The 546,711-nt window shown below is 42.9% G+C and overlaps 37 protein-coding genes and 12 long non-coding RNA genes across 81 annotated transcripts in view; 24 read left to right on the forward strand and 25 right to left on the reverse strand.

The window, feature by feature from the left end:
• Positions 1-49,232, reverse strand: part of b4galt2 (UDP-Gal:betaGlcNAc beta 1,4- galactosyltransferase, polypeptide 2) — a 98,422-nt gene extending 49,190 nt beyond the window's left edge. Inside the window, exons 1-4 of the mRNA XM_057056124.1 lie at positions 48,788-49,232; positions 38,697-39,630; positions 3,814-3,932; positions 2,280-2,396 (exon numbers count right to left, since the gene is read on the reverse strand). Coding sequence (XP_056912104.1) covers positions 2,280-2,396; positions 3,814-3,932; positions 38,697-39,105 — 645 coding nt within the window. The 5' untranslated portion in view covers positions 39,106-39,630; positions 48,788-49,232. The remainder of the gene's footprint in view (positions 1-2,279; positions 2,397-3,813; positions 3,933-38,696; positions 39,631-48,787) is intronic.
• On the forward strand, positions 29,246-38,007 carry LOC130538486 (uncharacterized). The gene is made up of 2 exons (XR_008953894.1): positions 29,246-29,519; positions 37,727-38,007. It is a non-coding gene; the product is annotated as an uncharacterized LOC130538486 (long non-coding RNA).
• On the forward strand, positions 45,512-46,257 carry LOC130538487 (uncharacterized). Its single transcript, XR_008953895.1, has 2 exons — positions 45,512-45,980; positions 46,096-46,257. It is a non-coding gene; the product is annotated as an uncharacterized LOC130538487 (long non-coding RNA).
• A 742-nt stretch (positions 49,233-49,974) lies between the features above and the next one.
• Positions 49,975-54,049, reverse strand: atp6v0b (ATPase H+ transporting V0 subunit b). Its single transcript, XM_057057088.1, has 8 exons — positions 53,756-54,049; positions 53,083-53,131; positions 52,613-52,696; positions 52,208-52,285; positions 52,007-52,076; positions 51,537-51,588; positions 51,131-51,321; positions 49,975-51,009 (listed from the first exon to the last, which is right to left on the reverse strand). The coding sequence occupies exons 1-8, from the start codon at positions 53,838-53,840 to the stop codon at positions 50,983-50,985; spliced, it is 636 nt and encodes a 211-aa protein (XP_056913068.1). The 5' UTR covers positions 53,841-54,049; the 3' UTR covers positions 49,975-50,982.
• An 8,518-nt stretch (positions 54,050-62,567) lies between these two features.
• On the forward strand, positions 62,568-73,666 carry kiss1ra (KISS1 receptor a). The gene is made up of 5 exons (XM_057057415.1): positions 62,568-63,412; positions 64,593-64,717; positions 69,759-69,894; positions 69,980-70,218; positions 70,571-73,666. The coding sequence occupies exons 1-5, from the start codon at positions 63,157-63,159 to the stop codon at positions 70,946-70,948; spliced, it is 1,134 nt and encodes a 377-aa protein (XP_056913395.1). The 5' UTR covers positions 62,568-63,156; the 3' UTR covers positions 70,949-73,666.
• An 11,107-nt stretch (positions 73,667-84,773) lies between these two features.
• Positions 84,774-87,454, forward strand: LOC130539396 (uncharacterized). Its single transcript, XR_008954114.1, has 3 exons — positions 84,774-84,848; positions 86,798-86,887; positions 86,987-87,454. It is a non-coding gene; the product is annotated as an uncharacterized LOC130539396 (long non-coding RNA).
• Positions 87,455-92,530: 5,076 nt separating this feature from the next.
• Positions 92,531-95,536, reverse strand: LOC130539409 (uncharacterized). The gene is made up of 2 exons (XR_008954119.1): positions 94,470-95,536; positions 92,531-94,391 (listed from the first exon to the last, which is right to left on the reverse strand). It is a non-coding gene; the product is annotated as an uncharacterized LOC130539409 (long non-coding RNA).
• A 7,441-nt stretch (positions 95,537-102,977) lies between these two features.
• LOC130539100 (uncharacterized) lies at positions 102,978-105,309 on the forward strand. Its single transcript, XR_008954023.1, has 2 exons — positions 102,978-103,229; positions 103,756-105,309. It is a non-coding gene; the product is annotated as an uncharacterized LOC130539100 (long non-coding RNA).
• An 11,977-nt stretch (positions 105,310-117,286) lies between these two features.
• atp5l (ATP synthase, H+ transporting, mitochondrial F0 complex, subunit g) lies at positions 117,287-118,134 on the forward strand. Its single transcript, XM_057057210.1, has 3 exons — positions 117,287-117,464; positions 117,722-117,882; positions 117,952-118,134. Exons 1-3 carry the CDS (start codon positions 117,302-117,304, stop codon positions 118,048-118,050), a joined length of 423 nt encoding a protein of 140 aa, XP_056913190.1. The 5' UTR covers positions 117,287-117,301; the 3' UTR covers positions 118,051-118,134.
• Positions 118,135-118,936: 802 nt separating this feature from the next.
• On the forward strand, positions 118,937-125,715 carry LOC130538825 (plexin domain-containing protein 2-like). The gene is made up of 14 exons (XM_057056752.1): positions 118,937-119,301; positions 120,178-120,377; positions 120,585-120,716; positions 120,920-120,989; positions 121,125-121,247; positions 121,349-121,467; positions 121,533-121,632; positions 121,734-121,829; positions 122,001-122,082; positions 122,570-122,630; positions 122,703-122,931; positions 124,098-124,133; positions 124,297-124,451; positions 124,619-125,715. Exons 1-14 carry the CDS (start codon positions 119,205-119,207, stop codon positions 124,832-124,834), a joined length of 1,716 nt encoding a protein of 571 aa, XP_056912732.1. The 5' UTR covers positions 118,937-119,204; the 3' UTR covers positions 124,835-125,715.
• LOC130538824 (rab effector MyRIP-like) lies at positions 125,376-138,048 on the reverse strand. Of its 4 annotated transcripts, none has more exons than XM_057056749.1 (17): positions 137,590-138,045; positions 136,400-136,568; positions 134,580-134,801; positions 134,115-134,251; positions 132,663-132,743; positions 132,210-132,307; positions 131,811-131,891; positions 131,523-131,645; positions 130,938-131,067; positions 130,369-130,853; positions 127,340-128,944; positions 126,929-126,985; positions 126,625-126,801; positions 126,382-126,543; positions 126,217-126,309; positions 126,073-126,133; positions 125,376-125,949 (listed from the first exon to the last, which is right to left on the reverse strand). In XM_057056749.1, exons 2-17 carry the CDS (start codon positions 136,507-136,509, stop codon positions 125,933-125,935), a joined length of 3,639 nt encoding a protein of 1,212 aa, XP_056912729.1. In that variant the 5' UTR covers positions 136,510-136,568; positions 137,590-138,045; the 3' UTR covers positions 125,376-125,932. The 4 variants fall into 4 exon arrangements, with proteins under 4 accessions (XP_056912729.1, XP_056912728.1, XP_056912730.1 ...); XM_057056748.1 differs by having other exon boundaries at positions 131,811-131,894; positions 137,590-138,044; XM_057056750.1 differs by lacking the exon at positions 126,929-126,985 and having other exon boundaries at positions 131,811-131,894; positions 137,590-138,042.
• A 1,080-nt stretch (positions 138,049-139,128) lies between these two features.
• Positions 139,129-139,788, forward strand: LOC130538826 (uncharacterized). Its single transcript, XR_008953986.1, has 3 exons — positions 139,129-139,287; positions 139,386-139,484; positions 139,598-139,788. It is a non-coding gene; the product is annotated as an uncharacterized LOC130538826 (long non-coding RNA).
• Positions 139,789-144,403: 4,615 nt separating this feature from the next.
• ackr4a (atypical chemokine receptor 4a) lies at positions 144,404-146,500 on the forward strand. Its single transcript, XM_057057475.1, has 2 exons — positions 144,404-144,585; positions 145,319-146,500. The coding sequence occupies exon 2, from the start codon at positions 145,334-145,336 to the stop codon at positions 146,435-146,437; it is 1,104 nt and encodes a 367-aa protein (XP_056913455.1). The 5' UTR covers positions 144,404-144,585; positions 145,319-145,333; the 3' UTR covers positions 146,438-146,500.
• A 1,996-nt stretch (positions 146,501-148,496) lies between these two features.
• Positions 148,497-153,255, reverse strand: e2f5 (E2F transcription factor 5). The gene is made up of 8 exons (XM_057057068.1): positions 152,920-153,255; positions 151,572-151,681; positions 151,221-151,382; positions 150,733-150,841; positions 149,963-150,287; positions 148,965-149,102; positions 148,756-148,794; positions 148,497-148,669 (listed from the first exon to the last, which is right to left on the reverse strand). Exons 1-8 carry the CDS (start codon positions 153,046-153,048, stop codon positions 148,593-148,595), a joined length of 1,089 nt encoding a protein of 362 aa, XP_056913048.1. The 5' UTR covers positions 153,049-153,255; the 3' UTR covers positions 148,497-148,592.
• LOC130539004 (uncharacterized) lies at positions 152,753-155,051 on the forward strand. Its single transcript, XR_008954009.1, has 3 exons — positions 152,753-152,977; positions 154,395-154,543; positions 154,748-155,051. It is a non-coding gene; the product is annotated as an uncharacterized LOC130539004 (long non-coding RNA).
• Positions 153,402-164,216, reverse strand: lrrcc1 (leucine rich repeat and coiled-coil centrosomal protein 1). 5 transcript variants are annotated; one of them, XM_057057064.1, is made up of 20 exons: positions 164,116-164,216; positions 163,827-163,994; positions 163,460-163,665; positions 163,240-163,305; positions 162,993-163,160; positions 162,397-162,563; positions 161,827-162,042; positions 161,258-161,496; positions 160,668-160,842; positions 159,890-160,038; positions 157,965-158,169; positions 157,588-157,727; positions 156,737-156,938; positions 156,011-156,196; positions 155,656-155,830; positions 155,059-155,222; positions 154,762-154,970; positions 154,360-154,497; positions 154,064-154,199; positions 153,402-153,667 (listed from the first exon to the last, which is right to left on the reverse strand). In XM_057057064.1, the coding sequence occupies exons 2-20, from the start codon at positions 163,868-163,870 to the stop codon at positions 153,557-153,559; spliced, it is 3,096 nt and encodes a 1,031-aa protein (XP_056913044.1). In that variant the 5' UTR covers positions 163,871-163,994; positions 164,116-164,216; the 3' UTR covers positions 153,402-153,556. The 5 variants fall into 5 exon arrangements, with proteins under 5 accessions (XP_056913044.1, XP_056913045.1, XP_056913047.1 ...); XM_057057065.1 differs by having other exon boundaries at positions 163,827-163,977; positions 164,116-164,171; XM_057057067.1 differs by having other exon boundaries at positions 161,306-161,496; positions 163,827-164,198.
• A 2,413-nt stretch (positions 164,217-166,629) lies between these two features.
• Positions 166,630-199,755, reverse strand: LOC130538848 (RNA-binding Raly-like protein). 5 transcript variants are annotated; one of them, XM_057056789.1, is made up of 9 exons: positions 199,530-199,755; positions 187,799-188,073; positions 174,262-174,337; positions 171,576-171,623; positions 170,879-171,075; positions 169,396-169,509; positions 169,070-169,227; positions 167,912-167,950; positions 166,630-167,373 (listed from the first exon to the last, which is right to left on the reverse strand). In XM_057056789.1, the coding sequence occupies exons 2-8, from the start codon at positions 188,052-188,054 to the stop codon at positions 167,918-167,920; spliced, it is 882 nt and encodes a 293-aa protein (XP_056912769.1). In that variant the 5' UTR covers positions 188,055-188,073; positions 199,530-199,755; the 3' UTR covers positions 166,630-167,373; positions 167,912-167,917. The 5 variants fall into 5 exon arrangements, with proteins under 5 accessions (XP_056912769.1, XP_056912772.1, XP_056912771.1 ...); XM_057056792.1 differs by having other exon boundaries at positions 169,070-169,173; positions 187,799-188,076; positions 199,530-199,743; XM_057056791.1 differs by having other exon boundaries at positions 169,070-169,176; positions 187,799-188,076; positions 199,530-199,743.
• A 2,006-nt stretch (positions 199,756-201,761) lies between these two features.
• On the reverse strand, positions 201,762-203,381 carry LOC130538830 (uncharacterized). The gene is made up of 2 exons (XR_008953987.1): positions 202,069-203,381; positions 201,762-201,960 (listed from the first exon to the last, which is right to left on the reverse strand). It is a non-coding gene; the product is annotated as an uncharacterized LOC130538830 (long non-coding RNA).
• Positions 203,382-214,556: 11,175 nt separating this feature from the next.
• and2 (actinodin2) lies at positions 214,557-222,194 on the reverse strand. Its single transcript, XM_057057098.1, has 6 exons — positions 219,848-222,194; positions 219,246-219,331; positions 218,127-218,171; positions 217,176-217,336; positions 216,094-216,996; positions 214,557-215,887 (listed from the first exon to the last, which is right to left on the reverse strand). The coding sequence occupies exons 2-6, from the start codon at positions 219,316-219,318 to the stop codon at positions 215,486-215,488; spliced, it is 1,584 nt and encodes a 527-aa protein (XP_056913078.1). The 5' UTR covers positions 219,319-219,331; positions 219,848-222,194; the 3' UTR covers positions 214,557-215,485.
• A 400-nt stretch (positions 222,195-222,594) lies between these two features.
• On the reverse strand, positions 222,595-229,122 carry LOC130539030 (COP9 signalosome complex subunit 9). 2 transcript variants are annotated; one of them, XM_057057099.1, is made up of 4 exons: positions 228,910-229,122; positions 228,368-228,440; positions 226,637-226,684; positions 222,595-224,147 (listed from the first exon to the last, which is right to left on the reverse strand). In XM_057057099.1, exons 1-4 carry the CDS (start codon positions 229,003-229,005, stop codon positions 224,110-224,112), a joined length of 255 nt encoding a protein of 84 aa, XP_056913079.1. In that variant the 5' UTR covers positions 229,006-229,122; the 3' UTR covers positions 222,595-224,109. The 2 variants fall into 2 exon arrangements, with proteins under 2 accessions (XP_056913079.1, XP_056913080.1); XM_057057100.1 differs by lacking the exon at positions 226,637-226,684.
• Positions 229,123-229,469: 347 nt separating this feature from the next.
• Positions 229,470-231,406, reverse strand: apoda.1 (apolipoprotein Da, duplicate 1). Its single transcript, XM_057056541.1, has 5 exons — positions 231,252-231,406; positions 230,934-231,072; positions 230,474-230,595; positions 230,274-230,359; positions 229,470-230,141 (listed from the first exon to the last, which is right to left on the reverse strand). Exons 2-5 carry the CDS (start codon positions 231,048-231,050, stop codon positions 229,906-229,908), a joined length of 561 nt encoding a protein of 186 aa, XP_056912521.1. The 5' UTR covers positions 231,051-231,072; positions 231,252-231,406; the 3' UTR covers positions 229,470-229,905.
• A 3,072-nt stretch (positions 231,407-234,478) lies between these two features.
• Positions 234,479-236,814, forward strand: apoda.2 (apolipoprotein Da, duplicate 2). Of its 3 annotated transcripts, none has more exons than XM_057056680.1 (7): positions 234,479-234,750; positions 234,984-235,047; positions 235,424-235,685; positions 235,755-235,880; positions 235,958-236,079; positions 236,328-236,416; positions 236,503-236,814. In XM_057056680.1, exons 4-7 carry the CDS (start codon positions 235,761-235,763, stop codon positions 236,742-236,744), a joined length of 573 nt encoding a protein of 190 aa, XP_056912660.1. In that variant the 5' UTR covers positions 234,479-234,750; positions 234,984-235,047; positions 235,424-235,685; positions 235,755-235,760; the 3' UTR covers positions 236,745-236,814. The 3 variants fall into 3 exon arrangements, with proteins under 3 accessions (XP_056912660.1, XP_056912661.1, XP_056912659.1); XM_057056681.1 differs by lacking the exon at positions 234,984-235,047 and having other exon boundaries at positions 235,424-235,503; positions 235,578-235,685; XM_057056679.1 differs by lacking the exon at positions 234,984-235,047.
• A 1,783-nt stretch (positions 236,815-238,597) lies between these two features.
• Positions 238,598-239,715, reverse strand: LOC130538859 (apolipoprotein D-like). Its single transcript, XM_057056820.1, has 4 exons — positions 239,475-239,715; positions 239,284-239,405; positions 239,013-239,101; positions 238,598-238,940 (listed from the first exon to the last, which is right to left on the reverse strand). Exons 1-4 carry the CDS (start codon positions 239,592-239,594, stop codon positions 238,699-238,701), a joined length of 573 nt encoding a protein of 190 aa, XP_056912800.1. The 5' UTR covers positions 239,595-239,715; the 3' UTR covers positions 238,598-238,698.
• Positions 239,716-242,874: 3,159 nt separating this feature from the next.
• On the forward strand, positions 242,875-248,803 carry samd7 (sterile alpha motif domain containing 7). The gene is made up of 9 exons (XM_057056654.1): positions 242,875-243,175; positions 245,788-245,914; positions 246,485-246,608; positions 246,781-246,905; positions 246,976-247,054; positions 247,149-247,825; positions 247,922-248,037; positions 248,133-248,243; positions 248,356-248,803. The coding sequence occupies exons 2-9, from the start codon at positions 245,812-245,814 to the stop codon at positions 248,590-248,592; spliced, it is 1,572 nt and encodes a 523-aa protein (XP_056912634.1). The 5' UTR covers positions 242,875-243,175; positions 245,788-245,811; the 3' UTR covers positions 248,593-248,803.
• Positions 248,804-250,574: 1,771 nt separating this feature from the next.
• sec62 (SEC62 homolog, preprotein translocation factor) lies at positions 250,575-257,184 on the forward strand. The gene is made up of 8 exons (XM_057058050.1): positions 250,575-250,769; positions 253,139-253,247; positions 253,439-253,544; positions 253,683-253,884; positions 254,173-254,268; positions 254,382-254,442; positions 254,511-254,630; positions 254,766-257,184. Exons 1-8 carry the CDS (start codon positions 250,734-250,736, stop codon positions 255,290-255,292), a joined length of 1,257 nt encoding a protein of 418 aa, XP_056914030.1. The 5' UTR covers positions 250,575-250,733; the 3' UTR covers positions 255,293-257,184.
• Positions 257,185-257,252: 68 nt separating this feature from the next.
• nadkb (NAD kinase b) lies at positions 257,253-265,243 on the reverse strand. Its single transcript, XM_057058049.1, has 12 exons — positions 265,089-265,243; positions 263,946-264,230; positions 263,748-263,831; positions 263,124-263,253; positions 262,367-262,475; positions 261,844-261,929; positions 261,565-261,667; positions 261,325-261,497; positions 260,226-260,325; positions 259,713-259,870; positions 257,922-258,004; positions 257,253-257,841 (listed from the first exon to the last, which is right to left on the reverse strand). The coding sequence occupies exons 1-12, from the start codon at positions 265,094-265,096 to the stop codon at positions 257,682-257,684; spliced, it is 1,479 nt and encodes a 492-aa protein (XP_056914029.1). The 5' UTR covers positions 265,097-265,243; the 3' UTR covers positions 257,253-257,681.
• A 133-nt stretch (positions 265,244-265,376) lies between these two features.
• On the forward strand, positions 265,377-268,784 carry gpr160 (G protein-coupled receptor 160). 2 transcript variants are annotated; one of them, XM_057058052.1, is made up of 2 exons: positions 265,377-265,941; positions 266,358-268,784. In XM_057058052.1, the coding sequence occupies exon 2, from the start codon at positions 266,399-266,401 to the stop codon at positions 267,293-267,295; it is 897 nt and encodes a 298-aa protein (XP_056914032.1). In that variant the 5' UTR covers positions 265,377-265,941; positions 266,358-266,398; the 3' UTR covers positions 267,296-268,784. The 2 variants fall into 2 exon arrangements, with proteins under 2 accessions (XP_056914032.1, XP_056914031.1); XM_057058051.1 differs by having other exon boundaries at positions 265,377-265,937.
• skila (SKI-like proto-oncogene a) lies at positions 268,783-296,652 on the reverse strand. Its single transcript, XM_057058048.1, has 8 exons — positions 296,501-296,652; positions 293,121-294,425; positions 278,503-278,598; positions 277,841-277,929; positions 276,370-276,512; positions 274,466-274,839; positions 273,724-273,954; positions 268,783-272,944 (listed from the first exon to the last, which is right to left on the reverse strand). The coding sequence occupies exons 2-8, from the start codon at positions 294,240-294,242 to the stop codon at positions 272,684-272,686; spliced, it is 2,316 nt and encodes a 771-aa protein (XP_056914028.1). The 5' UTR covers positions 294,243-294,425; positions 296,501-296,652; the 3' UTR covers positions 268,783-272,683.
• Positions 296,653-299,889: 3,237 nt separating this feature from the next.
• On the reverse strand, positions 299,890-318,096 carry prkci (protein kinase C, iota). Its single transcript, XM_057056173.1, has 18 exons — positions 317,771-318,096; positions 312,109-312,230; positions 310,672-310,761; positions 309,572-309,622; positions 308,914-308,999; positions 308,598-308,735; positions 308,431-308,485; positions 307,960-308,015; positions 307,091-307,267; positions 305,661-305,758; positions 305,484-305,570; positions 305,263-305,398; positions 305,073-305,160; positions 303,908-304,033; positions 303,542-303,621; positions 303,147-303,236; positions 301,733-301,848; positions 299,890-301,632 (listed from the first exon to the last, which is right to left on the reverse strand). The coding sequence occupies exons 1-18, from the start codon at positions 317,851-317,853 to the stop codon at positions 301,545-301,547; spliced, it is 1,767 nt and encodes a 588-aa protein (XP_056912153.1). The 5' UTR covers positions 317,854-318,096; the 3' UTR covers positions 299,890-301,544.
• On the forward strand, positions 314,025-316,946 carry LOC130538520 (uncharacterized). The gene is made up of 2 exons (XR_008953902.1): positions 314,025-316,290; positions 316,483-316,946. It is a non-coding gene; the product is annotated as an uncharacterized LOC130538520 (long non-coding RNA).
• Positions 318,097-318,703: 607 nt separating the features above from the next.
• phc3 (polyhomeotic homolog 3 (Drosophila)) lies at positions 318,704-325,239 on the forward strand. Its single transcript, XM_057056175.1, is given in 16 exon segments — positions 318,704-319,034; positions 319,706-319,906; positions 320,524-320,682; positions 320,764-320,835; positions 320,917-321,075; positions 321,223-321,312; positions 321,441-321,642; positions 322,275-322,855; positions 322,940-323,057; positions 323,144-323,172; positions 323,175-323,402; positions 323,535-323,688; positions 323,805-323,916; positions 324,069-324,186; positions 324,264-324,510; positions 324,760-325,239. Coding segments are annotated over 15 exon segments (2,592 nt in total). The 5' UTR covers positions 318,704-319,034; positions 319,706-319,738; the 3' UTR covers positions 324,915-325,239.
• Positions 325,240-325,323: 84 nt separating this feature from the next.
• Positions 325,324-330,656, reverse strand: dapk3 (death-associated protein kinase 3). The gene is made up of 9 exons (XM_057056174.1): positions 330,469-330,656; positions 329,629-329,732; positions 328,497-328,857; positions 328,241-328,370; positions 328,041-328,089; positions 327,919-327,945; positions 327,673-327,825; positions 327,548-327,593; positions 325,324-327,415 (listed from the first exon to the last, which is right to left on the reverse strand). Exons 2-9 carry the CDS (start codon positions 329,688-329,690, stop codon positions 326,879-326,881), a joined length of 1,365 nt encoding a protein of 454 aa, XP_056912154.1. The 5' UTR covers positions 329,691-329,732; positions 330,469-330,656; the 3' UTR covers positions 325,324-326,878.
• Positions 330,657-331,803: 1,147 nt separating this feature from the next.
• Positions 331,804-339,004, forward strand: sppl2 (signal peptide peptidase-like 2). 2 transcript variants are annotated; one of them, XR_008953841.1, is made up of 15 exons: positions 331,804-331,963; positions 332,731-332,847; positions 332,926-333,108; positions 333,280-333,369; positions 333,481-333,620; positions 334,197-334,339; positions 335,058-335,154; positions 335,397-335,513; positions 335,677-335,758; positions 335,852-335,926; positions 336,017-336,079; positions 336,151-336,250; positions 336,347-336,424; positions 336,668-336,949; positions 337,746-339,004. XR_008953841.1 is itself a non-coding variant. In XM_057055684.1 (15 exons), exons 1-15 carry the CDS (start codon positions 331,916-331,918, stop codon positions 337,932-337,934), a joined length of 1,683 nt encoding a protein of 560 aa, XP_056911664.1. In that variant the 5' UTR covers positions 331,804-331,915; the 3' UTR covers positions 337,935-339,004. The 2 variants fall into 2 exon arrangements, 1 of the variants encoding a protein (XP_056911664.1); XM_057055684.1 differs by having other exon boundaries at positions 336,668-336,828.
• Positions 339,005-339,011: 7 nt separating this feature from the next.
• On the reverse strand, positions 339,012-349,227 carry arhgef18a (rho/rac guanine nucleotide exchange factor (GEF) 18a). Of its 3 annotated transcripts, none has more exons than XM_057055682.1 (22): positions 349,069-349,213; positions 348,816-348,878; positions 345,463-345,533; positions 345,009-345,134; positions 344,721-344,811; positions 344,484-344,624; positions 344,108-344,358; positions 343,896-344,021; positions 343,666-343,783; positions 343,284-343,535; positions 342,985-343,061; positions 342,690-342,871; positions 342,518-342,570; positions 342,174-342,353; positions 341,924-342,049; positions 341,654-341,757; positions 341,510-341,575; positions 341,385-341,432; positions 340,810-341,292; positions 340,398-340,710; positions 340,220-340,321; positions 339,012-339,871 (listed from the first exon to the last, which is right to left on the reverse strand). In XM_057055682.1, exons 5-22 carry the CDS (start codon positions 344,809-344,811, stop codon positions 339,723-339,725), a joined length of 2,862 nt encoding a protein of 953 aa, XP_056911662.1. In that variant the 5' UTR covers positions 345,009-345,134; positions 345,463-345,533; positions 348,816-348,878; positions 349,069-349,213; the 3' UTR covers positions 339,012-339,722. The 3 variants fall into 3 exon arrangements, with proteins under 3 accessions (XP_056911662.1, XP_056911661.1, XP_056911660.1); XM_057055681.1 differs by having other exon boundaries at positions 344,721-344,827; positions 349,069-349,212; XM_057055680.1 differs by lacking the exon at positions 348,816-348,878 and having other exon boundaries at positions 344,721-344,827; positions 349,069-349,227.
• Positions 349,228-349,946: 719 nt separating this feature from the next.
• Positions 349,947-352,744, reverse strand: LOC130538299 (tripartite motif-containing protein 16-like). The gene has a single exon (XM_057055683.1). It carries the CDS (start codon positions 352,034-352,036, stop codon positions 350,306-350,308), a length of 1,731 nt encoding a protein of 576 aa, XP_056911663.1. The 5' UTR covers positions 352,037-352,744; the 3' UTR covers positions 349,947-350,305.
• A 1,422-nt stretch (positions 352,745-354,166) lies between these two features.
• Positions 354,167-389,327, reverse strand: insra (insulin receptor a). The gene is made up of 21 exons (XM_057055679.1): positions 387,966-389,327; positions 381,621-382,169; positions 369,462-369,795; positions 367,297-367,436; positions 366,589-366,733; positions 366,141-366,355; positions 365,312-365,438; positions 364,705-364,958; positions 361,317-361,484; positions 360,340-360,538; positions 359,979-360,256; positions 359,320-359,459; positions 358,789-358,948; positions 358,608-358,707; positions 358,444-358,511; positions 357,434-357,663; positions 357,217-357,327; positions 356,783-356,942; positions 356,523-356,652; positions 356,275-356,409; positions 354,167-355,832 (listed from the first exon to the last, which is right to left on the reverse strand). The coding sequence occupies exons 1-21, from the start codon at positions 388,069-388,071 to the stop codon at positions 355,475-355,477; spliced, it is 4,107 nt and encodes a 1,368-aa protein (XP_056911659.1). The 5' UTR covers positions 388,072-389,327; the 3' UTR covers positions 354,167-355,474.
• Positions 389,169-389,713, forward strand: LOC130538301 (uncharacterized). Its single transcript, XR_008953842.1, has 2 exons — positions 389,169-389,308; positions 389,470-389,713. It is a non-coding gene; the product is annotated as an uncharacterized LOC130538301 (long non-coding RNA).
• A 5,506-nt stretch (positions 389,714-395,219) lies between these two features.
• mfsd14a2 (major facilitator superfamily domain containing 14A2) lies at positions 395,220-405,688 on the reverse strand. Its single transcript, XM_057056098.1, has 12 exons — positions 405,433-405,688; positions 404,091-404,186; positions 402,563-402,625; positions 402,130-402,257; positions 401,895-402,009; positions 401,579-401,797; positions 400,604-400,717; positions 399,807-399,878; positions 399,454-399,566; positions 398,478-398,575; positions 398,207-398,364; positions 395,220-398,113 (listed from the first exon to the last, which is right to left on the reverse strand). The coding sequence occupies exons 1-12, from the start codon at positions 405,514-405,516 to the stop codon at positions 397,901-397,903; spliced, it is 1,473 nt and encodes a 490-aa protein (XP_056912078.1). The 5' UTR covers positions 405,517-405,688; the 3' UTR covers positions 395,220-397,900.
• A 665-nt stretch (positions 405,689-406,353) lies between these two features.
• Positions 406,354-429,789, reverse strand: LOC130538472 (unconventional myosin-IXb-like). Of its 3 annotated transcripts, none has more exons than XM_057056096.1 (41): positions 429,320-429,789; positions 428,201-429,022; positions 424,448-424,542; positions 424,234-424,296; positions 423,955-424,054; positions 423,462-423,562; positions 422,763-422,886; positions 422,443-422,532; positions 422,184-422,300; positions 421,868-422,002; positions 421,404-421,519; positions 421,153-421,294; positions 420,663-420,852; positions 420,428-420,503; positions 420,244-420,336; positions 420,124-420,163; positions 419,877-419,999; positions 419,535-419,615; positions 419,345-419,455; positions 419,069-419,191; positions 418,767-418,916; positions 418,541-418,665; positions 418,078-418,365; positions 417,810-417,891; positions 417,418-417,615; positions 416,407-416,513; positions 415,595-415,671; positions 414,842-415,026; positions 414,548-414,655; positions 414,237-414,407; positions 414,104-414,145; positions 413,912-414,023; positions 413,766-413,839; positions 413,476-413,668; positions 413,235-413,363; positions 412,865-412,970; positions 412,603-412,734; positions 408,671-408,794; positions 408,327-408,427; positions 408,114-408,250; positions 406,354-407,841 (listed from the first exon to the last, which is right to left on the reverse strand). In XM_057056096.1, the coding sequence occupies exons 2-40, from the start codon at positions 428,972-428,974 to the stop codon at positions 408,118-408,120; spliced, it is 5,331 nt and encodes a 1,776-aa protein (XP_056912076.1). In that variant the 5' UTR covers positions 428,975-429,022; positions 429,320-429,789; the 3' UTR covers positions 406,354-407,841; positions 408,114-408,117. The 3 variants fall into 3 exon arrangements, with proteins under 3 accessions (XP_056912076.1, XP_056912075.1, XP_056912077.1); XM_057056095.1 differs by having other exon boundaries at positions 408,126-408,250; positions 429,320-429,788; XM_057056097.1 differs by lacking the exon at positions 417,418-417,615 and having other exon boundaries at positions 408,126-408,250; positions 429,320-429,787.
• Positions 429,790-439,949: 10,160 nt separating this feature from the next.
• On the forward strand, positions 439,950-445,848 carry LOC130539025 (uncharacterized). Of its 2 annotated transcripts, XM_057057093.1 has the most exons (4): positions 439,950-441,634; positions 442,458-443,116; positions 444,323-444,520; positions 445,187-445,848. In XM_057057093.1, exons 1-2 carry the CDS (start codon positions 440,666-440,668, stop codon positions 443,001-443,003), a joined length of 1,515 nt encoding a protein of 504 aa, XP_056913073.1. In that variant the 5' UTR covers positions 439,950-440,665; the 3' UTR covers positions 443,004-443,116; positions 444,323-444,520; positions 445,187-445,848. The 2 variants fall into 2 exon arrangements, with proteins under 2 accessions (XP_056913073.1, XP_056913072.1); XM_057057092.1 differs by lacking the exon at positions 444,323-444,520 and having other exon boundaries at positions 439,951-441,634.
• Positions 445,849-451,718: 5,870 nt separating this feature from the next.
• Positions 451,719-455,305, reverse strand: LOC130538654 (protein-lysine 6-oxidase-like). The gene is made up of 7 exons (XM_057056482.1): positions 454,369-455,305; positions 454,148-454,256; positions 453,673-453,810; positions 453,192-453,348; positions 452,904-452,999; positions 452,689-452,804; positions 451,719-452,548 (listed from the first exon to the last, which is right to left on the reverse strand). The coding sequence occupies exons 1-7, from the start codon at positions 455,063-455,065 to the stop codon at positions 452,542-452,544; spliced, it is 1,320 nt and encodes a 439-aa protein (XP_056912462.1). The 5' UTR covers positions 455,066-455,305; the 3' UTR covers positions 451,719-452,541.
• Positions 455,306-456,164: 859 nt separating this feature from the next.
• Positions 456,165-456,849, forward strand: LOC130539085 (uncharacterized). Its single transcript, XR_008954019.1, has 2 exons — positions 456,165-456,275; positions 456,492-456,849. It is a non-coding gene; the product is annotated as an uncharacterized LOC130539085 (long non-coding RNA).
• Positions 456,850-458,543: 1,694 nt separating this feature from the next.
• Positions 458,544-460,902, reverse strand: LOC130538865 (nicotinamide riboside kinase 2-like). 2 transcript variants are annotated; one of them, XM_057056825.1, is made up of 8 exons: positions 460,727-460,902; positions 460,554-460,644; positions 459,815-459,863; positions 459,407-459,584; positions 459,256-459,327; positions 459,063-459,169; positions 458,857-458,942; positions 458,544-458,775 (listed from the first exon to the last, which is right to left on the reverse strand). In XM_057056825.1, the coding sequence occupies exons 1-7, from the start codon at positions 460,750-460,752 to the stop codon at positions 458,857-458,859; spliced, it is 609 nt and encodes a 202-aa protein (XP_056912805.1). In that variant the 5' UTR covers positions 460,753-460,902; the 3' UTR covers positions 458,544-458,775. The 2 variants fall into 2 exon arrangements, with proteins under 2 accessions (XP_056912805.1, XP_056912807.1); XM_057056827.1 differs by lacking the exon at positions 459,815-459,863 and having other exon boundaries at positions 460,727-460,777.
• A 1,507-nt stretch (positions 460,903-462,409) lies between these two features.
• LOC130538864 (caytaxin-like) lies at positions 462,410-470,164 on the reverse strand. Its single transcript, XM_057056824.1, has 14 exons — positions 469,914-470,164; positions 469,486-469,613; positions 467,765-467,865; positions 466,719-466,771; positions 466,432-466,647; positions 466,168-466,326; positions 465,609-465,711; positions 465,245-465,376; positions 465,073-465,159; positions 464,590-464,688; positions 464,364-464,399; positions 464,226-464,273; positions 463,912-463,957; positions 462,410-463,031 (listed from the first exon to the last, which is right to left on the reverse strand). Exons 3-14 carry the CDS (start codon positions 467,839-467,841, stop codon positions 462,990-462,992), a joined length of 1,098 nt encoding a protein of 365 aa, XP_056912804.1. The 5' UTR covers positions 467,842-467,865; positions 469,486-469,613; positions 469,914-470,164; the 3' UTR covers positions 462,410-462,989.
• A 5,636-nt stretch (positions 470,165-475,800) lies between these two features.
• Positions 475,801-481,354, forward strand: LOC130539408 (retinal homeobox protein Rx2-like). The gene is made up of 4 exons (XM_057057724.1): positions 475,801-476,093; positions 476,477-476,880; positions 478,488-478,744; positions 479,337-481,354. Exons 2-4 carry the CDS (start codon positions 476,595-476,597, stop codon positions 479,772-479,774), a joined length of 981 nt encoding a protein of 326 aa, XP_056913704.1. The 5' UTR covers positions 475,801-476,093; positions 476,477-476,594; the 3' UTR covers positions 479,775-481,354.
• Positions 481,355-484,687: 3,333 nt separating this feature from the next.
• calr3b (calreticulin 3b) lies at positions 484,688-488,193 on the forward strand. The gene is made up of 9 exons (XM_057056088.1): positions 484,688-484,923; positions 485,360-485,461; positions 485,825-486,028; positions 486,109-486,203; positions 486,283-486,492; positions 486,581-486,694; positions 486,791-486,934; positions 487,019-487,111; positions 487,185-488,193. Exons 1-9 carry the CDS (start codon positions 484,827-484,829, stop codon positions 487,401-487,403), a joined length of 1,278 nt encoding a protein of 425 aa, XP_056912068.1. The 5' UTR covers positions 484,688-484,826; the 3' UTR covers positions 487,404-488,193.
• A 355-nt stretch (positions 488,194-488,548) lies between these two features.
• LOC130538465 (epidermal growth factor receptor substrate 15-like 1) lies at positions 488,549-505,213 on the forward strand. Of its 11 annotated transcripts, XM_057056084.1 has the most exons (25): positions 488,549-488,808; positions 489,246-489,287; positions 489,389-489,478; positions 489,559-489,606; positions 489,697-489,792; positions 489,872-489,937; positions 490,016-490,141; positions 490,223-490,282; positions 490,363-490,629; positions 492,035-492,192; positions 492,843-493,008; positions 493,186-493,248; positions 494,570-494,655; positions 496,705-496,777; positions 497,247-497,408; positions 498,012-498,209; positions 498,698-498,862; positions 499,131-499,233; positions 499,591-499,727; positions 499,861-499,921; positions 501,201-501,307; positions 501,534-501,597; positions 502,605-502,738; positions 503,410-503,426; positions 503,836-505,213. In XM_057056084.1, the coding sequence occupies exons 1-25, from the start codon at positions 488,602-488,604 to the stop codon at positions 503,903-503,905; spliced, it is 2,766 nt and encodes a 921-aa protein (XP_056912064.1). In that variant the 5' UTR covers positions 488,549-488,601; the 3' UTR covers positions 503,906-505,213. The 11 variants fall into 11 exon arrangements, 10 of the variants coding, with proteins under 10 accessions (XP_056912064.1, XP_056912060.1, XP_056912065.1 ...); XR_008953888.1 differs by having other exon boundaries at positions 502,605-503,426; positions 503,836-503,967; XM_057056080.1 differs by lacking the exon at positions 503,410-503,426.
• A 767-nt stretch (positions 505,214-505,980) lies between these two features.
• klf2b (Kruppel like factor 2b) lies at positions 505,981-508,305 on the reverse strand. The gene is made up of 3 exons (XM_057056089.1): positions 507,959-508,305; positions 506,904-507,816; positions 505,981-506,784 (listed from the first exon to the last, which is right to left on the reverse strand). Exons 1-3 carry the CDS (start codon positions 508,028-508,030, stop codon positions 506,609-506,611), a joined length of 1,161 nt encoding a protein of 386 aa, XP_056912069.1. The 5' UTR covers positions 508,031-508,305; the 3' UTR covers positions 505,981-506,608.
• Positions 508,306-520,171: 11,866 nt separating this feature from the next.
• LOC130539330 (uncharacterized) lies at positions 520,172-525,162 on the forward strand. Its single transcript, XR_008954087.1, has 3 exons — positions 520,172-520,449; positions 520,639-520,707; positions 522,344-525,162. It is a non-coding gene; the product is annotated as an uncharacterized LOC130539330 (long non-coding RNA).
• Positions 525,163-546,711: the final 21,549 nt, after the last annotated feature.

The following is a 546,711-nucleotide window of genomic DNA, read 5'->3' on the forward strand; positions in this document are numbered from 1 at the left end:
AGGTTGCTGCGGAACTTTTCCGCGTGATCCTGCCATAACGCCTACTTACCGCACCTCTCTGGCAGCACCGTATTTCAGAAAAGATCGTGTGTCTGCATGAACCAAACAATGGGAGAAGCATTGGACAAGAAGCACACACTCGGCTTGACAGAAGCTGTGTTCCTGTAGCACAAAAGTGTGTGACCTTGTGCTTTTGATTTCACAGAAAATTTGTAAAACTCAAAGAAATTAATATTTGTGTTGTCATCTTCAGAATCTCTCAAATGCACCAATGCTGTCAAAGTAAAAGCATTAATTTGGATGTACTTTTACAAGGCTGTCAGACAGTGTAGCACAGAGGGGGCATAGCTGAAGGAAGTGATACAAAAAATAAAGAAGAACCCGCTGGCAGTGCTAAATAATCAAAGAAACGGCCATAAATAACTATACAATCTCATTGCTAATTGAGATTGAATTTGAAACGTTGAATTATTGGGGGAAAAAAAGGTGCAGCATCTTAGACGGGCGACAGTGACATCTAAAAGATGTAAATCAGGATGTGCCAGCTCAGCTATTGTTATACGCTGCATTTTATTTGACCTGATATATTTTCCAGAAAGTGAAAGAATACAACTGTTTAAGATTGGATGTGGTATTTTTGATACATTTTGGAATAATAAGTTGAAAAATATTTAAGTAATTTTTAAAAATCAAATACTAGGCATTTCATGAGGCCCAGTTTTAATTCCATTTGACCCCACATGGGGTCCCAACCCACAGGTTGAGAAACACCACCCTTAACCTGTCCAAAGATCAGACTTTTTCTAACAAAAGAAGAAACAAACCCAATTAGATGAAAATAAAAAAGGCAAACACACACGACTGTTAGAGTTTTAAACTGATGATAAAGTTTAATGAAAAATCCAAAACTGACCTTGGTGCAAAATCTTTGGACAAGTCCAAGTCCAGTCTTAATAAAAAGGAAGGGTTTGCTGTAAAAGCTTTAGCAGCAGGAGTGGAACGCAGCATGGCAGATGTAACTAAAGGGCTCTTCCACAAGGGGAGTGATTAAAATGACGCACAAGCCCACCGGGAGAGTAGAGGGCAGAAGAAGAGCTCATTACCCATAATGCAAATGAAGTGAGCTTGCCACATGGAAGACTATAAGACAATGTTCAGAAAATCAGGCTCATTGCATTATTATACATCACAATACTTTAGGATACTTCATTGAATGCTGAAGGAGCACAATTTATGAGTTTTAGCACTAACATGTTGGACGATTTCAATAGTTATTGGCGTGACTGTTCATGAAACTGTACAAACTAAGATATGTGTTGCTAAAATAAAAACTAATAGGCGTTAGGAGAATATTGCTGAGGTTTGCCTCAAACCTGACATGTAACATGCACAGTCAGTGCCATATAAATGCATATATGGGACCCTCAAAGGCCCTAAAAGTCAGTTAAAGAAGACAAAAAGTCTTTAGCGTCACATTGATCCTGGAACAATTAGAGTTGTACAACCTGTTTCTCATAGATGCTCTTTTCATCCTTTTGACTTGTAAATGTGGTCTCTTTTATTTTTTCAAAACTTTAGGTGAATAACATGTTTAATCCTGTTGGCGTTTAGATAGTGAGTATAAAAGGATCCTAAACTTTTGGCATTTGACCTTTATGCTCCAATAGGTTCATCCTGGAGTCCAAGTGGATGTTCGCATCACATTGAAGAAACAACGCGCAAACAACTCCTCGGGAAATTCTTGATATACCACATTCACAAGCAAGAGATGAGCGATAATTCTGACCGCTATATAGCATACATAGCTGGGAGTGTACAATGATGGGGGTTCTGAAAGTTATATCTATTAGATTTTATACGTAGCAGAGATTCCAATATGAACAGCATATGTTACGTCCTTAAAAATGCAAATATACATCTGACATGGTTTGCTAAAAGTCACAACATACCTGTTATGATGTGGTAGCTTTGTTTGTCACCTTGTTTTTCCTGGTGTTTCCCTGCTTCTGCAGTATTAATCTCGGGTTCACTCAGTTTGTCATTTTTCCACCTGTATAACTATGTAATAACTATTCTGTACTCCACCCTTTATGTATCTTCAAAAAGCCTGAGATAAATATTGTCTGGATTCCTAGATTGTGACTATTCATCTGTTTTTTTGTCTCTAGCCCTGTTTGCCTTGACTGTCTTCAGTGTTTCTCGGTATTAAACGTGTTTTTCCTGTCGCAGACTGCATTGTGGGTCGCACGTTTGGTACAACGACAGTACGCGGGTCCTACCTGGTTGATGATGTAGATGCCGTAGTCGATCTTTTGCCGTCTGAGAATCGGATGGAGATAGTGGAGCCAGTACTTCAGGTGGTTTTCCCGGTGACGGAATGGAATGATGATGGCTACCTATGAAGTGAGGAGGTAGAGTTTGTTTATATCACATTCCAGGGGAAGAGAAAAGTACTATTCCACCTTACCAGTGTCGCTCACAGTAAAAGCCTTACCACCAGGGAATTTATTGTAAGAAGCTTAACAATTTTCCAGGTGATTCTCTGGTCTTTCTCGAGAAAATAAGCACTCTGCTCAGAAGGCAGAAGACTAACTGACTCCAGATGTTACCTTCTACCACTTCCAAAATCCTCTGTCAAGGATTTAATGTGCTTGTTCATTTGCTGGTGCAGAGGAGTAATGAAGTTAAATATCGACTGCATAGTTAAAATTTGTTAAAATTAACAACCATCACCACCTTCTGTAAACAGAAGATGCTGTAGCACCCTCAGCAACGCTCTTCCGGACCTCACTAACCTTGCAAGCCTCATCTCCTCAAACCAAAGGGCCCTGACAGCAAACGAGGCTACCTATAACCCTCAACCTTGACTACCCAAAGTTCTAAACAACCAGGTTAGATTATAAGAGACAAGCTTACATAACTGACAGTGAGACCTAAACATGCTTGAAAAGTGATCAGTGACCTTTAAAAATCCATTTTAAACCAGTAGAAGGAGGCCAGTATATACCGGTATATCCGTTAAAACCTATAAAGCTTTGTTGCAGTGTTATGAACCTTTTGGAGGTGAGAGAGGAACCGTTGGGACATGAGGGACAGAAGAGTTTTGCAGTACTCTGACCTGTAGAAGATGAAAGCCTGGATTACTTTGTCTAGCTTAGACTCTGACAGGATCGGTTTTATTCTGGATATTAATCTGAGATGGATGAAACAAGACAAAAGGATATGTGTATCTTTTTTTTTATCTCTACCAGTTGGTTGAAGGCAGGGGTTCTGGCAGAGCTTAAGATTAGTGGACAAGTGATCAGGAAAGATGGGCTGAAGATGGTCAATGTTGATGAATACACATTGACTATGTGACACATTAACCTTTCGCAGATATCGCTGTTTATTTTATTTTATTGAGTGTACTCTGCTATGGGTTGTTCAATCACTTTAAGAGAGAAAGCAATAATTGTCTGTCCAACTTTAGTAAAAAGAGCTTAATAGATATCAAAGAAAGGCAGCACATCTTGACTGTCTGACAAGATAGCTTCATCTCCACATTTGGAAACTTAATTAACATCTGTGAATATCTGGTTTCTCATTATTCAAAACCTTTCAAGAAATATTGAGCTGATGTCAGGTGCCTGGTCAGGACATGTACAAGCGACTTAAATGTTCTGTTTTTAGCCTTACAGGTGGGATCAAAGCAGCAGGTTTTTGTTGATGTGAGCTCTTTGATGCTTAGTTGTGTATTCTACTCTAGGTTGGCCATTTTTCCGAACGTCTGTGCACACAGTTGACTTGTTTTATACCACACGGGTGCATACGGACCTTCCACCGTGGCCGACAGTCAGGAGGCGTGTAGCGGCCTCCCTCGGTCACATTGGGGTTCTCTTTCTGCACTCGCTCCATCGTCATCTGGGAGCTGAACTCGATCAGCAAACGTCCCACTGAGAGAGGAAAGTAGGAGGAGGGAAAGAGAGGAAATAAAGGAGGGAGAGACAGAAAGAGAGCTGTTAGCTTCAAAGGAAAACTGTGCAAGTACATTGTGTGGAGAAAGATGTTTTTTTTTTTAATCTTAAAGATATTTCTCTGATGTGAAATTTAAAATGCACAGGCTTTGGAATGTATTATTAAAAAGAAGAAGACGAGAAATTCTGTGAAGACAACATGAAAGATAATAACTCAGCTTAGATGAAGGCGCCACATGCTTCATCAGACCAGATCACTCTTCTTTTCCACAAATCAAAATGTGTTTAGATGTGTGTTTGTTTAATTCTGAAGGAGCAGCTTGTGAATCATCAGTGTATAGTCAAAATCATTCAAATAAATGAGCAAGTTTTGCTTTTCAGGATTCATCTAAATAATAGCAATAGAAATGATGATAGTAAAAAAATGATTTATCAACTTATTCTGTGAAAGCTCATAGCCAAAACTTATAACATAAACATATAGCATCATTTGTTCAAATCAAACATTAAACAACATAGCAATTATTACATGTGGAGAGACAGTTCCAAATCCATATTTATAGATAAGGTAACTACATCTGCACCTGATTGAACCAAAATTATCTTTGGACAATGTGAATTTTGGCATTAGGTGATAGAGGGATCTTTTGCACTGAAATCTTCAACCAAATTGTCCATTATTGTGTTTGTTGAAATAAAAAAAATGTACAATTTGAATCTAGGGTGGGACTTTAGCTGCACTCTCGGCAAAAAATTAAGGACAAAACTTTAAATGAGTCAAGAGAACCAAATAAGAATACCTTTCTCCCCTTTAGCTTAAAAATATTTAGAATCTCTTTTATTAAAAAAGATTTATACACTTTATTAAATGCATTTCTGATTCAAATAAAAACCAGTAATTATTACCATATCATCCTTCATAATGCCATAACTGCAGTCTGTAATAAACATAGCAAAGCCTGGTGATGAGCCCAAAGTTACCTCATCTCTAATCCCCTTCCTTTGAAATATTTTAGGGAATTGTTATTTCCACTTCTGTTTACTCCCTGATAACCTGCCTGAACAATTTCAGTCTGGTTCCTGCCCCTTCGCAGCAGAGTTTATACCAATAAAATTCCCCGGTGACCTCATGGGTCTGGATTAGTGTCAGAAGCCATCCTACATGCGCAGCCTTTTACACCATCCTTCACACTACCCTCCTCAAACCTCCACTGGCATCATCCGCAGCCCCTCAGACGAGTTTAGCCCTGATGGCTCTGGCTGCACTCATCATCCAACTCAAATCATTCACATACCATGGCGCTGTCTTGGGACCCCCTCATCTTTCATTATCTACCTCCTTCCTCTTGGTAATATAGTCCATAAATATATCAATTTCCCCAGTTATATGGATGACACTAAGCTCTATCTCCCCAACACCCCCCCCCCCCCCCCCCCTCCCCACACACACACAACACACACCGCCATCTCTTTCTCTCATCTTCAATTAAAACCTTCAGTTTCCAAATACACAGTAGTGAAAAAGAAATCTTGCATCCTGGCAGCACAGGTCAAGGGTCATCGGAGACAGTGAACATTCGTTTCAGCCAAACATCATTACTGGTCCACCAACTTGTCCATAGCGTCGTTGCCTCTGGTCTTGAACTTCTTGTTTCACTCAAAAAACCCTCCATTGGCTTCAACAAAACTCTGCAGCTCAGTTAAATGCTATACAGCATCCTCTAGACTTTAAAACCCTGCTGCCCTGCAGTCCATCTACAGCCTCACCCCCCTGCACCTGTCAGACATCCTCCACATCACCACACCATCAGATCTCCCTCCAACCACCTCGTCCTACCCCAGCATTCAGCCGCTCTGCTCTGAAATCACCTGAAATCCATTTGTTCAAATTCAAACTAAAACATAGCCTCATCCGTACTTGATTTTAGTACCCTGTTTATCATTCTTTAGTGTGTGTTTTTTTTTAAATTGTTCCATTGTTTTTTTGTATATGTTTTTTACCCTGAATTGTGTCCTTGACTGCTATCAAAGGTGTCTGTAAATAAAATGATTGCAATTTGCGTGACAAAAAATCACACGTATATAGCTTTGACAGATTCACCCAAAGTCCATCCAAAGTCATGTAATCATCAATAGTTATTAAAATTGGGTACACATTTTCTACTATAAATATAATAAATACTAACACAATCTTGCAGAGCACAGGTTAATAAATGCACCCCATGGCTGGTTAAAATTTTTGCTCAGGACAAATGTTAAGATTTATGGCTCCACGCGAAAACAATCTTATTCTGCAAGAGCATCTGTCCAGATCATTAAATATTTATTGCTAATGACAGAACGGTTCATCAAGCGGCATGACATCCATCGACAGCAACTCGATATAATCGGCCTAATGAGCTTCTGAGCATGGATACTGATGCACGCGGCGTTCCAGAGTGCGCGACATACTCAAATCCACCCAATCAGCTCAAGGTCTGAACAGGAGAGTAATAATAAATATGAGCATATGCGCAATTACAAATTAAATCTTACTGAAGGGACTATTTGGAGCATTGTCTCCTCAAGGTATCATAAACATATTTTCTATAAACGCACAGCAAATAAAATCTGAGAATTCTGGGTCCACTTTCTTATATCAACATGTAAATAAATGCAAACCAGAACTCCCAGCTCATTCCACGTGACAGTTTAAGGTGGCCATGGGGAAAGTGAATAATTCCTCCCTTCCTCTAAATGCCACACTGTGCTGCGGCATCGTGCCTGCCCGGAGACGGCTTTTCTGCATCTCTGGGATCCTATAGCGGTCCAGTTTTCAGGGTCAAATTTGAGTTTATAATCAAGTTTGCTTCTTTGGCTTTAGGGTATGTGGAAGGAGACATAGAAAGTGACTTGAGAAAAGAAATACGAAAGGAGGGAAAAGGAAGAGGGAAAGAGAGGAAGTGTGTGTGTGTGTCTGTGTATGTGTGTGTGTGCGTTCCACTCATGTCTCCCACTGACGCGAGGCTCTATGACAATAAAGACTTTCAGCTCCCTGAATCTTATTATCCAGTCCATTCTCTTATTCATCTCTTTTTCTATCATTCAGTCATTTTCAAGAGAGGCAACCAACGGAGGACTGTAATTGCTTGATTATTCCAGAGATGGGGAGAAATAAGAAGGGTGTGTGCGTGTGAATACAAAACCCTGTGTGTGACACATTATATCTTTGCCCTTCTTTACCTCTTTTTTCCTCCTTGTAGCTGTGTTTATTTATGTTTACGTGAGCATGTTAGCATGTGTCTGCATGCTAAGTGTGTGAGTTTACAGATCAGAGCGTTATTGGTCGCCAAGATTCCTCTGAACATGCAAAACATGCACGTTTGCGTGGGTGTTTATTAATGCACAACAGCAAGCCCATTCTAAAAGAACGGTAAACCGTTGGTGCATTCCCAGCCAGCCAACAAGCAGCTTTGCAGTCAAAAGCCATGTTGTACAGTAAATTGCTATAATTAAACAAACGAAAGATACTAGGAATAGCAGCATCATGTTTAAAACTTTTTTGGGGGTATTTTCTCACAACCTCTTGCACACTGCAAAAAAGCAAGAACCTGCAGCTTTGCTGAGTAGCTTTCACTCCCTTATAGACTCGTCTGTGCAGCTTGTGCGATCTCTTTTTCCACATCTTAAGTGTTTTCTGCTTTCTTTTTCTCCCCAGATTTGTGACTTACTGACTGGTTACATTAAAAAAAATGTTTAAAAAAAAAAGTGGATCCCAGCCAGCAGTTGTTGTTAAACCTGTTGGAGGTTAGACTGTACATACTGCAGACTCAAAACCCGAAGTTCTCACTTGCACGTGTTCAGTGTTGAGACGACACCTCAAGCGGTGGTGTGAGAAAATTTCTATATCTAGTTATTAGCAGGGGGCTCTATGTGTTTCTTGCACTTGAACAAGCAAGGTTTTTCATATTGCTTCACTCTTTCTGCTCCCTCCATTGTCCTCAGCACCCTACATTCACAGGGTAGGTTATTTATTCATTTATTTCATGTCAATTGTGACTGCCCACGGGCATATGAACACCAGCAACATTTGCCATGTTTCTCAGCATTTTACCATTTTTTCCAGTAAGCATGGCAAGAAGGGCCTGGATTCTGATCCCCTGGGGCCAGGGGCTTTTCTGTGTGGAGTTTGCATGTTCTCCACTTGTCTGCGTGGGTTCTCTCTGTGAAAAATGGATGGATGATGTCCCGTGTAGATGCACTTTTAAGCACCTTTACAGAGTGCTTTTCAGTAAACAAGCTGAAATCCATCAGGCACCACTGCAGCTTTTCATTAGACCCATATTTTTTCCATTCCAGAACATTCCCATTTCACAGTGCTGGTGTAATAGGTGCTGGTGAGATGTGTCACAGAGGCACTACAGGAGACCCAAGAATAACACTCTAGCTTTCATTCACCCCACAGGCTTCCCAGATTATCCCCTGTAATATTACAGGGGCCAGTGGAGATTACCCGGGAAATTGAATGTGGAATATCAGAATTGCAATCGCCATTTAATAAAATCTCGCCCTGTTTCAAATAGATCCCCAAACCAGGGCAGTCGGTGGACCTTGATGGCTCAAATCCATGTGCACAGCATGTTCATGGTGTTTGTGTTCGGCGATGGAAGAGGCTGGAATAATAGGGTTTGAAGCAGATGGAAGAGAGGCCCTCCTGGCAGAAGAAACTGGGTGGGAGAGGAAAACAGCCAAAGAACAAATAAAGGAAATCAAGGACACGAAGAGGGAAGGAAGAGTCATGGTTATAGAAGTAGGTAACACAGAGAAAGAGCGGAGAGAAAGCTTCAGAAGTATGAAGATGAGATCCGTGGAAAAAGAGCACTGCGGTACATTTACAGCCTCGGTCCTTTCTATCACAAGTAGAAGAATTCAAGAATTCTTGTTTTCAATGCTGGTAATTAAATACTGTATCATTACTAACACGTTGAAATTCTTGGAATCCCATGCTGTCCACTCCACCTTTATTCCTCTGCAATAATTCACATTTGGTGATGAATTCTTCTTTTCTTGACTGGTAAAATTTTGCTCTGAATTTGCTCCAATTGAACTGTGGAAAGCGTGGTTTCATGACACAGCATTAACAATAAAGTGGAAATCTAATACAGATCTAGAGAGGATCGGTGATGGAGTTAATCACACTTTCCCTTGAAAGGGAACAAAGCCTGTTGGATTTTTAACAGTGCAGAAGAAAGAAAAGTCTGCTCACATCCCACCCTGGCAAAGGGACTGTCTGCTGATCCAGGACGGGAAACTTGAGTACACACTAACTGAAAGCTAAAACTTCTCAATCAATCTCACACCTATTCAAAAAGGGAGCTGTGCCTCCAGCTAATATCACCTATATAGATATAAAGGATGTAGCCTCAGTTGCTAAATCTGAAAATGTTCAACCTAAAAGAATGCTTATAATAATAATCAGAACCCTATATGAATATAAATTTTAGCTAATGTTTATAATAATCTTCAGAATCCTAAATGCAAAAATGCAAATGTATTTTTAGTGTAGTTAGATACTATTAACCCATAAGATCCTCTTAATTTGGCCTAAATGTGACCTTTTTTTATTTTTATATCAATTTTATATTTGACCTAAACCCATTAAGTCAATAGGCAAAATATACTAAACTTCCTGGTGTGGTGATCAGGTGACTTTCATGTGACTAGGACAGGAAGCGATGTCTCCTAAAGTGGAATACTCTGTAAACAAATGTGAACAAAGGAGCTTTTAAAAATTTCAAAATGTGTGTTTTTGACTAAAAATATAACTTTACACAGGAGTACCATCTCCAATAAGACACTAAACCCACTCTGATGATTTATTCAAGGACAAAATAGGTTATTACATTAATAAAGATAAAATAGGTTTTAAACAAATGTGTTGTTTATCAGTAAAACCTGTCAAATTTTAAATGACACCAAAAAAAAGTTTGAGACAGAGCCAAACAAACCCTATAATTTTCCATTAAAGAGAAATTGGTATGGCTTCATGTGGGTCGAAAGGCTTTGATAATTGTACAATAATAATTAGTTAGGTAGCCAGCCAAAGTAAAACAAATTAACGTAAATTAGTGTTGACGTCTTGTTTTCGCCCATCAGGACAAATAATATCACTGACGGCTACACACTCTCTATAGGACAATGCCAAATCAAAAGTCAGCACAGGTGTGGAGTACACTTATTTGCTTGGTTGACTACAGGGCGGAATATTTTTCCGACAAACATGGAAATCATTTTTAATTTGTTAATAGACCAAAAAATATCATGAATTTACTTTTGTTAGTCGAATGCTAGTAAGACTTCTGTTCAACATACAGAACAGAAAACCACCTGGAGCAGCTTTCTCGGGAGGATAACAAATTAGACAGACATAAACACACCAAACAAAATCAAAGAAAGGTTCAGTCTGGATAGCTGGATGAAATATGTATCGCAAAACACAAATTTACCCCCAAGTGAATAAGAAGATTTAAAAAAAAGTCAGATACACATTTCCTGCTCAACTAAATCTGACATTCAGAAGGCTGTACTTTGACACTGCAAACACACATACACACACACACACACACACACACCACCCTCTGAGAGCATTAGTGTCAGTGTAGCCTTTCAGTGTCCTACTGCTCGCATCTGTCTGGATCTTCGTTCACTTTAATCTCTGTTCAATTTTTTTCTCTCTGTGGAAGCTCTTTCTTCCATCCATCATCATTAACACTTTCCAGATACGCTGGGCTCTGTGTGAACACAACATTGAAACACGGCTACAGCCTGGTACAACCCGCCTAGCCTGGAAATCAACTTGAAGCTGTTACGCTGGGGTGGACAGAAAGATCCAGGCGGAATAGACGGACAAATGAACAGTGAATTCAGGTGAGATGGGCCTCTTTAAAGGAGAGTCAAACTGTCAGCATCATCGACGGACCCAATTTTTTCACGATAGCATCCTTCACATGGAACTGTACCTCTAAAAGAGCTCACACAATAGCTTTTTTTTTTAGATCTTTGTTTGCTTCTAAAATGTCATATTGACACTCCACGTTGTTATATGACAGCCAATTACTAACAAGATATGACAGCTGGGAGTGGGACCATATGGTCCCTCATGCTCGCACAGTTGAAAAACATCCATACTCCTGGCAACCGAGCATGGTGGAAGTAAGTAGTGCTAAATTATATCACATCTGTGTCGGGAAAGATAGGGAACAGCACCTAAACACAACTTGTTCCGATAAACACCCCATTATGCGTTAAGATGAGCTAACTTCTTTTGTTAAAGCCTCTAATGCAGGTTTAACTGTGACAAATGATGTGAAATGCTAGAGTGGGATGAATACAGTGGCTATATCTTCCACCACATTATCTTCCACCCAGTCAAAATTAGGTAATGAGATTAAGACAAAGATGTACCTGCAGACAGTGATGGACTGGCACCAAAATGAGGCCCTGGCAATTTGACAGGGGGCACATTTAATTCTCAGGACCCTTGGAAACATTAGAAATAATAATTGCACAGCCACAATGACAGATAAAGTCATTTAAATAACCATCCCAAAACAACTGAACATAAAGGTCTGGATACACGCGCTGTGTAAAATAGCAATTATTTAATATCAATATAACCTGAAGCATTCTTATACAAACCAAAAATAGCACATTGCACAAAGACAACTTTGGTGCAATAGGTGCACTGCTGGGATCTTAGTAGACCGTGCTTTAAGTGTACACATTTTTAACACACAAAGCTGCTGACTATTACAGCAATGGCATCTTGTAGTAAAGTTAAAACGTATCTTACTCTGTCATGGAACACTTGGCTTGAGGTAATTATGTTCACTGCCCTTCAGATGTCAGATTTGATGACGCTGATTGAATAAAGTCCAAATGCAAATCTCTTGTCAGTAATTTGACCAGCTGACGCACGGGTGATTTTTCCTTTCACCCCAGAAATAAGCAGGGAACTAGTTTCTGTGGAAATGGTTTATATATTTTCAAAACATGACATGTTGTGAAATCAAACACAAGATTTACTTAAAATAAGTTGATTTTACAACAGCTTAACAGAGCATGAAAAATAAATGTCTCACTTTTGTAGAGTTTCTAGATTCTCCCTCTTTGCTCCATTTTCCTTTATTGTGTGTTGTTGACCTGCTCTCACTACCCATCATGCACTTTTCATTTGACCCCATCTATTGCACTGACAACTATTTTTCCTAGTTTGTTTGCATTTTCCCCTCATTTTAAACTTATTTGCTTCTACAGCCGCTTCGGCGGTAGTGGCGTTTGCCCACATTGCCCCATTGGCCAGTCTGTCACTGCCTGCGGATGATGACACACTCTACAGAAAAATGGCCAACAATTCCACAGAAAAAAACATCTCTCTCACCCTCCACCCACATCCTGTAAACTTTGGGGTGTGCACTTCAGTTTAGGCAATGAAATAAGACATATATTATTTAGCTGAAAGGTACCCGGATACCTTAATGATTTATGTTGTGAGAAGCGTTTTATATCAGCTCTGCTGTTGTTAGACTGTTGAAACGGATCCAGTGGATAAACATGTGTATTATAATCACCTTTTTGTGCTGAACCAACACTTGCAGCTCGAGTAAAAGCAGGAGGCTCCAATTCATGGTTTACAACACCGACATAAAATAGCGTCGAGAGTCAAGATAATGAACCCAAATCATCATGAAAATCCCCTTGTAGGTAACTGTGGTTTACAGACTGACCTTCTGATCCTCACTGCTCTGCTCTGGCTGTAAATAAACATTTACATTTCTGTACGTGTAGCTGAGATTCCCTTTGAATCCCAAAATATTCTGCACTTCTTTAGTCCAACTGATGAGGATCTGGTCTTTCCCCCTGAGCTCTGCTCAACTTCACTGAATATTTAGGCTTTGACCATCACATAGCAGCACCCGAACTTAGTCATGTCAAACAGATCACATGTCAGGATTATATCAGAAGGAATAAAAACATATTTTTTTGCTTCTTTAGGAAACTAGGAGAACCTCAAAGATAAACAGTGCTTCATTATTAAAATAATTCTGAGGTTTTAGGGCTGTTATGTTGTTTTTTTGTGGAAATTGGCCATAAAAGTAAACTTTCTTCTAACCAGTGCCAGAACTACCTGCACATTCAAAGGAAAACCTTTGGCTCCAGATGCAGAAGAACATTATGTTGAAGTTCTCATATCCTGACAGGGAGTTGTGCTGCTGTAGAAGGTGGACAAGCCAAATATACAAGTTATAAACAGGTGAAAAATAGCACCACTCATCTTAAATTTGCAGCAATCATCTAAATACTTATTCAGAAATGTCTTTATTTTAAGATCTGCATTCTCAGATTTTTGACCATTATTATACAGTTTTCTTTTAGTGTAAAGTTAGGTTGTCCAGAGATCCTTAATGTCCCCTAAGCGTGTAGGTCATGCTGTATTTAGAATGCTGGGGAAAAAATTAGCTAATAAATGAATGATGGATGTAATTTATGATTGAAAAATAAAGTCCTTTCAGTGAATGAAGGGAGAAAATGATTTTTTGAGTAATGTATGTGCAGAGTAAATGGGAAATAACTTCATGCTGTAACTGACCTAAACAAAGAACAAATCATTATTTTGAATTTGGCTATTTCAAATCAATGGACGGACAGAAATATATCAAATTAGAGATGAAAGAGAGAGACAGAGAGGGAGAGAAAGAATGTGTGTGTGTGTGTGTGAGAGAGAGAGAGAGAGCGCGTGAGTCTGTGCTCGGACTTTGGCCGCAGTTCAAAAACGGCCTTATTAAGTGCAGTTTTGCTTTTCTTTGTGGCTGAAACCCCAGCAACCCAGTTCCATCCAGCCCCCACGAACGCAGCGGCAGGTCCGGTTTCGCCATGAAGCCCCGCGTGAAACCAGAGAACAGAGAAGAGACGGAGCAGGAGGGCACAGGAGGAGAAAGACAGAGCGGAGGAGAGTAGGAGAAACTAATAAAAGGGGCGACAAATGGCGGAGGCGTGCAGAGAAAGAGATAACGGAGCAGGTACAGAGAAAAACGAAGGAGGAGACGGAGAGGAGGGCAGAAGACTTCCACTGTTGCGCCCCCATCTGCATCTGTCCTCCTGCTCATCCTCCACTTTCATCTCTGACCAGGCAGAGAGCGAAACCGAGAGGACAAAGCTCATCAGCATCTCCTCATTAATCTGATCTTTCTTCTCTTCCCTTCGGAGTTCCGCAGCCGCCTCTCATCCATTGAGCCTCCTCCAAGCACCCAGTCACACAAAAGCACCTACAGGAGGGTGATAATTAATCCTCACGGAAGGATATCATCACGAAAAAAAAGCCTTTAATCTAAATTTGTTTCCATGTCATAAAGCTTAGGCTCCCCCCCCCCCCTTTTATTTCTAATTGAAAAACTACATTTGAATTCATAGAAAACGTCAAAGAGAGCAGGTCCAGACAAAAACGCTTCAATAACTCCGCTTAAAAATGCATCCAGAAACTAAAGCGCAGAGAAAATTACTTTCCAAGAATCATTAGTGGTGGAATAATTGCTGTTTATTCTGATGCATCTTTGAATCAAAGTCCTAAACCTTTTCATGTAGTAACACTATGCTTTCCATTCACTTTTTAAGGAAATTAAAATGTGTCCCTGTCTCATTAGTGTAGTAAAAGCTGGCTTCTGCATTGAATTTAAAATAACAATGTTTTAAACAGACCAATTTATTGCTTCAGTCTCCATTGATGAGTAACGTGCACAATTACCCTCCAACTCAAGCTTCACTGAACATTTTGCCATGACTAATCACGCAGCTCTTTTCAGGAAACTCTTGAAAGTATTAAAAAATAAATCTACAAATACCTGACGGAATCATGCTCAGAGCAGATTGATATCTACACGATAGACATCACTGCATAAATTAGGATTTTCCAAATATACTGTAAATACTTTAAAAAACAAAAAAACCCTTTACAATGTAAATCCTGCAATTGCATGAGAGGTTGTTTTTCTTTTATTTTTTCCCGATATAAAAAAACCTTAAAACCTAACTATAACATTTGTAATAAGGAATAATTAGTCACATGACTGCTGTTTGCTGGCTGGTTAAAGGTGGATTTTGGCATCAGTCATGATGTTTTTCAATTTACAAACCCAACCTCAGACGACAGAACAGGTTCTCAGGATTTATTTAACAGGTGAATCTAGACAAACCAATTGTTTAGACTATTGATTAAAGCAGCATTAAATAATGATTCACCACTAGTTTCTATTACTGGGGCTTCAGCGCCTGTGAGGAGTCCATAAATCTGCAGTGTCATAAGTTACTCTTCCACCTTTGATTACATCTTTGTGATCCGGCCTGATAAATAGTCCTATGTGCAGCATCTTGCCTCCGGTAGAATGTGATCGATGTGTTCCACAATAGCTGAAACTCCAAGAGAGAAAATCCCGATGAACGTGTTCCAAAGCCGGGGGCTCTAAAATAGTTACCACCACCGTGCTGAGGCTGTGCCGGGCTGACGCAGAGGCAGGAAGAGGAAACAGCATGTGTGAACATGCTACATTTTTGAGGTGAGGGACCTTGACTCCCACCTCGGGTTGCAGGAACTTGACCCTTGTTGCACCCTGAGCTGTGAGCAACACTTGCTCCTTTCACGGATGAGAAAGTTGTCAATCGTCTCCTGTTTGTGCAAATCCTGCGTCTGGAGATGGCAGGGAGCCTTGTTTATCAGAGGATTTACTCTTTTCTATCCTCTCCTTTTCCCCATCGTGATTCTGATGAATTATTAATGCTGTCCTGTCCTTCCTCCAAATGCTTTCCCCCATATGCAACATGAAACAAGCCAGCAGCTCTCAGGAATCTGACAAAATAAACAGCTGTAACTTTTAAAAACATTTTTTGGTGATTTCAATGGACGGGATAAAAGCTGCATAAAATCAATACAAGTAAGAAGAGACATTTCAATGTGATTTATTGCCAGACTTTTGCTGATGCAGGTGTAATGCAGATATTTAAATGCCATCCGAACACCTACTGCTGCTGGACTTCATCACTCTCCCATTGATCAGTCTTCGGCGGTGTTTCTTGTTTCTCTGTTTTAGGCTCACCATTTGCTCCAGCGCACAGCGTTAAGAGAGACTCTGCCACTCGCGGCACGTACAGGAAATGTGCGCAGCTGCATCTGAAGTGCAAATGCGGGACTTCCTCTTTTCATAAACAATCAGCGGGGAAACATCTGCATAATCGCTGTGCCGCATATTCACTGATGTGAGGACAAAACAAACAAAACCACCCAGAGCTGGAGGTTTTTAGAGAAAGAGACGGCAGAGATCGGTCTGTCTGCCGAGCCACAGAGGAACAGGAGGTGACACAAAGCCCCCCAAATTTTTCCAGCAGAGGTTGAGAGATGTACATCTGTATGTATGTATGTTTGTATGTATTTATACAGGGATGGATATGTTGTCGAAAGCCAATCTCACAGCCTGCTGGCATTGCTGACGCATGGATGAGTCCTGGCCAGTTTGAAGAAATACCACACAATGTTCTTTGCCCGACTGAAGGCGTGAAGAGGAGTTTTTGGTGGCGATTTTTGGACACGGTCAAGAAATCATTGTAAACTCAGACATGATCTGATTTTCATCTGCGGTGAAGTCTAAATAGATCAAAGCAGGCTAAAGATTAACCTGGTTAGACTAAAGCATAAAATTATTCATATATATCAACATATCAAGCATTTCCTTTGCCTTGTTTGGGTTTATGTGACAACGCTGGAAGGGCGGAGCCCACTTAAATTCCCATGCCAGGCCACTAGTGGGCGGTGTGGCTGCTGAGCTGCAGCAACACCTGTACACTGTAACCGTACAGATGTGTTGGTACCTCACATTACAGAAAACTAGTGTTTTCCCCATTTATTCAGAAACAGAGGAAGAATAAGTGCCTTTTTCAGCTGTTTCTGTGTAAACACACAGCCAAAGTGTGACAGAAGTTTGCAGGTTCCGCTGAAAACATTCTCGTGTAAACTGGAAAACACTGAGAAACACTCAGGGGAGCGTTTTGCTCATTATTTATCTTCACTTTGAAACATTTTTTGCCGCATCTGTCAGCAGATGGGATGTAGCTTTGTCCTTTAACAAAACATACCAAGAAAAGGGTTTTGTTTTGCTTGTTTTTATCAAATCCTAAAAGTCATGTTATGGTCGATAATTGTTGTGTTGTTTGTATTGTTTCTATGGCTGCAGTTCGGCTAGTAGTTGCAAAAGGTATACTAATTTTTTATTTGCCTTAAGGTCTCAGTTTTCTAAGAAACTAAATTAGTATTTAGCTTTTCTGCTGAAGACATCAGTTGTTTTAGAGTTGAAATCCGGTTGTGGGACTTTCCTAGATTAAATACAAGAATTTATTTCAGCAATGCCAAGACTAATTCCATCAAAACAAATGAATCAGGAACATTTCTGTTGTGCATGACTTGATAAAAATGAAACATTTCAGGATTTTCTGTGTTCCATTCGCCAAGTACCATAACATGATGCAATAAAGCAGAACGTCCGCAGTCTCCGACTGAGAGCCATGGCTCCAGCACAAGAGTGCCCGACACAGATGGTCGCGTCCCGGTCCAACTGCTGGGAGGATGATCCAGGATCCCGTCCTAATTGGGGCAGAGGAAGAGCTGGACAATTTCCAAACGAGGCACTTTTGGCCCCATTCAGAAACGCCTGGAACTAAATGTCACACATTCGATTATCTTTTCCTTGTTAACCGGTCCTGCCTGTTATTGCCTGGTGGCAAGGTCCATGAGGTGTTGTGGGAGGACAGAACTTTACAGTAGTTCTAAGAGTTCAGCCATCTTAATCCTTGTCAATAAATAACCCAAGATTGACTCAGGCTCTGACCTTTCTGCTTCAGGATTCCATATTGTTTTTTTGGGTTTCTTTGGATGACCGGTCAGATTGTAAATTGATTCTCTCCACAAGAACACAGTAAGTACATTACTGACAATTAGACAAATCAATTTACTGATTTTTCTTACCCAAATTGAGAAATAGATTAATATTAGTCGACTATCATTTTGGTTAACCTCGAAAAATAAGAGACGGAAAATGTTTTCGGAGATTTAGAGTCACTGAGATGTTTTTTTGTTTTTTTTAGCTCTGCTTCCGATGTCTGCAATGGCTGATTGTTCGGGTAAGATTTCCAGAGAGCCTCGTCCCCTGTGGCGTGAGCCCAATATGAGTATACGCATGATTCCCATTTCCACTAGTTCACAAAGGGGTGCATGTGCCGGCATGTGGAATGGAGAAGAGAGAGAAAATAGACAAAGATAAAGGTATTATACAGTGAAAAGGAATGACCTAAATACAGGTAGCACACTCCATGCTGGAACCCAGGATGTAAAACATCTGCTGAAAAACCCCAAATATGGAGTCATCAGTGTCTGCAGTGACGTCCTTTAAACACTGAAATCAATAAAACTATCACACATGTGTTGTTATTCCAAGTCTAATGCCAGCAGCGGCGTGCACGACTCAAATCTGTCAGGTGAGTCTGTCAACAGAAGAAGATGAATCATTCCTGGAGCTTCCGCCCGCTGCCAACACTGCACAACCACGCCTGTTTGACCATACATGAATCCTTTAGCGGTGGGGGAGTAGGCTCGGCTGGTTTAAATGGTTGCCAAGTATTTGAAATAGAAAGGAAAGTCTGTCTAAACACCTTATGTTTGAATTTTTTTTAAAGAAAGAGGCACTTAACTGCACGTTAATGAGTCAGTAGAGGAGGAACAGCTCGCTTGGCATGCATAATTTATGTAACTTTATGCCCCCGAAACAGTTTGCAGAAGTCTGATTGTGGGTGAAATCAAGCGAGCTCCCCCCGCTAGGTGCCGATTTATCACTGTTCTACTGTTGTGTTGTTGGGCCACAGATGACCTTTTATGTCCCACCAAAACAACCCGTAAAGAAGTGATCCAGCGAGGTAGCAGCCATAGCTAAATCAGCAATGAGTGAGTTTAAAACTTGGTATACTGATTGCATGATCTGCTTTTGAAGCATGGGGCTGACGGAGGACACAGCCAGACGCTCCACAACTTTTTAAAATACATCTACATTCTGGATTTTGGGCCTTTGTGCAAGTAAATGTATTTTATATTCAGTTTAATCAGACTACATTTCTGCTGAGATAGGTGGTGATTTGCATCATATCACCTCATTCCTACATCACAGGCCACACCAAAAGTCAATAGGGAGTTAGCAAGTTAGCTACTCAGAGGTAAACTGGTGCGACAATGTACAAGACAGCAAATTTGTCCAGTTTCTGTCCGCTCTACTTTTTGACAGGCTTTTCTGCAAGAAAAGGTATAAAATCAGCAGATTTTCTCCCAGACACAGTCAAAGCAAAACACCAAATCAAACCGGCACCAGTGACAACACAAACACATTCCTGCAGTAAGCTCAGAACAAAAACAGAAATTGTGGCCCAGTCACTCAACCCAAGCGTGTCCTTTTCTTGTACTTTCTCAATATTTAAAAGGTCAGATCTTCGACTGGGTTTTCTGCCGTCAACATTATTTTTATAAAGCTATTTCTGCACTGCACGCTTTAAGCTTCATCAGCTCTAATCAACTCAAATGCCGGGTGGGCCGGACCTGCTGCCTCCAGCGGCCTGTTCCGCTTCTGATGTCGAAATTTTCAAAATGATAACAACAACCCTGGCTGTCAAGTCTGTTACGGGCTAATTTTCCATTAAACAAGTCAGATGCAACTGTCAAATAACTACAGCTGATCACCCACTGGGAATAAGAGGACTTTACAAAAGAAAACCAGTGGAACGAGGGATGGGGCACAGCAGGAGGGCAACAGAATTTCATCAGCAAGAGGATGGAAGGCGTAAGAGGTTTAGGAGGCCACATGGAGTCAATCTCGCTATTTTCTGTCAGCTGACAAGAGGGATTGCAATTTTCTCAGATTATATATTATAAAAACACTCCACGGATGCAACCCGTGCCCGCAGATGCTGGCATTTTTATTTCCAAAGTGTGCATTCAACGTCGTTGTGGGCTGTTTATGACAACTGCCGATCACAGCTTCCCACAGGATGGGACGCATCGATATTAACGCAGGCTCGTGTTTCTGGAATCCACGGTTAGGTGTCACGGCTCTAATCCAGTTCGACACATGTCTGCAAAATCAGATGATGTCATTGTGATGACAAGTGCCAAAAGAAGTTCATCTTCCAACTGCAGATTCTAAATTTAATTTCTCCTGTGCTGCGATCACATGAGTTTACAGGAAGTTAGGACAGTTGAGATCTTATCTGAAGAGATTGCGTTAATTAAACCTAAAAGCAAGGTCTGTTATTTTGTATTGAACCTGATTAAAAATGCATTGACTAAAAAAAAGGTCTGTCAGGTTTCATACAGTTCACCTGGACTGCTCAATTCAACTCAGTTTAATTTTATTTATTTAGTGACTGTTACAATTAATACTGCCTTGAGGCAAAAACAAGCAACAGTGGCGGTAAAAAATCCCTTTGAACAGGAAGAAGCATTGAGCAGGTCCAGGCTCATATTCTCCTGCTGGAGAAGGGCTGACTGGGCGCAGGCGCAATCAGTGTTTTTGGATTCAGGGAGGAAAGTGGAATTTAACTGGATGGACTATTTGGAGCTAGGCCACTGTGGTGGGTCCAATGCACTTAAATACCATTGAATTGTCTTTTCTGATGGTTCATTTTGAAGTAAATAAAAGTATTTATAGACTGGCATCACTGAACATCACTAATAAAAACTGATGCAGTAAAAGTCGGATGTTGGCTTCAATTTCAGCTAAATCCATGATGTTACTCTGACTCTGTAATGTATATAAATCTATTTACAGGGTAACTTTCTACCTCAAAAACAATGATGAAAATGCCTCCACCACCAGTCCTGATGAATGAAAGCAATGGTACAGTCACCCTTTGGGACACAAACAGTTAAAGAAATAAAAATTTACAGACAACTGTAGGTTTTCACCTACAGGTGTCACACCTAATCTATGTTCCTATTAAACACACTGCCAGGGTCTATAATGCCAGAAAACAAAAGTTATCAAAATTGGTGATATAAGAAACTTTAAAACTCTTAAAAGAAGGACAAATGGGAGCCTATAGTAACTCCTTTATTGTACAAATCATTGCACGTGCTTGGTGTTAGCCTACGTTAGCCTCTTCACAGACAACTGAAGCATAACTGGCGTGCTGTAGTTGGAAATGTCAGTATGACTGACATTTTTCTGCTGTACAGAAGCACACTTACACTGTGACACACAGGATTTCTCTGGGTAACACACATGGCGAAATTGCACAAACTGAGCAATTGCATTACTTCTGCAGGGCTACAAAATTCAAGCTGAGCTGAAAATCCAAGACATATCTGATCTGAGAGCTGGTCTACATCCGCGAAAGTTTCTTCTGTATATTCAACTGGCTAGTGAAGGGGTAAAAAGCTGCTTTCACTTTATTACCCTACATGCTTTTTCTGAAAGCCATTTTGCTCTCTTGTCCCTGCCTCTAATTTTAAGGTGTGCCTGAATTAATCTTCTCATGAAAACACTATGGAAGGAAATGTTAATCATTTCAGGAGACAAGGGGGACATAACCTTTATTATTCTGCTCTGGTAACTTCCTTAACATTCCAATCTGGCAGTTCAAAACTATTGAACCTGCTGAGCGCAGGTTAACAACCACGACAGAATAACAATATCAGAAATAAGGACCTTCACATTAACAATGTTAGCAACAGCTTCAATTTTTAATGCTTTTCGTGCACACTGGAAAGCCAAAATGGCAAGCTGATAAGTAAAAGGTGACAGAGAATGGAGAAGGTGAAACCAGTGCAAAGAGCAATCTGTAAAACCTCATAACCAAGCAGAGAAGATAAAATTAGCAGGAGCTAGAAGACAAGAGAATAGAGAAGCTATTGCAACACAGGAAGTAGGAGAGCTCCCAGCAGACTCTGCAGGCATACCTCCTTCCAAGCTGCTGAGGGAGGTAACAAATTAATTTAGCAACGACAGACTAACCTAATCTGTTCTGCATTCATCAATGTGATTGATGGAATTAAAAAAAGAGGATCAGGTATCCTGATGTTTTTAATCTGGGTTCAGCTTGTTGTGCTTGTGAGATGATGAAGTGCCTGCAAGCGAACGAGTCAGCTGCTCCTTAAACGGATGGTAATTTCATCCATGCCACAGGAACCGTCGCTCCTCTTCCTCTGGGCTCTCAGGCAGCAGCACTGAGATGGGAAGCAGGTTAAACGAATCGCACCAGGACACACTAGCAGTGCTTAATAGTAATTTAGCATCCCGAGAAGACAGAGTTAATCCTTAAAGATGTTCTGGGAACGTTTATTGACTGGGACCAAACAAGATGAATACACTGATGTGCACTGCATACACTGCATTTATTGCACATATTTTGAAGAAACTGTGCACAGGTCATTGCAGAGGGTGTTTTTGTTAGATTTTAATAATTCAGGCTCTTTGAACAACCAAAACTGCAAAGACGTTTTATTTCATTGTTGATGATGTTACTGTGAAACTTTATGTGTCTCTTCCTCTCCCTTTGTGTGTCATCCCCCTGCCCTATATCGAGCCCCCCCTCCCATATGAGGACGCCCCCCATCCCATATCAGCCTGGTCCTGTCCAAGGTTTCTCCCTGTTAAAAGGTTTGTTTTTGCTACCGTTGCTTTGTCGGGGTTGGGCGAAGGGGGGCGGGTCAGGCTCAGGGTTTCTGTAAATCCCCTAGAGACAATCTTGATTGTGACAGATGCTTAATAAGTAAACATGAATTGGATTGTTTTCATAAAAATAACTTTTTATATGGTCTTTCTTGCAAGAGAAGATTTAATACAAAAACCCTTTAAAGGGCAACAAATTTTACTAAACTGTTTGCCATAAACCATTTAATAAGATGTGCCAAAAACCTTTTACAGCTGTCTATTCATTTTAATTCTAGTTAAATCAATATTCATTTCACTACTGAAGGTAAAGAGTAAATGAACAGCAGTCAGTTCAAAATGTATTTTCCTCTTATTTTATGCTACATTAGTTCATGTATTTGATTGCGAGACTTCAGAGCTGTTTAGAATTGCAAATTCTACAGCTGTCTACACTTTAATAAAGTTAACTGAAATATCAATAGAAAATGTCCAAATGTTGTGTTGAAAAGGTTCTGACACTTCATGCATATTCATTGCATTTTTATTTGAGAATGCGGTGGATGTCACAGGACTGAGAGGAAATAACATTACACGGACACGGTGCATGAGCCTTTAGCCCAATGAGACTTCCTCTAATTTGGTTTTAAACGAATAAGAACAATAACAAAGAATCCGTGAAAGGTACGTGAGGATTCCTGTTGAGGCAGCTGGTAAAATAAAACAGCTTTGGGGACAATGTGCAGCTTTATTTTCCACTGAAATGCTGAGTGATTGTCTGTGGGATGCAGGAGGAGGTCCGGGCACCACCTCAAGTGGTACCTGTCACCTCACATCCTGGGCAAGGTTTGTAACTGATTTGATGGAGATGTGGATCCAAAACTGGGGTAGATCTTTGCTATGCATCACCGCATGTTCAGTTCAATGGGTTCAGTCTAAGCTGATATTTCAGTGCAGTGATGCAAAAGATCAGACCAGAGAGGTAAATGATCAGATCAGAGGGGCCAGCACCTAAGCAGATGGAGGGACCACATCCAAACAATGTCCTCCCTGCTGAGACCTGTCAATAAATAAGTGAACAAAATGTATTTTACCTGCTTGTTTAATGACTTGAAATCAGACTCCCAGCATTGCAATGGTTTAAAACATCAAAAAGATTATAAATGAGGAAATAGTCCCCAAAAGTTTACGGTTTAAATATGATAAAAAAAAGAGTGAAGATACAGATGGACTTTAAATGTGCTACCAAGTTAACTTCTAATTAAACCTCCCCAAAGGAGAAGGACTCCAGCGTGTGCTCCAGTTTATGCAGCAGAGTTCCAGAAAATCACTGCTCATGAATATTAAAGCAGACAAATGATCAATTTAAACAAATATCCACTTAGCTCATTATGCACATCCCTCTGTGTGTGCGTGTGTGTGTGTGTGTGTGTGTGTGTGTGTGAGTCTTTCTGCTCCTCTAAATAGGCCTACAGGTATAATATTAAGAGACAAACTACACACTGCTGTCATCTGTGGCATCCAACTGTTTTGGATTTGCTTCTCTCACTTCTCCACTCCACCTGCACTGTTCTTTGCCTTGCTCCTTTTCAACTCCTCGTTCTCATTTGCTCTTTCTTTTCCTCCTCCATCGTTCATTCCTCACTGGTGAATTATTAATCTGAAAGCTCTTTACTTTTCCTAACACCAAGAAGCAGGACTATGATGAGATTATCTGATCTAATAATAATCGCGGGTTCCATATTATGACCTTCAAGATCTTGGTTGCTATAACTTCCTCTGTGCTGCCGTTCCTTTTAGCAGTGCAGATGTTCATGCCTTTGTGGCCTGAAATAACGGCGCAGATATAGATTTTCTACATTTGCAATGTCTACAGTGTAAATTGATAAACGATATTTGAGTTTGAACATCTTGCTACATTAAAAACCTTCATCACGCGCGACAATAAAACACAACAAACAACAAAAACTAGGGCTGTCACTGGGGCGGCACACAGCCTCTGTGGATTCATTTGAATTAATCACGATGAGTGTAAATTATTATAAAATGTATTTCATTTTGTTGGGGTAAAACAGTAGATAGACTCACTTATAAAAGATGATGTTGAGATATCCAAATTCAAAAAAAAAAATTCATCTTGCAAAACCTCAGCAAAGCCGGCATCCTTGATGATATCAGTCTGAAGTTATTTGCCATCTACTCGGCAATCCTGTCAGACTGTCGGAGGCCGTAGCATCCTGTGGGGGTAGCTTGGGTGCATGCCAGGAATCGCCAATGTACTCGCATTGGAATTCCTGAATAATGTTTGCTTGTTAATGCGGTTGCCTACTTTAAGCTGGAAGACACTAAGCAACGAAGATGTTACTTAGAGTCGTCTGCTGGATCGAGTTGGCTCTCCTGACAACAAGGGTTAGAGCACCGGTCCTCACCAGTGAGTGGAACTGTGCATGTGTGGCACATTGTTTTAAAACTTTAATTCAAATTAATCATGTCAATTAATTAATCTGGATTCATCCGTAAATCTGACACCCACTGCTGGTCCGTTGGTGTGCCTGCTCTGCATTATTGGCCTGATCAGTTAACGAGGGGAATGACCAGCTTTTCTCACTCGCTTCCTGACTCTCGCACAGTTCCAACAGTTTGGTTTGGAGGTACTGATCAATGGGTTTTCTTGGTTAGAGAGGAGGCCCCAGAGGTCCTTGTGGGCTTGTTTTCTTTCACTTTTTTGGCCAACCCATGAGCGATGTGTGATTTGAGTCAGTGTGTTTGTAGGTTTTTGGTCTGTTATTATAAATGAATGACCAAGTTTTGCATTAGAGCTGTTTGAATTATCTTAGCATTAGCATCAGCTTTAGGGTCGACTCAGATGTGACACAGAGGCTTTTATATCTGTCACTCCTGGCTTATATATCACCAAAAAAGAAAGTTTGCAGGAAGGAAAGGGAATTGAACAAAGCTCCACTGTCTGCGGAGATGGTCGCGACAGCCCACATAGAACAAAAATAGAAAAAGGTCATGGGTTGAAATGTGTATCTGCGAAATGCCTCTGCAGATTCTTGCGCCCATGATGCTCCAGCAACTGCTGCATCATGCTATTCAGTCCAATTCTGAATACTCTATACGAAAATCTCTTACATGTTGTCCTCTGGCACCAAAAAAAGAGTAATAATCCTTTTAACTAATCCACATCAAATCTCTTACGATGATAATCCCTGAGGCATGATGGTCCATTCATCTTTAAACACATGTAACAATGTGCCGGCATGCATAATTAAATTGTAATGGTTATTTGTTGTACCGCTGCACCCAGCAGTGGCTTAACTATTTATGTGCTGAGGGTACAAGCTTATTTATAACGGCAGTGACGTGCAGTGTGTACACTGCAAGTATAGTGTGACTGGGTTCATAGAAAATGAGAATATAGTCAAATAAAGAAGTCTATGTCAGCGTTCCTTTTATCTGTACCTAAACTCGGCGCTTCAAAGTAGACGATGACCATAAAACAGAAAACCTGCTAATAGGAAGAGTCCAGAAAATAACAGCTGTTTCGCACGGAGGTATAGTTTTGTGAACTTCTGTAGTTCATACTTGGACTCTGTACTTTGAAGTGCTCGCTTTCCGACATTGCTGTGGCTCCTGGTGGCTTAGATGAAATGCATTGTGGGATGCCTAGTTGTCCCATGTTCAAGCCAGGCACGGACAGAGCAAGTGCCGAACCCTTACGGGAAACTTGGAGTGTACTTGGTAGGTTGGGAACTTAGAACCAGAACTGTTCTTGGGCTGCGACTGATGACAAGTCATAAGATCACAAGAACACAAGGACTGAGGAGTACACGTAGTGAGAAAGTACACATAGCATAGTGAAGAGCACGTAAAGATCTAAAATCCCTTCGATAGGTTGACAACCTGAGGCTCGTGTTCCCCTTTAGGTACTCTGCAGCATAATAACTGGTACACTGACAATAAGCAGGACTATTACACCAGTATTTGAAACCCTTGCTATGAGTTGATAGGTGGCCAGGTCCTACCTTGTTCATATTTATGTGTTTGAACATGAAACGTGCTAGATATCAAAGGCTAAGAATAACCTCTTTTAGACTCCGTTGTGATAAAGGTTTATGCAGTATGCTGTGTTTGATATCTTCAGTGTGGGACAACTCAGCAACTCACATCAAGTCAAATTATGCCACTAAAGCTAGCTTCCAGAATGATTATACGATTATTAATTGTGGAAAGCTCTTCCCAGATGGCTTCCTCAGTTCCTTGGATGCCCTATTAGAAGGATGCCAAGTAATTTGTTTTTCTTCAGCCACCTAAGCGTATACGTGATTTGATATGGATATTTCATGGGAGCATTTGTGCACTTGAATGCTGGCTTTCCTGCGGTTTAATGTGTTTTTTATTTGTTCCACAGACTCTTCCCATTCCAAACTGGCAGTTGGTATCAGAAAACACTGCATTTTTTCAGTTTAACAACTTGATACACATATACTTAGGGGATGCTGCTCTATTTGTGAGCTGTATTTACACTGGGTTGGGGGATGCAAATGCTTTGAGATATTCAAATGCAGAAGATAATATAAACATAATAAGAGATCCCTAACAATCCTGAGCTTTCAGTGGGCACTGTGGGAGGGTTTCACTGCAATAACGGATTGATGAAAGCACTCTGCACAAATGCTTGTTTCGTGGTGCAGCAATCCCTACTGAAACCGCTGATACCCGCCTACCTTGACACATTAAAAGCTAAACGGGCATTGTGGAGAATACGGCAAAGTGTTAGCCCACTCAGAGAATCCATCGTCTCTCTGAAACACAGAGGCTGCACCATGACACGGGGGATTCAGCAACACCATTGAGATTATGAGATTGTTCTCAGAAAGCGGAAGATGCGAGTGAAAGCTGGAAAGGCCTTGTGTGTGCCTGCGTCTGTGTATGTACAAAATTACATGTGTAGCATAGATCCCTGGAAGATCTTTTTTTGTATAGCAGAATGCTGATCTGTCACATATGACCTTTGGTAACACCATGACCTGATGTTACCTTGCTGACCCCCTCCATCTTCAGGATAACATACTGGAACAATTACCTGTCTGATATCTGTTCCTCTTCTCTTTTTGCCCTATCTCTCCTTCCACGCCTCCTTTATGCAGTCAGCCTTCAGCAGGAGGGTCCGGCCATATGTGCCTGGTTCCGCTCAATGTTTCCTCCAGTTAAAGGGGAGTCTTTCCTTGCCACTGTTGCTTGTTTGGGGGGGTCAGGCTCTGTGTTTCTGTTAGGTCTACAAACAATCTTGATTGCACCAGATGATATTTAATGTACAGTTAATGAAAAGTTAAAGGGAATTGAATTCTTTCCAATTTATAGAATGAAAATTAGCAAAAGATGACTCAGTTCTAAGATATTCTGGATACTGGTGTGACATATCCAGCATCTAAACACATAAATGACAGAATCATTTAATCAATTGTTGTTATACTTAAAGGTCTGACAGAAGTTGCTTAATGAACAAAAAGCTTTAGACAATGGTCATAATTGACTCATTCCACCACCTACACAGAGTTCTATTTTAAAAGTACATGACAACAATAGTTGGAGGAAGAGGGTTTTAGTTATTAAGAATGTTTTTTCCCTTCAGATTTCTGATGCGACATACCTTTTTTGGTATCCTTTCAGCCCCACACTGGTTCTCAACATTTAGGTATGAAGGAGGAGAAAAATGTCCCTGGATCAAACTTTCACAGCAGCACAGCTAATCGCCCATACAGTAGCTGTTTTCACACAACTTTCAGGTGGGGGGGGGGGTTATTATTATGATTATTTTCCTGGCGCCAGCGATTAGTCTCATCCCTGACGAGTGGCTTAATTAACAAAGTCAACAAGGGCCAGCATCAACGCTGAGTCAAAAAGCTCTTGAGCACCGCACAGCAGCATGCAGCCACGCTAGCGTGGAAGATGAGCAACAGTGTCAGTGTCTTTCTGTCAACACCTTCAACCGTCCTCTACCTCTCCCGTCGGTCTCTGAACATTTTAAAATAGGATTAACATAAGTCTTGCAGCTTATTCTAAACACAGCAAAAAAAAAAAAAATAAGAAAAAGAAAAAGATCTTATAATATCCAGGTGGGTAGAAATGATCCTCATTTTCTGCCATCCCAGTTTGGGTGTAGAGTGAAATCAAGCGTCATGTTGTACAGTAAATGGAGGCGAGTCATTTTCTTTTGGGCCGTAAAATACTGCCCAGAAAAAGCTCACCCAGAAGAATGCACTTACCCTTGTGCTGGAGAAGGAAGATAACAACCAAGTAATAACTGGGTTCCTAAAGAACCTTACTCTGTTGGTTGTTATTTATCACCACACAGGTATTTTGTCACACGGCTGAGGACAGGCGTGCGCATGAAAATGTACAGCATGGTTATTCACATTCCCACACGATCAGACGAACCTGCGCGTTTCCGCAGTAAAAATGTTCTCTTCTCTCCAGGACCACTCCAACGTTCTACGCTGACAGGTTGAAGTCTAATCCCGTATCCATGTCAGGAAATCTTTTAATGCCCTGTTCACTGCTCACACGGCAAACCAGCATGGTCTCGATCACACCTCGATAAGACTCCTCGTTAGAAGACACTGAATTCATCCTGCTTCTGCAAATTATTAGAACAGATGTTGATGCTCCTGTAACTTCTCCTTTACCCCGATAAAGGCTTTAACTGTAAGGATATGGATCTCTATATGACACGTGCTGAGGATTTAAATTCGGCTCCTGCTCCACAAAACGATGTGACTGCCGCTGCCAAAATGCTGATTGTGCTATTGCTGCCCGGCAACCAAAGAAAACAGCCCACCAGTTCTGGCTGCAGGTACTGTGAATACTAAGAAGGTCTTCTTTGTTGCTTGCATCCTTTCAAATATGTATATTTCAGCCTATAAGGATTTGGGCATGGTGGAGCTCAGAGGACATTTGAGCAATATGAAGATTCCTGGTTTGATCCCAGACCCGCATATTTTATTGTCAAAGTTTCCAATAAGCCAATGAATGAATGAATGATTGAATGAATTTAGACTGGAAAGAACATTGAGTGGCCAAAGAGCACAATGTCAAATTAACTTTTCATACCTGTGCTGCCTTCACGACACGTCACAGTCCAGGTTGAATTGAATTGATTTTTATCCTATACAAGCGCAAGAACAATTTAGATTCTTATTTGTTTTGGTTATTTTCTTCTCCATTTGTTCTGACCTGTAGACCCCACAGTTGTATTTGTTTATTTGAAATCGAATTCCCATCATTTCTTATCACCTACATCTCTCAATACGTGCAGGAGGGATGTGAGAAAGACATGACTGAGACTGGGGAGGGCTCAGCTTTGTGTTTGTACGTGTGTGTGTGTGTGTGTGTGTGAGAGAGTGTGAGTAATGCAGAGAGAAAACAACAGTGTTTTGCTGGGCAATGGCAATGTGCAGACAGTGTGTTCTGTCATTTATCATTTGGGGAACTTGCTTGTTAGCACGCTTGCATCCTAATAGTCTCTATGAACTGGGAGGGCTGAGATGCGGAGAGGCATTTTATTACGACTTCAAGACCGCAAACACGCTGGGTGCAGTGAGGGGGCTCAAAAGGCATACAGCAACTTTTATTTTGTCTTTTTAATTTACCCGGCCAAATCCAGCAGTGAGGCGGCAGCAGCATTGGCCTCTGAATGCCTTTGTTGTGTCAGGACGAATATTGAAAATCTATTTCAAAAAAAGAATGTTGGACCTGAATGCCAGGGGAAAAACCAAACCAACAATTGCAGCAAAACATAGCAAACAGAGAAAATAAGCAATAACAGATCGTCTTTCATAGCTGTGATGCTAGAGACAAAGTTTGTCCCTACTGTTGCTTGTGTGTATGTGGTGTGTGTTAATGTCAGTGACAATGCATGTCTGTGTATAATGTAATGTGTGTGTAAGTCTACCACCATATATCTCACATGCCACCAATTACTGAGACTGGGACTCCGATCCAGGCAGAAGGCCAAGCATGGCACAGATAGACCGAATACCCAATAATAGAACAGACCAAAAGGCCAAATGTACCATGGATAACCACTGTATCACCCCCAGGGCAGAACAGCAAAGGTCCAGCAAAGAGTCCCCACAAGCCCGACAGCATACACCCCCATGGCCCAGGGCCTGCCAACTACCAGAGAAATCGAAGCACCTGTAGACCACTGGAGAGAATAAGGACCCACACCAGGAGTTACCCTGCAACACCCATAATGCACCATCCAGCCCAGAAAATGGAAAGGGATGTAGAACCAGATAGACCGGCACACACCAACCACACACAGACACATAAAGAGAAATAAAAGGAAATAATGAATACTTTTTTATTTTTTTAAATCCAAATTGGTCAGTTTGTGTGGGCACCCCAGCTCAGATCTTAATTTCCTCCCAGAAGAAGGCTGTATGCCTGCGTTTTCTGCGCGTGGATGTAATGCAGGAAGAAAACAACTGTGTTTGTTGGGCAAAGGTCATGTGTTTTATCATTTGGAGAATTTGCTTCTTGGTGCACGTTAATGCTAATAGCCTCTGTCAACTGGGAGGGCTGAGATGAGACGAGGTGTTTTACTAGGACTTCAAGATTACAAACACACTGAGTGGAGTGTAACGTGGGAAGGGCTCAAAGGTAGGAGGAGGAGAGGAGAGGAGAGGAGAGGAGAGGAGAAGAGGAGAGGAGAGGAGAGGAGAGGAGAAGAGAGAGAAGAGGGGGAGAAAGGAGAGGAGAGGAGAGCAGAAGAGGGGAGGGGAGAGGAGAAGAGGGGAGTAGAGGAGAGGAGAGGAGAAGAGGAGAGTAGAGGAGAGGAGGGGAAAGGAGAGGAGGAGAAAAGGGGAGGGGAGAGGAGAAGAGAAAGAGGAGAGTAGAGGAGAGAGGAGGGGAAAGGAGAGGAGGAGAGAAAAGGGGAGGGGAGAGGAGAGGAGGGGAAGGAAAGGAGAGGAGAATAAAGAGGAGGGAGAGGAGAGGAGAGGATGAGGAGGGAGAGGAGAGGAGAGGAGAGGAGAGGAGAGGAGAGGAGGAGAGAAGAGAAGAGAAAGAGGGGAGTAGAGGAGAGGAGAGGGAGGAGGAGAGGAGAGGAGAGGAGAGGAGAGGAGAGGAGAGGAGAGGAGAGGAGAGGGAGAGGAGAGGAGAGGAGAGGAGGGGAAAGAGGAGAGAGAGGAGAAAAGGGGAGAGGAGAGGAGAGGAGAGGAGAGGAGAGGAGAGGAGAGGAGAGGAGAAAAAGCAGGATGAATCACCATTTAAGTCATGAATCATCATTTGAGGCCTAATGTAAAATGCAGACACGGCAAATTAAAATGAGCAAAATCTGAAATCCGATGTTCTCCGTCAGTATTTTCAGAATCAGTAATTGTAAAACATATCTCCAGCTCAGAACATTGAAATAAGTAATTAGTTTATTGTCATTTGTCTTACTTTTGCTGCATATTTCTATCAGTACTAATATCCCTCCTTTAAAATATCCTCTGTGATTTCTTCACACATGGTTTTCAGTTTTATTTTGGGGCCCTTTCCAAACTCTGACGGCATAAAACAACATAAACACACGCAAACGCCCGCGGGCCTTTGGACTCCTCCTCGCTTTGCAATGTGATGTTTTCCGAATGAACTCCACCGAGGGGTTCATTCTAAACCTGAGCTGCAAAACTTAAAACCTCAATTAATGATTCGGAGTCGGGTCGTAAAACCTGCTGCGCTGTGCAAATTCACAGTTCGTGGAGCAAAAAGAACGGGAAGTTCTAAGGGAAGGTCGGCCTCCATGGTCTCAATGCTAAGGTTATAAAGAATATATTTCTCTATTCAAATTACGCTCCATCTATGTCTGAACAAATATGATTAATGTATCTTCTATACGTCAATGGTTGGAATCAATTACATCTCCATCTTTACACTAAAAGGTTCCCAATATACAAGGTGGGTGAAAAATGGATGCCCACATCATCAGGAGCCAAAACATCACTCACGGTTTCTTTCTATGTGGTTGGCGAATGTCTTGAACAGTGATTAAAGGACAGAGATACACACAAAACAGATCTCCTGAGAGCTTCAGATCTCCGGGGACTCAGTCTCTGATAGATGGGGAGCGCGCTGATGCAGCAGGAATCATTTCCTCCTCACAATAGGGAGAGGAGAGACACCCTGATGTTCAGGCAGGCCAAAACCACATGACATGAATTACAGGTCTCTCAGCGCAGGTGCGTGGATCCCTCTGCTGGAACTAAGAACTCCAGAAGTAATGTTTTCTGAGGTGTTGCAGTTATTTGGAAAGCGAACGAGCGATCTGACAGGAGATTTTGAAATCCAATCTGGCCAGGAGCCATTGCAGAGTGTGAGGCAAGAAGCAGAAAGGGTGAAGGATAATGTACAATCACACAAAAACCCCAAGAAAAGGCATTTTATTTAAAAAAAAAAAAGAATAACACAGGAAGGGATAAAAGACAAAAAGCACAGATATCCACCACAAGTTCTACTGCATACGGGTGGTTCAGGTGCATCCTGCAATGAGCCGAGCTTCCACTGATTTGTGAGCTGTAAAAAAGGGATTTAATCCCTGCTAATTACATTTGATTGTGGAAAACCCCTGTGGATCATCCAATTTAAAATAAGTCTTGGGAAAGAGCATTGAACCTCCCACTGAGCTGCATCTATACATGTGTGTTTAGTGGAAATGATTAATAGCAAGAATGAATAATAGGGCTGAAGAATTCACACACACACCACACACACACACGCGCACACACACACACACGCACACACACACACACACACACAACAACATCCCTGCATATAAGCAGTGAGCAGAAAATTGCTTATTAAAAACAGGCAGATGAAAACTAAGCACATGAGCGGTCGCATCAAACTCAAAGGCAAACTTTAAATTGTAGCCTGCGTGGTCCTCCTACAGCAAATAAACCACATGGACCTCGAAAACAGGTGCAGCCGGTGTGCAGGAAGCGAGGCAGCGAGTGCATATGTCACAACAGCGCTAATAACCGAGTCCTAATGTGCACCAAATGACAGGAGACTTCGTGACTCATGATAATTACGTAACATACTGTAGGTGCAGACGGCAGCTGGGGAAACGAGAGTTGGATGTTTAGAAGTGATGTTTGGTGGTAGAATTTCAAAGTCTTGTAGGATAACACACACACACACACACACCACACACACACACACACAGAGTGAGAGAGAATGAGAGGATATGAAGTGTGGATGCTCCCCTCTCATACAGACAGCACCTGTCAGCTGGAGTTGTGAGACAGCCAAAGAAGCTTCTCTCTCCCTCTCGCCCTTTCTCTCTCTCTCTCTCTCTACCTCAGTCCAAGGTCTCTCTATTTTTTCACAACCCCCTCTCACACTCACAGCTCCCTGTCTGTCTCACTACATACCGCTCCTCAGGCCGCCGTCCATTAGGTCTCTTCTCCCTGCACCTGGGACTGAAAAACACATTCAGCCTTCCTCTGCACCCCCCCACCCCCACCCCCCACCCCCACCCCCCACCCCCATTACACCTCCTCATTGCAGAGAAAAGGCAGAGCTGTGGCAGAAGAGTACACCTGTGCTCGGTGTGAATGACAAATCCAGAATGAGCGAACAGACGATTTAGGACGAATAATGGAATCATCAGACCTGAGCATTGGACAATCAGCCTGAAAACTTTGTATACCCCCCCCCCCCAATTTCAGAACTCTTTACTGACCGTCCAATCGACGAGAAAAGCAATCAGTCGGAGAGAAAAGAAAAGAATGAAGGAAATGTTGACAAAGAGCTGGAGGGAGATTGAAGTTACAAAGCTCATTTAGACACTGAACAAGTGGGAGAAAATAAACATATTTTCATTTCAGGGAACACCAACAATAATAACTGTCCCATCAACAGACTCTTTTAGTCTTCCATTAAAAAAAATCAAAAATCAAAAGCATGAGCAAAAGCAACGAAACCACAACCACAAAAATGCAGGAGGCACCTACAGTATATGATGCAAGCTGTTAAGCATTAACTTTCTACTTCATCTCTATAGGTGGGACCATGAAAATCCTGCAGATCAGCACTTCCAGACCTCCAACAATCACGTCCTCCAGTAGTGCATAAAAGAGGATCCTGTCTGTGTTTCAGCTAGAAAACGGCCTACTTTATTATTATGGTTTATTATTATACTATATTCAAGTAGATTATTATTATTAATACACTTTATTCGCATGTTACCAGTGAATTTAAACTTTATGCATGTGCAAGTCTCAACACTTCGAGTTTCTGTAATATATAAGACCCTCTGCTGAGAGAAATTAGATTAAACAAAATATTCTTATTTAAGAAAATAATATACCAGCTATCCTCCCAGATGATGTAATAATTACCATGGCAACGTAACAAAAACACCCGTGCTCGGTAAATCTCCATTTTCATTATTCAACCCAAGCAAAAAGAAACATCTGAGGGAACTTCAGAGGACAAAATAGAAATTATTGACCAAAAACAACCATGACTGGCAGAAACGATCGATGGTGAAGCTTCTTTGGATGGTACCTTTACGCCTCAGCCCTTCTAAACTCCGTGATATCTTATCTCACCGCGAAACTAAACCAAACATATCGGCTTTGTATGCATCTTAGTGGTTTAGTCTTTAATGAGTAATTGAAATGATCGGACGGCTGTAAACATTCATGTATCTGTTTCCCATCTTCTCCTAAAGTTTCAGGAAAATCAGAAAGGAGGAGTCTTAGGATCTGTTAGCACCAACAGGCAGCAGAGATCAGTGCATGTCGACTGTATGATATCAGATTGATGAAACCAGTGGATTTCTGTGAGTCACCCTCTGATTTGGGGGGAATGGAGGCTGCAGATAAAGAGTTTGCTCTTGACAGGCCTCTGTCACCCCACTGAGAGGAGAGGGGTGGGGGGGTACATAGATGTATGTACTCTGTGGACTATGTGTGCCTCTCCTCTCCTCTCCTCTCCTCTCCTCTCCTCTCCTCTCCTCTCCTCTCCCTCCTCTCCTCTCCTCTCCTCTCCTCTCCTCTCCTCTCTCTCCTCTCCTCTCCTACCTATTCTATCCTCTACCTGTCCTCCCCCTTCTCCTCTCTCTCTACCCAGCCGGCCATCAGCATGAGGGTCCCCCTACATGAGCCTGGTCCTGCTCAAGGTTTCTTCCTGTTAAAGGGAGTTTTTCCTTGTCACTGTTGTTTGTTTGGGGTTAGGTCCTGGGATTCTAGAAAGCGCCTTGAAACAATTTTGATTGTAAAAGATGCTATAGAAATATAGATTGATTGATTGATTGATTGATTGATTGATTGATTGATTGATTGATTGATTGATTGATTGATTGATTGATTGATTGATTGATTGATTGATTGATTGATTGATTGATTAAATGTGCGTGCTGGTCCCTTTAAGTTTCAAGAATTTCCAGGTGCTGAAGGTGTGTGCCCAATTACAGTCCATGCATGTGCAAACTCAGGGTTCCTCAGGTAGAGTCATTTGAAAGCTTTTTGCTGATTAACGCAATTAACTTGTGTTTATTGTGATGCTGTGTGTGTTTTTCGCTCATTATATAAAAACATTATGGGACTTGTTTCCATTATCCAAGCAGTTAATACCAGCAGAAACTACAAACTACTGTGTAACACAAGACATTTGAACATGCTGTGATAAATTAAAGTTTATTAAACCAATCTGCCATCTCGGGTTGAAGCAGTATGTTGTGTGTGCCTTACTAATGACTCCACGGCCACTTTGGCTCAGATACCAACGTTACATCATTTCAAGTCGGAAGCTGACCCAGAAAAACAAAATTATGGCTCGATGGTAGAGAAGAACTGGATATACATTTAGTGGTTGAATCTGAACCAGTGCCCCTCAGCTACGATCAAGGCCTCAGCTGCCATGTTCATCAAATTAATCAGACATGTAAATCCCCTGCAAACCATGCGGGCAAGCCAAGTAGCATAAATATATACAGACAATCATCTGTTATTCAAGCTTAGATTCCGAGTTTCAAAGTCTAGCGCAGATGAGAATCTTTATGTGATGTAATCTGAACGCTATGATGAGTTTAACAGGAGCGTGACTGGAAAACAGGAGCAGGATAATGGTTTCAGATACTGAGATAGCCGAGGCCAGAAAGCTGCAAAAGAACTCCCGAGGCTTCACATTCATATATTTATTGCACATTCAGGGGGAAGTGGCCCATAGAGGGCACTATGGTGCCGCTCCAACACTCCTCTGTCCTCGTATTGCTGCATACGAAAGGGACTTTATCGCTGTATGTTTGAATACAGCCATCTGTGGCCAATGCTGAATTAGAAATACATATTATTAAATTAGCATGTTACATAACATAACAATAACATTATGGTTCAAATGTGGTGTTAAAACTGCAGAACTTCATCTCTCATTGTCTGTTGATGCTTTTTAAAGCTGCTCACAGAGGATAGAAGCAGCAATCACAGCAGGAAGTATCACAAATGTAAACTTGATTTGAGTTTCTAGACATTCTTTAGTGGTTTCGGCTGGTGTCGATTTGAAAATAAAATGTGCTCAGCATATATTTTGTTTTTAGAGGGGACAACAACGGAGGTCAGCCGGAGGAACCTAAAGCAAACATCAAAAAGCCTCCAAAGGCCCTCACACTGCTTCTGGCGGTGCATAGAAAATTGTTTCCATCAGAAATCTTGCAGAAAGGGAGCGGCACCTGGGAGAGCTGGCGAGAGTTTACCCCGTTCAGCCGATCGATATTACAAAATGAAACAAGCCATTTTCTGCATTAGATATTCAAGCTTTATTTGCTTTATTGTGCATCATGGCTGGTGTGTGTGCACCACAGGTGGACGTATTTCTTAATATGTTGTCTCTGCGTTGGTTCATCTCTGAGTGTCATTTTCTCGGTGTCCATGGTGATGATCACAACTGAGCAACAGAGGCTGCTTCACGACATGAAGCACCCTGATGCTAACACACCGTTGCTTCTCTTTTGTTCTGCTGTCTATAGCACATTGTCCTTATCTCACCTGTGCATGTGTTTCTGTTTAGGTTAAAGTGTCCTCACAAGGAAGGAAGAGGACATGGACTTCCACATTGGGCTGTCTGACCGAGGCCCCGCAACCATGTTTTAGGCTCCTTATCTCATTCCATGGATGATGCAACAGGCAAAATTTCCATCTTATTACATCCAATCACCATACTTCCTTAAACCCACCATGCAACACATTTAAGGAGAATCCCACCACAAACAGCACCTACATCCCATATCCCACCACAAACACAACCAGAATCCCACCACACAAGAATAAATATAAAATTGAGGCACTTGATCTGAGTTTTATTCTGCATTTAACCCATGTACAGTATGACATGTCATCAGGCGGTGTGCTTTAGTTGTAGGACATCGTCATTGTGTTGCTTTTATTGTTTTAATGTATTTAAACACAGGTGTGCGGGACCAGGGTACATGTTCGATTGCTTTCTGGTATGTGTCTGTTTTGGGAGTTTGGTATGGAGCAAACTACATCAGCAGCCACTTCGGTACACACAGTTATATTGGAAAACCCAGACAGAGATGAAATATCTAATAAGAGTGAACCGAGCAGGTGTGTGTTCTCTGCAAAGATCTGAAAATTACGAGTATCGAGCCAGACGGAAGGAAGCGCTATAATTAAGACATTACCTCAGCTGAAATAATGATTACCGTACATATTTAAACTCCTGACAACAGATTTCATCCCAATATTCAATCAATGACGGAATTGAGCATAAAAATAGAAAAGGGATTAAATCTTTGGAGTTTACAAAGATATAAAACATTCTGATATGTGAGCAGGAGACTCGGGTGAAATGTTGTGGAGCAAAAGAAATATAACACAAGCAACAAAGTCGCTAAAGTTTCTTCAATATTTTGGCCCCCATTCACAAACCTTTACAGCTCGCCGTCTTCCAGAACGCAATCAATCTAACTGAGCTGTAGCCGAGATGTAACAATGCTGTGACAGCAGTAATTACTCACCTAGCCCAGGTGGGTTCTCGGGACATGGCGGCAGGGGCTTGGGGGACGGCGTCTGATTAGTGCCAGGCTGCGCGCTCTGCACCAGGTGCTCGCCGACGGCCAGGTAGCTGGATGAGGTCGCATTGGGTCTGGATATGTTGTAGTAGTAAAAATGGTGAGCGTTCCCCGCTGCTGCGCTGTTGTTCCTGGATCCGTTCCGGCCGTTGTTGAAGCGGCTAAAGAGGTCGAAGCGCTGGGAGTAGACGTCGAAGTACAGGATCATCATGATGAGGAAATGGAGCAGGCACAGCAGCAGGACGCCTTTACAGATGCGTTCCAAAGTCCGGCCCAACATCAGCCGGGTCATGGCCGAGGAAGTTGACCGTCCCGCGACGGCCAGCCACGACAACGCTGGCGCGGTTACACGCATGCACTTATCCTAGTGGCCATGTTGTAAATGTAAACTGCTAATAGATCTCTAGAGCGGACATGTGGTTGACGCCCACCTGACTATCTGACATCTGCAGAGGTCATCGGGTCATCGAAGGAGGCAGGGAGGTGACACAGCTACACTTATGACTTCTCAGCTTGTATCTGCTGCAGTTTTCCTACATGCCGCTAAAGCTAGGAAGTGAGGAGGGGTCATTTAAGATATAAAGGCCACAAATGAAGGTAATCCTTTGGGTGTATGATCGATATAGTGACCCAATCACCACCCTAGTTTAGCCATTTCTGCAACCTGGTGAAGTCATAAATCAATCCAATTAGACCAGGAACAAAAGCTTTCAGCTTCCCAATGATGGCGATTCCAAAAGGTCTCCAGCGATTGGTGGCTGCAGGCAGACATTCATTTGTCAAGATACCCTCTTGTTCCTCTGAAGCGGCGGGCGGTTTCTGACAGTCAAGCTCATCAATCAAACTCCTCACTGGTTGTCTTCACTCAGGCCTCGGACACCTGAAGGGAGACAAAAGAAACCAGTTAATCCATATTTTTTTGCGCGTGCATGTGGTACTAAAACTATGGTTTTAACCTCCTGAAGTCTGCTGATGATGATGGGACATTCCGGGTGCAGGTGAAATCAAATCAAAGCAGCAATCAGAAGCAGATGCAGTCATTTAATGCATTATTCACGTGACAAACTCTGAGCTAGCATCGCTGCTCCTGCCCTCGATTTGAATGTATTCAGTGATCTCTGAATTACAAAGTTCACTCTAAAGAAAGAGAAGTCAACACGACAATGTTGAAGTAACTGAATCGGCAACAAAGCAAATGCAGAGAGCGAAAGCTCGAACTCCGTTTGCTCAGCTGAATTGACATGCCAACTCAATTTTCCAGTCAGATGGTTTAAAAGGCATTTATGATGGAATGAGTCGGCAACTGGGAATACACAAAGTAGCGAAAGTACCAGCGCAGCTGAGACAAGCCAGCACTTAGAGCTTTTCCACAGGCTACGCTTGTTGTGGGTTTATAGTTTTTCCAATAAATGTGCGATAGAAAAAAAGAGATGAGGTCGAAGGAGACAATAAAAAAGAAGGAGCCTCACTGACAAAAAGGCTTGATGTAAACCAACTGTGTCAGAGAGAAGCAGAGAATCAGTAATAAACGATGAAATGCTAATCCCGCTAAGTGGAAAACGATGGATGGCTAATGCCTGGTGGCGGATGGGGCCGTTCCTCCAGTGGTCCCTGACATCAAACATATTCCCCAGTGGGTCAGCTCAGCATTTCTTTCTTTTGCTGGTTACTGGGCTTCTTAAAATTAGTTTGCGTGTCACAACATATCGCTCTTTAATGATAAAACGAGCCACACGGGAGATATTTGGAATGTGAGGCTAAAATTAGCACAATATTCTGCAGAAAATGCTGCAGCCAAGCATTTAAACAATGTTATAATGAACACATTATGTGCACAGTTGACATTGTTTTTAGGGTCTCTTTACATCGCATGGTGTTTTTAATTAGGAGCTTGAGCTGAGTTTTATTCTGCATTTAACATATGTTAAATGCAGAATAAAAAAGGTTACTTGGAGTAGAATTCTTGGAGGCGGTACGATTAACTGCTGCCATAATCAAAATCTAAATTCATTCACCGGTGACAATGACTGATTTGACTCTGTTCAATGCAGCCACTGAACGTCGCCGCCTGTGACTGAGGACCAAATTTAAACATATGTTGGGTAACTGAGCTGCTGGCAGCTGTCTGTCCAGGAAGTTGGCGGCCTCGCTCAGCGTTCTCGCTCTTGTCTGGCGGGACACTGAGCCCCGAAAAAAAAGTGCGTGAGCAAGTTATTAAGTCAAATTTTATGCTGACTGAAGGACTCAGATGATGCACACAGGGGCACCAGAGCACTTTTGCAGGCCAGGACTTATTTCCCAGTCGAGCAGCTGCGCAGAGCTTTTACAGACTGGTCGGCAACGTGTCAGGACTGAATTTTTCATACATGTAGCGAGGCAACAAAAGCGATTTGCAGAGCTCGGAGGCCACCGGGGGTCACCCTTGGGGGTCCAGCGGGTGTTGTGATGGCGTGGCGTTGAAAATCAACTGCAAAAGAGGGAGGAAATCCGGTGGGAGTAGAGCTGCTCTGCCCTGGATGACCAGCTGCTGACTTGTCAGAAATCGATGACTTTTCGTGAGGCGAAGCACTATCACGAGATTTATCCACTTGATATTTGTCTGTCCGGAGGAGAAGCGGAATGCAGTTCCTTTGGCTTGCAGCAGGATCGTGTGCTTCTTTTCTCTATATTTAGGGTCTCTAAATAGATTGTGCTCCACCTGCGACCATTAAGGTTCTCGGCCTGAGAGATGTCGATGCCAGATAATGGACCAGTGTCCTCGGAATTCAATATGAACATGGAGCACTGAAGGTGAGGATGTATCACAGGAATAAGGTCTGGAAGACCAAGAAAAAGATCAGAGCACTGTTCATAGGATTGCTGGGAAGACCTCCGTCCAACTGTCCAGCATGGGGGTGGACCCATGATGAGAGAGGGAAGAACAAATTCCAAAAAATAGTGGAAGCAATCATTAAACATCTGTTAAAAAAGCTGAGGTTTCTACAAATGGCTAATTAAAGCACCTCCAAATCCTTGATGGTCAACCGCGGGAGCAAATGGTGAAGGTATTGCTGTGATTCACACAGTCTCCTGACCTGGACATCATTGAAAGTCTGTGGATCCACCTCAGACATGAAGACTCCCCAGGAATCTCGCAGAATAGGAAGCCAATTGTGAGGGGAAAATGACCAAAGATCCCTCAAACAAGACCTGGAAGTCTCTCGATTGGCTACAGAAAGTGTTTTCAAGCTGTGATACTGACTAGGGGGCGCTAGAGGGCACTTGCTAGGCAGAGTGTCCAAACGTTTTTTTTCCACTTCAATTTAAAAAATGCGAAACACGAAAATAAAAATGTGTTTTGCTAAAAAATATAAAGGGAACGTGTCTTCTGTAATCGTATGCCATTTGAAGATCATTTCCTCTTATTTTTCTTCCAATTAACACATATTTTGACCTGGGATGCCCAGACTTTTGCCTCTGTGAGTGCGTGTATGAATCACCACAGGAGCTGTGGAATTAATTGCTATCTTTATCCTTTTTCAGTGGTTGAAAATGTGATATTGATTTTAATTAACTGTCCTAAGGTAGATGGCTGACTTCCTGAATGAAAGCGGAAACAAATATTTAACAACATTATATCAAAGCCATTAGGCTTGATCAAAATTAAGATACTTTGCCAGATTGGATTTACGTTCTTTGGCTTTTATTTTATTTTTTTATTTGGGCACAGCTGAAATTTACATTTTAATAACACTGAACAGATTAGCTACACTACCGCAGTTTCAGGCCCTCGGTCGTCCGTGTTTGCGGCTGCAGATTTGTATCGGAGACCAAAATGAAGCTGTTCAAAGTTGCAAATGTTGACTTGGGTGGAATTTTGGGTGATTCAGGTAAGGGAACGTGCACCCCACCCTGTCAAAGGTGCACGTCACTCAGATGAGCATCAGTTCGCAACAAGTTCAGCTAAAACGCTGGTGTGCACGAACATTTGTAGGCTTAACAGGAACTCTTTAACATAAAATTGTTCAATAAAACATCATTGAGTCGCCTAAATGTAATGAGATCAAATACACACACACACGGACCCACACACAGACGCATCTACACGCGTATCAAAAGTGGATTTGGATATCAAACGTGCTGAATAAATCTCACACGATGTCGACAACATCTGTATCTTAAAACTTTAATTGGCTGCCAGATGGACGGCCAGACTGGTAATTTGTGAGGGTACATAATTCAACAGACCGGGGCAAGCATATGCTGGAGACGAGCTGGTCCGCGGGCGAACTGGGATCTTCGAAGGTGAAAGGACAGCCTGAAAAAACACACGCAACAACCGCCAACATGCAGCCTCGGCAGTCATTAAAAAGTAAACGGCTGCTTTGAGTTTGGTTTCAGCTACGTTAAAGCCAGGTCGAAAGGTCAGACACAAACCTGGGGACCTCAGGTATGATAGCCTTTGCTCATGAGGTTCCATTTTCAAACAAATAACCATTTCAACCTTTGTAAAATGACAGCTGAGGCCGTAGATGTGAGATGAAAATGAACCTGTATCTGCAGCTGGTTGGGCTGCTACAGCAACCACTGAGGGTTAAAACCTAAATAGCCTGGGACGCTGCTGTTCCTTTTAGAAGACAATAAAGTGATGAGCACATTTGCATCTATTTTTAGGCTTGAGGTCCACAGTGCTAACCACTCCACCGCCATCCCCCATTCACACCAAAAAATAGGATTTTCAACTTGTGAAAAGGTTTCCGTCTCACGTGGGTTTCAAAAGGGGCCAGGAGCTAGCAGAGTACAGCTAGTTAGCATGTGCTTCAATATATATAATATTTTATGTTTGTGCTCTAAATGATAACCTTTACTTCTTAGTTTACACTGAACCGTTTGCCAACAATACTTTCAATCAGTTACTATTTCTATATTTGGTTTTAGAGCATTGTTTTTAGTGGTTACTGTAAAAAGAATAGCGCTACAGGCCCTGTGAGGGGGATTTGTGAGCCGCAGCATTTTCAGTTCCGCTCAGAGAGTGGCCAAAATCACGTTTGACACTCAGAAGAAAAAGTCGGTGTGCAGGTCGGCTCCAGTCAAACGCTCCAACTTGTGGAGGAAAGTGAATGTGTTGTTTGGGTTTTTCCTTTTTATCGGGAAAAGCAGCAGCCTCGGAAAACAATGCCTGCAGTCCCGCATTATAACCAGAACAAAGCTGACTTGTGACACAAGACGACAGAAAATGCAAAACGGGCGGCATCATCAGCCGTGAAGATATAGTCGCTGTGACATTGCTCCCGGCAAAGCCGTGACTCCGCCTGATTGGTTATGTAAAAGGACAACACGTCAGCAGTTCTTGTTCTGGATGCCAGTCGAGTAACAGCGGCGGCTTTATGTTGACAGTAACAAAGCACATGCAGATGAAACAGCATCTGTAGCCGTGCTAACAAATATCCAGCCCTTTTGCAGTTCTGAACTGTTTCCGTGCTTCCTACTGCTAAATCTCCCTGTTTCCTAAGTGCCGCCTATGCGCGTCACACTCGGGGGCACTTCGCAGGTCATGATGATTAAGCACGTGGCGGGAGATCAAAGAGGAAGAGGAGGGTCGAAGAGCAGAAGCTCCGTGTCACATCCGAAAACATCAATCTGGCTGCAGAGCCACCGGAATAAGATGGCCCCGGGAGGGGAGGGGGGGGGCGACTATTCCCACTGCCGCGCGCATCAAATTAGCAGAGATTATGAGTGCGTTGCATCGTCATTGATCATCAAGGCCTGCTGCGACAGAGCAGAGCGACGCACTCTAAGCAACGCTGAGCCATACCGCACCCACATGCACCCTCACACCGACCTCAAGGTCCGCATCTCCGAAGCAGATGTTCCCAGTGGAACCCTCAAGCGTTCTTGTCTATTTTTTTAAAAAAATAATTATTACAAAGCTCAATTCTCCAAGGCAACAGCTGGATAAAATGGCGTCCTCAAAGTTTTGTCCTCAGTTATGACAATTGAGAAGGGCAGATGTGTGATCATGCGGGCGTGCAGTACAGACACGTGCCTAGATTTGAAACTGAATAACACTCGAAAAACTCAAGAATAACTAAGCCAATGTTCGATGGATTTGCTTAATAATGCAACACTGTTCTGCAACCAATGCTGCAACCTTTTGTTGCTAAAAATGATCTGAATATCAGTCAACTTTTACTCAATGGAGGCAGCGCAGTGCTACGCCAACAGTATTTTAGCTAAGCTAATTAAAGACTCTCTGCATCTCGTTTCTAGGTCAGCCAAACGAAGGAAATAATTAAAATAGAGAATAGAAAACAAGCAGGCACACAATTAGCAACCCTTTACATTTGTACATCTGTGTTTTGGACTTGTGAATTAAATAAATATAATTGCGTGAACGTGAATGCCGTAACTCTAACGTTTCCTTTGATTGCTATCCCAAAATAAACTATCAACATCTCATTCTTTGAATGAAACATAATCAAACAAATCTCAGGGGGAAAAAAACTGGAAAAAATCCTGGTTGGGTGTAAAAAAAAGAGATTTCCCAGCGATGAAGTCTGCTGCTGCAATTCACTGCTGCGCTCTCCGGGGTCCCTCGTGCTCTAACCTGCGACCCTGCCCTCATCAAACCCGCATTAGCCTGGCTGCTCTTGATAGTTTCAGGCCTCCGAGCTTCTTCTTCTTCGCCAGCACATCCAGGCACGGGCAAGAGCGCCGGCCTTAAACCGATCAGTGAGGCTAAAGCGGAGTCATCGCATGCAAATAAGAGGTCACATGGGGGAGGCGTTTCTTGTGGACTGTTTTTGACTGTAGTTGAGTCACAGCAGCCGCTGCAGTCTGCAGTCGTCAAGAAGATCGACAACGCTAACCAGTTTTCAAAGAGCAACACAAACTGGGGCCGCGCAAACGACGTAAAAAAGAGGGAGGGGGAAGGAGACAGTGCGCACGCCGTGCTGTCGTCCTGAAGGATCTGGGTCACGTCACCGAGAAGCGGGCCGCGGTGGCACCACGCAGATAGTTAGGAGGAGGAGAAGTCATCGTTCGTTGACCAGAGCAGACAGCTCAGTTCTGGTAACGGGAGCACTTCTAAACATGAACATTACAGCTGCACAAGTGACAGAACCAATCACAATAATAACTCAGGCTGTCCAAACCGGCGCGTTACTGCTCCCCTGCCGGGGGTCTTTTATCTCCTGTACCCATTTCTAGCAGATCTGGTGATGCACATCCAGTCAGATCCACTCACTTGAGGTACGTTTTCTGTGTCACTACAACTTTTTCCAGTAAGGCGTGTTTTCAGGAAGCTCTCTAGCATGGCTGCATTTCCCTGGAATGAATTCTTAATCAGTTGTTTTCCTCTCATCAGCTTCGGCAAAACACCGCGGGGTGGCTGTTATATAACCACACCTATTAAATATTGGATATGATGTATGGATCAATGGGACCACATGTCAGCCAGGACCTATTATGGATATAGAACCGCTCTTAGGATGATGTGTCATGAATAAATAAGGCGCCCCCAACACAACACTGACCTTTCCCTGTTCATTTAATGAATGCGTTCTGCACTTTAGTCCGACCCAACCTTCATCTCCTCCTCATCTTCATACGCAAATTGAAAAAAATAAACTCCCGGCGGCGCTAGCGCACCCTGCAAGCAATGTAACAAACACAATAAATGACATAAGGAGGACTGCGGCATATGACGCAGTCATACTCATTTCCTAATGTCTCTTCATCAACAAATGAAGCCCAGACGGAGTGTATTGATCTGGGAGCTGCAACCAAAACGCATCTGATCAAGTCCGTCTTCAACCCACACAAATAATTAAGTAAGAAGAAAATGTCTGAAATAATCGGACTTATTTGGCTGCACCGCATCTTTTAGAGATAGATCCAACATAAATGGAAATCTGTGCTATATTCTGGCTTCGTAAATATGTCAATTTGCATTTTATATCATATTTAAATAACTTAACCATTTGAGGCTATGTTACATGCGTAATTATCCACTATGATTGATGGTTTTCCCCTAAAGTTCAGACTCTAATGTTGACAGATTAAGAGAGAGGAAATAAAAGAATAATGCTTGTTGTGAATCAGGTCATGTTTGTAGTCCCATGAAGGATTTTATGGACTACAATACCCAGCTGACTTCAAATCGATGCATTTGTGTTTTGCTGTGTTTTTTGAAGAAAAGATCCGGGGTTTAAAGGGTTACACAACACACGGCATTGGGTTTGTCATTGTTTTGTCATTCCCACAAACTTGGCCCATTTCGTTTTAAAGGACCAACTAGCCGTAAACGCATCGCAGCTCTGCGTCGCCTGACATGGAACACTGAATGGGTGAACGTCACGTCATCCGAGGAGGGAAAAAACCTGGAGCAGGTCCAGAGCAAGACTTTGGCAGTGACACAACACACTGATGAATTGCTTCAGCGGGACGAAGAAGAGGATTGGATCAGGGTTTGGTGGTTTTGGTTTACTCACTGTGCTCTGCGTCCTTTTATTCTCATCTGTGAGATTTATTTAGTGAAGTTTATTAAGTGTGTGATCGGAGGAGATGGCTAATTGGCCACACGTGGCTGTTCCACCACTGGATGTTCTACCTTTAGTTTGAAAAGAACTAGAGACGGGGATGATGCGGCGCACCCACCAAAACATGGCCAAAACCTCTGCAGGAAGGTTCGGAGAGAAAGAAGCCATTTGCTGCTCCACTTCGCTGTGCTGGAGACAACAGCAGCTTTACGGGGCAATAAAACACCCGGGAACAAAGACAAAAGACTGGGGAGGGCAGGGATTTTACACCACAGCAACAGCACACAGGAGGCTGAAAAATTGTGGTAACTGCTAAAGGCAAGATGGGAGTTAAGCAATATCCTCCACTCTGATAAACAATATCAACCAACAAACGGTTTTAACGGATGGCGGCTAATTTGTGGTTCTCTAAACCAGCCACCGTGACACCTGCAGCCACACTTGCCTGCTGTCTAGTCAGCCTCAGGACAGGTAAGAGACCGGCCAGGTTTCCGGAACAGTCGGCTAAAGCGTGCACCTGCTACACTGGCACCAGATCGGCGCCCTGGCACACTCCAGCTGCCAGGAACTCCGCAAAACGACCCTATAGCTGCATCATTCGGGATCAGGGACTAAAATATGAATAAGTTCTGATCCATTTAAGTAAGAACCCATGTGGGAGGTCGTGTTGAGCAGCTATAAGTCCTGGGGTAGTAAACTGGACAATAAGACAGTTGGTTCAACCTTCAGTGACATCATGGAGACGGTTGCTCAACTCACACTCACTCCAGATATTTATAAAGAGCTAAAATAAGCAGAACATTTTAATGACCCTCCAGCCTCAAATGTGTACACGGAGAGCGTGCCGACATTCTATTTGACAGTCAAAAATGGCTCCGGAAATCCACCAGGGCCTAACGTGAGGTCGCTTTTCTGCTGAAAACCAGCGTTGGAAGCAGAGGAACACTTGAAGGCTGCAACTCAGAAGCTAAAGTGTGGTAGTTCCAGTCTCCCTGCTGAGCCCTCCGCAGCAGAAGCCCTACGGAGCTACTGTGTAATAAATGACAGAGACGTCAGGGTGGATTACAGTCTCCGTCTTGGGCTGCAGTGTAAATGTCCAGTTAGGTTAAAGATAACGATGAAGCCCTTTCCCACTTACTCGTCTCCAGCCTTTTGCTTCCCACCGGTAAGGAGCAGCAGCTTTGCTGTGAAAGTTGGCTTTTGGAGCTGCAAAAGCTTTGAATTTATGCCAGCAGCATGGCTGGCTGTTGCCCTGGGGGTGGGGTGGGAGGGTTGGGGGTGAGTTGTAATCACGGACTGCTGTGCTGGGGGAGAACAGGGGAGGCTGAGGGAACTCCAGTATGGCGGGTGGAAGGATGCTACGAGTTTATGAGATGTGCGTGATAACAAAAGAAGAGTGGGGAGCAGCAATCATCGCCACAATACAAACACCCAACGCCCCCCACCCCCCACCTGAAATGAAAAGCTTGTTTGGAGGCAGAGGCGACAACAAAGAACAAGGCAGGATCGGACACTTACCTTGGTGATGTCAGGCATGTCCGAGCTGGAGCACCAGGGAATTTATCCCCCCCGGCAGAGTGCTGCCGTGAAAACCGTCCATCACCATTCCCACACAATAAACTCTTCTTCTTGTTCTTCTTGTTGTTGTTGTTCTTGTTGTTGTTGTTTTCTTCCAAAAGCCCAGGGCTCAGCTCGCTCCGCTGTCTGGGAGAACTATTTTCCGTTCGATTCCAGATCTATTATAAAATCAAGGAAGAGCTTCGCGTTGTGCAGCATCTTGGCGGCTACACGGCTAACGAAAGCGAATTTTACTACAAAACTGGCGAGCACGAAGACGCTAACCTAGTGATTTCTCGTTGTCCGTCATGTTTTGGTAGCGATGAAGAGCGAGCAGTGGGGAAAAGGATGCTGGGGATGAGGAGGCTGGCAGGTCCTCCGATCTGCTGCCTACGGAAGCCCGGATGTGGCTGAAAAAGGAAATCGCTTTCTTTAATCTTTTCAGTTGATCCAGAAAAGGGAGGAATAAAAACAAAAGTCGGTTTAAACATAAAAACGGACCCCGTGGCGTAATGCTGTACTTTAAAATGAATGATATTACTTATAAATTGTTGATATTTACCTCGAACAGACCACCAAAAAGTTTTAAACCACCCCGCTTCACCCCCTTTTTAAAGGATGGGTTTAACGTTAATGATGAAAAATAATGCAACCCCCTCCCCCCAAAAATTACATAAAGTAAAACAAACAAAAACAAGCATGCCGGAGTTATTTAGGCTACTTCAAATCGTTTTTATGAATCACTAGGCCCAAAAATCTTCTTCATAGTTGGTTGATATAAATGTATTTTATACTCTTCACAATCCAGATCCTGATGTCACTAAAAGCGTCTTTCACGTTTCCTCAGAAAGCCATTATCAATCCAAATAATCTACTTTAACAGTAGAAAAGTTCTAAAACTGTTGGTTTCATCAAAACCTTGAGATATTTTAAGAGGTGACCATAACCAATTTGATGTCATAATTTAGTGAAGACGTAAACCTCATTCCAAAACATCTAGTGTGGTTATCAGTTCCCCTGAAGACCAACAATAGTTTAGATTATTAATTATATCCTGATTAACTATTCATACGTAATCGGTATTTTATATTAAGGGTATATTCCGCCATCTAGTGGAAGAAGGTATATACTGCAAATAAGTACAGCAATGAAGTTGGAACTTTTTAATTTTTTTTAAGACATTAATGAAGCCATTATGACAAGCTCTCATTAAATGCACAATGTCAAAAACATGTCCATCATCACATCAACATAATGCACGTACATTACCATCTACAGTCACCACAAACCAGGTGTTTGTTACAGATCCTGATGGAACAAAGGGATCTCTGACTTCAACTTAAAGATGGACTTCCTGCTTTGATACTTTGCAAGTCCAGGTCCAGATATTTCAGTTTCTCACATAAAACAGACTCTTATCATTCATTTAAAATAGGGTAAATTACACGAGGGAAAGAGGATTTACACCATCTGCCGCTCTGACGTTTTCGCTAGAATGCGACAGCTCGACTTCAAACCAAACCTGTAAACACAAAGCTTTTTTATGGAATGTGTGAAAGCAGACAGACGTGTGAGGTCCACAGCTTGACATGGGAGCGCTGAATCGAGTGTTTGATAGCACGATGTGCGAAGATCTGAAACAAGTCTGACATAACTCACACCCTCCACGGCCAATAAGAACTTACACTACAGCAACGAGGATGCTAGCAACCGCCATGAGAAAATAAAACGCTCCTGTGAAACATTTTCCCACGTGACTCTGAAGCTTCTGGACTTTAGAAGGGACTGTTACAGGATAATGGTGACCCTGTGACCTGCCAGGTTTCCCAAAACCAGGCCGCGCTGTAGGTGTGCAGGAGACAGACCGGGCTACAGTAACAAACACAACGGAACACCATGCTTCACAAGGGGAGAAAAAAAAACAATCACATATCCGTAACTCACACACACAAATACTCTAGCGTGAAGTTTAACTCATTGTTTACCGACAGGCAGGTTTTTGTCTGGAAGGAGCAAGAGTGCTCTTGTGTGAACGATGGTTAAACTCCACAATCGGCAAATAGAGACATTTAAATAATTTATCACGTATTTACACAATAATCCATCTTAAATTCCAGCAAAGTGTTTTGTATCTTCTTGGCGGGTGGCTCCATCTTCTAGTCGCCCATCTTCACTTTTGATGTCTGCGGGAGGAGATAAAAGGGTGTTACTGCAGTTCTGCTTCACAGTGTGAAGAAATTAATAGATAAATGATTATATATGCTGCTGCAGCACCCTCTTCAGGGGGAGCCTGGGTGGTCTCACCTGCAGAATAGCCACGATCACGCCGAAGAGGCCGATGGCGCTGCCGAAGATCTCCACGATGAGGATCTTCACGAAGAGGCTGGCGTTCTGGGCGTCTGCCAGAGCCGCGCCGCTGCCAACGATGCCCACGCAGATCCCGCAGAAGAGGTTGGAGAAGCCCACGGTCAGCCCGGCGCCGAACATGGAGTAACCTGGCAGGATTGGAAACGCAGTTGGAATAATCCAAGTAAAAAAAAAAAAAAAATCACAATATTAGGATTTTTATTGGATTCCTCCAGAATGGATGCTGCCACCATCTTAAGCTGCACGCTGCCGCTTAGTGTCCCAACGGAATAAGCTCCTGCCGTGTTTTGAATTGAATTTGACTGTTTTCACCTTCGAGCTGCTGTTTCATGCGTGGGCTTACCAGCCTGGTAATTTCTTGCCCCGATGGTTTCAGGAGTCGTTCCACTGAATTCCTGCCAGACAGAAGAAGCTAGATTAGACTAAAAGAACCAACCTACGACTTTAGTGCTGGAAGCACTCTGATATCACGAACTGTTGTAGTCATGGCTGCATTTGTTAGAATTAACCTGTTAATGCAGGATGATGCACCTATTAACACCTGCGGTTCAGTCGCCTTTTGCGGTGACACTACAATTTATAGACACTAGGGGGCGGAGTTGGGCAGACAACCAATATGATGGTTTTGAGTACAATAAATATATATATATATGCTAATCTATATTTCTGCCTTGCATTAATTATCTTCCAGTGTCACAACAATGAGATAAAACTGCTATTTGTCATTATTAACACAGGGATGTCCTGTGATTAATCCGATTTAAAAGAATTTATGATGATGATGGTTCAGGGCAGATTAGAAGGAGCTCTTACCTCGGCCATGTTGCTGATCACGATGGCCATGATGATGCCATAAATGGCTACAGCTTCACAGAAGATGATGCTGCAGCGGGACAGAAACAATCATACTGAAGTTACACTGTCTGAAATGGATGCCTCTCTTCTATAAAACAGGCTGCCCGAGTCCACAAAAATCTGACCCCTGAAGCCTGAGAGAGGTGAATGACGATGTACCTGACCAAATTCTTGGTTTTGATTCGTGGAGCCTTTACGCCACCACCAATGATGCTGGAGCCAGTGATGTAGATTCCCCTGATGTGAAAAAGAAACCATGACAAGTCTCTTATGGTGGAAAAAAACAGCTGGAATTAGAGTAAATACAAAGGCTGAAGGCCAAGAAGCCAGTATAAGATTTTATTCTTAATCTAAGACACCATGAATTCCAATTCTGGTTGAACTTCAACATTTGGACCTCAGGAAGACACATGAGCTGCTCCATCAAACATACACTCATGTTCCTGTTTTCTGGTTCCACATTTACGCATCTGTTTTTCCTGAAGCTTTAAGAAAGAGGAATCTATTCCAACCTCCACTAATTCACAGTTTTATCCTTCCTGTCCCTCCTGCTGGTTTACTCACCAGGCTGCTCCGACCACAGACAGAGAAATGGCCAGGCCGATGCCCAGACAGGCCCACATGAATGGGGACGTCTCTGTCAGGAACCTGCGAGCAAAGACGCAGACAAAGTGGTCAATCACGATGCTTCAGCTCACCGTGACAAAGTGAGACACTGCAAACATTCCTGTCGTGCACCATTAAAAGAGAGCAAGAGAATCTACAACAAAATGGAAAAGAGACGGAAACTCCCCGCAGCACTAGAAGATATTACATAGAGTAGTTATTTGTGTATATTCAGCAGAGTCAATCTTACTTTCATTTTATGATATGGATTTGATGCAATCAAGGGAAATCCATCAGTTGCATACAGCCCCACACAACATTCTTGTCAATAAAGTTGATAAAATTCAGAATAATGTAACTTTTAAATTCTCACTGTGGGTCAGAAATCTAATTGATTGATTAATTGATGTATTTTCTAGTCTGCTCACCATGCCACATCAAAGCGGAATCCCAGATCAAAGATGGTATAGCATATACCTGTGGGGGGAGAGTTAATAAATGAATTTTTTTTAAAATTACGTACAAAACCCAGTCTTGGACATTTGTGCCTCTTGTGTGTTTTAGTCACGCATTAAAGTCACGGAAATCGTGATGCGTGAACTGTGGCTACGTTAGCTTAGCAACAATAACGCCACTTTAACTCGGACAAAACTAAACATCTATCATTCATAAAGAATCAAACAAAATAAAACCACAAAATGTTTTAATACGTCTTATACGGACGTCTATCAACAGTATTTATCCATTGCTTGAATCACGGATATTTCCAAACCATCGAAGCTAAGTGACATTAGCGTAATATAGCTAAGGATGCCAGCATACATACTTCATTGGGATAGTATTTGGGGTTGCCGTATAGCATTTAATGCATCATAAGGGAAAATTGTAACACCAAGTAACATTAGTATGTCTAAACTGTAAACTACGATAAGTAATAGCTAACGGCTAGCAAGCAAAACGGGAGCAACTACTTTAGCTAGTTGAATGACACGTCCTGGGCAAAACGCAAAGACATAGACTGGTTAATCTCACGTTGTAGAATAAACACCTGATTCACTGACGTCTATTCTCAACATACAAACAATCTCCATGTAATCTTACCAACGATTAATATGGTGCTCCAGAAGGCCAGAGTGACCCCGGTATACAGAATAGCGTGTCCGTTCATCATCCACTCTAGCAGCATCTATCCGGTGCTCCAGCCGGGTCAGCTAAATTTCCTTCGCACAATTTTAAACAAATCACACCAGTAACGTTATATAACGAAACGGTGCCGTTTAATGAAGCTCAATCGAGCGACAGATGTCACGGAGCAAAGGAGGAAGCTGGCTGGGGTCATATGATGCAGCTCGATTAGCATGTGACACGGCTGCGTTCGATTACTGTGGGAACACGGAAGCTTGGAACCGAACGCTCCCTCCGCGGATCGTCTACGTACAGTTCGTATAATGGACACTAGATGTCAGTATTGTCGTTATTTCAACAAAATAATTTAGCGAATATACATTGTTTACTCATTTACTTTAAGAAAACATTGAAGTCCTTGTATTATCACATAATGGGGAAGTAATATTTATCATTCTTTAGTGAAAGACTAAACAGGAGAAAAATTCAAATAAAACTTTTTTTAAAAGAAATCTCTTTGATCTGCTCCTTTAATTTGTATCTCCTTAATTTATAATTATAATCAAGAACTAATCCCAGTATAACACACACTTAGTCTGCTGTCCACAACTGACAGTAATAAAATATCTCACAGTATTTCTGTGTGATTACATAGAACCTCAACTAATCGTTTAAAGATTGAGCAGAATTTTTTGTTTCCTGTTGATTTAATTGATCTCATTCTGTTGTGGGTTTTTTTCTGTTCTGAGGGAATATTTACCAATCTGTGCCTTTTCCGGGGGTTTTGGGTTTGTTTGTTTTTTTAATTGCATAAAATCAGATGCTTGACTGCAAAATTCTGCAGGAAACAGTCCATTTATTGATTGGCTGTTTCCATAACATAAAATAGCCTTGACAAGGCATCTAAAACCCAGAGAGCAGCAGCATATGAGAGCCCCCTGCTGTAATCCAATTGAGTTTCCAAAATCAACACACATCTCTCAGCAAATGACCCAAAACCATTCAAAACAAGGAAAATAAATACATACAACCAGAGCGCAATTGCTTTAACCTGAGATTATTGTTTTCCTGAGATTATGCAGGAACAGAGCATTAAACTTTACATTTCTGAGTAGTTTTATTACAGGTTTGACAGGTACTCTTGCAAACACACAGTTTTATGATGCACCATCTCTTCTCATACCAAGAAGAAACAGTGAGGAAATTTCTCGAGATTCTTAAAAGACTCTATTATATAAAGCAGACAGAGATGGTGTCAAGATTGCCATGGTTACAGGACATTTAGCTGATAAATTGCACACATTTGTCATTGTCTAAAATGTTCACTCTTTTCCCAAGCTCTCCTTCTGTTCCCCTTTTACCTGTAAAATTGTTCCGTCCTCTGACATACGTTCACCGAGTTATGAATTTAACAACAGATTTGCAGAACAAACGCTGTGTCCTCACCTACGTGGGCTGCATCTGCCCATTTGCCTCATCTCACAGAGGCACACGGGCAAACGCAAGAGGTTAATTAAACAGACAGTGGAGAAAACAGAGTGTTCCTCCCCGAGTGCTCCAGGTCTGTAATCAGAGAGATTGGAACACATCTCCTTGTATCTGTTGCCCCATGTTCCCATGACCCTGTTATGTATTTTATTATGCTTCATGCAGGAAACATGCAATTCTGGGGAATGAGGGAACATGGAATTGACTCCTTGAGATGTACCTCAGCACCTTGTTGTTATTCAGAGCGATACCTAATGCTCTTCCTGCTCCTACGGGTACATTCTCCTGATCAGAATCATGTTAGAGCAATGTTTCACACACAGGGACGTTCATTTCTGCATATTTACAGGCCCTGATTGGGGAGAGATGGGTGATTTAAAGGTGCAAATCATCTTCACTGGGTCTCCCCGCTGCTCTCCAGACAGCCAGGATGCGTTCATTTGACTTGTTTTGTTTTATAATATTGTTCCTTTATTGTGAGGACAGAACCTTCATAATGTTTCATCTCTTTATGCACGTGCAAACTGGATGTTTGACTTCATCAGGATGCAGCTTGTTTGCTTTCTCTATTGGAGGTTTATGGATCATCTGTTCATGTTTTGGGTTTTTCTTCATTCGACTCTTTTGTTTGTCAGTGTTCATCCTCCTCCACTCCATTAGTTTATATCCTCATCTTCCTCATCTGGTTAAAGAAGAAGCTTTCCTCCTTCTCCTCAGGCTCGCCAACGTTCACTTGCGCGTTTTTTCTGTGCTTATTTACGGGATTTTATTTCACTTCACTTTTTTCTGTGACTCTACATTCACCCCCCTCATATTTGCTCTTGGTGTTTCCTTCCAACCGCTCCTGATCCTCTAAATTCAGCAGGAAGTTGACTGTACAACCCCAACACTGTTGCATGGCGTCTTTATGTGGAGAGGTGGTGGGCGGAGTCAGCCTTCCTGCAGCTGATTGGTCAGAGCGAGACGCTCCTCTTACAGTGCTTTGATCTAGACCAGCTCACTCTGGTGCTTCTGAAGGTTCTTTTGATGAGGTCATTGGACATAAAGAAAGTGATAAAGATGGTTGCTGAAGTGGAGGCTGCAGGAGAATTACTCTTATCTGATTTCTGAATCTCTTATCAGATTATTTAAGTGTTCAGCTAAAGACCATTTTGTGATATACGTTAACCTCAGTTATCTGATTATCAAGAAAACTCACTTTTTTGTCCAAATCCTCCAAACATTGGAGTATAAAGCAGCACACTGCTATCGTAGGACAGCTAACTTAGATCCAACCAGCTCAGATGGCAGAAGTCTCCATGTTCAATCACAAAAGACTGGATGTTTTGAAAAGAACAGGGAGTCTTACGCCACTACGCATATACACTGACTGCACTGAAACATGTAAACCAGAGTTTCACGATTGTTGCATTACAGACTTTTATGTAATAAGTGATGTAATGTGAAACAGAGAGCAGCAAGATGGACACCATTAAAAATTCACTGAGAAGAAATCTGTTGGCTGAAGGATCCCAATAATGTGCTGTTGCATGATTCAGAAGGTCTGTCGGATGGAACAGAACATGTGACTGGAATACCGCCAAGCCTCCAGACCGCCATCGCCGCCATAAGCCCAAGACAGAGGTCAGCCAAACGCTCCCCAGGTGCTGTACATTGACTGCACAGTGACCCCGTACACACACACACACGGGCGCACACAAACACACACGCACACACACACACACACACACACACACACACACAAACACGTATATGTGACCATTATAACACCAAATAAACACAATAAAAGTCAGTTTAGCTCAGTGGTTTGATGTTTTATGGTTTGGCTGACCTTAATTATTTGTCTTTCAGTGTTTGTGTGTTGGGGGGTGCTATCACATCTGCACAGCACTCCAGACTGATCCAGCATGATAATCCTCCTCCTCTTCGACCATTCATAGCACCGCTGTTAGGAGTCCAGATTATCACCTTTTAAAAAACTCCCCACTTCACACCAGTTCCAGCTCCAGTTCCAGTTCCAGCAAGATACTTGTGTAACTTCTACAGCAGCACTTTAAACTGCATCATTTGTTCAGCACCCCTCTCTCTGAAAGTGCTCCAGATGCACTTATGACTGCAGGCGTGGGATCACAACAACGGATCGATCAATCTGCAGGTGTTGAGTAACACCAGCAGCCAAAAATGCGAAATAAATGGCCTTGAAAGCATTTATCTGTTTTCCTCCTTCCCCTTCATGGCTGAAGGTTGGAGAGACCTTGATCAGTCGGGATTGATTAAACCAGGCTCAATAAACTGACACCATGATGTCACCATTTAGTAGCTGATTAGAGACAGAAAAGACAAGCAGGGACTCACCTCTCAGAATTAATACAAGCAGCAGATTAAGCAGCCTTGAGCTCTTTCAAACAAATTAGAATGAATCAGATAAATAAAACTCTGAGTACTTGGGCTAAATTAACAGAATACATACCGGTAATTTATGAATAAATACTTGATTAAGCCTACTTTGGTTGGAAAGCTTTATTATGTTGTGCTCATGCTAAGTTAATGTTTGCTAATTTTATATTTAAATGCACCACAAACTGTGAAGATGTAAAGTTGCTATAAATGTACAACAATACAAAATAAAGGCTAGATAAAAAATACTTCTCTCTACTTTGGTTATAAAAGGTATATTGATAACTTACAACTCTATAAATGTATAAACTGCAGGATCTCTTTTAAAATAATGAGAATTTTGTAATGCATTTTTTTGCTATGGTTTTATGTAAAAAAATTATTTTAAAATAATTTTCTGTTCAACAAAATTGTTTCCAAACTAAAAATGATTTTAAAAAACCAAACAGAGATATAATGAAGATGAAGAATGTTACATGCACCAAACATCCATTTTAGAGATGAACTTTGTATCAAAATAAACAGTTAATACAGATGATGTTAAAAAAAAAAATAAAAAAAAACTTTGGATGAAATTTTGTCTCTGTCTCATTGTCCTGACTGGTCCAACTTGTCAAATCTCAGGCTCTTTGTGTGCCTTTTAAAGACTTCACTGTTGGATGGCTTTAGAGTAGCCTTGTTGTCATCAAAGCATCTTTATTTGATGCTTTTTGAAGAATTCTTTGTTCCTGATGTCTTTCTGAGCACATTTCCATTTGAATGAGTGAATCATCCCTCTGAATGCTGGCAGCAGATTAAATGCCCCATCCAATAAGTACGGTAGTCTATTCAAAGCAGTTGTTATTTATTAATTTAGAACCTTAAGGTGTGTCTGGAGACAATAATGTCTGCCCTTTTAGCCATTTTCATTAGAATTCTGTTATCCTGAATGTCACCCTGCCGACAGCTCAGATGAAACCTTCAGCATCTCTGATATGTTCTCACAAAAACATTCAGAGCTGTAAACTGTTGCACCTGACAAGAGAGGATATTTCAGCATTTTCTTACCCTTCAAATGGTTTGATGGGGCAGATTAGAATCCACTTTGAATACCGACAGGCATCTCAATGTTGCTAAACGTCAAGCCCCAACTGATGTGAGAGTTCTTTTGTGCAGAGATTTTGTTAAAGCCTGTAGCTGATGATTATCTGTCAGCCATTAGTGAGCCAGGTTTTGCTTGGGTCGTCCATCAGGAGTTCAACTTCTCATCATCCTGGTTAATCTCCTGTCAGAGCTGCCAGGTAGAAACCTGCACATCTGCGAAATCACACTAAAGTTAAGTCACCTCTCTTGTTGCTAGGTGTTATCTGAAATAAAGATTTCTTTAAATCCATCACTCTTTAATGTTTTGAATTGACCGAATAATAGTTAGACTTATAGATGAGGAAAATCAAAACAAAACAGTTCAACAGACAAAAACATCTGTGGATAAAAAGCAGCATCGAGGCTGTTCTGGCACAGATCAGGTTTCAATGTAAAAGACAGTCCAAAACTGAAAGGTCCGAGGCATTCTGGGCTAATATAAAAAACTTGTTTCACATGGATAATCAACATGTTTCCACCTAATAAGTCTTCATCAGGATATGAGCTAAATGATTACGCGGATGTTTTATGTCATTGAGAGCCATTTAGAGTGATGATGTCAGCAAGATGGAGCAAAAAGAATGAAATACTATCGTGCACAAACATCCAAAACATCACATTAAAGATAAAAACATCAAACAATATTATCGAGACATATATTCATAAAAGTTCAGTGGTCGACTCTATCAAATGATAAGCACAATGAGAACCAAAGTCTGAGAAGCTGTTCAAGCCTTTTTTCGTGTCTCAGTCAGAGATAACAGGGTCGTTTCCGTGGAGTCGCCACTTTTAAAACCAGATTTATGCGGTGCTTTGTTGACCAGGAGTAACATTCTGAAATCTATTCTTTGAGTCACAATAAGCCAGTGCAGTGATGTTGTGGACCGCTGTACTATGGTCGTTTCCCAGTGTCAGCAACATCAGCTGCATCTGCATCTGCACAACGACGACAACAACAACAATAATACAGCATTATTGCTGTTACTATTATTGTTACTATAATAATTATAAACAATAATATTCTAAGTGCATACAGGGATGGGCGCAGAACCAATATGTTTGTTTTCACAGTTGTCAGCCAGGAAATTATTGCAGCAGTAAGTGACTTACATAGGAAAAATGTTGATGTGTAGAAGTGTTTCCTACGCAGAATTTGAATTCGATACCAAGAATTTGTCTCTTGGTATCTGTTGAAAAGGACGGCACTAATGCACAAATACACTGAAAGGGCCTCACATATTTCACATTTTCTACCTAAAAAGTACAGGTGTCTGTGTGTGTGTGTGTGTGTGTGTGTATGTGTGTGTGTGTCCGCATGTGTGTATGTTTTTTTTACTTAATGCATATTGACCACCAAAATGTGTATTCAATAGGCAAGGTGAGGACATTTTTCCAGCTGTGGGGACATTTTGAAATGTCCTTCGAAGAACTGTTTGAGGGTTAAAGCAGATTTTGAAGGTTGAGTTTGGAATAGAATTAGGTTAGTAGTGCAAGTGCAAGTGTGTGTGTGCAGTATATTCTTCTGATGCCCATATTAAAAAGGATAATGTTAATGTGTATATGGTCAAAAATACAAAAAGTAGCTAGACATTTATATTTCATTCAAATTTTATTCAGATGGCTCCATTATACTGGATGGGAATAACAATGAGTGTGAAATGTCACTCGCTGCATCAGGTGGAAATAAGCCAGAAACTCAACCTCTGACTCTTGTCTGAATCACCTTCCATCAAGATCCCTTTTATAAGTGATCGATTTGTTTGTTCCATCTTTCTGTTCTTCTCAGTGAGGAAAAAAGTTCTGAGTCAAAGCTGTTTCATCTTATCCTCATTTCCAGCCTGCTGCAGTCTACTGAGAAGGATGCTGCCATTTCCAGGGGCGACCTTCTTTTTCTAATCATGTTTTCAAATGATCTGCTAGCGTGAGCAATGTTGTTGCACAGAAATAGTTGTCTTACTTTGATCTTGTTCAGCAATTTAACAAGTAGTTTGGAGCCCAAAATGCAGTTCACATGTTGTTGCTACCAGCACTGGGGGGAGGTTCGGGTCACAGACGGTGATGCATGAAAACCATTAATAAACAGCAAGGCTATATGCAAAATGTCTCTGATGTTGAATTAATTGTAATTATTTACAGTATTTTTAACAGCATCACCAGCATCGGGTTTAGCAGCTGCTTACTTTGTCTGCTGTGGCCAAGAAACTAATATTTATTATTCATTTAGAAGACTGGAGCAACGCTAAGTGAATCCCTTACAGACACTTTCAAAAGGGCAGATCTTCACCAATGCTCAGCTACAATTGTTGTTGCTGCACCGGCACATTTATCTGTAGGCTCCTGGTGTTCCCATCTTTACTCTCATTCTGTTCCACTCCATTTCTCGTCTGCCATTCTCTATGTTTACCTCTGATCTGTCTGCTTTTTTTTCTTGTAGACGGAGCCTAGAGTTCAGGTCCTTGAGTCCCAGAATGATAAATACTCTTTTGCGGTCTACAATTCAGCTGCAATCCACCAGAGGACAGAAATGAATCGATACGTCTGACTTTATACTGAGCATGCATCATGAGTTTAAACTAGAAAGAATGCATTTGTCCCAGTTTAAACTGCTCATTTTAAATAGCACCTCCAGTGACGACGCTAGCGTGGTTATGGTTCCCTGTGGGTGGTAACCCTTTGATGCCCTGGTCATGCGCCTTCAGCACTTTGGCCTGTTGTCTGAAGACTTGGTCGTGGAGCCCTCTAGCATCCCCTGGGAGAGTGCGAGCTTACATCCCCTCAAGGTGTGCTGGAGGCTGGTATTAGGGTGTAGCAGTATTCCTCACTCCAAAACCGCTGGTGAAGGTTCTAAACATGTCCTATGCGGAGAGAATGGTGAAGCACAGCCTTTCCCATGGGATCTTCCAGATATGCCCAACTGATGTTTTGTATGACAGCTCCCCACCAGGTTGTCCAGCTTCCTTGTCGGCTTTGCGGCACTTCCTCCATCCTCATCACCTGTACCACCACCTCCTCCTGTCTCTCTCTGCATCTTGCCCAGAACCGTGGCACTTCTCCCCACCCTGGCCTGCTCTTCCTGCCAGGGATTCTGCTGGATTCTAATCTTATGATGTTCGAGATGGATTGGTCAAACTCATTGTGGACGTTCTACCTCCAGCCTGTTCCCTACAGTCTGCCTGTCTCAACTCGAGGAAGATTTGGTCTTGCATAAAAATTTACACATACCTTTACAGATAAATAGAATTAGCATACACCCATTTGTGCACCATAATTGTGCAGGTCTCTGCCTGAAAGTAAACTGGTATAGTAGGCAGACGTCAGTCTAGATTGACACAAGACCTGCACTCATTGCCTGTACATCCTCAAATGTAGCTGTTCACCTGCTATTTTATTTATAATGTATGGTTTTCATTGTCACAGCTGCACACTGGCCGGTATGGCTGTGCCATCACATCGAAAAAAAATGTGGAACCCTCAAAACCAAGATGGCCACTGTGATAGTTCAGTTTTTAATGCACGTGTATTATTGTTTACATTTATCTCTTACTATCAAGCCTGGAGGCAAGTGTTTCATTTCTTTTGCAAACTCCTTCCGTTCAGAAGCACTGTGGCACCGTTGCTAGGAGACCCAATCATGCCGTATCCCACGTGCATTGAGTTACTCTCAATGCATGCGTGTATGTGTGTGCCTGTGCGTGCCTTTCCTCTCTCCCTCTCTCAGCTGCATCTCTCCTCTCTCTCTCTCTCTCTCTCTAAAACTATAAAGCTGCCGGCATCTCCTCGCTCTGGCCACATTCTGCTCAGGAAAAGTCAACGTTTTCTTACCATCACACTGCCTCCACACTCAGCCACTCTAATGGAGCTCTAATGGACAATGTTTGAGATTTTTCAGGAAAAAACAAAACTCTCATCTTCTGGTGGAAAAAGTGAGCGAGTGAAGAGACCCGGAGAGGGGGGAAAAAAGGAAGCTGCAGGTGGATTGTTGTCAATGTTTTTTTTTTGGGAGAGGCTGGCTTCCCAAGAGATGTACTGACAGTGAGATTTATGCTCTTGGCAGTTCTTTAAAAAAGAAGAGCAGAGCGTATGCTTTCATTTCCTTTTACTCTTCTGCGTTGTCTTCATTGAAGCACTCGTAATCACACCCAGCTCACAGCCTGGCACACTCACATCATTATCTGTCTCTTCTTTTCATGACTTTACTGGAGCTTCATTTGAAACTCATCATATCCCATTCTCATCATTCCCATCCAACGTCCCCATTTTAAAGCAGGTCACTCACACCCCCCAGAGGCTCAGGCTGACATTAATTTCGCCGCACCTTTTACCTCCTCTTCACCTTCTTCCCTCACCTCTGCCACAATCGCCCCATCGCCATGTACTCGTCCGAGGATTCCTGGAACTCCACTGAACATCTTTGGGTGAATGGATCTGAAGTGAACTTGTCTCTGGGGAGACACGGGGAGGGTGAAAAAGACGAGGGAGGGGGACAGCACCCCTTCCTCACAGACGCCTGGCTGGTCCCCCTCTTCTTCTGCCTTATCATGCTGGTCGGACTGGTTGGCAACTCACTGGTCATTTACGTCATTTCTAAACACAGACAGATGAGGACGGCCACCAACTTCTACATTGGTGAGCTTTGTGTGTGTGTGTATGTGCTTTTCTAACAGTTTGAGACAAAGATTAAAGCACAACCGGGAGTTTGATAAAGACTGCGATGAAATCCCTCTTCAAACATCCACTTCAAATATCCTCACTGTATCCTACACATGTTTAATTTATGTTTCTAACGCTTTAATCTTTGCAGTTTTGCTTCTTCTCATGCCAACATTGGGTTGATAAACCTTCAGGGGTTTAATAGAAGCACTGGATAATTTAATTTATAGCCATTTATAGCCTCAGTTTAACAGCGGAAAACCAGCAGAAGAACATTTGCCTTTTTGTGTTGTTAACATTTGTGCAATGTTGTGTGTCAAATGTAAAAACGCTGAAATCATTCTTGTTGCGGTCAAGGTCACGGCATCTGATTGGCGATTGGATGCCAAGTGTTGTGTTACAACCACAAAGATTATTTGTCAAAGTAATGCATTTCAAACAAAAAAGGCTCCGTGCCACATACATGTGTAGGTGCAGATCTAATTTCTGCAGGCAGAGCAAAAGCCATGTTCATCGCTGTTCTATTACCTGCAGTATGTGACATGAATTTGATCCTGCTGAAGGTCTTACATCCCAGAGCACCAGCATTGTTTAATATTCTGCACTTTACATTTGCACCTGAACCAGCTGCTCACCCTTTCAAAATAATGCTGCTGCCCCTTTAATGTGATGAGATTTGCTGGCAATACATAAAGTACCATGTGTGCAAATGACTGATGACGTAAGAAGAAGAAGAAGGAACACATTAGGCTTTAAAAATCTGAATTAAAAATCAACAACTGCTCTTTCAAATAGGCAACAGGCATTAAAGGCACATCTTTATTAGCATGCTCCTGATGCATCAGTACAACATAATGTAGCTATTGAATAAATCATGCAATAAAATGTACCATTGAAGATAAAGTGAAAATATTTTTAATGAAGTGTGGTAAACTTCATATACAGACCATTACATTTCATTTAAAACATAAACACAATAACAATGACTATATTTATATACTGTAAAATGTTATGTTAAAGCATAAAGCTGATGGTACAGATGGTTTTTGCTGAATTGTAGTGCCATTTTCTATTTAAATCATAATATAGCGTACCCTAGCCATCTGTAAATGTAAACAGCATTGCTTCTTCTGTGTGATGTTTGTTATCTCTGCAGCAAACCTGGCCGCCACTGACATCATCTTCTTGGTTTGCTGCGTCCCCTTCACCGCCACCCTCTACCCTCTGCCGGGATGGATCTTCGGCAACTTCATGTGCAAATTTGTGGCCTTTCTCCAGCAGGTAAAAAACTGCAGATCTCATTATGGGTACATTCGTCCTGGTCTGTAAATCTGATTACAGGCCAAATACCACTTTACGTTGATGGATTTGCTCCTAAATCACATCTACCAATTTCATTCCGTTAACTTTGCAATGTGGTGACATTTAGGAAGTTTACAGTCAGGAACTCTTACCTAAGCAGCAAGTTGTGCTGTCTCTGAATTGTGTGACATTAAAAAATTGTCTGACCTTTTTACAGGAAAACAGAAAGAGTAAACTTTTAGAGAAAGCTATAATGAACTATTGCCACCTTTAGTGCTCTTGTTTATTTAGAAAACTGAAAGTTTGTGGCGCTGACCTTCATGCACGCTGCAGTAAACATCAAAATTCAGCAAAGACAATATAACACAACTGTCATAGGCTTACACAATGACAATGATTTTGTACAGTGCAGGAGTTGTATGATGTCATGTTCCATCTTATTGTACCTGGAGCTGGGACCTCATGTGTGATTGTGTTTGTGGAGATAGTTGGTGGCCGGTACCTGAGCTGGCAGGGAGACTTTTGAATGCTTGGTGTTCAAACCTCAAGGTGAATGCCTGTACAGGTATATTTGTTCGCATTTACAAGTCAAGAGGGACGCTAGCACCTGTCGGTCATCAAAAGAATAGCGTACTGTATATAGTGGACGTATATAGTCAACATAGAGGAAAAACCCCACATACTGTACTTAAACGATAAGGCTGGAAAGACACACTTGTCACTGTTTAATGGGAGGTGCTGCTCGGCCAGAACACTGAACAATTTGTGGATACACTCATCAGGCGTGGTTACATTGGCTCCATGGACCACTATGTCAGGGTGTAAAGGTACCTGAAAGTTTCCCTGGTGGAGGTCCAGTTGAACAATGACTGTTGCTCAATGAAAATAAGGTGTGAGCTCCTCTGTCATTAGCAAAGGCTAACAGCATGGTATTATGGCTTTATTTACTACTCTGAAGTCCACCACTCTTTTTCTTTGCAAGTACCAGGCTGGATATTCATAGTGGCACATCTGCCTGCTCAGTGATATTGGTGACGACCATGTGTTCAACAAAGTGGATGGAGCACGGGAGCCATTTTAGTGTCCACCAGTGGCTGATGGGCGATGCCTGTTAGCATCCCAGTGCATTGAACATCCATAAGATGCTAGTAGGTAAAGCATACTTGGAACATCACAACCAAATTATGTCAGAAGTGCAAGCTGGAGCTTTGGATCTTCACTTTTGGCAGCAGTAGTTCATTCCATAGGGTTCTGAGCTGAGAGGCGGAGGGTTGCTGGATGAAGCCCTGTTGCACACAAAGGATCAGAGTTGTAAAGGTGTCAGCATACCTCCAGAACACTGCTGCAGTACCCTTGAGCTGCAATTAGGGCCCTGTGATGAGCTGGCGACTCATCCAGGGGTGAACAAGTGGGCAAGAAAAGGAAATGACAAACATTATGATTACTTCAGGTTTTAATAATCAGGAGTTTGACATCTCACACTGAATGCTGGTATTTTTTACTGACCTAGAACCAATACGTAGCAGCCGTGGTGACATTTGTAGCAACCAGTCACATTAAACATGTGAAAAAGTGTTGCAGTCGGATAGGATCTCATCATCAGATATGTGGAATGTCACAGACTGCAAGTAACATTATATATTCACATCTCGATGCCACAAAGCACTGCTTCACACACATTATTTATAAATGGCACTGAGGGATGATGAATGATTCCATGAAAATCTGCTGAAAAGACAAAGAGGATTAGTGCAGTTTATCATCCATGAATGAATAAATGCTGATCATAACACAAATATGAAAAAAGGAATCAAGTAGAAGCCTAGTTTTTGGTAAACGTTTGATTGAAGCATGCATGTGAATGAAAAAAGGTGAGGAACATAAAAAATAATAATTTTTAAAGGAACAGTGATTCCAGGTGATGGATTCATTCATTTTCAGTTTGTAGCATGAAGCGCCACGGGTGCCTAACATGATTGGAACAAAACAGCCGTTGTGTTTCAGGGTCACAGTTTATTAATGAAGGCTCATTTTGTATTCACACAAGGCTTAGTGGCTCCTTAATTTGACACATTTGTCCCGCGAGAAGAGCCCAGCATCCACGCGAGAAGTCATGATTAAATTAAGGCACACGTGTTTTTAATTGGTCATTTTCCCATCTTCACAATTTAAAGGCCTCACACTAATGGTTAGTTCATGGTGTTGCGTTTTCTTCTTCGATGAGGTGTGCGTGTGTAAGTGAGCTTCATGTTTCTGGACATTCTTAATCTCAAAATGCTCAGCCCATATGCAGGGCACTAGAATGCTTTAGGCATGCTCTCATATTGCAACCCAGTCAGATGATTATGAGAATTTTATTTTATCACCCTCTGTTTGGAGGATTAACACTTGTATTTCCACGCCGCAGCCTTCTCTGCACATTGACATGCATACATCCACTCATTGCTGTTCCAGTCTAATTAAAATTCTGCTTGCCTAACACCTGCTTAAAGTGAACAAACATCTACATCCTGTCACCTGCATCAGTCTTCTTGAATTCAATTTATATGTAAAGTAAGAAAAGGGTATGACATAAATATAATTACCACAAATTCCACACTATAGAGCGCACCTGACTATAAGCCTCATCGCCCAATTTTCATAAAATTAAAGGAAAAAATAGACATTTAAGTCACACATGACTATAGGCTGCAGGTGGTCACTTTGAAACATAAGATTTTTATGGTTCAGATTATTTTAAATGTTTAATTACTAAACAGTGCAGTAACTCACTTGTAAAATCACGTTACAGTAACACGCCATTTAAAAAATACCAAGCCTACCAGCTGTTTTTGTTAGCCTTTACCTTAAAAGCAGCATTGTAAGCATCTTTAAGCGCTGTCTTGCTCTTGCTCTGCTCAAGCGTTCTCTGGTGGCTGCTTGGCTGTAAATATCCATTTAAATTCAGAAAACTGTATTTATCCCGGTGGGGTGAATGAGGAAATCACAAAAATCCATAAATAAGCTTCATCGCACTTTAAGCCGGAAAGGTCAAAGCGTGGGGAAAAAAGAGCAGCTTATAGTAGGGAATTTACAGTCATTTAGCAGTGTGTCCTCTGCTCAATCTACACTTTCATAAAATACTGCTAATGCGTCAAGTCTTCTCTGAAACATCCAAGCTTTTGAGGAGGGTCTTATTTTAGATGCACAAGACATCCTGACTGTCATGAAGCTCGTTTCCACGCTGGCCCTATATCTGAACTCTGCATAACCCCTCCCTGCGACGCCTCAAACCTCTGGAGGGTAATGGTTACAGGCGCCACTGTCTTAGATAAGAGACGGCTGGAGAAGGAACATATACAGACGAGAGGGGCAAAATTAGATTGTACTTAGAAGAGAGAATGGAAGCAATTTCTGACCTTTTATTTCTCATCTGTCTGCATCACATGCACATGCACATGAACACTGCTCTCTTCTGCTCAGGTTACTTTTTACTTTGCTGTCTAATGACTGCAAAGACTCATTTTTTCAATGTTTTATTCATGGTTTTGTTTAAAATTATTTTAACCTTTACCAGCATGAATGGATGAGAACATTTTCCAAGATTTTACCCGGCCATCAACTAGCCAGTCGGCACTTCTGCTAAAAGAACAGCTTTTGAATAGCTTTTCAATATAGTATCCACTATACATGAGCGGGTTAAAAAGCAAATAGAGCAAATAGAACATGGGCAGCATATAGCCTCTTTTATGCTGCCCATGTTCTATTTGCTCAGTGTAAGGCCTCATCTGAAAAGATCGAGAGCTCATCAGCAATGACCTCAGATGTTAGACAGTGTTGCTGAAACACAGACAACAAGATGCTCTGAATTTTTTCTTGAATATCTACAAGGTTGGCTGCGCAGGACAACTATATTAGAGGGGCTCAACTATGCCTAAAATAACTCTTGGGCTTATTTTCTTTTGTTTCTGTAAAAACGACCCAATCTGCTCGGTCAGTTTGATTTGATTGCATCAAATTCTCCTGGCCAGACGTACTCTTTACGAATGAAAGTTCCCCACTGAGGTGTGTAATATTTAACATTCAGCACTTAATCCCAAAAACAGTGATTAAGACCAGAAGATAACTAATTCAAGCATACCCACAGTAAAGGTTCAAAGATCTCATCACTTTTCCCCCTAATGTGTTATTTTGCAACCTTGTGCAAAATCTTTGAAAATTCAAAACACACTTAATCTATGATCAATCTACACTCCACAGAATGAATTGACAGGGGAGAAAAAACAGAATTTTCAGGTAATTAGCACATTTATTTTAAGAAACAAAACAAAATACATTGGCAGCAACAACAGCCTCCAGCTCTCGTTTCGTTCACCTGTATTTACTGATATTCTGTTATTGTGATCCCTTAGTCTTGTCTGAACTCCTATTTGGTTTAGATCAGCGACAGTAAGGAGTATAGGTTACGTCTGTCTTTTGCTCCACTGAGCTCAACTCTGAACAGCCTCACTGTTCCAGCCGCTGAAAACGTCCTCACAGCACGATGTCAGGAATGTACTAACACTTAGAAAAAGGCCCAGACATTGAAAGAATGTCTAAGAGTCCTCCAGATGGGCTTTCGGGCATCTTTTCCTGACCTTAATAGATCTTTCTCCTATTTGTACACAGGATCTCTTGAGCTCAGCCAAAGTGACCATTACACAGCTTATGTAGACAGGTGTGTCTTCCAGGTCATGTCCAATCAACTGAATTTATTACATGATTCAGGGTCTGAATGCATATGTCAACAGATTTTTTTATAAATACAATTTTAAAACCCCTTATTTTCATATTGTGATTCTGCAGCATTGATGAGGGGATATTTACATCAATAGTTCCCTAATTTAGCATAAGACCCCAAAATAAAACCCAAATAACAAAAAATGGTATAAACTCTGCGCATCTAATCTATAATTAATTACAGTTAGCTACTTTAACCCTAACCCTTACCCTACTCTCTTATGTTGTTATTGATATACGTTGTGTATTTCTTCTGTGACAGGTGACAGTCCAAGCTACGTGTATCACTCTAACCGCGATGAGTGGAGACCGCTGTTATGCCACAGTCTACCCGCTGAAATCGCTCCGCCACCGCACCCCAAAAGTGGCCATGATTGTTAGCATCTGCATTTGGATTGGTGTGTTTTTTGAATTTCATAAAAACACTGCAATTATTGTCAATATTTTGCATGCCAATTCTGCTTAAACATCTCGTATCTCCAGGGTCCCTCATCCTGTCCACCCCAGTTTTAGTGTACCAGCGTCTCGAGGAGGGTTACTGGTATGGGCCGAGGCAATACTGCATGGAGAGATTTCCTTCGAAAACACACGAGAGAGCTTTCATCCTCTACCAATTCATAGCTGCCTACCTGCTGCCCGTCCTCACTATTTCCTTCTGCTACTCGCTGATGGTAAAGAGAGTGGGCCAGCCCACTGTGGAACCAGTGGACAATAACTATCAGGTCTGGTTTTGTCTCTGTTTGCTTTAGTAATACTCAATATCCACATGAATGTGTGGTTCAATTTCACTCTGCAATTGCTAAACACCATTTTTGAAGCTATTATGAGTTTGTTTCTGGATTCAATACAGCCTGTCAGACCTAAACATTAGCGCTATGCTAGGCTAATCTGGCTGAAGACTTTCTCAGGATTGTCTGGGTTGATTCACAAGCACACATTTATGTATAAAGGCTTAATTTTTGATTTTTCCCTGCTAGATTTAGCATCAACAAAATGTTGATACTATGTGCATCTTAGCAATGGAGTATTTCAGTAGTTAGCACTTGATATTAATGAAACTGTTCTCCCATACAGGTTAATCTCCTTTCTGAAAGAACCATTAGCATCAGGAGCAAAGTCTCAAAGATGGTGGTCGTAATCGTCCTCCTCTTCGCCATCTGCTGGGGTCCCATCCAGATCTTTGTCCTCTTTCAGTCTTTCTCTACAAACTATCAGCCCAACTACACAACCTACAAGATCAAGACGTGGGCCAACTGCATGTCTTACGCCAACTCTTCTGTTAATCCCATAGTTTACGGCTTCATGGGCACCACCTTCCAAAAATCCTTCAGGAAAACTTTCCCGTTTCTGTTCAAGCACAAGGTCAGAGACAGCAGCATGGCTTCAAGGACAGCCAATGCTGAGATCAAGTTCGTGGCTGCAGAGGAGCGCAACAACAATGCAGTACATTAAATGTGTCGACAAAAATCTATGAATAATGAGTATTTTATTGGGATTCCCAATTGGGCTTTGTGGAAGGTTTCTGAGAGGGAAGAGAGGGCTGTTGGCTGACACATTCATAGCTAATTTAATGAACAAAACTGAATGAAATCACTATTGAAATAATATAGGCAAACAGATTGAATACAGATGGGTTTTAGAAGTGTTTGGCATGATTTCCTGTTTATTCATCTGCCAAGATTGGCCACCACTGACATAAACCATCACTTCCTGGGCTGCCAAACCTGCGAGCCAAACAGCCACCAACGGAGAGAAGTCAGACGTGGGATGTTAAAAGACGAACATTGGTGGAACATTTTGGCTGAGAGCTGTAGGCGCTTGGCTATAAAATCGCAGCTGATGATATCACATAGTCTGAGACACATTAGGATGGAGACACATCAGCCAGAGCCGAGTCGACAAGAGGAATCTCTGAAAAGGCAACAGCAGACGAGCACCGAAGGTGGAAATAGCCTGAATACGCCACTCAAAAAGCGAAGCTTAAAGCCATTATTGAACACTTCATCACAGCTTTGATTATCTTAAGTCGAACTACATTTCTCCCTTAATTGTCTTGAAAAATTGCGTTTGTTGGATTATAGGCAGAGTCAATCTACCTCCCGCTAGGTGGCCACTTACGTCACACCACAACAATCCATAAAGGACTCATCAAGCAAGGCTAAATCAACAGCAGCGAGAGAAAACTTTAAGCGCCATTAAACTTGTCTGTGAATCAGCATCCCGGAGGTCTCTGCGGCATTCCAAAACATACTTTGCCGTCGTTCGTTGGGTTCCTACTGGTTGCTACCGCTCAGAGCACTTGTGGGAAGCTTCTGGTTCCAGGTCAATGAAATGTAAATGTTAATGCAGCACATGTATAGATCACTCAGCTCGCCGTCCACATGCGCTTGTAAAACAATTCACAACCCAGCTGTTAGGGGGTGACAAGGGTGCCGTTAGTTGATAACAGCTCCGAAAATCGGAGGCCTCCTCACTGTCGCATTTTAAAACTCTCCTTAAAACCCAAATCTTGTCCTTGGTTTTTCACACCACGTATGTTGTTGATTCTGTGCGCATGTATATTTTATCTGGGTTGGACAGTCTATTTTTATTTATTTATTTATATATATTCCCTTCAGGGCGAAGGGAGAGGAAGTTGCTGGAGCCTATCCCAGCTGCACATATGTGAAGGCAGGGGACACCCCTGAATGAGTCGCCAGCTCACCACTAGGATTTATGTGAGCATTTGGAAACCTTGCTCAAGGGTACCTCGGCAGTTAAGGTTTCCTTCCTTTCCTTCCTTCACCTCTCCGTAAGGGTACAAGAACGCCTTCCATGTATGTCTGCACTGGGGCTCAAACCCAGAACCCTCCGTTTCTCAGCCCAGTCCCCAACAGACTGAGATCAATATTTTATTATATTTTCTGTTGTTTCTGTTTTATTGTACAGCACTTTGGAAACCTTTCTGTTTATCTAAAATTGCGCTTTATAAATAAGATGGACTGGATAATGAAAGGTGAATATGTGCTGTTATTGTAAAATGATTGTCATTTGACCTGGAATATTCGCTAAAACATTACTCTGTTTTTCATGAAATGCTTTAATGTTTTGGTTCGACAAAACTGTGTTCTAAGGTTGCTAAAGTATTGATTAGCTTTGCAAGCTCACCCTAGCCTATATAATCAAATACACTCATGTACAATTTGTGCAACTTCAGGATAAAAGAGTTGTTGTGCCAGGACTGAAATAGATGGCATCAAACAGGCGGCGAAGTAGCTATGATTGGTTTCATGATCAGTAAGGTTTACAAATACGTATTACAACACAGTTTTTTGGGGTAGTTAGCCATTCAAGTGCTTCATTTTCTTTTTGCCAACTTGGAATTTCTACATCCAAGGCTTTTACTGAAGCAACATTCATGAAAATTGCTCCTGTGGCCTTACTTTTCACTTTATTTTATAAGTGAATAGTAACATTTAGAGAATGTGTTCCTATTTGCGCAGAGCCAGTCTATTATGTTGTTTATTTTTGTGATGTTTCCTCTCTTATTGTCATAAGTCACGAAAAACAGGCACAAGGGGAGTTTTTAAATATATCACGTCAATAACTGTTCCAGTATTGATTTTTTTGTGAAAGACTGTGTTGACTGTTGATGTTGTGTGTAACATTACAAATGATGTCTATTACTATTATTGTACAAACAAACATCAACAACTGTCACCTTTTTTGCTGAGCTTTTACCTCTTGTGTCGCAACTTACATTTAAAAACGGTCACAAGTTTCTTTCTTTCTTTCTTTCTTTCTTTCTTTCTTTCTTTCTTTCTTTCTTTCTTTCTTTCTTTCTTTCTTTCTTTCTTTCTTTCTTTCCACCAGATATGATAAACCTCTGAACCAGAGCCAGTGTTGATATTTCTATTGTGTCCATCATTGAACATTCACACCTTGGGCAACAAATGCTGTTGATTTTGCCCCACACTGTGTATCCAGCTGCTATTCCCTTGTAATGGAGATTGTGGTCATTGTGAAACACACTTGTATGAGCTTGTCAGGCAAATAATTTGCCCTGTAGCCTGTTTTTAAGGCTTTTCATGGCTATTCCAATAACCTTGAGGGTTTCCATTTCCAGTCCATTTGTGTCACTGAGACATGTTTCTAATAAATATATCCAATTAATCCACAGGAAAAACAGAAGGAGTGTTGCTTAATTAATCAGGCCAATCACGTCAGTATGCAATCTGTGAAAGTGAATTATGCAGCTATATTTGACCTGATAACTTGTCAGCTGGTAAAAACTATTTGCGGTTGGGCTGATGTGGCACAACATTTCCCAGTCTGGTCCAGTATAAGAATTCAAATCAACAATCAGATAATGACTAGAATGATTTAATCTCCTTTTTATAATCAGTGGTTTCACAGATGAAGTAATTAAACCACTTACAACTGTGTAAGGTGCCATCCAAGCTTTACAAAGGAAGGGTATCGGTAACTACTAGTTACTAGTTCTTGAGAGAACTTTACAGCAAGGTATGATCAGCTGTATTTGTACGAATCAACAGGACGTGTGTGTGTGTGTGTGTGTGTGTGTGTGTGTGTGGTGTGTGTGTGTGTGCAGACAGAGCCATTTCTTTTTTATGATCAAATTTTTTTATTTTCAAGTAAAGGCAAAAAATACAATACAGAAGAAACAAGCCTAAGGCCAAGAACATGCCATAGGACAAAATACAATAGAGACACTACAGAAATTAAAATAAATAAATAAATAAATAATAATTTAATATATATAATATATATATATATATATATATATATATATATATATATATATATATATAAATAAAATAAAATAAAAATATGTATATAAAGAGAGAAAGACAGGACAAAAAAAATCACATATTGACAAAAATGGAGGGAATTGCACTTAAAAAAGGGGGAAACGGCAGTGGAACTATATTAGAAGAGCTAGAGGAGATAAGATTTTATGTCATGCTACTCAAAGACTCAGCGGCGGTACGCCATATGTTGATTGTAATTTCATTTGCGCAGTTAATCCAAGCAGTTGAAAGCTCCATGTAAATGACATCGAGCAGGGACAATACCCAAGATCGGGTGGTCAGAGAGTGAGGTGGTTTCCAACGAGTTGCAATCATTTTTTTTGCTGCTGTTAGTCCAGCAAAAATTAGTCTTTTTTTTGGTTTGGAAATCTTAAGAACTGAAAGATCATCTAAGATCAAAACAGGTATAGTTACAGGCACCACTACATGTGTCAGGTCAGACTACTTAGCAGCAACATTCTTCCAAAAACTTTGGACGGGAGGGCAGTCCCAAAACATATGGATGTAAGTGCCTAGAGCTTTCAGAGAACATAGTGTACAATATGGGTCATTGGTAATTTTAACAGGGGTAAGGTATGTTCTATGCAAAAAGTTAAAGTGGATATGTTGATGGTCTGGGTTGCGGGATGACAGAGCCATTTCTGTTTCTATGGTGAGTGTAATATGATGAGGGAGTGGAGGGGATGGAAAGCTGTTGAGAATGCAAGAAAACAGAAAAATACTTTCGTTACTCCACAGCTTGACTGAGCCCGATTTAAGCGCAAAAGTACTCCTGCAAACTACCACCTGGTAGTTGGCTTTATTCTTCTATTTTTTTTTTTTTTAGTTTTCTAAATTTTTTTCCTTCCTTTTATTTTAATGATAAGGTTCGGTTTGTTGGGTCCCAGTTCTATAGTGCTCTATATGGCTTTTCAACACCTATCCGGCTCCACTTCACTTGATGTTATTTGTTTTTTAGGGTTTTCCCATAGGTTATACTGTTTGGTATCAGATACTATTTTTTAGGACCACTCACTTCAGGTTCCATGCGAGTTGAGTCGGGCCAAAAATAGGACTGGAGGCTACTGACTTACCAGGGAGTGAAGTTCCTGGATGAGTGATGATGAAAGAATCTGAACTAGACAGGAGGTCTCCAAGCTGATGGATGCTCAGAGTTACCTGTGAACACTGGGACATCGTTGAGAAGAATTTAAGAAAAACCAACAAGGGATTACCAGAAATGACTGCAGGTGCGGCTCAACTGACACCGAGTAGAGACAAGTCAGGTCGTTTGTCCTCACCCTAACTTATAGGAACAACCAGAAAGAGCCCTACCAGAGGAACTTCAACCATGTTTTTAAAATTGATTGATTTTTTTTTCCAATCGACATGTCCCAAAATTCACATTCTTGAGGTAGCTGTTAGCAGCAGCAAGGCTTCTTGAGTCATCAGCTCATATTTCTGGTCATCCACAGTGAAATGAAAGATCACTGAGCAGGAGCAGACAGGGACAAAAAAAAACAGGGCCCATAAGAGACACATTTACTGACACCTATGGAGGATGAAACCAGTGAAGTGCGGTGTCCTTTGTGCTCACCTAGAACTCTAAAGAAGATGAGCACAATATGTGTTATTAGCAGGGTGGAAAGCTGCACTCAGGTCTACTGGAGGAGAGGAAATGGAACTCTCTTCTCTGCTGACTGGCAGGAAAAGGTCATTTGTCCTTTTGGGGGGGTCGTTTTAGTGTTAAAATAGACAGGAAATTCTAAAAGAGTTCATTTTAAGACAGAAAGTGAAAAAGCTGTGTAGACACTACTGTGTAGACACTACTTGTCTACTTGTCTACACAGACACTACTTGTCTACTACTAACAGAATCCAAAGGAGTAAAGGTCTGTTTGAGGTTACTTGCTGAAAAGCAAATGCCATTTTCTTTATTATGACTGTGCAAAGGGAAATACTAAGTGCTCCTCGGGTGCTGCATCTAAGATCTATATGATTACATTTTGCTCTTTATCTGCTATTCTCTTTCATCTGCACCTTTTTCTGCAGCATGTCTGCTCCACTGATTTCAACACTTTATTCAGTTCAGGTCTAATCTTACAGGAAAAGAACTACAACTTCCACTTTGACTCTAATCGTACAAATTTAATAAAATTTTCACCCAGATTTATGCTTTGCCTTAAGTCCTAAAATTCCTTGTGTGGTGTTCAGGTGGCAATCATGTAACTGAGACAGGAAGTGACTCCCAAATGGTGGTGTCACCTGAATATAGGAAGAAAGGAGCCAAGTTCTCGTCTCATCTCGTCCACACTGTGTACCGGTACTTTATGTTAATTCTGTTTTTGATGGGTTGGGTCATTATGGGATGCCGTGACTGCCGATGCCTTTTTCCCAGAGCCGTTCCCATAAAGTAAAGGAAAACGACAGGATGTGTGTTTATTTTTTTTTCTTACCATACCACAAAGAGGCAGAGAACTCTACAAAAAGGTTGTTTTTCATGGCCAAAGTGACTTTAAACAGAGAGAAATGGGTCCAGTTCATATGGATTCTTTTAAAGATAGCTTTGGGAACAAGTGTAGCACAATGTTTAACATGACATCGTAACGATTTGATGTGACAAGATGTGAAATGAAAAACAAAGAAGAAGTTTATTTTTACAGTTGCAGCACAGTTGCAGCACATTCTTTTGTGACATAATTATGATTTTAAAACAACTGCAGAGATGATCATTTGAGTGAATGTGTCCTGACAGGACAGATCGCTTAATTATAACTGTGACCCAGACATCAAGATTCTCACAGTCTGTAAGAATCAGTGGAACCTTCTGTTGTCGTCTGCCAAAACACGCCATGCGTATGATGTGGTGTGATATTAAGTTTCATTTGGAGTGAGTCATAGATGGCGAGAAGCAGATGGATAAAGGAAAGGAAGTCACTTTGAGAATAATGCCACTCAGTATATGACTGGCATTAAAACAGAAAAAAGGCAGCTGACATTTGACACAATAAATGCAGAAAGTATCAGAACTGAGTCAAATGTCAGAGACATGTTTTCTCCTAAAGCATTTGGCCACTCTGAATCACTGTGGTCTAAAATAGTACCTCCATTGTCAACAACTTCGCAATAATTGCTAACTGGCCTACAAGTATCTGGAAAAAACGCATGTACGGGAGACTTTATACATCATGCAGCAGGGGAGGTGATGGGTAAAAAGCCTGTGGGAGGCTTGATTCACTTACAATGCCAGCCAGAAACACAAAAGCTGATGGCTCTCATGCTTACTCATTGAAGTGATTGTGTGATGTTTCTATTGTGCTGTGTTCTGACACATCTCTCCTTCCTATTCAGTCCTTGTGTACTGTTGGAGACACTTTTTGTACAGGTAAAGCCACATGTTTTATGTTTATGGGAACTTTCCTTTTTGGTTAACGAATGTTAATGAACATTCTATGCAGTTAATGCACTATTATGTATTCTGTGGCTTCAGGTGGTGGACATACAGAGGAGAAGAAGCAGAAGAAAAAGAAATGCAAAAATCCTTTTTACCCCATTGGTTGTTTCATTCATTGTTTTAAAAAAGGAGAAAACCTACTTTATTTTTAAACTGTATTAATTGTGGATTGAATTAATTGACTTTTCACATCAGCAGACTGAATTATAAAGAGATAGATGCATTATGAACACATATACTCCCTTTATAAATTGCACTTGAATTTAAGTGACTGTAGTCACGGAGGTGACAGTGCAGATAAACCGTGGTTCTTCTAGAGGAGGTGCTTGAAAACCCCGACTTCCCCCGCCCAAGCTTCTCTTACAGTGGGGTGAGTGGTGTGGGTCATAATCAATGGCAGCCTAACCATCATCCTCCTGCCCACATCCTGTACAGTCCAGAGGGCAGCCCAACAGAGCCCTCACCAGTTTGTACAGTTGGTTTCTGTCCCTCTTTTATATCTTGCTGCCAAGACGATGCCAGAATTCGCTGTGTCATCCATCCATCCATCCATCTCCTGCACTCTGGACAATTCCAGTGTGCCAAAGAATTATTGTGATTCATATTCCTATTTAATAAAGGAGCAATAAAAAAATAGTATTCTTTACTACATTTAAAACATTTATCTCATAATATTTCTTGGTCGTTTATATGGAGATTTGCAAGTAAGGTGATTGCACATTCAATTCAGCGTAGAACATGAGAGCTTTACATGAATCCTTCTTTCAGAAGTTGAATAAAATGAAAGCTTGAGAAAATCTCAAAGGATAGAAATGTTTCTGCATCCAGAGCTTCTCCTTCTGCTGCTTCAAGCCTTCCTTTCTTCAGCCCAGGTGCCTCTTGAATAATGCCCAGGTTATGTCCGTTCCTTTTGAGGTTTGTTATTGCTCATACCTTCCATATAGAGCCTCTCTCATCTTCATTTTTTTTCTTTCTGCATGAAACTCTCAGGTGCTGACGGACAAATAGCACCTCTGTTGATTCTGCAGGCTCCATTTCATCCGAGCTATCTCAACTGTTGTCGCCGCAACAGAAAAATCCTGTTTATCTGTGGGGTAGCTCTGGTACACCTTTGAATGTGTGGCCACCACACAAATCAATATTTAAGGATAGAAAATGGTGGGCAAAAATGGAGAGAGCTCCTCCTTGAAAGGTTAATCAAGGATTTAGTTTAACATCTGAGGAACATCACATTGCAAGGGCTGTAAAACCATGTGTAGACCTTTTTGAGGATCTACTTAAGAATGTTTCTTGACTTGTGTGAAGCAAAAGCAATTAACTGTTAAAAACAATTTGATCTCCCTCCCTCTCTCTCTCTCTTCTCTCTCTCTCTCTGTGTCTCTCTGTGTCTCTGGTTGAAAGTTTTCAGAATAAAAGTTATATTTTCCACTTCATTCATTCCACTTCGTTTCAGTGTGTCCCTGAGAGATCATTTCTGTATTCATGTTGAACAGTGAGTGCAAAAAGCATTCGCTCTCTTCTTTTTCTGGGTGATTTGGCACCATAATGCAAAGCTTCGGAAAAAATAAAAATGCTGGACCAGAACATGATGCGAGCAACATTGAGGAGCCCTATCCTCGAAGGGTTCCACAGAATTGCTTGTCAGGCAGAGGTCACTAACCTTTAGTCCCAATATGATGCTGCTACGGCTGATTCTGAGGGGCTTCTTGACCCATGGAAACCCTTCAGTTCTGCGGCAATTGTTTAGAATGCAATATGAATTGAAATATGACTTTAACCTGACTGCAAGAGGTCGTGAGCACATGCAGGGCGGATCAGTGGCCTGTTGTTCCTGAAGAGGGAGGCAGAGAGTCGCTTGGGTGTGAAGCAGCAACTCACAGTGAGGAGAGAGAAAACTTTTTTATAAAAAAAAAATATGAATGATCTGTGGTTGTTTTTCTTGGCAACTGGGTGAGTTGTGCATGTTTCCAAGGACAGAAAAATTACCTTTTCTCAAACTACAACTTAAACTGTTGACGTTGCTGCTCCTGCTCTGGCCCAGGAAACCACATCAGATGATCTGCAGGCCTCCCGAGACGATGCTCATAATGTGTAAATGGAGCAGCTGAGCTCAGCTAAGCACCAAAACACAGCTGGTGATTCAGATTTTGGGCGTTTCATGTTTTTCTTTGCGAGATGAGGCCATTGCCTTGATGGTGATGAAATTAAAATTATAATTGATGCCTAAATTATATGGCTCTGGGTGCAGGCAAAAGTTGACAATCAAAGTCCAAACATGAGACCGTTTCTCATGTTTAGCTGAGCCGCCATTTTGTAAAAGTGAAGATGGGAGGTGCAGCTGCTGAAACTCAAAATTCCTTATACTTGTTTTTTTCTCATTCACTCCCTTGTTTTAGTCTCTTTTCTAATTTCTCCAAAAGTGAGACAGAGAACAACAGCAGCTTAGCACACCAAATTGTCAGCTGAGGGTTGTTGGGGGGGGGGGGGGGGGTAATTGCTAGCCGTGGAAAAAGGAGGAGGGGGTAAAACCATGAGACACAAAGAAACCTTTCTACCAGCAAGAACTGGCTCACATCACAACGCAACCAGGAAACCTCACCACCACCACCTTGCTCGCAGTAATGTGCGTTTAAGGGAGAGAGAGGGGGGTCGTGTGTGTGTGTGGGTGGGGGTGTAGGACTGGTTGGGTTAGAGAGAAAGGTAGGAAAGTGTGGTGTATGTGAGGCTTTATGTCTATATAGGCAAAATTGTCCTAAAAGTAAGGTAAACAAAGGTAAGTAAAGGTAAAGCAAAACTATATTTAGTGAATATTGAATATGATTCATTTTGGGCATGTGTTTTTCCTCAAACAGTTGTTTTAGAAATTAAAAAAAACTTTATTTAAAAAAGGACTTAATTTAATTAATTCAATTTCAGACAGTTAAAATGGACATTCAGAGATTGTAAAACATTTTCCCTTGATGAAGAAGCCTTTTTTTAAAATCAAAATCCAGCTGGAACTCAACAGAACAGAAACTAGTTCCTCTATGGCTGATTGTACTCCACCCCCCACTGAGTTCAGACAATACCCCCCCTTAGCTGTGTTTTTGTTCAAGAGAAATTTTTCATGAACTTTTTATTAACAGATGCACACTTAATGAAACGCACATTCGCTATTTAACCAGGTTCAGACAGTGGTTTGCCATCGCGTTTATTGGGATTCCATGGATGGACATTCACATGTGCTGACAGAGGTATGGCTCCAACTTCCTGGGAAAAAAGGAAGGTCTTTAAACTATTGTCAGTCAGCACAGTTTGTTTGCAGATGTCTGCATTCTGTTTTTATTTACACACACTGTCAATGTTTCGTGAGCTGGGACCATAATTTCGATATTTCTGGAATAAATATGTGCTCACACACGCAAAAGGCACAGCTACAGGCACAATGATGCTGACAAGACGAGTGTGGAGGTAAGGCCGACTGTCAGCGCCAGCATTAGATCCAAAAACACAGCGGGGTGTGTGTGTGTGTGTGTGTATGTGTGTGTGTGTGTGTGTGTGTGTGTGTGTGTGTGTGTGTGTGTGAGAGAGAGAGCGAGAGAGTGAGAGAGAGAGAGAGGAATACCACCTGGAGAAAAACAGGTATTACGGTATTTTTGACGGAGCTGAAAACAAGATAGAAGCAAAAGGATGTGTGTATGTAGCTGATGACAGAGAATTATACTCAATCATCGGATAATTGTAAAAATCAATACTTATCAGTGTTCCAGGTCTGGATGTTTTACAATCAGCTGCTGCACACACAGAACGCCATGTTGAAACAACAACTCTCAAAAAGAACGTGGGATTATGTAAATCCTATATATAGTCAAAAAATGGTTCAAAACAAATCAATGAAATGTTCTTGGACTTTAAATCAACGGCCAAAAGAAACTATAACGATACTGAAATGTTTTTCATCACTGGCGCAACTATTGTGAACAAATGTGAAATGTAATTGTCGCCTGTGTGGAAGGCTACTGATTAATTAATTACTTGTTTTCATTGACTATCAGTTGAATGTCAAAGAAATAGACAACTGCTGGAATGCTGCAAACACATTTTCTCAGTCTCTCTGCTACTTCAGTCAAATTCTCACCCGGGGGTCGCTAAAAACCGCTGCAGAATTACACTGTGCAGCGTGCTCGGCTGCACAGACAACCAAATGTTCAGTCAAGGAATGGATTACTAGCAAACTGTCAAACTTGTTTATCGCAGTGAAACCAGCCGAGTGTTCAAGGGGACAACACTGATGCATTATGTTAAACAGATTTCGACACGCACGGAAGGAAGCATTCTTGCAACGTCAAAAAGAAAAATCTGCAAAGATGCCCTTCGGAGGCCAGCAGGGATGCAATTATTGGCCCAGGTTTTGTTTGGTGCCACACCTGAGTTAATTTATTTTGTTTTCCATCCTCCTTCTCTTTCCACACAATGAAGAGAAAAACAAAAAGATATATTGTGTTATTATAACAAATAACAATGGATCTCCCTCCCTCCTGAAGAATATGCCACCCTGCCGATTGAAAACTGTCGTTACCGGCAGCGACCGGACAGGCAGCGTGAATACATCTTCAACCTCAGCGAGTAACACAGTCTAATGAACACACCAGCTTCTCTTTCTGTCTTAGTGAGGACCTTTCCTATAGAAGCCCTCCGCATTAAATTCAACCATCAAAAATAAATATCAATCCGCATGGATCTCCACGTGTCTGCTGTGATCCCCAGCGAGTTGATCTCAGCTCCCCCTCTGCTCCACGCTGTCCTCAATGTATGTAAATATGTGTCGCCCATGTGCAGCCCAATGTGACTGCTCTTCACATCCACACACAAACAGAAAGATTTAATCTTGCCAAACAGGAATTATGGTCGTGTTTAGTTTCACACTTCAGTTGGAACCTCCATATCGTCCTCATAGCAAATCTTGTCATCAAAGGGAATGTTTCTCCAGCTTCTACTGTCACATCTGAATTTATTTTGGCAAGATGAACTTTTTTTGCATGCAAATGAGCTAATGACCGTAATGAGCTTCTGTACAAATGATGGATGGAAGGACCTTTTGTTGAAACCGCCGTCTCGATTTTTTAAATTGGTGCCATGTGGTCGTTCTTTGAGACGAGGCCGACGGCGCTGAGACAACAACCCAATACACGAATACCACGTTCAGCAGGGTTTTGTTCCGATGAAGCGACAGCAGAGTTCACGTCCTTTGGGATAAAGAGAAATATATAACACAAATAGAACATACTGTTGTGTGAAAGGAATTGAGAAGTTAAACAAAATCTGTTGTGTTCGAGTTAATTCAAGTGCTCTTGAGTGAAATGTGTCTATGGGCGTGCATGTTTGCGTGTATGCATGTGTGTGTGAGTGTTTACAGTCAGTCAGCTCGTAAACACTCGTTTGTGATTGTTCTAAAGGGTCTGTCAAATAATAAAGAGAGGGTCAACGTGTGTTGACTCTGCATCACTGTAGTACTTGTAAAAGATGCGTCCTGATGGAAATTCAAGACTGGTAACACATCTGGTTTTGTAACCGGCTATAAACAGCCCGACTACCAGTTTCCGGAGAACAGAAAGCTGTAAACAAGTTTGTTTGCTTCAAAGGATATCATAGACTACATTCAAATAAATATATTATAGGCATTTTAATAATTTCAGTTAAGTTTAATGTGTATCTTTCATATTTTGCCAGCCAGCCGGAAAGACAGACGGACAGTGAATAGTAACACACTGTACAAATGCTTAAAGTTGGATTACAGATGCAGTTTTGAGTGAGGTAATTTGTGCAAAATGGACAAAAGCTCAAAAACGTTTCAACTGCAGCAAGTCCTTAAAAGCTCATAAACATTCCTTTTGCGATCTTAAGTGGGTGGAAACACTTGCTCTCCTTAAATGTCAGTTAGTTTTTCTTCTGGAAAGATCAGACACAATCAAAACAAACACCAATATTGTATTTGTGATATTTGCCAAAGCCCCGTCTCATCGCGTCTCTTCTGTCCTGCTGCGGTGAGGTTTTGTCTTGTGACTTCCTGTTTTAGTTTGAAATGTAACTCTCCCCTCTTTTCTTGTCACTTGCTCTTCCCTCATGTGTGATTGTCCTTCCTAATTCCTGACTGTTTCCACCTGCTCCCTATTGTCCCTTTTGTCCAATTGTGCACCCCTGCCATTGTCTTATACCACAATTGAGTGTGTTCATGCTACTGTTGTCTGATTCCTTCTGCCTCCTCGAGAGGCCCCAGTGCATAATCATCATTAAAGTTAAAATGCTTTTATTGAAAATAAAAAAATGCACATGAAAAAATAACAATACCAATAAGCAGCAAAATGTGAATTACAGCCATGTATACATATTCTATGTTTACATTCTCTATCCTTGGTGTTATTGAGGGCTTTAACTGGTTGTGCCTTCTTACCAACAGTTACATAAGCAGCAGCCGCGTGGCGTCCATGTCGCCACAGAGCAGCACTATTGCCCTCAATTTCCACAGCCGTTTTGTTTCCCTCCTTTGGGAGTGATTATTATTCGGAGACAGATTTCCATTGTGTTTTGTAGAGCCCGCATTTTGACGGGATGAATTTGATTTGCTTAATCTTTATTTCTGTAAACGGAGCAATTTTTAGTTAATTTTTTTTCTCACTTTTTCAAATGGCTAATCGGTTCTGTTCAATAAAGTCAGAATTTGCGATTAATCATCTACCCGGCCGGACATCTCCCTCCATCCCTCTCCCCTAACTGGGGACAAGAACGGCCATTTTCCCATCAGTCACGCTGACCTCCTACGTGACCTCTTGCGAAATGACGTCCCCAGAAAGCCAGGTCCACTCCATGCTGCTCTTTGTTTGTTCTCTTCCTGTCCTTCTCACAGCAGCATTGTGGTGCTCTCAACAACTGACTCTTTTAGCCGCGATGCAACAGCAGCTCGGCGTGTTGAAACATACATCCTGCTCCAAATGAAGGTCTGGTCTCGAACACGTATAAATAAAACATCCATTCTGCATCGTGCTGACAATTATTGTGTCTGTGTGTCAGTAAACAGGTCACTGCTGCTCGAACTTGGAGTGAACAAAGATTTACTTTCAGCACTGGAGCAGGTGAGGAACGCTGCTGCCATACCATTAGAAATAATTACACCTCTCTTGTCAATACCTGCACTGCTGGAACGACAGATTAAATGCAACAGCGTAGCAGAACAATACCGGCAGCAGAGGAACTGTCTATCTAAATCTAATCTCCATGCAGTGGATGAAAATGAAGCCGAGATCCTTAAATTTGGGAGTTTTCAGTTCTAAAATGTTAAAGTTGGTTTTGCTCGTTCAAACTGGGGGTTTTGACTGTCAATAATTTTACCCTCAAGGGAAACTAAAAGTCTCGCTACATCGAAACATGTTTTTTCTTTACACACACCAAAAAGTTTCCAACACCAAAATGATGAGAACTGGTGTGTAAGAACTTTATGTGATCCGTTACAGCTTTTTATCCTGACCGATAGGATCTGTTGGAATAAAGAAATCTCCCCATGGAGGAAGATAATGACTCATCTACCTTGAGATGGAACATTGCTGGTGGTTGAGTCACCAGATTCTCACCCGCACACACACCCACCAGTCACTCAACCAGTTCTCTCTCACACACACGCACACACATACACTAACATACAATTCAAGTATAATGCCGCCCCCATCAGAAATAATGAATACATTGAATTTACTTCATTAATAGGTAATTGGGAGGGGCTGGACTGTGGAAGGAAGCCAGAATGTCCAGAGGGAGCATAGATTTTGCCCCCCATTTGTGGATCCTGTGACCTGAGCTCGCGTGCTATCTGTGTCATCAGCTGTTGCAGAATTAAACTCTGGGTACTTGGGACTCATATTTAGTGACTTGGACTTCAGCTCATATGAAGAGGTCTCAACGTGCTCATCTCAAATCGTGACTTGAACACAATGGACTTGGACTTGAATATCAAAAATCTTCTATGCCCATTTTTAACGTAATGTCTTTGTGTCTCGTCAAGTTGTACTGGATCGAGTTTTATTTTTGTTATCATGTTATTGCTGTGGAAAAGTTTATTGCTTTTCAGCATGGAACTGTGACCAAACTGTAGCTCGGCATGGCAGGCCATGGAGACATCTGTAAAAGTCCACTTTCAATGCGAGGTGACATGAACAGGACATTTGTCCCGCTGAAATGCTAAAACATCAAGTTTCTACTTATTCCAAAGGATTGTTTTGCTGTTAAAACAGTATTTCACGATCATAGCGAATAAATTGACAAATACACCTGACTGAAGGTTGGAAGTTATTTAATTATATTATGATGGAATTTGTAAAGGGAATCAGAATTTTGATCACAATTCCATTACATGTATGGTTTTAGAGTTGGACTTTTTCAATTAATTAACCAGGATGTCTCCAGGGCACTTTTTTTTCTTAAAAGTACTCGGAGAGTGCAGACCTCCACCTAGCAGGTTACAGTTTGTGATTTACACGTGTAATAAAACATATACACAGCAGTAGTTATGCAAAGTTGTTTTGATTTAAGGATGATCAAAGGTCAAAGTCCCTCCAAAATCCAGAACATTACCATTTATTGAGCTCTTCCTTGGTGCAATATTAACATTTCCTTAAAAATTTAATCCAAAATCCTTTTTCGAATAAAATGCAGAAACAGAATCTCCTTGGCGGCGGTCACAATCAGACTGCCATCAACCGTTACCTATAATTGGCACCGAGGTTGTCGGCATGTAGCTGTAGCTCACTTTTTCCAGAAACACAATAAAATACAGATGAAGTTAATCCACAAGCCTTTTTAAACAGCTCAGGCAGAATATTGATGTTCCAATATGTTGTACGCCTGCGCCTTCTTGCCTGTCCCTCTCTGTGATGGTTCATTTCAGTGCGGGAGACTGTGCAGGTTTCATTGCTGCTACAGTTTACGTCTTCAGCTCAGGGCTACATGGAGGGCAGGAAATGAGCCCTGAACCTCTTCACAAACAGCTTTCTGTATTGCATTTTTTTTCATGTTCATACATATATTCAAGCCTGCAAAGACTTCCGTTGGCATGTGTAGAACAGCAGGACCGTAGAGCCCCCGTGAGACGGAAGCAGTGGTGACAGAAATGAGTAAACAGGTTTGGAATATAAATATGAGCCATGCACAGTTACATAGATAATCCTATATTAATATGCCTAGAATTTAACGCTGAAATGATTGACTTTTGCATCTCCAGAGGGAACCTCCCCATGCTTGTAATCAATATGAAGCATCATGGACAATGTCCGCCACCCTCTGCACACTGTCATCCACAGCCAGAGAAGCCTGATCAGCCAGAGGCTGCGCCTCCCCAAGTACAGGACAAACAGACTGGGGAACTCATTCATCCCCCGAGCCATCAGACTGTTCAACTCCTCACTGGGGGGGAGGAGGGCCAACAGAAGGACTGGAACAATACTGCAATAACATAATACTGGGACATCCATTCATTCAGTTAATTCATTCATTCAGTTCATTTATTTACATTTCTATAGTTTTATATTATATTCTATTTTTAATTTATTCTATTTTATTTCTTATTTTATTCTATTTTTATTTTTTATTATTTTTAATATTTTAAACAGTGCTGTACGTTTCTTTGGGGAGATGCTAATTTCCCTAATGGACACCCCCTAAAGGGATCAATAAAGTACCCTGATTCTGATTCTGATTCTGGATAGATCCTCTGTGGATCTGTTAATGGGCTGTCACAGCTTAAAGGGTCACTGTTGTACATTGAACGTTTGTTTCCTTATTACTCGGTCACACAGATGGATAAATGAAGAAAACTGATGTCATGTTGTCTGCTTTTGATACATTTGTTTTACTCTGCATTAATTATTCATCGGTTCCTTTTAAAAAAGATGAATTCTGTTTTGATCACTGCAGGATTAAGCTTCTATGCAACAAAATATAATTATTTATCACACCAGCATTGATCAATGTTTCAGGAATAAAACACATTATTCAGCACAATCCCTTCAAAAGAATCATTTTTCTTGTTTTCATGTGTACGATTTCATTAATTCACTTAAACACTTTCACTGAGGTTCTAATCAAACGATGTGAATCTTAACTTTGTTTCTATCATGTGGTAGAAATGTTACTTTGTTAATTTTACTATTTAATTACTTATATTATTTTAATCTATATTTAGTGAAATTGTTTATATATTTAAAAAGGTTTCATTAATATCTAAATTATAGACATCCAAATGTGTTTTGCTAAAGTTCAAGTACCCAAACTAGACAGTTCCTAAACTCTGGTTTAAATTAGTGCCATATTGGACTAATTTATTTTCACTAATTTAATGTAGAAGAAATTGAAAACAGAAAGTCAAAACAGTGACGGTTTTTTGAGACATACACAGACATGTGCAACAGAATGAGCTTATGTGGGTTGACTTTTTTTGGAAAGAATGCCAAGCCGAAGCTGAAGTTTCCACAGGGACGGCTGACTTTTCCAGTAAACCGATGGCGCTCTTCCTTTCCACAGAGGGACCGACCTTAAAAGAGGATATCAGTGGTGTGGACAGCTCGAACTGAGGCGGACGGACGGTGGAAAACTCGTACTGGCAGTTGTAATGAATAAAAATTCCGTGCCAAAATAATTCATAGACCTGTCTTGAGAACATTCTCTGGTACAGGTTTCTCTGCATCATCACTGCAATTAACTCCTCACCGAAGATATTTCTAACATTTATTTTAGATGCCTTGATGTTTTGTATGAAAATGCTTCAGTGTCATCTATTTTTAAGTTTTCAAAATACTGTGAAGCAAGTGAGCCTATAGGCTAGTGACACCATGACATGGCGTCACTTATGGATCTTATGGTCAACAAAAACAGTAGGTGCTGCAGATATAGCCTGGGTCTTCAGAGGTAGGCTAATAGGGCTTGTTGAGCTCTCACAGTGAGTGTTGACGCCACCATTCCATCCTCTGCTCCGGTAAAGCCGTTTTTGTTGGACCAGTATTCATAACACATTATAAACCTGGTTACAATTAGATGGTTGATTTGATCAGAATCTGATGCTGAATTGGTTATTTGTGGTCCACATAGATAAGGAAGTTGCAACATGGTCTAACTAATCAGTTGATTCATTGTTCCACTTCTGATAGATGCCAAATGTTGAAATTCTTCAGACTTCCACGGGTGACTTTGTTTACACTTGCACTCAGGTTAAACAATGGACATAATGTTGCCATTTGAACATTCTATTTCATAGGCTGTATTGTGAGTATTCTGAAAATACAAAAACAGCATTTGATTTTGATACATTTTATGGCTGCGCATTTTGTATCTGATTCAGACAGAATTATAAATTGTATTTATGTACTTTTGCAAGAGGGTATTGAAATATCAACATGTTCTCTTTAATACTTGTGGTTAAAAGTGACACATCTTCACCTCCATGGAGGTGTAAAAATCTATAATTATTAAGAGCTAAAGGAGCTCAGGTATAAATATGATTATCATCTGCATAGGATCTGTAAAGCATTGAAGACCCCCATGAAGACACCATAATGACAGGGGAGGGCCTGGTCCTGTTCCAACTCTGCCCTGCTGCTGAAATTCACTGTGATCTGGTTCATGTTAAAAGTCCACAGTGCCATAAAGGAGCAGCCAAAGATGCAATACATTAACGGGTCTGGCTGTTTAAAAAATACCCAATATGGAACAGCTAATCAAATGGCCACTAAGTTCATAATAAAAGAGGATAATAATAAAGGGAAAGTAATTAATTAATGGAATATTTTTTTAATTAGCTGAAATTAAAACACTCAATCAACTCTAAAGTGATGCTCAAATGCAATATTCTATTAATTACTATGCTGGGTTGAAGCGAGAGTCTCAACAGGGATGTGAAGTTTACCATCCGGGTCACCCAGAGCTTCACCCCTCAAACTCAAATGTGGCTTCGCTCACACAGGCAAAATAGTCAGATGAGACATTTTTCCTTCCTCAAGTTCAACCCAACATTTCTTTTGAGACATATTCTTTTGATCCACGGCCCTAAACCACAACGGTGACTCACAGTGAAATGAGGAACTCAGGAAGGTGGGTCGGAAAGCGAGCAAAATTAGCTGTAGGAAACCGTTTGTGGCACCAAATCAGAGCGAGAGAGTTTTAATGAGAGCGTTTGTGGGTTCTGGAGGCCTGTCGGGTGGTGGAGTTACAAACAGGGAACTTTGCAGTCAGGATGATGAGCAGCGATGGCCAGTCCCACAGTTAAGCCTTTAATAGATGATACTCAGGAAGAGAAAGATTAATTTAATCTGTGGGAAGCCATGAAATCTGTGTCCACAGAGGCTAATACAACAACGTTCAGAAAAGCTTTCATTCACATTTGTTAAACCGGTTTGCTCTTCTCCTCCCTAAACAATGAGCTCAATAAAAAAACAGATCGCATGGAAATTTTATAATACAGTACAAAAAAAAGGCTGTATTTTGAATAATGCGCTCAACTACAATTGACTACAACTACAATCTTGTAACAATAGAAGTATTGTGTGTGTTGCCACACCTAATAGAATGCTTCCTTTCTTTCTAAACAGTCTCCAAAACAAGTGAAATCCTGAGTGGAACTCCCACAGTCACACACAAAAAGAATAAAACATTGTCTGTATAAAAGTGTATTTGACTTTTGCGGCGCCCAACAGTTCCAGATAATAGAGAACTGCTTCTCATTTTCTGCAAATTCAGTGGCGACATGTAGTTTATTCATTATATGGAGATCACACATGTACACTGTTCGCATAAGCAGCCGAAAATCGTTCAAGAAAATAGCTACAACTATTTGAGTCTTCAACCCTCCTGAAGCGTCAGTTTTAAACCAAAACTAAAATGACAAAAAGTCAAAAACAATTATTTCCCGCATGGTGTGTGGAAGTTTTCACAGAAGAAGTTATGTTTCATGTTGAGCCAGATGTGGTGATGGAGGCGGTTCCAGTGAGAATTGAGGTGGCAAGAGAGGAAAGCGGCAGAGGAGAGCGGCCGAGGAGGCGCGGTAATCAGAAAGCACAGCAGGTATTGCAAATTTGGAGCTGAGGGTAAAGGGCTGTTACACAAAGTTGAGACAAAGACACTCAAAAAGCTGTTTAGTGAGTTAATTATTGCATTCAGGAACAATGAAGAACGACACACTTTGCTCAAGCTTTTGTTAAAGGTGCACTCAGCGGTCTTGCGTGGCGTCACTTCCATTGATGATTGATGTAAACACAAAACAAAATGCAGCAAGTCCGCCCCTCCCCCCAATGTTTTCGTAACTGTAAGGAACATCCATCAAAATCGGAAGTAGATCTGTGCGACGCTAAAATGGCCGCGCTAGCCTCAACTGTTCGGGAAGTGTTTCATTCGTATCTGCATGCACACGAACCTCCACCTTTTCCCCCGACCATCACATCAGTGATGGGCTGGAAAGTGGTTTGTTATGCTTTGGTGCACCGATATAACGCTGAAACCACGCAAGATTGCATTAAAAACAATATCACACAAGCGGGATGGCTGTTATGCCGGATACCAGGACTATGGGTCATAGGTCAAGAGGAGAGATCCTGTCATGTGGACGTACAGTATATAAAAAGACTGATGTGGATACACAGGTGGATAAAACCAGTAAAATATGTTTGAATCCCTTCCTCTCTGTATCTACAGGTATGGCTGAATCCACACGGACCTGCTGACCGACCGAACTAACCCATTTACCTATTTTCAGCTTCATACGCAGATTCACAGGAAACCCTTGTGCAATGGGCACACACATTTGGCCTTTGTGGATTGGATGGAAAAGTATTGCTACCTTTTGTGACAGATGCTCTCTTGCCGCAAAGTGAGTTTTTCCTAAATTATCACTGATTTGCATTGTGTCATATGTCTCATGTGATGTGTTTTAAATCAGTGTTCAGCCAGCAGCCTCAGTGGTAGCAATGCAGGTCACCTGGTGTTGTTGACGTCACGTTTTTCTCAAGGAAGGAAGACGTCTTTCTTTGTTTTTTCATACGAATACAAGTGCATAATGGGGTATAATGGAATGATATTAATGGGGAACCTTTACAGTTCTTGACTGCTTCACTTTTGCATTTTGAATGGTAAATGAACCAGAGATGTTGGTTGCAGCCATAAAAAAGATTATTGAGGTTGAAGCATCCAGGAAGGGTATTGTGACCCAGAGGATAGTCCCAGAATGTCTCAGCCTACCTTCTGATATCAAAGAAATCACCATAATCATTGTATTTTTTTCAGACCTATAAATACCAGAGGCTGAGGAAATGAGTCATGAGTCCATGATGACAGGCACAGTGTAGCTCATACCACACACTGTCTGCCAGATTGGTCTGAAAGCCAGAAACATCTAATGGAAGGCGAGACGTTTGAGAACATGCGCGATCTTGCCACATATACGTCATCCACTCAAAGTACATCCAATATGTGTTCAAATCCAAATCCAACACAATTAGATTTAATTTGATTTAAAAAGTCCGATTTTTGTTTTAACTGTTATGATATTTCAAAGCACAACTGGTCCAGAATCTGATCATGGAAACCAATAACTATCACGTGTAGACATGAAGGAAAATATAAAATCTAATAACAAAAATGTCTTTATAAACACCGAAACAGGGGGGGATCCGGTTCCAGTGATCCTGCAACTTACAGAGAAAGAGATCTGGTGGGGGAAAAATGCACACCCAAAGGGGACTGTATAAAAATAGAGTTTAACAGAATAATAAACCAGTCATGATTCCCGTGGGCCTTACTTTATTAATATCACAAGTTCTGGTTTGTTATAATCAGAAGATTGCATATCGTATAGACACCCCTACAGTTCTGGCCGCCGGTAAATGACAGAAAATAACTCAATTAGGCACCTCAAATACAGATTTAGCCTGTGGTTACAATTCACTAGATAAGATTCCAGCTGGGGTAATTTCTCAGGTTACGTGAAATCCAAACACCGACCGCGATTGGTTCCAGAGGGGCCCCAGACAAAGACGTGGTCGTCCAAAGACATGATAACTCTTCTGGTGCGATCGGAGCTGAGGAGCGAATTATAAAAGGCGTCAGATAACACGACACGCTTGATCAACCAGTGAAATTTTCCTGGCTGATGTAAAACCTGAGACCTGATTGTCAGCGAAGGTATCCGTGACCTAGTTGCTCAGGCAACAGCTCAGGATCATTTAAGGTTCAGGCCAACACAAGTTCCTTAACGCGGAGGCGTCTGACGAGGCTTCGTTACTGGGCGAGTCGGAGGTGTGAGCAGGTTTGTATATTTGATACCTTGCAAAGTAGCAAATAAGCGGTTGCTGGCATGAACACCGGTGGATAACAAGGTGTTACAGGCTGTTAGCGCCGCAGATAGTGTTGCCAATGACGCTGGAATAATTCGCCTTTCAAACACTCTTTTTACCCATTTACAAACGGCGGTAATCAGCTTTGACCAGAGCGATTGATGACATTTTGAGAATGTCAAAACTTTAATGAGAAGAGGTATAAAACCGTTTTATTCCACCTTAATGGGCAACGGCGCATATGGTCCTGATCCACATTCCTTAAGCGTAACAACTATGTTGGGAGCATTAGAAAGAGGTACGGCTGTGACTGACATCAGCTTCCACCATTAGGGAATGACCAGCACGTGTCCAGCCCTGGAAGGAAGCCACACGCTCACCACACAGAAAAACGGAGGGAAAAACATGAGGCGAACATATGTCTCAACCATATGACAAGATGATTTGTCTCCTAGATACAGTATTTTGCTGGTTTGTTTCATTTAGACAAATAAAAAAAAGCAACTTGAGTCTTTTATTCAAAATAAGTGAATCAAAGGTTGCATGATCGTGCGTTCATATGTTTGTAGTGGATCACCTGGATTGGGTCAGACCCATTTACTAGAACCAGGACTGTTCCCCCTGGCAGACACATCTGATATAAATAGCCGTAGAGGGACACAGAAAACAATACAGCCAGCTATTTTAGCAGTTGTGCACTCTCCGGGAAACGCCATTTCGTGTTCACAACATGGCAATCTCACTCTCAACCAAACCAGAAACGAAGCCCCCCCCCCCCTTCTTTTTCTGGTAAAAATGTCTCGTGATCGGAATGAAATTACACGCTGCTTTTCTGGCTCCCCTCTGGAGTTCCTGTATGTCTGTCACTGGCGAGCGTGTTGTGCGCTTCAGCTGGTCAAACACCACATTGAAAAGAGCCCCGTCGGCGCTTTTCACTCGCAATGTTTAATATGTGTTGACAATAACAGTGTTTACACACATGTTGCCCGCAGCCTGTCGCACACAGTGGCACCGTTAAGGATTAAAAGACCCAATAAATACTTATTGCTTTAGCATAATTTTCCTTTTATGCACTTTCTTTTACGAAAGAACTCATCGTGTTACATATATGCCCCTAGATCATCCTACAGATAATTCTGTGCTTTTACGTCGAACTGTCCCTTCTGCAGCACAGAACAGTGTTTTAAAAACACGTTGCACAACAACATGACTTCACCCCTCAGCCGCACTTCATGTTTTCCCCTCGCAGACTCTTCCACTGACACTCAGATGGCTGCGGCTCGGGTTCGACTGAGGTAGCAAGGAGTCATTCTGCAGCGGAAGACACAGCAATCACGCATCTCATTGTGTGTGTGTTTGTAGGGGGGAGCATGTGTGTTTAGTTCTCACCATCTGGCCGCCATCAGTTTCAGGAATCGGGCTAAAAGTGAAGAGCAGCTGGTTGACAAGACAGATCGGGAGCCAGTCCGGCCCTCAGACAGGAACAAGTGACCTCATGACAATAATAATACTTCCAAAATAATACTAATGGTAATTCAATATATATATTGTTATTTATTTGTAGATACAATTACTTTATTTAGTCTGCCCCATGTGTATTCACTTTTAAACCAACAAGGTGAGGAGCCTTTTTTGGATTTTTTTATGTTATCACATATTGTTGAGCATTGGTGTGTCGTGTTATTACTACTGTGTTTTCTTTAAATGGATATTTGGTGATTATTAAGTCTTTTGGCATGTACAGCAGGTCAGCGCACTCATGTGTTTTTAATAGCTTTGACTCAACAGAACTATATTGTCCCCCTGAATTGGAAAACGCACTTTCAGTCATGGTGACGCAGTTCTTTACAGCATGGGAATAGTTCACAGGCATTCGTGGAGCTCTCTGGCGAGTCAGTGCAGCATTGACTTTAACTACACCTCCTGCAAAAAGGCCCCTGCAGACCAGACTGGTCCAAAACAGAAAGAAAACAAAGAATGGCCTCTGGCCCCGCTGTTGTTTACCACACTTCCACAGACGTCCAGCTTCAAAGAAATAGCAGCCCTAATAGTCCATTTGGCATTAGCATCAAAAGTTCTAAAGCCATCGAAAAGGTGGCACTGGCGCATTATTCTCTGTTGTTAAATGTTACTCTGGTCCACTTTGAGACTCACCGTGCACTTTTGTGATGTGTCGCTGCCGTCCGTTTTCATTTTGAGCCCTGTCTGTGTGTGGGTCAACATCTTGAGAGATCAGAGCCGATCTCACGCAGAGGCTAAATAAAATCCAGCGTGCGAACATTGGCTACAGGACAAAAATGAACCCACAGTCGCGACACTATCTAAAAGGCAATTTATTCATCGCAGCGGTTTAATTTGGTAAACCCAGTTAAGCGTCGGCCTTGACTGCAGACGAATGAGCCCCAGCGGTGACAAAACAATAGCCGAGACTATTTTAAAAGCTCTGTCTGGGTCTGTGTTGCTGTAATTCGACAAAACGGTCGTGACATTTTCCCTGATAATGTATTGTGTCTTTAGAGGCCAGCCCGGTTGCCTGGGAGGTCTCAGGGCTGTGACTCATGCTGAAAGCCTCTGCGCCTGCGACATGGAGAAAGGAAATAAGAGCCAGATGCCAACAGATATCCACAAGCACATGGCTCACAGGACAGTGTGTGTGTGTGTGTGTGTGTGTGTGTGTGTGCGTGCGTGCGTGTGTGTGTGTGTGTGTGTGTGTCCAACACATACAAAAGGATTCAGGTGCAATTCCAGTGATTTTCCAGTAGCTTTCCGCGTTAAATTCCCGCCTTTTTTTAGAAATGTATCTGAGAAAACATCTATAGCCTGACTGAGACACACATACACATACATCCTGCCGCGTTGGTCAGTGACAGATAAGGATGTAGTTGTTTAGTCTAAAAACTCTGGATTTTACGTTGTTTTTTTTTCTTGGGGAGATTTTATTGTTGATTTTAAAAAAGGGCTTTTGGACATACGGCGTGTGTTTGAGGTGAGGTAAAGGGGGAAGACATTTTGGTTTCTTTCCTAAATACCATGGCAGAAAATCTCAAGGTTGGCTAAAGGGGTCAGAGCTGGAAACACATCTCCACTTCCTGCCTTTGTGGGAAAAATAAGAAAAAATATTCTAGACATGAATTCAATCATTTTACTGTGTTCTGGTGGCATCATTTGAGTTTAATGTATCAAACACACAAAAAAAATACATTCATATTCTTAAAACCATATATATAGTTTTCATGGATGCAGCATAATTAAAACCACATTTTGTTGTTTTTCCTTTCCTTTATTTCCTTTTGCTGATATGTTTTGTTGTATATTGTCTGATACCTAATCTTAACAACAGTGTTAATCACTTGTGATATTCTGCTCCTGTGGCTGTGCTGAATTGTGCATATTTTCCATCATTTAATCTTGTCCAAATCCATAAATATCCTAATGGCTAATCCACATCATGTAGAACACGTTGCTGAAATTCTGCACAAGCTGTCGCCTCAACAGATGCATGTTTATGCACATGCCAGACAACTCATGTCTGATAATATACTGTAGCTTGATTAATCAACTTTTGATTGGAATTTAACATGGGGAAAAATCCAAAATAAGGCGTGTGTCATTTAAAAAACAAAATCATGGATTGAGACTTCTGCTAAGCTACTGAGCGCCTTCACCCCCAAACAGGAGCCTGGATGTGACTCATAGTGTTTTCCAACACGTTTTCCTCATCTCTGGCACAGGCAGTAAAAGGGATCAGTTCGGTGGATGTCAGGCGTGGTCGAAACCTTAGCTTAGAGAGGATTCACAGCAGAGCGTCATCAGCGAATTGTTAAAACCTGCCTGAATAAATGTCTTGGCTTTGCTTAAAATGCCTTTGTACTGCTTAATTGTTGCATGAGAATGCTTCTGTACACGTTCGGTGCATAAAGGTGCCATTCATTGGGGTGTCATCTAGGAGAAGGGTGTTTCTTTACACCCGGGAATTTGCACATTTAATACATCACCTTCGATCTGTAACTGATTTGTAATTTAAGGACCATTTATTTATTTAGGTCAGAGACCAGACAATGGGCATGATGGCATGAGACACAAATCAATAGCCCAACATTTAATTTAATAATTTTTGTCTTCACTTAGTGATTAAAAGCACTTTTCTCTCTTTAAATCACTACACGTTGCCGAATTGGAGGAAGGAATTTGCCGCCTACGTCTGACCTTTCTGCCTTTTGCCAGTAACACACTATGGAAGCCTGATGTTCTCTGGCAGCAGCACACAGAGACAACAAAATAACCGCATTCTTTGAGTCAGCATGTTTGCAGAATATTAACGTTCTCGTAAACTTTGGTTTGCAGATCGGATCAGGAGGATTTATTAACCCTGCCATGCTTTAGGGAAGATTCCTCACATCCAGTTCATGTGCACTGCAGGCTACAAAACTAGCTTGAAAACAAGCTAACCGACAACAAGACTAAATGTGCATTAAAAAAAAACACCCATCGGCATATGTTCGTTGTTTCTGTACTCTTCTGTCCCATTTGGTTTGACTGATAATGACCTTCAAATAATGCAGTACACGTGTCCAGAGACAGTCTGCTTTTGTCAGCTTACTTGCAATGCATTTAAAAACGTCCCACATGTGGAACAAGTAGCTGTTTTGTCGACCATCTCATTCAAATAACTACAGTCTCTCCAGGACAGATGCAAAAGATCAAAGAAAGAAAAAATTACAAATGAAAGGGTCCACAGTAACACTGAGAAATGGATCGCGCCGCTCTGTTTTTTTGTTGTTGTTTTTTTTCAAACTGGGCGGCCTGCATGAGGAGAAATCAAGGATTTGAGGGCATTGTGGTCATCACACAGGTAACTGTATCCGCTTCTGTTGAGCAGAAGGAAGCCAAAACAATGAAGTGGCTCATGCACATCCTGGGAGCATCGAGGGTTAACACCTGCCACATTCACCTTGTGAGTGTAACAGTACACCAGAGCATGACCTGACGCTGACACGTGTTCCCGTGTTCCTTGTTCAGGCTTAATTAAAAGGCATGATGCATCATGAGCACGAATGAAATGAGGGCTTGATATGACAGATAATATCAGACTCGCTCCCCTCATAGCCGATACAAAATCCACCGTGGATTAGAAAAGGGAATTTATTATTTCTGTATCTTATGAACGAGGATACGTTTGGAGTTAATTAGTCCAGCACCTGAAATGACAAAAAAAAGAGAGAGCTCGCAATAATGACCATCTATCGTCAACTTTTAAGTTTTATTTTCAGTAAAATAAGCATTTTTCAGTAAAATAGGCGTAAAACCTTCAGAGGTTTCAGTAAGATGAAAATCTCTTTGCTGGGAGATGTAACAGAGCAACTGTGTATTTTTGTCTGTCAAACGTTGACTCAGAAATCTTAAAAAAAAAAGAGCGAAACAGTTTTGTTCCACAATTAAACAGAAGGGGAAAACATATTAACACCTGCAGAATTCTGTCTTTAACCGCATTAAATTCACTTTTTGATCCTTCAACCCCAATACAAGTCAGTGAAACATTCCTTGTTAATCGTGCTGTTGTTGCAGTAATTGTGTCTGGATTAGTCAGGATAAACCCTCAGTTGACTGGCTTGTGGGTGAAAATATGAAGTTCGTATTTGTCATCGTTGCCTTTCCCTAAACGCTGGGAGAGGGATTACAAATGTAGTAGTCATAAACAGTAAATAGTGTGGTTTTCACCTGGATTCACCAAGTGGAGATTCCCAATTGGCCTTGTATCAGTTGTTTTGATACTAAGATTGATAGGCAGAACATAGTATTAGAGTGTGTCAGACTTGGAAGCTTGGTTCCAGTACTTGGTATGAACCTACTGGGCTGTGATGCTAGATAAATATTTAATCTTAATCGAATCAGGGCGTCTGTGTATGCATGTGTCAACAGTGTGTTGCAAATGGTGTTAATAATTTTTGACCAGCCCACTCATTTCCCAGTGAAGGTACCAGAGGCACATTTTGCATGTTTTTTCTGGTGGCACTCGTGCTACTTTAATTATTTGAGAAGGTGGGAGGGAGAATGCGTGGGCACTGGGGACTGTGATTTGGTACAACTTGATCTGGCTGGAGTGTTTACCCCTGATAGTAACAGCTGCATCGGCTACATGTGTGTAGCATCGCATCACATCAGTGCGATGCTGTTCACAAAGAACCCGATGCTAAGGACAATCTGTAATTGTCCCAGGAGGCTTTTTATGCACGGGTGTTTAGTCACTTTAATCAAGTGTAAATCATGTCAATGCAGGCTAAGCTAAGTGGTAGATATTCTTACTGGGCCATTTCTGGGTGACTTTCAATGTCACAGACTACAACATAAGTCAATAGCGAGCTAGCAAGTTAGCAACAGAGCTGGTCTCGTCAATCATCCAAAAACAAACTCCAGTTCTCATCACATTCAGCTAGCTTATTCTGTTAAAGCTCCTCTGTTTATTGTCTATTGTTGCTCAACTTCCTGGTCGGGATTTCAATTCAGTTCAAGATACTTTAATTTTCCCCAATGAGCAATTGAAGAATTTGGTGCAGCACATGTGTGGTACATCTCGTCCCAGTCTAGTCTGACTGGTCTGCTATCTAGGTTTGTTAGCGCGACTTATAAACCTTCAGTCTCCGTCGAGCTGACACGTTAACATGCACTTTAGTTATTTCCTTCCACACTCCAAAAACATGGTTGAATTGGAGACTTGAACTTCCTGATAGGTGTGTGTACTTGTGTGGGGGATGGGGGGATGTGCACGTGCTTGTTTGTGTGCGTGTATGTGATTCTTGATCAACCAGATGTTTGTAGTGTGTCCAGCATCTGGAAATGTGAAAAATTAGAAAGATAGGGTTTAATTAATTTTGTATTCTTCCCGATGTTTGATCGTAATCGCTGCGGAACTGAACTGAACCCAAACGAGGGCTGAAAACACGATTTTATCTTTGTAGCTTTCCCCTGTTGAGCTCTCTGTCGTGTATCACCTGAGGTTGAGCCCGCATGAGAGGTTGATGTCAGAAATGATCCCAATCCCCAAGAATAAAAGAAGAACCCGGGATGAAGATGGATTACAGCATTTGCGAGGACCACTGTAGTGCTGCTGCTGTTGCTGCCTCGGCTAAGCAGGAATAGACGGGTTATTGTGAGGATAACACTGGTGTGGATTATGAGACACTAAAACCCAACTTTTGAAACCACAAATATTCTAGTAAATACTTTTAGTTAAGTGGAGCAAGCCACTTGTGATTTAAGAAAAAAAAATAAAACTCACCAACTCGATTCCTTTCCCATATAAAAGTCTTTCTAGTGCACCTAATGGAAATCATTCATAAAAAGACAGTTTTACAGGACAATTCGCCTGTATGAAAATAAACATTCCTGCAAGACTCTTTTTGCTTTTAATAAAGTGGAGCTAATAAGACTTTGGCAACAGACAGGATGTGGAAAATATAGTTTATTGAAGATTAAAAAGGTTTAAAAGCGAGTCCCGACGGCTCACGATACCAGTCTGCCATTTAGCGCCGCGCATGTCGCGATCCGTCATGGCGGAAAACAGAAACAAAGAAAGAGGCATCGGCGGGATTCCTTCTGTTGCTTTGAGAGGAGTGACATTTTGGAACAAAGAGGCCAGTTATGAGAGCAGCTCTGTCTGCGACGGGCAGACTGACAGAGGCCAAATACTCCCGGCCAAATTAACCGCCCACGTAGGGTGGGGCCACCTCAGGATGATTCATTCATACCCTCACAGGAAAACAGGAACACACGCACATGTGCAGACTCACACGCACACACACACACTATACAGTATATTCTCAGACTTTTAATATCTATAACGTGTTATTCTGGGAGGAATTATTTAATGGAAGGAAGAGGATTGTGAATAAATGAATTGTGCCGGTGCGCGCTGCATTCTTCTGTGGCACAACTGAAAGTTTTTCTGGAACGACCTGTCTGTTCTCTGGCGGCGTTGTTTTTACTTGCCGCATGGGCAGACCTCCAGTGCAAATACCTTCTCTTGTTTTTAAAATCCCTTTCCTTCGTCTATATTTCAGCGTCAGTTCGGGGGAGCATGCAGTGCTGGTCAACCAACAGGTACGTGGATGGTACCAGTGCTGGTGTGGGGTTGGTGCTGGTGTTCGCTGAGCTTCCAGCAGCAGCGGCTTTGGAATGTCCACATGCACCTGTCATCCGTCAGGACTCGGAATGAGGAAGATGATAAGGTTGCTGCCAATGTGAGGGACGTTCGTGTAATTTGATAACTTTGTCAGCGATGGCCGAGGCCTAACCGAGCCTCCCAACATTATCACTTTTCTGTTTTTATCAACCATTTTGAACAGAATTGCGTCTGAAAATCAAGCAGCCGGCCGAAAAATGGCTCTTTAACTTGCAAAATAACCAAAATAGCTTTCCTTAATGGAGTACTAGTTTGTGTGGAAGGATACAGAACCCGATAGTGATCGCAGCGAGTCAGCTTCCTTCATTTCTTATTCTGTTTTAATTTCTGACCCGTCCTTTTGGTTCTGGGCCTGTTCCTGATCCAAGATGGAGCCTTTGCCTAACGACTGAGGTGAGCTTTTTATTTTTTTACAACGACTTGCTGCTCATCAGGGAGGCCAAAAAGGCTTGTGTGGATATAAAACTGATCACAAAGTAACAAAAGGGGAACACCTGCAGTGGCGATGACCCCTCCCTGGAGATAGACCAACTTACTGGTCGATATGGTTAATGGACATGAATGGTCTTTTGTTTTCATTTTATTGACGTAACATCTTCTTTATCTTTGCGGGATCACACAGGCACGCACACACACACGCACACATACACACACACACACACACTTGCTTGGCAGTCCAATAAACACGTTCAAGACATCAAGACTGCCTCACCTTGGGCGTGTTTTATAGTTACAGAGGAAGAAAAGATGATCGCACAAGCGTGCGCTCATGTTCCCTGTCTGGAATATTCATTTCTGATCGCGTCGTGCTGAGGATCCACTCGCTCATTGCAATCAGAACTATTCCCACTGATATTGAGGAGCGTTTACTACACGTGACACGGTATATTAGATCTCCGCCATGGAAACCATAACAGAATTTGCTTATCAGCTCCAAACAGATTTCCAGTAACCTTCTTGTTGCATGGAAGTTCAGAGCACTAAAAGAAAAAGAAAGATTATGATGCCAGGAATAACCTGAATCATATTTTTCACTTATGGTGTCATAAAACCTGTCCGGTGGCGAGCAGCGTCCAGACGGCCTTTTGTTATAATAAAGTGAGATCAAATAAACAGCAGGCACAGAGGAATTGTGCCGGGACTCTGCACGTGTTCGGCTAACCCCGACCAGATGTAGGCATAGTGTATGATCACTGCATGGATTGTATACCCACTCAGACAGGAAAGAGATGGCAGCTGTTAGCCATCAGCGCGGCGGCGCAGGCGGGCCTTGAAAGTATAGGCCACAACCGTGCCCACTCACACACACACACACACACGCACATGTTGCAAATGTGCAGCCGGATGTGTAGATACAGGGGAGCATGTGGAGGCATGAAGCAAACACCACCATGCTCGCCATTTAATCCCCTCTATCTGTAATTCCATGTTTAAAGTCACAGTCCACAGCGCCTACGAAAAATCGCACAAAAGCACCCGTTTGCCAAATAACGTAAACATCCTGGATTGATTGCGGCTCCCTTTCTATACTTGGATCTATTTCACCCTAAAATCAGAAGTTTCCTCACTCGTTCCTCGTGTTATTTAAGGAGAACTCTCTCTCTCTCTCTCTCTCTCTGTGTCTCTCTCTCATGCTGGGTGTGGTTTGTAAGAAAGCAAACTGGTGTGAATGATGTGGACTAGAGTCGTAGTCATAGCTCTGACTCTGTCCACACCCTTGAAGTTGAAAAGGAGTTTGGAGGAGGTGGAGCGACAGAGCGCTCGGAGCTGATATTTTTTTTTCCTTTTTTCAGGCTACACGTCGACGCGCACGCTGTGACCTGTGTTGTCTTTTGTGCTGAACTCTGTGACTTTTGGATCTCATCAGTGTGAGCGTGCAGCGGCATCAGGGCTTCCCTCCTGTTCCCTTTTATAAAGACATGCATGTGAGCCTCCGAGACGCTCATCTCTGCCTCATGCGAGTTTCAAAGGTGAGTGAAATTTGCACTGTTGGCTGAAATAGTGGGGAAAAATGAGAGATGGCAGGTTAAGGATGTTGAGGAAGGATGTTACTTTATTGACTTTTTTTCTATGAGTTAAAGAGTTGGTGCTAGATTTCAGCTAATAGGTGAATATTATGATTTGGTTGGTGTTGGACTACAACAAGTCAAGGGGTCACAGATTAATTAATTCCAGGACTCCTTTTTATATCATTTTTCAGTCTTAACTATGCGGCTCCTTTACATTTACAACAGTTTTTGAAACAGTGGGCACTTTTTGCCCGCTAAATCGAAGGGTTCGTATTCTTTGAACCCAGGTTCCGAATTATGTCTCATATTTGAAGGTGTAAAGTTTTATGCGCGTAGCAGCTTCTGTTCATCTGTTGCATTCCTCCCCCCTCTTTTTAAAAAAAATGAGAAACCAACAATGACGCTTGGGCCTCGTGGTCTCTCTCTCCCACTTTCCCTCTTGTTTCTGTCTGGTTCTGGCTTCCTTCCTCCCTCCATACGTTCAAAGGCGTCGGAAGCAGACGTTCTCCCACATCTGACAGCCCAGACTCACAGCTGCCCAGTCACCGCAGCAGATCTAACTGACGCTGTCCAGAAAAGTGGAGTGAAGGGGGGAGAAAAGCACCTGCTTTTGACCATATGTCAGACAGAAAACCAGACCAGACTTGGTTTAACTTCGCTGACAGGCTGCAACTCTCAACAAAGGAGCGGCAGGAGCAGAAGCGTGACCCTGACAAACTGCTTCTGAAATTAAAAAGTCCGGAAGTGATAACAATATTCTGAATTAACCAATTTTTCCCCAGCTTTTTGAAAGAATTTTTTAACTAAAAAAAAAATTAGATTTTTTACCTTATAGCCAGTAAGCTAGCCTTGATAGTGATAGTTAACTGCTTTATGGTTGAGCAAACTGTGGGTCTACACCAGATTGTCTCCACAAGACTGAGTTAAATGGGACAGGACGTAGCTCAGACCTGCAAGCAGCCCTCTGTCCTGTAAACGACATTATGTTGGTTCTGGATCGGTCGAGGTGTCCGGAGACGATGTCCAGGCCTGGCTCATTTCAGTTTATTGAGTCTGACAACCAGAAGGAAGCACGGCTAAACGAAGAGGCCATTTTCCAGATTAGGGCGCTCGTAGCGACGACAAAAATAGAGACGGCGATATTTAATTCAAAAATAACTTTCGCCATTTTCAGCAACGATACTAAAGAAGCAGAGAACAGTGAGTGTAGTTTACATTTGACTCAAAGAACAGGAAAATAAAGGAGTTCAGGAAGGTTTCACTGGGAGGAAAAAAGGAGCAATGACGAAGAAAGATTGAAGAAAACTGACGCCATCAGGCGAGACGATGTGAGAGAAAGAGAGCGCCGAGCAAAAGACGGGAAGAAAACAAAGATGAAAGGCTGATTCCAGGCAGTGGCAGAGTGCTGGACGAATGTTTTCTTCTCCCCGGTTTTGTTTACAGGAAGTTCTTTTGGGAAGACAGATGGTTGCATTCACTGAAGAGCTTTTATTGCATTTTCCCAAAGCCTATAAACTCCTTATACCTCCATTTATGTGTGGGGAAACTTTGATTGGCACTGCTACCACTGCTGCAGCGGCGGCAGCGGCTCCTGTTGTGACTCAAGCGCGGTCTCGTCTTCAGTTGTCGGCTCGCACGCTCGCTGCTGGGCATGATTTGAAGACTTGTTGTCACCTCTTCTGCTGTCTGCCACCACTGTGCTTCAAAGATGTGGAACTCATTGTGTCTCTCCTGTGTGTAGCAGGAAACGCACCTCCAAGTCAAAAAGTAACTTCAGTCTGACATCTGGATTATTGATTATTTAGACTGCACAGCTGTAATTTTGGAGCGTATGAAATTAGATGGAAATGTTAACAGTTTTCAGCAAAAGATAATTAGGATTAGTGTTTTTAGTGGAGCTTTCTGAGGCCTTTAATTACTCTCCGGCCATCCATTAACTGCAACTTATTGCTAATCGGGGTCGCGAGGAGTCCTGCAGCCAGTCCCAGCAGGCTCCTTTTAACCTGCTTCGTAAAAATAATAAACAGTTTCACAGCTGAAATCTGTGCAAAATCTGTTTTATGACACCAGACTCACTGTTTTGTAATTCCCCCAATTATCTGGGATTCTAGGTTCAAACGTCTTGCTCGGGTTCGAGCATCGAAAGCCTTCATTTGATTATTCGGCGCAGGCCTGATCCAGGACCAAATGTCCAACCAGGATGTTTTAAAGGCCTGCAGATGCTTATGGCTCCAGGCAGAACGCAAAATAAAGTTAAGGACTTCTGAGGAGGTGTTTGGTCTCCAGACTTGCTGGGAAGTGGATCTGAGAGAGAGCTGCAGAAGTGATTTCGCTCCAGTGGCCAAACCACAGCAAAATTGGGCTCATTTTTATTGATTTATTTTACAGGCAAACTTAAGCCATGGTTCTTTTGGATTACTCTCACTTTGGTACACATAGAAGCTCAATCTGATTTACACTTTTACTGACAATTTACATGATTTTTGGAAATTAGATGTTAGTTCTATCTGGACTTTTGGATGTTGTAAATCTTTAATAGTTGCAAAAGAGAGAGAGACAGAGAGAGAGAGAGAGGAGCTGTGAAACATGGATTTCATTACTGTGTTCCATAGTTACTGGACGGGAATTTATCTGCTCTGGATGAAAGCTTGAAAAATATTAAAGACTAAAAGAGCTGTGTTTTTAACAACTGGTAATTTTAAAAAAAAAACATTTAAATTAATTAACACTAGCCATTTTTTATTTTTCCCAAATTGTATAACATACCAAAGCAATGCAAACTTCGGGTATATGCTACACGTCTCCGTGGATTACGTGAATATTGAAAGATGTGTTTTGGCATGAAGGGGGAAAAATGTCAGGGGTGTCATCACGTAAACAACAAAGCCCAAACTGTGATCGCGTGGATTATGGAGTATCGGCTTGATTTCAAACACATGTGGCAAAGGTCCCATCAAGGCTTCCTGTCTGATTTTGAGAATTCCGAATTCTCCTTAGTTTAGTCCATTGTCTTTGCCTCTGCCTCCTCCTCGATTCCCCACTCAAGCTCCACAATGAGGTGGCGCCGCACACGAGTTCTTCTCGCATAGCTCTGCACGTCAGGAGAGAAGTGGTAAAACATATCCCCTGGTTTATTTGCGGTGCCTGTTAGTCAGCACAAAAGGTCAAACCAGGACGGGGCAGGCATTTGCAAACTCCAGACAGACCTTAACCAATCATGTGTGCCCTTGGCTTCGTCCCAGAATAAAGAAATGTGTCTGGCCAGAATACAGCAGGGCTGAAAATGGCAAAATCACGGGGTGATCACAAGAGAACAATTCTGGCTGATAAAGAGAGAGAAAAAAGGTAGTGAGGAGGAGCGAGGGCGCGCTGGAGTGTCAGGTTAACGAGCTCCAGAATGAGGAGGCAGCTGCGGATGTTTGGGTGCTACAGAAATGGATGTGCTTTGATGCAGGCTTTTACTGCCTGTTACGGTGAAACATAGAATCCCCTGCTAGAACATTAGGCAGGTGTGTTGAGAAAGCATAAAAAGTGCTGCAATTCTCAAAAAAAACCTTACGCTTCAGAAGTGTGTGTGTGTGTGTGTGTGTGCGTGCGTGCGTGCGTACGTGCGTGCGTGTGTGTGTGTGTGTTGTGTGTGTGTGTGTGGTGTGTGTGTGTGTGTGTGTGTGTGTGTGTATGTGTGTGTGTATGTTCCTACTTCCTGCTGTTGTTTGGGTAGCCTGGAGCTCAGCCAGCTTAATTGTTGTGCATGTACTGTCAAACATGGGTAGCCTCGGGTGGGGGGGGGTTTGAGTTTTTTTTTTTCAAACCCCTTTGAGATTTTTGGGTCTGTTCTTTAGCCCATTCGAAAAATCCCCCTTAGGTCCCTGCAGAGGAATTTTGTCGCGTTGGCCCGCCCTAGCATATGTCGGGACTGCATTAGCACTCATCATTATCCAAAAGGACTACTTTAGGTTGGCAGCTGATGGGGAGCGTGAGAGGAGGTGGGAGCATTGATGATGACATGCAGATAGCGTGCTATGAAGTTACCCTGAGTGGTTCTCGAATTCAAGCGCAGGAAAAAAAGGGCTAAGCGTAGGCTTTTTTTTCTGCTCAGACACAGGAGGTCACAAATGTTTGAGATAAACATGACAAACACCACAAGCTGAAGCACAGAGGCTTTCATGTTGTGTGTAGATGATTTGGCCACCAGGGGAAAGCAGAAAAGGGTGTGCGTTTCTCGTCAGAACATTAAACATTAACATTAAATCCAGAGGGATAACATCCATAGCCAACTATTAATCCCCATTCACCAGTTTATTTCAGACTCTGACGATGATAAATATCCCTTTGCATGCAGCCTGACACTGTAATTTCACAACTTTTACCCAAAAATGGTGAGCCAAAACATGACTTGACTTGAAGGAACAATGTACACAACAATTCGAAGTCAATTATTTATTCATAGCAGTGAGAGCACTTTGGTGTTCTTTTTTTTCTTTGACCACTGGATAGTGATTATAGCAACTTTACAACAGGTTTTAAAATAAACATTGTGAGCAAATGTTATTTTTTTCCTCTGACAAGCTACTGGAATAGAGGGAGAAAGGCATAGCCTAAAGACGTGCGAGATCACGGCGGCTACAGATAGACTATCTAACGCTGCTCAAACACACAAGTGACGGTCTATAATATTATTGCAACATTTCCAACCAGAGGCAACTGCATATCAGTCTCAGAGGAAGAGGGAGCCTGTTGTTTACTTTGGATTTGTTAGTCATATTTTCTCTTCCTTCAAACACCGTCGTGAGATAAATATTTGTCAAGGCCAGTCACATCCACCCACCTCCTGCTACTGGGCTTCAGGATAAGAAAGAAGCAAAGGTAACTCAATCAAATGTGCATATTTTAATATGATTTGCGCATGACATGATGTGCTTGTGCCGTATTAAAGATTAGGATTTTGTTTTTACTCGGTTGCTGCTAAACGTCCTCCTCATTCTTGTTCTTCCTGCCATTGGTCCTTCAGGTTTGAAGGTTTTTGTCTTCTATGTTTTTTGATTCAAATGCAGGTAGCCTCTCAGCAGAGTTCCAGCCTGAATTTGTCCTCCCCAAATGCTCCTCGGCACTGAAAGTTTTCAGGATAGAAGCATTTAAAGCTTAAGAGGAGAGAGTTAAATGAGATACGGAGTTATCAAACACTGACATTGTTAGAATATTTGACCCCCAACCACCAGGTTGTGATTCAGCCTGTTCTTGACAACTGTTTGCACCTGCAGGCCAAACCCAGCATGTGAAGTGCGCTTCCTGAAATGCTTTTAGCTAAAACTCCTCCTGCTCTGCTCTCAGATTGCCTGGTTTGCCTGTGCGGGACTGAAGAAATGTGAGACGTGAGCCTGTCGCCACCGTGAGCCCAATCGATCACTGACAGAATGGCGCGGCGCGACACACCTGCATGTGCTCATGCGTGCCGAGTCTGTGCCTTCAATTGTGTTTGTACAGGTGTGCCAGCAAAAGAAAAGGCTCCACACGTGATGCGGGTTCACGTGTTAGCAGAGACGGTGTGTGTATTCCCCATAATTACAATGTGATGAGGGGAGTAAACGCTCGGCTACTCCGATGTGCACTCAGATAGACACCTGCTGCTAACACGTTTTTTTTTCCTCCCTCAACTCAACCGTCCCTCATTATCACATCTTTCCCTCTAGGTATTTACTCTGTTTTTTTTCTGCCTCCCTCCCACGCCCATTCCCTCCCCCAGCCCCTACCGCCTCTCGTCCCCGCCTGCCCAGTCAGGGCGCAGAATGGTGGATTTAGCTGGAGGGATTCCTGGCAGAGTGATTTGGCTGTGATGTAATGTAAATCACATTGCCAGGGATTTCCAACCAGCTGGAGCTGAATCCGTCAGGCCCCAACACCTGAAGACCCACTCTAGCTGAGGTCACCACGCCAGAGCCCGCCGTCTGCTGCTGGACAGATTACGCCCTCATTAATTTCTCTGCCATTAAGTTCAGGTTACAACAAGGCGTTTGGCCATTTCATCACAGAATCTGCATTAAAATCCAAATGACTTCTCTTCTTTATCAAGTTTAGTTAAACAGCTCTTGCAAGAAAGAGTTAGCTCTTCCATTCAAAAGAAAAGGTTGCATTTTAATAGTGTATTTTAAAATAATATTCATTTTTCTTATTGACAGCTTACTCGCTGGTGTGTGCGTCATCTGAGCGTCTGTCCTGTGTTTGATAGAGGGGCAGGACTTGGCTCGCTCCGTGAACAGTTCAGTCAAACCGGTGTGTTCACAGTGGCTAAGTTCCGCTCCTCACAAGCTTTACCAGCGTCCAACATCAAGGAGTCAAGGGTTCGTTATTCAGTCACGTGCAAATGGTCCATCAATCCATTTTTGTTTCCTCCTCTGTACGTTCCAAAGGCTGGAATCACTGGGTGAGAGGCCAAAGACACCCTCGGAGCCCCAGAGCTTCATTTAAAGAGCGTCACACTGCGGATTATTCCCATTACCTTCTCCCAATATGCGCAGCGCTTGGTTGGAAGCAGCTGGTACAGATACAGATGACAATTATAATAACTACATGTCAACAAAGCATATGTTTCCTGTCAAAGCACTCAGGATAATAGTGGAGCACAAATCTGTAATCTCTTCAGTAACAGTGTGTGTGGGTCTGTATGTGTGTTTGTGTGTATCTCTGCATATGTATATGCGTAAGGCTGTAAATGTGTGCGACTGTATATGTATCGCTGCGTGGGGGTGGGAGGGGAGGGTCTTTTCCTTTTTTTGGTGTTTTTATTCACTGTGAGGCCCTTTGTGCTAATTCAATGTATTAATGGCCATATGAATAAAGTTTGAATTGATTGGGAGTCAAGTTGTTGCATTAGATTAGATCATTTTTGACTGTACTGGTAATGTACTACGGTACTGTTGTTGAATCATTTAGGAGTCATTTAGGAAAGCATTTTCTGGAGAGAGAAACAAGAGAAGACACCACGAGGGAGGGGGAAGGAGGGGGGTAGGGAGGACTTCCTTATCCAGGAAGGAAGTGGAGGAAATGTCCTATCAGGAAGCACGAGGCAATAGATTCCTGAGTTCATTTACTGTCTGGGTGGTCATAAAAGAAACGGTAATGACTGTCTGTATCCGCGTGTGTGTGTGTGTGTGTGTGTGTGTGTGTGTGTGTGTGTGTGTAGAGAGAGAGAGAGAGTTGTTTTACTATATTCATTGTTTCTAGATATGGTGTGTTTTCAATTGCCACACAGTTAAAATTGCAAATTACTTTTAGCCACTTTTTTTATTTTATTAGTTGTGATTTTTCCCCTCTTTCCCCTCCCCTCATTCTTATTTTAAAAAACGTATTTCAACACTCCAACCTTAATTTAGAACAAGCAGCACTTTAAAACGATAGAGTTATGCTCTTTCATATTATGTCTTAACCTAATTTATTTTCAATTTTTTGTTGTTTTTTTATTTTAATCTTGTTTTATTAATAAATACCATAACCTGTGCATCAAGAAGTCAACATCTCTTCAAATCAACAAACTGTTTAAAAGAATAAGCCTGTGGTTCAGTTGTTCTTTAAAATTTCTTTAAAATTGAAACATTCAACTCAACATTGTTTTCTTACAACAAACTCGTTACAGTGCCGTTACTCTCTGATGTGTTGCTTTTGTGATAGTAGAAACTGTTTGGTTGGTGATCCAGGTTAACCGGGTCACTGGTGCCGCTGATTGGGCTGCAGTAACTCCGCTCTTTTCTGCCCCCTGTGGTAAATGTGAGGCGGTGCAGGTGTCTGGGCTCAACCTCCTGTGCCTACTGAGCTGAAAACAGTTGGATGTCAGACACTGGCTCAGTTCAGCAGGAACCGGAGTTAGGCCTTCTAGAAACAGCGTCCATTGCTTTAACGTGCTGGCCAGTGATTCGTGTTTGCCACAATATTGGAACATCCTAGTTTTTGTATCTGCGCAATGGTTTATCAGTGTTTTTCCAGCTGCAGTCATCATCAGATTTCCTGTTCTGAAAGCCTGCCACTGTTTTTCCACCAAACCTCATCAAGGCCATTCTCCAAATAAAGGAAGCTAATCGTCCTATAATCAGAACAGTGGTTGCACAGAAGTCATCTAAATGCGGGGCACATCCTCTCTGAACTGTAAAATCCTGTGATGGAGGAAATCTGCTTCTGTAGGTTTGGTAATATGAAAAGATCACAGGAGCAGAGTTTTTCCAGCTGTATGTTCTACTGCACAAAGCATTAGAGAGGACCACGGGGGGTGTTTAAAACAGCAATTAATATAAAATGAAAATCAGTGGCTAAAACACCAGCAAAGTCACTGAATGACATCACACACATACACACACACGCACACACATATATATATGTATATATTCGGTATACATGCAGAGTTATATTACTTTTTAATCATCTATGTGCAATATTTGCCAAGTTTTTATTGTTTTTACAATGTTGTTGGTGGTATCTTTCTTAGCTGTTCTTCTTATGACTCTTCCATAAGAATCATTTGAGCTGTTAAACAAACTATATAAGGATTAAACAAAACAGATGCTTTGGAGTGGGTGTTTGCTTTGTATTCAGAGGTTTCAGCCTGCTCAAGTGCATCAGGGAAGACTCCATTTGCATATCTGACTGAGATTTTACAGCTATAAAGACCAGATAAGGAGGAGAGATGGAGCTACCCGGGCGTCACCAGCAGCAAACTCCGAAGACACAAAGCAAATTCATGACCCGAGTCTCATTGAAAAATCGGTTATGATTTTTTTTTTAATGTGGAAATGAATAAACAAACAAAGAGAATACATTTTAAAAATGGAATGTGTTTTCTGTCCCCCCTCGGTCTTGTTATAAATCCAAAGACGTGATTAAATAAACGATTCAGCAATGACAGCGCAGTCTAGTGGCCATAGTATGCAACTGCACATGTTCCTTTGCTTCAACGGCCCCATCCACAGTTTGTTCATGAACTCAGTGATTCATTGGAAGAGATTTCAGTCGTGTTGATATAAACCTCAAAATCCCAAGTCTCCGCCATCGTTGCAATTTTTGCTGCTTGCTCTGAAATTTTTTTGGTGTGTTTTGCAAAAGCAGTTGCGTAAATCTGTTCTCCTGAGGTATTAAACAAGTATAGAACCATTCTAGCAGGAGCACAATTATTTGTGTGCTCACACAACTCTGAAAGAGCCACATCAACAGATGATCACATCGTCATCACAGTGGTTTTGTTTAAAGAATGTGCACATTTTTATTCCCATTCAATTGAAGAGAGCTAATGTGATACTCAGTTACTAGTGTATATTAGCCACAACGCAATATACAATATACAAGATTCTGGTAATTTTAGACTCAGGAATTCAAACATGTTTGTCTTCAGCAACCACTGAGCAGCTGGAATGATTGGCGCAGAACCAGCTTTTTCTCCTCATATTTCCATGGAAGAAATTCAAGCAAACACAAATAAGCACAAATGATTAGACTTAGCAAAATGATCTAAAACCAAATGTGATCTCAGTGGGAACATATAAAACGCTTTCAGCCAGGCGGCTCTTTTCAACAAAGAAAGCGACATTCATCACATGACAAAAGAAGTCTGTAAATACTGATGAAGAAAACCCAAACCATGTTTTGGGTCTTCACAGGAGAGCGACATTGTTCCTCAGTGGGCAGCATTTTACCCTTCTGTCATCCAGGAGTCATCCATCATTTAGCCAGACGCCCTCCATCCTCTTCACATTGAACACCTTCACAGTGTATGTTCCCGATTATTTCTTAGTTTTTCAAAGATACATAGACTTTTATTTTTATTCATGATTTGATTTGATTTTGTACTGTTTGTGCTGTCATAGAATTAGAGCTCATGGACAGGGCTGGTAATGGTGACTGCAACCGTTGTGGGTCAGGACCTCATCGCTTCCTCCGTGCAACAGAAAGGAGAGATGATGATTTGATCCAAAATGACAGACGGCAACCATCAACGAAGTCAGAAACATATCAGCCTGCACAGATGGCAGCTCAACTAGGAAACAGCTACTTGTGAATGAGGGTCCGGGGAAGGATGAGGTTCAGCCACTGGCTGGGAAACATGCTTCTGAAGACTGAAATGCATTTCGAGGCATCACAAGTGTGTTGGTAGCTTTGAGTGAATAGACCTTGAGGCCGGCATGACTGCACAATTCTGTTTTTGAAGTTTTCCTCCATAGAGATGGCGGAGGCCTAGACAGGTGCTAGATGAGCCATCTACCAGAAACAGCTGCTTGAAGCAAACATAGACGGTATTGTTGAATTCTAAGTAGAAAGAATCATTGTTGAGTGGAGGAGTTTGTGTTGCAGGGTTCATGCCTTCAACTGCTCCTGCCTCCACACAACAGAAAATTACTTACCAGCAAGCGAGAACAGGTTTTTCTCAACATATTTACCTGCCAGGAAAGGAATCATCTGTCCGGCTGCCACCAATGCTGGTGATGCTCAGCTGAGGGAACCAAAAGAAGCAAAGTGGATGACAGGATTAAGAGAGAGAGTGCGCTATATGTAAGTAAATCTGAATTTCTTTGAAAGCTTTTGATGCTGAATTTTTGTGTCTATCTTTTTTTACATAAATACAAAATATTAAAATATATAAAATATAATATTAAAAAATAAACAAATCCAGTCACTATAGCATATTTGCTTCTGTCCTCTTCTTTATTTGTTTCATCCATCATACAAACAACCACTGTGTTAAAAGATAAAATTGTCTGTGATAATAGAATTGTCATGTCTGATATTTTGCTTCCAAATCCACAAAAGCCTTTGCTCCGCTCAGTAAAGGCTTCCTCCAGGCTCTAAATGACAGTGTTAATCATTTTAGTGATTTAGCCCTGTGTTTCATACATCATTCATCCAGGGGCATCAGCCTGATTAAACGAAGCTTCTCACCATTTCAAGAATGGGATGATAGTAAAGTGCAACAGATTAAACAGTCCAGTTTACCCCTGTCATTCTATGAGGCCCTTAGGCATCTTATGTCATTCACATATTATCATTTTTCAAGCTGAATACTGGAGTATTCAAAGCCAAAGTCATTATTGGGTTTATTTTCCTCTGGTTTTCAGCAGCCACAGAACCAAATCCGCTTTGCTGAAGGTTGCAACATAAATCAAGTTATAATTATTATTAATTTGTAGTTGATGGTAGATGTCGTATATTTGCTGTCACTTCCTTTATTCTTCCTTACTTCTTTACTTCCTTTACTTTTTTTTCTGTTAGGAGGTTTATCAATGTTTTCTTTTTCTTTTTATTATAATTTCATTATTATTCTCTAGTAGTCTTAATAGCTGAAGTTGAGCAGCTGTAGAATCAGTCAATTTAAATCATATGAGGGATGCATTTGTATTTAATCCATACTGTATATAAAGTAGTCGGTGTCACAATTGTACCTTTGCTCTAAATTAAACATATGACATATGACACGTTCACATTTTCCAAATGTAGTATTACATAGTTTGTTTAATTTGATGGGAAACCCATGCAGAAGCTGTTTCTGCCTTCTCTCCTGTGGTCTCATTATTCCAATACTGCAAAGGTGTTTTCTGTTCTGACCTCCAGGTATAAAAAGAACCTTCATCTCACAACACCAACGTCAAAGACTGCATAATTTACTGAACTATTATGGACTTGGTTGGTACATGTAAACAAAATATGAACACACTTAATACTAGTGATAAAAAATAGAACCAAACCTTGGTCTTTGGGGGAGTAACAAGAGAACTTTGTTTTACCAGTAATGTAACTGGGATTGCAGTTTTATCATCTCATATCATATGGATCTTGTCTATTTATAAAAACCATTGTACTAAATTTTTCAGCACTCTTAGTTTGGGGGGGGGGAAAGAGCCTATTTTATTGTTAAGAGCATGAACTGGAAACATGTTTTGACCATTGGACAGAGATTTGGAAGGAGAAGCAGCTCAAACACTATGCTGGATGGTTAAGACGCTAAAGTTAAAGTTGTTAAAGATGCAAGAAGGCTGCAGTCGATCCAGCACAGAGTGAGGAAAGAATGTTGAAGCTGAATTTCTCCTAAGTACAATTATCTTTGTACCAATAAGCTGTTACAACTGTCAAATAGTTGGACCCTCAGCAAAAGTGTGTCACGTTTTAGCTCCCGAGTTTCCAGAGTCCCAGGAGTAAATATCCAGCTCTCCATCCAACGGGTCGGAGGTTCAGAGTCACTCTGTTAGTCAGACCTACCAGAGGAAATACTGACATACTGAGGCTTCTCTAAGCTGTTGGTAAGAAGGTCTGTCCAACCTCAGACCATCTTCGTCCAGCTCACCCTGCTTCCTTTGACAAGACCTCAATCAGCGGAGAGAAAACTGAGCATCTGCATCAAAGAGGAGCTCTTCTCTGATGCTTTACTGCAACTGCAAATGTTAGGTTAAAAAAACTGAAGCTGATAAAAAAAAATTGAAGCTAAGCCCTCAAGCTAATAGAGATCAAGATAGAGAGGAGAGCACAGAAAGTGAACAAGAATGTCAATGCCGTGACAGCGAGGGGACACTTTTAATTCCTAACTCTTACAATCCTTGCAGGAAGCTGGAGCTGCCTAATACTAATAATAGGCATTAAATAAAAATTTAGAAGTAATAGATGAAACGTTGAAGTTAAGTCAATACTGGACGCTGCTAATCAATCAAGTTCTAAAAGTAAGGGAAAGTGAAGCGAAAAGCAGGTCAATTGGTGGAGAGATAAATGTAACTGGGATAGGATTTCTTATGCTCAAGCACTACAGAGCATCAGAAGAACTATTAGGTTTACATAATAAATAATGGGAAGTGGGCTGAATGGAAAGAGGCACTGTTAATTGTTATTATAAACCAGGGAAGGAAGCATCAAATCCACTAGAGTAGTTTTGACTTTAAAGCAGAAAATACAATGGAGAGAATGATTACAGAAAGAATCATCTATTGTGTTGAAAGCAGAACAACTCATCCAGGCATGTACCTTGCCTTCACCCATACGTGTACCCTCCCTATGAGGAACATCATGCACATTGTAAAAAACAAAACTACAAGAAGGTGTCAAGGTGGTTGAGAATCCTTGACCATTGGGGGGGGTTGTGTTCTCTGTATACAAAAGTAAACCAGAGTTTTTGAGCGGGAAAAAGTATGCTAATATTCAAGATTTGAGGACAACTGAGCAGGGTCAAGTCAAAATTTCTGGGTGTGTGGTGGAACTTATAACTTACTTGGGGAGAACATAATAAAAGGATAAAGAGAGGATATGAAGAAATAAAAATATTGAATGTGATCAGATGTTTAGGATGGCTGGGATGGGGGAGTAAGCAGAGCTGCAATCACAAATATCTTTGTGCCAGTGATCAGGTTTGTGAATGGATGTGTTGTTCATGGATCAGCATCAACAACACATCTTCTGTGTCTGCTCTAAAGGGGGAAATTTAAACCTTCAAGATCATTCTACAGAAGACCATCCTACATTTCGAGCACTTGTCCCAACTTTTACAGGGAGAAAGCAATAACCTCAAAAGCTTTGTTTGGATCAATAGGAAAGCGGTTAAGAGATGTGTTTATTAGATGTGATTATTATCTATAACACCTGCTTGGCTGTTTACTCCTTTGTTTATTGACCATTTGATGTGTTAAATTATTGCAATTTCCATGGCTTTACAGTGGACGGAGGTGAGTCGAATACAAATCATCATATGCACAGATTTTGCATTACAAAATTTAATACAGACCCAAAAACTTGAACATGACAACATTTATCATTACAAGCATCCAATATGTCTCTGTAATCACTATCTGCATTTTTTTTTTATGTTGGCAATGTAAGACGACCTGCTCTACTCTTTCCTAGCTAAGTGAAATAAGGGAATTGGGAAGGAAAATGTTAAATTAAAAAAATATTATATCCACTCGGTTTTAATTGCATTGTCTGAGAACAGTACAGTTTGGGATTTCCATTCTTTTCCATGATCTTTTTTTGTAGAGTACTGTGGTATGATTCCGACTGTAAGCTCCGCTCCAGCCCAGTAGATGGCGGTACTGCACCTTGAATACACCGCTTGGGTGCCCGGCATTAAAGCGGAAAAACAAGAAGAAGGACACACGCTTCGTCCACTTCCGGTGTCCTGGTTGACTGTCAACATGGCTCAGGCAGTCCAGAAACTTGTTTCTAAAGTACCAGCATTGATTGGAAGTACGTCAATTTACCTTCCTCATCGGTTTTAGTCGTAGTTTTAGCTCTGGAATAAACAATGCAATAATTTAGCGCCGGTTTGGTCATTTTAGCTTATTAGCATCTGAATAACTTGACCCTTGACACCCAGGTGTTCTTATACGCGTTATAGCACCAAGTGATTCACTTAAAAGATTTTTAGTATTTCAAAACTTTATTAAGATAATATTTCAAGTTCGAACGTTTTTGTTTCTAAGAGCTATCTCAATTGTTTGCAGGCGCTGTCACATACTCCAAACCCAGACTAGCAACCTTCTGGCACTATGCTCGGGTCGAGCTCGTCCCACCGTCCCCATCTGAGATTTCCAAGGCCATCGAGGCCGCATCTGGTCTTGTCAAGAGCTACCAAGCTGGGCGCCTGGGACAAACCACAGTCAAGGTGAGATGCGTTTATATTACTAAAAATGTTATTTGTTCTGAACCGCATGACCCATTTCCTTTTCTTTAGGATGCCTTGAGGAATGGACTTGTAACCACCGAGGTGCTCATGTGGTTCTACATCGGAGAGTGCATCGGCAAAGGCGGCATTATTGGATATGACGTCTAAATGCTGGTTTCTTTCTTAATTTGCCCTTGTGATTGTCATATTTTCAGACGCCAGTTGCAGACAAATAAAAATATCTCTGTTGAATGCGTGTCTTTGTCACAAATGTTGATCTACCCTCATTAATTCTTACAAAACATTAACAGGTGAAACCATTAATGGATGGCTTGTAAAAAGTGAAAGAGAGTTTTGTAAATGTTGTAAAAACAGCATTTTCCAGATATCTGGTGAATTTTTGTGTCGCAAGTCCTGGTTCCTTTTCCATTATGGACTGAATAAGTAGTAGTTTGCTCAAATATTAGGCTGCATCAGAGTCATAGTCTGACCAACAAAACTGCTGTTGGAGTCCTGCAGGGTGCATATTGCAATCTTCTGGTTTTAACTTAAGTCAGGGTTCTAGTGAGCAGCAAAAGAAGCTATACCTTTAACCCTCATGTTAAAGACGTTTAACATGAAGTTAAAAGTGACTATAGTCATTATTACAGGCCAACATGATTGAATCTACTGTATATTGATAATAATGGTCTTTCCAAGCTATTTAAAGAGAGCTTAAGGCTTTTTATTTCTGATTGTTTTCTCTTTTTTTAAAATCTCCAGAATAGTCCTGAACTTCAACCCCCAAGTGTTGTCTCGTCCTGCTTTTCTCAAATTTACGGTCAATGTCGCCATCTAGTGGCAATAAACAAACGAGCTAAACAGGTCTAATACGGTAAACATTTAAAAACTATTTTCTACGCTATAGCATCATATCAGAGAAATTCTTTTTTGGAATAACATATATTTGCCATTAGTACACCCCATGCATCCATATTATTTATCTACTCCAACACCATATATTCCCTCCTTTCGTGGTTTGTGTACAGTTTGACTAATTCCGGCAGCACTTGAAGGCAGCAGCGGAGACAGCCCGTAACATCCAGACAGAGCGGACACATGGACACATGGACGGTCTATGGAAAGTTTCACATCAGGACCAACAGTGCAAGAAGTCTTAATTTAATCTGCATAAATGGTTCATTTAAAGACTTCAGTTTTCCTTCCTTCCATTTTTTGATGTTGGACCAGCTGTAACATTAAGATTGCGCAGAACTATTTTGCGCTAATTAACTCTTGTTCCTTCGTACCGAAGATGCACAACGAACTAAACGAGAGGAAGGATGGTTGTGACACTGAAAAAGACTGTAAATATATTCACGGGCTTGGCCCTTCTTTTCCAGTTTCATCTAAATTGTATGAAGCTAAAGTCTGCTTACGGTAAGTCATAAATAGTGCTTAAGCAAGATGATCGTAAATAACCAACTATTAGGGAAGAAAAATGCAGTGAAATTCAGGTTTGAAATTTAAAAAATATTGATTATTTTGCTATTATCACGTTATTGTGTTTTACAAACTGTTTTTTGTGGTCATTCATCCATTCGCTCACATTAGCATTATGCGTTTATAGTTTCTAAATCACTGCTTGTATTTTCTACGAACATTTTTAGTTTTATGCTTTAGATTTGTGTGCAAAATTAAATGATATTATTTTCGTTTCTTCTTCCAGCCACTAGGGGGAGTTTTATATTTTAACCGTTAGAGATTAAAACAATTTGACAAAATCTGCTTGAGGAAGCTGGTTTGTTTTTCAGATTGTTTTGGACAAAGATCTCACAAAGTCACACTTTTCCAGTGTCGATATAAATGTTCTTCCAGCTCCGTCCTCCCGACTTCTGCACCACACACGAAACCCGCCCACTTCCCACATCACACCTACACACAGGTGGATCCTGCAGCCACAGGACCAACATGTGACAGATTTACAGACACAACACCCACCGCTGCCCCTTCTCACATGTCTCCTGGAGCTGCTGGTGTGAGGAATGTGAAATATTCTTTCGCCCTCTGCTGTGAAGAGTAAAGTTAGGATCCTCTGTTGTCATTGGGAGGATGGAATGACATCATATGTTTGCTATATGGTCACACAATCCCCAGTTTGTTTGTGTCCTGCAAGGAAAATATGCACGAGTTTAGTTGTTAATATTTAAGACGTCATCGTCTTGTGTTGTGTACAGATGTATTAATTTTTAGGTTTTTGAATATACTCATTGATGTATGACTGAATGGAAAATATACTTCTGCTTGGTTTTTCAGGTGTGTACCTCACTGACTCACAGGAGCTGTCTTCTCCAGAGGGGCCATCAAATGTGGGTCACAAACCCATAGAAAAGGCCCGGTGGCCATTGAGGAACGGGTCTGAGGCTCCCAGGGGACCTGCACATAAGAGGGGCCCCGACAAAGAGCAGCATCATCCAGAGGAGCAGAAAACAAACCACATACCTACACAGACTGTGGTAATACTTAAAATGCATAGTTCTCATTCATGATATTTCAGGATTTTCTTAAGGTAATAAAAATATTAGAATTATAATTGTTTTTTAATTATTATGTTTAGCAATGTGAGTTTTATAAAGCAGGGTTTTTGTTGCGTGAACCAGATAATCAGCTCCTCGGTGTGTTGCTTCTTATTTTCTCCACCTTGCTTTCTTATTCTTGCACAGGATATTGATCACACCTACTACACATCTAAGATCTACGGTCCTGGAGATGCTGCCAGTAAGGAGCTGTGGGTGAAGAGGGACGATATGTGGAAGGTGTGTTCTTTTCTGTCCAGCAGCTACAGACAAACCGAGGTAGGAATCTGCCAACCACTCACACTAGTAAATAAAGATTTACATTAACTTTGAGTCCACGTGACAAAGATGTTATATTAAAGGGATGATCACTGGAAAGCATTTCAGCAGACAAAGCAGTAACAACTGTGAAATTTGTGCTTTTTTTCCCCTGTGTATGAATGTGACCTGTCCTCTTTTCCCTTTTTGCTTCTTATTTGCAGAGAGTGACTCTTTCCTTTGAATTCCCCTTCTATGGTCACATACTGAAAGAAGTCACAGTGGCAGCAGGAGGTTGGTCCTAATGTAAAAATACGAGCTGCAGATTTGCTTGTGAACAGTTTCTGGCTATTTAAAACACTGACATTTTGTTGGACCCGTTGCACGGCGACATGAACATTGTGACTCGTGGCACGTTTTGTCTGACAGGCTTCATTTACACCGGAGATGTGATCCACCAGATGCTAACAGCCACCCAGTACATCGCACCTTTAATGGCAAACTTCGATCTGCATCTGTCTGAAAACTCTAATGTGCTTTACTCTGATAATGGTGAGAGAGACAAACAAATCTGCCCTCTGTGTCCTATTGTCATTTAAAAAGTACAAACGTATATGTGTGCATGTCTGTGTTTATGTGTTTATACTGTCCAGGCACTGCACTGGTGGTTCAGTGGAACAGGGTTGTCTTACGTGACAACATCCGCGTGGGTACTTTCACCTTTCAGGCCGTTCTGCACAGCGACGGGCGCATTGTATTCGCATACAAACAGGTGACTCCTCTTTTCCTCTTCATCATTTTCTTGTGAACGGTGTTGATTGCAGTTGGTTGGTTTAGATCCCCGTGGACATCGCTGTCATCAACACAGAGATGCATCCAGTCAAAGTGGGCCTAGCGGACGCTTTTGTGGTGCTTCATGAGCTTGAGCAGATCCCCGGTCAGTGACTGTGACTCTGGTGTTATTGTATAGTTATTGTTAAATCACTGATCTAGGATCTTCCCCCCCACTCCCCCTGCGTCTTTTCTCGCGTGCCCCAGATGTTCGGCGGAGAACCATTTTTGAATATCACAAAGTCGACATCATTAAGTCAAGAATCTGCAATTACACAGTGGTGGAGATGGTTCCTCTCCCAAGTGAGTGACCCGACACACACTCTTCCTTTATTATCTTGGTTGGAGCTCTGCAGAAAATGAGCTTGCGTTCAAAACAAAGGGGCAGCAGATGGCCTGTGTAATGCATTAAAGTTAATTTAGCTAATCCTTCTCCTCCTCCTCCTCAGCCTTTACCTTTTTCCTTCCTCTCAGCATGTCTCCAGTTTACCAGCTGTGGTCCATGTGTCACCGCTCAGATCGGCTTTAACTGCAGCTGGTGTAGTCGTCTTCAGAGGTAACGAGGAACAATAACCGCATGCACAAACACTCTAAAGAGAGAATATGTCTGGCCCAAGAACGTAGAATGAGGTTTACTTTAATTTACTAGAACCTGTGACAAGATCTACTTACTGTTGGGGACTTCTCCCATCAACATGCTGCATTCACAGCATTATTTCCATTTTTGGTGTGTGTGTAGCAATATGAGAGGATTTTAGAGCACATGATTTTGTCATCACCACACTAACATTTACTCCATTTTGCAGTTAAATTATGCATTTAAAACCTTTTAAAATAAATTATTCCCATGTTTGCTAAAAAGAAAATAAAGCATTACAGTTCTGTGTTTTCCACAGTCATCAACTCCCTTTGGCCTGATAACACGAGTGTTTCGCAGATACAATGGCAGATCCTTATTTCAGTCCATGATAGGCAACAACAAATAAAAAGAGTTGGTGAAACTAGACTTTTATGGCTCCACTCTTCCCTCTCTGTTCCCACAGATGCTCCAGCGGGATCGATCGTAACCGTCAGGATTGGGTCGACCTCGGCTGCCTGGAGGAGGTTCACATCGCCGTGATTCACTCCTAACGCATCCGCCTGCAAAGAAGAGCTTACCGGTGTTTGTTTCCCCAGAAAAGGGATCCCCTGTGTCTCCGCACAGCTGACGTCACAAATGCCGCGTCACGCCACCTCGGGCTCACCACCCCTTCGGTTACTCCGACCGCAACCCAGCAGAGGACCTCCAGTTTGGCCTCCACCCCCTTCAGCAAAGCATCCGCTCACACCAGACTCTGGACACACAACAGCACTGAGGGAAGAGTCATAGCCACCCTGAGGCCTCCTGCTGGAAGAACAGCAGATGGTATGATCAGGAATGCTCCAGAAGCAGCTGTAGGGGGAAGGCGACAGATTGCTGATCAGCAGCAGCATGTGTATGGCTACCACCATGCGGAATTAAGAGCTGTAGCTGACTAAGGTGCGCACGCAGTGAGTTGTGTAAAGACTGACAGTGAGGGGGTCAACTGGTCAGCTATTTCCCAGGCCACTGTGAGCTCCTTGCTGAGTGCATACAGTCTCATGTTAAATACTGCATAGTGTCCTCAGCCGCTGAACAGTCACTCAATGTACAGTGGCCTGCTAAATTTGGGCAGTCCTGATCAAAATATCTGTAAATATGAAGAGTTTAGCAAGTAGAGGAAGCCTTATTTTTCCTTTTTTTGCATTTTTAAAACAATAGAAAAGGACCCACAATAAAAGGTTGTCCTTCCTGCAAAGTTGGTACTCAGTAGTGCCCCCTGTGGTCAGTATCGAAGCTCGTTAACACCTTTTTGTAGCCAGTCAGGAGTCTTTGACTTCTTCTTTGAGGCATTATGCCCTCATTATTCTTCATAATAGTCTTTCTGATCTTTGGGATTCCTGGGCCACCTCGCACTGCTGTTTGAGGCGGATCCACAGATTTTGAATGATGGTCAGGTCAGGAGGCTGTGAGGGGCCACGGAAAAACCTTCAGCATTTGCTCTCGAGGTCGCCCATCGTGTTGAAACCATTTCATTTTCAACTTCAGCTTTTTTGATGCCATTTTCTGCAACATAACCCCCAAAGCATCATGGGTCTAACCCACGCTGCTTGGACGGGTGCTTTTTTTCCTGTGTCCTTTGCTCTTTGGGACAAAGAGTCCTGTTTTAATCTCAACTCTGATGACTCTTCCATGCGCAGGTGTTGTAGTCAACAGAGGTTCTGAATCACTTTACTTTACAGTCTAATGTGGACAGAAACAGGCAATTATGAACTCTACAATTTCAATTCTGATCCACACCAGTGTGCTGTAACTGTTTATTCTGTGTTGCTGTTTAACACACCTGTAATAGTTTAATGAGAAGTGAAGGTAAAATTATATATTTCCTGGTAAGTTTGAAGAATTTTATGACATGTTGTTGATATGAGTGTCTAATTGTTTATTGACAGTATTTGAGAGTAAACCACATCTGTGTTTTGTCATTTCAGTGACTTATCTCTTTTCTTTTGCAGATGGCACAAAAATGTCCTTGCACTCCAATGAAACATGTAAGTCGCCCTTCCCTTTGGCCAAACTTCCCTTTGAATTTGAAGTTGAATCAACTATTGGAACAGATCCGGCCTAAATGCATCCCTCACTTTTGATTTTGTCATCTCATTTAATGTTGGAAAAATTGTGGCTGATCGGAGTCTTTTCAAATGTCTTCTATAGCAGAAGAACAGGCGGCAGGACAGAGAAACAAGCGGCATCCTTTCGGTTTACTGGCAGGCATTGTCATGGTGACGGTGATCGTGATGGTGGCGTTCTTCACGTCGGTCTACATATACAACCATCCCACCTCCAGTATCAGCCTCTTCTTTATAGAGGTCAGTCATTCGAGCCCACCTTCATCCTCTTTTGTCAAAGATGTTTATAAAGTAACATTTATTTATCTCCACTGTGCAATTTAACAAACACGTTTAGCATAACACTCCCAAACACACGAGAGAGAATTCTGGGATGTTACACTGCATTTGTCATTCTCCCCACTCAGCGGAGGCCGAACCGCTGGCCAGTGCTGAAGTTCAGGCGCCGCGGGGACTGTTCAACTTATACTGACGTGGAGTCTCTCAGTCAGGACAGAGACACGATGGTGATCATAGACCCCAAACAGTCCTTTGTGATGTCAGACCGCAGAGAGAGCGAACAGAAAGAAGGATTCATCGTTCCTGATCAGAGGGAGCGCTTCCTGGTTGCAGATGCCACCTGATCAAAAACTACATATCCCACAAGGCTTTGGGGCAGAGTTGCAAGGAGTTCTCCGAACACACAAACTTGTTCAATTCTTTGTGAGGAAAACCTCAGACATTCTCAAGGGAACTACAGAATATTTCTGCAATATTTTGATCTTAACTGGATGAACTGATATTATGGTTTTGTCCTTCTTTTTTTGCTAAAGTCACAGGTTTACGACACCTGCGGTGTCTCACAGGAGACCCTGTTTGTTGAACATTTCTCTCAAACTGTTGTTTTTTTCTGCCCTGCTGGTACTTGTTGTTTTTACACCTTCATGAGGAGGAATGTCATATTGGAGTGTCGTTTCCTCATTTCCAGCACACCAACTAAATTCTTCACATTGCACCAGCTGTTTTGTGAAAGGCTGCTGGGGTTTAGAACAAAGTGGAGCACAATTTATACACTTCACTTTAATAGCATACTTTCTTAAGCTAATGAATAAAGATAATATGCTAATGAATAAAGATATGAATAAATATATTACGCTACAACATAACAGATATATGCACATCCCGTGTCAGAAAAATACAGATTTTTATTTATTTTATAATACAATTGCTACAACTGTGTAATCTAACTAAGGGAAACTAATTTCCATTAATTCTGGTTACACCTTAATGTTAATGTTAAATCAAATGACTAAAGGCCACTGTGAGCTCCTTGCTGAGTGCATACAGTCTCATGTTAAATACTGCATAGTGTCCTCAGCCGCTGAACAGTCACTTAATGTACAGTGGCCTGCTAAATTTGGGCAGTCCTGATCAAAATATCTGTAAATATGAAGAGAAAGAAATTTGAAAGAAATTTGAGCTGTGTGATGATCATTTTAACAAAAAAAGGATTCGGAAATTAAAATGTGTCCTCTCTTTCTTACATATAAAAGATTTTTAAAAGTGTTTAAGCTGTTCCACAAAGTCAGGACAACACATGGTGCTTTACCAAAGTATTTCAGGCATATTGAGCTTTAAAATGAACTGAAGGCAAACAGTTTTTGAATGAAGACCAGACGGAGGTGGGGGGTCAAGGCACTTATGTGTTGGAACAAGGACGGACATTCTGGGCATATAATGGTTCAGGTCTTCTTTGACTCTGTAAAATAATCAAATGTGACAGAAAAAAGATCAATTTAGAGGCGAGAGTAAATTAAAGCTTTTAAAAAAAGGATTCTTTATTGGGTTGAATGCAGTTATACTGTATGAATATGTTTCTGACCTCTTGCGGGCGGTGCAGGTAATCGCCTCCTCTGCTGCCTAGAAGAGTTCAGGGTGACAGGCTGCAAAAAAAGGTTTTTCAATTCACTTTTTACTGCGCAAGATACATGATACTTGGATACTTATATGTTAGAGGGTAGAGCACCATAACCGGACTTGTCCTCGTCTTAGTGACATGTGTGTCCACATTCAGGCCCGCGTTCTTCAGAGCAGCAATCCTGGCAGAGATGTTGGAAACCTACAGCGCAAAAAACACACTGGACTGATGCTGCACACTCATGTTTAAATGAGCTTAAAGATCAGAACTCACCTGTAGATCGGACTGATGGACTTTGGCGGCTGCCGATGCCACCTGCTCCTCCAGGAAGGACAGCTCCATGTCAGATGTAGTGCTGCTGATGGCCCTGGCGCATTCTTCCAGGTCGCTAAGCTCCGCCTCCAGACCATACGCTGTGCCGGCTGCCACGTACACCTAAACCATAAAGATCATCGCCAACATCAGAGGCCAAATACCTCCATGGTCATGATTGAGGGGAAAAAAAGGTGATCTTACGTTCTCCTCCAGCCTGGAGAACTGTTGATCCAGTTTTTGGGGGTCAGTGTTGGGGGGCAGCGAAATGCTGGAGAGCCTAGGGTCTCCCCCCTCCACTCCCTGCAGCAGCTCTTCAGTAGCATTAAGCACCTTCAGGACTTCAGTGGTGATGCTGCGCAGAGACACTGCAGAATATCTCTGCACCACATACAATAGGGTGGACCCAATAAATAAATATCATCTTCAATTATTTCATTTAGGCATAAAAATGAGACCTTCAGGAACAGGAAAGGAACAGCCAGGTTCAGGAACAGCCAAGTTTTACCTGCTCTAGAAGAGTGGAAAGCAATTGTACAGATGAGTAAAGCTCAATTTCAGAAACCTACAACACAAAGAGAGAATAATGCGCAGAAGAGAACAGAGCAGATGTAAGAGAGAGCGTTAGTGAGTTAGAACGCCGGGCCAGCTGGGTTAGAAGTGGCACGAGCTGGAGAAAACAGTGTGAGCAACAAAAATGAAGCAGTGAGACAGAGAAGTCTGTCCAAGCTCAGTTTGTTGACAATTATTCATTCTTTACATGTATCAGTGAACAGGTAAACCAACTATAATCATCTTAATAGAACCTTAAAAAGACCAAAACTTCTCACTGAACTAAACGTAGCTCATAGCCTCAACTGTGATTCCTGGCATCATGGTCGAATCCGCGATGCATTTTCATACCCATTTATTGTCTTACCAGCTGAACCTCCTGTGGCGTGAGTGGACCCTCCGGGACAGATGTGTCCTCAACCACAGCTGCATTTTCTTCTTTGTCTTCCTCAAGGCTTTCATCTGTTCTTTCGTTCTCTCTGACCACTCCCACTGTCCCATCTCGATCTTCTTTGACGGTCACAACTGCAGCGTCCTCTTGTCTTGAAAGCATCACCTCTCCTCGCTGTGACTCCGTTTCCTCATTTTTGTTTTCAGATGGAGGACTTGCTCCAACGGTCTCCGTGACCGTTTCCATGACAGCTGACTCTGCTCTCAAACCCTCAGACGTACTTTCACTCCCTTCCTTCATCTTTCCATCCAGTTCTTGGTTTGTTTTGTCATTTTCCGGAGCTTCTGCGTTGACTTCCCCTCCCTGCATGTCTTCCAAAGTCATCGTTAACATGCTGTTGATCATCCTATCGAACTCTTCATCCTCCTCATTGCTCTCCTCTCCCCCTCCTCTTGTTTCTGGGCTTTCCTCCATCTCCTTTCCTGTCAGGGGCTCTGTTTCTATGTTTTCATCCTCAGGCTCAATGTAACCACTCTTCTCCTCTTCTTCTTCCTTTTTATCGGTTCTTTGGCTGTCCCATGTTTCTTTTTCACCACTGTTTTCGATTTCATCCCTTAAATCGAACATTTTCACATCCAGATCTCCAAATGATTCTCTCCTCTCCCAGTTTGTTCCGGTCGGGCCCTTCACTTCCCCTTCGCCCTTCTCAACGTCCTGCTCGTCCTCAGTGGACGAAAAGCGAGAGGTCCTGACTAAACTGGACAGATGAGCCGCTCGGGCGGCCTTCTCTGTTTGAAATGTCCAGAGCGACTCTTCCTCCACCTCCCCCATCTCCTCACCTCCACCCGCTCCGTCCAGCTCCTCCTCCGTGGAGGAGAACAGCGTGGCGTTGGCCTGATGGGCTAATTTGCAGACTTTCACAGCCAGCTCCTCCTGCTCGCCATCATCCTCTTCCTGGACGCCGACTCTGTCCAGCTCGTCCTCTGTGGAGGAGAACTGACTTGCCCTGACTTCTTTCTCCAGCTGGCAGATTTTTAAAGAGAGGGCCACTGTCTTGTTGTTCTGCCGCTCTTCATCCTCGCCCTCCTCCCATTCTCCCTCACTCAGTCCAGTTTTGTCCAGGTCGTCGTCCGTTGACGAGAAGTACGTGAACCTGGCATGTGCTACAAGCCGGCACAATCTGTCTTTCACTGCATCTTCATCCTCTTCCTCATCTTCCATTCTCCCTTCATCCAGCTCCATCCCCCAAGACTGCTCATCTTCTTCACCTCTGTCCTCACTCTCCTGACTCTCTCTCCTCATCTGCACATCACTACAATCTCTCACTACCTCTTTGTCTACTTCTTTTTCTTCTTCTTCCACTACTTCTTCTCTGTCTTCATCTTCTTCCTCACCAGTTGAAGACTCAGCGTAGTGGCCTGCTAGCTGTTGCCGTGCTACAGTGCGTTCCTGATTCCTCCGATTGGCTGTTACATCGCTGTCCAAGTCCAAAAGATCAGCGTTTTTGGCAGCTGCAGTCAAAGTGTCATCGGCCAAGGCATCAGAATCAAATACGATCTGATCGATTTCTTTTCTGTTATCCTGTAACAAATTAGAACAGATTGTTTTATACATCATGGAGAATATGTTATAGATTATCCACCTTCTAACATTTGATTTGACAACAAATCATTTATTTGATTTTGCACTAATTAGGGCCCGAGCATTAATATTTTGATGCCTCGCCATAAAACAGGAAGTGGACATCACTTGGGACATGTCTTGTTTGATCAGGGCCAAAGGTCATGTGTGATTGTGGTCTGGACCTAAACAAATTCAGTTATATTCAGTTATTGATATAGCACTACCTGCTGGTGATAGGGGATGTCATGTCCATAGTGTGATAGCCTGCTCAAAGGATGTTGAGCTCAAAACTGGGTGAGGACCTTGATGACGCTCTGTTGCAGAAATTGCTAGTTTTCATCAGAAGGCGTGGCCATGACGACGTGGAGAATATCATTGGCTCGCCATTAATGAAAAAGTGCATATATTTTCCTATCTCTGTCAGACTTCATAAGTTTGACCATGTTTGGCCCGAACCTGGGTAATTTTCAATATTTGCTTAATGTTACAGCGCCCCCTAGATAAATTCAACAAAGCATTTGACCTATGCATGTGACAACTTGGTACACATGCGCAGCATCCAAAGACCTACGAAAAAGCTGCAGGGGGCTACCCAATGTCACGGACCAGATGAGAACCCAAATGCGACACCAGAGTTTGGCTGAACACCGCTTTACTGTCAGAAACAGACAACAGACAGGATTATCCGGGGAGCGAGCAGAATAGAGTAGACGAGGACAGGCAAGGTCGAGATCGGGCAGAAGGCAGACAGAATTTACCGGGGAGCAGGCAAAACAGAATGGTCAGGAACAGGCAAGGTCGGAACCGGGCAGGCAGGCAGACAGGAATACACTGGAAAGTCATTGCGAACGAATAACGATCTGGCAGGGAGCAGGTGTGCCTCCGGGGTTTAAGAAGAGTGTTCATTAGAGTCCTGATGCACAACAGGTGTGCAGGGCGAGGCATGATTGCCCGCAGCTGTGACACCCAATTGTTATAAAATTGCTCTGTAGAATGCCCTACAGATTCAGGAGTAGCATTTGTTGCTTGATTCACTTGAAATTGATTGCAGCTGATTTTCTTTCTCCATTTGCTCACTATGGCGACACGAGTTTGAACGTCCGGCATCCAGAGATCACATCTCACCCTCACTGATGGGTGTGGGGAGATCTATCAATGCTGCTATAGCAGCTTTAAATACCCAATTAAATTGAACAAATTACACTGTTTGTCCCTGAAAATCAAGGTCACCATGACAACACAGACATTTTGGCAACAACTGATTTATATTTTTTTCAGCTCTACATGAGTTGTCAATTTCTTCCTAATCTGCTGTGAAGTTCACCCAAAACAACCTTACAGCAAAGACTACTGCAGTATTGTAGAATATAAATATTTCTTACTGGCAGAGAAGAAGGTGCTGACTTTTCCTCCTCTTCCTTCTGCTCGGCAGCCACCTCTCGCTCATCTTCCTCCACATTTAGGTTCACATCTACAGTGCTGTTGCTGCAGGATGGTGACGTTTGTGTGATCTCTGCCGACACCTTCTTTAAAAGAGCCAGCAAAGGTTCGTGGGAGGTCCAGTTCCCCTCAGAGTCTCTGACCGCCTCGCCTCCGCTGCCTCGCTGGGACGGCATCCAGTCGGAGCCAGTAGAGTCTGCGATGGCTTGATGGATCTCCTGCAGTGTGTCGGTCCAGGAGGTGTTGGGCTCAGCTTCGGTGTCGGGGGTTGAGCCCTGGCTTTCCTGGGTGGACAGCGCGGCCGGCTCCCTCTCCAAAGTGCTGGAGATCAGACTCTTCCTTCTGTTTATCAGGCCGGGATGTGACATCTTGGCACTCTGGAGGGCAAGCCAGTTCCCATCTGAGCTCTTTAGCACTGAGGACACACCTACACACACACACACACACTCTAGTAAAACCTGAAGTAGCCATAGATAGCGCAGTAAATATTGTGAAGTGTTGCTGATCTCACCAGTTTCATCCAGCCAGTCTACACTCTTCCAGGTGGAAAGAGCTGAGCCGACACCTTCCTTATAGAATGGCTGGTCTCCGATCAGACTCAAAGGCTCATTATCCAACAGAGAGAAGGCCGAATGTGATCTCTGAGCAGAGGTATTAATGACCCGCGTTAATCATTTTAAACCAGCAAACGTCAGCAAATAGCAATAAAATCTTCTGAATGGGCAAAGAAATCAAAAACACACTTCTACCAGACTAGCAACATTTATCATTGGTGGCTGCCTAATCCTGCTTTCAATTAAAATGAAGTTAAATAAAGTTAATTTTAATCTCACACTTCCTTATCAGAGATCTTTCTAATTTGTGAAAAAAAAAGTTTTGACATTGAAGCCTTCAATCTGAATCGAGCTATAGATAAATAGAATAAAAGGATAAATTAAAAGAAATTGGAAAAACATGCACTATTAAATATGTCTGTCTCTGTTTTCTGTCTAGAAATGAGAAGTTTCCATTTTGAGTGTACCCTCAGGTGCGGGTGTTCCAGTATTACTATTGCTATTACAGGTGTTGTAAAGCGGACTGAGACGATGTCTTTTACCCAGAGGTTCTGTTTTGGAGATGCTTCATCACAAACCAGCTGATGGTCGGTTCTGCGCTCACTCAACAGTTCCTGGTCATATTCCTCCCTCATGTCAGCCAAGGTTTTCTTCCTGTTGATGATCTGAGAGGAACAGAGTTGTGGTTTACACCCAGAGCTGCGTCAGCCATGCGCTCCACACAGGAGGTTCAATTAGGGCAGCAGATGCTGGATTTTGGCGTGCCATCAAAATCAACCTAATTCTGCACATCTGCCACTCGGTCAGATGGCAATTCAGGCGTTTCTGACCTTTTCCACAATCGTTTTAGCCAGTTCCTCCACAAGCTCTCCTCTGTGCTCCCGCAGATACAGCGCCTCATTCTGCTTCTCCTGCTGAACACACACACATCGAACAACACTTTTTCAGCAAAAGTTACACACATTCTAAACACAGATTTGTTTTAGCTGATATCATAATTTCTCGCTTTTCTAAAGTGCTTTTGATGTTAAATGGCAGCCACAACTGGCACCTTAATTGTGGTTTTGTGTATTGCTGCATCTGATTTGCATCTTTTTCTAGTTATTTCAGCCATGTGACTTATTAAATAATGATGTTAAAAATCATGTTAAAAATCAAATGGACCATTTGAAATGAGTTAGAGATATAAACAAAAGTATCCTTTGTGAGCCATGAAGAGCATAAATAACCTGGCTGCTGGCGGCGACCTCGGCCTTGGAAATGGCCTCGTCTATGGCCTCCTCGGCCACCCGCAAAGCCACAGAGAGCGTCTCTGCCATGCTGTGCTCTGGACACACACACACAAAGCAGAAACACACTCTTTGCTATCCTGAACAGAGAATGCAGGTAGGCCAACAGCACCTGCTGCTTATCATTCAACTTCAAGGTCACTTTAAATGCATCAACTCAGCAGAGAGAAAATATTGAATAAATCTGAAATATTTTTATTGGACACGTGTTTCAGTCACTTGCCCTAAAAAAACTGTACTTTATTAGAAGGCAAAAAGGACAAATAATAGAATAAATACTTCTAGTTGCTGAATATTTTGGAGATCAAATACTTGATCTTTCAAATTATAACCAGCAAATTCAATAACAAATCATAATGAGAATCAGCGATGGACTCAAAACTATCTTCAAACCTTCAGTTTGTCTGTAGAAGGCTGAGTCACTCCCACAGATGCTGCCCTCATTGCAGACGCTCTCCTCATAGGTGCTGCCCTCTGTGCATGAACACACACGCACACACACCAACACATATTTGTAAATGGAATGATTGACAGAGGAAGTACAGATTTCACTCAATAAGTTGTTTTTTGTCCATCCAGCTCCACGCCCTGAGCTCTCGTCGCATCTTGTAAATTTAGGCAACAATGTCGCAATTTACGGTTGCATAAGTGCATTAGAGCGGCCACGTCTTTGGCATTACCGAGCGACCTGATCTGTGCGCGGCAGGCCCTGGCTTCACAGGCAAAGCAGAGCACGTGGGGCCGCTGGCAATCATTTTAACAGACTCCGGGGACTTGGATCACGTTATATCAACTGGATTACTTTTAAGTCAGACAGTGAAAATCCTATAGGCAAGCATTAGTTTAATGTAAGAGATTATGTGAATTAAGCAGAAATCTATTGTTCCCACTGTGTTTCTATGAGAAGACATCTGTGTGTCAGGACACATTTGGCCACAGCACATGGACATGAGACTCACGGCCAGCTGCCTCTCATGCAGCGACTAAAAGTCAGAGCAACCCCGAAGGCATCGCAGAGTGATATACCCGAGTACGCGAAGCACGATGCTACAATCCTGGCAGTGCTAAAAATGGTATATAGAGGAGCTGCAAAGGGACTAAAAATCAGGCTCGATGAAAGTGTACAAAGAAGGTGTTCAAAGAGCACAACAGTTCGACCCTTTTTTGTGGTGCCATGTTGTTTCTGTCAAAAAAAAGTACAGCTGGAAAAATACTTTCTTTCTCCTCTTGTTTTTTTTTTATTCCTGATTTCACCTTCTTGGTTCCTTGTTACCCATCGGGAAGGATGCATTCACGGGGTGGGGTCAGGAGCCGATGCCTTTACAGTCGATGTTCATCCTGTTGGCCCAGCCGACATTACTCTTCGGTATGAGTTATCAGAGTTTTTTCTGTGATGCAGATCCGATATGTCGGCTGAATAAACATTGCTGTTCATCCAGGGCAGGTCTGTCATATTCAAATTAAAATGCATCACCCTGTGTGTGTGTGCGTGTGTGAGAAAGAGAGAGAGAGATAGGAGAGGAATTGGAAAGAGAGCTTGTGAAGCAGAAAGAGATGATGAGTGGTGGTCAGATGGAGTCTTAACTCCCACGGGGGGGTCGTCCGCCTGCAACCTCCCCGACCACAAACACTCATAATCCCTCGTCTGTTCGCTCAGATCAGAGACTCTGACCTCTTGGATGGACATAAACTCTCTCCGTCCGAGAGCAGATGAGCACGCTGGAGCATGTGCTGCTGCATGGAAAGTGATATTTAAAGAGGCGAATTACATCAGCACGGCTGGCTCTAGCAGAACCGAGCACCAAATGAGGTGGATTCAGCTAAAGAAACGTTTAAAAGCTTTACCTGTTAGCTCTGAAAGCGCGCTGTGCTCCACCAGGTGCTTCCGATAGAGGGTCTTCAGCACTTTGGCGCTCCCAAACCTCTTAAAGCGCTTCCTCACGTTATTGTAGAACCACTCCAGCGTCTGTGTCTTCAGCAACCTGAGAGAGGCTCCAATATATTATTGCTCTTTATTCATTTTTACTTCGCAGCTTTCAAGCATTCATGCAAGCGCTGCATAGTCAGACGAGACAGACGAGAAACCAGAAAAAAAGGTCAGTCGTTCAAAAGGTCACCGAAAAAAAGGAAAAAATAATCTAAATCACATTAATAAGACTTATCAGTTTAACCAAAAGTTTTTTGTGAGGGTGTAATAATACCTAAATCCATCACCTGTTGATGGACGTCCTAAACTTGCCCACACAGACACGCACGCACGCACGTACACACACACACACACACACACACACACATTCACACAGACCTTACCTGCTCTTCTGGCAGGCTGAGCACAGCCAGCTTCTCTCCTGCTTGTTGTAGGCGCGGCAGGCCTTGCAGACGTTGTAGCGGCAGTCGTGGCACTGGCGCTTGGGGTTGAGCAGGAACGTGAAGGGTGAGCAGCAGCGGATGCAGCAGCGCTGGTTGAAGCAGCGTTGCCGTGACAGCAGGAGGCAGCGACTGCCCTCTTCATCCAGCTCCTGCCTCAGTTCACTGTGGGGAGGGAGGCAGGGAGGTTTAGAGGGTGTGTGTTGCTGTGTGTGTGCGCGTGTGTGTATGATTATAACACACTTTCTCTCCTGTGCATCAAACTAAACCTGGGATTCAAATAAGACGATTCTACCAAGGACAAAAACTGCTCACAAAGGCTCACCTGGTCTCACTGATCCTCTGACCCTCTTTCATCAAAATGGAGCAGAAATTAAAGCCGTTTAACAAAGTCAGTCATTTCAGAACAGCGAGTAGTGGCAGTGGCATAATGTAAATGATGGCAGGAGAGATACACTCCTAAATGTCAAATGATAACAGCATTTGAACATTGATCTAAAGCCCCCTCCTGCTGTGCTCCTAAAGGTTAAAGGAGGAAGCTGTCATGAATAATACATTCCGGCATTTCTTCAACAGCAGCACTTTTTTTTTCCTTTTCTGCTCCAGAGTTTCAACATAATGTGCGTAGGTTTTCAGTTTTAGCCTACTTAATTTTTAATCGCCTAAATTTGTCACATTGAGGAACTTTGGCTACAATTGTGATTGAGTAACTCGCACCACATGATTGACATAATCACAATTTTACTGTTTCATGGTTTCATTTATTTTTAATTGGGACAAAACAAAGCAGTTCAAATGTCCACACAAATATGTAATTACGCATCCCGTACTAGTATTGTTGATTTTAGATCTTAAAGTTGCTGAAGGAGCACAAAGGAGGGACATGGTTCTAATTTTAAAAAATAAATAAATAGTTGAAGTTTTGGTTACAGTAACCCTGTTAAGCATGTTGTCGTGGATACCTTGATTGAAATGTAAGTATATTTTTCACATGTAGCATCATACAGCATCCAAAAAAATCCCAGCGGCCTTCGGCTGAGAGGAAAGGTCGACCCTGAAGAAGTCGCCAGCTCGTCGCAAGGTGCCGAGATACAAAGACATTCGTACCTAAGATCAATTTACCAACCTCCTAAATGAAAGTCTTTGAAGTATGGAAGGGAGCTGAGGTAGCCACAGAGAACCCACACAGACAACGATAAGGGGACAACATCTAAACTCCCCCAGGCCCCCAGGGAGAACCTTCTGTGATGTATTAGTATTAAAAGTATTAATGGGTGAGACAGTAAATGAAAGTGATAATGTCAAGGGAAAATGCTAATAAAAGCTGAGTTAACTGTGTATGATTTAGGAACATTTGGGCTTGTTTATGACATGAAATGAAAAGAAAATCAGTTCTCTCTTTGTATTCAAACAAACTGTGATCGGGCTGTTTTGGAAGCTGGTTCAAACAGAAAAGGGAAGGGAGGCTACTTCCTGTTTGTTTTTAACACTGCAGAGGCAGGATGGGATCTGTCTCCAGTAGTCTGCACAGGCACTCTAAACACTCACCGAAACATGAACACATGTCCTGCTGCAAGTGGACAAGTATCATGTAGCTGGAAAATGAGAGATGAGATGTTCTCTGGAACATTTAGGTGTTAAAGCAGGAACAATGGCTGCACCCGTGATCAGTTCTACCTGCTTGTCATCACTTTTACACCGATGGAACTCATTCTGTGGCCTAAACCCCTGCGGAATTATTAACAAATGTCATTAGATCTAACCTGAGACGCGCCTCCTCTTTCTTGCGGAGCTTCATGTCCCTCTGTACCACCTGCAGCACATGCTCCGCCTCGTTGTCGGACAGTCCCGACAGATCTAATTTACGGCCCATTCCCGAAGCTGCTGGCTGTGTCTCAATCCCCCAGTGGATCAATCAGTCGTTCGTTCCATCTAAAGAGCACAAAAAAGAAACATTAGCAGAATTATTAAAACGGTTATGCTATTTTATTATTTGGAACTGCAAACTTGCACATGTAGAAATAAATCAAATTAAGAATGGTGTTAACAAGGCTTAATGATAAAGATTTTAAAAATTTAACGGATCACTACAGCAGCACCTCTGTATATAGCGTCTCCATAACATGTCCTCACACTCCCAAATCTGATTAACAAATCTGTGTGTATGGTGTTAACTTTCAATTAAAGTCTCCCCATAAATGATTAATGTTAAATGAATCCTGCTTTTTTATTCAAAAAAAAGAACATTTATGTGTGCTTCATGAGTACCGATAATTGTTTATTACTTGTTTATTACGTCACTGGCACAGTTTCTCTTTCAACCTGCTCATGACGTTTAATATATTTGATTTCAAATTTTTGAATTTCAAATCACAAGAACATGTGAGGTCAAAGGTCATTGGCTGTGCGCCAAATATTACATAAACCAACGTTGAGGACTTTTGAAAGTATTATCAATAATTATATTATATGAAATCTGTAAGGCTTGTGCACTCAACGGTGCTACCCAATTTTTTCTTTTTCTTTATTTTTTCCATTAGTTACGCATGTGCCATTATAGTAACACATAGCCATGAAACTACAAAGAACAACAGCTTACATATAAATATTGATGGCGAGTTTGAAGTTATATTTTGCAGGTTTCTAACAGCAGTAAAATCAAAGCAACAACTTGTTCCAGACCAGCCTGTAGGTCTTAACGCTTACTGAAGCTTAAACATGCCCCAAACGTCTCAGACCATTTATACAAGTAATTCAGGGGCCTTAACGGAGAGCTGGATTTATTTGTTCTGCATTAGCATTCCTGAAGTCCAAATCTCTCTCAGGTCACTAATGATTCTCTCATGACAGGACGGGGCAACAGCGGACGGTTTGCGCGTCTTTTATTTCCACTAATATTCTCCAGACGCGCAGGCGCGACACATAAATAGGAAAAATTTATAATAAAACTCACAGATTTCGGGATGTTGGTGTCGCGAAGGGAAACTGCCCACGTTCACAGCTGGACGGGCACGGAGCCAAAAACACGTCGTTCAGGTCGCCGAAATCTCGGTTCCAGAAAGTCGTCGAGATTCTTTAAAATAAAAAATAAAAAAAAGATCTGTCTGAAAATATCCGAGCGTTTCTCTGAGTGGAGAGAAGTTTCCCCCCCTGCAGTTTCGGACCGAGCAGCGAGCCCTCGTCCAGGACTAAACCGGGATCAATCCTGATCCGGGTCAACTTCCACTGTTTCCCTGCTGCGCACAAGAGATTAGCGGTAGAGGTGATGAAGTGTGGGAATAGAAGATTATAGCCTGAAACTCGCTGTGTGTGAGAGAGAGAGCTGTCAAATTAAATAAACTACTCAGTGAAATTTCCTATTTAATTGGCGTGACACAAAGCAGGAAGCCTTTCTGGGTGCATGAGCTCCTGTCTGTTCCTGCAGTTTCAGCTGGGTCTGGTGAAAAGTTCAATTTCTTCCCAGTAGCAGGACTGGTTCCCATTAAAAACACTATCCAAAATATTTCTTTTGTAGTAAAAACTATAACAGCCAAAGTTCTATAACAGCCAAAGATAAACACATGGAAGGAGCTATAAAACATAGAATTAAGGGTCTTTTAAGCCATATTACCTCCTCTCTTCTCTTTTTAGGAAGCTTCATGTGCCGCTGTACCACCTGCAGCACATACAAGGTTTTAATGGACCCCAACATCATTGCAGTAGAAACAGGAAGCAAAGGTTTTGCTGTTTGATTGTCATCAGTAGCTTAAACGCTACTCTGTTCCATTCAACACTGCATAAACAACCATCAACACTCGCTGGCACTTGATTGGAATCTGACACAACTGTAAGCATTTACTTCAACAACTGATATATAACAATTACTGAACATTTGACCGATTAAACTGCAGCCACAAATGAATATGAAGACATGGAAGGTCAAAGGTCATGGGCTATGTGGCATATAGTACATAAAAACAGTTTACAGGACTTTTATGTACTGATTGCTCCATCGATAACCAAATATCCAAAAATATATTGATATTTTTAGAAATGTCAGCTCTAAATTATTATTATATATGCAGAGTTTGAAGGCAAATGTTCCCACAGGTTAGATGTTTTATTGGTAAAGAAGAAAGAAAACAAAAGGTTCTGAGTATAGGAGAGCCTTTGAGGATGGCCCATTCCACCACATGAATCCCTCATATTCTTTATAGCTGGATAATGACACCATCCACCGCATGAGGTTTTGTTGTTTTTGAGTTTCACCTTGTCCTGTTGCGTGGCTTGTTTTCACGAAGCTTCCCCATTTTTGCCGGTGCGGTGAAAATCGTTCTTTGCTGTAAATCGTGTTGTTGCCAACGTGCAGACAGACTCACGTTGCTCCATGCAGGCTGTCATGCTGTTGCGTCACGGCCGATTTACCGGCCTCGGTGTTTCTGATTTCCCCAAGTGTGTTGTAAAGCAGAGATGTCTTCTTCTTGCTTCCTATTGGTCGATGGATGGTTGCCATCAGAATATAAGGTGGTCTTGTTGGGTTCTGAACCTGAACTTGCTCAGCCATGGTCAGAGGTCTGCTGCTGCTCCTGTTGCTCCTGCAGGTTCCCTGCTCATCACTCGCACCAGTGCCATTGCTCTGCAGAAAGATGGACGTCAGCTGTCAGACGATCTGGTAAGAAGATCTACTTCCGGTCAGCAGGCGCTCTGGTGATCACCCTCAGGCGGTTTCTGCTGATGATGACACTCGGTTTCGTTGTTTCTTTGCTGTAGGGGGAAATTAAAACACCATCACAGAAGCCGGCTTGTTCTCCAAATTGTCTGTGCTGGTGTCCTGAAGGTCCTGGAGGATATGGGCTTTTAAGGGAAAAGGTAATCCACTTTCCATCAGTAATGCTGTGTTGGTAATTCACATGTCTCAGAGACTCAAACTCACAGCCTCTCTCTCTCTCTCTCCCTCTCTGTCTGTCTCTCTCTCCTCTTAGCCCGATAAGCCCGACCCATTATCCGAACTCTTGGCCAAGCAAAACACATTAACCTGATGGAAATTGCCAGTTTTCCAGCTTCTGCAGAACAGCCATCCTACACGTATCACTCAGCGTCTATATGCTGTCTTTTTCACTTATGAAGCTTTTAAGAGTCACTTCACATGCAAAATAAAAGTTTGTATTTCACAGATCTTGTTTTGATTGATTTTTTTAATCAGCATCTAAATGGGACCAGTAACGGCCAAGAGTTGCACGATGGAAAATTGTAATAAATTAAAATTCTAAATTAATAAAATAAATAAACTGGAATTATTATTATTATTATTATTATTATTACTATTATTATTATATTATTATTATTATTATTATTATTATTATTATTATTATTGTTATCATCGTAGTCGTCGTCGGGAAAAGAGGCAAAAATGCAATAAGGAAAAGTCTAAAACACCAAGTCTGTTGACGTAGAGAAACATTTTTTTCGCCTCCAGAAAAGAAAAATCAAAGCAGATTATTTTCGTGGTGAGTGTGAAAGGGGAAACTCCTCATCTGGTTGATTCTACCGGAGGCTGGAGGGAAAATAAAAACTGGAAAATAAACAGTAGGGCTGTGTCATATTGTCATTCTTTCCACATCTCATTCGCAAGAGAGAGAACCCCACCTCAGATGACGCACTAGTGCACAATTCTACTGCTCTGTCACAACAGAGACAGAATAATACTCCTCGATCATGGCGATGTAGGTTCCGGAAGCTGTGAGATCTTTAAATAATGGTTGGTGCTAAGGTAGAAAACATTAAACACTTACATTTGTTTCCACCTGATTGTGCAAAAAATGTTTAGAATGTTGTATTTAGTCTCAAACAGTGGTCTCTCGACTGAGCGCGTCATTATTCTGGGTGCCAGTTCCAACTGCGAGGGCTTAAAAAAGTTCCAGCTGATCTCAAGGCTGTCCACAAGGTGCCTTAAGGCCAAGATCTGAAGAGGAGGACAGTAGTAAATCATCCCAGCAAGCCCCATTTACACTACATTTTCAGACATCCACCACAAAATTCCCGTTAAAAACACTATCCAAAATATTTCTTTTGTAGTAAAAAAAAACAAAACCCTCTTGAATGGAATTTTCGTGTTCTATAGCAGTCAAAGATAAACACATGGAAGGAGCTATAAAACATAGAATTAAGGGTATTTTAAGCCATATGACCTCCTCTCTTCTCTTTTTAGGAAGCTTCATGTGCCGCTGTACCACCTGCAGCACATACAAGGTTTTAATGGACCCCAACATCATTGCAGTAGAAACAGGAAGCAAAGGTTTTGCTGTTTGATTGTCATCAGTAGCTTAAACGCTACTCTGTTCCATTCAACACTGCATAAACAACCATCAACACTCGCTGGCACTTGATTGGAATCTGACACAACTGTAAGCATTTACTTCAACAACTGATATATAACAATTACTGAACATTCGACCGATTAAACTGCAGCCACAAATGAATATGAAGACATGGAAGGTCATGGGCTATATGGCATATAGTACATAAAAACAGTTTACAGGACTTTTATGTACTGATTGCTCCATCGATAACCAAATATCCAAAAATATATTGATATTTTTAGAAATGTCAGCTCTAAATATTATTATTATATATGCAGAGTTTGAAGGCAAATGTTCCCACAGGTTAGATGTTTTATTGGTAAAAGAAGAAAGAAAACAAAAGGTTCTGAGTATAGGAGAGCCTTTGAGGATGGCCCATTCCACCACATGAATCCCTCATATTCTTTATAGCTGGATAATGACACCATCCACCGCATGAGGTTTTGTTGTTTTTGAGTTTCACCTTGTCCTGTTGCGTGGCTTGTTTTCGCGAAGCTTCCTCACTTTTGCCGGTGCGGTGAAAATTGTTCTTCACTGTAAATCGTGTTGTTGCCAACGTGCAGACAGACTCACGTTGCTCCACGCAGGCTGTCATGCTGTTGCGTCACGGCCGATTTACCGGCCTCAGTGTTTCTGATTTCACCAAGTGTGTTTTAAAGCAGAGGTGTCTTCTTGCTTCCTATTGGTCGATGGATGGTTGCCATCAGAATATAAGGTGGTCTTGTTGGGTTCTGAACCTGAACTTGCTCAGCCATGGTCAGAGGTCTGCTGCTGCTCCTGTTGCTCCTGCAGGTTTCCCTGCTCATCACTCGCACCAGTGCCATTGCTCTGCAGAAAGATGGACGTCAGCTGTCAGACGATCTGGTAAGAAGATCTACTTCCGGTCAGCAGGCACTCTGGTGATCACCCTCAGGCGGTTTCTGCTGATGATGACACTCGGTTTCGTTGTTTCTTTGCTGTAGGGGGAAATTAACAGACCATCACAGAAGCCGGTTTGTTCTCCAAATTGTCTGTGCTGGTGTCCTAAAGGTCCTGGAGGATATGGGCCTTTTGTGGTAAAGGTAATCCACTTTCCATCAGTAATGCTGTGTTGGTAATTCACATGTCTCAGAGACTCAAACTCACAGCCTCTCTCTCTCTCTCTCCCTCTCTGTCTGTCTCTCTCTCCTCTTAGCCCAATGAGCCCGACCCATCCGAACTCTTGGCCAAGCAAAACACATTAACCTGATGGAAATTGCCAGTTTTCCAGCTTCTGCAGAACAGCCATCCTACACGTATCACTCAGCGTCTATATGCTGTCTTTTTCACTTATGAAGCTTTTAAGAGTCACTTCACATGCAAAATAAAAGTTTGTATTTCACAGATCTTGTTTTGATTGATTTTTTTAATCAGCATCTAAATGGGACCAGTATCCTTTTCCAGAAAAGAAAAATCAAAGCAGATTATTTTCGTGGGTTGAAGTGTGAAAGGGGAAACTCCTCATCTGGTCGATTCTACCGGAGGCTGGAGGGAAAATAAAAACTGGAAAATAAACAGTAGGGCTGTGTCATATTGTCATTCTTTCCACATCTCATTCGCAAGAGAGAGAACCCCACCTCAGATGACGCACTAGTGCACAATTCTACTGCTCTGTCACAACAGAGACAGAATAATACTCCTCGATCACGGCGATGTAGGTTCCGGAAGCTGTGAGATCTTTAAATATTGGTTGGTGCTAAGGTAGAAAACATTAAACACTTACATTTGTTTCCACCTGATTGTGCAAAAAATGTTTAGAATGTTGTATTTAGTCTCAAACAGTGGTCTCTCGACTGAGCGCGTCATTATTCTGGGTGCCAATTCCAATTGCAGGGTTTAAAAAAGCTCCAGCTGATCTCAAGGCTGTCCACAAGATCTGAAGAGGAGGACAGTAGTAAATCATCCCAGCAAGCCCCATTTACACTACATTTTCATACATCCACATAGAGAAAAGCGTTCTGTGCGCCAATATGCTGTAATACACATGTCAAAACACTAGTTGGCAGCAATGAGCACAGGTTGCTCAGAATGCTGATTTCCAGATTTTTTTTTTTAAGAAGAGCGGGCCTTGAGCAATCAGGCCTCCCTGCTGTGAAACCAGCTCTAGGTGTGTCTTCAACATGTGGTCCTGCCTACAAATTACATTATTATGAAAGCGTAGACAGATGAGACAAAGAGTCTGTTTCTTCACACATGCTGTCATACCGTTGCGTCACAGTGATTTACCAGCTTCGGTGTTGCCATCAAACTACAGTAAACATGAAAAAAGATGAGCATTTGCTGAGATATGTCTTCAGTGCCAGACTGTTACTGAATAGTAACACACTGTGATTTAATTAACTGTAAATTGTAAACAACTTTTGAATTTGAAAGCAAGTCATGTGATTTATCATTCTGACAAAAGTTTGACTCCAAAATAAAATAAAGATAAGGACTAAAAGGCTAATTAACATTTTGGTTAAGGTAGCGTATTAGCATTCATTAAGATGCAATAATAATAGTGGTTATGGTGGTTATGGCAACAGTAGATTGGATTCTCACCAGGCATTTTCTGATAACTAATTTATGAGCCTATTCAGCATAAATTTGATCAGCTGAACATTGTCAACTTCAAATCCACCTTTTTGCATTTTCCGGTGTAGTGTGCCACCGAAACAGTGGATTATATTGGACTTGAATATTTCTTTGTTACACATGTCGGTTTGGGTTCAGTCAAAGATCTCTGGTTGAGCTTTTTAGCCATATTAGTCCATCAGCCAAAGGAGGAACACTTAAGCCTTTCATTTAGAAGGAGGACTTGAGGACTTCAGGCAACCAGAAGGGAATAGAACATGTTTTCTCAATGATGGTGTACTTTATAAAAGCTGCCCAAACCCTGACTGTATGTTGATATACTTCAGGACACTAAGATGAATGGATGGATGGATGGATGGATGGATGGATGGATGGATGATGGATGGATGGATGGATGGATGGATGGATGGATGGATGGATGGATGGATGGATGGATGGATGGATGGATGGAGGATGGATGGATGGATGGATGGATGGATGGAACATCAACCCTTATCATGAAACCTCTGGGGTCTTTAGTCCCATTGAGTCTCATGTTTTCTAGAGAAAAATCCCTCCTGCCGTCCTTCTCACTCCTCTCCTTCTGTCTCTTCTATGATTGTCCCCATCCATCCCTCCCTCTCCTTACCTGTCCCTCCTTCTCTCCATCTCTCTCTCTGTCCCTTTCCTTTTCTCCTTCCTTATCCAACCCTTTCATCCCTCTCTCTCCTTCCCTCTCTCCTTCTGATTCATACCGTATTTCCAATCCACTCTCTCCTTGCACCTCTCTGCCTATTTCCCTCTATCAACATCCCTCTATTCCTATCACTCTCTCCTTCCCTTTCTCCTCTCTCCTTCCATCCCTTCCTCTCCTACCCTCTTTCCATCCCACTCTTTCCTTCCTGCTCTCCCTATCTCCTTCAGTCTCACCCTTCCTCTCTCCTTCTCTCTGTCCCTCCCATTTCTCACTGTCCTTCCCTCTCTCCTCCTCTCTCCATACAGGAAACTTTTGATTTCTGGATTTGTCTGCAGAGGAGACGGTAAGAACTCTTCCTCATGCTTCCTCAAGTCCAAACTTGCAGCATTGTTTATGTGTTCATATTCACAAGAATTCTTTAATCCTTTACTGAACCTGGTTTTGGAGTGTTAATCTATGAAAGATTTAGTTCATTAGGTAGTAGTGACAGCACCCCAGCAGCTTTTGTTGAGCAGTTTCACCAGCTGCTGGAAAAAGAAAGTGTTGTCTCGGTAGTCAGATGAGAGGATATGACTAAGAACATGATTAAACTGCTGATTTAAAGATCTGGGCCATCTGCAGTTCAGCTGGGAGCGCTTTACACAACCTGAAATTAAAACCGGCAGTTCAGTTCTATTTATTTTCAGTTCATTTTCATAAAAAAAGTTTCCCTTTCAAATAATTTAATGACCTGACCTTTGTCCTCTCTGGTTTACCAAAGAGAGGCTCACTGAGACTTAAAGGTCCAACAGCACCACAGTTAAAGATCTGGAAAAGAATGTGAACAGCAACAGATTTTATCGCTGCTCGCTACATTCTGTGATCTGGAAACAATTAGTGGGCCATGTTGTTGAATCTTTTTTTTAATGCTTTGTTGTTTTTGTTGTTTCATCTCAGATCCATGTTTGGTTTATAAAACTTTTAATCAAAATAATGGAATGCTAAAATTCTTACATTCGTGTTAGCCTGTATTGTTGTGGAAACAAAGAGAAAATATTAAAAATTCATAATAAGTCAATGTAAAATGTCCTCCACAGTGTTTCCTAATAATCATGGATGTCTCAGAGGAGCTGGACTACTATTACCACGACAACATCAGCATCAACTTCACCTATGACGACTACCCTACCATCTGCGAGAAGGCAGAGGTCCGCTCCTTTGCAGCCCTCTTCCTCCCCGTCATATATACCGTGTGTGTGATTGTAGGACTGGCCGGTAACGCCGTAGTTGTGGCCGTGTATGCCTACCTCAAACGCCTCAAAACCATGACGGATGCTTTTCTGACCCACCTGGCAGTGGCCGACCTGCTGCTGCTCTTCACGCTGCCTTTCTGGGCCGCTGACGCGGCAAGAGGCTGGGAGCTCGGTGCAGTGGCGTGCAAGATCGTCTCATCCTGCTACACAGTCAACTTCACCTGCTGCATGCTGCTGCTGGCCTGCATCAGCGTGGATCGCCACCTGGCTGTAGCCAGGATGCGGGGCGAGAGCCGAGGGCAGCTGCTGCAGAGGGTGTTCACCAGGAGACACTGCTGGAAGGTGTGCTTCGTTGTCTGGGCGTTGGCGTTCATCCTCGGCCTTCCTGATTTAATCCTATCAGAGGTCAGATGGGCCTCCAACAGGAGTGTCTGCTTGGCAGTTTACCCTCCATCAATGTATAGTGGTGGGAAAGCTGGCCTGGAGATAATGGAAGTGCTGCTGGGATTCCTGATTCCCCTCTTGGTTATGGTCATCTCTTACTGGAAAATGGGCCAGGCCCTGAGAGGCCTTCCTGTTGAGAGCAGGAGCAAGAAGTGGAAGGTTCTAAGGGTGCTGCTGACCGTGGTGGGGGTGTTTGTGGTGACTCAGCTGCCTTATAACGTGCTGAAAGTCTACAGGGCCATGGACTCCGTCTACACCTTAGTGACCCACTGTGGGACCAGTAAAGTATTGGATCAGGCTGCTCAGGTGACTGAGAGCTTGGCCCTGTGTCACTGCTGCCTCAACCCCATCCTCTATGCCTTCGTCGGAGCCTCCTTCAAGCAGCAAATGGTGAAAGTGGTCAAGCAGCTGGGCCAGAAGAGAAGAAAGAGAAGGCCAAACCCTGCAGAAGAGGAAGGGATGGAAATGTCATTTAACAGCCACAATGGGTCTCAGGAGACAGACACCTTCTCAGTCTGAGTTTCCACACAAAATGTGGATGGATGGATGGATGGAGGGAGGGAGGGAGGAGGGAGGGAGGGATGGATGGAGGGAGGGAGGGAGGGAGGGAGGGAGGGAGGGAGGGATGGACAAGGTTTGTTGTTGCTGTAAGACTGGATTTGTCACCTAAAACCATGTGACACAGATCCAGGAAGTAAGTAGCCAGAGGAACGGTTTGTTCTTCAAATGAAATTTTCAGTATTTTTTTTTTGTATAGTTCCAACATAAAGAGAAAGGATTTAGACCAGCTGCACTTTGGCTCAGTTCGGAGCGTCACCCATCTTCTGATAGTTGAATCCGAGCAGAATGTTTAACAAACACAACTCTAGCAGCAAATCTGCAGGATGCTTTATGTGATTACATTTGGATGTTGTGTTTATCCACACTGAAGTGTAGGGACATCTGACACAGCTGCCAAACATGAAGAAAGAAAGAATTTTAATTGTACCATAACTGAAAACATCCTGTATCTGGTTAAAATTTTGGATCTGCACAAATATGTTGTAAATATAAAGATATTTTAAAAATAAAGTCTTTTTTACTACACTTGAATGATCGCTTCACACTGTGCTTCATTTTGGGCAGGGGACCAGAGACAACTCACACAGGCATGAGGAGAACGTACAAAAAGGCCAAAAACAAAAAAGGAATTGTGTGCCAGGATGAAGAGATTGTGTTATCATTTTCAGTTTAACCCATGTGGACTTAATCATGCTGCTTCTGGCAACCTTTATTTTCTCTCCAACTGAACATTCAAGGGAGGAATTTTCCTTCCTTGAGGGAAAAGCAGAATTCCCTCAAAACACATGAGTGAAAGCTGCTCCTCAGATGGAGAAAACAACTATCTACAGTATGTGTTGTTTACGAGGATGATGTTTGGATGACACTTATGAAAGTTACTGTTACAGCCTGAACTGATCATTTTAACAGGCCTTCGGAAAGAAAAAAGGCTCAACAGATGAATATTCAATCAACCACAATCCAAATGTTCTATCGCAAAGGTTTGAACCTGTTTTAAGCATCAGGTGGTTTCCTGGAGCGACGCTGGCGTTCTCGTTCAGGCCCAGGTGCCGTCTCACGTGGAGATTATCGTGTGGTATTGGAGCAAAACATGGACTTAAAATCATGATCAACGGAAGAAATTCACAAGCTGTGGTCCTTGTTTTCCATTAAAGAAAAACATGCATGTTCAGAGTAAATCAATTTATTAAAAAAAAAAACTGATGTGCAAATAAACAACAAAACATGATGTCTTGCAGACAAATCAAAACTATAAAAGGTACAAAAAAAAAGGCAATTATGATCTTAACATCCGACATTTCAAAAAGAAATATGGCTAATTCATTTAAAAACAAAACACAATTGGGGGGGATTCAAAATGTGCTTTTTTGGAGAAAAAAAATTAAATGTCTTTCTTAATTTTAGTAAACATTTTAGTGATTCAGAATTCAAAATAAATTCTCGCTAACAAAATGCTCCAAAGAGGCCTAAAATGGCAGTATCCAAATAATTTAGAAAGCAAAGTTCACCATCTCAGGAGAGAAACGTAACCAACTTCTTAAATACGATGGTTCATTTTCTAAAGCATAACAATGAAATTCCTTTTTTTTTTTTTTGAAAAATATTCATTCAATGCAATGAAACTTGCTTCTTTACTCTGAACTAGATTCCAAAACCCTGTATAAAAGTTAGAGAGAAGCCAATACTGAACTGTGTGTCAGCTAAAGTAAAAGCGCTGACACCAAAATAACTGCTGATGGCTTCAGTTCTACGTTTCCACCTCGTGTGGAAAAATACAACGGCGTATATGTGTGAAAGTGCAGTTGGAGAAAAGAGACTGTCTGGATTATTCCAACTCCTCTTTGCTCTGGAATGTGTCAGCCATTTTACCAATAAATAAACAAAAGCTCAACAGAAAGTCATCCGCAGCATACATAGATAATGTAAAGATGCAAAAAAGCAGATAAATGAGCAGTTTCATTGTCTCAGTTTAGCATCGGCTGAGGGCTAAAGGCCAAAGAAAACAGGCAGATGTTGGTTTGTGTTGTTTCTGAGAGGTTAACAGCCTTTTTATAAGTAAACTTTGTACTTCTCTAAATAAAAAAGGGGGCAGTCTTTGGAGTATCTTCAGGCGTCAGTAGTTGAGGATTTGTACGTCAAACAGGTCACACACTCCCTCGTTGTCATCTAAGTTGAAGCTGTAGTCTATACCTGTGTAAGGAGGGAAACGGGTGATCAAGATGTAATTTAGAGAAAATGAAGAAATAAATGACTGAAATAAATTTTCAGGTTCTCACAATCTGTGGACATTAGTTCTTCAATCAGGTCAACGGGACCTAAAGATCAAAAACAACATGTTCGGAACTCTGAGCTACAACAAAGTGACTCCGTTGAAAATATACAAAAGAGGGCAGGAAAAATATTTCAGTCGCAAATGCAGTTTTAGAGCTCAGAAACCATCGGTGCAGTCTAGAGAAACTAGCAGCAGGTTGCACGGGCGGCTCACCCTCTTCGTCTTCCTTCAAATGGTCTCCTGCAGAGTTGAGCCTCAGAAAGCTGCTCATGTCCAATTCAGACTGGAACTCTGGACCTGCCAGGTCCACCTGCAGCTGCTCCGACAATGCAACACCCTGACTTTCGTATTCTGCCGGGAATGTAAACGAAAGAAGGCTGATCGTTAAAGTCCCATTTACAGAGGTAAACTGCTGCCTTTATTGTCTGTGACAATATACTCAAGAAGGCTGAAGGTTACGGGGTGCAACACTCCTTGAATAAATAGGTGTTTTAAGATTCAGCAACATTTTTAACAGAAAGCAGAACCATCAGCATCCGCTAACGTTAGTCCGTTCCGTGTGTTTGACCCAGCGGTCTGATTAAAACCCCAACAAACTGTCTCCACATCTCAGAGAGAAGAATGTATTGAGGAACAGATCAGAGGATGGCTACAAAAATTCTGCCACAGGCAAGGTTTCCAAGAGCCCAGCGGCCTCCGTCATTCAGAAAGGGAAGAGACGGAAGGTCCTAAGACTCAGCATTATTACTGGAGGAAACCTGCTCATCAGCAAAGCAAAGTGGTGGCAGCACATTTACGTGGGGGCGTTTGTCAGCAGCTTAAACAAGAAGACTGGTCAGAGATGATGGAAACCTGAATGGGGCAAAAGTTGTGGGCTGAAGGTCCTTCACTCTGTGGACGTCCCTAAATGTGGCTCAGCCAGAGACCTGACTTGAACCCAATCAGATGTTTGTGGAGAAACCTAAATATGGCTGTGCCCATTGTGTGACAATATACTCAGGAAGACTGAAGGTTGTTGTTGCTTCTAAGGGCTAAGAAAAGCAACTGATGTCCTCTCGTTATTTTGGGGCACTGATGAGATAATATAGAGATATTATTTTAAAAATGTAAACACAAAATGTTAAAAAACAACAATAACTCTTATCATTTCCAGATAACTGAAAGAAAAGGAAGTAATACTGGTTAAACAGAGGAAAAGCCCCCATCTTTACCGGTCTGTGCATCTGGAGGGGTGGATGAAGGAGTCAGCAGGTCATCATGCTCTGGTAGCACCATCTGGTGGTCTGAGCAGAGAGAGTCCTGGCTCCAGTAGGAGGACATGGAGGTGGAAGTGGAGGTGGAGTGACCAGATGATGAGAGAGGGAACCTCTGCAGGCTAGCAGGAGTACTGGGTGGAGTTGGACAGATGATCTCAGTAGGTGGCACAGGGAAGACCACTGGCACTGAAGAGTCCGAATCCCTGTTGATGAGCAGGACCTGGATGGGAGAAAAGTGGCTGCGCAGGTTCACCTGGTACTTCTTCTGACCGCTCTGACCCTAAAAACATCAATGTAGAGATAGATTTACCGCCACCTGCACAGTTTTGCAAGACATTAAAGCATCACAGGCCTAAAAATGGATCGACTGCTTGTGAAGAGCTGCAAATGTGCAACAGGCAATGGTCTGTTCTGAAGCTAGGGCACATGTGGCGCTCATTTGGTTCTCCGCTAGATGACCTTCACCACAATCTCCCCTGCAACCTGAAAACTAATTTATTATTATTCAATATGTACCTACTTAAATAACTCACCTCAAGATATTTTTAAAACTCTCTATTAATCCCTATTAACATGCTAAACTAAATCACATCAAAACGATCTCTGTTTCTTGACTTAGTTTCATCATTAACACATTTAGGTGAGCAATTTTGTGTTTTATGAATAGGTGCTTGTATCTGTATATTCTCATTTATATATACTGTTCTTAAGAATCCATCACGGACCTTTTCTGGTAAAGGTACTTCCAGCTGGGTTCCAGCAGGAGCCAGTACAGCTAAGAGAGTTTCACCTCTGAAAGCATTGCAAATGTCTTCATGCGTCACAAATCTGTAAGTGCCGAAGCAGAATTCAGGAAAACATGGGATAGCATTAAAGACAAAAATGAAGGAAAACCAGTAAAACAAGAATGTCGGCTTTGTGTCAAGAGTAGCCTGGTTGTGGTATGACCTCCACAAATAGCAATTATACATAATCCTTTGGCTGTGTTCTCTGTACAGTAAGAAACTGGGACTTCTAGGTACAAGTTGGGAGTGTTTTCACTCTCAAATTCATGATTCACCCTCAAAACAAAAAAATAAAAACTGCAAGGATGAAGCACACTTAAAACTACATAATGCAGGTAATATCTCATTGCAAGGTTTTCATTATTATACTAAAACAGGGGGAAAAAAACACTAATTTCAATCTTGTTTTTAGCAACATTAAAGGATATGTGGTGCTGTTAGGATCATGGCTGAGGAACTTGATGTTCTCCTCCAGCCAAGCCTTCTGGTTGTCCAGCTCTTTCTCCCGGGCCTCCAGTTCAGAGTTTTGGGCCTTTAAATGCTGCACTTGCTCCATCACCTCCCGGGTTCGGTTGTGTGAGTTCTCCCCCCTGATGATAAAGAATGACAAAAGTCACACAACAGGTTACATGTAAGAACAGCTTGTAAAATGTACATGGTACAGTAAATTTGATGCTGATACCAAACGACAGCTGAGCCAAAGGCTTAAACTGAGGCTACTTTAAATGGTAGATCAAAATCACTTAAAGAAAAATAAAACGTCATAAAAACTGCCAAACCTCCACTGGATTATGTTCTTGTTCTTCTTCTCAATCAATCCCACTCCTTCTAACACGTTGGTAATGTCATAGATCCTCCTCTTCTGCCCCACTGCCAAACTGCTTGCAGCCTGCAAAGTTAAACATTTCTATAAAGGGTCTTAATCTGACAATCAAAATGACAAGACACGTTGCCCATGCACAAACTGAATTCCTCATTAGTACATGGCAAAAAAGCTGCCATTAGAAACACCAAATCCAGGTTTGGGTGCCTTTAACGGCGGGGGATAGACAGTTATACAATGCCAAAGAATGAAGGGGGAGAAGAGGGTCGGAGTTTGCTGTGTCAACATCACGCTAGACACCTGAGAGGAGAGGGAAATAAAAAAGACAGGAGGATTGGATACTTTAGTAACTAAAGTTTAGTTAGATCTGGCAAAGACGTGTCTCAAGTATCTTAAAATTAAGACTGGATGGTAGACATTATTCTTCCCTAGCTGAATAGGAGTTGGATGAAACTGTACTGTTCTCATTGGCCCCAAAGAAATAACTGTTTTTATTATTTCATAATTATTCTTTGGCCCGCTTTGAATTTCAAGTTTTCTTATTGCTTGTTACTTCTGTGCAAAATTTAATATACATTTGGTAGAAATGACCAAAAAAATTCCTCTATTCAAAAATATCAAGTCCACATTGTCAGATGGCCAAATTATAAAGTGGCATAAATTTAAATCAGCACAAACGTCTTATTTGAGATATCAAAGGAAGTAAGGGAAACGCCTTAAATTCATTTAATAACATAGGTTATATTATATTTACAAGTTCTTAATGGAAGGATCCCTAGTTTTGTAAACGTATTTAATAACACAAATGCGGCAAACACTAGAAAAGTCGAACTTTGATAATCATATCGGTAATTTGACCTAAACACGATGCCATGAACACACAATATAATATATATATGTAAATATATGGATATATTAATCATCCTTACGGCTCAAGCTTAGCAAGTTTATTAATTGTAAATATACAAAGTTTACCAGCGTTCGTTCAAAGAGAACCTCAACCTTATGTACCAATAAATTATGTTTCTAAACACCGACATCAAATAGATAACTTCACATCTGTTCTACAAAACTAGAGAAGCTTCAAAAATATAAGTTTATCCTGCTAAAGACGCAGCTACACCACGGACGGGCTAATGGCGGCTAAGCTAGTCCACCTGTACCACAAATCAATGCACCTGACTGGGCGCATTTGTGACTGACAGCCCTTTGTTCACAGCGGCTCTGGGGCAGAGTGGCAGTAAAGAACACCACTAAATACCGAGAAAGCAGCAAAACCCCACAATAGGGGCCGTTTCACTGACCACTTTTAAATCCAGGACGCCATCCTCGGCTTGTTGAAGCAGACGGACGAACTTCATGGTGAGGACCCCCAAACTTTTCTCGTGCCGACTCGGTGCTGCGCGTAGAGTCACCGGTGTCCCAAAATCCATCTTCTACCTCTTTATTCCCCTGGAAAGTCTGTGTTTAACTACGAATAAGCATTTCTTCTACACATTCTTCATAACGCGTCGGTTACTCCAGCCAGTCCGTAGTTGTGACTACGGTACTTATTTTAAAGAGTTTGTTAAATCAACATTGCGTTTAGTCAAGTTACCACGGCAACCCTTGTCCGGCTCGTGCCCTCCCCGGTAAAGAAGCCCCGCCTCTATTAAACAGTGACCACGCCCATTTAAACCCCGACAAATGTTTCATATGAATGTAAGATATTAAATTGACTCATTATCTTGTATACTTTATACCATCTGATTGGAACTGCCTTCTTATCTCCAGTGTCCCTAAAGTCTTTATTTTTCTATTTATTCCTTATTTTTAAATAAAAAGAAATGGGCTGAAATGAAAATGTACATGCTACAGCAAATAATAACTTGATCTTTTTAAGAACAATGACGTATAGATAAGGGTATACATTGTCATTCACGTAAAGGCATATTTCTGCTGTTAAAAGTCTTTTAGTACATTTGTGAGACGTTTCATTTTCTCTTCCATAATTTTCTTGCTGTTTTGTGTCTCTTCAAGTAGTTGACGCATCTCCTCCTCCACTTCAATCACCTAGAAAAACACACAAACTTTGTATGAACTACAGAAAAAGACACATTCATGGTTCCCAGAAACAAAATATTCAGATTAAATGAATTTAGTGTTTAAAATGTATTGTTAACATGAATTAAAATGGACCATGTTCAACAAGAAATAGGTGTCCTAAAGACAATGATTTACCACATAAAAATGTAAAACAATTAATTACAGATACATTACACAATCAAAACAGTTGATTTTATGAGTCATTTAAAAATTGACAATGTTTATTGGTTTATTTGAAATGTCACTTAAATTAATCTGTCCACACACATATTAGGTTTTTTGTTTATTTTTGGCAAATATATGCAGCTAATCTGTCTCTTGACTTGGAAGGAGAACTGAACTGTAAAAATGTAAAAAGGTCACCTTGTGATTAGCTCGTTCAATCTCTTCCTGTTTCTGCTTTGCCAGTTGAAGCAGGTCGGCCTGATGCGCAGCCTGAACCGATTCCAGCTGCTGATGAAATGCATCATCGACAGAACGCAACCTTTCTACTGCAGCTCTTCAAGAAAAGCAGAAAATATACCTAATATTATATTGATCAAGAAAGTTATTGTTTTATTGAGATTTTAAAAGATTTCTCAATTTTGTTGTGGTGGGATCTGTATTTATATCATTTTGGAGGAAGAGGAGGGATAATTCCATGTGAGTCTGTATCATACTTATGCGCTTCTGTTGCTTTGTGTCTTTCCTCCAGAAGCCGATGCTCCTTTTCATCAAAGTTCTCTTTCATGCGCTTCACCTGACTCTCCAGCAGGGTGAGCAGGTCTGCCTTCTCCTGCCACTTTTTACTGGAATCCCTGTTACACAAAGAAAATAAACACCTACTTAAAAAGCAACCACAAGGTAATGAAACATAAGCAATAACTAAGACTTGGCTGTATTTTGGACCTTACATTATTCAGATTTTTTTACACAATAGGATGATGCCAAATATACTTCAGAGATTTTAGATGCATGAATGCACGTGGATGATTTGGATTAATTAGCCAGTTTAGTAGTCTGAAAAAATGACATTAAATCTGTATGAATCTGACATTTCATCTACAGGGCAAAGGACTTACCTGTAAGCTCTTTTCACTTCCTCCAGCTCTGCATGCATGTCTTCCAGCTGCTGTTTCAGATCCTCCTTGCGTAGACTCAGGTGATCCCGCTGCTCCCTCAGCTCAGCCTGCTGAGCTTTCTGCTCCTCCAGCTGCTGTTGGAGCTTCTTCTGGGCCTGAGCTGCTTCCTCGGCTATCTTGCGAATTTGATCATCACGTTCTTGCAAAGCCTTGGCCGATGAAAGTTTTTAAACAAGACAGACATTTTTGTGAGACTCAAAGTAAATAAAAAGGGGAGGTTACAGTTTGAATATTTACCTCTTTGAGTTTACGGATAGTTTCCGTCTGATCATCAACAATTTTGCTTTTGATTTTAAGGGCATCAGTGTTTCTCTCATTCTGTTTCTTTTGATCCTCCAACTCGGTGCTCAACACCTCTATCCTTGCCTCCAGACGTCCACGATCCTGAGCCAGGGACACTCCTAATACACATGAATATATATCAAAATACTAATTAATTTACAACACTATTACATATTAATAATTTAATGTTCCAGAAATTCTGAATAAACCTGGATTATAATGCTTTAGTGGCTAAAATATACTCAACCATTCAGATATTAATTTGAAAAGCATCGTACCCATGATTATGTACAGTCATGGATAAAGAAAAAGAATTAATTTGTCTGACTTGTTTCTCAAAATGAGCACTAGGCACTGTTTACTTGCCCCCCTCAAATGACCAGCACCCCATCATTGACACAATTCCATACCATCTCCTAGATGGTGCCTGTACAATAAAAGTTCCAAAATGCTGTTAAGCTGTCAGTGACTTTACCAAGACATATTCTACACTGAAACTAATTCTTGCTGTTCAGATTGTCTAACACTGATTCACTTCTTCCAGTCTCCCACCTTGCTGGGCGAGCTCCTGGCTCCAGAGTTTCCTCTCCTCCTTCAGGCCATCCAACACCGACTCTTGAGCTGTAAGCTTTGATAAAAGTCGTGCTTTTTCTTTCCGGAGTAACTCCAGCTGCAGGCTGAGGCGCCGGTCCTGCTCCACTTCTGCTTCCAGGGAGAGCAGACGTCTCTGACAGAGGAACAAACAACACTATACTCAATTACCACCTCATACGAGCAGTGAATAAAAAGCAGCTGAATCCAGTCATTTTGTCTCAAAGGTGTCTCAGAAATGTTTATTCTGGGAAAATGATTATATTTTAAGGAATATATCTTTTTTTCTTTACAATCTTTTTCACCTGTACTATACCTTCAGGGCAGTCACAGCTTCTTTTTTGCATTTGATAAGCTCTGAAATGTGCTTCTTCTGTTCTTTGACCATGGTGGTGAGTTCCTGCACCAGAGAGCCAGATTTCTTCTCCTTCTGCTGAGAATGGATGAGGACTCCTTTGAGGTCCTGCAGCTCAGACGTCAATCGATCGCAAGTCTCTTTCACCTTAACACCATTAAGAGGACGAGGCAGAGAAGTCAAGCATCTAAAGAACCGCCTGGCTTGAAGTCTTTATCAAATAAAGCACATTTATGGTCAGACAGAAATGGTTGGAGGGTTTAAAAGTAAAAAAAAAAAAACACCCCGAAGAGTTTTACAGGAGGAAAGTTTGAACGAAAAATAAATAAAACCAAGTGGTCGGAACCTGTCTATGGAGAAGCAATCAGGATGAGATTAGATTTTGTTCAGAGGCTGAATAATATCCATAATAAGAGTACAGATGAACTCAATCAAATCCAGTCTTTTGTGCAGTGTCTTTCCTATGGTAATCACCTGTCATAGTCCACAGTAATAACGCTAATTCAATCTCAGCTTTGACCATCAAGCTGAAAAAAAGGTAACCAAGTTGAGTTAATTTACAGTTTAATCGTTTCCCTTTGTGCTACACAAAGCGATCATCTATGTGAAGAATGCAGAGTATAATACAGGACAAGACTGGAGTGATTAAAGTTCATCTGTATGGCAGATGTGCTCATTATAGCAGACCTCGGAGAAGCGAGCAGCCTCGATGGTGAGTGCCATGCGGAACTCGTCCTCTAAAGCAGCGTACTGTTTTCTGCCTTCAGCCACTTTCTCCTGCAGCTCTGCCTCCCTCTGGGCATGTCTCCGTTCCGCAGATGCAACTTCTTTTGCAACCGCATCAAGAAAATCAGCCCCGCCAGGCTGTAACCGTACACCCAACTGTTTTCTGTTAAAAGAGAAATGAACCCATAACCATGGATTTTCCTTTTTACATGCTTAAAAAGCTACTGATTTACCAACTAAGGGTATCAAGCCCAAGAGTTAGGCTGTGCCCTTCTTCAAAAGCTGTTGACACTTGGCTGTCATTAAGTCACAAAAGAAATAATATTTCCATCTTTAATTCAATTGTGACAGGTTTCAAAAGGACCAACCACTTGAAAATAACAATTGAATAGGATTTTCCCCAATGTCTTTGTTGAAACAATAGCTAACAAAGACATAGAACTGGGTTCTCCTCTCCTTACTTCATCTGTTCCAATTACTTCATGATTTAATAAGGCCCTTTCATAGATGATGATTTTTTTATCATCTGTGAAAGTTTAATACAAGACTACCAAATCAAACATTTATTTTCTATAATCTGTGGTAATCAATTCCATCTTGCCCTTTCTTTCAACACTGGCGCTGCAGTGGCAGGGAAGGAACACAAGACGATGTCATACTTCAAATGATGCCATTTACTAACTTTATACAGGCTTGGAATTGCATTTTTGCACACAGTGACAAGGTAAAAATTCTAATTATTCCATCCAAATCTGCTTTTAAAGCCAATTCACTTTGGAACACTGATAGGTAAACGCTCAGAAAGGGTATACCTGTGTTCTTCTTCTCTGGAGACCAGCAGTTCATGCATCTGTTGGAGTTTGTCTTTATATTGCTGGACTGAGAATCTCTGGATATCCAACTCCCTCTTCAGAGCTGCTGCCTTGTTCTCAAGCTCCTGGTGGCGCCTTGACTGCGTGAAGTCAGGACACATTTCACGTCTGCTATTGATATTTACTTCCAGAGCTGAATGAACCAGAACAGTGAATCTTTTATCTGTATTTACCAGAATACTGAATCTTTTATCTATGTTTATTCACTCTGCACGAGATTACATGCCAGTGAATGTTTTATATTTGTACGCAATGAACCCTCCTCTGCTTTTTTTATTTACACATTGAACTGAAGCATAATAAATCAGCCACAGCACCTCCTCATCCTGCTGGCGAGACCTGATTGCATCTCCTTGGGAGATTCTTTCCTCCAGCCTTCGCATTGTGCCCTTGTGTTGTTCCTCTTTGCTGCAGGCCTGATCCAGCTGCTGGGTGAGGGACTGACACCTCCCCTCCAGCTCTTCAACACGAATATGCAGGTTGGAGCGCTCCGAGCGCTCCTTCAACAATAGTTCTTTCAGCCTGAAAAAGACCACCATATGGCAACAGTATAAAAAAAATGGCAGGAGTAAAAAGTACAATGTCTATTTCTATTATTTGCAAAAACTACATTTCTAAACCACACTACCAATGATGTGTTGTGGTAAGTGGTAGTTTACTTTGGAATCATAAAACTATAAAGAAAACATGAGGACATAGAAGATAAATGGTAGAAATTAATTGTGTATATTTTTAGTTAACCTTAATTTCACCATTTTGTCCCTTGAGATTAGATGTTTTTGTTTTTTGTTTTTTTTTACAAAGAAGCTCCTGGTCAAGAGACTGACTGGTGCATGACAAAAACTGAGAATACGTAAGCACCTGCAGTAATTCCCTTCATGTTTTTGCTACTAATAAGTTCGGTACGATCTCTTGTGATGACTGAGACAGTCAATAGTAACGCCTGTTCTCAGCAGCATTACAAAGTGACAGGTAAGACTAATTCATGTTATACGGCTGACATATGCTTGTCAGCGCTCTCTAATTGGACCCATTATGCAGATTTATCGATGCAGTTTGAGTTGAGAGAACAAATGGACAAAAACCTCAGTCCGCACATGCACACAAATGTTCATCACTCACAGGCCAGCAGTCGTGTGTGTGTAGGGACGGATAAGACTATTTTAATCGCAGATGATTAAAGCCACTGTAATTGAAATACCAGCAGGTGCCCACAGGTGAGATCTATCCATACTAAACTGTTGTGCTGCAAGTTCACTGAAGGCACATTGTGGTGCATTGAGGTGGCCCCTAGAATCTCTAAAAGTAGAATTGGGGGCTGGGCATTTAGCTATCAGGCCCAAATGTTGTGGAACCAGCTCTCCGTCCAGGTATGGGAGGCTGACTCCCTCTTACTTGTAAGATTAGACTTAAAACCTTCCTCTTTGAAAAAGCTTATAGTAGGGTAATTCTGTAGTTCCAGTTATTATTCTAGTTAAACTAATAATTGTATGTATAGGCTCAAGGTCGTCTAATTATTAGGTTAACAACTTAGATATGCTGCTATAGACTGGGGGTGCAGCGGTACAGAAACATGATCACCTGCCAGGCTTCTGTCACCCATTCATGGCCTCTCCTCTTGTAGGTCAGGGATGATGTCATTAATACATTTTCTTGTGTAGTTTTTCTGCTTCTCTCCCCCTCCTCTGCCTCTCTCTGTATCCATCTACAGGTATCGTCAACTTCATAGCTGTGCACTGACCTGCCAACCTCTGACCCCGCTGACCCACTCAACTGTTACATTGACAGCTTGTTGTAATTAATGTATTTCCCTGATCTCTACCTATTCTCACTTCTACCTGTCCTCCCCCTTCTCCTCTCTCTCTGCCCAGCCATGAGCCTGGTCCTGCTCAAGGTTTCTTCTTATTAAAGTGGAGCTTTTCCTTTGCCACTTTTGCTAATTGGGGGTCAGACAAACAAGCTGTAAAGCACCTAGAGACAATTTTTGTTGTGACAGACGCTATATAAATAAAGATTGATTTGAGAGGCCAAATTTCACAAGAAGCTACAGGGTCTTTAATGGTGGACTTGGTACTCCAGATAGATGAGCAAAGCCTGCTTTCAGGAGACAACACTGGTTGACAGCCCATTTAACAGTAAGATAACAGTAAGATAATAAGATCCACAAGGGATTTATTATGATATCTACTTTCAAAACCACTTGTTTTGCTCGTCACCTTGTCAATCAATCCTTTCCTCTTACCTGTCAGTGGCATGAAGGGCAACATTTTGGATATCTTTTTCTTCATCCATCCTTGTCTGCAAACATTTCAGCTCCTCTGTCAATGTTCTCACAGCTTGCTCAGCCTTCCAACGCCTCTCTTTTTCCTGATCCCGCTCTTCAACGATAGTCTGAGTCAGATACACATGAAAACAAAACATGAGCAGTGAAGAATTGAGTTCCTTTGAATATGGTTAAAATAAAACTATAAAAGGTTCTTGAGGAAAAACAAATAAAATTCAGAGCCCAATTGCAGCTTCAGCAGTCCCACTTCAATATGATAAAACAAATCTATAAAGTCACATGAACACCATAAATTGAGACAAGTAAATAGATGTTTGAATACAAGATCTGAAAACCGTTAAAAATGAATATAACCATTAGAAAGATTCAATATGGCATCTATATAATAGAATAGGTTGTTTGTTTACTCTAATCTCTTTTTAATTGCCTAACAAATGGAGGAGTCATGGGTGTTCTTAATTTCTGTTACTTCCATGTATGTTATTAAATTTAGGCTGGCAGCAAATTATTTCAAACCAACTAAAAAAATCATTATGAATAACGTGACTTTGTCCTTGATAATAGATTTGTGTAATAAAAGGCACATGAATAACAATACTGTATCACAGGCAGAGAAAATTTATACTTCTATGTATACTACTATGAGACAGAGACGTAACCTTTTCCATAGTACATCAATTTTTTAAATATCTATGCTGCCATTTAGTTGGCAGATGACCTATACAGTCTGAAGTACCCTGTAGGTTTCCTCATTCTCAGTGGACTTGGTTTTCACATCAACAGAGGTTTTTGTAGATCTGAAAGGGGCCCTCCTCGTGGGTTGTGCTGTCTTCACAGACCCTGCACCACTAGCTTTTCCCTGGGCTCCAATGGGCACCTTTGAATTTCTCTGTTTGTGATTCTCTGAATCACTATGAAGAGGGGAAAAAAAAAAAAAAACACAAATACTAAATTAGATCTTACATTGTTTAGAAATAGCCCTTCTGGTAATGTATGGCTGAACAGAGGTTAAAATGAGCAATTCTGTTTTTAAATGTAGGCAAAGTTCTACAAACTTTGAATTATATTGTGAGGTTAATACTCAACTACTTATACTTAATACAAATGACTTTGCCTTTGATTAAGACATGTAAAGGGCCTTACTAAGCAAAATTACAGCATCTCACTGGTAGCTGATGAAGAAAGTTGTGGGTGGAAACCATAGAAGGATTGTAATTAATCACGGTGGAGAGCTGACAAGTGTACCGTAATTTGTAACATAGAAATGTGTCGGAGCTTAATAGTTTTTACTAGACTCATCTCACAGTAAAAAAGTATATACCGTACTTTTCAAGTACCGGTAGCCACGTACAGGTACAGAAATACCTGTCTGACCTCCGGTCCTTGGTTTCCTTGAGGGATACTTTAGATGAGATGCTGTTAGGGTGTTTATGGATCCTGGAGCGTCTTCGATTTTCCTTCCCGCTGTCACACTCACTCTCCGACGTGCGATCTGTATCCCTCTTGGCTCTCCGTACTTTCACCACAGCATGAGTACAGCTACTAGATGTGTCATCTGCAGGGGCCTGTGTGAACAAAACAGAAATATTCACAAAAGAAATTCCTGGGAGTGAACTGAATACCGCATTAAAATGTAAATAAGAACTGAATAAACTATATGGTGCTTTAGGCTATTACTTTGTACCAGGGAGCCTGTTTTGCAGTGGAATATTACAGTTGTTTATGAGCATTTTACAGTTTTCCCATGCTTTTAGTTCACCCATCTTAACTTGCTGCAATTGTGTATTAGCAGTTTAAAATGCATCGATGATTACAAAGATTAATGAAAATGTGAAATACAATATGAAAACCTTAATATAACTAATTAAAACCTGTGAGCAATCTTAACTATGTACCTTCTTGATGAGCTGGGACACCCGTTGCTCCAGTTTTTTTATGCGTTCTTCATTAACAGGGACTGCTGGATTGGTAAAACTGGAACAAAAGGGCTGGAAGCTCTGGTGCTCTCGTTGTTTGACTGCATTATCAACTGCTTCATTGACATTTGGCTGATTAAAACGGGTCAGCATGTTGTTGATGTGGGGATTTTTGAGACAGCCATCCCCTTTGACCTGCAAATGAAACTTAAATTACCTTTCTTTTTTCCTACAATGGGAGTACCGTGGGAGTGGCGGTGGCCACATGGGTTTGTTGCCACTGCTGCACAAAAATACATTTCCGATTATAGAAATACTGCAGGTTAAAAACAAAAGCAAATTATATTAATAATGAATAAATTCTAAACATGCTGACAATCCACTTTAAGAAATAATAATTTTTCTGTGACATAATGACTGGAACAAATTAAAATAAAACAAAAATGGTGTGATATTTTGAAAATGTAATTGCCAAGAAGCTCATTAATGGTGATCAAAATGTCTGAGTCACTTAAAATGATTAGATAAAAAACAATAAATAAAAAATACCACTTCAGTGTGACTAGTATCTGAGGATAGCAGGAGGTCCACATAGTCGTCTAAACCGGGGACATCACAGGGACTCAATAGACCTTGATGAGATGGATTTCCCAGTCGGTCCAAATCATCCAGAGCAGAGATCTGTGGCAAGGACTGCATAACAATCTCCCGGTAACCTGGCACAAGACATACAGTAAATTAAAAAGCCTGGAGATCTGTGCAGATGTCCAATAACTCAATTTGTCAGGTCATTAGTACATAAGCTGCATTCCACTCACACCGAGTGTGACGATACTTGAAGTTAAATTTATATGAAGACCTCCTCCTGTTTGCTTTTTGATTCCTATAGATGTTATTGACTCCCATAATGAGGTGGTAGCACTGCATATTATGTATTCTGACAGTAAAGGTGGTAAGGAGTGCTGGTTTTTTCAGTGTTGTTTTAAGTAAGCTCGCAAGGAATTTGAACACATGCTATGATAATAAAACCTAATGATTTTGGTTCACGATAATCAAGTACACTGATTACAATTGCACATAGAGTTGATTGTCCAAAACTCTGTATTTTTATACTCTGACTAAATGTAGGAAGTTCAAGTTCATACCTGATAACCTGCAAACAGGGTTATCGCTGTCATATTGGCTCAGAATAACCTCTCGTAAACTTTGCAATCCCAGCAGGCACTGAAGAAGGTGATCAATGCTATCCAGGTGGTTGCCTTGGAGACTGATGTGCTTCAGCTTGTACTCACGTCCATGAAGATGCAACAAGCCTTATCAACAGCAACAGCACGTCACTCTTCGTTGCTTTTTTTAACCCCCCCCCCATCTTTCATCTGTTATTTAGCTCACCAGTAATGTTGTTTATCTGATTGTAGGACAAGTTTAATCTTGATAGGTTGACAAGGCCATTCAATCCTGAGTTAGTGAGGAAACACAAATAAATGTTATGGATCATAGAACAATGACAGTAGGGACCCAGGCAAGACTATTACTATTTAATTAAGAGTTATTGCTTGCGAGACACCATAAAATCCAAAACACTTGCCATCCGTGCTGACTAAAGACTCACCTTCAACTTTAGTTATTAGGTTGCAAGATAAATTTAAAGTCCTCAGTGAAGTCAGAGTACTTAAACCCTCAATCTGGGAGATTTTATTCGAGGAGAGGTCTAAGTGCCGCAGGTGCCAAGCAGAAGTCAAGCCCTCAATTCTTGGGATGTGATTGCAGTGCAAATTGAGAGATGTTACAGTGGGACTCAGGGCGACCTCGAGCAAACTGGACAGAGAGCAAAAGGATCAACCAACAGTCGTTTAATACTAAATCTGAAAGGTTTGTGTTTTGACTTTGAATTAGTTAGAAACAAAATAACAACACCCCCCTTTATGTCTTGGAAGCTTACCCACAACACGGAACAGGTTGGTTCACTTTAATATTACCTTGTTATTTTCTTGTCAATAAGACTCAGCTCCTTGTCTCCCATAACGACGCCCAGTTTACGTCGCGTTATTTATCGGGGCTTCCTAGGCAGCAATGAAGCCCATATTCTAACACAACGACGTTATATGCCGCTGTCTCCGTGTCATTTCACTGTTCTGAGAATTAGCCTGGAATTAGCCACACGGGAAAAGTTTGTTTGCGAATCATGCTAGCGACCGACCACAAGTCTTTTAGAAGAAAGTGTAGAATTTAAATTTACAAAAAGAAAACAATGAACAATTCCCATACCATCATTTCTTAGAGCCGAAGAAAATGTAAACATTATTTTTCTTCGGTATAGTTAAACTAACCGCTCGAGAGGCTGAACTTCCTGTTTAAGTGACGTTGTTCACAGACGACTTCCGGTAAATCTCAAGTTCCTCTGTTTTTCATACATACATACATACATACATACATACATACATACATACATACATACATACATACATACATACATACATACAAACAAACAAACCCAGAAATTACACCATTTCGTTTTGCATGTTATGTTTTTAATTGATCCTATTCAAAAATACAAACTATAGAAATACTAGTTATAAACTGGTTAAGATATAATACAGCATCAATCTGAACCACCACGTTGAGTTAATCACAAACCACAAACTCAGATTTTAATAGTGCATACAGAAATGAAAAATCATGAAAAAAATGTATACATACAGAACCTACAAGCATAAAATAATAAACAAGTAAATACATATTGAAGAGAAATGGAAAAAAACAAGATTATTTGAAGGGAAAGAAGAAGGGATTTAGTAGGAAAGAAAGAAGAAGGATTTGGTGCATAAAGACTGACAGCAGAAAGCAATTTGATAAAGGTTACAAGGGACCACCCCTTACCATAAAACCTATAATCTCAATTAATTCAGTTTTTGTAATTTAATCAAGATATCACATCCATAAGAGATAATGATGAATAGAAAAGAGGAAATAAAAGTAAGAATATCTAACATGTCAAATATTACTGTAAATATGAAGACTTTTTGATATTTGTGGTATTTATCAGCTACCAGCAACACTGGGGTAGATGTCTGACAGACAGGCTGTACAGAAATGAATCCTGTACAGTACCTTGAACTATAACCATGAGACGAGCACAAGATGAGCTTGTATGGGTTATATTAAAAGCAGCACCTTAGCGTGCCATGGAAGGCCAACAGCAGGTCACCCTCCCAGGCAGCCTTGATTACAGAGGTAGATGAGGGGTTATATATTTTCACATATGAGGGGGCGGGCAAGAAAGAAACCCACTCCATCATCGATGTGGGAGTTGGCAGAGTCTACTTTTTAAAAAAATCATGAAAAAAGATTAGGAGGTAGAAATTGCAATTCAACTTGATCCAAAAAAAGGCATTTACAGATGTGATGCATACATATCCTTTTTTTAAAGCTCCAATTTTTCTCGAGTAAAAAAAAACAAACAAATGTTATGTCATGTTAACAAAACAGCAGCTGCAGCTAAAAATTTAAGGCCTAATCGTCAGCTCAATTTTATCCTGTTTAAATGTCGATTGTCCTGAACAGGAAAAAATAAATGTCTTTCAGGGGTGCTTAATTTTCTTAAGTTCAGCTGTGAAAGTTTACTAGTGTTCATAAACTAAATATGGTGCAGCAGGCAGACTACATTTATGCAAATGTGCAAACACAATTATTCCATGTGCAGGCTGCACGGATTTCACAGATTACAGTGTTTACAATTCTTTCTGGCTCATCTCTCCAGCTCTCGTCATAGCTGTCTGCATTTATGATACCTCCTGTCTGGCTCTCTGCTCATACCTTTATGATTTATTCTACGTGATGTGTAAAATTGTAGTGAAGTGTAACAACTAAAAAAAACTCTATTTATATAGCTGTAGGTGTCTTATCATAAATTTCACGTTTACATCTCTTAGAACTCATTCAAAGGTCAGTTTTGAAGCATTGTTACTGGAGCCCTCGCCACAAGATAGCATATGTTTAAATGAAGCTTGACCTTGAGTACAAATGGCTGCTTTTAACATAATTTCCCTTCAGATATTATTCATAAAAGGTCTGACATTATCAACATAAGCTATAATTGCGCATCACTGAAGTGGCGAAATGCATTCTAAAGATCCCGACCCCCATTACACTCTGAATTCTTGCAGCATGTATGGAAGAGTGATTGATTCGGCCGCACCTGAACTGAACATTGTCCACATTGGAGGGGACAGATAAATGATCATTGCACTTGCCTGCGAGCCAACAGTGATGGAGCCTCCTTTACATGGAGCCAAGGGCCATCCAACCCGTAGAAATGATGATCTAGTGCCAACAAACTGGCTGAATTACAACAGGTAGAACACCACTTATCTCTCAGAGGGGGTTATTGTCAAGGACACTTAAAAAATGATGACTACCCACAGAACCAAATTACAGAGGAAGAGGATGCTGTATTTATGTATCTAAACTGCAAGTGAGCATTTATACTTTCTCACTCATGCTACAACTTTATTTTTACATCTGTCTTGTGTGTGTGTATATATATATATATATAACTATTTGAAATATTAAAGATATATCATAAAAATGTGAATGCTTGTTCAGAATTCAATTCTAGATGCGTAATTTGTACTTTGAGGAGTCTGAGTACAAAATTTCAATAAAAGTTTTAATTTTTATCTCTTCACAGTTTGATTGATGCAAGCTGTTGTCCTCAGAGCTTGTTAAAGGTAAAAAAAATAAAAATAAACACTGGCAAACATACGGCAAGCAAACACAATCTGCCAGACAACCTTATTATTTATTTGTTTGTTTATTTTGAGGAATAACTTTATTCAAAAAAAGAGACAAAACAAAAAAGTGCATCCAGAACTGTACAACCGTAGTAAATATAAATGATCCATAACAGCAACCTATTTAACATGCAGTAAAAAAGAAAGGAAAAGAAAATGGTAAAAGGCAATATGCAACTTGTCCGTGTAACAAATGACAATATGTTTACAATACTGGAGGGAAATATGATGAAAATTAGATCCTGTACATCAGCCAAATGTACAAATAAACCAAAGCACACAACCGAGGAAAAGGCGCTCCTTACATTCAATGTTTTCTCTCTGACACTGTCGTGGCTCCGCACTTTCCCGTGTACAGGAACAGAACAAACACAGATTTGCAGCACAAGGAAAGAGGACGTATCATAGTTCATCTGACTCAATACATAACAGTTATTTTACACAACCGAGACCATAAATAACATAAAGCAAAGAACAGAGCGTCCTTTTGTTTCAGAGAGTCACTTTTGCACATGGCAGACAGATCCTGCAGGAAATTTTAAGAATTTGCAGAATTTGGATCACTTACATTATAGGCATCAAGCTCAAATAAGGCGACAAAGCAATAAACAAATTTTAAAATAGAAATCTCCATCAGTCAGTGCTGCAATTGCTTCACTTCCAATCCAACTTCTCAGTCAAAGCTGTGTTCCTTCCAGTGCCTGCTCCTGTTAACCTCCCTTTTCCCCTGAAACTTGATCAACACAGAGAACAAAAATTGATAAATGCCAGTCTTTCAAACCTATGCAACAGAGGAGTCAGATATTTCTGATCTAAATGTTCCTGACATTATCTGCCACCACTGCGACAGCCGCGAGAGGACAAACGGTTCATCAGGCCAGCATTAACGATCCATCACGATCACGGCGGCCAAAATGGATTTTGTTTTGTCGGGCGGCTAAGGACAGCGAGGAGGAAATGTCAGCTAAAGGCCAAATTAAATCACAGCTCTGTTTCTATAGATAAAGAAAATCAGGAGATTTTAAAATGTAGTTTGATGGGGAGTGAAGATGATATGCAGCCATGTCCCTGCAGTTATATTTTTATTAGAGCAGTGAGGATTTAGAGATGTGTTTCTTCTCTTTTCCGTTGAAAGTGAAAAAGAGACAAGTTTATATCTTTTGATTTTTAGTTGCGGTTCGTTTCAGTTACGAAAGGTTCGACAGGATATTATTCACTGTTCTTTATAGGAAAGAAGGGTGTGTTATTTCAGGGATGATTGAAAAACTAACCTTGACTCAGTTGTCAATGTCTGATATGTGGTTCTCTATCTGCAAAAGAAAGAAAAATGATGGATAATGACATCAATGAGCAAAGGTGAATTCCTTCGTCTGCCAGCATCTGGAAAAAAGAAGCATTTCTTCAGTGGCGAAAAAGATTTTTGGTTTGTCATTAGAATAACAGAATGGCTCTGATCCACATGACTCATGCAGAATAAAATACTCAAACAGAACTAGTTAAGAAAAAACACTTGAAAATTGTTCATTCTCCTGTCTTGAGGGTATTTCACACTCCTTCGGTTGAAGAACAATCCGTTGTGGTGCTTCTGAAACACAGACTAGATTCAGCCTCTGAATGGAATGTTGTTTTACCAAGAAAATGCTTCTGTACTCCCCCAGAGCCCCATTTGTGTTTTTCAGCTATAGTTAATGGATGTACAGGGTTTTTTGCCATGTTTCTTCGCCATTAACCTGTCTGCTACTCCCAGTTATTCAGGTCAACCACCTCAGTTTATTCAACCTCTGATTTCCTCTCCTGCCTGCTACTGATCTGTTTCCCTTCTGCCTGGTCTCCATCATCGAAGGCCCCGGTAATATAAACACCTTTATATTCATTTTACTTTTCCCGAAGAGTCAAACTGTCTTTGTCTGTTGGAACACTGACATAATGTTGACATTATCTGTCAATGGCATTTTTCTTATTTTGACCTATTATATAAATTTAAACTGTTGAAAAATGGAAATTGTTTTTGTTGTAACCTCACCCTTTTTGGACCCTAGTGGTCTGCTGGATCACCATGGAGACACTCACACCAGTTGTAGGTTGAATTCTAGGAAATGTTAAAAAGACTAACTGCAGAACTGGCAAAATCTCTCGCTAATGAAACTATTAGAGAAACAACATTCAAGCACTTATTCAACATTTATTACAATCTGACTGTTCGAGTATTGGTTGTTATTACTGTAAACATCTGTTTTAACTGTCTATTACTCACTGGTCTCACGACAGGTTTCCAGGCAACTAACAGCTAACATAGCAAACACCAGAATGGCTATGGGTGCGTGGCACATGTATGTATTTCTGACTCACACACACACACACACACACACACACACACACACACCTTGAACTGCTTCCTGAGACTTTAAATGAGTACTTGGCTTGCTCACCATATCACTGGTGCCTTCATCATCAAAGTCATCTTCGCCGCCGTCCGTCATCTCTCCTGCCTCCACCTCGGCGGTCTCCTCCGCTTCCTCTCCACCAGAGTGGTCTGCTGGATCACCATGGAGACAATCACACACCTCCTCTTGTTTCCTCTGTATCTCTAACATAAGCAAAAGAAGCCTGGCATTCACTCTAAAAGAAATTAATTTGACAATATATTCATTATTTCATTCACCCTTAAAAAAAATACTTAAGAACTGCCCTTGGCCTCATCCCTGTGCATGTACTCAGACGGAGAGGTTTTCCAGTTACATCTCACAAATCTCACCAGTTTCTGAGCGATGTTGCCTCTCGATCTTCTCCAGCCTTCCCAGAAGAGAGTCAATTTTGCACTTGATATGTGACAGCTCCTTTTTGATTGTTAGGAGTTGATCTGTCTTCACTGGGAGCAAACATGGATAAAAGGAAAGCATTGATATAAAGACGCTGATGGAGCCACTGCATGTTAAGATTAGGTAAGGTAAGTTTAAAAGTTTTGGACATTTTTGACATGCCACATTCTCCAGATGATATTAATTATTACCTAAATATACCATAGCTTAGTTAAAAAAATGTATGAGGCTTTTTAATTGGGCTTGAATTAAATCCAGATGACTTAAAACTGAAACTATTTACAGTTGTCAGCAAAAATGAAGCTGTAAATAATGATGGCTATTTTTTTTTTGTAAATTCTTCAATGAATTTTAAATTTATTTTGCTGCTGCTTCTCCAGATAGGTGATCGATGATATTTCCTAGCTACAGTTTGATGTTTTTGCAGGGTAAATGGATTTCTTCTGCCTGCTGCTGTGAAGAAAATTGCTATTATCAAAGCAATTTTTATCTTTTGTCACAACAGGATACTCAAGAGCCTAATAAAAGTGCAGAGTTTACTATCCAACAGGGAAGTTGAGAGCTACAACAGGGGGGACAATTTACTGTAAAGAAAATATAAATATGATATAATATATAAGCCTTATGGTAATAATGTCACATTAACAGGAGTGCAAATACAAATATTAGATTACTATTAACTTTTTAAGTTGTATGGGTCGAGGAGGGGAGTCTTGAAAGATGACAAATCTATTCATCAAATTGCATTGAAATATTTCAATTTGTTATCTCATATTTTGATTTCAGATGGGATGAAACAATTACTGGTAGAACACCCAAGTAAATGCATGTAAGAGTGCACTTGTAGACACATAAACTTTTGTCTGAGACCCTGATGAGGCATTTTAATTTTCTTGCAGAACACTAACTGATTACTTGGTTGAGAGATTTATTAGCACAGAAATGAAGGCATTGCCTGCACAGTTATTCAGTTATTTCCCATGTTAGTATTGCCATATGTCTGGATTTTCAACTTCTATTGGATAGAAACAACACTTCTGAAAAATATGGGTTTTACCATTGAATTCAAAAGAATCCAATTCAAGATCAATGACATCAGTAGCCTCCACACAATTGATACTGCAAATCCCAGCATACATTTCAAAACAACAGGTGAATCATGTATGGGATAGAGATACTGCTATAATAATAATTTTTTTAAAAATTAAGAAATCTGATTTTAATCAAAACCAATTTTTTTAATTCTTCTCATACTTGGTTCGTGCTAAATTCTCTAAGAAAAGCAGCTAAATTCAGACTTGCATATAATGTTTATTAACACATTCGGGGATTTAATTCTGACCCCACTGTGATCGAGGCTGACCCCTTTTGCCTTTAGGAAAAAAAACATCGATAAAGTGAAGGATTACAAGAACCTACATTTAGGGGCTGTAATGGAAGAGCCAACATTCAGCAGACGGGAGGAGGAAGAGGAGGTGGAGGAAGAAGAGGAAGAACAGGCCCTGACTGGGAAGGAGGATTTGGCTCTACGCGTGGATGGAACGACTAGCCGCGAACGCTTGATGGGGATCACAGCCCGGGTGGAGGGCACGACTCGACCGTGGTACTCAAACAGTCTGGTGAAAGATCAAAACGTTGGAACAACCTTAACAGAGGCTACAGAGCTGGCTCTGCAGCCGCGGCGTGTTTTCACTCAAACAATGCAGAAGTGCCGTCAAAGCATGTGAACAAAAAGTGGAAGAATTCCTGAGGATATTGCAAGGAGAAGAAGTAAACAAACCAATTAAAATGTCAGAATGAAGATAAATTCTCTTTTTTCCACTGCAAATGACCAGCCTGGGGACTATCTGACATTCAGTACCCATCTATGCAGATAAAAGCATCATTAGAAGGCCCAATGGAGAGGAATAAAAATCTCCTCAATATGACGTTTATTAGGTCTGTGATAATGTGATTAGGTAGACTGATGGACGCCAGGATTCTTAGCACAATGCTTGTCTTTTTCATGCTGTGGTAGAACTGGGAAGTAGAGAAAGCTTGTATGGAGGCAAAATGTCAGGAGACATCAAAAAAATTACAAAAAGGCAGAAAACCTTTTAACTGCCAGGATACATACCTGCTGTAGAAATCATCTCTGTAGTAGTCGTAGTCATACTCATAGCCACTGAGAAGATAAGAGACATTTGATTATTCCTGTTTTACACACACACACACACACACACCCTTGTACATTTATCTGTCATAGAAATAATGCATTCCCAAAGCCCTTACCTTAACCCTAACATCTCAGCTCCACCTCTAACCCAGACCCTGTCCCTAACCTAAATCCAATTCCAACCTCAGCCTTAAAAACAATTCTTAGCCCTCAAACTCTCCTTTGAATTTGTGAGGACCATCCCAAATGGCCTTGATCCTAAAAATCTCCTCGTGTTGCTAATTAAAACAGTAGTTTCATATTCAATATGTAGCAAGTACCGGTACAAGAAAAACACACACACCCATGAAGTCAAATCTGCATGTGCACACAAACCTCTAAAAATGTCACCCAAGCCATTATTCTGTTGAATTTACAGTCTAAATTATTCAAACCTTTTTGGCTGACTGAATCTGCTTGGTCGGTCTGTCATGGTGATGTCAGACTATCGTATTGAATCTTATTAGGCAAAATGCAATAAAACTCTAAAATATAACACATATTACATATTGAAATATGAACAAAAGATAATCTTGCATAGTCTTGCATAAATTGTGCAAAATAATGTGAAAAATTAGCTCTTTTTTTTTTAATTTTCCAATATTTGTAATAAAAGATATGGGAGAAAGTCATACTTTATCATCCATACAGTGAATAATAATTATTAGTTTTGTACATCCCTCACCAGTTAAACTGACTTGGCTACACAGAATGATTCCCATCCTGCACATTTTAATTTGAACTTCAGTCAATAGCAGCAAGTTTAGACATCTATTAGATTACCGTAGCTGCTTTTGCTCATGACAACTGTGAATCACGCCCAATCGTGAGTGTGGATTTGTGAACACAACATCTAAAAACTGGCCCAGCCGACCGGACGTCACGACCGACCCCAGTGAAATGACGATCAGACTTATAACAGTGAGGCTCGTGTTGTGTCCGTGCTTCTCCGACATGCAGCCTCTCTGAACAGCTACTGAAATCCCAGGTCTACACTGAGACAGTCTTTTCCTTCTCAGCATTTGATCATCGATTTGAGGATCTTTTCCTTGTTTTTGCATCTCTTTATCTTTAGGGAGCAGCTGTGGCTCAGTGCAGAGCCCTGAAGGTCGGGGCTTTGAGAATTCTGCTGAACTCTAAATCACCACGGACGCCATGACTTTTGTTATCTGTCCCTGGGCGCTACCACTCATCGGCTGGGAGCACGGAGGTGAATGCAGCCTTGTAAAGATGACCAGCTGATCACGAAGCATCTTTGATATTTAAGTCTATTTATCATACTGCTTTTTCTTTCCTTTCCTGTAAAGTTTTACCATTTTTCCTGCAAGCCATCATTTGTATTACTTAATTACTTGGACAATGACAGTATTTTGTAATGTGACCAGTGATACATTGTCATTGTCATTGCATTCTATTCTATTGTATTCTATTTTATAATGCAACATGCGTCAACAGTCTTCAGGTTTTATCTTCTTATTTAGCTCACACATAACATATCATAACATCAAGGTAAGTAATTTAATACGATTTATTGTGAAATAAACCTGTGGCCTTTTATATCTGCTTTAACTGGCATGCTGTGGTGTTATCCCAATAAACATCTGGAAACTCAGAATATTAATAGCAGCCACTCTCTATTTTAAACTGGATTAGAAAGAGCTCTATGTCAGTGCATTTTCCATTAAATCTGCCTTCCTGTGGTGTTTACTGTCGTTCTCTGATGCCTGATGAGTCATGCATGTCATGATTTGCACTGCGTGATATGATTACACATATTCCCGTATTTAACAATGGAAGCAGGGAGCCAGACAGCTGTGTGGTGATGCTCCTGCCTGTGCTCCGTGTAAGCATGAGTAATTTGCCTTTTCAATCCGGGGCAAGACAGGAAATGACAGAGGAAGATCGTCTACAGTGCAAACAGCTGCTTACCTTAATCTTCTCAACTTCGGGTGACGACGAGGGACGCTCAGATAAATGTAGAGTAAATAAATGTGCTGAAAGGCTGTAAGGTCGCAGCATGTTGATAAGTGTTCAAATGTAGTGTGTTTGTGGTGCGTTCAGTGACATTTCCTCTCCCTTTGATTGGTTGAATCAGCTTTTGTCTGAGTAGAGCTCCATGCTCCACTGATTTAAATAATGAGTTGAGGAGTTTGTTGAATACGTTAATATTTTTGTCATAATGAGTTTGTTTCCTTTTGATTTGGGGCATTTCTTGCCTGTGCCTTCCCCTTTCTGACTCCATGTGTTCTATTCCTTGCTTTATATGTCCCCTTCCTCATGGATAAATACTGCGTCCTCCTTGTCTGATCCTTCTATTAAACCTATTTTTGTGTTTCTGTTGCTCATGCCTGACAAAGCTAATGAATTTAAAACTGCAACACTTTTTCCTTTGTTGGTTCTGCTAGTCAGACGCTACTCATCTGCTTCATTGCCTAAGCTGCGAATATTTGACAAAGGTTTTCCAGTCAGAGCTCCAGATGCCACGTCTTCTGTGTGTTTAGCATTCGGCAAAAAGGACAACAACACCAAACAGATGCACATATATAACTGAACTATACCCAGGCCTGAACACAAATATCAATGAACAGCGAGATTGCAGGCAACAGACCTGTAGAGGGACGACAGAGGCCTCTTGGAACCCATCTTAGGCCTGTATGGTTTTGGTTCTCCTGCCATGTTGATGTCTAGAAACAAAATAAAATGCTTTAACAAGGAATTGTATTTTATTAAAGCTGATAACATAAAATACACATCCTGTGCTTTCTGTAAGTCAGATATAAAGGATGGGGGTATTGCAAAAACTTTGATATAGATATTGATATAAATCCCTTTCTATTTGATATAGAATATAGAAAGAAACACATACAAGACACTTAATATTAAACAACTGAGGTTAAGAATCCCAGCAAAACTGCTTAAAACTGTGGATTTTGTAAATAAGAACCAGCCCAACTGCTTCCAATCTTCGGGTTTTCAGCATTTGACTGAGCATTCTGATGATTCTGCTTACAGTGAAAGCAGGATCCCTTTTGAAAAACCACCATGACTCAGATCGCTCTGGATCAACATGGTACTTCCTTTTCTGCAGCGTTTGTAGTTTCCCTCAGGCTGCTCATTATAGTCACAAAGACTAAAGACTAAATTAGTTACTCTAAGAATTGCCTTGAGGTGTGAGGGTGCTTATAGATTTGTCTCCGTATGGCGGCTCAGAAACATTCCAGCCTCTTATGGATCAAGGAAAAGCCCAAATGGAGACTTTAATTGACTGGTGAGGGTGATAAAAGGTACTCGGACTACTGGGATCAGGATCAGTTTTCTCCTTCTGTGGAATTATCAAACAAGAACTTTACAGGCTGTTGCGGAACTGCTGCGACTCGCTAATATGCCTAAAGATCAACTGCTGCAAATAGTTAATAATTGTCGTTATAATTCCATTAGGCTCACTGCTGGGATTCAAGGATCCATACAGGAGTAAAGGGCAGAAATCCGTACAAGGAAACAGGCAGTCGATACAAGAGAAATTAATAGAACAAGAAATGAGCAGGAAATATTTGATGGACTGACTCATGGAAGAGGCTTTCTTATTCGCCAATATTTAAGAGGTTCACTAACTTAGCAGATGCATTCAGACATAGTTTTTAGCTCAGAAAACAGATAATTTAGAGGTTCGTAGAATGATATTAGATGATAAACTTTTTTAAATTCTTGAAGCATTTCAGTTGATTTACAGAAGATTTAAAAAAGAAAATGATTTAAAAAGTTACTGAGACACTTAAAGGGTCTTTCTGTAAGACTTCAGCCCTCATCAACTTGTCCGTGCACGTCACATCAACACGACTGACAGTCTGTGGCAGCACCTGCCAGAAGATCGCCCTGTATAACACCAGGCCTTCAGTCTATTCACTCAGCCTCGCTTTAGCCATGAGAGCAGTCCAAGGTCACACTGGCAGAATGCAAACAAACATCCAGCTCCGCACGCACACACACTCACACACGCATGCACCCCCGTATGAACGCACATACACAGCTGCACCTTAGTCTGAATCATCCTGCACATTAAACACGTTGCTACCTTTGAAGTCCCCCCTGCACCGTTCTTCGTTTTTTTGCTCGCTCTCCCTAATGGACTAATGGACTGAGGATGTATTGGTGGCACTCAGGTGTGCAGGGACAGCCGTGTCATTATCGATGGTCTCCGGGAAGATGTGTGGAATGCGTCACATTGGAAATTGCGCTCACTCCTCCGCTCCCCTGCAGGGTTTATCAAAGAGGCAGTGAGGCACTCTAAAACACCACCACCTCTTTGCAACCAGACCCCAATGCCCAGCCACTGATTAATTGCCCTCATTGTAATAATATACAAAATATTGAGGATGTGTGCTTCTGTGTGGGACTTGATTGCAATTACATTTAAAACACAGAGGCTGGTTAAAAAAAAACAAAAAAAAAACACTGTTGCTAAGCAATAGCTAGTATGGACCTTATTCTGTTTATTGTATCAACTATGGCACTGAGAGGGGGCATAAAATGTTACTTTATAGAAGAGACTAATTCACAGAGTACCAACAAAGGCTGACACATACAACCAGAAACCCTGTGCCTGATTTATGGGAGGTTGTTCTTTCTAACCAGAACTGGAGAAATGATGCTGTAAAGATTTCCTTTACTGGTGCACACAAACATGACCAGGTTTTATGAATGAGAGTATGCAATGGAAATATATCATAACGTGATGCGCTGTGATGACATGGAAGCAATATAATGAAATGTATTCATGTCCATATGGATGCTTAGAAATTATTTTTATGATACAAAATGGCCCTGCTTGTTACATTCTGTATCATTTGCAGCTGTGGAGCAGTTATGAGGGATCTCGCAGTGGGACTGGATGCGATTGACCTTTGCCTGCTGAATGTAGCTGGTGTTCCATCTTCAGAAAGATATGAGGGCATAAGGAGGTGAAACAATCACAGTCAGCACAGCAGACAACACCATAATGGTCTTATTTCATAAAAACTAATTAAGTTCCTGCTGCAAAGAATGGCTCTATTATGACAAAGTGACTATATGTTCATCAGAAATTGCACTAGTACGACCTCAAAGTGTTTCCGTGCTTCGAGAACCGGAAAATATCGATTCCTTTAATGTTGACATGTTTGCTGTTTTTTATTTGTGTTGCAATCTGGACGCCCTGCGTCTTCACATTCAATACGAATAAGGTTCACAACTGTAGACAGTTGAAAACTTTTACTTCTAGAACAAGTTACTTCCATTTCAGACATCTCGGCTGTCAAGGTTCTCTACTTTTATTTGTTTTCAGGTTCTCCTTACAGCTCCAGATGGCACAAACAGGGAAATCTGTGCAAGCCTCTCCACAATCAATCATTTATTACCTCCACCAATAAGGGAATGTGACAGCCGGCGTTTGTTTGGTTGTTTGCAATATAACTCAAAAACTTAGGAACAGATTTTAATCATATTTTCAGGAAACGTTGATAATGGGCAGAGGAAGACCTGATTAAATTTTGGTGATGTTCCGGATTCCTGAGGTACGCTGACCCTTGATCATGCACAGAACAAAACCAAGAGGCTTTGATCATGAAGCAAAACAGCCTACTTTTATTTAACCTTGTATTTCTACTGCCTTAATATATATGGTTTATATGTCATGTGTGGGGGGGAATGAGCTGCTTCGCAGGGGTCTGAGCCCTCTGAGTGTTTCTTTCTATAGTTGGATTAATGTCGTAGGTGGAACAAAAACAGGACTTTTAGAGGGCTACAGCGCGTATCTCACATACGCAGACGTAAGCGAGATGTAATGTTTTCACCAGGAAGGGTCAACATCGAGCTATCTGAGGATGAAAGAGGGTCATAATTGTCAGTTCTGCTTCCTGGGTTTTGAATGATTAATACAAATGCACAGCTTCAAACATGTAGGCCAACATTTTCAGCAGTTTGTATTCAGCCACATTTTTTTATTCATGCCTGGTCTAGTTTCACAGACAGTCTGAGGTGGAAAGAATGTTTTTACACTCATCTGTGTACAGGATGAAAGCCGTGGTTGGTGGCATTTTAGCTGAATGTCTCCCTTGGCACAGAAGTGCACGCATTCAACACTTTATGGGAGGCCGTGAAGGGCGGAAACACTAAAATGTGCACACGCATGTACACACTGGAAACATACACTTTATTGAAAATGTACACCAGCACACTGACAATCTGCACACATTGAAATCCTTGCAGACAATGTGAGTGCCTGTAAAACTATTTCAGTTCCCCTGGATGTGTTCAGGTAGGAGTAAAGGTGAGGAGCATAAATTACATTTGAAATGCAATAGCTCACCCTGTTGGTTAGGGCAGTGGGTTTCAAACTGAGGGGCGCGCTCCCTGTGGGGGCCACAGCCATATGATATAGGGGCATTGAGCTAATGTGAACAGTTTCCACCAGCAGACAGTGATAATTTTACTTCCGACCACCTTAAAAACACCATCAAGGAGGGAAGGAGTATATCTAAACAATACACAAACAATTCTATTTACTACCAAATACTACAAATACTACTACAAGTTTACTACCAAAGTTTACCTACTACAAGTTTACTACCAAATACTACCAATTAAACACAAAACATCTGCACAAGGCAACCTTGAAGCGGCTGCCGAAGACCACGAAAATTCAAGACTAGATGTTAAACAATGTAGCAGAAAAAATGGTTTTATTTTAGGGACTTGGCAAATAGACTTTCAAGAAAATATGTTGAAAGCAGCGAATATAATGCAGTCATAATTTAAAGGACATAGTTGTGCTTTGAATTATCGCAATTAAAAATTGTAATTTTCAACTGTAAAAGTGAAGTTTTCCCCTGGTTTTCAGCATGTTTAGAATAATTTTATCTCCAAAAGTGGGGCACTGGAAAAAAACTAGTTTGGGAACAAAGTTTGGGAACCACTGGGTTAGGGGATTTTGGACTGAATATTAATCCTAGCACTGAGCATGTGAGGAATTGTAAATAAATCCATGTTTGATCTTAATAGCCTTGATTTTATTTTGTGTGCGTGTGTGTGTATTTTTAGTGTGTACATTCACATATTTGAATGTTTTCACTCTAAACAGCCTCCTGTAACACTTTGATCCAGGACACTGGATCCCTCAAGAATACTTTCATCAGCACCTCAGGAGCCACTGACACAGTTTGGCTTCATTCATATTAATAAAGCAAAATTACTTGTGAGCGAGTTGCCGCGCTAATGTACATGCACACGCCAAGTGTGTGTTTCATTGACATGTGGGCCTTTGAGGTCTTTGTTTCAAGAGGTGTGTGCATGCCATACACACATCGAACACACAACAAACAGTGTCACTATACTTGATGTCTAGAGAAACACAGACTGAAGTTATATATGTAAGAATGCATTTGAGAGTTTGAGAGAAACACAATGTCACTGATAAATGTGCTCTAGCTAATACAACAATGGGAGTAATTAGCAAAATCCTAGAAACGCATTTCCTCTCCAACTTAATGCTCGGACATAATCTTTGGCAGGCAGAAGATCCCTCCTGGCAGAGATCAAACTCCATCTCAGCCACAATACGTATCCTGAGAGCAGCTGAACAGTATTTGATTAAGAGATCATCCAGACACCTGTGTGAATACAAAAGCGCGACTAAGAGATATCCTGCGTGACAGCTGTCACAGATTCAATCTACAGCCCGTTTTCACACTCCAAGTCTGACACGGGGTGGGGGTAGGTGGGGACGTCAATAATCTTCCATCTCAGCTCAAGGGCAAAAGAGTTTCAGCTTTTCATTACACCTGAGAGTGTGTTTTTTTTCCTCCAGCAGGGCAGGGTGAACAGCAGGTTACAGAGTTGTTGTGTGTGTGTGTGTGTGTGTGTGTGTGTGTGTGTGTGTGTGTGTGTGTGTGGTGTGTGTGTGTGTGTGAGTGCGTGTGTGCCTGTGCATGCCTAGAATCCATTTCATTCTGACATGCTGAATTTACTCATAAAAAAGATGCATCCATAAACTGTAATCCTAGATATAGTGTGTGTGTGTGTGTGTGTGTGTGTGTCTGTCTGTGTGTGTGTGTGTGTGTATGCTATATTAATTGTAGTAATGATTGAATTTTAAAACCTCAACATCACAATAGTTGACTATGGCAAACTTCTGCTTTAATTGTGTATTTACACAACACAAAATGGCACCATGTTTACAGAGGGATATGGAGAAATTCAGCGTATTCATCATTCTTCTAAATATTGTAGGCAAAGATTTCTGACTGTAAGTTTATTAGGGTTTTTGTTTTACCCAGAATATTTTGAAGACATTTGCATATTTACTGTAATAATATCCGAGTCGTCCACTGGAGAGTAGAACATCAATTACATTAGTTTTACAAGTTGGATTTCGGAATTGTTTGCATAAACACTTACTAATGCCAGAGTGCTACACTGTGACACATTAGACATTGCCGCAGGACTAATTTCTCTCAGGAAAAGAACCTGCAGGTTTCAGTCGCGGATACGGAATTAATAACTCAGGAATTAACAACTAACAGCCTGACCTTCCTGATAATTCCGCCTATTTTACACTTTTGCTTTCTTGGGGAAAAATGTCACTTGGCAGGACAAAAATTTGGCAGTCAGTCCCCATTCACCGGAGTCTCTCCTAGTATTAAGGACTGAGCTGTGGTCCATTAAACAGATGAATGTGAATTGCTAAATGTTGGGTTCAAGCAGCCTTTATGTGTACTCCGTTGGCATTTTAATGATGACCTTGTTGTCTAACCAAAGGACACCAGTAAAGATGGTAAACTGCTGCATCTTACGTGATTTCTGCATTAACAATTCAATTGAACTTTATTGGTATCCCGTCTGTTACGATCGCAATTGTCTCCTGCCATTTTACAGACACCCAGACCGCGATCCTGAAACAAGAAACAGTCAGAAGGAAGAACTCTCCTTTAACAAGAAGAAATCTTGGGCAGGACCAGGCTCATATGAAGACACCCTCCTGTTGATGAATAATCATCTTATTTCCAAGGACTCAGCTACTTTTCTTTATTAATATTTCCTGTTTTTTTCTGACACATATATATTGTTATTGGCTGACCTTAAGTGTTTTCATTTATAGTGGTGAAAAAACATAATCATCTTATTTCCAAGTTGTGATATAATGGAAACGATAATTTAGCTGGTTACAGCTGCAGACAAGAGCACATACTCACAAATATGTGCATAACTCACATTTTCAAACAGTAGAAAAAAAAACCTCAACATTAAATCTTGAGGGAACAACATGCCAGTTGTGTCAGTTTAATCAATTAACAACATTTCGCTCTAAACACTGATAAAAACAAAGTGAACGTATACTGGCATATAAAATATGCATGAATATGGAGACATAAGCATATAATTTAAATATTCGCCCCACCTCAACAATGAAGCACTTTTGTAATTACCACTTCCATCCATTCACAGTGCACCTCCATTACGTATAGTGCAGACAATTAGAGCAAAATAAATGCTGTGCCCTTTAGAAGGCACTTTACTGCCTGATATCAGGAGAAATAAAACGCCAGTAATTCCAGTAAAAAGCCCCAAAGCAGCATGAAAGTGAGATTACGCGGCCTGATTTAGAAAACATTTATCTAATAAGGTGGATAAATAGCTCCATTTCGCAAGTCAAATGACTTTTTGGCCTTAAAAATGTAAAAAGCTCACGGCTGTGATGCAGACAGAGATTCCAACCACGCAAACACAAAGACGCCGCAAAGACGCACTTCGCACTTAACACAGAAACTCAAAAGAAACGCTGACTGAAACAAAAGGCATCTGAAGCGAGGCGGCGCAAGAGTAGATGCAGCAACTTTAAGCCGTCAGCAGACGTACTCACATCTCTGGTTGCGGCGCCTGCCATTGTACATGGTCATCACGTGAGGGAAATCACAGGTGCCAACAGTGCTGAGGCTCAGCCGACTTCCCCAACCTCTCTCTCGCCAAATGTAGGCAGAGCGCTGGTGCACTTCCAGCTCCAGCCTCACAGCCCAGCCGTTTCAGACCATACCAATAGTCAAACTATTCCAGGGGGAACTTTCCCCTCAAATACTCCGAGCTGCTCCGAGTGCTGGAGCGCAGGCTGCACTAAAGAACACCCCGCACCACCCCCTTCTTCCACCTCTGTGTAGATTAGGAGATGGGAAATGACAGAACAGTGTCATTGTGATCTTTTTTGGGGCGCAGTTACATCTGACCGGTTGACTGTTGGACGCGTTCCCCCACAGAGAACTGAGGAGATCTTTTTTTAAAAGGTGATGGGGGGGATTCTAGGTGAAGCATCAGAGACAGAGGAGATTTAAAAAGAGTTTAAACTAAAATAATTAAATTGATATGGATATATGTTTGTTATTCAAATCTTTAAATATTAAGATTTACAACTACAAAGGAGGGATTTTTAACTCTTTAAAATTTTAAAAATAGCACATTATGGACTGAAAAACAATAGATCAGACCCATTTTGAAATCTCAGATCCACAACTTGTTGGAATAAATCCCCCTTAGCTGCCAAATCTACCACTGTAAACAACAGACACTTTAAAACTTGGCAATAATTTGGTACAGCGACCTGTAGTTATGCTTTAAAGTTAAGCGCTATCCAGGGGGTGTGTAAGTAATGACAAACTGGGACTTGTAATAGCCACAGTATAGGACTTGTTGAGCTTGTTCTTTTCTGTGTAAGACGGCTTTTTCACAACATTGAACCTGTTACACAATTTATAAGAAGAGTGAGGGTAAATTGATGATGTAGCACAGTAGCATTTATGTCTTTAAAGCAAAAGAAATGCAGTAGATCGGTCTTACATCTTTAAACATACTGTATATTTAAATGTATACCCAGAGATGTATATTTTAATAAATAGCTATTCATACTGAATTGGATGCAAGGTCTCCACTCACCAAAAAATGTACATCAGGTTCTGGATTTTGAAGGTCTCAGAGGTCATTGAACTTCTAAACCTGGGCTATAGAAATAAAACTGGCCTGACTTAATTTCAGTCAGTTAATTATATTGAGATTTATGGCATCTTTATTCAGCAGTTTTACTATATTTCACTGGTAAATTATTTCAGAAACTGTTGGGAGTGATATTAAAAGGATTTATTACCATTTAATATGCTGGTAAAACTAATTAGTTCCTTGGTGAATAACTCTCTGTAGCCTAGCATTCCAAATTCAGGACGTATGTTCTCAAGTATTTGGTTGCTATGGCTTTCTAATTGGTCCAGGCAAGAATCGGGTGACTGGCAATTTGCCACTTCTACTTTCTATCACCAGAAGAGATTTTTCCAATAGATCTAATTAATCTGGAAGCCTTGGGGAAACAAATAAAATACATTACAAATGTCAATCAAATGATGTTTGTGCATTCGAGTATAACTGCCAGGGTGAAATTTACAGGCTCGAAGGACACGAAAGCTAAAGAAGCACAAGAAACATTAATTCCCAACCAAGGTCCACTATGAAATCAAAGATGTTTCATTTAAAGTCAGTTTGGTTAAGTTTCAATAACTCTTTAACTAACTGAGTTATATAGTTTTGGTGACTGCATTAAAAATGTTAAACCATCGTATGAAATCACACATGTTGTGAAAAGCCTCTCAAAGACTGAAAGCAGGTCAGCGTGGATTCATTTGAATGTGCTGGGTGGAAGCAGCCTGTCAGCACTGGTCAGCTCACCATGTGTGCCGTGTATAAATAAGCAGAATAAGCCTCACACAAACAAAGATGAAGCCTACAACAGGAGACATTTCTCTGCTGTGTGACTCTCTTTTAAAACCAAAAAAAACACACCTACAGTTTCACCCGAGTGTTAAAGCCACAGTTTCACCCATTGAAAGGGAGTGAGAGATAAATCCATAAATAATCCAGAAGTGGAATTTAACAAGTGAATGGGGGCTTTTATGACCTTAAACAGAAACTCAGCCTTCCACTCATCTCTTCTCTTTGAATGATTCGGTAGCGGACGGGCTGAGTCCTTCAGGAACAGGTGAAACAGCAGAAGCCCCAGGGAGGAGGCCGCCTGCTGATTCCCCAGCTGCTGCTGTGTTTTCAGGCCAATTCTAGATGACGGCTTGTAATTGTAATATCTAATTACACGAACATGGGGCTTGCAGCTGTCTTTCTCACTCTCACACACGCACATTCACACACAAAGACACACCCTGACATCTTAATAACCCCCAGGTCCTTTGTTCCCAATAAGAATAGAGAGGAAAGTAAAAGCTTCAGAGGCAGCGCAGTTGCATCGCTTCCTCCAGATATTCTGGAGTCAAGTGTCGAATATTAGAATTATCAGTGAAATCAAACCATCGGGATCATCTAGGTCTGCACAAAGCTGTTTCGGTGGTTTCAAACTGCTTTAATGAATCGGAAAAATTTGGCTGAGCGATGAGAGGAATTAAGAGCTGGTTGGACTGGCGGGTCTCTGAATGATACGGAGACTCTGATGAAGGACAAAACCAGGCGTCCCAGTAAGGATAGAGCTGGTTTCTCAGCTCCATCTAGCGTCCGTCTATATGAATGAGGTGAATCTATCAGGACTGAGCACAGTTTTGTTTGTTTGTTTGTTTGTTTTTGTTGGACACTGGACAGAGATCCTTGTAAAATTAATCAATATGAAGCAAAGAACACCCACATACACACGAAACCTTGGATAAATAATTCAACAAATAAGATCATCACATTAATATTAGTTTATTTTACAAGGAAGTCTTTTTATTTTAAGTTAAAAGTCTTTTTAATTTGTGAGAGATCGTCTGAGGGCTAAAACTTATGGATTTAAGGTTGAGGTTAGAATTGGGATGTTAGGGTAAAGGAAGGGTTATGGATACGTGTCTCGTCGATGAAAGTGCTCACAAAGATAGAAATACAGAGATATGTCTGTGTCCGTGCGTGTGTGTGCATATATATATATATATATATATATATACAGTATATATATATACACACATATATAGTTGCAGTATGTTTTTGGCCACTGTGGGGCGCTGTAGGACTACAACGAGCTGCCTCAAACCCAAAAGGAAAGGAGAGAATTCTGCTCTGAAGAATTACATTAAATAATCATTTCCAAACCTAAGACCAGAACAATTGTGCAGTTGCAAAGAGTCATAAAGTTTGGATTTCTAATCCCTGTTCTTCTCAAGAATCAGTTAAAGATTAGTTTTTTTTAAAAATGACATCCTTGGTTCGACTCTGATCCTCCTGTAACGGGTCTTTTCCGAGTCACGTCTCTATTGTGTTAAATTTGATAGGAGAGAAAAACTTCACTTCGAGTCTGTGTAGAATCCTCCCCACCTCTGGCAACAGACTTCCAGAGTCTAATCAAACATAAAATTCCTGTTTTAAAGATAAGAAGAGAGGATTAAGTTAGCGGATACAGAAAAAGTGGTTTCCATAACACAATAAGTCATCGCTGGAGGTCCCTTTTGTATAACTCTGATATCACACTAAAATATTAAGGTAACAACAAAATAAACCACAACTATTTACCCAGGAATATAGCTGTCAATGTGTAATTAACAAACACATTATTAGCCATTAAATACCATAAAAACATTTAAAAACACACACAAAAAGGAACAAAAAGCAGATGATCAATCACGCATATAAATACTAAATATAGATTTTCTTTAAAAAGCCATTAGCAGATATGAGGGAGGAAATCCAAATGTCTTCTACTGGATGAACCTTTTGCTTTCCCCTCCTGATGGGCTTATCAGCTCCTTCCACACCAACATGTCTCCAGTTCATCTCCACTTCTAATTGCTCAGTGTTCACTGAACCTGCCGCATGAAGGTAGTTTCACCCGAATAAGCCAGACCAGAAGGACATGCAGTAATAGCAGCGTATAGGCAGGCCTGTGCGAGTGTTCCTGCACCGATTACACAGCAACATGTCAGATTGTTTGGCGACTCAGCCTGCAGCACACCTCCAGTTCCATGTATAACCTCACACCCACCGGGAGGAGCCCCCACCCCCCGATACTGAAGTTATTTCGCCGCGATCCATGTCAGCCGGGTGTGCCTATCTCCCGTTATTCAACATGTCTGCTATCTTCACTAGATAATCTGAGTGTTTTGAAGCGCGGCCGACCAGACTCGACACATTTTTCCATTAGTGACCGGCCGCTGTGAAACAGCGGGTTGAGCTGACAGCTGATGCCTGTTTCAGTCATTCACCAAGTCGGCTCTTCCACCCATACGTCCCTCTGCCCGTCATGAAGAATGTTTGCCGGATGAAGAACCTTTGCTCATTCCATACAGCCGATGCATATTTCTTCAGTGTCTATCTTTATCCAGCACTTGGCCTCAGACGAGATGCATTTAATCTGCTGGGATTGCTATTAGTCTGTCCCTTTTACTGTGCGCTCAAGACCAACTGTGAAAAACCTTTTGAAAAAAAGAAAAAAATGGAATGCGATTTGAGTTCTGTCGTCCTTCGGGAGTCACGCTCTTACTTGAGATATCAGCGTGGATGTTGTCGCCTAATGTAACTGGCGATGTCAGTGTGCATGACAATGAGCGGAGGCTCTTTGAATGGATGCAGCCGTGCAGACAGCAGACCTAGATTTATGTCAACAGCAGCCTGGATACTTCTGTCTGCTGTTTCGACATGAATGTGAATGAAGAGCCGGTGGGTTCCTTGATTAGAGGCTCAACCCCGTGACACTCGGGAAAAATGGAACAGCCCAATGAATTAGTTATAAGGAAGCAAATAAAAAGAAAAAGCCACGGAGAGACGCTCCGGCTCATCCTGCTGCTGGATTATTTCAATGATAAAAACAAATACTGTAGGTTGCTACCACAAAGCAACAAACGGACTCACAGCAGAAGTTCCCTGCTGGGAAAGAAATACGTCTCATTATTTTCCATCTTGAAAGATACATCTGGCCAACAGAGAAGGTTTTTCTCTATGATCTCATCTTGAAATCTGTTATGCTCCTCATCTCTGATAACCAATAATCAAACCGTGAGCAGCAGCCTCGCACAGGCGTCCGTACCCACTTCTGTAATGACGTTTATAACAACTTGGACCATTATTTTCCTCTTGGTCTCTGTTATTTGGATGTGATTTAGCTCATTTGGCTGTTTGTACGAAGGAATATCCACCTCCGATTTTCTGTCTGCTATTGTCGATGGCAACAGTCAGTCATTTTTGATTACGAGGTAATAGAAATCTTGTAAAATGGCACCCAAGGTCACTCCATCCAGTTACTTATGGCAACGCGGCTTTGTATTAATACAATATATCCACATAATTGCAATGACAAAAGCACGGAAACACAAAAACAGGGATCAGAGACATGACCCCAGCAGCACTTCACAAGATTTATGACTTTTAGTTTCCACGCAGCTGAATTTATACCAATCAATAAGTAATATAGGTAAGATTTACAGGGAGCCACTGAATGCACCAGAGGATCGTGCATCAGTTGGTTCCTTGTCTGTCTGCCTCTCCGTCTGCCCATATGTCCGTCCGTCTGTCCATTCTCGATCGCCACACACTGATCCTGGCAGCTGCAGGCGTATCAACCGACAGCTTTCATTAACCATATTGTTGGTGTCCATCCATTATGACTCCTCTGTTGTTTCTTTACACTTTAGATTTGCTCTAAACGCCACTGCAAACTGTTATGATATGATGGGTGCTTATTTGCCGAAAAAACGCAGTCATGGACTGATGCGCTGATTTTTAACTTGCCATTATGCGTTCGGTGATGCTAGCTGTTCAAAAAAACAAAAAACAGCAGTCTTTAAAAAAGGATTATTGTGCTTTTGAATTACACGGTCTAATAACAGATACCAGCCGTTGCAAACCAAACAGGGAAACGCGGTCAGGCTTCATGCTCCCGACATCAGTATAGAATATCACCAAATAATTCTCACTCGCCAGAACTTCTGTTCACCACTGTAGGACAGACGCTGCCTGAAACCACCAGGCAAACATCTAAACATGAAGGGATTTTATCAAAATAGCCTCCATATCTGAATTACTTTAGGTGAAAGTGTAACCGCTGTGCACCGAATCCCTCCATAACGTGTCATGATGGTGTCGGGAGAGGTTGCAGTACAATACAATCGCACTACCTAGTGACTGTCCCGCGATGAGCCTGGTGTTCTCCCCCACCACGGCCGCCCTGGCGTTCCTCTCGCTAGCGTACTGCACGAAGGCGTAACCTTTGTGCACCGAGCAGCCCACGATCTTGCCGTATTTGGCGAAGATGGCCTCGATGTCGGCCTTGGTGACCACGGCCGTGTTGAGGTTGCCGATGAAGACGCGGGAGTTGAGGGAGCGAGGGTCATTCTTGTTGGTCACGTTGCTGGTCTGGGTCTTCCCAGTCATCCTCGTCCTGCAGCGGCGCCTGCTGGGAGACACAGTCGCACACGGCTCAAACAGACGGGAAGGGTTTAACCGAACAAAGCGCCAGTGGGAGGTAAACACTGGGCACAGCTGAAAGCCTTTATTAGCGATAGCAGAGGGAGAGAGGTACACATTTTTAAAAGCTCCATTAGAAATCCCAGAGGAGAAATGAAAAAGTGAATAAATATTATTCTTTAAAATCTAAAATGCACTCTGAAAGGCCGGGGCGTTTATCATGGCCCGAAGAGGGTTTCTCCTGTGCTTCTCAAAGCTGGAATTACGAAAACCAATTTGATTTAATATGATCGTTTTTGTCTGAGCACCACAAACCCGCTTCACAATCCGCAGCGGAAACAGAAAGGAGCACATTTTCCGGTTGGTGAGTTGTTTTTCTCCTGCAGTGGCCGGAGCCGAATTTGGAGAGAAATATATATATATAATTTTTTTGTTTACTAAGTTATTCTTCTTCTGCTGCCGCTGCAAATGTTGCTCTTTTGTCTCTACTTTTTGTTCTTTATGCTGCAGACTGTCAGGACAGACTGCTGGTGCAGCAGGTGAGAGAAACAAAAGGGTGAGAGGAAGGGGGAAAAAAATCCAAACCCCCACATCAATTCACCTGAAAGTCTTCACTCGCTGTTTCACCTCTTTTGACTCTTCTTACGCAACGTCTTTATATGAGTGTGAAACCTCCCCACGTGCTCATGAATCAAAGCCCCACCAAAACATCCAGATTCCATGTGTTTGCTGTAATACTTCAATTCAGGGTGCTTTGTTTTCTTTTGTATTGTTACTTATTGACAAAAAGAAAATTAAATTATTAAGTGCTGGATAACATTTTCTATAATTTGCCCATTTCCCATTGCGCGCACACACACATATAAATTAAATGTGTTTTTGAGTTTCCACTTGTAAACGTTTGTAGGTTTCACTGCTTCAGCGTGAATAGAAACGATATTGTGGAGAAAAGCAAAGGTGCACTTCAGTCCTCTTGGGCCTTTCTCCATCGCATTTCCCCCCATCCTAGCGGTTCTACTGGGTTTGCTTCTACCTGCACATAATCCACTCTAAATCAGAGGCTTTTCTTTTCCACACAGGCTTCTGTATTTTCACCACACAGAACGTAGCAAAAATTGACATCTTGGTATCACGATTTTGCTGTTGATTAACCTAATTATCTTCAAAGCAGGGGATTGCAAATTGCACTAGTCAAGGCAATCAGATGGAAATTCCATTCACTCTGCTTCTCTACCTGTCAACAGCCTCACCGCGCTGGTGAATTAACCCAACTGAGAGTTTGACAGATGTGGAGTGCGTTGAACAACCGACCCCCCGCCGCCATCGCCGAATTGCAAAGAATAAGACCACGGGAAGGTTGATTACATAAGATCACACTTAAGAGGCTAATGGTGGAACAGTTTGATTCTGTAAATGAAATCCAGACAGAATTGAAGCAGGATTTTTATGAGGAATTAATATTTTACCTGAAATCCCAGTGTTGACTTAGTCATCAGTAAAAACTGTGAAATCCTTCACTCTGCATTTGTATCAAACACTTTTACAACAACATGAAGAAAAACCTCCGAAGACGCCAGCTAATCTGCCTCGCTGGCTCATTTTTTTGAAAAAACAATAGATTTGGTATCTGAAAGAATGCTGAAATGTGTAACTTTAAATAGCTATACATATGTTTTATCGCCGATTAAACAAACCTGGTTAACTGCAACAGCGAGGAAGTGTTTTTGTTGGTTTTTTGACAATTTTAGATTGAGCCTAAATTACCTGTGAAAGTTAGCTAAGAAAGTTACGTTTGGTTGAAAAATACAATACAAGATCACTTTAGATTCACTTTCTGTTGCCCAAATTCACAACAGTTTTGTAAATGAAAAATGGCCGCAACAAAAGCATTTTATATTCTTTCTCCATGGTTCAAAACTTAAAAAAAAAAAAAAATCTTCAAAGATGAATCCAATGTAAAATTCATGAATCTCGGAGCTCCTCAAAGACTTTTATAGAAAACATGTGGTATAACTGCTGGCAAATGCTGGTGGCCAGAAAACACACACACACGCACACACACACACACACACACACACACACACACACACACACACGCACACACACACACACAGAATTTAAAAGAGAGGCAAGACTGGTGCCAAGAGACACATTTTAGCAGATAATTCACCAGAAATAACATCAAAAAGCACCATTCAATTATGAATTTATTTCAAATTGTCAAGTTTATCCATACATAATGTTTTATTTGTTTCTGGAAAGTCTTTTACACGGTAGAAAAAGTGACTTCCTGGCAGTGATGTGTTTCTTACAGCATCCTCCCATGTGGCACTAAGTCTTTCACGGATCCTTTTTGCTCCTTTCACACGGACTGTCAGGGGCATCAGAGTCTGAATACCGTTGAGATCAGAATGTGAGGAACTGGTGGAAGTGATCATCCATGCACGTTCTCTCTCTCTCTCTCTCTCGCCCTGATCCTCGCAAAAAAACAAAACCCTTCATCTAACATGACAAACACTCATCAGATCTGAAGAATAAATTCAGGTCTTTTTACTCACTCGCTGCAACCTCAGCATTGCGCGGAGGCATCTTATCTTACGTCAGCGTCACAGTGTACAACTAAAATCTAACATCAACTGCCGAGGAGATTAAACTCTAGACTTCTTAATGCGTAACAGGCAACTTTAATGCATCTTATCAGCCTGAGGATACGGATGTCACCAAACGCAATCTAATATTTTAATGTCTACAAGGAAATAAAGTGCATGTTTTGGAAAAAAAATTATGAATATAGGTCTTTTTTCATTTATTTGCCTTGTGTATTTGAATCATGGTCAGACAAGTTACACAGAAATAAATGTAGTTCGAAATCTAATTACAGTTTTATGGTCTGAATTTATGAACAACTGCAGTGCGGACAAGTTTTTTTCTGCCTTGCTGTTGTTTTATGACAACAAATCCTCATATAATGTGAGGCTTTATCTAAAGGCCACCGCGCATTATATAAAACTGCCGAAAATGGCAACCTCGCTGTGGGGTTTTACGGGAATGATGATTGTAGTCGATATGATTGCGGCCATTTTTCTTCCAGTTGAGAGCTTCGGATCCATGGAGAGAAATCACACTAATGCAAAAGATAAAACAATATGCTTAATCAAAGAAAATTAAATTAAAATGAAATGGGCTTTGGAGGATGAATCTACATTGTAGCTAAATGAGGTTTAATCAGGGAGCTTAACTCAAACTAATGTCAATCTAGCCATCATTAGAGCATTTTGAGAGAGAGAGCATTTTGAGGTTGTTGTATAGTAATACAGCACAGTCATCAGCATATATCTATATATATACTATGTAGATTTTATATTTGGAGCAATTTCTCACCCTTGGTAATTTTTCCTGCCATAAATTCCCTGGCTAATGTGCCAACAGAAGCAGCTACTGCTGAATCATTTAAAGACCTCAATTAGCAGTTAAGAACATAATGAATAGAGGTCGTCGACAGGCCTGCGTCTGTTCCCAGCCCAGCAAAGCCCGGTGGAATCCCTCCTGGAGGATTCGTACACAAAATACTGTTTAACGGTGCAGGAAAGATTGAGAACTGCCCACATATTTTCAGCCACTTGCATCGCAGCTCCAGAGCCCGCCTGCAATGGCGTACCTGCATTTTCTCTGAAATTGTTTTGCTCTGGATTTTAACAGGAAAGGATGACTGTCAAGCAACATTCTTATTTCTTCCCTTTCGCTCCCACAGCCCATTACCTCCTGCATAATACCTGTCTTCACTCTGAATTGAAGAATGGGGAGTGGAACATAGCAACAAAAGGCGCGAGATAGAGGAGCAGAGATGGAGGGGGAGAAGACTTCAAAAAAGAAAAGCGAGAGGAGATATTTGCAATGCCAATCATCTTCAAGCAGCTTAGCACTGGGCCTCAGACCCGAATATCAAAGATGGAAAATGCAAGGCCTTTTCCTGCGGTAGGTATGTAGAGTTTATAAATTATTACTCAGACTTTTTTTCCTTTTATGATCAGGATTTTTTTTTTTTTTTTTTACATTCATACAGTTTCGTTTTTAATGAAGCGACCTTTTCAGTCACAGGGTGAGGCTTCATCGGGAGAACCCACGGGAATAACTACAGAAAATACAGCTCTTTCTCTCCCCTCACCCATATGTGAATTTATGGAATTTTCTCTGAAGCGCAGCATCTGAGGCCGGACCGACTGAAATGAGTTGTGCCATAATCTGATTAGAGCTTCCTTATACCGTTGAAACCGGCAATGACAACAGGGGGATAAAAAGCACAGTGTGACCTATATGGTGTGATACGATGGAGCCATATCATTTTATCCTGCATCATATAATCATGACAAAGCTGATAATCTCTCTATTTGTGCATGATTTAGAGCACAAGTCCTGTGCCCGGGCTCTCAGGTCAGCACGTAGAGCTGCTGGGATTAAACAAGTGATGCAGAGATAGTGTTGGCGTGATGTATTATTAAAGTGATGCATGTAATATTAAAACATTTGCTGTGCTACATAAGATCACTTAAGATCATCATTACTAAAGCGTGTTTAACGTGTGTAACGAATGGTAGCTGCAGAGTCATAGCTTCACCCGCAATAAACCATCGGCCAGTGCTTTTTGACGCAAAAAATGTGCCAAAGGTAGAAAAAATGGATTAATAATTCACAGCTGGCATCAGCACTGAAAAGCATTTCGTACGATCCATCCTTTTAAAAAGATCCCTTAATGTACGATAACTTAACTGTAAGGACTTTAGAAACTATGTTCTAGGCTAAAATATGCACAATCTATGGTAACATTCTTTTAAATACTTGAGAGTTTATAACTTTATAAAACATGCCACAAGAAATAGTCAAACATAAAAGAAAATAGATCAAAAGGAAAGGGGGCATAAAGGAGGCTGCCAGACAGTTGTAAATTACCCAAATAAACTTAGGAAAAAGCATAGTTGCAGTAGTTAAAGTGAAACAAGCCCCGTGTAAAAAGTTGAGTCAGGCATCACATCTGTCACTGTGACATGAAGGGTCCCCGGATTCTGTTGAACATTTGGTGTGTGTAGGCGCGGTCTTTCCATTTGAGGAACTGAACTAGTGAGCATAAGTGGGTGGAGAGGTAGACTTTCAGGTTTAAGGAATAGATGTCCTAGCCACCAGCATCCTGAGGTGCAGAGGGGCCTGCGGGTCATGCGGAAGGCCGGAAGTCTCGGCAGAGCATCCAAGGATGGCCGGGTCACGGATAGGCTGAATGGCTCTGGCAGCTGCTCAAATATACTGTAGCTGACCAAAAATTGTGCAATTTAGGAAAAAGAACCAGAAAAGATGCTTTATTGAACCCTCAGCAATATGACAGCACACAGGGGACACGGATGAGAAAATACGATTTTGCTTGGGAATGCCTGCTCCCAAGGCTCTGCCGAAGTTTTGGAGCTCAAATCTTTGGCTCAATCTTTCCTAATAGAATCAAAGGAAGCTGAAATGCAAAAATGAATGATTTTAGCTTATGGCCACATGTATGGAGACTAACCCGGCAGGCCATCATTATCCGATTTAGGATTTTCAAGGAATTCTTCATAGTGAAGTTTCTGTGAATTTAGTGACTGGGGTAGAGTCAGAAAACAAAAAGGCAGGAGGGCATTAGCTTCCAGCTGCAGCAACAAAGGGCTCTCTTCAGCTTTGACACTTCCAGGAGGAAAGAGCCCTTTTTGGTTTTTGAAGGTTTTTGAAGGTGACCCTTGGATATCCTGTGTGATTTGTAACCCCACACAAATGGCAAAAACGATGGAGTCAAGCAAAAGATTCCTGGGTAGGCTCACTATTTTAATTGCATTTACCTCACAGTTCCTAGATGGGGCAGCAGCCTCTAAAACATAATACTTTTATAAGTTTTTTCATTCTCTCTATAAAAGGCAATTCTGTCAAGAAGTCAGTGTTAAAGGAATGAACTCTTCCTCTATTAATGGTAAAGCCAGAGATGCTCCCGGAGGAATTTTTGTATTCTAGGATGGGGAATGGAGGCCACCGGCTCAGCTAAACAGACAAGGAGGTCGTCTACATATAGAGTCAGGGTTAGGGTTAGCTAACCCTAACCCTCTGTGAAGCCTGACTGTATACCTTAAATGTATGGATTTGCTCTAATGTGCTGGGGTCCTGGTGCTATATTAAACAGCAGAGTGGACAATGGGTCCCCCTGACAGACACTGGTTTAAAGGAATGGATCTTTCTCATTCCTTAGACTGGAAGTGTCTTTGATCGTGTCTCTGAATCCAAATTTCTCGAGTGTCGCAATTAAATAAGGCCATTCTATCCAGCGTGTAAGGATGGTATAGCCACTTTGGCATCTTTGCAATAATCTGCATAGATGATTTTTTTCCCCCTTCTTTTCTTGATCCATTTCAGGTCATCTGGAGGGATACATACTGGAGCCTATCCCAGTTGCATAAAGGCAAAGGCAAGGTACAATCTTGAATGAGTTTGCAGGTCATCCAGGATCCTATTTAAGCATCTTGCTGCTTTGCTGAAGGGTACCTCGGCAGTGCTCTGAAGGTGTCCTGGTAACTCACTTTTTGTCTGTACTGGGGCTTGAGCTGAGAACCCTCCGCTTCTCCTTCCAGTCCCCCTGCAGACTGAGCTACCACCTCTTATTACAGATTTTGTGACCAGTCTCTGATGGCACCATTCTTCTGAAGCAGAAGGATCTGACCCACGTCAGACTGTAAATTGGATGCTAATTGGATGTAATTACCATTGAGCAAGGTACTGAACCCCCAAAACACCACTCATCTAGGGATGTCTCTGCCTTCACCTGTAGGCAGCTGTGATAGGTTCCAGGGTAAAGCAGTGAAGAAAAGAACAAAAAGAAATTTAAGCAGCTGATACGATAATTGAACCCTTCCCCTCTGCCATCATTAAATGGTCTTTACCAATGGTATTCTGTTGTAACTTAAACAGTATTTCCTGCTTCTACACAGACCTCCAAAAAGTACACTCTCACCTTGTTAATAGGGAGACATGGCGAGACTCTCAGGCTAATGTTATCGATTCTCCTGTAACTTCACTTTACAAAGGTTACAGTTTCTCTCTTGTTCGCGGTAATTTCATCAACATTTTGTGGCTCATCCAGACCTAAAGAAGCAGACGTTAGCAATATGAATAGCATCTACATTGATAAGAATTCTAAAGGGGCTTCAGCTGCAGCGTTGCATGACGAATGCAAAACCTGACCAAGATTCTTGATTTGATGTCTGAGGGTGAGAATGTGTAGCTCTGACATGGCTGAAGGCACGACATCATCATTAGCACACTGAAAAAGACGTACTGACTCAGCAGTCAGTGACCCTTTTAACTGCACTTTCTCAATACTTGCAGTTGCAGTTAGTACTTGAAATGCATTAATGAATCAAAGTGCATTAATGTCAGTCACAGAATTTCATAAAATGTCACTTTAATTCAGCACAGTCACAGTTTATTTTGCATTTATCTTGTGCTATATTTAGTTAGTATCATTATGCAGCTTTCTCTGGTTACTCTAAGTTTAAGTGAATCCACGCTAACAAACCTAAAGGATTTCTCCTACATCAACATGTGGATATAAAGGAGGGGGGAGAAAATGAGTCCACCTGCAGTCGAGCAATAGAGCCAACAGCTTTGCTTCAGGGCAAGTGAGCGTCTGCCATGCGTTCCCATATCTGTTGGCATGGGTATTTCTCCGTTTCCTTAATTCTTCTCTAGTGCAACTGCCAAATATAGCATCCGCTCCACTAGGCTAAAGTAACTGGGTCACTGGAATTGTCTGTAATTAGCAGATTTTTGCTTTTTAGCAGCAGGAGGCTGCAGACTGAGGCAACAATCACTGAGGTGGGGGGAGGTCGGAGGTCAGAATGGGTAGGGATTTGAACACACGTAGGGTTATTCACAGACAACGCTGGATTCATTTAATTAAATGTAAGCACCAGTACATGCTCACACGCGCACAGACATGTGTGTTACAAAATGAATGCTGAAAGCAAAATGACCGAGGAAGCTTTAATTCCAGGAACATTAATGGGTTCAAACACAAACATTACCAGCCGATGATGTCTTCAATTTAGCAATTTAACATGTCATAATGTTAATTTAACTGTACATAAACAGAAAATAAGGAAAGATTAGATGAAAAAGAAACTTGTGAATAAGTTATTAAAACGCAACAGTGCAACAACAGATCAAACATGGGGACTGTTTTCACGGGGAGGGGTGTTAGGCTATAAAAAAGATGCACAAGTCATAAAGTGATGCTGTAGGGAGCACCAACAGCTATGTGCCTTATTTTGTTTTACAGTCATTTATTAATTTCAACATGCAAACACAAAACAAACCACATGAAATTAATTGAGAGAGGCCTCCTTTAACTTGGTCTGATGTTCTAAACCAACAAGTTGAATGATTAATGCTGTTTTCTTTTTTAATCTGTTTAGTTTTAATCAGTTCCTGGAGGTCATAACCTTAACTTTGTGCACCACATAAACTTCACTTAACCATGTGAAATCAATTCCGCATCTCCTTTTTCGACTGTGCTAACTTGAAATTTGGCTCCTTTTTGTTTTTGCCATGGAGTGACACATTGTCCTTCATTTAACGTCAATGGCACTGAGTCACAATTATGAGGAAGCATGTGTCGCACTGCAACAGTGTTACTGAACTGTATTTTTGCATTTAGATTGGTCTCAGTGACTCCTTCTGATATTTTTAATTGGCTGAGCTGCTTCCATTGTAAGTATTTATTAGCCCAGCAATGGTTTTGACATTTACAAATTGTTACTATTGAAGAATATTCCTCCAAATCATAATGGGTGTTCTTCCACTGAGAGAGACAAAAAGCTCAACTACTCAATAAAAACACAATATAAACAAAGATACATTTGAATTCAGTAGCTTTCTTTTTTTTAACAAAAAACACAGACAAAAACACAAAATTGGTATGCAGCCCTATCGTCGTAGGATTTGTTTCATTGAGTTAAAAAAAATTTGAACCAATTTTGGGCCGAATGGATCATGAATAAATTGTACGGCTGCCAAAATAATACAGCCATGATACTTCTGTAGTAGCTACCCAATTGAACAGTTCTAAATTTTGGTTCAAAAAGGTTGAGATGGAAGTGGTCCTGCACTAGAGTTAGCGTTTAAGAAATTTGCCACAAGTGCAAGCTCTTGCGTGCTTGCTTTAAATAGCTCAGAGTAAGTCGGGGAGTGCGGAGGGGGGGCAGGGGTTAGTGAGGAGAGACTCCAGACTTGCAGGCCACAATGATCTTGCCCCAGCTGCCACAGTAATAAAGACCTGGCAGCTGTCCGTGGTTCTGAAATCAACCGCTATCTCTTTGAATGCGAAATGAAAAGAGCTGGCCCTGGTGCTGAGATAATGACGCCGCCGGGCGAATGGCACGCCTTGCAGCAAGACTGAGCATCAGGTGCACGCACACAATGTGGCTGCTGTCCATTCAAAATGCCCTTATAGCTGAGAAATGTGCTGAATATGCACAGTGTACACATCTTAGAATTGGAAGATCTAATGGGGAGCAGTGGGTATTGGAAAATGTATAATGCAATACAGAATTCCTCTCTGTGAAGTCCATATCCCACATGCGTGTGAGTTTTGGGTCATTATTTTGACTTTGGAAGAACCCCCCCCACACACACACACACACACACACACACACTTCTGGTGCAGTACACCTTCATCGTTCTTGTTAGACTGACTCACACATTTGTTTTCCCTCTCTGGTTATCTTTCACACGCAGGGTTATAAAAGAAAGATGGAGAAAAACAGCCTCCTCTAATCTGTTCTTTGACCTATAGCTGGAAAGTCAGTGCAGTTCCAAAACATTTCTCATCCATATCTTGAGGATGATGGACTCCGTGGCGTATGGTGTTTGAGAGGGCCCACGTGGTGTACCTGCTAAGGGTGGGTAATCATCCCAGCCTATGGGTGCACAAACGTGAAGACAGGCCTGGTCGGAGACAGATTACTGTCCAGCTAAATTTTATTCCTTACTCCTGTGAACTCATAGGAATTCAGTGCATGCCTTCATATGTATTCTGGCTATTTCACGACTAGCCCCCCACTTCATCCTGGGTGAAAGATAAGTATTGTTTGCGTAGCAGCACATTTCATGCTCGACTTCCTCCACCTGTTCTCTGACCTGCAAAGTCTGATGGCTGGAATAGCTGTCACTTCCGCTCACCTCTATCTTCCCAGCATGATTGAAAAGAGCTCTTTTTTTGTTCCGCTTCTAAAGAGCAGAAAAACAAACTTTGGGTGAAGGATTTAAAGCAGCAGTCAATTTAAAAGAGGGTAATGACACTTTTTGTCCCATCGTTTTGGAGCATGTTGCAACATTTGAGGCCTGGCAGTGGCTGTATGTCAAGGTTAAACTATTAGCATCATTAGCATAATGAGCTGCAAAAAGATTTACCAGGGTCTAAAGGACCCACTGGATTCTCTCCCTTTGCTCCTTCGCTGAGACAGTTCAAGCCTTCTCTGCGTGTTGCGTCTGCTTCCATCTCCCAGTTCTCAACAACAAATGCAACGCGGTCTATGTGCACAAGCGTGTGTGTGCAGCAAGTGAAACAGGGTGGAGGAGCACAGCTGTGTCTGGTTCAATTGGCAGGAATCTGTTGTTGTTCCTCTTTCATTTTGCACAGCAGTGATTTGCATTCATTAGGCTTGTTTAATTTTTAGAAATGGCTGGCAACTTTGAAAAAAAAAAACCCAGAGGGAAAAAAATCAATAATTTCCATCACTCTTGCTTCCACTAAGAGATTTGAAAAATGCTATTTGATGTGCGCTTCTGTTCCTATTTTAGTATTCAACATGTCAACACGAATCAGAGACAAATCAAAGGTAAAAAGTTCCTAACTGCTGTTAAAGACTTTTTCAGCAGTGCCAAGAAAATGCCAAAGCAAACTCCGCCAAAGTTAAATGCCTCGCACGTGAGAAAATCACAATCATAAAGATCAAAATCAAAACAGTTATTTGGGAGAAGTCCAATCCCCGAGGACCAGAGAAACACTGCACGATCAGAGAAAAGACCCCAAAACAGAAAGCACGTCAAAATAAGCCACGGCAAAGAGGAAGATGGTGTATAACAACCAAAAGGTGCGTATTATTGAGCCCGAACTGGACCGGGACGAAAAGAGGCAAGAGAGAGAACTGCGAAGGGGAAAAATATATATATTCAGAGCGTCCGAAAACACGTAGAGATATTTCTCAGTGGATGTCTCCGGAACAACAACACTCAGTATCCAAGATTTGAAATCACGGCATGCAGAAAACCAGAAAACATGGTGTCCATCGAGACAAGAACGGAAGGGATTTTTTTAATTTTTTTTTAAAAAGAGGATAAAATTTGCTGAAAGAAAATGGCATTGGAAAATGTACTCACCGAGCGGGAGTAAAAGGTTTCAATTAAAAAGAAATAGGGCGTATGGTGGTGGAGGTGGACTGCTTTTGGTGTGCAGGCGTGTGTGCACCGCGGCTCTGCGTCCCTCTTTGCGCTCCGTAACGCCGCCGGTGAGCGAGTCACGTGACTCCGATTGGAGTTTTTTGAATCGGTCCGAGATTTTTTTATTTATTTATTTTCCCATTTATTCCCCAGGCAGCGACACATCGGAGCATCCGTGGCTGGAATAGAGCTCGGCTGGTCATGTCTTCCTGTTCCGAGACTCACAGAACAACGTCCCGTTACCTCCGTGCGCGCCGCTGGCACGACGACGGGGACGAGTACGAATCAACCCTTCTGGTCATCTTATTATATCGGCACTAACGTTCACTGTAGATGATTTACACTTTTTTATTGTAAATAAAAAGGAGGGGGGGCAGACAAGAGAAAGTGCTTGTCTGGGTTACTTAGCCAAACCTTCACATGAAATAAATCTTTTTTCTGTGACTCTAGAGGACAAAGTGTTATGTTCTGGTCCTGTTTGGGTTTGGTAAAGTGAGAGGAAGCATGCACAAATGCACAAAACACAAGTTAATAACACAACTTTACTGATTCTTAAATGTCTCACATAACAAAACACAGCTAGAAGGATGAGAAACTAAAACCGCTGTCACACTATTTTTTCCATCTTGAGAAACATTTTCAATAGATGTCTGTGTAGATTCTCAATCCTCCAGATCATAGTCATCCAAGGTAGTTTTCTGTGTCAACTGGACTGTTTTTATTCTCTTTTGAAGATGTTTCTCCTTCTAACCGGAACTGAAGAAGTCTTCTCGATACAGTCAACAGTCCCGTTGACACAGAAAACTACCTATACTTTTGAATAATAACTTGATAATGGCGACGCCTGTTGGTCTACACGACTTCCTATCCACATGGGGACGGGCCTTTGTGAGTGGCTGCAATGATTAGAGTTTACAACTAAAATATTCATTTGTTTGATCCGACCATCCTCATTCTGATTCTTACTTTTCTGCAATGACAAAAGACAAAAACGACATTCAGAACTTCAGAATTTGCCCCCATTTGATTTGCATAACAAACTGCAATTATCTGGAATGCAACAGACACTTTAACGAGTTGAACCCGTATCGCTTGTCCTCGAGTCCACCAGCATTTTTCATTCCGCTGCTCCTTGTAGCTCATTATGTCATTTGCATAAATTTAGTCTCCTTTGTTAATTATCATCATGGCTGAAGGCTGTTATTGTCCAATAAATGATAACATACGTCATCAACTCCATGGCTCCAACCTTCGTGCTGCACTCTCATTAAAAACCACTTAAGTGAACCGAAGTTTCTGTTGCACCCAACAGGACTCAGCAGGGATGGTGTCAACTCAGGGCTTTTCTTTACAGCTCAGTTATTATCTGGAAATGAGTTCACACACAACCAGCAGCTGAAAATGAATATTGATCTGAGCATCTTCTGAAGCACGGGGGTAAGTATGAGACGTATAAGGTGGAGTGTATCTTCAGCCTGGCTTGTCATCGCGTTTCATTTGATTTCCCTCTGCGAGGGTGACAGCAGCAGGGTTCCTTCCCGTCCTTGATGGAAACATGAGTGGTCATGCTGTCAGACGGGAACAGAAGTCTTTGCTGTTGCCTCGGTGTCTGCTGGGCATATGAGCAAAGGGTCCGTATGGATCAATGACTTCTCAGGGGACTGATGGGTAGTGACAGACAGATGTGAGGGCATGTCAGGTCCTCCTGTGTCCCTTTGTTTCCTTTTTACAGGGGTGAACTGCTTGATAGAGTTTGGCAGACATCTATCAGACAGTGGCCCAGTAAGATTATGAAGAGTGCTTTCAGGTGTTGTTAAAGTCTTACAGTGCGCTAAAATGCTGTTAATTGCAGCTGGAAACAACAACGCGAGTCACAAAGAGCTGTTTGCACGTTGCATTTAGGTCACATCTAATCACTTCATAGGGAAGCAGAATTAAATATAGGAAACAATTATTAAATTTGTCAAGCGGTCGCTTTTGACATTATGTTGCTGTATCATAAAATTCAGTTGTGATCACTTACAAAATAGCATTTGTATAGAATTGGCCTGCATGCGGAGTATAAAAACTCAGCTTTCCTCTATTTTGTGGCTGTGGACACAAAACCAGCATCAGCAACATGGCTACTGTCCAAAGAACTCTATGATCAATACATAGAAACAATCTTGTTCCTTTCTCTTTAGTTTTTCTCTTTTATTGAGTAATTTCATAATCAGGACTGTTTCACGTTGGCGTCGGTTCATTCAGCGTTAAACATTTTCTTTACTTTTACCACGCTTCTTCTCCTTGGCCTTTATTGATCAGCTGGACTCGGTTTCCTTTGCTCGATGGTGTGTTCACAGTTGTAAGATATTTTTTTTCCCAGTCTTACCTGAGGGAAAACAAGAGAGAAAAGTGTCTTTTTCTCTTTTTATTTCTTTAATTGTGCAGTACAATACAGAAAAGTTACACCCAGTAAATCCAGCAGTCTAACTCTTACCCTTACACTGAGGGTTTAGCGTTGCACCTGTTCTGAATATTCCATCTTGTTCTGTGAAATGCAGTGCTATGCTAGGTTAGTACAAGCTGTCATCTAGATCTGGCCATCACAAAGCAATAGCTGTTACCACAGCACATGTATTACATTGATAAAGATAATTATTAGCAATTTAATTCAGTTCAGTTCAGTTCATCTTCAACTCCTTTTTAACAGTAAGAAACCTTGAGCAGGACAGACAGAGGAGAGAATGGACTTGCATCATCCCGGAAAATAGAATGGGATCGGCAAGATGGATGGATACAGAGCAAGGCAGAGGAGGTGAAAGAGGAAGCAAGAATTCAAGCTATATACTGTATGGCCACCTGAGGGAAGCTACAAACACTTGCTTTACTTCTTGGGTGGGGCTGAGCTTCACTGCACAGGCGCTACCATCAAGGCTGCTGGGATGAAGAGAATCTTCCAGTGGTCCCATAGCCCCCAGTTTTGGTGCGGACTTCGCAGAGTTTACACAGATCCAATTTTGTCAGCTGTAAAGCCTTACCTATACATTTATATTTACATTTTATTCAACATTTCTGGACTCTGAAGATGTAGCACCATCTCACCGGGTGACAGCAAAGAGCTGGAATACTTATGTTCATGTGATATTTCCTTTTTTTTATTTTGCCAAAATGTCTACAATTCTGGGTTTAGGAATAACAAGGAAAAATGTATGTATTTTCTTTTAAATGTTTTGACATAAAGCTTTACCGGGATCTGAATACATCCCACCGTATGTAATCCTCCTCCTCCTGGGGATCACCTTACATGTCTGCATGAAGATCAGCATGCATTATTTCCATTTTCAAAGCCCATATACAGTACATTGATTGACACAATTCTTTGTGTACGTTTAAAGATTTTTATCCGGTTTTCCAGCTTTGAAACCAGCCTCTACACTTACTCTGAATTCAGACATCAGTGGGTTGCAGAAAGGAGGCTGAAATCCTCATCCTGTGGGACATAACGTGACTTTGAACATAGCGAGAATCACACCGCCCCATTCCTTGTGTCGAACAAAGCCTTAAGTGGATTCTATTTCAGCACATTATGAGCAAGGATTTCTGTAGTCTGCATCTACCTTCCTCAATCTTGCTACAGCTCCTTGGCTGGGGTCCTGAGCTGTGTGAATATTCCAACAGCATTTCCCCTGCAGCACATCGTGGCTAAAAATCAGGCTGCGACTCCAGCCAGGCAACAGGAGTTTAGTGTTTATGGCAGCACCGATGCCTGTACTCCAGACACACACTCTGCTTCAGTCCAAGTGAGGAACATTATCTGCGGCGGCGCAGGAAGTGTAATTTTAGCAGGTAGCGGGACAGCATTAATGTAACACTAATGGCAGACACAGAATTGATGCTTCTTCCCCTCCCACCTCTGCAAATGTGAGTAGTGCATTAGCAGCAGTGATTCACCGTCCCCACACTGATTGAAGCCATTAAATTCAATCTAAGATGTGGAAGTGGAAAGAAAACTCACTCGCCATGGAGTGTATTTACAGTCTGCTAAACAAACACGCAAACATGCTTTGTCCTTCTATTGGTTTTATTTTATTTTTTTATTTTTTTTATAGGAGGGGAAATGGCATTTTAATGCTTTAAACCTTTGTGTGTCTGTTCACTTTTTTTCTCTTTAGAAATCTCTTGAAATTCTGCAGGGAAAAAAATCACAGAGATAAAAATTCCCCGCCTGTATAAATATCGTGTGCAGACAAACAAACATTTTAAAGATCCAGTGTGTATGTCTGTGTGTGTGTTGGCGCGTTTGTGTGTGTGTGTGTTTGATGAGATTTATGTGGTTCTGTCCGTTTTGCGAGCGGGCCTGTGTCTGTGCTGGTTACGCGTTTCTTTGCATCTGCCAGCGTGCATGTGAGTGATGAAGCGTAACCTTTGAACGTGTTTACGCGCTGACATTTTCCATGATCTGCAGCGTTCTCCTGAGAATCAAACCCTTGACATTCGTTGGGTTCATATTTCCCTGAGCTGCCGGCCTTGTCGTTTTGCATATCGTGCATAGCTGGAATCAACAATATTATTACAGCGACTTGGCTCCTTATGTCAGTCATTCGTTGCTTTGCTATAACCAGAATGTTTCTGCTTGCTTCAACTACACAAGCAGGACTCTCTTGGGATGTTACTGATCCCAGTGGATTGCACCATTTTCAGCACTGCAGCCATCCATAGATTTCGGTATATCCTTCTCCCTTTCCCCCCATCTCCATTTGATTTTAAAGGATTCCCAGACAGGACATGTAATGTTTGCCCTACTAGATGTGTAAGAGTCATCATAAACAGACCCCAAACCAGCTCAGCCGGCCCAATTCTCCTCTACAGGAAATTCATTTTGGTTGTCTACATTCTGGGGCACCACATTTTTCAAAACAGTGAGCTAGAATAGCATGCTGTCTTCTCCACTGGACCCTCGCCGATATACCTGAACTCCTCTGCTTTGTGTAGTGAATTGTCTCTGACAGAGGACAGTGCTGGAGGGGACTGACTGTGACTTGATGTGGCGGAAGTGTTCTGTCTGAAAGTCCAGACCTGGACGGACCTGTAGCTAGAGGAAAAAACAGTCCCAAGCAGTGTCTCACCAGGAGTCTTGTTATGTCTGGTCAGCATCATTTAACGAGGAAATGCAGGTCGAATACTGTAGTCAGTCGCAGATGTGGCCTAATCCTTTCTTTGTATTTTTTGGCGCCTTATTGAACAACTGTTTACATTAATTATGTAAATCCATCCAGGGAAACGTTACCGGGGTCAAAGTATTTAAAAGCACAGCTCCCAGGGTCATTTGGAGACTTGAAATCCACTTTGGCACTAAGATGATGTTTCACAGAATTTAAGTGTCATTTTAAGAGTTGGTGGTTAGCATTTCTCATAGAAAACACCAGCAATAGCTACTTTACATTTCTAATCCCAGGTGTGCTTCATTCAAAATAAATACAAATGTTATTATATGTGAGTTATCAGCTGCAATCAAAAAATTCAAGAATATTCAGTGTAATTCTTTTCCTGGACTAGAAATTTTGGGGAAATGGGGAAAAAAACAATTTATTCTACGTCAGCCATTATACCTGTATATACATACATACACACACAGACACACACACAGACACACACACATTGCATATTGTAAGCATACTTGTGTGTTTGTATATATCCTATACTTTAATAAAGGTGACAGTGATGTAATTATATGCTTGAATTGGTCTAGAACTTTTAATCTCTGTTTCAGCTCTGATTTAATTTTCAATTAACAGCAAAAACTCATCATGATTGACTTAAATGAAACCAGCGTTTCATTTTGGGCGCATGAGCTAAATTCACTGAGATCATAAGTGAATTCAGACAATCACTTCAGTATTTTTTGCCCAAAAATGTGAAGAAATGGTCAAAAGCTGGGACCCAGAGGGAGCAGTGATGCAGTAAACTGTGTGATGATGCGTGTCAAATTAAGTGACGGACATCTGCATGCACATGCGCATGTCTAATAATGCCTCATTAATTGGAATGTCTTACTGTGTCAAATATGTCACATTTCCATGCATTTTAGAGAATCTATGGCAGATCTTATTATACGAATAATTATACATGCAGAGTCTTTAATGAGTTGATTCTTAATGTGGCTCATCTTTGGACAGAGGAGGCTAATGGGGTAGCTGAAGACAAAATTTAAATCAGGATGTTGCTTTATTATGCAGAGTTTAGAGCACAATGTAGATGTGGTCATTGCAGGGGACGAAAATCAGATCCTGGAGCCTCGTCATCATCTGGTAGCCTTAATTGCTTTATCCAAACACAGTGTAAATTTTGTTTAATAGTGTTAGTAATGACCTGAAGTAGTCAAGTCAGCCCTCTTCCACGGTCTTCAATCCAAGTGTCAACATTTGCTTTCCCAGCTGTCTCTTCTCAGAGCGATGCGTCCCTTGTGTTTCCAATTTTGAAAACACGCTTACTCTCATTTGGAACCAAATGCTCTTGTCATTATAAATCAGGTAAGACTCCAGGGCCGTCGATACAGACATGCAAGAGCATTCACTCGCTCTAAACTCCCAGGACTCATCAATGACAGGAGTCTATTCTCTCCTGTTGTACCCTCCAGAGAGGAACGGACGAGCTTTGGAGCTGAATTACAAATGCCAATCTGCTAAGATTCCGGGTGCATAACATCCATGAGAGGTTTAAACACCTTTGGGAGTATTTGGCCAGCATGCATCTCCGAGAGTCTTGGAAATAAAAAAGTGTTTAAGCAAAACACTGAAAACTAAAAAAAATAGAAAAAAGTGATGCCATCTGCAGGTTTTAGAGATTAATTAGCATTCTTACTCAAACTCAAATCTGTGTCTTTACTTGAAACCCCAAGTGAAACAAATGCTTTTATCAACATCTTTTGAAGTAAACCTGAACCTTCGCTTGGCAGCGTAAACAGTAATGGGAACATAATGATCTACGAGGCCCATCGCTGCTCGCCGGTGTCAAGCGGTTCAGGTTCAGTTTGGGTCACAGTCCAACATGGACTCATTAGCCGCGATGCTATCCCGTGTTGCGTGGATCACTTTATGATTTCTGATTAATTCAGCTGATGAGGTTTGATGCTCTCACTCGTTTCCCCCCTCTCTAAGCTCAAACTCAAGGACTGATTATGAAGCTTCCTGCAGGGATTCGGAGTCTTCAGGACTTGTCAAAACCTCTTAGTATCCTCTGTTTTTGCCCCACACGAAGTAATTACAGGCATTTTATTTGACTTTTGATATTATTTCTGCAACAGCAGCAGCTGGGTAAAATGGTGCTTAACGTTTTGGCAGAAAACACGTTACAGTTCAAAACTGGTAGATAAACAAGGTGATTGATACTGCTTATTAAATACTAAACAGCAGCTAGACTTTAACAGGGAACAACTGTCACATCATAAAACCCATGGGCAGAGTTGAAACAGTAACAACAATTCACCTTTTGGAAGTTTTAAATGAGCTAATGAATTCATGTGGACTGAATCAAATAATGCAACAACTGATCAAATATTTGCTGGACCTTATTAACTATGTGGTTTGCTTATTAATTGAATTCATTAAGTGAATAACTCACTCAAGGCAGTGTGTGCTTTAATGTTTTAGACCTACTGGTATTGTAACTGTATCAGTCCTGTGCAGGTCTGTCTTGAAAATGAAATTATTAAATCCCGTCGAGGAAAACAAACATAATAGAGACTGAAGTTTTGCGAAACAGTGCAGCGCAAAATAATAGAACAAATTTGCAATACATGCCCTGTCGGGGGGTTCCTTCAATACCCTACTGGATCCACATTTATGTCAAAAAAGTAAAGGTTTTCTTAAAAAATGAGTCCCGAGATGTCATTTTTTTTCATCTCCTGATGGTTAACTAATATCAAATAGCCATTTCATGTGAGAAGCCACCTTGAATCCAGATATTTTTTGGATTCTCTCCATCTCAGCTGCACTCGATTTATCTCTCTCTGCTCCTGTCAGGTCGCCTAGGTTCATTACCCATCGGCGGAGGATGATGAGCTGTAAGTGAGTGCCCCAGCTGGAGTTTCGTGTCATGTGCTTCATTGTGTCTGACATGTGGGTCCCAACCCTCCAGTCTGCGAGCAGGTTCTGTTGGACAGACCTTACGGTGACCCAGAGCGGTGGCACAGTGGGAGAGGTGAGGCAGTGTTTCTTCCTGCAGGCCTAATAGGACCCCATTGATGTAGTAATAAATCACTGGGAACAACTAGGAGCCCGGGTTTGGCTGAGGAGAACAGCTAAAATTGATTTCCCCATGTATTTATTGCATGCATCAGGTTCTCTGGGAGCACACCTCTATTGTCATTCTGCTGTCTGATTCTCGCTGCAAATGAAGCCATTCCCAAGATGCATCAGGTGGCTCAAGTCGAGGTATCAAACCCTCTCTTGCACCTTATAAAAGTCTCTCACCTCATCTTCTTAACCTCTTTATCCCTTTCGGGGTCACGGGAAGGGAACGCAATGGGTGATGGCAGGTCCACCCCTGGATAAGTCCCCAGTTCATTGCAGGGCCCCATATGAGCATTTGTGGGTTCAGTACCTTGCACAAGGGTACCTCGGCAGTGGAGGTGTTCTGGCACCTCCCCCTACTACCAGAACACCTCCCTGTTTTGTCTGCACTTGGGCTCGAAACGCGAACCTATGCTTCAAAGCCCAGTTCCCAATAGTCTGAGCTAACACCACCAACGTATTATAAAAGTCTTTAATTTAATATAAAAACACAGATCCAAATACTATAACACAAAAGTCAAACAATAAAGTGGTAGTCAAACAGTGGTACAAAACCAAATTCCAAATGTACTCTGAAGAAGTTTGTGCATTAAAAGTGAGAAGTAATCCGTGAGTTAATGTGAGAGCCGCTCCGGCATGTTAATTCAAAGCAACTCCTGTCTTACTGGCACCGAAAACTTCAGGCGTTCACCCACAACTTCCCCCTGTGGATACGTTTCCACGCGATTAAAGATAATACTGGCACGCTTCACAAAGAAAATTAATAATGGCCGCAAATAAAGCATGTTCAACGTGTGTCAAAAGTTCGGAACGATGCAGCAGACAAAGAGCGTCGTTTCTCTGAGCACGTAGCTTCAGAGGAGGAATCTGCTTTGTCTTCTTTCCCTGCTGGTGCTCCTCTCCCACATGTTGCAACACAGAGCTGAGCGCCGGGCCTTCACAAGTTTCAAAAAGCAGCAGGGCTCCAGAAGCCGAATCTTGAAAATGATCGCCTTTGTGGCTGGCAGCTAGCTTTAGTCTGAGAGCGAGCAGGCAGCGGGTGCCGTCTCAGTTCGCGACTCCCATCTTCTGCACCGCCGTTCCTCCGGGATCTGCATCAAACTGAGGGAAGAGATGAGCTCTTGATTAGAAGAGCATACATGGAAAATCTTTATTCTGAACATCTGACCAAACACACACCCCATCTCTGCACACACATACTCGTTTTTCCACTTCCAGAGGCATGTTCTCAATCGCGTGTTAAATAGAAAGTGACTTCCTGCTACCAGGTTTCACTGTGGCACTTGGCAGGTGTCTACTTTGTTATTTTTCCCTTTTTTTACTGAGAGTGATTGGCTACTGAACGTGGATGGTTGTTCTTCAGGAGTGCAGCAACGTTTAGTGCTTTCATCTTTGGGTAGTCACAAGGAGCTGACATTTTCCAAAATTCTTACTTTCATTAAAGTAAGATGATGGATGTGCTCATTAATTATTTTTAATCTTGCAGCAGCGGGATTAATAACCAAGAACAACCCCCCCACACTAACTAATTATGTTGTTCACTGATTCCATTTGTTGTTTATATATTTTTAAGGGGGCAAAGCAGTAATGGTGATTGTAGTAGAAGCATCAATAGCAGCAGGTGTCATCAAATCAGCATTATCCAGCTGTTCTTCCTCCACATGGATACTGACGATTTTACATAGCAAACCACAGAAGAGTCAATTTGAAAGATTTTTTGGGGGGATAAACTTTGGAAAAAAGACAAAACAAAGCTATTTACATGTTTTTACAGAGCACTTTACACAGTTAACATGTGTTTGTGTGCAAAAGAACTTCATATGTAACGAAAGCATAGAAACTTTACTGTTTTGCTGACTATTAACTTTAACCGTTAGGGGGTGTAAATGGTGGACCTGTTTAGGCAGTAAAAGACATGCTGTTATTGATCCGTTTAGGTTGTCTTCATCTTCCAACCACTTCTCTGGGTTTGGGTTGGGGGTAGCAATCTCAGCAGTTGGGCCCAGACCTTCCTCTCCCCGACTGATATAATCTCTCCAGATCTAGTCTTTTAGCACCCAAAAGTTCCCAACCATCACTGAGAGCTGAACATAGGTTGACTGGTAAAGAGAGAGCCTCGACCATGTTATTTATCCATCCATTCAACTATCTCTTCCTTTTTTATTGATTTTTCAGTAACACTCTTAAAGATACCCATTTATTACCATTTTACTGGAATCAACTGATTTTGTCCTTTCTCTGAAATTATCACTTAATTAATCGCATTCAGCTATGAGAAGCACTCAGTTAAGAGGCGGAAACTTATTATTCATCCAGTGATACAAGATTTCTGTTGGCGAGAGGATGGAAAAAAACGTTGTTTCACAAAGACAACAGAATGATTTCAGCACACAAGGACGATCCGTACTCAGCATCCTGCCGTAGTAAAGTAATGACCTTTAAAAAGTTCTGTTTTCTTCAAGAGGACAGAGGGGCAGAGATTCATCCTGCTCGCCGCAGAAACAATCCTCCATTAAAAACAAGCTGTTGCTCAGCCAAATCCTCCCCTTCCTCTCAGTGGCAACACTCATTGGCAAACACCTCCTTCTTCCCCTCACATGTGGGGGCTCGAGGGCAGAGCTTGTGCCGCAGGTTTGTGCACGGTACATTTGACGGCTTATTTGGGTCAAAGAGATGTTGAGAATATCACCTGTGATGTGACGCATCTCACCTGTGATGTCTGCATGTGTTCGGCAGCAAGAAGCAGAGTCCAAGATGGAGCCGCAATGAGTAATTCATAATACACAGAGGAATCTTCTGGGCAGCCGACGCTTCAAAGGATTGTGTGTGTGTGTGTGTGTGTGTGTGTGTGTGTGTGTGTGTGTGTGTGTGTGTGTGTGTGTGTGTGTGTGATATATTCAAATTTAGTGTTCCCCTCCAGGGATTGCGCACATGCTTTAGCGCTGACATGGTATTTTTAATGTAAAACTGATCTGTGACCTGATGTGGAAGTTTTTATTGAACAGGTTCTGCTGCAGCCTGGGCCCATTCTCCATGGGGAGGGAAGATTCTTCTATTGATTTTTAATAAACCTTTGGATAAACAACAGCAAAAAAATGTTGGATGCCACCCTTGCCTCAAAGGAAAAAAGAAGCGTGTAATAAGTGTTACTGAAATTCACTGAATTCTTTTTTTTTTTAAAGAGAAAGAGATACAGATTAGTAAAAAAAAAAAACTGTTTCATATAAACACTTATTTTTAATGTTCTTATTTTTCCACAAAGAATAGTTATTTGTTCGATCTAATAGCTTTTCTTCAGCCTTCATTTTCTCCAGCCTACACAAATCAGATGTGATCAACTGATCTACAGCGCCACGGCACACCCACAGAGCACACCCCTCTTTTCATAGGCTGTGGATGATATCTACGTCTGCTGGTTCCTGGAATCTGGATTTGGGCCTGTGCAACAACACCTCCACCCCCTCCTTCTGAGCCTGGGTCAGCAGAAACTCCACCGGTGCTGACTCAAAGCTCCCCACGCTGCCTGGGTCTCCCTCGCAGCAGAGGAGGCCAACACTTCCTTGATGAGCCACGTTTGGAGCGAGTCAGCTGGAATGATTATCCTCTGAACCTGCAGGAACACTGGGTGAATAACAATCATAAAGTTCAGTCTAGTTTGGATTGTTGCTTTCTATCAACAGCCCAGAGGCTATCTCTGAATCTTGGCCCCCCAACACAGACTCACACGCATTCTTCTATCTTTGTGAGGACTTTTATAGGCATAATGCATAACCCAACTACTTACCCTAACCCTAACCACCATCAACTAACCTCCTAACCATAGTCAAAACCAAATTCCTTAAATGTCCATGTTTTAACCCTCAAACAGTCTTTGGAAGTTTTGAGGACCAGCCAACATGTCCTTAAGTCTGGAAAATGTCCTCACTTTGGTAGTAGAATGCAGATTTTGGTACTCAATATTTTGCAAGAACACACACATCCACACACACTCACACCTACACCCACACACACTTTTTCTCCACTTTTCTTGTCAGTCTCTTTCTCAGTCTCCACCTGACCAACTGCGCTTGTCCATCTCTGTCCCTCCAACCTCTCGCTCAGTGTGAACCCATCACGTCAACGCCACCCTTCATCCCCCACTCTGTCACCTCCCTCCCTTCTCCGCCTTCATCTGCATTCATCTTCAGATGAGTCAGCGCTGATGGACGCCGCATGTCTCCCGGTTTACCCGCAGGTCTGATCTCTGCTGGCACAGCCGGCAAGCTGTGACAGATCGATGTCAGGGCCCGTTGCAAATGCTCACGTTTCTGCGATGACAGATTGCATCTGAAAGACTTGGGCGGCGTACCCGCTAATGAATTTTATAAAAATCGGCTGGCCAACATCGATCGGATCGGTTGGCGAGAGCTGATATTTCTTGTGACTATCGAGAGTTATGGACGACATCTAAACTGATGGAAGGTTTTTTGTTCCCTGTTCTTTAGCTATGACTCTTGGTTTTATTTCAACTTGCACGCTCAAAGCGACAGAGATAAAGAACCCCAAGTTTCCAACTTCCCCTCTGTGATTTGAGGAAATAACTCACAGTTCAGTTCGGTTAAACCATACCTTTGTCCATGGACAGATCATACACTAACTGATGCCTGTCCATCCCAGGGAGACAGGAAGGAGAGACGTCCTGTAATGCCATCTGAGACAAACAGAGAGTGTGTGTGTGTGTGTGTGTGTGTGTGTGTGGTGTGTGTGTGTGTGGTGTGTGTGTGTGTGCGTGCGTGTGTGTGTGTGTGTGTGAAAGAGCACTTATCCAAAAACATCTCTGCAATCGCTACATTTAAAAACACCCGAGTGATGGCTCATCGGTGACCTTTCCGAAGGCTGACTCGCTCCATCCGTCACACTTTGTTTCCTTCATGCAACTTGCAGCGGACCGCTTGGTGAATCATTCGCATTTTCAATTATTTCTCCCTGAAACAGCAAAAAACAAAGCTGAAACTGTCCCAGAACACAGAAGTATCATCTGACTCACAAATGTTCCCTACTGACTGAATCACCATCAAATCCTACCTTTACTGAAGCTTTTTTCCCCCATCTGCTTGTCTTATATACAGATATATAAAAAGCTATTAACATCAAAAAAACAACAAAGGAAATAAAATGCTGACTGTCGGAAACAGAAATGTTTAATTTTTTTCCACAGCGTTAATTACCACAAAACAAGCAACTGTGAAGAACCAAAAGCGTTCCACTGTGACAGGCTGTGAAGACGCTTATCTTAATATCATAATGTTTAAAATCCACCGCAATTATTCTCCACAGAGGCGTGAAATTGATTCCAAACAGTATTTTTCTCCTCCGCACACTGTTTGATCTTTGGTCCGCTGAATCGACCTCTGATGGAATTCGGCATCATATCACACCTGAAAGTGTCGAACTTTCCCCAAGTCAAATGTGGTTCGAATATGGATGGAATGAGACGAAGTAGCAGGGCCGGGGGACTATGACTTGCCTTTAAACAAGCCTTTCATCACTTCACTGAGGCAAGAACACTGTGGAACTCTGAGGAGATCAGCCTTCACACTCCAGACTAAAAATACATATAAATGCAATTTGTGTTTGTGGAGGTTTTGCACTTTCAAAATTTGAAATATCAACTTGATTGGAAAGTTTTGTTTGAATTATATGCATTCTAATAGTTTCTTGCTCCATTGGCTATTTTTTTCCAATGTGGAAAGATTTCTGTCTAGACATCCCATTAAGAGTGAATACAAATTTTCATACATATAATTTCACTCCACACTATAATAATAGCAATTAATTCATCTAATTTACATCCCTAAAATGTCCACCAATGCACATTTTTATGTTGTTTTTAAACACTTAGCTGGCTTGTGTGATGCAGCAGGAGAAGCTTTAGTTCCATTACAACGGCACAGCAAGTTCAAACTTTACGGGACAACAGCTACAATTATCAACATGCCACTGCGAGGATTTCTCAACTGCGTGCTGTGTTCAGGTAGTCATTACTTTGACCAACTGCATGTTATCTGACCGTAAAACTGTCAGCCGCAGCAGCAGTAACAGCATTTGGCTCTTTCAGGCTCCTTCTGCTGTGCTGGAGCTGCAGCACGAGGACGTTATTACCCAACTGACTCCCGTCTTGCAGTCTAATATGGCCCCATAGGTCAATAAAACGAATACTACAAGACACCATGGCAGGTGATTATGGCGTAGCTCCCTCTGTTAATACTACAGCGTATAAACAGAGCTGATGTCTCATTCATGTCATTATTTACCGTGCTTTGTTGTCACGCATAACGTGTCAAAGTTGCGCAAGGCTGCAAAAAAGATTCATGGACAAAAGTTATACTGTGCAAACACCTGTACATGAGGTTGGCTGGAGATTACACTGACCCTGGGTGTGTGTGAGGGCACGGTCCTGGTCAACCCCACGACCCCAGTGGTTGACAGAATTCGGAAGGAAAATGCTGCAAGGTCAAGCCCTCAGGTCTATATATTTTAGTGTGAGGCAGTTGTTTTGAAGTTGGTATTACAGTAAAGCATTGGAGACACTTCTAAGACGTCTAATATGTACTTTTATGTGCGACTTGTTTGAGCCTGAGAGGAGCTTCACAGAGCCGTTGTGCAGCCCTACAGGGAGCCCTGCTCTCATCCAGCCTCAGAAAACACTGGAGAATGCAGATGTTTTTCTTTATTTGGATGATGAGGTCATGGTTTCATCAAATAAAATTAGACTTTGTGGGGTTTTTACTTGCTTGTCTCTTGTGCATTGTAAATACTTCCATCACTGCTTGATTACATGCACAGTTTGGTATCTTTACCCTTAAGATAAAACTACTTGTATTTGCTTTTTCATTGTTGTCTGTGTTCAGAACACATCGTCAGTAATCAATGTATAAACATGCAAATTAATCAAGCAAATATATTCTATTAAAGCAAAGCACATTCCCTTTGCCAGCTGGCAAAAGCTCAAATGTGTGCAGGATATAAACTCATTAACCAAAGTGTTGTTGCATTAAATATCCATCCTAATTCTGGCTTAAGAACACAAGCATAAATGCATTATTACTTTTCAATTTGTTAAATAAGGTGTTGTCTTTCTGTCATACACTACCAGCACATGTAGTTTGACTGTTTGAGAAGGTTTTTTTTAAAATTTTATTTAACACTTTATAAAAACTAAACAGAAGGAGCATAATGAGGTTTAGAGTAACAGAAAAAAACGTGGCCAAAACAACAAAAACATTAAATACATTTAAAGTTAGTGAAACTGAAGAAGAGAATTTACAATAGAAAGCAGTTTTTATCCACTGACACAAATTCAAACTACCTCTACATCTACCATTTCTATAAACACAAATCTTCCTACAAACATAAACACATGAAGTGCTGAATCTTATTGTTCTGTTTTTGATTTGTTCTCTTTTTTCGATTTATTGAGATTATCTCTTTTTTGGCAGTTTTTTTTTGTTCTTCTTGTTGTGGTGAGGGGGTTAGGGGGAATAATATGATAGCCTACAGTCCATGGAGGTGATTTAAGGCGATTATTGCATGAGCTTTATTTCTTGCCTGGTACTTTCTTAACTCTGTTGGTGTTTTTGAAATCTATTTGTGCTGCCTCATGATGCCCCTGAGAAAATCTTCAAAGCGTGGTACAGGGGCCTCCTTGACGGGCTCGTTGGCAGCTTTCCCCTCGGAGGCAGCGGGCTCGTCAGCAACGGGGGCGGCCCTGGCACGGCGCAGGCGGCAGTTGTAGTCGTATTCAGGGTCGCAGTCGGGGTGAGGCAGGATTATGCCATCTTTTCCAGGCTTTGGAGCTTCAACGATGGGAGGAGAGGAAAACTTGTTGCAGCTGGGGTCGAATGGGTGGCAATAGGGCTTGGCTGGGGCCTTGATGTTAGCCTTGGCCTTGGGGCCAGACTCCACAGGCGTGCAGTCTTTGTCATAGTGCACATAGCAGTCGTAGCCCTCCTTGGTCTTGCCGGGGACCCCGAGGTTGTAGCGGACCTGGTTGATTGATTGATTTGCGTTTGTGTTCAAAACAGATGCAAAGGAGATCGAAGACATCATGCAACACCCATTTCATGTCACTACATCATTTAATAAACCAAGTGAAGAAGAATAGAAAATAATGAGAACACTCATCAAGCAAGATTACACTAGATTAGACAACTCAATTAGTTAATCCTAGAAACAGGATGTTGGATTCAGACCTGGTGTTCTGGGAGCTGTGGAACGGGCTTTCGCAGGGCAAGAGCTGCTGCCAGTATGCAGTATGGGTCGTCTGAAGGGTTGCAGGTCAGAGAACCAGCAGGAGGTGCAGGCTCATCATTGGGGGCATACTCCAGGACAGGCTTGGTATGCCCATAGAGCTTGGTGGCAGTCAGAGGATTGCAGCCAGCGTCGAACAGGGGGTTGCACTGTTGCTCTTTTGGAGCTTCCTTCGCAGTAACAGGAGCAGCGACGTTCATCACACACAGAGGATCCACTTCTGGGTCACACCTGGGGTACATCAGATGGTAAAATCCAGTGGGGGCTTTCTGGACCAGTGTTGGCATGCAGTATGGGTCTTTGGGGTTACATTTGAGGGCAGCGTAGGATGGGGCGGGGCCGGGAGCAGGGCGATAGCCAAAAGCGGCCCTCAGGTGATACTGCAGACATTCGACATCTTCAGGGTTACAGATTCTCAGCAGCTCGTTCTTCTGCTCAGGACTCAGGAAGGGTTCCAGGACAGGGGCATAGTAGTAGAAGCCAGTGTGACTCTTCATAGGCATGGGCAGCATTGGGGTGAGGATAGGGGCAGGAACTTTGGCCGGAGCTGGAGCTGGAGCTGGTTCCAGCTCAGGGACAGCAGCATGGGGGGCGAGAGGGAAGAGGCAGTATGGGTCGAGGTAAGGGTTGCACAGCCTAACAGCGGCAGATTTGATGGGGGCGGGCATCACCATTGCTGCCTTTGGCTTGCTGGTGGACTCTGAGATGCACTCTGGATCGTCAGAATCAGCACAGGCCTTGTAGATTTCACTGAGGTGACTCAGGTAGTGGTTGAAGGTTGGGCCCTCTTCAGACCTGTGCTTGTTCTGCAGGTAGGCCATATACAACCGGTCCAGATCTTCAACCTAAGACCATTGAGATATGAATCTTTTAGCCCCTGGGTTAGGGGGCATGTTACTATGTGACAGAAGACACACTAACACTTCTTATGCCTTTACTTGACGCTTAACTATCTCTGGAAAACAACATGTGCTGCTTCAAAATCTGGTAAAACTTTATTATACTAAAAGCTATCTCTACTCACTCCCTCCTGGTTGTGGGTGTCCATGAAGTACTTGTACCATCCCCAGAAGTCTGGCAGGCGTTTAAACTGGGGCATAGCCAAAACTGGGACGTTCCTTCTGTTGCGAACAAGCTTTGTGAGCCTCTCCATGGCCTCAGCTTTCACATCGGAGGCTGCCGGTACTGAGAAGAGTGAAATGGACTTAAGTCAGATTTGTTTCTGACTAAAAATATACAAATGCTCAAAATAGCCAGTTATTTCAGCCCATATAGCTGGACTAACCCTCACAAAACAGGATTCCTTTGGCATCACAGACAGTTTAGGATCATAGAAGTACCACAATCACAGCAATAGTAGAAAAGAAAACTACAAAGTCATGATATGTACATATAGTACATAACAATAAGGAGTTTTTGGAACATATTTTAGAGAACATTATGGAACCAAAATGAAACCGATGATGGAGCTAAGAGGAAAAGCAATGCAATCACGAATAAGCCCCATGTGGAGGACTCTGAAGCTATCAATTTATGCCTCAGGAAGGTTTCAAGGCCACAGACCTGCAGATTCAGGCACAGATACAATAGGAGTGTGTGGAAAATAATAACCAGACAAATCTCCTTTTGTTAGATGGAGAGGTAAACTTGGGATATGCCCTTTTTATCAAGTCAAAGTATGAGTCATGTCAATCTTTTCATCTATCTCCTGGCCAGAAATCAAATAAATAAACCTGACAATGGATCAAAATGGCCCCCTGTGCTCAGACTTTCTGCGCTACAGGTTTGTGCAGTATGTCATCTGTTTTGTGGAGAGATGAGCAAGTGTGTGATTTTCACTTCTATGATCAACTTCTGTGAGATCAATCACACGTCTGGTGCTCATCACTGTCGCCTTATAAATCCTTTTTTTGTTGACTTGAAAAACATGACCGAAGCGCAAATATACAATACACGCCACACCGGGGGTCCTCACCTTCCTCCTCCTTGTGCTGCTCCAGCGGCACGGCCCCCAGAAACTCTGTAAAACACACAGCAGCAGCCACATTAGCAACAGCAGGGACGTTTGCTGACTGCAACCAGATGTTGAGCTTTTCCTCCGCTCCAGGAAACTGCTGATGCTAATAAGCCGCTCTGGGTGAAACGCGGCAGGTGCCGGTACTCTGGCGCCCAAGCAGGGGCAGCATTAACCTACCCCTCCTCCAGATCCCTGCCCAGCTTTGCCGACACCCGTTTAGTCTTTGAACAAGACCCAGATTTTTTGTGCCAATACCGGGGGGCCTCCTCCACCAATAAAACTACAAAGAGTGGGCCCTCACTCAACCCAATTACCAATACACTGTAAAAGTGGAAGTCGGGAGGAAGGGGACTGTCTGTGGACATCCTTCTTTCCACATGTGGGGTGTCTTGTTCCTCAACAGGGCCCCTGAGTTTACAGCTGCGAACAGCTGAGCCAGCTGATTAAACTTCCAAACTGTCTCATTTATTAATGTGGGAAATCTCCCAGAGGAGCAGAGATAGACATGTTTTTTTATGACCATGGAAAGATTTTGAAGTACTTTCAGGCCACCTCGTACATCAACTTGCCACGCCATAAGGGACGGCAGTAACCGTGTCTCTATGATTTATACGCCAAAGATTAATGTGCATGATCCCACAGGCCTTAAATAATATTTCAACACTACTGAGGTCGAGAGTCCACACAAGGAGTCAGGACATTGATACAGAGGTGTGAAAATACTGCAAGGGCGTGGAAATATTATTGGAAAACAGGAACTGCATTAGATTAATGAAAAGAGTACAACAAAACTAAAGTTGAGAAGATGTGCAATACTGTACCTGGCCTTAATATTCCAGAGGCATTTTCCAAAATTGGCAAATGTTTGGGAAATGAAATACTCTGTATCCATACAGTATCTCTGCATTATATTGCAATTTAGACATCAGCTCTTGTATTCAATCACACCCATTTTTAGGAAAGTGTGGCTGGAAATGAGAGCTTAAAAATGTTTATCTATTTAACGTTACCAAAAACATCATTTCGGAGCACAAACAGGAACGTCATCAACTGTAAATGTTCGATAGCTTCTCTCACCTGGTAATAAAACCACTGCTAGCAGGAATCCTGTGTGGATCAGGGAAAAAGATGGCCGTCCAACTCGCGCCATGTTTATATGTTTCCTGAGAATAACATGAAAAAAATGCGTTCTTCAATGTAGGAAAGAGCTGCGTTTGCAAGTAATTCATCGTGCTGGTCTAGTAGACTATGCTGCAGCTAGCTGAGGATCCATTGATGCGCCGTGCTTTTTAGAAAGAGTTTTTCAGAAGCAAGTTGAAATGGAAATGAGGCAATTCTGTTGGAACTGAGAGGGAGTTCTCGTTTAACTGGCCGACACAGAGATGTTGGCGAGCATCAAGGACATGCTGTAACGGGGCTTTGGGTGGATTATCGAGGAAAAATAGGACTTATGCTCCGAACATGAGAATATTTAACCAAAGCAGCTGATATAAACTACTGAACAGCCAAAGGCTGGAAAAGTTGTGTGCAGATGGCTGCTGAGCTACAGCTCTGAGCCGCAGCTCTGCAGCGCTTTCAAAGTTACTGACAAGTCTGAAGAGATTTCATTTTATTTCTTTTTTTCACTTTTCATCTGTACTCAACTATAGAAAAGAGGGGAAAAGAAACTGCACACCTACCTGTGAAGGTGCTTCAGCTGTGACCTCCTGTGATCAGGAGCAGCACTCTGGTTCAAGCTTCTTGGGGGAGGTTGTGGGGTCCTCTGTGGTTACCTGACCTGTCCAAACCCTCTGCTTCTCTGCGACCCTGTATGAGATGGACAGGCAGGGAAACATTTTTAAGGAGCCCCGCCGATAATTAAAAACAAAAAGGCATGTCATACAGCCCCGGCGTGCTGCTAGGCGCTCCAGGATTGGCTCCTGGCCCGCCATCCATGCAGCCAATAGGGGTCCTGTAATTAGACGAGGTAAGCAGCATGCCTGCACTCAGCGTAACATTAACAAGGTGGCTTTTAGAGCGGGGCTCACTTATTCAAGGTTTTGGAATTCCAGGTCAATTTGAGAGATGGTATTGTATTTAAACCACTTATTGATTTTGTTTTAATTAAATAGCCGAGCTGGCGTTAATAGGGGAGCTGGTTCTCGTAGGAGAGCTGCTTTATATGCCGCTTTTAGCGGAAGACCTGAAGCTGCAGGGTTCTGGTATATTTTTGGATTAATTGTAGGAAATCAAATCTGAAGACAGGTGAAAGAAAGGAGTCCAACAAATTTTAGATTTTTATTCCATTGCTTGGTCTCGTTTAAAACAGAGGCTCCAGTGTGAACAAAAGGAAGTTGATCAGAAATAAGCCCTGTGTTGCAATAATATTGACAAATAATGAGCAGGATTGTCAGACATTGGCTGATGAGCTCTCTTGTTACTTTTTCTCTTATTCTGTCTTATCTTAGAAAGTTACAATAACAATCTCAGAATGAGATCTTCAAAAATGTATGAGAAAACATGCAGTCCTGCCTTTATTGTTAAAAAAAAACCCACATCACAGGAACTTGGAATGATTAGAGGCAGGGCTGGTGTAAGAAATCACTAATGATGCTGCTGCTGCTACCGCTGCTGCTGCTGTGAAGGTGCGGAGCTGTTAGCATGCCGACCTTATTGTTTGTTCGCTGCAGACTTCCGGATTGTGCCACGTAGCCTGTGCAGCCTCCAGCCAGATTCAGTGGTATATACTCCATACCAACAGCATATAGTGTCACGGAAAGATGCAGCTTTCCTGGATCAGATTTGTGTCACAAAACAAAATATAAAAAAAATACTAATAAACTAATCACACCTTTATGTTTCTGGCACAATCACAGCTGCCTGTATGATAATAATTTGGCTTAAATATGGTGTTAATGATACAAAAGCTGCTGGTTTCATTGCTACTACTTTGCAAATTCTGCTGGACTGAGTTCAACAAAGCTCCAGGGGGCCAGACCAATTACTCACAATGCAGAATGCAAGAATTGATTACCTGTCCTCAACCCCCTTCCCTATGCAAGTGTATCAGACATCCCACAGTGGATGTTAGGGAACAAAAATGGATTTTTCCTGTGGCCAATAGGATCAGTTACCTCGGTGCCTAGCCTAACAAACCTTTCACCCTTTACACCCCATAAAACATCTTCTGTGTATAGAAACAATGAAGGTGTTTCCTAGATACACTTTGTCTTCTTCACAATGAAAATCCTTCTCCAGGAAACTGTTTTCTGAGGGTTCTGCCACCATCGTGATGAAGGGTTGCACCCACCATAAACGTCCTCAGCCTCGGCCCATTTATGTCGAGAACCTTGGGCACTTGAGAGTGGCACACTGCAGCCTCATCATTAGGCGATACTCTCAGCGGTACCAACAATTACCTGTTAAAGAGGCAGTTTTCTGCGTGGTCCAGCCGGTCCACGATTCAACCTTCACATTGTGCATAACACATGTAACACATGTCCTCATACAATTAATGGTTTGGAGTATATTTTCCTAAAGGATTCATTCTCTGCTCTACTGAAGAGTTTGAAAATTGTGCACAAGGATATTTAGGTCTTTTGTGGTCATACTGGAACTGAGACAATCGAATGGTTGGTAATACAACATTTCAATGTCTGCAGTTGTGGTAATTTCATCATTATTTTGATTCATTAATATTAAATATCTTATTAACTTGCGACAACATCCCAGAGCTGACGTAACTGACAACAACTCGATTTTGGGTACAACTTAATTTACATTCAATTTCAGAAAGATGGGGACTGACGTCGAAGCTGAAAAGAAAAAAGTTGTCTTCCGAAGCCTAAAGCTAAAGCAGCCACTGGCAGAGATGTTGCTCTTTTTTCCCTGTGTGGAAAAATTCAGGGCAATTTAAGAAAAACTTGGGCTAAAAACCTATAAAGCGTCTCATGCAACATGTGAAAGAGGAGCTCATTAAAAACACAGACCCTTGTAAAAATGATGCTGCCTGTCAAATGCTTGAATGTAAGCACTTTAGCTGTGGTTCAAGTTTCACATCGCGTACAAATAATCAACAGCAGAGCAGCGTGGGAGGATTCATAATGAAAAGCTGCGCGGCGCGCCATCATGGACAATGCTAGCTATTTGACACAAGAATGCCAACACTTTATGAAAAGGCTTTAATAAAGGTTCATGGGTCTGAACTGTTGTGCACCCCTTTTGTTCAGAAGATACAGAATTTATTTTCTTGTTTTATCAGTTTATACAACAAGTTACATTTAGCACTGTTTTTACATTTAGCACCTTTTTACTTACTTAGCGTATGCTAATAGTTCACACTGCTGACCATTTGAATCTCTTTCAAACACCTGCTTGTGTGTAGCTTTAACCTAATCCTGTCTAATCCTTTCTGTTGTGTAACAATATATTTACTACCCAGACAGCCTTGATTTTCTGAACACGTTTATTTGTCACAATAGGCTCATTGCATCTGTGGCGGATTTAGTGAAGCAAACCTAACACCAAACGGTGTAATTACCTCTGTTTGGTACATTATGGTTAAAAGTCTTCTATGCTTGCGGCACAATTCTTGCTCTCTTTGAACGGCGAGCTTTATGAAATAGGATTTTGTTCTGTTCAAAAGGCTTTTATCTGTCTCTGACTTGAGTCAAGTAGCTATAAAACCCTATTTGTGTTTCTCAAAGCCATTATTTGCCTTCAGATCAGCGCTCTCTGTGGTGCTGATACTGACAGAGACCCTAATTACACAATAAAGACTAACCATGTGAAACCAGCACTCAGCTATGATGCCGTGAGAATCAAAATATATGTTGCCATCACCACCAACACTTTTGTTGGTGGTGATGTAATCTACAGACAGCAGTGTGTGTGATTACCCAGAGACTGATAATGGCAGAGGCCCAGAGCACTCAGAACATTTCAAAACAAAACTAAAAAATACTCCCACATCCTTTATAGCTTACTGTTCAAGGTCCCTATCCGCAGAAGGTCCCTGATCTCAGTCATTTACTGCTGCGTTCGACTTAATCCCACTTTAACATGCTGGATCTTGACATTGAAATCCAATGCATACTAGTCAGCACCAGATGTTGTAGGTTTCTAAAATTACAACCACCTTTACTAGTTAGTGGAACAGTGGAAAACCAGTTTTCTAGAATAACGTGTCTGTGTAAACCACACAGCTAGTGTGTTTGACGTAGATGTATGGGATCCATACAGCACAAACAACGGGATTATGTCTGTGGAAACAAACCTTTACAGTCATTCATACTATACAGCCTTGGAAAATTGGTTTGTGAACAACATAACAGCTATAAGAAGTGGCACAGTGCGGGGGGGAACAAATTTCTCTTCGGCAGAAATTTGCAAATAACTGATGTTTGCAGTATTCAGAGTTTGAACTTATTGATTTTGTTTTCGCAGCATCAAGAATTCCAGTCATATAAAGAAAACTGTGCTACATCTATACAAAACCTAAGCACGTAAAACACGCGACTATTGACAGCATCTCAAAAATAATGCAAGAGAATCAAGCAGCCCATCATTTATCAAATGCCATCTGCAGTGTGTTTAGGGGCGACAGCTTATGGAGCCTCTGCCCATCATAGGTGTAATTATGCTGCTAACAGGTGGTCTCCAGCACACTCAAACCTGCAATCCACTTTAGAAACAGTCCAGGACAGGAACACAATACGAGCTCATAATTTTAACATGGCCCGTATGGAAGAATCTTTGGGATCTTAAGAATTTCAAAACATCTGGAGCTGCTGAAGACTTTTCAAGGATGTTTTAGAGGAAAAACTAAAACAAGGACAACTATGAAAGGAAATTGTATGTCATTAGACTGTAAATGGTTGGTCTCTTCTCCTCAGGAGGGGGAAAAAAAGTGAGGTGTGGAGTGGTTTGAAGCTCATCCATCAGTACGCCGAAGGCACGTTAGTCACTGGATGTCATCATCATCAAACAGATCCTCAAAATCTGAGGAAGGAAAACAGAAAAACTTAATGATTTTCTCAACGGTGAGACAAAGGAACAATAATAGACCATCTCTATTTCAAACGTTTCCACTAGGCAGGTATTTCCTCATAAAGTGGCATTACAGGTTGGAGGGTTAGAGGGGTGCACGGTGATAAAAGTAAAAGCATGAGCTGATGAGTCTGCCAAGTGCTTTTGCTGTACCTCTGACTGTTTGCGAGGTCAGAGGTCAGCAGGGAACTGTATGAACATGCATGGGAATAAGGCAGCACATCCTCAGTTTCCGCAGGTACCTGACGATAGCCGGGTACCGCCGACACAGCGACCGCGAAAATGAGCGTTAAAAAAAAAGATTGTGAAGCATTCTGGAGATTCTGCAGCTCCCTGACTGATCCCCCACATTTTTTCCCTCAAGTTTGTCTCGTATTGTTGATTTTTGTTGCCATTTTTTCACGAATTTCTGCCCCTGAGATCGTTCTGTTTGCTAATCAACATTTTATTCTGATCTTTTCTGACACATTTACTGCAAAGCAATGAGCGGAAAGTGATTAAGGAAGTAGTTAATCTATAAAATCTTACAAAATGCTTTTTTTAGTCATTTTTTCATGCTGCTGACATTTGGACAAATCAGTGGATTATTTGAAGCCTATTTTTTACATTTATTGTTTGCAAACAGCACAGAAGAATTCACAGTCTGCTGTGTTTAAAAGTGCTGTCAAGCAAAAAGAAGACAAAGGTCGCACGGCCCACCAAAGAAAAACAATATTTTGCTTCTAATTAAAGAGTTGCACCAGAAAAAGAAAACACACTATCCACAATGAAAGACGGGAATGACCAAAAGTCCCTTTGTCACCATTTAACTGCTGGTCTTACAGCCAAAACTATGCGGACATCTTCAAGTTCAACAAGTGACATTAACGTGTTTGACATTGTTTCAATTTTACTGACACAAAAGTGAACTTCCTGCACGCATTTTGGATTCTATCTTCCACGTCCTGTCATTGCCCCGGCACTATTGCTTTACTGGTTTTATAAGTTCAGAAGTATATAAAATCAGGGTGAATTGATAAAACACTTTAGATATTCCCTATAAATTTAACGATTCTTACAATGGGGCATTAAAGGACACAAATAAAGTTATTACGTGATGATTTGTCATCGCCGACTGATATGAATTTGACTATAAGTACATTTATAAACTTGTGCTCAGACATTTACACACAACCTGGCAGGGTTTCAATAATATTGGCCATTTTTTGGGAAAACACAGCTGATCATTCTGAAGCAGCTACATTTAATTTATTATCACATTATCATAGGTGCCCATTTTAAGTCATAATGATAGCGTGAATCTCCGAAGTGGTCCTAATCAAAAGTTTATATATGGTTGCCTGATGAACAATCACACAGGAATAATTTACTATTAGGGATAAATGTGCAGCCCTGTGACTTTTGTGATTGTAATTAGACTTCCTATCTAAAAAAAAAACAGTGAATCTCTTCCGTGTGAATAAAGACCACTTCATCCAGAGCCGCACTGATTTTCTGGATACAGTGCCATGGGGAGAGGAAAAGAACTGTCCGAGGCCTCATGAGAAAAAGGAGCTGAACTTAAAAATCAAAAGGCATCCAAATACTTGAAAGTGCTAATCTGCAATGGCGCCACGGTCAGGCAGGCTGACATTTCAGCCACAATTGCCAAAGAAAAAAATCCCACAAGCAATTTCAGCTGAAAATACAGGCTTCTGTGCAAAAACGGAGCGTGGCTGCCTCAGGACACACAATAAGAAGGCGTTTAAAAAAATTGGGGCTGCACAGAGGAGGTGCCAGGAAAAAAGGCATTTATGTGCCAACACCACAAACCTGCCCACATCCGATATGCCAAACGGCACCTAGACGAGGCTCCAAACTTCTGCAACAAAGTCATTTAGAGGGATGAGACCAAGATTGAACTTTATGGTCTCACCTATAAACACTTCATATCAACAAGGCCTACAAGGAAACGTACCCCACCCCGAAAGTGAAGCTCAGAGGTTGCATTTATCAACCCAGAAGCTGCACAGTCAGGACGCGCTTGGACTTTACAATATGATGATGAGGGGGAAAAAAAGCCAAGTCCAAATGGAGGTTATGGAGGGGTCGTCACAGCCTCCTGAACTTGGTATCATTCAGCTAATTTGAGGATATCAATAATGTGCAAGCCAGCCTGAGAATTCACAGGACAAGGAGGCTTTTTGCCACAAAGAATAAGCGGCTTTAATACCTGTGGAAATAAAAGGCCTCATTCGCAAAAGACTGAAAGCTGACATCAATGCTAAAGGTGGCAACACACAGAATGAAGCACTGGGTTTATGTAAACCTTTGAACGGGGGATCATTTCATTGTTTTCTTTATTGCAATGTTTTGTTTCATGATTGTGCTATTCTGTGATGCTTTATGGTTTAATGTTCACGCTCACATTCACAACTAAGGTCAATTTCGAGACAACTCGCCTATACTTCCGACACTTGTCTTTGAACAGTCGGTGGAACAGAGAGAACCTGAAGAGAAACCACACAGACAGACATATATTTGTATATATATATATATATCACAGTATTTCTCCTCAAACAATACAAAGTCATAATTAGGATCCTATAATTGGTTCTGATACCAGCTGCTAGTATTAGAACCCTCGAGGATGGCTTATTGTAGCTATTCTATATTTAACTGAAGTAAATTTACATGTATATGTTTAACAATACTATTTGATTCATGGCTTGTCACAGTTTAGGTACAGAATAAAGACCCATAATAGCCCTCTTTATGTTTATCTTTGCTAGTACTGAAAATACCTGTAAAAAAAGAAGAATCACATTTTTATATTAGTAAATACAACATATATTTTCCACCTGTATTCAAAAACGTTTTGCTCCATTGATAATATACATAGTATCTATCTTATATCTACATATTTCAACTACTTTTAAATGTGTTTATGCACAGTCTCAGTTAATTTTCAGCATTCCCACCTTGCTTTATTATGCTGATCCCACCACTTAAGGTATCTGTTAAGACAAGGTGAAAACAGCTGCAATACCAGCATACTAAATTAATGTTCCCACCTCCCTTGTGCAGCATAAATATACCTGAAATTTTGACTTGACTATGAAAGAGCTGAGCCGCTGCGTTGCTGATTGTTTAAGTAAAGGAACGTTTAAAATGTAGGCCAGGGAACTGGAAGCTGCATTCCACAAGCCTGAAGACGACTAAGCGACCCGCGTCTTTCATTGAGGATGGAATAAAACCTGCCACTCTAAATGAGCCTCTTAATAACAACATCCACAGAGCGCCTGTTGAGAAGTCTGTGTTGAATCTGTGCTGCATGTGGCAAAAAAAGTGGTGGCTGTTTGATGTAGCTGAGCCTCAGGACAGAGATCACACTACATTATAAAATGTAGTTTGTAAAAGGGGGCAGGGCTAGGAGGAATGTTTAGAGGCCCAGTAAAGATCTTTCCTGCTGTGGAACCAACAGTGTTCTTGACGCCCAGAGGTGAAGCAAACTCCTGTCCTAATAGATTCAATCTGGTCTAACAGAGAGTTTCCAATGTCGCCAGAGTCTTTCTCCCTAACCTAGTAGCAACATTCATTAGGAATTAAATATATAATTGATCAGTCCCGGAAAGATTATTAGAGCTAAAGTGCGATTCCAAGGTATCAGAGGGTAAAATAACAGGTCAAACCTTATAAACAGATTATTTAGATACTTAACGGTTAAATAATGCTGCCGTTTGGGTGGCACTTGGTGTCTAACCTACTGTAAATACCACAATGTTTCTGGCAAATGCATTATTCTTTGATTGAGAGTTAAATATTCGGTGTAAATATTGAAAAATACAGAAAACGGTCTCTTTGTCCAACAAAAATCCTGTCCTGTTTTTCCCCAGAAACCCCTGCAAAAGCAGTGGCCTTGAAAACATGGCAGCATATGGTCCAAACTAGCAGTGCAGTAAATTTATTCACAAGGATCATTCAATATAACAAAAAGAAAAACACTGCCATGCATTCAAGGCACAGAAAACTTTGCTGTAACACTAGTTACACATCAACATCAGTTTACTTTATGTGTGGCTTTGAAAATGGGGTGAAATATCAGAACTGACATTATGGCTCTGCTTATGTGTAGTCATAACCCAGAACCTGCTCCAAATGCATGCTAAGTCACTTGGAGATTAATATTTTACCATTGAAGAAGTCGGAATGAACAGCCTTTTCATTAGCAGCCAGGTCCATCAGCAGCCCTGTGCTTCCCCCAGCCTGCCACAGAACACACACATTTTTGATGCATAAATATACAAAGAGAAAGTTGTCGAATAATCATCATCACTTTTCACATTTGTTTGTTTACTTTCTGTAGTGTGCAGATGTATGGAAAATGCACAAAAATAAGAGGTCCCTAAAAAAATACTTTGACTTTTCTGTAATACAATAAAATAAATACTGAACATGATAGCAGATCTAGATGGTTGATTAACTGCATTACAACGCAGGAAAGGTAATTGTATATAAACAATGTTGAAATCTAATTAGTCTGCAAATAAACATTGTGCAAATGTGAAATATTTTACTATTTGATGGTAAATTGCTGAACCACGCGCAAATAGGTCAAAGCTTTTTAAGGTAAGGCGCTGTAACAAGCTAATAAACGCTGATGATTGTAAAGCCATTCAACGTCTATTTCCTATTCTATAAACAGATGAATTAGCCGGCCGGTTGGCTGACGGACCTCATCCAGATCGACGTATGGACCGGCTCCTTCCGGAAACATCTCATCTACAGCTGGTTTCATGACGGTCGAGTTTGACTGATCTTTTAAGGGCATGGATGGAAAAAGAAAAAAGCCTCAAGCCTGACCAAGTCGGCAAATCTATTTTTTTGTAGAGCAGGACAGAAATTAGACCGTGGTGTGAACTACACGGACAGCGTGGGGCAGCGTAAATAATTCCGGTATGAAACAACGGTCACGGCAACATTTAAACGTTCCGATGGAAGGTTTACTGGTGTTTATTTTCGACAACGTTTATCTTGATTTAATCTTAGTTGAAGGATACCCCCACATCCCATTTTTTTTAGTTTATTTAAAAATATATATATTATTCAAGTCTAGAAAACAAAACCGGCTACTGTCTGCTGTTATTTTATCATGACAGCACTTGTCAATTTTCTTTTATCATTCACCCCCTCTACAAAATTTAACATTAAGCCACATGTCCTGGTGTGCCACACATATGCAAACATTAACACAGAGTACAAATAATGTTTTCAATCAGAAGATGCAGCTATAAATTCAGACCACATGAAATCAATTTTATTGATGTTCATCCACAAATTAGATGCATTGTGTTTCCAGTTTGTGTTAGAAAAAGAGCCTTTCTCTCTCACACACATGATTTTTGTAAGTCAGGTTTTAACTAACATGTTCAATTTCATTACGAATGACACTTTTCCCATCAATAATAAACAGGGCAGATAAAAACAATGTATTTAGATATTATGTATTTACTTCTAAAACACACGCAAATCCTAAGTTGTTAGTCCAATGGCAAATATAGGCACACGGTTAGTTTTCAATGTAAACATTTTCTATTTCCTTAACATACAGGAAAACTAGATTCTAGTCATAAACTGACAGAATATCTAACTTTATTACCAGTTTCCGACCATATTTCAGCAGATTCATCTTTTCTTTTGGCAAAACAGCGCCACCCTGCGTTGTTAATCTTTACAGATATTTCTCACAGCCTTCCTGCTTGGTGTCAATCATCCTGCTCACGTCAATGTGGTTGTTGACAAACGTTTCTTTGGCATTTAAGATGGTGGCCTCCGGCAGAGTTCGAGTTCGGCTCAGGATCCAGGCAAAGTCGACATGGAAGAGCCTGAGGATGTCCGTGCATGAGTACACCAGGGCCGTATTTGTGTAGTCAGTGGCCAGGATCCAGTAAGGGGAGTATGGCAAGACTAGAGATTAAAAGCAAGGATTTATATCATGAAACATTTATCTATTAAGTGTATAAGTACCTATACATTTACCTATACAAGACATTGTGAAATGCAATCAATCACAGTAACTCCATCAGCTTTATGACCCACCGTAAGAGTAACTTATACCCAGCTTGGCAGGATTCTTCATATCTTCTATGACTCCAGTCCCTTCAATTTTCCTCGTCTGACCTTTGCTGTTTTATTCCAAATACATTTCAAGTTAGACAATGGAAAATGCTGTCTATGCAAATATCGTATCACCCCCCTTGGCTCTACGTTTGCACAGAGAAACTACAGACCGGACTTACAATACTTCAGAGCTGACCACTCGAATGGTGCTGCCTGTTGTCAGAGTGAAATTGGTTTCCATGCACCGTCCCTTCTCAAACTGCGCCGGCAGTCTGGCCACTTCAAACCATCTCCCCATGAACTATAAGGGCAAAACCACACAGGTGCTCAAATATCTTTCATGCCACCAATGGAGGGTATGGATAAATCTGCATACTTCAGTGGTTTCAGTAAAATATGCAGCAGGTGCCCCACCTAACCTATTTTTAACCAACATGAAAGTAAATATAAAAATATAGTACTGCATTTTATTATTTCCTGTAGATAGAATTTAGCTTTAATCTAGATTACATTCTCACAATTTCCGTGTATTCTATTTTTAAAGGTTAAAATACATGTTTTTGCCTTCCACTTACTTCCTACTGAAGAGGGAAGTGTGATACGTGAACGACACCCTACACGTTGACAAAGACCTTGTACCTGTTTGAGACTGAAGCCTGGTTGAACATCTGGTTCTGGACATGGGCCCCAGTGAGGAACCTGAGCTCTGATGAGCGGGAGGACGAATGAAAACGCCAGCAGAACAGATGTCTTCATTGTGAAAACCAGCCTTTTTCCCCTGCAAAAAGCATAAAATTGATCCAAAGTGTGAAGAAGAGAATGGTCATTTCAAATGCAAGGTAAAACTCGATGACTGACACATTTTGGTAAAGAAAATAACCCGCTGAGTAATATTTTTCCATATAAATTGAAAATCACCAGCGACTGTGCTTATTTAAAACAAAAGCATTCCCACACCTCTGAAGCCTGGATGTTCAGATAAAGGTTCTCTTCCTCGGACAAATCCCCGTTTTGAATTGGAGACGTGGCTCGCTGTGAGATATCGCAGTTCTGCGGCTCTGCGGCATCAGTGGGTGTCTTTGTGTCGAGCCCGCTTTATTTCAGACATGAAGTAAACTATTAGCAAAGTGGAGTCATGGGGACATGCCAGCAGAAATGTTATAACCAAGTCAGAATGTTCTCCTGCCTTACAAATGCAGGATTTGTGTTGTTTTTTCTTTTTCAAAATGTAAGAATTCTTCACTCTCCAGTTATTAACGGAATGAAAATGAATGATTTTTGATACAGATAATATATATCTAAGAAATAAATCTAAGAGTACAAATGTTCCAGTTTCAGGGTTTTGACAAATTGAATTTGATTTATTTTAATCCAATTAGACATAGGGTCCTTCACATTCACTAAAGATGAGTTTTGTTCCCGCCCCCTGCTGGCTTCCATATTTGATCCATATCACTGCTGATGTTTTGAGCCCAGAAACAGACAGAAATAAACTCAGTTTAAAATGTTTTATTCCTTCTGTCATCTGACTTCAGTCAGTCAGTCAGTCAGTCAGTCTGTCTGCCTGCCTGCCTGCCTGTCTGTCTGTCTGTCTGTCTGTCTGTCTGTCTGCCTGCCTGCCTGCCTGCCTGCCTGCCTGCCTGCCTGCCTGTCTGTCTGTCTGTCTGCCTGCCTGCCTGCCTGCCTGCCTGCCTGCCTGCCTGCCTGCCTGCCTGCCTGCTTGCCACATCATTCTTTCCTCAAGCATACAGCTTGTTGGTATAAAAGTTGGAATTCCAACGCACCAAAGTGTTGGAAGCTAATGCCAAGCTCATTCCAGCTCTTCTCAGAAAATGCAAAATTCCCTGACTCATAATCCCCTCGTGCACACACAGATGTCTGAAGCCGCTCTCGCCGCAGCATTAGTCACCAATAAGTCGTCGTTTTAAACTACTGAGTTTTGTTCACCTGGAGAAGACTGACTCTCCAAGGTTCCAAATAAAAGGGAGGACAGGACGAGAAAGTCTTTCTTCGATGTACAGATCAACAGAGGTCATGAACACCAAAACAGATTTCAAGTTCCATCGTTAAATTCGAAATATTTCCTCAAACAACGGACCTTGTGTGGGTGCAGTCATGGAGAAATCCATTTAGTTTCCCATGATGTGTGACTTCAATCAGAGGCAGTCTGATGGGAAAGAATCAGAGAACTCCATCAATGCGGAGAAGAAAAAATCACTTATTATTATGAATTCTTCCTCTGCTTATGGATTTTTATTATCTGACCTACATGTGCCTCTCAGGTCCCTGCGTTCATCTGTGAAGGGAATTTCCAAACACCAATGATTCCACCTGCAATGATGAGGTGGTAAAATCACACTCAGATTCACTAAAAAGAAATAAATAATCTGTGTAGAAGATATAAATAGCAGCCGGTCAAAGCGCAAAACCGTTTAGACCTGCAAACAAATGCAATCACCAAACACTGTCAAAGGCCTTCAGCTCCAAGTGCAAATTGGAGAAGGGAGAGATCAAACGAATCCATTTCAAGTTAATACACTTCAGGCCGGAATCATTTGTGGCTGCAGCTGCAATCATGAGAGTTCGAACGGAGCGACAGGCTTTTTTTTTTCCAGAATGGAACCCTCCCTTCAAAAAAAATGCACAGAAACTTGCTCAGCAGAGAAAATATTAAAATTTAAAATAGTATAGAGGAAGTTTGATGCCCTGGAGTATTTTCAACAAAAGTTTCACTTTTCTTATCCCAGCCAGCTTCTATTTTGCCATCATGTGTCATTTACCGGCCGGAGCTCCAGTAGATGGCGCTCTTCTCTTCTAACGCCTCACTGACACGTCCCCATAAGAATTCTATCTCTTTTTGCATGTTGATTGTACTCTGTCAAACCTGTGTTGGACGTTAAATCCCAAGAATTGGCTTTACAGTGACAATCTTTGATCAGTGCGTCATCAGTTTCAACCACAATGTGAAATAGAGCCCCTTTATTTTGATATTACTTTTACACATCATCTGTCATTGACAGTTCCTTCATTTGCTTCCCAGCCATCCAGATCTGCTAGATAAGGTGAAAAGACCTGAAAGGCACGTTCAAGCTCAGCTCAGGTGGAGGTCATAGTGGCGTTAGTAGCAGAAGTACCATCAACTGTGTCCAATTTGAGGCTGATGTGTATCCTGAACATCTCTTAGACCAACAAAATCGGGTCACTCGTCATCATCATGCTTGCACGAGCATGTACACACCTGTATACACACATGCACAAATACCCTGAAGCTTTGAGAATATGGCCAGCTGCTGCTGATGTTGACAACAGTATCTCTGAATCTCTGTGTGTGAAACTTTACACAGAGGTTCAGCAGCGGATATTTGTAAGGAATTGAAAACACATCAAAGGCCTGATCTGATCTGAGACTGGAGAGTAAATCATTCCATTTGATGGCAGCCCATGAATATGATCTTGTAAGGAATTACTGTATTGTATTATTAACCACATATTTATAGCAATTTTTATCTTATATGTTACTAATGAAGGCACAGCAAAATTTTAATCATTTTTCATTGATGGAAAGAAGAAAATAAATAAACCATCCATCCTGATGGGTTGAAAAATTTAGGTTTTTTTATGCTTCAAAGTAAGATGCCATACTGTTACTTTTATCAATACAGGCATTTTTCCCCTTTATAAAACTAAAAGAAATGTTTCAAAAGTGAGGGTGGATATTGTGAACTCTTGTAAGATGGAGAATGACAGTTTTGTTTTTAAGATGATGAGTGTAGAAAACATGAACTAGACCAATAAGAATCCTAAAATAAGTTAATGATTTTGAATAAGTTATTTTGATTTCTGGCAGCAGACTATTGAAACTCTCATCCTGGAGTTTTCTGGAGTGGAGACCATCTTTAACCAGACTGGTTTGTGGGAAATACATTGCATGCTTACTGTTTTTATATCTCTCTTTAACTCTCATTTATCTGGTCTTCTTGAATAAACTTCTGACGTTAAAAGTTGTACACAATATTTTTGAACATTTAGTGATCCCTTGTGTGTGAAGTGCATTTTAATTTCCAGTGTTTCCTGTTTTATTTTGAAAGTCTGTTTGCCTTCTCGAATTGCATGACATTTCCTCCTGCTGCCCTCCACTGTAATTACCTTTATGAGATTCACCTGTGTCCATATCCGCTCTTTCTCTTATGTAATTAACTCCCTGTGATCCTATCTGTCTGTCAAAGATCATAACTTGTGCTCTGTTCCCACACGTTATTGGCATTCTAACCTTCTCCATCAATCATTTTTGGTGGATTTTTCCTCTCCCTGTCTAAACCAAAAAGATGAGCTTAAGGCATTGATGTATTTTGTAACTGAAACTGTGACCCTCCATTGCTGTACAGCTTAGCTAGCTAGCAACAACTAGCTGCAATAAAACAATTCACTGGGAGTCCATAAGGAGGTTTCTACAGCGGTAAGTGAGAGGAAGATCTGTGCTTAAGTGCCTCAGCTGATTGGATTAGATGCAGGTGTGCATGGAAGGAAACAGCCAGACTCTCTGTAATTAACCAAGATTAAATATGAGGAAGTAAACAGATTAAACTTTGACACCATCTGTATTCTTTATTTGCTTCTTTTCTAAACTTCATCATGTCTGAAAATGATCATTTTGGCCTCAGTCTGCTTCACTCCTCTAAAACAATGAAGCTTGGTGAGAATCCTGTGTGTCAGAAAGTGACTCCATGGGAGCTCCAGTGGGATCACTGACAGAGTAAGGAGTAGATCCTTCCACGCTTGATATTTCTGAATTTTCACACGGAAGTGCTGGATTACATCAAAAGCAGTTTGGGACAACAGTTTTGTTATATTTGACACATTTTAAATGCTGCAACCATGATCTTTACTATAAAGTGTTGCATCAAGTGTAGCATAGGTCCCCTGACGTCTCCGGGGGTCACATGATCTGATGGCACAATTAGACTGATGAGAAGTTCTCTTGGTGACAACAGAATACTGTACTGGCAGAGAATGGTCTGTATAGTGACAGAAGTCGCGTTATTCTCAGTTCTGTGCTTTGTCTCTTGAAGCACTGCCAGATTTGTGATTTTTCTTTTATGCCGTGTGTATTTATTATGCGTCTTTTACAGCGTACCATGATTCTCTTTGAGAAAGAGCCGGTCTGACAGATAGGGATGAAAAGGAATGACGCAAGCGCCCTGCCATAGAGATAAGTGTGCTGAACACTGAACACTGAACGCATTTGAACAGCTGCCAACTTTCACATTCGCTCTGCATCTTCACGCATCCTGATGTGTAAACACGGGAGGAAGGGGGAGAAGACAGCGAGCAATCATGGAGGTGGTGCAGTATAAAAGACCCTTTACAAGTCGATGAAGAGCGCAGATACAGGTAGGCAGCTCCTCTGTCTCTTACGTCCGTGGGTTGTTCTGACATTGATGCCTGTTTTCCTCTCTACAGGTGAAAATGAAGGCCGTGCACGTGATCTCCCTGACGTTGTTGTCCGTCCTGACAGCCGGCGCTCAGCTTATCAAGTTTGGCAAATGTCCCAAACCAGACGTCCAGGCCAACTTTGATGCCACAAGGGTGAATATAAGATACTTACCTCCATTTCTTTGGACCAACTGTGGAGGTATGTGGAAAAACCTGCATTTTCTCTGCAGTACATCGGTAAGTGGTACGAGATCCAGAAGCTGCCGACAACCTTCCAGAAAGGTCAGTGTGGTACAGCCACATACACCCCGACCAGCCCGGGCGTCATCGGCGTCCTGAACAGAGAGTTGCTGTGAGTCCTTGTCCAAATTCACGTCTCAGAGTTACAGTTTCGCTGCTTCCCCTCAAAATTGCAGCCGTAGGTTCTTGCCAGTCACGAAATCATTTTTCTTGGGGGAAAAATGGCCTCACAGTGACAGTGTCACCACAGAAACCATCACAAGCTCTGCCTGGTCAACACGACCTGTGATAATGCACATTCTAAATGATATTTTTCAAAATGAAGGCTACATTAAACTCTCTCTTAACTCTGATTTATAGCGATGACGGGAGCGTTTTTTCCATCGTCGGTTCTGCTAAAGTGAAGGACCCCGCGGAGCCCGCCAAGCTGGAGGTCTCCTTCTACGAAAGTAACCCTCTCAGTCTCAAAATTATTTTAAACATTCATTTTTTTAGGGGGACTCCACCGGCTTTAATGCTCCAATCTCTCCGACAGCCTCTCCCCCTGGTCCCTACTGGGTGCTGTCCACAGACTACGAGGGTCACACTCTGGTCTACAGCTGCACACAGTTTGGCCCCTTCAGCGCCGAATTGTCCTGGATCCTGAGCAGAGAGCCCACCTTGTCCATGGAGACCATGGAACAACTGCATAGCATCCTGTCCTCTGTCGGGGTCAACGTGGACAAAATGGTCCCAACCAATCAGGATGAGACTTACTGCAGGGCTATGGACCAGTAGCTTCACATGGTTGATGTATGAAGAAATTCTAAATAAACCCTAAATAATAAACCCAAAGAAATAAACCATATTTAAGTTTTTTGTATATTGTCAAAGAGGGATGAGATGGTGACAGGAGGGGTAGATCCTGGACAAGTCCCCAGATCAGCACAGTGCAAACTTATAGAACCAAACAACCATTCACACACACACTCACACATGACGTCAATTCAATGTAGCTGATTCGCTAATTCAAATCCATCTTTTAAAAAAGCTTTTCTTCCCTTGTCCTGTCCAGCAGTGAGGCACGCAGAATTGGCATCTGAATGCCTCTTTGTGTCAGTTGTTTTTTTGCCAGGATGGGCGAGACAAACCCATCCTGTACCTCGAACCCGACTGCTGGGAAACCCACAAGCTGATGAACGATTACAGCAAGACAGATAAATAACTACCAGACAAGCAATCAAAAGAAGGGAAAAGAAAACAACCCCAAAAGCAACAATACAAAAAAAAGAACTAACTTTGAAATGAATCAAAAACTAACACTCCAATGTATACATCTGCCCCTGTGGACCCACTAACATGTGTATTCATACATTTGGACACTGATACTTGAACATCATGTAACAGTACATGATGGTGATAATAAACAAATTCAGACCACAGCAGCACTGAAATCAAGCAACCACAATCTGCCTTCAAGCCACCCAGTGAACTTTCACAAGTGTGATAGTGCAGCCAAAGATTGTCTCTACGATTGCTTATGTTTCATGCAGATCTGTAGCTATAGATATGGTGTGTTTACATCTGTGTAATGTGTGTACCGGTATGTTAAATTTGCCACTTGGTGTACTAAATAGTAAGACTGGGACCCCGTAACTACACCACACTGAACCAGGCAACGGGTCACAAGCAGCACAGAAAGATGGGTAACCCAATGACCCCTGCTGGGCAGCAGACGTAAGGGCCAACCAGTCCGTGCTCAACCACAATCCAGGGACAGAAAAGCAAAGGGCGGCCGAAGAAGGCGCATGTAGCAAAAGGCACCAACACCAGGCGATGAGGGGCAGCACACCCCCGCCCCCCAGGAGAGCACCAGGATGCCGCCCTGCAGCTCTCAAAACATAACATGCTGCCCACGCAGTTTGGAGGGGTCTACACTCATAATCATGTCCATTCACAAGACCTGTGTGCCCTCACACCTCACACAGCATGTCCCGCCCCCCCAGTTAACACAAACACACACTTATCATGCACACTTTGGTGTACAAACCCACACACAACTGGGTCGTATGTGTACAAACCCACACACAACTAGGTCGCAGCCAAAGGACAGTTGGTATGGGCACCCCAGAGGCTGGACCCCCACACCTTACCAAGAGGTAAGGGCACACCAACCAAGATGGTATTTCCCCTCAGTACAGGTGGAAGCAGCTCTGCTCCGAGGAGGACAGCCACTCCAGGAACCTCCATGCCATTCACCCCCAGCTGCTGGCTTCGTCCTGTCCGGGTCGGAGTAGGAGACAGGTTCACCTAAATCTTAAATTCTTGTCTTTGGACTGTGGGAGGAAGCCTGATAGAACCTCCTAAGACTCAATGAGAACATGCAGACTCCACACAGAAGAGCCCCCATTTAGGCATGATTTAGAGCCAAGTTAATGGTGATGTTGGACCGTGAGTGTAAACTGGATGAAACCTTACACAGACATGAGGAGAACATAAAAACTCCACATGGAAGATCCAGAAATGGACTCAAATCCGGAGGATCCGAGGCTACTAAAATAGCTGCAATGCTATGCTTTAAAAATATAAATATAATCCTTCATCCACCGATGATATAAAGCTCTGACACAAACAATCAATTGTGACTATGACAGAGCTCAAAACAAGGCCCCCAAAAAACAATATATATTTAAATATGTTTATTGCATTGACGTTGCACGGGACACAATAAATACACACTAGGCTGATCCTTTCACTGGTTCATGGCGCTGCAGTAGGCTGGGTCCTGGTTGGTGCTCAGCAGCTTGTCGACATCGGCTCCGATGGAGGACAGGGTGCCGCGCAGCTCTTGGATGGTTTCCTCGGCCAGGTGGGGCTGCCTGCTCATGATCCACGCGAACTCCGCGTGCAGCACCAGGAAGTTAGTGCAGCTGTAGACCAGAGCGTAGTTCTCATAATCGGTGGCCAGCACCCAGTACGGAGCGGGGGGCGAGTCTGGAAGGGCGAAAGCATTTCCTGTCAGTATAATAAAAGCAGAAATGTTCAACATAACTTAGAAATTCTTACTCTCATAAAAGGAAACTGCCAATTTAGCGGGCTCGGAGGGGTCCTTAGCAACAGCAGTGCCGCTGATGGCGTCAACCGTCCCATCAGCACTAAATAAAACATTATATTAGATATATACTCAGCAGAAACTCCCCCATTCGGCTCATTAATGATTTAGAGGAACATGGGGGAAATGTATATGACTTAATTATACAGAAGTATAAAACTGCTGTATGTGGTTGTTTGTTTTTTTTAATTCTGGTTGGATTTATTAGAGTTGTGCAGCCTTTACCGGAGCTCTCTGTTGAGGACTCCAACAACACCGGGGCTCTTCAGGCTGTAGTTGGCGGTGGAGCACTGTCCCATCTGAAATCTGTGCGGCAGCCTCTGGATTTCATACCACGTGCCCAAATACTGTGGAGGACACCCAGGTTACAGATCCAAGACCTGCAAGTGTGTTCAGTGTGGAAGTTGGATATTCACCCTGGCGGCATCGAACTTCTGTTGAACGGCGGGCCTCGGACATCTGCCCGGCTTGATGACCTGAGCCTCGGCTGCCAGGACTGACAGCAGGGCGAGAGAAATCACCTGATAGGCGTTCATGTTTTGCTTCACAGTCTGCAGGCGTCGACAAAAAAGAGGGATTATCGTTCAGTCAGAAAGAAAGTGACAGCGGCGTGGAGCAGTGGAGACCTCCTGCTTGCTTCCTGTATGGCTGGGATCCAGGCAGTCTTGATGGGGTTTATATGCATCGGTTACATGCTATCCTCAGCTCCTCCCTGCTGCCTATTGGCCATTTTTTAGAGTTATGTGCAAGTGAACACCTGCTGCTGTTGATGTTTTTGTTTGCCCCTCATACGAGTAAAGAGGTTTTGAAGGGTTACGTTAAAAAAAAGGGAGTGAAAGGTCAAGGTTTGAGAACATGTGGAAACGATCCCACAGAAAAAAAATTGCATGTGAAAATATGCAGTCAACACACCTGTGATAAGTGAAAAGCGGATTCCTACTAGTGCATTGATTTGATCACGGACTGGATTCCATACATTAAGCTGCTTATTACAGTGCTTTTAAGATCTCCCCGTTCATTTTACGGATTCATGATCCTACAGTATCAGGTGAATCAGGACCTAAACAGGATTTGTGAGCGCCAAAGAGGTAAAGCTAGCGTCTCTTGGGGATTAAAGCTCCCATGCAGCTGACGGTCCGCAGAGGAGAGCACGGGACACCGCAGTGATCCGGAAACCAGATTATGCTCACGTTAACGGAAGGAGGCTGGTGTCTGTTGTTTATGCTGCACCAGAGTCTCTTTCCTGAGGTTTAACCTGCTCTGATCCTTTCGCCTCAATGTGACTCTATAATACCAAATGCTGAAGAGAGGGGCCGAAATCCCCCATAAAAAGATTACACTTAGGCGACTTTTAAATTAGTTGAATTAGGTCTGATGCCTTAATCTCCCTCATAATTCTTAAGTCCTGTATGAGTCTTTCTTTCCACATTTGTTGGACTTTTTCCTCACTTCGCCAACACATCGTCCCCATTACTGAACCATTAAACATCACCCAAACAACACAATAAAATGATTTCTTTCATTTTGGATTTATAGGAAACAATATTTTAGCCATTGCTATATTTTAGCTTAGTGCTTACTGGATTTGTCTTGCCAGTTGACTGGGTCTGCCATGTCGTCTGTTGGACAGGCTTTGTTGGTTTGGCCTTTGCGGATTTATTGAACAGATGAACAATACACCCCCCTCAAACACACACACACATACACACACCATGCCACTGTGAGTGTACTCATTTATTCTAACGTCATCAGTTGGATATCTGGTTTCAGTATCATTTTCATCGGTGTGTGTGTGTGTGTGCGTGTGTGTGTCTAATTCTCTGAGAGACTTTTCTGGGAATTTATCTTTATCTTTTTCATTCAAGGCGTTCTGTGAGATTGTGGGTTTCACAGGACAGCCTGTTCTGTCAGTCTTCCATGTAGGCAGTTGAATGCGTGAGCAAATCTGAACTATGAAGACATGAAAGAGTGTATACAAGTAGACATATGTATTTCCCACTACACATCCTCCCTCTAATGAGGTTTCCTATCAATAAGATGAATGTAATGATGCATAAATGCCAACTTCTCATGTGTTTTTTGTGGGAAAAAAGAAACAAAAACTGTCAGCTGTTTACATGGAAATTGTGATTCCTGCTTTAACTTGAAACTTAACTGGTCCACAACCACAATATAATAAAACAACGGTGATTAAATGACCAAAGAAATGGCCGATCACAGCAAATCGTGTGAGGATGAAAATGAAGTTGCGATCATATATGATGAAAACATTTCTTGAAATACAGGATACAATAACTTAGATGCCACTGATTAACTGAGTTCACTAACTATTGACAGTTAGATAATACATTTGTATATTTGTATATTATGAAATCTTATAATGTGGTGGTTCTTCTGGGTGTTCCAGAACCACCCCCACTCCCCGACCCAAAACATTATAGGATATATGTGCCATGATATTTTAGCTGGGTCTGTCTCTTCCTTGGATCTTGTCAGTGGATTGTGTGGGATCTGTAACAACTGGATACATTTGGACCATGAAAGCTTTGCGTCTTTAATAGGAATTGGTTTCACATCCTTCTCTTTAACTAGAGGTTAGCTTTGATCTGTGATATTTAAATGTGCTTCCGACAACCCACTGACAGCCCCTCTTAACAGGACTGTTGCTGATACTAATGGTGATGTTGGATTAGATTTTTCTTTTCTTTTTCTTGACCACTTTGTCCCTTTTGCTGTCATGGGGATGGTGCTGGAGCCTATGCCAGCTGCATATGGGCAAAGGCAGCTTAAATGAGTCGCAAACTCATTGCAGAGCTTTGGGGTTTGGTTCCTTGCTCAGAGGTACCGTGGCAGTGCTCTGAAGGTGTTCTCACACTTCTCAGCACAAGCCTGCCCAAGTGTGAAGTAAACAACATAAGTAAACATACGAAGAAGTAAACAAATGCTGAAAAAGTGAAGTGATTAAAAAAATTGTACCTGTTCTTATTTCTTATATCAGTTTGAAAAAAAAAACAGGTTTCTACACTAAATGCTGCTGAGTAACTGCAAGCACACAAGACTAATGTGAGTACATTTATGAGATTTGATGAGAATTTGGTTTGAATTAAGAATTCAGCTAAATGAGGATCAATTCTAGCAGTTAAGACGGTGAAGCAGACGCTCACAAAGTACGTGACCATTTACCAGTGGCTACTAGAGCTGAACTTCATGCAGCAACACAACACATGCAACACAACAATAATAGGAGCCTCACCACCCCCAAAAGTTGTCCTACAGAATGTAGGAGTTAGAAAAGCAGTTTCACGTCATGTCTGCTTCTGGCCTTACTAGGAATTATGCTGCTCAGCAGGTATTTTTTAAAACATCACACAGAGACGTGCATGCTGTAAGCGGTTGGTGAGCACAAACTGTCAGATTAGGAGGTCTGAGAGGATGATCTAGCCAACATTTAGCCGGATTTCTAGCAAATTACCACCAAGTGTGTTTGGGTTAACGCTTTGGCCCCCTGGAGAGCGCAGCACCTCCGACACTCGGACTGGAAAAACCAAAAAAAACAAGAAAACAAAAACAGGCTCGATGTTCTGGATTTCTGCAGTCTACCGACAGGATGGTGTGGTTTTTCTGGATGTGTCTGCAGGGCAGGAGAGGAGGTGTTGTCCATTTTGCCACTGGAAAAGGAAGCTAAGCATTTAGGTGTCTTAACCATGGTCTAAAGTGCTAACAAGGGATTAGTGAGGTAAATGTTGAAAGAGGTTTAGCGACTCCATGCTTAGGAGCAGGGCTGCTTCAGTAATTACACATCAGTTGCAAGGTGCAGCAAACAGTTGGATGGGAGATCACGGTGATGTCAGGGCAGGGAGGATTTACCGCAGGAGATAAGGCCATCTAATGGAGATGAAAAGAATCAGTATTTAAAAGGTCTTTTTTAGTTAAGGCAGTTAGCTGGCAGTAGACCAGTTGGCTGGTTGTCAGGAGGCCGTTAAGTTGGAAGTGAAACAGCGACAGTACAGAGACGTTTGTGGGAGCTCCGCAGGGGTGGTTTTCTGGACCTTTTCACCTTGAGCTTCCACCTGAATTTTCGACCAAAAGCAAAGCTCCGGCGCCATTTGTGCAGGCGGTAAGTCAAATTAAATATTTCCCTCCTCTCCCGTTTTAATTCCAAAATATGTTTTTTTAGCTTGTGTGTGATTCCTTCACATTGAGTTAAAGTGATATTAAAACAAACCTTGAAATTTATCAAGTCTGATGAGACGTAGTACTAAAGTAGACGTAGTAGTACTAAAATATTGGAGTACCAAATGTGTAACTAATAGATATGTCATGTGTAATGCAGTGCTAAACTGTAGAATAGACCACTGATCCCTCAGTAAGTGTCTAATCTAACGGCCAATGCGATTAGAGGAGCAACCTTGAAGTATGTATAATTATAATTAACTAAATAATTATTCGACTTTGTAATTACATAAAAATGACAATCACAACAACCCAAACTGCATTGTTGTGTGTGCGGCATATTGCTTCACAATAATGCATTTTTGCATTATTGTAAGACTGAAAACGTAATTTTGAACCTGTTTTTATACACGTAGTTCTGCACAAAACTCGACCCGCCTCATATGGCTGAATATTTTCGATGGTTCCAGCGTGTGTTTGTTGTGTGAGAGAGGATTAGGGAGGGCTAGACATACTTCTGTCTCGTCTGATATGACCTCCTCAGGACTCTATCTAAGTCGTCAGCAATTTTTCCTTTAATTCATTCTTGTAATGGGATTAACCGGGCAGCAGCAAATCCAAGGAGTCCAATCCTGGGATTTGGCAGCTGCGGTGTGGCCCCTGCTCATTAAGGAAACATGACAAGTGGCTTCGTCGCACTTCACACACAACAACAGTTTCACTCACAAACGCAGATACCGTGCGACAGCAGCGGGAACTCCAGGATGTGTGAGACATCCGTGCGCACATCCGAACATGTTCCACGGTGGCTGGGTCACGCAGGCCGGGCCCTCGCTTAAGAGACTTAAGCCAAACTTATCTAAGTGTTAGCTGTGACTGAACAGGCATTATGAAGGATCTCACTGAATAGCTAAGACAAGGCTTTCACACTGGCCTGCAATGTTTTCTGCATAAACGTTTAACACACGTGGACCTGAGGTGTTACTACATTGCTGAATTAGCTTTTATTATAGCGTTACCTTCTTAGAATATCGGCTTGGGTCATTTTGGACTTTCTTGTCCTCCCAGTTCAGCTTAAAAAAAGCCCAAAAAATGTAATTCAGCCAATTTTTTTCCAAGGTTTTCTTTTGAAAAGTCAACCACTCCTCACCACAAGACCAGCAACGTCGTCTCATCTGAAAGGATATAAGTGTGGCAACCACTGATCTACATGCACTAATTCAGCATCTAACATGACACCTTGATACTCTCATCTTATGTCTGCTCTGGAATTACAGGGAAATGTTTAAGTGCATCAATTCTCATTTGCTGATACCAGCAGTTATGACACCAGGAGACGTGTAGGTGGGGGAAAGGTGCATGTGTTTGTGACACATAGCACCACATAAACCGATTGGGACCCCAGATTTATCCAGAAGGTGTTTTTAGGACATCCTGCGAGCTAATGGGGGCTAATAGGCTTAGCACTTAAAGTGTATTGTCCAGGATGCTTACAGGCAAGGTTTGCTGAGGGTAAAACTCTAAACGTGTGGATTACCTCCAACACATCCCTTTAAAGTGCTGTATAGCCAGGACTTAGCTAATAGGATCCTGGGGGGAGCAGTGGCCTGGGAAGGTGGAGACAGAGGGTTGGTCAGACCCGCAGGGCGGGCTACAGGCGGGTCAGCAGATGTAGCTAGCAGGCTGTTGCAGAACTATTAGGAGGATTACAGGCCTCAGATTAGATGGGCTTCAGAAGGAACTTGACTGACTGTGGCTAATGCACCAGGCCTTGAAACAAATCTGATGGCAGTATCTGAGGGAGGGGACATAGGGGGGAATTTGCATTGTTTGCACATTTCCCAGACTTTACATTTATATTTTAGTCATTTAGCAGCCACCTCACAGTGCGAGAGACACAATTGAGCTGGCCTGCAATTGATACTTTAGTTTGAAATAGAATTATAATCTCTACAATATATATTTTCATGCAGAAACAGATGTTGGAATGCTTCTGGATACATATTGCAGAACCTTGTGAATTGTATATTTCAGATGTAATATTACATCTGTCCTTTTTTAGTGCATGGATTTTTATTGTTATATTTCCAAAGATCAAATGTGATATCAGTAGAGATACACTTCCACATATTTATGCTTGTTTTCAAGCTATAAATGGTTTAAGGTGTAAGGTGTAAGTTTTACTTTACTCTGATGGTTAGTTTGAGATTAACGTTTATTATACGGATGTTTCGTTGACTAGGTGACGTGGAAAAGCCAAAGGATGACTTAAGCCAGGTTTATTTAGCACGTTCCAATCCCTGCGAATACAAGCGAACTTAAATAAAATAAAGTTAAATAAAGGACCTGATCAGTTCGTGTGTCTGTATGCGGGCGCAGCGGCTTGCTTCCCCTAGTGGCAATGAAGACAAATTACAAGACGTCCATCAATTATTGGAATTTTCTGTGAATGCAGCTTTACTGCATTATACTCTGCTCGAGAACTACAATCATCTTGTGCAAATATTTCCGTGCGTGTGACCTGAGCTTTATGTTTTTTGTTTTGCTGGCATACAGGAGGGGTCAAAGGTTATTTGTGTCATGACCCCACGGGAGCAGTTGAGGAAGATGACAGCACTGGGAGAGCAGGGAGCTCTGGATGAGAAGCACTGGTACCGCCTGGTCAACGGAATGTCAGCTGGAGGTGGGACACGTTAAATAAACCAAATTAACACAGAAAAGTCTTGTTTTATTTTGAAATTCATATAATTTTGTAAGACCCATCTCCTAAATTGAAGAGCGTTTTTCAGAATTCTGTCTTTTTACTCAAAATCTGACCTTATTTTTTTTTCTATTTACATTTATTATTTGAATAATTCTGCAGATTAAAATATTTTGTCAATATTAAAATAATAATGGTAATAGTCCTGGTGTTAAGACTTCTACAGTCTACATTAAAAGTGACCTAATGTACGCAGGATATGCACAAACCACAAAATTACCTGTGATATCTATTTTCAGCATGAAATCTTCTACATAATCTATAATTATTTGGTTTTAGACTTCTTTGAATATTCAGAGAAAACACTCTCTCAATAGTTACCAAAATAGGATCCATATCTCTTGAATTTTCTACTTTTCACTCCAGTTTGGTTCTGGTTCATTGTGTTCTGAACTTCGTGACCTCGGCTGATGTGTTTTGCTTCTGTTGATACCTGATGGAGCAGCTCTCACGTTAGCTCCTGTTGACCTGTGCTGCTCTGTGCTCCTGCAGAGCTGAGGCAGAGGCAGGAGATGATAATGAGGAACCAGATGGCCATGGCGCCGCAGATCCTCGCCCAGGGTCAGCAGAGGCTACAGGGGGTCCCAGCACAGTTCGAGCCACGCTTCATGGAGAGGTTGGTCTTGTTTTTTTCAAACAATGCAGGAGCTCAACTTCTGTCGGATTCAGTGGTGTAAATAAATATATGTTTTCATTCCTAAAAAAAAAAAAAAGAAGCCCTTTTAACAACAAAAAACACGTCATTTCTGGTCTACATAATCGATTTTGTATGTTTTTTCTAAAATTAGGGAGTTGGTTCCTCCTCCTGAGATGATACCATCAGATGCCAGGCAGATGCACATTGGACCACACCTGGGTCCACCTCTACCGCCACACGCTAACGTTCTCCCCGGGAGAGGTTATCCTGGAGCTGGTGAGTGTGGCTACACCTCATTGCTTAGGAGATCAAAGATCAGGTCTTAAAAGTTTCTGCCTCCCTGCAGGATATGGTTTTCTCCCCTCTGAGCCCATGGAAACAGTTGCACGGCGGCAAGAGCTGATTCACAAACAAAACATAGCCAGGTGGTGTGCAGATGTTCCACCTATATACATAAAGTTGCTGTGTTATAACAAAGCACCGCCAGTGACATGTGTGTGTGTCTGTGATCCTGCTCAGAATGGAGATGAATGCCATCCTGCACCAGAAGGAGCTGGAAAATGCCCACCAGAAAGGCCTCATGGGAATGGAGAACCCCATGTCGTACCCTTCCAGTCCCATGGCCTTCCGCGGGCGCCAGCGTGTGTCAGATGGCCACGACGTTTTCGTCCACCGGCCCACTCTGGACGAGCTACACTCCAACAGCATCCTCATGTCCACCAGTCCGTACCCACCGATCAGCACGCTGCACAGAGAGAGGGGTCGCAGGGCAGGGAGACGGCCCACCGCTCACAAGAGCACAGAGAGTCATGTGGCCAACCTGAAGGGCCAGACTGAAGACAAAAACGTAGCGGAGAGCCCGGGAGCCGTATCAGGGGAGGAAAAAGAGGCGGAGTCCAAGGGGGATATCGGAGAGGAGTTTTCCAACAGCAAGACACATCACCAAGTTAAAATAGATGCCGAGCTCACTGCAGGGAGCAGGAAAAACTATAAGGAGGGTGAGACAGGTCTGCGAAAGGCCTGTGTGAACAGTCAAGAGGGCTGTTCAGATGTTCCCAACAGCAGCACCAGCGATAAAGACATAGCCAACCAGTGTTCAGCTTTCCAGGAGAAGTTCATCTATCCTCCTACAGGTGGAGCCATCCCAGGCTTGCCTTACATGTTCCCAGTCCCTGGAAATGGTTTCTTCCCACCTGGTGGGTGTGTTGAACAACGTCTAAATGTAAAATTGTAGTTTTTAGGAACTCAAAAGTGCAGCACCAACAAATGACGAATCTCATTGATAATTCCAGGTCCATCCAACCTCTTCCTAAACGGTGACGACGTGTCCGAAGACATCAGGAAGTGGACGGTTAATGATGTTTACAACTTTATCAACAGCATACCTGCATGTTCAGAGTATGCTCAGGTCAGTCTCATCATGAGCTGTTTTTGTTTTTTTTGTCTTTTTTTAAGTTTTGTTGTATATTTGTCAGCATAACCATAAGTGACTTTACTCTGCAGACATTCAAAGACCACATGATTGATGGAGAGACGCTGCCGCTCTTATCAGAGGAGCATCTACTGGACACACTGGGGCTCAAACTGGGACCAGCTCTTAAGATTCGCTCACAGGTAGAGAGCAGATTCATACATGACACAAATCATCCTATCCTATATTTGAACAGCATATTATCCTATATTTAATTGAAACGGTGGTTAAAAATGGCTCATCTCTCCTCCGCAGGTGTCCAGACGCCTGGGCAACATGTTTTATATGATGAACCCGCCGCTCTCGGCTGCCGCTTTGCAGGCTGCACCAGGGAAGCCAGGGGACAGGTCACCAGAGATGGGCTCCCCCATTAACTGCAACAGCGAGGAGATGATGGCGAGTCCAAGAGATCCCGATGTCTTGAAATCCAGCGAACACCTTCAGGAGACGGAGAACAGCTCTCCTCCTTCTGCCAGCTGTGATACGGCCTAATGGGCGCAGATGATTTGGACTGATGCAGGCTTCAACCTGCACATGTGGCTCATTTGTTTACATGATAATAAATATCAGACGCTTCTCTTTTAAAAAAAAAAAAGTATGCCATTTCTGAGTTTAAAGGTAGAGAATGCCTGATTTGTTAAAATGGTAAGACGGTATTTAATGTTCACCCCCTCCTTTCTTTAAAGTTTTATCAAAACATGAAGCCATCAGTGTTTGGAACATTGATCATCACATTTGTCGCACCAGTACCAACTCTTTCACCAGCAAATTAGGCCAGAAAACAGGCTAAGCGTGTTTTAATCTCATCAATGCATTAAGGCCTCACACTCTGGTTTATGAACAAATTTTAGCTGTGTGGCATTCCTTCTCGCAAACATTTTTGTCAATACATCCATTGAAAAGGGCTCCATATGCTAACCCCCAAATCACAATGTCCCGCTAACAACCTGTCAATAAAAGCAACAGAGGAGATAAAGGCAGTGAGCAGCTTCTCTGCAGATAAACCAACAAACTCTGGACTGGATCCATTTGGCTCTGTAGTTTTCTGATAAACCCCTGCATATTTTACCTTTATTGCATGCATTTACACCAGGTTAAGGTTTCTGCTAAGCACATGCATTTTACCAGTACGCTGCTTGTGTTTATTTTTCTATAAAGTGATGTGAATCAGACAATTTTGTAATATGACACATTAGGATTTTTTTCCCATCTCTTTCATCATTCATCTCTTTTTTTCAGTACAGAACTTAGTTTAAAAGCAAGGTACTTATTTTAAAGCTGCAAAATGTGATTCCTCTGTAGCTCCAAAGAGGGCCATAGAAATACTTTTGGAAGGCATTATTTTATTTTTTGCATTTGTTGGATAACAAATAAAGTCCTTTTTTAAAAAAATAAAGTTTTTTATTCAAGTTGTGCTGAAGTACAAATACATGAAGAGTAAACACCACCTGTACTAAGATCAGTTGATATAAGTCAGGGACTATGACGTAGACAAATGCTATATGTTGACAATAATGACAATAATAATTATTATTATTATAAGAATAAAAATAGAAAAAACAATAGAAATATTAGCATTTATTTATTTTGTATCGTTTCTGCTCCAACGGTGTCTAACGCTAAGCAACTTTAATATATATTTTTTAAAGCCTTTTATATTTAAACTTGGCCATCGCCTATGTTCATCTTTGTGTTCTAGCGCCGACTGCTGGCACAACTATTTATAGCAAAGGTGGAAGACGACTGTACACATTTAACACTTGGGTCTTAAATCCGTTTGGATACATGTGGAAGCGTTTGGTTGCACCTTTAAGATGTTTATTTTCAACTATTGCACCTAAGTACAGTTTTAATCAATGCGATCTATAGCTATATTATTCTCATAACTTATAGTTTCTACTCTGCGCACTTCATCTGCATTTAATTTGATAATTAGTGCTATTTGGGGACATATTTTGGCCATGTCCTATATAAAACGAACAGGGACAAGCTTTGACAAGGTGATTCACCATCGAGGACCAAAAATGACAATAGCATAAGTAAATGAATACAATTTAAAAGTTTTATTTGGACCATTTATGTATTTGTTCATTTGTTTTTTCATCTTTTGTATTGTTTTTTTTTTGTTTTTTTACATGTAATTATTATTTTATGCTTAAGTCATTTTAGGGACACCATAATTTAGTAGAGTCGGTAATTAAAAGTACAAGGAAGCTCTATTCAAAAGTGTGAAAGAGCAGCTAAGACGGCAATTTAACGCGTTTAACGGACGTATTTTCATGATGCGTTAAGTGTGTAAATCTCGCGATGTAACACAACATTACGCGTTGGCACTTCGTGTGTCTCGCGCAGGTCGGAGTGCCGTGGTCCGTACCCGATCTGCACCCGGAACTAGATGTGCTCCTTCCCATCACTTTGGAAATTGCAAATGTATATTTTTCCCCACTGATGCCTTGTCTTTTTCATTGGTTTGACATCCATAAAGGTTGCCTGTGTGTTGGGGGGTGGGGGAGAGAAGTCCCAAATAGCAGCGCAGTCGCACAGATTGGCGCATGCGCAAAAGTGATTTGGAGCAGCTCGAGTTCCGGGTGCAGATCGGGCACCGACACAGCGCTGAGTGAGTTGTGAGGATCATGGCGGAGCGCAGGAAGCATAAGAAGCGGATTCAGGTAACATCAGTTTACTGAGCAAAACGCTGTGTACACCGATGGAGACCAAAAAGAGCCCGTGTGCTGCTGTTGCAACTGTTACAGTATGTTTGTTAACGACAGCATCCCCACTGAGTATTAGAATTAGTGACACCGGATAAAGTCTAAAGATGGCTAGCGGCTGCTAGCGTTAGCTGGGTAGCGAAAACAAATGTCAGTACTTCTATTTGGAGGATTTCAGAGCCATTTATATAGTCATAGTATCACTCACACTGTGATCTACCAACCAACGCTGTGTGATAATTATTCACCTGCGTGTTAACACTTGAAGCGGACGCACGTCTGTCTGCATGATAAGCTGCGTCAGCTCTAGATGTGCTTCTGTGGCGTAAAGTAAATATGCAGCACCACTGATTTAATGGGTGAATTTAGTGCAGCATTGTGTGCAGGTGACTGCATGAACCCTTTAAAAACTGCAGCCCCCATTTCATTTCATCAACAGCTTTTCAAGTTGTCTATCCAACTCAACTTTATCATCACTCAGACGTCGAGGAATTAACTGTAATAGTTAATTTTCGTTCTACAACACGCTTGTGTTGTAATAGGTGTTCCTTTCTGTAGTTTGATCTTATTCTGTTGGAAAGATCTGATCTGGTAAGTGGTGCATTTACATGCAGGCCAAGGTAAACACTTCCCCTCCAGTTAAACTCTTAAATATAGTTTGAATATGCCTCCTTTTAAAGCATTAATGTGCTCAGATGGATTAGAAGTAAGAATGTTACGTGGATAAATATTTGGTTGCCCAAAACACCTCACTGAAACATAATCTTAGTCACTGGCTCTGAATTACAACTGCTAAAGTGGGGGCCAATTTAGTGCAGGTTCAGTATAACTCCATTTTTACTATTATTTTTGATTTTACACAGCATAGCTGTAAATTGTATGTAAAAATCCTCAGACAGCACTATTTTAGCAGTGTGGTTTTTTTTAATACAGATCTCCTAATGTTCTTTTGTCCCTTAAGGCTGAATTTTATTTATGTAGTTCTGTTCTATCTGATAGCCCTTAAGATAAATTAGGAGCAGGCAAAATGATCATAACAGACCCCAACTGCTGAACAGCATTCGAATGGTATCACGCATTGGCGATAGAAAAAGGAGAATTGAGACAAGCGGCTGCATCATGGGAATTCTCCTTGATCTGAACATAAAGCAGCATAATCAGGGACGCACAGTGGTCTGCCTCCCGATATATATTTCAGTCTGAACTGGCTCTAGAATGTGAGCAACGGTCGGTGGTTTGACCTCGGACTTTGGCGCCCAACCTCCCCAAGCTGCATCTTAAATATCTGAATGCTCACAAACCATTATTTATTATTCATAATTCCTGCTTCTTGTTTTTCTTGTTATTCTGTTTAAATGTGTGAATTGGCATGCAGTTGAATCACATTACAACTACTTTGAGTTGAGTTTTTTAGTTCTTTTTCCTAATAATCCAAGCGTGTTTGTGTTGTTACATAACATGTTATCTCCTTTATGTGTGCACTACGACTAATACTTTACGTTATGCAACGCTTATCTCATGTTTGGCACGATCTCCTTTGCTTTTACAACATAAAATAGTTGAAAGAAATCTTGTAAAAAACAAAACAACCAACCTTCCTTGGGTATTAAATCAGCGTGCTGCTTTTTATTTTATTGTTTCCTGCTGTGATCAGCAGCTGCCTGCTGCAGTTTTCATGTGCTGGAGTGAGAACAGAGCAGCTGAGTCGTGGCTTTTCAGGACAGGTTGGTTGTTTTGACAGTGAAAGGACAATTGTGCTTTCAATTCACGTCTTTTGAACCAAAGTGTTTGCTGGTCTTCACCTCCCAGGTTTACTGGTCAAAAGCAGCCTGAGCACTGCTGGTGCTCTGTTTCCTGCTGCGATTCAGTCATGTTTAACTGGGAAGAAGGTACATTTTAATTCTCTTAGATGTTGAGAAGTGAAATATCCTGCCAGTGCCCCCTGCAGATACACTTGGGGGTGTTCTGATGCGCTTTGCGGTCTTAATGAATAACCACTAATGATTAAATCACTGTTTTGCCAGAATTCCAGGGAAGTTGAACTAACACACTTTTGAAGCTTTATGATGTTGTAGATCAACAGTTTCTGAGTCAAAAGTAAGAAGAAAGTCTTTCGCAGGTTTAAATTTGATCAGTTTGTTCAAAAAAATGGTTGAAAACTAGAGTTTGAGGGAATTGCAAACATTTTTGGGATTCTAAATGAGCTTTTTCAGATTCAGATAATCAGGCAACTTAGATGTATGCTCCATTATTAGTTTTGCTCCTTTAAACCAGTTGTTTCTGTGGACGTTCTTTCATCTGTGTGTGTACGTGTGTGTGCCCTTCAGGAGGTGAGCGAGCCTACGAAGGAGGAGAAGGCTGTGGCCAAATACCTCCGCTTCAACTGTCCCACCAAGTCCACCAACATGTTGGGCCACAGAGTGGACTATTTTATTGGTTAGTTAAAGACATGGCTCTTAAGTTATTTATCAAATATCTATCTTTTTTTGAGGTGAAGGTCTATAACGCTGACACAGTTTGAGCACCTTTCGATTAATTAGAACAGTGTCTAGTTTGACTCCGGTGATTGGAAATGATGATTTCCTGGACAGCCACATTGTTAATGCTCATCTCTGATGCTACAACAGCCTCCAAGGCCGTTGAATGTCTGCTGGACTCGAAGTGGGCCAAGGCCACGAAGGGGGAGGAGGCGCTGTTCACCACCAGGGAGTCTGTGGTGGATTACTGTAACAGGTCAGCTCTGATACAACCTTTGTGACTGTAATTGTTTCAAACACAAACACCAGGGTCTCTTCCTTTCCATTATTGACCTATGTGTCATCACCGATTCCACGCTGCCGGTGCCTGATGGTCGTTCTCCTCCCTCCTCAGGCTCCTGAAAAAACAGTTCTTCCACCGCGCTCTCAAAGTGATGAAGAAGAAACCTGAGAAAGACGCCAAGAAGGAGAAGGAGGAGAAGAAAGAGGACAAGAAGGAGAAAGACAAATCCAGGGGTGATAGCAGCAAAGAGGAGGAGAAGAAAGGGAAGAAGAAGAAGGAGTCTGATGCCACTGAGACAAAGAAAGAGAAGAGCGTATGTGACCCGAGAGACTGTTTGTCTGTTGACCAACGGTGACAGTTGCCCCGACGCTGCTCAGTTGCCCCCCAACCTGAGATATCGATTATCCTGCAAGCTTGTAAAGAGTCAGAAATGAACACAGAATTTCTCTTCCACACACTGATTTTTATTTTTTTATTTTTTTTTTTTGCAAATAAGAACAATTCACATAGGTGTTTTCTCGGGCCGTGCCGAAGATAACGGGCAACATATATGCTGTCTCCACGGTAACCGTGATCTGTGGGGGTTTTATATTTCTTTTAGGATGAAAGTCCTGGATCTCCCAAGAAGAAGAAAGAAGTGAAGAAAAAGTTCAAACTAGAGCCTCATGAGGATCAGCTGTTCGTGGATGGAAATGAGGTCTGTCTGTCTGTCTGTCTGCCTGTCTGTCTGTCTGCCTGTCTGTCTGTCTGTCTGTCTGTCTCTTATAAAATTAAAGAGCTTCTGATGGGAAACATGCCGCTGCTCCTCAGGTGTACGTGTGGATCTACGATCCTGTTCCTTTCAAGACGTTTGCCATGGGTCTGATTCTGGGTGAGCCCTTTTAACAAAGACTGGCGTCTCTAATGTTCCGGGCCATATTTGACTGTCTTCTCTCGCAGTTATCGCGGTGATCGCGGCAACGCTTTTCCCACTGTGGCCAGCAGAAATGCGCGTGGGAGTTTACTACCTAAGTGTGGCGGCAGGCTGCTTTGTGGCCAGTATCCTGCTTCTCGCCGTTGGTAAGTGAATATATTAAAACCAAATGAATTTATTTTAAAGGGGCAGTAAGATTGCCCTTGGTTGTTGACTAAACTGTGGGGAGGCGGAATATTACCAGGCTGACTGTCAGTAAATGTGTCCGTTTTGTTCTTTAGCTCGCTGCATCCTCTTCCTCATCATCTGGGTGGTGACGGGCGGACGCCACCACTTCTGGTTCCTCCCCAACTTAACGGCAGATGTGGGATTCATCGAATCGTTCCGGCCGCTCTACACACACGACTACAAGGGACCACGAGCCAGCAGCAAGAAGGGCTCCGACAAGTCAGACGAAAAGGACGGCGGCGCCTCCAGTAAGGGTCAGAGGTCAGACAGCGACAAGTCAGACAGCGAGAAGAAAGACGACGAAGAGGAGGACGAGGAGGAAGACGAGAGCAAGGAAGCGGCGGCGGATGAGATTAAAGAGGGGGAGGGAACGGATCGCCACTCGGACACCGACAGCGACCGCAGGGAGGAGGAAGGCTCGCAGCACAGCAACGGAAACGACTTTGAGATGATCACCAGAGAGGAGCTGGAGCAGCACACGGAGGAAGATGAGGAGGAGGAGGAAGATGAGGAGGAAGAGACGCAAGAGAGGAAAGAAGAGGGTGGGAGTGAAAGTAAAGGCCAGACTGCTGAATCATAGACTCTTTACTTTCCCCATCACTCTCTGTCCTTCCCTCCCTTCCTCCTGTGACCCCAGGACCTGCCTGTCCAGCCTCTGTGGGCCCGCTGAGATGCTCCATCTCTCATTGTTGAGATCTTCCACTAAAGCGACTGGGATAAACACGGTGGTGAGAAGTTAACAGCTAGCAGCAACACTGAGGAAAATGTTTTCTTTAAAAAAAAGCCTTAAAGATGAATGGATTGGATTCCTCCCACTCAAAAAAAAAAAAAAAAAAACCTGCCCGTGGAAGGTGTCAACAAAGATTCATCAGAGCAGCCCTGATTGACAATTTTCATTTTTGTTTCTCACATCACAAAATAGATATTTGTATTATATCAACCTAAAAAGATTCATTTACCCCCTCCCTCGGATGTGTGGTTCAGTCCTGGATCTTCTTAACACCCCTCCACTCCTACAGTTTGGTACAGTTGGTAGATTTGGAGAAATCCTCGTTATCTCGCCCATTTTAACGCTCGTGCGCCACAATTTTGGCAGCAGTGCACTTCACGCCAGTCAAAACCATATGGATTTTACTCCCAGGGACCCAGTAACCGGTCATGGGGTTGCTAGGTAATAGAGAACAATCAATGAGGTACTTGCTATTTTTCCTTGGGTTCATATGGGAGTCATCATGAACCAGTTTGAGCAACTGGGGACACAGTTGAACCTCTAATCTCTTATCAAATAGCAGCAGATTAAACATGTAAACAGACTAGTGCCAAACACAACCGCACATGCTTGAGCTGAAATCACTGTTAACCTGCTCATTTTGTTACCGCAGTGTCAAACTTTTCATGTTTTTGAAACGGTAAAGATTTAAATGGGAAAACAAAAACGGTCCGCGTTGTGGGTGTTTAATAGACTCGCGTCTAGAATCGGTTCTGACTCGTCTCACACAGGCTGCCATGTGTGAATCCACCTCCACCATGGTTCCCAGTAAAGAGCGGCTGGTCGAGCTGTTCTTTCTGGCTACAAATGTCCTAGATGTTTTTATCAGTCATAGCAAGGATTTTTTTTTTAAATATAAAAATATAAATGTATCATTTATAAATGAATTCTATTGCTATATGAAAAACATCCTGTCTAGCTTTTCGGGCTTGCTCATTTGTTATGGTTACACTTTTTTTTTTTCATTCCAGTGTTTGTGAGGCCCATTTTGGTTTTATACAACCATCAGAGGGATGTCATTAGATCAGTTTTTACAGTTTCCATTTTCAGACCTGTTGGCTTGTTAACCCTCCACGTCTTTTAGTGAAATCAGTCATTTACCAAATTTACAAAGCAAGTTTCTTATGCCGGACCACCACCGGTCATTTTTCTGCTTTAATCTGACGTAACGTGAGAAGTTACAGCCACACGGCTTTCTGCACATTTGTCTCATCTAAAAAAGAAATCTGTCGCTCTGGCAATCCCAAAAGTGTGGTTGTAGTTCCACATGTCTTCTTTTTGTTTGTTTTTTTTCCAAACGGGCAAAGTGCACCTCTGTCCCAAGTTTCTGCTAAACGAGTCTAAATAAAATAACCAGTCAACCAGGAGGAAAACCCATCTAGACTCTCGCACAGTGTCGGTCTGTCGTGTGTCGTAGTATTATTACTCTCTAAGCTGCTGCCGTTTCTCATCGCACATTTCCAGGAGAATAAAAACGTGAAAATGTACAACTTTTTTTTAAAAATCTGGTCAAGAGCATCTTTTGATCTTATAATAATAAAAAAAAGTCACTAGGATCTGTTGTTGACTCTGCAATATTGGAATATAATTTAATAAAACTGGATGTCTGGAAATATATCTGTATCTTACCATTGCAATAAAAATGTAGAAAGCACATGTTGTCATATTTTATTGTATGAAAATAAACCTTTTTGGCATTCTGATTCTGACTTTGTAAATGTTTGTTTTTTTTCAGTTAAAGTTGTCGACATCCTGTAAAAAGACTGGAATCTTGAGTCCTTAAATCTTTAATTTGTCTCGCATCAACCTAGTTGAACAGCAACAGCATCACTTTACAATAGCTCACACGAATCTCATCCTAAACTACAGTATGTACACATTGTATATACAGTCTCTGACCTTTTAAAGCACTCCATATGGACGAGATGGCGCTTCAATAAAGATGGAGTACAACTACGTACCAGAGTATGAATAAATTATAATTTAATTAGCATTTTTCTTGCTGTGTCCCTTTATAATGACAGAATCAGCTGGTACTGGAATGTCTAACTGGAAGTAACTAAGTATAAACTGCACACAGGTTGACAGTTTCTCACTATCAGCTAAGGAGGTTTTCCTCAGAATGACGACTTCACCTTCGCCGAGCTGCTGTGAGCTCTGACCCGGGCTCAGAGCTCTGGTAAGGGGAGCGGGAGCGGCTTCAGTTCTCCGTGTCAGACGAGTCGGAGGCGTCTGCCAGCCGCGCTTGCCTCTTCCGCACGTTCCAGTGCAAGCACTCGGCCAGGCTCTCAAACCAGTCGTACACCAGGTCGTGGCAGCAGATGGAGGGTACTGGGTAACAAGATGTAGTGATCTTGATGCTGTTAAGAAGAAAAAAAGAATAAAGTGGGAATCTTAACCTGAAAGAGAGGAAAGCTGTGGGACTGTGGAGAATATTTACCAGTCTCCATACTGGATCTCTTGTCTCTTCCTGCCGTCAAATGACACCCAGGCAGTGTTCCTGGCATCAGGAGACAAGGTGATCTGTTGTGAGGGGGGAGGAGGAGGACAAACACTCAGCAAACACTCAGATAACAGCTAAATGCTAACATCCTCAGCTTCACCACAGCTCAGCAGTTCGCATTGTTTAGAAACGCTGGAAGTTTTTGCCTTCTGGCCTGAAGGTGGCGCTAGAACAGCATCCAGACTGAGATTACGGCAAAAACAAGGAGTTTAAATCCCCACTTGCACACTCCGAATAACAGTGATGACACAAAATATGACGTCTGAAGATATGAAAGGCATGATGGAAGCCTATCCATTATTCACAATCACTGCTACTTCAGAGGGGAAGAAAAGTAAAATCTGTAACTTTCCAAAACATCTTTGACCGGTTCCGTAGACAGAGCTTAGATTAAACCAAGATTAGTCCTTAATCCGAACTAGTTAAACGAGGACATTAAAGAAGATAGAATTAGTAGAATAGAAAACATCATTTAATGCTGTGAACCTGGAGACAAAATCTCGGTAGAGGAGAAAAAGAGGACGAGCTGCAGTGAATTTAATGAAAATGTTGTGTTTTGTGACATCACTTATGTTACCAGCCTTCAGACTCAGGAAGAACCTGAAACTGGCTTTAAAAAAAGAAAATGTAGAGATGAGAAGAGAGATATTTAACACTGCCTTTTCTTTTTCCAGAGAAAAGGAACCTGAACTGGGTGGAAGAGGCTGCGGTGCACAATGGCCCTCCAACGCTGAGAGAAGCTGCTGCTGTCCCCTCCCAACACAGACCAAGAAGATGAGCGTGCATGAAAATACGCCAGAGAGGTTTATGAGAATAAATGAATTATCTGAGGGAAGGACATGGAATGGAAATGAGATTCCACAGTTTGAAATAGACATGAAGTTGGAAGAGAGGCAGCTACGATCCGAAAAAAAGATAATTGTGATTATCGGTCACGATGAACAATAAATGTAAAAACTAGCTGGGACATTTGCATAATGACGAGTTTAAGAACTTCAATCACCAGGATCTAGATCTTAAACCTGCCTTGGACATCCGTTTCAGCCGGGGGGGGCACATCTGCTAGACAGCAACGCTGTCGCGGGTATTTGTGGAGCGCCGCTGTAGCAATGATCACTGTGCAGCGTCTCCTCGGCTCAAAACAGAATCAATTAAATGGATTACTTCAATCCAGAACTGCTCGTCTGGCTGGCCTGCTGGTCTTCATTTAGATATTCCAAGTAGTCCGTGCAAACTGCTACGTGGAAATTAAACCCACCTCTCTGAAGGATTAATTTAAGCTTCAATTTAGTTCTGAAGTAACTAATCTGCTCTCTAGATTAAACCAGAACTGGCTGAATCTAGCACTAGTTTAAGATGTGTCTGTGCAAGACGGCTCAAACAGGTAGTTTAGCCTGGAAGAGCTTGTGAAACTGGCCTGAGAGTTCTCTCCGTGTCCATCCCATTGAAACGGACTGAAACAGCCTCTAAAACAGCACAGCAATACTCTGAAATGATCATTAGTGGAAAACTGAGCCCTTAATGCTGTCAGTTACATCCCACCATAAAACTATAAACACCCACATGTGGTTCTGTGGGGGCAGTCAACCGTAACAGGAAATAAGAGCCTTATTCCAAAACCATTATATAAAGAACAACATTCCCCTATAAAGGGCATGAGATCACATTCAGGGTTACAGTCATTAAACTAATTTATAATGCACACAGGCTCCTCCCCCTCTTTCCTACCATGAGCTCCACGCCGGCAGGCACGACGATGGGCCTGAAGGACAGCGAGTGTGGGCAGATGGGGGTGACCATGATGGCCGGTACGTTGGGGTGGATCATGGAGGCTCCGGCTGCAGCTGCATACGCTGTGCTGCCTGTAGGTGTGGACACGATCACCCCTGTGGGACAGAGAGGCCGTCGACCACCTTTAGCACATCTGTTTTAAATCCACACACCTCCCCTTGTCATTGGTCCTCCAGAACCCGTCAGGTGGCTTGAAGAACCTCCTTTCAGCAGAGGGTTCTGTCGTTTTAAGGTCCCACACTCTCTTCTGCTCCCATAAGGATTTTTTTAAGGATTTCTGCTATTTACACTTGAACAGTGGGACTAATGTCGCCACTTTCCCGTGTTTTTATGGTTTTGATGTTGTTTCTGATGGCATTTGAAACCGTATCTGGTTATTAACGTGCACCAAACGTGAAATCTGCCTTCTTCATTTCAGTTTTAGGAGACATAAACGGAGACTGCACTCACCGTCTCCCTGCACTGAGGTGATGAGCCGTCCATCCAGGTACAAGTCGACATTAGACAAGTAGGAGGACGGACCTCGGTCGACCACCACCTCGTTCAACACCTGCCAACAATCAAAGCAAATATCTGTGACATAATAGTCAGATGTTTTAAAGTGTTCTTGTAGAGAAAACAAAACATTGGCAAGTTAAGGTGCACAAAAAGTCCCTCCCAACACCAACAAACTGCATCCAGATGAAATAGTGATGTGCTGACATGCAGTCCAGTTCCCGTCCTTCAGCTGCGAGGTCTGTGAAATGTATTGACGTCAACATCCTGGAGAAGGCAGACGTGATGTCATGTCAGGTCAAACTCAACACGACAATCTATCGCTCTCTTTAATTGAAGAGGGGGGAAAAATTACAAGAACGAGACCCTGCAGCTCTGTGTGTGTGTGTGTGTGTAGCAGAGAGATGCTTTGTTTAGATTCAGTGTCAGACAGCGTCAGGGCTCATTAAATATCCATTTGCTGCGAACTGCACCGGTGACGCCATGGTCTCCACGGCAACTGGCCCTACAGAACTTCAAAACATCCGACTTGTCTCCTGGCTGCTTTATTATGACTGTTGCCATGGCAATCCAGCTGAATCACTGAGCTGTATATGCAGCCAATGCGCACACAAACGCATAGGATGAGAAAGGAAATAAGATACGCGTGTGAGAGGGGAGCATGATGTCGATGTGGCTGGAAATCAGGTGTTTTCACATAATGTTCTTATTACATCCCAAATCCGGCTCCTTAAATCAGGAAAAAGCATTAGTGAAGAAGTCAAAAAGATTCTACTGAACAGAGCAGTTGAGAGGACTGTGTGTGTTCAAACACCAAATCTATATCAAACTACTGAGAACTGTTGATTCACCTACAAGCAGCATAATTAGTGCTTAACACATTTATTACTTAATCAATGTGTTTTGGAAATCTGACAAAATTCCTTTCAAACTCAAGATTGTATTGAAATAAGAAAGTGGAACAGCTAATTAGGCCTCATTCACATGTGGTTGCAAGGGAAGGGTCCCTTTCCACGTTCCCTTCTTGGGCTGTAGCTCTGTTCCCTGTCCTCACCTGGAGCTGCAGCGTGACCTTGCCCGTCTCGCTGTGGGCGTGATCGCGAGCGAGGAGTCCGTTGTATTCCTGCTGCTGCGTCTCGTGGGTGTGGGGCTGCTGGTCTGCTCTCTGTAGCATATCCTTCACCACCTTTACCTTCAGGCGGCTGCGGAGGGTGATGGCCGCGTTGCCTGAAAGCCCACATTGAGTCATCCTATAGATCAGCGCATCCCATTTTAAAGAAAAGGCTTATTGTACCTTCAAATACTTTGGCCACCTCCGTCTTGTATGACTCAAACTTGAAGGGGGTCAGGAAACCTAGAGAGCCCAGGTGAAAGGCCATGACAGGAGGCACGCTGTCCTGCAAGGGCAATTCATTTTGGAGAAAAGGAAACTTGTAATTATTGCATTTTTTTTTAAAAACATCAAAAGCTACATTGTAATCACCGTAACAATAAAATATCTACAAGAAATTAATGTTTTAGACATTACTGGTCTGAGCTGATTGGACCAGTTAACTAATGAAAGTGCGATTACCTGGAAGAGGGAGGAGGCATAGAGGAGAGTCCCATCACCACCAAGGCAGATGATCAGGTCGATGCAGTTGGAGATATCATCATAACCTAAAGAAAAACAGGCACCAGCTCTGAGTATTTAAGTAGAGATTCACGCTAAACATAACACACTACAAAGAACCATCCAACGTTGCTGTGGTGGACAAAAATACATTCCAAGCCTAAAAGTAAAAAGTCTTCATCAACTTTTCTTTGTCTGAGAATGTAAAAATGAAAAGGCTTGTTGGCAGTAAGTCTAATGCAAGCCATAAATCTGGCTGTAATGAGTCAGGATGTTTGGCTTTTAATAACAGCTCTCATAGCTCTTTTTTTTTTAACCTTTTTCTGTTCAAGGCAGGGCAGCCTGACCCTTGTTGGATATGAGAAAAGAAGTTACTGACATAATCCAGAGAAAATCAGGATTGTGAGTATTATCAGGGCAAAGCTAATAAAGTAATTATAATATTTGTGCCTACATAGTGTGACTGGACGTAGCGGAAACTCACCTTCCCTAAAAGTGCAGAGCTGGTTGCGGATGAGACTGAAAGACTCGTCTTTTAACAGAGCGGCGTCATCCGCTACCCTGCGCTCCACGTACACCATCATCTGCTTCTCCTGGTTCACAAAGATGTACTTTAGTGGCCTTAGACAAAACAAACAAGTCTCCAAAACATTCTTTTAACAAAAATCTAGTTCAGCGCGTGCAAACCATGTAGTTTAACATGACATCACTGCAGTGGAATTCCATTATTTATGTCCTCGTTGTACAAAAGTACATTTTTGAAACATGTGGCCGAAAGGTGCGTGAAACCAGACAGTGAAACTATGTTATGTCTGCTTCGTTTCCTGGATTCCATTCCATTTTTTCCTTGTGTAACCCCTGGTGCCGTTTAGGGCTCTTATTCAAATAGTTCTCAAGAAAACCGGCCATATTATCTGTAATCAAGAAAAATCAGATATTTATATTAGGCTTGCATGATTATATGAGGTTTTTTAGGCTCAAAAAGGAGAAAAAAACGTATTCAAAGCCACGTGTAAACCTAATTTTATCTAAATAAATTAATCAATGCAGTTTTTATACCGCAAAGTGCATTTTAAAATACATCAGGTAAGCAGGTAATTAAGAAGTATAACAGAGTAATTTGATATAAAGGGCACAGACTGATTTATACGTTATTTTACATAACAGAAATCCGAACCTCTCCTTTCCCCTCATGTCACACATTAAAACCTCAAACAACAAAAAGCATAGCGGCGCTTTACCTCTACTAAAAACCTGCAGAGCTCTTTAAAAGGCTCGACCAGGCTCTCGTCTCTTATTTTTCTGATGACTAGGACATTAACAGGGGGTTTGTTCCAGGTGAGACGCTGGCTGGCTGGATCCTGGATATGCCTGCAACAACAACAAACAAAAAGACACACAGGAAATGACTTTAATGGAGAATGAGAGAGTTTACTGCTGGAGCATCACTCGGTCACAATACTTATTCCTAGAGAAGCCAAGCGCTACGGCCAGACATCATCACATTAGCACCAAAAGAACCGACAGATGTGGACGGTGATTACAAAAGGCACAGATATCAAATTGGAGAAAAGTGTTTCCTCCTCTTTACCGTCTGCCTCTTTCATCCTTTGCGTGACTGATGACAGGCATTCCGCAGACGAATGCTGTGTGTTTGCTTTCAGATCAAGTTGCATGAAAACTCGAGAGAGCAGGTGACAGTAAGCTGTGGTGGATCTCTGTTAGCTATCCTATTCCGCGTCAAATCCAATCACAGCACTCATTTTATCTTATCTCCCCATATTACACAATCTTGTCGGTGTCAAAGTCCCCAGAAAACAACTTGTACACATAAAGTATGATTCAATCAGCTCCCTCATGCTTACATGACTGAAGTTGGATTGGGAAGAATACAAGCTTTAGGTCCGAAGTGAGTGGCTGGATATGGTCCATGAAGAAAGTGCGCTCTCCTGTGAGGGAGAAAAAAAAAGAAAGGGGCTGGTCATCAGACTATTACCTCATGTCCAGGACAACAGAGTTGTACCAGTGGCACGGCCGACCAGCTGGCAAACTGTCGCGCTCACCTCTTAGGAGAGATTTCCATTGGCTCACTTGTAGAGCCAGAGGACTCCAAGTGCTCACGTTGGCCCGGTAACCTCCACTGATCTGTGTCCCACGACAGCTGTTCTTGATCACCCATCCGTCGCTGCAACTTTGTCCCCTTCTGGTGTCTCCTTGGTGACCTGGTACGGTTCTCCCTGTGCCTAGAGAGCCTGACTGACTCCGACAGGTGACCTACAGTCTTTGCCACATCTTCCTGTGGCACTGCCATGGAACCTGGAGTTGGGCCTGCCTCTGAATTCTCCATTCTGCACAGACGGTAAACAGAATATCCTTTAAAAGTCATCCAAACTATGTCTAGAATAAGTCCCATGATTTCAGGCCCAACAGTATCCCCTGAACGAGTCAGGGTACGCCTAATAGTGATCAGGAACTTGCAGGGTTTCCACCTACAAGAGACCAGAGAGGCCTTGACCACCCAGTCTTACTCTGTAATATACGTTACAGCTTTTCCCGACTGGCGGAATGACGATAAGGCATAATTATGGACTGTTTCAGTCTGCCATTTGACTGAAATAACAGAGAACAAAAGGGGGGAAAATAAATACCTGACAACAAGCCTGCATTTAGTGTATATTAAAATAAATGTGGACACTACTTAACTTGGTAACTGTGTGCTTGGTTTCGAGAAATAAGGACATATTAAAAATCCAAGTTTAAAAAAATAAATCATGCTTTCATTTATTTTCAACACTAACCTTAATACTTGGATCTGTTATTTAGATATGTCTAAATCCTTATTTCTAAATCCACAGAGGGAAAAGTTCAGTATAAGTTCATTTGTCTTTTAAATTTAGTTTTTAACGCTTTAAAATACAACGTTGTGGGTTTTGGTCAACCATAATAGAAAGTCAAAATCTATTATTCACTCTGGGCAGACCTTCATAAACAGATCGCCTCGTTATTAATAGATTTAGTCAAAAATATTTACACACCAACCCCGAACCAGAAATTTGTAAATACATATATATCTTGAATATATTTAATATTAGTGTAACTAAAAGCACTCAGTCACTGATGATGAATAATGGGCAAACACTAGATAGCTAGGCGGCAGTTAGCTAACGAGCTAACCAGTTCAACTAGTACATACAACCAACGCTTACTCTGGCATTAATAGGCAAAGATGCACATGTCGCTAAAATCCCTGTAGATCACCAACATGTTTTACAAAAAAGGACTTTTAAGTTCAAACATCGCCGTGAAAATCACGGAACAGAAAATTAATCCAAGTGTCACAACAGCCGGTAGAGGAAGTGACATCACTAGCGCGGGGGGGCGTGTCACAACAGTCTAAACATTCCCAGGAAGTTCAGATAAAATAGATTAGATATGTATAGATTGTTTATAGAAAGTAGATTGTTTGGAATTACAGTTCACTTTAAGTAAAGCTATCGGTTATCGAAGCTGTGGGGGGAAAACACTATTTTTTTTAAAATTATAGCTTCTTTTTTTAAAACTCACTTGATGGCGACCCTCTTGGTATCATTAACGTTTGAAAATACTGAAGTGTGATCAATGTGCGCTTCCAAAGTCAGTTTTTGGTCATCAAAATGAGAAAAGCGGGGGGAGGGGGCATCAAAGTATTGTTTCCAGTCTTGAACAATATCTTTAGTATACAGTATTATCATAATAATCCATAATGCAGGAGGATAGAGGAAGTTTTTTTTCTTCAAATAAGATTCAGTAACCACTCCTTATTTCCGTGTTTGCTCGCTTTGAATACACTAAGGTTGTTCATTAGATCACCTGGGCGGCTCTAACCATGGAATTTAAACTAGGTGTTTTGAGATTTTGCTGGACTCCCCCATACTTTATTTCCTTGTTGCTATCACCGGTTCCTGGTGCTTAACTTTCTGGTTTTCTGACCGGGAACGTTGACCGATCTCCGCGTAAAAAAGTTGCACAGAAGCTGGTTCCGGCAGCGGAATCAGACACTGTCCTCACTCGGTTCAGTAGGTACCTGTGCTTCAGCAGTTTGCACTTTTAAATATGCGAATAGATGTAATCTGCGATTAATTCCGTTCTTAATTTTGATGCAATGAGGTTTGCAGCCATTCATGTGGATGGTGGGATGATTACTCAGGGTTGATGTTTGCATATAATTTATAATATATATAATAATAATATATATATATACTGAAACATTGGAAGTGTTTATTTATTTATTTTTAAAACTGTCCACCATAAACTCTCGTTTTTGTCACTTTGAAAGTGTTGTTTCTGTTCCTCTTTTCCATAGCCTCTTTTACGCAGATACATAAATAAAATAATATTCAAGAAAGTCAACCCTGCTGGCATGAACACCATTTTGTAACTTGATTCTCACTTTTGCAACACTGATTTCTGATTCTGTGTGTTTTACTCTCCTCCAGTTGAAGCAAAACGACCCAGGTAGCACCCTGGACCCAACACAATGGAGCTACCCATCCTCTCCATCCTGCTGAGTCTGGGAGTCCAGAGTGGGCTTAACTGGACTCTGGTGTTTTTCCAGAGAAACCACATCTCAAAAAGCTTCCTGGGGATTTTCATTGTTTCGCTGGCCATCGTCGACACGACACTGACCCTCTGCGTCAGCGCCCTCTATTACGCCAACGGCTCCCTCACTCTCCTGGGCCTGAAGCTCACCAGGTTTCACGTGTGTTTGCTGGTTCAAATCCTCGGACAGGTCTACAGCTCTTTTCATGGGCCGGTTCTGTGCTTGGCTGGTTTGGACCACTTCTCCACTGTTACTCAGAGGGGGCACCCCAACTCTGCCAGAGCCAGATGGCTCGTCTACTTAGCTTTGACCATCATCATGTGGTTCGCCGTCTTCTTCTACGTCTTCCTCCTGTCAGACTTCGTTCCCGTTCTGGAAGATGTGCCTCACAGCCAGATTCACCAGTGCTGGGTCTTCCACACCTCCCAGATCCTGCAGAATGCCATGTTTGCCCTGGCTGTGGGCTTTGTGGTGATTCGCCTTGGCCACAGTGCAGGGTTATTACGAGACCCTCCCTCAGAAGAGAAAACCAGAGCAGAAAAGGGATCCCACTGCAGGAGAAGTGTCATCCATCAAACTACAGAGATCCTCCTGAGCACATGGACCCCGTTCTTGCTGCTCTTGGCTGTGCTCCTCCTGTTCCCCGTAGGAATACCTGCACACCTCGGTCTGAACGGCGCCTGGATCTCCTTTCTTAACAGTCTCCTGATCGCAGTGGCGTTGTGTGCGGTCCACCCGGTCACACGGTCAGCACAGGACCTGGACGCAGTTCCTCCGGACAGTTTCTGTGAGTGGAGATTTAAATTTAGCCTGGCTGCAGAAGACACAACATGACTGCCTCAGACTCGTTCCCACAGTTGTGGGAGCTATTTTTAGTTTTTCCTGTTTTTTTTTCTTTATGAATGAATGTTGTGGGTCCAACACTGTGTCCCAGATTGAAATTATTGGACGACTTAGTAACAGTGTCTACGTCCAAAAATAAATGAATGGTCACATTTACTTAATTAGTGAAATATCTGTGTAGGAAGTTTACTGCAGACATTTGATGATTGTAATGATTCTTCAGGTTGTACTTTAGTTTCATAGTTTAGACCATCTTTCCCCAAGGCTGGTTTGATTTTTAGTCACAATATGACAATTTTTTTGTGTTTGAGCCTGTTTTTAGATTGCCGAGACAGTGACATGTGTTGTAGTAACTGAAGATGGGGCATTTCTCCAACCGTTGCTGTTTATCTACTGTGTAATCGAGATTTTACTATTTTTAAGCGATAATGTTAATGTTTGCTGAACTGTGCCTTATGTTTAAACACCTGCCATCGTCTAAAGAGCTTTTCTTCCACCAACTCCGATGAATAATACTTGTATGGTTGTTGCGTTTTTTACAATATCAACCTGATTGTTTTGCACAGACTGTGAAATGCAGCTCTTTGTATTCTTTTCATTTGTGTTTTTTTTTTCTTCTTTGACCTACTTTTTGAGGGGGGGGGGGGCATTTTAATTGTTTTCCACTTTTAAAATATTATTGTAACTCTCGAGATTGATGTCGAGCCAAACTAAAGACTGAAAACCATACAATTTTCCAATCCACGGAGCACTTATGTGTGTGTGTGCGTGCAGTACAGGCCAAAAGTTGGCACACGCCTTGTCATTCAATGCATTTTCTTTATTTTCATAAATATTAACATTGTAGATTCTCACTGAATAAACACGTGAATAAACACATGTGTAATCATGTACTTAACAAAAAAGTGTAAAACAACTGAAAATATGTCTTATATTGTGCCAGAACACCTTCAGAGCATTGCCCACTCTTGAGCAAGGTACTGAACCCACCCTTTGCTTTTTTGATACCACTACAAACCCATGGTGTTCTCTCAGTGAGCTTCATGAGGTGCTTCGTCAGGGTTATTTAGTAGAATTTCTTGCCTTGTTAATGGGGTTGGGACCATCAGTTGTTTTGTGCAGATGTCAGGCAGTTACACATCTGACAGGCCTATTGGACAACTTTTAGAATTCAAATTATGGCAAGAACCAAACAGCTAAGTAAAGAGAAATGAGTGGCCATGATTACTGTAAGAAATGAAGGTTAGTCAGATAGGGAAAGCGCATTGAATGCGAAGATATGTCAAAACATTTGGCCTCTACATATAGCTACACTTCAAAGAGTTTGTATTTTCTTATTTCCATTCATAAAACGTCTAAAATCCTAAAATAAGCCGATTCTACTCTCACTGCATGGGGATCGTGGATTCATTCAAATGAATCCAGTTAATAATAAAAAACATGATACATAATAAAGTGTATGCATTCTGCACAACACAGAAAGTTGAATGTGTTTATTTCAATGACAGAATTTAACATCCCTGGGCCTGTCGCGCCATGTTAAAAGCAAGGCGGCTTTAATGTCTTTCCCACTGATTTCGGTGAATTGCCTTTATCTAGTAGCGTTTACGCCGCGCGGAGGGGCCAAAAAACATCGCCAGTCTAAAACGACTTTGTGGTGGCGGAAGCTCACACAAACCAGTGACGTTATAAGGTGAACAACAAAAGGAAGAAGGCAAAGGACAAAGAAAAAGACAGAATTCGACACTACAGAACTTTACTTGAATTTGATCCAAGTTCATTGTCTATACAGGGTTTATTTACAAGAGCAGAAATCATGGAAGGGCAAAAAAACAGGGAAAAAACCCCACTAGATACAGCTGAGGTATTAGCTAAAAGCATTTACAGGTTTGTCTTTTACTAGTAAATATCAATCATACACGAAGATGCAGTATCGTCTGCATAAAAAAAAACATCTTTTTATATCACAACATGAGGTAGGAGAACAGTGTCTCAATTCATGCAAGAACAAAAGTCTCATCACACCGTAGTATTGGCAACAGAGTACGCAATGTTCAAACACATAGACTGTGTTTGGCGTTCCAGAACGACGTCTGGGGGAAAGGGTTCGCTTTAGCCAAGCTGTGATTTCTTTTTTTTTCTTAATCTATAATAAGATGTGTAAAAATGAAAAACACGGTGCTCATCTTTTTAAAACAGGATCTTTCAATGTCTCGTAGCATAATTACTGGCTGGAATTTACACGCCATTTTCAGAGGATCCCACCTGCAGATGGGATTCCTAAATCACCTTGGATTTTGTTCGCAGTGAGTGGAAATCCTGTATTCAAATGTGTAAAGGTGTCGCCTTTAACTCCAATTGAACCGCCTGGGCCTCACCCCTGTAAAAAGTCTGTACAAGTTTTCAGAACACTGCAAAATCCCAGAAAAGCCCAGCGTCTATGTTACAAGGGAGGCTCCTCTTTTCCTCTACACATCATTTCACTGTTGTGCATGAACAGTCTGAAATTGCTTGTGTAGAAAATGCAAAAATCACATGGGGGGAGGGGGAATAAATAAAATGAAATTGGAGCAACAGAATCATTGAGCATTTTAGTTGCAGTGTTAATTACAGCTCGCCCAATAAATATTAATACTGATTATCTTCTGAGCAACATTAATAAAGCCCTACGAGGATGCAAGGATGTATGATTAAATTAGAAAACATGATTCACATCCGGAGCTACATGAGCAAGTTTTATTTTCTCCCTCTTCAAAGCTGCTGTGCTTCGGTCAAATATGGGAGGCAATAAACTACACACAGGGACTCTCGCTCACGCGCATCACTTCCAAATCAATTCCAACTACGTTTGATGTTCAACATCTGATTTTCAACCCCAAACCATGATAAAACTTGCACATGCCCAGTGTTCATGCAATGAGCCATCTCTTATATGTTACAAGAGTGGCATGGTGACACAAAAAATGGGCAGTACAACATGCAACAAAGTCATATTTGCTGATCTTTTCTTCCAAAATGCATTTTTTTTCCATTCGTTTTTTAATTTCGGGGGGGGGGGAGGGTTCAGCAAAGCTCAGTATATTACAGGTCACTCTGTCAGTGTAAAATCCATAAAAGAAATCCATTACGAAAGGGTGAAAATGTGTGTAACAAAGAAATGTTTTCTCATTTCTCAGTAAACTAGGTTTTACTTCTCCGCGTCCGCTCAACAAAATCAAGTTCTAAAATCTGCAAAGAGCCTTTTTTAGTTTGAAACAAAAAAAAAAGAAGCAAAAACATCCTATGTCTTTCTTCTGGTCCAATTTATATAACTTTTTGAAGATTTTTCATATAAGAACAGTTAATATATTAATGACTACTGTATTTACAAAGACAATATAAATCTTTAGTTAATATGTTAAATATTTTCTTCCATTTTTTTTAATAAAGGTTTCGTGTAACAATAGTAGAGTGTACATTTGTGGCGCAGGTTCCATTTTACTGTCTTGCAGCTGCATCAGCTTTTTCTGACTATTGACAAGCCGCGACTGTCCTCTGTGAGCTATTTTCACTTTGTAAAGGGAAGCGTTTTAAGAAAATCTGCATTAAACAGGAGGGAGCACAGTGGAATGTCTATCAACTTGCATTAATAGCAGATGCATAAAAAAGCTCCAGGTTTCACTGACGCCAATCCCTTTTTTTAAAACAATTATTTACACACAAGCTGGCTTACAGGGACCTCCTTAGTGGCAATAAAGTGGCTCCTTAGTGGCTTCTGCCTGGCAACCAACACGATAAAAGTCCTCTCTTCCTGGCTGGACGTCTGCACGCTCTCGAGGGGCATCTACAAAATGCTGCCGGCCCCCAACACTGGAGACGCAAGGATGAGTGTTTGTGAATGACTGATGGCCGTTTTGTGGGAGAGTGGCGGGGGATTTGAGAGATGTGGGGGTCCTGTACAGTCTCAAAGTGGAGAGGCCCCCAGACCCCAACAGCTGCCCCCATTCTGACAGCACAAAACAAAACAAAAAAAGGGCTCCCTGTGTACCTCCGGCGTCCAGGCCACCCAGCCTGCCACGGAGAAGAGCGTCGCGGGCCCCTGATCGGTCCCCTCCATCCTCGGCTCCCCTCTTCCTGTCCACTGCTGTTTGTTCAGCCAGGCAGAATAACATGAGGCAGGGGCCCGGGCCCATGGTCCAAACCACTGTTTTTCCCTGCGACCCACATTCCTAGACAGCCCTCTGACAAACAGGGCTGAGATTGAAAAAAATGTCCTGAAATAACTAAAAAAAAAGAAAGGCCCAAACAGGAAAAACAAGCCAAGAATTAAATTTGATCATCTGCTGGGAATGCTGGGGGTACTGTCTTACCTCCTGGCCTCCACCAGTGTGCGTAGGTATGCAGGGATGACTATTGTTAGTACTGTATGATGGTAACACGGTGCGATTGTCCACACAGACAGAAAGACTACACCGTCTTGACCAGCACCCGTGTCCAAAAGACATTTCTCAAGGAAGAGACCAGAGGAGACACTTTTGGACTGGCTAAAAGGCTCTGGGCAACTGCAGCAGAGTCCAGGTGCTGTCCAGCATCAGGAAGAGGAAATCAGTGTGTGTCCAGTACAGATGACACTCAAAAATCTTACCTCAGCATCACTATTAGCATATTTTCACACCACCTCCCTTTTCTATACAATAAAGGTCTTTCTCCCGTAAATAGATTTGTTGCTTATATTTTTCAAATACACTTTTCTTTCTGTATTTAAGAGGTTTATGAAAACTCTTTAAAGTCCTTTCGTCTTTTCGTTGCTGGTATCTGAAGGGTCGCGCAACCAGGTGCCATTTTTGTGTCAGCCAGCACCAGTTGCTATGTCAGGTATGAGCACGGGGTGGCATCCGTGATGAGCTCAGACGAGTCTGTGTGTCTTAGCTGAAGATGAAAATGTTCAGGTTATTAGCTCCAGGATCCAGAGAGAGCCAGGAGGGCTGGGGAGGGGGAAGGCAACAATTATGTGGGAGGAGGTTACAAAATAATAATGTGTTGAGCTGGTCTCCCTGTAACCAAACCCCTGTCTGTTAAGCTGCTTACGTAATAAAAATTATAAGTTAAATTAAAAAAAAACATGCCCAAAAGTATTTAAATACTATCTGAAGATAGGAGAGCGAATTAAGGTATAAGTATATTTTTTTTAAAAACGTTTAAATGCTGTAAAGTTATAAAACAAAAGTCAGTCCTGCACTGAAAACAACAGGAGATGCACAATTAAAGACAGCATGAGGAAATGGAGGGAAGTCCTTTCTGCTTCAGACTGACTGGTTTGTGTCTGTGGAGTTGGTGGGTGTCTGGGAGAGGAGTGAGGGGTAGGTAGGGCAGTTAGAGGTGCAGTTCAAGGGGTTCCAGTTACTTATGGCCAGCCGCTGGGGCCTCTGAGAAAGAGGAAGAGGAGGAGGAGGGTGGGGAGTGGGCGTTAGGGGGGCCCGTGGAAGGAGTAAGCGGAGGAGAGGGGCTGCCTCCCACCATGCCAGACTGGGCCATCTGCTGCTTGAGTTGGCCGATTGTGCGCTCCAGATTTTCCCTCGCCTCCCGCTCCTTGCGCAGCTCCTCCTGCAGCTCCTGTCGATCCGCCTCTGCCTGTTCTAGCCTCTGACGCAGCTCTGACAACTGGGAGGGTGCACAGTAAACAGATAAACATGAGTTTCCTCTTGTGCCTACAGCAAATTACATCAGACGGCTAACATAGTGTCCCATGTAGAATCTTGTGGTAAATGTATTAAGATTCTGTGAAAATGAAGCAAAGACGTCCATTTAGATTTTTGATATCTTTTCATCTGAGTCGATCTCAGCTTTACGAAAGGACAATAAAACAAGGACGGAAAACAGGCTCGGTACACAAGACAGATAAACAGAACAGAAATGTATTTCTTTTAAATGCTATCATACTAGTCTATGTTAAGATCATCTCATAACTGCAGGCAAAGCCAGATCGGGGAGACGTCAGATGCAGTAGATGCTCAGCACTTATTGCTTTTTCACACTTAAACAAGAAATTATAAATAAAGCCTACATATACATCTATGAGTGACTGCTTTTAAATGCAATCTTCAATCCTTTCTATAAAGTGCTTTACACAGTGTCTCTTTTACACCAGCATTGATCTAATAATGCACACCCCCTTTGCTAGCTGGCACGCACTGAGACTTTGTTGCCACGGGGAGGAGGCCAGGAGGAACTGCAGCTTCAATAACAAATAGGAGCCCGATCAGTGCAGCCCAGGGCCAGCCAAAGATGCGAACCAGTGGCTCTGAAGTGCGCTTATACCATGCAAATATCTGAGAGGTTAAAACAACAGTTTCCCCACTAGATTTGCTCGAATAATGCAACCCAATGAGCGCACTGTAGATTGCATTAGCAGTTGAAAGCAATGCAACTTTCATGTGTACCTGCTCAGCATAGCGGGCCTCTTGCTGGCGCTGCGCCCCTGGCTCGCAGGCACAGGCCTGTTGTCGGAGCTGCTCTAGACGGGTCTCCAGATCCAGCTGCTCCTGGCGGGCCTGGCTGAGCTGCCGACTCTGCTCGCTGTGCACGGCTTCCAGTTCGCAGCGCAGCTCGCGTTGCTCGGCGCTCAGCTCCCGTAACCTAGCTGCCTCACCCCCGCGCAACGCTTCCAGCTCCTGGAGACAAAGCCACAAAGTCAAGAGACATAGAAACAATAATGTGACACTTGACCGACTCCCGCGTGTTAAAGACATTCCAGCCACCTATTTTTTTGGGTTTCTGCAAACACCGTTTGAACAGGTTTTGATGTAAAAGCGCATATGTGACAAATGGTATTGGATGAGATTAGCATAAAAATAGAACTGTATCAACTGTAAATCGGGTGCATTCAAAGTGCAATTTGCACAGATTCTATTATGTCAGCATGTTCCAATATGGTCTGGGGAAGAGAAATGTAACAGGGGGTCAGCAGACCTAAAAGCAAGGGCATAGTGTGTGTTGTATGGTAGGTTTATACACTGCGTTTATGACACTTTGCCATGATTTTAACTACAAACCAAATCACCCAAATAGGCTTTTTTATAGGTAGCAGAGACGGTGGACACAAACTGAGAATATCCTCTACATGTCAAGGACACTAAATAGCTGAACATAGTCTCCCAGTTTAGCCTGATCCTTCTGACTCACCATTTCCAGCTGCAGCTGTTTGTGCAGGGTGGAGTTGAGCTTCTCTTGCTGCCTACTGTACATCTGCATGATCTCCACAACAATTCTGTCCTTGTCGTCCTCCAGCCCCCCCACCACTACTGCAGAGCTGCTCGTGGCTATGTCTGTGTCCTTAGCTGCAACTTCCGCTACCGGTGACAACAGCGCGGGAGGAGGTGGTGGAGGAGGAGTAGGAGTGTAGGCGGGGTTGTGGGTGGTTTTCTTGGAGCTTGGGCTGCTTGTCTCCATGGAAACTGCCTGGGTTTGGCATTCCCGCTCGGTGGCCAAGGCAGCATCGGCACGTTGGGATTTGGCCTCTTCGGCACCAGTGGAGACAGGAGGTGATGCGTGGAGATCTAAGAAGGGAGGAAGAGGAGAATAGAGATGAAACTGCATTTTTTTAGAAAAAGAGAGAAAGAGGAGGTGGTAGAATGAAAGGAAGTGCGAGCCAAGCCGGTTTACACTGCTACCCACACTTGGTAACACCCTCACGGAACCTCATTCGTGCACACATTGCTTTTTCAACACAGACACAAGCGCAGATGCAGCGCGGTAACAAAGACCTAAAGACAAAAATCACGTCTGCAAAAGGAATATAATGTAAAACAGAACCTTAGTGGAAACACATCACTTTTTAAAACCTCATTCAGCATGGAAAAGGGACTAACAGGCTGTAGTGAACTTTCACATACAGAGAAGAAGATATTTATAGACTATACAAGACAGTTGGTTTTTTTTTGAAGATACAGAGTAGAAAAGAATTATAAGTAGTGGGGGGGCAGGGAACATAATAATGATGGATTGTTACACACGCTCAGGAGTAGGCAGCACGTCTGGCACGAAAGAACAGTTATATAGAGCTGCCGCACGTGCAAATCGACATACAGGAGAATAACTGAAGAGATTTGCGTGGTTGTGCACGGAAACAGATATTAGGGGCTATAAAGAAATGACTGGAGGAGTGGGGCATTTAATTTCCAAAGGAAAAGAGGAGAAATGTGAAGGAAAATGTAACAGCAGGCGTGGAGAGTTAGAAACAAGAAAGAAACAGACAGATGAATGGATGGATAAAAAAGGAAGTGCAGAAGGAGCCTGAACATGGAGAGGATGTAGAGACAACTGCCAGGAAAAAGAGAGGGAGGATAGAGTGATGAGAGACAGATTGGACAGAGGGGGGGAAAAAAGAGGAGCATGCCTGGGAGACATGAGAGACAGCCTGGCAGTCAGACGTGCCGTAATGATGGCAGACGAAAACCATTCCTCCTATCCTCCCCCTCCCCCCTCCTGTCTCTCCACACAGACACACATACTACTAAAGCAAGCTTAATGTATACACTTGCACACAGAAAAAACACAGCGTGCAGAGACAAGGTCACTGCCATTAAGACCTCCCTTGTTCATCAATAGTAAGGTGCCTCTAGAGTCTTTATGCGAAGGTCAATGCATGATTATGTGCATGGCTGAAGGCTGCAATGTTACACTTTTTATGTGAGCCTGCACGTGGACTGTTAGTGCTTCCAGCATGGCGGATCTTTATGGTGTCCTCTCCTCGGGTGCAGCCTCGCTTCCACTTATGTTGTGTATGTAAATGGCACATGCTGCCTTAAAGTATGTTGTGTATACCAGGCCTGTGTCTACCTTTTCTCTCTGGAGTACATTCTGGAAGCAATATTGGTCATTTCTAAGAACAAGCCACACCAAAATAGTGTTATGCCCTTAAATGATGCTAAATTCATTTTACTGTATTCACTGCACCATAACAACACTTTATCTGCTATTATGTTTCTAATATCCAAACATTTTTAATCGTTTAACATGCACTTACAGAACATGAACGCGCTTGCGCTGGGTCAATGCGTGTGTGTAATGCACGTGTTATCACTAACCCATCGGCAGCTCGTCGTGGCAAAGCATTCTGCTGCCGTAGTGGTGTTTGAGCAGCGCTCCAAACATCTCGGGGCTCATCTCCGGCTCCCTCCTCAGGGACACGTTGGGAGCCACCATCTTATCGTATGTGTACAGGTAGTAACTGGGATGGAAACACAGATGAAAACAGAAGGCATTCAAACACAGAGAACGTGCATAAGATTACCATAACCTTGAGAAAGATTTTAACTTCTTTTCACTTAATTATCAAGCGTAAATGAACTGTATTCTTGCTTTGTTGTCACAACGCTGCATTTGTTTTTGTACTGAAGATCAGAACATGAACCCTCCATGTTGTAATTATGCCTGCCTTTTAGACCTTCACCAATAATCTGAATCAGAATCACAAAGTTAATTAATAGCGCCATCTGAAGACGGCTTGAGTCGACACGGTGAAACAGCTGGATATATCTTACGATGCGTTTATAGGCTCTCTGCCTAAACAGCCCTGCACCTTATCGCACATGTCCAGGTAGTGGCTACAACTGAGAAGGATATGGGGGGGGGCTGGAGATGCAGTGAAGTCACTGAGCCAACACTATCTCTCTATTCCTGGCAACATAGAAAGGAGGGATGGCATTCAGAGAAATGGAAATAGACAGAGAGAGATGGAGAAGAGGAGAGTAGCTCTGAACCCCTCCCCCACCAGCAGTCCCCTCCAGACAGAGCTGGAGCTGCGAACTAGGTTAAGCAAGAGCTCAGCGGGTTCTGTTTGGACAAACTAGAGAACCACCGACTGAGCCTTCGTTTCTTTCAGTGTCTGCCTGAGAACACGAAGCTCGCTCACAAGGGAGAGTGGTTGAATAACAGAAGTACATTCACCAGTATACAATCCGACAAATGGGTCAAAAATCATTTTTGCCCTACGCCATGTTAGGTCGGTGTTATTTGGAACGTGCAGTGCAATAGTTGTGCCAAGCTGATCTGCGACCACACGTACGATATCACGGCATCGACTCACAAAACCCTCTAAATCCTTTTAATCTGGGTCAGATTACTGTGGGAGCTGCAGGGGGGGCAAAATCCAAAACCGCACTATCATATGTTGACAGAGCAATGATTGGGGGGGTGAGTCACTGTAGAAGGACTAAACGAAGGACCTCAATTAGCAATGACTGAGAAAGAAACTGCAGTCAAAGTGAAACTGCACGCTTGTGAAGATAACAGTGAGTCAACTGTAATTATCTACAAAGAAAATTTTGGAACAAGTTGTCCTTTTTCTTTTTTCAAAGACAACAGACAGATTAATTAAACAGATTAATTCAATTCCAATCATATCCACATTTTTTGTATTAGCTTCTCATACAACATATTACATGTGGCTTATTTCAAAACAAAGAATCACACCTAAAACATTAATGAAGATAGGTATTGTTACAATCTAAGTATATCCAGTTTTTATGGACAGTAATGGGTAACTAGATGTAGTACCTGGGATGAACCAGGGTGGGGTGTCCTGGCTCCTCCTTAATGTCAGAGAAAAGACGGTTAAACACCAGAGAGGGTGGAGGTGCTTTTACCTGCAAATAACAGAACACACACACATACACAGATGAATATACAAAAAGCATTTCTGCTTTTGTGTTTTAGCTACGATGTTGCTCCAATTCTGAATCAGCAAACTTATACTAACTAAATGATTCTGGAAATGATGTATGACAATGGCAGTTAGCTGCATGCACACCCACGCCCACACACACAGCAGGAAGAGTATAGAATGTGCTGTTCTGCACCTGCTACTACAGAGTCATAATCTAATAAAGGTAATATATGCATGCATACATGTGAACAAGGGATCATCAGGTATCAGCTCTGGGTGTGTGCGAGTGTGTATGTGTGTGCAGTAGTGGGGGAGGTGAACAGGAAAGCCATTCAACTGCCGTATGGGTGTATTTTCTGACAGGTCAGAGAGGAGAAGCGTGCTGCTATGAATGGGTGAACAGGGGGTGTATCTGTCAGTCAGCGTGGGCACGGTGACCCTGAGAGCTGACCTTTGTGTCGCAGGGGGGGAGGAGGGAGAAGACATGGTAGGATGCAAGAGCTATAGGCTGTGATATATAGAAGGGACGGAAGGTTGGGAACCATCGACTGACCTTTCTCACAGGATCGGGTTCGCTTTGCTTGCTGCCGGGGGAGAAGAGTTCCGCCGAGGACTTTTTCACCTGGCTTTCCTCCTCCTCCACTACCTTCTGTAAAAAAACAAACAAAAACCAAAAATGAACACGAGAACGAGAGAACACGTCTGACAGTTCCTGGGATTAATGAGAATGCAGCTGATTCCACTTGGTTTCTTGATTCAGATGGCATTTCTTGATGGGGCTGTAACTTAACTGAGCGACCAGTGAAGAGCAGAGACTGAGATGTCTATGAATAAAACACAGGAAAAGCCACACCGGGAGTGGGTATGTGACCCATCATTATGCGCAATTGCGTGTCTGATTCATTCATTCATACACACGCGGCTCGGTCGCAGCGGGCCTTTTTTCCTCAACCTAAATACGTACTTCCTGTTGAAAGTTTATGATTCACCGTGTCAGCTCCCTGCCCTCTGAGAAATCTGTGTTCAGTAAATACTGCTGGCACTGCCTAGTTGTGTGACTGGGTACGTGTCCTTCTCTCTTTTTTTTTTTTAGCAAAATCCAGGCCAAGCTCGATAAGAGGCTACAAGCTGATGGAGTTGATGCTTATCTGCAGCAGACAGCCCCGACTCCATGCACAGGCTGCCTGTAGGGACACACGCACGACAAACACCAGGGTAGCAGAACAGGACTTTCCACCCTTGCGATATAACCTGCTTGGTAGATGACAGTGTGGGACAGAATGATTGAAGATTCGAGTGTGGCAACAGAGGGGGAAGCCGAAGCGATGGGGGTTGAAAAAACCCCTTCAATAATTGTATCACTCAAGAGCCATCCACTAACATTCATCCGCATCATGTAAGCACAGACGGAGTAAGAGAAAATAAACAGACAGCCTCTCATCAGTCTGACACTGCCCTGGCTGGGAGATGCTGTAATTACAAGAGCTAAACAGCCGCAGAACAAAGCAACCAAATTACCATGACAGCGAGCTACTGGCAGGTTAACGTTTATACTCCTACTTATGTTGTGGCTTTAAATGACATTTTCTCTGGTTCCCATCTTCACCTCAGGTGATATTATATGATAAAGGAATAGCAGCGGTCCTGAATCCTGTCGGTTTATGAGTTCAATTTATTTACTGAATACCGGGGTAGTCCCGTATTTACGAGGGCATGGATGAATGAGCATGTTTATGCAAATGTAATAGGCTGGAGCCATATGCGTTGCCAGGTGTGTCTGTGTATATACAGAGGGGGGCTCGTCCGTTTATGAGCGCTTGTGGTTGGTGAGTTTTTCTATTTTTTCTCTCTCTCTCTCTCTCTCTCTCTCCAGAAGACAGCATTGCAGCACTAGAGGAGGGAGGGTGGAAGAGAGGAGGGAGGAAGGGAGAGATGAGGGAGGATTGTAGAGAGGGAGGAGGAAGGGAGAGAGGAGGGAGGAAGGGAGAGCGAGTGTGATGATGGGATGGGGAAGGCATGGTGGGAAAGTTAAATGATGTGGGAAGATGAGATGTGGCGGCATGATCAGTCCCAACTTTGTCTGCAGGTGTGTTTTCCAAAATTTACCCCCTTCCTACGGCCAAAATAAAGATTGTTGTCAGCCCATCACGGGGTTTTTAATCCGTGACCTCTGTGAAATGTGTTGGGTTGTGTATTTGTACGCAACACATATAGATCATATGTGTGTGTACTATTAATGGATGCCCAAGGCTTTTTCTGTAATTCCTGCTTACCTGACAGTTGATAGCTCACCATCCACCACCCACTCGTTCTCACCCACCCACAGAAACAACCCCCCATGCTTATTATACTAGCTGCTCTGTGGTCTCTCTTCCTTGATGAACGTGTTCAAGTGCAAACATTTGCAAAGTTGGGTCCTGTTTTCCTGGCCTGCAAAAACAGTGATGCCGCGATTCTCCTCAGCCCTTATCTACAGTTACAAGGACCCCATTTTTATCAGGGTGCCTTCTGACACACAAACACAGCCCCCTACCACCACCAGCATCTACCCCCATGTCACCAGCCCTTTGTCAGGCTGAAGCTCGCCTTACGACAATGTGGATTAGCATTCCACGCACTCGCTGTGCTGAACTCTGCCCTGTTGTTCCTAATCACCAGCAGTGTGCCTTCTGCTACACACACACACCGACTCACCACCACACAACAGGACGAAACATGCCGCTCTAAACACACTCGACTGCAGAAAGAGCGACGAAAACTTTTACATTGACCCATTTTCAGAGCAGCCCTTCAGTCCCCAGACCATTAGCACACGTGACAGTGCTACAGCAGACGCATTAGGAGCAGAAAGTGTGTTTGTCTATTAGTGTGTGCACCCGTCACTGGCATATAGAGGAGTAAATGCTCTCAGCGGCAGCTGTCTGTTTTTGCCATGAACTCCATCTGTTATCCTAAATTATAAGCTGATGTGCATAAATATGTCCAGCTTCCAATAGATGGGTCGTTTAAAATGAAAGCTAGCTGCTATATTTCAAGCTTCTTAAATGCTATGGCCAATTTCTGCATGTACTTCACAGGTCGGAGTAAGAATCCGGGTCCTGCTCGTTGCATTTATGTCCATCTGAGCTGAAGGCAGACGCATGGTCCGCCGAGCCGCCACACAGAGCACAGAGCACAAACAAGTCTGAGGTCAAACAACCCCCCCACCCATCGCTCCACTCCAGTCACATGGACACTCCGGATGACTGTTTTTATGTGCGCACACAGACACGCACGTGGAGAAAAAAAAAAGAAATTCCACATACACACAGCTATATCTATAAATAAACATGCAGTGTCCATACATTCATAATAAATCACATACATGTCTCCTCCTCCCACTAACACACTTACAAACCATAGTAATGCATTTCTCATGAAGCAAACAGACACAGTGAAAAATTCAAAACTGAAGAATGTTTCCTGAAGTGTCGTAAGTGGGACATTTACCTCTTTGAAACCACAATGCAACTTTAGCTTGCGGTGAGCTTTGAAAAATAGACAAATGTTCTTGATGGTATGGATAGATAAATGAGTAGCTAGCAGGTGAATTGGGTGAATTCAGAGAATGACTAAATTTTTACAATATTTAGAACATTTTATGTCCATAAAAATTAACGGAGGTAGGCGACAACGAGCTAAAAGCCTAATGGCAAATCTTATCTAGGACACAAGAAACAGTACGCAAGGGGAGTTTGACCTTTACTCCAGAGCAGTGGGCATATGTTTATGCATTTTTTGTATCATTAAAATTTATTTAAAATCCCTTCGGCTCAGGGAGCGATTGTTTTCACATCTGCTGAAACTCGGGCATCGGCGGTCACGTACGAAAACCAAAACAATCCCCAGGCGAGGGCCGCCATCAGGCTGGCTGAACACGAATGGAAGGGGGAGGATTCACATAAAACACAGCCAGTGCCATGCATCTACCTCCCCCTCAGCCATTCATGAGCCGGGCATTTTGCAGGGGGTGGACTAGAGGATGAAGTATTGAGGCTCATTCTCCTTTTTCTTCTCTGAGGTGGAAGTGAACAGCCTTTATTTGGGTGCCTTTTTTGCTTCAGGAACACACATACGCTCAGTGTCGCAGTCAGTCACACCCTGTCTGTTTCTTAACCACATCCTGTTCTAGACTGTGGCAGAAAGCCAACCGCTGGGTAGATCTAAACTTCCTGGTCATGCAACATGACACTGAAGCCTCATGCCTGCCTGAACAGAAGAAAAACATTTTAACTGAATTCACGCTTTCCCTCAACATTTTCCGACAATGTTCGAAAGCACAAGTTGTTGGGAATAAATTTTAAGGCACTTTTACTGGAGGTCCGTACTGTGGTGGTCCTACCTGCCCCTTCTCGAATACACTCAAACACTAAAGGCCTTTATATGGAGCTCTTAATCCAATAAACCATTTATCCACGGACTGGGAGTGCCACTTTGCTTCAGGAGCCAAATCAATAAGAGCCCCACTGGAAAAAGTAGACGATTTTAAAGGAATGCACATTTTGTTTGGTAGACGGTCTCTAATTAACTGAGCACTGTGAAATGAGATGAGAGTTTTAGAGAAGTCACTGTGCAACTACTGGACAGAAAAATGTTGTTCTGGGCTAATGTGTGCTGAACAAAAAGCAGCAACACGGCAAGCTGCTTTGCACAATTTTTTTCTGTTAGCAAATGTCAGCCTGTGTATGGTGCATCGTTTATGTAGTTATAATAATGACAAATGACAGCTCATTCAAAGGCCTTTCACCATTCCGCCGGAGAACACTATGGTTTCTCTGGTAACTCCAATTAAGATGCACAATGACAAGTGGATTGGACCAAAGCTGGTGCTACTGTGAGTGACCTACCTCACTTGTGGTGCTAAAGTATATCAAAATATGTATATAATTGTGCTACGAGCCTTAGGCTTAAGTTTCTGTTTTTTGAATTTTTTCTAATTTTTGTAAAATGAAATATATATTTAATTTTCATGTGATCCATGTCTTAAGAGCATACACAGTAAAGCTATAACTTGTTATTGAATTTTTGATGAAGTCATGTATGTTAAAAAGGCTGATATATCTAATAGCTATGGGTTTTTCTTACATTTACTCAGAGTGCCTGGCCTCTCACTTACTGTTTAAATAGGAATCATAAGTACAGTGCTCCAGGTGAAGGCTGAAAAAGGTTGTTAACTCTGTTTTTCTTTAACTTAGGCCTTCGAAAATAGATAAGCGGCTATAAAAGGAGCAGGGAACAGAAGAGATAGGTAACAGGTGGACAGTTAGATGGAAGATTTAGATAAACAGGGGACAGACAGAGAGACAGACATGACAGATGTAGAGACAAACAGGCAGACTGTGCCCTCCCCCAGACACCCACACGCACACACACACACACACACACCTGTTCCTCCCACTTTTCAAACACAGAGAAAGAACAGAGCCAGACAAGCAGTACAATGATAAGCATCAGCCAGACTAGTCATGCCACATTCACACACACAGACAGACACACACCCCACAAAGACAAGAACAGGTTTATTCCCGAACTGCTTTGGCTTCTAGCCTCAGGCACATATTTGGATCACATGGGCACTCTGTCTAGACAGGGTTCCACGTCAAACACACACAGTATGCTCCCTCCCAGCCCGTGAGTTGAACTCCATCCCCATTCCTCCTGCAACAGTCAGCCATTTTACAATCCACACATGACAGCCTTGACAGCCAGAGCCAATGAAAGCCAGCCGGGAAAATAGATGGAAGACCAATCTGCTCCCCCATAAAGTAAGGTCTAGTGCCTCCTCTTCCGTCGTTATCGGGAGATAAATTTGGAAAGCAGCTGCACCACTTCTCAATCATTATTAACATAAAACAAAACCCTCTCTTTAGGCTCCCTTGATCAATTTTTCTATTTATCTTCTGCCATCCATCCTCTCCTCCTTCTCTGTTCCTCATGTTTCACAGTCAAATCCCAGGTGGCAGCTTTGAGTCTGTACTCACAGTAGAACATGGGGATGGCTGTAATGTTACCTCATGAATGGACAAAGTGTCTGGGAAAACAGACTAGACAGGATGTATTAAACAGGCAGACAGCATATATTCGCCCACTGAGTAAATATATCCCATGGAGACGACATTCAAAACAAGGCGAATGAGCACGACTGATAATGACCACAGTTTATAGATCCATATATAAGCTAATTGTTTTAGCATTCAAGTGAAAATGATTCCATCCCATTGTCCCAGTCAAACGATTTCCACACAGCTGCCCGAGCTCATTATTGGCCAATATTATAGTATTAGTCAATAATTGTCTAAAATATACCTTAACGGTGACGTTAAGTGTGCACTGATTTACTGGTTTGTAAAACTAATCAATGACAACTTGGATATTTAATCATTAACACTAACTGCAAACACAGAACTTAAATCACCAAATAAGCAATAAGAATAATGCAACACGCTAAAAAATACAGATTTAAATGCAAACGTCTATATTAGACAGGCATGTTAGGGCTTAAATGATGCGTTGTAGAGCAGCGGTGTTAATATAGGCATGAAAATGTATGACCGAGGTAACACATTTAGAAATCATCAATCCACAGAAGAACATACTAATTATACACATGTGAGCAGATTTGTGACTCAAGCAGAGCAGTTCAGCACATATTGTATGTATGTGCCTCACATTCCACACCAAGTGCCCCCAGGAGCATTAATTACCAAAGCTGTCAGAGTTCACCTTTGTGTATCAAGCAAGCCATGACACACACACACACACACACCCACCATAGAAGTAAAACATAAATCAAACTGCTCTGACATACATCAATAAGATGAGGTTCACTACTATATCTATAATATTATACATCAACATACACAAAGATGTAAGTAGACTCACTGCAGCCTCCCTGGAGGACACCCTGAGAATGAGGCCAGGGAGCTTTAGCCTTCTCTGTGGATGACTGCATTCATCATATGAGCTTCATCTGGGCCTCGAGTTTGCTTAAACAGCACCAAAAACAAAGGCAACATTCTCGCGAGCAGGTTTCTCAGCCTTCAGTTGTCCTTTGGAGGTGGGTTAGCGGTTCAAATGTTCAATTACACTGAGAAAGCCAGGCGACCGCCCCATCAATAAATGTACCATACAACTCATACAGCTGCTTGGCTTTCTATATGAGGGAACTCAGCTCACTATTTGAAGGGATAAAACGACTCAGAGGGCTTGGAGACAGAGAGGAAGTGAGAGAGCTGCAGCAGAGAGGACGAGCGTTGCTAAGCAGAATGAAAGTCGAGAGAGGCTGTCAGCAAGCCAGAAATGCACTGCTATAACGACAAAGAAATATCACAAAATGGAGACACTGCCCAACCCCATTTTTTTGCAATGATTCATCTGTTTAATGGCTCAAAATGAAACTTAACGTAAGCTCTTCATATCACGCAAATAATGCCCTTATTCTTCTTTATTTTCATCTTAACAGAGAATCCATTTAGTTGGAAGTTGCCCCTGACTAAAACTGGACTTTTCTGGTGTAAATATGCATCGATCAGAGTTAACTTCTTTATCAGCAAAGCAGGTTGTAATGCTGTGGTGTAGTACTGCTGTAAATACCAACACTTAGTTAGGTTGTCAATGTTCATAACAAGGCCAGAGGTGAAGAAGATTTAAATAAGAATATGCCTGGTCAAAATGCCCTGCAGGGTCAAATCTATCACTGACTTGACGAAAAGAGAAAGCGTTACTTCTAAACAGGGCCAGGGTCCTCTGACTGTTCTACAGGGAGCTCCGGTCTCATCCATATTACATGCAGGAGCTTGTTTGAAGCCTCTACTGCACGAATCTGCACGGGCAGCTTGGCTTTGCTGTCCAGGCCCTGCAGGCTCGCCTGTCACTTCTTCGCATACACAAACCCTGTGACGCAAATCCATCAGCTACTCTTATTTTTCATTCTCTCTGTCACAACTCTGGTTTAGACTGCATGATCAGCATTCCCTCTGTTATCATTATGGCTTGCAGACTTCACAATTGTTGAGCTTTATCTATTTGTCGAGTAAAAATTGACCAATACACTACTACAGATGTGTAGAAGTTGGTGCTATCTCATCGTGCCAGACCTGTAGCTAATAGTAATAAACAATTTTTTACCACAGGTGAACCGCAAGTGCACACACTCGCTCGCCAGACTATTATTAAAACAGTCACAGCTTTACATCCACCCATAAGAAGTGTGGCTGGATTTGGCAAATATCAATATGGTTGAGTCAGACCTCTAACTGAACACACCTGGGTGCGGATCAAACAGACTGTGCAAGACCGGGACGGTGATAAATCTCGGTCCTGGCTCCACGGTGACGCAGATGAGAGTCGACCAGAGAGCAACCCTCGTGAAGTGCTGTGACTCACGCTGCACGAAGAGGTTGGCGTGGTGATAATGAGAGGAAGTGGCTGACGGTGGTTAGGTTTCGTGTGTCTGGCTCCGTTTCTGGCTTGGCTTGACCCTTTGACTTCCTCTAATCACAGGCTGTGTCATCTGAACAGTATTTCGAACCTTTGTTCGAGGACAGTGAACATGTGATTGTCAGCTCAGAGCCCGGCTTTCTCTCACTCACCTCTGACAAAACAAGGGCAATGTGACATTTGGGTTTTCCTTTTTTTCAAAAAAGAGGCTGGATTCTTTTGCTTGTTGTGAGTCAGTTGTCCACACATACAGCAGGGCTTGAAGTGAAATCAGGATGTGTCTCATCCTGTGAATTTTAGTAGTGGTGACGAAGAAAATGTCTGGCATATCCGAGGCTATTTGTCACAGGAACTGATCCAAGTGTTGCAGGCTCTTCGACCACAAGGCAAAGTTCACAGATCAAGACTTTTATCACGTGCATTATTTAGACCACGAAGAGCCAGACATGTAAAGAATAAGAATTAGTGCCACAGGCCCGGCAGATGCAGAACTCAGTTGCTCGTTGACTCTAAGCTTGCATGTAAGATCGAAGTGAAGTTAAGAAGTCTCACTGTCCGTGCTCTATAATAAACAATTTAGAACTGATGTGTGCTTGAACAAAAAAACATATAGTATGAGTTTTCTGAAAACTTGCGTCAGGAGGTCAATGACCTCAAGGATCATCCTCGTACTAGTTTGCACTGTAAAGAGGTGCAGAGGGACAGTTGGGTCCCCAGAGAGGGAAACAGTCTTCTATTTACAGAATGTTGATGAGCGGGGACCCATGAGACATATGAGGCAAAGAGGAGCGCGTGGTTGTTAATTCCCATGGGGCGCATCGCTGCAGGTGGGAATATCTGTGAGACAGAGCACACATTGGGGTAAAAGACTCTTGGTGAAAAGATATATTGACAAAGGTCATTTGTTTTACTATCACTCTGTCAACTCTACATCCTTGTCTTGAGCAACACGAATGTAAGGCTGGCAATTAAAACTTTAGACCGCAGGTATTTATTGGAGAATATTAGATATGTGGGCTGAAGGGCAAATCAATCAGAGGTACTCAACAATCGAGAATGACATTTTAAAAAGTGAACAACTCTGCAGACATCGCAAACCCTTAAGATGGAAATGAAAAATCACAATGTGCACTATAAAAATGTTTCCTTTCGTCATCGGGCATGGTTTTCTTTCTCTATTTGCAAAGCACATTGTTTATTAATGTGGCAGTTGGTCTTAATAGTTTCTGTAGCTCCATGCAGCAGCCCAGAGGACTCATGATATATATTTACATCCAGGTATTCACCATGTCGCTTGGACATGTGTTTGAATGGAATGTTTATTAGCTGCATGGAAAGGAAAATATATATAAAAAGTAGCTATTTCCTTATATAATGGCTACAACCTAATTACCCAGGCACTACTGACTGTGTAGTGTGTTCACCTAAGCAGCCCCTGAAAGCTACCTGGTCTAATCCTCAAAATCATTGTCGAAAATAGAATATATGACTCAAAAAGCACAGCAAGATTCAAAGTCTGAGTGATGAGATCTGTTGTCCCCCACAGATGTGTCATGCGTGTCTGCTGTGTATCATGTGCCATTATGGAAAGCGCTGCCTCCAGATCTCACCATTTACATCTGCATTAATCACTGTTCCCACTGGGGAGGCAGTATGGAAGTATAGTCTTTCAAATGCAAACACATTCTCCCAGCTTGCACAGAGGAGATCCAGGCTGGCTGACTCCCACAGCCTTTTTACAGTATGCATCCCTTGTCTCTGACTCCCTGCCCCCCAAAAAGATGCGTACAACTTGCTCATCTGACCGTCTCCCAGGGAGACCAGACAGTCGGCGGTTAATCTTCTACTCAACAAATTGATTAATTAATACCACCAATAAGACCTAACTATTATTCCAGCCTAATAAAAAACAAGCCAGCGAGTCAGATTTCTTCTAATCCGATGAGAATTCTTATCTGAACAATCAGCCACCCCTTACATTTCCCTCACTTTGATTTCTTCTGCCCTACTGTACCTGAGACGTAACAAACAGTTCTAAAGCCTACAGGCCACTTGGCTGAGAGGAGTTTACCCAGAATGTTTAGTCTATGGCAGGCTGCTGATAGATGTGGCAGCAGCTCAACTGCAGTCATGAATCCTCATAACATATTGGTTTTTTAAATCGTATTCTTCTGGGTGTAACAAGGGGAAGGAGCACAAGCCAGGAAGACCTAAAAATAACAGGCTGTCTAGATGGAAAGTGTCAACCAATGGATGTTTGTTGAAATTGCACGTACACAGAATTGTCTTTGAGCCGGCAAAAATCTAAAAAAAGTGTAGGAAATTCGCATTGGCTCTGAAACTGCTTCCAATCTATTAAAGAAAATATCTGACAAGTAATGACTGGCATTTTTCCCACTGCGTTTCACTGCTATTATGGAGATGCGATACTGGCACTGACCTGATGGTGACATACCAGAGGCCCCTCGCCTGAGCCCCTCCTACCTTGTGGGGCCCCATTTAGTTCTTTACAACATGAAGCAAACACTGCTTGTTGTGCACAGGCAGCACAGGCGCTCCTGCTCCAAACTATCTACATGACAAACTTGAGATCACTCACAGCAGCATTCACAGAAACAGTTAAGAGTTCAATATGAGGAGATTACTGGTCTTTAAAGAGCACTGGCTTAGGCACAGACACACAAGTACGTGTGGCTGCATGATGGTCAGCTGAAAGGCAAAGGACAGACTCTTTGCTGGGGAAATGAAAGTTGGACAGCATGTGATTGGTTGACCAATAGGGTTGTTCCAGACAGGATTTGTGGTTCCCTTCAAAACCTTGGGAGGGCTGTTTTTAACTCAATACAAAGCTGAGCTCCTTAACAACCTATTTGCTGTGAAGATATTTGATGTTTTTTTAAAGGCAATCAAAATTTATCAACTGCAACAAGAGCAGAGCAAACTCCTACTTGATGATACTTGTTTCCTGCCTCCACCGGTGCGCCATCGCACCTCCCAAATAAAGCGGCACATTGTCCACAGATCTTTTCAAAAGCTTGGTTAAAAACTACAGTGGCCCAGAAGTGCAAACACAGCAGCAAAAGACAAGACACAACAGCAATTTGGATTAGACACAAGGGAAGGACAGCGTTTCTTTAGTGCGATTTGCAGTGCAGTTGTATCGCTGTCGGCCACGGCAGGAAGTGCTGTGGTGGCCACCTTGTGTGTTTTACTAAGTGTAATCTGTTCCTGAAAACCTTATCATGAAGATCGGCACAAAAGTAGAATAGAGCAATCCAGGCTGCCTGAAAAAGCACAGCTTGACTCGTAATCGGCACAATCCCAAGTTAAGCTGTTGCATGTTTGCATGACAAGGTCAGGCCAGGTGTAGACGGCTGGGATAAACTCACGTTGACTGCATTCTTTAAAAAGTGATTCCGTGATTGAGCGCCCTGGTTAATCAGCGTTTTTTTGTTTTTCGTTTAGAGACCAAGTCTGAACTTAGACAGGAACTTGTGCAACACCAGATGTGGCCTGCTGTTAACTAGTCATTCAGGGTTGTTTTTTCCTGGCTTGCTTTTGCCCTGTTTCCACATAAGTGGCGTCTGTATCACCTGTCGGCTTACCACATTTGTCTCGTTCACTTCACAGATGTTCTTATTGCTTATGTAACGATCGTCTAATGGAGTCATCTGGCTGCTTAGTTTGTTACCATCTAATGATTGGCGCTGATAGATTACTGCACGTGTAGTGAGGGTCGAAAGTGAAGATGGATGTGGATGTGGTTTAAAGATGGACTTTGAGATAAGGGGAGATGGAGGGAGGAAGAAACAAGAGAGACAATACTGTGAATGATTAAGAGCGCCTGCCAAATTTTAATTAGATACAGCCGAGGACGATCATTGACGTGCAGACGGAGGGACAGAACAGACAGCACAGGAGAAAGCCAGGGAGTGCAGCTGCACTGGTCTGCGGTAATGAAGTCACTGGTTTCCAAATAGCAAATAGAGGAAGCCAGAGAGATGCAGCTGTCTGGCGTCTGTGCCGCAGCCACTGTGTCAGCACAGCCAGCAGACAGACAGAAAAAAAGCTGTTCTTTCAGTCTGACTCTCGGCCAGCAGAACAGACAGAACCGAGGAACATTGAGAAGAAATCCATGTTTCACTATGCTTGCCTCCCCTTGATTTGGGAAAACACCGGTCATTTGTTGAATACGGCCGATTGTGTGTTATGTAAACATGCAGCGCGACTATTTTAAAGCCCTTTCAAATGAACTTTCGATGCGCTACTTCCTGACTTGTCGAAAGGGGAAATTATTGCCGGCAAGATGAGATACCATCTTGTCTCAGTGGAAAGTAGGTATTCATTGCAGCCCTGAAGTCAAACAAAAGTCAACTAAAAGTTATTTGGAAAGTCTAGAGATTTAAAGGTTCTGTTTGTGGCAGCTGTCTGACAAACTCTTTACACCGTGGGGATTGGTGGGGGGTGCAGCCGTGCCTCGGAGCACAAAGCGGCATTTATAAGAAGCCACTCCTGGATTTTTTAACTGAACCTTCTTAAATCAAATGGCCATAATGGGACACGGGTCTAGTAGCCACTGGTAAGGGAGAAAAAAAACTCCACAGGGCCCGGTGTTTGTATCTCTCTTTTTTTTTAGTGGACCTAAAATTCCAAATTGAATGTTCACATTGACACTATGTGTAAATAAGAGCTTGTTGGGGGAAAAGGGTCTTTGCTCGGGGTTGGCCCTACAGAACATAATAAGCCATCTTTCTGAGAAGCGTGTGTTGACTCTGGGCCGCCTGGCCGGTCTTCCACCGACATCCACTGGGATTCGGAAAGTATGAGTCACACAGTCAGTGCAGTGGAGGCAGCTGGACACAGAGTCGGGAGGATGTTCTGGGTGAGAGATACGTCCGTCTGCCGTACTTCCTATTCGGTCACACACTTTCATTACACAACACACACACGTACATGCACACACTTGACAAGGAAGCCAACTCCTATGTCCCCAGTGGGGCAGAACACTGCCAGGTTGCCTTGTTCTCTGACCACTGACCTTTCACACACCCTGAAATCCGCTAATGGGAGAACAGAATAACATCCTTTTTCAGACTCCAAAATCAACTGGTTCCCACAGACGCTAGCACCAACTTTCCAAGAATACGGCCATTTGTTCCCCTTTTTTTTGCTCTCCACCCAAACATGCGTTCCTCAAACTGGCACTAGTTTATATCAGGTTAAACCTTCAAAATGCCTCATATTCGAAAAGGGTTACAATAATTTATACCGTCACGATTTTTAAAAGGGTTGAGAAATCACCCTTTAGAGAAGGCAACACCTGAAAACGCAACAAGACAGAGGCTCCAAAATGCCTGATGTGTGAGACAGAGAAGAGACCAAGATGTGTCATACTAGCCTCTGGTTAGCAGCTCACTTCACAAACAGAGGTTGGTGTCGGGGATGTTTCACACCTACAGCCACAGAGGGAGGAAAATAATGCAGAACGCATCATCCACCTTGAGCAGTATGTCTTTTTCCATGCGTGTAATAGCTGCAGGCGCAGTTTGCCAACTTTCGTCTACATCTCACACTGCGCTCATTTCTGCGGCATTAAAATGTCTACACTGTTTAAAGAGTGTCTGTGTTTTACACGAGGCGTACTTTATAGCAAGGCAGAGGAAGAGTAGGAGGAAAAGACAGGGAGAGGCAAGGCAGAAATGTGGTCAGGACTCCAGACAGAGTATAAAAAAATGCAACAAACTGTGATCTATCAGAAAGTACAGCATTTGAACACATTTAACCTGCTCCGGTTGCATGGGAATCTAAAACAAAGCCTGCCAGCAAGCATTTTATCGGCCCCCTTTTGTTTGGCTGGTTGGTTGGTTGGTTGGTTTAAGGTGGAATCACGATCACGATGATCACGACACGAAAAAAAACATACCAAACAAAAGCACAACCCCACATTTGCCCACTAAACAATGCAAAAAGACCAGCCGGTTGTGGTCAGAGGGAGGTCATGAGACATAAACCAGTCATTGGCAGGAAAACAATCTAGAGCTTTTCCCTCTACTGAATGCTGACTTTTCAATAGACTATGTTCCCCTTGTGGCTGATGCATTGACATGATTTTCTACACAACAATTATAACACGGATTGGCAAAAATAAATTGGAAGACTCAGCCACATTCTGTCTTCCATTGATAAATACTACAAATGCAATAAAGCACTTCGCTTTTAGTTTTGTCTGAAGGCCACGGGGTCAAACGCAATTTGTTCAAATCCCTTGAGATATGTCGGTAAGCTCAGACAAAGTGTAAAATTATTTCAATAAATTGTCTTTTAACTGCTGACACAGTTTCAATTCATGCAGTCAATAAGGTTTTCTTGGGATCCTTATATTGACCTTTTGTTCTGTGATATTCCCAATGACCTCCGGGTGACCTGGCGAGACAAATGATGCACTTCCCTTTCAGCTGTGGCCAGCTGACTTGAACACATCTGATCAGAACCTACCACCACCTGGCCACTCTGTCATACTTAATCTCCGCTAGATCAAGAAAATGCCAAAATGTCGGACTGACCCATGATGAAGACCACAAACAAATAAAGTAAAACAATAATAAAGTACTGTCTGGATTATTTCCCAGAATTCTGGGGAAAAAAAACTTTTACCTCAGAAACAACAAAGTTATAATTGAGACGTTCACTTACTCTTTCTAGTGACCTCTTAAGCTTGTAGTGGAATTTCTCTTTGACCTCATCCAGGAGCTGTTTGAGCTTTTTCTCCTCGGGTGTGCCTTGGTACTTCCTGGCGAGCTGGAGGTAGCAAGGCCATTTGGCCGAGTCAAAGCCCCAGTGGCAGGTCCTCTTATCAGGTGACTTGTGAGAATGCATGACAAACTTCTGCGGCGAAAAGAGCAACTGGCACTCAACACATTGGATGCAAGGGGCTTCGGGCTGGGTGTAGAACTGGGGCACGAAGAGGCCCTGGCACTTCCCCAGACACTGGTGCTCCACCTGGAAGCTGGCTTCACTCTCCTTTAGCAGGCCCTGCTTTGAGAGCTTACAACTGGGGTCTGCAGGCAAAGCAGCCCCGGGACGCAGGAGGGCATTGCACAATCGCTGTGCGTCGGTGAGCGTAATGAGGCCGCAGGAAGGTGCATTGAACGGCAGAATACCGAGCACCTTGAGGATGTGCAGCTGTTCGGCGTTGCAGCGTGAACAATAGACGTACAACTCATCGCACACGGTGTTGATCTGTTGCAGCGAGAAGTCGCGGAGCACGGAGTTGAGCACCTGTGGGAGGCAAAGCCGCTTCTCTCCCCCGACAACAAAGCAAGAGATGGACTCCCCTTCCAGCAGCGAGTGGGTGAGTTCAGTGGAGCTGTCACTGGGAACCAGCAGAGGACCCCCACCCAGGACAGGAGGGGAGGGCAGGGGAGGCATGCCGGCCTGAGAGTGCTCGTGACCTGTGCGGGCAGAGAAGGCGGCCGGGCCCCCGAGGGAGCTCTGACTGCTGAGGGTGAACTGGGCCAGCGTGTGTTTGAGCCCCGGGCTTAAATCTAGAGCTTTACCGGCCCCCAATATATCCAGCTCAGTCCGACCCACCAAGTCCATGTCAGAGCTGTGGCATAGATCCTCGACCTGCTCTCTCTTCACTTTTGGAGTTTTGGGGGAGGAATCCAAGCCCCGGCGCTTCAGGTTGATCTCCGCAATGACACGCTTCTTGATCGGGGCGTCTTCCAGGCGCTCTCTGTACAGCCTTTTCATGTTACCCTTGAACGAGGTCAAGTCTTTGAAAGGGGTTTTCAAACTGGTCTGGGTGCTGGCCATGTCTAAGCACTGGGTTTTAGTTGTTTCAGTCTGCTGATTGTTTGCTTTTATTATTCCTCCCGGTCTCTTTTGTCCTCAAGTCTTTTCAAATGATAAAAATCTTCTGGTAGTTAGACACGTTCATGATGGTGAGTAAAGTTTTCTAAATTCTGATCCACCTCCTGAGTAAAAAAAAAACAAGAACTGGGAAAGAAAGAGAAAGAGAATAAAGTGTTTTTAAAACTATTAAGTACAACAACAGTAATTGCAAGTTTATTGTAGCTAATCTGTCTCTCTTGTAGAGGGAAATAAACAAACGGAACGCTATCTCACAGAACATGTGTTTGGAGCATGAACTATCAATTAGGACTTTAAATGCTTTATGGCTGCTGTCCCTGTTGGGGGCCAAAGAGGCCACTGGCTGGTTGCATGGACTACTAAACCAAATGGCTATTAACATACTTCACACAAGCAATTGGAACTGAAGCCCAGGGGAAATTTGCATTGGTTTTCACTAAAGGTTTTGAAATAACACAGTGAGAATTTCAACAAGCGAAACCAGTTGACCAGACATAACAAGCCTGGCAAAAATCCCCTCGCCACGATGCCACTCATCTCCCATTACATTGTTAATGCAGGACTGAGACAAACGCATTCACTTTGCAAATGAAAGTGGCCTTCCCCCAGGTCTGCTTACCTCACACTGACCCCGTCAACAATTGATAAAAGCCTTAACAGCAGTCGGCCCCCTCCCCTCAGTCCATTCACAGCATGACATTCAGCAATGTGGAAAGGGGTGTTTCCACTCCAGACTCTCGGCTTTAAATACTATATTACCAACGCGAAGGTACAAAAACATGAATTAACACCCATTCATGATTTAACATGTGATTTGTAACGGGTAATCATGGCTGCTGCTGCAGCAGGACACCAACAAGGGCAGATTCTGAGTAACCGAGCATAAAAACGCAACATAAACACCAACATGCGCTTGTGTTTATTTCTACCTATAGACTAAATGTGCTTGTCTGCGGTGAGTGGATTTGCATGCTTCTGCAAATTTCAGCATCCGATCCGGCTTCTTTTTATTTTTTTGCCTCTTCACACTGACATGCTGCAGCGGCGCAAGCCTCCAGCTTTCCACGGATGCGGGTTGGTTGACGTTAGCGTGTGCGTTAACACCAAATATCGGCGAAGCGAGCCCGGAGAAATCAAATTAGCGACAAGTAGAAAGAAAAGAAAAAGGAGGGCGTGCGGCGAGACAGCCTCTGCAAGGAGGCTTTGCCCCTTCAATCAGACCCTGATCGACTAATTGCGTAAAATTAAAACATTTATCATAAAAAGCACTGCATCGTAAAATCGATGCCGTTGCATTTCTGGAAGCAACACTGCAGCGATTAATTCCTTTTTAATGCAACGTCAAGTGTTGTATCCTTCCGTGGCTGCAAGGACACCGCGTAAAAAAGCTGCTCCTTCTCTCCCCTCCTCCTATCCTGTCTGCAAACTGTGCCTCACCTTCTCTGCTGGCTCGCCACGGCGGCACTGGTATGCAGACTGCGCCGATAATGACATTCACTGTCTACAGTCTGCTGAGATACGGCTCGTACGGGAGCGTAACGCGACGCGGAGGCGCGACGCGGAGGCGCAACGTGGAGGCGCAACGCGCGGCTTCCGAGGCGACCAAACAGCGCGGAACATTAATTAAACGCCGACTGACCTGTTTACACTGTATATACAACTAAGTGCGCACCCCGAACCAAAAAGAAGGCGTTAAACAGCCGCCGAGAGGGGATTTTTAAAAGCCGTACCCATTTAGATCCCGCTGGCCCCGATGTGGTGGACAATTCGACCCGTTAAAGCAGCGCATCGGGTAGTAGGACAGGCTAATGCCGCACTCGAGGGACACAGACTGGTTAACCCAGCGAAATTCGCTCCGACGCCACCGATATGGACAGACACGTCGTTCGCCGATTTTGCTGTCACGGCAGGCGGACCGTTACACCGACCCCGGCATCGCGCAACCCAGCCCCGCAGAGGACGCAGCAACGCCGGCTATCCAGCAGCGGCGACAGCGCTAACATTAGACCAGGCTAACCCCAGACGGAGAGCGACGAAGCAGGCTAAACCCGGTTAGCTTCGCGCCCCCCTTCCTCCGTCGGAATAATCCCCGAAATCATACAAAACTCGCTGTTCTTCGCAACCCACTCAACCTACACACGACACGAACCGGGTCGATTTTACAGGCTTTTTTGTGAACCGGGTGGGGGGGGGCAGCTTACCTGTCCGGCGTGTACGGGGAGTCCTCACACGGCAGTGGTCTCCTCGGTACTGGAAAAGCCTGGCGGACCGTCAACAACACGCAGCGAGAGGTTCCACTACAGAGCGGCAACGTCACAGCGCGCACGGGCGGGGAGGCGGAGACGTCACCCGCCTGACGGAAACTATGCGGGGGTGTCTCGCGTCTGTCTGCACGCCCGTCTGCCCGTCTGTCTGCCTGTCTGTCTGTCCGTCTCGCACCATCTGGGGAAGATTTGTTTGATTTCACAGACGCTGTAGCTGCGAGGAGGGAGAGGGGAAATGCGACTGCTGTGTGGGTTTTTTATTATTTTAAAATATAAAAGAAAGAACACTCATTTGTTAGAGTGGCTGTCTTGTCTTTCTTGGTATTCTTTCTTTTTTTATTATTCTATATGTGTTTCGGGAATGATGATCTAATGGGATTTTTCACACGCTGCCCACTGCAGGAAATGAGAGTGTTTAAAAAAATCCACACATTCAGTTGTAAATGTCATTAAGAATCTAAAAGCAGCTTGAAGAAGAGTGCTCATGTTTATTCACATGGCGCCTCTTCTGCCCCCATACAATCAATATGATGGGTTTTGGGGTTGTTTTTTTAGGATGAGTGAGGCTATTGAAGAGGTCAGAGGGTCAATGAGAGGTAAATTTAGAGACACAGAAGTCAAATCTTCACCATATTTTCTGCGTTCTACATTGTCATGTTGGAATATGTTGGGTTCAATAGATGCCAAATCCATCCCTGTCTCGCATCCTGCAGTCCTTATCTGTTAACATTATCACGCCGTGTCCTCATACGTCAGGCCCCATCTCTGCACTTTTTCTTACGCCGGTTGGCTGGCTGGACTCGCAGCGTGATGTAACACATCAGTGGCAGGACGGAGGCTTGATAAAGCTTTAATAAACAACACAGTCGGCCGTTTCGCTGCAGCATCCCTCTCTCTCTGGCTCTGACAGCAAGGTCAGCAGTTGTATTATGAGGGCAGATGTGCGTACGCCCCGTCCAGCCCCACAGAACAACAAGAGGGACATTGATTTTCCCATAATAACATCATTCTCTGCAGTGCGGGGAGTAAATTAATCTCATATCTGCAATATTGTGACCAGCTAGGACCGTTCATTTAATAGAGAAAATGGAGAGATGTTGGTGGAGGAGCAGATAAAGTGTAACAGACAACTCATGATAAGCCTGAACAGTCACTTTAAATGTTAATACATTCATTCAGCTAGGAGTGTGTTTTTTTTCTAGTGGGAGACATTGAAGTGTGTTGCTCAATGCTGTATCTGGTATTTGAGTCTTCAGGTAACTTTTTTTTTATGTGTGTTAGGGGTTGTTTTAGGATACGTTGAAGGTCTCGTTGTTGTTTTAGATAATTCACCCGGAGTGTGGTGGTTTACACGCCTGGTGGATCTGATTTGAAACATTCTTCAGTCTGAAAGCAGAGATAGCCAACAAGCTGCAACGCCTGAATGATCGACAGCTCCAAAACAGCTATTCCTTTTTCAGTAACCATGGCGATATCGACGGATCCTTACATTAAACCAATTTAAAATCAGATTAAGACGGTAATTCAGGCTCATGGGGGGACAGGTGTTTGCTAACAGGGTCCTGAATGCTGATGTCCAACCCTGCTTATAGATTATTTACTTAAGTGTAATTTTAGACGTGTTTGCGGCATCTGTCCAGGAGATAACAAACGGAACCTTTGTCGAGGTGAAGGACAATGACTGTGCAGTCAAGACTGGAGGGAAAGTTCATCTTCCTTCACCGGATGACCCATAAGCTCTGAACTAATGAATCAGAACCATTCTCAGAAAAACAAGTCAGACATAAATATATATAGATAGGGGATTTCCAAAATTCTGCTCTGTCATTTAGCGCAACCCCTTTGTAACAGCTCAATGTGTTTAAATGAGTCTTTACCCACATTAAGATGGAACGTCTCTCCTCAGGTCTAATGATGTTTGTTATTGCAGCTGTTTTCCCGCCTCCATTAGTCTGCATGTAAGTGCCTGGTCGTTTATGCACAGTGTGGGGGCCCTTCTGAAGTCATCTGTCATCTAAAAGCGACTGCCAATTAAAGAAATATTTTGCCCCTCTCCATCAATAAAATAAATACACCCAGAATGCACCTATGAATGCACACCATCTTCATTATCCTCTACAGACAAGAACGGTGGTGTGGCAGCATGTAGACGGGGTCAGGTAGAACACCTACTTGAACTGTAGTGTGTTTTACTAAGAGGCTGCATTTAGCATCGACTATGACTCTTTTGCTGCTTAATTAATCCCTTCAGGAATGGAATAGAGCACCCAACAAGATAAAAGCCATTAAGTCAGGATGTTTTTCAGATCCTCCTCCGTTTTAAGTCATTAATTATACAAGGTTAGTGTTCTCGGTGTCTTCTGCAAGGTGATGTCGGGGCCCCAGCGCCCGAGGAGGCGTTCTCCCATTCTGCATGCGAAAAGGCACGGGAACAATGTCAAAGACACCATCACGGGAATACAGAATTATGCACAGGCATTTATCCCCGTCCTACACGCCCGCATTCACCTCGCGCTACTGTAGCTACAAAGGAAGAGTCAATTTCCATGACAACTGGCTTAGTTCAGACATTGTGAGATTAATTGGTGCACGATGGAGAAAAATTGGGTTTCAGTCCTTCACTGTTGGGGCTTCAAAATATCAATGCGTGTTATTGTTAACGCATTTAACGCACCATTTAATTGGTTCTCTGAAACCTGACACCAGGCTGTGGTGAAACGGTGTGAGTGACCTTTTCACCTCTGCAGTGGTGGAAAGTTCTGAAGAAGTCACGTGATCAGCGGAAGGACATCATTAGGTCATCAGGCCTGCGATGCGTTCTAGCCCATTTCCCTTTTCTTAAACTAGTATATCATACATATAATCCAGTAAACTATTGATTCCCAGTAAAAAGAAGTCCAAAAACACCTAAAAAACAAACGGAATGGTTCTCTTTTAATCATATCAAACATAAGGATAGCAGTGAGTTATGTCATTCCGCATCAGGCTGTAAGAAAATATACACTTTTACAAATACTCTAAAGTCTTGACATGTATTTACAGCTGATTTTGCACTGAACCCAGTTTTAACCTCGGGCCATTTGCGATTTAGTCCTGCACTTGCATCAAGTAGCAGCGCTAGCAGGACGCAGATGAGAATATGATCCAGCATTAAGCCCATGGAAGCCTCTCTGACATCATCAGGCTTCATTTCAAGACTCCTGCGGTGTTACGGGAGACTTTGTGCAGCTGTTTAACTCAATCTCACCCTTCAGGAACACATTTAATGGCTTGTAAAACTGCCAAAACGACACTCTCTCAGCAATATGAGCACAGGCTACAACAAGGAGAGAAATAAAATGTTTATTTTACCATCTGTTTCTTCTTTGCACATTTATAATAAAAGTTCAGCAGAGTCCTCTGGGTGTAGACACCCCCAGAACACAAGTACAACAAATACCGTTTCCATTGGGTTTACCCAGTAACAGTTTGGAATCAACGTAGTGATAAAAATTCGATTTACAGAAATGAAAAAAATAAAATAAAAATATATATATAACAGTAATGAATGTAACAGATTAATCTGTCCTTCTGGTCATGATGTGAACCCCAACATACGTAGCAGGTAGAAGGAATCTGACGGGGTGAGGTTAACAACATTATTAGTGTTACGGGTATGGAAATAGAGCGGCTCTACAGAGCCTAGGTATGCTTCAAAGCAGTGTTACAGCAAACTGGGTGTTTGGTACAGTAAAAGTAGAGCGCAGCGGAGTTTTTTTAGCAACACGCTTCGCTAAACCTACACTGTGCCGTGGCGTCAGCTTCCACTGCGCTCTCAGTTTAGATCACTTTATATTCTGATTTACAATACGTCCGACATACACGGAATGAAGAAAGTACAAAAACAAAATACGTTTTCAAAAGGCCTAGTATTAAAATTAGCAAAAGAAAATAACTCTGAATATATAACTTCTATGATTTACGACAGCACGTCTCCCTCATCTAGACTGTACCTTCTAATTCGTACCAGCAAGACTTTTTCTTAGAAAAAAAAAAAAAGATCTTTTTTTTTTTTTTGTTAATTATTTGGTCCTGTGTGGATGTTATTCTATTGAGGCTCCGTCCTGCAAAATGCAACCAGTGCTCCAGAGCTGGAGTGTTATGTGCTTTTGTGCCAGCCCATGACTCCTGAGCTCTTTCATTCACAGTGTCAGAGTACAAACTTTAATATTCGAGTTGGTCGATGCTTTTGGTGACGATTCGCTTCTGTACAGAAAGAAAAAAGAAGCGTTTTTCTTCTAGCTAAACAACGAAGCCTCCAACATTCTGGTTCTGTCAGACTGGACACATCTTCACATCGAGGACAAAATATATAATGACTACTATGTTAAATTAAAAAAAAACTATGAGAAAAATAGATTTTTTTTATATTTTTGTTAAAGGCTAATGATAAATTCTTGTTTTCTCTACAGGTGGATTTTTTGCCACAAAGTTCGATTCGAACACAATTAGTTTGTCGCGTTGTTCGATTGTGGCTTCACGCTAAAAAGGTCTTGCCTAACATTTATCTCAATATTAGCTTTGTATATTTACAATTAAAACACATCGTGAACATACTGAAAGCACCCCGCCAACTGGAACTACAGAACGTTCTGTCAGTGTTCAGGATGTCATCTGTGAACGTCAACCTTGGAAGAACTTTGCCGCCTCGATGGCTGCTGATAAAGACGTCCCCCAATGAGAGAATTGATCAGTGCAGATTTACATGATATAAAAATAATTAAGAAAGAAGAAAGGCTTAAGGGCAAGTGGTCGTAAATGGCTGAGTGTGAGACTGGTTTTGGCAAAATAAGTATTCTCTGTGCATGTGCCATCCTTTAACAAGTTGAAGTCATCAGGTTGTCTCATAACCATGCAGCTAGAGGACACCGAGACGCCATGTAACATGTGCGTGTATGTGTGTGTATGTGTGTGGTTTGTGTGTGAGCACACGTCATGCTTCTCACACACACTCCTCCGCCGACATCAGCAGTGGGTTGATGTACTCAAATCCTTCAAACTCAGACTGGTCAATCTTCTTTACTACATCACTGTAAGAGGGGAAAAAAGGAAACCAATAAATCAGCAGCACTGAATCACTAAAAGCTCAGAGATGAATTAGAATAACGAGCCAGGCAGACGGTAACTCACTCATCGTCCGGAGTGAGCTGAATGGGTTCGTTGGTAAACTGGGCGTCAAAGTTGTCCAATCCAAATTCCCCTGAGATGTTGGGCTTAAAAGGAGGAACCATCTGCTTCTGCTCCAGCTAAAACAACAGCAAAGCAATTAGGGGAAAGCCGCCCATTTATGCTTAAAAGAATAAAAAGAGGTCAGCTGCAGTATGCTTTAACTGGATAGCTCATACAACAACACTGTTTGAGAACTTCTTAGAGTTTCGAGGTCCCTCACATTGGCCTGTGTCGAGCCTGTAAGGGCTACAAGCTCAGAAGTGCTCCCCCTGCAGGAAGAAACCTTCAGGTCAAGTGCAGAAGAGGGCTGGAGGATGACAGAGGGTGTAAGATGATCCCTCCAGACATTCTGACCTAATGCCAGGGCTGTCCAGACCAAACAGGGAAAAGAGGTCATGGTGATCCTTGGCAAGCTGCCCTGTCAGTCTGGCTGTCTGTCTGTCTGTGTGTCAGGCAGATTAAGCCTGTTTTGTCTTTTTATAACCAAAATAAACTGATAACCCCTTGTTATCGTACATGTAACAACTTCAGACGCGCACTTTACTATTTCCCATAATAGTTCTGGCTGATATAAATAAAGGAGTGTTACGGGAAAGCCTAAAATGAGAACAGGAAGGGAGCGGCACCTATTTGCAATTTTAAGTGTAAGGTAAGAGTTTCAATGAAATTTATTTTTGGGATATCTATGTGTCATGGTTTTACTATGTGTAAATATTTCCTCCTATAAATAGAGCCGTGTTAGCTCTAACCACTCACTAATTACACTCCCCGCAGCAGGACGCGCGGCCAAAAATCTATTTCTATCACCACTGAACAAGGTTCACAGAACAATCGTGAAGTACAATGAACTCCAAATCTCCAAGTGGACTGGAGCTTAGTGTATTTCAGTGTGTAATAAGGCTGAAAAAAAAGTCCTTTCATTTAATGTCTCAATCGCTTCATTATAAGAGGGAATTGTTATTGAACCAGATGGCTCCGATTACTTCTGTCAGACAAATGAAAAGGAAATGAAACATTCCAGCATCAATTTCCTTTCCATCTCTGTCCAGCCAGCTTGGCTGCTGTCAGTCTTCTGACTGGTTTCCACAAGGACACAACTCCCATCCAATCATTAACAACCATGTGCTGTGACGGCGCTGCCAGGCCCGCAGGGCAGCAGAGAGAAGCAGAACTCGTGCACTTAGATTTGACCTTCTGCTGTCCAGTAGAAGCTTTCTGTTTTTCCTTCTCCGCTGAATCAATACACGGATCAAATTTGACCTGCATGAATTAATTTCAATCACTAGATCCTATGGCTAAAGAGGCAACAAAGTCAATGAACAAGGCAAGGCAAAGTAGAAAAAAATAAAAGAAAGAAGAAAAGTCAATATCTTACAAGATCCCAGTCAACGTTTCTAAAGAATGGATGACCCATGATGTCAGCAAAGCCTGTCTGAGGGTGGCAGCCGAGACGCTCCTTGGGATCCTGTGGGAGTAAAGGTGAAAGCAAGCGAGTGAGACACGGTGTGGGATGATGGTGTGGAAGATGAGGAAAATGTGAAACAGCAACAGTGAGAGAGGTGAAAGACTTTGCAAGACAGGTGAAAAAAAGACTTAAAAATGGCAAAGGGGCTTGTAAAATGCACCCTAAACGGGTAAAATGGTGTCACACTCAAAAGGAAAGGGGACTGAGGAGATGAGGTGACAAATAAGATGTTTAACTGCGATGGCAGGGCGTTTGCAGGATGTAACGCTGCTCAAGCTTGACCTGAGCCTGTCTGCTCTTCTTACCTTGTTGAGGAATCCCTTGAGGACGCTGGCAGCTTTAACTGACAATGAGCGCGGGATTCTGATCTGTTTTTCCAATATAACTGCAAGAGGTGGCAGAAAAGGGGGGTTGGTAAATGTGTAAATGACTTTAGTACATAAACTGATGTTGAACACATCCCGTTAAATGGCTATATATATCCCAAGTATTGGGAGCAAATTAAACTGGCAGACAAAAGCCATAAGGTTCACACATTCCTCTATAAAAGCAAGCCGGAACCTGACACAAGAGGGTACTGGAATGGTGCCAAAACAGGTGTGACACGCTTTAATTAGTGTGTGTGTGGGTTTAAATATACTGCAGCACCGTGTATGAGTGTAGTGTGTCACCTTGGAAGAGGTAGTCTTCTGTGTTCTGGTCGGGATTGTCAGAGCTCCCCACGATGTCGAATGGTGACCGGCCCGCCATCATTTCAAACATCAACACTCCTAAGGCCCACCAGTCTACACTGAACCCTGAAGAGACAAGCATGCACACGTGCATGGACACACTCGTTACCAGGTTCTGAGCAGGATTATCGTTATTAATAGAAGACCAAAGCCACGCAGGTGAAGCTGGGCCTGTTTAGTCTCACTGTTTATGCCCAGCGTCACATTAACCCACTCACACCAATGATGTGACCTTTTGGGAACGTTTCAATATTGAACTAGATATGGATCATTTTTCAAATGGAGACATTAGTAGATGTTTGTACACCACTTTTTATCTTTATAACCAAAACATGATCAGTAATATTTGTTGAATATTCTCAATAATCAGAAAACAACAGATCTATTAGTCTTTGTAGCATAGCAAAAGCCTAAATTAGGTTTAATTATGATCTCCGGTAGATTAATTGCAGCCAGTGTAAATCAGAAAACAGACGTTTAGTTTCCTAATATACAGAATATCATGGTAAGTCTAATTATTACAAGTGCAACAGAATTATTCTGACATATAAAGTGATTTTTTGCTGGAACAATCAATTGTTCAGCCTCAAATGTTAATTTCCTATTGGCTTTTTCACAGCTGACCCCTTGACCTGCCACTGCAGGAAAAGCAACTGCATCAATAATAAAATTGATGGTTTTATTTTATTGCAGTGCTTTGGTAAGTTGTTTTGTCAGTAAGCCAACAAAAACGTATTTCCCTGGTCTCCATTTTCCATGAGCCATTTACATGCAGTGAATTCTAAATGCACCTCTGTTCTTCATAGCAGCTCACGCTTGTCCAAACCCAGTCCTCCAGGGCCATAATCCAGCCGGGATTTCTGTCCAGCCAAGTTGAAAATGCATTCAGTGGAATAGAAAACCTGGCTGGATTATGGCCCTGAAGGACTGGGTTTGAACACGCCTGATCTATAGGATGTCTTCCAGATTCTGATAACGAAGCTATTGCAGCACCCCGACATTTTGACTGAAATAAATATAGTAGAGTTCAACAAAATGCCTCATATAATTATGTGTAGGGGGAAAAAAAACATTGTGCCAAGAATTTGGATGTTGTAACTCTCACCATAATCCTCTCCTCGGAGTATTTCAGGGGCAATGTAATTGGGAGTACCACAGAAAGTGCTTGTTGTATCACCGGGTCTCAATCCCTCCTGCAAAAGAAGCAAAAAATGATCGATGATAAAATCACCTCATTCGCGCTATAAAGAAAGAGATTTAACGATTTTTTTCACGACACGGTAAACAAAGCCCACCTTGCACATCCCGTAGTCTGTAAGTTTGATGTGTCCTTCAGAGTCCAAAAGCACATTGTCCAGTTTTAAATCTCTGTAGATGATTCCTCGCTCGTGAAGGTAGTTGAGTGCCAAGCTAATCTCTGCTGAGTAGAACCTGGATAAAATAATGATGAATTAATTAAAGATCATCAAAAAAGACACCAATGCAAGAAAAAGCAGGAGGAAGAAATGGTCCCTACCTGGCATGTTCCTCAGGGAGTTTCCTTTGTCTCTGCATGTGGAACATGAGATCGCCACCGTTTACATATTCAATAACAAAGAAAAGTCTGTAAACAGAAGAAAAGTATAAGATTTTAAGTACAACGGCGCTTAAAATGACCGAAAGCATCTCGCTGTTCCTGTCAGAGACATCTCACCTGCTTTCTGTCTGAAAACAGGAATGTAGGCCAACCAGGAAGGGATGATTAGACGCCTGTTCAAATACGTGCTTTTCTGTTTGGACCCAATCAATATCCTGGAGAAGAAATTGAAGATAAGGCTTTGTTAGAGACAGTTTCTAAAATAATACCCTTGAACGTATCCATTAGAGAAGAGTGCTTGACTGACAATCTTTTTAAGATAAAGGCTGTTCGTGTACACGGTGGGTGATATCAGGAGAAAAGGGCTGAGAGAGTTGAAGCGTGTCTATCGATAGTTGAAAGATAATATGTCTGGATGCTGCTCATGCTGTCAGAACAGGAAAGCACAACACTCAACCACTGAGTGAGAGGCTTGTCAATTTGTCAATGCTGCTAAGTGCGTCTAATCAAGGATAACTACTCCCACTGCCGTTGGCCATGTCTCTATATGTGTAAGTCAAGATCAATTTTGGATGACATGATGGTTCATCTGCACCTTCTTAGAAAGACTGATGGCTTGGAAAAGGTCTGTCAACATAACTCAAAGGCTTTACGACAAGCGACACAAGTTAGGTGTTCAATCACAGCGGCTGCTTGAGTGCTGCTAACAGCAGCGCCCATCGATTCTGCCAAATGTCTTAATTACACGACTGTGACAGCAGAACGGTCACTTCGGCATCAGAGAACCTTCTCACCTCCCTATAGGCACAAACCTGAAAGGATTTACATTTGCATTTACTTGCTTTGCTGTTAAAGTTAAGAGAGATTATGTTTTTGTGGTTCCTTCTAAAGCAAAAAGTTGATTATTATTATTAGACTGTTGATGAGTTTGCTCATCTTGTTTACTGCGAATAATATTGTCAGTATTAATTTTATTTGACCATAAATTAATTTGCAATTCATATTTTGGAATTTAAAATGCATTTAATGTTGCCTGAAAGCAAAAAACAATACAGTTCTCACTGCACAACACAGTGAAACACCATTGGAAAGGTGAGGCGGAATTCTAGGTTGGGAAATATGACAGATACTTAAACTGTGACTGGTTGTAGCTATGCACTTAAGTCAATTTTGGAGAAAAAAAATTACTTTCTGAGGTGTTTCATTGGCTTCGAGTGTGGTTAATACACCTGTTTTTGGTCAGTCTTGTTAGAAAGTATTTTTCTACCTCACCAGTTTTTGTTTCCTTGTAGACGCCTGGAGTATCAGACAGAAAAGAAGAAACAACCCAAGCAAGATCGGATGGATTTGATTTGTTGTTACAAGAATTATTTGGAATATCTATCCAGATTGTATTTTAAAAGACACTTTATTATTGACCACACTCAAGAACCCAAATAAAGCAGAATCAGATTTTTTTCTTCTTAAAAATCAACCCGGCTGTTGCCAGACTTAGTCTGACTGTCAAACCTAAATCTGGCATGTCTGATGGCATCAGCGTGAATCACCTCGTCATCGTTGACCAGCTCTTTCTTAACCACTTTCATGGCGTAGATCCGCTCTGTCTTCTTCAGCTGCACCAACAGCACCTTAGCGTAGCTGCCTCGTCCGATCACCCTCAGCAGCTCGAAGTCTGCCAGACCCAGGCTGGAAGGTGACTTCCCTGCTTCCCTACTTCGCCACGCCTGGGGGGCAGATAACAGAGAATTATCATTTAAAACGCCTTTTATTACAGAACGTGGTATTAGACGATAGTCACTTATAGTACATGTGTGTTATGTCATTTTGCCTTAATATACCAGCTTGTTATATTGGTCCCGCCTGTCAGTAAACTTGACTAGCATCTAAACCATTACCTCATTTAATCTCGGTCCCTCTGTTCCGTAGTGAAATGTTTCCAATACATATCCATCTAACCTCCCTTTACATGACACCTCCAATCCCCCGAGTCAGACATGGACCCATAGATAAGATCATTTGGCCTGTCCTCTTATCTCCATCGGTTTCTAACGCAATCTATTTTCTATCTTCACCTCACCTGCTCTCTCTAATAACATCCCAAATTACATCCCTCGCAATTAATCAGCCTCTGGTGTTAAAGGTTATGTGATTGGCCCCAAAGGAAATCAATATCATCAGCAGCATGTACAGTAAATGTGCCTGTGTCTGCACTCTATATCGCTCAGGCAGGCAGGCAGGAGAGCATCTCCTGAAAGCATCTGATAAGAAACAAAGCTGGAAAAAATATTCGCATAAAAGTAGAACTTCATCTTTCTCATTTACCTACAAACAAGGCACATTTCCCTTTCTCTGTCTTTACACTGCAGGTCATAAAACATGACAGACTGTGAAGAGCGCGTGAAAATATTCTCTATACCTCTTTCTCTTCTCCTTCATAAGGCAAACTTTCTCTTGAGTCTTTTGTCTGGGGACCTGAGTGAGAGAGAGGAAAAAATGACAGACAGACAGACAGACAGACAGAAGGTGAGGGGGTGGCAGGAGATGAAAAAAATATGAGGAAGAAGGTGAGAGACAATCACACTTCATTCACACCTAGTATTTTCCCTCCATATAGTTAGAAAATAACATGGTTAGAGAATAATATCTCCCTTATGTTAAAAAAATGAACACTGCAGAAGAGAGATAAATTGTCCATGTCATAATGTTCAGCTAAAGTCATAAACAAACTTTTGTTGTTTGCCCAGAGCAAAAAAAATTTAAATTGCCCTGTTTTTACAGCCATGACAGCAAGGCTCTAGGCTCTAATGATAATCTATATTCCATTAAGCAAAGGAATGAAGCTTTCAAGCATTCCAACTTTTGAACATTACAAAGTCTGTCTGCATACCTGGCTGTTCATTTGGGTCTACTGGACTTGATGGTGTGTCGTGCATCACTGGATCCTAAAAAAGGAGAAAAAAAACTACAGTCAATGACAAAGAACCCCAAAATGATGCGCTGTATATCAGACCATGAGAAGTGTCTTTGAAAAATTCGATTTCTGACAGTCCTCACCTGAATGACTGGTCTGCCACATTCCACCGTGACCAGTTTATGACATTTTTTATGCACCAGGAGTTTGCAGTTAATGCATTTGTAGCCTTGTCTTCCTAAACCCCAGATACGATCTGCACAGATGGCACAGTGGGCTCGCTGCTCAGGAGGGCAGATAAAGAGAAAGAGAGATTAAAAAAAACAGATTATATTCTGGGGGTCAGTACAGAAGCTGCAGTTGCTTCTGAAACAGTGCATTCTGTTCCTGCATTGGTGCTATTATTTTACCCTTTTTTGTTTAAATAAAGTATACATAACTATTTATTTAGGATCTCACCCGGTTAAAGCGTTTGGCCTGAAAAGCATGACCACTGGCATAATAAAGTTTCCTCCAGCGCCGGGCTCCACGCCGATATATAGACTCTGTGAAAAGACGAACACAGTTAGACACACTACATTTTGGAGAAAAGCCCTCTGATGTGACAACACAAAAAAACGGAAGTAAATGACCAGAACAACCCTTGTGTTGATGGAAAAACATGATCTCAAACATATTGCGGGTGGATTGGAAGGATTGTGTTTCACATGCGTTTTGTTGCAGGGGAGCTGGTGTGCTTCAAAATGTAATTAAGATAGGAAAAATACATCCCGACACCTTTAACTTTCAGTCAGAAAGGGATGTATCAAATAGAAAGCAGAAATATTAGGTGAAATGTAAAAAACATTAGGCACCAATAAATTAAAATAGTAATAATAAAAAAAAGATTTATGGAGTAGATCTGCCAGAAGGAATGTGATAAATTGCAGGAGCCTACCAATCTATCATTCTCTCTACTAATGTTATGATCTCTCGCATTTGTCAAATAAAACAGTGACACTAATTAACTAGAATGAATTGTGACAGATGGGATACAGCTGTGCTTCGCGTGGAATTAGTGCCATCGTTTAGATCGATTTCATTTGCGTTCCCTGGAAAAAAAATAGGAGTTACTTACTGTCTTCTCCTGGACAGGGCATGCCAGGCTTCTCTGGTACGCATGGGAACACTGGAAATACAGATAATACAAAAGATAAGAACCACAGCTACATTCTAAAGAATCATTTCATGTGTAGGAGGCAGGCAAAAGGTGTTTATATGTGCCCCCCCACTTCCTCTTCACTGTGACAGCAGGTTAGACTAAATCAAACTCGTCGCCTTGAGACTTTCTTGATGAAATTCACATGCTCATTTTATGGTGGTGCCGTGATGCCGTTTGTGTGTGAGTGAGAGACAGAGAAACAGAGGGAGAGAGTGAAATAGTGTGAGAGAGAGAGAGGTCTGCACTCTAGAGAACAATAAAAAGCCTCAATCTCAAAGTAGCTAACACAAACTGTGTGTGCGTACAAGAACATAAGACATAGAGATCAAACTAGACTGGGGGCTGTGTGAGTAAGAAGCAAGGCGTGGGCTGCACTAGACATGCTTGTTAATGAACAGATCAGGCAGCCCCCCTGCAGCACTGTTACATCCTGACCTCTATTCCTTACCCTCTCCTTCTGCAGTCACTCTGGCTGACTGTACTCTTGACCCCTTAGCTCGGAGTTGATTGAAATTTCATAACAACCACATATCCCCTATAGCTACTTCCCTTATGTTACATTCTCACATAAAGACAGTCAGATGCACACAATATATATGAAACGACTACTCCACATGCAGTACTCTGACCTCCACTTCTCTGAGACTTTACAATAGAACTATTTTTCAAAACTGAGGCACACACTGAGGAACACGTGACCTACAGACACCACTATCAAAGCAGAAAAATAATTGTAAAAATATACAAGCACTTGGAAAATTCAGTAAATCCGTAAGCCAAAATAAACCACAAAATCATAAAAAAATTCTTGGATCAGAACATCCAATGTCTGTGGAGAACCTAAGCAGCAGTCTGACTGTCAACTAAATGGAGTTATGATTGAGTGATATGAAGCATATGTGGTAGCCCATATATAAGTAAAACGTGTACACGCGCGCTGCAAAAGTGAGAAGATAAAAAGAGCTGAATATGTATAGATTATCAACACCGTCGGTGTGAAAATGGGAGAGGCTCACCGTGGATAATGAGCTCCGAATCTTTGTTGAGTTCATAGAGACGTAACGCTTCTTCCAGCTCCAGCTGAGATGACACGGTGCAGGGGTCACCTGACAGTAACAGAAAATGCAGGACGTCATTCTCCACATCAAAATAGATGGACTTTAATGGTTCTGATAAGTAATTAACTAATTAATGAATTATAAGTAATTAACCAGAGCAACAAAATTAGCATTGAACACACTGCGGTTGTGAGCAAAAACTAGAGGAGTCAATGTTGCCATTTCATTTTAAATACACAGTAATCAATCAGAGTCAATACTTAATTACCACCCAGATGTAATTATGTCTTTTTCACTGACCATTAGACTTTCCCCCCGTCTGGTCAGTTACATCAAAATGGTCGATATTTCACATTTTATACAATTTGTATGATCGGTCGTTATGTCTTAATTCACTGATCCGGTAAATGATGTCATTGTCATCCTAAAACTCGTATAGAATGCGGATGGCTAGTGTTTTACGTGTCCCATCGCCTTCGAAGATGTTTCATCGGACCAACGTGTAAAATAAACGTTTTGCTTTAGAGTGTCCCCAGTTCAAATTTGTTTTTTTTTATATTTCTGTGGCATTTATGCTTCACACCCATCACTATGTGAGGGAAAATAAAGTTGTTTGACACTTGGATCATCTAGCTAGCCTGTGATAGACAATACAGCTCTTTTAATCTTGAATCTAACAGAAACAAATATAAAAGTAATTGAATTTCATTAAACTAATTTGTTGTTTTGAACTTATATCTGGCTTATCTTGACTATTTTATATTGTGATTTTTTTAGCTTGTGATTGAATGAAAGCCCTCTAGATGTCATTAGTGTTTTACCTTTTCATCTCAGTCACTTTGGGGAAAAAACTGTCAGACATTGGCAAATTAGTCTTAACAATACTTTTTTGATACTCAGTAAAAAGCACACAAGGGTACACAGTAAATCAACAAGTTATTTAAATAGACATATTGTTCGTGTAATACACTTTGATCAGATTGTGAGCTGTTTATTTAAACTCAGTATGGGTGATTGTTCCCAAAAATGCTAATCGTAAATCCTACGAACCATTTTGTCAGGTGTTGGTGAAGCAACATAATCTCCGGGTTGCTATGAATAAAAGTCACAATGCTTGTTCATTATGTTATTTTGTGATTGTTGGGACTGTGAATAAGTAACTCTGGTTGGTTAAAGAATATCCATGACTTGGCCTGTTTTGTGGAAGCAGGGTTATAACAATAATCTGTTTTCTGTGGCTAAAGCTCATTTATATATTATATTAATAGATGTTTTGGGAATATGTTACTGTAATATGTAACATGTTCGAGACTGCATTCTGCCCACCTACCTGAAAGAGCACACATTAGCATGGTAAAAACAAGCATTTTCATATTATACACATCATAAACATACCTTCCTCATCGATCCACTTCATGGTGAAAAGCTGATCGTTGTCCATGGAACACATGTCCCTAACTTCCCCATATAGACCTTCGTATGAGATGGATGGCTCAAAGTGAGTAATCATGATGTCCCTACAAAGAAAGTAAATAATATGCTGTTAGTCTGTATTGTGACCTTGACTTCATAGTCGGTAAAACCCGGGAGAAAAGCTCTCACTTGTCCCACGGATCACTTAACAGTCGGCCGTAAACACCAGCAGCCAAGTGTCAGTACGTTTTCCTGCTCAGCTTAATCAAGCAATGATCAAAATTCAACATCAGAATGGGATCCTCATCCCAAGATACATTGTCTAGTTTAACTCCGATTAAAGAATACACATGCTGGAGAAAGTAGATTTCATGATGCATAATCTGGATGTCTTAGTCAGATACGGAGGACTAAAGTGTTGACGTGCACTCCTGCGGTCCAGTTAGCGCGTCATGTAAACATTCTGTGTTTATTTTAAAGGCTAATAATTAATACTAGCTAATAATACCTAATTCTTATTTAACATCTACCCCTTTTACCATAAAGTTCAAATGTTTAAATACAAATTCATACTAGTGGATCGGTGCCTTCTCGTTTAATGGCTACAACAGGAATGATGTCACAAGCTGCAAATACTCAGCCCAGCCTCTTACTTTAAGACTCCGTGGAGGCGGCAGAGATAGAGCGCTTATTAGGGTTTATAGGTCTGTAGGTGGCGACAGTGGTTAAGGTTCACCATTAAGCATTAGTGGTCAGTCACACTATGCTAAAGGAAGGAGGGGAGGGGAGGGTGCCAAGAAAGAAAGCCTCCTGCCAGCCAGAAGTGACCAGAAAATACAAAAGGTCATTTTACTGCAATTAATAATGATGGGTCCTATCTTTCATTACCTTGAGAGCTTTGCTACAGGGCGATAAAATTCCACGGCGTAAAGGAAACAATCGCAGCATTCAAGGACATATTCAATGAGTGTCAGGACAGGACAGAGTGTTACACTGAGATCACATTAGACAATTGTTTTGAGAATAAATTGCACGTAAAAACCAAACCAATGAATTCAACACTAATATTTATGATCTCCAAAGATGATGTGAGATTGATGAATGGAGAAATGGATGAGATCATCCCACAGAAACTGTAAACAACATTGACTTTCATGTTATTCTATTGTATCTACGTGACACGTATAGCGTATGACGGCAGCCCAGGACTGTGCTGCTCATCAGTACTGTTTATTGTTGGGGCGTGAATCACGATTTGAAATAACACTGGAGAGTCGCGCTGCTATTCTGTGGGAATAAAATAAAGAAAACCAGTGCAGTGAGCGAGCATTGTTAGGAAAATCCCCGTGTTTCAAGGCCTTTATTCAAGCAGAGCTGTTCCAAGTTTGACACTGTTCAAAAATAAACACTGGATGTGAGCTTGACGTTTCTGCTGCACATTAATATTGAACATTTATAGCTAAACATACAGGATGCCTCTTCAGAAAGTCACACATCAAGAGTGAATAAATCCTGTGTGAAAACAAACTGACAGACAGTTCAATCAAATACCTGCTCTCACCCTTCTCTTTCCTCCTGCTGATGTTAATCATTAATAGGGTGAGAAACAGACGCCGACTCTCCTTTCACAGCTGCTTCAGTCTCTGAAAACTATGATAATATCAGAAGAAACTCTGTACATGAGCATACTGGCAAAACAGGAGTCCCACGCTGTTGACATTAGGTTCTGGGCAGTGATTTAATGGGGCTGATGATCAACTGTGGGTATTCTTTAAACACGATGTGCCTTCATTGGGGTTAAGATTGACGAGGTAGTTTAAACACAGGATTTCCCATGAATGATAAAGACCGTGGCACGGCACCAAAGTCAACGGAGATGGGCAAGGACATGCCTGCGTAAAAAAAACAGGACCCATGCTTATTAGTCAGGTCTGCACCACTCACAGTGGATAGCAACATCCTTGAGTGTTCATAAAGTTGTTATAAAAAAAGTGCAGATGATGGCCTCTTACGTCTTTAAAAATTACACAATGTTGAAATTTATAGAGTTTTTACAAAGGAGTAAGGGTTCCTCTCAGCACAGCTTCCTAAAATGAAGGGAACTGAAGGGAATAAAGCCAAACGGCTAGAACAGAGATCTCATTACTGGTAGGAATCTGGGAGGATATGGCATTCCATGCAGACCTGGCAAACCTTGACATTCCCAGTGTTGGGAGCGAGAGCTAAATTAAAGACGTGGGAGGAGAAGGAGGAGGTGGTGATGGCAGGCTGTGCTGGCCCGTGCCCCTGGCGCCTGAACTGCTGTAAGTAGGACTCAGTGGTCCCATCTGCCTGGTATGAGGCGATCCGTCACTGGTGAGTGCACGAGTGTGAAGACTGGCCCAGGTACCTCTCTGGGCTTCCATGAACACCTACAACCATCCATCTCTTTGTCAGCAAAGCAATACATGGGTATGCTCTGCATAGCCGAACCAATGGAGCCAGATAACCTGAACTGCACGCCAGCACGTATGTATGCATCTGTCCCTTTGAAGGACAACATGCTGGAGCGGCTACCAATAGGCGTCTGGTGATGTTGAAATTAATCACAACAATGAAATACGCCCCTGCAGACCTAAACTGTCCTAACGCATTCCTGAAAAGTCCATGTAATAAAATAACTTGCAGGGGGCTGCAGTCTCCAGGCACCGACCAACGACGCCAAACAGGAAGTAGTCTCTCATCATGGTGCTAAACAAAACACATTCCTATGAGGACTTAGCCAGTGCCGCTAATAATAGGCCACGAATGATGGATACAACATGTATTGCACGTAACCGTGACACAAATGTGTTCGTGACCTGATGAGGTGTGTGAATTCAATTCAGCTTCAGTGGTTTTGTGTCTTTCAGACATGTGTCATGTTTAATCAAAGCCAATGCTTTCAGCTCTGATGCCCACTGGAGCACAAAACTTCCAAAAGGGTAAAATAACTAAACTGAACTGCTCCACTGAGCCAGTATGTGATCCCAGTTCCCTGCCAAAAACACCCAGACCCAACGTCCATTTATACAGGCAAAACCATGGGCCGGGTTATGCTGGCAACGCCACAACGCTTTCACTCAACATAATGAGACATTGGCAGTCACATTCAGAGCCCCCCCCCCCAGAAAAGACAGTATGAACTAGCGGTGCACTTGCGTCTGTTAAAAATAACCTTAGATGCCAGCCAAATCCAATGGAAAGGAATAAAGGAGGTGGCAGCAAACCAACCTAGTCAGTCATGTGATCCTCACCTGCTGGCCACCAGTCATGTCAGCAGGTCCCTTAGAAAGGGGAAACACGTACACCAAGTATACTTTGGATTTACACTCAGAATAATGTACACAGACCTGGGAGAGGAATGTGCGCGCGCACACAAATTCTTCCGACTTTGTGTCCTGATCTGGCATCACCGCCCCTCTGTTGGACCGTGATTACAATATTTGGAGCCTTCACTTAACTGGCCTCAGCCAGTAACAGGCCCAGACTGACACCAGTGCTGCTGGACAACAACATAAATGATGAAGAATACCAGACTTTATTCAGTAGACAGATAAATAACGTCAAGAAATTAAGCAATTAGTAACACGTACTATCAATAATAGACTTTTAATCAACATATGGAGGGAAAACATGAAAGCCCTGAATCAGTTTTCTACAATCCAGCTCCTCAAAGGGTTAACCTTCCATTCCACGCAGTACGTGATGTAGCGGTGAAGCATTTCGGAACATTATTTTCTTGTCACTCTTCCTTGGGTCATGGGTATTTTCCTGCTACTTGTGCACCAGCACAAGATTAATGTATCAAGTCTGAAAGTGTGAAGCATTCCTTGTGACAAGTGTGACAAAAACTGCTACAGTGGGAACATAATAAGAACTTTCAATGTTGATGGCTAAGAGCATAACGTACTGCAACACACTAAACCAACACACCGCAAGTATAAATGTTTGCTATGTGGTTAAGCCACAACGTAGAGCTTTAGAGCTGACTCAGAAGCATAATTCCAGTTAGAGACTAACTAATCCTGCTTTCTATCATTTAGAGAAGAATAAGATCATGTTCAATTGACTTTCCTCTAGCTCCAGTACACAACTAGACAACAGCACTCCAGCCTGCAGGTGGCATCCCTGCATGTGATGGAGGTGAGGACTCTTTTTTTTGGGCAAATCATCTATTAAAGCAGCAACTGTATGTTTATCGGTCTTTAAACCAACCCTATTTTCCTGCCCAGGGAGCATTGCTGGTGAAGCTGTTGCAGTAGATGTAGGCAGAGCTTGAATGATGCTGAATTGAAATATTCCACAGCTAAACAATTTACTGTATTCTTTCTTTAGTAACATTTCTGACATTCCTGAGCGGCCACCTCATCAATACTTCGGATGCTTCATCCTGTGAGGTGATACAGCAACGGCGTTGCCGAGGTGTGTCGCGGAGCTGGGTTGGAAACACTGCAGGTCTGCAGGTGACTCGTCCTTCACGTTTTTCAGGTCTTGGCTGGCCTCCAATCTCTGGCTATCAAACAGTGGCAGTGGGGCAGGAGGGCCCAGAAAACTTCAAAGTGACCAGAGACTTCTATTGTCCAAGTGTGAAACTGAATCCAAAGCCAACGTGAGCTGAACTCACCCTCTTCAACGTTCTAATGTTACAACTTATTCAAAGGCACTTAAGTGACCAGTTCCTCCACTTATATTAAAATGAATTTTAATGTTTTAGGCTTTTAATCACGTGTGATGATGTGCATTTTTTTCCTTTTACAATGTCATCAAGATCTCCATGAATAAATGGCTCTTGGATCTTTTCTGGGCCTCCATATTATATGGATAATATAGAAACATATTAGAAGAGCCTGATTAATTGGTAGTTGGGCCCATGACAGCTTCCAAGTTGGTTTCTGGTAAAGCCAAAACTAAAAGAACAAAACTTAACAAACGGCAAGACAAAGTGGGACCATCTGTACTACGGAAGATTTTAATATTAAGATGTTATTAGCGTTAAATCGATGAACAATAAACCTGGAAATCACGGCTCGCCTTGTCACAAACCTGCTAGATAAACATCGGCGTTTCCGCAGCGACTCTAACTTTATCAGTAGCAGCGAAGCTAACTCTGCTGCTCCCAATAGGATACAACAGTACACGCCAGACAAACGGGGGTTTTAAAAAAAACAAGTAGATAACTACACTCTGCGGCTCTAGCAGACATCATTAAACTGGGACAAGGTTGAAAATTCGGTACGATCAACTGGTGAGAGCCGGTAAACCTTAAGTTAATGCTAACAACAGAGTTATGACATTAGCACCACCGCTTCAAAAGATGAAGAGAAATTTGACCAGAAACTAATCATGACTGCCCTTATACCAACTATTTCACGACTTCACGTCCAGGCTAACACATTCTTGGATGACACGCAGGGGCTGGATTTAGGCGTCTGGATAGTTTCACCCGTCTGTCTGCCTGTCTGTCTGGTTAAGTTTTACCTCAACCTGGTACCCATATTAGCTAGCTGTTAGCAAAGTAGCAAATGTTAGCCGATTGGTTAGACGCGTTTCTGAGCCTAAAATTGCTACTAGTTTAAATGGTAGTGATGTTCTTAACATATTAATTCATAGGATGGTTCCTTACCCTTTATAATAAGCTTTAACCCGGACTTGGTGGGAATTCTCGCCGGGGTGGGACATGGTGCTGTCCCGCAACGTCGGCATCATAAGCTCAGCCGACTCACCGTTGCCTTCCTTCCTTCCTTGGTTCTCTAGGTGTGTATACCACGCCCAAAATACTTGGCTTGTATGGTCCGTCGTCACACTGTGTGGCAAATACGGCGGATAATGTAAAAACAAAAAATTTGCTTCTCGTTCGACGCATAGAAATCCAATATAAAGTGAAGAAAAACTTGCGAGGTCCGCCAAACAACTCCTTACTGCAAAGGCCTAATGACGGACCAATCCACTGTCGGAATGCTGGGGGTGGAAACAGACATACGGTCCAAATGTTGAAGTTAAACAACATTACTTCACCTCAATAAATGCAAATATCCATATCAAGATCAATATATCAGATGTTTCTATTGCTCTATATGGCAAAAAGCGATTAAATATCTAATTTAACAACATTTCGACCGTACCAACTGAAACTTTTTGTGTGGCTAGTGATGCTTTCAAGCTCCAAACTATAAACCCGGACATCTGAGTGACCCTCAAGACATACAGCACTTTTTTTTCCCAACATGGAGAATAGAGGCTGTGCAGTGATGTAGAAATAAGGACAGAATGGTCCTATTAAAAATAAAATAAAAGGATCCTCCGTTGTCTCTGTCTGTACTAGAAATAAATGTCATTTTCACCATCATAACTACAAAATCGTAGTAAAAAACAACAACATGCCTTTAATGATTAATAACATATTCGATAATTATGCAGCCGTTGTCAGTAATCGTGATATAAACACGCTTCTAATCGAATTTGGTTATTTTGTATATTGTAGAAAATAACCTTCAACGTTTGGATGGAAACTTGATTCTGCCTTGACAGAAACGCAAAAATGTACTTTGCGAAATGTGATATTTTAAATAGAAAGAACGCCTTAAATTAAGAGCGTGCAAATGAAAACATCCCGCTCGCTGGCTGTGCAAAGTCCTCCCACACTGCGAGCGGTGCTGTATCAATGCTGATGTTTTTTTTATTTCAGGTTACCGATCCTACTGTACATACAGTCCAGGTCACCGTATTTTTAAAGCTCCTTTCGCCACAGTACTGGCGCATCATTGGGCTTGTTTACTGGGTTTACTGGGATGGCTTGTGTCTACCAACACCAGGCAGGTACCGCCGACAAGAGGTGAATGATTGTGCGTGCATAGAGGGCTATCTGAGCAAAGATGGGTGGAATCTTGGTATGTCAAACGTATCGGGCCCATTTTAGACAGTATCCATATGTAAATGATCATTAAACTGTGCTTTTTCACGGGGTGTAATAATTTGACGTTTGAATTGCAGAGCAACAATTGTAGCATCAAATATTGCAGTGATATATGATATTATGGCGGTGGGCTGTGTGTAGACACATGAAACATCCCAAATATTTGTAGGATTTTACATCTAGATAATTTCGAGTATCATAAAAGAAAAATCAAACCAGCAACTGAGGTTTCCAATTTAGCCGAAATTTATTTGGCTTAATATATTTTATTATAATATATAATATAATATATATCCTATTATTGTAATATTTTCGCAGGTTCAGCAGCAGCAGTCATTTTGCTATTTATACATTCTTTATAAATCTGTGGTTTAGTGATTTACTTGCATTTGTAGATATAAACAACTAATGCAGAAGTTTGATGTTTAAAAAAAGAAATGTAATTTCATGCATATTTCATACAATTTCATACATATTATGCATTTTTTAACTATCATTTTCCTGTCATGTATCTTTTTAGAGCAAAATAAAGCCAATTTTAAAAAGAGAAAAAAAACAAAAACACAATTTTTAAAAAGCCCCAAGTAGCGCAGGATGTCAGCCCAGTTCTGGTTCTTTTAACCACTTCCTGTTAATTAATTACAGGCTTTCCATCACTGAGTCTGTGTCACCTGGGAGATGGATGGAGAGAAGCAGGAGGACAGTAACAGTAGGATTGCGGCCATCACTTTCCCCTCCACATCGACCGCTGTTACCGTGGCAACAGTCTGCCCCTGCAGCGCCGCGGGCGCCCGGGCGCCCTCTAGTTCCCTCAGCATCATCTCGTCTGACAGACAAGCAGTTCAGGTAATAATACCTGGGAACTTTGTTTTGACAGGCAAGCGGTGTTTTTTCTTCTGCTTAATAGATAGCGGCTGGGCACTCTGGGAACATTGTTTGTCTTGAGTGGCAGGTGGTTTAGGTAATAGTCAGTACCTGGAACTACTGCATACATTGTCCCATCTGAGAGGAGACCAACAGATACAATAGATGGTCCCTTGCACAGCTTCCAGCATCATTTGTCTTGACTATTGATGTGACCTGAAACCTCTATGCATTGTTTAACCAATCTGACAGGTCATATAGGGAACAGACAATACCCAGGACTCATGCTTACATAGTCCCGCTTGAGAAGAGCAGGAATAATTGACAGTCCCCATTCTGCAGGTATTGTTTGACTTGACAAGGCAGCATTTAATAAACCCTCTTTCTATATGAAAACATGGCAAAATAAACTCTTTGAGGTCAATAGAGCGTCAGTTGACAGCTGACAGAAAGAGGCACTCTCTGCCAGGCCTTGAAGAATTACCACAACCTGGATGAAGGAGAAACCTTATGGACATATTGACGAACTAAAAGTGTGTTTCAGGAAGTAGACTGTGCTTTATTGTGCTCATCAGTTACTCTTTAATGTGATATAAAAGGTCATCCAGCATGCCATCCAAAGACCTCACAACATGGCGGCCCAGTTTCTGCAGCAGATGTATGCAGCCCAGCAGCAGCATCTCATGCTGCAGACAGCAGCCCTGCAGCAGCAGCACCAGCACAGCCCCCATCTGCAGAGTTTGGCCACCATGCACCAGGTCAGGTCACCAGGTTGTTTGTCTTATGAATCATTTTGACACGAGCTACAGGGTGGGTGACGTCTGTCCAATACGTCTCAGGCCTCAGTGCGTCAGAGGCAGTCGACATCATCGTCCAGCGAAGGCCTGACGCATCAGCCTGCAGGTGTTTCTGTAAGTATCTGTGTTATTCTAATGGATGTGACAAACTCGCAACACAAAAATGAATCCCGCCATCTTTTACATTGAATCCAGATTGCTCTACCAGCATCCCCCGTGACAACACAGCTGGTTGGCAGGACCCAAAACTCCATCTCCAGTGGTGTTTCAACGACCATTTCCCAGCAGGCGATGCTGCTGGGAGGCAGGCCTGCCAACTGTAACCAAGCTCAGATGTATCTTCGCACGCAGATGGTATAAAACTTTTGAAATATCTCGCGTCGTGTCTTGCGTGGACTCTCTATTTTTGAACACACCGTATTTCCTCAAATTTTATGGTGACCTGTTCTTTTTCTGCACGAGCCAACTGTCTCTTCCTTGTTTTTGTTCTTGCTGCACAAGCTCATTCTAGCTCCTGCGGCATCAGTGGCTGCAGTTCAGTCAGAGCTCCCTCCTGTCACCTCCTGCTCCTCAGCATCTAACTCCTCTCAGGTATAAAATTAGAATAAACACATGCGTGCCAGCCCCTAATCTGCTGTTTACCCAGGATGCTACACACATTTAGCACTGACAGACAGTCAAGTTTAACATCTTTTTTTTTATTATTTTGCATGTTTCAGGTGCAGAACCTTGTTCTGCATCAGTTACCTGGAGCTCTGGCCGCAGCCCACAATGTGATATTAAAGCCGCCCCCTCCATGCCCAGCCTTGACTCCGGCTGCCTCCAAGATCTCAATCTGTCCCCCCAAGTCCAGTCAGGTGACTGAAAGTTCTTCAGAAAGACCACAACCTGAGGTCACAGGGTCTCAGGGGATAACCCCAGGTGAGTTCAAATGTACAGATACTGGCATTTTCTATCGAGAAATAGGACATCAGCTGCTTTTTTTAATATACACCTGACAATATTTTAAGAAGAGCCAGATCAGATGTGGTCCTCGAACACAAACTATTATCCCTGCCTCCTCTTTTCAACTAACATAGAGGTTTGTCTCTGCATGGCTGCATGCATGGCTGTTTGAGTGCACACCCTTACTTTAAATATTTGCTGGGTGGTAGAGAGTAGGAGTGTACAATCTGTGTTCTTAGTTAGTCTTGTGTCAGCATAGCTTTTTTGTTGGTGCACTGACCTCACAGCCGGATTCACAATCGTCACATATTAACATCAGTGATGGCAGCTAGAAATATTTTAAAGTTATCTGTCCAGCTACAACGAATTAGTTTAAACCTTTAATTCAAATAAAAGACAAGAGACGCATGTGTATTATTCTAAATACTGAAATCTATCCCGAAGGATCAAGAAGACCGGTCCACCAAAATCATAGTCCTGGTAGCTGTAAATTACTTAGTATAAACACATATTTAACACAGAAAATCAGTATACAATTCATGTAAACCCAGATATAAAGAATGCCCTGGAGTTTTTTTTAAATGAATTAATAAAGCTTTTGTGTTTAGCCCTCTCTCCTGCGCAGATGACGCTCAAGCAGCAGCTGTCCTGTCCACCAGGCCACCAGGGGGCGCACCGCCATCTTATCCTCCAGCAGGACACTGCAGCATCTCTCAACCACAGGCAGCACCAGTCTATCCCTCTCAGTGTATCACCTCACGACTCCAGCTCCAACCCTCCACCTTTTTCGTCTAAAATTCAGAGCAGTCCCGACACTCAGTCCCAAGCCCCCAGGAACTCTCCAGCCTCTTCTTCTTCTCTCACAAGTGCATCTTCTCAGACGTCAATCCCCGCTGCCAAAGTTCTCCCTCAGCCACCTCCACTGTTGGCCGCTCCCCAGCGTTGGTCCTCATTCCCACAGGTGCAGAGCCGTCCTCCTCCTCCTTTAATTTTGCCAAGATTTCCTCAGAATTCTCCAGTCACCCTCCAGAGGCTGTCTCAGGATGTCCAGACGCAGGTGGCGCAAAAGGAGCAGGAGCCGCCTGCCACAGAAAGGCTAGTCCAGACACTCTACCAGAACGTCCCACCTCCTCAGACGGTGGCTATCGACCTGAAAGTGCAACCAGCCGCCCACAATGCAAAACCGTTGGTCAGTTGTTGTGTTCTGCATTTAACCTTCATACGGTTTTAAAGTCTTCACTAAGTGTTTGTATTTGTATTCTAATGATTTCAGTCTGGTCAAACACCCAAAGGGAACAGCTTGAGCCCTTCCGAGAAGAAAGATGAATCTCCTCGTCTTTCTCCTCAAATTTCTCTGCCTTTTCCTGGATCGCCGGAGCACAACGGAGCAGGTGACACCTTCCTCAAAAGAAATCTCCTTGAAACCAAGAACCACTCCCAGTTCCTGACATCTTCTGTGCTTCTCCTTGCTCAACAGTGGTGGATTTATCCTTGAGTTTATCTAGTCACGCGCAGATTCGGCCACCAGCGGCGGAAGAGCCATCCAAATCGCAGCCAGCAGCAGCAACCATCCACCTCCATCTCCCCCTCAGCTTCCTCACATCCTCCCTGCAGCAGTAAGATGTCCCAGTCACCCCCCCTCCTCTCCCAGGAGCCCTTTTGAACCACTCACAACCCACGTCCTTACTCACCTCGTAGAGGGCTTTGTGATCCAAGAAGGTCTGGAGCCATTTCCGGTAAGTTTCTTCAGGGGTCTGTCAGTGGCATTGCATCTGCCCATTAAGTCTGAGAATGAGTGAACAATTACCTCCTGATTACACCTTTCTAAGTGACCCTACAATCAGCCCCAGGCTTTTTATTTTGTACAGGTGCATCCCTCCTCACTGGAGAAACCAGCCTCACCTTCTGATTCCCAGGAGATAGCGACCAATCAGGCTTCAGTGGAAGAGGAGAGCCCCCTGGCGGCCAACCAGTCAATTTCCTCGGACTCTGAGATGGAAAGCAATGGCCCGGCTGTTGATGGTGAGGTGGTGTGGGTGTGGCTAAGGTATGTGTGTGAGAGCATGGGTCTGTGTGCGTGCGTGTGTGTGTGTGTGTATGTACAGGCGTGAATAACAGGTGGTCCCGTGAAGTTGCAGAGCACGGCGAGAGCGTGGGTGGCGTGCTGCGGTGCGAATACTGTGGCAGCAGAGGTTATGCTTGCGTGTTCCTGAGCTCCAAACGCTTCTGCTCCATGACGTGTGGCAGAAGGTAAGGAATCACTCACACGCCGGAATGTCGTTGTCAGATTCCTGGTTTAGGTTGCTCCACAATCAACAGCTACTGAAGTACTGTACTGAAAAAGAAATACAGTGTCATGCATGTCTTTTGTAACATTTGATCTCACCCCTTTTTATATTTAGGTTCAGTAAACATATCAAGCTATTGAGAACAGGTCGCTGGGGTCACAGAGCCACAGGTAGGAGAGAACGACCCCCCAGCAGAGTCAACGGAGTCTCTAGGGAACATTTCCTGAAACGGGTCAGTTAACATGACTGATTTGTTTAGAATAAACATAAACTTATTGGAATGTTAGCATTTTTTGTCATGCTCTTCAGATCTACAGGTCGGGGAAGGCCAGGAAAGATCAGGAACAGGAAGATGAGGCTCCTGCTCCAATGACGACCAGGCTCCGTAAACAGGCCGAGAGGCAAAGAGAGAAGCAGAGGGAGAAAGAGACAGAGGAGAGGGAGCCGGAGGGGCAGATAACAGAAACAATCAGCATTTCAGATGAAGGAGAAGAAGACAGACGTCCATCCCACTGGGGCGTGGAGCAAGTGTTTTCTTACATCAACTCTCTTCCAGGTAATCTAATATTTCTATCTGCTGATTTTCAGCATCATATAACGCTACTGAATTTAACTCACAAATATGGGGCTGAAGAGATTAAACACAAGCATTTTAACACCAACGCACATTTTCAGCTTTTTTTGGATCTTGTGAACAATGAAATAGTTTCAAAAAAGGTAGTCTTCAATGCTGCGTTCAGGGACATACCGGAATCCTCACCTGTACATCAAATGAACGCTGCTGGGTGTCTTTGATTGTGTGCAGGGGGGGAGGATGTGGCCGAGGAGTTCCGCTCCCAGGAGATCGACGGGCAGGCTCTGCTGCTTCTGACTGAGGACCACCTGGTCAGCACCATGAACCTCAAACTGGGACCAGCACTCAAGCTTCATGCGTACATTAACTCTCTGAAAGAGGCGTGACCAAACGTGGGCCGTCTCCTCCCGTCATCCCTCCGATGTGATGACTGCCGATACCGTTCGTTTCTAAATGGCTTTGAGAGACTTCATTATGGCCTCACCTATAGATTAAATTTGATACATTTGTCAGCAGTACATGGTTTTAACCTAACATGTTTATCCATGGATTATTTATTATTGATTTACTGAATCTGGAAATCAAACCAGTAAAAGATGCAGTCTTGTTTCTCAGCTGTGCGGTGAATCAAATGTCAGCAAGCGAATATATAAATTCAGAATATATGATCTTGTCTTACTTGTATAGTTTGAAATAAAGACCAACATTTTATATTTGGCCGTCACGCTGTGCTGTTGTGCGTCAGTCCTGCCTCACTCTGATGCATTTTGCAAAAATAAATAACACACACGAATGTGGCGATAACATTGTTTATTTGAAACAAGCCTAAACAGCTCTGTTTCTACAGCTTTTGAACACCGACGAGAAAGATTAAAATATATTTTGCACATTGTTATAATTATTTAAGTACATATAATACATTTGTCTACCGAAAAATACTACTTTCCTAACAGGCTCCCTATACTGTACATGGGAAATATATTGCATGGATGTGAAGCTTTTTGATGGAATGTTTCAAGTGTGTGCAGACATGACGGTAACAGCGTCTAGAAAGTTCCCATGCATGCTTTGGTTAAACAAGGCAAGAGTGCAAAAGCTGGATTTAAGACATTCGCCGTCAGAAATGTCAGTCAATACCACTGATCGCCGTAGCAATATAGTCCATCAGGCACTGCAAAGATCGGCTTATACATTCTGGATGTGTTATAACTTATATTTTATAGATCTACAAACTTGCAAAGGTGGTTTAGCCGAAAGAACCGTCTGTATTTGGGCACAAACCATAACTGATATGTTCCAGTGCTAGCCAAGTGCTAAACAATCACAGTCTTATATTTTATCATCAGGATTGTCTTTTAAATTGGATATTTGTTCTGATTTAAGTTTCCTGGCTGTAAAACAATAAAAGTTGAGGGTTAAGTGTATTGATGCAATGACTACCTTGAGCTAAATTTAGAAAAATATGAGTGTAAAATCCATCCATCCATCCATTCTCTACCGCTTATCCGGGGTCGGGTCGCGGGGGCAGCAGCCTAAGGAGAGAAGCCCAGACTTCCCTCTCCCCAGCTACCTCCTCCAGCTCATCCGGAGGGATCCCCAGGCGTTCCCAGGCCAGCCGAGAGACATAGTCTCTCCAACGTGTCCTGGGTCTCCCCGGGGGTCTCCTACCGGAGGGACGTGCCCTGAACACCTCACCAGGGAGGCGTCCAGGGGGCATCCTGACTAGATGCCCAAGCCACCCCATCTGGCTCCTCTCAACGCGGAGGAGCAGCGACTCTACTCCGAGCTCCTCCCGGATGGCAGAGCTTCTCACCCTATCTCTAAGGGAGAGCCCAGCCACCCTACGGAGGAAGCTCATTTCAGCCGAGTGTAAAATGTCTCTGATAAATATTGTAAATGTTCAGCAAGGGCTGTAAGCTGTAATCTTTGGAGCTTTCCTCACATCATGGAGCAGAAACCTGAGGCCACAGGCAGATATTCACACCGTTTACAGCATGGAGAAAGATTCAGATATAATCTATAAATTATCATTTCAGACTTAAACTGCTTGATGAGTAAATACTTGCATAAACTTTTACGGTCAAACAATATAAAGACTAAAATTATAAATAACTGTATAAAACAAAAGGAATGAGTCTTTTTTGCAGGAAATGTGTTTAAACGTTGCCTCTGCTCGTTTCTTGGTCTGCTCAAGCGCGACGTACGTGCGTGCGTTGGGTGGGGGTGGGGGGTTGCTGTGATGGCGGCGGCACGATGACAGCCGAGCGCCGCCGTGATGACACATGCAGAGGTGGCGATGAAGAGGAGGCTGCTTGAGGGACACCGTGTCCTTCTTGGGGTCCAGCCACGCTCAGGGCATGGTGCTGGAGCCGAGGCCAGCTTTCTCTGAGGAGATGGACTTGACCAACTCCTCCACCCAGCGGACGTCCGATGCCACCTGCTCCGCCAGCATCTCGTATCGGTTCTCCAAGCGGCCAAACTTGCGCTTTAAGACATTGGCAGCCTGCGTGGTGAAGCGGGCCTCTTCCATGCTCTTTTTGCGCTGGATTTGGGTGCGCTGCAGCTCCTGGCGGATGTAGCTCAGGTCGCTGGAGATGCTCTGGTTCTCCTCCTTATACCACCCCTCCTTCTCCTCGTAAATGGACAACAGTGCTGCCACATCGTCCCGACACGACTGCTGGTTGCGTTCCAGGTCCCTTAGGCCTTCCTCCGCCGCTGCAATCTCCTCGAGCACTTGTGAGAAGCGCTCAAAGTTAATATAAGTGTTGTTGGGCGGCATGCTCGAGTGGGACTTGATGGTGTACTCCTTCAGACGAGTGGTCTTCAGGCGGCGGCGCTCAGTCTTGTGGTCCCTCTCCTCTGGGCGGACATTTCGCCTCTTAATCACCTGAAAAACAAAAGGTGCAGCGTGTAAAGATTATGTTGAGGTGACAACCAATTGAGAAGCCATTGTCATAAGCTAATCAACGGCTAATTGTGTTACGAATACAACCGGGAAATAACGAATTAGCCAGCTCACCTTGATCCAGGGGTGCTCCAAGCTATCATCAATTTTCATTCTCTTCCTGCAATAAGCAAATGAAAATGCCCGAGTGAGAAGAGACCATGATTGCCTGTCAACAAACAAATAAAAGCACTTCGTACTTGGGGTCCTTGACCAGCAGACGGCGTATGAAGTCTTTTGCCAGCTCACTGGTGTTGCTGAAGTATTCCTCATCAAAGTCATAGTTGACGCCCGAGATGTTTGTGAGAGTCTCCTGCTTGGTTTCGCCGAGAAACGGCGAAGCGCCACTCAGCCTACAGGGGCACAAATAAAATACAGGCATGTGGAATGAAGCCATTTATGTGTTAATAAACGACGACTTGCTGGGATGATGAACGATTACTCACAGAATGTATGTAATTACTCCAATGCTCCTGCGAAGAGAAGAAGCAGAAGCTTTTAAAACCGCCACAACAGCAAAAAAAGGGAGGGAACATAAGAAAAAAAGAGAAGCCAGTTATCATCTTACCACATGTCAGCCTCTAGTCCAAGTGGCTCATAGTTGACTATTTCAGGAGCTGCAAAGCACAGAGGAATGATTCAATTCAAAGCAGATGTGGGGATGCACTTTAACTGGTCTGCCAGGGTGGATAAATACTGGCAGGAAAAACAGGATTACTTAATCCATATGAAACAGAGATTGAGCAAAGGAAAGGAACGCGAGCTCACCGACAAACTCCGGCGTTCCGAAAATATTCTTAAATTCGTTTCCTGCTTTAATCTGATGAGCAATGCCGAAATCAATCAGCTTGATCCTGGGGTTAGGGACGTTCTTATCCAGCAGCATGATGTTCTCGGGCTGAGAGGTTTGTTTTTAAAAAAAATAAAATAAATATAAAAACATATATTTTTAAATATAAACAAGCTTCACAGGGAGAACGAACACATCAAGAGCAAATACTCTCAATTACAACTCCCAACTGACCTTGAGGTCAAAGTGTGCGATGTGTTTGGAGTGCAGATACTGAACGCCATCCAGGATCTGCTTCAGAAACTGCGTGGCCTCCTCCTCAGTCAGCGACTCCTTCTCGGCGAGGAAGTCGAACAGCTCCCCTCCAGACACCAGCTCCAGGATCAGGATCACGTCGGTCTTGTTCTCGAAGATGTCGTGCAAGGTGATGATGTTGCTGTGCTGGATCTCCCTCAGGATGTTCACTTCGCGCTTGATCTCGTCGCGACTCACGCCCCGCCGGCTGGAGGAGAGCCGCCGCTTTTTGATGAACTTGGCTGCGTATTCCACGCCCGTGCTCTTCTCCTTACACTTACGCACAATTGCAAACTGCCCACTGTGTGGGGAGAAGGGGGGGGGACAGAGACGTACTCATTTGTAGAAATATGCACAAAAATCTGGCACCATTACATGGGTAAGAGTTTTTTTTTTGTAGTAATCAGAGTCTGGGGACTGGCCCCTAAACCGTAGCTTAAAAACACACTCTCAGACTTATTTAAATTCAATCTTTTTAGCTGCTGTTGGATGAACAAAGAAAGTGGATATGCTGTGTGTTGCCTATTTGTTTGCTTCACAGTCTGCAGGTGAGAGCAAAGCCGCTCAGAGGACGGAATGTTCTCACATTTACAGTCCGCATACCTTTTGGTCTAAAACACACACCCACCCACCCTGGCACACACACCCTCTCACACACAGAGCTCCTTCAAAGACTCCACACCGTAGCAGAATAAGAAAGGCACCTTCAAATGCAGCAGCGTCAGATGTTTTGCTGCATTACTGCAGGGAAAAAGCAGCCCGTATTGCGAAGGCTGAGCCGGATGATTCTTAAAGTCATCGGAGCAAACCAACAACGCGTAAGGAAAATATATCACCCAGCTGACATGTACCAAATAATATTTTAGCCTTTAAACAGATGATTGAGGTGTTTCTAGCTGTTTCTCAAATCCATCGGAGAGAAACAGCAATCGTCACACATCTGGGAAGTAAATGTACATTTTGTTTAAGGGCACGTGGCTTCTGTGAATGCAGACGCTCACATCAGGCAAACATTTTCAGACATTCCTGGTTAGTCAAGAGGGGGTAAAAGGGGATTCAAATATATATATACCTGCCCAGCTCCTCTCCCATTTCATAATACAACTCAACATCTTCTTGCCTGAAGCCAGCCATGGTGTGCTGACTCTGATGGTGGGAGAAAGGTGTTAAGAATCCCTGTGGTGGAACAGAAACAAGAAAAACATTGAATTCAGGCAGTGCATGCTGGGGGTGAGTGATGGGGCCACGGCACAAGGATCCAAACTAGCAGTAGACTTCAGCTCAGGGTACCTGGTGTATTTGCCTCCTTATTTGGCCCGAGTGAGCTCAGCTTTAGTTTTCAGACCCTTTGGGGCTGATGTCAGCCCGCTGCATACCAGTCCCACTGACATCATCTCCTACCCTGGACCCAAGAGCTGTCTCAATTAAAGGGACTAGGGTTTGAAAGCTCTGGCCTGAAAACTCAGCTTCTTTTCTTGATGAGAAAAGAGGTAACACATGAAACACATCTACCGGCAGCTTATGATGAATATAGCGGGGGGGAAAGGGAAAAAACTACTGGCCAGGTTCAAAAGAGCGATCGAGAGGATTAACTCACTCGAGAAACCAGCGTTGTAGCTACAAATATATGAGGCTCTTCTGCTATTGACGCGAATGAATAGCCATGTCAAGATAAACAAACCAAATTGTTAAGAATGAGAAATCAGGGAGACTCTAAGCGACGGAGGCAGCTAGCTTAGCCGGTTTACAGCTAACGCTGAGGCGAAGCACCACAGTGTAAAAACCGGCTTTGGTTTTCAGCGACAAATGTTATGTTGAATGTCAGTGTGAACATTAACCAATATCTAAACATTGATTTCAAAAAGCCACTATTAAATTGGAATATAAAGTCACCTTCGGAACGTGTACTTACAGTATTGTTGGCAACAAGAGGCGAATTCCCCTCAGGAGTAGTAGTGGATTCACTGTATGTAGAGTTAACAGCACCGGGAGGGGCACAGCACTTCCGGTTTGTTCTGACCAAATAAAACTCCACTTATCTAGCGGGAACAGATTAGTACGTGGACTGTAGACGGCCTGTGACTTAAAAAACAGACTGTATTCTCTGGCTTCAAATCCAACATATCTCGCTCTGATCCACTCATGCTTGATCATATCTATTGTTATTTCCGAAGAGAACATCTTCATTTCTTTCCCTTCCAGCTCTGCTGCCCGTCTTCTCCTTACTTCTACCGTCTCCGAACTATACAGCATTGCTGGTCTTACCATTTTCTACACATTTACCCTCGTTCTTGCTGACACCTTCCAACCTACCCTCACAAGGTCCATTCAACCTTGCCATTTCACCCGAGTCCATCTCGTTAACACACACACACATATTAACCACATACGCCCCCAGTACACGCCTCGGTGAATAATTTTTACAGGAAGTAAGTATAGCTGTTTAATTTCGTCATGACGTCTACACATCCATCCTCGCAAGGCAGATGGCGGCCAAAAAGACGGAGAATCACCCAAGCCAACGGGCGAAGCCGCAAAGCCCGGTTTAATCTTTTATTCTGAAGTCAAGTTCCGGTGGCGTGAGGCTCTGGTCAGCAGCAGCGGTATGAGGCAGAGGGAAGAACATATGGGATGACGTCATGCCGAGTGACTTAACCTGCTGCAGGGCTTCGCTAATAAATAAAGATCAGCACGCGACGTCGACAGAGTGACCGAGGTCGTTTAAAAACATCAGACACAGAGAGAAGGAATAAATGACAAAAAACGTTATTTTATGCATTTTATTTAGAAAACATAAGCTCAAGGAATGTCAGCTGAGCTATAGCATATCTCTCTGCTACAAGAAAACAACAAAAGTAAACTGAATTGGTTATGGATATGCTGATATTTACATATTCTTATCATAAACACTGATGTTTTACTTTACTTTAAATGATCTTTGCTTTAATAGCTCGTCTCTTTTTTTTTAAAGCATTTTCCGTTTATTTATTAATTAATATGTTCTAGAAAGTGGCCTTGTCTTTAAGAGTAATAATGAATGAAACCATCTGTTTTGTTCGGCCTGTGCTTCTCCAAACCGGCTGGAATGTGACATTAATAAATTTGCATTCCGCTTTCGATCTGATCAATAAAATGCCAGTAAAAAAAAGGGCCCTCGCTTGAGGGATGATTGACTTTGACTTTATCCAATCAAAGGTGTGCTCCCGCCTTCGTGACGGTCACAGCCAATTAGAACAGGCGTGCTGTAAAATGGGCGTGGTCTTATAGAGAAGTTGTGCTGTGGGCTCCTGCGGCTGCTGGAAGGACTTCAGCCGAGCGTTTGTTTAGTAGATGGGGGTGACAACAACACGCTAGACACCATGAGGCTCCCTGAAACACTGCTTTGGGCCGCTGTCTTCATTCACGAGGTGAGACATGCAGAGGAAACGTCGTCGGAATGCGTTTTCCATCACATTAAGCATGTTTTTTCTTTCTCACCGCGCTTTGAGATTATTGCCACACCGACTAGCCTTGGATGCTATGGCCGCTAGCTTGCGGAACTCACCGATGGCCTCGGAAACATCCACAACCTTCGAAGGACGTGTATTAATCCCCCACCGCATATTTAAGCTGTATTGATGTTTACATTTGTACGCATATAGTAGGCACCGGTTCATGAGTTGATGGCTGATTTGTGGTGTATTTCTGGTAATGTCTATTGACCGGTTTAAATGTGGTTTTGTTATATTACCCACAGGACGGTGCGATCAATTCCTAATATAACTAGCTGTTTGGGAGAATCATTTCACGCTTGTAGGCTCACTCCTGCTCAAATTTAAAAGTCTTATCTGAACGTAGCTGAAATAATCTTTCAATGCCCTGTTTTGTGATGTAAAATCCACCCTGAGGTAAGGGAGAATTCCCTCTAAATTATTGTTCCTTTTCCTTAATTTGCGAGTTTTGTCAGTTTTTCGAAAATCTTGATATTGAAATATGCAATCTAAACGAGCCATATATTTTAACTTGGAACTAAATCTTTGCATGGATTATGCATGTAGGCTATGTGTGTAACTAGATATATCAGAATAATTGCTTTATTTTGCATCGCCGTATTAAGCAACAGGTCACCAAGAGGCTGTTTTTAATATTCACGAATGACTAAGAGGTAACCTTGATCTGATCTTACTTTTTACAGGCGGTGGGGGAGTATGGCATGGCCCATTTCAGTGACAAAGGAAAGAGCAACGGAAAGGACTACTGCATATTCTTCAACTCGCAGTGGGCACGGCTGCCTCAGGACCTCCATAAGGCAGTAAGCCACGGGTGACCTCATTAGGTACAGGTAAAACCAAGCTGGGTCTGGTTAACGCCAAAAATCCTTTGCTTTCAGTCACGTCTTCAGATCTATGACCTGACCACCTCGGTCTTGTGCTCGCCCTCCGAGGTCCCAGAGGGGGGCTTCCCAAATCGCATCCCCATGGTGCTGAGAGGCAACTGCACCTTCTATGAAAAAGTTCGTCTGGCTCAGATTAACGGGGCAAAGGGCCTTCTTATTGTCAGCAAGGACAGACTGGTAATAATTTTTTCCTATTGATCTCTTGACTCCGGCCAATATTTACACACTGAAGGAATGGGGGGGGGGGGGGAAATCAGGATTACCGGTATACCAAATACAGTTTAGGAACTACTAATGCATTTGAAACCACTGCAAACGTGTTCAGCATCATATCGATATATTTTTTAGACCCCACCGGCAGGAAACAAGACTCAGTATGAGGAGATTGATATTCCTGTAGCACTGCTCAGCTACTCTGACATGCTGGATATCAGTAAGGTAAGAGGCCAGACAACATCTCTGGAACAATGTGTACTTGCACAATGGTTCTTGAATGGTTTCTTGACAGAAAAGTTAACCTTCACTTTAATATGTGTGTAACTCTTGCAGACATTTGGTAAAGGAAGACTGGTTGCCATGTATGCCCCCAACGAGCCCGTGCTGGATTACAATATGGTGATTATCTTCCTGATGGCAGTCGGAACAGTAGCCGTTGGGGGATATTGGGCAGGCAGCAGAGACCGCAAAAAGTAAGTGGACATGATGGGGTCAAGGGAAAGCATTAACCCCTCCAAAGTCACAACTGTAGGTTTATTTGAGTGTTTTTGTAGAAAGCATGTTCATAGCAATTTCTACTATTTTATTTTTTAAAAGAAATAGCCGTCTATATCTCCAGAAGAACATATTTTCTTGCCAGAGGAGTTTGTCCTTGGCCTTTGAGAGGAATGTGAACTTGTCTCCTTGCAGACCAAACCAGAGTGACTGACTAATCTGTGTTATTCTATCCAAGTCCGTCCTCCCTGATGGAGTGCCAAAGCGAGGGCACAGTCAGACGGCGTCTGTGACGCACAGGACCGCAGGCGGAAAACAGTTTGGAGCACGGGTTGTGTGTTTTGAAGTGTAGAGAGAAACGAGTTGTGGTCAGCCAGCTGGGCAGCTGGCGGTAAATACTGCTGGTGATCATCATGACTGCTCTGGCAACTCACCAGCTCACACCGAACGCTGTTTAGCGAAAGGGAGAAAACCTCCGGGGCTTGCTGACGGCTCCAGGATGGTGAACCCCCCCAAAAGCGACCTCTGGTTCACGCCGTTTGTTGTCCCTCCAGACGCTACCTTAAGCTGAAGCGGGACGAGGCCGCAGAGAAGCAGGACGAAGAGACGGTTGACGTCACCCCCATCATGATCTGTGTTTTTGTAGTCATGTGCTGCAGCATGCTGGTGCTCCTCTACTTCTTCTACGACTACCTGGGTATGACTGACGCTCTCGCACGCTGTTGATCTGAAAACATTTGTGAATGAACACGATCAGAGATAATTATTTCTTTGGCTGGAAGAAATCCAACTTTGATCCACTTTGATGTGACGAGTAGATAAATAATAGCTGCGGCTCCATCCGCACAGTGTTTATTACTGTGGGGGGTGGTTTCGCTCTGAAGCTAGTCTGTAATTTCCCCTGCATTCATTGTGGTTTGGAATGACTCGTTAGGGAGTAGGGCCGTAGTTCACCCCAGGAAGTGTGATATTTTTATAAAACTGGGTTGTCTACACGGTAAAAAATGTATTTTGTGCTACATGGAAAGACCTGGACATGTAGTCTCAGCTGAAGTAACTTAGAGCATGCTTTAAAATTCATCTGCGCCTCTTCTTTAGATCCTAAAGCCTGCAAAAGTTCACCAGTATTATAGTTTCATACAAGGGGAGTTTTTTAACTGTCAAAATGAGTTTTGATTCTCACATAGGTCTTGGATAAAGTGCAGAGATATGAATCGTCTCGCTGATTCACAAGTAAAAAGCGGCATTATTAGCTAGTAATTATCTGGTAATATCACGCAGCAGTAAATAGTGGCTGTTAAGGGGCAAAAGTTCTAGCAAGTTTTAATGTTTGTTTTTTGTCATTGAGTCAAAGACACAAATAATGAATTCTAATACAGTATCTTTTTTTTTTTACACATCTACTCACTCTTCAGCCATTTGGGTGATCGTTATCTTCTGCCTGGCCTCCTCTGTCGGCCTCCACAGCTGCCTGTGGCCTTTTGTACGGAGGCTCCCTTTCTGTAAATGCAGGTGACGCACATTAAAAATATTCCATGACTCCATTTACACATGTATCTCCACATAAGAGTTATAAGTTTTACTTTTATGCTACGGTTCAGTTAGTGATGACAGGTCATCCTTTGACTTTAAAATAACAAAAGTGAGCAGTTGTAAAGTGTCCAGACTATAACTGTATGTTATATAGCAGCTTCAGGTAGTTGTAATAAACTTTTATGCTCAGTTATTGATGGGTGTACTGTTTGCAATCGCAGGGTCCCAGAAAACAATTTGCCGTACTTGCAGAAGCGGCCGCACGTCTCCATGTTGCTGCTCTCGGCCTTCTGCGTCGGCGTCAGCGTCACCTGGATGTTTTTCCGTAACGAAGACGCGTGAGTGGGAATGGGAAGAATGAGTCCGACATCGTGACTGCCTGAACCAGAGTTCCTTTGTCTAATGCTACTATTACCTGTATTTGGTGCTGATTTCACATTCGGGCTACAATGACGTACATTTTTAAGATGTGTTCATGCGGTCTTCTCGTGCGTCCTCCAGGTGGGCGTGGGTGTTGCAGGACACCCTGGGAATCGCCTTCTGTCTGTATATGCTAAAAACAGTCAGACTTCCCACATTTAAGGTGCTTCAACTGTGCCAAAATAAGCGATTCTTCCATGGTGTCTTATTAAAAATACACGTCGGCTGTAAACTCTCCTGCTGCCTCTGTTCTCAGGCGTGTACCTTATTGCTGAGCGTCCTCTTCGTCTACGACGTTTTCTTCGTATTCATCACTCCCTTCTTAACAAACGTACGTCACATCCGTTTGCAGATGCACGTCAGGCGTCTGCGTCTCTGCTGCCATGTTACGCGTAACATTAACATGGTCTGTCTCCTGTAGAGTGGGGAGAGTATAATGGTGGAGGTAGCGGCCGGCCCCTCTGATTCCACCACACATGAAAAGGTGAGTTCGGTCACCACGTCTCCTGTCAGTTGCTGGATGGACAGTTGACGTTCCTTTGCTGCTTTTTCCAGCTTCCTATGGTGCTGAAAGTGCCGAGGTTAAACTCCTCTCCTCTGGCTCTTTGCGACCGTCCCTTCTCGCTTCTGGGATTCGGGGATATTTTAGTACCAGGTAAAGAATGTGACATCATAACAAAGCGGTTTCTACGGCTGCATATTTCTTTTCCCTAACATGGATTCATCCATATGCCTTTTTTGTTCTGATCAGGTCTGCTGGTTGTGTACTGTCACAGGTTTGACATTTTAATACAGTCGTCCAGGATCTACTTTGTGGCCTGCACAATCGGTATGGATGGGGGGGGATGTTGTGAGGGTTCTTACAAGCAAAATATTGTTGCCTTGCAGATAGGGTTAGCATTTAAGGGCAGTTATCCTGTATATTGGTGTTTAATAATGTTAAACAACAGTTCAGAAATAACATCAGTGTTAAATAAGTGTAATTTTTCTTTTACTCCAGCAGCTAATTCATGTTGATATTTGCATTGTTAACAGCGCCTCTCTGGTTTCCTGTCCCTCTCTCTCATGGTAGCGTACGGCATCGGTCTGCTCATCACCTTCGTGGCGCTGGCAGTGATGCAGATGGGCCAGCCCGCCTTGCTCTACCTGGTGCCTTGCACTCTGCTCACCAGCCTCACCGTAGCACTGTGCCGCAAGGAGTTGCCGCAGTTCTGGACTGGGAGTGGATTTGTGGTGAATACCAGTTTGATATGACCGCCAAGCGCCAAAGGACATAAAAAAAACGCACACCAAAAGACACCACTCGCACAAAAATCATCTAGTTGAGAACATGCAGAGTAAAGTAGAATTTTGAGTTGAGTAAGTTCTTTAAATAATTCAATGGTTCCTCTGTCTGCGCCCGCTCCTCTCCTCTCGCTGAGTTTGCTGTGCTCCAGTCCGCTGCAGAGGACTCGTCTGTGTGATTGGCACTGCAGGTATCCTGATCCGATCCGATCTGAGATTTAAAAGCGGCACCTTTTCATTTTTCCGCACTCACATCTGTAATCGGCTCGCTCATATCTGCGTGGAGATGATGAGGTTGCAGGTTTTTAAACGGAATCCTCGCACTTTTTTAAAGCCGGCAGCCTCATTTACAGCCACGGATGAATTATTCAGGCTGCCTTTTTAGGTGGCTGTGCAGCTCCTGCTGTAAATGTTGTAAATGCTGTTTTATCACTGGAGCGTAGCTGGTCAGGAGAGTGTAGACGAGCAACACGTGCACCTTTTAGTGGGTGCTACCTTGATCGATATTACCGCAGCTGTGCTGGGACTGTGGGCTGAGTTGAACTGTTGGAAGGTTTTGGAAAGTAGAAGATTACATTAAAATATGGCAGCAGTGACTAAATGACTGGAAGTCCCTTTCATGGTGTTGGTTCCTGTGGGATTTTATTTTTAGCGCTTCTGCTTTTCTATGTGGCGCTCATTCTATACAGGAATGCCTCTGAGGACATTTTACAGTTTAACTGGTGCGATGGAAACATTTCCTGCTCAGAGGGATGACTGTATATTCTTGGGTTTGTCTTATGTCTGCACCTAGTCTGTCCTCTCACATATTTCTCGGCTCAGACTCAAACCAGCTAGTTTACACGCGTGCTTTTTGTCCCCTCCAGCCTGCCATAGTCCTCGCTCCCATCAACTGTACACAAACCGCAGCACCGCAGACAGAGGTGCCCTTGAACCCTAAACCGGAACCACAACCTACAGAAGACGCCGATCCCAGTGAGGAGAAAGCCCAGGATCCTGCGCCGCAGGAACGGCCGACCACAGAAAATGCTGACGAGGAAAACAAAAGCAACTGAAGGGACCGTTAACATTTACAATTTCATTTTTTAAAATATAAATTCTTGGACTTAGGCATTTTCTTGTTGATGTACAGATGCTTTATTTACACTTGGCGTAAAGGGAAGGTAATTTTTATTGTTTTTTTTGTTTTTTTACTGGCCGAGCGGGGCGCCAGTCTGAAGGCAGAATCTGCACACCAGCCCTGATGGCAAATCCCCACCAAATATCACCAGTTCTCTTCTTTTGACTTGAATAACAAGCTGGATCATCCTAAATTACAATAAGAGAAACTAATTGGAGCTCATTCCAGATCCCCCCTCCTGAAGTGACGAGTGCGTGTGAGGCGTTTATGGTCTGTTCATTCAAATGACAATCTGTCCCTCGAGTGTGGAAGTGGCGGGAAAAACTGAAAAGCACTACTTAATATTACATATTTGACATTACACAAGCACTGCAGGCAGCTCCTGATTACGTTTACAACGTACAGTAAATCAGTCGTGTCGCTACTCTGAATCTCGTTACGCACGTGCACATTTCTGGCGGCTCATGCCAGCTTCATTAGTAATCTTAAATTTGTCCCTGCTAGGTGCCGAATGTGCTTGACGTGCTGCGGTTCGTTTTAGCCGACTCTATTCGAGGGTTTAACACCGTATTTCTGGGTGTAGGTTTGCGTCTGCACACGTTTTCCATCGGTACAGATATTTAAATCTTATTTATGCCTGTGTTAACGTTAATTGTATTATTTGTTGGATCAAAGGTGAACACGGGTTCATTTGTTCAGTGTGCTGGAGTGCTGATCTCCAGAGCAAGATCATTCAATATGATCGTTTTTAAGGCCTCGACAGAGGACATAAATATAATAAACATTATATCTCGTACTTGTGTTGTGTTACACTGACTAATATCACGTTATATACATTTAAAGGCATAGCAGGGAGTGGAAGACGTGTGCAATATCGATTTGTATTTAAATGAGAATAAGGATTACTGATGACAAGTTTTCTGGTGAAACCCCCTCCCCCCTTCATAACCTATTAAATAAGGATGTATTTGCTCAGTGCTGGTGATTAAAATGATTAAAAAGAAACATGAAGTGTTGGATAAAATGTCTATTTCCATCTTCAGATGACGCTTCTGTGCTGTACAGACGATAATACATGATCACAACGCCAGTCTGGACATATGAAGCCTCACTTCAGCCTCTAATGACAGATTTATAGGAAAAAGGCCCCTTTAAGTTTAAACTTGGCATTTAAAATACATTAAGTCCATGTTTTTATATTAAGACCTTTGTTGCTGGGGGGAACCAAGAGGTCATAGGTCAACAATCATTTGATTTTCTAAAAAAGGTTATCCATTCGATTGCAACGAGCACCTGATTGTACATCACACATTCAGCTAAAATGGTTCCTCACACAACCTATAAAGTTAGGATTTTATCCCTAAACAGCTGCAAATAAACTTTGTGTAAAATGTACAGTTTCTTTAGGCCGCATTAAATTAAAGAGTTAAGGCACGAGTGCTAAACAGTAAAACAATCTACAAGCATTTAAAATAAGAGATAAAAAAATAATAAAAGTGTTTGGCAGCATCTTTTTCCCCTCACACCATTTAAGAATATTTCCTCAAATCCTGAAGTGGTTCGTTTTTGTTTGTTTTACCAAAAGTGAAGCTCAGCTGGTTTCCAGTGATAAATGAACGTCCCGATTTTGTGTCCAGTGCCCCCCCCCCCCCCCCCACCATCACACCCACAAGGTGTTTCCGTGTTTACAAGGTTCAACCAAACTCCAGTGTGTATTTCAGGATTAAAGGAAAATGACCCGTTCTTTGCCCTTTTCAAGATCTTTGGGGAAAGGAGGCGGCGCCGGAGGTGGAACCTCGCTGCTGCTCCTGACTGTGCTGAAGGACTGAGACGACTTCACGCTGCGGAGAGACTCCGGCGGGCTAAAGGTTCCTAAAAGAAGGGTGGAAAAAAAGGAAGTAAAAACGGTCACACATCTAAATATGAGCTGATGAGCACACGCGCAGATGACCTTTGACCCTCTTTTAAACAGGACGACATCACTGCTTCCCTTCATACAAAAGTGATGTAAAGGCCTCAGAATTTTGGAGGCTGGTGGAAGATGAAGCTCCTGAGATTAATAAACAAATGTGTTTTCCTAAACACATCTTTCGGCATTTTGGCTGTAGAGGTAGTCAAATCTAAATAATATTCGAATGCTAAAGGAAATAAACTGAAAACCAACCAACCACTAACAAATGAAGGTAACTGGAGGGTTACGCCTTTAAAATTGGCACAGACCTGACTGGATTCTTTGAGGACTGGAGTTCCTTTTTGCTCTCAAGCTGCCTCCTTCTTTCCCAGTAACTCGGATGGGCACCAGCTGGCTCACATCGATAGAGGCTGCGTACGAGAAGACAGCTGGCTTTTAATTCAAACTGATGCCGACAACTGCTTGGGACACCTTCTTGAACCCGACCTGCGCTGTTGGTTCTCTTGTGGGAAGCCTTCCCTTTGAGGCCCTTGTCCTTCCCCTTGGACAGTGCTGCCAGTTTGGTGGGGATCTGCTGCTGTACGGCAGCAGGTTTATGAACCTGGTTGGTGGTGCTGATCAGCTGGATGGGCAGCTCGGGCTTGGCCGGCAGCACGGCCATGCTCTCCTTGCGCGGTGGAACTTTTGGAGGCACTTCTGAAACATCTGGGGCATTGATCAATGTGTTAAGCTTCAGAGGCGTCGGCAGGCCACCTCCTCCATTCGCTATGCTGCCCCTAAAAGACTGGTAGCTCCAGTACTGAGGAGGGAGAGGAGAAGGCCAGGTCAGAGTCTGATCTTTACTGTAACCACAGAGGACATTGAACAGATTTCAGCCGCATGTGCTTTTTCTCCTCACCTGCGAGGGATCATCGTACTGAGGCAATCCCGGGTTTAGAATGTATTTTTTTAACTTCTCCTGCTGCTGCTCCAGACGTTCCTTTTCCTGACTCAGGCGATCCTTCTCCTTCTCAACCGACTTTGTGGTTTCTCTCAGCCTCTCCAGCCCTTCCTGATAATTCCCCCTCTGTTCCTCCAGCTCTGTCTTTTCCCCCTGGAGCTTCTCCTCCCACGTCCGGCATTCCTCTTCTCTCTGCTGCAGCTGAGCTTCCAGAGCCTCCATCTGTATCCTCTGGCGCTCCCTCTCCTTCTCCCACTGCCGCTGCTCCTCTCGATGTTGAGCCTGCAGTTTTTGTAAATTTGCCAGCGCCTCCTTGTGCTTCTCCTGGTTTCGCTGCTTCTCCTGCTCCAGCAGAACGCTGCTGTTACGCGTCGGCTGTTTGCTCTGTGACTGAAAGGTGTTTTGGAGCTCGATCTGGCTGTCTTGCTGGGCTACGATCGTCTGGAGGAGCATTCAGGTAAATATATCAACTATACAAATGAACATATAAGACAATCATACATCCTCGATTATCCAGAAAAAGAATAACTTACTTGTAAGGTGTAGAGCCTCTGCACAAGAAGTATCACTCTTTCACACATCTGCATAGAAATAGCAGTTTATTTTACAATTGTTGAATGAAAACAGGCGAAATAAAGTACAATGATGTTTGGTTTACCTCTGCAAGAGGGAACTGACTGGAGACCAACCTGCTGTCTGGCATATTAGTGTCGTCATCATCAGCCTTCAAGTCAATCAGAAAACAAGAACATGAAAAGGTTTCATGGCAGGATGGAACTAAGGATTTCTGATTGATACTGACTGACTGCTCTGTGCTTTCAGAGTAGAGCAGTTCCTGCGATGGTTTGGGGGTAAGACTGTAACCTGGGAGGTCGTCCATGCCGCTGGGTTCGTCAGCTGCGTCACCTTTTGAGAGAATGTAAAGACGAGCGGACACCTTTCTATAATGTTCTCATTTTTGAGTCCAACTATTGACTGGACTGTTTTAATAACTGTGGTTATGTGAAAGGACACTGAAGACAATGAGAAAAACACTCATTAATATAGACTATTTTAGAGGCATCAGCTTTACTTTTCATGTTAGAATCTCCTGCTCCATAGGGGTCTTCCCTTCCGAGCTGCACATCCTGTACGTTGTCATCTTCTAGAGGGTTTGAGGTGTTTACCACTGAAATCAGCCGATTCTGCAAGTATTCAGCTGGAGACAAAACACAACTTCTTTAATGCAATGCTGAATATATTTATACAGTGCTCCATTTGACTTCCAACCACCACAAACAATGATAAAAGGACTCAGGAGACGCCGACTTCTCAGCTCTGACCTTCTCGAATGGCTCCCGTGAGCAGTGTCCCCCCCTGCTGGAGGTCAGAGGCATCGCCGCGAAGCAGCAGCCCTTTATGGGGGATTTCTTGCTTCATCACATTTTCATACAGCGCAGCAAACACCTCCTGTTTCTTTGTCAGACATTGCTTTATACGATCATCACACTGCCTGAGAGCATCTACGGAGCAAAGGCAGATCGTCAGAACTGCAACAGTGAACACCAGGCTGTTTTCCAACTGTGGAACTCTCCTTTCTACACAATTATGTTCACATTTCTAATGTTAAAATCCCATCCTCTTTCATAGAAATCTTTTACTCCTGCGTTAGAATCTGTAGTGCTACCTTGCAGCTGCTGCATTTCAGCAGACATTTCGTCGATGTCCTCCTCTGGGTAGCTGAGTGACAGAGGCAAATTTACAGTTAATGCATTAATCCTTTTAAAAAAAACAAAAACAAATGTAGATTGACAAAGATTTGAGAGATCTTTCTTTCAACACAGATGTTCTCAGCTTACTGCTCTATAGCGTCCGATATCAGCGTCAACCAGGTGAGGCGTTCCTGCCTGGAGCTGGTGTGAAGTTCATACATTTCTGCCATGAAGGAGGTGCTCACGTTGATGAGAAACATGGCTTTGTCCTCATGAGCCACTTCCCTAACTAATAACCTCTTAAGGGAAATGATAGGTGGTTTGTTGTCCTGAGAAAACAAAGATGACGCAGCAGGAATTAGTATCAGAAACGTTAGGATTGGAACAAGAGCAGGTGGAGTAAAAGAACAATATCAAGCACATCTGTGGGGAGAAAACTCACCACAGCAGCAAAGACGAGCTTCTGGTCTTTCTCTTGTAGGAGCACTAACACGTCTGACAGCAGCAAGGCATGGATTTCTGCAGAGAAACATGTTAAACTGACTCAGAATGGAGCCATGCAGACAGGGAGAACATGTAGCCTCACAGGGGGGATTCGAACCCACCACCTAACCATCGTCCAAAAGGCCAGATTGATTTTGGGAATTAGATGTCGCTCGAGATATGAATCAATCAAAGAAGTTCCAGTGTAACGACTCGCGTGACGTAAAAGGCCAGAATCCCACTGAAAACCTCCCAAACCTTTGTGTCGACCAGACGACTTCCACGTGACGGTGCCGTCGTGGAGTAGAGTCCTTGTTCCGTTGATCAGGTCGTCCCTGTGGAACAGCAGGCCGTCTTTCTGCCGGCCCTGAGACTTGGGCTCCAGGCGCAGGCAAATCTCTCGCAGACGAGCGGCGTTCTCATATTGCCTGACCTGGTTGTTGACCAGAGAGATGGCATCTTTGATCAGAGCCAGACCCTGAACCAGCGTCTGCTGCTCCTCCGTGTCACCTGGAAGAAACATGCACCGTTCAAACAGCCTCCTCACCGACGCGCGAAAGGTGAGGAAGCCGCACGCCCCTCACTACTAACAAAGAAACACAAAAGGCCTGACTTGGCTGCCATGTTTATTGATATTTACCTTCAGTGTTCTGTATGATCCGCTCCACCAGGATGGGATATTTTGTAATACGCTGAGTCACCAGCATGAAGCATTCGGGGATTCCCAGCCTTCGTACGAGAGGCAGCTGTCCTATTTTCTGTCGTGAAAGAGGCACGAAACAGGCATCACTCCAACACCTCATAGCTGCTTAGTTCCTGGAAGCAAAGACCTAGACCACAAAGGATCGTGGTCAAGTGCAGCTCTCTCACCCTCATCAGAATCTGCATTTTCTTGTTGTTCTGCATCTGCTCTTTATAGATGTTTATGGACTCGTTGTGATGGCTGCAGAACACACTGTAAGACTGGACCATTCTTTCCCCCACCGCACCTGAAAACTAAGAATCACAACACCACAGGATGAAAACACTGCTGCCTATACAGAGGAGCGTATTTGTCCATCACTTATATCCCGCATGTCTACCTGGGAAACAAGAATATCCCCAAACTGGGTGATCTGGTAGTTATTGGGACTTTCGTCGGGTTGAGCCTCTTCCTGTCGCGCTTTGAGGCAGCTGAGAAAGTGCTGGTGGAGGCTAAGCAGCTCTTCTACACTGAGGAAGAGCTGCTCCAGCTTGGCATCCTCGATCAGCTGAGACCGCCTCAGCTCGTACATGTAGACCTGGAGAAGGACCTTTAAGGTGCGCACATGGTGCATCTCCGTCTGGATGAACTCTAGAATACAGGAAACAGGCTTAAAATGAGAAAAAAGCAGAAAGCTCACCTCTGTGAATATAAAAAAAAAGATTTTCTCCATCCCACCAACAGCAGCTTCAACAGAGCATCCACCAGAATCCTACCATAGATGACGTCCTGCCTTTTTACAGCCTCTTTGTTCAGGGACTTGAGGTAGCTCTGGTCCACGGCCACGCTCCAGGACTCTGCCTCCAGGTTCTGAGCGATGTACTCCAGCTCTCCACGCACCTGAGCATAATGCAAGTCTGTGTGCCCAAAACAGACGGCTTCACACCACTGCTCACACGTGTCAGAAGATCTCAATATGGGCAAGAAGTGAAATGTCCTGCTGAGCTGCTGACCTTCTAGGTTAATAGGCTCGGCCAAGGAGGGCGCCAGCGACACGGAATCCTCAGAGGATTGCCTCAAACGGAGGCCATCGACCTCATCCATCTGCACCAGACCAGACCTGGTGAGCATGCGATGACAAAGCTCCACAAATAAAGGTGATGCGCAAACCATTTTATCCTAATAGTTGTTGTTGCTCTCAGCAGCCTCATATTTCAGCATTTAACTCAGCATCTCGTGCATCAAACTTTCATAAATTACTGAGAGGAACCCATGAAAGAGGGAAGTTTAGTCTCACTAACCTTGTTTCGTTGGAAGAAGAGGAACCAGGCTGAGGGCTGTGTTTCCGAGAGGCGACGGTCATGCCTGGACTCAGGAGGCGAAAGGGGAGGCCATGAGAGCCCAGGGGAGAAACCCTCTCCCCGGAACTGCGAACATCATCAATACACCAACCGATGAGACAAAATCTCATCGGGCCGACAGGCTCATGCTGTTAATCTCATCGGGTTTTCGCATTTTAGCGAAGGCAATCGAGTTGTCAGCCCCGACGTTTCTGCTGTACCGGGTTTGTTTTCTGATTTTAAGTTGCAGTCACTGATCTTGATACCATCCATCCAGTCGAGCTACAGATCAACATCCCAAAACTTTGACCTGCGCCATTCGTCTCTGGACAAAATGGACTCGACCCAATGCGAAACGGTTTGTTTAAAAGCCACCTGACTTTCACTTTGAATTTGACAGGAATTCCAAACATACCTCGGGTGCTTATTTCAGTGAACACGTGGCACCAATCTCCTCAATCGCAAATCCTCCGGTGAAGCGTTAACCTACAAAGAGGGTGACAGGACCATGAGTGCGTTGCATTGTGTTGAGCCGAAGCAGTGGGTTGTTCTAGAACTGATCCGGCCCCGTGAGGACAGAACTGGTTTGACGATCTGCAACATAACAGCTCAAGCAAAACCCGGTCCCAGCCAAAAACACAGCAGACAGCAGTAACACACTTACAAAAAAAAAAACCTCTCCACATTCATACTGTGCTTATCATTTGATCCCATTAAATCATAGGCTAGAGCAGCTGCGGCCAGCGCCTCCACTGGGTGTGTCTCACAGCACATAAACACAAAAATGAGATACTTTAAATGCGTCATTTCCACTGCCGTCCTCAGTGAAGAGCTGCGTGTTCATATCTTTGAGGGGCTGCTGCCACGGCAAAACAAGGGCAAGTGGATCGATCTTTGAAACTGAGGTGTTTTTAGAGGAAAAATAGGAGTCCTTCACAGTCAGACGCTCCTAAAACACACACACACACACACACACACACTGTTGTTTGACTGAAGCAGTTGGGAGAAAAACAGAAGTTCTCCTGCTTGTCTCATGTTGACAGAACATAACAAATATTGCCAGAAAAGCAGCTGCACAGGAGGCTCAAAACACCTCCAAGTCATGAGAATTAAAACACAACCTGGAAAATATCCCCTATAGAGATACAATTCTGAAAATAAACCTCATTCTGATCGGGTTAAGCTGGCTACGTCACCAGAAGCTAGTTTTTTTGGCCTACTGTTTGGCTGTTAACCAAAGCAAAAGCATCACAGTACTAATGGATCAACCCAATTTTGATGGAATGTTTAATGTTTACCTATCTTAAATGAAGAAAGACACTATGGTGCTAATGTATACATGCTCGCAATCACAGCAACAGAGATGCAGCGAACCCACAATTCCCAACTTAGTGGGTCAGTTATCAGTTGACTAGCCAGTCTGCCCAGTTAGCACAAAACACAACATCCCATCTACACGTGACACAGCCATTAATGCCAGAAATCAAGACTCAGTGAACCTCAGATCTCCTGATCCAGGTATGCTGGATCAGTAGTTTGATCCATAGAGAACAAATGTCCGATCCTGCTTATCAAGACTTCACCGCCCGCATTTAAAGAAGAGACAAATGGTTTAATAGGCCACGTTTAACAAAACACAAGTGGCAGCTAGAGGGATCAGCTGTCGGCAGCTCCCTTCCCAAACCACACCTCAGCTAAACAACTCTAATGACTAACATCAAAGAGGCCAGACTGGATCACCTCCGCCGGAGGTCGGAAACCACGAGGCCAACGACAGGAGTGAGAATAACAGGCTCCATAATTATTCAATTCATCACTGCATAAAATTAGCACAGATGGTGAAATAGCCGTTAGCATAGGGAGTGTAGCCATTTATTTATCACAAAAAAATCTTTGATAAGAAATGTTAGTGAAAAAGACCAACAAACCAAAAAGTACTTGTCTGTAACAACCCATCAAAAATGCTAATTAAGGAAACAAGGAAGCCAGATTTGGGGGGAAAAATGCTCTTTTAAGTGATCTAAAATCATTTTCTCAGGTGAAAGTGGTTCTGCTGTGGTTTCTACGGTTCGGCCCCGTGTTGTGATCGACGGCCACGCCCAGCGTGACTCGACCGCACAGGTGAGAAGAGCCGAGCGTGAAATACAGGTCACTCCCCGCGTGTGACAAAACAAGACCAGCAAGTCTGCCGAGTATCCTGCGAAGAAAAGGGCAGAGAGGTGTGTGTGTGTGTGTGGGGGGGGGGTGGGGGGGGGGGGGGGGGGGGTCAAAATTCTGCCTTTGTGGAAAATAACGAAAAGACGAGCGTCTTTCACACCACACAACAGGCCAAAGCTGCTCATTGTTGCAGGTGAAACCGGGCCGCTGGCGGTTAACAACCCTGAAACTGTGCCCGGGTAAATGACACGAGCGACCGTCTCGCCCACCAACCCTCGGGACTCTTAGTTGGAGCCCATCGGCTTTCAGGCACCTGTCGAGGCGGCAGGTGTAAAAAGACTTCGTCATGGCAACAGGACTGAGGGGCACTTCCTGTGCGCCAACCTTGACAGCTCACTTATTAACTTTCAGATAGGAATGGTGGGGGGTTTTCTTTGCACCTTGAACAGTGTTTCGGCCAGGTGACTTCATCCTCAGTCTGGACTTAAAGCGACGCGCACGTGTCACCACCAATGCAAGTCAGGCAGAGTATCGAGCATTTGCTCAGCTGTTCGGTATCTGATGTGGCTCATTCAGGTTGCGAAATAAATTTATATCTGGACCGTAGAGGGTGGCGGACATTGAATGTAATCTTCCTTTTGGAAGAGAGGGACCACGTTAGTAAAGATGTCACGGCTGGCCTGACAAAAGGGCAGGATTCTGAATTATGATGATAATATTGTGAGGATCGGTTATATGACCTGAGATAAGCACGACTCGGTATCTAAGTATTAAACCCACCCCCCAAAAAAGAGTGGAAACGCCACCAAATCAGACGCACATCAATAATATTGCATTATTAATGTGTGCAGCTGTGAGAGAACACACCCACACAGTCCTGGAGCGGCTCTTAAAGGGAGTCCAAATGTGATCAAACACCGACACTGTTTACCCCGAGACCTTCCAGTGCCATTTGTTATAGAGATAAGCAGCTACTGATATCCAGCACCATCAGCCCAGGGTTACGCTGCTGACTGGTGGGAAAATGTGGAAGCTTAAATAACCTCCCAACTCCGGGGCTTCCCAGCTGAAACCCAAACATGACCTACGTGACCGCACATGCAAAATGTAACGTGTGCAGCTGGAGACATAAATTCCCCCGATCTAATTCTATGGAAGGTTCCGGGTGTGCGTGAGGGGAGCGCAGGCAGCTGGGACCAGGAACCCTGAATGCCAGCAGCTCCAGGACAATTTTAAGATAAGAGAACCCTTCAAGGCTCTGTAGAAGTGCACTCGTGGATTTAAGTGACTTATTGCAACAGTATGGCCTGAAATAGGTCAAAAAAGGGAGTTTTTCCAGTAATGAAAATCAGATATGCATCCAAGAAGAAGCAAAGCTCCTAAAATACAAAGATGGTTTCACATTGCAGTCGTCTGAAGTTTCCCATGGCGTTAATTCAACCCAAGGAGACAGAAAAGTTATCTAGCGAGGGGGGAATGTCAGGAATGCCACGGTGCTGGCTGAGGTACTGACCTCGACCCAGGCTCTCAAACAAGCCCCGGTGGCAAATAAAACAGTCGCTGCTGGAACCAAAAGCAGGTGCAGGACAGGGAGAAGGGACGGCTGCTCACCTGTCCAGGTGTCGCTAACCCCGACAACGATGACACGGCGGATTCCCAGGAAGCCGAGTTTACCTATGAACCCAAAAGGTCCAAATAAATGTCTCATAGTTCGTCATCGGGTTTAAAGACGTGTGCTATCGCTAGCTAGTCGTGCTAGCTTCCTCTTCTCTTTTGTAAACAGACAGCAGGTTGAAGCCTGACAGGAAAACTCCTCGATGTTTTTAAAGGGTTTTACACGCCAACAACATGAGATTCATCTCACCGTGACGAGCTGGAGTCAAGCGGCGCCGGTGCAGTCGCAGGATTCGGAGTTGGTCCCCAGAGAGGAGAACTTTGGTTCCGACCACGTTCAGCGAAACCGGCCAAGATGTTTCAGGAGGAGCAAGTGCACCAGAGGCAGGAGCACCAGCCCACTTCTCCTCTTCCTCCTCCTCCTCCTCCTCCCCCTCTAAGCATTGTGGGAAACGAGTTTAGTCAAACTTTGTGGGAGAAAACTGCCCAGATTGGAGGAGTTCTGGACACTCTTCTACTAGAACCAAACTGGTGCACATGTACCGGGTTTATTTAATTGTCCTGCATTCACCTAAAGTCTAGGATTTATTAGGTTCAACTTCATTTAGGATTTAGACTAATTACATAAAGAAAAGTCACATGGAACACTGGTTTCAAACGTCTTTTTCGTGGTTTATGTTGTAAATTCAATAACGATTCAATATTGATGATGTCTTCGCAGATAAGATACATTTTTTATTTCCTAATTACGACACGTACCCGTTTTTGAATTGTATACCGATACCGGTATCGAAAATAATTCTGCCACAACTCAACCCCGCGAGCCAAATGGATTTTGTTTTTTAATCTACTTTGCTGTATATACTGAACAAAAAAGTGACTCAAAGTTATTAAATCATTATATCACTTTGATTTTAAACGATATGAAGGCAGCACGGAGCAAAATTAGCCGAGGCGCTGTGAACGTGCCACCTGTTCGTGTTGAACAGCTGGACAGCGCCCCCTAGTGCGCATTGATAGTAATGTATGTGAGTTCGATGCATCAAATGACCATTTTAATTTATGATTTATTCAATTCAATTATTCAAATGACCATTTATTTTATGATTTATTCAATTATTTATTCAATTCAATTATTCAAATGACCATTTATTTTATGATTTATTCAATTATACATTTTGCTACAATCTGCCAAAGCGTTGGGTTTAGTAGGTATAAGTTACATTTGTTTTTCAATTATTGCTCATATCCATTTAAAAAAATCATATAAATGACGTTATTATCAACTTATTTATGCAGACTACTCATGTACACTACATTCACAATAATGGTAACTGCTGTTGTGAGGGAAAGGTCAATATAAATCATATCAAATAAATCATATAAATCTAAAGATTGGAGCAGAAACCTTGAGAAATCAAAAACCCAGTGGTAATTTCACATCCATCAGCTCTTATATACAAATGTGCAGGAAAATAAAAAAGATCTTAAATTCTTCTTCTTTCTCTTCTCATTCTTTTTTTTAGAATCTCAACTTTGGTCCCTGGGTAGTTATAAAAGCTAAATCCAGCATGGAGAGGCTGAGTGAATGTGGTGTGGACTTTGTGGAGGAGAGTCATGGCTTCACTGGTGACGCTGTAGAAGGTCAGGAGGCCTGTGCTGTGGTCCAGGTACACTCCCAGCGTGGAGGATGGAGGACCGGACACTGGAGTTGTGCAGCTGTTGTGACAGAAGGTATACTTTGCATTGTCGCAGTATAAGGCCCAAGATTTGTCGGTGGATCCAAACCCACTCTGAGTCCATTGCCCGTCTCTTTTGACATCTGCATAGGCTACTGCAATGTAGACGGCTGGCCCGTCCCACTTCACCTCCCAGTAACAGCGTCCAGTCATGCTCTCCTTGCTCAGCACCTGGCAGCACTGGGTGAATCTGCCAGGGTGACTGGGATAATTGAGGTTTTGGTTCGTTACCGTCGCTGTTTTGTTTCCTGCAGAGAGATGCAGCTGTGTGTGAGCCGTGTCTGCATCCAGGGTGAGTTCACATAAATATTCTAGGAAGTCACGTCTGCTCTGGGGCTCGCTCTGGGGCTTGCTCTGGGGCTCGCTCTGGGGCTTGCTCTGCAAGGAGTTTTTTTCTGCCCTCCTCTGAGAGATCTTTGCCGTATTTTTTCTGAAGTTTTTCTGGGAGGTCTTTGTGATCTTTGATAAAGCTGCTGTCACATCCTCAAAGTAGCCGGTAGAACTCTCGCTGAATCGGGGTGGATCTCCTGCCGGACTGAGGGGCAACAGCAAGGCTGACCTTTGTAGAAACTGGTTGTCATCCTCTATGTGTAAGATCCTCCTCAGCTCATCTTCTCTGCTCCTCAGCTCCACGATATCACGCTCCAGCTTCTTCTCGGCCTCTTTAACCTGACTCACCTCGGCTTCCTGATGCGACCTGACCCGTTTTTCCACCTCACAGCGCTGATTTACTAGGAAATCGATCAATTGGGTGATGATCTGGTGACTGTCTTTTACTGCTTTATTAGCAGAATGGTTGATGACTTCCACCCGCTGCTGGAGAACCGTCACATCCTCTTTTCTCTCCCGGATCATTTGCTGGATCTTCAGTTGTCTTACCGCAAGATTTCTCTGCTTCTCTCTCCTCTCTGCTGCTGCTGACACCGTGTCATGGCCTTTATGGCTCTCCGCTAAGCAGAGACGACAGATGCACTGCTGATCGGTGCGGCAGAACATCGTCTTCACCTCAGCATGACTTCCGCAGGCCTTCTCCTGGAGGTTCTGACAGGGCTCCACCAGCTTGTGCGTCATTAAAGGTGGCATCCGGTGATGAGGCTGGAGGTGGTTCTCACAGAAGGAAACCAGGCAGACCAGACAGGACTTGACGGCCTTCACGGTCGTGCAGACGTCACAGGCCACGTCCCCAGATCCAGCATGGCCGCGATCCGCAGGAGCCTCGTGCAGCCCGGTCTTCTTCAGCTCCTCCACAATGGCTGCCAGCATCGTGTTTTTAGTCAAGACAGGCCTCGGAGTGAAGGACTTCCTACACTGAGGGCAGACGTAGGATTGTTGCCCCCTCTCTGCAGCCTTCCAGTAGGTGTTGATACAGTCCATACAGTAGTTGTGTCCACAGGGGACAGTCACTGGATTCTTCAGCGCGTCCAAACAGATGGAACAGGAGGCGATGTCCCAGTCCAGCTGAGCTCCTTTACCAGCCATTTCACTCTCGCGCAGTGACTCTCAGAGTTTACCTTGTGAAATGAAACTGTGCCTTGTGATGGTAATGTTTGCTGGACACACCCAAGCAGATCATAGAAAAACAGAGGGAAGTGACAATCGAGCCTGCAACCATGTCACTGTGCCATAAACGACCTTTGTCCTCAGACAGCCACGAAAGAAAGTCACAAGACTGAAACAACATCTGTCCTCCGGCATCTAACCAGCAATCATCAAACCACAGTGCGTAAATGTCAAACTTCTGGGTGACTCTCTTGACCAAAATTCCCAATTATAATTTAGGGAGGAGTTAAAATTTTGAGGGCACCCCCCACAAAAGAAATCTGAAACCTCAAAAATATTAATACCCCAAATGATCATTCGAATAATAAAAAGTACAAGATGCAGACTTTGCCCTACTGTCAGTCTCAATTGTGCCATTAACTTTTACACCTTTGTTGAGGGACAGGGTTTATTACCTCTTTGAAAAAGCCTATTGTTACTAATTCTGTAGTTCGAGTTACTATTATAGACAGACAAATTATCATACTTAGGGGGTCGTCTAATCATTAGGTTAACATCTTGGCTGTGCTGTTATAGGCCAAGGCTGCCGGGGTCCGGAAACATGATCACCTGACAGGCCTCTGTCACCCCACTGGGTTATGGTTTCCTCTCCTCTACTCTCCTTTCCTCCTCCTCCTCATCAAGCAGACTTCTCCGCCCCCCCCCCCCCCCCCCCCCCCCCCTTCTCTATTCATTTACAGGTATCGCCGCATGATGACCTCCGGCCCCGCTGACCCGCTGTATAAATACTGTATTTTTGTATGTGGTCCTGTCCTGTCCTGTCCTGTCCTGTCCTGTCCTGTCCTCTACCTGTCCTCCCCCCTTCTCCTCCCTCTCTACCCAGCCGGCCATCAGCAGGAGGGTCCCCTACATGAGCCTGGTCCTGCTCAAGGTTTCTTCCTGTTAAAGGGGAGTTTTTCCTTGCCACTGTTGCTTGTCTGGGTTAGGCCCTGGGATTCTGGAAAGCGCCTTGAAACAATTTTGATTGTAAAAGACGCTATATAAATAAATAAAGATTGATCCAGACTATCTATGTGACTGCTAATTTGTCGTGATGATTTTTCCCAGGCAGAAAAAGGCAGATTCTAAACCTGATGTGAGATCAGCATTTGTTTTTCAGGTGATTTTAAGGTCCAGGCAGCACATTGTCATCTTTAACTTTTATTATTTCTTAGGTCTTTGTGGTTGGAATCATGAAAAACAAGGCAATCAATTAACTATGACTTCCTGGCACCCTCCATCCCATAAACTTGGCTTCGGAGCAGTGGGGAGGAGGCAAGATAAGGTTAAAGGAAGCCTGGAATATTTTCTAGGTGGGAGGTGGAGATCAAAGCAGGCAGTGGAATTGGAGCAGAGCTGCTGAGGAACGAACAAGTGTAAAGATTCATGATACCAATGTAAAGATATGTGTCTGAACATGTGGGGAGGCTGCCAACATTCTGACCTTCCGTCACCATCTGAACCCTACTCTAAATTGTCTTTGAGACATTTCTGACTCTGAGTTGGTTCCTTTATTATCTACAGAGATTCATCATCTAAGACACAAATGACTTGAACCTTTCTCAGTAGCTTTGTGCTGCTTTAAAGAAATCTTCCATGGAATCAACATATTATGGCAATTAAAGGTAAACAGAAGATGCAGATGCTTTATTGATTAGTGTAATCGGAACCTTTCGAATGAGTTTAAGTGTTTTTAACGTGTAAAATTCCATAAAAGGACGACATTAAAACAAAGATTAAAACTCGAAGGCGTTCATTAAAAAATTTTGCTGAAGCTGACTAGTAGATAAATCAAACTCAACTGTTGTGTGTATAAAGTAAAGCAACATGTTAAAAATAGAACGTGATTATTAGCAATATCCTGGAGAAAAGTTAATGTGCGTGTTAAAAACACGATAGAAGGCAGTAAGTCCAGTTCCGCCATTGGCCAGCAGGTGGCGGCATTGACAAACCGCTGTTCAAAAGTCTCGCGTGATTTGGGCCACGGTGGCTCGTTTGACCCCGAGATTGAACGTTCGATCACATATTGGAGCACCAGCACAGTTCACAATCATGGAACTTCTGGCCTGATAATGATTTAGATTGCCTTTAATTGTACATTTAATGAAATTGTGTGAAACAAATGTTTGGAAAATGACCCCCTGCAGAGATCCAAGATTATTTAGGGGCCATGAACTTTGAGAATCAAAGTCACAAAAGCACCATCAGAGCATGTTCATGATGCACCTGCTGCACTATCTACAGCACTATTTTATTTGATCTTGATATGATACACAGACATCTGAAGCTGAAGACGCCAAGCACTCTTTCTCCAGGCAATGCACAGCTAAAGACCCAAGTGCTGTTGGTAGATAATAAGTCCAAAAAAAAGCTAATTAGTATGATTCTCGGGATTAGAAAAAATAAAATAAACACAGGAGACTAACATGTAAAAACATTTTCTATAACCAGAAAGTAACCTCAAAAATGACAATATGTCAGCTATGTACAAAAAAACATCAATATTATATTTATATATTTTAATCTCCTATACCCACTAAAATATACCAAAGAAGCAGCTATTGGTCAATCTGAGCAACTCGTTCAACATGTTCTTGAAAACTGTTTAAATATCCTTCAGCTGTAAATGTGAAAACTCAAACATAAAGGAAACAAAGACATGTAAATAAATTTAAAACGTATATAACCAACTAGGAGTCCTGTGTTCTTCCTGTGTGCCATTTTGGAATACTGCAGAGTGTTAGGAGGTAAGCCACTTCAACCAGCTTCTCCAGTGGATATCAGTTTGTTCGTGGACAGGTCCTCTTGGACTGTCCAATCAGAGTTCCCGAAAATCTTCACTCTTAGTTTGTCATTGACGCGCGGACAAGGACTCGGCAATGGTTCCATGACGACTGGTGTAGGCCACAGACAAAATAGAAGGGCACTTTTTTCGTTCAAACCCACGGTTTGAACCCTTCTGTTGAATAAGTGGGGAGGGACACAGTCTGGACATGTGAAAAGGTCGGAAGGGGGGAGGGGAGGGGGAGGGAATCGGGGTCTTAGCAGCCTTCTTGGTTGTCAAGAGTTTGTTTCACAGTTGAATCCTTTTCTACCAAGTGAAACTTGGCAACACACACATCTTTCATATATATGTATATATATACATATATATAAACTACAATCATGAACAAGAGACAGGAGATTGTCCTTAAATACAAAAAGTGGCGTCCGTGTGTGGACATGCTGTAGTGTGTGGCATCTGAGGTGGAAAAATAAGATCCTGAGATATGCACTGATGGACATCTGAGTGTGATAAAAGTGTGATCTATATAAAACGATGAAAAATATATATTTAACTCTATAGCATTGACACATTTTGGGGAGGGGGGGGTATTGTTAGGAGGGGCTGGACCTCGGCAGGGCCAGTATTCGTCCGTTTGTCTTTCCCCCGTTCATGTGTGTGAAGGACATGTGGTGCTCCTCGTAACTGCCCCTCAGGCCCATGGAGATGGTCTCGTCTCTGTCCAAACACTGTTCCCTCTGTGAGTAGGAGGACGGGTCCAGTGGTATGCTCTCCATGTTTTCCATGTCCAGGTCAAAGTCTTCGCTCTCGGGCGGCTTGTTCTCCTCGCTGTAAAAGAAGGAGACGTCCTGGAAGGTGGGATGCAAGTTGTCGTGCAGCATCTCGATGATCTCCAGGAAGGTGGGACGCATCTTTGGGTTGTACTGCCAGCACATCTGCATCAGGTTGTACCTGGACGAAGACAAAAGCAGAGTGAGAAGAGGCTCCTCAAGTCATCGAAGAGCCACACGGAGGAGGAACGTGTCTTCCACTTGACTGGAGTCATTCCAAACATATTTGAATGAGCCTTAATATTACACACATGCACTTAAATTTGACATGACGCATCCACCGTTCTAAACGCTGATTTAGCACAGATACTGTGTGTAGAACAAAGTTATTTTTAAGAAAATGTCAGCCTGTAGGGAAATTACTGAAGTTCAAGGAACTCAAGAAAAGTGTGGGCTACTCTGTTAATCTAGTACAGCTGGACTTAATAATAGGAAAGAAATGAAAATACACAGCATGGGAACCTGAAAGTTGTCTTCAGTAGAGTGCAGTGAATGTTAATAAAACCAATTAGATAAAACTGTGTACGTCAATGCGAAACTTGCTGAAGCAAAACTAAACGTACATTTTGTCGGGGCAGTTGTCTGGCCGGTCCAGGAAGCCGCCGTCCATGACAAACTTGAGGACCTGCTCGTTGGACAGGCCTTGGTACGGCTGCTCGGACAGCGTGCTTATCTCCCACAGAACGACTCCAAATGACCTGGCAGACGGACAAGGACAGGGTGGAGAATGAAGGCTCCTTCGACAGGAGCAGCTCGTGACCTGATCACATTTTAATGTTGGACGTTGGAGGACACAGGAGGTGTTACTGACCAGCAGTCCGAGTGTGCCGTGAAGACGCCATCTTTCAGAGACTCAGGAGCCATCCACCTGACAGGAAGTAGACCCTTCCCACCTTTCCTGTAGTAGTCAGTCTCGTAGATGTCTCTTGTCATTCCAAAGTCTGCCAAAACAACAATTATATATCTTCAGATATGTCTTTAAAGATCCATTTAAAGATTATAAATATATATATATATGTAAACAATCCCGATATACACAGGCGGTAACAAAACTGTTGTCGTGACACCAACCTCCTATTTTGACGGTGAAATCGTGAGCCACCATGCAGTTTCTAGCTGCCAGATCTCGGTGAACAAACTTCTTGGCGTTCAAATACGCCATTCCGTCCGCTATCTCGGCAGCCATTTGGATCATCTCCTTCAGGGTGGGTGGCGGACGCCCCGGGTTGTTCTGCAGAATTCGCAGTGTCGTTACTCAAAATGAATTTCTAAATAAGTTATTTTTTTTGTTTTTTTTTTACAGCCCCGCTTTCATGACCCCCTTAACAGCCCAGAGGTCTGGTGTTTATCTTCTAACAGGCCTGTTTCCTGCTATTTTCCCTACATGTCATTAGTTTATTTACACACAGGCAATGACAAATAGCTTAAAGGGACTTTTCTGTGTAAAAGAACAGCCTTGGCAGCACAGTAAAGGTGCATATAGGACTTGTTTGTTGCTCATGTACCTCAGCATCAGGGCGCAGGGAGCGCAGGTAGCTCTTCAGGTCTCCATTAGTCATGAGCTCCATCACCACCAAGGTGGGCTGACCTTTAGAGACAACACCCATCAGACGCACCTGGAAGACAAGTGTGAGTGCTTCTTATTTTCTTGATGGCTGCTGTCATGATCGGGTGGCGCCCGCGTCCTGATCGAACACGATGGGACATTTATCACGCACTCACCACATGGTGGCAGCTGAAGGCCTTCATGACTGAGGCCTCGTTCAGAAACTCGATTCTCTGCCTCAGGTTGGCCGATTCGTTCACCGTCTTTACGGCTACGTGCGATTCCCCTTCTCCTTTAACGATGTCTTTAGCGATGCCTTCGTAGACCATGCCGAAGGTGCCCTGGCCGAGTTCCCTCAGAATGGAGATCTTGTCTCTGGGCACCTCCCATTCATCTTCCTCGTACACTGCAGGCACATTTGCAAGAAAGCGTTAAACTGACTGAGATTAAGCATTTTTTTTAAAAACCCTCAATCAAGCTAGTTTTCTGGAATCTGGCAAGTACTGCATCACTTCATCGCACAGCCAGCCCAAATATTAGTCCCTCAGGATCATCAATAATTTAGAAAAAATATTCTTGCAATTTAAAAAAGAGGATTATGTATTATGTGAATTTATAAATGAGCTAATTCCTTTTTCATTTTGAATGCATGCATCAACACAGTGAAAAACCCTGTGTACATTATGTTACAGTGGAGAACTGAAAATGCTGTAATGTCCATGTCAGGCCAGCAGTGGGCGATATTACTTTGTAGCGGCACACTCCACGTGACCAACACCCATTTCTCCACAGGCCAGATGTGGAGCAGAGTTGCCACAGCCACCAATGATCCTAACTTAATAAACGTCTCTCGGTAGCCCTCTCCTGATATACCGGTGTGTATACTGAACACTATACGTCCTTGGAGATTGCAGCAACAGATGCGCCTTTTGACGGAGGACACAGTACAAAACAGGATGTGCACAAAGCGGAGTGTGACCTCATCATTTGCAATGAAAACTCCAGCTTAACTGTCGAAATGACGACAACTGTTGTATTTACACAATTCCACTAGGAAGGTTGTCTCAAAGGGCTTTTCCATGTAAATGGGAGGTTGCAACACCACAAAATCTTTGCGTTTCATCCTAAAATTGTTCAAATGAAGCCTAATCGGACTTCTGTACTAAACAAACTAGAGTTTGCTCACCATCATTAGCACTGAGATACTCTGGGTTTGAGGAGGCATAGATGGGACCACTAGGACCTTGAGTTTGACTAAAAAGAGAAAAGGAATATAAATTACACCTGTTAAAACAATATAATCATTAAAATTTCCTGATACACTAAAAGAAGTGTGAAAATTGAAATTACCTCTTCTTGAACATGACAAATCCCCCAACAGCAACGAGCAGCAGCAGCACAAAGCAGATGATTGGACCGATGATGATCTTCACGATGTAGAGAGGGTCGCCTGAGAGCGAGACACGTTTCGAATGAACAAATCACACGTTAAACTAGACGTGAAGATGCAGCAGCTCAGTGTGGTGCTTACTGGGGTCCTGGACGTAGAAGTAAGTGGGCTCGGTCCAGGATCCGTTCCCAGCCAGTGAGGTGGCCCGAATCCTCACTGTGTAGTTCCCAGGATGCATCACTTTCAGCTTGCAGCCACGGTTCACTTTGTACATGTTTCTGGAGACGCAATAATGCAGCTCCTGCAGAAGGAAAACCCTTCAGTTTTGATTCCCCGTCACTAATAATGCTTAAGTAACTTATTTGTGCCATTTATGGAAAAAATATATAATTTAATTCCCAGTAAAAAAAAAAAAAACTCAGTCCAAACAGTTGATGGAACAGCTTTGCTTTTTCAGTCGGCTTAATCAGGATTCTTTTCAATCTCTTTCATTGAAAGCATTCTAAGGCCTTAAAAATCTGTCTGCGTGGACAAATGATGAAAAATCTTGACATTTTAAACAAACCAAACACATTTTTGGGATTGGTGGCGTGAACTGACGGTGAACCTGCGTATTCGCAGCCTCCCTGTAAACACTAATGGAAAGAAAATGTGACCAATGCGTCTCTTCACCTCTGTGTCTCCGTGTCTCTTGTAGTTGACCTCGTAGAGGATGATCATCCCGTTGGGGGCCGCCGGCTCCTGCCACGAGATGTGCACTGAATTTTCCGTCACATCGTACTTGATGGGGCCCCTAATGTCATCAGCTTTGTCTGCGGAAAACAGAGTCGGTCTCGTAAATGACATTGAGTTGAAAATAGATTTGTTTGCGCCGTAGAGGCGGTGAGATGCAGGGGAGTCGCGACAGGCCCGCTGTCAGTTTTGATGTATTTTGTCCCCGCATCGATGTCGTCTTTGAACCCAAAAAATCAAATAAAATCCCTCCATGGGCAGGCCTGAATGCCTGGAGTGGACGGCTTTAAGCACACGGCAGATGTGGCCGCAGGAGCCGCAGTTAAGCTCCCACTTTTGTTAAATTGGGATCGATTTCACACTGAAACCTTAAACATAGTTAGAGCGCACTCACACCCGTTCAGGAACATTTGTACCATACATTGGGTACGCTTCTCTGCTATATTAATTCAAGTTGCATTGTGGGAAAATCCTGTTTTTTTCTGTTTTCACTGCAGAATTGAGCTCACGAGGGAAACATTTTGCAAAAAAAACAGCCTTGTGTTAAATAAGATCACATTTTTAACCATGACATGAAGAGGCTCTATCTGCATCCTCACCTTCAGGCAGCGTGCGGCCGCTGACGTACGCCGCCATGCTGCAGCGGCTGGCGTCAGTGGGGTGGTTGCAGGCGTGGATCTCGATCTGGTAGCTGGTAAAGTGGCGGAGGCCGGAGATGACCGTGGATTCCTTGGGGGGAATCGTGACCACCGTTTTGCCCTCAAAGACGTCATCACCTTCGGGGTTATCCGTGCCGTGTGGGGGGCTCAGCGCAGTGGTGAGGAGCGACCGCGTTTGGTTGGCTATGCCCGCAATAGAGCGCCGCTGCCTTAAGCGCCTAAAGAAGAGAAAAGACACCACGCAGACACCTTTAACATGCTGCACGTAAAACTAGGTGGCTATAGTGACCAAGAGTCTCACTTTATCTCAAAGACTTCGTTGTGGAGGTAATTCTCAAAGGTTTTGCGGTATTCCGAGTCCTCTTTTTCCTTCTTGAGCTCCTTGTCAGTTTTAGGGCAGGCGCAGCACCGTGTCCGCTGGCCCTGCTCCTCTGTCTGGTTCCACTTTTGCTCCTCGTCACTGTCCACCTGAGTGGGCACCCGCGATGGCAGCTTCATCCCTGGCCGAAGAAGGGTTTGACACAATTTTAGCAGCCGCTCAGACAGCATGGAATGGCAGACACAAACAGGCGGGGTGGTTTCGTGTGCGTCCCCACCCACTCACACGCCTGTAGGGGCAAGTGTGACACATTCATCCCTAAGACTCCATCCTCTCTAGTGAAGATGCATAGCCGCTGACACAACCTCCCTGCAGACTCCCATCTCCCTCCAAGTCTGGAGGTTATGCAAGTTCAAGGAAAGTTTGGGCTTGGTTGCGTTTGTGCATGGAAGGGCGCCGACGGGAGGGTTATTGACCAAGGTCAGGCTGTGACAGCAGCAACTCAAGCGAGACAAATGTCTCAACTTTGAGTGAACCCGAGCCAGAGGGGATGATCCCGACTTTATGCTGTTAGCCATATAACACCACCCAAATAAAGCGTATCATTAACTCACTTCACTTTCTTGCTCAGTGGATTATGAATAGCATATTGCCAGACAATGAGTCATTTCACAAAGGGGTCACTCCACTCCCACTTAGTGGGAAATAAAACCCCGCATTAGAGATGCTGTTCTTTCCTGTCAAGCGAACAAACTCATTCAGTTGAAATGCCACAAACACTGAACGCATCAGTGAATGCAAGTGTGCCAGTGGCACTTCCAGCAGACGGAACCTGCTGTGAAACACCGCAAATGTATCATTTCACAGCAAATAAGACGACTATTTGGTGTTGTGGTGGCGAGATTGCGTCTGTCATGTCTTATGGCAGCAGACGGTGTAGAAACGATGGCGTGGCTCACCTTTCTGACAGTAGTCAAACTTGTAAAGCTCGCTGGCTTCGGACTGGCGCTGGCAAAAGACCAGGTAGTGAGTGATGTTACCATTGGGGTCGTTGGGAGGTTTCCACTTTAGGATGATCTGGGAGGAAGAGTTGGAGGAAGAAATGGGGTCCAAAGGGACAGAAGGTTCTGGAAAGACATGGTGTGAAATGTTAGTCAAACCTGTTTCCCTTGCCTCAAAAAAGACAAACATTTGTTTTGTTTTTTTAAATACCTTTTTTTTTTGTTCTTTTACACACTTGACATGCAGTATAAAACAAAGCCACTTGACAATAATTCATTTTTTAGTTTTATCTTGTCATAACTGGAAATTGTAGTATTTCTGTCAAAATTTCCGCTCGTTTTAAATAATTTAGTTGGGTTTTTTGCAACATTTGAACAAAACGTGTGATAGATGTCGTTGGCTGAGGAGGTGGAAAGGCCCACTCAGCGGCCAGAAGATCAGTCATGTGATCAGCGGCTCTGGGAGCAGATTAAAGAGTCCTTGAGCAAAAACACCGATGTCTTAATCACACCCGTTGGTGTGTGTGTGTGTGTTTGTGTAAATAGACGGATGGGCCAGTGTGTGGATGCACTATATCTGCTCTGCCCTCTCCTGCCCTCCAAACGATCTAAAACATGTAACACAATCGCCTCAACTGTGTGCAAACGTGAAAGGACTGTTGTATGTAATCCTCGTGGTCACACAAATAAATTTTTTTTTCCATTGATTTAATCAAGTATTTTAAAGCTGTAATACAAATAATCCATCGTGACATTTTCCTATCTGCATTCACTCCCGCTGAGGGAAGAGAGATTAACAGCAATGCCTCGCAGAGAATAATAAACGCAAGTGTCTTTCACAAAAGCAGATTGGCGACATAATTTGCGAAAATTGAGCACAGCTAAAAATACATTTGGCAGGAACATTGGTATTATTTAGGGACGGGCAGCTTTTAAAACCCCCATTACAAATCAGTATGTCCATCCATCCATCCATCCATTCTCTACCGCTTATCCGGGGTCGGGTCGCGGGGGCAGCAGCCTAAGGAGAGAAGCCCAGACTTCCCTCTCCCCAGCTACCTCCTCCAGCTCATCCGGAGGGATCCCCAGGCGTTCCCAGGCCAGCCGAGAGACATAGTCTCTCCAACGTGTCCTGGGTCTCCCCGGGGGTCTCCTACCGGAGGGACATGCCCTGAACACCTCACCTGGGAGGCGTCCAGGGGGCATCCTAACTAGATGTCCAAGCCACCTCATCTGGCTCCTCTCAACGCGGAGGAGCAGCGACTCCACTCCGAGCTCCTCCCGGATGGCAGAGCTTCTCACCCTATCTCTAAGGGAGAGCCCAGCCACCCTACGGAGGAAGCTCATTTCAGCCGCTTGTACCCGTGATCTTGTTCTTTCGGTCATTACCCAAAGCTCATGACCATAGGTGAGGGTAGGAACGAAGATCGACCGGTAAATCGAGAGCTTCGCCTTTCGGCTCAGCTCTCTCTTCACCACAACGGACCGGTGCAGAGTCCGCATTACTGTGGACGCCGCACCGATCCGCCTGTCGATCTCCTGCTCCATTCTTCCCTCACTCGTGAACAAGACCCCGAGGTACTTAAACTCCTCCACTTGGGGCAGGATCTCCTCCTTTACCCGGAGAAGGCACTCCACCTTTTTCCGGTCGAGAACCATGGCCTCGGATTTGGAGGTGCTGATTCTCATCCCAGCCGCTTCACATGCGGCGGCGAACCGATCCAGTGATAGTTGGAGGTCACGGGCCGATGAAGCCAACAGGACCACATCATCCGCAAAAAGCAGAGACGCGATCCTGAGGTCACCAAACTGGACCCCCTCAACACCATGACTAGAAATTCTGTCCATAAAAATTATGAACAGAATCGGTGACAAAGGGCAGCCCTGGCGGAGGCCAACCCTCACCGGAAACGAGTTCGACTTACTGCCAGCAATTCGGACCAAACTCTGGCACCGATCGTACAGGGAGCGGACAGCCCGTATCAGCGGGCCCGACACCCCATACTCTCGGAGGACCCCCCACAGGACCCCCCAAGGGACACGGTCGAATGCCTTCTCCAAGTCCACAAAACACATGTGGACTGGTTGGGCAAACTCCCATGCACCCTCGAGGACCCTGCTGAGGGTGTAGAGCTGGTCCACTGTTCCACGCCCAGGACGAAAACCACATTGCTCCTCCTGAGGTTCGACTATCCGGTGGACCCTCCTCTCCAGTACCCCTGAATAGACCTTACCAGGGAGGCTGAGGAGTGTGATCCCCCTATAGTTGGAACACACCCTCCGGTCCCCCTTCTTAAAAAGAGACAAATCAGTATGTGCCTCATGTAACTTGTGACTTTCCTGTGACTTTTGCTTTACATCCGCTGTGATCGCTTTATTACAAATGCCATCCAAAATGGAGGATACTTATACAGCAATCGCGTACGAACGATTGACAGGTACATTATTTAGTTTCAGTTTCTTCCTGTTAAAGCGGAGTTTTTCCTTGACACTGTTGCTTGTCTGGGGTTAAGCCCTGGGATTCTGGAAAGCGCCTTGAAACAATTTTGATTGTATAAGATGCTATATAAATAAAGATTGATTTGATTTGATTTATGTGTTGAAGATACGAGGGATTGGGGGACAAGAGGCAAGGTCAAGGCCAGCATACCTGAACATAATTTTGATTATTACTTGAAATGACTACCGTGCGATGCAGAGAACTTTTATGAGGAAGGAGTGGTGAAGGGTGATGCGAGGAAACTGGAGAACTGAACGGTGTGATTATGTCGTTATCCACACAGGTCTGACCGCATTGTCAGACTTAGTTTCATCGGCACCATCTCGTTTATAATGACAGCTCAGCCCATCTAATGAGGCACACTGGATTGACACGCAAAGCCTCGGAAGCCGGAGAGGCGGCCAGGCGGACCAACAAACCGCCCTGGTTGACAGAATGCTGCCTCTCTGGGAGCCCTGTTCTGTGTGACGAAGGGTGGCACATCTGATGTGCTCAGAGGGGAAAAACATGAATTTTGTGAGCAAGTTAGATGAGACACCATGACGAACGGCAGTCTGAACTCCTCATGATGCTCTCTGTGGGTGGCAGAGGACAATTAAGCTGTGGGGCAGAGGTTCATGCTTTCTGCATGACTGCGTGATGCAAACTCTGTTCACAAATCTCCCCAGGGAAAAGGTTCCGTCTTCTGAATTCAGGAAGTGAAAGACTGAAGGCACCGGTCAAAGAGAGTAATGCTGCTGGAAAAAGGGCCTTTGAGGGGCAAAGAGAATTTACGGAACCCAAATATAAAAGGAAAAAAATAATTATTCCAGTCAGATTATCAGAAGAGAATTGAATCAGTCTTACTGGTAGCGTTGGTGCGAATGTAAATGATTTCGCTCTTTGCGCCGTGGACCTGGTTCTCGTCAGACGCCGAGAGCTGGGTCTTCACCATGACGGCGTACTGCGTCCAGGGTTTCAGAGGAAGGATGAGATAGCCCGGTTCAATTTTACCTTTGTCCACGTCCGCAGATCGATGTGGAGGTTCCACATCTGCTATTACCCAGCTATTGGAGCCGCAGGCATCCTGCCCGTCAAATTCGGTTACATTCTGGTAGGGTCTTTTGAAGGGATAAAAAAAAAAAAATCAATAAACAAAGGCAGAAAAATGAGGATATTGGGGCAAAAACTGCATTTAGGCTAAGATATTAAGCTTAATGGAGCACAGTACTTCACTGTACAGTATATGAACAAAACAGGAGTAAATGAATGGCTAATTTATCTAATAATATATTTTAAAAATATTATCACCTTTTTTTGCGGTAAAAAACCTACCAAACCCCTCATATATAATGTCCAATTATTATTATTACAGCTTTTCCCTTATGAGGTTGTAGCGCAAAACATAATATTTCAAACCAATTCACAATGTTATTGAGCTTTTACTGGAGGCCTCATCCAGACTGATGCTTACGCTTCTTTGTAGAGCACCATGAAACCCAGCAAGTCTCTGTAGTCTTGAGGCCAGAACGCTTCCCACTTGACCATTATTTTATCGCTCATCGTTCGAACCTGGGTAAACTTCAACACGTGGGTCTCACCTAAGGAGAGACAATCCCTCATTAAAAGCAGAAAGTGATCAAAGCGATGCAGGAAATTGGATTTTCGTAGACGGAGATGGTGAGATGGTTGAGATGGCGACGGAGCCACTCAAGCGAAGATAAGGAGCATCTCCTCTTGAATGAGATTAGCATACTATGCTAACTGAGCTAAGTATGGACAAACTGATTTGGGGGTTGAATGTTCTCAAGAATCTAAACAGAAGACCAATATTTCTGTGGGCAGAAAGCAGACTTTAACACAATCGATATGATAATACACTCTGGAGCCATCCTGACTCTGATGGTGGGCTAGGCCTGGGTTGCTATAAACAAATACATCCAATATTCCTCCCGTCAATACTGCGCTCTGTCAAGATAATTAAAAAATATACCAAAACTATATTAAAGACAGATTATAATCTTGGCGTCATGTGGATTGGAACACAATTACCTCATCCATGTCTCAGTGTACACAAACAGAATTTACACGCAGTTATTGGTGCTTCGCTTTGTTGGGTGTTGCCTTCTTTAGCTTTATCTTTAAAAAGGTTTGCAGGAAGACATTAACAATTCCGGGGCAGGAAATGACCACCTGAACAATAACTAGTAACAATACTAACACAAGTGTGTTTACATCTCTGTGGACTGTTGTCGTAGAAACATTTTCAACAGCAGTCGGGTCACCAGAGCCGGGGTTCTTACATGAAGCTTGGTCTCCGTTTGTCTTGGACGCGATGTCGTTCTTGACTTGCCGCTGTTTGGTTCCCGTCACCTCCTCCATCTTGTGGATCTCGGACATGCAGAGTTTGGAGTTGTAGTGGAAAAACATGCGTCCCTGCAGGATGGTCAGATTGTGTTTGGACCAGTCCCACAGCTGCCGCAGATTCTGGTTGTCCAACGCATAAAATGAGTAATTCCTGAAAAAGAAAACCCAAGACTGCATAAACCAATTTGTCAGAATACGGAGCGAGCGCTTTCTGAGCACAACTACGCATTAGCGTGTTAATAACTACAAGAATTAGCCCCCGTTTGTGGCCTCACATTGGACCCACAACTGTGGACCCAGAGAGGAAAACTCTGTCCTTCCACAATTACAGGAGCAGTTCCTGACATGAAAAGCATTAGTTGGCTTCAAGAGAGCGACTCTCACCCAATTTCCTGCTCCTCTCCGCGAATGAGACGAAGTTTGCGGAAAAAGGAGAGGGAGACGAGGGCGTAGGAACGCCGCACTGTCAGGTAGCCAGTGATCTCCTCCAACTGGCCCAGGCTGGCCTCCAGTTCAGCTGCTATGTTGTCTGCAGTCGATAAAAGAAAAACAAGACAAATACCTTCTTCAGCATGTGTAGAAACTCCCAAAACACTTTCCCTTCTGCCTGTGCTTCACACTTAGGGGAAACTTCATTTTCGAGTTCTTAAAAGTGCATAACCTCATATTAATTGCTTGTAATCTTCACAGAAAAAAGCTGTATTGCAGGATAAGTAGGAGATTGTTTTTCAGCTTATACTGCATCCACTAATCAAAATGAAATCCTTTTTTCTGACAACAAGCTTCGTGCTAAAGTGTAACTGACCAAATTACTCATAATATATCATAAAAGTAAGATTTTTTTTTAAAAAAAACCTCAGCTTTTTAGGATAGAAAAGGAGGAAAACGATGCTGCCTGCGATGCCTGCGTTTTTTTATTGAGCTTCCCTCAAATCAGCGTTGGACTGCACAAAGGAGCAGGTGATTATTACCACAACCTTGTGCTAATTTAATAAAAAATAACAAAACAAACCAAAGACCTTTTAAATTTGAGCTTATTTGATTTTAAATCCATGCCAACGTGTGTTGACTGTTTATGGAGCAGTGACTCACTTCCTCCTCGCAGGTTGATAACCAGGCTGCCGTTGAGAACAGTGCAGCCTCTCAGATCCTGGGCAGCTGTGACAGAGTCCACCATTTTCAGACCCATGCAGACCTTGGGACAGAGTCCCGCACAGGGAGTGCAGTTGAGCCTGTAGAGCAAAGGGAAAAAGAAACATTGTGCACGTGTATAATCAGATTCTTTCGGGACGGTCTTAATTTTTCACTTTTCCCTGACTGTGGAAGCCCGCCTATTGCTGCACTAAAACATAGATCCTGATATTCAGCCAAAGATTACAGCCACTTAATAAACCAACAAATGTGAGCATTATAAACTCCCTGAAAGCTCTTTTGAATTCAATGAACTGACCCTTTAGCATTTGAAAGCAGGTTAGCACAGCAGACGTGATTACATAATGTTTTTCGTAACAAGTCTCTTCTCATAACAGTTATAGTGGCAGCTTTCTGTGTCAAACAAAAGGGCTCATTTCCTGAAAAGCCATCTGTGCAATCTGTACACTCATAATGTGACTGGAACACATTTTGATAAGATAAAATCTGAAAGCACACAACAAACAGCCTTTCACATTCACACGGCCGAGTTGTGACAGACGAGTAGCCGGCACACACACACACACACGCGTGTTTTTTTCCCCCCCAATGGGAATTAAGACACAATTAGACCATCATGGGTTGTGTGTTCAAGGACATAACAGCTTTTATTTTAATGAATTTATCATGTTGATGCCAGTTTTTCTTTATGTTAAATTAACGAGCCATTGTTTCCATTATGAATGTTCTAAAGTAGCCACTCAGAAGGAACCCTACACTAAATCAAATCGAGGTTCTTGACAGACCTGCGCAGATTGATAAAAGTTAAATATACGCTGTGGAACAGCTCCCTTGCTTGTCGTCACCATTGTCCGTGACCGACTGTCTGACCTCTGCTGCTTCCTGCGGAGATCTGCTTACATCTTTGAAGCGTGATGGGCCGTGGCCTTGCGCAACAGGACGCTGACAGTGTGTTCCAAACACATCTCTGCGTCTTTCAACACATTACTCACTCCAGCGAGGTTTATCTACGTGTCTATTCTTTTAATTCACTCCGAACTGTCAGCTAGAATTTAAAATTCTAAAGAAGGCGGTGAAGGGGAGAGTGATTCAACCCGATGAACTTCAGGACCTCGTAAAACTTTACAGTGGTTGCTAACCAGCGCCCGCTTCATTAAATCTGGAATGTTTTGGCTCATGCCAGCATCATTGTTTTATGGCCGTTACTGTGATGAACTATTGAGATTAAAAATGGATGGTGTGAATGAATAGATGCAGTACGGAGGGTCATCGCTCGCAACTAACGTCTACGCTCAACGCCGCAGCCTCGACAGGTAAGAGAGAGAGGAAGTCAAAATAAAACACCTCATCAGTAAAGTTTAAAGTCTACCTCCATGTGGTTCCATGTACATGAAACAAGTTGCCATTGATTAACAATAGGCGGAAAAACGATCATCTAACTAGCATCTGCCTTAAATATGCCGGCGACAACTTGCAGCTTCTGACTCAGAAACACGGCTGAGCCAGCTCTCTGGTTTAGGCGCGCGACTTTGACCTACATGTCTGTTGTTTCACACAAACAGATAAAAGTGTGTGTACATAGGAGAGCCGTCTAAGCTCAGCGGGAGGACCTTCAGTTCCTGTTCCTTCTGTGCCACAAACATGGCGAGGAGAGCTGAAGCGAGGCAGCAGCCGACGCCGCATGGTGCAGCTACTTTAAATAACCTTTCAGTCACAGGAGTGACAGCTTCAATCTTTTAAAATGCAGTTTAGATTCACTATCACTGTGAGGCCACCCACATATGAACTGCCTGTGTTCAATTCTGTTTGCACATTCTGGTTTAATTGGATTTATTTGGCCACATTTTAATAAAATCCATGCAAACTATCATCAGGCATGTCCTTATAAATATCAATATCACTGTAAAATACAGATGTATGTATACTGCTGCTGTTTTTTTAAATTTTAAATTAATAAGCTGCTGTTAAGGAAAAAAACTCTTGCTATTCTCTTCTGGGAGGCTCGACCACCTGTGAGCATGCACTTGCGAGTGCACACGTAAGGTAAAAAGCAAGCGTCACGGATCACGCTGTTCCACTAGGCCTACTAGAACGTGTCCACTTACGTGAATGAGTTGACGGTGGTGTAGCCAGAGGGGCACTCGGGGATGCAGGCGCCTTTGTGGATGACGTACTCGTGGCACTCGGCGTTCCTGCGCTCTTTCTCCCGCTTGCATTTGTTGTGCAGGTCGTAGCAGAATGAGAAAGAGACGCAGCGCCAGCCTTTGTAGGTGAAGAAGTTTCTGGGACACTTCTCCACGCAGGTCCCTTTGTACTGGAGGCCTCGACAGGCAACGCAGTGGCTGGCTGAGCCAGGCTGCAGGCACCCGCCCAGGCACTGCTCGTGGCAGCACTGGTCATCCTTGGTGCAGGCTTGATGTTTGCACTGGACAGGGCACACTGAGGGGCAGAGGGGACAAGAAAAAGAAGGTTACTTAACTCAGAGTGAGCAGGCTTGTTTCCTATAAGAAGCATCAATTGCATTCCCTGTGGTCAGACAGACCATAACTGCTGACTAAATGTCCAATAGTCACAGTAAACAAAAGCACCAGGGAGCCAAAAACAGACGAAAGAGACGCGAGTACAGGGAAAAGAAAAGCAGCAGAGGGCATTTTGCAAGTCAGCTGCATGCAAAATATCTTTGCTCTGTTGACTTTTTTCCCTTTTAGAACAAAAACCTAATTTACAGAGTGACTCACGGACACGTGTGCAGGACGTCTGCAGCGCTAGCCTGCTGCAGTGTGTCCACACAGGGAATGGTTGTGCCTCGGCCCTCTCGGCTCTCCCTCCATCTCTGATAATGATCAATACCGTAATATCATTTTCCTTTGCCCACGTGCAGGGTGTAAAGGGGGGGTAGACAGAAAGAGAGAGGTATACTGTCAGACAGGCTGCTGCTCTGCTGAGGTTTATGTGTTTTTGGCACGTTCTGCAGAAACACACGCCGAGTCTGTTGTAGCTGTTGTAACATATTAATACAGAGAAGGAGGTGAAAAGAAAATCTGTCCATTTTCCGCACTTAAAACACAACAAATAAAAGTAAAGCTTGAAGTTCACAAATACGAATTGCCAAAGAATCGTGTTCGGGCTGACAGGAGGCATTAATGAGGTTAACAGTGCAAATAATTAACATAAGACATCTCAAAACAACCAAAATGTGTGACTCGAGGGTGAGTCTTGTAAAAACAGGCCATAAATCATCCAAAAGAGCCAAATAAGCACAACTCTTGTCAAATGTGCTTTACAAAGGGTCATTCTAGGGACAGAGATACAAATCCGACTGTTTACGTTGCCAATATAGATGCCTGAGCACAAACATGTCTGTGAATCAACCTGTTATATAACATGAGCATGAATAAGCTTACAGTGCAGTTAGAAATGCTTTGGACATTTTTTTCGCCACATTTTTCTGATGTTGCAGCGTTGCGAAACTGAATTACAAAAATCAGCTGATCCGACTTTTCTCAGTACTTAGTTGCAGCAGCTTTGGAAACAACTGCAGCCTCTAGTCTTCTTGGGAATGATGTCACAGGCGTTGCACACCTGGATTTGGGGAATAATCTGTTAGTTTTGGTTCCATCAATCTAGAGAATCGCGTTTCTCACAGTCCTCAAGGTGCTTTTTGACACATTCCAGGTGGACTTTTATTTTTCTTTTATTGAGGATATGCTTCTGACTGGACACTGCCCCAAAGCCTGGTTTGGTCAGTCAACTGTAGCTTCTTCTATTTTAAAACGATGGCAGCCATCATGGACTCTGGGGAACCTTCAGTGCAGCTAACCCTTTTGTAGCCTTCCCCAAATCTGTCCTTTAAAAAAAGGTCCGGAAGGCAGTTGTAGGACCCTAAAGAGTCAGGTGTGTCTTTCCAAATCACGTCCAGTCAGTTGGATTTAGGACATGTTGACTCCAGAAAGGTGCAGAAACATCTTAATAGATAAGCAGTAGAAATGGAAGCCACCCAGAGCTAAAGTACAACTACTGAGCATAGTGTAATGAGAGGAAATTTGAAAAGTGCCTCTCTGAATGTACTGAAAGCATGAGCTAGGTGTACCAGTGTGTGTAGGTATTGTAATGAGGTCATGTGTAAGGATGAATGGCGGTTTCTCAGATGTAAATACAGCTAACTGGCCTGCCTACTGGGATTAGCTTCTCATCCACAAGAGCCAGATTAAGACTGTTCAGCAGCAGTGGTGATAATGAGTCGCTGACATTTGGGGCTGTTCACGGGTCATACTGTAAAAGAGTGGAAATGTCTATTATGAGCCACTCACTTGTCCAACTCCAACAGTCAAAAAGGCAAAAACTGGGTGTGGTAACAAGATTCACAAAAAACATTAATCTTAGTAATCTCTTAAGTCTTTGGAAGAGCACAATATGTAATGATATCATTTTTTTTTCTAAGGAGGATGACTCATTTGCATGGTGAGGTCAGCCATTAAATTAACAACAGCCTGGACCCCCTCTCCTCTCCCCCTCACAGAACTACACGCTTAAAAGTACGTGGAGAGCATGTGTTTTGAGAGGGCGGCAGCAATATGAGAATGGCAACGTGTGGGGGAGGCTACAGGGGGAGAGTAAAAAAAAAGAGATATAACCACCTTTTATCTGCCAGACTAAATATCCCACTCCGTGTCAGGAATGGCAACACTAATCCTCTTTCAGGAGAGGAAAACTGCACGACCGATGAATTTTCATACTGTTTTTGAAACCTTTCGAAACCTGCCCTTCAACTTTTCCTCAAACACATGCAGACTACGTGAGTACACACACGCGCGCACAAACGCACACGCAAAGCTCTGAGTGAGTCCTGATCCTGAAGCAGAACTCCATGTCGGAGTGCAGGCCCAGCAGCAGATCCACCCTCAGCGTTAACCAATGTGTTGGCTAGCTGCAGGAGCTAGCCATTCAGATGGCCTCTCCCATCTCCGAGGAAGAGAAGCGCACAGTTTAACCCTTTGTGTCCCTCTCTCATCAGGGCGGTACAATAATAGGGGGAACACATGGTGAAGGTCTTAAGCCGAGAAGAAGCTACTCGGCGCTTATTTCTTGCACAGTAATTTGCAGGGAGGCAAATACAAAACCACTCTTTACATTTAGTAGGTGGACAGAAGTTCGACTCAATCTAAAGAGGATTGAATCTAAACAATCTTGTTTTTAAAGTGCTGTGCGGAGTGGCTCCAGCAGCGCGTCGTGTCCCATCACGTTAACAGCTCATTAGGAATTTTACAGATTTCACGCCACAGAATTTCCCTGCACTCCTTTTTTTTTGGAATGTGAATGGAGCTTTTATGAGTTGACATTTTGAGTTACATATATCAGTTTGTTCTCATCCCAAATGGGTTAACACACAACATAATGTTTAAAAGTGTTTTTTTTTTCATGTTAAGGTAAATAATACATTTCAGTACAAATACAGTAGGTTGTAAATCGAATTAATAATGTTTGGAATATACACCTGAGAGCACTGCAAGTTAGTGTTAAAATAGCCTTCAAAGCTTTTATAATCTGTGATGGCACACAAGAACACAGATTCATTTACTGTGTGCTTGTCATAAATGCTTTTAAGGTCGACGCTGTGATGACCTTTGAGACCGAGGCCTCCCCAGGCCATTGTTGCTCTCTGGGAGGAGGACAGGGAGGAGACCGTTTTGGGGGGACGATTGTCATCATTTCCTTAAAATATGCAAATCTCCTAACATAAGTTCTTCGCTATTATACAGAGATCATCATGAACAAAGAACATCGGCCCATTAGTTCTGCTCAGCTTCAGTTAGTTCTTCTTATCACCTCTCTTAGATTGCTTCCATTCGAACTCCATAAAAACAGTGTCCGACTAAGAAACCACGTGGGATTTGGGGATCCGACTGCCCCATCTTGAGCACCCGTATTTTAAAGAAAAAACATGGAAGGGTCTCGTCAAGACGGGGGTCTAATGCGACAGAAACGGCGGCTCAAATTCCACCGCCAGAGGCGCAGGAACAGAGCTACCCGATCCCCGAGGCCAAAATCGGACAACCACAACCAACCGACGCAGGCCGCAGGGACGAATACACCCCAACGCGGCGGTGCCAACTTGGAAATGAGAGGAGAAGTTCTGCTCGGCCTGCCAATAGCAAGCTTCAGTAGCACGGGGTGTTGAAAAGGCAGGAGGAATCCGCATCACTCCGCAAGGAATGACTCATGCGGCCCATAACGGTTCCTTGTCTGCAGTTCGCAAACAATGTACATATTCTGCACGCAGGGCTTTTCTTTCTGGTATGAGCCAGCAAGTGTGTCCTCGCCACTGCTACCCTAAAGGGGAAGACTTTGATCTGAATGAGAATTTAAAATGACGGGAAAAGAAGCAGAGCGCTAGCTGACTCTTCCAGCCAATCAAACGGCTTTACGTGCAACAGATTACTGTGATACTTCAGTCTTGTGACAGCATCTTCTTCAGATTGATGAAGCTTCTCTCAGCCTAAATTACATCATGAACTAATTAGTTCCTCATGTACCAGGCGATGGTAAAGCCAAATAATTCAACCACGTTGCCTCATAAATTAAAGACATTAATTAGTATCTGGCTTGGGTCTAGTTTACACCAGCTTTGTTAATTTGTATTGGTCACACACTGTTATGAGCGTCAGCACTGATTTAACAATGTTTTTCCGTGCTTAGTCTGTCTCCTTTTTACATTAATTAAAGCATGGCTAGTTTCTGAACCCCTGTCTGTGGTTTACAGCTGATTGCAGAACTTTAAATCCAGTTTCATTAACTATGTTGTTGTGAACCAATGGTGTGTTCATGTCATGGTGGAGAGCATGTGACACTTTGACTGATTTTCCTTATTTAAGCCACAGAACAAACCTGTATTTTGTCATTTATTGTAAGAAATGGCCCTCAGAACATTCTGTTGAGCACCGTTAGGGCCATGACACAGTCTAGATAATTGTATAGTGCTTAAAAAACACAAGAACCACTTCCTCTTTGCCACACTTGAATATACTCCATCTCTAATCCAATTTCCACCATTTTTGGTGAAGACTGCTTCTTTTCGAACATACTGATCTAAATAATTATGAAGAAACAACTGCCAAGTGAGGAACTGTGATGTCACCTCTGTCAGTCAGGCTTCTTTTGTGTCAGCTGACTTGACCGACCTTAAAGCTCCCATTACTGCTGATGGCAAACGGGGATGTTTAACTTTCTACAGTCATCAAGGAAGCGCTCTGGGCTGTGTGCGATTGCCATTTAATGTCTTGTGTGCTTCCTGCTCTACACAAAAAGGCCAATCCCAAACTGCCTAACTTTGTTTGAATCGGGTGTCTTGCTAAAAGGAAGCCTGACGATTTAACAGATTAGCACGGAGAAAATGTCTGTGACCCCTAAATGCACTAATGTCCGTTCACTCTATAATACTCTGTATTAGGCTCTTCATTGCACTTTGCACGTCATTATGTTAAATGTAATGTTCAAATTCAAATAAAATGACATTCAATGTAGAACATTTGTGTGTTTGACAGAGAACTCATGAACACACGCGAAATTCCCCTTTAAAATCCAAACGTTTGGGTTTTATTGCAAATAGACAATATTTAAACATAATAAAGTTCTAATCATTTATCCTCTCACTCAAGAAATCAAAGAATGTCATTTTATAACAATCAACAACAAATCTTTTATTTGTTGTTCTCATGGAGAAAACTTGCAAAATAACCATAATAAAAACGAGTTTGCAATTTCTTTTATTTTATTTTAAATCTGAGCAGATTTGTTGTCATCAAGTCGATCTGAAATTCATTTTAGACACATATGAACCCAAAATGCTCAGATGATGTTGTGTTGACTTCAATTAACTAAAACTAGATGCATCAATTAAAGGGACTAAAACTGCTTGTTGCATATCATTAACTGCAACGACTAATGACCTTAGGTTTTCTGGTCAACCGGTCTGACCCTGCAGCAGCAGCAGCAGCAGGATGTCGTCTCTGGTGGCAACAGGAACCGTAAACAGTTTCATTAACCAGCTTTAGCCTCCGTTAATAGAACAAAAACACACAAACAACATGGAAAAGTAATTTTTGTTTTTAATGCCGCCGCACCTCTTGAGCCATCTCAAGGTAGGGGATTGGCTTCGTCCGTGACCGGAATGGGAATGACGAACGCATTCAGTCGATAACAGACAAATGACGCACGCCATGACCTTGAATCTCCATTTACTTCCTGGTTCCTGTTTAGGCGAAAATATTAACAGTATGTCCGACTGACTTTATTTACCCGCGATGATATCGGAGCTTTTATGCTTCAACGCAACGTCACAAAATACTTTGCATTTTTATTTTGATTCAACGGGGTGCGTCCAGTTTTTAACAGCGTGCTCCAAAAAGACCTGAACAGAAAGCAACATTAGCTGATGTTTAGAATGTCGTGCCGTGTTGGACCGACTTTCCTCATTCCCATCGATAATCAGGGCGTTGTCGCTCTCAATGCCATTTGTGAGGATAAACATTTATATATTTTGTGTTCCTTATCTTTGATTTCACAGTTTTGTTTCCGGGGTGCTTCAGGTTAATGTTAGCGTGACTATAGTAGCGATGGGATGATCTTCACTGGCTGTTGCCTTCTTCTGTTTGCAGCCTTGAGTACACACAGGCTAAAATATTTAGGCTTGTCTCAGATGGACTCGGCTGTTTTGACTGTACTCAACAGTGATATTTTGCCACACGTCTCTACGGGTGCAGGAACGCGCCGCCTGCCTATTTTGCATGTTGTGAATACATGTGGCGTTGCGTTTTGAGCGTTCCATGCAATTCCCTGATCTTAAACGTCCAGAGAAGATCAGGAAGTGTATCAAGCAGACTTGCCCCCGGCTGGACCCTTGGCTCCGCTGGGCCGATAGTGAAACTGGGCACGGCCGATATCACAAAAGTAGATCATGAGAATCTGATAGTCATTGGAACTCCAGAAGCATCTGCTGTTTCTGACGCACAGCTGCTGTCTGATCAGAGCCGATTCTCCCCGTCAGCCACAAACGGCCTGCAGAGTTATTCCGGCATTAGCCCCGACCTGTTACCAATTAGATAAAAAAATAGGGCAATAAACTATTTGACAATCAGAAAAAGGTTTCTTCACGAGAAGTATTTCTAAAGGTTCTTAATGTCTAAACAAAGTTTGGAGGGGTCGACGTCATGTGAAAACTCGAGAAAGTGGATAAAAGCAATAAAACGGGACTGTGCCGTTTTATTGCCGGTGTGGCGAGCGTGCACGGCGCTGAAGAAACGCCTGTCGGCCAAGCTTTTACGGATGCCTGAAATGTCTGGGATTCCATGGGAAGGGCTCCAGTAGCTGAACAGCAAGGGTTCGATGGGTGCAGCTCCACGAGGGCCGAGTGCCAGAGCGGTTAAGTCAGCTCAGAGAAAAGAACTCACGGTGAGCGCGTGCACTCACACGTGTGTGTGGATCTACCAGAATTTGACATTACATTGAGCCTTAAAAATATATATATATTTCTAGCAAGCCCACACATCAGACATATCATCTGATTTTAATTTCCCCTCTCTATGGCTAATGAGGAAAAGAGTTTCAGAAGAAATCAGGTCAGAATAAACAGAAATGCTACTATGGGACGAGAGCCGCTGGAGTATTTATGCAGAAATTTCAAGGAAAGCATCTGCTTCATGTACTGGGACGGGGTTACAACCCAGAGAGCTGGGCTAGATTTTAAGTTGTGCCACGTCCAATCCAAGAGGGACGGAGGGGGGGGGAGCAGTTTTCCTTTTTCCATCGTTCAGTGTCCTTCCAGAAAACTGTTCTTATTCCTTAACAAAGCCTGCTTATTTTGCCTTTAGAGGTTCTCAGGTTCGACAATATCCATCATCTCTGTCACTTGGTCATTTTCTGCATCGCAGTGAAAAAATTGCCAAAGTGAAAACCAAACAGTTTACACACAAGCTGGAGAGGGAAAGCCAGGCAATTCAGTAGTTTCTTCCCACCAATTTCTAGGAAAAGGAATGACTGAATGTTTTTACTGGTCATGCGCATAAACAGTATGTGCTGAAAGCCGCAATAATTTTGAGTTTGCGTGCATGCGATTTAAAAAAAGCCATGGGGGGGTGGTCTGACATCTGTACTAATTATGGATTTCTTTGACTTTTGTTGAATTTTGAAACTATTTCCTTTACATCTAGCTGTAGCGGATGTTGTTGCAGCCGCGCTACAGGATACAAATGCAAAACTCTTATCAGCAAGTGACAGAGTTGCACAAAAAACAAAAGTGATGGCATTAAGTCACAAAAACCTATAAAAAGCAAATATCACCTGCACCTTCAAGTCATAAAACTGGTAAAAAATACCCTCCGATTTGTGCCACACACAGCTTTACTGGCAGCTAAGTTTGTCCTCTTTCCTGCGTGTCTGACCTCGAGGGGTCACCTGCTAGTATTCTGGTCTCATAAAAGCGTCTGCTACTACGAAGGTGCCACCATTTATATGCGGCTCGGAAGCGTGGCAACAAAGACAGGAAACAATTGGGAAGACCTCTCCGTAAAGTTAATTGCCTGCTATTGTTCGGAGCTGGAACATGTCTTGGCGCCAGCGCGGCCGATTGCGTGTGGGAGCTGCGACAAGGTTGACAGAAAAGGGAACCGGGGGCCAGGACTCGTTGCTTTCAAGCTCACCCCTCCTGCGCCCCCTTGTACGTGACCGGTGACCTCGCTTTTCCTTCCGATACGGCCAGAGTGAATGACGTCCGTGTTCATATCCACAATTACGCCACACTGTAACTCTCTAGCTTCCTAGCGGCGCAAACCAACAATGGCTGTCCACCAGGTCTGCGGCGAACACGCGGGTTATGTCCTGCGGGAGATTTCGAACTCACGTCCTCGAGCAATAACCAACCCCATCTTGTGATGTGTACCGGTACTCTGATTACATTTGCAGAACACTGCGACACCGCTCTCGCCACAGGTTACGTGAATGCAATGCCGTCTGACCACGTGTGCTACAATTGGACCGAGAGCTGTTCTTTACGTTACGGGTGCCCACTAACCCGCCCACAACCTCCAGAAATAATAGGATCATGTTTAATAAAGTGTGTGAAATACAATTCAGTGGGGAAATAAAAGGCGTGCGCCACTTACACAATGAAGGGACGACACCTCATCCATCACGTTTGATATGATTTCATGCGAGAGGCTGCTGATTTATGCTGCTGATGAATGACTGGATTACAGGTTAGAGCTGCATGATCAGAGCTTCATGGCCAGATGACACCAGACATAAAAGCATAATCAATTGGCCATTACCTCCAAATGTGTTGGCAGGAGTAAGTTAACACAAGTAAATGGTAATATATAATATATATCAATTTTTATGTGGGATCTCAGTCTGTGTTTACAGCAGACCCAGAGGCTAAAGATCACCAACTTGAATTTTTGCAGGGTTTTAGAATTCTTTTACATGCGCAGCATCCAAAATCTCTGCAGATTTTATAGATTTAGTTTCAGGAACATGACCTGAGTTATAAAATATAAGAAAGGTACAAGATGGCATCCTGAACACAGATGGAAACTCAGAGATAAGAATATACACAACAACCTTCAGAATAAAGAATAAAAGAATAAAATTAGACAATTTGGTGTGTGTGCCTTATACTGGTGATCACTGGCGATAAACACAGGAAACATTTCAAAATACTGACTTTTGCTGCTAGAAAGAAACTCCTGCTGTTCTGGATCATAAATGCTGCCCTAACAAAAGAAAAAATAATCACAGGTGTTCCCTGATTTTTTTTTTCTCTTCCTATCAAATACTTCACATTCCTGCTTCACTCCAAAAATGAGGTTTTCTAAAAGGTCTGGGACCCCTTCTTGCAGCATTTGAGCCCACGGCGTCATCCTCCTTGCAGTGGTTTCCCCATAGCAGCTTAGCCTGTCCTTGTCACTTTGTCTTAAGTGCTCGCTATCTAACAAGAACCTTGTAGCCTTGCTATGTTTGTACACCGTGTTCTGGGTGTCATCTGGAAACTGCTTTGTTTTGCTGCAGGAGATGGAAGGGGAGAAGGCAGGACGGAAAATATACACAGATATTTTCTTTTCTTTTTTTTGGTCAGGTCTGAGCAGTTCTTTGTGTTCCGTATTTTGTGAAAATGTAATAAAAAATATTTTAGAAAAAAATGACAATTTAAGTAAATCAAATCACAAAAAAATGGGGAGAACAAATCTGTTGGCGGGGGGGGGTAGGGTCATGGCAGTTTATATATGGACTATATACTGTAGACACTAAATTACAGTTTATACCACAAATGATTGACATGATTGTTTTTGTCTGGCATGTTCCCAAAAGACAACTGAGGGAAAATTTAAAAAGAGGCATTAAAATTGATTATATCTGCAATCATGTTTTGGCCACCATTATAACTATTAACGCTGTGTGTTTGTGTGTGCAGCCAAATCTAATCGGACAGTGGTCATTACCTGCAACCTTGTTTTTCCACTCTGCTGAACAGACGCACAGTTTGGTGCAAAATGAAGTAGGAAATAAGCATCGGCTGCTCTGGAACAGCCAAAATGACCTTTGGTGAATAAGAAAATGGGTTGTGTCTTCAAACATGGGCTTTAAGCCGAGACTTTTGTTTTCTGTTGGCATTAAGATGGCAGAGAGTGTACGAACCACCTCTGGCACTTCACACGATAAGCGCTGGCTACAATTTGCAAGATCAACATGTTTCAGGTAATATAAAACAGCTGGACATGGATGGAGAATGGGATCCTTTTATGAGTTAAAGAGATATTATGCAAAACTCACCTTTTCAGAGCTTATTAGCATCTGAGGTGCTTCCCTGTCTCATAGGTGTCAGGTTTTCAACAAATAATTCAATGTTTACTGGAGTCAGCGAATGTGTCTCAAATGAATCACGTTCACTTGGAGAAAACGAGCATAATACTGCATGTCCCTTTAAAAATCTCTTTCTGGTGGGGATCTACAGCACAACTGTGACAGTAAGAGTCATACTGGCTGGTAATACAGACTGTAAACAGTATGGAACTTTAAAAATGATTAGGTCTGCAGATGACCTAACAAGGAACATCTAAGGAGGACACACAACTTGTTGAAAACTTTATGCTTCATGACGAGTGCTTCACCCTAGTGCTTAACAGAACTTTCCATGCTGCACAGAAGGAGGGTTTTCTCTCCTTTTTCAGGCTTTGCCGTTGTCCCCGAACTAATGTATGTGTGTAAATGTGTGTGTGTGTGTGTTACCATTGCCCCTAACCTCAACCAAGTCACTTCTTCAATTAAAGCTGAAGTAAATTAAAAACGACTGACCCTCTACTCTCCTAATTGCATCTCTGGTGAAAGTATACAAAAAAAACCCAAAAACCACAGGGCTGAAACCACAAGACCACAGGCCTTGTTCCCTCTACATTTACACCCATGACTACAGACCAGAGCCTGTTTCTTTCCGTCCCACTAAATAAGGAAATCCTCTTTCCTTTGAGAAGCAACACTAGTATCTGGACCCAAGCACATAATCAATAGCAGGAAATATCGAACATTTCAGAGCCTCCGAAGGCCGTACCATCAATACAGATGTATTGATTACCACATTAACAATGTGGCAGAAACTCCTACAAAAGAGCCATTAATGTGCGCCGCTCTGTTACATAAAGGCGTGAGCAAGGTGTTCAGACAGCACCCATGCGCCAAATTCTTCTGGGCGCTCGAATTTGAACTCCTTGGCACCGTGGAATGAGAGCACTTGACATTTTATGGTAAACGCTGCAACCCGGTGACAGGAGCGGAGGGCAGTGGGAGGAAATGTGCCGTGACGTTCCAGGTTTTCATCACCTTCTCAACCCGACACAACCAGCGACAACAGTCTATTTAGGAAACACAGTCAAACTGGGAACTTGTTCTGTCATTAAAAAAAGGACCATTCACCTCCTTTCAAGCCTTATTAATGCTGATTCATGATCACTGCGCCGGTGGCTTGTGAAATCTGCTTGTTATGGCTCATCAAATGTCAAACGCTGAGTTTTATTCATAAAAAAGAATTGTGGGGCATTTATTGAGCCATTTCCTATCTGTACAGAATTTTAGGAATGTGCTCAGGTTCCTTCGAGCATGCCACAATGGCACCACTTATGTATTCGAAGTATTGCTCCAGACTCCAGTTAATCGAGAGTCGTGGACGCAGTAAAAGATAGCACACGTGAGTCGGGCAAGTATAAGAAAAGGACTCTTACTTCTCTGACAGTATTTCTGAGTCCAGCAGCGCTCGCTGAAGTGGCCGTTGATGGTGGTGGTCTGGCAGGTGGTCTTTCCCACCGACGCCCCCGGACACACGTCTCCGCACTCCCTGTCGTTTTTGTTGGCCATGATGTAGTTGTCCTCCACCGAGTCGAGGATTTTAGACCAGTCCAGAGTGGAGAGGTAGCAGAGGTCTGGGTTCTTCTCGATCCTTACGGCCCCTCTGGTGATGTTCATCAAGCTGTGGAGGCCGATCTCTCGCAGCTGGAGCATCTCGAATATCACCAGAGCGTAGTTGAAGAAGAGGTTGGTGCCTCTGATCACGGTGAGGTTAGGGAAAAGGTCGCTGAGGCTCTCCAGCCCATAAACCCGAAAGAGCAAAAGGTAATCGGTGACCACTATCAGTTTAGGGAAGCTGAGGCCTCGGAAATCCTCTGGCTTGGTCCCAAAAATGAGTAAGATCTTCAGATGGCCTTCGATAACGGTGCAGTTTTCCAGAGCCTGCAGGTTGGTCGCACTGTTCCGGATGTCCTTGCTCGAACAAACTGGAAAGAAAAAAAAAAGGGCGAGTTAAAAATCACAATTATAGTACAAAAATAAAAAACACAATAGGGAGGCAGGGTTTTCACTGGCGGACATATTGACACTGTGAACGATGCACTAGGACGTGGTCTATTCTGCAAGACTGGAAAAACATGTATGCAAAGGTCAGACGTGGTTGCTCGCGGAAGGATAAAATAACTCTCTAGGTAATTAGAGGGCATATTTTACAGGAAAATATGCTGCTATTTCCCTGTCTTTGATGAAGCCCAGACCAACTTTACTGACGTTTTGTTTAGTAACCACATATCTGGCCGAGGTCCAGTGTCAAATATGGAGTCCCGTCCTGAGTGGGGCTGTGCCTGGATGATGTGCGGACTTAGAATTCATAAGTCAAAAAAATATTCGCCAATACATAAAAATATTTGCCTGCGAGTAATAGCTGCAGACGGCACGCGGCACGTTCTATCTACGACTCACCGGGACAAGATCGAGATTGATGAGCAATTTTTAAAGTATGCTGTTACACACATGGGGTAGATTTGCACAACATAACGCAAAGAATTTATTATTTGTTCCGTTCAGGTCGTCAAACACCCTATAGGTGATGACGGGCGTAAAGATATTGTCCATTGCAGGTTCAACGTGGGCCATTCCAGGTGAGATATCATACTTAAGGAAGAGCCTGGCACATCAGGACGACTGCTCAGCTGTTCGAGGAAGCTGTGGACCTGCTAAGCACGCGCCTCTTTATGGCAGTGGCTCATTTTACACCTTCTGTTGCATAATTGCAAAAAACAACCAGCGCGCACATCGAGTGTCCGATTACCGAGCGTCCAAACAACAAGCTTTTCACTTGGTGACCTTAAGCAGCACGCTCGCTCGGCGGGAAATATCAGCAACCAACTTTGAGGAGTGCGCACATGTCCTTACAAGGTATTAAACTGCAAGCTATTAAAACAAACTTGGCATTAAAAGGTACATTTCTCTGAACTACAATGAGATGTGCAGCCCTCTTTGCGGTCTCTGGAATTTAGTCAAATGGTAAGCATGAATGGCATGCCATGAGCCTGGAACCTTCCACGCATCCACCTCCCAAGCAAAAAGTTTCCTAAAGTTCGCCTTCTAAAATAAGAACTTGTGATAAAAAAAAATGACATCAGCGTGTGACAGGGACAGGGGTTCGGCAGATGTTGTTATGAAGACAGAGTGACCCCGTGAAGAAGGCCAGTCGTGACAGGGCGGTGAGTTCAGGGTCCTATCAGTGTTCACTTTCAGCCAGGGCGGTATTTTTAGCATCACATTCCCAATAGAGAATCTAATACACTCCGGCCCATCGAGGCTCACAGTGGAAACTGGAACATGGCAGCCCTGGTGTGTAAGTGAGAGATTTTAGAGTGGGACCAGAGAAAGAACAAGCCCGGCTGACATCACCATGTTTAGAAAGAAAAGCTCTGGGAGAACATTTTGAAACGCCATTTCAGCTGAAGAACAGTTCTCAAAAAATCAAACACGCAGGTTGCTCAAGGTGGTTTTCCTATTTAGCAAGATTCTTGAGTCATGGCAGGAATTATTATCTGCTCCCCCCCAAAGAACACCAATAATGTCTGAAAAGTATCTCTTCTTCTCTTCACGTCTTCTACAAACGTGTCCTACAGTCTGCTGACAATGCTTGAATCCAAAATGAAAGCCAACAAGCGCAAGAGGGCGGGAGGTAGAGCGAGAGCGATTCAGACTCAAGGTAGTAGATGTGCAGTGGGAAAACACAGATCTTCACTGATAACGCCACATCTGAAGGCCACCTGGTTCAAACGGTGGCAGGGAAAACCAGCCAAATATTCAGGAAATCCAGGCCATAAAGCACGATCGTGCTGTATTTTTCTACACTTGTAATGTGAGAATCCTGAACTTCACTGAGACCGAATGATTAATCTTGGATTTAAATAAAACGACGATAAATTTAATGTGTAAAACTATCTCTATCCTGCAAACGTAACAGTGGGCTCCAAGTATGAAAAGGCCGTAATGCATCTGGTGTCGTGAACGGGGCCCACGAGACGGCGGTCCGATGGAACATAATACCAGCGGAGCTCGGACAGAACTGAGGCCTCAATAAACACGCAGAAGCGAAAACCCGCTGATTGGGACACTTCCCCTTCCACGGTTTTGCTGATTCTGTTCGTTTCTGAACCAGGTTTCAACTCCCGAGATCCACGATCACGTCCAAACTGCCAAGATGACATAATCTGTTTAAGGTTGTGCTGCAACAATGAAAACGCATCAATCGCTGTTTATTTATCGCCTCAAGAAGTAGCACCTTGCTACTCTGGCTGCAGGGAATTAGACCTGACGATGGTTTGAAAGTGGCACAACAACAACCCCAAAGTGTTACAACCTCATTGCGTAATTGAGTCAAGAGTCACTGTCGACAGAAGAGGCTCTCCTATAAATGCGGCGTAAGCAGGGCAGGGGGTAAAGGAGCCGCTGCTTAGCGTAACCGCGATAACAGAAGTATAATGAAGTGCAAGTCAAGTGTTTACAGTGCTTTTTCTTCAAAAACAGAGAATTGGAGCGAAGGAAAGAGTCTATAAAACTGCTAAGTTTCCTCTTGGGACTGTTTGAAGTGTTTCCTGTGGAGAAATGGCTGTAGACCAAAGATCAGTCAGTGATTCGGTTGCCCAACAACCGTGTCTGCTATTTTTTTGTTATTCTTTCTCCGAAAATAAGCAGTGGGGCAAATATTATCTCTAAAAAAAAAATGTACGAGCCTGGGAACAGGCGTGTTTCTGTGAAAATGGGTTGCGTTGCTGATTGGACACCTCTTTGCTCAGAGTTTATTATCACATTACTTCACTTTCAAGGTGTTTGCGGTTGTTAAATGTGAAACGGCCCACCAAGATGAGGTAGTTGAAGCTGTCGGAGCCAAAAGCATCCTGGAGCAGGCACGTCAAACACCTCATGACTCTGAATCTCGGGAGAGCGCCGGTGGTTATATTTAGCCTCTCTGTACGGGTGTCTTTAGGGAGGCGGATGGGCGAGTGAGAGCTTCGTCCCCGCACAATCGCTCTTCCTGTCGCATGAATCAAGACAAGCGGCTCTCCGACTGTTACCTTCAGACACGTGAGCGGGTTGGTGTTGAGACGAACCTCGGTGATGTTGGAAACTTTGGCAGAGCGATCAGTAATCGCAACGCAACCTGATCAAGTTTGATAGCCCCGACCAGCTGAGGTCCCCAGATCTGCCGCTCCAATTGAATTTATTCTTCTTTTTTTTTAACCATTTTGCATCTATGCACCTTAGAAATTGATCTGAAATTACATCAACATGAGAAACCTTTTTCAAGTTGATCAAAGCACTTTAAGCATCTCCATTATTGTGAAGTTAATAGTAAATAATATACCACTATAATACTATATACATCACCCAAAAACTACAAGAGTCACCTTTCTAGATCTTATATACCATTGCAACAATTACTAAACCATGACAAAGCTCACTGCATGATCCAGATCTCGAGAAAAGTTGATCCTGCCAACTTCATGGCAGTTACACTGAGGACAATCATACATTCAGAGTCCAGATCACCAGTCAGATCCACTCACTTTATCTTTGGGTCGAATTCAAACCATGTTTTGAAGTTGTATTTGTTGCAAACGGGCATAAAGTCGTCGTTTTTGTCGAGAGAGGCTGATTTAAAGGCTCGTGTCGCCTCCAAGTTTCCAATACGTCAGTCTGGTAAGTCAGAGAACCTGACCAGCACAAAAAGAAAACCGAATAAAAATCATATTTTGGTGTTTTAATGCCAGTCGGGACGCATTGAGCCGCTTTGCCTTCTCATTTCTGAGAGGGACGCAGATCACTCAGGAGCAGTTTAGCATGTTCCGACGTTAAACCAGGGGAAATTTTCCATTATCCCCACAATTTGGGGGATTATCGTCAGGAGGTATCGAGTTCTAAATCTAAACTGAAAACGCACGAGCCTGAGGGCGAGGTAGGTCAGTTCAAAGGGAACAATTTGTATATCTGTGAGCTGTCTGACACACTCCCAACAGAGAATGTGCACAGAGGTTCCATGTGGAGATCTGAAAGAGACCCTGTACAGCAAGGCGTGTGCTACCTTTGACAGCTGCAGGAATGCGACTCAGTTTAACCAAGTCTGTGCGTGCATTATGAAGTATATACGTCTTCCTTTAAACACAGACAGATGTGACACGAGTCCTCCATCAGGCTCTGCAATGCGCTGCCTGCACCCGACGTGTTCGCACTGTTTTTGTGTGTATAAACGATGTCAACAAACGCTCATTCACACCTTCATATCACAGATAATATTCTAGGTTTGTCAGCACAAACTAACGACCCCAACTAAAAATCCTCACATTTTAGAGCAGGCAATATTTAGGTCACCCAGATTCATGCAGCTCTTAAAAAGACCCTTAGAAGATTTCAAAGAAAAATCAGAAAACATTTAAAAAGGGCTTTTACCGGCACAGGAGTAAGCCGTTACTCAAATTTTCAACTGCCAGACGATGCTGAATAATTTAAATCAATACACACCGGCACTAAATATAAGCTCTGTTTATTAAGTGAATTTTTCCATTAAGCCCAGCTGGACTGCTACCAACAAGTAGCTCCAAACATTTCCTGACTTCCACACTAGTCGGTCCAGAGGGGGCGAGGGGGCAGGCGGGGGTGCCGTCGCTTCCAAATTATGCCTGAAAACTCTTGCTTAAAATGGTTTGATGCCACCACACCGAGAGGACGAGGGGCGTCAAACACCGCACTGCCACCGTGACAGCACACAGGGGGGCTCAAACGACCTGAGCTACACACCATTTGTAAAACAGATAGACAATATTGCATAATTCAAATTGTGTGTAGGTTTCGAGGTTATTTAGAAGACAATCACTGGGTCGTGCCAAACCACAGGGACCACCACAATCTTTGTTTTTATAAAGCTACATAGTTAACTACTGTTTACTTGATGCATTAGAAAAGTGACAGAGGGAATTAGTGAGCACGAGCACACGTTCTGGTGAATTTGACCAGTACGAAAACATCTCCAGGCAAGTGCAAACGTTTCCATTCATTCTTATCAGTCGGACTCGCCGGCTGGTGGGTATGAAGGGATTGTCGGGGGCTCTAAAGAGGACTTATTGTTACATTCCTGCACCGGCCACAGCAACGAGCCCTGGCTTTCCAGTCTACAATAACAGGCAATTAATTCTTCTAAATCCTCCGTCTACATACTTGTGGAGGACAAGGCATTTTGTTTACAGGTCCTGCTGAATCAAATGGCCGATAAGTGTCAACCTTTGTCCCTTCAATGCAGTGGGTGTCTATAAAACTATTAACCTGCCATTTTTCAGACACAAAACAAGACAATACAAAGCAAATCCTTGGCGTCTTGAATGATCACCACTCTTATATTGGAATATTAATTAATTTATCTTTTTTTTAAATTCAATAACTATTGCATATAGCATGCTTTACTTGCAACCTCATACATATGAATGAAAATGTCTGTCCCCCATACGTATAAAATGTAAAATGCGTATTCACGACCTTCCTCATAATTTTATAGCCCATTTTATACATTGAAACGAATCAAACACTTTTTTTTTAATTGTGCGAATAGCTATACCTGCGGGGTCATTCTAGTATCTTGGGTGATTGACACGTGATGGACGCGCTTACCGTCGTATATCAAATAAACACCATAGCCAAAAAAAACAGGATTAAAGATGCTGATTACATACGATAATGAAGTGTGATGATTAAATATGAAAATTGGTGGAACTTACTCTCTCCACTCGCTCGGTGACAGCTCATCACAAGACAGCAAGCGGCCAAAACAAACCCCAAACAGCAAGTCCGGAGCCACATAACTGAAGCTTGGAAAGACACCATCCAGCCTTGGTTGACTACTATCCTTTGCCTAGATGCCACTCCGAAAGTGCTGGGAAATATCTTCAGGAAACTGGTTTTATTTAGTGGCGAGGGCCAGCAGATAAACAAAAATAAATAGACATCCCGATCCCGGAAGATGGGCGGAGGAACAAGTCCAACGTGTTCAGTCAAACACAAGCTAACGCTGACACGGCTGCTAAAGTTAGCCGCCTCATGCGAGGGGCTTGTCAACAAAAACAGCGTGTAGTAAGAATGACGATTTTTATTCTTGACGAGCCCAAGTTAGCCGGTCCACCTGTCCTGATTTTGGCCGTGGTTGTTGGGCCGAAAAAAACAAACCGGCCCCGAGAAGAAGCTAACCCTTAAAGCAGACAGCACACTGCAGCTAAGCTAACTAGCTAGCAACCTAGTCTGGCTCCGCCACTGTAGTCCAGGCCACAAGTGAAGTTTCCGCAGCTTTGCAGGCGCCCTCTCAACGAAACGTTTAACTTTCTGAGGGGGAGAAAAATAACCCTCACGGCACCCAGTTGGAAACTCCTCAATCAAAAATACAAAAAATACACTCAGCAAAACTCTGCAAGTTCATTTAAATGGATCCTGTTGCGTTTGTTGACTCGATGGCAGTGGCGTGCGTGGCGTTAAGTGTCTTGGGTGGGTAAAAGAGAAAAAGAAAATCCCCTTCGTCACCAGCGAGCACAAAACATTAGTGTTGCATGTGAAATAATGTCAGTCGGACAGCTCTCCTTCGGTCAGTGCAGAGATTTCTGAGACCTCCACTCACTGAGAGCCTGACTGCGGTTGTGGTTCGGCAGTGCTGCACACGCTCTTCTGGTCTTTCTTTTCTTTTTTTAATTTTTTTATGAAGAAGTATTTAAAAAAAATCAAAAAATGCTCTTGGTTTGTTTTATTTTCCACCCAGTCGCCTGCTCCCACCACGGGGCGGGTGTCTGCATGGCAGGAAAAATGGGTTAAAATAAAGTTTCTCACTCCTTTTCGTCCCTTTCTTCGTCCACACACAGAGGTAGGTTGTACAGTCTCGCAGGTCCTGTAAGCTCCCTTCTTCCCAGCCTCTCCGCCAGTAAACAAACCCTGCCAGGCAGCCAGATGGGCTTGCGGGGAAATACGGACTGGATTGCACAACAACCCGATCAGCCTGTCGGCGTTTTAAACGCACCCACCAGCCTCCCAGTCTGGAGCAGCTGGTGCAAGAAACTCTTCGAAAAGGAACCTTAAAACGGTGACAATGAAGCGCCCTTTAAAAGGATGCATTTAGTGTCTAAAATACACTGCACAGTAAAAGATGTCTCCACCATTGGGTGAGATTCATCGGATTTTTAGCTCGACGGGGGGGAAATAATGCAAATTGCTTAATAATGAACCTCTGCTTGTTCTGTGCAGGGATTTTCCACACTAAATGGTAGCATGACCACGCAAGGACTCTTCACCTGGGGAGGCCCTGACAGCGAACGCCCCATGGGACCGGTTGCATTGGCAGCTGTGACATAGAATAGAGGCAATATTGATAGATGGTATATGTCCCAGTTAGACACTGACCTCCATCCATGGACATGGGTGACAAACTGGGATAGACTTCAGACCTCCAGAGCATCTGTTTATATGTTCATAAAGGCTTATCTCACTATTCTCCATTTATGTGCATGAGTGAACATTCTCAGCCTTCTGTGCATCTGTTTTGTATAACATATTTCAGACCCAACCAACACTTGCATCAGTTCCTCTTATTAGAATCGTTCTTAGTTCCTCAGGTGCAAACATATAACCATCAGGGTTCCTCTGGTTTGTGGGAGTCCTTTGACACAAACTGTCAGATGCTCAGAGATCTGATTGTTCTGCTCCTCAGCACGAGGCGGAACTGTGCACATAGAATCAGAATGCTAAGTGTTGCTAATGCTACCTCAATATATACTGCTGCTATTACTGTAATGTAACCAGCCACAGGAGGGTGATGAAGATTCTTTGGCCCCCGTGTTCCAGGAGCTCTTGCTGGTTCCTTCTTCACATTCAGCTCACAGTTGTGGTTTTAGTGGTTTAGCGTAAGTCCCACATGTTTATTAACTCGCTACCACACTAAGCACTCACAAACATTTCTGCCCATTTGTTTTAATGGGACCATCCAAGCACGTGGTTTGGAGGAAGACCCCAAAAAGGCCCAGTCCCACGTGAACTTTTCCTTCTCTATATCGGCTCCGATTGACACGTTTCAGACAACCAAAGCTCCTCTGTTATTTTAGGAAGCCGAGGTCGAAAGATGAGGAAGGAAAATGCCTGCGCCGTTCGGACATTGTCTAAAAACAGAACAGGGTTCTCCTTCCAAACGTGCCACGTTCTCACACATGCACCAAGGCCGGGGCCAAACACTGACATCGCCTCTTCTTCGTCTCACTTAGGTCTCCTCTGTACGAGGGCGCGTGGCACCGGCTCTGCACACTACCTGCTTACACCGTCACCTGGTGCAAAATAATGACCTCCTGTTGTTTGGGGGGGGGTCCTTTTTCCTCTGTGGGTCTTTTGCAGAGTGTGTGTGGAGCAGTCAGGTGGTTTGCAGCCACGCAGACATTGATTTAGTGGAACGTGACCCCCGAAGGGGGGAGGCAACGTGGAACAGAAGAGCAACTCATTAGTGGTATCAGCACCAGTTGTTTACTGCGGGCAGGAAAGCGAGAGACGCTCACGTGTTCCCGACATCTGACATGGTGGCAGGGAAACTGAATCGGCGGGGTCAGGAGGGGATGCTCGCCAACGCCGCTCCCATGGTCGTAGGAGAGAGAGGAGAGACGGGGGGAATATTAACTAAACTGAGAGCGGCATTACATCACTGTCAACTGTATATCTCAAAGATAATCCTGTCTGTTGAGGATAGGTGTCCTAACAGGATTAATGTCTCCTGAGTAAGCTGAAAAGGCCGCGTCCCATTTCCCACTGACGAGCTGGGAGCCGCTACAGTACAGTTTAATTTCCCTTTCTTGCCTAGTTAAAAAAAAGACAACGCTGAAAACAAGTCCGAGTTAAGTGCGACATACATCTAATATTTGGTTTAAGCCAAACGGGTCTAATCAGAACACACACCAGAGTGTGTTTTTTTTTAACTAGATGGTGGAGGAGGAGTTCCATAATGGGATGAAGAGCCTCCGAAGAGAGCGTAGCCTGCAGCAAGAAGTGAATATACAGAGGTTGGATGGGCCTCCGTGCTTGGACTGTCACCATCAGTATTTGATAAGTAAAGATTGTGACAATCAAACTAATTGATCCAAAAACACACACACACATTTGCTGTCTGTAAAATCTGCTTAAGAGGCCTTTGCATACTCAACCATTTCTCTATAGATTCACTCTGCAAACGAAGCTTATCGATGTTTTCAGTCGGCAGATCTCCGAATGTTCTTTGATTGCTCCTAAAGGTCACCGCTTAATGCTTAAAGACGAGGGGAATAATTGGGAAAATGAATGCGTAGATGAATGCTGGGAATCAAATCTTTATTGCTTTGAAAATGTCCAAAAAAAACAACCCCTGTCCCACTTCAAACTGGGTTTTCATGTCAAGTAGATGCCCGCTAAGGTTTGTTTGTTGTTTTATGCCGCAGGAACGCCAGCGCAAAAACACGGAAAACATGAAAAAAAATCTACCCAAGGAGCCAGAACTCATGGCGTGACCGTGCATCCATTACTCTGTCGACAGCAGACGCTGTTTCCTTTAATCACTGCACAAATAGAGGATTCCCGCTCCCGGTGCTGGCACGAAAACGCCAGCACCTGAAGTGACCTGCTGTAGTGTTTGCATGCTGGCTGTCATAAATGTTGTATTCATAGACGATGAAGTGAGGAAATCAGATCCGGATGATGCACAATAAGCAAACAAGGATGTCCTGGAAACCAGGAGGAATTTGGCAGGGACATCCGAGCCCTTCTAAAGCTCAAACGGGACATAAACAATGTGATGCCATCGGATGTGATGACACAAACACAAAATGCCATGATCACAGGAGGAAACAGAACCATTCAGTGTTACATGGTCCAACACAAAAACTCACCATCATTTTTCTTTGTCGGCATCACGTAATCGCACCTGATCTATCTGAAATGCATTTCAAGCCATTCTTAGGAAGGCGGGCACGTATAAAGTGGCCATGATCATGGGTGGTGGAGCGCCTGGGGCCCACGCCATCCAGTCGCAGCGTATGTATGATTAGTTTGTGTCACGTCTGTCAGTCATGGCTTGAATCGGTTTGAAATGATCATCATAAGGAAATGAAGGTGCTTTTATGACAGGTGTGTGCACCGCTTCAGCATCTCGGTATGTAGGTAGCAACACGAGGGGCAGGGTTCAGACAGATAAGCAGGCCTGGCCAACCATGCGGCTCTTTGCCTGGTTTCACGCGGCTCTAACGTTCATATCGAAGTTTGGGTTTGTATTTTTTGAATGTGATGTTCGCTTCGCTTGAGTTCAATACGGTACTTTCGCCAAAAGTGCATGCGCGTTAGATGAAAATACTGCAAAGTTTCTCAGTAGGGACGAGATCTTTTGAGTAAACAATTAGTGTCAAGTTCGCCTTCAAAATGGCAGGAAAAAAATGCACGAAAGCTTCGTGACCTGGTTCCGTGATCTACAACTGAAAAGGCCACAGATTGCATTCCTCGTTGCCCCAAAGCATCGATCTGTTGTGACTGACACCCATGTGAAAGAATAGCCAGAAGTCCCACTAAGCAACATGCATAGTAAGAGAAAAAAAGATATTTTAATAATGATATTTTTGTTTGTGGACTTAGTTGAATTGAGAGTTTGTGTGTGTGAGACAGTGCACACAATGTTCATTGTTGAAAATGACTGGCCCGTGGTCTGTAGAAGTCAAATTCTGTCATTATCATGTTGGTGTGTGACATTTACAATAAATCTGGCTAAGCAGAGGTCTGTGTGTGTGTGAGGAAGGGATGAGGTGATGTTCATGTGTGCCCATGTGTGTGATGTGGCTCTTTGCGGTAACACAGTAAAAAATGGCTCAACCTGACTGGTTGGCCACCCCGGGATAAGAGCATCTCGGTTTATTACGCCTGCCCAGGCGTCTGAGATGTAAACACGGCCTATTTTTTTCCAATGTAGAAGAAAGTTGAGCATCCGGTGCATGTGTGTGTGTGTGTGTCAGAGTTTTCTTGTACTTGCTACATACTCGATACCAAAAGACACACTCTACTAGTAAAGTGAAGACATTTTTAGAATTGGGGGTGTTTTGGCTGGTCCTCACAACTTCAAAGGTGTGTTTGAAAGTCAAAACATGTTTTAAGGTGGTAAGCTGGGATGGTTACAGGAAGCAGCTAGGTAACACATGTCTATGAAAGTCCCCACAAAGATAGAAGTAGCCAGATGTGTGAGCAGCCAGTATCTTGAGGCCCACACCTATACCTGAGTTAATTTTTAACAACGTGCTCGGAAGTCACATGAGGCGACACTGCATATAGAACCTGGGAAAGCAGGCAGAGGTTAGCGACCCACCGGGATTCATATAGACCTCTGACTGGAAGAACAATGAGGTTCACACATCATTCATCCCTGGGCTCTTCCTCGACGCCAGAGCGCTGCACCCCGCCGCAGGAAGAGATGCTGCGGTGCACCAGGGCAGAATGGGACGTCCACCTCTGGGCCCGCTTCCCCTTCCCAACGCGCCTGTGAAGAAACCTTTCTTCCTGCTGACGTTCACGTGCCTGTGAGAGACAATAACTCGGAGTTCTGGGGCAGAATTTGATGGATGCTCAGCCTGTTCGGGAGGTTAATGGCCTCTCATTTTTACAACCAGGGTGCAGCCTGTGGCCTCCAGCCAAGTGTAGGAGGCCAGTTTTTCAAACGTGTACGCGCTCTTCCTCTGAGGCCTGGAAGGTAAATGTGCTATGACAGCGACTCTGCATCACAATACATTCCGGCAGCTCCCCCAAATAGTCGCACGGCCCCTTTTTATCCCCACCCTGAGTGCAAATAATGCCCAAGGGAGCCACCGAGAGGGTCCTGCGCCCATGCGTACGCCTTGAAAATGATGGAAACAACTTCTCTCAAGCTCCTGCTGAAGTTGCTCCGGTTAAATCCTCTCTCTGAGCACGGCCCTTAATCCGGGATGACTGCATGCCTAATTCCTGGAAATCGTGAACCTGCTGTTTGGAGATACACAAAAAATATATCATGACATCTGTTGACACCGCGACCACCCCCTCCCAGCGATTAATAACCTTTGCAGCTACTCGGGGGCACGCCGCTGCCCTTTCTTACGCCATCCTCTGGAATTATGCGGCCCCATGCCACAGGATGTGCAGAAACGGGTGACTACGGAAGCTCAAACTAAAACCTCATTGTCCTGATGATGGATTATATTTAAGAGCCTTATTATCATCTTCTATCTCCATCCCAGGCTGCAGGGCACCTGCTGCTCCAGGCGTGCGCTTTCCCGGAGTCATCATATTCCCAGCTCAGATTAGTCTACAAATGTGATGATTAACCTCTGGTAAATCGAGGTGAAATCGGCAATAATTGCTCCTAATCTCAAACCTGGATCCTGGGCTGAAATAATGCGCCAGGGTTGTTTTTAGAAAGCTCTTTTCTTTCCCGTTCTGCAAACACAGTCGGATTACTTCCACAAGACAGGCCATGCATGTGTAAATCCTTCAAATTCTATTGATTGATGCATTACAGCACATTGGGAAGCAGTCAGACGTTAATAACGTATTTATTCACAGCAGTACTGTCATGTGGCATCCAGCTAAATCAGATTTAGTGAAGATAAACACTTGAGCAAAGGAAGCAAGGGAGCTGGAAAAGCTGAAAAGATGGCATTGCTTTACACCAAAGCAAACCTGCGGCGGCCTAAAGTGCGACTTTAGAACGGCCCTCGTGTGATTTTAATAAAGAGAGGCTCAGAGCAGTTAATAAATGAGCTTACGTGCAAGGTGTAAGGAGAGCGAAATAACCCGTCAAGGGCCTGGGATTACTGATCAAACAAACCCAGAAAGTTTGTGCATTAAACAGTCTTTGGAATTAGGAACACTAACTGTTCTAATGGGATTTAGTTTTCCATTTACTTATGGACTCTCTTAGACGCCGACATGAAACAGACACGTTTCACCCCACAAACTGACCGCAGAGACAAATGTTTCATTGTACAATAAACCTTTAATAAATAGTTTGCCATTAGTTTCCCATATTTACATAATAACCACCAGTGACTGATGTTGCCATACTCATTTCTTGGCTAATTTTAGGCACACAGAGAGATGGGGCAGGGGGTCCAGGCCACGAACCACGTCATACATAAAAACAGGAGTGGCTAGCAGGTAAGTCTTGAGAAATATCTATGAATAATTGCACCGTACAACCTAGTAGAGCAGGAGGTGGCCTTCTTTTCGAGCAAGAAATATATACAGTTGCTGTATGTACAGGTGATTTTCGTACATTTACAGTCTGCTTGGAAAGCGGAAATGAAGCTGGTGCAGAATCTTCCCAATGAAAAGAAGGATGAAAGCCACTGGTGTACCGATGTGTTGGTCCGAAAAGAGTAATAAAAACCAAAGGTCAGAGATTTAAACGTCAAATTAACGGCCTCCTGTTTAACACAAACAGCTTAAATCAAAATTTCTGAGGTGAGCAACAGGTGAGTTCTATTATGTTCTACTGAATAATGAGTTTATTAAAACTAACTTAGACTGAAATGCTTCTTATTGCACCACTGAGACTGAAAACAGCTGGACATTTGATAATTTACCATTTGGCTGCAAAATAACCTTGAAATCGAAGCTTTAAAAAGCTATCAAAAACAGCACACACATTAAGACATGGGAAAAAAGCAAAATAACACACAACAAATTCATAACTAAACACACGCACACAGTATGGTGATGATGCAAAAAACCAAAAACAAACAAAAACCCATTTGGCACTAAAATAATGACAACTATATTTAGAAAACGTGTTTGTAAATCGTTCCTCATTGCGCTGGAATTTGGCAAATTAAATTCTCCCGATGCCTTTCAGAAAGTAAAAGTTTTTAAGAATAGTTTAGCAGCTTGCTGCCAACACGGGGACCGCAGTATCATGGGTGAAAGCTCCAGAAGCAGGCACAGCCTCCAACTCAACTAAAGCTGCAGCGTCAGCGCCGCCTACTGGTCAGACAGCGATACCACTGCAGCTTACAAGGGGGGGGGGGCGTTACAAACATAATAATCTGAAACGATTCCGCATCCGTGTCAATCGTATAATATTCATCCAATTGTGAATTCAGTGATGGCTACATGTGACGACTGGACGTTACTGGCCCGGGGCGGAACTTTTGCTCTCTGACCGTTTCTGTTACGTGTTTAATCTTTGGTTTCAAATGACAAACCTAGTTTCTATGATAGGTACAGATTTTGTTTCTCCCAATTTCTGTCAAACAAGCGAACTTGATGATGCAACAATTATACTTAATGGAGGCAAACAGATTAAGCCAGAGAAGGAGAATAAGAAGAACTTATTTCCTGCAGACTGGCCCAGTCGCCCCCTTCAAGTGGCTCAGGTTTAAATATATTAAACTAGTCTGACGTTGACCAATAAGCTCCACATGTGGCCAATCTGAAGGGTGATTTAAGTAATGCTGATCCAATTCTACAAGGGGGTTTACAGTTGTTGGGAGTAAATAATTAGAAAAGATAATAAAGATTCACTAAAATGGTTGTGTAGTTCTCAACTAGCCACTGCTGCAGAACGCCGTCGATCGCACTGCGAATTACTGCAGCAGCGCCGATGAAACTTCGGAAATCTACAGTAGAAAACCAACACCGACATGCTGCGAGCAACCTTCTAGTTCTGGTCCAGATGTGTGAAAACACGAACCGGAGCGTGGTTCTGCCAGCCTCAAGTCTGATAAGGGAAACAAAGCAACGAGAAAACAAAAGGCATAGTCTGTAACCGCTCCGATGGGAGCAATAGTGGAAGATTACAGAGCCTCTTCAGACCTCGGTCTTCATACAGGTTGTGTAATTTATATTTATTTATATATATCTACATATATATTAAGTCACTTTGAGGCAATATTTGTGTGAGAACTCAAAGTACATCTAACCTTCCATTCAAACAGAGAAAATATACAACCCAAACTACTATTAATCTAGAGATAGGCAAGTAAACGTCATTTAAAAAAAACGGTTTCAGCCAATAAAGTGGTCTCTGTAACTGTAACCTCTTGGATCTGAACTGAAACCATTCTGCAGACGCTCCTCCTGTTGCTATGCAGCGCTGCTGAGCGGGGGAACAGACTGGGTCCCCTTTAACAACAGTCCCATACGGTGACGCAGATCTGAACAGATAGGAGCCTGCAGAAGCCCCCAGGACCAGTGCACAACGAACTTTAACTGGCTACGGATGAATAAGAAAAATCACGCAAAGGGTTTCGTAACATTTTTGGAACACCGCCGAGGCGCTCAACCAAATCACTCCTAGCTTCCGTTGCATCAGCGCGAGGACACACAGCTGTAGATTCCACTCTGCTGATGCTTTACAGCACCGAAAGATAAGTCCAGCTCCGCTCGCTTACGTGTGCGCCTTTCGACGGCAGCTCTAACTAAGCTGTGCTCCCCTGATCCAGGCTCTTCAGCGTCAGGAGCCCATTCCCAAAAATAAAAGGCTGCTAAGGAAGGTGTGACCACTCTTGTGCTGAACACGCAAATGCCTCGTCAAAGCACTTCAGTCTGACGCGCGACTGAGGTCAGAGAGCATCCGTGTATTAAAAAGCGTGCGTCTCTCTGTGTGCGCGGGGTGGCGTGGTGTCACATCAACAGTTTCTGCCCCCGTCAGCTGAGGTTATACGCTGCTGTCCTCCAGCAAGGGCTCCTTGCCCTCAGCCCCACTGCCTTGTGGACTATGGGAGTGACTCTGAGCCCCATTGCTGTGCTTCTTATAGGCACCGGGTCTCATGCCAGGCCCCGTGTGCTCTGGGATAAACAGGGCCACCAGCAAGGACAGCAGCACAGAGCACGCACCAAACAGGAAGGGGGGGCCCGGGATGATGGCACTCTGAGGAGACGAGAGGAATGAAAATGAAGTACCGCTGTTACATTTGCACGTTATTCAGTGTGACTGCAAGTCCAAGTATCGAGTCATGTTCACCTCATCTGTCGGGTTGGCCATGTTGGATTTGGCTCCTTTCTCGGAGGGATCTGTGTCACTTAGCTCCACGTGGAACACGTAGAAAACAAAACCATAGAGAGCAGGGCCCAAACCATTACAGAGGCCTCGAATCCCAGTAATCATCCCCTGCACCACGCCTGCAGGTGACAAGACAGTGTAACAGTGTAAAAACGGACATTTCAGAAGAGATTAGCTTTATTGTGCTTTTGTTTTTGTCAAACTCCAAGATATTGTATTAGTTGAAACTTGCCTTGTTGGTCAGGGTCTGCGTTACGTGACACGATGGCGCTAATGGCAGGGAAAGTGATGCTGGACATAGCAGCGACAGCTCCAGCCGCCCACATCATCCTTGCAAAACATAAAATATATTAGTTAAAACGCATTCAAGTGCCACTTGCAGCAGGAGAGAACTTTGATATTATTTGTAAGCAGCAGATGTCCAGGCCAGTTTTACTACTCCTGTTACAACTGAGGAAAAAAATAAAAGGAATCAAGGTTTTGCTGTTTTCCATCATGTTTTCAGAGAGCCTCGGTGTTGTTGAGAGCTCAGGTACCACTTTAGTTTGTGGTGAGCCCTCCACCTGGACGAGAGTAAGGCCGCCGTGCCCTTTACTTAATCTAATTGGCCCAGTATGGAACTAAAGCAGACTGGAGCAGCAAGCTGGGAAGGGTGTTTTTCTCATTCCCATCTATTATGCTGGCTCTGTTTTTACTCTGCAGGCCAAACAAAACAGAAATGATTATGAAGTCACCTGAGAGACTATGTGGATTAGACGAAGGTGCGGTTGACCTTTATCACAAGACTTATCTCCATCTGAAATTTCCACACCATGTAAAAGACTTGTTTACATGCTCTAAAGCGCTGCCAGACATTTTTATTTTAGAATTTGGACAAGTCAAACTAAATCGCTCATCTTTACACTGGTGCTCTCATAGGCACTACTAAAATTAGCATTAGTCCCCAGGTCAATACTGCCCCGCGGTGGCTTGTCAGAGAATTACAGCAAACAGTGACGCTAGTATGTGTGTTAAAAAAATACATAAAATAGAATTGTAATGCATGCTTTTTGGAGCATTCGTATGCAAATAAAACTGGGTAATTTAATAAAAGTACAATCTTGTAATGAATATCCAGCATTACAGAGATCGCTATAATGGGATAACAGACTAATCTGGTGAATTGAGACAGATGTGGGTGTTAAAATGGTGTTGAGGGGGTGACTGACCAGTGTTGGGAGCCAAAGCCGTACCACGCCAGCTGCAGGATCTGGAAGCCAAGGCCGAGGAGGATTGTGTTCTTGTTCCCTATAGAACGCATGAGAATCCCCAACACCAGAGTCTGCAAGACACACAGGTCACACGGGCATTAGCCGAACCAGGCGTGACATTTTAGAAACGGCAGTTCTGAAATCAATAACAAGGTGGCAAAAGGAAAACGTTTCTGAGCAAGTGAGTGCGGAGGCTTGTCTATTTCCACTTACAACATGTTTAATGCACCAACTTTTCCTGGCATATGCAAAAGTAAAACGAGATATTGAGATTTTTATGCAGCCAAAGTACAAAGATTGGGTCTAGATACCTGAGCAAGTATTGAGAGGATCCCCACAACAGCAATAAATGCTGCCACAGTCTCTGACGAGAAACGTATAACCTGGGGGGGTAGAGCAGGTTGAGACATAGCGGGACAGGCGGTTAGAAAACAGCATGTTTCAACACAAAGCCTCCAAAATTCCACAGTGAACAAACAGAAGCAGGTGGTCAAAAAAAACCCCAAAAACACAGATGTGATTTCTTTACACAAAAGGTTTTCTAGCCTCAGCGACAGCTTGTAATTCACTATGCACTTGTCTTATTACCTGTAGTGTCAATAAAGTTTGTTCATAAAGCCATTTGAGAATAAGGGCAGTTATGTATACATTTATTCTGTGTAAACACTTATATTGTGTATTTATTCTCAAACAGTATTCGATGAAATTGCTCCTGCATGAAGTACAGGAGCGTGTGGGGAGTAAAGCTGAAGCCAAATCTGGAGGCCTGTGTGTCTTTTTTCAAAGTCTGTTTGACAGAGTCCTGTCAAACTGGCCTGACTGGTTCTTTTCCACTGTTTGCACAACGTTACCATCTTTCTGTCAAGAGCAAGAAGTCTCTCTTGCTTTCACTCCAACCTGGAACTGGAAGCTTTCATTACATTACATTCATTTCTGGTGTTTTTTTTTGGTATTTTAGAGAAAAAGGCTACAGAAACCTGCTTATTCCCAGCACCAAATGTAGATCAAAGTGTGTGTTACAGCCTGCAAGTAGCTTTTAGAAGCAAGAACAAACATCTGTTTATTGAAGAGAGTATAATTCTGTGGCTTTTTAGAAAAGGTGTTGTACCTGTTTGAGATAGAGGAAGAAACTGGAGTACTGGCCAGCTTCGGGGAGGTAGGAGAGAAACACTGTGATACAGATGAGCAGCACCGTGGAGTCCTGGCCCACCTTACGCAGAGACTGGACAAGAAGACAGCAGGACGGGACCCATTAAACCTGACCCACTGTTATGGACCATAAAACAGGAAGGATGGCATCTCTCAAGCCTTAATATTATATAGCAATACATCCCCAACAAAGCAGGATATTTTTGTAAACTAGATAAGTGGGTTTGCATCAATGGAAATGTGAGCAAAGACAAATGATTAACTGAAATCTAATTAAGCTTTGAAGTGACATAATTAGCAATGCAGAAAGACTTCAATTAACTGTGGTGCAACCAGTCAGACCTGAATAAATGACTTAAATGAGTCTGTAGCATCCAGCGCGTGTGAGTGTGTGTGTGTGTGTGACGGTCACACTCACCAGGCAGGGCTGCAGTTTATACAAGATAATTAAAGATAATTTGTTTACTTGCTCGTTGTGAAAAGCATCATAAAATCTGCTGGGACAGTTTGTTTTTTTTAAATATCTGACGGTTACTGAACATAGTTTGCATCTTCACGCGTGTTACAAGCCAAATTCATAACCTTTTTTAACCATCTCGTTAATGTTTCAGCCTTCAGGACAGAAATGTCACCCTAAAAGCACAAATAAGCAAAACTAACAGGATCACCACAAAACTTGAGGTCATTTAGACATTATCAACGCGTAGCCTTAAAATAAAACCAAGCTTCCCTAAAAAGAAGCAACAAATCTCAGTTATATACATTCAGTTTTATTATTAAATTCCCATCATGAAACTCACTGGCAAGTGCAATTTAGTTCATAGGCTTTTAATAAGCAACTGTCTACTTACATACTAGTTCATCAGGTCTAAATATAAGCTGCGTTTGATGTGAAAGTGTGTCATAAAAGGGGCCGACTTGTGTTATTACTCACAGCAAAAGGGTCAGCCTGTTCCCAGGAGATGGGGGCTCCCCACGATGCTGGCCTCATCTTCTCTGGCAGGGACTCCGGCACGGCCACCAGGATGAAGCAGATGTCGAGCAGGGCGATGGCGGTGGCCAGGATCACCACCAACGTGTCGCCGTAAGCATCAGACAGGTAGGCTCCGATGGCGGGGCTGGTGACCAGGCTGGCAGCGAAGGTAGCCGACACCTGCGGGGGGAGAGGCGGAGCGAAGCCCCAGCTGAGCGACGGACACGGGGGGATTTTGGACTGGAATCATCTCCAGTTGTTCTGAAAAGGTTCTTACCAAACCGTACGCTGTACTCCTCTCATGTTCCTGCGTGATGTCGGCCACATAGGCGAATATTACAGAAAAGGTGACGGCAAAGACACCAGACATGGAGATGACGGCAAAATACCACCTAAACAAAAGACAGGTTGTTGGTGCGTTAAAATGGGGGTCGAAAGCAGCAAAATGGCTAAAACGCTCCCAAAGTGAAGGCATCGAACTTCCGCCAACGAATCGGTTGTGCGTTCCTCACCATGGACTGATCTTCATCAGTGGAATGGGCGCGCACGTAAAAAAGACGGTCAGCAGCAAGAAAGACTTGCGCCCCCAAACGTCCGACAACGCTCCGATAAGAGGAGCACTGAGAAAAGATAACAGGCCCTGAGGGGACAAAGAGAAGAGGAGAGGATGGTGAGTGTCTCCATTTATTATCTGACGGTTCTGACAGCACACAAGAGCCCAAGAAAGCTGTTAAAGGGAAGATTCTGGCCAGTTAACAGAAGATAACTGTGCAGGTGCTTCTGATGCACTTTACTTCTGGTTTGGTGAGCTATTCCGTTTCAAAACAGGGAAAATCTGTCATCAGAGCAGCGCTAAACAACAGCGCCGCAAAATCAAAGACACTTTGTGGGAAAAGGGACCAACAGCTGCAGCATATAGAGCCAAAAAAAGTCCAGAAATGTTACCTTGACACCATGGATGAGCCCATTCATGAGGAATGTGTGCTGGGGAAAGGTCTGGCGTAACACCTGCAGAATAAACACAGATAAAGCTGAATGAAACCACCTAAGCAGAAACTGTGGGTTACACTACAAAAAGAGGAAACAGCACCGGAGCCCAACGGTCTGTCATAAGCTGCACATGCACTTTCTGACCCCGGTGAAAGTGAAGTGTGTATTTAGGGTGCGGTTTTGACCCAGGCCGTTTCTCCATTTCAGTTACGCCAAACCTGAAGGTACAGAGATTTCTATTTGTATTCTACGGAGCTGCTGAGGACACACACGTGTTAAACCATCAGACGGCTGCAACAGGAACAACTGAGCCTCAATAGTCTGATTTAGATCTGCTAATAATCTGAAAAATCGGATTATCAGAGATGAGTAAAGACAAAAATGGCTTCATGCTCAGTTCTCCACGTTATTTACTGTAGACTTTGGGAACTGGTTCCTTATTAAATGATTTTTTATCCCCTTTATGATTCTTTTTCTCTTTTCATAAACAGGTTTTTAGTGTTACAGGTTCCTGACATAGTTCAGCTATTTAGGTATTTGTCTATTCTCAATTTTTGAGAGCCACTTCCTTTTCCTTCCCACCACAATAGCTTCAGCTGTCATTGTCTCTGCCGTCTATTGTACAACAGGCTGGGGGATGTTTTTGGAACATATCATCAAAATAAAATGAAAACTGTAACATCCCCAGCACAAATAGCAGTGCCTACAAAACACAACGTATTAAAAGAGACTACTTTCAGGCAGCAACAAGTGCTTTATTGTGAATAAGGTTTGATATTGAATAAAAAAAGTGAGTGATTATGTTTAGAAGGCTAAAGCTGCTAGCAAAGCTAAATCCCGCGACTCTTCCTCAGATCGTTGCCCCTGGATACCGCCGAAGCCTTGAGCTCATCCCACTTCTGTTCAGATGCCCTCTGATGAGGCCAAAATGCAAACCCTGCCTCTGCCCAGGGCTCTGGAGGGCAGTAAACCCACAGTAATTAATGCTTAACAGACACACACGCAAGCGCCTCATCAAACAAGAGAAGTGCGGTTGTGTAATCCTGGATGTTCTACGTCACGTTGGTTGATCATTTATGAAAGACGCCCCTTTCTGCACAAAAAAAACAACACAAAAGAGGACAGTGAAGCCAATTTTCCGTCGGTTATATTGTGGGAATCCTGGGAGTAAAGCTGTTCACACTGCGTCATCTGTACTGTAGCCCGACAATACAAAACAGCCTGGCCCCCCCCGGAAAGCCCTTTCAACAAAGAATGTTTGCTCACAATGCAACAGTTTGATGCCCTTTTCATATTTCTCTGTCCATTAGAGGCTGAAAACACACATCTGCAAACATATAGCCGCAAAGGTGCGACACTCAGCCTCTCATTTGATGAGGAATTCGATCGTCCGTTCGCTGGGACATGGAACGGAGGCGTGTGAACGCACCACAGGCAGGGGTGGAGGTTCTAGGTGGAGGTGCTTGAATGTATCCTGGCTTACCGTGAGCATGGGGGTGGTGAGAAGACCCCATGCAAAAAACTCCAGGAAGATGACCACCACAGCATGGTAAACACTGGGCTCGCCGATTCCCTGAGGCTGCGAGGAGACAAACAGGGAGGTGGTTAGGAGACAAAGAGAAAATACAACAGTCCATCGCGTCTCCTGTAGACACTGCCAGTTAATTTCAAGCTGCAATCAATACATGCTCGACTCATATTTTCCATCTACTTCTGCGGATCCAAGGATCTCCGGCCGGGTGATGGGATCCAGTGATGATTAGGAAGACATTAACACACAGAAACACTTGCATTCATGCCGGACATAGAAACCTTTCCTAGAAAAGCTTTTCCCACTGCCATTATGAAAAGAACAATGTCTGATTCAATGTCTGAGGGAGATTCTTAAATGACCACATTGATCAGGTCCAAAAGAACCTTTGTACAATACTTAAGCTAATCTCTTTTGAGAAATTCACGTTTCTACAGTCGTCAAAGACTAAAGGAAAACAACATAATGTGGCAGAAAAAGCAAACAACGACAAATATTTGAGCAACTGTGAGCCTAAGAAGAGTTAAGCTACTAGCAAGAGCCCGGCTAGCTTCATAGAACAGTGCTCAGTATTGTTCGGGATTCATTTAAATGTGTTTGCATGCATGTATCAAAAACAACGTCATAAACATTAACTGTGTTGCTTTCCCCTGCTTCCAATTTACATTATCGCCACATAACCTGATGCTTTCTCGTTAGGTCCGGCATGTTGACACCATACAGCTTCCTTAAAACGATGGGCAGGGCATAAATGAGGGTCATTTACGATAACTTGCGATACTGTCAGCACGTTGCTTTAAAATAAGGGGGAAACGTTCAACACATATGCCAGTAAGCTAACGCCAAGCTAAATCAGGTCTCTGCCTCTGAGACCTGATGCATTCTGACCAATTCAATACAATTACAAAGGCAGATTTTCGCTACCATTCCTACCGACTTAAAATTAATTTATCAGCATAAAAAGAGTGGCCGAACCATTGTAAGAAAACAAAGACCCAGCTAACGTTGACAGTAGCCTGCTAGCTACCTGAGCTGACGTGTAAATGACAAGCTAACTAGGCCGCTAAAATGACATAATGAAAGTTCATAGGCAGCTGCGTTCACTAGCTAGCAAAGCAGACACAGCTAACGGTTAAATTAGCTCCGTAGTACAGTCCACCTCAGCCATAAAGCCAAAAATAAACGTTACGCCTTTTGATATGTTTACATGTATTAAGAAGCCGGTTAATGAATCCGCTGACAGTCGCTTTGGCTTGAAGCTAAGCTAACCAAGATAAATAAATATTTAACTCACACTTCCTCCATCTTTTATTATAATTTTCTTTGCAAGAAGAATGCTGCGGTTGAGCCGCTTTTTCTTCTTCTTCTCCCCCGTCATTGTTAGCTTATGTCCATTCTTGTTGTCAGTGGGTCATCGTTGCAACGATCAAAAATAAAACAATGTAGTGATATCGACTACTGCGCTCATACCACATCGGAAACCAAGACCGGGCAGGATGAGGCTAGCAGTAAGCTAACTAAATAATTTCCCTTCCCCACCTCACTTTAACCCCTCTTCCTGAACTTAATGTTGTCCCGCCTCTTCGATGCTACAGCCCGCAACCGTGAGTCAAATCCGCGTCTCTGATTGGCTGAAGGAGAGACCGGTAGAGTTTTTCCCCCAATGGGGATTGGGTACGTCACATCGCGGGTACAAAGAGGAACTCCTTAAATGGTTACGTGCCGTGTTTTTTTTTCTCCTTTTTTTTTTACAGGCACACAGACACACGCGCACGTTCCTACGAAGATATGTTAACTTTACATCTTATCGGAAGTCAGGACAATTACTCATTAAGTTTCCCTTTCTTTAAAAACGCCATTTTAGGAAATGGTTGTGAACATGACATTCTCATAAGCGAATATTATCAGACTTTACAATAACTACAATACCCAAACTAATCATTTTACAAAATATTTTTGTAAAACAGGACAGCTCATTACATATACAGGCTAGCATTACCCCATGGGAACACAAAGGACCATCTTTAGCTCCCTTAAGAACTTTAAAGGAAGCACAATAACCTAAGTTTCATCAAGATTTACAACACAGACATTCACAGTACATACACAGAACCTCATTTCAAAATATCTGCAAATTCTGTGAATGTGTATTTCTATATACAATGTTCAGACTAAATGAGGGGAACATAATTCATTCTTATAATTTGGAACCGTGTTAGTACTGGAAATTCGGTTTTATTGCTCTAAACCACGACAATACAGCAAGATACAGTCAAAATGTGATAGTCCAGCTTTATTTTTTTTGAGGCTTGACAAAATTCTTATGTACAGGTCTTCTATTTTCAGGATTCTAAAGTTGTTTTCTTACTACTTTTGACTGACAGACTGTTTTATTGCCAGGTAAGTCCATTATACCAAAACCAAAAGCAGATGACTGATATGTATATGCTGGTTGACAGGATTTACAGTATCAATTTGTTTGAAAATGAAAGTCAGTGGAGATCAACAACACAATTGCTTCATCCCGAGAAAAAAAAGAGAAGAAATCAAGATTAGGCAAAGTTGACATCATTCAAGTACACACTAGCTGGATTCGATTTTGTATAAAAAGTTGTGGATTAAAGATGGACTAAAGGACTTTACTGGAATTTATAGATTATATCAACTAGATGAATTCTGAGCTGTACAGATCTATATTTTGGCTCACATTCACATCCTGCTAGAACACGACTGTATTAGAAGGCAGACTGGACATTTTTTCACTCTCCAAATCACCTGATCTTCAACCCAGTGGAGCAACTTCTTGGTTACAGAAAGCAAAAGTGAAGATGAACAAAACAGTAGCTGAGGGTCACTGTAGTGAAGGAAACAATGAAGGATACTGAAGTTCCTCCAGATTCAGTCCAAATACTTCCAAAGCTCTTTCCCATATGGTAAATCTCTGAGTTAAAACTGAAAGCCACACTTCATATCTTCTGTTATTTCAAAGTCACAGATAGTGTTTTGGGGTAAAATGATTAAATAACCTCAGACCCGACTGGAGAGGATCCTGCTGCACAAATGATGGCGTGAAGTATTTTCCGTCAGTTGTATTGGCAAGGCAGCATTTTTGACAGTTAGTTTTCTCAGTGTGCTGTACAGTACTGCTAGAAAAACTGCAGCTTTTCAGAAAAAAAACAAAAAAAACCCCTATTAACATAAAAATTCTCTCATTCCGTCGCAGCCAAGAGATGTTTCTCGCCTGTTTTTTCCCCTCAAAAACTTTAGAGTCTTTACAGAAGTTATTAAAAACATCTACCTTTAATACAACATGCACTGTACACTTTGAAATATGTTCAAAATACAATGGGCACTTGTGTAGGGGCTGTCCACGTGACTGCCTGTTAAATATATGTAAATCCCCCCCGAGATGTTTCTCAAGGATAAAAAAAAAAATAGAAAAGAAATGTTCATAAAACATCACCACAGCACTAGTCTGTTATTCAGACAAATATTAATGTGTCATTATGCTGTGATGCTATCTTCATCCTCCTCCTCCTCATCAATGTATGGGATGTCCAGATCATCGAAGCTCCCGTTTAGAGGCTTGTCGGTTGGGGAGGGGCGTCCTGACAGGGCAGGAACTCTGCCTCCATTACAGGTTGGGCAACATCTGGAGATTTTGGCGTGAGGTGATGTTTCAGATGCTTTGAGGAACCCTTTCCTGATAACAGAAATATGAGATGAGCATAAACATTTGCTACTGTGTAGTTCACACACACATAAAGAGGTCCCGCCACTGGCCTGGCGTAGTGGCTTATCTACAGTAACTAATGTGCCGTAATAAAAACAATAATAAACCTGGTAATATGACAAGGACAAATGTCCAAAGGTCTGATATAAACTGTTAAGCAGGTACGAAACACTTTGTGTCTGTTAAACGTTGGTTTTTCTCTTGAGTTTTTAAGATATGGGAGGAAGGTTAAAGTACCTTACCGCTCTACTGACCTTCCGAGTCTACGCTCCCCAGACGGTCCTCTAAACTCTCCGAACTCATTGACGATGCTGAATCCAGGATTTCGTTGTCGGAGTTTTCCTGCTCGAGCTCAGGTAACCTGCAGGTCAGGTCTTCCCTGAAGATAGTGAAACAAAATCAGCATTATCATCTTCATCCCTTATGTATTAGGCAGCTTACTTTTCTCAGCTTACTTTTCTTGTTTGATGGACCGTATCCTCTCAATGAGGGTCCTCTCGGTCTCATCTGAGTCAATCTTCTGTGGAATGTCCAGCTCTGAGGGCTTTTCAACAATCTAGAGAATATCAGGGCAGTAAAAAGCAGAAAAATGGCATGATCTGAATTTTATCTCCTGAGAGAAGTTTCTGTTTCCATAAAGTTTAGGATCAAAGAGACTCAGCATGTGGTGCAACAGCTGAACACCAAGAACATCCATTCAGATACTCAGGTGCTGCATTTATGATAAATACTTTTTGTGTACCATTTAATAAATAAAATGTTGGATAATGTGTGGAGTCAGTGTAGGTAAATGAAATACCGTGTTTTGCCTCCTCAGTTTGAGCTGATGGACAGCGAGCGCCTCTGCATATTCCAGCTCCTGGATATTCTGCATTTTCTCTTTATAGCGCCTGAACTGCTCCGTGATCAGGATCTCCACACACCTGCAGACAACATGAATAATTATACTAATAATATAATATATATAATAACAATAACAACAACATTAATAATAATAATAAACAGAAGGCTGGAGTTAAACAGAGGATGAAGAGGCGACGTTTTAAACCCTGCGTCCCCGCGGTCATAACGGGGAATGTCAGGTCCCTGGCGAATAAGATGGACGAGCTGGAGGCGCTCACACGGACCCAGCGGGAGTACAGAGAGGCCAGTATCATGTGTTTCACGGAGACGTGGCTCCACGATGATACCGGACTCTAATGTGACGATCGCTGGTTTCACCACCGTGCGAGCGGACCGAGACACCACCGCGGCCGGTAAGAAGAAAGGAGGGGGACTGGCCGTGTTCGTTAGCAACAGGTGGTGCAGCCCGGAGCATATTCACGTCAAGGAGCGCGTGTGCAGTCCCGACGTGGAACTTATTGCTATCGGACTCCGTCCATACTATTTGCCACGGGAGTTTACTAACGTCATCGCCATCACCGTTTATATTCCTCCGACCGGTAAAGCGGACTCGGCCTGTGACGTCATCCACTCTGTCACGGCTGACCTGCAGACTAAACATCCCGGAGCCTTTATCCTCATCACAGGGGACTTCAATCATGCCTCCCTTAAGTCCACTCTCCCCACATTCCACCAGTATGTCCAGTGCAGCACGAGAGACAGGAAGACTTTGGATCTACTGTATGCTAATATCACCAATGCATACACCTCCACTGCACTCCCTCCGCTAGGCAAGTCCGATCATAATCTCGTGCTGCTCTCCCCATCATACACACCTGTGGTTCAGCAGCAACCAGTCACTGTGAGGACTGTTATGAAATGGTCTGATGGTGCTATGGACTGTCTGCGGGATGCCCTGGAGACCACCAACTGGTCTGCTCTCTGTGAACCACATGGTGAGGACCTGGATGGACTGACAGACTGTGTTTCCGACTACATCAAGTTCTGCACTGAGAACTCCGTCCCCACCAAGAAGGTACGCTGTTACCCAAACAACAAACCATGGGTGACAAGTGACCTGAAGGCCCTTTTGAATAAGAAGAAGAGGGCCTTCACTGCTGGGGACCCGGCTGAGCTCAGGAGTGTACAGAAGGAACTGAAACGCAGTCTGAAGGAGAGCAAGGACGCCTACAGGAAGAAGCTGGAGGAGAGACTGGAGAGGAACCAGACCAGGGATGTTTGGAGTGGGATGAGGACGATCACTGGCTTCCAGAAGAAAGGAATACGCTCAGCTGATGGGAACGTGGACCAAGCCAATGAGTTGAACCAGTTTTTCAACAGGTTTGACTCTAGCTCCCCCTCCCCCAGCTGTCCCAATATTCCTCTGGATAACAATGGGTCCCCTTCACACCTCCCAGAGCCCCTAACACCTCTGCCAACTTCTTCCCCCTCCCCCCTGCTGACACCCTACATGGATCCCAGCATGTCACCCATCCCCCCGACAGGACTATCCTTCACATCTGGCCAGGTGAGGAGAGAGCTGGAGAGGCTCAACCAGAGGAAGGCTGCCGGACCAGACGGCATCAGCCCACGAGTGCTGAGGAACTGCTCCAGGCAGCTGTGTGGAATACTGCAGCACCTGTTCAACCAGAGCCTTCATCTTCAGAGGATCCCAGTGCTTTGGAAGACATCCTGCCTGGTCCCGGTGCCAAAGAAGACCCATCCTGTGGCACCGAGTGACTACAGGCCAATAGCACTGACCTCCCACATTATGAAGGTCATGGAGCGGCTGGTGCTGTCACACCTCAGACCTCTGGTGAGCCCCTTTCAGGACCCTCTGCAGTTTGCCTATCAGCCCAAGGTGGGGGTTGATGACGCAGTGATATACCTGCTGCAGAGGGCTTACTCCTCCTTGGACAGACTAAACACCACAGTGCGGGTCATGTTCTTCGACTTCTCTTCTGCCTTCAATACCATCCAGCCAAGACTGCTGAGGGCGAAGTTGGAGAAGATGCAGATGGATGCTCCCCTTGTTTCTTGGATCGAGGACTACCTGACAGGTCGGCCACAGTTTGTGAGACTGCAGAGCTATGTGTCCGACCCCCTGATGAGCAACACAGGAGCTCCTCAAGGAACTGTGCTCTCCCCATTCCTGTTCACCACCTACACAGCCGACTTCCAGTACCACTCTGAGACATGTCATCTCCAGAAGTACTCGGATGACACAGTCATAGTCGGGTGTGTGGAGAATGGACAGGAGGACGAATACAGGGACCTTGTGGAGAGTTTTGTCAGGTGGAGCAGGGAGAACCTTCTGCAGCTCAATGTGACCAAGACAAAGGAGATGGTGGTGGATTTCAGAAAAAGCAAGTCCCCACCCTCCCCAGTCTGCATCAGTGGGAAAGAAGTGGAACTAGTCCCATCTTACAGGTTCCTGGGTGTTCAGCTGGACAATAAACTGGAGTGGTCCACAAACACCGATGCTGTTTACAAGAAGGCCATGAGCAGACTCTATTTCCTCAGGAGACTCAGGTCCTTCAGTGTTTGCAGCAGGATGCTCCACATGTTCTACCAGTCTGTCCTGGCTAGCACCATCTTCTTTGCTGCAGTGTGCTGGGGTGCAGGCATTAAAGCAAAGGATGCCAACAGACTCAACAAACTCATCAAAAAGGCAGGGTCTGTTGTTGGCTGTAGACTTGATAACTTGGACGAGGTGGTGAGGGACAGGATGGTGTTGAAACTGCGGACAATCATGGACAGTCCCTCCCACCCCCTCCATAACACAGTGGACAAACTGAGGAGCAGCTTCAGCAACAGACTCCTGCAGCCTCGCTGCTCTAAGGAACGGTACAGGAAGTCATTCCTGCCGTCCGCCATTAAACTCTATAAATCACTCAAACCAACTCAACAATAATTGTGTAATGTTTATGCTGTAATTTTATTTCTAATTTATTCTATATTTATGTATATATGCTTATAATGCTTATAATATGTATATATTATATTATGTATATATTATATATATGCTTATAATATATGCTGTATGTATATATGCTTATAACATTCTAATCTTATCTGTATTTATTTTTTTCTGTCTCTTTACTCTGCATACGCTGCTACTATAACTCAATTTCCCCACGGGGATGAATAAAGTCCATCTTAATCTTAATCTTAATCTTAATAATAATAATAGTAGGACAAAATGGAAGGCTCCAAGCGTATCGACTCCAGTTTAGCCTGTAGACCATTCCATTGGTGCAGCAAAGATGAAAGCTCTTTTTCCAAAATCAGTCCTTACCCGAGGAACAGATAAAACAAGTGTTGTCCAAGAATGCAAGACATAGGAAGTGTTCATTTTCTGCAATGAGGTGCACAGATAAGGAGGAATCAAGCCTAAATGAGCCCTATAAATTAGGGTCAGCCAATGTGTGTGTGTGTGCCTGCACTCAGATAAGGGAAATTTGATTTCATGTACAATTCACAAGCCAGTGACAAATCTCAGTGCCGAAACAGTGTCCAAGGAACGGAGGCATCTGGATGACACCCTCAGGTAAAGCATGTGCCCATAGTCATGAAGGTCGATGTCAGTAATTTCTCTCTGACCCCGAGAGAGAAGCAGGTTCTATTTCTGCAAAAGATCCCAAACTTCAACTGAGCAAATTATTAATATGGGCTTTAAATGAAATTTCCTCATCTAGGGTAAAACCCCAAGTAACTGTAATTTAAAACCCGCTCTGTAGTTTTTCCTTTGGATGTTACAATATTTGTAATGTTCTGTGGTAGCATCTTTGGCAGTGGTAGCGTAAATGTAGTAGCGCATTGATGGGAGAGAAACTGCGTGTCACTCACGCAGTTGTTCTGGGCACATCTTTCATACTCAGGAAGGGGTTATCAACATCAGGTGAACGCAGGATACAGGGGGCAAAGACAATAGCAAGAGAGCTGGGTGACATCTTGTTGTGCTCCTCCTCCTTCGCCACCCTAAAAAAGAATTAGATTATGTAAAAGCAAGTAGGAAAAGCTGCGCCATCAACAATTTATCCTACATTTCAGAATTCACAACGCATAAACCAAGAGGGTAACATTTTTACAGCTGGAGGGGTTTTCCTACCTGACAAGGTGAAAGATGAGCCGCTCTAAAGTGTTATAGTTTGCTGGAGGCAGTTCGTCGACTTTTTGATACACGGCTCGAATTTTTTCGGCCCTGTCAGGCAGTTCTGGGGGGGGCAAAACAGATTAATGAAGTCCAAAAATGTGTTAGAATCAATAAAAAGGATAATACCTCCATTGTTTCTTCTACAATGGGAAACTTTTTACATTAAATAAGAGGTTTCACCATAGTCATGGGAAAACAATGAAAAGAAATAAAGAGTGACTATATTTTACAGTTACTATACAGTTAACACGAGTATATTCTCTCATCAAAGATAACAACAAGTTCTAAATCGATTTAAATGAACTGTTTCGAGTCATTAGCTCACCTGCAGCATGCAAAAAATCGGTGTAGAGGTCAAATGTCATGAGGGGGTCCGGCAGCTCTCTGAGCCAACGTTTAACCAGGCCTGTGATGGTGTGGATGACATAGTTGTCCAAACATGCCGACTCGGGAGCTGTGCAAAAAGACATTTTAGGTCAGGATGTCAGATTTTTCACAAAATTATTCTGAATTTATTTTGATTAAAACACAGTTCTTGACAACATTATCAATATTATTTTTTTTACTTGTCTCCAGAATCTGGTGCAGCTCTTTTGCTCGACAGGCTGAGCCCGACTTCCGGTATAGACCCTCAGTGTAGAGGCCGTTTATCTCCACGTGCATCAGCAGCATCTCAATCACTTTGGGCACTGGGTTGGCTTTACTGGTGAGCATGTACACTTGAACCCCGAAGTGAAGTGAGCCTGGAGTACTTTCATCCTGTTAGAAATGAGACAAGAAAATGAGCACTGAAAAACCTGTCAAGTATTGTGGATTTATCAAGTCACACAGTGATAGCTGTGGCACTATTTCCTACCTGCCTGGCCCGTCTTGTAGAGCAGTCTGTGATGATTTTATTCAGGCATTTCTTATGGCAAATCAGTTTGCAAGCTGACAAGAAAGGACAAAATAAGGGGTTTTAGGTCATGTCACTTTTTAAATGAATAAGTTAAATGTGCTCACCGCTGCACATATAGGCTTTCTCCATTCCCCAGATGTAGGAGCCACACAGGTCACAGGACTGCATAATGCTGACTTGGTACGTGCTGAACCGGTGATCCAGAGGACTAGCGAGCTGTTGAGAACACATGCAGACAGTGTAAAGCCATGTATGAATGCAAACAATTTAAATGAAGGTCGAGGTATTCAGCTTACACATTTGTCCTTTTTCTTCCTCTTCTTTGTGGTCTTAGTCGCCTGAATGGACCCAGAATTGAGAAATGAGGACCTGATTTTATACATAATACTTACTAAAGCTGCTAATTATAACGGATCGCTGGAAATTTACCTTGGCTGGCTCAGATTCCAATCGCTTCAACTCGCCTCTAATAAAGCCGTCCAGCACAGACTGAAACAAGTTGATCACCAAAGAGACTTCCGTTTTACTCTTGGACCCTGCTAACGTGTTAACTTTGTTATGGTAACCCTTCATCAAGTCTTTGTAGCCGATCTTGGGCTTCTGTTGGTTACAAAATACATGTAAAGCGTTGAGAGTTGTGGTATTTTAAACTCATAGACATGCTACCATAATATATTTAGGACTATTTCCTAGTTCCTACAGGATTAAATGTCTTTGATCTACAAATAGGTTGAACTGACCTTGAGAGAATACATCTCTTTAATGGTCTGTCTGAACTGCATGGTGGCTGTGAGGAAGACGCTCTCTGTTGGAGAGAGCTCTTTTATTCTGGTTCGTAGCTCATACACCTACGAATAAGTAAGTTAAAATAATAAGTCAGTAAAAAAACAAAGATATTGATAACATCAATGGAGTTCAGTACAGAAAACAAAAGATTACAATGAACTCTGAAATTGTGTAATAGTCCAGAGATAAATTGCTCAGTAACTTACACAAAAATGTCAGTTTATATTCCTTTTTATCTAATAGCTGACCTGATTGCCAAGGAATTCATCCAGGTTTTGCAGTTCCTGTGGGTCGGTGATTTCACGATCCAGCGACGCGTTTGACTCCATCACTCGTGTAGCGCGGCTGATTCGAATAGTGGGGTTTCGTTTGACCCTCTCACTGTTATGGTGTGAACTGTGGTAAGACTGCGTAGTGTATCTGGGCAAGGTGACTGCATTCAGACAACAGCGAGGCATTACAACGAATCAGATAATAAAGTTTAGAGAATATTTCTTACTAGAGCTGCTGCTAGTCAACACATCAACCAACAGGTGGCAGTAAAGACAGAAAACATGTTAACAGGAATATCATAAACAGGCTTTAGTTTTTGGCAGCACATATGCTTAATAACAACCTAGTTGTGAACTCCTTTAAAGAAAGGCAGACATTGATAGAAAGAGAAACCAACCAAAAATAACTTGGGGGGGGAGGGGGGGGGGGGGGGGGCAGACGGAAAACAGTTTTAGTAAATTCTCATGCTAGGGTTTTTCACAGACATCATTATACTGAAGTTATGAAGGATTAGTTAGAAATTAGAATAAAGTTTCAAACTGTCCAACAAAATGTCATGGCTCCAAAAATATTATACAATGCTGTGGAAATAACAAGCTTTAATCTGAAGTATTTTGCTTATGCTACAGTATACAAGCAGCCCTAAGCTCATATTTGAAACAGCTGTCATTTGTGATCAATACCATTTTGCTTTCTGTGTTGAGGAATCTTCAAAATAGTCTAGTTACCTGGATGATCTGATGGAGAGTTGTTTGGAGAATATTTAGGGGCCCTCTTTCTCAAGAATTTGCTGAGAAACCAAATCCTGTGTACATAAAAGTCATATATCAACAAGTATTACAATGCAAGAATACAAGAATAAATGTATACATAAGCATTGAACTCCTCAACAGTTGGAATTCCTGTGTTTTCAAACCATGTACCATTTTATTTATACATTTAGGCGTGTGAGTGACTCATGCTTACTAAAAGCTTTGGGCTCTGTGCAGTTTATCTCCTCAGCTGAAACACAGCTGGAGTGTCTCTAAAAGTAATTCATTAGAGTAAATCAAACTGTCAAAACTAAAACGGAATTCACAGGCTGAGTTGTCCACAAAGTGTCCCCAAAGACATAAACCTTTCTGACAATGAGCAGAATTGTTTTTGTCTTAACTCAAGCACCGATCTCACTTCAAAACCAGTTAGTTTTTGCAAATATACTTTCTGGAATCACAAGAAATTATTTGTTTTCAACTCTACTAATGATTTTTACCTGTAGCACATTATAAACATAATAGTACAGTTGAGGGAACATTTACAAAAATGCACCTCCTGGAGCATATTAAGATGAGGCCTTTCATCAAATACGGCTTCTGGTTCTGGTTTAACACCAGGAATGTCAGTCTTTAAAGGGAAACTTTGTAGAATACCACCAGAATTCAAAGCTGACTGTAACTAAAATATGTTTTACACTCCAAGAATCAGTGGACGTGGATGTAAAATCACAGGTTTCCCTTCAGACTATATAATTTTGAAGTACGGTAAATTAAAAATGTTTAACCTCTCAGGGGATGTGAGCTGTGATTGACTGGAGCTCTGCTGTCCCAAGTCCTCATCAGCAGTCCTCGCTGGAAAACTAAACCTCGTTCCATCAAGTTCGGCCGGAATCTGAGGGGGGGTATTAACAAACTAGTCTTAGGAAAAGCTTGCAAAAAAACCAAAATAACAAATCTTCTCCCCGCCTGCAGCAGCCGCACCAGAGCTCCCAAAACACCACAGCAAGACACACAGTAACCACAGTAAAATATTGCATTAGCATAATAGTGCTAATAGTATCTTAGAAAATTGTCAAGCAAAATACCAGCTTCCTTCGCCACCAAATCATGCGTTCAATAGTATATAAGCTATTAGCTTATGGATACAGCATGTGTGTAATACGCTTCCAGAACAACATGAAATTTAGTTTATGTTATTAGAAGCTCAATGTTGGTATTATTACTACTGATATTAATTTTTAGATCCAGTTAAGTAGTAACATTAATTTTTGTGAGTAATTAATGATGAGGTAGTGTTGCCAAAACCTGATAAACATAGGTTACGTTATCTGTGAAACTATTGTTACGATGTACAGTTCCACAGAGGTTAAATAAAGAAACAAATAAAAACAGATGGTAACGACTTGAAAAACTCAATGGTGTATCCAATGAACAGGACTTTGCAGCACAGAATTCAGTACGAAAATGCTGTAACAAATTCTAAAAATGCACAAGATTAATCAAGTTAAATTAGCGCTAAAAATCCTGTCCAAACTAAAATACTGTAACATAAAAAACGAAATATCTTTATGTGAATTTAAACATATTCATTGGCAAATGAGACAGCATATAGCACAGTCGAAATAAGAGAAATGACCTTAGGAAATGTTTGCAGAAGCCACCGCTCATTCCTTTTATCCTGAATTGCAGAAACAGGAATTTCCAGAGCAACCCAACCTTATGTGCATTTTGGACATACACATGCAAGGCCTGCATGCAGAAGAGAGCCACAGTTTCTTCAATATATAGGTCAGTACCTTGACCTGGGATTTGTGGGCCCGCACATCCACACTACTGGCTGAACTCTTCATGGCTGACACATGGGGGCTGATGGGAGGCAGCGGAAAGCTCCAATACTCACTCTCCTTTGAGCCGCCAAAGTTAACGATCAAACCACTGCGGGGGTAGGCTAAGCGCCGCTTGCGTTTTGGTTGCTTGCGGAAACGAACCCTGACCTGATTGGGCCAGGAAAGGTGATGAGCAAGAGACTGGGAGACCTATCTAACGAGTAAAGAACCTCGTTCATGTTTGTCAGGTTACAAACCGGCAACTACGTACAGATAAGCCAAATAAAAACGTGAAAGGAGAAAGGACAACAAAAGCTGATAGGGAAAATGTTTGGGTTCTGTACAGCATTATCAAAGGTTACCGTATTTGAAGAGGGTGAGCTGTCAGAGCCTGAAGAGGTGTTCATGGACAGTTCATCAGCAGACATGGACTTTCCCTTAAACCTGTCACAACAGAAATACTGCAGGATCAATTACACCACTTTACAAACAGTGTAATTTAAGGAATTATTGCCTTGTAAACTCTTGACATAAGACAAACACATCAGAAGACTTGAATGAAGTTTAAATGGATTTAATTACAGGAGAAAGAGAGGATTAACAGTTTGAGGCAGCATTTGGGATTCTTACTTGAAATCTTTCTTAGTGTCTGCCCATCTCTGCATATCTGGACTTGAATCATCGCTCTGTTTTTCCTTGTAGGTCGTTATGGGTCTGCTGGACTGATTGCCAATGCAAACTTTAGGGTCCAGTGGAAGGGAGAGGGGTCTGTTGAGAGGCGGAGGGGATCCTCTGCCTTCACATTTCTCCTTGCTCCTGTCCCTCTGTGCAGACCTGCTGCAGGTTGGATCAGGGTTCTGGATCCTGTTGGGGCTGACTTCCACATGTTGCTGCCTCCTAAGTCCTTTTTTTGTCAAACTGTCACGTGAGAGCCAACAAATTAGACTAAGATTGCTGGTGACCTTTGACCTATGATCTGCTTTGGTGAAGTTAAACTATAATGGCCCAAATAATCTCACAATATTAACTCCATCAAACTGCTTCTTTAGAAAAATTCAACACCAGAGCAGCAAAAGCAGAGTGGCAGGTGTACCTGTCACGTCCGAGTCGAGGTTGTGACGGCGGCTGTCCTGGCGACCTCTTCAGGCAGCTCACCCATGCAGACTGGATCACTGTTGCGGCTCGATTCTTCTTCTCATAATATTCTCGCCAGCTTCTCTGAAAAAGGATTTGAATCCTTATAACAGGCTCTGCTATCCTCAAATCGAAAAGAATCTTCTTGCTTGCTCATCCAGGTGAAATTTCCAATGGAAGGGTACCTGTATAATCGTAGTTGCATCACGTCTTTGCAGAAAGTGCAACCTTATCAAACAGGTGCGGAACCACCGCTGCAGGATGATGATGCGACGCATCACTTCCTTGGTAAGAGTGTCACGAAGCAGCTGCCTCTCCTTCTCCTTGAGGAACACCTGAGTATGAAAGAGGGCATATGATCTGCTTATGTGAGGTGTTCTGTGTCTTCATCAATCATCGTAGTGGTACATTTTCAGCCGTGACATTGCTTTCTTCAGACTGCTGGTGTTAGAATCAGAATGATTTTGACAGCAGTAAGAACACTGACCTTGGTTTTTCCTATTTGATAGGAGCTCTTATTTATCTCCATCCTCTCAAACAGCTCTTTAATGTGCTCTGGTGCTTCTGTGGCTCCTTTAGGAAGCAATAACCTGAACTTTTCCACAAATTCCTGTCATGATGCAAAAGAAAAAGTGAGAAACGCGTACTCTTGTCATGGCCAGGTACAGATGTGAGAAATGTATTTTTCATAGACAATTAATCAGGATATTTATGCCAAGTGCATACAATCACTGATAAACATCATTTTGAGAAGACACCCCACCTTGAATGTGTATTTGGCACTGTAGCCAGACTTCTGGATGTGGACCATCTGGGTGATGCCCATGTGCTTGATTTGCTGTAGCACAAGTTCACTGTCAAAGTGCAGCTCTTTCTGTAAGACATTCATTTGCTTAAGTTGTGATTAACAAGCAGAATTACCATTTCTAGGATAGTGGAGTGAAAGGTGTTACCTTCTGATCATTGGAACGAATGCAGAAAATAAAGAAAGGCTCAGCTTTTTCAATCCTCGCCATCAACTTGTTCAGAGATGCCTGTGGATTGTATCCAGTGAGTCAGGGGTTATAGGTGGCTTTTATATTAATGCAATGCTGCCTAGAGTTTTGAAAGAGTATGAGTAACACAACAGTAGTTGGAAAAGGGATCTGCCATCTAACCATATACAAGACATAGGAAAAGAATTAGATATAACTATATTAAATCTAGTACAGGAAAAATTTGAATATCACATAAAATAATAGGATTCTTTTGTTACGACCCATTTTGCCTTAAATAGATGTATAAAGTGGACCCACCTGAACCTGAGTGCTGTATGTCGGGACCTTTGCTGTCCGATGAGGGCGATAGATGAGTTTGCTGGTTTGGTCGTGGGCAGTGAGACCAACAACATGTTGGAGTGAGACGTAGTCCATGAGGTTCTGTTTATTGAAGCATTTTTTTATTCGCAGAGGAACACAAGTGAGGATGAAAGTGTAGCAGAGTATAAATATGTAAAAGTAAAACGCACTAAATGTGATAAGCGAGCCTTTACTAAAACTTTACCTTCGGAATGAGCTGCTTCTGCCGACCACTTCGACTTTTCCTGGAAAAAATAAAAATCAAAGGTTTCGTTTCTAAAGCTCAATGATACACAGTACAAACCAATGCACATTGTCTACTTACTTTCTGTTCTCATAATTGGTAAAGATATCTTCAAAAACATCAAGAGGCAAGTCATCAGAGCGATCAAAGGAGAAATCCAGGGTCAGGCTGTTACTGCGGATTATTGGGAAAAAAAAGAGCATTTGAATGAAAATGATTTACAAACATAAAACAAAAGAAATCTAGTAATGAAGAAAAGGATTACCTGGATAGTCTCTCAAGACCACTGCTGCACTGTTTCCTATCCTTAAGGTAACTGCGGGAGCCTTTTCTGGCAGCAACTGTGGTAAAATGACCACATTCATTTGCACTGTTCTAATCTATAAGAGCATTTCTTAACCAGAATAAAACAGAAAGGTCAATGTCTATATAAATGGGCAATTCTTGATAAGCTGTGATGAGATCTGTAAAGTGACTGTTTAGCAGCCAGGGTGACCTACTCAGCTCTGCCCGGTGGCGTCCCATGCTCTTGAACACTGCGATGATGCGGATTGTGGCTCGGAGGACTCCCCATCTGAACAAGGCTTCTGGGCTGGATGCTACCAAGTGATGAAAGAATGACTGCTCGCTGCTCCGCAGCAGTGAGACAACCTCGGGCGGCATGTGTTCGTTGTTTTCCCGCCGAAAGTCCTGTAGGAGCAAAGTGATTGACACACCGTGGCAAACCTTCATTCTTGCAGCAATCAGAGACAAGAAGAAGCCATCGCGCTCCGCATTTCCTGATCACAACTTTCATTGTTATTTAGGGGGAGGGAGCAGCATTAATCATTCACCGTTCACTGAGGTTTTCAAGGATTTTCCCACAGCGGGTTATCTAACAAGGTCACTACACTCCCTCACCACCTCACAACTGCAGGGTGCGATGATGAGATGCAAATATGACTGCCTACTTAAAACAAAGACATTTGCTTCCTTAGATTTACACTCCACCTGGATGTGATATTTGACTCTCCCGGCGAAGTGTTGAATGACAAATGTCCCATCTGCGTTTGAAGAGGTTACGAGGAATGGGTCGTCCTGATGCAGCTGCTTTAACTTGTCTAACAGGGTTTTGGCTGTGGCCCAAGGGAGCCTTGAAATAGGAAAAGAAAAATGATTAAATCATTATTAACAAAACAAACCTGAGAGTTTAGGAATTTATTTAAAAACTGCTATCATATTCTTAATTTAATGTCACCTACTCCTGATCCAGCAGGTCAAAGAGTCCACTTGGCTTTTCACCGATGAACTGAATGCAGCCACTGTTGTCAGCGAAGTCTATGTTTTGCCAGGTAATGCCCTCTGATACGTAATCTTCCTGAAAAGTATTTTAATTTTGTAATCAGGTAACTCTAAGCACATGTAAATTCTTTTGTCCCGTGGCAACAGACTGGTGGCTTTTGTAATGTTATCAAATTATGTAATATCATCAAACCAGCGCAGCCAGAAAAGGGGCACAGCTAACTGAATGTTTTAACCCTTTAACTACCAAAATATTCGAAAATAAACAAACATGACACCCTGAAAACATAAAATGTTATTTCAAAGACAGAAAGATGTCACTGAAGGCACAGGTGGCATCAATAGAATATCCAATTTAAAGCGCTCTATATGTTGTGTCAAAGAAAAAAAAGGACTGCACGTGGAAAATATTAAACACACCCACTTGTTTAAACTTAAAGATGTGCTGATTGATGTAATACTGCAGTTTCTCATTGCTGTAGTTGATGCACAACTGCTCAAAGGTGTTTTTCTGGAGGTTCTCGAATCCAAACATGTCCAGGATACCAATGGACAAGCCCTAAAAACAGCAAACAGGACATTTCATATTGACTTACAAACATGTTTAAAGTCTACTGTTTAAGTGGCTCGTGAAAACACATTTGTTCTGGCATTTGGCTAAAACGTGGAGAAGTTGGTTGACGGACAGCACTGTAGTTAGTTCAACAGCACCAAGCAGCACTTCAGTTTCATGGACTTACAGAGACAGATTCTTCCATGTCTCGTCTGTTGAGCATAGCATGGTTGATGTGAAGGACGATCCACTCAAACAAAGCACTGTATAAAGATTTGGCCATGGTGTCCCTCACTCTGGAGGCCTAAACCCACAGAAACAGAACCAATGACAAAAGTCAAGCTCAGCATCTGACACTCTCAGACACTGTGTGAGATGGGACTCAAAAATGTATTTTAATAATCTACAGAAAAATATTAGCTGTAAACAAATAACATCAGGTGTACCTCATGTAGTGTGTATTGGGACTCCACAGTAGTGTTGGCGACCACTAATTTTCTTTTGGTCAAAGCCTTTGTCAGAAGGTCCACCTTTACCTAAATATAAACACAAAAATAAGCAGTAAAGGTAATTTTGCAACGTATACACAGATAATCCATGAGAAACTAACTGACAAAAAGAGGAGGATGAAGCATGTTTGCCTCTAAAGCATATAAACAACTATTTTAGGCACAGAGCTGATCAATCAATAAGGGCTAAAAAGGGGAATGAGAGGAGGTCCATTATTATTTGGCCCACTAAAGCAACAATATGTTGCTTTCCATACCTTGAGCAGGTCAGACAATGTTGATAGAACTTCCGCAGGTCCAACCTCCAGGACTTTAGTGTCCTCTGCCAGCGTATAACTCACGTTACCCAGCAGGAGGATGGCAGATAGGACAGAAAATATGCTGCGGATTTGAAACACAGCAAAGAGATTATTTGCTGCCACGTTTCTATCTGTCATCACCGATAAAACAGGCCAACAACACGGCTGGTGTGCAAAGTGTGACGTGGATATTCAGTGTACCTTTGACTTGTTGACAAGCTTTGACATGTTGTTGCACCAGCGAAGAAAGGAAACATAAGGCAACTAGACGAATGTAAGGAAATGGGGAATTTTTTTGCCGGCCAAACTACCTGACTTCGCTGGAAGTAGCAGGTGAAGGCACGCAATTCCGAAGGAATTTGAGGAGTGCTGCAGGAATGCTATTTTTATACCAGGCTGGCAGCAGGTTATCTACACAGATGTGAGAATGTGGAACGTAGCAGGTAGAAGTTAAAAACGAAAGTTTTTCTTAGCTGAGCGGTTAAATTAAAATCTACCTGGTTTTCCGTCTGGTTGATTGGTTTGTGTGTTTGTAACAGCTAATTAAGGATGAGCACAAATATTTTACGTGCGCACATGCAGAATGGCCAACACCTTTGCTTAAATCACACGAGGGGACTCACTTTACTTTCCTCAACTGCATTAAACTATACATACTGCTTCTTTGTGGAGGCCAGGAATCCGACCATCTCCATCGCTTGTTTAAGCCTCTTGTACTCCTGGCCAAAATTACTGTCATCATCTAAATGGAGGTCTCCCTGCAGAGCAAACACATTATGGAGAGAGAGAGAGAGAGGGGATAAAGAATGTGTGTTTAAACTGAACAATGTCAGTGAAAAATATGAATGCCATAATGAGTTTAAAGATGTTCATTAAGTCATGAATGATTGTTATTGTGTGACACGACTGGTCCATTTTTACATTTAAAGGTAATTTCATTAATATTTAAATGTCCAAAGGACATTAGATCCTTCAAACAGTGTTTTTAGGGACTTTTTCCATTTTGTGATGTTACAGCTTTATGCAAAATTAAAAAAATTAAATATTGGCAAGTTCAGAGCTAACCACACTTGTGTACCGGTACACGTGGACTCAGGGTTGTGTAGATGTGAGCCAGTGGGGACAAAGAAGGAGGGACATTTAAAGGTACCTGGTTGAGGTAGAAATAATCTTGCGGCTTTAATAGGTGAAAGTCTTCCTGCTCGTCTCTGGAGGCGCCCATCAGCAGATAGTAAAACACGTGGTAGTTCCTGCAGGTCACCGAGCAGCACACCAGTTAGACAAGCTTAAGTCATGCTTAGATTCTTAACTTTAGATTCAAGTCTCTACACCTTAAGTGTGCATAATTTGCAAAGAAAGTAAGATAATAATGTTTTAGAAGAGATTCTAAAAATGCAGTGGAAGTTATTTGTTTTTGTAGTAACTCCACCTCTCATTTTTATCCCTTGATACCAGTCGAGACTTTTCCAGCAGCCACTTCTCAATAACTGCCCTGAAACAAACATTAGAAGAAACCGTTGCCATTAGCAATGAATGAAGATGCATAGATTAAAACAAGATATGTATTCCAGACATACAAATGTACAAAAGGAGGAGACATGGTGAGGTAAAAAACAAACAACAAAGAACAGATGACTCCTTACCCTCTGATGACGCCACTCTCCAGATAGTTGAGCTGAATGAATTTCCCAAAACGGCTGGAGTTGTTATTCTCTGACGTTCTTGCGTTGCCAAAGGCCTGTTTCATAGACCACAGGATCCCACTTTAAGTGTTTGCACAGTAAGTGTTACATGACTCAGAAGATGACGGGAAGGGTTCTGTTGCCAACCTCATGATCCAGGAGTCATGTGACTTATGTCACAAGTGTTCTAACTAGAGTTCCGTTATTATCTCACCTTTAAGTGCCTTAAAATATAAAACTTTTCACCCTTCAAAAGGTGAATCAATGTGTCAATTTGATTATCAGGAGACTGGAATATATAAAAATAAGCAACTATTGTGGGACTGAACAGACACGACGCGGCTGATCACGATTTCTTTAGCAATGGTGATATAAAGATAAACAAAATAAATGCTGAAGATCATAAGTTACAAAGACGAGACACTAATATCAAACTTAAAGAGACTACTGTTTCCATGTCTGAAGACAGCCGCAACAATCGCAACAAAGAAATAAACACAATCCCCACAAATGGAATAAAAATATGTGGACCCCCCCATCCCCAAGGCAGAGAAAAACAGAATCCATCTCAGAATCTAAAGGAGCAGCAGCACTTCATTCCACTGTAGAATATCCTGAGTGTCATGTTTTAACAGGTCACAGAGAGTGAGCTGCATAGCGAGCTTGCAGGTAGCGCTCCGATCTGACCGTCCGTGCCCCGTGCACGTCTGTGAATACTTTAAAGGATTTAGTAAACACGTGTGGCTTCCATTATAAACCAGAACGCTCAACGTTATATAAAGAGGCATGAGAATGATGAGAATGCATGCAAGGAAAAGAGGGTGTTGCGTGTGAAAACAGGTGGCGATGACCCAGTTCTCTTCCACGACCTACCAAAATGTTGCTGCAATCAAGTGGATCTGGTTTGCTCATAAAGTCTACAGAATTCCAGGTTTATCACTCGCTAACGCGCAGGCGCGGCTATGCGTTGGGAGAAACATGCGGCGTCTTGTTAAACGTGATGGCCACTTTCCACTAATGTCTGGCAGAAGTCAGACTAATAATAAGACATCTTTACTGATGACGCGTTCATTTAGCAGATGGAGCAGAAGTTTTCGATTGTGCGGATGTTTTTCTCTGTCTGTAAGCAGCTAAGGCAAGGTTCAATCATCCTGGGAAATAAGTTCCGCGAGAGACAAAAGCTGAGGCAGTGAATTTCAGTTTCACTGTTTCGTGCATGTGGCCACCTCACCCATGCTATTGTTTCCTTCCCTCTGACCTTCAGAGAATTATTCTGATTCTGTCGAGTTTTAACAAACAGTAATACGTTTATACCAACACAAAGCCCCTTTTCATCCACCTTGGCGAGCATTTTTTATGTGACCCATTTTAATAAGCAGCAGAGGATTATGTGTTGCAGTGCAGCAACAAACCACTGGCTTTTAACATCTATAAATGTATATTTATTCATATATATATGACAGAGAACAGTAAATTCGTCCTTGGGGGGAGTCTGATTGTAAGAAAGAAAGAAGTGATTTACAATGTTTCAATGTTACATGTTTCAACATGTTCCTGTTTCGCGCTCTCTCTCTCTCTCTCTCTCCCCGGTGTTCCCTCAAAGACAACGCCCTGCACATTCCCCCAGCTCTAAGATGCCGGAATAACAACACAGCCAGAGCAATCAGTTACCCAAATGTACACTTTCTTTTGAGAAGTGCAAATGAATAAAGAGAGTGGGTCAATGTCTTGGTGATTTTCCAGGCTTACATCAGAACGGTGGCTAGAAGAGTGTAGATTAGTGATACTGCAGAACTACAGTTCCCACAAGTTTCTGATTACTGCAGCAGGAACTCTGCAAACAGGTCTTGGCCCGGCGTAAAGCTCGGACGTAAACACTCGTCTATTAGACTTTGTGTTGTGGTGCGGAGCTCGTTTACAAAAAGAAAAAAGTGAATAAACACTAAATTAATCAAATCTAACAAGCCATTTCCGGTTGTCTTAGGCCGGTTAGGAAAGAAAATGGCCCTTTCTGTTTGGAAAGACACAAAGTGACTCTTATTTCACGGAAGAACTTGTCAGACCTGTTGTCAGAACGAGGAAGGATCTTGAGAGTGAGTGTGTGAGTGTGTGTGTGTGTGTGTGTCAATGGTTATCAGACTCCTGATCAGGAAAAACTGACGTGGACCTGCACCGACTTGGGAAAATTTCAACATTGTCTTAGCAGGAATACGTTCGTGTTGCCAGCCAGAAGGACCGTATTCAATAATATAAACACTGGTTTATGTAAAACACTCGTGATAGACTCGGCTCTAATAGATGCTATAAAAATACATTAAATAGAGTTAAATAGGGGCGGCACGGTGGTTAGCACTGTTGCCTCACAGCAAGAAGGCCCTGGGTCCGATCCCCGGTTGGGACTGAGGCTGGGGACTTTCTGTGTGGAGTTTGCATGTTCTCCCTGTGCCTGCGTGGGTTCTCCGGGTACTCCGGCTTCCTCCCACAGTCCAAAAACATGCATGATTGGGGATTAGGCTAATTGGAAACTCTAAATTGCCCGTAGGTGTGAGTGTGAGAGAGAATGGTTGTTTGTTTATATGTGTTAGCCCTGCGTCCAGTCCAGGGTGTACCCTGCCTCCGCCCATTGTGCTGGGATAGGCTCCAGTCCCCCCGCGACCCTCAGTGGAGGAACAAGCAGTAGAAAGTGAGTGAGATTAAATAGAACTGAATCTATCAACTTGGTTTCTGCTCCCATGCAAAGGCAGCTAAATCCCCAAAGCATTGTTCTGTGTTTGAAGGAGTTACGCAGGCCAGAATATAATGGAAACAGGAAGCAGATGTCAGCAAAACATAAGCAGTTGTGGTTCTTTTCTCAATGTAACTGTCATGCAGGTTTAAAAAAGGTCACACTGAATCTAAACTAAGAAAGTGGGAAATCCCAGTTTTGCGGGATTCCTTCCGGCTGTCCAGAGCTCATCCTAACCCCCATCCAAAGAATTTGGGGTCGGACTTGGAAAATATACTGGACAGATCTGTCATGGGAGAACATTAGTGTTGAAATTCTCAGGATATATAGTGACAATACGCCAGAGAGATGCGCTGCTGCGACTGCTGCAAAAAGTGGACATTGTTCAAGGTAAAAGCTTAAGAGTATTTAGTTAAAAAATGGATAAAAACAGCAGGACACACTTCAGGATGTTTGTTTTGCTTAAATCATTTGCATATGTTATGAGCTTTAGGAAAATAAATCACACTTTGGAGGCAATAAATAGTCTATATTTTCAAATCTGTTGGGCTTTTAAATAACTGTGGTGCCCACAGCATACAAACCTGCGTGCATACTTTATATACACGCACACCCTCTTTTCCCTAGACCACAGGGGTTTGTTGCTTTGTGTTTTGTGGCTCAAGTCTGAAAGAAGGACTTGAGAATTTAACAGCCTCCACAGTTTCATTGTGACTCAACAATCTAAATAAGTGAAACAAGGAATTGTAACATCTCCGTTAATCTGCTGACCACATAAGACATGTGACTGACTCATCTCCCTCAGCGGCAGGAGCAGATGCTGCTGCTTTAGCAAATAGAGCCATGATCCGTTTCTTCCATTAACACCCCCCCAGACACACACACACACCAAAAAGTTGAAGATAAAGATACTACAATCCAAGACCCGTGATGGTTGTCCTTTATTCCTAGAACAATAAGTAACACCGGGTCACACCACAGCGGCCTACCTGTAGCACCGGGACCGCTCCAAGGATGGTCCGCTTCAGACCGACGGAGCACGTCTTCTCGCTGAGGGCCGTGAGGCAGTGGATGAGGTAACTGCTGCTCTCCGTCTTCCCCGAGCCGCTGTCGCCGTGCATCACGATGCACTGGTTGACCTGGTTGTCCAGCATGGCACGGAAGGCCGCATCCGCCACGGCAAATATGTGAGGGCTCAGTTTGCCCAGCGGCTGCTTCTCGTACATTTTGATATACTTGGGATTGTAGTAAACCGGCAGGAACTTATTGGGGTTGATGGCGATGAGGATGTTCCCGGCGTACGTGTAGATTTTGAGCCTGTAGAAACGCTGGCATAAAGCCTCCAAAATGCTCGCCTCGCTCACGGCCTGGAGGCTGCAGAGGTCATCGTAATCGTCGATGCGGTCTCCGTCTTCGGGGGCTCCACTGTCCGTCTGCTGGAGAACAAAGTAGTAGCCCTGAGTCTCAGGGTGCCACCGCTGAGTTTCTGGGGGCCACAGCCGGACTCGCTCTAAAAGGCAATCACTGGGCTCCAGGGGCCTCTCCTCCTGGCCGCTATCCCTGACCTCCAGAAGGCTGTAGGTCCGACTGTCGTCCAGGCCCAAGGTGACCAGGGCATTCCGGATGACGGTCCTTGCCGTGTCCCCGCTGCTGATCTGTAGGGGACAATAAGCAGCTGTGTTCTGGGAGACCCTGGGGTGGATCTGCACGACACGGGGATTCCGATCCAGTTTGGGGACCCCGACTCCATCTGTGGTGCTCATTCTGATTGAGAGGCAGGCTTCAGCATAACTCACTACCTACAACATACACTGCAGAAAGGGGGACAACGTACAACAGAAAGAAGAAATTATGGTAAAGATGCTGGCCATATGTTTGGGTTCAGCATAATAAAAATTAAAAAAACAATTACAGTTTAAACAGACCCTCCTCAATAACACTGCAGCTACAAATCGGCGCGTTTGCCCCATTTCCACCCACCAGGAGGCCTGCACCGTGTCAGTTTACCCCTTTAATAATAATTTCCTCATCTCCCATAAAAAAATCCCACTTGCCAAAAACGATATCGGCAACAAGTGTCCGCAGTTAGATATCAAAACTGCTCTCACCTTTCCAAAAAACATCTTTGAAACGAAAGAATATTCCCGTCAGGCGAAGTGAAGATCTTTGCACCTCCGGTCAGCTCCCACAACACGTTTCAGGAATTCAGGAAAAAAAAGACGCGTTCTTTACCTGGGCTGCTCAGAAAGGTGAGCGAACCCAGGAGTTATGTACTTTTAATCCGGGGATGTAACTTTGCGCTTCGGTGGCGTCCCTTCGCGTTTAAATCGCTGTTTCTTTGGGAAAGAACTGATTGACGTCTCGCCGTCGTCCTTGTCAATAAAAAAAAAAACTTGCGCGAACGTTACTTCCTACATTTCTCCACACGTCCACGCGCCGCGTTCCGCACCAACGTCCACGCGCTGGAAATAGGTGGATGCGTTTCTCCGCACCAGCTTCAAAAATATCACTTTAAAGTCACCAACGCGCTGGGGGAATAGGAAATTCCACGACATTAACAAAAGACAGGAGAAACACTGACACCGCCACATTACCGAGGATTATTACGTTGCGACAATGGTTTAATTGACGTTTTAACCGCCAACTGTGGGGATTTGGCACCGCCCAGTGGTTAGGTGGGCTATTGCAACCGCTTGAGCTATTTTGCAGAAACCGAATAAACTTACAAAATATTAATTCAGATTTAATACGGAACCAACCTGAGGTGATAAATCACTATGAAATCTGAAAAGAATAAATCTTCCCACATTAAAAACTGCTATATTTTTTCTTAGTAAGTATTTAATATACAGTCACCTAAAGGTTAAACATATATTATTTTAATTAAACATTGAAACATCTTTTGCTTGGCCTCAGCTGCAACTGATGACAAATACAATTATTTAAACAGTTAGAGAGTTAAAAAAATATCTGCCCTTTGCCTTTTTATTTTGTGTTTTTCAAAGCAATCAAAATCTGTGTTTTATTGATTGTATAAGCGTGTTAATTTGTGTTAATTTATTTACAGTAGCATTATGATTGCAAAGAAACCCACTTTCCCATGAGGAAAAAATGATGTACAACTATTGTCGCCTATGAAAATGTCTTTATGGAAGTTATACAAGACAACATATGATGAGGTCTGCTTTCAGTTAGCTTTTTATTTCTGGTGGTAACCAGCTCCAGAGCATTCTAATACATAAAGAAAGTAAAGGAAAGTGTATCTATATACTACATAATAAATGCAACATTATATTTAATAAGGTGAACGAGTGTAAAACTAAGAAAGTCTGAATAAAGAATGAAAACCCTAAATATTATTAAATAAATAAATCGAAATAAATCTAAATAAATAAACATCCAAAATATAAATATTAAAAGTAAATATTTGCTTATGCAAATTGGCAGCAAAGGCAGCCTTTGTGCAATGAATGGAGAATTTGTGTTTGTGCGCGTGTGCGTGCGTGTGTGTGTGTGTGTGTGTGTGTGTGTGTGTGGAGGGGGGGGGGGGGGGGGTTAGTCCTGCTGCTGTCATATTAGTTGTCACTCTTGTTCCTGCTGGACTGAGCCAGTTCTGCACAAACACACTGAATCCAGTTCAGTAGGCACAAGAGTAAAACTTTAAACAGTCCCCAAAATGATTCTCCTGTGAGTATTTTTCCTATTTTGAAGCAAATTAAATTCAGATGGTGACGCGCTATTTTTGCTAGCTCAAACCTTGCAACTGCACGCATTAAACATTTCCAAAAATAGAGAGGCACATCACATCACTTTAATCTTCTGCATTCTATCCTTGGCCTCTAAATAAATAAGGGAGAAGAAGCTGTTTCTCTGCAGTGTGTCTGGACATGCAATGATTTTTACAGCATTCTTCTTTGTTTTACAGTACAGGTGGGCTGCCTTTTTTTCCTCTTGCACATCCTTCTTGCTGTGGAACCTCTGTTTGGGGGCCGTCAGGCGCGCTTGAGCCCGTTCTTTCATGTCAGACACTGAACTTAGCCACTGTGAACAATCTGTGTTGGGTTCAATGCTCACTAATGAGCTAAGTCCTGTGTCTTTAGAAAAGTCATTCCAGGACGACACTGATAGCAGGAAATCTGAGCTTCCTCTGCTGCATTCCACGAGAGGGATGCTGGAGACAATCTGCTCACGGTTTTCTTCTACTAACGTTTCCCAGATCAGAGAGGCAGCAAAGGCAAAATACATGTTGGACTCCAGCTCTTTCAAAGTGTGGTGAAGTGATATAATACATCAGGAGAAATCTATAACTAAAACCTTTTTTTTAACAGAATATTTGCCTTTCCTGCTTTAAAAAGTTCACTACAAGAACATAAATGTGACACTTTTGGAGATGTCAGCTTTGAAGCATTATACATACATCATATAAAACAAGTATAAGGCAAACTATATCAATTTAGTTTTGTTTGAATTTGAAGAAATCACAATTTTTTATTTCTCTGTTACTAACTTAATGCTACAGAACGTCAACATCATTATTATTCACATGATCTGGGTTATGATTTCGTTATGCAGCTGCCTCTTTAACCTCAGTGTTCCTTCTGCCGTCCCCAGTGGTTTACAGTCAGCAGTTTATCTGGGGCCTCGTTTTTCAGAATAAACCTGTCGATCTGACCACCGGTGTGATGACATCACCGCTCTGTGGAAAACACTCTCACCTTCACGCTGCCTGGATGAGGAGCCTGGCCAGGTATGAGTGGCGGCCGTGACGTTTAGCTTGGCTGAATGGTCAGGGTTCGACAGCAGAAATCACGTTGATTCCTACGTTTTCTTCCCTCCTCCTGGTTTCTTTGGTGGAACCTCAGGAAAATTGGGGAAAGCGTTCACAGCATTTATTCGTTACTTCAGCATGTCTCTAATTTCGTTCATCTCTGGACTGTCTTGGATTTCACCGTCTTGCAGCCGCAGAAATCTTGCAAACACAAACCCCGGCGCTGGATTAGTTTCAAGGGTATCGCTGTCCGAGCGGGGTTACCTGAGCTCGACGCCCATTATGTCATTTTCACCCTGCTTCAAGAAAAGAAAAGACAGCTGCAGCTTTTGTCATCCCACATCTCCCTTTCCCACTGAGCAAAGAAGATCCAAGTTTGGGATTAAACTCATTTGACCCAAACTCTGGGAAATACAGCCAAGATGTATCAGAGTTGGTGGAACTGAAGGAGGACCATCAGGAAAAAGCGGTAGAATGGCGATAACAAGCAAAAACATTCATAAAATAAAGCATCAGAGAGAGAGAATCAAGAGTCGATTGAAGTGCACAGATGTGAGCCTTCGTCCATCCAAACAACAGAACCTCTTACCTGAAACGAGCAGGACGGAGGGCGGAGGAAGGCCCTCGGAGTTCTCCCATCTGCTGCTTGAGCTGCTGCCTGTCGCACGGTCTGAGAGCAGCCCGGGATCTCCGCTCCTCGAGCTGCTTGAAAGGGGGAGGAGAGAGAAAGGATAGGGGGGAGAAGGGGAAGAGGGGGAACGAGGATGACGGGACAGGTGTGGAATTTACACTCCCTGCTGGTCGTGCACGCTATCGGTGTGATGAGTCACCCGTATTGTTGTGGAAGAGTGGGGGGGAATGCTGGTGATATATGATCCGGATGAAGGCAAATGGGCCTATTGGAAAAAAAAAACAACCCAGCTCTGATTTCAAACTTTTTATAGTTCAGTTTGGAATGCTGCATAAAGATAAGACGTGATGTTTGATGCTGTAAGACGACTGTTAATCATCCGTTGAAACGCTGCGCTGTAATACTCCAGGAAAACGAATGTGTGTTAAGAGATGATCAACGTTTACTTCAAACTTCATTGGAAACTTTTGAAAGCTCCATGTTCACCCTGGAAGACACGGGAAATTGTACCTTATCTGGTGACTTTACAGCACTTTGTTGTTGGGAATTCCAGGTTTCTGGCTGGAAAGCACTCGGCCGTGGTGGCAGGCGGGCCCCCGTGTCAGTCACCGAGGCCTCTGTGCACATTCTGCCCTCTCTCCATCAGCGTGCTTGTTTTGATTGGGCTGCTGCAACCCAACACGCGGCGCTTCCGTACACGGTCGGTACTTGTCACCGTCCCTCTGTAGCAGGGCAGTGAGGCTGAAAAAAGGGAGGAAAACACAGAGGCGATCTCCAGGTTGTTTTCCTCCCATCGCCTTTCAAAAGCACTCTGCCGCGCGCTCCTTGCTGGCCCCTAATGCTCCCGGTCCATTTAGCAAAGCGAAGCGGTGAAACCCAAGATCACAGAAACGGTCAAAAACAATTTCGCCCTCTGAGTGAGCCAATTTCCACAACACATTGGGAGGGGAAAAAACAGAAATCGGATACGTCCAAAACACCGGTTAAATCTTTTTGAGTAACCAGTCCCAACATGTTGAGCAGCCATCCACTCGTATTGTCCCCTTAATAGGATTAGATATTCTTACTCCAAATGTGCGTTGAGAGACAAGAAACATTTTCTGGTTCATAGTGGGAGCAAAAAGAGACGAGGCAGCTTCTGGTTGCACTGTATCAGGCTAATGGGACAGCTGGCACCTAGGGCCGGACTGTTCATTGTGGTGTCGTGGAACCACACTGGAGATTGGCTGTGGTCGGTTTGGTATGATATCCAAAAGAAACAAATGTCTCTGATAATCCACTTGAGCATTATGGGATTGGTGGGATGCTGGTGGTCTCACCTAAGGGTGGATTTTTCTTCTTTCTTCCTTGACTTTTAAAGCTTGCAGTGAAGGTTACGCAATGCTAATATATGATTATAATGATATCATCCTTTTTTGTATCTCATTGTTCAGTATCGTTACAATAATATTCCGATGTAATGAGGGTGGACACTGATTTATAAACTTAGGTGTAATCTAGTAATGCACAATACACTTCAAGGATGTCATTTAATTAATGTAATTATTAGTTAGCCTTGTTCTATGGGGCTAACATACAGAAACCAACACGTGATCACACTCAAGGTCAATTGAGAGTGCATGTGTTTGTACTGGGGGAGAGAACAGGGGGACAGAACAGGCAAACTCTGCACAGAAATTCCCCTGGCCCCCAGGAGACTTGATCCTGGAACCTTCTCGCTGCCAGGCTGCAGTGCGAACCACCATTGTTCTCATTAAACCTTGCATTTTCACTTGATTTAACATCTAAAAACCCGTCTAAGTGAGCCCGCCGCTTCCCTTGAGAGCAAAATTATGTTGCCCACTTAACTGAAAGATTACTGTTAATGGCCTAATCGCTGCCGGATGAAGGTATGAGTTTCAGGACATTCGGCATCCTCTCTTCTGTATGGGATTAAAGAGGCTTCGGGGAGGGGAAGGAGCTGTGTGGCGTACTGCACTTTAGGCAGAGTTAAGTGCAAAGATCGGCTCCCTCGTGTGCGCGCAAAGGTAAAAGTGCGGGGATCTAATGGGGAGACAACAGTGCTGATGGAGTTTGGAGGATGTGCCGTAGAGGGTGCTGTTGCATTGATCAAGCACGGAGGCGATGAACGTCTGCACCAGAGCTCGAAAAAACATGAATGAGCATCAAGGACAAACATGAGCAATATTTTAGCAGCAGAGAAGAATGACTCAGCAGGATTATTGATCATTATAGATGCCCGACCACCTCAAATGCAGTGTTTTCATTTCAGATAAGTATTTAGCACTGACATCCACACAATTTCGTCATATATAACCTATAACACACCTACAACAATAAGGATAATGTGATAAATGTGAAAAAGGATGGTTATCAATGAATATTGCATTGCTCCTTAGCAAAAAATGTGGGTTTCTAAGAAACAATGTTACTTCAAAGAGTAAAAAGATGAAAAGCATGATAAAAATAAAAACACACAGCTATATAAACTGAGGTAACTTTGTGGTTCACTGATTCGGCAACTTTTGGACATTTCTTCTTCATAATCTGATTCATTCTTTCATTCATTAATTGTGGGATCAGTAGACAGCATCTCTGTCCCGGGAGACAAACATTAATTAAGACTTCTGTCCCCACTCTTTTTGGAAGCGTGTTCACCTTCCCGCCACCGTGCTTTATTGTGTGTTTCATTCTTGAAACTCTTCTCAATGTGTCGATGGTTGTTGGAACCGTCTCCTCAGGGTTTCTTTGCTATTTATTTCCCAATTACACATGGAGGTTTTTGAGGAAGCAGTTTCAGTCATTAGTTTTCTTTGCTAGAAGAGACTGTATTAGATTTTTTACCCCACTGAAACAATCTCTTTTTGTTTTAACCACCTCAGATTACAATAATCCTACCCCTCCTGTCAAAATTTAGAGTTGGAAATTATGACTGGAACTCAGTCAATGTGGCCATAAGAGGCTTCATGACCGTGCTGAGAGTGAAATCGCTGTGACAAAAGTTAGTTCAACGCTGACTTTTCCGCTTATAGACTGCAAAAACACTAAAACACCAGCAAACCGCCCTCAGTTGTATGAAAACATGCTGTCAATTTACTACAATGGGGGTCACACAAGCAGTCGAAGCTTGATGGATGTTGGCACCTTTCTCCTCCGATTAAAGCTGAAATAAGCCATTTTACTCAAACAGCAGGGACTATTGCTCTCCCCAGAAAGCGATTGTTCTTTTCCATCTGCTGTATGTTTTTTTTCCATCGTCCACACAATAAGTGACGAGATTCTCAAACCAGCCACAAAAGAGGAGCACTCTTTTCAGAATTGTCTTTTTGTTTCAGACCAGAATTTTAAAACGCTATTTGAAGCACGTGTGAAACAATGGGAAACAAATGATCCCCCCCCCCATCCAACTTCACCTGGTTATTATTTTCTCAAAAAACACACCCAGCAGATAGCGAGTGGCTGTCATGGTGTGTATGGCTTTGATTTCTCCCTTTGTTCCGCTTTCAAGTGCCATCGTCATTTCTCTTGATCTGGAAACTATGAAGGCTGGAGGCTGAGAGAAGGGCAGAGAAGGCATATAATATGATATCAGCAATGGATTGGAATGAAACTTTAATGCAGTCAGAATATAACTTGCCATCAACGCTTCACCGGCAGCAGCCAGTACAAGTGTTATTGTGGAACCTATTCTAGTTTTCTAAACGGAGGCCAATTTACATTTAGACACAGAAGGAACCAAACTTCAGTCTCTGTAAATCTGGGTGATTGAAACAGCAAATGTAAGAAGCTGTAGTACCCAGACAGATTCCATGAAGACATTGCGAGAACCCACAACCTCCACACCACCACGCCCTAACATAAAATGCCGCTAACAAGTTTAGATATGACATTTCACAACTTTGCATGTGTTTGTCATCATCCGCATTTTCTCATTGCCTTCAGATTGGATCCAATTCTATGGCTGCTATGAAACAGCAGCTGGTGGATGTCGGTAAAAGGAACTTCGGATTATCAGCATAAGACTAATGACCAAAAGCTTTGGAGAGCTGCTGAATGAACAATGAGTTGTGGTCTTAAGTGGGTCAGAGCATGTTACTGCTGCAGGTCAGGGCTGAATGAAGGGAGGTCTGGCTACGTCTTCCTGTTTTACATCCCGACTGACGTGTTCACACAGTGTAGTGTTTCCCGCTAAAACAGGGGAAAAAGTGCATTCCAGTAGTGCAGGCTTTGAAGCAGGATTTAATGTTTACATCTGGGACATTGGATAGTGCATGTAACACCCCCCCCCCCCCCCTCCAAAAAAAGACAACTATTAGTATTATCCATCTTATTGCTGCTTTATGGATAACATTCGCTAACGTTTCATTTCACATTCCAGGCAGAAAACCTGAATAGATATAAGACATTTAATTCCTTATGATAGTGAATTCTATACAGAAAAGATGCTGAGGGTGACACTGATTAAGATGTAAAATGGCAGGGTGCAATGTGATGGAGAATAAAAATAGCGTCGTTAATATTTGGCCCGGGGTTGTTATTAAAATTGTGAGAGGAAATATGCACGTTCGATGTAACTTTTCCCTCTCTCCACCTGTTTCAGTGCTGTTTTTACTGACAATATTCGCCTTCTCAGCATAGGGTTTGTTTTTGATGTCAAGCTTTATTTAATTGAATGTTATTTGATCTGGTCTGAGAAATGGGGCAGCAACAACAAAAACCTTGCGCTTGCATTTGCTGTAACATTGCAGAGCCCCCCCCCCACACACACACGGCACAATCTGTTTGAACCAGTGCGAAATGAATCATTCCAATCCTTTTTCTTACATTTAGCCATGGCAACAGCTGCCTGTAAGTTTTTCAAGGTAGCACTCGGCATCTTCATTAGTGCTTTTTAGCTAGTTGTATTAACAGCGCCCTCCTGCCCTCTCATTTGGGTTTTTGTCTGCAGATTGACATTACATTTGCCAGAAATAATGACTGACATGATAAATAGGCTATTGAATAATAAAATAACCATTCTTCCACTTTGACAGCAATTTTGGAGGAGGAAAAGTTATTAACCGGATCGTGAGTGCTCTTATATTTTAGTAGAGTCAAACAAATTTCATTGCATTTCAAATTACAATCCCTCCAAATTTATACATTCATTGTGTAATGCTGCTTTTCTGGGATTGCTAATTAAGAGGAGTTATGTTATAATCCTCTTTGGAACAAGTTACCATTGTGTTCAGCTAAAGCGGCACGTTCACCTGCACGACGAGCCCTGATATATAAACTTGCTGAGTTCGAGGCCGATTTCGTTAGCAAGATTTTACTTTTCCTTGATATTTAATGGTGAGTGTGGGAGTATAATCAGATTGACCTCATCTACAGACCACTCTCATTAAAGCGACACGCATGTGCTGATAATACCTCTTAAATGGTTTGTACTAGAGGTGTGTGAAATTCTCTCTCTCTTCCAAGTGCCTCCATCAAGCACCAGTCGCCCGTTGTGCGATGCGGGTCAGTAAGTATCTGAGCTGGAACATCTGCAGGGGGTTAAATAGACAGCCGCCCTCTTGTTCTGCGCTCCTCAACATCTGTTAATTAGGTTATCTTTTCCCCGTTGAGGATGGAGCTCAGTGGCCCTGGAAACGTGCAGCCAAGCGGGAGGTTGGACCGGCACCGGCATGGCGGTCAGCCGCATTACGAGCTGATCATTTGACATTTGTTTTGTGCCTGATGGATTTGAGTGGGAATATCCCCTTTTGGTGGAAAGTTGAATGGTTTCTCTCATCTCTACTTCCGTGGATCCCATGTGTGTTGTAGATCTAAAAGTGTGCAATATATTTAAGATATTTAAGTAAAGATCTACTTACATTGTTATGTCATGTGGACTTGTTTTATGTTTATATAGCGCTCTTCTTTTCAAGTCAAGGAAACTTCACCAACAGGACCAAAAATAATTGTGCTGTTGTGTCAGATGTAAGGAATGATGCAATTCCAAAGCGTTCGGAAAGATGCAGCTGACTAAAAATAAAAGCAGATTGCTCCTGCCTCTCGACTGAATACCTCTTCACTGTGGGTGACTCAGGCAATATTTTACAGTGCAGCATTTCTCGCAGTTAAAAATATGGAAAACACTGTCAGACCAACACCATAAACTGCAATTATGGAAGTATTCCAAAGGCCTTTTTTTAATGCTTCCTTCTGCTTTAAAGAATGATGCACCTTCAAGGAAACCATGTGATAGCGCATATAGAGAGTGTGTGATTTAAAAACAAACCACGTTGGACAGGTTGCACTCCATTCTGAACCTCACGTTTGTGCCATCACATTTGCATATCTCTGCCCTCCTGTGAGATCCACGCTGAGGTGAAGTCTCATCAGTTGTGTTGATCTGTAATAATCATTTTCCCCAGCAGCAGGACTGGACTGCTCATCCTCCTGCTGGGATTGGTGATTCTCCTTCATCTGCCTCTCTCTTGATCTCAGTAGTGTTTTTTTGTTTTTACAAATGATTATTTTCAAAGATTCGTTTTATTTTTAATATCTGTGCACCCTCTCCAGCTGGGGATTGAGTTCCACGCCGTAGGCGCACCAAAGAAGAATAAGAGAGCTTGAGTTTGATTGGCTTCCATATTTGCATCCATATTTTGCATGTGGGGATTGACAGTAGGGATGAACGTCTCTTGAAAGTCAGGATATAAAACGTCGAATAACCAGGTTTGTCGTTTGTCGGAACCCACCTGACATGAAAATTAACAATGTAGAATATAAAGGTGAAAAGGGAAAGTTGGCATTAGGAATCACTTTAGATAGAGCTCTGATCTTTAAACCTGCCACCAGCTTAATGTAGTGACTACAATAGGTCCCTCCAAACTATACAGGGTGAAGCAAAGAGACACTTTTGGGTCTCACAACTCCGTAGGGATGTTTTTAATGAATAAGAAATCGCAGTGGTGCATGAAGGCATTCAAAGGATTGATAGAGCAAAAAGATCTTATTGGATCGTTAGTGAGTTCTGGCGATGGTGTGGTTCTATACAGGGCTTCTGTAAAGAGTGAGGCTGCTGCAGCAGAAGAGTGATGTTATGAGAAGAAATTGTTTAAACTGGCCTAATGGAACTGTTGCAGTGACAGCAGCAGCAGCAGAGGACAAAGCGGCAGAAGATGCTTAGAAGAGGATGCACGATGATAAAAAAAGAGAATAAAGAAGATGTTCTGCTGCACAAACGCTCATATTCTTTCTCCTTGACTCGCTGGGCTGTCTGCTCCCTCCTCTGGGTTTGTCAGAAACCCTCCCCCTATGCATTTCTCCTCCCCTCCCCTTCCCTCCTTCCCTTATTTCGGCCAAGGAATACCAGGCAGCGTTTAATTGCGGAGCACAGCGTTTAGTTGGGCTAATGAGTGGAGCCGCAGAGTTGGGACTTTAGTGCACACTCTGGTGCACTGAGAGCCATATGAAGCCCTTCAGCAGAGGAGCCTTGCAGGGTTGTTTGGTTTTAGGTGCAGGGAAGAAAAGGAAATCTTTTATGCAGGTAGGACCGACTATGTGAAAGAATATACCACAGGCAAGAGCCAGACTGAGAGGTGGAGTAAGAGAATGCAAGCGGAAGAGGGGAGGGGAGAGAACGGGAAATGCTGAGAGAGAGAGAGAGAGAGAGAGACTAGGAGCCTGCAGCAGCAAATGAGACAGAACAACGAGGCGGGAGAGGTAGAGAGACAGGGAGGGAGGGAGGTGCAGGGGCCCAGAATAGGAGAGAGGGCTACAGGGTGAGAAAGAAGAAGGAGAACAGAAAAAGTTGGAATAAGCAAGAGAGAGAGAAGGAAAAAGCTAAGTCTATTTAGAGAGATTTACCCAAAGAGGTGGGAAGGAGAAGGGAAACAACAGACAGGAAGGAAAGGGAGGGAGTCTTGGGTAGAGAGGGGGGGGGCTGAAGAAAAGTTTTCTTGTGGCGAGAAGCAGATGAGGAAAACAGAGTGCTTGAATGACTGGGCTAGAGAGACCAAGAGCAGGAGGAAACCAGTTGCTTTCTGAGGTATTTTCCACAAGAGCTCCTGGACTTCTTTGGACATGTACACGGAAGGAGCTCAGATAGCGGGACAGCACCGATTCTTCCAGCGTATCAGCACCTCCGCCCCCCGCCCCTGCCCACACTGTGTCCAGCATGAGCAGCGAGCGTATGGCCATCACGGTGTGCCCAGACAGATGATCCGCCCATCTCTGGACTGCAGGAGAGACATCCAGGCTCCTCGGGTTAAAGACGTAGGAGAGCAAGCTTTTGCATTGGACAGAGTAGAGAGAAGCAGTCATCACAGCCCACAGAGGAGGCCTGTGTTTGTGGGGCTGGGCCTTAACAGCCAGACAGACGAATTGTGCCAAGCTTACCGCTGGGAGTTTAACCCTGCCCAGTGTAACTACCCACCGGAATTTGGAGAGAGACACTACCTGCCTGTCAAAGAACACTGTGGCTGCATGGTTCGACACAACACCGGGACACGTCACGTTAATACGGGGATACCGCATCCTCTCCCGCATCTTCAGGTCAGAAGTCAAGGTGGCAGGCACAGGAGGACTGTCAGGTATGTGTCTGTGGAGGAAGAATGTTGTGGATGCCCCAAGAACTACCATCTGGAGTCCTACAACCCCCATCTCAGGCATTTATACATCCCTAACGGCCACTGCCAACCAAAGACTGTTATTTTTGATGGAAGGGACGAAAGAGATAGCCATGAGGAACAAAGTTGGCTGAGGGGGGTATCGGAAGAGTTCTGTCCTGGACGCAGTGGTTTCTTTCCCACAGAGGTCCCACCAAAACACTTGAATGAAAGCAGACAGAGGGGACCGTGCGTTACTATTCCGGGCAGCGCCACTCCCGAGCGCTCCGGATCACCTGCCAATGGGGACCACCGGGGGCAGGGGTCAGAGGTGGTGAAGCGGAGGAAGACCCAGGATTCAGTGAGGGATCAAATCAGACAAGTGGTGATGGATTTGGAGGATGTGTTGGGGGGTTTGAAGCAAGTTCACGTGGAAATGAAAGAGGTAGGAGGGTCTCTTATCACGAACAGACTGAATGCAGGTGGCCCGGCTTTTGTGTGTTAACAAACCATTCATACAAAATATGTCTTTTACACAGGATCTGCGGAAATATAATGGTGTGTTATCGCTGACTGTCTGTGACTCAGTCACTTATCTCTTGAGAACAATTACTGCTGACCTTTTGCATAATGCTGTGGAAACTGGTGGCGCTCCGGCCAGCACATGACAAAACCTGGCATAAGCCTGTATCCAAATCACGTCTGTCTCTGACAGGATATGAAAGTGCACCAAAGTGTAAAGTCGCAATGACTCACGGCTCGAAGCGTCAGCACAAGGCCGGAACAATTTCCAATGGGTGTGAAGGCCTCCTCCTGGAAACAGATAAATGAGTTTGGATTTGAATGGTGGCAGAATTTCAATTGCGTCAGTCAGGGCCAAGTGTTTGGCAATAAATCAACTCTGTCACAGCCGTATCAAATTTAAACTTCAGTGCCACAATATCCATGTAGGTTCTCATTCCTCCAGGTCAGGTCAATCCCTGAAGGTCTAACAAAGGGTCAACTGGACTGCTGACCTGTTGCTAGACCTTCAATGATACTCTGCACTATTTATTTCTCTTTATGATTCCTCTTACTCAGATGGGCTTAATTACATTTTTATCTGTCAAGCGAATAAAGTATAAAAGTGAAGCAAAAAGCATTAAAATAATGGAAATGTGGACATATATATCAAAATAAAATTATTTCCTGTTAGAATTTTTAGAAGTCAGATTGCTTTGTTAAATTAAAGCACTGTTTTTGAACTGAATCTGTGTGTTTTCATTCAGGTGGTCGAGCAGATCGATCGTTTGACAGCCAGTATCGACCTCGGTGACGAGGTGCCGTGTATCACACATGGAGGGTCCAGTGACTTTCACGGCTCACTTCATCCATGTGACCTGAGGCTGGCCCCGCCGCCCAGTCCTAAAAACGTTCCAGTTCACGCGCCGCGGCACGTTGAGGAAGACCGTATCATCTTAAGAACCAACTCTCCTTCCCCGGTTCACATGGCATCTGTTGTCAAAACCAGCCACTTCACCCCGCCCAGCCACACCAAGGACATCGGCCATGAGCGCCATGGTGTGAACGGACACCCACCTCACCTTTGCCCTCCCAGAGACTCTAACCACAATGGCCACATTCCCTCTGAACACCATCCGCTGAACCCAGACGTAAAGGTCACAGTTGCTAACGGAACCTCTAATTTAAGAACACACAAGCCGCCTCCGTATTCTCAAAACGGCCGATGTGGGAACGGCCCAACCTCGCCTCTCAAGCCTGCGAGGACGTCCGTCCACCCAGGGAGAGGCCGTCATGACGGCAGCGTGGTGTGAGAGGAGGGGGGTTGGTGGTGGTGGTCTGCCCCAGTGCCACGGGGGCCTGAAACATGAGACCCTGCTGCAGTGAGTGGAGGTCAGCGAGGGAGCAGGCAGGGGAACAACTCATGGTAAGTTTGGGAACAGAAAAAGTTTTGCCTTCGGGCTGTGTTGATGTTTCCGTCAGTGCTCACGGTCGATGACGTCTGCCATGTTTACCGGCAGTGTGTGTTTTCAGTCAGTACGGTAAATGACTTGCAGTGTTCCTCCCTGCGACAAAAAAAGGTTTATGTGTGTGTTTGATGTGCGCGATGGCTGTGTGTGGGTGGCTGTGGAAGGGGGCGTGCAGCGTGTGCGCTTTTGTTGATGTCACATGATTTCCCAGCCTTCAGTGCGCTGCAAAATTACCGTGAACTGAAGTGAAATGTTTAATGTTTTCTCCCCAGGACGTAGACGCTCCTCAAAGAACTCAAATGCCTTTTTTTTTTTTTTTTTTTTAGCTACGCTTGAAAAACCCTTTTAACTGTGATGGTTTCAATTCTCTACTCCAGCAGAATCTGAATCAAGGCTCGGGGATAAAAAAAATCTTCAGACGGTCTTTGTTTTGCAACGCACCTTCAAGGAAACTGAGACCTGGCAGGAGCTCAGATGTTTTTTTGGCTCAAAAAGACCCCTGAAAGCTCCCAGATCATGTGACCCAGATGAAGCGTCATTATCTTTATGGGATGATCACAGCTCTGACTCGGGAGTTGGCGTGATTTAATGCTAGGGGTCAATGAAGTTAGACTAAACCATCTTCTTTCAGCCACAGTCACATGTATCATTACTGGCTGTGAAGGGGAAGCAGATTTAATGACAAGACAAGATGAGATCTGTGAAAAAGTCCCTGTGGGAAAGGGAGGGGGCTAATTAAACCCATGCAAAGTAGTTCCTCTTGAAAAAGTCCACCTCTCTCGATCCTGCAGAAGCAGGCGTGTGTGTTTCTGTGCTCCCCTCTTGTGCAGAGTATGTGTTACTGCAATTTATTTTTCTGGCTTCGGAGTTGGGCAAGTACAATCTGGCTTTAATCATAAAACCTTCTGGCCACACGCCAGAATTGAGAGAGAGGAAACTCTTGGCATATTTGGGATGTCCGCATAAATATAAGCAGACGCGTGAGACAGCAGATCTCTACGTCACACTGCGGGGAGAGACGTGCCTCCAAAGGCTGCATCTTCTCGTCAGGGATGGAAGGCGGAGAGAGACGACAACTTCAGTGCCTGAGGGTTAATCAGAATTTTAGGAAAATCCTTGAAATTTTTTCTGATTATTATTTTTTTTTCTTTCCACCTTTAAAGCTTGACTCATCTCAATGAGTCACCCTGAGTAGGCTTGGTGTTACAAAAGCTTCCAAGGTTCGGCGCTAAGCAACCCAGACGTGGATGCATCACGCTCCATCCTTGGTTTATATCCAAACCAGATGCTGCCTATCAACCAAATCTGCACATTTGAAACCAATCTGGATCTACAATCTCCGTCTAGATCACCAGCGAATGGTAATCATTTCACTGTCACACCCAAATGGTGTGCAGACTGAGCTAATGAAGAAGCGTTTTCTTTTATTTGTCCGGTGAGGAGGATCATCTTGATTCTTTTTACCCTAAATCAGTGTGTCCTATATTTTTGGCACACATCCCCAAATCTATCATCTAAATTGTATAAACCGAAAAAGCAAGCAAAAGAAATGACACTTTTGAAGCAGCTTCTCTCCAGAACAGCCACATATGTTGCTCCTGTGTACACACGGAATGTTATACATGGCGCTAATGTGTCCTCTGGTAGCCAATTATATGAAGAGCAGTGTCTCCACAACCAAAGTCAACGTGGAGATGTTCCTGCATGTTTGTATTGATCGTCTTGTGCCGTGTTTTACTCACTAGAAAACAGTTGAATGTAGTAGTGGATTTTGGAGGTTGAGACGTTTAAAGATGTAAAAAGGCCCTCCTTTTTGAAGATCCTGCTTTTATTTGGTTAATAATTTGACCTGGTTTTATTTTGAAGTGATCATCTGACTTTCAATGGGCATGTGTAAATGGAGCTTTACATACACTGTGACTGACAGTCTCTAAAGCTTCATTTGAATTCTTGCAGTACTAATTATTAACTTTTACTGCGAGGCAGATGACTGAGTTCAGGCTAATGAATTTTGATGTTTCTGACAGGAGCCAAAGCCACTGAGAGACTGACAGCAGGTGGAAACAGAGCCACGTCCTGAAGGTGGAGGTATTTCTCTTCTCACAGAAGCAAAGCTTGGAGGAAGAGAAACCTCACTCTTTTTTTCCCTCCTCTCTGTTGTAACCAATGAAAAGAAACATAAACTGCTGCTTGATGTGAATTGAAACAGGTAACTTTTCATGCGAAGTTAATTTATTTGTTTTTTAAAAATTGTAATTGTACTTTAGGCAGCTTGCACCAGTTTGGGACCTCCCTAAGCTACTTGATGCTACGTTACTCAACTTCAAAAATCAAAATTACATTTTCTTCTCTTAACAGAATTATTTATCCATTATAGCTATTTTGAGAGAATTGCTGTATTTTTAAGACCTCTTGCACTTTTGACTTTGGGAAAAAAAAAAAGAAGCCATATTTCTTCACGTGGAAAAATCAATCATAGATGAGTTAGCCAACACGACAGCGCAGAAGGAGCTGTAGGTGATGTTCTGGATGTTCAGGTAGAAGGAAAACAAATGCAAATTTGAGTTTGAAATGTCCCTAAATCAAATACTATATATAAGCTGTCCCACTGCTACATTACTGGGATCATGGAGATAAAACTGTATTGTGAGATGCAAATGTTTTAACTTAATAAATGAACGAGAAATGATTCCTGACTCGGCCTGATGTCTTGCTGAACAAACTGTTACGTAACGGGTTATACAGGACCCAAACGCAGGCCAGGACACAATGGTGGAGTGGTCAAAAGCTTTATTTACAGGGGAGGGGGGGGGGGAGCACACACTGACGACAAGAAACCGTCCTCCTGGACCGCAGGGGATCGGGAGGCAGCGTTCGCCTGTCACAGGTCCATCGGCGAGTCCACAACCAGACGCAGTCCCCCTGGACTGCGGGGAACTCGGAACACCGGTGAGTCCTCAACCCGCAGCAGTCCCCCAGGACCGGCGAGGACTCAGGAGTCTGGCGCGACGCGCTCACCACACGAACGTGCCCCGAAACACTGAAGGCAGAGGCAGTCCTCCTAGACTGCAAGGGGAGCAGGAGTGGTCCTCTAGGAGACATGGAACAGAAACAGGAGCAGCCCTCCCAGAAACACAAAGCAGGAGCGGCCCTCCAGGGCACGGGGAGCAGGAGTGGCCCTCCAGGGAACTCGGAGCAGGAGCGGCCCTCCAGGAAACCACAGAACACCATCACGAGACAGGGGAGACGACCAAACAGCCTCACCACGAGCAGACACCCTTCCAAACACCAAGGAAACCGAACAGACACCTCTCACAAACAGAAGGAAGACGAACAGACACACTAGCACTAGCAGGCAGGCACAAACTGCTTAAATAGGCAAGAAGCAAATTGCCCACAGGTGCGCCTGCCTGCAGCGCCAGCTGCACCCAATTGTGCTCCCTTCCATCCCATGCAGGACAAAGACCGACACAACCCAGAAACCCCAACACAAACCTTTGAGATACTGACCACAATTGCAATATGAATTTAAATGAATAACAAAAGTGCAAAATTTTAAGAAAAACTGAGATTAAAATGCAAACGTGCATATCAATCAATCAATCAATCAATCCATCCATCCATCCATCCATCCATCCATCCATCCATCCATCCATCCATCCATCCATCCATCAATCAATCAATCTTTTTTTATATAGTGTCTTTTAGCATCAAAATTGTTTCTAGGCACTTTACAGAATCCCAGGGCCTGACCCCAAACAAGCAACAGTGGCAAGGAAAAACCCTTTAACAGGAAGAAACCTTGAGCAGGACCATGCTCATGTAGGGGGACCCTCCTGCTGATGGCCGGCTGGGTAGAGAAGGAGGAGAAGGAGGGAGGACAGGTAGAGGATAGAATAGGTAGGAGAGGAGAGGAGAGGAGAGGAGAGGAGAGGAGAGGAGAGGAGAGGAGAGGAGAGGAGAGGAGAGGAGAGGAGACCATTTCCCAGTGGGGTGACAGAGGCCTATCAGGTATCATGTTTCTGGACCCCAGGCAGCTTCAGCCTATAGAAGCATAATTAAGATGTTATTTCTTTTGTCAATACCTGTCAGAACTCTAGCTGCAGTATTTTGGATCACATGGAGGCTTCTTAAAGAGTTGTTTGGACACCCTTATAATAAAGAATTACACCATGACCTCAGTTTTTCCTAAATTAAGGAGGAGGAAATTTGAAGACATCCAAGACTTTATGTCTTTAAGACAGGTCTGAAGTTTCACTAACTGCTCTGTCTCCTCTGGTTTCATGGATAGATATAGCTGAGTGTCATCAGCATAGCAATGAAAATATATTCCATGCTGCTGAATAATGTTCCCTAAAGAAAGCATGTACAAGGTGAAAAGGATTGGTCCAAGTACAGAATCTTGTGGAACTCCAAGGCTAACCCTACTGTATGAGGAGGGAACGCCATGGACATGAGCAAACTTGTATCTATCAGATAAATACGATCGAAACCAGTCTAGTGCTGTCCCTTTAATCCCAATCACATGTCCCATTCTCTGTAACAGGATGCTGTGATCAACTGTATCAAAAGCAGCACTGAGGTCCTGCAGAACCAGCATAGAAACCAGTCCGGTGCGTATGGGTTGATGATAGATGAACTCATACACCCTGTGCCGGTCTGGAGGGCAGTGTGTCATGTTTCTGTGGTTTTGTTCTCTTTGCCAGGTCAGCATCTGCGGCTCTGTTTGTTTAAATCTTGTGTGAGACTTTCACAAGCTCCCACTGCGATCGGACAACACTGCCTCCCTCTGGCTCAAGCAATCAGTGCTCCTCGCTCCGCTTCTCTCTCTCTCTCTCTCTCTCTGTCTCTCTGTCTCTCTCTCTCTCTCTCTCTCTCTCTCTCTCTCTCTCTCTCTCTCTCTGTCTCTCTCTCTCCAGCTGGCCTTTGCACCGAACACTGTAAGTGTTGGTGACAGATGGAGGACGACACGTCCGAAAGTGTTAACCGTCATGGCCACTTCGTCACGCACCAATGACTGCAACCTGCAGAAGTCGGAATAATTGATTGTGAGGGAGGTGTGAAGAGCCGATAAGTGACTGAAGGTCAAATAGATGGAGGAGGTCAAGTGCTGGACGCCATCATTGAATCAAAAAATGTGTACATGTTGACATCTGATTATAGCATTACTGGTTGATACACAATGTGTTTTAAAATATAACTTGATTGGTCACACACACACACACACACACACACACACACACACACACACACACGCACACACACACACACACACACACACTGCTTTGAAGCAAGGCTCTGATCCAAAACCAATTGCCAAAATCCTGACATAGAAAAGGTGACTTTTATCTATGTCAACTATGTCATTTATGTTTTTTATTCATTAGCTCAAAAAACCAGAAAATCTTCCATTTGCACAGTTATTAAAAGCAGAAAACACATATGAGCCTGTGTAGAGATGGCACCTGAGGTATATGAGGTCAGGAAAAAGAAGTTTTGACCTTCATTTCACATGAACACTGAAACAAGCATATATCTCAAAGTGACGACTCGGCGGACGACAGCCAGGATCATGGACAGGCTGCTGCGCCGAGAGAATATTTGGCTTCGCGATAAGTCTCCCCTTTTTTACAGGTCTATGAATCTGTCAGCGTAGAGAAGCTTCTAGCAACATTCTGTCCTCTAAATACCAGAGGCTCTCTGGAATGTCAGACAGACGTTCTGTCCAACAACACCATTTTCTGTTATCACAAAATACCTTTTTTCTCCTCTACCCAAAACTCAGACCACACAGGGACTGTCCATTGTTTTGCTTTTAATGTTTTCTAGAACTGCAGCGCTAAGGTTTTTGATCATAGACAGCAGTTAGCTAATTAGTCCAAATGCTACGGTTTATCTATGGTTCGTATGGTATTTATTATTATTTATTAAGTGTGCTGCTTGAACATGTCAGTATGTCTGAGGATTTCAGCTGCTCACCCATTATAAATCATGATGAGGTCAAAGCCTTCCTTCCGAACTGTCTAGAAGAAGGTAAATGGTGTGAAACTAACATTTCTTTCTTGGCTCTGGCCGTGACTCGCTCTCGTATCCAGCTGTGTTTTTTCTTGTTTCCTTGGTGTCGCCCCGTCTCATGTCTATATTTAATTTTCCCCATCTGGCAACAAACCACCCCTCCTAAATCTATCTCATTATCCACTCCCATTGTTCTGACCACTGCGGCGGTTCAGGTCCCACTCACAAATCACATTTTTAACCTTGTAAACACCTCCCTACAGCACAAATCACGTCTGAAATAAGTCATGAGTGCAAAAAAAATAATGTAACCACCTCAAAATTCTCTGGTATGACATGGGTTTGTGGTCACAGAGCTTAATAAGCCTTAAAACTGGATGTAAAGCTAATTGAATCATCATGCAGAGGGTGGGTGGGGGGGGGGGGGGGGGGGGGGGACCACATTTAAGAGATAAAAGAATAAATTAAACATAAAATGCAACAATAACCACCATTAAAAAGCTCACTGCATTTTTAAACAAATTTGAGCTGTTTGCAATTAAATAGAGCTTTTAAAAATCTGAGCAGGAAAATAATAAATGAGGAAGACTAAAAACAGATCAACTCACTCTGGTTTTAAGTTTTGGGATTTACTTAAAACAAGAACTTTACTCACAATAACTTCAGTTTGGGATTTCTTTTTCTTTCCCACCCCGATTAGAAAAAAATCCTAATACCACAGAATAAAAAATGTATTCATTATGATTTGACGCAATATTTTATTGTTTTTAATGGAACAGCATTACTATTATTTTTTCAAAAGCAAAAAAAGCTGAAATAATAAAGTCCAGTGGATCAACTATCAAAGAAGGGCAGATTCTTTGAGTCTGCCCTGTAAGAACCACCTTGACGGGGAGCAGAATTCAGCATCGGTCCTGTGTGGTTTCCTTCGTTTCTCTCGGCACCATCCATTTTTTGTTTCAAAAAAGTCACAGCGCTGCCTCTGCCAGTACGGAAGTGGCCCAGTGTGTCTGCCCTGCGTGCCCTCGTCGGTCAACGACCGACCTCACTCTTCACGGTGTCGGTGGAATGATAGAAGTGCTGTGGAATTTCGCTGCTCTGTGCCTAAACCGGCCCATCAAGACTCGAGCATGTTCCTCTGTTATGTCTCAGCTGGCTCTCTCGTGGCCCCGCTTTGTTGAAACGTGACCTGCAAATACCAAAGCTCGGCCCTGGAAACCTCTCCAAACACAGCCCACCCAGATGTAGATGCATGCAGAAAATGTCTCTTGTTGCCACAGTATGTAAAGCTCAGGCTGGCTGTGAGGCTCTTCCCTTCCCTACCTCACCGACCTGCCTGCTGGATGTTTGCCGAGGCCACCAGTCTTTCTTATCTAACGGTTTCTTCTCCGTGCTTTTGCAAGTCCGACCGCTAGCTGCATCCAGATGCTGACAAGAAACCCCCAGCTGAGCAAACAGTCGGCGTCTTCTCTACAGCATGGCATGTTTAAAATGACATGCAGGTCTAAAAAAAGAGCCCAGATGAGTTCCCTGGAAAAAAAACTAAGCCAGACATTACTTAATCAGAAAGCTACAAGAGCAGCAATGCTCTAGAGAAAAAGTCTACCCAGAAGATGCACAATTTCTGTCTACCACAACATGTTAGCATGTTACTGTATTAGCAAAAGGACTGGTGTTTTTGTCTTTCCTTACATCTAAAGTCCTGATAAAGATTTACTAGAATCACAAGAGTCATCATCTGGAGAGGAACAAGGTCTGCTAAACTGGGGTTAGGAAGGATTTTTTCAGGAATTCTCAGCAGCATAAGGAATCTCTCCTGGCTGGGAAGCATCCTGTTGTCTGCTTTTGTAAGGCATTTCAACTGAGATCGATCTTCTTGAATTTATTTTTACAGTAAGAACCTAATTTCATTGACAAATAACCAACATCTGTGCACTGAACAGTGCCCATATTGTGTTGAGCCAACAGATTTTCCAGTAAACCAGGCAAAAGGGCTTCACGGATTCCACAGTATAGCCCATTGGAGAGGTTATGTTGCTCACTATGAGAACATCTTTGAATCACACGCGGCTCCCAGAATGAGTTGAATCACTGGGTTTATAATTTCTCCTGTGAACCTTTTCGCTGTTTGAAACAGTCTGGTGATTACTGCAAAAACACATTTGTCCATATTGAAAACATTGTTAAATGAGACAGTTGTGTCAGTGTTTCCATTCAGACAAGATTCTCTGAGTGATTAAAAGCTGTACATAAAAAGTTTGGTTCAAGCTGCACACATGTAGATCCAGAATGCCAGAACTTAATATCTCTCTTTACAGACAGGAGTGGGGGAAAATGGGCCTTCATTCATCTTTTCTGACTGTTTTAATAGATATAGCATGGCTGTATTAGATCCTGCTGGCTGTGTCTTCGCAGAGGCTCGTCAGCAAACATACCACCTCGTCTGCCTGCAGGCTTATTTGTCTCTGAGGCGACAATCTCCCGCATCTCTAAAAGCACAACCCCCCCCACCTTTCCTATTTAAAAAATGTTAAAATGGTCGAATTTTCTTGATAAACAGATGATTTCTGTCTTTATTGTATTCATTTTAAATACTAATAACAGATTAATTGAACGACAGGGAAAAGGAAATCAGTACAATGCGTACAGAAACAGATTACACATGGCCTTATCGTCGTAACCTAAATAAGATACTGTATTCCAAATTGACCAAATCAATCCAATGAAAAAACCAGCAATGGATTTTATTAAAAGCGTTCCGATGGAAGGATCCCTGAGGGACCTGTAGGATCCACGGGAATACTGATCAATCTCATTATGTACATCTGAATAGTTTGAATAGTTTTTGTTTTGTTGGTTTGCTGCACCAGGACCTGCCACTAGGTGGCGTTTTGTAATTTAACATTTAAATTATTGTGTCACAATATCGATTCAAAGCAATTAAAATCTTTCACTTGAAACTTGTCCTGCTGTGCTGCCTCACCTAATGATATACACCCACGTGGTTGCTCATCCACAGTGCACTGGCCTTTACATTAGATTCGCTGTCACATCGTTATTTTTAAATAGCACTACATGTGCATGTCAAAATCACAACAAAATAAAACACAGGGCGACAACCCCCCCCCCCCCTCCAACATTTCAGAAAATGAAGCACCCATCTAACAACCAAACGTGGGCACAGAACTCATATTTGCAGGGGTTATGCATCAGAGTACAAATGATTGAGTTAATCTGCCGATCTCACCATTATAAGCAAACCAAAATTTGTTTTCTTTCAACACCAGACTGCGAACCCCTTTGCAGATTCTTCATCACTGTTGTGGCGCAGACGTCAGCTGCAGACAGCTCTGGAAACCGAAAGAGCTCAACCCCTGAAAAAGCAGATAAAGAAACATTTTAAAAATATACACAGCATGTCTGTGAACCTGCTAGCTGACACTGCGAGCCTTAAACTCAACACGTTTCGATTACGTTGAATACCAAACAATGAAAAACGAACCAACTGTCCTACCTGGTGACCCGGCAGTGTCGTGTCTGGACGTAGACCCCGGTGTAGGTCACATCACACCTCACTACGTTGTTGGTAAAGTCTGACTCCAGGACAAGGAAACTGGGATTTACAGTAACCTGCAAGTCACACCCCAATTAAGCAGCTCTCCTGTACATTCAACTAATAAATATCCATACTGAGGAATAACCTGGTCTAAATTTCATTTCTCTTTTTACCTTTAAGATGTAGTTTCCAGGAGGAACATCGGTGATGTCGATCCACTGACAGTCAATGTTGGCGGCATATATGTCAAAGCATCCTGGACTCAGTCCCTGAGAACACACGCGCCCAGCCACTATGGTAAACTCTTTTTTGACTTTATTGTCACCTTATAGTGTTTTTAAAAGATTCAGACTTGGGATTTAGCACCAGTTCTTTGGGAGGAAAGTTATAAAAACACATATTTGCCTGTTGCTATTTGACTCCAATCATCCTTAAATGCTTTATAGATAATGTGGTATTACCTGCGTGTGGGACGTGCAAGCGTAGCGCCGCCTGAATCCTGGATCACAGCCTGTGTCCTCTAGGCAGAAACTGGCCTTGTGTCCTTCCGCAACTTTGAGTCCAGTGACGGAGTCGAGGAGGTCGTAGTTGCTGAACGCGTCCATGCTGTGGTAGTGTCTATGAGCAGATTCCATTTGATCTGAGAAATGCTTCCAAGTTTTACTTTTATGCCATTCCTTAGTTCCAAATAAGGGAAAATTACACACATAATCATCTACAATAAAAGGCTATGAAGCAGGCGTGGTGTTTATTTTTAACTGGAGGTTAAAGGTTAGACTCTTACGTTCACAAAATAAGTCCAAAAGAACTAAAATCTTACCAGACATGCTTGGAGTCCTATTAAGCATTTGATGGTCAACAATACCCAGCTGGCTTAAAATCCATGAATGAAGATGCGTTTAAGTTTTATGAAATTTCCCATTTAAGAGGGTTTTAACTCACTGGTGGCAACTGTGCCAGTCCCACTGATATCTTGGCTTGACAGGAAGGAAGTCACCAGTGCCCTGGTTCTTCACTTTCTGGGGGAAACGCAGGAGGACCCTGAAGTCGATGTCTCTCACAGTTGGTCCATAAGCTGACCTTGGATGGAACACAGGAGACACTGACACAACCATGGAAAAGCCTCAGCTGGACATAAATTGTTCAAAGATAATGGCGTGTGGAGAGTTTATTCCATTGTGCTCAACGATTCTTGGAAAGGTTATTCAGAACATGTGTGTCTCGGCACCGCTCCAACAACCATTAGTAACCAGAACGTTTACCCCAAAGAATTATCGGTAGAGGAAATTTAAACCCACCGTAAAACAACCCAAACGTCGCGGTGAAGCAAATTAGCCTTTGGTGAGCAGTAAAACCAACGGAAATACCCGTGTGTGTGTGTGTGTGTGTGTCACACTTGGACCACCGCAGCTGATACCTGGCCAGGCAGTTCTCCTCAGCAGCGCAGCGGAGCGCGTACATTTGCATTCGTTGGATGTAGGTACCTGCTTGGATTGCATATGGGTCTGGTTCCAGATCTGGCAGACCTGGCGCAGGAAAATAAGGCGCAAATCAAGTATGAATAATTAAAAACAAACCCTACTCGGGTTAAGAAAGTTTATTCATCCAAACACCAAATTATATGGATGAGGCACTTGCCGTTTTGGAAATATCTCGTCCCGTATCCCAGACTGGGTGGATGGCGTGTGCGGCTGCTGGCGGGATACATGTTGTATAACACCGAATTCCTGTGGTTTTTAAAGGGGCTTCGAGGGTCGTCGTTAACCATGTTCTCTTCATAACCGAGTGCTTCGTTTGGAGCATCTTGATAGAATGGACCGGGGGCCACAGACCGTTCCTCCGGGGCCGGTTGCCTGGACTCGGACATCGCCTCTGGCACCTCGTGTAACTCTTGGTTCTGAGGGCTTGCCCCTTCTTCTCTAGCATGCAGGGAAGTGGCATCCACACCTGAGGCGTTGTTACTGCTGGGCTGTTCGGTGCGGATGCGTCGCGCCCCCGGATGCCCCGCAGCCTCTGATCCGCCGGGGTGTCTGATCTGCGCTTCATCCTGTCCGTGCGCCGGAGAAGTGCCGAGATCTGCAGAGGGGTCGGTCCACAGCTGACTGGTGCCGGGGTCATCCCTCTTTCTACTGCTCACGTAAACCCTCGGCTGGTTCCTTGACCGAACCGGGGCTTGGTATTCTGACCCGGTGCTGAGTAAACTGTAAACCTGCCCGTTGTTTTCCCATTGGAAGCGATGCCGCCACGGGCCGGCAGCGCGCCGCTGCTCCTGTCCAGAGATGATGGGGATTAGTCCTTGAGAAAAGTATAAAACTAAAAGTGACCATTTTGCCATGACTGTTAAGACTAAATAAACTATAAATAGATCCCCCTTGATCGCTGACACGTAGATATTGATAAAATCACGCGTTAACTGGTCTTAAAATGAACCGCATGTCAATTGAGGGCCGAACAAGTGGAGAAGGAGAGGATGGCCGGGAACTTTCGGGGGTTGTTTATCGAATTCACACTTACTGAGACACAGTCAAATCCTAGAAGAATTAACCCCTGCCTTGCTGTGGCTGAGTGGAGATACCCGAGGCTGAGAGAGGGGCGCGCTATGTAAATTTTACAGGCGGGCGTGAACTGAAGTCGCCAGAATGTTTGCATTCAGTGGGTATTTTCAAGAAGTGCTGGACCGAATGGAGGACAAAATGTGGCATTTTCTTTGTGCATTGACAGCAGCAACTTTGGTGGGGTTCCTCTAATGTTGGTTCCTGTGGTGTTTATTTATTTATTTATTTTTAATGTCAGTATCAGTAACCCATCTGCAACCAAGCAACATCCTGCGACACACACGTTCCACCACACCGGGGCAGGCTGCACCCATCAGAACATGAAAGATAAGTTTAAATACTTTTTCTCACGAGAGGATACGGATCAATCCTCAGATGTCGATCTACAGAGAGAAGATCTTTCCCCCTCTTTCCCCCTTTAAATGATTGTAAATGTTACATTTAATCAAAGAAGCAACGCTGCGTTATGGGTGACCATTCTGTTGATCCAATATCAACCTTCTGTTAAAAGACTCCTGAAAATGATAAAGATTCCAAATCGCTTTGAAAAACGACGACACATGCAGAACACTGTCTTGGGTATTCTCAGCAATAAAATGCTAAAATAAATAACATTTTTAAATGTTGGCAGTTGTTGGTCATTTCTTATAAAATTCACCTCTATGCTGAGAAACTACATTTTCAACGTGGGCATAAATGTTAATATAAATCATACGATTTCCAAAGCTTATCCATAAATTTGAAAAGCCCCACACTCATTTACAGAAGATTTTGCTATTTGAAGCCTCTACAGCGTAGCACCAAAAAGGGCATGAGGATGGTGAGAATGCATTTCTATTCTTAGTCAAAGAGACCTCCCCCCATCTCATCCAGGGTCCCGCCCTGCCCAGCACTGTGCCAAAGTCCAGATTTATAAGAGCTGCAGAACCTTGGTACTGGTTTGGCACAAGACTTAACCGAGCAGGACATTTAACCCAGACAATTTAGCCAGTAAGTATTGAGTCTTTCTTGTGTGTCTGAACTGGAAGTAAACAAAACACAACAAATGTTGCCACCAAAACTAATCTGTAGTGTAAGATAGCAGTGCTTGGAATAAAATAAACAGTTTCTGGTTGTTTTCTTGGCACACCTGCAACAGCAGAAACTCTCCCTGTGTGAAAGACTAATTCTTCTACGCTTTGAATATATCTTATTCCATGAATCTAGGTGTCCCAGGGCTGCTCACAGCTTTGCCTCTTGTGAGATTTAAAGAAGATGATGGTCTTAAAATGGTTTTACTACAAGAGCACTGAACACCCCCCGTACAAGGAATATACCTGTTGTCTTCCCTTGAGGCCTCACAAAGCAAGTCTGAGGAGGTTACAACTAAATGATAGAGCCAGAGGGTTTACCACAGATCATGGGGAGACAAAACAGGTGAGATGCTGAAAGAAAAGAACTTGCACTTTGCTGTGGGACACTCGCTTACATGGACATTAGCTTTCCTGCCCCCCAAAAAACACAAAAAAGCTAAATTCTGTTCTGTAATCTGGCATAAATCATGTCTAATAAATGATGAATTGTGCATTATGTTGACAGGTTGTTGAAAAATGAGCTTTGCCTTACGTGAACCATCTTTGAGAGAAGGACACAGCTACAGTTCGTCTTACTTTACCCAGATATTAAATATAGTCGCTACTTATATGACTAAGCATTGGGAAACTAACTGAGCTATTAAAAACTAACCAGCAGACCTACAGTCCAGTTCAAAACTTATATCCCTCCTCGTGAAGTGATGAAGTGTAATAATTTGCCTGATATGGATGCAAATTCACTCATTTTGGTTTTTCAATCATTGTCTCTTTTGTGCAAAATAGACTTCAGGACCATAAAAACAGACTGCAGAGTTAATCTAGAAACACACAGGGTTTTTATTGGAATACAAATTCCCTACAGGGCAATATAGTAAAGTAGAAGCTGTCTTGACTCATAAAATTTTAATTTTGAGCTGATACAACTGGGTAATTGTAAATAATCCACTGCTAGTGATCGCTAACATCAAGTGTTACTCAGCGATGACTTTAGCCATTCATATATGTTCAGCTCAGTGAGCCAAAAATATTCCTGTCATCTCTTCAGCGCCACGGTCACAAGTGTTCACATGACTCAGGGGCCCTCATACGCTCAAATGAGAGGTGGGATCGTGTTCGTCTCCTGCCTCTTCACCCAAATATGGATGCCCCAGCTTCTACTTTTGGGTGTGCCGTGGCAGCGCTTGACGTGGGAGCACATGCCACCCCTTCTCACCTTACATGATCTGTGGTGGCATGTTTGAACCCCCACCCCCCACCCCAAGCCTGAGTCAGACCAGGCTGTTGAGTGTTGGGTGGGTGTGTTGGTCAGTAATTGGCTGAGTGCTTAACATTATTCCTCAGGCACTTATGCTAAATATAACCCATCAGTCATGCAAACCCTCAGCTGTGGGCCAAATGTTGCTATGTAAAGACTCCCAGACATGCATCACAAGACCCCCCGCCACCCACCCAGTAGACTCCCTGGCTTTCTGGGTGCTCTGGTGCCAAAGTTGAAGGCTGTTACACTTTTTTTCCCAGTCAGTGATGGAGAAGAAAGGCAACAGCAAAGAACCTGGCAAATTGTCGTTGATATTTTATTACTGGAATATCAATAAAAGCGTACATTTACAAATCTGTGCACCCACGTTTGTCTGTGCAGACAGATAGAACAATGTGTGTTACTCCTGCTCTCAGTGGTAGGCTCTAGACCATGTTGTCATTTGATCCTAAACAGTCTCTTTGGACAATATACAGGGGAAAACAAGTATAATCCCTCCCCAGACACATTATGAACTAAAAATCTTGCCCAATGATAATAAAATTAGGTCTTTTTTTCCATTATGTTTTATATTTTAGAGCACATTCTATGTATTTGCTCTGCATAATCTACTGCAATATCAATTGCAGTGAAAATATAAAAACACAGAGACACACTCAATAACTGTGATGTCATTTGTCCTTGTTTCTGTTCTCATCATCTGCGCTGCTATAAATGATCAATATCTATAACCAGTGATGAAAGCGTTAAAAGCCCTCTTTACTGAGGCTCTAAATCTAATATTGGTGATGAGAGGCATCATTCAGGGTTGTTGTTGCTGCCTGGCAGGATGTTATGCGTCATCCCCAGTTTATGAGGTTTCCGATTAGGAAGAAGTGTGTGTGTGCAGAATATGTCCGGTGGGGGAAAGAAAGACTGGAGGCATGGTTTGGATTCAGTCGTTTCATTTAGTCGGACATTGATTTTCCTCCCAACACATTGATGGTAAACACTGGGTAGACCAGAGGTGGCTTATCTTTAAAAAACAATAGACAGTTCTTAATAAGTTAGACAATTTCGCTATTTACAACGAGCCCCAAAATCCAGAGATGGTGTTACACATTGAGCTAAAGTTATATTTACAAATCTATACACAAATCCTCCATCACGCCCCGGTTTGCTGTGAAGAGAAAGAGAGAGAGGAGCGTTCAATTATTTGCAGTCAGCTTGAGCTGTCTAACGTTGTTATTATTGTGTTTACCTATGAATTGTTCAGCAAGGAGTTCTGAATGCTCTCGTACGCTGCGTTGTAGATCTTGTCTTTAGACACCATCCCATCGAGGTACTCTGTCCAGAGAAGGGCATCCAAAGCGTCAAAAGTGAGCAGTTACATCCTGAGAGACATTTGATGTAATGTTTGGGGATGGGGTTTTTTTGCTGCGGGGAGGTGGAGTTGGCTTTGTTTACCTATGCTGTCGCAGTTGCTCTCCATCTCTTTCCTGTGTTTCAAGTACATGGGCCAGACGTGGCCTTCAAACAGGCCCGGGGGGTCAGGAACTGTGTATGTCCTCGTGCTGCAGACACAAAAGCAGTCAGATTCTGCCAGTCAGATTCTCTTTGACAAGCATACTTTGTCAAAGTTGCCTTGACTGCCGGTTACCTTCGTCTTCGTTTGCATTCCTCATAAGGAATGGAGATGTAGAGGCACTTGTCGTAGATGTCAATCAGTGGTCTGAAGGGCGGAATGGAGGCTCAGATTAGTCCGGTTTGGATTTTCAAGCTTGGGACTCAAAAAAGGTGGGATGTCCTACTTGTAATTGTAGATGAGAAAACCTTCAATGATGAGGATGTGGATTCCTTTCTCCTCCACGTTGGCCTCACCCGCCTCAGGTGAGAGGCTGACGCCATGGGAGCGGGCAAACTTGACCGGGTTCTCCTGCCATCCTCTCACCGTGTTGACCATAGACTCCATGTCCAGGGCATCGATCACTGAGACAGGACAGGGGAGAAGAGAAAAACCAGGCTTCACCATACAAGCGACCACCACAGCTCAATGTGCAGCAACACACACACAAGTCACTTTTAAGGAATGTGTGTAGCATTTTATGACTGAAAAATCACAAAGTTTAGGATTGATTGGTTACCAAACTAGGAAAAAAATATGCAGGAAAGGGAAAATACATTACTGCAAGGTTTTCCTACTTGAAATCCAATCTTACCATCCCACTGTCTAAAGCCGTCCTCCCCGACTTCTATTTGATCGGGTCTCTGAAATAACAGTCACCAATAAAACATATTGCTGCAACCTAGTAACCAGCCGGAGCTGATCCCACCTGGACAGGACAAGTCAAGGACCCCTCTCCACCCAAAGTAGGGACAATAGCGAGTTGCCCTATTCCCAATTTTCTACGAGACGTGGATTGAAAAAAACCCTCAACACGAAATGCTTCTTTTTAAAATATGCTGCTCATCATAGCACAAGAACGGAAATGCATATTCGCTGGCGTAATGATGGAGCAGGAAAAGTCTAACGGAATTGTGGTGACCCTAGGCAGCATCCTTGACGTGTTGCAGTAACAGCGAAACATAAAATAATAACACTGACTTTTTAAGTGAGAGCTCTAGTCAAACGTTGGTTGATGAGCTGTTACTGTGGTTGAATTATGGTATAGTTTTATAGAGAAGAGGGTAGGAACCCAAGTTTTTAGCTTCTTCGGCGAAACTGGGGTAAATTATAATACATCATGATTAAAATCCTGACTTTAAGTGGGGACGTTCAGCCCTTCTCATTGGCTGTCCAGGAGACAATCAGCCAGATGTATTACTAGGCTACAGAGACGACAGGACATCTGTACGTCAGACCGGAGGGATACAATTCTGAGAGTTACATTCTTGGAATACTTACTGCAGCTTTTAAATATCAAAAGGTCATGAGAAAGGTCACTTTGGTGAACTTACCTTGAAAAAGTCGTCCTGGTGCACCACGCAACAATTGGGTAATGTCTTTAGAAGTCTATTTGTCAAAGTGGTCTTCCCACCGTTGGTCACTCTGGAAACAAAGAAAGAAGAGCTATTAAACTACAGAGATTAAAGACACAAAGATAACTTTGAGGAGGTTACAGGAGACCTACCCTCCAATGCCAATGATTAACTTCATTTTGCCTCTGTGTGTTGGTCACCTCTGGAATTCAGTCAATAAAAGAAGGGAACCCCGCCAAAGAAACCCGTCCGTTAAAGGCTAGCTGTGAGAAACCTTCCCTTCTCCTCCAAAACAGATGTTCCCTCCTTTTACAACTTCATTGATAGACAATCTCTGCCAGGCATATAAAGGATTTGGCTGCAGCGTCACGCCCCTCAACCCAATCTGCCCCCCCATCCCCTCGGCCAATCGGCTGCAGCTTTCCCGCAAAGCGGTGCTCCTGGGAGGGGTGAGGACATTTAAGCAGATTCCAAATCTTCCACCTGCTGTCGGGGGTCATTGAGCACTAGCCATGCAAATGCACCGCATATCCGACACCCGGCAGATTGGGGGAGAATAAAGAAAGGATGGTGGGGCTAAGCTGTGAAACACATTATCAATCCGCTCTCTGGTGAGAGCCAAAGCAACGTGTGGCGTCCATAACAGAGCGCTGATGTGGACAGCAGCGTGGAATACAGATGTATTCATGAAATGAGATAAACGGTATCAGAAACCCCTAAAATCTGGGCAACAGTTGTTTATTTTTGTAATCTAAAAAACCAGAAGCTCTAAATTTAGTCAGCCGGTGTGTGTCCGGCGTCCAACGTCAGACGTATTTCAACCTACCGCTGTAGATGGCAGTTGGCCATGAGTCCACCCTGCTTCTGTGAACGCTCTCCGTCAGACACACACCTTTGGCTGTGCTGCGCTGTAACCAGATCCTCCTCTTTTTCCATTTACAGCATTAAAGGGGTGAACATTTGAGTCGCACTTATCAGAGAACGTGCAGGGCTGCATGTGTGTCCTTCAGCAAAGGCCTCAAGAACTTGTGATTTCATGTATTTGGCCTCTTGTATCAAAGCTAATTAGCAGCAACTTGGAGTCTGTTTTGAAACTCGGCTTGGCAAAGATGTTGAGGTTACAAAGCTGGTCCTATATGTGCTGGGGCATTATGTAGGGCATCATATAAATATGATATGGTGCACATACCTCTTCCTTATTAAGCTGAGGCAGATGTTTGGTAGAGAATTGGCTACAGTATCTAAATGCTAACTAAGATTGTATCCTGAGGGAGCGAGACAAACTACATCCAAGATTAAAGGAATAAAAATATTACAGACATCTGAGAAGTGGTTTCACTTTATTTTCTTAAAAGAATTGTCAAGTAATTGAGAATATGGAGGTGATCAGCTTGGCTTCCTACTTAGATCTCCATTAATTTGTCTTCTCTTCAGCAAACAGTCAAGATGACAACATCTCTAATTTAGAGTATTTCTGTCACCTAAGCTATCGCTGCGTTATTGACTGAGCTCTTTTCACACTTTAATGCCTAAAATCCATTTCAACTGCTATTTCTGTTCTTAGTTACCGGGCAAATTGCATCAGGGATGAGCTTAAGAAACAGCACTTTGTTTGAGCTTTTGCATTGGGCCAGGATCTCGTGATCACAATAACGTTGCATTTAAAAATGGAGGGGTCACCTCGGTGAGAGATTACGTGCAAATGATGTGCGAAGAGCAGCACAGACATGAGAGCGACACACAGGATGTCACCTGACACAGTGAACGCGCTCATAAACACAGTTATAGACAAGCCAAAGTGAAGATGTGATCATATGACATATGACAAAATACCGTTTTAAATAATTTCTTTTGTTTTTTTATTAAAAACAGTAAATGGCACATCTTCATAAACAACACTTTTATCAATCTCAGCTCTGTTTAGATATATATACTGTATCTCTGTAACAATGCATGATATCCATGTTGTAAAAGTACAATGGCAGATGATATCATATCTGACAAAAACAAAGGTAACAAAGGACTGGAGGGTTTAAACAAGCATGCCACCTGCATATCCAAACTCTGTGACACACGTTTGCATCAGAAACATCTACCGTACAACTAAAAAGAGCAAAGTCACCATTATTTTTCCAGTTAACGGCCATGAAGCCAAACAACCCTCACACCATCGTAACCAAAACACCATTCCCAAATCTATGTACACAGGCCTGGAGATGGGATATTTCCTTGACTTTGTTGAGTCATGCTGCACATGAACTTAATCCTGACAGACTCACAATTCCCCCAGACTGCTTTGGTGGGATTAACCGAGACACGGACATGTCGCTGAAGAGTTGGAGAAATGATTGTCTCGCAGCTAATGGATCCAGGAGCTTCAGTCCTGGGATGGAGGTTCAATGCTGGCTCCTGCATTCATGCAGGAATCTTTCCCACGTGTTCTTCAGCTTTGAAGCTCTATAACAGAAATGCAGACGTCTCACACTTACATGCCAACACTTCAATTAAATTGGACTTGCACATTTATTTCCCTTCCCTCTTCCTCCTACCCACTGTTTAATTGATTGCATGCTTCATTTAAGCTCATCAACATATCAGAGGTTTTACTGAATGGAGGTTCTTTCCTAATGACCAGCTTGTTCGATCTTAACACCCTGGTATTTCCCTGGATTTCTGGACAGGCACGTTTGATGTAGAGCTCAAAATAGAGCCGAATGCTCAAGTGGGGACAGGCTGGAAGAGACGAGCAGCTGTGCTTTATGTAACACTGTGTTCGTGTACACTGGGAGCACCATGTTGCAGTCCAATTACACACAGTTTGAATCGAGAGGTGAAACATGATGTGGCGAATGGAAAATGAGCTGCACTGGATGGAAGTTTGCCACACTGTTGAGAGGAAAGGACTCAGGGAGGCCTAGTAGGGAATTGTTTTAGTTGATTTGTAATTTTGTTGGACTGCGGATTGTCGGACTAAAATGACCACGACAAGGTGAAATTACCAAATTGATCCTTCGGACGTCTGTACTGTTAAAATAATCTGAATTTTCAGGTTCAGGTGCAGACTTTCTTCATGTTTTTATACTGTAAATAAGGAGACCCTGAGCTGAGAGCTGACACTTTAGACCTTTTGCCACTCACACTCCACTGAAATCAGGACATCGTCCAATGTTTGTCTGGTTTACTGTATCATGGAGGTTTTGCATGCATCAGCACAGGCGCGCGCGCGCCCGTGTGTGTGTGTATGTGTGTGTGTTTAGGATTAGTTACTGGGGGCTGACATTACAAACCAATGTGATGAAGCTGATGGAAGCCCAGTTGAGTCAATGAGAAGCCTCACCTTAATGTCAGATGTCACAGCTAACGTCCCTATCATTGATTTTGGCCTGAAGAAAAAAAAACAGGCCAAATTAAAGACAAATGCAAATAAAAAATATATTGCTCCTTCATGTCATGTTGAATTTTCCTCTAAACAATATCCGCCAATCACAGCAAACAGAGGATTGCAGTTCATTCTTCCTGCAGTTATAGTGTACCGTAAATGGATTGTCAGTCCGAATTCAATTGTAACTTTTGTAATTGTAATTGTAAAATGAAACAGATGATTACAGCTAAAAATAGCTGGAGACTGTATGTGCTTTAAAACGAGGTCACCTTTCTTTAGGCGGTGTTGTGTCAGATCGCTGCTGCTCTTGCTCCAGTCTATTAAGTAAGACGAACAAAGTATTTAGAAATGTTAGTGAAGCACCAAGAAAGCAGCAAGAACTAAAGCTCCAAATCTCTACCACTGACCTTTCCTTTTGTGATCTGACCTTCTCCTCGTCATATCTTCAAAAAAACCAAAAAAAAACAACACAAGGATAATGAACCACAAGTTTAAAAAAATACAATACTGTAAAGAACAGTTGGCTATAACTTCAAAATTATGAATTCAAACGTTAACTTGATCAAAAGCTTGAACCCCATACTTCTGATTAAAATGTTTCTACATTGCCCCCGTGTGGGTGCGGTTACTTACTGCAGCACACACTCGGGAATTTGCACATGCTCCATGGGGATGAACTGGCTGAGCTCCTCCAGAGTGTGAACATAGCGAATCTTATCCATGAATTTAACACTGCAGAAAATACCAGCAGCATGCCAATTAGAAGAAATTATATGATCTTTGTTACATCCATAATTGTGTCCATTATGTAATAGATGTGCGTGATAGATGTGACAGATACGTACTGTGCATACTGCTGGAGCCACTAATATAACTGCTAAAAAGAATCTCATACACTCTGCCAGAAGAATCTGATTATTATGAATAGAAAGAATGCAATATTTGCCATTTTCATGCCTGAAGAGCATATATCGTTGTACATTATATGTATTTTTTGTGTTTTTCTCATGGTTTAGTCTATTCAGATGACTCAGGTCTGAATAATTAACTATTTTCAGCAATTTTAGATTCTTCTTTTTGATATTTTTAAGATGGTTATTTTACAGATGATCTCACCTGATAAAGGGTCTTGAGATGGCCAGAACCGTCCTGATGAACCACGTGGGGTGAGTGATGATGAGACACTTGAGATTCTTCCTCAGTCTGCAGGAGACATTTACATTGAATTAATTCTTTAGTGTTTCCGTTTCTGTCATAGCCGGTCTGATGTCATAAGCGTCATTCTCACTTCCTGTCAATCATCTGGTAGCATCTCTTCAGCCAGACAATGCCAGGCATCTTCCTGCGTGGAGTTGCTCCGTTCAGATAGACGATCATATAATCTTCTGCCACCAGCAGCTCCAGGCTGCTCACCACATACCTGAGGATGGATGCAACACAGGGGAAAAGTTCACCTGTCGCACCGTTGCAGGGTTTCCACCTGTTTTTCTTGCATTTATCACCAAGGATCATTCCAAATACGGCACCCCTGAGGGAAACCTCCATTGTTTTCTTAAAAGGACAACATTAATTAAGGTTGACAGGAAATGCGGCACGCTGCCGCCGCTGCTGCTACAGCTGCAAATGTGCCGAAAGATCAGACTAGCTCTCACAGGAAGAGGTTCTCCATGATGTAGGCGTAGTCCTCACAGCTGCTGTCAGGGAGATGGCAGGCTGCAAACACGATGATCGCATTCAGACCCTCTCCATAATAGCCTGAAAGACAGATCAGCGCTTCGTTACCATGACTGTACGTCTTTTAGCTTTCCTCCTTGTCTTACGAGATTTGTTTCATTTGAAAGAAATCCTGACGTTAACAGCTGACCTGAGCAGGGGGACCACAATTTCTGTATGTAAAAAGGATAACAGCAAGTGACGACAGAACCTGAAAGCATTCAGGATATGATATATGTTTGCATTTTATGTTGTGATTTTTAAAAAATTGCTAATTTTGACTGTAGCACCGATTTAGCACCTTTTAGCAACTATTTAGCACCTATTTAGCATCAATGCTCCATCAAGATCCCAAAAATTACCCTAACATTTTCGTGTAGTGCTGGATTAATCCTAATCCTGAATCCTGATTAGAATAGGAGCATTCAATAAAATAAAAGCAACACGTTTCTATTAATTTAATCAATTAATAGAACACACAGATGCTCAATGACTAACCTCCATGCGTCACGACCCTCAGGTACGGCCGGATGACCTGCATGTCGATCCGCTGCTCCTGATCTCCAATGATCACCGTTCGCCACAGACGTCCAGATGAGTCCCTCTCTTCTTCGCCTTCACCTGGAAGATGCTTGGCTGTGGCCACAGGAGTGTCATCTGAACAGAAAAGGACACAGTGAGAAGATTAAGATGTCCTCCCTGTCTGTTTGATCTACAAACACTGCAGAAAGTCCATATGTCCACATGGTTGCAATGTCCCACCTTCCCACTCCAGGTCGTTGCCGTTGTTGATGAACTCGAGCGAATCCGTCTCGTCGGGAGTCTCAATGTCGTCCACGTTGATGTCCAGGTCATCGGGTGTTTCCAGGAAGTCGTCGGAGCGCACCGAGCCCTCGCTCTGATCCAAGGACAGGTTCATGTCCGGGGCCACCAGAGTGCGACGCTTCCGCTCACCCACATTCAGAGTGGTGGGAGGAACTGGAGGCAGAATCAGAGCGCTGACACACAAAGTGGTTGGGAAGGACGTCCAAGGCTTCCTATTCACCTACTGTTTCTGTTGTCTGTCAGGCCACAGGAGGTATCTCCATCCTCTGGTAGTGGCCTGCAAGGGAAATCCTAAATGTTTATCCTCTGATTGCTTCTTTTACTGTGAGAATTTAGTCAATCCGACTACAGTTTAGTTGGTAGCTGCTATGTCCAAATGTACCTGCTGTGCTGCTACAGCTACATGAACTCGATCCCCAAGAAAATAGATACAAACACGGCTTCGGCTTCTGCTACTGTGATCCCTGAGAGTCAGAGATGTTCTGCCCCTCATTAGGTGAAACTACAAACTGCCCCACAGGCATGCCAACGATCAAAAACGTGTTTGTTCACAGACACAAACTGAATTTAAAAGGTTGTTATTTTAAAACCGTAAGGCAACACGGCCGGCTTCAGTCCCCCCTGTGATTAAACCACAGCGCGTCTTAGGGAATCCTGATGTGTCGAGAAAAACAACAGCAGTAATTACTCATCTCCCCTCTGACATTATTATAAGACAGTTAGACCCCTGCAAATACACACAAACACACATTCACACTAAAACAACCACAATTTTAGGCCGCAGCAGCAATTATCAGTAATCATACTGTCAGTACCTTGCTGTGTTAAAACAACACTACTGCATATTTAGATGTGGATAAATCATTGCAGTGGATAATCATTTTTACATTAGAGGAATTAGAGACAAAAGTCTCTTCTGATTTTCTTGTTTTTCAAGCCTTTTTCTTGTTTTTTTTAATGACAAAATTGACCTTATCTTAATAGTGAGCACTGTTACGGCTGCTGCAGTCAATATCCACAGTGGGTTTTGTCCCGTTGTGGTCACGGTATTTCCCTCCTCGTCTCAATAAATGACTCTACTCAGGGAGTGTTCGCTGTTTACCTGCTCTGATGTATTGGATTTACATTCTCCTGAAGCTGTTTTGTTCCCTAATACAAACCACATTGTCTCACACACGATGACTCAAGGACAAAACACACCTGGCAACACATCAAGGCAAGGCCCCACACCCACCCACCCACACACACACACACACACACACACACCTACCTGGGGAAGTCCTCATCCTGCCACTCGTCTTTAACCTCCATGCTGTCCATGCGTAAAGCGGGGTTTGTCGTCCCCATCCCCCAAGAGGACGGACTTCAGCTCTGTGTGGTTAAAACACACACACACACACACACACACCACACACACACACACACACACACACACACACACACACACACACACACACACACGAACACAAAAGAGACATTTACTAACAAACAAGTGCTCCACCCGCGTTGCACAATCAAGATGATCCAGAAGGGATCCGAATCTTGTGCGACGTGAACCAGAGGAGGTGTTTGATGCCCATAATTGATTCATCAATCACAGTGAAGAAAATTCATACCTAATCATTTATTGCTTGTGTTTTTAAAACACCAGATAACTTCATAAAAGTGATGTCATTAGCGCCTTTTGTCTACGTGTCATCACAGAAGACAGCTACTTAAACATCATTTCTTGAATATTGTTGTTGCCATGGTTACATAGAAGCCCACACACTCTTCTGTTATACTTTGGCCAGTCTTGATAAAGGAAAAACCTGATAATATTTATAATAAAAAGGGAAAATCTGAAACTCGAGGTGGCTGCATGGTCGACGTGGACAGCAACAAAAGGACGGTGGTACAAGGGTGTGGAGAGGACCTGGCTGGGAGGACGGGAGCTCCGGGTCAAGCCCTGGAAAAGTACTGCCGAGGTACCTTTGAGCAAGTTACAGTAATTTCTCCTTGCGGGTTTAATAACGTTTATCTGGTCTCAAAGGCCAAAATAATAATGTTACATCTAAATGAGAGAGTAATATTTAGTAAAACCTATAAGATAAATATGCACGTAAAGTAAAAATCTCTTGTTCTTGGTCATGTGGCATAATGTAATGTGCTTATTTCTGGTTAAGAACAAACCCACTTACAAATACACTAACATAACGTGCCCTGTCACACAACATTCACATCGATCTTCTCTGCACAGCCGTGGTTACGGAGAAGGAACCGCAGCGTTCCTCCGGCCACACAGGACAAACAAACAAACACGACGCAACAGAGCTGGATGCCTTTCCCTCAGTCTGAGTCCTCACAATGTCTTAACTGTGTTTGGGTGCCTGCTGGATCCGTCATGTGCTGGACGAGGATCACGTGTGACTCGAACGCATCTCGGCCATAAGTCACCTTATAGCAGATGCCACCTCAGTCCATTAGTCTCCTGGGACAGAGTCTTCCCAGCCTAGTGGGTGTCTAAGCACCAAAGGGTGCTTTCACACTTTATTTCCCATGGAAATATCTGTCTAATGTGGAATTGGGGATTCCACAACTTGACCTTGTGGGGGATAAAATCAACCGCTCCAATTCGGCTGTTGGGGGTTAAAGGGGAGCTGTGATGAGATGGACGCAAGCAGGAAATGAGGCAGAAAAGTGTACGTGCGTAGCCGCTCAGCATCAGCTGCTCACACAGCGACCTGATGATTGGCGGACACAAAGCGGCGGCGCTCCTGCTCGTGTTTGGTCAGGATTTGATGTCCAGATGGCGGAACTTTGACGTTAAAACTGTGTCGCTTCCATGGAAATGACTGTCATGAATGACTGTTGCAACCAAATGTAGCATTAAAACCCTGTCTGAGCTGTACAAAAACAGCCCTATATAAAGTTAGATCAAGTAAAATCTATATGAGAGCAACAGAGAGATGAGCAGAGATTCAAATCACAAACGTTATCAAAGATACTCGCCTTTTATTGTTTCTGCTGCAGCTTTGAGAGCTTCCTGATTTTTACATCTGCAGCTGGGATGCTGGTGTGTTCAGGACCCGGCCTGTGTGATGAGGTTTTACTGCAGATGGAGAGAAAAATAGGTCCCCCTGTAAAAAAGGAGAGCAGCGGGGAGAGACCTGGTCATCACGAGGCAAACGTCATCCTGCTTCTGTCGCGCTTGCTTCCATTGACGTTGAGATCCCTCAGCACTTTTTTGGGACTAAAAATAATCCCCATCCTGTGCCTTTAGCTGGTCTTATGACAATGACTGCACTCCCCTCTTCCTCATAGTTACTCTCTGCTGGATCCCTCCTCCTCCTCTATCCGCCAACGCTAATGTTCCCACCCCAGCCTCTAATCCCGCTGTGATGATGTCATATGGCGGTTACGCAACCACACCTGCCTACCTTCTCTTTGCCTCTCTTTGGTTGCTCTTGCTCAGGATCAGCTGTTGTGTCCCTCCTGGTGTTGTTTTTATCCTCCCCTGAGCTGGAAAAGATGGACGTTCGTAATTCACTGCAGTTCCCTGGCAACAGCATCTTCCTCCCTCCCGCACAGCCTCCCTTCCTCTCTCTCTCCATTGCCTTTTATAACATCTCTTTTAAGCTCTCTCTCTCCACACAACCCCTCCTCCATGTGTGCTTCCCCTCATTTGCTCTTGTGGTGTGCTGCTCACATATGCTCTCCTCCCTCTCTCTCCCCCTCCCTCCCTTCCTGTCCTGCTCTGTCCATCCGCAGTGAACCCTGGACCATGTTCATCACATCTCTCGGGCTTTGTGCTCATGGCCTAGGGGGAGCAGCCATCTCTTTTCTGCTCCTGAGTCCTGCTGTTGGCGGTTTGGAAGAATGCTGAATTTCGGGTGTGTTGACAGCCGCCTATTAATAACGCTGTTTTGCACACGGCTGTAATACAGTAACATGCTCAGACATGTGGCGAAAAGCTTTTGATTCACCACAGAACCAGAGGGCATGATTGTGTGTCTCCGATCATTCAGACGCTGAAATGATTTTTATCTCCACCTACAGATTCATTATATCGACGGTGGTATTTTCTTTTTTCCACACCAATACCTCAAAATGCTAAAAGTATTTAACGCCTCGATTCGCTGTTCTTGCACATGGTATCACCTGCCAGCAGATGGAGACAGAGAATCTCCTTTAAGACGTGAGGTCGACGGCTTTGGGAACTGGACAATCAGCTTTGGCTCTCACATTAATACACTCACATGCTTTGCAAACATGCACAGCTTCATTATATTTGAAATAACCTCAAAATAACTCGCTGAATAAGCCCCCAATCAGGATACAACTATGAGATTATATCAGTAATTATTATCAAATTTATTAGATTTTTTTTTCTATCTCAATTTTAATCTTATCTTAAATTTACTGAAAAACTGGCGAAATCATCACTTTTAGAGCTCAAAAATGACACTGGCTTTTTTTTTTGCGTTTAATTGGTGGTAATGGTTGTAACATTAGCGCCATCTGTTGGACAAAACTCGGCAGTGTTTTCTCAGCAGCCCCGCCTCCTGGCACAACTCCCAGTCGCCAGCAGGGGCGCACCCTAGTTTGGAAAGCAACTTCTTTTAGACGCCGTATTTAATAAATTTGCCGCACACATTTAAATTTAAAGTATGCCCTCCATATATTTCATCTACTAAAACTTGACCAATCTGTACAATGCCTCATTAAAACCTCTAATTAGAAAAGAGCAACACCATACATTTTCAGAGATGAGGACAAAAGTTTACTAATCCAACCTACAAGGTTTCTAACATGATAAATATTAGATAAAGTTTGAATTTTGAACAGTTATATTAGTTTAAAATCATCCTAAATTTACACCAAAGTATGAAGTATGCATAATCATAGATGTTTCTACTAATTCTACTACTATAAGTCCTGCTGTCACAATATCATAGAACAATAAACCATTCATTTCTGCAAGACTCAAGAGCAAATTGAATCTCTTTATTTCATTTCTTTTTCTAAAATACATAAAATTTTTATGAACAAATCACAGTTTTTGTTCATACCTGAGGAAAATCACAAAAAACTCATTTTCTTCACCTGGGTGTAGATGTTTCAGCCCTCCCTGTGCAGTGTCTCACAGCAGGGAGCAGGAAGTGTGTTACCTGTGTGGTCATCTTGTGATTGTGTTCCATGCTATGCAAGGGGACAGGAAAGGTGACAGGAAAGGAACCATTTGGATTCTATGATTTGGGCGCTATGCACCTGGTTAGATCTAGACTCCATCACACTGGAGGACAGAGAACAGTCCTGGAGGATCCGTCCCAGAACAGCCCCAATCACTATTGGATATTGAAGAGCAGTACCTAACCCAGCTTTGCCATAAACCTTTGCTGAAACTAAATGTATGGCTGACTGAATGAGCTACAGTGATGACCCATGATAGCTTCCATCTGCATTCCTCCAGCAGCTCTCCTGAATTGTGTTGTCATTCTGAAATAATTTGGTGACTGGCTCGGCAAATACGAGCAAATACCGCTGTTTTATAGTATCAAATAAAAAAAACCCATAATAAATCCTCAGTGATTTCTGCTGTCACAACCAGGGAATAAAATAATAATAACAAATATTTACTTCCAGCAGTTGAACTTCTGACTCACTAGTGATGCAATGAAGTTCACAGCCCAGAGAAAACTAGGCTAATTTGATTACTGGCACAAATTAACAGCACACAGCTTGGATAGTACCTGTGAATACTTCGATATTTCAGTCATTTAAATTTGGGCGACTTCATTTAAAATCCTTTTTTCCCAAGTACCGGTATATTTATTTTGAAAGCATACATAAAGCCTTATTTTTGTCCCACTCAGCATCCAAAAATCAGTGGAAAGTGGTCCAGGACGCACTAAACAAAACTGCCCAACTTGGCACCTTGAACTTGCTTACATGACTGAGAATGTGATGCATGTGTGACATCAGCGGATGTGTGCACGGCTTAGGTGGGGGGAGTTATTTCCTTGCGGCTCAAATTAGCTAGACAAGCAGATTAGTGCGTAATAACTTGTCAGGGGTCAGTTTCACAGAGCCACTATTAAACATGCCTCCGCACCAGAGTGCTTAAAAACAATGATTATCTAATCACATTAAAATAGCAGGTGACACTTCCTCTAATGTGGTTAAGAGCCGACAGTCATGATGGCTCTTCAGCCGGGCCGGATGGGTACATCCTGCCACGGTGGCTGCACGTTAATGTCGGCTCTGCGTGGGGGAACTGGGGGAAAGAAGTGTAGCGCGAGCCAAGACATCAAGTAACCACGGATCAGAGCCAAACCGAAGCTCCCGGTGCTGATAATCTCATTAATTGATGGTCAGAGCCTGAGCAGACGACCCAGAAATAGAAACAGGTCAAAGCTAACGCTGGTTTGGAGACTTTGCGTCACCACCGAGGAAGCGCCGATGCGACGTTCTCAAAAAAGGAAAATACCCATGTTAGACAGGAAAAAACAAATAAATAATCAATCAATCCCCATTTTTATCAGGATGGGAGATATCCACAGGGGTCTCATTGCCTTTCAAAAAATAATTTAAAAAAAATAAAGCCAATTTACTTTAACCAGACAAAGTGATTCAGAGGGCCTGTCAAGAGGGCCCTGACGAGACGGATATCGATGCCCCTTTTTCACCTGCTGACTTGACCTATTTTCAAACTTCAAAAAGGGGATGCGTGTTTGATTAGATGGAGATCAGATCATGTATCACGGGCTCTTACAGGCTTTTCTGGTATAACGTAGATAACAACATTACCAAGAGGTGCTGATCACAAGAGAGTGATCCATCATTAAAAGAAAGCTTTCTCAACGCCACCTGCTTCTTTTCTGCTCTTCAACCTTCTCATACGCTGCCCGTATGCTGCCACACGGGGACTTAAGCCAACTTAACACAGCTTTTCAAATAAGCTTTGCTTAACAAATTTAGCATTTATCTCTGCAGGCCTAAAATAACATTCTAAAATACACGGTAAATGTTTCTGCAATGTTCAAACCTGTGTGTTGAGTGAATGTCCGCAGGAAAACTGGAGGACATGTTGATGCCAGATCAGTTGTCCCCAGACTGAAACAGATTCCATTATGGTCTGGGGTTCCACATCTTATAGAAGAGTACATAAATGCATTGCAGGCAGAGTGTTGTCTTCAGTGCAAAAGAAGGTGGTAAATGTTTGGTTAATACATGTAAAGAGATGCACCATTTTGCTCAAGTTACCTTTAGGGATCAGGGATGTTTCCAGGCAGTTGCTGAAGAAAAGTTTAGTATTAGGGAGAGAGGATTTGCAACAGTCAAACCCTCCACACAGCTTCAAAAACTCATACTGTGCTGTTATTAATGCCAGAGGAGGTTACTTTGAGGTTAATGCAGACTCCAAGCCAGAATGACCCAAATATCTAATAATATTTCTAGTAAAAGAGAGTTCTTTTTCAATGGACTCACCTGTCTAAATAAAGGCTCAAATCAAATATGCTAATAGTCTCGCTTTGCATTGCTCAGATATTGTGCCATATTATTCTTTATGTTACAGGCCTCCATTTATACATTCCCCATGTTATCCCAAATATTAAAGAAACTCCGAGCTACCGCCACTATAATGAAATTTGACAAGAAGGGAACTTTTGCAGCTCCGGTTGTGACGCAGAGGTGATCCAGAGACACTGGCAGAGTGTTTCTTTCATATTTCAGCGGGCTGATCGGTATTTTATCCCTCCTTTCCATTATCTCCCTGTCATCCCCCTGCTGCTCACCATCCCCCTTTCCCTCTATAAGCTGACACAGCTCCTTTGAACATTAGCTGATTTTTTCCTAATAGGATCTCTGAGGCTTAAATTGTCATCTGATAAAACTAAGGCGCTTGATAGCTATGCTGCACCCTCTTAACCAATTTGTACTCAATTAGGATAATGGGGAAACAAGCAAAGAGGGAGAGCTTTAATATATTAATGTGATGAAATGATTATCATTTGCTCTTGCTTACGACTTTGATTGTTACACACTTCCTGGAAGTCTCGTGCATATTAGCCGCTAATGAAGTAGGTCAGGTGGGAAAAGTCATGGGAAATATTTGAAAGCATTTTAAAGATGCGCACAACCTGGATTCTATATTTCCCACAATGCAATTTCAATTTACCCCTTTAAGTAACCCACACGGTTGCGTTTTATACATCATTTAACAGCCTCCCCGTTGACAATAATGATGATAATATAGTGTGTTTACTAAGAGAACATTCTGCCTTCAACTCCCTTTAAGATTGTAAGTGAGAGTCCCCACAGAGAAATATTTTAACCTCTTTATTTTGGGGTTGCTTTTCACATGCTAGAGAGCACTGATGGATAAACGTGACAGGCTTTGTTACAACTAGTTTTGTGGAAGTCGCCACTCAGTGGAGCCATTTAATCTGTCATTCTGTTCAGAGAAAGCCTTTTTGATGAGGCTTAGCACTGCCATATGGCTTTCAACACGTTGGTGTTTAAGATTCCTCGGCTGCTTAGACGTGTGTCAGTCTTGGAAGTCTAATTTTAAAACCAGTTTGAAAACCATACACAGACCACCACGTGCATTGTGGATCACTGGCACCAAGACTTCAAGACCCGAAACAGGCCACAACTAATTTAACGTTCTATGGTTTGGACTCAAGGCAGCGTCTGAACAACTGTGTAACATTTGTTTTCCTTGGCAACACCCTTTTTTTTTGGGGTGGGGGGATTTATCTGGCGTGCGGAGGAGAACAGAGATGTGAGGTCAGAGGAAATCTGGTGGAAGTCTTAAGGATCATTAAGGAAAGGATTGATCTCAGCAAACCTGTAGCGGCACCAGCTTTTGTTCTGCCAACTGGTACAGAAACTCGCTGTCAAGGTGATAAAATGTATTGAATGTGTGTAACTTATTATAATAATTCTTATTATAGTTAGTAGGAGCACTAGTAACTTTATTAATATTTTTCACTGCTAATCAGTGTTTTTTTTACAATAATGTAGCATAATTGCTCATATAGTGTGTATCAGTGTGTACCCATATAGAGTCTTTTCAGTATGTCACCGTTGGGTTCAAAACTCCATCTCTGCGTTGTTCTTTTTAACCCCCCCCCCCCCCCCCCCCCCCCCTCCCCATCCTTACATTGTGTGTAATGAAGGGATTAGTGAAAACTCTAAGTACGAGCCATTATCTTTCAGACAATAGGTTTTCTGAAAGAAAGTTTTGTGGAGGCTTCATTAGCAATGACCTCCCTCTGTGGTCTGAATGCAGGACACATTTGGAGCAATTACTTGACCAGAAAACAACTGTCAGTCATTCTTAAAGGGGAAGTATTCCAAATAATAAACCTCTTAAAGCCTTTGGTGTTACTACCATTCCCCCTGCAGGCGCTGGAGTGTTTGTGTGGTTAAGGAAGACGGGCCATGGTCCTGCTGTACGGGACTCCAGCGGCTCACTTGTGTGCAGGGGATTTCAAGGACTTAACTGGGAGTAATAAATGCCTACACTAGATATTCTTAGTGTCATTTGTTTTCAGATAGACTTCAGAGGAACCGTGTGTGTAGAGTGTGTTACAGCAGGACTCTAAAGTCAGGTGAGAACTCTCTGTGTACTTTTATTATTATTCTGATTGAGTATGTAAACAATTTATTGAGTATGGAGTTCAAGAAAATTAGATAATTAAAGCGAGTAAATAAACAGTACTACTACTGCTGCAAATAACAATAACACTAACTCTGAATTTAACATGTTAATCATCGAAAACAAGGAACATCATCAATAGCCTTTTTGATTATTATGCATTATCATTAGTTGCTAAATACACATACAGGCATATCATTCCATTAATTCTATGATTGTAAAATTCCTTTAATCATTTGCTCAGGGTACAATTATACATTCCAGGTAGTTTTGTCTATTTTGCCTCTCCTTTAACTCGTGGGTTCTGTTTTTTTGTTTTTTTTTGTCTCACTCCAGTTAGTCCACCAGTGTCACATACAGTGATCCCGCTCCATCGCTTTTCCTTGTTTTGGGATTCATTCAGCAATAAAAGGAAAGAAAAAAGAAACAGAAGGAGGTGTCTCCAAAGGCTCGGATGCATTTGTCAATGGATAATGTGGGAATGGTGGACGATGGCTGCCTGGACAGTTATGACATGGCAAAGGCTGCCGGGTCAGGCATTGGGGGCCGGGTGCACAGCATCGATGTAATACTGGGATTTGCTAAAGACCAGGAGCCTTTACTCCACTCGGTGGCAGACGAGGATGGCCCCAAATCCAAAAACATGGGACACCCACCGCATCCAGAGAAGCAGGTCCCATCCAACACCTACGGGCACGTTCCAGATCTGGACGACGGCTCCCAGAAATCTCCCTACCACAGTGAGTCTCCTAAATGCAACACTTTTCAGACCAGTCAACTTTTGGCAAAAGGTGATTTTGATTTGAAGCATAGTCAGGTTTGACTGCAGCACCTTAAGATGGCAACGGGTTTATTTAATCTAAACATATAGAGAAAATATCAATGACACTACAACTTTTATGAGGGACTCAGTTTTACTGACCTGTAAACCTGAAACCTATGCACTATATTTAAAATTCCGTTTTACTGTAAACATGTGACACACTTGTGCCTGATAATCTTACAGAAAGTTACTGACTCTGCACTTGATGGTACATCAGTTATCCAGCCTTTAATATGACGTACTTGTGGTTTTCACAAACTTAAGTTACGGTAAGTTTACAGCTACAGCCTGGTATCGGTCTGTCTTCCTGTGTGTCAAAAGTAAAGCTGGAGCAAAGACATGTCAGAGTAGCTTCCCACAAGGGGCAAGATTTTGGAAGGACTGTTGCTAGTGCTGAACCTAAACATGGGTTTTTTGGCCATGGTGGCTTATATAATCAACTTAAGTTACGTCAGGTTCACAATTTTACCAAATGTGAAGTGGCTACATTTATAACAGCTATGAACTCCTTTGACTATATGGTGCACTCAGGTCACCAGCACGAAACATTTTATAATTATAATAATATCATAATTTTTCTCTGTGATTTTGATTAAAATGTACTTTACAAGCATCTTAACACTAAATTAGCTTCTACTCCAGGACTTTAAGGTTTGTAACATTTGCTAAAATCACCATTTACCTAATTACTCATCTTTAATACTTTTGTACATAATTCATGAGCATATATATATATGGCACAATTTCCATCCTATTTGTAATAAACACATGAATAAAGACAAACAAAGGTTGAATTATCTGTACATCATACTCCTCTCTCGGTCTCTCTCTCCCATTTAAGCTGAACTCTGACTGTACTTGGCCTGTGCAGCTGTCTAGAGTTTACTGCCATTAGAGGAAGCCAGAACCTGCAGATTTAAGTGGTGGCATATGTTACTATGGGATTATCAGAAGGGATGTCTTCTGAGAATACACGATGCCATTTGGACCTGCTTGATGTTTAGATGTCCTCAGTGCTGCAAAGGGCATCAGTCATTAACCTATTTTCTCTTCAGGAAGAAGATTTTGCTTTTATTCACTCTTATTCAAACAAGGCTGTCGTCCCTTATTCTCTTAAAATTTGACATCATTAGAGGCTTCCAAAAAAATATCGTCTGTCCTTTAAAGATCTCCCAGGAACAACTTTAAAAGTTCCAATTAGCCTGTTAAAGTGTGCCGATTAAGTCATTAAAAGCAGTGACTGACAGGACAGCATCCACAATGACTGCTGTATTTCTTGTCTGTATTATCACCATTGCACGAGATAATTATAATTTAAGCATTTTAACAGAGCATAATAAATTTAGTTCCATGTAATGTGGGTAAGGGTGGGGGGGTGGGGGGGGGGGGGGGGGGGGGGTGCTGTCCTCAGTTGCTAATCTGTCCTCCCTTAGATTTCTCAAAACCTTGTTAATTCTTCCAAGCTAACGGGTGTAAAACTAGCATTAGTTGATTAAACTGAAATGATTTGCCTGTCGTTTTCAGAGGCTGGCCTTTTCGCTGATGACAAATGTGACGAAGGGATGAGCAACCTTCCCAGGAAGATTGACGTCGCTGACGGGTCTCCAGAGGCCGCGAAAGAGGAGGAGCACAACAAAAAGAAACACAGGAGAAACCGCACCACCTTCACCACCTACCAGCTTCACGAGCTGGAGCGAGCCTTCGAGAAGTCCCACTATCCCGATGTGTACAGCCGCGAGGAGCTGGCGATGAAGGTCAACCTGCCTGAAGTACGAGTCCAGGTACTGTACCAGCCATCAGCAGCAGGATCCCCCTCATGTCAGCAACGTCCTGCCCAAAGTTTCATCCTGTTAAAAGTCTCTCTTTACCACTGTCGCATGGAATCTTGTTGCATGTTTAGGGTTGAAGCTGAATGATCGCCAACCTCAGGGCACAATTTGCATCAACATATATAAACTTTAAACAGCTGAAGCAAAAAAGTAGAGGTATTATTATATATAATTACATATAATGAAAGAATAACCTTGATTTATGTACCGGACCACCATGTCAGGCCCTTGTAGGTGGAACTGCAGATGAATGACAGTTCTGGTGAAATAAGCCTCCTCTCCGATATTATTTATGACACCACTTTGGCTGAAAGGGAAACCTAACTTCCATCCATCCATCCATCCATCCATCCATCCATCCATCCATCCATCCATCCATCCATCCATCCATCCATCCATCCATCCATCCATCCATCCATCCATCCATCCATCCAATTCATAACCACAGTCGTAGGGGTGCTGGAGTCTTTTCCAGTATTATTTTATGTCTTATTTTATGTCATGACCTTATTAATCTGGGATTTTATTACTTTTCTTGCATTAGGTGTGGTTCCAGAACCGAAGGGCCAAGTGGAGACGTCAGGAAAAGATGGACAATACCTCCATGAAGCTCCACGATTCTGCCATGCTATCCTTCAATCGGCCCCAAATGCCTCCCAGCGTTGGTCCCGTTGCCAACCCCATGCCCCTCGATCCATGGCTGACCTCGCCCATCTCCAGTGCCACACCCATGCACACGATACCAGGGTTCATGGGATCTCCACAGGGCCTGCAGCCCGCTTATCCGAGCCACGCTTTCCTCAACACCCCGCCGGGTATGGTCCAAGGCATGCAGCCGATGGGCCCCCCTCCCTACCAGTGTCCGCCCAGCTTCAATGATAAGAACCCAATGGAGGACGACAGGAGCTCTAGCATCGCAGCACTCAGGATGAAAGCCAAAGAGCACATTCATTCGATGGATAAAACCTGGCAGCACATGTGATCGGATGTGTCGGACGATCTTCTTCAGCTGCTCCCACAAAGCACTGTTTTATTATTCATTTTTGTTTTTGTCGAAACTACCAGAGAAGACAGGACATTGCACCAAAGGAGTTGTATTAAAATTAACGTGGGATTTATCATTTAAAAATATAAGCACCACTTGTAAAAATATCTTTTTTAATTTACCTTCACATTTTTTTTGGGGGGGCAGCAATTTTGAATCAAAAGAAATGAATAGATTTATTTGAATAAAGTTTTTATTTGAAGCTTTTTTTCTTTAAAGACAATACAACAGATGGAAGTGACATTTTTTATATTTGATTTGAGTGAATTTATGAAATATTCATTTTATATGTAGGCAAAAGAAGAAACGACTGAGGAAACTTTCCCCACTTTTTTAAAGTGGAGAAAATATCATTCCCTTATTGTTCTAAGAATCGGAGATCTAGATCATTTTTTTGTAGTCAGAGAAATTATTTTTGTCTGCAGCCCAGTGCTTTCTAATCATTTTTCATTTGCATTAAGTGTGGTCTTTTTAAGCTATTTGAAAAACACTTCTGTTTAAAATCACGTTTGATTGAGTTAATTCGGCTAAGCATCGAAATCATTAAAGTGGCTTTTTGGAGAGGATTCATTCCTGATGGGGGAGGTTTGCAGAAGTCACAGAGAGTAATCTTGCTCAGAGGCTAATTTAAACAGGCAAGCACACCTCTTAACACCTAATTACTTCTTTAAAAGCGATTAACCCTGGATTGTTGGCCATAGACAGCATGGACTGAGATGCCCTACAAAAACCATTAGCAGGACCTGTACATCTCCTTTCCCCTCGAGTTTGACGGCTTCTCTCATGTCTGATTTAAAAGTGAGCAAAGGTTTCGTGTAAAGGTGGTTAGCGGAACATTCTCTTGGGTATAGGTGAACAGTAATGGCTGCTGGCAGCATCACTGGGCTCTTGAAAGGAGAATTTTAATTATGATGTAATAGTTTCAGTTTGAGCACGGAGCCAAGGTCATATCAGAATTGAATTGTTGTGAAACTGGAGTGTGGGTGCTGCACCCTCACTGGTTATCCATACACAAATAATCTAAAGGCATCATGGAAATCTCTCTTTATGTATCTAATTCGCCAGTTTAACTTTGGTCAGCTGCTTCCTGGCCAGATCCCAACAAAAATTATATCAATATTGCTGAATTTTTGAAGCCCTAGCAATAACCTGTAGCCAATAATCTGTAGCCTATACAAGCAAGCCTATACATGTGATTGGAATGTATTGAATAGTCCTTTAGGGCCATTATTTAATGCTTCAGTGGCATCTTGGGAGTGATCTGGTGTTATATTGTGACATTTTGAGGAGGTATTTTGTATTTTGTAGGTATCAGACACAATGACAAGAGTAAAAATGAAACCAAAGACAACAAAGCACACTAGTAGAAGACAACTGGATGAATGTCTGAGGGTGTTTATCATTTAGAATCCCCCATTCCCCCTGCAATACTACATTAATTTCATGTTTTTAGGGACTGGTTTGTTTTCCATGTGAAAAAGGCAGAATAAAGTTACGGTGGCAACACTGTAGAAGAACTTTGTGGCTGTTGTTTGTCTTTCTACACATGCATTAACGAGCCACCAACCTGACTTGGCGCTGATAATGAGTGCTGCTTGACAATAGGCCGTGCAGGCTATGACAGATAAGCTGGCCCGAAGGAAGCCTGTTGTGTTTGTCCAGGCCTGTGGACCTTTGCCAGGCCGTTAGAAAGATGAAGCTCCACTCCATCAGGTCCAACCAGGGGTGTCAGGAGGCCCTCCTACTGGGCTGCAGAGGCTCAGAGGCCACAAGGGCCCAAGGTCTAATTGCCCTCACGAACTGTGTGTGGCTTTTTTTTTTAAGCTTCAGTTTATTTTCCAATACAAGATTTCTTGCCTATTTTAGTAACTGAAATTCACAATATTTGTCATATTACATATGTTTACAAAATTATACGTCAGTGGGATGTTTTCAACAACTCTTGTCACTGTCACCCTTTGTCACAGAGACTAAACTAGAGATGCTTTCAGAACTAGCCAGTAATTACATGCATTATGATGTTATTTTGCTTGGCCAAGCATGGCCTTTGCTGGGGCCAGGGCTCTAGTTAACAGGCTGATGAGCGGGATGTGGTCCACGATGGAAATAATAAGGGAAAGCAGCGGAATTAATTGGGTTTGATTAAGAACACTTTTCAAAGGGACGCCATTTTCCCCTCTTGACATAATTGGGCATCACTCAGAGGGTGGTGGTGGGAAGGGTGGTTGAATGGTTGGCGCCAGTTCAGCGTCTTGCCTGAGTGCCGAGTTTGAGAAAACAAGAGAAACGTCTGAAATTAGACTTATTAACACACATATGTCCTGTAATAAACATCACCACACACCATAATACCTTAATAATGTGCTGAAAGCATTGGTATTAGGATGCATTACCTCTATTGAATGAGGGATGATTATTGTGATTTTAACCTGGCACCCCATTATTATAGCGGCAGAGTAAACTTTTTGTTTCATATGTTTCAATTTCCAGTGGAAAGAAAACTGTAAATTGTGTTCAGCTGTGATGGAAGAGTAAAAAAGTCGATCACGTCAGATTGGCTCATTACTGCCCTCTTGTGACCGAAATCTGTCATTGGCATTAGTGATAATTAAATTTCTCTCTGCTGATGTTTGTCTATTTAAGGCTAAAGTCCCCCCCCCACCCCCACCCCCCGCCACACACACACACACCACACACAAACACACACACACAACACTTCCAAGTAATTGTCACAACATATTCAGACACTGACATTGGGGTTAATGCTGGAATTGTTGCACCTGAACACGGTCTACAAGACAAACTGGAATTATTTCTCAGTGCTACAACAGCAAAAACTCCCTTTGCTGCATTCCTTGTTAATCTGGCCACCTTTGTAGGGAAGAGGAAATATCTTTTAGAAATAATGTAGCATATCTGATGACCGGTCACACAGCTGTGGGTACAGGCTTAGTTTTTCCCCTTTTTTTGTTGGTCATCTGATATAAATATGTGTCATGAAACCTTGTCCTTAATGTCATTTCTTTGAAGCAGTATGCAAATTGAATAGACATTTAAAAACACCAAAAGCAGCATGTGACACAATGCTGGACAACACCATAAAAAAACAAACAGTTAAGAGTTAAACTATCCAATTTATACAAATACAGACAACAATGTGGATTAGAAGAGTAAAGAGAAACCTAAGACCACACCTTTTAGCTGTATTCTCTGCCAACACCAAAGCTATAATTCAAAACACATTCTTTAGAATGATTCATCATAAAGACCAAACCATTAGCAGTTTATTTTAGGAGAGGATGAACATCATGAGATACTAATGAAGTCTTTAAGAGGAAAATAGATGACATATCCCCAAAAAAACATCCCTCAAACAATAGAACTACAGCAATTCAACATAACTAAAAATGCAATGAAGAACCTTATTATTCTGCAAATGTGCCTGTCGAGAACTATAAAATTATAAAACTCTGAGCACTTAAACGCGCATAAACACAGGAGTGTCATAAAAAGATATGACGTCAGTTATTCTTTCACCGGACACTGAAGTGAACCATGCAATGTCCTCTTTAGTTTTCCTTGAAATCGAGGCAATCAGAGTGTAATTTGTGACATTACTTTAAACAGGAGAAAGACATTTTGCTTGAATTGGTAAAAATCTAATGGGAAGGATATCTTTAGATTTTAGATTTACAAATGGGCTTGGAATCGAACTTTTTATGATATATTCTAGAGGTTCTTGTTATTTTAGATATTTATGTTTTAGTTTTATGATGCTATCATCACCTTCCTGTATGTCTTGCTTTAAATCAATCCTTGTATAATTAAAAACTCCTCTTTTGTCGCTCCCAGTTTGACCATATTTGGTGTCACTCACATCCTGATGACACGCCCCTTGCTTCTCTGTCAGTTTCTATTGGTCTAAAACCACGTGAATATATTTGAGACCTCCTATTGGTTAAATCATGGGCACTGCCTTATATTTTTTTAAGTCACAGTTGCAATATATTACTTTATGACTCTGATCAACACCACAAACAGGAATTCTTACACGTAGCCGGACCTTTTCTGACTTTCTCAAAGTTGCTTTTTATGTTTTAGGTTTTTGGCCTACCAGAGATCTCTTCTTTCTTCAAATGCATATATGCACTTAAATGTATCCAACTCGTGGCTTATAAAACATAATCAACTAGAAGTTCAAACTTATTTAACACGAAAGACATTTCTTATAGTGTAGTCACTTATTAAACTTTGAAAGACATGGGCCAAAACTTATACAGCAAACTTATACACTAAGTTAAGAGACGTGAGGAAGAATGGGGCAAAGAAGCCTCCTACTTAGGCGTTCAACCTATTTGCTTTAGCTTTATTCTGAAAACAATTTGCGAACTGACTTATAGCACATAAGTCTCATTGTATTTACTCCTCCCTATCAAAATAGTCCGGGACCTGGTTGATCTTTAACCCTTCTGCCTACATGTTTATCTCATAAGAGCAGATTACTCCCCACAAAATATTAACCTCGCCTCTAACGAAATACTGTTCTATCAAGTAAATTATTTTTTTCAGTGTATGCATAGAACAGAGTTATATTCTGAACCCTGTTATTGAACATCAAATTTCAAGATGATGCTTTTATTTTAAAGATCGGGTTATTTCGATATGATTGTAGTCCGATGGCGATTAATCATGACAGCTGATTCATCCTTTTATTTCTAACAATGGCTTTTACTTCCCCCTACTGGAATATGCTGTAACAGCATCATATATACACTAGCGACAACCGCTGATCCTGGATCAGCGGCTACCGGCGGCATATGTTTCGTGGTGAACTGTGATTGGTCCACACGCACCCCGTCGTTGTCCAATAGAAAGCAGACATCTGTTCGCCGTAGCCACTCTAAAATACTCTCCTCTCTTCCTCCTTCGCAAGGTATTCTGGCAGTGGTCCTCATCGAAGAGCTCTCGGTGGCAAAAACTATAGCTAAAATGGGGAAAATGCAACTTTTCGGTGCCGTTGCTGTAATGTTAGCATTTTACTCAGCACATGCAAAAGTTTACTTTCGAGAGGAGTTTCTGGACGGTGGTAAGTTAAGATACAAATTCTCTTGACAGAAGTGCCACTTATCTGCACCTCTAATTAATTCCACGCCGGAATTACTTTATTTGCTATTCTCCTGTACGTTTTAAAAGTTATGTTGGGCGCATGTTGTCCAATGGAAAATCACCAGTCGCGATTCAGTGACAAATGCATCTATTTTCAGTTTCCTTTTTCGTGTTCACGAACGCTAGCCTACATTGACAAGGCCCCATGCTAACAAACGTAATATTCATACTTCGACTTCAGCGTTCTCCTGTTAGAAATTGTCGTATAAATGTCTAACGTCAGTTAATCCCTTACATTTGTTTTCATTGATGGGTTGAAAAGTATATGCAATAAAAGGGAAGTAGGCCTCTGCCGGGCTAGTTCAATGTACGGTGTCGTAGATTAGCAAACTCTAATCATTTTTGCCCCTCTACAGATGCTTGGGAAAGTCGCTGGGTAAACTCCAAACACAAATCTGACTATGGGGTGTTGAAACTCACTGCTGGTAACTTCTATGGAGATGCTGAGAAAGACAAAGGTAATGATGGTATTATGTAATAGACACATGTGGACTTTTCTGGGGGGGTGGTGCTGTACTCAAGATTTTATATTTTCGTGTGCCTTCTGCATCATAAGTGTTATGCAAATGATTTAAAATGACTGTCAACACCCAATAAACTGAAAGTGAAACAAAACCCTTGTTTTACTATCTAAAACTAGAACTCAATTCAGAGTTTGCCTCAGTAAAATATCATTTTTTTAGGCCTGGTTACAGTGTGTGTCTTGCATTTACATATTTACTTAAACAAATGTAGGTGTACTCTGGGTCAACCATCTTGGTGTCCTAATATTGTAGTGTTTGCGCACAATCTTGACGACAGTTCTTTCACGATCCTTTCAGGTCTTCAGACAAGCCAGGATGCTCGTTTTTATGCTACGTCTGCTCGTTTTGAACCATTCAGCAATGAGGGCAAGCCCTTGGTAATTCAGTTTACTGTCAAACACGAGCAGAAGATCGACTGCGGCGGTGGCTACGTCAAGGTTTTCCCATCAGACTTGGATCAGACTGATATGCATGGAGACTCTCAATACTACATTATGTTTGGTAATTGACCACATTCATTATTAGTCATTTATTACAGCAACAAAAATTTGAAATGCATAATTCATATGATCTTCTACCAGGTCCAGATATATGCGGCTACAGCACCAAGAAAGTCCATGTTATCTTTAATTACAAAGGCAAGAATCATCTCATCAAGAAGGAAATTAAATGCAAGGTAATCCAAGTGTTTTAAAATGTTTGTTTTTTGACTTGTCTGTACTTGGTGGTTTAATTCAAAATGCCTTGTTTTCTAGGATGATGAACTCACCCACCTTTACACACTGATCCTGAATCCAGATCAAACTTATATTGTTAAGATTGACAATGAGAAAGTTGAGTCTGGCAGTCTGGAAGAGGACTGGGACTTTCTGCCCTCAGAGAAAATTAAGGACCCTGAAGCCAAGAAGCCAGAGGACTGGGATGATCGCGCAAAGATTGACGATGCTGATGACACCAAGCCTGAGGTGAATTCACTCATTCAAAACTAGCTTCTTTAAACGGGCTCCTCTGTTCATTATCTAAATGTAGGTGAATATCTGTGCTTGTTTGTAGGACTGGGACAAACCTGAAAACATTCCCGACCCTGATGCCAAAAAGCCTGATGACTGGGATGAGGATATGGATGGAGAGTGGGAGCCACCTATGATCCCTAATCCAGAATACAAGGTAGGCTGAAAGTAGATGGTCATGAGGAGAACCTGCATATTGTGTGGCAGAGCCTTTTCTCAACAGTCATTTAACACTGCCTTTGTGTGCACGCAGGGCGAGTGGAAACCCAAGCAAATTGACAACCCCAACTACAAAGGACCCTGGGTGCACCCCGAGATCGATAACCCCGAATACAGCGCCGATTCCACCATCTACAAGTTCGACAGCGTTTCCGTTCTCGGTCTGGATCTGTGGCAGGTTAGAGAGTGGACAATTGGTTTTGAGTAGTGCTGTCTTTGTGGTTACACCCGCACCTACAGTTCAACGCTGGCTCTTCTTCAGGTGAAATCTGGCACCATCTTTGACAACTTCCTGATCACAGATGATGTGAAGGAAGCAGAGGACATTGGAAACGAGACATGGGGTGTGACAAAGGTATGTTATTTATTTTTCCCAGCTGACATTTCAGCATTGATGGATTTTATTTATGCTGTAAATTTAATTTTAGGAACCAGAGAAGAAAATGAAACAGGAGCAAGATGACCTGAAACGCAAAGAAGAGGAAGAAAAGAACAAAGAACAGGGCACCGAGGCAGATGATGATGATGACGAAGATGATGACGACGACGAAGGAGATGAGGACCTCGACGAAGAACCAAAGGAAGAAGTAGACGACTCGCTCTCGGAAACAGAAGAGGAGGCCCTGGACCGCAAAGATGAGCTTTGAGGAGGGTTAGCGCGTTGATTAGTCTGTCCCTCCATTAGAAACTGTCCTTTATTGTTCCAGGGGTATCGTGGCTGCTGTGCATCCTTTCCCTGAGATTTGGACACAACCCAGCTTGGGGGTGGGGCCGAGGGGGAAGGGGGGCAAATGCAGTGAAGGGTGGCAAATGGATGTTAATGGACTTGGTTTCTCTTTCATTTTGATCATATTACCCTGTTGCATCTGGAACTGCTGAATTGAGTATGAATGGGGTTTTTTTTTTTTTTTTTTTTCCACCTGCAAAATCCATTGCTCATTTTGTATTTACAGAATATGGTGGCACTGACATTTACTGTTTTCTTAATTTTTTTTTTTAAGTTATTCACAAATTCCATGTCCTGGATTATTGGAAGCTGTGGTAAAATATGACAAATTGCAAAGTGATGGAAATATCTTTTGGTTTTCAGAATTCCAACTTCGAAATATCTGAAGGAAATCATTGCCTGCTGCCTAGTGAAACATAAAACTAACATTGCATTAAATTGACATAAAAATACAACTTCCAGACAGCCCCGAACTGTGTGTATTTCTCTGACCGCTGTTCTCCTTTCCATGCTCATAAATTGAAGGAAATTTTTCTGTAAATGTGCAATAACGTTTGTTATTGTGCATTAAAATAGCAAGACCTGAAAACCTCTCCATGGTCATTTGATGGGAGCTGGGGAAATTTATGGGGGATCCCATGATGTGAATCATGACACTTATTTTTATTGGACAGAATAATGCCAAAGTTTTTATTAAAACATTACAATCATCTTCTCTGGTCATACTTTGCACTGCATGTACACACTGCCAAAGGTCAGTCATATGTAAGTGTTCTACGTTAAGCTACAATAACCACCATTTAAGAAACCTATAAAGTGAAAGGTTTACATAGTTTCTTATATCTCCACATTTCCTCCTTGGGTTTACTGTAAACCTTATTTTGGAAGAAATATACTTTGGTTTATTCTGAAGTTCTGTCTATTATAATGGAGGAACATTTTTTTAAAAAGCATTGGAACCTATAGAACATAAGTTGCCCTTACCTGTAATAAGAGCCGGGCTGCACATGTCATTATGGGATGCCACTGTAATTGCTTGAACGTCATCAGAGCCACATGTGTCTGATCGGAACAGTGCAGGGGTCGCTGGTTCTAAACCCCGATGGCCTACCTATTTCATGGATCCTCGGCAATCTTGTCTTCGGGAAAAGGTCAAGTGCTTAATATTGCTCGAAACATCCATATTTATTGCGCTGTTTTACGCCGTTAATGGATCTAGTTGCCTGCCATTAATCGCCGCTCGCTCCCGATGTGCTACGCCAGAGGAGCGGGTGCGCGTTCACGAGATACCAGGAAATATGGCGGCGCTCATGACTGTCAGTCAGGTAAGAACTCACAATAGTTCAAGAAAAGTGTTAAATATTAAATCGGGTTGCTTCGAGGGGAAGGTGTCGATACTTGTACATATTACGTGCTTTATTGGCTTGGTTAATATTGGTCTGTAGGACGGCATTAACAGGCTTTCATTGTTAACGCAACTTAACATTGTTAGCTAGGTCAGGTTAGACAAAGTTGCTTAAGGACTGATGGGGAAATAAACGATCCTTTTTTCGTGTCAAAGTGACATAAATTAACTTTCTCAACAAGCAAAAGTTTAAATTGTAACGACTGTATGGCCATTAAGTGTTGTTAGCTTGTCCGTGTTTATTTACTTTCATTTGAAATGACATGATATCTGATTTTTTAGCCCATTGATTTTCGTAAACATTCGCTATTTTGCTAACATAAGATCTCAACTTGTCTTTCCTCCTTTTACGCGTAGTTATCAAGTGGAATCCCAGCGTATGAGAGTTATTACAGACAGGTAAAATCCGGTTCTTGGTGAATTTTTATCTAGAGCTACTGGTGCTTATTTGCTTATGTAGAAAAATGAACATAACCAAATCCCAACTCGTGTCCTTGCAGTTGGATCCAGGGAATACTGGCAAAATATCAGCTGGAGATGCAGCTCAGTTCCTCAAGAAGTCTGGACTCCCAGACAGTACACTAGGAAAGGTGAGCGGCAAATAAAGATAATAACATTGCGCTGCATAATCACCTTGTAGTGCTTATTTTATATTTGTTGTTCTCCATAGATTTGGGATTTGGCAGATTCAGACAAAAAAGGCTATTTGGATAAGCGGGTAAGACTGAATATCTAACCTTCTGTGGTTAATGATGCCGATAATGCAAAAAAAAGGACGTTTATGCCATATGAACTTCTGCTTTCTTAGGGGTTTTTCATTGCTTTGAGGCTGGTGGCCTCAGCACAAAGTGGAAATGAAATCAACCTGAATAATCTTAATCAACATTTAGCTGCGCCCAATTTTGTGAGTAATAAAATGCCTTATTGTGACCAATAATTGTTGAAAGTCTATTTGCATTTTAATTTCATCATTCTTCTAATAGAGAGACACCAGCAGCCCATTATTAAACCTTTCAAAGGCCGGAAGCGAACCACATTGGGCAATAAGAGTGAGTAGAGAACACTTTTAAGGCCATATCAAAGCGTCTGGGCTTGTCAGGTAATCTATTGTTTCCATCTCCTTACAGTTGGATGAAAAAGGGAAGTTTGAGGGCATTTTTGATAGTCTTTCTCCTGTCAATGGCCTTCTTTCTGGGGATAAAGTCAGGCCAGTTTTGATCAACTCTAAGCTACCTCTGGATGTATTGGGAAAGGTGACACACTACACAGCTGATTAAAAACTACTTAATTTAATGATAATTCAAACCATTTATGCTGTTTTTTGTGTCCTGTAGATTTGGGACTTAAGTGACATTGACAAAAATGGACACTTGGACAAAGATGAGTTCACAGTGGTAAGATTATGTTTCTGGGTTATTCACTATTTGTAAGAGTGTACTAGATGTAGGTCATTTAAAGATGTTTCCTTTTGTAGGCCATGCATCTTGTTTATCGTGCAATGGAAAAGGAACCTGTCCCAACTTCTTTGCCAAATTCCCTCATACCCCCGTCTAAAAGGAAAAAAACAGCAGGTGCTCTTCCAGGTGCCGTGGCCGTTCTGCCCTCTGTACCTGGGCTTATGGCTGGCCAAGGTTCTCTCAAGGACACACTGCGAAGCACTCCTCCTCTGAACAATGCTCCCCTTCTCAGCACAAGTGCAGTCAGCATGTCTCCGAAACACTCCTTTAGGTCCAGCTCAGCGGTATGTTACTGCAGTGTTTTATCAATAATTAGTTATTAATGTGTCATTAATGTATTGTATTGCTGTACATTAAGGAACTTGGTAGCTCAGTCTATTGGAAACTGGGCTGACAAGCAGAGGGTTCTCACTTCAAGCCCCAGTGCTGACAAAACATGGAAGGTGTTCTTGTAGTAGGCGGAGGTGCCAGAACACCTTCACAGCACTGCCAAGGTACCCTTGAGCAAGGTGCCGAACGCACAAATGCTCATACAGGGCCCTGCAATGAACTGGTGACCCATCCAGGGGTGGACCATGCCTTCACCCATTATTTACCCTCCCTGTGACCCCGAAAGAGATAAAGTGGTTAAGAAGATGAAAGACTTATTTTCATCCCCTCCTCTACAGTACTGCAGTATTACAGTACATTAATACTATAATAATGCCAGATATATTTGTAAAAAGTAAAAGGATGGGTCGGTTACTACAGTTCAGTTGGGGTTTAAGCCATAGTCATAATTTAGTTATTATTTGGGGAAGCCGGGTTGGGAAAAATAAAGAACGTTTTTACATTCATAGTAGACTCGTTCCAATCCTGGAACCAACAGTCAAAGAATGCTTAAGCAAAACAGGAAACTTCACATTTCCAGATGTTTTGTTGTGGATATTTGAATGTGAAATGGATATGTGAAATCTATGAAGTGATGATTTAAAAAGTCACTTTGAGTGATCAGCTGAACAAAATCTGATTAGAAAAGTACCTCTAAATGCATCCCATTTCCCCAGTTAGGCTATTTAAATACCTGCCTGAGTCTGGCAGCAGTTTCAGTCAATTCAGATGATGATCTCAGTGTCCTGAATCCTGATATCCAGGCATTTCACGTCCATCAACATCTGTGATGGAGCTTGGCCCTCAGAAAGGTGGTGTATAGAGGGAAGTTCAGGAATCTCTTACATTGCTTATAGAAGAAAGTGCATTTCTTTTGTCCTTCTTTTAATTGGTCTCAGGGCAAGTAATATTGTGTGGACTTGTTCTTACTAATGTGTAAACTGGTTTGGCCACATTGTTTTACATGTGTGTTGTCCTGCTAAGGCTGTGCCGTGGTGTTGTACCTACAGAGATTATTTTTGGCTGTGACTTTTGGCTAAACTGGTTTTGAAAAGAAGGAAGAGTTCCAAGAATCTACTCATGCTTGTATTGGCACCAGCATTACCCAACAATTGTGACTCTTTTTAATTTAAATGAATTAAGTATTTTTCTGTAAGTTACAAGACAAGAATAGACCGTTGCCTGTAAGATATTCTATTGACTGCCAGTAGTTTTTTCAGTTTAGCTTCATAAATCAGCACACTCTCCTCTGCATCAATGGCAATTACATCTTTTTGTATCCATTATGATAAATGCATGTCAACCTTTTGTTGATTCCAGCCAGCAGTGAACTGGGTCGTGTCTGTGGCTGACAGGGAACGGTATGATGAGCTATTTAAGAAAACCGACATCGACAACGATGGCCTCATAAATGGAACCGAGGTCATAGAGATCTTCATGCTGTCCAGTCTGTCACAGACAATGCTGGCGCAGATATGGTGAGAATTTATTTGCCGTCATCATTTTCACAGAAAAAATATTCCCATACATCTTTAATTGTAGGTAGAAATATGCATGGTAATTTAATGGCATGTTCTTAAATAATCTAACATGCAACAGATAAAAAATTCTACTGGAAAAAACTTCAGAGCTTTACACGGTAAGCAAAGTGACGCTTCCGTCATTCCCAAGTTTAAGATTGCCGATTTGGCGCCACCTAGTGGACAGCGTGAGTAATTACACCGTCGTTTATTTGAGTCATCTAATGAAAAGAATTCAGGTCAAATTGAACTTCTCTACTTTATTGACTCACTACAGTGCTCTCTTACTTTCACTGAATATTTGTAGATTGCTCATTACAAAGAGGCACTACAGGGATTAAATTAAGTATAATATGCCTAAAGGATTAATTTTGCTGTTTATTTTAAAATGTAAACTCACTTACAAAGTAAACAGCTGACTCATATGTACAGGCCAACTTTCAGAATTTAGCTATAGGAGTACTTTTTTTTCAGTCTTATTTAAATGTTAGCTTGCACATTTTTTTACTTACGGCAAAAAAAAAAAGCATTGCCACAGTTTTCCAAACGTAGGTATTGTGGGACTTACTTTTGTAAGCTTTGAATGAAAGCACCTCTCTTCTCTGCAGGGGACTGGCTGACACTAAACAGACTGGCAAGCTGAACCAGGAGCAGTTCGCTCTCGCCATGTATCTGATTGAGCAGAAGACCAATAAAGGCATAGATCCTCCTACAACACTAACTCCAGACATGATTCCTCCATCAGAAAGAACTGCAGCTTCTGCAGTCCTCCCAGTGAGTCATTTGAACCAGCTCTTTCAAAGCTAATATTCTTCAACTCTATTTTGCCTCTGTACTTGGCTGCTACTCTTTGCATTTAATTTTGCATTTTTATTCCTGTCATTCCGCCTTTTCCTTGCAAACCAGTGTTTTATGCTTGTGCTTTCTTTTCTCTTCTGTTCTGTCTAACAGAGCTATGCTGGGCTTTTACAACCCTTGAGACCTGAGCTTGCTAAGCTAAATAACGTTCACAGAGTGAGTAGTTGAAGTTTGTGCCACAAGATGGCGCCTTCCCCCGTCATATTTCACTTACCCCGGTTTGAGCTAATAGCCATTAATTGGACAGGGCTCACAAATTTTTACTTACTTTGCAGTTGTTGTAGTTTGCAACATAATTGCAGTAGCTTTTGATCTCCCCAAATTTGTCTCAGCCTCTAAACCGCAACTGTGCTCAAGGCAAATGCTCCCGCCTGCTGTTGTTTCATCACCAGTGACCTGTTAAGACAAGTTAAAATCATGTTTGATTTCAGTCAACAAGGTTAATATCTTAGTAATACCAATAAAACAAGTTCTGACTGATTCAACGTATATTAACCATTGGATTCTAAGTTTGTTATATGCAACCAAAAAAGCAGAAAGGCAATTATGAGGCTCTTATGTCATAATTTTAGTTATGATTTAGAATCGATATAGACTTGAGAAAAATGTTACATCTTTGCAGAAGCAGAAATCAGACTGCTTCTTTTTAAACTGTATAAAGGCTCTACAAAGATTTAACAAATCATGAAAAATGTAAAGTCACATTGTTGTTACTTGCTCAAAGTAACATTCCAGATGAGCAGAAGCCAGCAATACCTGTTCACGCCACCCACATTAAAGTAGGTGAAGGGACACATATTAACCATCAACCACCCTGCGGAATAAGGTCACAAGTGGTCTGTACTGGATAATATGCTGTTAAACCACAGGTAGTTAATAGTGAATTATGTTTGCCACATACACATATATAGTGTTACGGTCTGTTCATGAAACAGACCGAAATCCCAAATCAAGCGCAATCAGTTAAAGAGTAGCTTCTAAAACATGAAGTAGAAATTCATCGTAAGTTCCCCTTTTAGAGGTTTGACATAAAAGCAAGAACCAATGGGAAAGGTAAGAGAGACTAAAACTGATGCCGTGAGTTGGCCACTTCAAAAGAATACAGCGGAACTAGTTTTTCTCTGCTTCTCGATTGTCACTGCCATCCTAAATGATTCTGTTTTCTTCACGCTGCATTCTTAATGTTCATGCTTTGTCAGGAATTCTTCCTCATTCTCTAACTTTGCAAGGTTTCTGATTTTCCTTCCTGTCTTTTGTTTGGATAGTCAAGCCAGCGGGCAGATCCTCTCACCCCCTTTGTCCCCCTCTTTTAAACCCCTCATCTTTTAAGTATTTTGTTGTTGCATCCCCTCTTTTCCTCATCCATTTATTGTTTTCACCTTCCCACCATTGTCATCTCTGATTTTTCTCTTCCTACCCTGCTGCAGTGTTCTTTCTTACCTCCTTTTTCTAACGTCGTCTGTGTCTCTCACCTCAGGACGGCAGCAGCTCCACAGGGTCAGCAGAGCTCACAGGCAACAAAGAGCTGGATGACCTCAGCCAGGAAATAGCTCAGCTGCAGAGGTGAGCCCCTGCACTCTTGAGATACAAGTGAACATCTTTGTTTCTCTTCCTCTGATTTAAGAAACCAGGTCAAAGTGATACGCAGAATGGGTTTTATTTAATTGAAATAACACTCCTGTTCATTGAGGAAATAATTTCTGGAAGTCTGGTCAATCGTGTATCCTCTAACCCAGGGGTGGGGAACCTCCGGCCTCCGGGCCGTATACGGCCTACGAGACCATTTCTACCGGCCCGCAACGCAATAAGATTTTTATATTTTATATGTGCACTTATACAGTGGGACCGTTCGCTAAACTCCGCGAGCTGCGAGTAGCAGCAGTAGCGTATTTTTGCCTTTCGTATCCTGAAATTTCTTTCGTAACAAGAGGAAATATTTTACCGTTTTCTGAGATAAAACAGACGGTTACGTTATGTCCGAGTCAAGGTCAGGGTCAGTGAACACAGCATGTGATGTACGTAGTGGGCTGGACTGATTGACACGGACGAAAAATGCATAGCGAAACACGCTAAACTCGACGATTTGAAAGGACAGATGCGTTTGGATAAAATTAACGCTCTTCGCCGGAGTTTGGAGGCTCAACAAGCAGCTTTCACACGACCATGTACCAACAGAGACAATATTATGCGTGCAAGTTTTGTGGTGAGTGAATTAATAGCCACGAAGCTGAAACCTCACGACGAAGGAGAGTTCGTGAACGCGCCTCGTAGCCGCCGCTGAGGTGCTCGCGCCGGACAAAGTAAAATTATTCAAAGCCTGAATTTTTTTTCGTGAATAACTATTGAACTAAGACATATTGTTATGATTCCAGTGACTAACGGTATGTTTTTATGGTCAAGGAATCTAAATATGTAGTCAAAGTATATGTGGGACTAATATTTATAATATTTATTTTTACTTGTTTGTCATTTTATTCTATTTTTTTGGTGGTTTTATATGCATGTGTGCTAAATAAATAATTCAAACTCAAATGCAGCAATCATGAGACTTAGTAACACAGTGGTTATAGACTTTTTTTTGCGTCCCTATGTGTTCATAATAGTATGGCCCTCGGAGGACTTTATAAAAATTGAAATGGCCCTCGATATGAGAAAGGTTCCCCACCCCTGCTCTAACCAAACAAACCTAACGTATTTGTAGTTCGCACAATACTATATATCCTGTTGAAGCAGATGCAGCACATGCTCTAAACCTAAACGTAAAACAGGAAATGCCATTATATCAGTATGCCTGCGTATGTGCACGCTCATAAGAGAAATTCTTTGCAGAATATTTTTAATAATGCAATCAGAATCATGGAAGAGTTAACACCACAGAGTGATTACTAAGCTTGAACTATTCACAGAAGTCCTTTTTAAGAAATCTTCACTAAAACACACACAAAGTTCACTCATTAAATTCGCTTGTTCAGCATTCGGGATGATGGTGGTGGTGGGGAGGGTGATTTCAGATCACCTGTCAGTTTTGGAGTTTAAGGGGTTAATAAAGTTGGCATCTCAGTAGATGGCTGTACATTCCAACCCTCCGGCATTTTTATTCAAGTGTCTCTTAGTGTCATTTAAAAATAACTGAAACTGGCACAATTATTGCAGCCTCTTTATTTCTCCTTTGTACTGTTTTCTTTGCTGAGTAATTGCGAGTTCTTGACAATTATACATAAACGTGGACGCAGGCCTGAACTTGCAGGATAATAGCTGATATTAAGGCAAAGACCATGGTTTAACTTTAATGTACAAGATGTTCGTTCCTACATCCGAAGACTATATAAGTGTTACACTTATAGTCATTGCTGTTTAGTCCTCTTTAGACCTGGTGAGATTCAAGTAATGTAATGCAGGATTAAACATTCCAATCCATAAAATCTAAATATGGTTAAGAAGAACTGGGCTAATTAATCAGTTAACTGACATGAAACCTGCATGGGCGTGCAGCAACATAGATACATAAAACACTGGATAAGAAGGATTAAGCTTTAAATTTTAAGGTGTGTGTCTGTGTGTGTGTGTGTGTGCGTGTGTGTGTGCACGCCCTACATTTCTGTTGACGTGTAGGGAAAAATTCATTCTGGAGCAGGAGATCATGGTGAAAGAGGACGCCATCAGACATCAAAACAGCGAGGTTCAGGTAAGGATGAGCCAAAGACAAGTCATCTGTGATCTTAAAACATCTGTTTTGGGGTGATTGCTGTATATTCTGTGCTAATACCCTGAAATACGGAGTGCTCATAAGCCCCAAACTATAAATCAGTTGGACAAGTGTTGTAAATATGGATCCCTTTTTAAATCTGTTTTTTGTTATCAGATTACAATAGGTTGCAGGATGCAAATGTTTATTTGATTCACAAGAATCCACTGGACACATCATTAATATTGTCTCTGTGCATCCCACCCGCAGTCATATAGTATCCAAATGTAAAGAATAGTATTTAAATGCTAACTGTAAAAGGTGCATTTGAGAGTCACAGAAAACTCCAGTGGAATTTCTATACTTACAAGGACCCAATCATTGCCAAATATTATAAAGTTAAATATAGCATTAATTGCAGATCCTTCTGTGTACCAGATGCATATGTGTTTTTTTGGGAATCTCTTAGGACATGCAGACTGGCTTGGACCGGGAGAGCAGCAGCCTTATGGATCTGGAATCCCAGAAACGGATCGCCCAGGAACGTTTGGAGGAGATGGACCAGCAGCACTCCAAACTGGACGGCATGATCAGTGATGTTAAACAGAAGTACCAGGAAGAGTCTCACACGGTTAGAGAAGTGATTTTCAATTAAAGCAACATACACACGTGCGTACAGTTTGACTCCAAAAGCTTTTACTGTGGGTTCCATTGTGTTCATCAGTAGAAAGTTCCTAGATTTAAATGACCACATACGGTAAATGATTGAATCCAACACTGTCACACTCTCATATGTCTGTTGATTCTTTCAATGAAAGCTGTACGTGCATCAAAATTTAAATAACCTGACTCTGCTTATCATCAAGTGATACCTGGGTGGCAATAGGAACAATTGTCCAAAGATTATTTTCTTGCATTGTCCCTAAATTGAACTTTCTCTCAGAAAAACATCGAGGGAACTGACAGTGACAGCAGGGTGTTGATCATATTATATTAAACCCAAATGTAGTGAAGTATTTGGTCTACAAATCAATAGACATTTTCCCACTGAGTATTCTATAGCTGACAACAACTCAGAAAATATGCTTTGGCTTAATTACCATGCAGAATATTTTATAAAGCTGCTGTCTATCCACAGATTCACATCCAGGTTTGAAAATGAATGAGGTGTTTTTAAAAACTAGACATCACACAAGAAGCAGCTAAGAGATACTGTTCCACTTTGATTCCCCAGATATCGTCCCTGCATAGCCAGATCCGCTCCCAGGAGTCCAACGTGCGCAGCCAAGAGGACGAGCTGAGCCGGAGTAAGGTGGAGCTGAGCCAGCTGCAGGGGGAGGAGGCTCAACTGGAGCAGAAGCTGCTCTCTGGTCGTGTCCAGCTGGACAGCATCATGAAGTCACTCAAAACTACCCAGGAAGAGATCAACCAGGTTAGGGTGCACGGGTCATCCAGCTTTTCTACCACTCCTAACCGCAGCCTGTCAGTAAAACTAGATGCAAAGTCACAATGGAAGTTGAAAAATATCTGTTTTTTCAATCTCGGGAATCTAGACGTGTGTTTTTTTTTTATTGCTGACATTTTAAAAACGATTTAAGTAACTAATTTTACTTTTGAAAACAGTTTAATTTCTGTGATTATTGCCTCATATTTGAGGCAAGCAAAAGTGAAACCAGGACATATTTAATAGTGGTTACTTTTTAAAAAAAAATTGGTTTAATTTGCATAACCACTAGCCGTAGCTTATGCCAGCTAAACCACTGTTTGTGTAACCGTGTGTTGAATCTGCTTCCCTTTTAAGGTTCCTTCATACTTTAATGCATGTTGAGATCAGATTAAAGCATAGTCTTGTTTTGTTTTACCAGTTTTTTTAAATCTATAAATAGCAGATGGACTCAAAAAATGTTCTTTTGCTTTTAGGCCCACAACAAGCTGTCACTGATCCAGGAGACCCAAAAGGAAGTGACCACGATCATTGACGAGTACAACAGCGCGTTGAAAAGTATCAACGGGGGCAACCTCAGCACCATCGCAGATTTAAGTGACGATCTTTCTGCGAAGGAAAATGGAACTTTCACAAGTGCGGTGAGAAGATCGTGAATGTTTTCTCTTCAGCGTCGAACCTTTAATTACTCTGTTTTTGTTTACCTGCTGAGACCACTGAGGAGCCATAAAGACAAATAAGTTCTCATGTTCCTCACTTCTTGTAGTCCCAAAGGCTCCAGGTGTATTTCCTTGATATAGTGGTGGTCCATAAATGACCATGTTTGCTCAGTCTATTTGTAGAGTGAAAATGTTTATAACGTGGTTTGTGTTCACTCAAATGTTTTTTCTAAATTTAATTCAACACCAGGGTGATTCTTTCAAGTCAAAATTAGCCATGTTCAACAACAAAAGTGTTAAGGAGCATCCCGCAGACCCTTTCCATGCAGAAGACCCCTTCAAGTCCTTCAGTGGTTTGTATAAGTTTTTCAGCTTGTTCTGTTGTCCTTGTTGTTTATCGAGCCCATGAATTCATGCTCACTGTAGGCTAAGATATTCTTAAAATAAAGATGATGGTAGCTCAGTCTGGAGGAGAAAGGCCTGAGGAGCATAGGGTTCTTGGTTTAATCTCCAGTACAGACAAATCTTGGATGGGATATGTTAACCCTCAGAGCACTGCCAAGGTACCCTTGAGCAAGGTGCTGTACCCAGGGATGTAAAATGCTTGCACCCAAATGAAGCCAGGATAGGCTCCAGCACCCTCCCCTTAACCCTGATAGGGATATAGCAGTCAAGAAAAACACCCAAACTTTTTTAGTCTTTTCTCGTAGATCCATTTGGAGATCCATTCAAAGAAAGCGATCCCTTCAAAGGGACCTCACCTGAAGATTTCTTTAAGAAAACAGACAAGTCGGACCCTTTTGGATACTCGGAGCCCTTCGGTAGAAAACCTACACCTCCAGCCAAGGTATTCACTTACTCATCTTTGTATTCTCTCTCCCTCTAACTTGAAATACCAACTGTAAAGCTGGACTTCTGGTTAGAATGGACTCGACCTTTGTTGCACCGAGTGCCTCACCTTCTGCACTTTTTTTCCTCAGCCGAGTGTTTTCAGCAGCGGTGACCGTTTGACACCGAACAACCCAAAACCACAGGACTCTGGTACGTCTCTGGTCATCACTGGATGTCAGTGCACAAAGAGCTTTTATTCGCTTTTTTAGTTTTCTCTTTTTGCACCGCTTTGCAAGACCTTAGTTGAACTTGTTATTGTTACGATAAAACTGGTAGAAAGTTGGGTTTTTACTGGTTCTATTTAATTTAATTGAAAGATTCATCTAAGATTTCACCTTAGGTCTTTATTTGTTGCACTAAGGAAGTGAAAATGCTTTTAAGTATATTAATTATCCCTGAGTCTAATTAAAAGTTCAACTGCATCGTCATGTTCCTAAGAAATCTATGAAAGTTTTCTACAAAGGCTTTCCAGAATGCGCTCCTTATATTCTGAAGGTAAAACAAGGAGGTCCAGTATTTAAGCACATCTCAAAGACTCATTCTTTTCCATTCTGGTGACATGTTAGATTTAGAAATATATTTTGGGGGCCAGAAGGGGCAAACAATTTTTACTCGCTGTGGCTTCAATTTTTCCTGTTTTTTTTTGTTTTTTGTTTTTTTTTCCAGGTCTATTTTTAGACACGTACCTACGCATTTAACTACAGGCCAACTAAAAATATTCCCCCCTACCCTGGAAAAACAGGAGGCACGGAGGAGCCAAACATAACAGCAACTCTGTGCCTGCTGGAGCTGCGCTAGTAACATACACTGCCACTCCTTTTAACCATTTTCTGCCGCCTCTGTCTTGCCGTTATACCTTTTCCTTACAGAACAGTTCTGCCTCATTCGGTACGGAAGTTGTTTTAAGTTAGGGGGCTACCACTAGTTGATGCTCTGCTATGCTACACCCCTTCAGCGGAACACAGGGACAACTGTAGGCTCGAGCAGAGTTCCTGTGCATGAAAGAAAACACTGCACGTTTCACATGAATGGGGTCTCTTGTGTTTGTCCTCTTACAACAAACATATTCTGTTACAATGGTTTGTTTTTTCACTGTAACCTTCAGCAGTTTTGCTGTTTTTTTCCATGAAGTGGCGCACCGCTCTGCTTCAAAAACAGCCCAGGCGCAGTTCTGGTTAACAGAACACCAACTGATGCCTTTAATTTGCTGATCAGATGCATACGTCAGGTTCCACCAAAGCTCTGCCCTTCGTTTTTTTTTTTTTTTGTAATAGGTCATGGAAAATTAAACAGTTGTTCACCTCTCTGAAAATAGCAGGCGGGCCTTTATGGAACAAGCGGAACGAAGAGATGATTTTGAAAGTGTGGTTTGGTGTTTAACTTTGTTATATTTTCTTTCCATAAACATTCTGAAATGTTCCAACTCCAGCCCCGCGTTCTACTGTCACAGATGTTTTTGGGACGGTGGACCCCTTTGGCGGCAGCTCGTTCGGAAGCAAGGGGGGCGGATTCGCAGACTTCAGTCAGATGTCGAAGGTACGGAGTCTGCTGGGTTAATGAATGCGCCGCATCACAAAGCATCATTTTCCACTTAAGCTGTCTCTGTTATTATTTTTATATTTGTCATGTCTGATGTTGCGTTTTTTTTCGCCAATTCGCCACTTTCTTTAAAAATACCCAGTTTGAGGGCTCGAAATGAAGGCTTATTGTTTCTGAATCATCGTCTGTGTGATGGATGAAAGACTTTTATTTTTGTTAACAGAAGACAAACAAATCTGTTCCTCCACCAAAGAAAAATGTGCCGAACAGGCCTGCGCCTCCTTATGGTAAGCCCTCGTAACGTATGTGTTTGATTTCCATGTTGTGCATGCAGAGTAGGTTGTAACCTTTCCAGTTTTTTGCTCAGCGGCATATTGTGAGAACAGGTGCATTTTTCTCCCCATTATCGTCTCTTTTGTGTCCTGCAGCGAAACAGAGCTGTCATTTTTGATGTTCTCTACTGAACTACTGAAATAATCACAGTCAGAGTACATGTAAGACACCGAGAATTATTGCACCTTCTATTTTTTTCAAGTGAAATTTCATGTTCATCTACTTACAAGTCAAGGTTTGTTCACACGGCAGCCTCCTACCCACACAACACGGGCAGTGCAGCACATGCCCTTCCGCTGTAACCTTGCACTTGATTCTCGTAGCAGAAGCCAAAGCGTGAGAAAGTTGGTGTTCCTCTTTCTGTGCCACACAGATAGGGTGAGAGATGAGTAGCCAGGGTTAGTCAATAGGGAAGTGAGAAACTCACCCAAATGTTGAGGGATCCTATAAAGGTTTGCACCATGAAACAACAGTTTAGTTTTGTGTTACAATTAAATAGAGCCCCATTTAATGCCTCAGGTAGCACCGCTTTTGTTTAATATTAGCCCTGTCATCCCTGCAGTTCACATGCAGAGCGCAAAACAACAAAACTGGATGAATATTTCATACAGATTAATACCAATAAAAGTAACTGAGTTATAGAAATGGGTGGGTCCCTCTTGTCCATTTCAGAGAAGCCACATGCATGTTAAGCTTTGGAACATCAGTATACCAATACTCTTAACTGTGGTTAACACCTTCATCCGAAGCAATATTGCTTTCTCTTAGGCGACTACTCTAGGAGCCATCAACCTTTAGCTGTTTACTTCCTGTGAAAACCTAGCGGTTCAATATTCAAAGTGTAAGCTCATTTTCCCATCGCCCTCAGTTATCTCAGTTATCTCAGTTGTCTGTTAAGCAGCCCAACATGATTTGTGTCATTTTGGCATGTTTTTTTTAAATTTTTGTTATTGTGTTGAAGGAGTTGCGCACATTTTGAACACTTCGGAGCCGATCCAGAGCGCTTCCGCAGCATACAGTAAAGACCCGTTTCTCACGGCACGCTCGAATAACGCACCTAAAGACTGTCGTGTTGGTTTTGCGCATTTTGGCCCCGTAAGTTTTGACCAACCGCAGTGTTTTTGGGTGGCACTTGTTGCCTGCATGAGCTGCTCATTTCTCATTGTCTCACGTTATATAAAACCAGAGGCGAAATCTCTTTGGCACCGGATCTTGCGCAGTTCATTTTTCTTAACACTGACTTTAGCAAGTGTTCACCAAGCTGCGTCGCTCATTGGCCGTTGACTCACAGCTGACAACTGACTTTTGTGGAAGGAAGTGTTAACTTTGGCAGTCTCCTTACCTGCACCTTTCGCTTGTGTTTGATGGCTTTTGCATGCTCGCTGTCGTCTCAGTCTTTAGCCTTTGACAGGCCACAAGGATTTATACAGTTTTAGTCTTTGTGTTGGTGAACTTGCCCGGTCAGGTCGCACGCTGGGACTATTTTCCGTTTTAAAACTACTATCTGAAGGCTTGCTCGCTGTCAAAGCATGATATGCCTCAAAGCAGAGTCTTACAGAGCAAAGCCGTCTTTTTGTCGTCCGTCTTCCGCTTCCTTTCCATCACGTGTAGCATAATGGATGAGCGTCCTCTCGAAGGGAGGCGTTCTGCATGGCAGCTTTTTTGCAATCGGGATCCATTTGATCCCTAATACTAGCATGGTGAAAAGGATTTGTGCTTTCTTGTTTATATGGAGCTCTGTGTTGTAATTTTTGTTTCTCTGCCAGGGTCTGAATATGCCCAGGTAAGACTGCACCAGGGTGTGGTGGTCCATCTTTTCTTTGCATGTGAAAATCCTGTTGCACTGTTTAATCAGAGCATGGTGAATCATGTGCACCGTTCTATAAATATCCACTCTTAAGTTGTCCTCCGCACCATAAATTTATATGAACTATGTTTTGGGAAGAATTGTGCAAACAGCAAAAAATGAATAAGTATTAAATAAACAAATAATTGTGAGGCGATGAAAACACTAATTTATTATTTGATTAGCCTCTATTGTGAACTGTTGACCTACCATCTACCAAATCACTTTAATGTGTTACACTGATTAATTATAATATTTTGATTTACACCCATCGTTTTGGCATGTTGCCTTTGGCCAGTGACCTCTACATTTTTAACTGCCTCTAATGGCTAATTCTCTGCTCCAGTTTGGAAGTGAGAACCAGCAGCTGGAGTGGGCCAAGCGGGCGAGTGAGCGAGAGGAGCAGGAGAGATTGAGGAGGCTGCAGCTCCAGGAGCAGCAGGACTTGGATTTGGCCATCGCTCTCAGCAAAGCCGACTTGTCCGGCTCCTGACCAGACGACTCATCACACGCTTGGTCCTCCTCCCACTCCTCCCAGTGATGTCCCTGACTACAGCACCAGTGCTGACCTGACATTACTAAGAGGCCCCGCTACCAATTTGCGTGTAAGACCAGTGATTCCCCAGCAGTGACAGGACACATGTTAAATGACTCCCATGTTCAGCAGCAAATTAAGGTTCAAAGCTCACTGAACTACACAGCAGCTATATAATCAAGGACAATATGGAGCCACTTGATTTGGGCCTGGCTTCATCCTGCAAAGACCACAGATGTTTAACACAAACCGAACCTGAAGACTTCTTACATAGGACTCATGGCTCCCTACTTTAGTGCTGTGAGACCTGATCAAAGGAGCTTTGTTGAAGGACAACTTAAATACTTAATATATTGGAAAACGACGATTTTAGGAGATCCAAAGAATGTGTCAAATGAATATCAGCTTTTTTATGACTCCATATAAATGTGCTGCTCTCTTGGCTTGTAACAATTTTGTTGAACTAATATTTTTTAAACCCTTCATATATTGTAAATATAATTAATTGGAGGTTTGATTTGATTGATTTTTTTTTCAAGACTCAGAGATCAGCGATCCGACCAAAAGTGCTTTCAATATGTCTGTTCCAGCCTGAAGCTTGATCTGATGTTTTGGGAATCCTTCTGTATGTATGAGGTAGTCTCGCCTTATCTGTTGCCATGGCAGCAGTTCAGATATGAGGGATAAACACCGAGGCCTTCCCCGCCCTCTCCACGCAGCCCCGTCATGCTGCAGCGCTGTTGCACCATCCCGCTGATGTCAACACCTTGCATTTGTCAGCTTATCATTGGTTGCCCCAGTAAAGCCCAGATCTTATTGCACTCCCATTCAACAGAAAGCCTCTATAAAATGAAAACCGTGTACTGTATACTCATACCGTTAATACGGGAGCCCTTACACCCGATAAACACATACAGCGTTTGCTTTTTTTTTTTTTTTTTTTGCTCTTTCGCTTTCTCTTTCTCAACTCTTAAATCAACGTTGGATTGAATCATCAGCTTCAAATGGATTTTCAATAAACACTAATCCGGTTTGTTTGATGCACTACACACTGTTACAGAGCTTACTGGACACTGCCTTATTTATCAATGTTTTAAAATGTAACTGCAGAGTGTGTGTATATAAGCATTTAAAAAAAAAAGAAAGAAAATTGTAATGAATAAAAACACTATTTTCTTCATTCTTAGAACGAGGTAAGTGTGGTTGTTATTATTACCGTGCATCTATTGTTCTCTATGGATATTGAGAGAAAGAAAAATGAAATGAAAGTAACGCATTTGCATCTACAACTGTAGATATTTTTAGCTGAGTGCGCGCTTCCTCATTTTTGATATCAAGTTGTAAAGCACTGGGAGCATCTGGGCCAACTCTGGTTGAGGCCGAGGCAAAAACTGGAAAATCTCAAAGGTTTTAGAAATGTCTTGGGATCGAGGCCGTGATGGGGGTTTCAGACTAGATGTTTGTCCTCTTAAGGAAATGCCATCTGGTTTGGATGCCTCAGCTCGACAAAGGAACGCTCGGTGACACCGTGCAGACGCGATGTGCTCCCGTTCTTTGAAACTGGAGTTCAGAGTGACTGCGCGTAATTGTAGTATTAAGGCGCTTTGATGTGCTACTATAATTTCTACCCATCAGAAAAGGGAGTCTAAGGGCTCACTGATGAGGGTTTGCTGCTCTGCCCCTCTGTCCAGACGGTTCCCGGCTCACTCTGTAATTATGGAAATGGAGTGTTTGTATTTATAGGCTGAGCCCACAAGTGGCTGCCCTTCTCTGTCGTGCAGCTGCAAAACATCACAGTGGAAATCGAGCCGGCCAGGTTTCAAGTTAAAGCAGCCATCTCTGCGTTATGTACGACCTGCAGATCTGCTGTAATATCAGAGCCGCTGGTGGGTGGATGTGGTTCATTACATGTGGGGAGGCGCCGAGTGACAGCGTGCACAAAGGAGCTCAGCCGAATATGATTTCATTGTTTTTAATATTTACAATAAATACATTTTACAGTATAAAATCCATGTACATATTTATATAAAATTAATTGATAATGCACAGGACATCAAGCCCTGAGAGAACAGAAGGGGCTGGACCCGAGAGATTCACACAAGAGGAGATGAAGCAACACAACATTACAGTTCAGACCTTCCAGACATTGAGGCAGTTTAAGGAAAACATTGTCTTTGCTTCTGTTGGGCGACTGTGTGCACATCTAACTCCAGTCAATAAGAAGGTATACTCGTTTGCGGCCATGTCGTTTTACAGTAGCTCAGTGATATAAAGGCACTTTTGTGTCAGACACAGGATTCCAGTTCTGTCAGACAGGAGTAGTATATACAGGGCCAGCCCCTTCACGGTCTGCCTGCTCTAAAGCAAACATGGCTTTTCTAAAGCTTTAATAGAACCAAAGTAGTACCAGCTACGTCTTTAGAAAATAACACTTTTTGAAATATTCAAATGTAATATATAAAAACAAGTGTGGCCATGTGATGAGCGATTTTAAATAAGAAATACATCAGTTGAGTCACAATGAAAACCTTCCCCCGCACACAAGCAACCCAGGAATCCGCAGTTCTTTTGAGGGGTGGCTCCTTCACATGTGTCTCTTCATGTGAAGAGCGAGGTGGTCAGACCTGGAGAATGCCCTCTCGCACAGGTGGCACTGGAAGGGCCTGTGTCCGGTGTGCTTGCGGTAATGGCGCGTGAGTTCGTCCGAGCGTGCGAACTTCCACCCGCAGCCTTCCCAGCTGCAGTGGTAGGGCTTCTCACCTGCGAGCACAAAGAGGTGAAAGGTTTATTACACAGAGCTGAAGACGGACGTTTTACCTTGACGCGCATTCGTGCGTAATTGCGCACCGCGGTTCGCTTGTTCAGAAGATGAAACTTACCGGTGTGCGTGCGGAGATGTGCCTTCAGGTGGGAGCTTTTGGTATAAGTTTTTCCGCAGCCGGCGAAGCTGCAGACGTGCGTGGCCGTGCGCTTCCGCGGCCATGTGCGTCTTCCCCTTTTCGGTTTGGACTCGAGCAGCTCCAGCGGAGACGAGGGCGGCGTGAGCATCACCCTCTGCGCGCCTGGCTGCAGGCTGAGACCTTCGTCGTACATGCCGAAAGCAGGATGCGGGGCGTGGTAGGACATCTGCATCTGGGGAGCCTGAGGATGGTGCGGGAACGCGGCCGGTGCGTGATACTTCTGCGTAAAGTTCATGGGCTGGCACAGGTTGGCCTGGCAGTCTGAGGCTCCCTGGTCATCGGGACTGAGAGGAGGGGTCATGTTGCTGGCTGCCCGCGGTGAGATGGCCACCCGTGGTTGCTCGAAGGACATCATGCACGAAACGTTCCCCTCTTGCTTGATTTTGCCGCAGCTCTGGGGCACCATTCCCAAAACGGGACCGTAACCGTCCATAGGTGGCTCCACCTTGATATTGTCCTGGCGGGGGAAATGCACCGAGTTGACGTAAAATCTCCCCTGGACGCCGTTGTGGCGCGTAATGGCATAGTTATTGCTGCCTTCGGTGCGGAGCAGCTCTGTCATGAGGCTGGCGCCGTACGGTGGCGGAGGGGAGCGATGGTGGTTGTCAGGGGCGTAGGATGGCACCGTGTTTCCCGGCGCGTACATGCTTTGGTCAACGGTGCCCACATATTCCGCCACGCTGTCTGAGCCGGCTGTGTTGGCCAAGATAAAATCCAGATCTAAATAATCACTAAGATCCTCGTCGTCCTTGCCGTGATTTTCCTGGTTTTGTCCCAGTTCAACCATGGAGCAGCCGATGGAGGCTAGCTTGTCCATTTCTGCTTTCCACCCCTGAAAGAATCGTTACAAAGATTTGTCAGATTGTTGCAAAGTTAGAATTCCTCCAACATTTTGTCTCGTTTTACTAAAAAAAAAACCCAAACATTCACATGCCTCCAATGTCGTGGAAATTAAGCAACAAAATCACACTTACGGTTTCCCAGGTTTTCTCTCTTTGGTTTGAGAATGTCGAAAATGACGGTAGCATCACTCCGGATAAGGCCATCGTTGAGTCAGATACTAAGAGAACTATCTTGTGTCAAAAGTCGTGAGCGGCAGCCGCACCAGAGTCCGTGCGTCTTTTTCACTGTCGCCTCCTCACAGCTGCGCTCCGAGACATGAACAAGTTTAAAAGTGGTAGGAGGTCCTCCGAACCTTATAACCGTCGGACTAGGTGACGCCCGGCCAATTGTGAGAGCTCAGGAAACAACGTAAAGTTCGGTAAATTTAGCTCTTTATAAAGCGCCTCCTGTTAGTTGCAGGACTCAGTGCGCTCTGTGACAGGCAGGGCAGCGCCGAGGAGCCTATAAAGTGCGGGCCCTCCTCCGATGTCTGACGCAAACACTCCTCAGACCAGCCCACATCAGAGTTGGAAAAAGTTGTACTCGAATGACAAACACACGGGCAATATAGCAACCGTAGGTAATTATGTAATACGCTGAAAAGAACAAGCCTAATGACTGAAAAGCGCCGCGGGGCCGAGTCGGAACTTTTGCCATCGCGACGCCAAAGAGATCATTTTAATGGGCTGTCGTGCGCGTACATCAAACAATAAGGAAGAAGATATAAAGATATATCTTTCCTCTCCGCTGCAACGTTGGAAAGTCTTAAAAAACCAGTTTGGAATCATAATGACATGAGCCTGAGATGATGCTGTTCTGCCTCCACCTGCTTGGCGCGCCTCTCTTTCGCCTCATTATCATTAATGGAAGGGTTTTTTTTGTTCTCCCTCAGCAAGCTTGTCCAAACAGGCGCCAGGGTCGTCTGAAACTTTGTTTTATTTACCAGTCTAACCGCTTTACTTAAACACGGTTTCAAATAATATGCCATTCAGATGTAAATACTGAACGAGGGGGGAGCGCCGGTGTCGATTGGAGGCGAATTTGCATCACAACTCTCTGCTTGTTGCTGTTTCTGCCGAGGGTTTGGGTTTCTGATGTGACGGCGCTCAGACGGGTTTCTCAGCAGGGGGTCCTCTGGCACCAGAGGACATTAGGCCAACTGTAACGCGCTTTGTCCTGCTTTTAAACCCTTCAAATGCGTCCCCCATTTGTTGCTGATGTTGACGAGGGGAGGCATTTGAACGCATTTATCCCTTTTCCTTACATGCTTGCTGCACCTTTCTCCTTGCTGGCCAAGAATGCGCCAGAGTATTTTTAAATTCTAACATCATTGTGACAGCCGTGACTAAAACGCGGGATTAAATCATCTGCCACGCAGGGCTGCACCTGGAGCCGGGCCAGCCACTGTTCAGGGCCCGTGCGCGTTGCATGACGCGCAAAATAAAATGCATCGCGCAAATTCGGAGACACGCCTCAACACAACAAATACAAAACAAGACGAACACGTGTTATTACTCCATGGTTACAAGATAGATTAACATGATTGTCCATTCCGTCTAAAACGGTTTAATGGCTTGATGAAAGGCGATGAGGTAAAATATTCCCTGTGACCTCCTGCAGCTCCGCTTCACAGCCAAACTGTTGCCTACAGTGTGCATCATACTTCTTATCTACTTGTTCCTTGCTATGCCGCTCTATCACACAGCCACATGATGTGATGCTTAATCCAGCATTCATCAGCTGTGAGTGGAGCTCTGAGCTTTCCACACCCTTAACCCTGACCTGTGCTGTGTGTTTGGTGTAAAGTGCGTCACGCAGCTGCAGGCCAGCGAGGCCTGCAGAGGAAGTGTGTTCAGAGCGGCGGCGGAGCGGCGTGGCCTGATGTTTGAACCCTTGACCGCTGGCTCTGACCTTGCACTCGTCAGTGCTACCAGTGAGAGTAGTCTCACTTCCTCTGTATACTGCCCATGTTTTTCTGATTGTTGAGGGGGGAAAAAAGCTGTTTAAACTGACTGACCTGACCTGAGTTTTAGTAAATAAATGGGTAACAACTTTCATATGGATCTCCTATACGCTCGGTATCGGACTGTCAATTTTATTATCTTGAGACAGTAACAAACTTCTGGTGCATATTTGGGCCTTTAGATTTGGAAATAAAACTCTCATAATTGAACAAAAACCTGAAAAAACTGTCTCCTTTCCCCTTTACGTTCAGTTCCATTAGACAAGCACGTCAGGTCGGGACACCAGAACCGAACACTAACAGAACAGACCAGAACAAACTTTGCACTTGAGTAACCTGAGGTCATGTGATGCGTGCTGATTCTCAGGACATTTTATGAGAAAAAGGTTTGTATTTCCCTCTGATAAGTGACTTCCTGTGGAGAAGTCTACACCTCAGATGATAAAATTTCACACGGGGGCCCCGCGAACAAGGTACATTCGCACGAAACGCAGAGGTTGGAAAGATTTGTAGGTTAAAAAAGTACTCAATCCTCAGTGGGGTCAAAGGTTAAAGTGGGACAAACACCTTGGAGTGTGTGAGTCGACCCTGTGCCCCTTTCTTTAGGATTTATTTACTACATGCTGTGTTAGCTGTAATCGCTTGGAAAAAAAAGATGTTTAATTTCCAGAGAAACCTCTTTTTCCTGATTCACCACTTACACAGTAACTCTACCATTGAGTAACTGGCTGTGCTATTTCACAATTCCTTCACAGATGTGCTCAGGGACGGATATAAGTGGGCTGTCACTTTGGTGACAAGATCATCGCTGACAGCAGTGACAGTGACTTCCATTCCTTTAAATATCTTGTTTGTTTTTGTTTCCTTTTGCTGCTTGGCTTCTCACGGCTGACAGCGAATTATTAGGACTCATGGAGTTAAATTTAACCCAGTGTTCTCGTCTACATGGTGCATTTTATTATCACATGAAATAGAAGAGTTCCCCCCCTATGACAGTGTTCTTAACTCAATTCACACATGTTTCACGTCTTCCATGATTAAACCTCGTGTCAACAGCATTAGACCATTGACAAAGATTATGTCTGGGTCACGTCGCTAATGTTCCGTCACCATGGAGAGGATCAGGACGCCCCGGCTCCCCCTTACCGCATGTGGTGTGCTCTGCTCACTTCCATGGAAAAAACAGTGCGTAAGTGAGCCCTGCACGGGACATCCCGGCCGAGAGAGACTCAGCGAGAGTTGGAGAGCGAGTGGGATCCTGGTCTGCTCTGGGCTTATATAGCCTGGTTATTTTTAACCACCCGCCCCTCGCTTATTACAGTTTCCCCCCGGTCCACTCAGGAAGCACGTTTGGCTCAGTTTCCTGCTCACGCGCGGCCAGATTCAAACAGAATCAAAGAATGATAGCATTGAGGCTCTCCAACCCCCCTGTTGGAAAAAAAAAGGGGGGGGGGGCAGAAATGTTTTACAGAAAAGGCTGGCACGCGCCATGGATGTGACATTCAAAGAGCTGGCTTTAGTCCTGCTCCAATTTCAGAAAAACCTCAAACATGTTTAAAGAAAAAAAGCAGCACGGATGGAAGGCAACCCCCCCTCCTCCCCACAGCCACTTGCACCTCCTGGGGAAACGTAAAGAAACGGTTTCTTCAGTGAATTAACATGACTAAAGTACAGCTAAGTTTCACTGTTTAAGATAACTGTCACAAAACAAAGCGGTTCTCAGCTACAGTATATACAAAACACGTTTGCCACCACACTCATTTGAATAATATATTACATGAAACTGCCCGGTTGCTTCTTTTTGAGATGCAAATGTTCAACCTCTTGGGGACTGATAGCAGTTCAACTCCTTAATTTCAGCTAAATGCAGCGTTAGCCCATTTGCTAAATGAACTAATAATGAATCCTTTAGCAAAAAAAACCCATCATTGTCTTTTGCAGTGAATTCTTTATAGGGGTTGGGGGGGCATACTGTAGAAGTTCCTGCCGGGTTCCACAGCACTTATTCATTAAGCGTCTGGCTTCGACAGAACCCAAACATGTGTCTCGACATCCAGCGCAACTTTCAGCAAGTGTTACGGAACGCCACCTTTCAAAAATATGCAGCGGTCTCTGGTTAACATGGACGGAATAATTGCTACATGTGGATATAATTGAGCCGGTGGAAGCACGGGAGGGGGAGGGGATGGGCCTCAATTTATTAGCTGTTAACACCAGGAATCATACTGGTTCTGCTTGTCGTACCACACACGCATGGCTTCACTGGCTGAGAAAATATTGTTCTTTTCTCTCTCCAAAGTGCTAAGAAAGGCACTTTTATTAGATAAATGAGAACGGATGGGCTGTCGGGGGCTCCAAGCAGTCCGATCCTTGGACCACGTCGCTCTGCTTGCCGGATTTATGAAATATATGTTTGCAGGAAAGCGTGCTTCTTCCTTACTTTTGGTAAATAGGCGAACATTTCCTGAGAAAGGTTGTAATGATTTACAAAAGATGAAGTTGTGCATTATAAACTATGATCTCACAAAACTGTTAAAAAAACCCCAACTCATTCATCCATTGACTTGCGATGGACAGATGCTTATCAAACCTCATTTATATGTTACATTTCAACTCTATGACCTGTCTGCTTAGAGTTTCTAAGTCCACGAAAGACTAATCAGGACCACTAAAAGACTTTCACTAAGACTCAAACAGGTATTTTGGGCTCAATTTTCACCATTTCTGATGAGCTTTTCGCGTCAGCAGCATTGCTCGACCACTGTCTGATGTACAGTCCTTTCTGCTGAATTCTATAGGGGCAGCCTGGTCCCCCCCCCCTACCCGTGTGGTAGAACATGCTCAGATCTGTGCACACTCGTGCATGCCGGACTAAACTGTGCCAGCTGTTCAAATAGCATAACCCTGGCCTCGGCACAGGTTCCCCATTGAAGCAGCGCCCTCCTTGATGGAGTGATCCGGCCCACAGTGCACTTTATAGTGTACACACCTCGAAATGGCGACATTTGTGAAAAGGCTAATAAAAACATTCCTCCAGCAAGGAATGCTACAGGTATTTTCTCTGCTACACCTGGTTACGATTCCTTCAGTGTTCTTCTGTTTTCACAAAACCCTCACAGAGAGGGGATACTGGTCCTGTGCTCTTGCACCGTGTGTATGTGTGTGTGTGTCTGTGTGTGTGTTTTCCCTTCTCTAAATGAAAATAATTGAAAACACGCTTGTGATAACAAACCATGACTCCTTTTCAGGCGGCAAATGTTTGGGAAATGACTGCAACCGCGATAGGATGGTGAAATCCACTGATGTGTAGCGTGAGTAAAAGTCACATGGGGGGGGGACGTACATCGAGTCGGAGCGTCACTTAAAAGGTTAGACACCTTTATCACCACGGGTGACGGCATCAGGGGATGTAAGCAAATGTCGATAAATAACATATGTTACCTTCAGGGACTTTGATTGGAATCCTTTGTGCTTTTTTCCACCAGATTCAAGAGTGTAGCGGTCTTTAACAAAATTAATATGCCTTAAAATCGATCTGGCCTCTATGTGTCAGTTGGCCGATTCAGTGTCTTTGGTGGAAAAGATGCTGGTGGGTGGGTAACAGAAGCGAGTGTCGCTGACTGTGGAAACGGTTGTGATCAATGACGCTTTACAATCCTTTGAGCCACACGTCGAGTTTCAAATGTACTATAGATGATTCAGTGATTTGTGGGTGGAACAACTGATAAAACCTTGAGCAGTTAGGACAGTTACAGGGAGTGTTCGGGTGTATCTACAACTGAGTAATTTAGAATTTTGCGTTCAGTTACAAAAAGGCAGATGAAAAAACAGCATGTGGTTGACAAACGAACGAGATCCGGTGCTTTTCGAACACTCGGCACGCGCGCCGTTCAGATTTTGATGTGTCCCTCTTTCAGTCTTAGCTTACCGACAGGAATCGATGGTTCTGCTGCGGTTGTGACATATAGCAGGTGGCTCCACAATGCAAAATTTTCTGCTCATCCTGTGTGAAGTGTGCTACCTCAGCGGAGAGAGTGGTTTGCAGTGCCACGTGTCGGTTTCCTGTCCAACTTTCAGCAGTTTCTTTTGTGGCTCTGTGCACCTCATTGATGTAAATTGTTTTTAAAATACCCGCCACGTCCTCCGAGGTGGAAGGTATAACCTCTTCCAACAAGGTCAGAGTTTGCCTTCCAAAAGGAGCTGAAGCTGAGTTGAATTACTCCTGGAGCCACGGGCCTAAACTGATTTATTTACTCCACCTGGCTTCAATAAATAGCTTCAAATGACAGGTTACCAGCTTATTTAACACTTCAACTAAGGTATAATTACCCCCCTCTGTAATGGCTTCGGGGCCTCACCCGACCTGTTAACTTAAAGCTCCTGACTTTGGCCACCACTCTTTAATAACCTGTAGCTCTTGTATCATTGGCACTTTAAATGGGACCCTAAATACGACTGGCCATTAATCAGGCTGCAATTTCCACTGGCCTAGAGTAGACAGGGCTTGAAATTTATTCTGTTTGGTAATGAAAAGAAAAGGATCGGTATTATAAATGATGACATGGACTGATGTGATATTATTTAGGCCTCTGTGGGTGTATGGCTATTGTGTCAAAGCCGGGCCAGGTTTGTTTGCAAATGCCTGGTCTTATTACCATCAGACGGGGCTTTTGACAAAACTTTACAGCTGTGCCGTGTGACTGATGCTATTATTCATCCACCATAAAGCATATTTTCCAAAATACTTCATAATCTCTGGCCATCACGACGAATCGTAACAAAACCATTCACCCACGCACATCCACACAGTGTTCTTGAGCAACGCCGTGCACTCAAAGAAATGCTCCTTCCTCAGTCTGTGGTTTTGAGGTTCAAAGGTTGAACCGGCTGTTTTTTTGAGTTCGTGACCTGCGGTAATCTTGCGGCCCACGCCCTCGCAACCTTGACTGCCCACCGAAAGCTCACCTGAGCTCTCCCTCCAGCAGTTATCAGAACCAGGCTCTGTACAGCTGAGCTCCGCTGTCAAAAAGCTGTCCGTAGATCTAGTCACAACACATGCGTTCGCACAGATAATGGCTCCTGAGTAGTTTAAACCCGGTTGCTTTTTGTGTGCATCGTCACCAGGCCAGGGCAATTCTCTGCCATGTACCTCAAGCTGCTGCACAACACAGGGATAAACACCCTTGATCCAAAAATGCATGTGTACTCGGCTGGAATGAAGGGCTGGCAGCTTGGGGACATTCTTAAATGCAGCTGTGTTGTTTAACCTGAGGCACAGCCTTTGATAATCTACCTGCATGGCATATTGTGCCATGCAGTGAGTCCTTAAAAGTGTCCACCAACAAGGGTGAGGACAAATCTTTAAATGAGGAAAGATTATTTCTAATAGGAACTTTTTAAAGTAACTTGCTGGCTTGATGTCTCTCATGCCAATCATTTCAAAATGGACTTTTATCCCACCTGAACCTGTTTTCTCACCTGTTTTAGCACGGCATAGCGACCGATTGCATCGTGTCAGTGTTTTTCTCAGATTTTCAATTAAAGAGGTGCGCTCTGGTTTAACGCAGCTGTTAACCACTTCCTGTTTTTTGAAGAGTGAATCTTTTCACAGTTAGCCCAGAATTTCCTGAAGTGTGCTTCGTGTGTCAGCCCAAGTGGTTGTGTGCTGCGGGTTAACGCGAAAAGGTGGCCGTTTGCAGGGTGCAATCACAGCTCCTCACTGCTTCTCTATGTCCGTTCACTCTCCGAGCTCCCTAAAGTTAAAAACTGCATGCATCAGATGCGTGCACGGCTGTGGTGTCATGCACGGATCCTCTGCGTTTGTTTGAAAGGGGACGGCGAGACAGAACAAATTGAGCGTGCCCTTTGTTTTCTCTGATCAGGAAACTGATGCATCACCCACCATTCTGGCCTCATGCTGTAACCTTCCTGTTCAGCTGAACGACAGCGCATGAGAACTGCACTCGCATTGTCTCCTGATCACTTCATCTCTATTTGTGCTTTGTCTAGCAGCGGCTTTGGACCTCACACGGGCTCCCAGTTCTGACGCCTTCAGCGAGACACAACCTCAGGTGACATCTTTACCAATCGGCTATTGAAACAAAGCCAAAAGGGTCCAATTAATCTGTTATTCCCGACACCGTACTGTGCACTAATACGTGAGAAACGTCAGATATTCATCAACCACACCTCCGAGCTGCATATTAATGTGGCCAAGCTGCCAATACAAACGTCTTTCTTGTCCAAACACAGCAAGTGCAACAGCGCAAACTACGGAATGAAATATGCACAAATATTTATAAACCTCTCAATCCTGAGGGAACACACATTTTGCCGAGGTCGGGAAGCTAAAAGCCAATCGTAGCGAACAAAGGGAAAGCGAAAACTGATAATCCAAAGACTGCATCACATCAGCGGCCACACACACCACAAGTTAGAGAAGTGGGCTTCGCTTGTGGGGACGAGGTTCCCCTCTGGTTTTGCACAGATCTAAACAGCACATTTGACTTAAAATAGGCCTCCTTCATCTCCCCATGACCTAGAATTTGGGCGCCCACATTGAGGCTTTGCCATCCGATCTGGCTTTTACCTGCTGCCGAACAATCGAGGCGGAATCCGAGAAGTTCTGTGGCCAGAAGCTAATGCTGCAGGCCGTAGCTAAAAATAGGAGGGTTCCCCTTGCCTGAAAAAAAATTAAACCAATATATTTCTTTACACTAAAATAACTTCATCAGACAACAAAATGGGCTTATAATGGAAATGTATGACAGGGTGTGGCGTGTTATGAGGATCCCTCAAATTATGGGGTGGTGGGGAATTGTCCTAATCCAACAAACCAACGCCACGGAAGCAGAGCTGCCATTTTGGAGAAGGGGAAAGAGTTATTTCCTGAGTCCAGGCTGAGATACAACGGATCCCAAGGTAGGTGTGTGGGCCCAGTGGTGATTTTCTTTTTTTTTTTTTGCAAGGGGAGTGGGAGACCTCACAGTTTTGAGGTTTTTGGACGAAAATACCTGTCAGTGTGAATAGAAGACAGAACGAAAAATGCCTGGAAGCCATAATCACGGGCAGTTTCATAGCGTTTGTGCTCTTCCAACAGCAATCAATGCCGGTCTGATTAATGTGCTTCAGAAATTTAATATCTAAGACATTTCTTCCCTGTTTGGCGTCACTCTTGACCAATAATTCACAGCAAATGCCCGGTGAGAGCTTTCATCAGATGCTCAGGCGCAGCGACGTCCTGGAACACGTTGTGTTTCTGTGGCATGCTGCTTTTCTTGGAATGTGCGCTGGCTCTTTGATTGTTCTGTTTCCTGTGATTTCAGGGGCCCTTTGTCTCAGCGTGGCAACTCGCTAATCAGGGAACTCCGTCATAGCTCCCTGTCGCTAGGACGCATTCCCCTAATGTCACCCTCCGCGTCCCGGTATTTTTGGCTCTGCTCTCACTGCTTCGCACAATTCACTGATGACAAAAAAGAGAGAGCCAAAGCTGGCCAGAACAATCAGTTTCAGGAATGTGGTGACTAAAAATGAAATGGTGGCATCAGCAGCAGTTGAAAGCGCTAACAGTTCCGTTATGACGCAGAGGTCCAAACGTCAAAAATATCGTTCGAGCCTTTCGGAGCGGACCTTCACCTGACCCCCGGCCTCTTTGTCCACGAGCTCAAACATTCGACTCTACAGCATGTCACGCATCGCTTTTGCTCCGATCAGAAACTATGCAAGGACGGCCGATCTTGCCGAGCTGGGAGAAACATAACAGCGCTCACTCTGGGTTTCCCCCATCGTCTTTTGCTTAGACTGTGGTTTCAGGATGTGTTACAAGATCTGTGAAACAACAGTGAAACCAGATGTGCATAGTAATGTGTCTATGTACAGTCTTGAGTTTGCAGAAGTTGAGACGGGAGCACAACATGTAGCCAGTGTGAGAACTTTGTGCCGTCTAAGCTCTCTGGAATGGCCTTGGTTCCCTTTTATACCTCCTCCTAAAATAAGACCCCTCCCATTGGCTGAGAGCGATTTGGTCATTGAATCACATTAGACCTATTAGAGAGTAACACTTCCTTTACTGTGAAAGATGTTTCCTGTTGATAGTAAACGTGTGGACTGCTGAGGAACAGAGGAGGGAGGAGTGCGTGTGTGTTGGGGTGGCGGTGGTGGCGTTGGGGTGGCGGTGGCGGAGGTGGTGTTGAAACATTGCCAGTGTTTGTCTGACCTGTGTGGCCCTCGTGGAAGAAAAACTGATGCCGTTTGTTTGGCCGAGGAGAGTGTTTTCACTCTGTCTGTGGTGTTTGCTGAGGTGGAAAGTACATTTATTCAAGTGTAATTTCGAGGCACATTACTTGATATTTCCGCTGAAATAGTTGGAGACCATCCCACCGCCGTCCCGGGCCAGAAAAGTGCCTGGAGGTTCGCGACAAGCGTGAGTGGTTTCGGTTGTTGCAGCGGAGTAATTTCACCTCTTTAAACTCCAGGTTTGTGAGTTATAGCCCATTCCCTTATCCTTTATCCAACATCTCAAAAAGAGGAGAGCAATCCTTAAAGAAGAGTTATAAAACACGCTTAGGGCTTTTACTCCTCCCACAAATCATCGCGTCCTCTCAATTTCATCAGTGACGCTTCACATCCTTAGTTTGAAAAAAATAAATAAATGGAGCAACCAGGAAAATGCCTCAAATGCAAACAATTCTTTCTTTGTAGTCACAGTTCTTTCATCTCATCTTTGATGAAAAAGTTCAAAATCAGGAGGCTCGACGTCAACCAGCAGGCGATGTGAAAGTTTTCACAAAGACTTTACGTTCTTTCCTCGCTGGATTGCTGGAGGCGACGTGCGCGCCCGTGGACGAGAGACTGGGGTTTGTGACAGGACAGGATGCAAACATCACTGGCAGCTTCCTCAGTCCGAGCTTTGCTTTGTTAGCTGGGCCGACATTCACCAGTCGAGGAACGAGAAAGGAAACGGTTTTGGCCTGCAACCTTAAAAAGATGACCGGCATTCTTTCAGAACATTGGGATTATTCTATCATATCTATAGTTATTTTTCCGGTTTAGATTGGAGTGTGAATGTTGTGGACTGGTTGGAGTCTGTCTGGGGATTGTTCCAGCCTCTTGTCGACGGGGTTACGCTCCATGACCTCTTGCGACCCTAAACAAGAATAGCTACACAGTAGGTGATGTGAAGTTTGAGTGGGATTATGATCGATTGGATGTGCAGAGATGCAACTCAGTTCTGTCGTGCCAGAACTTCCTTCATGTCGGTGTCAGGAGGGGTGACGCTTCGTCCTTTTTTCACATGCCGGCCCGGAGATAAGAGGTGTTTTACGGCCTGCGGGATCGACATCTTTGAACACGGATCAAAGTTGTGTTTAGAGCTGCAAATACATTTGGCGTTTAATCTTTTCTGCAGATGTCAACAAACAGAAACAGAAAAGAATATGTTATTATCGTTTTTTTTGTTTTTTTTTTCCCCCCCTGCCTGGTCTGTCAGATGTGCTGAAGGTTAAAAATACTGCCAGCCTAAGTCATCCTGGTGCCTCTACATGCTCTCCGAGTGAGCTGTCTCACCCCTCACACCCACCTGTTTCTGTGGCCTGCATATACTCAGGCTTGTTTACCTTCAATAAGACTCCTAACGGTGAAAGCCGAGGGGCCCAATGGCCACAGGTTGGAGGAATGTCTACCGTCTGGAGGGGAAAATGTAATCAGCTGAGATCAGCGAATTAGAGGCCGCATTCTGTCTCTCTCCCTCCCCGCTCTCACTTTCCCTCTGTTCGCTTCTCACGCAGGCAGGCGCACACCGCTCAGGCTCTCTTGTGGGCGATCGCTCGCACACACGCGCGGCCTTTCAGGTGGAGAAAAATGACACCTTTTCTTTCAGCTATTTCCTCTGTTTTCGCATAACTCGGGTCTGGGGCACAAGAGGTAACCTTGTATTTTGGTGTGACAAAACACACAGAGGTCTGTGTGGATCTGGGAGAGGTGAATAGCCTAATTCATCACGCGGGGTTCGGCCTGTCTGCGCTTCATCTGGGAATATCTCTATCTGAGCTTAAAGAGTAGACCTGTTGGTACTGTCTCTTGAGTTTAAAGCAACTACAGCTCACTTCTGTCCTCCCCTTGACTGATTACTTCTCTGGAGAATCCAAATTCCACAGCTGAAAGGCAGTTTTACCTGAAAGCCGTCTCGGCTGCGTTTCTCCCGTCAAACGCCATTTTGGCTAATCCTTTCGTTTTTGCAGCACACGTTTAGAAAAAAGCAAACATGGACTTGCTCTTTTTCAAGCACGTGCATTTTTTATTGTCCCGTTGGTCTGGGATTTGGGTTTGGGCTGTTAAAAATGTATAGTTAGGTGTAGATTTTCTATTGTGTCACTCGGTTCTCAATGCTTATTTTCAAGAAAAAAAAACCTTCAAAGTGAGTTCAGCTCTTTGTCTGTGACTCTGTTCAGAGGGCAATTGTCTCTTATTCTCTCTGGCTACCGTATTTGCATTTTTTTTTTTACATTTCACCAGGGCCAGGGACCAATGTACACCAGTTTATTCAAACGTCTAACTATATGTGATGTGTACTGCTCTCTGCCTATTTCTCATTCCACCGTAAACTGGGAATCAGCTGGAAAAGTGAGTGTTGCACAAGAATGAACACTATCAGTAGGATATATATATAACAACACATGATCACTGTGTCACTTTTATGGTGATTAGTGCAAATAGGTTCCTACTCTCTTGCTCAACTGTTAATCATGATGGTTTACCCTCCCTTTTATGGGGTCAAATATTTACAAATGTCATTTTAATGAAATCCGACAGCTGCACACTGGTGTCCATGACGGTGGGGGGGGACCAGGTCATCACAATGGACTCACACTGGACACTGAGGTGAGCTCGTAATACCGGAACACTTATTTTGAACCTCCTTTTTGGGGAGTGTTGAGGAACTTGCAGCAGCTGTGGGTGTATTTCCTGTTCAGAGCTTCACGATGTACTTATAGTAATAGATTGGAAACTGGAAAAGTTTATTTTCAAGCCTTAAGTTTATTTTCTTTAGACTACTGGTAGAGGAGACCCAAATCAATATTTAGATACAATTTTAAGCCGACAAAAGTGTGTGTATTTCCACCATATTTGATTTTTTTTGCCACGAATTTCTGAAAACTGGAGTTATCGGTCCAGCTTTTTGGAAATTTTCCATCCACACACTCCTGCCGTCGGGCACCAGACACGTCACGCTGTGTACGCCAAGTCTCAGCCGTAGACGCTATCTTTCATAATTAGGCCTCGGTGTTGGACGGGAAGGCTCACAGGTCAACCACAGGCACGCTCAGGCTGCGGCTAAGCCCTCCGCTGCCCGTCACGTACACTCACTCTCACACATTCTCACTCGCTCTCACACACATGCTGATAACCGCGCTTGTAACGTGAACCTCGCTGCTCGGGCGAGCTGTCCTATAATTACGAAGAATCGGTGGGACAGCCATAATCACAAAGACTCAAATAGAAATGTGAATCAACAGATGATTCCAGATTGACTGGTTCCCCGTGTTTACACAAGACGATTCAGATGTATGCGAAGAGCTGGGAACCTCTATTGTCCTTGCACAAATGTTAACATTTCCCTGATTGAGCGTCAGAGAGGCTCGAGATGTGTAATTGTCCTCTGCCGGTTTGGCCTTTTTCTGCCAGCAGCCACATCAAAAGCGTGCCCTTGACTTAACATGCCCGTCAATGGAACAGGAGCTTTGATTCAGGGGGCAGGAAAACACACGGGCTTCGATGTGAATCGCGTTGCTGTTCACCTGCCAGCAACAGATGCCCGTCTGTGTTTCTGCCGCGGCCTCGCTCTGCATTTCCACCATCGCTGGCCAGATGGCGGAAACCGTTAAACGAGCAGAAACTATGACACCTCCGTGGTATGAAAATGAAATGTACTGCGCTTTTCTTTCCGCGTCGGGGTGTGTTGTTTTAACTGGGGGGCCTTGTGCCACCTGTTTATGGACCCACTGATCATGCTCGGCCTGCGCTGATCCTGGGAGTGAACAGCCAGGAAGGGGTTGTTCCTTTATTTTTTTTTAATTCAGACCGTTTTGCTCTTTAATGGCACATTCTGACCCAAATCTCTTCATTTCCTTTCGCTAATACAGCCGCTTTAGACACAATGTGACATTAATGCTTGAAAAAGGACATTGCATGATTCTGACTGGTCCGTCTGCATATTTACATGACATTTTTAACATATTTTGCCACAGGGTCACTTTAAGTTCATCCATTTATCTATCTGTCTGAATGTTTTGAAATTGTTTGCCTGTTTTCTGTTTGTTACTGCAGCTTAGAAAAAAAAAATACAGTTTAAACACTGTCGTTGCTCAATGGCAATTGCCTAAGACACCCCATTCCTGGAAAATGAAAGCATGTCCTTGTTCCAAATTTAGTTTTTGCCCGCCACCATGGGCTGCTATTTGGTCTGCCATTTCTCAGGGTTGTGGGCTTTTTTAATGAGCACTTTGATCCCACTCAGGTCTGGCGCTGGTGTTTACGTGACCCTGGAGGAAGAAGAAGACGAAGCAGAAATAACAAAACATCTCTCATTCTTGGCCGGTGACCTCTGCGCCGTGGTGTCCCAGGCTGCAGCTACGCCGGGAACCCCCTTCTTCCTCATCTGAGCCTGACTGGAGCGGACAACAGACCCCGCTTTGGGCTGCAAGGGAAGTGAAATGAAACATTTCCAGTCAACCTGTCAGATTCCTCTTGGTTATAATTTCTCATTGCAGCTGTCAGTGGCACTATTTTTTTAAAGGTTCGTTTGTGGTGTAACATGTGTTCTTTATTAACCGTTCTCTTTATCATTCTCATAAATTTCATAACTACACTTTAGCAGACTTTTGGCTCCACGCACCATATTTTAGTTCCAGGAACACAGCTGCTCCGCGTCAAAGTGATTCTGGAGCGAAAGTATGGTGCGCTGTGAGCGTCAGGGCTCAAATACTAAACTTGCTACATCTGTATCCTGTCACTGGATGTTAACATGTAATTTATTCATGAAAAAAAAGAAATCAAATATGTGGTTTTCTCAGTCTCAAGTCTGCACTGGTCTGGGCTAAAGTATGGATGTCATAAAAATCCAATTTTACACATATGTAGGTAGTAATTATTCATTTTAAACTCAGAACAACAGTTTTTGCTTTTATAAAACAGGCACGAGATTGTGTTGCTTGAAATGTTGGCGGGATTCCCCGATGGCCCTTCAAGGTCGCTGCTCGGGTCTCCAAAGGCAAACCCGATGATCAGAATCCAAAAACTGCCGCCATGACAACCAAACTAGGGGTGACGTGGTTACATTTGTGCATTTCACGATTAAAGCTTGGGAATACATGCAGAGCTCAAAGGAAATCAATATCTGTCTTTTTCTGGGGAGGTTTATGACAATAAATTAGCAGGAAATGCACCTGTTATCTGCGTAACTTTTGTTCCTGAAGCTCATTCTTTGAGTCGGACCTGGCACCAGGCGATGGAGGAAGAGTGTAACAGGGCACTACGGGCTTGCGCCAACCTTCCAGATACATCTCAGCTCCACTTCCTGCACAGACAAGTGACAACATTGTGTTTTCTTTGCTCGCTGTGAAATATTAATCTATAAATCCTGTTTGAAAAGGAAGCCAGGATATGCAAAACATGTGCAACGGCCAGGGTGACAGGTGTGCGTTTGTGTCTGTATACTCAACCTGAAACTCTGACAAAAATAAAACAAACAGAAAAAGAAAAATAAGTGGAAGCATACAAACATTATGTACACAGTGTCACGTACAGTGATCATGTGTGTGCCTGCATGTCTCCAGGTGCTAAAGACAACTTTGGACTCACTGTTGGGAACTTGTGAGAGTCAAAGAAAAGGAGACAACTCGAATGTTGACTTAGTGACTCACAATGAGGCTTTTCTTTCTCTTTTTTTTTTTGAGCTGTTTGCACTGGGCTGTTAAGCCGAAGAGCACATGTCCATGTGAGCACAGCGGAGGAGCAGGATCCTGCTCAAGATGGACCAATCAAGACTTGCGGCAGCGGGGAGAAAATGTATTTACAGCTAAATATCTGCAGTCACGTGCACAGCCACACTGACAGTTAGATGTAGTGGATGGAGTTGTGGGCCGAGGATTAATCCAGGTGTGAGCAGCTGACGGACTGGGTGAAGGCGCCTCTGCTTAGACTTGCCCGTGGTGTGCCAGTCCACGTGCGCTTTGTGCCCATGTTTCGCTGGCTATGATTCACGCCAGACAACTTTGCTTTCCCAAGCTTCCGTGACTCATCGCGTACTTGCTGGACGGGTACCGATCTGTCGATCTGTTCTCATGCCTTACACACTCGCCTGATTGACTAGAGCTTTCGTAAGATCTACCTGCGGCATTTCGGGCTCACACACGCAGACAATAGAGCAGCTCGAACCCAGCAGTCACCCTTTGTAGCATCCAGCATTCCATTCATGGCTGGTTATGTTATTATTTATCCATTGGAAGGAAGTAAACACCGTTGGAAACGGCCATTTGTGAGCTACACATTAAACCCCAGGCTGACCAAGGGTCACATCCCAGAGAGATTCCTCAGTGCTGATACTGTAAAGGTCATAGGTGTCTTATCTCTGCCACTGGCTCCTCAAGCCAGCCCGCGATAGTCCATCCAGCCATGGTATTTTACAGCAACAGAAAAAAGGGTCATAAACATAAAGTGACTGACTGATAGCTGCACTTGACTGAAGGATGCCCTGTAATTAGTGTGTTTTATGAGCACTGGATCCCCAGTGAAAACATGTTGCTGCTTCTCCAGAGAGCAAACACTGCCTGGGAGGCCAGTGTGCCCACAGGAAACTCTGCAGTGTCCTCAGACCAAGTTCAAGACGTTTCACAGGAAGCTTCACGGTCGGCCTGTGGCTCCATATTATTTATGTGTTTGCAATCTGGCTAATGGGGCAATTTCCAAGTGTCACAGCAAAGAAAGGACAAGACAGCGAACATTGCACCATATTTCCTTCTGCTTGTAGAAGCTGGTATGTTCTGTTTCAGGTTGTGCCGGTGGTTAAAATGGAATTTTGGACGCAGTGCAGAGGCAAATAGTTCAAACAACACAAATGCTACTTAGGTGTCTTAAAATTTTTAAAGAGGATTTTCGTGTAATATTAATGGGTTCCACACAATCAGATATGGTATATGTTGCATTTCTGTTACTATATATTGCCTCTAAGAGGCAATTTAAACAATTTATACAGCTCTAACTTTGTGGTTTTGTGACACACCAAGTTGTAAACTCATTCTCTCAAGCAATAAATCCCTAAAGAATTTCTCCACAGTGCCACTTGACCCCTGTGTCTCCTGTTTCACCTGCTCCTCTCAGTGCAGAGCAGCTCTTTAAATGATTGAAATATTTCAGATGCTCTCTCAGACGAAAGAAATGCCAACACGTCAGCGGAGTGAAAGGCAGGAGAGTTTCCCCTGACCTCCTGGTCAACCAGACAGCGTATGGGGTTAATCCTGCATTACGCTGATCTCACTCAGCAGCTCCTCAGCTCTGGAGTGATAAACACAAGTATGAGGATTCTCCCCTGACCCGGTGACAACACCGCGCACCCGGACTGACCCTACGGGCCACGACAGCCTTGATATGACAACTTAACTGTGGCAGAAACAGATAGAGATATAAAGAGAGGCATAAAGATCCACTAAGATAAGAATGGACTCTGTAAAAGGAGGCTTGCATATCTGTAAATGGAAAGAAAATGGGAGGGGGGTGGGTGTCCTGATAGCTGTTCACTATGATGCAAAGGTGAATTTTTCAGTGCAAACATTTACCAAATGCAGAATCCCAATGCCAGCATCAGCTCTGTGTGGATGAAGAATTGAGATTTACTCATCACAACATATCGCAGATCTGGCAGTTGTGCAGAGGTTTGGATTATCCAGACTGGAGCAAGAGCAATAATGTATGGAGAAATCTTAAACACAGACCTGATAAATCAAGATAATGCCTGGTTGTAAAATAACAGAAAAACAAGATAGAGCAAGATGCTGACATTCATTTAACCTGTCATCATTTTGCACATTTCCAGGAAATCGCCGAGCTTTTCTTCATAATGTGTCTGTTCGGGGGAAATGCAGAGTTCAAAGGATGCCTGTTTGCAGAGCGCTGGGCGTGGACATTAGCGCGGCAGCCATTTGTTTCATTCATTTCAAACTTATCTTTTATCTTTAGTCCCACTGATAAGAAATGAAGCTGATTAATCAGTGTCCAGAGTTTTAAACTTGATCCCTTTAGGTTTTAATTTGTCACAGACGCTAATGCTAAGACTGTAAAGTGCTATGTACATAACAGCCGGGTGATATCAAGGGTTCTATTTCAGACTTAGCTGTAAATCAACACTGGGCTTGTTTCGGAGTCAGGCCGAAGGTGTGTTTGGTAGTGAACAGGCTTATAAAACTATTACAGCATTCCATGTGTATGTTTACCTGTCTGCTCAGGTCTCATCTTTTGCCGCACCCTTGTGTTTTTATAGTAACGAGGCCTTTTGCTCAGATCACCGCACAACTCCTGCAAGGACTTGGAGTCATCACTGCCATTATATATCTCTTAGAGATATATAATTTTCAAGAAATGCATAATAGGCTTCACAGTTTCGTTTCAGCGCGATGCCAAGGTCGGTGCTGTAACTTGCCAGGTGTCACTTGCTGGAATGACAGTTCTGCTTCCTGGTGCAGCAGCAACAACAAAAAAAATTCAAACAAAACATAAGAGAGTCTTTTGTCTGACATTTCTTTATGGCTCCATGCAATAAAAGTGGAACGGAATTATCTCGAGAGGAGCGTCTCGAACGCGACTTCCTTGTAAAATGCTAACAGGCAACAAATATTTTAATGGGAGCATCATAAACTAAACATACAAGTCTCCAGACAGATAATACTGTACAGGAGAACACTATAAACGTCGTTGGTCTGTTCTTTCATAAGTTTTTTTGTTTTTTTTGTATTGCTCATTAACCAGTTTGGAGTTCTTCTGTCTCACAAGCAACCAAATAAAATTCTTTTTGGTCTATTAAATACATTCATGGTGGCATATTCATAATGTTTGGTTTTGCTCCACAAACCTGTTTGTGGAGTGGAGAATCCTTAAGCTATTTGATCCTTAAGCTGCTTGTTGGTTTGTTGACAGTGCAGGAAGATACAGTGCGGCTTGTCCCCTGAAACTGCCTGTTTTCTCACCAGAAGACGCTCTCAGTTTCACTGTTAGCACAGGTGAGTTTCAAATGCAGTTAACTGAAGTTTCAAGTCAATAAGTTTTATGGAGCATATCCTTAGCTTACCTGTAAAAACTAAGCCTTTGCTTCATGATGAATGGATTTTGGGACAAAACTTGTAATTTAAGGCCTCACATACGTCTAAACACACACACATGCAACACACCTGGACAACACTGCAATGAAGGGAGCTGATAGCAGAAAGAAAGAAGAACTTGACGTTTGTTCTCCTAATCGCCTCCAACACCTCCTCTACGTGTGCAGAGCAAGAAGTATCACAGCGCCTGACAAAGGCCCCATTTACTCACCGTCCTTATTTGTCCAAGCATGTTTCCCTCCAGCTCCCTGAAACCACAAGCTCATTATTCCATCCTTCATATTGTGCGCTCTTAAATCCACATCAGCACCCTCATTTGGTTAAAGATGGTAAATATTTATGCAGCATATCATCACACACACACACACACACACACACACACACACACACACACACACACACACACACACACCACACACACACACACACAAACAAACAGAAAAACATGTTTAAGAACACTTGAATTCTGCCCTTTTGGAGTAAAACCAGTTTTTTCACTCCTCTGTGGACTTGTTCGCATACTTATCTGAGAGGTGCTGCCTTCTTTCTTTTGTTGTGTTGTTGACTTCTGTTTTATTTGCAAAGTAATTCCAAATTGATTAAAGACACAAAAAACAGCTTCTTTTGGCTCAGCAAAGTAAACGCAGAAACAAGGCCAGACTTTATTTGGGGGATGATTTGGGTTTAAAATGACCAATAGCACTGCAATCAAAGGCTTCACGTTTAGCATTCCTTTTGTGTGCACCATCTTTTATCAACTTCAAAACACTCCTCTTCGTCTTCGTCTGCACGCCAATCCATCTGTGCTTGCGGGAAAGATCGCCGTCTTGATGTGGGACTGAACTCTGATGTTGCTCGTGGGAAGACTGGTGTTACATACAAACACTCAAAAACGAGTTTAACAGTAAACATTCGGCCGGACACCCAAGCGAGGAAAAAAAAAATCTGGATTTACTGGCTTAAACCCTGGATCCAAAGAGCGAGACAGCAAAATGTGGCCCCAAACAGAAGAAACAGCAGAAGAGTAAACAATATTTCCTTTTTTTTAAATTCATTCTGCCATCCACCCCTCCCCCTCACACCACATTGCATCTCAGGTTGCTGGCAGTCAGGTATGATGGCCCGGGGCCCCTGGATAAATCCCCAGCCAGACGTCTACGCATCCCCAGTCTGCCTCATCGGGAGTCCTCCATTGAGGACTACTTTAGTCCCCCCCCCTCCCCCTCGCGCCACCACCCTGTCATTGTTAATGGGAACTCGGTAACGTGGAGGGGCCCCTCACATTGTGATCTGGGTCTTGTAGTATCGCCTCTCTCAGTGTTGCAGAGATGGCCACGTGTGTTCCGGGGCTGCTGCGAGGTGCTGCCGACCCGCAGAGAGTCAACCAACACCGTGGGAATGTGGACACCTGCCAGTGGAGCGCATAAAACCTGCCCTGTGGCATCAAATGACCTCAACTATATTTCTTCAGTAGTTCCCTGAAATTTTAATTTCGCTAGATGAGGATCAAAATAAACACCACAAATCAAGCAACTGGGTCGAACCAGGCAGAAACGGCAGTGCGGCCTTCAATGAAGGAATGTGCTGTGTTTGTGTTTCACGGTGTTCCTGCAGGATGCTGTAATTAAAGCGTGGTACCGCCAATATCTGCCCGCCGTCTCCCTGTTCCTCTCTGCTGTCTCCGTGGAGCCGCGGTTCCGCTCGGCTAATCAGAGCTTCCCCTGCTATCAGACCAGGCCGCGTTTTAACATCTGTCAGCAGATCAAACCAGCGGAGGACTCTGAGAGCGGCGCCTCAAGCAGCACGCAAGCGGCCGCCAAACGGGTGACCAAAAGAAGAGGGAACTTAGGTAATTAAGCTTTTTTAAAATCACAGAATGAAATAAACACAATTATTCACATTAATTTGAATTGCTTTGTTTTTGAGTGGAAACTTGCTGCTGGAGTCACCTCACAGCTGAAGATTTTAGGTTCTGGGGTCTTTTTGTGCACGTGCCAGGTACTCTGGTTCCCCCCAAACGGTCCAAAACATGAACATTAGGTTGACTGGAGACTGTATAGAGGCGTCGGTGACCCACACAGGCCTGATGAGGAATAAGCAGGCGGTTGACAGGAGATGGATGGATCTACTGACGCCGTGCTGATGGAGAGGTGGGTCTCCACACCCTCCTGTGGTGCCAGCCAGCAGAGGTTTACTTAAAACACAGCCTAGGAGGCAAATATCTGCAGATGACTGGTTTGAATAGAGCGTCAGAAGTGAATCACCAATCGTTAATACGCTGCAGACTAAAGTTGTAAGATCCAGGGTTTTATGAAATCCAGCAATTGCGCAACAAACATGGATGTAACAAAACACCATCGCAGCAGGGTTGGCAGCATATTACTTCATTGTTTGGCTAGTTTAAGATTATTACCATCTTATTGGCCATTAATTTATTTTTAAAATTGGAAACCTTTCCTTTTTGTTTTCTCATTTTTGTAATGATATAATTTGTTGTGTAGCTTGTGTAGTAGTGTGCAATGTTTTTCAGATAAATCACACCATTTAAGGACATAAATTATGTTGAAATGCACAGCATGAAATGATATAAATGTTGCTTAAATTTATGGTACAACTATGCAAAAAAGGTTAATGAACTCTAAACGTAGAAAAAAGCTCTTATATGTAACCTGATCCTGTCGGCTTTGCTGATGAATCTGAGTTTTAGGTCTTTAGTGGGGTCACGGGGGGGGGGGGGGGGTTAGATCCAGGTAACTGTAGCTGGAGTCTGCTGCTCTTGTTCACCTGCATTGTGCTGCATGGGAACCAGGACGACAGGAAGCGGCCCTTTTGTTGATCCTCTATTTTTCTGTATGATCAGAACAACGCCGGTGCACCGGAGGACAGGCTGCACGCACACACACACATTTATGCGTTAGGCACGAGAGAGTCACCACTTCAAAGGCTCCGATGCGCGCACAAAGAAAATGGCAGGAGGAAGCAAATTAGAAGGGGCGCACGGTGCATCTTCAGAGGGACAGGAAGCACATCGGAAGGACCTTTAATCTCCCACAACCCTGCCAAATTGAACACCCGGTGGAAGTGACGTCGCGCGCCTCAAGTGGCGGAATCAACATTCATCCACACGCTAACGTCTTTTGGCTTTTTTCTCTTGACAAGGCCTCAGCTCTGTCGGCAATAAGTGCTGACTAAGCACTTTATAAAATGAACCAAAACCAGGACCCGCGCTCTCTTAGCGACCCCCGCAGTAACGCGGGACCCCTGCAGACTTATGAAACTTTTGCTGGGTGCGAGCCAAGCGGGCGACGAGAAACCTTCACCCCGCAGCCGCCATTGTCTGATTGCTTCCTGTTGACAGTATTGAAAGCTAGCGCCCCATTGTTCTGCGCTATCAACGTGCACCAAATTACAACTCAAAGCCCAACATGGCTCCTGGGTCCGTGCGTCCAGGGATGAATCCATGAAACCCTGTTTGATGCTAAATTGTGACCTAAATAAAAAAGCAGACCAGCTTAACTCATCTTCTTCTTTTTTTTGGTGACAACCTATAATTGGAGACTTTTTAAGCAGCCCTGGAGATGTGTTGTAGATAAGCTGTCCAGCTTAACACAGCCGAGGCTTCGGGCACGCTGTTCCCGCGGGCTGCAGATTTAGTGCACTGGTGTCACATTTCAAAGATGCAACGCTCTTCAGGACACATTAGGTTAAGACAACAGCATCATCTTGTAATTAGGAGTGGAAAAAAATGATCTGGAGGAGGTTAAAAAAAGGTTCATAGCAAAACAAGTGTGTCAGTTACTGTCTGAACTGCAGAAGATCCCGGAGAGCATCAAAGGTCGGAGGGGGGCAGCCGTTGTTAGGAGTGATTAGTGGTCAGAGCATTTAGTAAAGGCAAGCTCTTTAATTACAGAAAACAGTGATGGAGGTAAATGCTTTGTCATCTGATAAGCGTCCCCACCCCCAGCAGCACCGCAGACATCAACACCAACCAGCGGGTGCAGGTAGATGTTGTTGGCTTCAGCTCCAATCTGCCTCAAAGTTTCCAACAGGGAAAAAGAAATTCTCTCCAAGAAAAATCAATCGATAGATGTATTTGAAGCAGGAATTTAATTACGTGTAAGGAAAAATGAGAAATCATCTGTGTTAGGGAGCAGCAAAAGGGAGACACTTCATGAAACAAGTAAATGTAGAAGTTTTTCATTCCATTTTTGCCATTATATATGAATGAATAGATCTTTATCATTAGTTATTAACATTTTCCCTTTCTTGTTTGTATTTTAATTAGCAAGAAATGTTACAACCTTATTTGGTCTAATTCTTTAAATACCAATATAGTAAAAATAATAATGATGGTACAAAAATGTCATTGTATGCACAAAGAAATCTTCAGGTTGTGAATAAAGTTTAGGTCTACTGACAAACTTTAATAATAATTCAGTAAGGGAACCTGATGTCACAAGACGTCATGGCGACCAAACATAGAGAGTATTTATGACATCTAAGCTACTGTGAAGACATCAAAGCTACTGAGCTTTGCCCATTGTTATAACATTGTTACAGGCAGCACACAAACTGGAAGTTTAACTTGAGAAACACAAAGAAACACTTAAAGCGCTTTGTGGATCAAAAATCCGCATTTCATCATCTTCCCATTGCACATTAAAACACGCTTGTTGAAACTGGAGATTTCTCGTCGTGGGCTGGTTAACATCCTGCTGTATGATGAGCCACTCTGAGTAATCTGAGTCATCTGCAGGTTTGTTTGATGCGCTGTGAAGAAATTAAACATTACGCCTGGTTTATTGCGCTGCAACATTAGAATCAAAAGCACAGACGAACAGCAAGGCAGTGACAGAAAGCTTGGGGATACAGCTCCCCTGACAATTCGTTCCAAAGCCGCCTTTTTCAACCTTTATCTGTGAAAGAAGAAGAGTCAGAACATCTTAAGTCTGATAAAAGAATAGAAAGGAAACACAAAGTGGAGTCAAAGCAAGAAGCGAAATAATCGTTCATCTTCTGAATTTAAAACAGTTCCATGTGAGATGACAGACGTCTCACTATTTACTGTGTGGTTATGTTTATATTCTCTCTATAACTCACATAAAAGATGTCTAGCATGGGAATTTAAATGTTAAATAACAATAATGAGTCAAAAGTGGAATTGGGATAGTTAACTTTAACACGCTCCTTGCTGTCCTTTCAGTGTACCTGGATGAAAATAGGGCCCCCCAAAATCATCACTTGCTTCTGATGTGTGTGTGCATGTGTTAGAGGTTATATGTGTGTGTGTCTTGTACTTGCTACATATTGAGGACTAGAATACTTCACAAGCAAGTTGAGGACATTTGTGCTGGTCCTCGCAAAGAGGTTGAGGGTTTAGACTTGGTTTTATAGTTCAAGGTAGACTTTGGTGTAGGGTTAGGGCGAGGTGTGTGTGTGCGTGCGAGTGTCTACGTGTGTGTCCTCATGCATTTCTTCGGCTCTTTCTCAGCAGGTTCTGCTCTCTTCAGGTGACAGGTCTGGTTGGGTTGAAACAATAAACATACAGTTGTTCCGAAACTCTCTGTCGCTGAAATGCTTTGGATGTTTGTGCACAATTATGTTTGCGAGAAGATTTTGTGTGAGTGTGTTTTGGCACTAACGCGCTGGCATCTTTGGAGGGTGAGTCACTGTAACCATAACCAGAGGTGTGCCAGGTATTATCTTTGAATCAAACCTGGATTTGGCCTGTACAAACTCTCATACTTCAGTTTGGAATTTTGTCTTTATAGGCTGCTTACGTGAGCAAGTTAACAGAACATATCTATATGTATATATTTGTACACATATTATTGATCACAAACTTGGCTTTTTGGCCGACAGGAAGCGAGAGATGTGTCTCTGCAGGGTGAACACGATTCCCTTTTGCCCAGAAATCTCTCCCGTTAAGCTGCCATGTGCAGTAAAAAGCCATTTCATGGTGAAAACATGACTTGAATCTGCTCCAGCACTGTTTGATAAGATACCGTAAAGCACAGGAGGGCACCTGCCGGTCACCTCTTTACAACGCTGCACCTCATCCTGCTCTAGATTAGATAACTGGATTTAATAATCGGTCTAATGAATGGTTAATTTGTTGTAAACTGAAGATAACAGCCGGAGTTTCGGAGCTATGACTCGCGAACACCGAAGCAAAGCCCATGTAGAACACATGATTCGCCCTCACGTTGCACGGTCGTGCAGCGGCGTGGTCATTGTGTCTCATCCAAACGCCAACGGCGACAGGTAGCGTGAGCCGAGCATGTGATGGACAGCGAGACAATAGGCAGGCATGTCAGAGCAGTAATATTACCCCTCCTTTGTCTGCTTCACATTAAAATATCTGTTTGAGTGCGATGAGTAAGATGTACCATCTCGGCCCACGTGCAGTCATCTCGCTTTTGCAGAATGAGATCTCAATCTCATTCTGCGTAACTGTCTTATTTTTTTTATTTTTTTTTTTACAAGGGCCACTCCCAAAGGGGACACACCTGTCTGACAATAGCTATAACTAGAAATATTTGGGAGTACCTAGAAGGTGAATAAATGGTGGGTTTGATTCTGTGCGTGCGTGCATTTGCTGGTCGAACGAGAAATACAGTACCAGCATGTGAGGGTGACTCAGAACTAGTGACACTGACGAGATGAGCGTGCGCCATGCACGGGGGTGGACGTTTGAGGTGCGGAGGGGGGGGAATGAGGAATGCGTTCATGACTGGAGCAGAGCCTTTTTGTTGATCGAGGCAACATAAAGGGGTTTGTTCAGATAAGCAGGTGGGAAAAAGCTGCAGCAGCAAAATGAAGGACAGAATTCTGATCATCTTCCTACCTATTATTGCAATAATCAGGCTACAATTTAAGAGTCTTTAGCGCTCTAGTGTCTAAACCATAGAAAATGACTTTCTCCTCATTTACCAGTGTATCTAGTACATCTCTCTCTGCTCTGATCTGCTTAGTTCTGCTCTGCATCATCAGTATAGCCAATGTATATGCATCTTCTACTCCTCCTTTACCCATCTGGCCATCTGCAGGAGGGTCGCCCCTCCCCACCTCCAGGTTTCTCCCTGGTAAAAGACAGGTTTTTCTTTAACGCTGTAGCTTGTTTCGGTGCTTCTGTACAATCTTGCTTCTGACAAATGCTGTGAAAATCAAGTTTAACTGAACTGCAGGTAGAAAGAAACTAACAAGCTGAAAGCCAACCAACAAAACAGAGAAAGTCCAGTAAAAAAGTTTAATTATTTCCATTACTTCCTCTTAATCTCGAATGATTTGGGCGTGCCTGTGCTGAAAAGCGACCTCTCACTTACAGCCACAGCAGTCATGACACCTGTTGCTCTGAGAAGAGCGAGTGCTCCGACCGGGTTCACTCCTGTTTTCAACTGGAGGAAAAAACGCCCACACGTCATGAAACCACCAAACTGGACAATGAAACTGGAGTTTATCGTGAGATACCCCTGCCTGTTCGCTAGCTTCGCGCAGGAGTCAAAGTCAAACATTTACTGACCCTAAAAATAAACGCTTTCTGCCTGGTTGTGTAATTACACGGTGGTGGGGAGCGAGCGTGTAACGTGATGCCATTTTGTGTGTGTTTGTGAAGGGAAGGGGTTGCGGAAAGGGGTGGGAGAAGGAGGGGGGTCTCTGTTACAATGTAATTAAAATAAGATGGCCTCCACGGGATTCGGTATGTTATTGTCTTCTCAACCTCAAAAAGATGGCATGTAAAAATAGGCAAGCGGTGGAGGTTTTGCGTCTTCTCTCTGCTCTGTTTTCAGAGAGTTTCCCTGCTTTAAGGAGGCGACGCCGCTCCGCATCTCTGCTCCCAGCGAACTGCCGGCCTTCGCGTTGCCTCAATCGAGGTTTTGTACGAACGCATTCCTGCTGCTTGTACATCCGCTGTAAACCTGTCAGCACAATAAATGCCCTCTCTTCGAGCAGGCCTTAAAGACTGCAGGTAAGGGTTCAGCCGTTACTGTTCCCGGAGTTTCACCTCGCTCTGGTTTGGCTTTCTGACTTATGCAATTCAACCTAAGAGGTATTTTATTGAAGTGGTTGCCTATTTGCCCTCACATTAAACACCTGAGGAATGCGTCTCTGGGTTTGCTGAGGTTGTTTTGATGTGCATTCAAAAAGGCTGTGTGTGCAGAAGGAGCTCATTCACATCTCGCGGAGGCTCAATGGCTTCATTTGTCCTTGAGGGTAAACACTCACAGAGGAGGCCCTCAAATATGGCCTTTTCAAATGCCAAGGCCTCCTCGGCTCTCCATCTTGTGTGACAATGAACAAATTCCAATTCAAAAGCACTTACCGTGTGATAACGTAGCATTGTGCTGCCTTCAACGCACCTGGGTAAATGAATGAACCGCGCGGCCGTGCAGCAGATCACTTTCAGAGCTTCCCGGCGTGCTGAAAGTGACGCGTTCCTTTGCTTTGACACATTGACGCCCGTCCAAATTAAACTGGCTGTGAAAATAGGTCTGAATTGAGGGTTTCCACTTTTTTTCTTGTTAGTTTGTTTGCTTACATCATCAACACGTTTCAGATACGTCCCTGATGATCAGTTAGAAGCTCGTGAGGTCGCCGCTTTCACATTTAGAGGTTATTTTGGACGCTTATTCACAGCTTTTTTTTTTATTTTCACAGTTGACTGGCTGAGCAATCTTACATCTCAGGTGCCATCACCTGCCAACAGCAACAGCGCTCTTCACTGGCAGCACACCATCTGAAAGGCACTTGTGGAATGCACACAACACAATCACCGCACAACAGACACGGCTAAAAATAAATGCAAAATTCTTGGTGTCTAGATCTGATTGGTGAAAATATTAAAACAGAACATGTTTCACCCTGCTGGTTGTCGGCTGGCCGCAATGACTCATGGCTGCCAACGTCTACCCCAGCACGCATCAGCCCGGCGTGAGCTGAGGCATTCCCGCCCGAGGTGTGTGTTGGTGTGCGCGAGGTGTACTGCCGTGTCTTTCAGTGAGCTTGTTCAGCACAGACAGCTCTGTGAGAGCCCGATTGTGTTTTCTGTCAACACCATGACATGAATTAGTCTGGGTCCAACAACTGGCGTACAACCGTGTTGGTGTGAAGATGCACACGATTGTTTTGATGGTGAGGAACCTTGTTGTCCCACAACACCTGTAAAATTCCATCAGAGATTGTCTAAGGTAACACGGTCATGTGACCAACATAATTCAAAGAGGTGTTTTCTCACGACCAGAAACAGCAGTCAGACATATTTTTACGCTCTGAATGCGTTTTAGAGGCCAGGACGTGTTTCAGTCAAAGTGGACTAAAGAATTTATGGGAACGTTGTTTTTTGGCACTTAGACTCCTGAAAAAGGAGAATAGAGGTGAAAAGGGGGACTGCAAGGTCAAGGATGATCCCAGACTATGTATGTCAATCAGTCAATCAGTTCATCTTTATTTATATACTGTAGCGCCTGTTACAATCAAAATTGTCTCTTGGGGCTTTACAGAATCCCAGGGCCTGACCCCCAACAAGCAACAGTGACAAGGAAAAGCTCCCGTTGAAGAGGAAGAAACCTTGATCAGGACCAGACTCATATAGGGGGACCCTCCTGCTGATGGCTGGGTAGAGAGAGAGGAGAAGGGGGAGGACAGGTAGAGGAGAGACTAGGCAGAGTTCACACCACACAATATAATGTGTGTGTGTGTGTGTGTGTGTGTGTGTGTGTGTGTGTTTTAGTTTATCAGGTCTTTGTTAGAGCTCCCGGTTTAATGGAGCCAGCTAACATGATAGGACATGAGCATTGGTGTAAGAAATCATACTAAAAAAACAAAAAACATGTTAAAAACTATTAATTATAGTTGTTTTAATTAACTTCACACATTTAAATGTTTTTAAAAACATGATAAAAGCTATTAATTATAGTTGTTATAATTAATTTCACACATTTTAATGTTTTGCCACACCTACCTGATGACTGAACCCTTAATGTGGGTTAATACAGTTGTCTCATTATATGAGGAAAACTGCTTCTAGGTACCACTTTATAAGTGATGTCAAAAGTATAATGTTGGTCTTTTAAACCCTTCTCTTTAAACTAGGAGGGAAGTTTTTCTTTTCCAGAATCCTCAACATTTTTTTTTTTTTTTTGTAGCATAAAAAAACTAATATATTCACTCTGGCGCTCAGCAGTCTTAAATTCCTAACCTTGTTTTAACAGGTCCCATTTGAAGTCTCACATCGTTCCGTCAAGATCAAACTGTAGCGTCCCGTGTCTGCGTGCTGCTAAGATTATGTAAAAGTTACAACATGGATTATATTAAACGTGTGTGAGGGACAGGCTGTTGTTTCAGGATGAGCCCTGAAATTTTTGATGCAGAACTGGATAAAAATGTGGATCCCTTCCAGACGACTGCTGGGATTTGCCAGAGGTTTGGGCTCTATAGTTTTAATCCAAGTGCAGGGTGAAATTTGAGCACTTTGTCCTCTTCAACTCAGAACGTTGGAGATTCGGGGGATTTTATTACTCTACTTAATCCCACTTTTGAAGCCCACCCCCCTTTTTCCTGGATGTGTTTAAAAAACAAAAACCAAAAATCAATTCAGACCAAGCTAACGTGTTATTAGCTAGTTCTGGTTTTAATAGAAACATTCTGGTTTAATGCCCCCCATTGGTGATGGAACCCAGGATAACGAAAGATTGACACCTCCCTTCTGGCTCGGCGATGAACGCCGCTAACATTTGCTCTCGTTATGCTTTGTTTTGCCGGACCCGATACGTTTATCGGTCTGCGGCACAAGACAAAGACGCATCCGCTGGATCAGCATTGTCTGAGTTCACCCCATCAGTGCGCAAATCATGAAAATTGCAGGGAAGGGTGGGTTTGCATGCTGTAATTTCAATGGAATATGTGTGCTTAAATTAGAGCGCGGCGTGGTTGGTGGGGGGGCGAGCGCGCCGAGGCGCTGGGGCCTCTGGCTGCTGAGTGGCTGTGTGTTGTACTAACAGACAGGGCCTTTCCACTGGTCATGGCGGATGTTTCTGATGTGGCCGACCACGCGGCCCTGATGAGGGGGTGCATGTGTTCCTTGACCCTGACCATAATGGACAACTTTTACCCGCCGGAAGAAAATTACAGCCCCTCAGGAATGTTGCTGTTATTATTTTTCTTCTTTCTATAAAATAGAAGACATCTCAAACTGTAAGTCATTATAAAACCATTCTGAAGAGGGAAATGGGCTTTCTGTTGTTGTTGTCCATGTAGGAGGAGAGGGCATGATAAAGTGAAAAGCAGATGAGATTATGGGGAGGTTCTGCCGGATTAAAGAAGTACAATCAACACATTCGTCTAATTTCTTCCTCTGCCATCCGCCCGCTGCTCGGTTAATTCTCCTTAATGACGCGAAACTGTCATGTGTCTCTCATTTTCAGTCAGATGCGGAGGGAGTGGATGTCCTACATTGTTTTGCAATGTTTCATTCTGAGGGAACACATGTTTGCAGACTTTCCCACACAAGCTTCTAACAATATAACTCAAACGCTTTAACACACGGCGGGTTAAACTCCCCGGGATTTAAATCATCCACAAGGAAAAAAATTTTTAAAAAAAAGAATCTCCTGGAAGATTATTTCAAACCAATCTGTGCACAGGCTGGTAAAACTAAAAGCGACTCACCAGAGTTGACTCAATATAAACCGAAATTGCCCGATATATTTGGCCTGGGTTGTTTGGGTAATTTTAATGGGGTCTGTAAGGAGCTGAATAGAATTACCACATGGGTCAACACTAAAAGTGAGGCTGGTTTGGCTGCAGCCAAACACGCATCTGTTTAAGAGCTGTGTGTCTGACACAAATAGGGAGCTCTGGCTCAGCCTTCAGCTAATGGCAGCCTGGGAAGCACACAAACAGGTGGCAGAGCTGACTGTTTCATCTCCAGCAAGTGAAACTCCTCATTAGGATTTAGGTGAAGGGATTCTGAGACACAGGACTCTTCCCCTTTGGTCTTTTTTTTTTTTTGAAGTTTGAGATAAAGATCACTGGGATTAACATGGCTTGAATTCAGAGAGTTGGAGATGAGCGTGTGTGTGTGTGTGTGTCTGTTGGGGGGAAGGACCGTCATATCTGCTGTGGAGGATCAAAGAGGAGCTGCTTCACCCCTGAGGGATGCACTTGCCTGTAGTTGTTCGTCACCTCGCTTCACCTGCACTATCAGAGCTCTGTGTGTGTGTGTGTGTTCTTGTACTTGCTGCCTACCAAATACTCATTCCGCTAGCAAAGCGAGGACATTTTTCAGAAGTGACAAAACTTTGGCTGGTCCTCGCAACTACAAAGGGCTTCAACTTTGAGGGTTAAGACAAGGTTTAAAGGTTGAGGTTAGAAGTTGGCGGGTTGGGGGTCTAGGTGAGAGTTGGGGGGTGAGTTGGGATGCTTAGGGTTAGGTTAAGGAGCTGGATAATGTAATATGCTTATGAAAGTCCTCACAAAGATAGAAGCACAAGGATGTGTGCATGTGTATGTGACAGCAGGAGAGGAGGAAGCCAGAGGATTCCATTCCATATTCAAACATTCGATATACAGTATCAATATCCATATAAGTAGATCTATTTAAACAATATCACACTGGAGTGAGACAGTTATTAGAGTACCTGCACAGCAGAGTGATATGACTGTAAATAGTCCCACTGCACTCATGGAATGTCTCTTAACCAATCAAATTACTTGGCCGAAACTCACTGTTGTGTAAATACATATAAAAATCAAATCCCAATCTGTCATTTCTCCAGAATTGTCTTCATCAATCGGATTTCTTCACATTTGCTGTCAACATTTTCTGGTCTCCACTCTAATATTCTACAAATCTCTTCTAATCTGTATTACTCATTGCCATAATGCAAGGTTAATTTGAACCCCCCCCAATAAAAATAAAGAAATTACATAATGGTTGGTTGTAACGCGTCTGTAATCTGGGACTGTTTTGTCTTGCTGGTGCTTTACAGGATTCTCAGACATAGATGTTGGGCAACACTGTTGCTTTTACATAACAAAGAGCTAATTCCAATTTATCCTTTTCAAAACATCTGCAATTGTCTATAACTCCTTGAATACATCAGTGGACACACGTGTTGTCTCTCTGTCTCCTTGCAACACGTCTTAAACAAAACACTCAGCTACGCACATATGTTCATTTGAATGAATCACCATGGAAACCAATGCCTGGAAATGATCAAAATAAATCCCAGTCGCCTCAAATGACTGCCAGCACTCTGAATTTGATGTTATATCCTAACTGGGCGCAGTCACGTTCCTTTATTATAGTCAAATGTAAACCCATTTTCCCTGTGATCACTTACACACATTTAAAGTCACATGTAGCCTTATGAAACGAAAGGATTTCCTTATGAAAATGACCCAAGATGTTGGCATGCTGTCCCAAGCTGTTGCCCAACGACACATCCGTTTAGTAACAGCGGTCGTATCCAGGTGATTAGCATCCATTTTTGAGACAATTTCCTGTCTTTTTATTTCAGAAATGTGCCATTGCCGGTTAAAGATCCCGAGGGGCTTTATGATGAGTAGAAGTTAGAGGAAGCGCCTCTTATTGTGTGGCATCAAGCAGGAATAGCTGTGATAAAACTTGATGAAATGAGCCTTCGGTTTGCAAAACCTTCCTGTTTGCATTGGCTGCCACCAAGCTTCGATTCATGCTTGCAATTTACCTCCTGCATTTCTTATGATCTCCTGTGGACGCGCCAGTAAATCGTCCCTCTCCGGATAGATAGTGATCACGGCTCCACGAGCTGATTGGTGTGCTGGCTGGGACAGCCAGAGCTCTTTAAACCCCTGCGAGCATTGAGAGCAAATTCAATTAACCTGTGGTCAAAAGGTCAATTTAAGAGGATCTTCTCATTGGCAAACGTTGTTACGTGCATAAGGCAAGCTTTACTTGCACAGTTTCTTAAGTAAAACCCTTTCCTGAGTTCAAATTTAGAGGCTGCAGATGTTCTTGTGGCGATGAAGAGTGCTGAAATATCTGTGAGGCTTTGCTTAAGCGCCGAGGATCGTCTGCGAACACGCGCTCTTCATCTGTATAAACACGAGGGCTTGAACTTTTGACATAAATAAAGGGCTCTATTTCCTCTGGCTGTTCAATAAGGATGCTAGAATGTTTTTGATTTAAGGGGCGGGGTTATGTGGGTCACATCAAATCTAATCAGGTAGTCGAATAATATTTGGAAATGTGAAACTCCTGGATGGAGTGTGGTGATTTTCTGATTGATTTTGCATGAACTTGGTGTCGACTGGACCTCAATTGATTGGGAATAGGGCTGGAATGAAAAAAAAACCAGAAGTTGAAAAAAGCAATGAAAGCTACCCTATATAAAAAAAAAGAAGAACCTTCATGGGGGAGGGCGTTTGTGTGTGCACCACATTCGCAGCACACGTGTAGGTGTGGTTGAAACACAGTGCGAGCTCCTACATCTGCAACTTGGGCCCAATAAAGCGGTGATCCTTCTCTGAAAACGTGTTGGGGGCAACCTGTCGTAACTAAGCAACAAGGGCTCCTCCTGTCTGCTCAAAAACGTATCCCAAAGACACGGGCAGTAGCACCGAATCCCATGCTAATCCGTGCGGGCTTCTCACCTCCAACCACAAACGTGAGTCACTCCCGGTTTAGGATTCATTGCTTTGGCACCGCGTGTGTTTGTTCAGCACCAGACCGGAGTGGCGGACTGACCGAGTGTCTATGACAGGATTGATTAATCTCGCAGAAAAGCCGCTGTTTCGTAAAGAGAAGTTGTCATCGAAGTTTGTGCAGCTTAAATCTATAAACCCGCCGCCTCTACACTTAGGCCGGTCTGCTCCGAAAGCATTTGAGCTGTTAATTAAAGCGTGTACCAATCGCGTCTTGTGAAATTTGAATGTTACAATACCCCCAGGGCCATAAATCAAGCACAATAATTATAGACAGTAATCTCTGTAATTGCACTGAGGTGGGCAAAGGTCTGTCTGTCTGCACCCTTCATACCGCACTTAAATCTCAATCAACGTGGGAGGTGGGAGACGACGGCCGCACCTCCTAATGCACAGCGGTTTCCACATCGGGCCGGCGTGAAGACATGCAGCGTTGCCGAGAAGACTGAGGAAAGAACACTAGATCATCTCATTAATCCTGTCTAAGATCAACAGTAAGCGGGAAGCTGAGCGCGGGTCTTTATTTAGGAGCCACAGATGTGTCCAATTTACATTTAAAGATCTGTGAATGTAAATGCTTTTGGATGTTGGACTTCTGAAACGCTCTGTCTTGTGCAGAAGGCCGCGGTGCGCTAACCACGTTTGCAACCGCCCTGCCCTCAATCATAAATGGGGGGTTAGGGTTAGAGAGACCCCATCATTGCCCCGCCGAAAAATACACCCATCAAACAAGCTATTTCTGGCCTGAAGGCCTTCATGTGGTTGAGTTTCTATTTTTGCCTCACCCTTGAATTTCGATTGGCTGATATTGTATACCCTGACCGTACTCCAAATTATATGAGGGGTATCATCTGCAGATAGATGAATCACAGTAGGTTATCGTAAGCAGCACAAAGTCAAGTGTGTCTTCAAACCCCCTGTCCCAAAGACGAGTCCCGAAGGTTTATTTTAACTCAGCTGTGAACAGTTATGGCAGCAAACCGCCATATGGCTGTAAGATTGAGTGGTCTTTGTGGAAAACGGGGACGGAAATTATAGAGGGAGCGCAGTGAGTGTCACACAGGGCTTTCATTCCTCCTGTCCATGGGCTGATTGGATAAATACACTGGGACCAGTGACTGGTTTGAGTTCATGAGGGTTCTGCTCACATGCATCACCTGCCTTTGGAGGGGTTTCATGTCGACGGCATCGCGGCGCGCTCTTCCAGAGGCTGAAGTCCAGCTTAGAGACGCCGCACGGACGGCAAACGTCGCTTCTCCTTCAGTAATCAGACAAAATGAGGCCGGAAGCCTCACAAATCACCATGTGCATCTTGAACCTCACTATCGATCCTCAGCCTCTGATTAAAGCATTAAAAACTCATTTCCGTCCTTAAAATGATTTTGAAGTTTCATTAATAAAAAACCTTTACGTAGCCTGAAAGGGTTCCTACACCTTTTACTAATTGTCACATTTATGCAAGCGCTTATTAATAAATGCTGGGTGCAAAAATAACTGTGTCATGCCTCCGCACCATTAACCCTTCCATGGGTTGCACTAAACTACCCCCCCCAACCCCCCCATCACAGTTTTGAGCATAATTTCAGCGCTTTTGACGTGTCAGAATGGACCGCTGGCTTTCTGTTTCCAGCGCAACTGTGACCTGAGTTGCCAGGTTTGGTTCTTAGAGTAATGATACATCGTCCCCTCAGACTGTTGTACGTCAGCCGTCTGAGACAGTTGGGTCATCGGTGGATTGCAAAAACCCTCAACGTGATAATAACTGCTCATTTCAACCAGGATGTGTGTTTTAGTGCCTCACCAATGTCAGAGGCTCTCTTATCGGAAACATAAAACACCAGAAGGACTTGAATGTGCACTCACAAAAACCTTTTTAAGGTATAATTCAGAGAGTTTTAACATTAGTCACAGGCCTGAAACACACTTGCTAGCTGCACACCTGCACCTTGGTCTCAACAGCAGCACAGCTGGAACAGTTTTGCTGTTTGTGTTATGATCACGAACTCACCGGACCTAGATGTCAAGCCTAGAAAACTGCCAGCGAACATTTCGGTGGAGTTCCGCGCCGTAAAGTTGGTGGCGAGCGCGCCCTTTGATGCTTCGCATGTCGGACACGGCCTCGCAGAGCTGGAGGGTTTGTTGTGGTGTGACGCATGCTATACTTGTGCGTGCATGTGCGCGCGTGAGTGTTTACTGTGTATCCAGAGGCCTTTTTCAAAGCGACAGAATAAACGGCAGCCAAAACAGATACGTGAGACAATGAAGGATCAAAAAAAAAAGAAAAAGGAAAGAAGCAACCTTTAGTCAGCAGGGCTGTCCTCAAACATGAGCTCATGGACTGGACTGTAATTACTGGCGCTCTTTGAAATCAACCATTGTCACCAGTTCATTTGAGTGGAGCTGCTGCGAGGGGACAGCGATGCCCCGCTGCAGAACGTCTAGCGAGCGACACTGATGTCAAACACATGTTTCCCCCCGCAGCCCAACAGAAATAGACAAGACTATTTCAGGGGCTGGTTTGCATGCAGGCTCCAAGGACTGATGTTTGCAATCTGGGAGCCACAGCGGGTTTTTACATGATCAGTAATTCAAAAAGTGGTCGGCCGAAGAATTCCTCTTGTGCCTCTTTGTTTTCCTGTTGCCATGCACTTGTGCTAAAATACCATTTGGTGCAACAGGCCGGCATCGAGACAGCAGAAAGTATGCCGGACTTTGTCCAAGGACTATCAAATGTCCGGAGGAGCGAGAGATGGGAAAACGCAAATATGTTCGGTAGCAGGGAGCAAAAACCAAAAGTCATTCTGGGAATTAGAGGTTTCTCCTGAACACGTCAGCGCCTGTTACATCTGTTGCCCTGCCGATAACGTCCACATTTGGGAGATTTCTAGCCATGAGGAAAAGGATGTAGACGGTGCTTTGCTGACAGAAGTGTAACGCAGTGAGCAAGGTGGTCCTTTCTGTCACAAAACATGGGCAGAAAATTCCCACAAGCCTTTGAACATACATCTAACATCCAGGTGTCCTGAGCCTTCCCATCAAAGACAAAGATTCTACCCTTTATTGTGCTGGGGCGACTTTTATCTTTTATTCAGTAACAGGAGCAAAACAGTGACAGACATTGATTCTGACGACATCCAAACTGTTTACTGACTTTTAAGGTCCTTAATAAAGTGAGCTGTTGCACCCAGGTAGCATTTCCTCAAACAGGCTTTTTGTTTGTCTTCAGGGGTGCTGTTTATTTTTTTTCGCAACACCCGTTATATTGAGTTTTTAAAGGAAAACAGTATTCAAACCGTCCTGTAGATTCAGCCCCAGGTAGTGCAGAACCTGCGGAATAGCAGGACATTTTTACATAATCCTCCAGCAGCGCGGGGCATGTTGTGGCACTGTTATCTGCACCGCGGAGGGGAAAGACAAACATATAAATAAAGAACAACCGGAGGTGTATTTAGAGAGCTATACTGCTCTTATTGACTTTGAATTTGAATAAATGCAAAAAAGAACACATTTACTACTGGTAACTGTCAAAGCAAAGCAAAGTCGGTTTCTTGGGGGGTTGGTCAACAAACAGGGGTCATACCAAAAAGGTTACTTTAAGCAATTTATTTTTAAAAAAATCAAAGAAGGTTCAAGCCACTTATTTCCATTTCTATGCCACATATAATACAAGAAACATAGACTGAATTATTTAAAAAAAACACCATAAATGTAAAGCATCTACTTGGGACCCTTCATTGTTGCTTGTGGCCCTTAGTTTTGCCACTAAAATGTGAACATTGTGTTTGAGGTGAACTTTACTGTGTGTATGAATTCATGCCTAAAAAGGTGGAGGAGAGACAACAGGAAGTCTGACAGATCCATCTGTAGAATAGAAACCTTATTTCTGTTTAATTTGGGTTCCTGGCTGATTCTCGGTGCTGCTGGGCGGGCGACAAAAAACTGTGCTTTGAAGCTACTCAGAGCCGCGCTGAGATCTCTCCAAAATGAAATCACATAAACTTAAATCAACGACTGACTCCTATGAATCATCTCAGTACCTCTTGTGGCTTTTCTCACAGCTCCTTCTAGAACTGCACTCGATGATCTTTCAGCCTTTGGACTCTAATGAGTCAGTTTCCACGGCAGAAGAGAAAAACAGAAATCACCGGCTACGTGACAGCTCTGAACTCGGACTAAATATAGGAACTGGGCCAAAAGTGAACCTCGTCGCGACCTTTGACCCATGACTCTTTAATGAGGACGTGAGGCCGACTGTCACCTACATGTCTCTGCATGTTATCTGTCAGCGTCGTGCGGGCTGGAGAGGTGACAACAGAGGTTTAACACTCAGCCATAACGTCTTTAAACTAATATTATCTTTAAGTCTGTGCAGAAGGAAGAAAATTTCCCTACGCTCGAGGTATTTTATTCTGGAAAACCGCAGACCACACACACTGAGCTCCGTCGGGACTCCTCAGCTTCACCTTTGCGCCAAAACCTTTTCTCCAGATACTTTTCAGAGTGATTCGTCAGCTCGGTCGTTCGCAGCGGAAGCAGAGAACCTTCACATGGGTGATTATAGGGGCATTTGCATGCCTGAGAGGGGAACGACCTGTCTTGACGTCAGACGAGGATCAGAGGGCTGATGACGAGAGGATTTCCCAGCCATTGCCAGGCAACGGAGTTCCGTGTGTGGATAAACACGGCTTCCTCGTGGCACACCTGTGGTGAAGTCGACACTGCCACGCTGTCACGCCGTCACACCTACCTGTTGCTTCATCGCCTTGTTGAGTAACTGATTTTCCATCGACGGCAGCCATCAGCAATAAAACTCAGCGACAGTGGAGGGTTG

Source organism: Takifugu flavidus, chromosome 15 (assembly GCF_003711565.1).
Source record: "Takifugu flavidus isolate HTHZ2018 chromosome 15, ASM371156v2, whole genome shotgun sequence".
Lineage (NCBI taxonomy): Eukaryota > Metazoa > Chordata > Actinopteri > Tetraodontiformes > Tetraodontidae > Takifugu > Takifugu flavidus.

Bases quoted from the DNA above. Each gene is read 5' to 3' on its own strand.
- atp6v0b (XM_057057088.1), bottom strand. From the start codon at position 53,840: ATGCTGCTAGAGTGGATGATGAACGGACACGCTATTCTGTATACCGGG. The intron at 53,132-53,755 runs GTAAGATTACAT...CTCCCCCCACAG, and splicing joins GAGCACCATATTAATCGTTG to GTATATGCTATACCATCTTT. The intron at 51,322-51,536 runs GTAAGCCCACGC...CAATCCTGCCAG, and splicing joins GGCAAGAAATTACCAGGCTG to GTTACTCCATGTTCGGCGCC.
- LOC130538824 (XM_057056748.1), bottom strand. From the start codon at position 136,509: ATGGGCCGTAAATTAGATCTGTCGGGACTGTCCGACAACGAGGCGGAG. The intron at 131,646-131,810 runs GTCAGAAACGCC...TGTTCCTCTCAG, and splicing joins CTAAAACGATTGTGGAAAAG to ATCATCAACAGGAAGAAAAC. The intron at 126,134-126,216 runs GTGCTCTACCCT...CTTTTTTTGCAG, and splicing joins CGAGGACAAGTCCGGTTATG to CCTGTCACCCTGAACTCTTC.
- apoda.1 (XM_057056541.1), bottom strand. From the start codon at position 231,050: ATGAAGACATCTGTTCTGCTGGCGTTTTCATTCGTCCTCCCGCTCATC. The intron at 230,596-230,933 runs GTACAAGGTCTT...TTGCCCTTATAG, and splicing joins CAGGCTTCAGTCTCAAACAG to TTCATGGGGAGATGGTTTGA. The intron at 230,142-230,273 runs GTGGGTCATAAA...TTTAATCTCTAG, and splicing joins GGGTATAAGTTACTCTTACG to TCTTGCCATACTCCCCTTAC.
- LOC130539030 (XM_057057099.1), bottom strand. From the start codon at position 229,005: ATGCCCTTAAAAGATCAGTCAAACTCGACCGTCATGAAACCAGCTGTA. The intron at 228,441-228,909 runs GTCCGTCAGCCA...GTTCTGTGGCAG, and splicing joins CATACGTCGATCTGGATGAG to GCTGGGGGAAGCACAGGGCT. The intron at 226,685-228,367 runs GTAAAATATTAA...GTTTCTCTTCAG, and splicing joins TCATTCCGACTTCTTCAATG to GTTCTCTCTGTTCCACCGAC.
- gpr160 (XM_057058052.1), top strand. From the start codon at position 266,399: ATGGAGCTACCCATCCTCTCCATCCTGCTGAGTCTGGGAGTCCAGAGT.
- LOC130538472 (XM_057056095.1), bottom strand. From the start codon at position 428,974: ATGAGCACCACAGATGGAGTCGGGGTCCCCAAACTGGATCGGAATCCC. The intron at 423,563-423,954 runs GTACCTTTAAAT...TTTGCTCTGCAG, and splicing joins ATTATTTCTACCTCAACCAG to GGAGACCTCCATTTAGATGA. The intron at 414,146-414,236 runs GTAAATTTCCAG...GGGTCCATTCAG, and splicing joins TGGAATCTGAGCCAGCCAAG to GCGACTAAGACCACAAAGAA.
- kiss1ra (XM_057057415.1), top strand. From the start codon at position 63,157: ATGTACTCGTCCGAGGATTCCTGGAACTCCACTGAACATCTTTGGGTG. The intron at 64,718-69,758 runs GTAAAAAACTGC...CTTCTGTGACAG, and splicing joins TTGTGGCCTTTCTCCAGCAG to GTGACAGTCCAAGCTACGTG. The intron at 70,219-70,570 runs GTCTGGTTTTGT...TCTCCCATACAG, and splicing joins CAGTGGACAATAACTATCAG to GTTAATCTCCTTTCTGAAAG.
- LOC130538865 (XM_057056825.1), bottom strand. From the start codon at position 460,752: ATGAAGTTAATCATTGGCATTGGAGG. The intron at 460,645-460,726 runs GTAGGTCTCCTG...CTTTGTTTCCAG, and splicing joins TTAATCATTGGCATTGGAGG to AGTGACCAACGGTGGGAAGA. The intron at 459,328-459,406 runs GTAGGACATCCC...TCCGCCCTTCAG, and splicing joins TTTCTCATCTACAATTACAA to ACCACTGATTGACATCTACG.
- nadkb (XM_057058049.1), bottom strand. The intron at 261,498-261,564 runs GTACAATAAGCC...GTGGGCTTTCAG, and splicing joins GGTGGCCAAAGTATTTGAAG to GCAACGCGGCCATCACCCTC. The intron at 258,005-259,712 runs GTAGGAAAGAGG...CCCTCACAACAG, and splicing joins CTGCCGGCGTGGAGCTCATG to ATCACCTTGTCTCCTGATGC.
- e2f5 (XM_057057068.1), bottom strand. From the start codon at position 153,048: ATGGATTTTGGGACACCGGTGACTCTACGCGCAGCACCGAGTCGGCAC. The intron at 151,383-151,571 runs GTTTGGCAGTTT...CTTTATCATCAG, and splicing joins AAGAACATAATCCAGTGGAG to GGGGGAGAACTCACACAACC. The intron at 148,670-148,755 runs GTGAGAACCTGA...CTCCTTACACAG, and splicing joins AGAACTAATGTCCACAGATT to GTATAGACTACAGCTTCAAC.
- LOC130538465 (XM_057056077.1), top strand. From the start codon at position 488,602: ATGGATCCTCGGCAATCTTGTCTTCGGGAAAAGGTCAAGTGCTTAATA. The intron at 489,288-489,388 runs GTAAAATCCGGT...GTGTCCTTGCAG, and splicing joins ATGAGAGTTATTACAGACAG to TTGGATCCAGGGAATACTGG. The intron at 499,234-499,590 runs GTTTGTATAAGT...CTTTTCTCGTAG, and splicing joins CCCCTTCAAGTCCTTCAGTG to ATCCATTTGGAGATCCATTC.
- sec62 (XM_057058050.1), top strand. From the start codon at position 250,734: ATGGCGGAGCGCAGGAAGCATAAGAAGCGGATTCAG. The intron at 250,770-253,138 runs GTAACATCAGTT...TGTGCCCTTCAG, and splicing joins AGCATAAGAAGCGGATTCAG to GAGGTGAGCGAGCCTACGAA. The intron at 253,885-254,172 runs GTATGTGACCCG...TATTTCTTTTAG, and splicing joins AGACAAAGAAAGAGAAGAGC to GATGAAAGTCCTGGATCTCC.
- dapk3 (XM_057056174.1), bottom strand. From the start codon at position 329,690: ATGGCTGGCTTCAGGCAAGAAGATGTTGAGTTGTATTATGAAATGGGA. The intron at 328,371-328,496 runs GTCAGTTGGGAG...CAAACCTCTCAG, and splicing joins TCGCACACTTTGACCTCAAG to CCCGAGAACATCATGCTGCT. The intron at 327,826-327,918 runs GTGAGTAATCGT...GTGCCCCTGTAG, and splicing joins GGAGTAATTACATACATTCT to GCTGAGTGGCGCTTCGCCGT.
- LOC130538848 (XM_057056789.1), bottom strand. From the start codon at position 188,054: ATGACTGGGAAGACCCAGACCAGCAACGTGACCAACAAGAATGACCCT. The intron at 171,624-174,261 runs GTCTGTTGCCTG...TTATCTTCTCAG, and splicing joins CCTCTGTCGTCCCTCTACAG to TGGCTATGAGTATGACTACG. The intron at 171,076-171,575 runs GTATGTATCCTG...ATCTTTCACCAG, and splicing joins AGAGATGATTTCTACAGCAG to ACTGTTTGAGTACCACGGTC.
- calr3b (XM_057056088.1), top strand. From the start codon at position 484,827: ATGGGGAAAATGCAACTTTTCGGTGCCGTTGCTGTAATGTTAGCATTT. The intron at 486,695-486,790 runs GTAGGCTGAAAG...GTGTGCACGCAG, and splicing joins TCCCTAATCCAGAATACAAG to GGCGAGTGGAAACCCAAGCA. The intron at 487,112-487,184 runs GTATGTTATTTA...ATTTAATTTTAG, and splicing joins AGACATGGGGTGTGACAAAG to GAACCAGAGAAGAAAATGAA.
- sppl2 (XM_057055684.1), top strand. From the start codon at position 331,916: ATGAGGCTCCCTGAAACACTGCTTTGGGCCGCTGTCTTCATTCACGAG. The intron at 335,759-335,851 runs GTGCTTCAACTG...CTCTGTTCTCAG, and splicing joins TCAGACTTCCCACATTTAAG to GCGTGTACCTTATTGCTGAG. The intron at 336,080-336,150 runs GTGAGTTCGGTC...TGCTTTTTCCAG, and splicing joins ATTCCACCACACATGAAAAG to CTTCCTATGGTGCTGAAAGT.
- mfsd14a2 (XM_057056098.1), bottom strand. From the start codon at position 405,516: ATGACGGGGGAGAAGAAGAAGAAAAAGCGGCTCAACCGCAGCATTCTT. The intron at 402,258-402,562 runs GTAACATTTCTG...TTGTCCCCTCAG, and splicing joins GGCTCATCCATGGTGTCAAG to GGCCTGTTATCTTTTCTCAG. The intron at 402,010-402,129 runs GTGAGGAACGCA...TCTTTTGTTTAG, and splicing joins CTGATGAAGATCAGTCCATG to GTGGTATTTTGCCGTCATCT.
- LOC130539408 (XM_057057724.1), top strand. From the start codon at position 476,595: ATGCATTTGTCAATGGATAATGTGGGAATGGTGGACGATGGCTGCCTG. The intron at 476,881-478,487 runs GTGAGTCTCCTA...TGTCGTTTTCAG, and splicing joins CCAGAAATCTCCCTACCACA to AGGCTGGCCTTTTCGCTGAT. The intron at 478,745-479,336 runs GTACTGTACCAG...TTCTTGCATTAG, and splicing joins TGCCTGAAGTACGAGTCCAG to GTGTGGTTCCAGAACCGAAG.
- samd7 (XM_057056654.1), top strand. From the start codon at position 245,812: ATGACCCCACGGGAGCAGTTGAGGAAGATGACAGCACTGGGAGAGCAG. The intron at 247,826-247,921 runs GTGGGTGTGTTG...TGATAATTCCAG, and splicing joins AAATGGTTTCTTCCCACCTG to GTCCATCCAACCTCTTCCTA. The intron at 248,244-248,355 runs GTAGAGAGCAGA...TCTCCTCCGCAG, and splicing joins CTCTTAAGATTCGCTCACAG to GTGTCCAGACGCCTGGGCAA.
- klf2b (XM_057056089.1), bottom strand. From the start codon at position 508,030: ATGGCCTTATCCGGAGTGATGCTACCGTCATTTTCGACATTCTCAAAC. The intron at 507,817-507,958 runs GTAAGTGTGATT...CGATTCTTTCAG, and splicing joins GAGAGAAAACCTGGGAAACC to GGGTGGAAAGCAGAAATGGA. The intron at 506,785-506,903 runs GTAAGTTTCATC...TTGTGCTCGCAG, and splicing joins ACATCTCCGCACGCACACCG to GTGAGAAGCCCTACCACTGC.
- apoda.2 (XM_057056680.1), top strand. From the start codon at position 235,761: ATGAAGGCCGTGCACGTGATCTCCCTGACGTTGTTGTCCGTCCTGACA. The intron at 236,080-236,327 runs GTGAGTCCTTGT...TCTGATTTATAG, and splicing joins GTCCTGAACAGAGAGTTGCT to CGATGACGGGAGCGTTTTTT. The intron at 236,417-236,502 runs GTAACCCTCTCA...TCTCTCCGACAG, and splicing joins GGAGGTCTCCTTCTACGAAA to CCTCTCCCCCTGGTCCCTAC.
- LOC130538859 (XM_057056820.1), bottom strand. From the start codon at position 239,594: ATGAACGCCTATCAGGTGATTTCTCTCGCCCTGCTGTCAGTCCTGGCA. The intron at 239,102-239,283 runs GTAAAGGCTGCA...TGTTTTATTTAG, and splicing joins GTCCTCAACAGAGAGCTCCG to TGCTGATGGGACGGTTGACG. The intron at 238,941-239,012 runs GTAAGAATTTCT...TCGCCCTTCCAG, and splicing joins GGCAGTTTCCTTTTATGAGA to ACTCGCCCCCCGCTCCGTAC.
- LOC130538864 (XM_057056824.1), bottom strand. From the start codon at position 467,841: ATGGGGACGACAAACCCCGCTTTACGCATGGACAGCATGGAGGTTAAA. The intron at 465,160-465,244 runs GTGAGAATGACG...TGTCTCCTGCAG, and splicing joins TACCAGATGATTGACAGGAA to ACTGAGGAAGAATCTCAAGT. The intron at 464,400-464,589 runs GTAAGTAACCGC...GTTTTTTTGAAG, and splicing joins ATTCCCGAGTGTGTGCTGCA to ATATGACGAGGAGAAGGTCA.
- LOC130538825 (XM_057056752.1), top strand. From the start codon at position 119,205: ATGGTTGTGACACTGAAAAAGACTGTAAATATATTCACGGGCTTGGCC. The intron at 119,302-120,177 runs GTAAGTCATAAA...TTGGTTTTTCAG, and splicing joins GAAGCTAAAGTCTGCTTACG to GTGTGTACCTCACTGACTCA. The intron at 121,248-121,348 runs GTGAGAGAGACA...TATACTGTCCAG, and splicing joins TGTGCTTTACTCTGATAATG to GCACTGCACTGGTGGTTCAG.
- lrrcc1 (XM_057057064.1), bottom strand. From the start codon at position 163,870: ATGGGAGACAAGGAGCTGAGTCTTATTGACAAGAAAATAACAAG. The intron at 162,043-162,396 runs GTATTTTTTATT...TTTCATTTGCAG, and splicing joins ATACTAGTCACACTGAAGTG to GTCAAAGGGGATGGCTGTCT. The intron at 160,843-161,257 runs GTACGGTATATA...CCCTCTTCATAG, and splicing joins TGGCTACCGGTACTTGAAAA to TGATTCAGAGAATCACAAAC.
- LOC130539025 (XM_057057093.1), top strand. From the start codon at position 440,666: ATGTACACGGAAGGAGCTCAGATAGCGGGACAGCACCGATTCTTCCAG. The intron at 441,635-442,457 runs GTAGGAGGGTCT...GTTTTCATTCAG, and splicing joins TTCACGTGGAAATGAAAGAG to GTGGTCGAGCAGATCGATCG.
- atp5l (XM_057057210.1), top strand. From the start codon at position 117,302: ATGGCGGTACTGCACCTTGAATACACCGCTTGGGTGCCCGGCATTAAA. The intron at 117,465-117,721 runs GTACGTCAATTT...AATTGTTTGCAG, and splicing joins AGTACCAGCATTGATTGGAA to GCGCTGTCACATACTCCAAA. The intron at 117,883-117,951 runs GTGAGATGCGTT...CCTTTTCTTTAG, and splicing joins TGGGACAAACCACAGTCAAG to GATGCCTTGAGGAATGGACT.
- and2 (XM_057057098.1), bottom strand. From the start codon at position 219,318: ATGGCGCGAGTTGGACGGCCATCTTTTTCCCTGATCCACACAGGATTC. The intron at 217,337-218,126 runs GTGAGGACCCCC...CACTCTTCTCAG, and splicing joins GCAGCACAAGGAGGAGGAAG to TACCGGCAGCCTCCGATGTG. The intron at 215,888-216,093 runs GTCTGAATCCAA...TCAATCAACCAG, and splicing joins CACAGCTCCCAGAACACCAG to GTCCGCTACAACCTCGGGGT.
- skila (XM_057058048.1), bottom strand. From the start codon at position 294,242: ATGGCCAGCACCCAGACCAGTTTGAAAACCCCTTTCAAAGACTTGACC. The intron at 277,930-278,502 runs GTCAGTCGATGG...TGTTATTTGCAG, and splicing joins AACCCGATCCTGTGAGAAAG to GTAAAAGCACCTCCACCCTC. The intron at 274,840-276,369 runs GTTAGTGATAAC...CTCCCTTCTTAG, and splicing joins CCACGACGAGCTGCCGATGG to ATCTCCACGCATCACCTCCT.
- LOC130538654 (XM_057056482.1), bottom strand. From the start codon at position 455,065: ATGGCAAAATGGTCACTTTTAGTTTTATACTTTTCTCAAGGACTAATC. The intron at 453,000-453,191 runs GTAATACCACAT...GTGTGTTCTCAG, and splicing joins CTTGCACGTCCCACACGCAG to GGACTGAGTCCAGGATGCTT. The intron at 452,805-452,903 runs GTAAAAAGAGAA...TGTGACTTGCAG, and splicing joins CTGGAAACTACATCTTAAAG to GTTACTGTAAATCCCAGTTT.
- insra (XM_057055679.1), bottom strand. From the start codon at position 388,071: ATGGTGTCTTTCCAAGCTTCAGTTATGTGGCTCCGGACTTGCTGTTTG. The intron at 382,170-387,965 runs GTAAGTTCCACC...TTTTCTTTCCAG, and splicing joins TCACCGAGCGAGTGGAGAGA to TTTGTTCGAGCAAGGACATC. The intron at 369,796-381,620 runs GTAAGAGTCCTT...TCTGCCCCTCAG, and splicing joins TCAGAAATACTGTCAGAGAA to TGTGCCCTGTCCAGTGCAAA.
- LOC130538299 (XM_057055683.1), bottom strand. From the start codon at position 352,036: ATGGCTGGTAAAGGAGCTCAGCTGGACTGGGACATCGCCTCCTGTTCC.
- ackr4a (XM_057057475.1), top strand. From the start codon at position 145,334: ATGGATGTCTCAGAGGAGCTGGACTACTATTACCACGACAACATCAGC.
- arhgef18a (XM_057055680.1), bottom strand. From the start codon at position 345,070: ATGACCGTCGCCTCTCGGAAACACAGCCCTCAGCCTGGTTCCTCTTCT. The intron at 343,784-343,895 runs GTGAGAGAGCTG...CTTTCACGACAG, and splicing joins AAATGCAGATTCTGATGAGG to AAAATAGGACAGCTGCCTCT. The intron at 342,050-342,173 runs GTCAGAGCTGAG...TTTTGTCTCCAG, and splicing joins CACGGGAGCCATTCGAGAAG to CTGAATACTTGCAGAATCGG.
- prkci (XM_057056173.1), bottom strand. From the start codon at position 317,853: ATGATGCCGACGTTGCGGGACAGCACCATGTCCCACCCCGGCGAGAAT. The intron at 308,736-308,913 runs GTGAGATCCTAA...CCTCCTGAGCAG, and splicing joins AGGCCAAACGCTTTAACCGG to CGAGCCCACTGTGCCATCTG. The intron at 305,759-307,090 runs GTGATTCACGCT...TTTCTTCTCCAG, and splicing joins AGCTGGTCAACGATGACGAG to GATATTGATTGGGTCCAAAC.